The sequence below is a fragment of the Phoxinus phoxinus genome, assembly GCF_949152265.1.
Source record: "Phoxinus phoxinus genome assembly, chromosome: 8".
Taxonomy (NCBI): Eukaryota; Metazoa; Chordata; class Actinopteri; order Cypriniformes; family Leuciscidae; genus Phoxinus; species Phoxinus phoxinus.
This window is the reverse complement of record NC_136883.1, coordinates 32997740-33558092: the sequence shown is the minus strand read 5'-3', so window position 1 is coordinate 33558092 and position 560353 is coordinate 32997740. Positions and strand designations below refer to the sequence as shown.

Sequence of the window (560353 nt, the reverse complement as noted above, 5' to 3'; positions counted from 1 at the left end):
CGTATGAAGATTGAATTTGACAGCTTGACTACAGCTAGTTCTGAGCGCAGATCTTCTGCTGCAAACAAAAACAGAGACAGAAATATCTGTATATCTTCAAAGTCTAGACATCTCTCCATGAGATTCATTAAAGCAGACAGGAGAGTGAATGAAAAACCAGACAGTCAAAATGGAGCAGAGAGGTCACCAGATCATACCCATTAAAAGAGAGCATTCCATTGGCTCCTGATTAAAAAGCTGGAAGTCCTGCAAGAAAAGCAAATCCAGTTGAGAATTGTAGCAAGAGAGAGGAGAAGATGCAAGATAACTTTTCTCTGATCATTACACATATAAAATATTAACTTTATAATGTTGATGTTAATAATGCCTGTGTGCAGATGTATCATTACATGCATACCTGATCTAGATTCTGTAAGAAATACTGACCATCTGTGAGCTAATTATAGGGAAATCCGTCTCTTGTAATTGATCACATCTTACATCGATTGCAATAATACAGGCAACGTTGCAAATGTAATTATCACTTGCTCCTTAACGCAAAGATGATTTATATAGTCATAGAGCCCTTAGTTAACCATATTAGGTTGGCAGTCTTTATATATATAAAGTGTCAGTTCGCTCCATGATGAGTTCAAAAGATTGAATGTTTGTAGCTAATTAGTGTATAGTGCCTTTGAAGGAGAGTAAAATGTGTTCTGCATCACAGATTACTTTTAATAAAATATTGAGCAGCATTTTAATTACAATATTAGAACCAGTTTGCTGCAAGTAAGAAATCACATGACAAATATAAACATGACAACAAAAATCTCTAGGTAATACTTTTAGTATTATATTTAGGTTAGGTCTGTAGCAGAACATACCTTGTGATAAACCAATGACTATTGTACAGACAAATGTAAACGTAGGTTTATCCATTTGTCAGCCAATGTTATGTGGTAGAAGTGAACTAATGTGCCCATGTTACTTTTTGTGCAAATGCAAAGTGCTTCAGATTCATTGCTGCTATAACGTTTAATAGCCACTTATTAGCCTGCATAAGGCTGTCAAATAATATATGTTCGGTAGTACTAGAGTTAGCTGGCTAACTCCTCACTAATTCCCCCTGGGTTAAGACATAAAACACAAGCAATCAACAAACAGATGCATTCAGGCAAATATGTGTATGACAACAAAATATGGGTCAATAATAATTATAATTTATAATTAATAACTGCTGGCTCTCAAGCAATTCAGTATAGTAAAAAAACTGAACATATAAGAGTAAAATTTTAATTACTAATAAACCCCAAATGAGACCATGTGAAAAGGTTTTATCACAACTGTCTTATATTAAAACTGTGAGGCATATTGGTTGCGCTCATGTTTACATTGTTTGATGATGCATAGTATTTTTGTATGTAGTATCTTGTATATTTTGAATAAATGTCTGTATCAATCTGTACAAACTTTCTAGTCATTCTAATCTCAAAGTCTGAAACCTCAAATGACTGTCTGTATGTGGAAGGACAGACCCATCATTGCAGCATTCAGATCCGTCTCCTGACTGTGTTTAGATTAGTAGTCACTGTAGTCAACAAAAAGTAGAAATATTTGGGTTAAATTGATTGTAAATCTCAAAGAAGTAACAACGCAGGCATCTCAGGTGAGGCCCTGACCCTTGACCTATAGTAGACCAGTTTCTTTTTCCAGATCTAATCCACTGTAGATTGTAAACTCGTCAGGACTCTTAATAAAGTACATTAAGGGATTATAGAGGATCCTCTTTCAAAGGTGTAGTTTAGGCTAGACGTATTTGTTCAGTTGTGAACAGATGATACCAGGATGTACATGGTGAAGACAGAATAGGTGCAATGTTGAAAAATAAAATATCTGTTGTCTGTCAGCTTGCCTTGAACCAGCATGGTTAAGGCATGTTGAGCGACAGAACTGTCACTCACTCACAATTGTGCTTGTTTTTCGTAAAATCCTCTGTAAACTTTTAAACACTGGTTTACTTTGACTATTGTGTGTGAAAGTCCCTGGATATACTATGGTATTATTTACCGTATGACTAATGATACTTGTTGACTAAGCTGCCTCCTTGGTTGTTCATAGTATTCTCCTAAAGCAGTTTTTGCATAAATAGGTAATTTGTAAAATAACTTAAAAACTGTTATTTAATTATATATCCAAACTGTGATGTTTTCAACCAAGATAAGGGGATGTTTATGTACCGGTATGATTAATGACTTCACTCACTACAAACAATTGGTTACATATAGCTTGCAATGTTGAAAGTATAAACATTTTGTGTAACAACATACTTCAAGTGAACTAAAAATAATCACTGTAGGTGTAGGTAATTCTAGAAACTGCAATAATGAAAGTGCAATAATGATTTATTACTGACCTCTGGTGGACATATAGTATAGCATCTCTCCTCTCTAGTCTAGATGAGTGGAAAACAAATAGAATGAATAAAATTGAATATGATTATATTATGATCTAAATGTGACACACATTCAGCATTAGTTCTTTTAATAATAACTTATAACTCACAACTGTGAAACAAGGAATATTAGTCATAATGTTACTTTTTGCTAGACTAGGCCTATCTATTTTAACTAACTAACTAACTAACTAACTAACTAACTAACTAACTAACTAACTAAAATGTAATCCTCTCTGAACTAGGTGAAAAACTAATTTAAACATTATATTATACTAATTATTTACGACAATTATATTCTTTACCTCCACCAGGTGGCACTATAAAAATGCTTTAATAATAATAAGTAGTATTGAAATCGGAATCGTTAATTTAAACGATACCCAACAACCCTAATAATAACTATTATTTTATTAATAATAGTTAAGATTTTTTATTTTTATTTAAAGGCAATAAATGTATAATGCTAGGCTTGATTCATTGTAAATGTAAGTGGAAAAGGATAAATAAAAATGTATGTACATACAACAAAATCAATACAAAAGAAGTGTATTATCCCCCAAATTTTGTTAAAGACTATTGTTTATGTCAGTACATTCCATTATTTCTTCCCTAAACTCAGTGTCATTATAACCACATGACAGAATGTTCTCATCAGTACCACACTGACACTGCTCTGTTGTACATTATAAGTACACAGCAGTAATTCATTTGTAGTGAACCAGATCCAGCTGTGAATTTTTGTTTGTCTTTGACCTATGCAGAGTTGACAACTGTAAGCAGACAAACACTGTAGGGTAAACAGTTGACTGTGAACTACGCGTTTCAGACCTCTGAATGATAACAGAGGTCATATTGACATGTAGTTCAGAGGAGCAATATTTGCATGTTGAATTTCAGAATGACAGCCTAGACTTACATGACAACAATACAGACATAAATGCAGTAGTGAAGATTGCAATGTGCTCGTGTCTACCCGTTTTTAATTCATGTGCACTTTGCACGATGCAACTTATGAGATTAAAAAAATGTTTTGCTAGACTTCCTCAGTCTCTACTGGATTTAGTGTGCGGGCCAGCAAACTTTCTGCTAGTTTTCAAGTATTTCCTTGTCTACACACCTGAAAAATGTATTGTCTATTTGGAGGGCAAACTTTTTTTTTTTTTTTTAAGTTTACAGTACAGACATAAACAGGAAAGGCGAGTGACATTACTCAATCAGTTTCCTTGTCAAAATCACGTGAAGCATTTGAGGAACTTAATTTGAACTGGCCTAGATTGCCAAAACTGGGACATTTGAACTCATAGGTGAGGAAACCTAATTATTTTAATGTATATGCATAAATTAACTGCAAAACTAACACACACACAAATAACAAAAGTTACCAATTTTATGTTGTGAATTTTGTGAGGCAGAACATAAACTGTATTTAACTCCTCAGCCTAACTTTTTAGCACCTTGAAATGACCTGCAGCAGCTCTACGACGCATGCGCACAATCAGACTCCGCACCTCCCATTCTTTCACCCAGTATGGTAACACAACCCAGCTAAAATTAGCGGAGCTGCTCAGCAACCAGACAACGGAATGTGAAGAGGTTATCTGCCTGTCCTGTGTCGTAAGACAGTCTGTTACTTAAGCCAAACAACACGAATAAAAACACCGCAAATGTGTTTGGAGATTCACTGAAAATCCTTCTACAATGAAAGTATACTTATATTTGTAAAAAAGATAAATACAAATAAGCACATTCCACAAGAGTGCACGATCGGAAATAACTCCAGACGCATGTGAAGGGTTAACTGAAAACGAAAGGGAACGTGCAAACTGCGCGTTATCAAAAGTCACCAGGTGGAACATCGATGTGTTGCGTATTCAAATATGATTGGCCATTCGCCCCTTCGATGATTTTTAGTCCTGACCTCATGTAGTTGTGACGTCGGCCCTCACACGGAGGCGGAGAAGAGCTTGCGTTTATTCCCGTTTGCTCCGATTCATTCGACCCTTCCTTCGACAGGAGTTAAGTCGGGCAGCAACCTCTAGTGTTTTCGGCTAGGAAAAAAAAAAACATGGCAGGTTACCTGAAGGTCCTCAGCTCTCTCACTAGGTCCGCCGCCACTCTATCAAAAAACCCGGCCGTTCTTGCTCCAGCGTCTTGCCAGAGTTTGCAACAGAGGAACTGTGAGTTTTCCACTTTCAAAATTGTATGTAGATGCCAGTAAAGCCGCATTAACCGGCGCTTTAACACCGGCTAATGCTTATCTGACACGATGGGCTTTCTAACATTTAAATATCCGTACACCCCTGCCACATACCTCATGTTTCTATCGGAAGACACCGGTTTCGGACAGTCGTATTTCTTTCTTTCAATCTGCCGGTTTGCAGATTCTCTTCGCGGCTCAAGCGGAACGTTATTTTCGCGGTGACGTTGTGCGTGCAGCGGGACTCGCGCGCCGCCGTGCTCGCGCTCCTTTGTTAGCTTGTTGGATGCCTTTTAAAGAAACGGAACATAATACGATAGTTTATTTTCTATTAATCCATTGTGGTTAAAACACCGTTTCTGACTTTCTAATCCAGTTTTAATTACACCATTGCGTTGTTGAACAATCTGACGACGTTGTAAGAGAAAAACTGTTTTTTTTTTTAAATCGTCCATAAGGTTTGCACACACACACACAGGCAGCGGGATGACTTATGAAACCATTCGCGCCTAAAAATACTGCTGTAAATGATCTAAGCATTTCATCGAATAGCTTTGTGATGCAATATAATCAGATTACCAGTTATACGAGTGTTTATATGGTTTTGTTAGTGTTTTGCTTGTGATGCAGAGTAAGTTAAATCATTTCAAGGTCAGTCGGCCTGGTGGTCAGTAGTACGTCGTATTTTACTATTGACTGAGTGCTGACAATGAAGTGACCGACAAGCACATTATCTTAACTGAGAAACCTTATATTTAACTATTACATCATTATTATCTCCCTAGTTGTATATACCCTATTTGATATGGCGGCTGCATTGATCTAAATGTCCTGTTTGCAGCAACTGAACTAACGTTTGGACATCTCAGGTTGTTTCTTTAAAAAAAAACATGGGACAACTGAAGGGCAAAACCTCACAGACACCTGTGAATGATTTGGTGTAATGTCCTGACACTAGCTGTCCCCCTGTGTTAGGTAATCAGCTGTCATGGAGTTGGAGGTTTACTTGTTGTACATGTCCTCCAGGTCACCTTTACTCTGAATGGGTTAGTCCTAATTAGCAGTAGTGCTCATATATCACATCCGAATGATCAAATGTGTAATGATAGAACCAACCTTTTGCTCTTGAGGTGTGCCACATTCAAACTTTTGCATTGCCAAGTTTATTAGAAGATGCTTTTGCACTGAATGGTTGTGTTGGTATGTCTCGTTCCCTAAGGCGGATTTGGATTATTATGGGTCTTTCTGTGAGCTTTTAATATAGGTGAAGTGTCGGCCACAGTTTATCCAATGCACAGCATTCTTTTATCGAGAAGTCGTCTTGCATTTCAGATTGACTTTAGTGACATTGCCTAAGTTTGGGCACAATGCCAAGCAAACCCGCATGTTCTCTCTCATTAAAGTCACAAGGTTGGATATGACTTTCGCCAAGAGGTTTTAGGGGTTGTAATGAGAGCTGAGAAGGCCACCACAACGGTCATTTAGAAATATTTTTCGAATCCTAAATGTATTTATTCCTGAGTATATCATTTCTTTATGTATAATTTCCTGAATATATATATATAATTTACTTTTTTTATGATTTGTATTCTGTGTATTAAAAATGGGTCTTTTTAAGTCATTTGCGTCATATTGCACAATTTCGAGAACCATCTGAGCTTCTGTTGCCAACCCAGCTGGTTAGTTTTTACACTAATAATATATTTTTAGTGTCTTTTGGTGCAGCATCTTCATGAAGTAGCTAATTTCAGACACTTTCTCTCAGGGTCACTTGAGCTGCTTTTGAATGTCGTCAGTAGGGAAAAGGATAAGAACATTTGATCAAATGGTTTGTGAGAGGAGTCCATGTGAACAACATGCTCCCCTTATTATAATTTTTTTTTAAACTACTGACCTTCAAGTGTAGAGCACAAGTGAACAATGTTTGCAAATGTCATTGATAACTGAAAATTAAAGGGCCATGTGAGTGATTGCTTGCTATATGATATGCCGACTACATGCTTTGTGTAGAAGCTTAGGCTACGTCTACATTAATCCGAAGACATTTGAAAACGGTGTTTTTCGTTTATAAACCCTCTCCGTCCACACTAGCGTTTTCGGACGTTTCAGTGTGGATGATAAACTTTTGAAAAACGCCTGAAAACACTGAATTCACCTTTACTGCATAAAACCCCACAAAAAGATCACTGAGATTATACAGATGGAAAAATAAATAATAAAATTATTGCGCAATTCTTCTAACAGGATAATTTTATTTAGCAAAATATCTCACCATTCACTGATGCGTCCAGGACAGGTCGCACTCAGTCACCATATGTTTGGTCTAAAACGCAACTGCTCTCCAGTATGCCGCAGGACAGCAAATGTGAGTGCATTTTCTGTCATCTTTGCAGGACTGTGATATGAAGAGTGTGCAAAGTAACATTTTAGCAACAGTGTAAAAGTGAACAGCACATAACAGGCACAATACCGGTAACATGAATATCTATTGGTACATCATGGATCACATGACTAAACTTACGTCATCGTTTTCAAATACCTCCGGCTTCACAGTCAACACTACAACGCGAAAACGGCGTTTCCAAATTTATCCAGTTTGCAGAGCTTTTTCCAAAAGCTATGTTTTCGTTGACTTAAAACGCTGTCTCAGTGTGGACGGAAGGCCAAAACGGAGAGAAAAATATACGTTTTCAAACGAAAATGTATTAGTGTGAACATGGCCTTAGATACACGTGGGTTAACATGGCCTTTTCTTTGCATAGTTATAAGTTTGTAAATTGGAGATTTTTTGGGAAACTATTTAATGTTGCATTGATAGTTTACTTGGAAAGGCAATATACCCCTGCAATTTTAAAGGTCAATTATACAAATATAGAAATGTAAATTATAAGATTCATAGTAATGCCAAATGTTACTGAATGGCTAATAACTCACTTGAACTCCCTACCGATTGCATGAAAATAATTAATGAAAGTTTGATTAAAAATGTTTTAATTCCATTTGTTTTATTGTAATTTCACTCCTGAAATTAAATACTATATGGCTCTAGGAACATGTAACAACTTATGTACCATGTAACAAACATAACAACTTTTTTATTTTTTATTAATACTTTTATTTAGATGCATTAAATTGATCAAAAGTGACAAAGACATTCATAAAAATGGTCAGTAGTGGACTAGCTCAAAACGTTTTAGACCCCGTTTACATTTGTATTTAGCGACGTCCACTTGTCATCCGATTGATCAAAACGAACGCATCTTAATATCAGGTGTAAACAGGACTCAAATACATTTTCTACTGGGCTTAAGAGATATAACCCAGTTTCGATGGAAAGGATCTCATGCTGAAGACGTTACTGTAGTTTTACCCATTAATAGACGCGGTACTTCCTTCAAAATAAATTCCAGCACAGCGCTACAACAACCACAATGAAACGCCTCTTTACAATAGATCATGCTTTACAAACTCTTAGAAAAGCCAAGCCAATGTTGGTTCTGGTGTTATTATGAGCTCTGTCGTTCTCTTTTTGCCTGTAGACTCTCCTGTAAACGGATGATTACCCAGACGTTGGCGATTTAGCTCCTCCACGTTAACCTTTCTCACTCGTTGAGACCAGACACGCATCAAAATAGCAACTTTTATGAAGGGATATGAGACGCAATTTCCCTAAAAAATGTAGCCTAGCCTAACACTTATAATAAGCTTACCATAGTGAATCGGGGTCAGACAAAAACACGTTTTGGAATAAGGTTTGAATTGTTAATTTTGGACAAAACAAGTTACATACTATTGCATTCTTGCACTAAAATGTTCCTAAAATACATGGCAACAACTGGAAATGCCTTAGTATTGTCCATTGTGCAATAGTGTGGGAGTAAAGTGGCTGTGTGCCATATCATGCTTACTGCTTGTGAAGCATGTTTGATCACATGGTAAAAAACTAAATTGTTTAAGGGCAGGATTGTAGATCACAAGTCCTTTCTTGACATTGTGATGTTTTTTCAGATTCTGTTTCTTAATGGACGGAAAGGTGAGCGTTTCTGAAATCCATCGTGGAACATTATACCTCAGCTCAGCATTGTATCATTAATGGGAGGATTCATGCTTTGTGCAGATGGCTGCTCTGTTGTTAGGAACCGAGTATTGAAGCATGCTTATATAATCCTGCCCATATACTCCTCCTCCTGCTTTAGCATGCTCTCTCTTCCCAGCGCTCATGACTAGTGAGAGGATTCTTTTCCCTAGGATTCCTGTTTATGTAATTTCTGATCACGAACACAGGCAGGTTGCAAGCGAAAGGTCTTAAGTTACCCATAATGCAGTTTTGGTTGACACAGCTGTGCTGAGCGGTAACTCTATCTGAAAGATTTTTTTCTGTCCCTTTTTTAGCTTTGGTGGTGTTGTTTTGACCTGTGATATCTTGGATTTGCAGAAATGAAATGGTCTGACCATAGAAATGATCCCCATTCATCCTTAATATTAGACTTTTGAGCTGTTGCATTTAAATATATATATATATAAAAAAAAAAACATTTGACAACTTTAATCTTTAGACTGTTCATTTATATTTTATTCTGCAATTAAAATATTCATAGGGTCTGAACATTGACTTGATGACCTGACCTGTGGCTACTGAAATATATTGAAGATGTAGTTTATAGAGTGTTACATCAGTGGAGTGGAGTAAATATGTTACCCACAGTGCTTATAAAAGTCATCATGCCAAGCTTTATTGACGGCATTTTATCTTTTATGAACTCTTTTACTGATTTTGACGGCTTTGTCGACTCTAGATGGAGTGGCTCTGTAGCAGGAACTTGGCAAGTGGAACAAAGTCACTTGATTCCCTCGATGGCTCCGCCTCCTTCCTCTGAGAGAGAGAAAGAGAGAGACAGAGAGAGAAAGAGAAAGAGACCTCTACTTGCTTGCTTTAGTAGAAATGAAAAGGTGTTTAGAGTTCATGACATGAGTTCAATAAGTTCATGAAATTTCTGCAAATTGTTCCTTGTGGCAGCAAGTGGAAGTGAATGGTATGAGTAATTGTATAGCGCAACACTGTGATTTTACAGTAATTTTTTTGTTTATAACTCCCTCGCCTTGAAGTTACACCCTAGGCAAAGTGGGGTTGAACAATAACAGAAAAAAAAACCATTATCAATTTGTGATGAATGTGGACAACACAGACTATAATAAAACGTTTTATTAAATTAATAAATAAAAAACACAAATTCAGAACATAAACTATTTAAAGCATGTCTAAACTGTGTTCTAATTTGTCTGTAGTCTAATGTCTATTAACCTTAATTCGCAATCAGCCAGTAGGCACATTGACCCAGTAATCTTTAAAAATGAAACCTGGGCAAGTTTAATCGAGTAATCGGGCAGTACAGCTGCCAAAGGGGCACGCCTGGCTGTCACTTATATTGCCATTATTGTGTAATCAAGATAGAATCATTATTGCTGTTCTTCAATGATAATTACTAAATACTTCAGTGTTTGTTACAAAATTGTGAGTTTATGCTGAAATTATCTAAAACCTTAGGTGGCCTATGTCGTTTCCGAACCTTTAGAGGGCATTGTATATGTGAAGTAACCATGTGCCAATACCTTTATTTTTTTGGTTAGTTGAGATGTTATACAGTTGTACTGTTAAGCTCTAGCAGGAAGTAATGAAACCAAAGTGCAAACTGTTGCATATCTAAAAATATCAAGCCCATGTTACAGTCAACAGTAGGTTGCTTTTTTTTCTAGTTTACACTGCCATTCAAAAGTTTTGAGTTGGTAAAATATGTTTTAATGATTTATTTTAAAAGAAATGTCTTGTTCTCACCAAGGGTGCATTTATTTGGTCAAAAATACAGTAAAACAGTAATATTTTGAAATATTATTAAAATTTACAATAACTCTTTTCTATTTTAAACTGAAGATAAAGCAAAAAAAAACGTTAGCAGCCATTACTCCAGTCTTCATGATCCTTCAGAAATCATTCTAATGCTGATTTTGTGCTCAAGAAACATTTATTATTATTATCAATGTTGAAAACAGTTGTGCTGCTCAATAGTATTTTTTTGATTATTGCATGGAAATGAATGGAAAGTTCAAAAGGGCTGCTTTGATTTAAAATGTTTATGTCCATGTTTAAGTGTTTACTGTCACTTTTCGTCAATTTAATGCAACCTTGCTGAATAAAATAAATAATCTTACTGACATAAAACCTTTGAACGCTAGTGTCTCTATCTGAAGAATACTCTCAAATTACAAAATTGGTTTAGATTAGGGAGCAGCTGTGTATTGTAGTCTCATTCGAAATGTAATGTCACTCTTTTATATTATGTCTTTGATCATGTACAGGGACATTGTTAAAATGATGATGCGTGAAATGCATATCCTTGTTTTTACATGCAAGACCATTTTAAGTGTGTATAGTAGACCCAGATAGCCCAGCATTTGCATGCTCTGTGATGATGCATTATGCATGGGTGTCATTTATATACAAGCCTTTTCCTTCCAGAATACTCCTATTTAGCAGTATCAAAGCTGATCCACTGTCAACATGAAAAGCCATTTTAGTCGTATGACGTTCATAACTGTTTCTTGGGCAACCAGAACTTGTAACGCCCACTAGCGTCCAACAAGTACAGTGACTGGAGACTTTCAGCAGCAAAGTGAATGAAGCTTTGTGTCTTTATTAAGTCTTTATTGTTTAGGAAACACTAATTTCTAAACACTAAGAGTGGGAAGAAACAATCCCTTATTTAGCTCTGAAAGAAAAACTCATAAAGATTGTTTTTGGTTTTTTTTGACAGATGCCGATAAACGCATCAAGGTGGCACAGCCGGTGGTGGAGATGGATGGAGATGAGATGACCAGGATCATCTGGGAGTTCATCAAAGAAAAGGTGCTTAAACGGCAAGCGTGTGAGTGAGAGAATGAGGGGGAGGGAAGCGGTGTCTGTCTGGTCTATTTTTAAATCTGTGACACACACACACACACATCGAGAGAGAAACACACATGCGAGAGGGAAAGATGTAGAGGGCAAAGGAAAGAGAGAAACAGGAGAGTGAGAAGCCTAGACAGACACAGACAGAATGAAAATTGGGTTAGACAAGAGTAGAAAGACAAAAGGAGACGGAAATTGGAAAGGAAATGTGACAGCGTCTCTTGGGAGAATTAAATAGACTAGAAGAGAGTGCAGGAGTGATTGGCGTGTTATGCAGATCTCCTTTTTTTAAAAGACAGCGTGATAGGCTTACTGGGAGAGTGACCGGGAGATTACAGCCGCATCACACAGGGGGCGGGGCCTGTGTTGAGGTCGGTCATACTGACTGGCTGTCTGCCTCCACGAGAGAAACGGCAGATGGTGGTGCTGACGTTCCACACGCTGAAATGATTCTGCGGAGAATCAGAATGGGCTCATTTATTTATAGCCAGCAAAACAAGGCTATTAATCAAAAGATTATAATAACTTCTCTGTTTAGGTTCAATTAGAATGTAAATGTTCACATGTGACGTAATTAAAAAGTGAAGTGTGTAATTTCTGCAACGTCAAACTGAATATTAAGATCGGAATTACTTGATTTACTGAAATGATTTAATCTGTGTTTTTATGAGAATGACACTGTTTAACATGAAACCATTGTGTGCAGCTCATTCTGAACAATGTGGATGTGGAGCTGAAGTACTATGACCTGGGTCTTCCATACCGTGACCAGACTGATGACCAAGTCACAATCGACTCTGCTTTAGCTACCCAGAAATACCATGTTGCTGTGAAATGCGCCACCATTACACCCGACGAAGCCAGGGTCGAAGGTACGGCACATCTCAGAAACACTTCCTCTTTTTGATTATATTATTTGTTGTGATGACTTGGCGATAGATCAGCCATGCTGTTCAATTTGGCTGTTTTGAAATATCAGTTATCAGCTGATGTTGATTTATACAAGAATGTTGTTGATTTAACAGTTGTTGATTGTATCAATTTGAAAATCTATGAAATCTTATTATTTTTAAATCTCTATTTTTATCATCAGATTGTTTTATCTTGCATTCTAGATAACCATAATATAAATCCATAATGGTCATCTTCTAATTTGTACAAATGCTTTTGCTAAAATAACCATGCCATTTTCATATTTTCACAAAAAGTGCATATTGTAAATCTTTGTCGTCAATAACACTTGACAGAGTTCAAACTGAAGAAAATGTGGAAGAGTCCCAACGGAACCATCAGAAACATTCTGGGCGGCACTGTCTTCCGTGAGCCAATCATCTGCAAGAACATTCCCAGGCTTGTTCCTGGCTGGACACAGGCCATCACCATTGGCAGACACGCTTTCGGTGACCAGGTCTGCTTTTTTTGGATGTTCTGGATGTTTCTTTATATATACACAGTTTTTTTTTCAATGTGTTCTTATTCCTCCTGACCTGCCATTCTCTTGTTACTTTTACAGTACAAAGCAACAGACTTTGTTGTGACCCAACCAGGCAAATTCAAAATGGTCTTCTCTCCTGCCGATGGAAGCAAATCCAAGGAGTGGGAGGTGTATGATTTCCCTGGTGGTGGCTGTGGAATGGGCATGTACAACACTGACGAGGTCAGTGAGCATATGCATATAATGCATTTTTAAACACTGAGTGAGAATCAAGATATCATCAACGATCTGTGAAAATAGTTGTTTTCCCCCAAATGTAATTGATATGGTAAACCTGGTCATTTTAAAGGGTTCTTCCCTGTAATAAAATAACAAGTATAACATAAATGTATCTACACTTCCATTGAGAAGTTTGCTGTCAGCAAGATTATAAATTTTTTAGGAAATTAATACTTCTATTCAGTGAGGACAGTAAAGACATTTCTAATGCTACAAAAGATTTCTTTCAAATAAATGCTGCTGTTTTTGAGCTTTATATTAATAAAAGATTCCTGTTTTTTTTTGTTTTTTTTTATATTTTAAGCAGCGCAACTGTTGTAAACATTGATAAGAAGAAACGTCTCGAGTAGCAAATCGGCATATTAGAATGATTTCTGAAGGATCATGTGACACTAAAGACTGAAGTAATGAGGCTGAAAATGACATCACATGAATAAATTACATTGTAAAACATTAACATTCAGAAAATTGATGCTCAAAGGCAGTCTCTTTGAGCTCAAGAGACTTCTTTTAAAAACAATACAAAATCTTACTGCCTTCAAACATTTGAAACGTGGTGTATGAAATAATTTTAAGAATATTAAAGTACATTTGTTTAACGACTTAATCGGTTAGAAATGTTTTTTTTGTGAATGGAAAATGACTTGAAAAATCCTGTAATCACAAATATCTTTTCCAGTCATTTGTGAATACAGGATTTTTCATGGAAAAGTGAATCCAAAAGTGTTCTCAAAACAGCATATCTGCAGGGACCTTCCTATTTTCCACTGAAATAAAACATTGGCAAACGGGTGTATGAATTTGAAAAATATCTCTGTTAATGAACTTGTACTCTGATGATCTATCTTGAAGGTGTAAAAATAACACCTTGAATTAGAGACATTTTTAGGCTGTCTCGTGTATTCTGAGTTTGTATAATTAAGGCCTTTTGACTCAAATCCTGTTATGTTCTGCACTTACACCTCCGGAGGAATGAGGTCTACTGTAGATTATAGATGACCTCCTTCTTCAGCCCATGTTCCTGCAGTGAACCCTGATGTCCTGAAGCTTTTGTTTGTGGTCAGGGGGAATGGTCTGTTTGGGTTTACAATAGAAGAGGTGTCTGCCTGCAGGTGGTGGGCTCTTTTTTCCCCTTCAAAAAAGATTGAATGAAGTGTCTGTTCATTCTAGGCCACCAATTGATGGTGCTGAAATTGATTTTTTTTTTTTTACACCATTTCCACTTCACATTTGAAGTGGTAGAATTTTTTGGGTCTTTTTTTTCACCAATTGGAACTACACAGACAGCATTTCCGTATCCTCGCTGAATCTCCATTGTGAAAGTGGAACACTTGTGTGACATTCTGTCTTTCGTCCCTTTCTAACAGTCCATCACTGGCTTCGCTCACAGCTGCTTCCAGTACGCCATCCAGAAGAAATGGCCTCTCTACATGAGCACTAAGAACACAATCCTGAAGGCTTACGATGGCAGATTCAAGGACATTTTCGAGGACATTTTTGTGAAGTGAGAAGGATTTATCAGTGTCTTTGGCACGCTTTTTATTTACACGCTTCCACCGCGTGTTGCTGTGTAATTATGAGATTAGCGCTTTGAGATGCTGTAGCAGTGGTGACATGTGAAACTATACTTTTCTTCCAAAGTAATTTCAATGGAATACTTGAAGCGTCTTTTTTGTTTTCCATGGGCAGAAACTACAAGCCAGAGTTTGACAAGCTGAAGATCTGGTATGAGCACAGGCTCATCGATGACATGGTGGCTCAGGTGCTGAAGTCATCGGGAGCCTTTGTGTGGGCCTGCAAGAACTACGATGGAGATGTACAGTCTGACATCCTTGCTCAGGGTAAAAATCCTAGGAAGCCTTTTCTATTGTTTTATCATATTGCACCCATGTTCATCCAATTATCCTTTTTTTATATATATATTATAGTTTTAGCACTTACAGAGACTTTCATGTCATGCATCTATAGACTCTAGAAATTACATAATCATATTTGTTCAGACTATATACAGGCAGAAAAGAGGAAAAAAGGCACATAGTGCTCATGAAGGATATTTGAAAGAGTGTTGAATCTTGTCTACAGGCTTCGGCTCTCTGGGGCTGATGACCTCAGTGCTGGTGTGTCCTGATGGAAAGACCATTGAGGCTGAGGCTGCCCACGGCACAGTAACCAGGCATTACCGTGAGCACCAGAAGGTTTGTGTATTTCAGCTATTTATCTTCTTGCTATACGCATCTCATCCTGCATACAAATATAGGTTTGATACCGGAAATTCAGAGTAGTTGTGTTGAATAAATGCTCAATGGTCCACTTTAGACAGAACACTGCCACTTTGCAACTACATGTCAACTAGCAGTCATTAGAGTATTACTAGACTCTGCTTAAAGCTGCAGTCCGGCACTTTTTTGTGTTTAAAAATATCAAAAAAGACATTTTTGAAAAAAAACGTAACCAGCCAGTGTTCAAAACGATCTGCTTGCCTTACCTCGATTCAAAACGGTAAGCTTGTAATAATGATTTTAATTCCAGTGGTACTGGTGGATTTCCGCGGGAATTTCGAGCATGTCTTTGCGTCATTACGTCACTTCTGTACACATAGAGAAGGAGTCCCCGGCTAGCGTGTGTGGATGATGGTGGAGATTTAGCTTAGCACTTGGTATGGCGGATCCCGAAAGTTTAAAGCGACAATCACCAGTGACAACTGGAGATTCACCAGTTGTAAAACACAAAGACTTCGGACTTCAGATTGGCTACAGAAAAAAATATATTTTTCACGTTTTGACGTGATATAAGCAATCGTTAGATTTGATCAGCATGATATAGCTACTGCAATGCTTCCCCCCACCCCCCGAATTTGGTCAGAACAAAAGTGAATGTTACTTACTTGTTCAGATGACATTTTCCGATGAAAATTCTAATGTTGACACTTTCAAAAAGTATACTTTGAGATTGCTGATGAAAGTACAATATCCACAGCGACGCGGCAGCCTCAATATATTGTGTTCATCCGCGCTGTTTCATGCCGATTTACTACCCACGCACAGTTAATAATTCCGCGAATAACTGCAATTGCAGATTTCGAACAGAGATGGCGACAAAGAAGAAAAACGACGGACTGCAGCTTTAATATCTGCTAACACTTTATTTTGATGCTCTCCCAACAGACATTCTACTAACTATAAATAATTTAGCAAATACGTCAACTTATTCTACTAAACTGAACGTCTACTTATACTTTAATGAGAGTTAGTAGACATGTAGTTGCAAATTTACTTCTAGTTAGTAGAATGTCTAAAGTGGATCAAAATAAAGTGTAACCAATAAGGGTAATAGAAAAACAAAACTAAAAGCAACCTGGATGTTCCACAACTAAATTTAGATGCCTTCTGCCATCTTGTGGTGAGAGGAAAAAACGACATCTTTCAACATTAGCATTTTAACTGAAGGATGCATTAAATTGTTTAAAAGTGACATTGTTAAAAATAAACTTCCATTTCAAATGAATGCTGTGTGAAACTTTTATTCAAAGAATCCTGAAAAGAATAATGTTTCACAAAAATAAAGCAGCACAACTGTTTTCAACATTGATGATGATAATGTTTCTGGAGAGCCAAATCAGCATATTAGAATAATTTCTGAAGGATCATGTGACACATTTGAAGACTGCAGTTATGATGCTGAAAATTAGCTGCGCATCACAAGAATAAATTAGACATATTCAAATAGAAAACAGTATTATTGTGAAAAATTACAACTGTTGATCTATTTGATCAAATAAATGCAACAATTCTATAATGTAGTTTATTTTAATTGTAATTATTGTATGATCTTCTAGGAGGCACACATAAAATACTTGTTGTATGCGTATGTATGCTGCAGTTTGGTTGCACCCATACATTCATTATATTCACAACTACCAATTTTCACATGCAATTGCATGTGAATAGCTTACAATGAAGAACCCTGAATTTACTGCCAAGAATTATAAGAATGTATCATAATATTGGATTTTGTATTATTTATCTTTACACAGGGTAGGCCAACTAGCACTAACCCCATTGCCAGCATCTTTGCTTGGACCAGAGGACTGGAGCACCGTGGCAAACTCGATGGAAACCCAGACCTGATCAAGTAAGCTCATTTGTTACCGTCAGTCGTCTGTACTGTATGATTAGGATAGCGAGTTTATCTTCCAGTCAAATTGCTAGTGTTTAATCGATAACATTCATAACTTTCCTGTTTCTTTGCAGGTTCTCTCAGACTCTAGAACGGGTGTGCGTGGAGACTGTGGAGAGCGGGGTGATGACCAAGGATCTGGCTGGCTGCATTCACGGTCTTGCCAAGTAAGTCAGAGCACATAAAAAAATTTTCAAAGTGTGATGCCTTTAACCTCTATTGAGTGACTAGCCCTAATGATAAAACTGCTGACATAAATTGTTATGTGTGCTCTAGCTAATGTCTCTGATATTATTAACATTTGTCTTTCTGTGACCGCAGCTGTAAGCTGAACGAGCATTACGTCAACACCACAGACTTCTTGGATGCCATCAAGACAAACCTGGACAAGGCACTGGGCAAATGAAGAACAACGGGGCCCGGACACAGTGGAGTGTCTTTTTGTACCTCATTTTTAACTTAAAGGTCATGAATACCACATAATGTATGAAGGGAGGAGTAATAAAAACATAGTGATGTTCCTAGCTGTTCTGTTAGTGAATCCTGCTGATGGGTGATCCCATCTCTTCCTGCACCTCCAGGGGTCTATTTTTTTAAGATGAAGTACTGTATGTCAGATGCTGTATAATACCACAGGAGAAAAAGAAAGATCAAGAGCCACATGAGAAACCCTCTAATAAATCCCGTCACCTGGATTCCTGTTCTTGTGTTGTTTATCACACTTCACACGTTTAAAGGTAAATAAATGTATTAATTTACAGTAAGTCCAGAGCACAACGTTTATCAACATCATATTCACATCAGTGTGCAACAAAAGAATTGAAAGCTTATACAAAACTCAAACTCCTTCCTAGCTTGGAGCTAACGGGCCAAAATTGCAAGGACACGACAATTTAAAACAATAAAAAATGCACTAAATCTTTCACATTAACATTTTGAGTTTCTTAGCTAGATGGAGAATACATGGTGAATTTCCCCAATCATTCTCTGCTGGGTCTCGAGCCCTGTCACATGTCGGCAGACTGTCGTTCATCACTCCGGAGCTCTGCGCCGGGATGATGGATGAGACGCTCTCTTGCACACACAAGGGCAGTTAATATTTTTGTCCAGTGTTTTTAGGGCATCCTCTTCAAAATTCAACCAGTATTGGTGACTTTGTGAAAGATGCAGTACATGTTACAAGGTTTTGTCAAAGGAGATTAAAATGGATGCACAATTGGATGAAGTTTGGAAGGCAGTATAATCCACACCAAAAAAATGATGCTAGATCACATTTTAAAAATAAAATGAATTTAGCCCACGTAGTTAGCTGGTACGTAGTACAAGAACACAGAAGTAGTAAAGAACAGATAGCAAAACTAAAAAGACATTTCAGATATTCATGAAGATAAAATATTTAAGTTTTTCTTTCTGACGCATGGCTCTGTGAAATATTGAAAGCTTTAAAGGGACACATTTTAGTAATATTACATTCACCAAACTAAAGATGGAAAAAATATATATAATTTAGACACATTAATTGAGAGATGATAGACCAAACAATGCACTTGGGTACATAATGCAGTTATGCTCAAATTTAACTAAATCCATGACTTAGCTTCTATATTTTAAATTTGAAATAAAATCTGCCCATCTGGAACATTGGCAATGTATTTACACTTGTGAATGCCAAGAAACATTGAACAATAAATACTATTTGCAATAATGTTAAAACAAAGAAAAATATCCAGAAGGCCATACAGTGATTAAATGCCAAAAAAAAAAAAAAAAAAAAAAGGGACTGAAAAACCTTTCCAGTAGCTATCAATCCACTATGAGCTACAAACAACATATGCCCATTGAAAAAATGCTGGAGAAGAATCTTAACAAAAAGTCACAGTATGCGTAACTAAATCCTGGGGAAGTTAACATGTAATGAGACATATTTGCACTTTGTCAGCTTTGGTTAAGTCCTATTAGGTGGTATCTAACTTACTGGACAGTAAAACCACCAACAAGATCAATGGTCTAAACAGCAGTCTTGGTTTATCGGTTTAAAGGAGCTGTGGATTGTCTGTATAGATCTGAACATATCGTTTCACTCCCCCATTGAACGTAGCTCAGAAATTATATACTTCTTAAGAACTGCATTCTGTAATTGGGAAAAAGTGGAACCTTTGTTTCAAAAAGAACAGCACCTACACACACACAGTCCTTTATTCTTCAGGATGGTCCCTAATGTAAAATGACATTGTTCAAATGAAGCTTCAATCGGCTATCACTTTAGTTTCACAGACCCAAAACGGGCTCCAGTGCACATCCACTTCACGATGGCTATTTCCTCACTGGCTCCTATCAGAGCCAAGAGTACTACTGAAATGACCATTGCAGTCTTTTTCACCCCCTTAAACCACATTTTAGCGTCTCAGTCTGCTGCTTAAGTCGTGTTGTAGCGAGCAGCAACCTTGGTGTAGTTGTAGTAGCTAATTTTGGCGAGTTTTGCCAAATCTTGTGCGTTGTTGCTGGCTAGATTTTCCCTCTCGCTGTAATCGAAGCTCTCCTCCTCGTAATCTTCCTGACCCTCGGCCTCAGGCAGGGCATCTGAGGAAGAAAATACACTAATATAAGCTTCAACACTTCTTTTTGTCACAAGCATATACACTATGTTAATTCAGGGGGTTAACCAATACTTTAGAATTTCAGACAAAAATCTCTGAATAAGTCTAATATACATCACATGCCGTGGTACTTTTATTTACACTAGATAGCAAACTTTCACTAGCATTTACTTTTTTCAACTTCCACTCTATAAACCCACAGGAAGGCGAAGCAGATCTATAAACCTCAAGGCTATTTATGTCCTGTCGTTTTTAATTTTCTATAACATTGAGAACTGCAAGTCATAAGCAAGTATAATCTGAGGTATAATTTGCGTGTTACCTTGCCCTTCATTTGAAGTGTCCAGGATTCCGTGTTTCACCTTCATGTGTCGACTTAAGTTGCCCTTCAAATTGAACTTGCTGGTGCAGTAAGGACACTTGAAGGGTTTGCTACCAGCATGAAGGTGCATGTGACCCAGCAGGTTATACATTCTGTTGAAGGACTTCCCGCACACCTACAAAAAAAAGCAACTATTAGAGGTCTATGTTTGATTCACAGCCATTTCAAGTAGAAAAATATAGACTCCAGCAGGGTTATACGGTGCATGGGAGAGTTCTTCGTACCCACCTTGCACTTAAAAGGTTTCACAGGCAAGTGGACAATCATGTGCGTTTTAAGCGTCTGCTTCTGAACAAAGGTCTTGAAGCAGATGTGGCACTGGAAAGGGCGCACACTGGTGTGAATCAGCATGTGTCGCTTCAGGTTGGCAGAAAGTGTGAACTCACGAGAACACACGTCGCATTTGTATTCCTTCATACCCTGAGAGAGAAAGACAATGGCGATACATTTAGATACGAATCCATTGTGACCATCACTTTAAAAGTAACTTTTGTAATTTGCGGTATATATATATATATTTTTTTTTAATTCGTTTTTGAGAGCGAGAGAAAAAATAATTTATCACTGGCATCAGCTGAATGTGAAAAAGGGGTTAGTTGTCATAAGCACAGCTGAATTCATCAGCAGGGTGCCTGTCTTGCTTGCTCACTAGAATTCATAATACTGTACAGAGCAAGAAACTTGCACACACATACTTAATTCACTGTTGTTATCACAATGCTGCAGGGTAAACAGACGTGTATACACTGCAGTGTGAGCTCTGATGCTCCGCCACGCTAAAACATTAACAAATGAAGAGGGTTAAACATTCTCTCGCCTTAACAATTTGACTATTCAGTGAACACTTCCTGCGTATCCAGGGAATACTGCTGTCCTATTATACTGTATATGCAAACATCCTATGAAGAACTACACTGAATCTACACTACATGACCAGTGCATGCATGCGCTACCCCTTATAATCAGTGCGTTTGGTCCCTTAATTTCAGTTAAGACAATTCTAGAGAACTATGTGCTACCAAATTTGTAGTAATTGTTTAGGGAGTGTCCCAATGTTCATGTGCACAAATTGTGGTTTCTTGTGATGCTTGATGCTTGATGCAAGAACTTGATTAGCCACAAAACTCAGATCTGAACTCTGTTGGGATGAACTGGAACTTCAACTTTGACCGGGCCACATGACCCAACATCAGCACCTGATCTCACTATGAAAATGGTCGGAAAATGGTATCAAGTTCCTTTATTCGTGTTCCAACATCTAGTGGAAACTCCCTATTATTGGAAATTATTAAGCCCACACAGGTGCAGTATTCAGGTGTCCATTTTCTTTTGGCCATATAGTGTACCCAACTAACTGAAACCACCCAGTGTTTTCATTCAGTCATTATCTCTAATGGCAATGCATCCAAAAATGTTGCTGAAAAAAAGGACTAACTGCTGATATGTTATTTTGTTTATAACGCTGCTGACCTGTGACACATTCTGTTTACTGACACTGCAGTCATGACGAGATGAATCATACTCATGGAGAGTGAGAAATGAAAGGAGGAAGTATCAGCATGTGAGACACACTTCACTGCACAAAGCACACTCAAAACAAAACAGCTCCACACTAGTGCAAAGGGACAGAGAAACGGGACGAGTTAATGGCAGGGTTGGATGGCTGGAAGGGACTGACAGAGACAGCTCCATTTACACTGAAACTTCTTGTGGCAATACCCGAGACACAGCTGGAGATGACACAATAACCTATGGATTTATGGGAACATGTGCTGGCAATGTGGGTGGGATCTGAAAGTAACTGGGGAGTCATTTCTAACAGGACGGTTGCGGGAAGATTACAAAAACTAATGAGGTTTAAGTACCTTGTGTTTGAGGGCCGGCTGTGTCAGTACCTTGTGTGTAAGCATGTGCTGCTTGAGGTGGTGGATCTGCACGAACTCCATGCCGCACTCCGAGCAGACGTAAGGCCGCACGTTCTGGTGCTTCATCAGATGGTTCTGGAGCTGGCTACGGTAGGCGAAGGACTTGTGGCATTCGGTGCACTGAAAGGTGGTCGGGCCCTGGTGGCTGACCTGGTGGCGCTTGAGGTGTGCGTGAGTGGGGAACTCCATGCCGCACTGCGTACAGACGTGACAGTGGCCGCTCTCGTGTTTAGTCTCATGAGTACGCAGCTCACTGGGGTAGGCAAAGCCTCGGCCGCAGAAGCGGCAGCTGTATGGCTTGACGTCGCTATGCTGCAACATGTGCCGTTTAAGGTGACTGGTCTGAGTAAAGGCCTTCTTGCAGACGGTGCACTTGTGCGGCCGCGTGCCCTGGTGCGTCAACAGATGTGTCTGAAGGTGGCTTGGCTGCTTGAAGAGCTTTCCACAGTGAAGACATTCATGTGGCTTGATGCCATTGTGACCAAGGATGTGTGTGACCAAGTTGTACTTCGAAGTGTAGGACTTTTCACACATGCGACACTTCCAGCGTTTCAGGCCTTCGCCCACATCCACACAGTACGATTCGTCGATTTGCACGTTGATATCTAGACGGTCGATTTGCATCCGTCTACCTAAGGAGTTCTCGCCCTCCGCCCACGCAATGGCCTGGCCGCCCTCCTCGTAATCTCCCGGCAGGCCCATCTCAGCAGCCTCGTACGCCGTCACGCTGGACTCATAGTAGCGCCTCATTGCTGGGCTAACATCCTCCTCTGTAGTTTTCAGGTTCAGTGCTTTCTCCTCTACTTCCTCCTCCTCTTCTACTTCTTGTTGTTGTTGTTCCTCCTTTCCCCGCCCTTCCTTTAGGGACTCCACCAATGCCTTTCCACACCTTAAAGGGCCTTCAGACTGAGTCTCAGAGTCTACCTGTTGGATGGCTGGCTCCTTCGAGGACTCAGGGTAGCCTTTGTTACACTGCTCTTCTTTCATTGGCACTCTTTGAGGTGCTAGGTCCAACACTTCTGGCTCGTTGTCAGTTTGCAGGGGATTCGAGAGATAACAGGGGCTAGAAAACTCCGGTCTCTCTCCTTTCACCTGATTCGATGTGTCCAGAGACCTCTCCGTGGACTGCTCTGGTTCTCCTTCACTCAAGGGCCTCTTGGTCCTCCCGCGGGGCCCCGGTCGCCTGCGCTCTGCCCCGTAGAGCCCTTCTGGCCTCCTTTTCTCCCCGTGAGGCTCCGACAGATAGTCTCCATTGGCTCCAATGAGCTGATCTGCATATTCATACTCCATTGATTCTGCGGGGGGAGCAGGGCCTTCACGTCCCTCTCCCGTGTAGAAACCGTTTGGGGCAATTGTGGCTCCGAAGATTTCGTTCTGAGATATGAGGCCCAGCACAGCAGCCTGGGCCAGGGACAGGACCACCACCGGGTCAGTCTGAGTGCTGACATCCACCGCATGCTCCATCACTTTAGAATAGCAGCGGACCAGAGGAACCTCCTGTTCTTCCTGTCAATGGAAAGAACAACAGATCTTAGCAATACTTCATGAAATCAGAATCAGTGTATAAATCTGTCATAGCAAGCGTCAATACAATACACTTGTAGCAACAAAGTCTGGCTAATGCTGTCATGGCAACAGTGTCACTACAATAGCAACAAAGTCAGTGCAACAGCGTCACATCAACATGAGTGTCAGAACAACGAATTTGACTGATGCGGGGCAACAAATAAAAGCAGTTTGGAAAGGATTTGCTTTAGAGCTAAATGACAGCTCAGTCAGATCAGGCAATTTCTGGCAACATGGCAGGAATGTTTTTCTAGAACCTTTCCTCTACCTGATCTTTTTTTTTTTTTTTTTTTAATAGTGAACATTCTCATAAAGAAAGATAATTATACTATATATAAAATACACATTTCATAATATTCACAGCAGTAAGCAAGAGACATATTCTGACAACGCCTTGCCTCCGTGTCCACTAGAGATTGCTTTAGATAGAAGAGATAAGACAGATCTGTTCAAGCGCCATGCTTCCTTCCTTCACAGTCTTTAAAAGGACACGAAGCACAAAGAGTGACTGGGTCCGAGCGGGAAGTCTACATCCGTGGACTATCCACCGAATTTCCTGCGAGGTCAAGCGCTGCCACGGCTGACTATGAAAAGGGCTGGACAGTGAAGTTTTAGCAGTACCAGAAACATAAGTGAGTCCAGTCTATTCACGGACTTTAGAGATTGGCTGAAGCCAAAATAATTAAGTTTGTTCCTTTGAGGCTGATGATTATGTTACTTGCATATTGATTAATTAAGGAGAACTTGGTCGAACTCTTAGCTCAGGTCAATTTACCACACCTCTGTTCTAGATTGCCAGAATGCTCAAATCACTGTCATGTTCACACAAGTAATTGTGTGTGTGCTCAGAAAGTCATTAACGTACATTATCACCTCTAACGAGCTGGTACCTTGATTTGTGCTGAAATGAAAGCCATGAAATACGGATTTCAGCTTAAGCAAAAACAAGTAAACACAAGGGAAAGAGGGAGGGAGAGACTGACAGCTGTAAAACAGAGGAAGAGAGACAGACAAGCAGAGACAGAGGAAAGAAAACGAGAAGTGGGGGGGGGGGGGTAGAGAGGAGAGAGAGAGAGAGAGAGAGAGAGAGAGAGAGAGAGAGAGAGAGAGAGAGAGAGAGAGAGAGAGAGAGAGAGAGAGAGAGAGAGAGAGAGAGAGAGAGAGAGAGAGAGAGAGAGAGAGATATGAGAAGGGGAACCTGGATGCCCTGATAACCATGTCATTTATAATTACTGCTTTTAAAGCAGTCAGACAGAGGGAGGGAGAAACAGACAGAAAAAAAGAGTGAGTGAGTGAGTGAAAAAGGGTGATTGAGGAAGCAAGTGAAAGAAGGAAGAGAGGAAGGAGGGGAACTGGGGTATGAGGGATAGACTGAGTGAGGGAGGGGAGTGAGGAAAGAAAGATAGAGAGATAAAGAAAGAGTGAGAGAAAAAGAAGAGGGAGAGGGAGGGGCAGCGGGGGATGAGAGACTAAGAGAAGCTGAGTGAGAGAGAGAGTACAACAGAGATAAAGAGTGAGGGAGGGGTGTGGGGAGTGAAAGACTGAAACTAAGAAGGAGACAGAAAGAGAGAGAGAAAAGAGAAAGAAGGAAGGAGGGAGGGAAAAGGAAAAAGAAGGAGTGTTAAGACAGAAAGACAAATGAAAGAGCCAGTCGGGCAAGATAGCAGCCGTGACTGTATGAGGAGAGCTGAAGTGAATATAAAAATAGATAAAAAACAAAAACGCTAGCTATAGACTAGCATAGAATGAACTTGTGTGTGTTTGTGAGTGTGAGAGATAGAAAACAAAAGAAACATACTGCATTCAAGGTAGAGAGACAATATGAGAGGCTAGACTGTAAAATATAGAAAGGTTAAAGTATAAAATGAGACTCTTGCAGTATTCTGTGAGAGAGAAAAAAGTTACTTCATTTTCACAGTTCAGAGTTACAAACTTTAACACAGCAATTAACCAACAGCTCAAGTCAATATATCAACACAAGTCGCTTCGGGTAGCATGTATGTTAGGGTTGAACACTCACCACATTACTCCTGGTGTGATGTTTGAGATGTTTCAGGGACCTCATCCTTCAAGAGAAGTGAAAGGAGCAAAAAACACCAGCTCCTATTTATAACCGCGAGAGCGAGAAAGGGGCGGAGCCAAACTCATCCTCCTCCTACTGTTGCTGTTATCAGAACTGACTGTGCCTGCCTCTCGCGCGCATACACACACAAACCTATTTCTTCCATTCTCTTTCGTTCTTTCCGTCTCTCTGCCCTCCCTTCCTCACACTCCCCCATCTCTTTCTCCTTTCTTTCTTTCTTTCTTTCTTTCTTTCTTTCTTTCTTTCTTTCTTTCTTTCTTTCTCTTTCACTCTCTCTCTCGCATTCACTATCTCTCTTTCTCACGCACACACTCCATACGGCGTGACCCTTCAACAAACATATTTCTCTCTTACTAACAAAAGCTCACTTCTGCGCACATGTACGTCCTCTCTTCACTTTAGAGATGATCGCAAACATGTTTCAAGCCGGCATGTGCGCACACACACACACACGCACGCACACACACACACACACAGACACACACACGCACACACACACGCACACAGGAGGTGTGTCTGTCGGTGTCAGACAGACAGTGAGTGAGATATGCTGAAATGTTTTCCGGGAGGAGTTCTACAGGTCTGTTTATTTGCGCATCTCAAATAATTAAGCCACAAGACGCCTGTGCAATGTCTGAGAGCCAGTGCGCACAAAAAAAATGAGTGACAAAAGAAAGAAAAGGAGAAAGAAAAGCAGTTTGGAAAGAGAGGGAGGGAGTGAGACAGACATGGGGGAGAGAGAGAATAAGAGGAAGAGGGAGGGGGACTGAGACAGAGAGGTATAGAGAGAGAAAAGGGAAGGGAAGGGGGGGGGGGTGAATGGGAGAGAAATAGAAAAAGAGAGAGAGAGAGCGACAGAGAGAGAGAAAAGAGGTGGGGGAGGGCGAGAGAAGAAGAGAATGCAGCAAAAAAGAAGGAAGAGAGGAACTGGGGGAGGGAGAGCAATGCATAAGAAAAGATGAGGTCAAAGAATAGAGAGAAAGACAGAAAGAAAGAGAGAAGAGGGAGGGAGAGCGCTCGAGAGGAGGGGGGGGGACTGAAAGAGAGATAGAAAAAGAGAATGCAGTGAAAGAGAGAGAGTTTCAGCAGCCTGTGAAAGAGATAGTGAGGGGGGGGGGGAAAGGGGGATGGTGGAGTGTGAAAATAAAAAAGAGGAGTTCATCAGCAAGAGAAAAAGAGGGGGAGTGGATGAGTGAAGGGGGGGGGGGGGGGTAGGGGAAAAGAGAGGAAAAGGGAAAAACAGCAAGGAAAGATATTAACTATTGAAGTTCTGGTTTCCTCTGTCAGGCTACCTGCCCGCTCCGTTTGCTGAGGTGTTCCCGCTCATCCTCATTACGGAAAAGGTATGGGATTACTCTAACACTTCCCGTGAGCTTATTAACGTCAGGATATAGGCTGGCCGTCCCACAAAAGAGCCTCTATTATGGAATGGAACACACCTGAGTGAAGGACTGTGCTGTATACCGTCAGCGTGTGAGAAGAGTGAGGACATTTTTCATCAGTGAGCAGGAAAGGGCAATCCATGAAGGAGAGAGAAAATCAAGCATTGTAGGAGAGTCACTATATGTGCGCGTCTGAGTGAGAGAAAGATGTGTGTGCGTGTGAGAGATCGTGAGAGGAAAGGAGGGAGGGAGGGAAAAGAGAAAGGACAGGCAGAGAGAGAGAGAGAGAGAGAGAGAGAGAGAGAGAGATAGGGAGCGAAGGGAAACAGACAGAGATAAAGAGAGATTGAGGGAGGGTGTGAGTGAGGGGGAGAGATAGCAGGAAGTTGAGAGAGCGAGTGAGGAGAGAAAATAGAAAGAGTGCAAGGGAAGAAACAAAGAGATAAGACGCAAAAGACAAAGAATCCACATGGAAGAAGAAACGGCCAGGGACGTTAAACAACACAGAGCTGCTCGCCTGTGGGAAAAAACGAAAAGGAGGAAGACAACAAAAGTTAGGGGGGAAAGAAAGAATACGCTGGCTGGAATACTCATCCAGGCCTATAGGTTTTCCTCCTCCCTTAAAAGAAAAAAAAAAAAGAAGAAAGAAATTGCTTGAAACCTGTCCTAACCTCATTTGCCCAGAAGTATCAGACTTGTGTGAACCAGTCCTAACACACACACACACACGCAGGGAAGAATACATGATGAATAACAAACGCCTACTAGTTTCTTCTGCATGTGTGTGTCTGCGTTTGCTTCTCCACAGGTTTGTGTAGCTGTGTTTTGTGGTTTGGGAATCCATCAACAGGTTTTTTACAGACAAGTGTGTGTATGAGTGTGTGAGCATATCGCATGACACTTGTACTTGTGGTTTGTGTGTTTTTCTTCTGCACTGAAGAGAAGCAATAGGGAACTTTTGTCTGCATTGTTTTCTGTGGCGGTGTGAGTGTATGATACTGAGGGAAGTATGAACCGGTTGGGTTAGTGGCTGAGATCTGACCGGGATGTATATGATTATGCATGTGGTTGTTTTTGAATCCCAAAACCCTGACCTGAGCAGAGATGCGACGGGGAAACTCGAAACACTTTCATTATGACGCAATAAAGGGGAAGGGGTGTTAACACAAGTTATTCAATTCTTCATTTTATTTTAATTTTTTGTGGGAGAGATGAATTCAAAAGTAGAGTATGGGGTAAACTGTGACATTTTTATGGAAGTTGTCACTTAAACAATACAATACATTAAATACTAATACATGAAATATTTTTTTTTCAGGATCAATTCTCAGAAAAATTACATATTTTAAAATTACATATTTTATTTCAATAAAATGATAACTTACCCCTTGTATCATTTCAAGGGGTAAGTTAAATCATCAGGGACCCACACATGGACATGTGAACAATTTACATATCAAATACAAATTGTGAACAAACAAGAAAAAGTCTTATTTTGATGCACATTATTCACTTTTTTAAGACAGACAGGAAAAAGTTTCATATTCTTAATATTTGAATGTAGTAATAATTTTCAACATTTTAAAAGTATGAAAAAATAATAATACTTGTAATAGTTATTCCAGCATTTGGAGACAGTATATCCTAAACTGTCAAGTTTTACCCCACAGGTACCACTTTGGGAAAACACTGCATTTACAGTAATATTTCATGACTAAACGATTACATGGTTTTATATTAGAAATTCACCAACATAAGATGTGTGTAGTTGACATTTTGCTTTTAGAAAGGTGATGTGTCATGTGGTGTGACAAGCTACACTACATTTTAAAATGCATGTTGCTAAATATGCATGCAGCTTTTAATACATAATTTTTAAATGAGAGATTATGAAATCTATTTGAAAATTCTGTTATCACACCACAGGACCTTTTAAAAAGAACGAGTGAAGGCAAAAAAATGTGTTTAAAAATGTGAAATAAATAAATAATAAGGTTAATCCCTCAATCCCAATCATTTACATTTGAACAAATACTGATGTTGATGAAGGCTCATGGATACATTATGTGTCTACTATACCCATATACACTTAAACAAATATAAAAATCTGTAAAGAAATATTTTTTTCCCAGCAAGGATGCATTAAATTGATCAGAAGTGACAGTTAAGACATTTATAATGTTACAAATTATTTCAATGTCAAATATATGCTTTTCTTTTGACATTTCTATTAATCAAATCCAGAATTTTTGTATGTGATGATTTCACAAAAAAGCAGTACAGCTGTTTTCAACATGAATAATAATAAGAAATGTTTATTGAGCACCAAAATTAGCATATTAGAATGAATCCTGAAGGAATCGCAGTGACACTGAAGACTGGAGTAATGATGCTGAAAATTCAGCTTTGCATCACAGAAATAAATTATATTAGGAATTGTTTTGCATATATATATATATATATATATATATATGAACATTATTTTGAATTGAAATAATATTTTTCAATACATTTTCTATGAAATAAATGCAGCCTTGGTGAGCATAAGTGAAATCTAAACTAAAATAAACTTACAAACCACACAATTTTGATTTTCAATTTTTTTATCTGCTTTTACAATTTTTTTAACATTTTAATTCATTTATATATAAACACCTATAAAACATAAACAGACGTTTTACTTTCGAAATATACTTTCTACATTTTTGCTTTCTAAATACTTGATGACAAAAACCATGCAGTTGCTTAGATTTGACGAGGTGGCTCATCTTACCCCACTCCCCTACAATGCTGTCATGTTAATCGAAACATGTCTCCATGATAAATGATCTGTTCGAACGCTTTTAATATGGGCAGAACCGAACAAACATGAATTAGCACAAAGCCAGATCATCACCTGTCATCCAAGCTACGGGATCATTACTCTGCGCTGCCGTGAGATCTTGTGGGGTGTTAAAGCCTTCAGCTCCCCCCATCTGAGCCCAGAACACACACCAGCACTGCCACTCATTAACCACAGAAACTCAATGGACATAACCTTTGACCCCAAACCAGACATAACTGCCAGCAGTTACTTCCTTTCTAAATGAACTTCTAAATCATCCGTCCACTTGTGTGAACGTGTTATTATGAGGTAGTTTATCCAAACACCGAGTCTTAATCTCATTCACGGAAAGTTGCGTCTCGGCCCTGATGATCCTGCGCTCTTGATTTCAATGTTTGTGTATTTCCATTGTGGCTCGTCCGAGAAAATCGCACTCAGATACGCACACACACAAACACAAACACAGAAGATGCAAAAGAAGAGAGGCTCTCCAAATCCTGAATAAAAGATTACCCCCCTCATTCAGCACGGGGGTTACAGATAAAATGTTGGACAGAATATTGGGCAAGAAAATGTTTCTGCCGAGAGGAAATAGAGTGAATAGAAAAGAGAAAGACAGTCGAGGGAGGAGAGCATTCAGCACAGGATATAAAAGGAACAGAGAGAGAAAAGAAAGAGGAGAGTGGGGGAGAGAGAGAGAGAGAGAGAGAGAGAGAGAGAGAGGGAGAGAGAGAGAGAAGAAGAGCGAGAGAAGGAGAAAGAGGAGAGAGAGAGAGAGAGAGAGAGAGAGAAGGGGGAGGGAGAGTGAGCGAGCGAGCGAGAGAGAGAGAAACAGAAAGAGGAAAGGGAGAGAGACAGTGAGAGAAAGACAGGAGAGAAGGGGGAAGGGAGACGGAAAGAAAAAGAGACACACAAGAGACTAAAAAAACACAGAATAATAATAAAAAAAAAGCAGCAGCAACGTCTGGCTCGGGCTCCATGAAGATAGACAAATTTGAATGAACATAGGAGGCTATATTGTATGCATGTGAATGAGGCGGGAGTCCACACCCTGCAAACCTCAGCTGTGGAGGCACAAGTTCATTGTGTCGGGCCTAGAAGCATTCAGGAGCCACTCCTCTGCATGTGTGTGTTTCCCTGCGGTCTGAGGTGAGGAGGTCAAAGCCTCGACTGGGAACAGTTGCCTCCTGCCTCCCGTGCCGTTTCATCTCATAATCCTGCTAATGGCAGTTAAATGGACTGACGGCACGAGTCTGGCCGCCCGGATTCACATCCAGCTTCATTCGGCCTGCGCTCAAACGACGAGGCCTGTAAACACACACTCTCTGACCGTAGACCAAGTCTCATTTGCTCGGCCTCATAAATAGCATGGAGAAAAAGTGTCCGTCCTTCCACTCGCTCGCGCTCTTTTGTATTTCTCCCTCACCTCACGGTAACAAATTTCAACCTGAATTACTTTTTCTTTCTCCCAAGTTTCATTCTTTTAAATCAAAACCCCTTTGTCTCTCTCTTCTTTTGTACCTTCTTCTTGTTTCCATGGTTACCCCTCTCTCTGCGCTGTACACTATCTATCTCTCCCTCCGTTTCCCTCTGTCTCTCTCACTCTGTTCTTATCTTTCTCATTTTGCTTTCATCTCTGCCTCCCTTCCTCCTGCTTTATCCCACACCCTCCTCACTCCGGCTTTTATCTCTTTTCACTTTCATCTGTCTTTCACCTTTCTCTCCCCTTCAAGCCTGCCATTCCATCATGCTGTTTTTTTTTCTCCTGTTTCTTACTTATGGAGAGTGAGAGAGAAAGAGAGAGAGAGAGAAAAAGTTTCATCTGTTGCCCTATCAATTCTGCATTTTTAATCACTTTGCATTCGTCCAATCCCGGTTTCCTTTCCGCTGGCACAATCTCTCATTTACATGTGTGCTAGACAGTGGTCAGTTCTTTAATGCGCATCTCTTGGCTGCTTCTCTGTTCTTCAAGCTTTCCGAAGGTCTGGCGTGAAAAGAATTACAGGATGAATCAAACTGGTTATCGCGTGTCCTCATCTCGCTACGGTTACTTCCGCATGGTGTAGATGTCTATGTGATGTGTTTATAATTAAAGTCAAAGTCAACTGTTTGCAACCCATTTCGCTTTCATAATGTGATGCATTTCTGAGTGAAATGGGATAATTAATGAGAAAGATATAGGATGGGACATTTGGAATTGATTGGATTGGATACAAGAATTACATACCTAAGTAGATATTTGGATATTGGTTTTTCGTCTTCAATCCAAACTTATGTCTTCAGCCGACACCTGATATTAAGATGCATTTTGGTCGATCGGATCATAAGTTGATGATGCTAAACACAGGTGTAAACGGGGTTTAAAATGATGTGCTTGTCCACTTTCGACCACTTTCAAAAGTAGTCATTTGACTGGATTGCTTTCGTAGTGTAAACGCTCATGTGGTCGAATGCGTTGGAGTAGCCACAACTGCTCCTCAACTGGTTTTGTTTCAGGACCCATTTTGAACAGAAACACAATATTGAAATGTAGTAATATTACCATAAACTGCACAGGCCCCAGACGACTACTCTCCACCTACTTTGTGTGAGTTTATTTCATCCATTAGATTGAGATTGAAAGATCTGAATACATTTACCCGCCCATAGGCATAGACCCTCCCATCGAAGAAAACGGAAAAGAAGTGGTTGAAAGTGGACCAAAGAGATGGATTAAAAGACCGTGTAAACGGGTATGTGTCTCCCTCGTCTACTTGTGATCCGATTTACCGAAACACATCTTAATACCAGGTGTAAACAGAGCCATAGTGATGTCAGTGGAAATGTCATTTCAGAAAAAGAGCAAGTTGAGTTGGTCAGTTGGTCAGGCATTGAGAAATCAAAATTTTCAAAAGGTTGTATAAAAGTTTCAGAAGTCAAAACTTGCCAAAATGACTCGTTTCAGAGTTCGTCTCAGTATGACGTCATAGACAGTATCTGCAGAAGAAGATTAACGCCCACTTTACATCATTGCCAAGTCTTTGTATTGGCTTCCATGTGCTCCGAACATTAGGAAAGAGTGGATAAACTTTATTATTAACGAAGTTCAAGATCGCGACACTGTTCATTTGTTCGCGTCATTTTACTGTGGATTCGGTTTTTAAACGAGTCAGCTCGACACAGGCTTTTCAGAGAGGCTGGAAATAAAAGATGATGGAGTGCTGACTATAATGGATCTCAGATCTGACAGTAATGTCGCAACACAAGTGTGATAGCACTGAGTAGCAATGTTTTTACCATGTCTATTGCTTTGTCTGTTACATATCATTTGATGTACTGTACTCACTTTACTGAAAATGATGAATATAAAAAGGAGAACAGTGCAACAAACGTTAGAACAAGAAACACCGTATGTTATCCTTTTTCAACCATAGCTGTGGTAAATCCAAGTATTTAAACTTAATTTGCCACAATCAAGACTTCTAAAACATATGTAATACGCATACATGTTTCACATTGGCAAATGTACTGTGTAACGAGTTTCTGTAGCGTCTTCATTTAAAAACTAATATAGTGTAATAACTAAATATAAATAAAGATGATTTATTACCAAGCAGTCGCATACTGGAGTATCCTTGGTATTTGAGGTGTAGGTTTGTTTTCTGATTCGGGATCAGATTTTAAATTTGAATTATGTACATAGATGAGAAAAATAAATATATAAACCCTAATATTTTGAATGATCTTGATTCTTAAAATCCCAAAATCGATCTTCTGCTCTGTGCCAGTGCACAATAAGTAAAGTAAAAAAAAAAGAAAAGAAAAAAACTTTTAAAACAGATATTTTTACTGAATCAAAAAACATGCAGCACAGCATCAGCTCCATGAACAAATTACTCTTATGAGCTAGTCTATTTAATGAATCATCTCTTTCATGGGCATTCATGAGTAATTTTACACACGGTACAATTGTTTTCCAAAAGATATGCCATTTGAAGTTTGCTTAGATTGGTATTCACAGAGTTTTTGGTTGTGTTGCTTATTATATTTGTTAAATAAACAGCATTTGAACTGCATAATTTGGTTCCTCTTGTTAGAAGGTTACTTGTAGAATGTTCCACATTAACTGACAGTGAATTTCTTTCATATACTGTTACTGTATAAGCAAAATACACATAATATTTTTTTTTGTCTCAAATCAAATTTATCCAGCCCTAATTTTTATTTTAGGTTGACTTTAATAACAGAGAGTTAGATTTCTTATGTTTTGTCCGCTCTTGGGTTCCTTCATATCCTTTGCCTATATGTTCCTAGTGAAAACATGCTATGTGTGGCATTACATATACCGTGGCCTGTCAGCTCAGTGCTGTGATGAAGATGTCCCTTTGAGGCCTAGACACCTCCTATGAGGAGATAACGGTCCTCATACAAAACTGCAGCAGTGACAGCAATATATCACAACCTCGACAACAAAGAAAACCAGGAGACACAATATACTTCACGTAGGATTATTTAAAATGAGACAAGTTTTCATGCACAGAAAGGCACCTGAGGGTGTTTCATTAGGGCTAAACCGAGTGCTTTATGTAAGTCACTACACAAAACGCACTAAGAGAAAGTCCCTGGCATAGTCTGGTTGAGACTGACTGCAGTAGGAGGAAGTGTTATGCTTGAGATCTGACTGAAACTAACCTCCCTCCCCTGCTCCTTCCCTTTCCCCTTTCCCTTTAAGTACCACAACTATTCAGAAAAGAGAATAAAGAAAACCTGAATAGAGGAAGAGAAGAAATAGAGGTCCCAAAGAGCTAAAGAAAAGCGAGAGAGAAAAAAAAACAATGAAAAGAGAAACAGGAATGAAAAGCAGCCAGAGAGAAAGAAAGAGAAGAAAGAGGGACAGCGAGAGGGAGGGGGAGACAGAGAAAAAAGAAGCAGAGCAAAGGCTAGCGCTGAGCGAGAGAGCGAGAGAGAGAGAGAGAGAGAGAGAGAGAGAGAGAGAAACTGTCTTTTTCCTTTTTTTTATATAATATGGATTTAATGGCATAAAATTAATAGCACCAGAAAATCTTAACCAGCCTACATACCGACGAAGGCAGAAACGAACCATTTATCTGGTTTAAATGCATTGAGCTATAAAGTCCATCTCGACTACACATTTATCACAAGATTTCATCATACTCTTGACAGATAAATCTGTGGTAAGTTGCAAGGAGGAGGCTTCTAATTTTAAGACCAAAGTCAAAGATTCACACCACATCCTCTGCCTGTAGGTCTAAATTAGTAATTTAGGGTAAGATGGGGGGAAATCTGTGCATTTACTTTTTAAATTGTAACATATTTAGATTATATTAAGTTTAGCATGTGGAGGACGATGATGCATCAGCAAATGTGTTATTAATGGAAATTAAACATTTGCTAATTGCTCCACAAATCTAATATACTCAAATCTCTCATTAACAAATAAGACACAAAAACCTTTGATATTCGACTAAATAAATACTATAGATCACTATTTCCCAGAGACGCAATATTAGATCAATGAACTAGATGAATTAACTGTCTGGTGTTTTGGGGCCTGAAAACACAAAGTTTTGAAATCTGGTTTTTAAGTGCAAGTTTTTGAAAATTATATTTGTTATCCTCTATCCTCTATGTTCTCGCAAAAATGTGAATTTGTGCAAACGCTGACGTCATGCACATTCATTCTATAGGTGTGTAGTGTTTCTTTACAAGGTGACATCGCCAACTACTGGCCTGACATGCATAATACAGCATTTTTAGTTGTTTTCGCAGATCCGTATTAACGGGAATCGTTTTCATAACGTTGTCGTCTGTACGCAAAAAACGCAAAGGAAAAACATTTCCGTTTTTAGTACATCGTTGTCGTGTAAAAATATAAATCACAGACTAAATCTGTCAAGACTTACTCATGACGTTCCAAACCTTTATGATTTTGTGTTTTGCGGAACAAATTTTTCAGTTTCCAGTTACATTCAGATATTGTATCCATTACAGATATTTCTCATATTATCTTTAATGTTCCACAGAAGGAAGTCATTCAGGTTTGAAACGACATAAGGGTGAGCAAATGATGACGGATTTCCCTTTAAGTGGGAGCTAACATTTTTACAAATGAAAATACAATAATCCAGAAATTATAGTAAAATATATGCAGTTCCATCACCAAGCCATTGAATAGTAAGGTAACATTTATCCAAGCTAGCTGGAAAAACTTGTCAACCATATAGTTCTTCTCCTCCTGCCAGCAGACATGTCACGATAAACAATTTGATACTGGGTATCGGAAATGCAATCTGTAATTGAAAACAATGACCTTCCATATACACTCTAGCTATACTGCATGCAACTACCGATGATAATAATAGATGTGGGGAGATAGACAATGAAGGAGAATTGTACAGTGTGCACTGTGCAGAGCACTACCTGTTTAAGACAAGCAAGGCAGGGCTGTTATCTCCCATACAATCTCACATAACATAACCTAATAAATTATGGACTACACAAGATCTCATTGTGTTATGCGTGCGCTGCGGTGCAGGTGATTCTGATATGTGAAGGTGGGCTCTAAGGAACCACCCAGAACACTCTAGCAACCCAGAAACGCCCAATGCAGCTGATGTGTAGCAACGTGTACAACCACTGAGAACACGTTAGCTGTCACATAACAATGCCCTGTCCACCACACACAACACCATAGCCTCTTGGCAGCGAGTTTTGCATGTGCAAAACAGCTAACAAGGAAGATTTACTTCGATAATTTTCTACCAATCACAACTGAAATGGTTCTCTTCTCCACCATGTTGAAAGGTTGTGGTACCTCAAGTCTCACTCAAGTTTTATTGCTGCCTTTAAGTGCCTTTAAATTCTTATGGACTTTTTAGGGGGGGATTATTGCAGTGTATTATCTGTGCACATCAATATTTGCAAAAAAGTGCCCTCATAATCTTTGATCAAAATAACTTCCCCTTCCGCTTGCAACGACATCTCGTCTTCTCCAATGACGTTTTTTTACTGGCGAGAGGGCGGGACAACCTGTCACCCACATGAGATCACAATAGCAAACCACAATGATTCAAAGATCCAATCAATTTCTGATGGAAAAAATATAATAATATATATTATAATATCGCTTAGTATGTTTCGATCCAAAGTTGCGAACTTAACTTGTGTGCAAAATTGGAATATCGCATAAAACATTTGCGGAAAAAAGCGGCATATTAGTCAGTTATCCAGTCACATTCACTATTGAGGCAAAGCCATGTGAGATTTTTGTTGCACATCGAGGGATTTATTCTGTATGTGTTTCCATTGTAGCTTATGCGCATGTCTTCTTTTTGGATTAAAAATGATCCGTCTCAATTTAGTTTTTTTATGCACATTTTTTGAATTTTCGTCTCGATTAAAAGGTCACATGGATAGAAAAAAAACTGTGATGTGTACATTTAAATCATTATAGGCTAAGATACACTGCAATATTCCATAAGAAAACAAGAATTGTCCATTTTGATTTCATGTTGACTTTAAACTCAAAACAGTCAGCAAACCAAAACAACTGAACAATTAAATAATTTTTAATGTTGAGTAGGCAATAGGCATAGCTAGCAACATAATTTACCAATGCATGGCATCTAAATAATTTATCTCCAAAAAGCAAATAGCAAAGCATCCATTATTATGGAACAATTCAATTAAAATAATATTTTATTACCATCATCTGCAGGTTGCTTTCCGCCATCTTAATTGTGGACACGCCCCTTCTCACGTCAGACCTCAGGTACCACAGCTTGCCGCCTATGGCAAGCCATTTTAACATTTAACAGCTAGACTGGATATGTGTTGCAGATATCTGTAATTCAGTTTTGCCTAGTCAAAAAGAACATTTCAGATATCCGCAATTACATTCTTCCTATCCATAATTGTCATTTCAGATATCCATAAAGACATTCTTCCTAGGACAAATGACATCACTTTTACCATTCATTTGTATGGGGTATGGCAAGCCGTTTTAACATTTAATCATTTAAGCCTACTAGTATCTATTTTCATGCTACTAGTACTTATTTTTTAGATACTAGTATCTATTCCATTAAGTACTAGTACTTATTCATTAGATACTAGTACTTATTCATTAGATACTAGTGCTTATTCTTTAGATACTAGTGCTTATTCTTTAGGTACTAGTACCTTTTTAAAGATACTAGTACTTATTCATTAGATACTAGTACCTAATAAATAGATACTAGTACTTATTCATTAGATACTAGTACTTATTCAATAGATACTAGTACTTATTCATTAGATACTAGTACTTATTCATTAGATACTAGTACTTATTCATTAGATACTAGTACTTATTCATTAGATACTAGTACTTATTTAATAGATACTAGTACTTATTCATTAGATACTAGTACTTATTTAAATAGTGACTAGTAACTATTTTTTTGTTACTAGTAAAAAAAAACTTTTTTTGCCATTGACTTCTATGGGATATGTCATTTAGATATCAACTATTCACTTCTGACTAGTATCTATTCCAATTGTGACTAGTACATATATATTAGATACTAGTACTTATTCATTAGGTACTAGTACTTATTTTTTAGATACTAGTACCTTTTAATAGATACTAGTACCTATTAAATAGATACTAGTACCTATTAAATAGATACTAGTACTTATTCATTAGATACTAGTACTTATTCTTTAGATACTAGTGCTTATTATTTAGATACTAGTGCTTATTATTTAGATACTAGTGCTTATTATTTAGATACTAGTACTTATTCATTAGATACTAGTACTTATTCATTAGATACTAGTACTTATTTAATAGATACTAGTGCCTATTTATTAGATACTAGTATTTATTCCAAATGTTACTAGTAAGATTTTAAATTTTACTAGTAAGATTTTTAATTGAACTCTACCGTGGCCGTTCTGACTAGTCATAACATAAGACTAGTAAAAAAGCAGTTGTGACTAGTAAAATAAGAATAGTTACTAGTAACAATTACAAAAGATACTAGTGTCTAATAAATAGGTACTAGTATCTATTGAATAAGTACTAGTATCTAATGAATAAGTACTAGTATCTAATTAATAGATACTAGTATCTAAATAATAAGCACTAGTATCTAAAGAATAAGTACTAGTATCTAATGAATAAGTACTAGTATCTATTTAATAGCTACTAGTATCTATTTAATAGGTACTAGTATCTATTAAAAGGTACTAGTATCTAAAAAATAAGTACTAGTACCTAATGAATAAGTACTAGTATCTAATATATATGTACTAGTCACAATTGGAATAGATACTAGTCAGAAGTGAATAGTTGATATCTAAATGACATATCCCATAGAAGTCAATGGCAAAAAAAGTTTTTTTTTACTAGTAACAAAAAAATAGTTACTAGTCACTATTTAAATAAGTACTAGTATCTAATGAATAAGTACTAGTATCTATTAAATAAGTACTAGTATCTAATGAATAAGTACTAGTATCTAATGAATAAGTACTAGTATCTAATGAATAAGTACTAGTATCTAATGAATAAGTACTAGTATCTATTGAATAAGTACTAGTATCTAATGAATAAGTACTAGTATCTATTTATTAGGTACTAGTATCTAATGAATAAGTACTAGTATCTTTAAAAAGGTACTAGTACCTAAAGAATAAGCACTAGTATCTAAAGAATAAGCACTAGTATCTAATGAATAAGTACTAGTATCTAATGAATAAGTACTAGTACTTAATGGAATAGATACTAGTATCTAAAAAATAAGTACTAGTAGCATGAAAATAGATACTAGTAGGCTTAAATGATTAAATGTTAAAACGGCTTGCCATATGGAGATATCCACTATGTGAATTACGGATATCTTCAATTGAATTGTAGATATCTGTAATTCTAGTTTGAGATATCTTCAATTTGATTCTGACTAGTCATAACTCCAGTTCAAGATATCTTTAATTCACCTCAATTCAAGATATCTACATGTTCCTTTTCAGATATCTTGAATTAAGTTTTGACTAGGCGAAATTACGTTGTAGATATCTGTAACTGGAGTTATGACTAGTCAAAATGGCGTTGTAGATATCTCAAACTGGAGTTAGGGATAGTCATAATTTAATTGTAGATATCTATTATCAAGTTATAGATATCTTGAAATTCATTTTGGTTAGAGATATCTGCATTTTGAGATATCTGTAACTTTCATTCTGCCTAGTCAAAATGTAATTACAGATATCTTGAATTAGAGTTTTGACTAGGCGAAATGACGTTGCAGATATCTGTATGCAAATTAGGCCCGCATCACACTTTAGGCGGGAGCAGAGCATGTTTTTAATGCTGTTAGCTACTGTTTTAACCTGAAATCAATACCTACAGGCTATCATGGGTTTTTACTGTTAAAAAATAAAATAAAAAATAAGAACTAATCAGAACTAAGAACTTTTTTTCCTCATCTAAGGAAGTTAATGTTATCGCACTGCCATGGCAAGAATAGCATGCATGTAAGCATCTTTATTAAAGTGAATTAATGTGAATCTCTCTCATGCGTAAATTCTACATCAACAATAACCTACGGTAATTTTAAGCATGATCATAAACATAGAAATGCATGGCAAACATTGCATGTTGCCAATATTTTTGAGAAACCCGCAGGCTAATGCTAATGAGTACAATTTGTGTCATGCTGGAAACATTTTCTGGTGTTTTTCGATTACAGCCAATGCCATGACCGCTTCTTTCTTCTTCCATTCATAGAAATAAGGAAATTAACCCACTTCTTCTTTGATTATGGCGGGGAGGGGAAATTACGTATTCATGGATAGCTAAAATAGAGCAACCTCATGCAAAATAATTTGCTCTAGTCATAATGACGTTTGAGATATCTTTAACTTTCATTCTGCCTAGTCAGAACTGAATTACAGATATCTGCAATTGTCATTTAAGATGTGTGACGAGTTGAATGTCGTTTTCAATGACGTCATTGCAGATATCTGTAATTCAGTTTTGCCTAGTCAAAACTTGATGTTATTATTAATTTTATTTTGAAAAACAAAACAAAAAGGGACAATACATATTAATGAACATTTTCACAAATGTAAATATGTCAGATTATAGCCTTAGGCTAATTTCCATCTGCAGACCCCCTGGCAGGTTGGTGTTACACACAAATGAATACATACATACAAATACACAAAAAAACTGAATTACAGATATCTCTATCTGTCGTTTCGACTAGTCACAATTACGTTACAGATATCTTAAATGATAATACAAACTATCCAAAATATAATTACGACTAGTCAGAAAGACGTTGTTGATATCTACAATGTTAATTCCGGATAGTCACACTTAGCTTTTAAATGTTAAAATGGCTTGCCATAGCCGCCTCTAGTAAACACGACGCCGGTTGGTTGTTTATTCAGGCCTCATTCACGGCAGGTGAAGGCAGCAAAAGTGACGAGCCATTAGCACGGATCAGGAAGTCATTTTTCATCGGCTGTCACTTCATTAACCTCAATCAAGGGATAAGGAAATACATGTAAGAACGTCAAGATAGCCATCAAGTTTAGGCTACTGTATTCTGCGTTGATTTGTGATGAGTTAAACAAACTCAGTCGAATGATTGGCGATCACTGCCCTCTTTGGGACAGACTCAGTACTGCAAGATAAAATAGTTTTACACTAAGTTACTTTTATTATATTTTAAAATAGACATTGCCTGGAAAGACGCTGAATCGCTTTCAAATCATTTATGTGATTAATGTAACCATTGAGGACTGACAACAGTTAAAATCCCTTAAAATGTATTTTCCTCTGGTGCAATACTTTACACAGCTCTCTAACGTTAATTGACTTCATCTTCATGCGACGTGTGTGTGTGTGTGTGTGTGTGTGAGAGAGAGAGAGAGAGAGAGAGAGAGAGAGAGAGAGAGAGAGAGAGAGAGAGAGAGAGAGAGAGAGAGAGAGAGAGAGAGAGAGAGAGAGAGAGAGAGAGAGAGAAACTAAGTATTTATGTAGGCCTATATCAGGCTGAAAAGTGACAAAAGTGCTTTTAATTAAAGAAGCGCCCATATTCAATGCTAAATGCTAGATGTTTTTAGTTCAATATCTAATCATTTGTATGAACATGTTTATTGTATATACGTGCAATGTATTTTTAGTTCAGTTTTTATGTGCCATTTGTTTTCTAAACGTGTCTTGCCACTAGATGGCAGTAGATCATTCCCTCTGTCTTTTATTTAGCTTCTGCATCAAAGTTTGTTAAGCTCCTTAAAGCTTACTTGCTTGCTTCCTTTCTTTCTAAGAGAAGAAACATGAAGATAATTCTAACTAATAATCATGCTGTTCCAGATCAAATTGATTGATGAGATAATGTCCAGAGAGACGCTCTGAGATGATCAGACTAGTATTAGCCTGATGCTTTTTGTCTTGCTGATGGCGGTTTAGATCATTTCCTATCCCGAGTTTCCCATGAGCGCAGTGAGACAGTCCAGGCCTCTGATACTCCTCTGTTTTAAGGAAATGACAGCCTGGAGGTTCAGTAATGGGTAATCTATATGTCCAGCACTGCAGATGGATCAGCTGTGTGTCAGTTCTGTCGTCATTTGCTATAACTCACTCTCTGTACCCCTTATGGGATCATACAGTTGTTCCTCCAGCAGGAATTTCTGGAATTCTGTACTCATGCTGCTTATGTAACCGGGCCGTACAAATGGTGCAAGCGGAGGTTCTGAGGGTGAGTAATAAAGTTGAACTGATGTCTTACATGTGTGGAATAGGAAACAAAACATCTTCCAGATGGAGCCCAACGTCATCAGCTGTCCAAATGTTTGTGTCACAATATAGTGGTTTTGATCGGATTTTCCAGGGTTGCGTAATTCAAACTCATAGTTTATATCAAATATTGTAACATCCCCCTTGTTTTTCGTGTCCTTTAGGCTAACAGGGTGTAATCTTTAATGGGAAGTCTCATGGTGCTGATTATCAGTGTAATTGAATTGCAGTAATACTCTAATATGTCAATTGCTTTGTGCTCTCGGCTAACAGAACTAAAGCAAAGGCACATATCTGTGGCACAATTCATATAGACCCATCTTGACCTGAATAACAAAGTTGTGTTACAAATGTATAGGCTATAAGATAACCACAGAAATATGCATGCCTTTAGATAGATTTGTTTTATGTTCACTTCTTTCACCACCATGCTCAGGATTTATGATTCAAAGAAGGCTTTATTGGCGTGATAAACACAGACAGTGTTCATTGAGGGATTCTGAAACCTGTATAGGAAGGAGAGCGGCTTCTACTTGTTCAGTGCGGTCCAACAAAACCATGCCAAGCTTTGATTTCTCAGTGTGTCAGCCAAAAATTGCAGCAATTCAAGGAACCCACAGGGCTGTTCATGCTGATTCTCTGCCCTTTCTCACTCGCTGTATGTTTTGAGGAGAAGCGTTGGCCTGAACTTGCATCTCTTATGTTTACACCTTTATTGAGCTGCCTGGATTGAATCCACTATTCTTTAGAAGCATTCTTCAATTCATAAGCCCCTATCAAGCATTTCTCAATCATAACATTAAAGTACACACGTTTTTTTAAGAAGGCACTTATCATTGTGCTGCAGGGGAACCATTATTTTTGTTTAAACTAATTTATGGACTTATATGTATATAGGCTATATTGTGTTTGTGTGTTAGTAAAGTTGTATAACTTGCATCATGTAGTTGTGCTGTTCAAAAGTTTAGGGTCGGTAAAGATTTACTTGATCAAAAATACGGGGAATTGTAGTGAAATATTATTACAATTTAAAATAACTTTTCTATTTTAATATATTTTAACATTAAACGCATTCCTTGATCAAAGCTGATTTTTCAGCATACGCCAGTCTTCAGTGTCACATGATCCTTCTAATTCTAATATGTTTGTGAATATGTCAATGTTGAAAACAGTTGAGCTCAATAATTTTGAGGTAACATTTTTTCAGGATTCTTTGATTCATAAGCACAGCGTTTAAATTACAGTGAAATATTAATATTTTGTAACATTATAAATATCTTTATTGTCACTTTTGATCAATTAGTATGATATTAATTATAATATGTCACATGATATAATAAATGACTTTGTATATCAATAGTTTGGTTACTTTACTGGCTTTACTTTACACATGATGTTATATGCCAGGAGTAAAATGTAATATTAATTTCTTACAGTATAAGGGTCCCAGCTCTTTCTCTTTAGTGCCTGAAAACAGTGGGAGACCCCTGTCTTTGTGTATAGTATTTATTTGGATGTCTGTGTGGCTTTTCTCAGTCTGTATCTTGATGCTCTGCCCTTTATAGTTTGTTCTCTTTTCTAGCGAATATGACACCAGCGTCTGGCCTTGGTTTCGTTAAAACATGTACCTTGCCAGAATCAAACACCTTCGAAGGTCAGGACACATATCGTTATGTCGTTAATATAATTACATTTACAATGAAGTCCAGTTATAAAAAGGTTATCTTGTTCATATGTCATGTTAAAGATTACTTCCTTTTTGCATTTTGACTATTTCAATGGTTCGGAAGGAAATCCTCCCACAGAACATAAGAGATAAAAGACTTATGAAAAGCTCTCTTGCCACTGGTGTTTCTCTTCTGATTTGACAACCACGTTATTTGTGTAGTGTGCTTATTAATCAGCTTTATTAAAATAGGTATTTTATGTTGTGTGCATTTGGAAGCACTAACTTCATTAACTATACTTTATTTGAGCCAACAGGTTCAGAGGAACAGCTACAGAAGGGAGAATCGATGTGAGAATCAGGGGATTGCAGAGTTGTCCAAACCAACAGCAATGTTTCCTGTGGTGTCAGGTAAAGCCTCCATCTTGTTCTTTCTTGCTTTGCCAATCTTCCTTTAGTCAAGGACTGCGCTGCACTCAGTGATGTCTGTATTTTATTAGGTTGTCCTTTTGGATTTTCTCCTGTGGTTAAAGGTTTTTTTTTTCTGGTCAAACAGTATTCGTTCCAAGATTTAAAATTTCCAGTGGTAATTTCATGAAAACAAAACAAAAATATTGTTTTAATGACCCGGCCAAAAGGACAACCTAATTTGATATGGTGCCCTTAACTGATTGTAGACATCCTCAACATTTGACTAGTTTGTTTTCCCAGGCAATGTTCTTTCCTCTTGTTTAAAGTCCCACTGATGTGCCTTGAAAAGTGCAGCATTATTAAATGTGTTGACTGAATTTCCACTGAAACAGGAAGACAGGGCGGGAGATATCAAACAGCTCCTCCCCTTTTTTAACATAGCCAATAGCGTTTAGTTTACTATACAGCTCGGCCAGAGCTGTTGAACTCCGTAAAGCCGCAGTTTCCTCCTAATCTTTTCATTATGATTTTGGAATCCAAAGCTTTTATTTTATTTGTAAGTTGCACAATGTAATGATAAAGGAATAAATGACCACTTTATTCATTTAAAATAAAAAGTGTCTTCTTTCCCAATTGTCATACAGACACATGCCTATAGAAGGTTTTAATTTGTTACATTTTAATTTTTAAACTATTTTTAATAGTTAATTTAGTTTGTTAAAATCACCACAAAATCAAAATGTGCAATTCTTGTTTTGTAAGCAATATTTCAGCATTTAGCCTATTATAAATGATTTATCTGTGCACATCTTTTTTTTTTTTTCAAATTCTTTAGTTTATTCAAAATGATTACAATAGATAAGAAAGGACTGTCGCAACACTGCCGACTTTAAATGTAATACATTAGTTGACTGTAATTATAATATTTTTTTTAATTCCTAAATTATTAATTATACTTTTAAGTGGCACTCTAGTCCTCCATTCAGCCTGTGCTCAGTGCTTAAGGGAAATGGGTTATCCAAACAGCTACACTAATGCTGATTTAGTAAACACTGGCTTGAATGTTCACTTTAAGGCTTGTGAGAATACACATTTGCTGGAATTTGATTTACCTCAAGCATACACCCACACTCCTGACCTGTGCTACATTTGAAAGCTGAGATGTTGTATAATTCAGCTTCTCAAACTTGTTTATTTATGTGAGAATACTCATAGGGCTCATTGTCTATAATTGGTCAATTTATTTGCTGACAGACCTTCAGCTGGCAGGGAAATTTAAAAAATAAAGAAAAATGAAAAAATCATGTATAAAAGAACTGGAGAAGATCTACCTGAAATAACCCTTTTAGAGCATGAAGCTGAATCCAATTACAAATGGATCTTTTGTGCATAAAAGTTGAAAACAAGCACTTTGATGCAGTTTAGCTCAGAGAATTAGTGATTTCATGATTTCTAATGCCCCATAAGTGCACTTCCCCCTAAATATCTTTAAGATTAGAGCAACTTTGCCAATGATCTTGTTTGCACATACAGTGCATTTATTATGGCCTGAGGCTGATTATGCTGTGTTCATTCTGACAGAGGATTTCATGCATCATAAATTAAGGACAAGACGAGGACGCCATCGTGAGGAGGTGCTGTCACACATAGAGAAGATGGAGCTGATGTCAATATAAACAGTGAGCGCTCTGTTTAACAAGTGCTTCTTTCTCCTGTATGATAATTTTGCTGTATAGGCCAAGTTAACTCAAAGTGTAACTCTGAACCATTTAAATCCCTGTTAGTTCTCAAGCCCACATCTTCTCAGTGTCCCTGCCTAGACATTTGGACTCACGTCTGTGTCTTTATCAAAATTTAAGGGACGTTTCATTGACTGTGTCGAAAGCTGAGAAATGCTGAAATAATGGAGGTAGAAAGGAAAGCGTTATATCCTGTCTACTAAGATGCCTTCATAAGGCAGTATTAAAATTATATTCCTGTTCCACAGTGGTTATTTGCCAATATTTTGGGCCGATATTGGATATTTAATTGTGCATGGAAGTTGATCTTTCACTTCACTTTGTTCTTTCAAAATTATTATGTGCTCATTAATGTATAATTACTTCTACCAACTAATCAAGTATTCTCGTAAGCATAGAATCTGCCATTTATAATACATACGGGTGAGCTACTCGAATGGCGGAAGCCATGTTGCGCCTCCATCTTGAAAATACATTAGCCAAAGAGGGACATACCTGGAAATTCAAGCTTCTAGTTTAAGTATAATTTCATTCACCTAGCCTATCACTTGAAGCAAAAATCTATCCTCCTGTCCTTTTCACACCTATAGGCGTGGGGGTCTTTCTTAATTTTTAATTTGTAGCTGGTTTTTTCAATAGTAGTTTGGTAAATTTGTTTGCAATAAAATATTCAATATCTCTACTCTCCATACGTATAGTTGGTACATCAGTGCTAGCGTTTTTTTCTTTTTACGTCTCTTCGATGATTGGTTGAAATAACAAGCCTCCTCTGACATGTTTCTTGTTGACCTAGGTGGTTGACCAATCACAACACACTGGTCCAGCCGACCAATCAGAGTACATTGCGCTTTTCGGAAGGGGGCTTCACAGAGAAAGGAACTAAACTAAAATGTAAGCGTTACTGGCAAGATCAAGACTTTGTAAAAGAGCATAATATGGCCTCTTTCATTTTTAATCTTTTATTTTAATTGTGTTTTATTAATATCTATTTATTTATAAAAATAATTGTCAGCTTATCCTTCCAGAATTGTAATATCCCTGAATCTTTACTTTAAAAATGTTGTTATGGTGCTTGTTTGGAACCGGTATCGCGGGAGGAACTTTAAGACACAAACACTGCCATTGACAGACTGGGCAGCGAGGCAGCTGGCTTCATTTTTGGACACAGCCAATATACCCACTAAATATCCTCTTAAGTCGCTAGTCGTGAATTAAAACATTTCCATCTCTTCTGAAAGTTTTACCATGGTAATGTTCAGTAAGATCCTCGAAGAAACTGTTTTGTTTCGTTAAAGAGTTTAGTATCATGGGGTTCTGGCAACTAAATCAAAGCTCTGCCAATTAAAGCTTGGCATCTTTGACTTCTCCCTGCAGCTGTGAGCATGTCCTGTCTGTGTATTAAAGGTCACTCTGCAGTGGGCCAGCTGGCCGGTGAAAACAGTCTTTGTAGTGAGTGCTGGAGACAGTGGGGCCTCAGAGGCCGAAGCACTACCTGCACCTCTGTGTTCGAGTGGAGGCGTGTCATTACACACAGATGGCTGCTGCTTCCTCTGCTGAGCTAAACAGCTCTGTGTTTCACTGCCTATTTGTCTCTATCTACCTTTCTTCCTCTTGCTCTCGATCTCGTTTTCACTCTCTTTCTCTCTACTAAACAAACACACTTTGGGATATCATTACAGCTGCCTGAAAATAGCGTATAGTTCTTGTTGCATCACAAACAGTGCAGATGCATTAATGCTACTTTTAGTCCAACAAAAAGGGTCTCCAACATGGACAAATAGGGTCTCCAAAATTGCTAATGAATACAGGTTTCTCAAACACTAGTCTTCTATTTGTCAGACAAAGGCCCTGATATTAAGACGCATTTTGGTCGATCGGACCACAAGTGAACGAAGCTAAATGCAGGTGTAAATGGGTCTGAAACGTTTTGAGCTTGTCCACTTTCAACCACTTCCAGAGGTAGTCGAAAACGAATTCTTCCGGACTGCTTTCGTAGTGTAACCACTCATGTGGGCGAATGAATGTGTTGTTCGAACATCCACAAAGACTGTCTATTCTCTGTCTACTGACTAATGCTCAAACATTATGGGAAGCCAGGCGTAAACTTTGTCGGCTGAAGAGACAAGTTTGTTTTGAAGAAGCCAAACACGATGTTCTCTCACCATTCCTGATTTCTAACACACACGCTCACAGCGTTCAGCGTGATCTTGAGGCTGTCAGAGCAGAAACGAAAGCTGATGCTCTCCGTGTGTTTTTCAGTCGTCTCCGGGCGTGTTCATACGTAAATTGCGTGAGCTTATTTAGTCCATTAGATCGAAAGATCTGAAAAATCCCATACATTTACCCGCCCATAGACCCTCTCCTTGAAGAAATAAGGACAGAAGAGACTGATTAAAACACCAGGTGTAAACGTGTATGTGTTTCCCTCGTCTACTTGTGATCCGATTTTAATACCAGGTGTAAACGGGCCCTTCCCCCAAAGGCCCTTGATAGTCCTTCCCCCAAACTCACACCATTGGTTAAACCAATGTTGTTGGGCTGTTCATACTTTTTATGCTGTATTCTGAGACGGGTTTCCCTACTTTAAACGATTTGTTTGCAATTTAGAGTAATCGTTTATGTCATAAACCAAAGAAAAATAAAGGTTCCAAAAGGGGATTTCCACAGTGACAATGCCTTATTTAGACCAATTTCTTTATTTGAAAACGGATTATTTTGCAGGGTTTTTTAGTGCAATTTTAGCTGATTTGGGCTGTTCAATGTCAAGACACAAAACAGTGTTGCCCTTCCAACATAGCTTCTGTGTTCCATTTCTCATCTGTTAGTACATTCTGTTAATGCAACAGAATGTTTCAGCAATTCCAGATAGTATCCATGTGCTCGTGTGTTCTTAAATGGCCTGATTTTATGCGTTACAAGTCTTGTCTTGTGTTCTGAGGGGTATTAGATCATTGTGTTGTAAGTCATTTATGGGCTTGCTGTGGCTTGGCTGTACACAGATAAAGGAGGTGATTACAATGTGTGAGGAACGCTAGATGAGGCCCTGTCAACTACAGGGCAAATATTTGTCTCAAAGTTCATGATTGCTGTGAAATTATCACATTGCACCTGAGTCTATGCTACAACTTTGCACAGGAAACAAAGCAGCACTTCTTGTTTCTTCAAAGACTCAAGGGACGGTCACACTATGTACTTTAAGCTTGTTAAATTAATTTGGAAACTGCAGTAAAGGAGATCTGACTCACTTTGTGGTGCCTTTAAACAAATTTCCAACACAACAATAATAATAATATTTCCAAAATGTAAAACTATACAGTCTGCTTCACTTTCCAGCAATGCTGCAAAGTTTGTTCATGCTGTGATTTATTGATCTTCTATTAGCCACACGTTCATTCATAGGTCAGAGTTCACCAAACTTTGCAATGCAGCGAAATGAGCTTATGTTTCTGGTCTCTTGCATTTGCATGAATGTGAATGGAAGACAGTGGAACAAAAAGCGTAGTGTAAATGCCCCTTCAGTAGGAATGCAATATGGAAAGATACTTTCAGGATGAAGAATGATATTTGCTTATTTTATCAGCGTTTTCATACATTTCTGACAGTGTTGACAAAAAGGAGGGAAACTTTATAATATTCAGTATGTTGAGCCAAAACATTATATGAACACCTACCTAATGTTATGTTGGTTCTCCACATGCTGCCAAAACAGCGTCGACCCACCAAGTCATGGACTCTACAAGACACCTGAAGGTGAAGTAGATCCTTCAAGTCCTGTAGGTTGTGAGGTGGAGCCACCCTGGATCAAACTAGTGGGTCCAGCACATCTCACTGATGCTCAGTTGGATTGGGATCTGCATGGGGAATTTGGAGACTAGGGCAAAACCTTGAACATTTCATCATGTTCCTCAAAACCTTCCTGAACAATGTGTGCAGGGTGCACTCCACCAGGGAACACCATTGTCATGAAGGGGTGTACCTGCTCTGCATCAATGTTTAGGTATGTGGCAAGTGTCAATTTACGTCCACATGAATGGCCGGACTCATGGTTTCCCCGCAGAACATGCTCAGAGCTTCACACTCCCTCCAGTGGCTTGTTGTTGTCCCACAGTGATCCTAGTGCCGTCATTTCCCCAGGTAAACAGCACACACGTACACGGCCATCCACGTGATTTAAAAGAAAAAGGGACTCATCGGACCAGACCTTCTTCCACTGCTCCAAGGTCCAGGTCCGATGCTCGTGTGCCCATCGCATTCAACGGTGGACATCGGTCTTCATAGACACTCGGATTGGTCTGCAGCTACGCAGCCAAACGCAGCAGAGTGTGATGAACTGAACTGTGTGTTGTGAAACATTCATACCGAAACCATCATTAAAATTTTGCATAACTTAAGTTGTGCCACTGTAGACCTTCTGTTGACTCGGACCAGACGTGATGAGCTTTGGCCGCCCAACACCCTGTCACCGGTTTTTGGTTTGTCCCTCCTCGGATCTGGTTGGTAAATTCTCACCACTGCTGACCGGGAGCAACACACAAGCCTTGGCATAAGACTCAGTCGCCTTGCCATAACAATTTGGCCCTTGTCAAAGTCGCTCAGATCTTTATTCCTGCCCACTTCTCTTGCGTTGATTAGAACTGATTGTTTGCTTACCAACAAATTTATTTCTATGGTTTTATTATTATATTTTAGTCTCCATGAAGTATTGAGTTATGGTCTGAAGACAGGCTTGTTTAGGGTTAATGGATGATAATGCACCAATTTTGATTAAAATAAAGAAAAATCAGATTAAATGTGCATCAGTTGAAATGAGTCTATTTGAAAACCTAATGGAACGGAAAATTGTGGGACATTTTTTGCCCATTGTCTTAAAGGGGGGGTACAATGGTGTTTCATATATTCAGAGTTGTTTACAGTGTTAAAGAGATGGATTCTCATGCTAATAATGACCAAAGTTTGAAAAGTTATTTTGAACGAATAACAGAGAATTTCTGTGCTGAAAATCATACTTCCGGGTTGCAACACGTTTCGGCTGGTTTTTTTCTATCGTAGATCTAATGACGTAGACCAGAGTGGAACTCCTTATATGAGCATTGCTCTCGGAAAAGCGCGTTCACGCACACGTCGACCAGAGGAGAGACCGCGCTCATCGACGCGCTACTACCGGAAATCATCAGCAGCAGCGCTAAATAGGAATGGTTGATGTCAAGAATGTCTCCAAAAAAGTGTGTTTTGGGATGTGAGGGAAAGTTTACCTTGTTCAGCTTCCCAAAGAACCCAGTGTTACTGGAACAGTGGATGCAGTTTGTATGTTGTGGATGCTCCCGCTTGACTCTATAGCTCCGCCCACGCCCAGAATCAAGGACCTCGGCTTTTTCCGGATAAAATCGGAAAGCTGTATTTTTATTTTAGAAATATGATGAAACTAAAGACTTTTTTGAGATATGAAGGGCGCGCTATTACTCTATAGGTACTCAAGATTAACATGAGATTGACTGAAACCTGGTATTTTACCCCCCCTTTAAGATTAAAAATGCCAACGAGAACATTAAATTTGAAAAGCATAAGTGTCTATGAAGTGCAAAGGCATCTTAAAAGAAGCCTCGAGTCAGTTGTTCATTTACATGTTTGCCATCAAGTCTCTGCGGAGGTTTCCATGGTAATCTAATGGCCATTCCATCTCTAAAAAAATCACCTGACCGAGAGAGAGCAGCGTGCAGAACAAACATTCATTCATCATGTCACAGCCGTACATAAAATCCAGCCTATTACTGGCCATTGGGAAAAAGACTTTTATGTGTATATATAAACTGAATTTATAGTTAACTAAGTGAAATTAGTTAACTTACAGAAATCATTTACTTGGCTTATATAACAGAACATAACTTGTGACTTTGAAATGATTATTAATGACCAGTGGAATTCTGTGAAATGCATGAATTACTTCTGTGAGTGACAGGAGGGACAGTGTATCTGCTGGGATCTGTGTTTTTCTGTTGATGCCCATCCTCATCCGCAAACTCTGCCATGATTGATGGACAAAGAAAGACATCCAAAACAAGGTATTTGCTTTTACTGAATTAATATTAAAGTATAAAGGAATAATTTCAAAATGTTAAAATGTATTATCTACTATACAAACCGTGATGCAGCTTTGAAGTTTGTATGGTTTGTACAGAGGCATGAGGTCAATCTGTTCAAAATGTTCAGATCACATTTTTCACAGGTCAGAGTTCACCTGGTCTTGCATTGCCAGGCAAGTAGTCTGGTCCTAATTGCAGCTTATCATTGAAATCCTTGTTTCTTTGCATATCCGATTGGAATCGGATCATATTTAGCAAGTGTGAACAGAAAAGAAAATCAAATATTTACAAATCCGTTTCAAGCGATACTCATATGTGGTTTGAAATCCTATTCAAATCTCATTAATGGAAATCCATTTCAGTCTGACTGCTCTGCTTGGATTTTGCATCGTCACTTTCTCATGCCACTTAAAACATTAACACGTCAGACATCATTGCAGAAAGAAGGTTGTGTTGTGTTGTTGTCGATGTGCAGGTCACGCAGATAATTATAATATAATGTAGACCTCTCCGTGGTCCAGTGATGAGTTGATACCACACAAGTCCACCAGTCACTGATAGTTAGCCTGGTCCACACACACCTCTTTGAATTTTGAGGCCGACGGAGATGGCAGCACAAAATAAAGTAGTAGTCCAGGGCCACAGCTACACATTGTCATATTGTAAGACAACATTGCAAATGTTGTTTTTGGCATATGCATACCAAACGCAACATTATCGCAATATCACACACTATTAAAAGTTAAATGGGATTATATACTGTAGAACCCTAGTGTTCTTGACTTGTGAAATGTTAAAAAACCCTTACTACCAAAAAAAGCTCTATATAAAGAGAAATGTCTTAAATGATTGCATGCTTTCATGTTTGACAGGTTATTTATTTTCCTCTATGTATGTAGTTATTTATGAGCTGTTTAATTCAGAAATTAAAAAAATTAATTCAAACTATTAAAAAATATATTTTATTAAAACTAAATAAATCCATAAAATGATCCCATTATTGGAAACCCCACTAAATGTTCTTTATAGATCCTTTTCTCTTAAGACTGTAGAAACCAATGAAGAAAATTTAAGGGGTGCCACAGGACACTCATCCGATCTGAACAGTCGTGACGCACAGTGTGGACAGTCAATCCTTTACATCAGATTCCGATCGGATTCACAATCAGACAGTGTGAAGGCAGATTAAGTCACTCTGCACCAACCAATGACATGAATAATACATGACATCTAACCTGTTTAGAAGAGGTGGTGTTTATTACTTGAAGTACAGTAAACTGCTGCCAACACAATATTTAGCTCTTTCCCCGCCATTGACGAAATTTCACAATTATTAATTTTCCCCCCAGTGTTGTGTTAGGGCAACCCGATCTCACGGCAATTCGTACGAATTTTACGAGGTGGCTAATTCGTACCAATTCATACGACCTCACTCGTACAAATTTGTACGTTTTTTGCTAAATCGTACATATTTTACGATTTGCCAAAATCGTATGAATTCATACGAATGACCTACCCCTGACCCCGCCCCTAAACCTACCCATCACGTGGGTTTAGACAAATCGTACAAATTTGTACGAGTGAGGTCGTACAAATTCGTACGAATTAGCCACCTTTTAATCACTCGTACAAATTCGTACAAATTGGTCGTGAGATAGCGTTGGTTAGGGGGGCGCTATTACGCTTCTACTGACAGAGTACTGAATGGATCAAAACACAGGTGAAGAAGCAGCAGAAACAAGTGATAGAAGCATTGCTTATGACATGTAAGATCATCAAACATTAACCAGCATATCAATCAAAACTGCCTAACGTTACCCAATGAAATGACGACACAGGAAGAGGTACATCATTTTAAAGCTTTGGGGGTGTTGATGTATGCAATCTATTCGATCAATGTTTTGGTCATCGTTCTGAATCTGAACAGGTAGTCTTGTAGACACAGTTTCCTTAGCTTTTTGTTCAAAAGTTTTTTTTTTTTTTATAAAAAAAAAAAGAATGCATGAAGCTAGAATAAATTATTATTATTTATGCATGCATTTATTTATTTATTTAGCATAAAAGCAGAGTTTCTGTTCTTTTGATATATTGTGTGTTCAGATATTCATACAACAAAATATTCTGGCGTTGGATAAAAAAATAAATAAAAACTGGTTTATATTTAACATGCAAAGCAATTAAATATGAGCTATACCCAAGATGCAAAATCACATCCCAGAGAATGCATTTGGCTCACCAACTGTAACCTAGCTAATAAGATCCTCAAGCCTCCTCTGTTAAAAGAAATTGGTTATATATAGCAGGGATATATTCAGGCCTGGTTTCTTTTTTGTTGGTTTTTTTCAGGTCCAGTTGGTGACGTGCAATGTGAAATACAGTCAGTCTGGTGTGTGAAAAGCAGTGGCACCGGTGCTCCATAATTAAGCCTCAGCAGAGCCTCCCAGCAGGGGTCTGGAATGTGTGGTACAGCGTGTCCTCTCCTCGGTGCTGAGAGAACGTGTGGCGGCCGGGCAGACATGCGTCTTTGCTCCTTCTTGTGCCTCAAGTGAGTTGTGCTCATTGACAGCTGTTGCTTTGATGACAGGCGTGGCTGCTCGCTACAGAGACATCCAAGAACGTCTCAAAGCCCTCTGCGGACACAGATGTAAGCTCCGTCATGGACTATTATATTGATTAAATGCCACTGAGAGTACAAGCAAGGATAAGACAGTCAGCCTAGAACATAATGAAATCATGTGATTTGATATACATAATTTTTGTGGATGCATCGATGCGTAAAACATTAGTTATCGGCTGATATCTTTTTATATCAGTGTCACCCGTATTTGATTGTGCATGGTCATATCCCCTATTTTTATAATTAGATTAGATGCAATACAATTAGATGTATCACCAAGAGAATATGAATGTACAATTGCTATTTTTTTTGTTACAGACGACTAATTTTAGTTTTTGTTGTGTTTTTTAATTATTGTGACAAAATAAGTATATTTTGAATCTGCCAAAACATGAAAATAATTACCCTCTTTTTGTTTAGGTCATAGTTTTAATATTGGTGCATCACCTATTATTTATAATACAATAAATAATTGTATTGTATTATTTAAAATCTTTTTATTTATGACAAAGAATTTTTAAAACTAATAATAATTTGTAAAATATTTTTTAAAAACTAACAAATTATGGGTTATCAGCCAAAACATAAAAATAATTATCCTCTTATTGGTTTGGTCATCATTTTAATATTGGTGCATAACCAAAAAAATCTGAATTAATGATGCAGTTTTTTTATACTGACTATTGATTTGAGATGTTATTGTATTATTTTAAATTATTTTGACAAATTAATTTAAGAACTGCAATTTATCGGTTATCGGGCAAAACATGAAAATAATTATCAACTTATTGTTTCGGCCATAGAAATTCCGAATGACCAACTAAATTTTTTTCTCCCTGGATGTTACTTTGTTATTAAACAAGTTGTTCTTACAATGGAAGTCTCGGGCACATTTTTGTTTGTTTGCATGAAGTATTGTGACGACAGCTGTTGTCTGTGTTAATCGACAGCAGAAAGAACAGTCAAAATTGTATTTATTCTGGAATGTTCAATTTAATATTGTCTAGCATTATTATAGTGACTATCTTTTTTCCTCATGAGCCATTCTTTAGAAAGAGAACCAAGGGTTGTGAGGCAGAGTAACATTATCACAGCCACAATTCTAGAAGTTTGTACAATAATTCGGCTCCATTAAGACCTGCCTTAATGGACACACAAAGAAAGTGGCCCCATGAAATGTCAATTACAGGCACACTTACATTCTCTCCTCTATTTTCCGGTGACCATGACTCTAATCGTTACAGACAGAAAGAATCCTCTGTAGTTAGTGGCACCTTCTCTTCCTTCAGCAGTCCACGCTGCTGACCAAGACTGACAGCCAGATAATAAAGGAAGAGTTTGATTCATACTTATCCTGGCTTGGCTGGTTTGCATTTGAAGTTCACAGTGGGGCTGAGTGATTTAGTTCTATTGCAGCGTTTTGTCTGTATCAGTGAGACTTTGGAGGTCACTCAGGTCTGTTTGTTCAACAGTTAGTCTTGTTTGACACTCCAAGAGTACTGACAATATTGGTTACACTTTATAGTAAGGCCTCATTTGTTGAGTTAATGAGTTATTGCATTAACTTACGATGAGCAATATATTTTTACAGCATGTATTAACCTTTGTTAAAGGTACAGTAAGTGATTTAAGTACTGATGATATTTGAATTCGGCACTCAAATAAACACACCCCTCCCTTCATGGCTTGCGCAAGTATGGACGAATCAGCTTTAATTTAACAACAGCATGGTTTTGTGATAAAACTTATCAGGAAACAAAGCAACCTCTGTGTCTGTTTTCAGGCCTTCCTGCTTAGTTCTCTCCAGTGCTGGAAAGCTTTTCCAATATCTTTCCACAGTGCATTAACTACTTTCAACAGATACAACTTTTGATCTGAAAAACGTTGAGATTAACATATTAATAAAGATTATAGAAGTATTTTTAATTCTATGTTCATGTTAACTAATGTTGTCAAATTAAACTTTATTCTAAAGTTTTACCATAATATCATATGAAATGATCATATTATACACTGCCTGGCCAAAAAAAAGGTGCTGTTAGTTGCAGGGATTATTATGTTTCTAGCATGTTATACTGTATGTTTGGCAAAGTTCTTTTAACCCTAATTGGTGAAGTGTGTAGCTTTTTATTTTATGTCGGAAGACACATCATATTATTATATTTTATAATAAAGTATTAATTAATTTTTTTCCTTTTTTTATAATAACCCTGTAGTGACAAGTTGGTTTTTGAAAGTTGATTCATCTGTTGTTGTTTTTTCTTTCTCCCTGAGGCAGTCTTTGACATACATTTAGAAGTACTGTCTGTGTGCCAATTAGGGCTGGGCGATATAGCCAAAATTAATATCATGATGTTTTTTTACCATATTATATTTCCACATATTTGTAAGACCTTGAGAATTAATGTAAACGTAAACTTGTTTGTTCACAATTGAATTAAGGGCCTCATGGAATCCATTTTATTTCCCCCTAAATTCTGTGTTTTCCATTTTTATTATTCCGGGATTCTGTGTTTTATGATTTAATACAAATTTATATAAACTTTAACAATTGAATTAAGCTTTAAAAATGTAATCAATTAAAAATATATCAATTAATTTACAACAAAACATTGCAATTTTACTTTTTGTTAAATAAGATGCTGCACAAAAAACCATGGATGAAAAAATATATTGGTTACATAATATTCCTTAGAAATAATAATGTTATTATTATTACTCTGAGAAGTATTTTAGTATACAGTAGTGATATATTTCTGTCATAATTTCTTGAAGCTAAAAACTAACTTTTGTTTTGACAGTTTGTCTTTTCAGTTTTAGTTTCAGTTTTCAAATGAAACGGGGAAAAGCTTGTGAAGTGACTCTCAAAGCTTCTCTGGAGATCATGTCCTCATCTATTGAGACGGCAACGCTGAAAACACAGCGAGCGTCACGTGTGTGAGTTTGTGCATCAGATGAAACCATGCCATTCATTCACACAGAGACACAAAAATCGTTTATTATCGACACTCACTCACTCGCGTTTATTTCTGCTGTGTGATAGGTTGTTTGGTTATTCCATATTAAGTAGAAATGTCCCAAGCTATCATCGTTATCGACATACATTTTGGGGAAAGATTATTATTATGTATCAAGTTTATGACTTTGCTGGACAATTTCCTTTCAAATTTGGTCCAAATATGAATCTTTAAATTAATATCAGAATATAAGACTGACTTAATAGACCACTGCTTTTTGTTAGCAAACTTTATTTATTTAGTTAGTTACTTAGTTTGGTTGCCATGTTCTTTTTGCACCCATAACTACAAGATAATTTAGCGGTTTAACCTTGCTGAAAGGGTTCAGCTAATTGATTTCTTGCCATTGCACAAGTTCCGCAATTCGTCGTGACAACATATCAGTCGGGCTTGCTGAAGTATTGTGTGTGTGAGCATGCATTCGTGGTGAGGTGTGAAAGTCCTCACTCAGCGATGTGACCGCTGGGATAATATGGGAAATAATAACCCTGTCTCAGCTGTCACATCCAATCAGAGTGCAGAATCCAGCAAAGTGCTGAGGAAAAGCTTTCAAAGTCTTCTGTGCACATATGTGTGTTTATGCACAGTATCTGGGAGATTTGACCACCTGCACCGCCAAGTGTCTATTTTTACACTCCCTGCAGCTGATCCGCCATGAAGCGGAGATGAATGTTGTTCATGCAGTGTGCTGGTACTAGCCAGTCTGCTCGTGAAGAGTGTAGGAGGGCAGTACGCCGGCTTCTCCGCTCAGCTATTTGAATGTGCTGTCATTCATAGGGTTACATTTTCAGGTGATGTGTTGCACATTTGGCTTTGCATTCAAATTTGAGCTACCTGGAAATTTTTTAAAACACATTTTCAGTGACATTAGCCGATATAATTGTATTGCACATTATGGTGGATTATGGAAATTCTAAGGCAAAAGTGATTATTTTAGGGATTTGTTTTTTGTGTGTGTGGACCATTTTAGGCTGTTAGAAAGCTTAGAAAACAGCTTAAATATTTGTATATCTTGTTGTAGTTGCGGTTGTGATCAGTGAAATAGAAGTTGCTGAAGCACAGCCATTTACTGTGCCTTCTAACATTTCCACCCATAAACAAAACCGCATGTTTCTGTAGTTAATAGCCTTGCTCAGGGACTGGCCTAGCGATGTACACACAGAACCAGTTTTATTGTTTGAAGCGAAGATTAGATGCAAGACATTCTTCCTAATCTGTGTACAAATATTGCTTAAACCAAATAATAGGCTTTAGGTTTCTTACAGCAGTTGTGAATCAGTGTTTCACAATGGTTCAATAAAACTTTCATCAGAGCCTTTACAGGTGCACTGAAATGTCCTAGAGGTTGTTATAAGCTATGTGTCAAATGTGTTAATATAATAATCTGATTGCTTAACTTTAGGGAGCGTGTGTGTTTGTGTGTGTGTTTGTTGTATAAAGCCCCTTTCACACAGCGCGTTGATCCCAGGAAATCGGGTTGGGGACCTGGTAACATTGCCGGGATCGATCCCGGGTTGGGGACCTGGTAACATTGCCGGGATCGATCCCGGGTTGGGGACCTGGTAACATTGCCGGGATCGATCCCGGGTTGGGGACCTGGTAACATTGCCGGGATCAGTCCCAGAACGCGCCTTGTGTGAACAAAAGCCAGGATCAATGCCGTAAGGGGTGTGTCGTAGTGATGACGCACGTGCCATCGCGCGACTCTAGAAAGTTTGTGTTCGTCATCAACAAAGAAAGAACGAAAGCTGAGATCGTTCGCAAGCTTTGTGGAACGGTATGAGGCGTTAGTGTACATGTTTTTGACGCATACGTTACACGTCTCATCCTGACGTCACGTGTCTTTACGGGATCTTACCGGGATGTGTGTGAACGCACTCACAGATCCCAGAAAAACACTGGCAGTGTGAATGAACCAAAATCATACGATCCCGGGACAAATTATCTGTGTATTTTCTGGAATCTCTGTGTGAAAGGGGCTTATCTGTGAGGACATTCATTGACACAATGCAATCTCTAGCTCCTTACCCTACCCATCACAACTTAAGTGCCTAAACTGAACCCTTACCCTAAACCCAATGATAACATTATCCCTAAAACCAAGTCTTGACCCTCAAACAAGCCTTTAAAGAGCTCTCAGAAAGTGAGGACTAGTCAAAATTTCTTCACTTTACTCTCGTTGTCCTCACTCCAATTGCTGTAGTGATTTAATAAACATATTTTCTAATGTAGCATGAATAAGAATGTGAAATACCAGCTGAAATACACCTCAAAATGAAAAATAATGAGTACAAAAGGAAATGCACCTTGAAATAAAATTAAGCACAAAATAAAAAATAAACCAGTATATCACAAAATAAATTAATACATGATGAAATGTTGCAATCAATAAATTTAGGCCTGAAAAAAGAGCAATGTCTCAATGCAATTTTACATGAATGAATCACTGCTGAAGATATGAAACCTTATCGACCCCACACTCTGCAAAGCTTCATTTTCATCAGACATTACTCCAGTCTTATATTTTCTTACTTTAATTCAGCAACTCAGTATAATAAATAACATGCAGCCAATTTCAATATCTAAAAAGTCTAGATCAATCCTGAGATGCATAACGTTGTAAAAAATAGAAGATTGTTTTCATTTTTAGAGTGAATGCTAATAATTCACAGAAAGACAGGTGCTGTGCGTCAGTGACACGGAAATGCTCACACACTTCCAATGAAGAGGGCGAGATTGCTCAAGTTCATAGGATTGAACAAGCGTTCAGGTAGAGACCTGCCTTTAATCCTGTTCTAGGGGTTTGTGTTTGCGTGACAATGAGGCAATAGATTGCTGAGAAAAAACCTGTAGGACCGTGTAAAACTGAAGCCTTTGTTCGACATAAACAAACCCCGTTATTTTCAGTGAGTCAGAGGCCTAGAACTCGTTAAGCCACTGTTGTGACTGAATTCATATGCTTTATATTATGAACGTTTTCGCTAGGGTGGGGCTTTCTGGAAAAGTGTAGAAATGTACGAATCACTCGGTTTGTGAGTAAACTTTACATAAACAACACCCTATGTATGGCCTCAGTGTCTCTGTCCACACATGGGACAAAGAAACACTGTCCTCTGCATCGCATCCTGTTAGTTAACCAGACTGACTCACCATGATGTGTGGAAAAAGCCCTCTTTGATTAGTTGAATGACCCAATGGCCCAAGAGTCACTTACTTTGGCCTTTGCTTTATTGTGGGCGCCATTGATCTTTGTCCAGAGGCTGAGAGGGTGAGAAAACCTTTCTTTTTCCAGCGCTGTCATTTCAAGAGGATTGCTTGGGGACTCACCAGCGGAAACCAATGATCCAGTTAAATGTTAGTTACTGGGGTATTTTGAGAACATGAAGGCATGACCATGTGGATCTGTTGAACCAACACGGGTCATGAGGACATGCCGTATTTCAAACATCACAGTGGTGGTGTCGTATTCAAGTCGTTGGGGAGGATTTGACTAGTTTACGCAAGGCCAGACTTTTAGGCCTGGTTTCACAGACAGGATTCACGATTAAATCAGGATTAAGCCTCAGTTCAATTATGACATTTAAGTAGCTTTTATAAACGTGCCTTAGAAAAAAACATTACTGGTGCATCTTGAGACAAAACAACGGCACTGACATAAGATACACCAGTGCAAGTTGCTTTGAGTTAAAATAGCTCAAACACGCATTTTAGTCTGGGACTAGACTTAATCCTCGTCTGTGAAACAGAGAAAATAAAGTTTGATGGCAAATGCTGGCTTTTGTTTGTCTTGCATTTGCATCTTGCAATTATGCATCCGTTAAACGGGTCGCAATGAGTGTGTGTTGGTGAAGTGGTCACAATGAGCGTGTGTTTTATAGTAAAGCAGAGACAATTAATGATTTTGGTGGTGTCACTTGTGTGTATTCATGATAAAACCGCTAAAATTGTCTATCTAAGATGCATTTATATCCAGTGGTCGGAAATGTTTATTTCATGGAAATTGAAGAGTCAATTTTTTTTATATTTTGGCCTAGGCAATTTTCCTTTTTGGTTTATGTAAGATATTATTCAATGCTCTGCCATTTGTTTTGCTCCGTGGCCTTTAGTCTAATAGTTTAGTGACAGATTTGTTTACAGTCCGAAAGTTTTACAGTTTTTTTTTTTTTACTTTAAGATGTCCAGTCTTCAGTGCTCCGCAAATTCACATGGAGCAGAAAAAAAAGGTAGGACAAAAATAGCTTGCAGTTAATAGATAAATGACCCATTTATACTTTTTTTTTATGTTAATACTACTTCATGCTACAAAAAAATGTGGTCTACTAAAGCTAAAATCAGTCTAATAAACATCCAAGTGTGAAGGTTGTTTTCCACTCCACTGATGAGGGTAACTCATTTCACACAAAAGCATTGAAGTAACCCAATACTGACATTAGCCCACTTGTTCATGACTAAGTGTTATTCTCTTGAAAATGTCTTTGATGATGAAAGGAAGTTCCCTCAGACCCTTTTGATGAATCTGGGGGGGAAAGAAGCTCTGTGAAATCTAATCTGAGCTTGAACTTGGTTATTGGGTTTCACGTCTTGGTCTGTGGGCCATTGTCGCAAGTTTGCCCTCGTCATTCATGCACTTTGATTGTAATCTGACTTGACCTGATACCTTTTCTGGTAAACCAGGTGAAACGTGGCAGGAAAGCTTTGAATGTCAAATTCAAGTCTTCACACCTGTAGCATGCTTCTGAATAAAGGCAGTAAGGTATGAGAACATCAAATAGGATCCAGTGTTTTAGTTTAAAAACAGCTTGGTCTGTATTTAGAGATGCACTGTAAATGTAACTGTGATCCGGCAGGGTCACACACCTGAATACTAAGATTATGAGGTTTGTGTCGGGCCTTGAAGGCAGAGTTAATCATTGTATGGGCATGTCAGTGTAAATTCTCAACGTAACGCTTGGTGTGGTGTCATCAAAGCATGATAGGTTAATCATCTTGTTTTCTTTTTTCTCTCTCAAGATAATAATGACACCTGGTTGATATCGATATGCAGGTATGACATCTAAACTTCCACTGAAATGGATCTGTTTTATATACTATACTATTGGGACATTGGTAAAACTTAACTATTACAATATAATTAATTTTGTTGATACTGTGGACAGCTTTTATAAATCTTTGGTAATGCTAATGTCTCTTATGCTCAATATTTATTTGAGCTGTATTTCTTTTACAGTAATACTTGTCAAATATTACATATACATCATTTTTTTCTATTTTAATGTTTTAAAATGTAATTTATTCTTGTGATCATTACTCCAGTTTTCAGTGTCACATGATTCTTCAGAAATCATTCTGATATGCTGATTTGGTGCTCAATTATTATTTTTATTGGTGCACAGTTTTTAACAATGGTTCTTATTACTATCAACAGTTGTGCTGCTTAAAGGAGAACTCCGGCGCAAAACGAACCTTTGGTCTAATTACACATTGTTACCTAGTCAACCGTTATCTGAGATTTGTTTTCATGATTATCGAATGTAAATAGTTTTATCTCTAAAAACAGTTTAGCCTATAACGCTAGTATATTGGGCATAGAGTAATGACAAATAAAAATCGCTTGTTAATACCACTAACAAGGCTCAAAATAGCCCCACACTAACACGGTAGCCTAATGAGGGTCCCTACATGCAAACCGAAGCATTGAGAACTTTCAAGCATTGAGAACTGTCCAGACAGTTTAATAAGAAGATATTTTATACATACAGTCAACTTCGCGTATACAGGCAGAAGCCATCTTTGAAAAACAGTCTCTACCAGTCGATCTACGAACGCCGATCCAAGTGCGCTGAACTGTGTAGAATCTCATATGGTCCAGCGCACTTGGATCGGCGATTTATTATCGATATTTATTATTACATCTGACTTGTTCTTATACTTGTCCGGAACTGTTCTTCCCCTGACTCATTCTACCTCATCTCCTTGATCTGAGTGTCCCTTTCCCCTTGTCCTTTCACTGAGTCATCGCCCCATTGTCTTCAGTTCATTATCAAATCAGTATTGAGTTCATATCAGTCCTTGTCTCTGTTCTCTTGTGAGCAGCAGGCTGAGATTAGAAGTGCTGCAGTGACTTAAATCTGCTGATTCACCTTTCCATCTTCCTTTGTAGTATTATCTTCAGTTTTTGGCTTATTCTCTCTCTCTTTCCCCCCTCCTGCCTTAACCATGGACTGATCCTATTGCGTAGAGCCTGTGGAAAAGTTTTGTTTTTGCTCTTTAACATGTGTTTTTAAACGGACTGCCTCTTTAAACGATTGCCGTTGACTCATATAGGGTGGAGACCAGGGAGAGACTCTTGCGTCCAGATGGGTTTGGCCGGTTCCTCTGTGCTCACATGTTGTTGTTGTACAGTACAATAGCAGTAGCTCCACACACCCTGCGCTGTGGGACCTGCTCCTCTTCCTCTATCCCCGGAGGAACTCTTTTGCACATCTGTATACCCAGACTCATTATGGCACACACTCCTTAAAAATACAGTTCGAAAGGCACTTGTGATACAACACATGCTCTCTTAAATGAAACCTTTCACTGAATGTATAGGTGGCTGCAAGTGTGCAAATCTATTTATTTTGTTATTTTTGGATGAAAGGTTAAAGGGGTGGTAAAATGCCCTTTTCACAAGATGTCAAATAAATCTTTGATGTCCCCGGAGTGTGAGTGTTTTAGCACAAAATACTTAAGATTTTGATTACGTTAAAGTTGTCACTTTTTGAGGGTTTGCAAAATGCACCGTTTTGTGCCTGGCCCTTTAAATGCAAATGTGCTGCTGCAGAGGGCGGGGTTTCAAGAGCTTGTGTGTGTGTGTGTGTGTGTGTGTGTGTGTGTGTGTGTGTGTGTGTGTGTGTTAGCACCTGCGATTACCTCACGCAGACACACTAAAATGACAGAAACTGTTCTGCCTTTAATGTTAAAACGGAGTCAGACAAAGATGGAGAGACTCAAGAAGAAGTGACAACATGTAGAAGCAACAGGACGTCTCTGAATGGTTAGTTGATGAATTTATGTTGCTGATGTGGAGTTAACTATCTTCAATTAGCATATTCTGTCATGGTAATCTATAAATCGCTCGTATAGGAACTGTTGTGAGATGCACACATAGTGACTTTCTACTGCATGTTAAAAGATGGATGCTAAAGTTTGAGCTGACTCACAAATGTACTCTTATACAACAACTTTTCCTCTTCTCAACATGGACTGTGTATTCCGGGGGCGGGGTTATGTACATTTTAGGGTGGGTGATGTCACTAACCCGGGAGGAATGTCATGTAGTCCCTACCAGCCGTTTGTTGTAGTCCTTAAAAAACTATTTATTTAAAAGCAAATATCTTCCTTTGCTTTGAACTTTGAGCATTGTAACTTTGCAGATGTTGTTTATGCTCAAACAGCAACATTACACAATAACTAAAGTTAGAAAAGTGAAATCATAATCAACCACCCCTTTAAGATTTTGTCTTTTTGTTTAGTTGACTTCCCTAGTGAAACATAAATATACTAAAATGTATTTGAAATGTATAACAAATACTTGGTTTCTACTTTTTTTTTCTCAGATGGAAATGAACTTCCATCTTATGCACAGTGAACTGTAAGTCATTCATGATTTTCATCATAAATATTCATACTGTGGTTATATGTGCTCTGCTTGTTTGAGTAACCCCGACCAGCCCAACACAGCAACACTGATTCAACTACAGATGTTTGGAGTTTGGCATTTATTTTTGCAGATGGGGGAAGTGTTTGGGAAATCTGCATTATTTTTACTGTTCTGTTTTAGTGACTTTATTGGTGCAGAAATGGCATACTTCAGCTTCAAGATGGTGATTGCTTAAGAGGCCAAGCAGATTTGCTGCTGGATTTAGAGCACAAGAGGTATTTGTATTTGTTCATTGAAAGCAGCCGTGCATGGATGTGGATCCTGCGTGATGGCAGTGCTGGACCCATAGGATGAGTATAGCGTGAAGATGAGGGTGCTCTGCCTAAAACAAAGCAAATAAAAAAAGGATTTTCTCCCAAAATCAACAGTGCAAGACTTCCAGTGAAAGTCTTTATCCCTAATCCAAGCAAGTTAAGTCTTGTCCTTTGAAAACAAATCTAAGCAGATATCTTCTTGACGAGTGATCCCAGTAAACATTGAATTATGGCTTGGAGGAAGATCTAATTGCGTGATAGTTGTGGAATGTTCATAATACATTTTACTTTTATAATGTGACATTTCCAAGTGAAATGGGATATTCAATGACAATTATGAATGCGAGATTTTCAATGTAAGTAACTAGCATATCTATTAGCCTACTTGGCTTGCTTAAATGATGTTAGTGGGACAAGAAAAGTCTTTGAAAAGCATGTTTTTACATTTATAGTATTTTTGATTGTGACTCCCAAGTTCATGATCATATAACAGCTCAGTTGTGACATCTCTGGATGTTTCTGTCACAGGCTGTTCATCCAGTCACCCTGATCCTCAGTCCTCTGCAGCTGTTGTTTCACACCTCTGATGTGTCTCGCTGTCATCACATTTTATGTCAGGAGCAGAGACATGACTTTTTTTTTGACGTAAAGGGCTCTGAGGTCTACGTTTCGTTTGAAATGAAAAGACTGCAGCTTGCCTGCATTTTACCTGAGGGCTCATAACGTATAGTTTTTGTTTGCTTTGCTGCTTGTGTCCTGAAATATGACTTTCCCTGGACTATATATATTGTACACCTCCTTTATACTTCCACCTTTACACTTTCACACGGTTATGTACCTACTTAAAAAGTGATAACCTGCAATTGTTACTTTAAAGGTACAATATGTAATATTTTGGCATTAAAATATCCCAAATGTCATATTCCCCAAATCCCCAAAATCACAAGGCCAGTGTTATATATTTTGTTAAGTTGATTACTTACAATATCCCAAATGTTTCCAACTATTTTTAAATCGTGAGAAAATTGCGATTTTAACCAAGGAAACGGGGCGTGTGAGCAGGGGTGAGCTGGGAGTCGCCAGTCAATGGCGTCATATCCGCGTTACCCTCGTTTTCCGCTCGTACTGCGTGAGTCCTGGACAAATGCGGAAGTTGTAGTTGTAGCGTCTATCAAGCAACAAATGTTAGCTTGTTTCGTGCAGTCGTTATGGAACACAATTATTCTTTACCGATTGCAGCTGGTTCTGTCGACAAAGACAAGTCCCATAAACGTAAGGGTCAATTTTATATATTCCAAATGTAGCATTCGGTAATAGTTATGTTTGCTTTAGGCTTGTGTTTAGTTTATTGACATTGTTTATCACGTCTGGTGTTTATGGCCATGTAAAGAAATATAGCATGTGTTATACATAAAGATTAATCAGTCTTTTGGCAAATGATGTGGGTATGTTTGAATGTACTTTTGCAACAATTGTTTAGAACACGTAAAACTGCCCAGCGTTATCACAACAATGAATTCGGCAAATACAGTAACATCTATGATAACCAATTTAGTATTAAACCTTACTTTTCTTGCGGTTAATTAATTTAATGAAATAAAAGCATGTCATTAAACGCAACATTTATAAAGAACTTTACCTCATCCATGAACATGATTTTTCGATTCCCGTCTGATTGATTTACATCCACGGTGGAGTTAAAAACGACAGTTCCCATGATTCCACGCTCCTTCACATCGTCATCAAGCTACGCTGTTGTTGTTGTTTGGAATGTAGCGCCCTCTAGTGGCAGAAAATATTGCATATTGTACCTTTAAGGGCCTTGTTCTACTTAATTTAACTCTTAAACTTTCTTTTATATATATATATATATATATATATATATATATATATATATATATATATATATATATATATATATATATATATATATATATATATATATATATATATATATATATATATGTAAGGAATAATTGACGACAGGCCGTTGAATTATTATAAAAATAATGCACACCCGAGGTGGTAATGCGGTCACGACGCGAAGCGGAGTGGCCGTTACACCTCGGGTGTGCATTATTTTTATAATAATTCAACGGCCTGGAGTCAATTATTCCGCTTATACTACAGTTACCACACCTCGAAATATTGTTCAGATGATGTATTTCAAGACGTTTGTAAAGTTTTTGTCATTAAAACGCTCTTGTTTGTAGGACTAATTCCTTGCGCATCTAAACTGCATGCTCCGTTGCTAATTCCAAAACGTCATTTTAGAGTTAGTAACGGAGGTTTGAGCCGCTGATAGCAGAGTAATGCTGGACACACACGTAACGACTAGAAACATTCTCTGACTGTGAACGCAGCAGATTTTAAACACCGCTGTGAACACAGACTGAACGCGCTGAAAACGCGTGCATGATCAGTCATAACATAAGTATCAAATTACATTCATAACCGGCCTTAGAGAGAAGCATGTGCGTCAATATTATTATTTATTTATTAATTCAATTCGTTTTAATTAATTCGTTCATTCTTTTTTTCTATTAGTGACAGTAGACTAGACTAATAAATGAAACACAAAGCCCTTTTAACAAGTATAGGCCTATCAATTTTATTTATTTGTTATATTATCTTCAATAATTACGAAAACCCGTGCAACAGGACTATCAATTTATTTAAATATTCAGTTTAATTTTCTATTGATTATGAATAGGACTGTTTACTTTATTTATTAAAATTAAACTGCATGTTTTCATTGATTGTGAAGTTAGACATTGAAAATTGCAGATCAAGCGCATGGGGCTGCAGCTTTTTCTTGTTATGAATCGTATCGTATTGTCCGTTATTACAGTTGACTACGCGAAGTGATATGGAACTGTAATGAGGTCAAGACCTGCCTGGAACTACTTTAGCCGTGCGGTTCCCTGAAAATAATTGCACACCTCAGAACGTTCGTCAACCAATCAGATTCAAGCATTCAACGGCCCTGTAGTATAAATATATATTATATTATATAAAGCAGGGCAGTGTTAAAAAAAAAATTCTCCATGTAAAATTAATGCAGTGAAAAGCACAAAATAATATCGAGGACTATTGAAACCAATTGGGGCTTTAGTGCAATATATCATAATATGTTTAAATCTTATTTTGTTGTTCTCCCATCCCATGTATGAACTGTTTGATGGGGTTTTTTGGGGGTTTTTTTGGACACATTTCACAGATGTTCCTCCTGTAAAACAATGTCTGTCGTTGTCTGCCTGCACAATGTTATTGTTCTAGGATGGCTCCTCTAATGAGCTTAGTCTTCCCCTTGCTAACCTACAAACCTCCTTCCAGCCTCTTCCTTCGACTGATTTGTTACAGTCCCAAACGAAGTAGACTGTATTTTGTAACCGCAGAAAGAGGTCATTGCATTTTTTTTATGGGATTGTTTTTCAAAAAGTGAGAGACAAGGTAAGATGCAGGACAATGCTTGTCAGAGTGGTTTTATAAGAGAAACCGCCGTATTATTTACCCTCTAAATGAACTGGCGAACTGTGTGAACCTGAGAGTTCGCTTGAGTGTACATCAGAATAGAGAGTGTTTCAAATAAAATGGACACACTAAATGTGCAGTAAGTTAACCCAGCTCACGTGACTATATTCCATGAAATTTACTCAAATTGTTTGTTCAAATCTGATAAAGCATGGCTATGATACATGTACAATACTTTCCTAAGAACTAAGCTGTGTTGAATTCTTGTACATTTTTAAACATTGTATGCCTGACTATAAACTTGACCCAGTGGAACATTTTGTGCAGCTCTTAAAGTGACAGCAGCCTAATATTCCTACTTTTGTAACTATATTTGTGCAGTCAAATTACATGACACATACTTATGGATATTAAATATTTTAATATATCAGATTGCCATCAAACATCTTAAAAGTACAGCATTAGTTTTGGAAAGTTATACAACCTCCGTAAAACTGTATGATAATTGCATTATCATATCGCGTTACATTTGTCCAGGTGCACACATAGCTATGCCACTGATCACTTTCTGAATCTTTGGAGCAAGCTCACGCCAGCAGACACTGAAGGATTACAACTGTTGTCGCAGTGCCATGCTGTCCACACTGTGATGCCTGGAATGTGAGCAGTTGTCCCAAATCCTTTTGTCTTACAAGGGGGTCCACGTGGCAGGGAGCAGGCAAGACACCAGTCTAATATCCGTTGATTTTCATACTGGGCTATGTTTAGAGGTTCAGAGAGAACGACGCAGGGAGGCCTGTATCGACTAGATCTCCAGTCAGTGTATTATTAGGTCCTGGCACAAGCTCTGTCACCAAAGCAAAGACGAGTGCCATGTTTTTTTTTGCGTCTGGTTGCCAAGCAAGCCTCAGAAAGAGAGTTGCAGATCTTTATAAATGACTCTCTAATGGAGCCGTGCCCAGTTAATGAATGCAGAGTTCAAAACAAGTGCATGTAGTTTTATTTGGTTAATTGTCCAAAAAATGAAACACAAATTGGCATTTTTTAAAATCAGTTTTTTTTCTTCTTCCAGTGGCTGATTAAAGGAGTGATGGAGCTGTCAGTAATGATTTTGGTTCCTTGATGGTTACATGATTCTTTCAGTACTTTTATGTGGAATAAAAAATAAACGAACAATTATGCTGATTTCGTTCACTTGTTTGCGTATCGGATCACACTGTTTGATCTGTGTGTTTTGGACTCCTCATTTGAGTCATTTGGTTTGGAAATAGACAATAATTCTAGTTGGGCATTTTTTTTTTAAGTGCCTGCAAAAGGAGTGATGGAGCTGTCAATAATGATTATGGTTCCTTGATGGTTCCATTAATGATTCTTTTAGTACTTTAATAAAAAAAAATAAAAAAAATTACACTGCCAGATTTTGTTTAGATTTCTGTTCTCATTTTGAGTCATTTTTTTGGCTCCAAGGCTGAATCCGACTCCCTAAACCCTCATTCACTATTCCCTACGTTAGTCCACTAATACTGTTCACTTGATGGAGTGAATGAATTTGGACTCAGCCCAAGGGTTTGTTTGATTCACTAAAAAGAATCGGCTCATTAGAATATCTTGTTCGGTAATCTAACTACACTGTTTGCACCGTTTGTTTTTGAATCACTTAAAATAACTCATTTGTTGGGGCATCAGACTACATGTCGCTCTTTATATTTCACACTATTGATTCAGTAGCAGTGTTGTAGTGCTGTTGAGTAAGTAGTGCAGGAAAGTGAACTATGATGAGAACCACTTTGAAAAATGGAAGCGTTTGTTATTCAAGACAGTTCTTATTCAAAACCAGTTTATTGTTCTTTTTCTCTCATTTAATCCCAGAGGTGTCCAGGTCTGGATTTTTTTTGCAAGCCAGTCAAATTCTTCAAACGCCACTTCAGTGAACCGCAGGGTCATTGTCATGCAGGAACAGACCTCTCCCAGACTGTTGCCACAAACATTATAGAGAATTGAGTGCTTATAAGTTAGTGTACTGTAGCATTTTTCATTACTGGAATTACTGGAAAAGTCAAAGCTGCTAATTACAAGGAGGAGTCCACATACTTCTGGCCATGCAGTACATTGTATCCATGTTTGTGTATATTAAAACTACTCGCATCCTCCTGTTTGCACAACTAATGGTGATAGAAACATACTAGCTGAAGTGTATGAATGCCCCATGTGTGATCTGAGCGTTACGGACCCATCTGCCTATACATTGAGACCTGGGGGTGGATGGGGGAGGGCGGCTGCATGGGTGCGCTTCGGATTAGGGATTCATCTCGGCTTTGTCACACAAACAAGTACAGTAAATTGTGTACCGTTCAATGAAAATCGATAAATGAGAGCGAGGATGACTAAGATCAACTAGGGTGCTAAACAAATGATCGTCAGTCATTGTGACGCATATCTAATCTGTGATAGTGGACCAGCCAAGTCTCATTGAAACACATCCTGCACAGACATTAATGAACGCTCTCTCGACTCACCATTAAATCAGCAGCTGCGTCTGGTCTCGGTCGTAAGGGTGAGATGGGACGATGTCTGACAGTGAGAAATCGTCGGGGTTAATACTACAGTATTTACTCACACTGCTTATAGGGGTTCCTTTGTGTGAAACCCACAAGATTTTAACATGATGAGTCTTTAACAGATTCATACGTGATAGTCCAAAGAAGCAGAGTAAGTTATTTATATATCTTTTTCTTTTGCTAGGCAATTTTTATAATCAAATGACAAGATTGAGTCATGAGCCATTAGTACTTGCTGGTTGGTTGAATGAATGGGAAAACAGCCTTGTTTTTGAAACCAAGTGTCTATTAAATTAATTCACAATTAATGAATCTACCCAGCTAATAGTTGCATAAAAAAAATACATCTGACATTGATTCAGAGGACATTTGGTAAGTTGCAAATTGCAATTCTCTCACAAAGCACATTTTCATGCCACCTTAAAACGCTCTCTGTCCCTGGGAAAGCTAGGAAATCATATTTTTGGAAATAATTTGTATTCTATATCAACAACACGGAGTGCATTAAATATTACATTATGTCAGGGTTTCCCAGACTGGGGTTTATGATGTAATTGCAGGGGGTTTGTTAGTTTAAATAAAAAGCAATTCATCGTAATTTTTTTTAATTAAAATAAATAATTTTCAAATAAAAACAATCAAAAACACTAAAAAGATAAAATATTTAATTTGTTTACCTGCATGCCATGTGACAATTAACCAACAAACAGAAAACAGTTAACTTAATTGTATTAGTTCTTCTTATTATTATTATTAACTTAATTTTATTATTGACCTAACTTATAAACTTAAAGTCTCAGGTGCACTTTAAGTAAATATATCAAGTCAAAAAGGTTCAGCTGACAAAATAGTTGGGGAATCCCTGCATTGCATGTACTGTAAATATGAAGTGACGTGAATTTGTTCATTGTTGACAAAAACCTTCCAAAGACAGCAATACATGGTTAAATGAGTTCAATGAGTGATAATTCAAATAATATTTTTTGTCAGAAGCTGATTAGATGTTGCAATGTTGAGAAAACGCTTCTCAAAAGTGAAATTATTTCAGTAAATCTGAGGTCTCAGTTTTCAGTGATGGTCACATGACTAGTGGCTGGTCTATGTGTGCAATTCCACATGGAAGACCTTCTGAACGTTTATAAGCTCTAGTCTAGGGTTTTTATTGTTTAGAAAGGAGCATTTAAAAGATAAAAGAATGAATGAATTGTGAATAATTTACTGCCATAGTGAGAATAACATGTAATCATGTAATCAATAAAAATGAGCATTTTAAAAAGTAATATAATATTAAAAAACTACTTATTTTTTGCAATCTGATTTCATGTAATCATGCACTGATCACAGTTTACTGAAATACAGCTTTCAGTTCAAAGGTGCAGCAGCTGTGAGGAAAGTGTGAAGATGAAAGTGTGTGTGGTGTTCTCTTTTCTTCAGAGTGTTTCACAACAGAGTGAATATCCTGTTAAAAAAAGAAGAAAAAATCACACCCACAGTTGAGGATTCCCCTCTGCAGAACATATGCATAATTAAGAAAGAGATGCTTTCTGTGCTGTTGGTTCTCGTCTATATTTATTAGCATGTTGAAAGCTTCATTCATGTCTGAGTGCCTTTCCACGTCTAAACATCTGATACTAAAGCTTGTGTAGATACGTCAGTGAAAGTTTAGTGCTTTTAGTGCCCGTTTTATTGTAATCAGCCAGGAGGAGTATTTATATTAGCAAACCACAAAGTATGCATGTACATATGAGGAAATTATCCCAAGGGTGCCTGTTCTTTTGAAACGGTCACTGCCTGTTAGTTTAATGCAGAATCCGTGAAAATGGCTTATTCAGTGCATTGGCTCCATGCAGGACCTGCTAATGGAGCCCTGTCTCTATTCCCCCACGCCGGCTCTGATCTGCAGCCAAAGGATGCAATGATATGGATCACAGCCTCCTTATGGGCCAATTCTGGAGTATTCAGGCTCATATACAAACACCATCAGTCTCTGCCTTTGAAGTGGGCCAACAACAAGCATATTTGTCTCCGAGCTCTCAAATTGAGGAACCACCCCTATTATACTCAACATTACTTTATTTACTTTTATTGCTAGATTTTTAAGATGTGCCATTTAAAAGTCTTGTTCTCCAGAAAACACCATGCAATTAGATTTGTGTCTTGTGTTTCATGCGTAATTTCCTGTTTGGGGAATATCGACTGGCTCGTCACTTGTGAAGGTTTTACTAATCATCAATGAACCTTGATTTGTTACATCTGTCTGTCGAAGGGGGGAGGGACATTCTCATCAGAGAGCATTTGATTGGACACAAATAATCAATTATTTGGTCTGTATTTCAAAGAAAGGGACTTTACATTTTTATTTTGTTAATTATTTATGACTTAACAAGTGTTAGGGAAAGTAACTTTTAAAAGTAATGCGTTACATTATTGTTACTTTCTGAAAAAATTAACTAATTGCGTTATTTAGTAAATTACTTTTTTATGAAAAGTAATGCGTTACATTTCTTTTGCTTTACTTTTTCTCACCTGGGCTGGGATTGGTTGAAAGATGAGTGACATGAGTAAATACATGCTCACATTTAGTCTAGAACTACAATAACCATCATGTTCACACACAACGCCTCAACATGAGGACAGGAGAGCTGTCAGTCAATACATGAGAAAACAAAGTAACTTGCATTACTTATTTTAAAAAGCAATTAAAAAGCAATAATTAAAATAAAAAAAATTGTTGTAAATTTAAAAGTAATGTGCTACTTTACTAGATACTAGGAAAAAAGTAATCTGATTATGTAATTTGCATTACCTGTAATGTATTGCCATCAACACTGGACTAAACTAGCAATGAATTATTTTACATTTATTGATCAAATTAAGGTGTGTGTGTGTGTGTGTGTGTGCGCGCGCATGCATATTGAGAGAGAAAATAATATGTACTGGACTATACATCTTAAATATGTTAAAAGTTAATTTTGTCAACTTATTTATACAACCATGAGACTAAACTAATATATCAATTATCAATAAATTATTCTGCATATCACTGTAAAAAAATATATATTTTTGGTTTTAACTTAAAAAAATAAGTTACCTGGTTGTCTTAATTTTAAATTAATTGAAAAAACAACAATTGACTTAATACAATGTAGATTGGTCTAAAAAATTGAACATTTTAAATATTGATATCTGAGTCACATTAATTATCCAAGTTGATTTGACAAAAGAAAAAAGTTGTGATAACAAATCATGAAAATAATTTATTAGTGTATTGATTGTTGTAGAAATAATAAGTACACCCCTAATTTTGATTTCACAGAGATCACCACATGAGCTTTAAAAGGCTGTTTCAGAAACGCATATTTGTTTGTATTGTGTCTACATGGTTTTCTGTTTAAAAAACGTTGCTTGCATGTAACTGTGTTTGACCTCTGTGAGACAGACAAGGCGTGTGTGCAGAATAAACACTGTGGTTACGTTAGTTAATCATACCAGCATACCGGTTCTGTCAGCGCTCGGATGAATAACACTCGACCTGAGAGAAGATAAACAGAGTAACGTGTGGTTTTAAGGATGTGATGAGTCTTTTTGTTGCCTTTTCGCTTTGCCTAAAAGCACAAATTATCTCTCTTTAGTGTTTCTTCCATGTAATGTTGAAATAAATGGATTAAAGAAGCTGAAGTGTTCTTAAGATGAAGGCAGTCTGTATTTTCTAGAGATTGCAGCTGGATTTACACTAGAGATGGCGAGATGTCACTTCAGCGAGGTGAAACCAAGCAGCAGTAAGGTGTTCTCCCGTTACCCTATGCAACGGTTCAATATGTTGCCATGGCAACCAGCCTCCTCAATTAGAGAGATGTCCTCAACCCCCACTCAGAGTAAGGCTTTGCCGTCTTTGCAATGCATTTTTAGAGTCATAGATCCTGGTAAGAAAAGGGAAGATCGAGACCATTCGGAAACGCTTGATTTTGTGTCTGTGTTGTCATGCTTCTCTTTTCTGCAGTTGTCTCAGGCAGCGTGAAGGTTAAACGGGGGTTTGACGGAGCCGTCCACATGGGCTGTTTTGGTGTGGATGACAGGAGGACAAGCGGAGTGCGTCTGCCCTCCAGGGCAAGAGAATGCCGGCTGAATGGAGAGCAGAACGTAACCAGTGCGTTGCCAAGGTAACGTGGAACAGAACACCACGGTGAGAGAAAGGGAGCAAGGGATGAGGGGGAAGGGGGATGCTGGACAGGTAGGAGTGAAATAAGAGAACGGTGGTCACCCTCTGCATAGGTTTTTGTATAATGATCGCACTCCCACAGTTTGAGGGAAGTCCTGCTTCAAGGACACAAGGTGAAGAGCGCAACACAGCGCAGTTTGTCAAAATGTGTCCTGCTCTTCTCTAAGGAACTCAGTGTGTCACTACTGAATAAGAGCTTGGCCGAGCTTGCGGTGATCTTGTCCTTGAAGTATGTTGTGAGTTCCTCCTTCGTGCGAGCTTTTCTTGGACAGCACACACTGTTCGCTGGTTGACTTGTGAAGCTGTGTCCTATTTATTTGAGCTTTGATCTCACGATGTACAGGGGTTTTTGTTGTTGTTGTTTTGATGAAGATGGATTGCTGTCATCAGCTTGCAGAAGTCAACCATTTCATGTTATTCTGCATGTGTGTTTACTTTGGTTTTAAATACAAACTGAACATTGTAACAAAAAAAATTTTTGTGCATTGTTTCCCCTCCAGCCCGCCTTTTTTCTTTTTAGTACATGCTAATATAGTAACTTCAACAATAAAAAATAAAAAAATGTATATACATTTTTTAAGATTTAGGGCCATATTTACTAAACAAGGCAAATTAGCATGAGAGCGCTTTGCCTGTCACAACGGCTGAATTAATTCAGAAGGCCCGTTCACACCAAGGACGATAACAATAAAGATATAGTTATTTAAATATCGTTCTCAATATTAAAGAATAGCAGAGTTCGCACCACAGTTTTAACGATAACGCCACCGAGAAACGATATCGTTGGGATCACTCTCCGAATGATTTTATCTAGTTGATGAACGATAAAAACATAGACAGCCAATCAGAATCCATCCAGTTATCGTTTTTGGTATGATCGGGCCTTAATAATAGACCTTCTGCCCGTTTGGCGCTCTAGCGGTTAATAAACAGGACTGTATGCGTCTTGCGGAAGAACATTGTCGCCGGAGCTACTTCTCTCTTTTTAATGTCTATGGCGAGTCACGCAGGTACTGTTACTCCGCAGTCTAAAATAGTCCCAATATAAACACTTATTATACATGTACCGTAGTGATTCAGGATGAGACAATAACACGGTTTGGAAAATGGGTTCATGATGTACTCGCTTATTATATAGCCCACATTTAGTACATTTTGAACACACCAAAAAGTTGCAGACTGCAGCTTTAATTTCATGACAGCAAGAGAGAGTCACATACAGTAGAATATAACTGCTGTGTTTACATGATGTCCATCATTTAGATTTGTTCCACCATCAAACCCTGCTGTGCGATTGCTCTGGGCCTGGGAACGTAACCTCGATGTTGATGGTGCTACCTGCTGTTAGCGTCATAGCGGTTTCTCTGTGCGATCACAGGCTGAAAAATAACTAGCATTTGGGACATGCTAAGTGTATAATAACATTCAAACTGTCCATTTGGAGTGCTCTGCCAGAGGAATCAATTATCACGAAGAGATTCAGATGGCTCAGATCGCTATTAAATGATGTCTTTCAGTGGTTTTGATGGGAGAATTCAGCAGGCATTTATCTCTATTAAAGCAACGTGTTGAAATGATTGGATAATTTGGGGTCAAGTTTGCCTAGCCTGACTGGAGAACACAAGATAAACTGTTAAAGATTGTGTTTTGGTTTTCAGCGGTGTGCAGCAGCTGTGTGATATCGTGATAAGTACTGTATTATATTCTTGTTTACAAAGCCAAGCTGTTCTTTAAATTAGTAAAGATTAATTCAGCCATGCTGGAAAACTATAGCTTTGTTTCCCATGGTGCCTGTTGATATTTCCCAAATGCAATGATATTCTTTTCATTTGTGTGACACTATGCAATAGAATTGTCTTTACAGTACTTTCTCTGTGGGGCATCACCAGCAGCTCTGCAGGGAGATAGAAAGAACATTTCTCATTTTCTCTTAACCACAGTCTAATTTGTTTGCATTGCTTCTTTTTTTTAGCTGTGGAGTTTTGTCACAATGGTGGCTAGAGACATGAATAGAGTGTTAAAAAGTTACAAGAGTTGGAAGAAGCCAAAGAAAACAGGCTGCTGATGCTTTGAGGCGATGGATCATACAGATTCTTGGCATTGGGAAGGGTGTGCTTTGTCCTGGTTATTAATCTGTGGTGTTTACATTTGGTACAGTGAACCTTTCCAAAGAAAAGGTGCTTGTGCTGAAAAGTTATGATTGGATTTTTGTTTGTTTGTATTTGGCAGGGAGTGTTTAACATGTTGATATGGACCAGAATTAACCAAATAAAAATACAGAACCCAAATTATGTTCTGTTTAAATGACTTTTATGAATCAAATACATTCTGTACTTTCAACTAAGGCCCTGTTTACACATAATGTTTCATCATTTACTCACCCTCAAGTTGTTTCAAACCTGTATGAATTTCTTTCTTCTGCTGAACACAAAGGAAGATATTTTGAAGAATGTCAGTAACCAAACAGTTAACTGGTCCCATTGACTTCCATAGTATTTTTTTTTCCTACTATGGAAGTCAATGGGGTCCATCAACTGTTTGGTTACTGACATTCTTCAAAATATCTTCCTTTGTGTTCAACCGAAGAGAGAAGTTCATACAGGTTTGAAACAAATTGAGGGTGAGTAAATTATGACAGAATTTTAATTTTGAAGTGAACTATCCCTTTAAGATGTGGATGACGCTAAATACAGGTGTAAACGGGGTCTAAAACGCATTGTCCACTTTCGACCACTTCCAGAGTTAGTCGAAAACATTAAACCGGATCGCAAGACATTTACGAATAATTATACGTCATCTCACTATAGGCTCCGCCCACTGACATTCAGTCACTTAACGGCTGACACTTGCAACACTGGATGTGAGTGTCGCGTCAAAAGCAAATAGAACTAATTATAATCACTGACGCTGTCTACACTAAATATGCATGTTTTACGCTTCAGTCTGCCGACACAGGACAAATGGAAGCGTAGAGGAACGTTCGTTGTGACGTGTTCAGTTTAAACTGCTTGTTTATGTCTCTGTACAGACTTCAGAAGAATCCCAGCATCAGGAGCAAGTGGATGGTTTATTTTGAATGGCGTCCTGGATCGCGTTGGATAATTGTTTGTTCAGAGAATTTGACCACAGATTGTTTTGTAAATGAGGCACAGTGTAATGGAGTTCGCAAAAAAAAACTTTTGTTGAAAGATGAAGCAGCCGACTGTATTGAATCTGACAGCAGCTGCATCACAAAACATTAGTAAATGGTTTCATAATGCTTTGTCTGCAATGACGTTAGCCAATCATAACAGCAGCCGTTTACTGACCAGCCTTAAAGGAGCCGCCTTTAAAAACGTTATTAACATTATAAGTAAACCTCAAGGAACATATTAAGATAATAAAATAAATCCATGTCATGACCCCTTTAAGGAACCGAAATCATTAAATTGTTTATTATTCCAAATCCACCCCATATCCATCATTCAAAATACCAAAGAGGAGACACTCTGAGAGCTTTGTTTTGTAAATAAAACATTTTTAATTGATCACATATTTGCATGGCTTTCACGTCACATTTTTGTCATTCTCGTCTCATGCAGGACAACAGAAGATCTTTGACCCTTTTGACCTTTGGTGCCATTTTTAGTTGGCAAATCAGTGCATGAATCAGACGAAGCAATCGACTCATGCATGCAAGGTTGGATGCCATTCTTGCATGACGAATATCCAGAGATTTGATATGATCATTTTCAGCCCACATCCTCTTTTCTAGATTAAAGACTGCATCACACACAAAGTAAGATTGTCAGCCGATCTGATTTGTCTTGGCAGTGTTGAATGGACACAAAAGGGGCCAGCTCTTTGACCTCTGACCGTGTAATTAGCCAAATGCTTTTGGGAGAGGGCAGTCACACTGCCACTGCTAAATATAATCAATCAGCACCATACTTCATGCCTGAGAAGACTGGACTCCCTTTGTGTGAGTGCATTTTTGTAATTACTTCACAATTAACTAACATTTACGGCACTCTAAGGCTGTTTAAAATGGCGTGTATAGGAATCATTAATGCATGTTTAAGTTTGAATGATGTGATAAGAGTTCTTTTGTGTTCTTTCATCCAATGGCTGGCTATTAGGAATTTGGATGATCACATACCAGTTTGTTTTCGTCACAGTGCATGCTAGTTTCAAATCGATTTATTGATTTAAATTTGGAAATAAATGTCACTTAAAAAGCAGATTTTGAGTGAACTGTGCTGATATAATTTAAATGAATATTACATACACTACCGTTCAAAAGTTTGGGGTAAGTAAGATCTTTAAGTAAGAAAAAATTTACATATTTATTCAGAAAGGGTAAATAAAATTGATCAAAAGCATCAGTAAAGAATAAAGATGTTTATAATCTTTCGAAATATTTCTATTTCAAATAAATGCTGTTCTTTTGAACTTTCTATTCATCTTGGAATCCTGAATAAAAAATGTACAATTTTAAGCAGCAATTGTTTTCAATATTAATAATAATGAGCAATGGTTGAGCAGCAAATCAGCATATTAGAATGATTTCTGAAGGATCATGTGACACTGAAGACTGGAGTAATGATGCTGGAAATTCAGCTTTGGCATCACAGGAATAAATTACTCTTTAATATATATTAAAATAAAAAAGTGTTATTTAAAATGATAATAATATTTCACAATATTACTGTTTTTACTGCATTTTTATCACATAAATGCAGCCTTGGTGAGCATTAAAAAACTTACAGACTTAAAACTTTTAAACATTAGTGAATAACTAAAATTATATTAAAATTATTTTTTGGGGAAAAAACAATTTGGAAAACTGTATAATAATTCTAGAAATTATGCCATTTAATTTAAAGTGTAATTTATTCCTGTGATGCAAAGCTGAATTTTCAGCATCATTTCTCCAGTCTTCAGTGTCACATGATCCTTCAGAAATCATTCTAATATGCTGATTTGCTGCTCAAGAAACGTTTATTATTATTACCAATATTGAAAACAGTCACTGCTTAATATTTTTGTACAAATCTGATGCATTTTATTCAGGATTATTTGATGAATAGAAAGTTTAAAAAACAACATTTATTTGAAATATTTTATCTTTACTGCCATTTTTAATCAAATGTTTGCGTGCTTGCTGAATAAAACAGTAATGTAAATATATAAAGTTTTAGTTTGGTAGGTAATGTATTAAGTAATAGTTTGGATCATTTTCACGTTCTTTTGCTATCTGTCACTCTTTTATTTTATTTTCCCCTGTGTCCATTCCCTCCTGAACCGAATCTGTTTTGTTTTCCTATTTTTCATGCAATTTCATGCCAGAATCTAAGTGTAACCATTGTTACCACATAAAACATATAATATCTTACTCATACAGGTCAACTCGAAGAGGATGAGTTTCCCTTTTGAGCGTGGGTTCTTCCCAATGTTTTTTTTCATGGACTAAGGGGCTTTTCCCTGCCATGGTCAGACATTGACACTACTTTAGAACAATCTGTAACCTGAAGCCGGAGAACTGGCACCAAGCAGAATGCCCATAATAGCAGAAAACACTGTAGCCCTCTGTTCCATTGTATTATCTCAAGGATTTTAGGCAGGACAAATCTTCACAGCTAGAGGTCAACTTCTTTTTGCCATGGTGTTTGTATTCCTGGAGCTTCTCTCTTTGCCTAAGGCATCGCCCTGTAAGAGAGTTTTTGTACATGATGGAAAACAGTACAGTCCGATCCGCTTTCTGCATTCCAGTCAACCTACAACACGACATATGTGGAATGTCATTCATGGGCTCTCAAAGACACTAAGGGACTCACAAAAGACATTGGACTGTATTTTGTACCATCCTCGTCATACGTATTAAGTCCAATACGAAGCAGACAATGTTCCATTATTATTCTGGTATGTTTGGGCGTACATGAACAATGATGTTTTATACAGTTTTGATGTGGTGAAGGGCAAACCAGCCAGTTATAATAGTTGTGGGCAGAAAAAGTTTTTTAATATAAAAAAATGACCATCAATTATAAACCTTTTTTTAGGTCCCACTGTATATTAAATGTCTTTAACTTATTATGTGCTTATATTTAAAAAATAACCATTTGATGCAATGCACTTATTTTAAATTGTACTTATATTTAAAAAATAATTTCTGAAATGACTGATTACAAGTTAATCTTTAAGAACACAACTGTTAAATATAGCAAATCTTCTCAACCTGAATTGCCTATCCATTTTTCATATTGTACTAAACTGTTCCTAAATTCACTTTAAAATGACTGATTTTAGTGTTTTAGTTTCTTTATTTTAATTTATTTTGACAAAATAGTATAGAATTTGCCACTTGTCAGTTAGATCAGAAAACGATTATAATTATGACCTGGCTTTGTCTTATGGACTGTACAATAATAGATGCAAATCCGGCCTTTTCATTGACATCAAAATGCACAGCAAGGACAGGTAGCAAAAAGGTGGTTGTTTTGCATCATCTTGTGAACTGATAGAACAGAGCAAAGAATGCATAACACGCTACATTCCACAGAGGACACTAAACCGCATCAATATCGTCCTCTATCTCAGAGAGTTTGAGCAATAACATCTGCCGTTTACCCAGTCAAGAGTGCACTGCAGCAAAAGGCCATGATTTCTTCTTCAAACCCTCCATCGATTGGCCAACAGCTGCCACTATTGAGAAAAATCGTTTCTATGAAATCAAGTGCCAGTGAAAACAGCGGAGGCCATTCATCAGAAGCAGGCCTGCTTTATTTGTTAGTGAGATTTTGCTTGCTGTGAATCAATGGCTTTTTTTTGGTGAAGAGTGTGGAATTAGCGCAAATAAATCATGATCACTTAGTTAGGTCTGCTGCAGAACAAAAAGTCCTGTGTTTTCACTGGCTCAGACTCCGACAGCAGCTTGTGTTCTTGTCCTGAAAAGCAGGAGTCTCCGTTTAATCGCAAAGCCGAGTAGATTGAGGGGAACGCAAAACATTAGGAGGACTTGTTTGGAGGTCTGCGTGGAGATGGACCTTTAAATGGAATAATAGCAGTGCTCACTGTTTTTCAGCTCTTGCCACTTTTTTTTTTTTTTTTGTCAAATGTGTATCACTTTGATGTAAAGTGGTTTTGCTCAAGCAAAGACAACTCTGAAATCTGTTTGTCAATACTTGGCTGCAATCTGCAGATAATAGCCGGGGTCTGCTGGGCTCTTCGCAGTGCCAATCGCAGCCAGGCTCCTCCAGCTGGGAGAGAAAATGGTGTGTTTTTTTTTTTTTTTGGTGCCTGACAAAAGGTGCTATGTCAGGCTCTTCCCAAATCCCCTGTCTCTCAGTATGTGAGGTTGTGGATATAGTTGGTGTAGGAGAAGTAAATGAGTCAGGTGTGTGTATACTGACTTGTACAATTTGGGCAAATGAATTATATTTTATTATATATTTTTTTGTTGATTATTTGAATGTCATGTAATTAATTTCCCAGCCAGGAATGATGAAGTTTTTATTATTATTTTTTTTTTATGTTTTTGAAGGTCTTTTATGCTCACCAAGGCTGCATTTTGATATATTTGATGGGAAAAAAATACAGTAAAAACAGCAATATTGTGATTACAATTTGAATACATTTAAAGATGTATTTTATTCCTGTGATGGTCATTCTAATATGTTGCTCAAGAAACATTTCTTAATTATTATCAATGTCGAAAATAGGTTTGCTGCTTAATATTTTCGATGGATACTGTGATGTACCAAAGAATCCTGAAGAAAGATATGCAACATTTCCTCAAAAATATCAAGCAGCAAAAACTTTTTCAACACTGATAATAATATGAACCATTATTAATAATTGAGTACCAATAATAGTCGATAACTAGTAATGATGCTAGAAAAATCAGCTTTGCATCACAGAAATAAATCACGTTTTAAAATATATTAAAATAGAAAACAATTATGTTAAGATGTTCACAATATTACTGTATATATAAATAAATGCAGCCCTTGTGAGCATGAGACTTCTTTCAAAATCATTAAAAAAACATTTTACCAATAGTGCACGAACATCTGCTGTTTCCTTTCCCAAAATGTGCTGTTTGTTTGCAACTGTAAGCAAACAGGATCAGCCTATGTCTTATACATGCGCCGTCTTATGTATTGCACAACTATAGTTTTCCCTTTCACATTCCCTTTGAAAGAGAGTTGAAAAGAGTTCATGTCCCGGTAAACTCTCATGTTCTTGTGTGGCAGTGGGTGGGGATGGAAAGGCAGTGAGTGTGGACGGTCTCTCAGGACCATCAGCCAACCACTGTGACCACATGCTCCCACATCGGCCCCTCGCTGGTCCGATGCTGCTCTAGGTCCTGGGAGCCTCTTTGGCAAGAAGACTGTAAAACAGGCGACTCCTGAATCCATTTAAAAGCAAAGCGGATTTTCGAGTAGTGCTTGCCCGCCCAAAACTAGGGTGTAGTGGGTGGTTGCCAGAGCGTTGCTAGGTGGTTGTTCTGGTGTTCTGACTGAGTTTTAGTATGTTGCTATGCTATGCCATTGGCAGGATGTTTTGAATTTGTTTTTTAGTGTTTAAGAACCAGTGAGGTTCGTTCTTGAATGTCAAGCAGGTTAAGCCTCTGTGTATGTTCGCTGATCAATGTTAATAAATGAATAAAAAGTCTAAATTAAATATTTTCATCATATAAAGTGTTCAAGTCTCTTCAGAAAATTTGGACTAAACCGCTCGAAGCGTCACAGTGGTAGTTGCGTAGCTGTCAATGGACGGACAAAAAAGTTCTCAGATTTCATCAGAAAGATCTTTATTTATGTTCCGAAGATGAACGAAATTCTTACGGGTTTGGAACGACATGAGGGCGAGTAATCAATGACAGAACTTTCATTTTTGGGTGAACTATCCCTTTATGTAAATGCATCTATCTGCCTATTTTTACTATCAGACCAGCAAGCATCTCTAAAAATGTAAATGACTGTTGTGATTTACCCAGTAATAAATATTCCTTCTCAATGAGGGTTAGATTGCAAACTGAAAGAGATTAATATAACTGCATTATTGTATTTCCACCCTGCCATCCATTATTCATGCCAAAAAGGGTGTGTGTACATATGTAAAACCATTGTGCACAGCCGTAAAAACCCGTCTCAATCCGACGATAATCCATTTGACAATTCCAGTTTTGAGATGGTTGCGGTGTATTTTTCCTCTGCAGGTTGTTACGTTATCAGACAGAAGGTGTAAAGGGGAGTGCCTCCTCTCCTCTCCTCTCTCCACAGCTCTGCCTCCTCAGGAGTGGAAAGCAATGATGTAATGTGCCTGGCTGCCCCCCTCTGCTGCGCTTCATTCCCCCTTTCTCTCTCTCTCGTTCTCTCTCTCTGCCGCTGCTGCTGCTGGTGTTGGTGTTGGTGGCTGGCGTTTGTGTGAGCTGCAGCCCTGGGCATCTCTGGGGATCCCTGCAGAGCTACTGTTCCTCTTCTCCCTGTGACGGCTGGGGCTCGCCCGCTCGCGGAAAAGACCCTCTCTCGTCGACCGAGGTAATTTCTCTCCAGCCTGACAAATGGCATGTGTTCAGGTTTTAAAAGAAGGAGAGCGAGGCAGGACAGCGGTTCGGGCTTAGGGTCTGGTGCACAGCTGAATGAAAAGGTCTGCGTCCCGAACGCCTGCTGTCACCGCAGCACCGGGTGCCATGGCAATAGATTGAATTTGGCTTCCCGAGGCTGCCGCTGTCAGTTGTTCTCTCGCGCGGCTCTCACACATGCACGCACGCTCTGCTTCTAGTAAGGTGTTGGTTACCATGGTTAGCGAAGGATGGATTCCTGTGCTGGCTCATAGCTGGGTCAGCATATCACCTGGAAGACTGCAGCCTTTTCAAAAGGGGATTGTGCTCTGAATGGATCTTCATTGTGGCTTGAAAGTAAGAATGTCTGCTTTATTCTGTATAGGCTTAAATGAACAGGTGAACTCTCGGCTGAGATTGATTCTTGTGCTTTTTATTACTTTGTCCACTAAGACTTATAAATTATGCAGAGCTTGTGTGGGAAATATGTCCCTGTCCAGCATGAATGTGACATGTAGATTGATTTTCCTGCATATTTATGCATGAGGGACTGGGTGTGTGCGTGGACAATGCTTCATAGTATGGACAGGGTAAGCCCCCTTGCAGCTCTTGCGTGTTCCCCATTTATGATGTGGACAAAATCTACTTAAACACAATCAATGATTTCTAATGATTCCAGAATGGCCAGTAAATGTTTTTTAATATTATTATACTACAGTTGTATGAAATGCATTTTGTCTGCATTATCCATCTATCTATCTATCTATCTATCTATCTATCTATCTATCTATCTATCTATCTATCTATCTATCTATCTATCTATCTATCTATCTATCTATCTATCTATCTATCTATCTATCTATCTATCTATCTATCTATCTATCTATCTATCTATCTATCTATCTATCTATCTATCTATCTATCTATCTATCTATCTATCTATCTATCTATCTATCTATAAAAGTTCAAATTGTTTCAGGGGTAGCTCACTGTAAAATTGCATACTTTGTCTTTTGCAATTTTTTAATATTTCATGTGTCTGGGCTGCTCCACGTGCATATGTGGTCATGACTAATTTATCCCGAGGATTTTTTTTCCCTGTTATATCAAGAGACGGAAAATACCAGCAGCCTCCATGTCAATTTTGCATAAATAATTGATTTGCTAAGTTCGAGTAATTACTGCACTGTGTGAATATAAATCCATCCATTATAGTCGTAGTGTCTAATCTAGTCTTTCATAGTCTTAATTTGTTCTTTTTCAACACTTGAGTAATTGTAGATTTCAAATAGATTAAGGGTACATGCGTTTTAAAAGTCCTCGGGGGGGTTATTAAAGAAACAGTAGGCTTGTCTCAATGTCAGAATCAAATAGTGTAAAGATTTTCTTTTGTGATGAGGATCTGTGAAATCTGCAGACCTGAGAAAAATGGCCCACTGTGATTGGTGGAATGGGACCATGTGGGCTTGTTGGGGGTCAATTTATGATTTCCCAGCGGGGAGAAGGTTATGTTTACTCAGGATGTGGTTGGCTCCTGCAGCTAGCATGCTTTATCTGTGAGTGGCTGAAATATCTGAGCGTTGCTTCACAAGTGCATATTCCATGCATCAATAAATTGATCCAAATGAAGCGCACTAACCTGAAACCTCTCTCTTTTAAAAAAAAGATAAAGCTTAGATTTTGTCACTCTGTCCATTGAGCAAGACATGAAATGGCTGTGGCCGGAATGATTAGCCCATGTATCATGCGGCGCCTCAAAAAACAGTTTTCTCAGTGAGTGTTTTTATTGATTTCCCTCCTACCAGACAGTGAGTCTGAATTTAAAATAAAAAAAGCAGCCTTCCCCCAGGAAATGTCTAAATTTCACACAGTCGTAATGTTGCACTTGAAGGATTTCGACAGACATTTTGACTCTAAGTCGCTTAGCGTTCCTTTGCGAAGATGCGAATGCCAGGATTTAGCTCCTCAGCAGGTGATTTCAACTGCAAAGAAGTTGCTGGAGATCTTAAAATAGAGCCGATGGAAGGGGGTGTCCTCCGGTGAGTTCACTTCCACAGTAGGGTTGTGTGTCCCCTAACACTGAGCAAGGTCAGGGAAACTCTGGAGGAGAGCTGTTTGGTCTGGCTGAAGCTATGGCTCATATGGCCCTTCGTGTAGCATTGTTAGCTGAGTGGGCATGACACAGTCTGTGTCTTATTGCTGTATTGTTTCTCTCTCACACATTCACAAACTATAAACCAGGACAAAGGCCTCTGAAAGGACAGACATAGTAATTGCGTAGTAAATTCCAGATTTGTGTGTGAGCACTGCATTGAGCAATAAATCAGTTCTGTTAATTATAAACCTCAACTCTTTAAAAATAAACTGCTTAATTGACCGTTCGCAAAGACCCGCCCCCCTTAGTTACTGTCGCTATGTTCGACAAGCTACTCCGCTCTCATGCCACACCATGTTCTCACGCAGTGAAAAATACATCGCAGAGCAGAGAGGACACTAACAACACGCTGACAGACCAGGATACTTTTCAGTTACTTTTGATATTAAACATATTAAACAAAGTCTCACCATTCAAATTTGGTCATTTTTTAAAAGAAATTTAAACAATAAATACCGTTTTGTGGCTCTTTAATGTGTCTGACAGATCGCTGTAGAGCATCAGTTAAAGCTGCTCGTGATCCGATCATCTCTTCCTTCTAGTTCATTTATAGCATCAAATAAACATGAATGAACATCAGAAGGAATGTTTTAACCGTGGAAAGGCGTCAGTACACTCCGTTTCTCAAGTTCAAATCCTCCCATGTTAATCTACTAACTCTCCTGACTGCTTTGTCGGACAAAATGGCGGATGGCGAAGTATGATTGGTCAGATCACCTGTCAATCAAGCTCCCTGCGAAGGGTCAATTCAGCCTAAACTGGGTTGCTGGTTTTAGCTGTTCAAAAGAGCCCTAAAATGCCCCAACCCCCCTCTAAAACCAGTCAACAGACCAGGCTGGGCTAACCAACTAAGACCAGCAAACCAGTTTAGGATGGGTTGCGTTGTTCTTTTTAAAGGCTAGTTCACACGGCAGGATAATTAGGCCGATTTTAGCCCCGATTCACCCCTTCCGACAATCTTAGAGAAGCACCGGGAAACAAAATCAAAACAGCCGGCGGCATGGCGCACCAGAAAGTCGGAGATGGAGGACCAACTCGTCACATTTTTTTCGGTTAAAAACAAACTACAAACTACAAACTATCGCCACTGCATCCTCTTCGTCTGCCATGATTGTTTACTCTGAAGTCACGTTTGATCTCGAGGGATTTCACGAGATTTCCCGTCTGATCTGGGAATGCTTGGGAGTCAAATCGGTTTGTGTGTGATGTGTTGATTTTGCCGTGTGGTTGCGCACCACACACTGTACGACCAAATCTGTTAGACCAGTGATTTTTTTATCGCCGTGTGTGGGGTCTCTCAGGTTTGGAAAATCGGCCGACAATTTTTAAATCGTCCCGTGTGAACCAGGCATTAGGGACGAAGTCAAGTGACTGATTTGAAGCACTACATAGGCAGGAATTCTGCGCCTCATACAAATTACACTCTGCACATAAAGTGCATGAGAGAGTCCAATCCGATTCGTATGTATTTTACGAGGTAGCTAATTCGTACGAATGACCTATCCCTGACCCCGCCCCTAAACCTACCCGTCACTGGGGTTTAGACGAATCGTATGAATTAGTACGAATTAGCCACCTCGTAAAATACGTACGAATGGGCTTTATGCACAGCTGCGCTACTTCCTGAACTTTAGTAATAATGTAATAATGGCAGACAGGAAACAAAGGAGCTGGCTAAAGTTCAGGAAGTAGTGCAGCTGTGCATAAACCCCATTGGTCGTGAGATAGCTTTGGAGAGTCAAATGATTTCAATTCCCAGCTGAAATAAACCAGCTTAAGCTGGTTTTGATGGTCTTGGTACTTCTCCCAATTTGGTCAGGTTTTTAACAGGTATGGGTCTTTTTAAACGATGCTTTCCAGGAATTAATACATTATTTTAATAATCAACTTTTTAGATTTTATTTTCTCAGCAGAATCCATTTAGGCATTTTCTTATAGGGAATGCATGCAGTGCCATCTTAATTTTAAAAAGCACATCCGTTGTCTGTGTTCTTCATGGACAGTCGGTGTCCCATAATTTTCATCATCAGTTTCGCTGATGTCTGGTCAGACGGTCCGCGTGCAGCCCGGACTTGTTCACGGACAGCAGCATAGAAAAACAAAGGTTGGTAACACTTTATTTTACAGTGTCTTTGTTACATGTTAAGTTATTATAGTAATTATTATAAATTGTGCTTAATTACATGGAACTAACCCTAAAACTAAACCTAATCCTAACCCTATAGTAAGAACATGTAGTTAATAATTATTACTCAGTACTTAAATGTGTAATTCCACTGTAACACGGACACCTTAAAATAAAGTGTAACCCAAAGGTGTACTTTGAATGGCTTGCACAAATGTTCACTGTACAGAGTATCGGATGAAACAGAAGTTAGCGATAATCTTTTCTTCCCTATGTGACGTGTGTCCAAGTGAAACTATGGGCGGGACTTTTGTCTATCTAGAATTGATTGGATGGTAATCGTTTGCTATTGGTGGATCTCATGTGAGTGACAGTTTGTCCCGCCCTCACTCCAGTAAACACGCCATCAGAGAAGAGATGGAGGGAAAGTTACTTTGATTAAAGTTTACGGCGGCACATTAATAAAAATAAAATAATGATGTGCACTGATAAATCATTTTATATAAATACTGCAATTTTGATTTCATGACTTTGAAATAATGTGTCACAAAAGGGAATGTAGAGACAGTCTGCTGTAGAGACGATATCTGGGTTATAATTATAAATGATCTGTTTTGTGTTTAAAAGATAATGTAAAAATATTAGTTAGAAGAAAACAACATATCAATAATATATAACTTGTCATCGCAAAAGAGAAAGTCTCTAAAAACTCTAATAAGACCATTTATTTTATCTGCAGCTCTGTGCCTTCTCGTTGTGTGTGTGTGTGTGTGTCCTTGGCGGTAATATGAATATTAAGAACTAATATTGACTGGCCAAGATTTTTTTAGTCACAGTTCATTGCTTGGCCAGGTTCATTACTCTCAGCTGTGCTGAAACTAAACAGATGCTCTTTTTACAGGCTCAGCAGCACCACAGGAAAAAATGCATGGCCACACTTTTTTTTTTTTTTTTTTTAGATCTGTCCACTTTTGCATCACACCAGGCAACAGTGTGCCAAAGTTCTTTGAATCTTTTTGTTTTCATTTGATAGAGATATTTAGTGTTTTATTTGACGCCCCCCTGAGGTCTGGCTCAAATACAAGACTTCTGTTTGCTCTTGGCCCTTCTGAATGACTTGAATGGCAAGTTGTGTCCTCACCACACTGTACAGGGAGATGGAGGTCAAGTACAACTATTTTTTTTTTGGTATTTTAAACAAAACTTGCTTAAAGTTGTGGTTTCACACCTCAAGGTCAGTTTGTTCTGAAATTCAAACATGTTTTGCTGAATGCAGATATTGCCATGCACTGAAAATCCGGTCGTATGTGTTCACTGCTCATGAATAGGGAAGCACTTAACTGACACAGCTATTGTCTGATAATTATTTTTACTGACAGCAGGGGGAAGTTGTGGAGGAGGGGGGACAAATGATCTATTACACACTGTCAGGGGAATTGTCCTGGCAGACACATGAAAGCAAATCATAGTTCCTTTGATATGGACATTTAGAGTCACCTGAGGAGAAGTTTGTCTGCTTTACGCTTGGCTCTCTGACTCTCTTTCTCCATTTCTCTGTGAACAGCAGACATTTCTCAACTCAATGTTTCATATTTAGAAAAGATACATTGTGTACAGCACACTTTTCAGACAGTGTTTTGCAACAAGTGTTTAGCAATATTTTGCACTTTTTTAAAGATCTAATATTGTCGTATTTCTGTTTCTGTTCTGTTCCAGTTTGGTGCTGAAACAGAAGTTATTATGTATCAATTAATTAACAAGTGATTATACTCCTTTAAAACCTTAATAATATTAAAAGTAGCGTAGTAGTTGTAGTATTAGTAAGATATATATATATATATACAGGTGAAACTCGAAAAATGAGAATATCGTGCAAAAGTTACTTTTTTTCAGTAATTCAACTTAAAAGGTGAAACTAATATATTATATAGACTCATTACATGCAAAGTGAGATATTTCAAGCCTTTATTTGTTATAATTTTGATAATTATGGCTTCCAGCTTATGAAAACCTTTTCAAAATATTCTACTTTTGATTTTGGGGTTTTCATAAACTATTAGCCATAATCATCAAAATTATAAACAAATAAAGGCTTGAAATATCTCACTTTGCATGTAATGAGTCTATATAATATATTAGTTTCACCTTTTAAGTTGAATTACTGAAATAATATAATTACTGAAAATGTATATACATGTATATACATTTAACTTTTTATTATAATATGTGTCAGAATCAAATAAAAATATAAAAATAATATTTTTTATCATATGTTGTTTTATTCTAATTTATAAATATTAATTTTGTTTCACCACCACACTTGGTATTTCAAATATAAAATTGTATCATAACATATATACAGTAGGCTACATAATTATTTATATATGTTGTTTTTGTTCAAATCTTTTAATAATAATTTCTCAGTTTCAGCACCAAATATTGTCAGAAATACATTTAATTTTGCCAGCTGACGTGCAGAAATGCAGTGTTTGCACAAACTTTCAACTATTCACGTGCTTCAGGAGCAGATAAGAGACAGAAACGAAAGGCCCGAGGGCTCTCGATGAGCACTGGCGTCTGCACAGGCTTGATGGCAGAGCTTGTAAGGTTTTATGAGGGTCGGACATTAGTCATCCAGATCAAAGTAAATGTGAGAAGTCTTTTTTCATCTTTCACCAGTCAAAATTTAATCTGGACCCCAGGAGGCATCCTCCCTCAAATATGCGGGAAAAAAAAGATTAATGCCACTATATATGAAAGGAATTTTCATGATTTACATACTGCTTGTCACACAGTAAACATGAGCATTTTAAAGCAATGTGATGTACCAATTTCACTTTCTGATTGACCTGTTAACCAGTGTTCTGACTAATCAATGTAACCTGTAATTATTGTTTAGTGGGGAAACTGGTCTGTAGAGAATACTAGACATTCAGTTACTGAAGTTATCAATCTATAAAACAGCTCTGGATCTGAATCTAAATTTATCTTAATTTAAACAATTAATAACAACCACAAAACGCTGTATTTAAACATGCCGATTCAGCGCGTTTCAGGCTCAAGCTGTTATCAATGTTGTGCTTTATACAACATAAGCCAAGCGTCTTTATTTGTCTCATTCTCATAATCCTGTTCAGAAGGAGCTTTGCCGTCACCTCCTGTGGGGTTGGCTATCTGTCGGTCTCTGTACAGAGACACTATTGTTGATTCAGATTTAGAGAGGAGAATGACGCTTCACATCAGAACAAACTCAATGTAAAACCTATGCACAAATTTCTGCTGTTCTCAGAGTGAGAATGCGCTTGCGAAAGCAGTATTCTTTTGCAAAAAGAGTTGCATTCATGATTTCACAAGTTAGAGAACACTGAGGATGATTGCAATACCCATTCAAATCTATAGAGGTCAGAATAACTATTTGTCCCTGATAAGAATATTGATGCTCAGTGTGCTTTTTTGATGACTTATTTAAAAAATAACATACTTGAGTGTTAATTTGTTAAATGTTAAACATTTGTTCAACATGTTAACATGTTAATTTGAGAAAATACTTTTTTTTATTAAGATATTAAGAAAATAAGCATTACTTCCCTGGTTAAACAAGGCAGGCTTAAAATTAAGATTCTGTTTATTAAAAAAAAAAAGTAAACACAAAACACAAAACAAGGTATTTTAAAGAATTTTTCTGTCCATACAATGGAAGTCAATGGGGTTCAACACAGTATTGGACCCCATTGATTTATTGTTTGGCTCAAAAATACGTTTTTTTTTTTTTTTTTTTTTTTTATATATATTTTTTGTGTTTCGCAGAAGAAGAAATAAAGTCATACAGGTTTGGAAGGACATGACGGTGAGTATATTTTCAGAATTTTGAATTGTGGGTGAACTATACCTTTAAAGATGTCAGTTCTGAATAATCTAAACAACTCCTAATCTGTGTTCCAATTTAGGGGATTACACACCCCCTATAGAGAGATTAACAGAGCCGAAAACTTTTGTGCCAATGCTTCCCCTCGCTGGGTGCACATGAAGCCCAGGGAGTTTAACTTCAGATGACAAATGAGACCGAGGGGACCACGACAAAGCTGTCTGGAAGATGTTCACGCCACATCAGTCAACCACGAGGTTCAGAGGGGGAAATACTCTCGGGTGATCTGTAGGGTGCTGATGATGAAGTTTGCATGATTTTAGCTGCTCGTAAGTCAAATGACTAAATCTTTATGGGTGAGTTTTTATATGTAAGTCTAAAAGTCATGATATGTCATTATTCATGATTTAGATGGCAAGCCACATAAGTTATGTCCATGTTTAATTACAAAAAGTGATTATACAAAAGTTTGAAAATAGCACAAAAAAATTACTCAAATGACTGACAGCTAAATGCAGACTTGTTGATGGGAAGGAAGCGGATGGAAATAAGTTTAGCCCACTAAAATGCATCACGTGAATTCAAGAAATCATTTATTTTTTCACTTGTTTTAGGTTACATTATCAATTGATTATTATTCTGACATATACACTCTTGAACATTCACCCTAAAATGAAAATTCTGTCATTAATTTCTGACCCTCATGTCGTTCCAATCCTGTAAGACTTTCGTTCATCTTCGGAACACAGATGAAGATCTTTTTGATGAATTCTGAGTTTTCTGTCCCTCCATTGACAGTTTACGCAACTACCACTTTGACGCTTCAAAAAGTTCATAAAGAGATCATAAAACTAATCCATATCCATTGAGCAGTTTAGTCCAAATTTCCTGAAGTCCAAATGAACCCTTAAAAGTTTTATTTGCCTTTGACGGTTCCATAAAAAAAAAAAAACGTTTACATCAATGGAACGTTTCCATTCCACAAAATAGTTGAAAAAGGATCATTAGAACTTAATTATTTTTTTCTATCCCTTTTCTTTCTTTGGTAACACTTTATTTCGATGGTCTACTTTAGACATTCTACTAACTAAAAGGAACTTTTCAAATACATGTCTACTAACTCTCATTAGAGTATTAGTAGACTGTTAGGTGTTAGGATTCGGGTTGACGTGTAGTTGCAAAGTTACTTATATATCGCTTTTTAATCGATTCTTTTTGTGGGTAACTACATTCAGTTGTTTTCAAACTGACATGCGTAATGGCAGACCAGGGCTGACTGGTGTAAAGGGGCGGAGTCCCAGTCGGCATCTGGCGTCTGTAAGTAAGAGGCTGAAAAGTGTCTCAGCTCTGCTTCCCGGGTCCTCTCGACATGCTTGTGTCTGCATTTGGCTCGTCCCCCGTCTCCTAATGACGGCATCCCGAAGCCTGACACCCCAAACCTACCATTCCATCTGCCTGCTTAGCATTTCCCCTCAATACATAATTAGCGGCACTATTTCAGTCACAGGGATTCCCAACTGTGACTGTTCCTCTATTGCGGTCTGTAGTTCTCTTCCCTTTGTTAACTAGGGCATGATTAGATGATCTGCCACTGATATCTTTCAGTTGTTCTAGCACCATCCGTTTTAAGCGACGCTTTAAGGACCGGTTTAAAGACCGATGTGAGTCTTCTTTAACAACGGACATAAAAAGAGGTGACTCTCTTTAAGCTGTGATTGGAAATAGTGTTTTGGGAGAAGGCTTTGTAATGCATAAGTTCAATAAATATTGTCACTTGTGTTAGGAGGTGATTGTCACTCAACCAGGAATAACACTATTCACTGAAGGTGTTGTAACGTGAGCCGAGGGCCGGCAGTGCCAGTTGCACTTTAGGAGTGTTTAGTTTCAAATAAGGACCTTTATTGGACTATGGTGTCTTGCAACTCATATGATGTTTTATAAAATGTGTCAGTATCTCTTTTCTTGTGGCACTGTAATTATTATATAATTACATTTTTAAATTATTCATAATAATAATAATTATTATTTAAATAGTTTATTATAATAATTATAATAATAATTTAATCATCGACATCGAGGGGGATAAACATACACGTTTACACCTGGTGTTTTACTCCGTCTCTTTTGTCCACTTCCAACCACTTCTGTCCTGATTTCTTTGAGATGAGGGTCTATGGGCGGGTAAATGTATGTTTTGTTTTTTTCCAGATCTTTCGATCTAATGGACAAAATAAGCTCATGCAATTTACATATGAACGTGCCCAAAGACTTTGGAAAAACCCACGTAGATCACAGCCTCAAGATCACGCCGAACACTGAGTGTGTGTTAGAAATCAGGAATGGACCGAGAACATTGTGCTTGATACATTTTTCGTCTTCAAACTAAACTTGGGTCTTCAGCTGACAAAGTTTGAATCCCGTCTGGCTAGCGCGCTTCCTATAATGTTTATGCATTAGGTCAGTAGGCGGAGAGTAGGCGTCTTTTGTGGCTGTTCGAACGCATTCGACCACATGAGTGTTTACACTAAGAAAGCAGTCCGATTCAATGCGTTTTCAACTCTGGAAGTGGACAAAGCTCAAAGCGTTTTAGACCCCGTTTACACTTGTATTTAGTGTCGTCCAATTGTGATCCGATCGACCAAAACGATAATACTACCAGGTGTAAACAGGGCCTAAGGTTAGCAAGTATTCTTGTGGTTTCCCTTTAGTCTTTGTAATGATTATCAAGGGCAGTGTCTACCACCCCTCTGTCTCTCTCTCTCTCTCTCTCTCCCTCTCTCTCTGCTTCTCGTACTATGTGAGCGTGAGGGGAGGAGCAGTGATTAAGCCAGAGGGAGGCTTTACTACACCAGCGTGTCAGATACACACTCAGTCTCAGACAGAGCGGGTGTGTGAGCGCTGTCCTACCAATCCCACATCCAGACCTATAAACAGCTGATTCTGGCAGTCTCAAAAGCTGGATCTATTGACAATCCTTAAGGACTCTGATTTCCATTGGGATTTCTTTTCTTCTTGTGAGGAACGTGCTGGAAAACTGTGTCTGAAAGAGAGTAAGTAGTCTTGCTTCAGTGCCTTTAACCGGTTGCTGTTAATGATTGATTCGTGTCTGCGGGAAGTGTTTGGTTAGTGTGCAAATGAAAGGGTTTTATAGCGCCGCTCTCCTGTTAGACGCTCCAGGCGAGTGGCGTTGCTGCACGGGGGTTTGTTATTGCAAGGGGCTGCTGGGACGGGACGGGATTGAGGGGGAGGGTGTGTGCTGACACAAGACAATCCCTCTACTGTAAGACCTTATCTGCAAGGTGATAGCCGGTTGTAGCGGATCACAGGACAGCGAGCTCAGTCTGCTTCTGTTTGCATGCGTGCCTCAAGTGCCTCAGTTTGTTTGGGTTTGGTTTCAAGCGATCGGTTTTGCAGGGTGTGTTGCAGTTTGGTTTGGCCGGTACGTACGAGCTCTTTGGGAGTTTGACTTGGAGAAGCTTAAAGCTCTGTATCTGTGGAGTTTGTATCTCTGCACACACTCTCTGCCAGCGGACGGGAGCGTATATGTGGCAGGCGGTGGTGTCGGCGTGGAGGAACTTTCCATGAACTCAGAACTCTTTGCAAGTGAAGGGGAAAATTGGAAAGTGAGAAGTGTGAGGTTCTCCATTAAAAGCTCATGTGGTTTTGGCATCTTTTGAGATCTGTGATTTGGTCAAGGGCATGTAGGGGAGTGAACACTGCAGGTGTTTGTCAGGAAATGCAAACTTCTAGCCTGTTTAGTCATTCATAGATTAGTGACTATCAATGTATTACCACCCAAAGCCTCCCACAGAAGTAAATATGAAACCATTTCAACGAAATATGGTCTTTTTTTTGACATGTGGGTTGGTTTTCTCAGTAAAGTATTTAGGGTGGAATATTCATTTGAAATACTGAAACTGAAATTAAACCAATACCCTTGTGAAAAAAAGGCTGCCTTTACTTATTACGTAAATAATCTACTTTAAAATTGTATTTACAGTAAATGATAATATATTATAGTTTACATTTATATTAAATGCAACAAGCTGAACTTTGGAGTGCTTTCTGGACTCAACACATCAACATAAGTGTACTTTTATGAAGCATGACAAAAGATTATTAAACCGTAATGATTTAAAGTCTACTGTAAAGTAAAACTTTTAATTTGACATTGTTACAAAGTATAAAGCTTTTTAAAAATGTGTCAAGAAACATGAAAGTTTAGGTACAATTAAGTGGCCTTTTATTTCATTAATATTATATTATCTTTAAGTACAGTTTTGTTTAAAACATACTTTTAGGACGTACACTGCAAGTGCTCATTCAATACAATTATTTTCTCAAGGGTAGTTCAAAACATTTTCATCATTATATTCACCCTAATGTCATTCCTAGCCTGTGTGACTTTCTTTATTCTGTAGAACACAAGAAGATATTAAGAAAAAAATTCTCAGTGTTTAAAAAAAAAAGAAAGAAAATCTTTTGGAAATGTCAATGGGGTCCAATCTTGCTATTTTGGACCCCAATTGACTTTCATTGTATGGACAAAACTGTTGAAACATTTTTCAAAATATCTTCTTTTGTGTTCCACTGAAGGAGGAAGGTCATAGAGGGTTCGAACAGTTTTGGTTTGCGCTTTAATATAAAGACCTCAGCATTGGTAGTTTCTGTAGGTCGTCATGGATGACCATATTTGTATTCATGTGAGCATGTTGTGCAATCAGTGCAAATCTGCACATTACACTCATGTCCAATGAGAGATTTCTTTTCTTTTTAGCCAGCAGCTTGTTGGACAGCTGCACATGGAAGATAACCACTCCAGTCTGAGAATTGAAGGGAACGGTAACAAACGCAGCAATTTTAGCCATCTTCAAAGAGCTGAAAGTTCATGCCTTTACAATCTAGACCTACTTCTCTCTGAAGACTTGGAGGGAATGGTAATTTTTGGAAAAGTTTTTGGAAAGTTTGGAGCCCTGACAGTAGAGGTGTAGAGGTGGAAAAGATGAGATGAAAGAAGAGCATCAGGGAGAGAGGGCTGACTGCACTGTTAGCCTTTCCCCTGTGTTTTTTTTGCTCTGATCCATAAAGACAGTAGCTGGCAATAGCATTCTGGCTACAGGAGCCTTGACAATGGTCGGCCTGTGTGAGGCTGTCAGAACGTGTTTGGCTAGTTGGTAAAACCCGGTGCCTGTTATATCAATAGTGCACAGCTTGACTGCAGCTTCTGTCACACACAATACAACCCCATAAACTACTAGACAACAGTTTCAACAAGTCTTAGACATAGTTTATAAGTCAGGGAGTGCATTTGAATGGGTATTTGGACCAGTTACCTGGCCCTTCTGAAACATATAGACATTTAAATAACTGCTTTAAGCTGGTTTGCTGGTCTTACTTGATCTCCTAGTCTAGTCAGGCTAAGGCCAGCTTGGAGCAAATAAGAATAAGATTATGCACAGAAAAAAGAACCTACTGACTTTATAGCATTAGCCTGTTACACATTATGTCAAGGCAGGCTGTATCTCTTCGTAGTATCTTTACAGAATATAAAGCTCCCCATTCTCTGGCCTCTACGCACCACCTGTTTCTCATCCCAGTCATCAGATCCCAAGGCTATTTTTCCAGCTTTAGCTTTGATTCCTCCTGCTTGGCTGGCTACTATATACCTGCCTCTGCATGTGTATGTGTGAGTGGAAGAGATCTTTAACTTGGATGGATTAAAGAACTGGGTCAGTTATCGGCTCTGGTTGTAGAGTCAAGGAATGTAAATAAGCACTAGTCTTATTTGCTTTTAGATTCTTCTGGCAGGAGCTCAAACTGAGAATTGCGACACACTCTTGAGGGACAGACACAATAACACACAGACACAATGTCTGACAGTTATAAGTCTGTATATGACACTTCTCAACAATCTCCGCCCAAATAAACATCTTGTGTACTGTGAGTTTCTGTAATGCATGATGTTTCGTTTCATTAAAACGGGTTTGCTGGTCTTTGTTGGTCTCCCAGCTTGATCAGGCTCATCTGTTGGCTGGTTTTAAAGAGGTTTTGGGCAACAAATCAGGCTGGGAAAACTAGCTGGCCACCCAAATGAAACCAGCTAAGACCAGCAAATTACCTTCGGCTGGTTTATTATTTTTATTTTATTCAGCAGGGACAGTTAGATGAGTGTGCCATCCCCCACTGAAAAAAAAAATCACCTTAAGGTGGTTTGCTGGTCTCTCAGCCTGGTCAGGCTCGCCTGTTGGCTGGTTTTAGAGTGGTTTAATTACTTTTCTACTGGTCATACCAATTGGCTACCCAGTTAAACTAGCTACAGCTTTAACCAATTAAGACTAGCTTAAACTTAAACAGTTTTTTTCAGCAGGGGTGCATTTCCTTTCCATTATGGTCTTTTGGCTGGTTTTTGAGGCGTTTGGGCACTCTTTAGCTGGTCAGTCTGTAAGTTCAGTTTAGCAAAACACCAGTTTGGCCATCTTAAACCGCAAACCAGCTTAGCCTGGTTTATCAGTTTTGTTTTTAAGCATTGAGAGCTGCCAAAAACATATTTTTTGGCATCTTTTTGGTTTTGTTGATCTTATATGGTCTCCCATGCTGATTAGAGGGGTTTTGTGCACTTTTCAGCTGGTCAAGTCTGTAAGACCAGTTTGCTGCTTGGCAAGGCTGGTTTTGCTAATCTTATATGGTCTCCCATGCTGGTTTTAGAGTTTTTTTTTTTGCACTTTTCAACTGTTCAAGTCTGTAAGACCAGCTTGCCGCTTCGCAAGGCTGGGAGACCATCTTAAACCAGCTAAAACTAGAGAGCTATATGATTGTGCTCACCATCTTAGGCTCTTTTTTTTTAAAGCATTGAGAGCTGTATGATTGTGCTATCCCTGCAGAAAAACACATCTTAAACCAGCCTTAGCTGCTTTTCTGGTCTTAGGTGGCCTCCCAGACTGTCTTTTGAGTAATTTGGGGTTTTGAGAAGATTTTTCAGCTGGCCAGGCTGGGAGTCCAGTTGACCATCCAGTTAAGTACCAGCTGAAAGATCACCTAAAACCAGTTTAGACTGGTTTAATCTTTTTCATCAGCAGAGATAACATGCATAACCCACTGAAATAACTAATAAACGCATGGTGTGTGGGTGACGGATAGTGGGAACGAGCGTCAGAAGCTCTGATAGGGTTCATGTGTTTGAGTCTTGTAAAGCAAGCAGTACTTGAGGCCTGGGGGGAGATCAGGCACACTGTGTTTTTACTCACTGCTGGGAAGTCTTTAAACATGCGTCTTTAAGGGACGTCACAAGCCTTCCCTCTGGTTTTCCCGGTCATACTCTCTCTCCCTCCCAGGGGCTTTTACGTGGGAACTTGCTCTGGAGCTGGAAACCGACCAAAAGTTAGCATTTGCCTGCTTGTCTTTCAGTGGCTTCTGACCCTGATAAGAGAGAGCGAGCTGGAAAGAAACAGAAAGAAATCCAGTCAGCAGAGGGAGCTTTTTGCTACGACACGGTATTAAATTTTTAAGTACTCAAACTTTTGGAGTTTTAATGGTCGTTCACTGGCACATTTGAAGGGGGCAAGAATGTCTGTTTTCTTAGTCTGCTGCTGCTGCTGTCACACACACACTTTGACACCTTCTGTCTCACACCTGTTCCTCTTGCGTGTCTGCGTTTCGTGTATTATGCAGGTCTATTTTAAACAGACCGGGACATTGAAGCATGTCCGTGACTCTTACACCAATGAGAATGTGGTATGTGTGTGCGATTCATGTGTATTAGTTTGCATGTGTAGTTAAAATGGCATTCGTTAGTTAGTCCAGTTGATTAATGGACTTTAGCCTAGTCGTAACCCCACTGAGGACACTGACACTGACACATACACAGACGGCCTGTGATCTGATATCTTCTCAGAACATTCCAGGTTGTGGCCTTTACTCCACTAATGGCTTCTCATACCTTACCCTGACCATGCAAAGATTCACACCACAACTGTTCTGCTCCCCTTCAGCAACCCGCTTACTTTTGCGCTATACTTTTGTTTGTGTTTTTTCTCTCCTCTGATACTTGATCTGAGCTGACAGGTTTATTTTGGAGATATTTAATGATTTAAAGCCACTGTAACCTTGCTAGTACTGTATGTATGCTGATCATGTGACTGTGAGAGGGAGTAAAGGGATGACCAGAACGGTAGCATTTAATATTTGCTTAGTCAGTGCAAGTTAGGACGCCTGCATGCTAAAGTTTACATTACATTAGATAACACTGCAAATACATTGATTTCAGAGATATTGTACATAGAGCAATGTTTCTCATTCTTTTTACTCCTGTTGTCCAGCACAGTATTTGAATATACAATATTCATTCTTCAAGGTGCAATTTCATGTACCATTGTTCAGCAAATTTGTCTGTGAGAAAAATCAATGTTGTAAGATTTCCCAAACCAAATTTTGGCAACAGGTTCAAGTCGGGCACACGGATTTGCCTTCTGTTTGCCTTCTGGAAGTGACTTCTGTTTGATGGGGTTTTTTTTTTTTTGCTTGCAAAATTTTGCTAAAGGTTTTCTAATGTGACTGCGCACAGTTTCACTAATGTGACTGACAATTTTCATATATTAATAATCATTTATGAATGTAAACACTTAAATTAATAAGTCATTCTGTGGCCCTCTTAGAAGTTTGCTGAGGCCCCCAAGTGGGCCCTGGGCCCCTGGTTGAGACATAGAGGAAAAAAGTTGTGCTTTTCAAAACCCATATGGCCACAAAAGAGTCCAGCAATGCCCCACCATTGTCACATTTTTTTTAAGGCAGCCATTCACCATTTTTCTACCTATGCAGAAGCTTGAGCGTGTGTGTAACTGTACAGTATGTGAAGGGAAGCCAACTGGAACAATGTGCTTTAAACCAACAACAGCCTGAAAGCTTCCTGCATGAAAAGTGCACTGCAGTCCAGGCATCCCTAACTTGTGCTTGTATAGAAAGAAGCGAGAGAGGTAGAGCGAGAGGTAGGATATGCTTGCTGTTTGAATGATTTATTAAAGTGGATCAAAGATGTGGCATGTTTATAGAGGCCGAGGTCCTGTACTTGTGCTTTAGATGTCGACGAACAGCTTCATTCATTCTGTTTGCAGCGATGACAGCTTTTTGGCCTCTGCTGCTCATACAATAGGTGCAATCATATTGGATATACTGTGCAGTGTGCATCCTTATAATTTCACTAATGTGACTCCATCTTTAGATTAATTTAATACATCAATCATCATTTAATAATTCAAATATTTTCTTTGAAATATATGTGGAAGTTTGCTGTGATTGATTAAGTTTGAATTTTAAGTTTAATATTATTATTATATTTTATATATTCAGACTAGGGCTGGGCGATATACCCGTAGACACGATTAACCGGTAGAAATTGTCAATAGGTCGAGATTTTTACTATCGTCTGCAAATACATTGATTTCAGAGATATTGTACATAGAGCAATGTGAGATCAAAGCAGGTTACGTGGCTCACGTGATGTGTCTGTGCTACGCAGTCACGAAAGCTTATCGTTTGCATGCGTTTTTTAAGTAGCGTGGTTTAAAAACAAGATTTTAAACCATTGATGGGCAGTAAGCAGCAAAATAACTCATTTCTAGTTCTAAATGCGCGAGTCGGAGATTGTTTTTCAGTGCTGTCTGAGAGATGCGCCACACATGAAGCTGCCGCTCGTAAAGCACTTAAGAACTGAACTGAGTGTTTATTGCTGACTAATTGGGCTTGAACGATTAAATACATATACTTATTTGTCAAAGTGACCATGTCTTTGCAAGTAAACACAGTCATTTATGCCTTAAGTGAACGTAAACAGTTGAGAAAGAAAACACACAAGTATATTGGATCGGTCTTAAAGTGACAGCATCCAAATGTATTTTGTTACTCAAACAACAACAAAAAAGAGAAAAACTTAATCAGAATAAATGTATATTTATTTTACACTATGCAGTGTTTTATTATACATTTGATCACTTTATACAATTTATGTAGTATATATATATATATATATATCAACATACAGGTTTTTTTAGACCTTGACAACTCTCATTTCTAGGTTAGCAAATTTGTAGGTCTCATTTCTGTTCATCCATTCAGGTGTAGGTCTTCTAGTCTTATTATAGCCTTATTTTCTAGATAATCAAACTGTTGGTTGATGGTGTTTTCCAAATTCCTTAAGTCTGAAAGACCTTTTTTTTTCTTCTTTGTGTTTTTGAACATTTTCTGCATCATCCACTGCTAAGAGCTCAGTGCTGCTTCAAAGAGCTGTAGAGAGATGGGCCTTTATCCTGCTATCAGGACTGTAATATGAGTGAGATCAAAGCATACGTACTTATACTGTCTGGCAGCTGAAAATGTCTCTCATGTCTGTTGAAAAACATTCTGCTAAGATTTTAATTTCCCTTTTGATGTCGCGTGTTCTGCTGAAAAGGATCGATTGTACTGTACCCGGCTTAATTTTGGGATCGAAGCAACCAAAAGCTCTATATCTTCTGAAAATGATCCAAATTTGTCTGATTTTCAGATTAACCTAGAAATGAGAGTGATAACAACAGGCTACAACTGGTCCTCAGTACAATCTCAACACACATCAAGGTTTATGTCTGGTTCCTGGCAATCTGAAGTGTTGGATCAACTCCTATGGATCTTAAACAAAAATGATCAGCCATGCGAATCAGGTTGAGTTGTCAATTGGCACTGAAACACCAGATTCATACGCCTGTAATTTCATTTTCCTCTTCCGTCTCATCAGCTCTGACCTGCATAACCTGAGCTGGGTGGTGCAATCACTATTGAATTACAAACTCAGTCACACCTCAAAGGTGAAACTAGAACATGTACTGCGGTACTTCCTTCATAAAAAAGCCCTTCATTTAGTATTTTGCTTCCTCGCACCTCTAAACAATAATATGCTCATGAAAAGCGTTTCCTTTAAGTGTCTTGTTAAAGAAGTGGTGTTGGAACTTGTTGTTTCATACTGGATTAACTGGACTTTCATCACGTCTCAGCATGAGCTGTGGTAAATCTTTCTGAACACCTACCCACCAATTAGACATCAATGTTTTGTAAATTGCCATCTGAGGGGCCGTTTACACAACACCGTCTTCAACTAAAAACGTTTTAAACGTTTTGGCCATTCGATTACACAACAACATCATTTTGGGGGCCTGAAATGCAAACTTTTGAAAACGCATTTAAAAGTGCACATTTTGTGCAATTCTGCTGTCACTTTAAGATCTGATGCACTGATCCATTATACTGCTCCATTATGAACATGTTTTCTTTCTCAATTGTTTACGTTCACTTAACACATAACTGACTGTTTTGTGTCTATTTGACTGTTTAAGCGCAATAATAAGCAGCGAAAAACTCAATTTAGTGCTGAGAGGTGGCTTTAAGTGCACACACTTTGGGTGTGAGCATAAAGCATATGTGAAAACTAGTGAAATTATGCACAATACGCTCAATCCCACACCGAAATTCAAGCCCTGAAACACCAACAATATTCATTCGGAGCAAATGAAACGAGTGAGGAGAGGCGGGTTTGTGTCTCGACTTGCTGTCAGAGAGATGAGAGAGCGAGAAAGCGCAGCTGGCAACGTGTAGCCTATCTATTCTGTGGAAAATGAGTATTGGAAGCATTTCAGTATCGATATGTGTGGGAAAATCGATATTTTTGACTTACTTGAATTACTGACTGCGTTACACGCCACTGCTGAAATTCACGGACCCGCATTTGGTGGGTTAGTTAGTGGGAGTTAATGTCAAGCCCTGGAGCTCCATTAAAGACTCTGTGTAAACTACAAAAACGTGAATTCGTGAAAACTGACGCCATGCGCTGACGCGTTCAGTCTATAGGCATCCGCGAGTAATTGACAACCAAAACAACAATGGCGGACTACAGGACTGTGTTTGTGCTTCTCAAGATACTGAGTTTATTAACGTTTATCCAGCAAAGTGTAGATTTACTGCAGCACTACTACGACCAGCAGAGACGCATTTTTTACACACGCCAAATTCTAACATCGCCAACTACACTATGTGTGATCGGGGATCGTTTTGCCAACGTAGACGTCTATGCGAAAAACACAAAGAAAAACCTTTCCATTTTTAAGCACATAATTGTCGTGTAAACACCCTGATCCTCTGTTAATTTGGCTTTTAATAAAGCTCCCTTAATTCAGTCTCGGTAAAGTAAAAGCACTTATTTTTCAGAAGGGGAGGCAACATTCTTATAGATGCAAACATATCTCTAATTAATGTTTCCTCACACAGAGAAACGTGAATCATATATTTTTCAAGAGGTTAGCATTATGCTAGTGAGCTGCCAAGTTGATTGACTGCCAACATGACCCATGTCAGCCCTATTAATTATGGGTCAGCCCGTCCTCCAGGGTCACAGCCCGTCGTCTAGGATTTAAATGTGCGTGGAGTGGAATTTACTCAAAATATCTTGTAGTTGTGAGGATTGTTCGGATCACAGGGATGATTGAGATGCCGCTGCCTGGGTGACATCGCGCTCTTTGGCCCTAAGATGAGCGTGTTTCATTGAGCCGCCTGCAATGAGATCACCCACCAGTCAGTGTTTGCACGGGGCAGGCTTTAGTTACGGCAGAGTACAACCTCAAATGACCCTCAGGTTTCTTTTGTAACGGCGTGAGCACTGCATGAATAAATTCCCACTACCAGTGAATCAAGAGCTCCTGCTAATAGTCAAAATGCTGATCCAATTGCAAAGTGCTGCTGATAGATTTTTGTATGCATGGTTTTGAGGGAAATGTTCCGAGATTTAATCTCAGTAATGGGTATTTGAAGTTTGCTGTCTAAAGCAGAGTGCATTTCATCTCATCGACAAGAGCTCTTGTCAGGCAGAGCACAGACTGACTGCAGTGTTGGGACTCACAGCCATAGAAACGGCTTGCCGCATCTTTCCGCCTCAACTCTGTTGGGGGATTATGTCATGCATTCAATCGTTTGGATGCTTTTGGGTCGCTTCCAAACGAAGGGCAGTAATTAATGGTCATCAATCTTTGATTAACAGTAAAGGGTTATCTAGCTGCACGTGGAAAGCCCACATAAAATTCTTTTTAGATTCAGATCAGCTATCGGATTCAGCAGAATGTGAAAATAGAGATCGAAGAGATGAGTGTGTGGTGATGCACGTAGACAAGTGTAGACCATCACTTAGATAAAGGTCAGGAATCCAGGTTTAATGTTTTTTTTTGTTTTTTTTGTTTTTTTTATCAAATTTATTTTTTATTTGCTTGTTATTATTGTATTTGTATTTTATACATTTAGTTGTTTTTAGTGATTAGGTAAACCTGAATTAACCTTTTTTTATTGTTTTTTTATTTTAAAATAGCCCCACATCATCACATATCCTTCACTATACCTATAGAGATTGGCATGGTTTTATTTCAGTTCGCCTAATAGCTGGTTTGATTTGCATTGAGAGATGATCTTATGGAAAGTACCCCATGCCAATCTCTAGGTATGGTGAAGGGTGTGTGATGATGTGGGGCTATTTTAATTCCATGGTGCAATAAAAACATGATATTACAGTATTTTACTGTATTTTAATTCCAAAGGCCAAGTGAACTTTATCAGGATGCATAGTATCCTGGATCCATGAAATAACTGGCCTTTAAAAATAAAAATCTGCCGGCCTCTATGGGAATTTAACATAGGGGTGTCCTGACTTATGCACCCTGCATTTTAAGGAAGAACATTTATTTATTTACGATACATTATTCATTCACAAAGAAAATTGGTGTCCTTAAAGGTTGGATTTTTCCTCATTTTTTAAATTAAGGCATTAAGATCAATTTCCAAAAGATGTTTTTTTATTCCTCTTTTTAGGCAACTTTAGCATGGGTGTCTAAACGTATGCATAGCATATGCATATTTATATACTGTATATATAAAATCATATCAAACATGTTAAATATTGTTGAAGAGCAAGTATGGCCATGGGTCTTTAGTCGCTAGGGCTTTTAACACCCACTTGCTGAGAGACGTGTCCGTGCACACCGACTCCCTCTGACTCTCGAATGACTAATCAAGCTCACGACTAGCGACTAGCACTTATACTATAAGAGTGAAGATATTAGAAAGAGTTTTTTTACTGATGGCTATGGAGTTAGAGCTCCATCTGTTAGGAGGGTTCAGGAGGCACTGGCAGGAATCTGACTTGCTGTGAAAGACAGTTTGAGTGATGGCAGAGATATTGACGGCCATTAGGAGGGGCCGAGAGCTCTAAGGCCCCCTCACACACACCGCACTATTGGCCCTTTGATGTGATTGATGGGTGTAGCACACTTACCAGCACCCTAAACATCTGTCTTATGCATGTTAAGTCCCAGGAATGCAGGCATTTTCTCCACGCCACACCATCTATAGCAGAAAACATACAATAAAAGAATGCCACCAGGATGCTTTGTTAGAATCATCAGTTGTAGGTCCGTATCCACAAAGTAATAACAATAAAATTCCCTGAAGGATTGGATCAGGCTTATTTTCTTGATCTAACTTTGATTCACTATTCTGAAGTCTTTATTAGTATGCTTTAATTTTTTGAATATAAGTGGTAGAAATATAAAAAAAATATATATATATAATGTATTGGTCTATAAATATAAGTATTATAGTACTGCCAGTAGCTCAGGCATAACAGGAAGCAGTAGCACAGAACTTCTCAAGTTTGCGGTGCCCTTATCAGCACTCGGACCAATATTACCACCACCGTAAATGATGGTGAGATAATACTGAACAACTGGAAACATTTAGAAATGGAAGTAAAGTGGTAATGCAGGCCGTGACCTACTTTTAAAAGCAGACTACTTTTACAGCTCTCTTCACCTGTGTCACGCAAACGTCACTCCATGTGTTTAAATCTGGGCTTAACTTCTAAAACAGCTGGCTCAAAACGTATGCAAATCTGTGGATATCACATAAATGCTAATGTCTATCCCTTCCTTAAATCTAATTTAAATATGATTGTTTTTATTTGATTACAAAACAAATACAATATATAAACAATTATTAATTTTAAAATTCAAACGTACAACTTTTGAATTATGGTTTGGTTTTCCTTTTGTCTGCACGAGAATCTCATGATGTGATTTTTCTGTATTTATAAACAAGTGTTTATTATATTAACCTCACCACCGCACGGTGGGAGGCCGGTAGATTCCAAGACTGCAGGGCACTGGCATTCTTCCAGACTGGTTTTGTATGTAATTATACTGGGATTCTTGGAGGATCAAACGCAGAAACTTTCTCTAGTCCCCGGATAGCCATTGCATGAAACCCACAAGTCACATCTATGCATTATATAGCAAACAGCGCAGGGTAAAAATGTGCTGACAGCTCCATGCCCGAACTGTCAGAGCGTTATTAGTGAACGTCTCTGTAATCTCCCAGTGCTCTATCGCCTCTTGATGTCAGGCTACAAGAAAATGAACCGCCTCCACAGAACATCATTACTGGACCGACGTGAGACCTCTGAGCACTTCTCTTCTGTCCCTGCAATGCCTTTAAAATGCCGCTGACACTGTAATTGCGCAAATGAATTCTGAGCGAGTTTGCACGGCATGGAGTTAAGATTCTCAGAAGACAGATGTTTGACTTCTGCAACAGCTGTATGATACGATTTAGAGCAGTTTGAGTTCGATGCTGTCTGAAAACACGGTCGAAGTGTTGCCTGTGAAGTCATTGCCTGACTGGGTAGCGATGCAGCTGCCTTTGGTTTTCATACAAAGCCACCGTTTAAAAAGGTCCAGCTGGCATGAGAATCCTACTGGACCAAGATCACAGTGGCCCTTTAATTAATAGAAGGCAGGTCTCCTTTTCTGTATGTAAAGATGGATGTGTTGAAACTCCCATGCAGTCACTGCTTATTTTAGAAATAATCATTTGAGCAGATAGGCTATCTTCGCAGGGAATCTCCTAGAATCCCATTGTACGGACACGCTGAAGGTGCACAGCTGTAATCAATGTAATTAAACCCTGCGCAGTGTAGATATCAAAGCAAATGTCGTCATGCATTATTTACTTGAGTAATTACACACTATCACTTATGCCAGCTGCTCCAGCACAGAAAGAACAGTCGTTGTTCATAAAATAATAAACACGGTGAGATTTGACCCAAGAACAACACAATGCTGTAAATAATGTAAGGGAGGCCCATTTTGCATCTTCATTTTATCTAAATATGGTTAAATTCGTATCTGAAAACCAAGTGGTGTTGTTTTTTTATTGAACAACTGGCAACCCCAAGAGGCTCTAATTGCATTGATGGCTCCCGTAGAATAGATTAGATTACATCAAAGGTCTTGACTTTTATAAAGGAAATCTTTTGTATTTGAGGTTGACATTCTATGCATCATGTCTCAAAGGAGCCAGTGCAGAATAGATCAACTAAAGATGAGGCATAGATACTCCCTTTGCTCAAACAGGGCTGTGAGAACGAGAGAACTCCTCATGGATTAAGACCACTTCCAGAAAATCATCAAGGTTACTTCCCCTAAGGACGATCCACTTACAGAATTACTCAAAGGATGATGGGGTTAACTAATAAGTGTCCCCTTTTGTACATTTTAGGATTTTTAAAGGAGCACAGTGACTTCTTTGTTTATTTTGGTATGAGGTGGCAGTCGTCCTGGGCTTACACGGACACCTAGCACTTATTAGTGACTTTGGGCTTGTGGATTTTACAGTATTTCACAATTGCTTGAAAACTGCACCCATTTTCCCACTGCATTAAACACTCCAGGCAAAGGGAAAAACCCTCTGGTGGGCCAGACCCAGCCTTGACAACACTCTCCACATCTTGCTCTTTCTCGTCCTCATCCTCTCCCTCCTCTCCCTCTTCGTTTGAGATCGTTTCCATCCATTGTTGGCATCAACATTCAGTGCGCCTCTGCCACCTGTGCGCACTGAGCTGGCTTATATTTTGTGCTGTTGGTTTGATCACATCATTAGAAGCAAGTGTGAATAATTTCGAGTCGTTGTGTGTAAACAACGTTTACCGTCTTGCAGCACAACTGACTGACTGCTAATAATAGCAACTGTCAAATCTCCACACCTGTTGTTCAAGTCGCACTTATACAACATCATTTGTAATTGTTAGTTCATTTCCCCTTCTCTTCTATGTTTCTGCCCTTTTCTCTTATATTTCATTTATTTATTGATTTAGGGAAGTTGGTTGTGCGATTAAAAAGAGTAGCATTTGGCTGGTCATGTGATCCCATCATGTCAGTGCCCATTATACATTTTTTAAACATTTCTCTAATGTAATGCAAAAATATTAGGGCTGTCAAAAGATTAATCACGATTAATCACATCCAAAATAAAAGTCTGTGTTTGCATAATATATGTGTGTGTACTGTGTATAATTATGTATAAATACACACACATTCATGTATATATTTAAGAAATAGGCTATTTGCATTTATATATTGTATATACATTTATATAATTTATATTATATATAAATATAACCAATTTTTCTTAAATATATACATGATTGTGTGTGTTTTTATATATATAAATAATTATACACAGTACACACACATATATTATGTAAACACAAACTTTTATTTTGGATGTGATTAATCGTGATTAATCTTTTCACAGCCCTAAAAAAAAAAATTTTTTTTTAAAAATGTTACAGTTTTTTAATAATATATATACAGGTGAAACTCAAAAAAAATGTATATCATGCAAAAGTTAATTTATTTCAGGAATTCAACTTAAAAGGTGAAACTAATATATTATTTAGACTCATTGCATGCAAAGTGAGATATGTCAAGCCTTTATTTGTTATAATTTTGATGATTATGGCTTACAGCTTATGAAAACCCCAAATTCTAAATTAGAATATTGTGAAAAGGTTTTCATAATCTGTAAGCCATAATCATCAAAATTATAACAAATAAAGGCTTGACATATCTCACTTTGCATGCAATGAGTCTAAATAATATATTAGTTTCACCTTTTAAGTTGAGTTACTGAAATAAATGAACTTTTGCACGATATACAAATGTTTCGAGTTTCACCTGTGTATGTATGTATGTATGTCATCCATATATATAATTTTATAATTTTTTTTAAACACTTAAAGTCTTAATATGAGTTGTAGGCTGACTTTGGCTGAGATTTTGTCTGAGTGCCTGGAAAAAAGGCAGAAGAAGAGAGTCAGTGCCAAATCACACTCTATCTACACAATCATAATCTTAGAAATCAGGTCACTAGCATAATCTAATAATAAGTGAGACGCTTTATATGATCATCCTGTTTTAATTTAGCACTTGCGGGGGGAAATGTAAAACACATTGAATGGCGAAATGGCAAAACTCCACCTGTTGCAATCTGTTCATTGAGATTCTGGCTTCTCCGTCCGAGGAGCTGTTTTATATATCCTTTTCTGAGAATTGCATTTCTTTGTAACTTTGTAATTCCAATGAGGCTAATTTCTTGGAAAACCACGGCACTTCTTCCATGTGCTGCATGTTGTTATTCAGAAATCTTTGTTTCTCTCAAAATAAAACTGAAAGAAATGGGGATGCCATCAGACATGAGTCAATGCTGTGACACTAGTAGCATTACAAGTCTAATTATATTGAAATTGCTCAAATTACCCTTTGGCATTCAAGTAGGCCTGCATCTGTGAACAGTCCACGCATTGTTTCTGTCCAGCATGGAGGAGTAAGTAGTATTAGCCTAAAGACCTGAGTGGAGAACACAACTGTAACGGCCTGTTCAAGAACAATAAATATAACATTAGCTATATTAGCATCCACACCAGTGGTCAATTGTACATGTATGTGTATCGTTCTGTTTATTCAGCGTGCACTGCAGTTTTGTGGTCTGCCACTTTAAATGCTTGAGCTCATTAAAGCAAGATGGGTTCTGATTGGCTGCCAGTGCTTTTATCGTACATTTATCGATTTACAATTATTTTTAGAACTATATCATTATAGTTATCATCCTTAAAAGGGCCTTAAATTCTGTAAAAGGGCCTTAAAGGGATAGTTCACCCAAAAATGTTTATTCTGTCAATTATTACTCGCCCTCGTGTCGTTTCTAAACCCGGTAAGACTCATCTTCGGAACAAAAATGAGGATCTTTTTTAATGAAATCTGATAGCATCCATTGACAGTTATGCAACTATGACGTAAAGTAAAAAGTATTCCATATGAATTGAGTGGTTTAGTTTAAATTTTCTGAAAAGACACAATCTCTTTATATGATTCACAGATTTAATTTAGGCTTTTATTTTTGGGTGAACTATCCCTTTAAGAATGCTGATCTGGAATCAATTATCATGTTAATTCAACCAGTAAGATGATTAAATATGCAGCAAAATTAAGAGCATACCAGAAACAGCTTTTCATTTAAATATCATTTTACCTGACAAAGAGATGATGGCATTAGCAGGTCTTTTCGCAGCCACTTCTGTGCTGTTCTACATTTCACAGACCTCACATCTGTTATGGAAATTTCTAGGCAGGAGCGAGAGGACAAAATGAATCTCAGCTAGAAATATTTGCACATCTGACTCTGTCCCTGTTAGAAGTATTTTACTTTTTAGAGACAGAGGTAATGATATTCCTGGGCCATTTCATGGTCATATTTTACATTCTATCCACATTTATCTAGTCAGGTCACCCATTTAATTGAACTAAAATGTAATGCTTTCCATCTGAGAAGTCTTGCCTAAAAAAATCAGCCTGATCATTTGTGGAAGCTCCTTTAAAAAATGTTTTAACCTTGGGCCACACTAATGCGTTTTCTTTTAAATACGCATCTTTTTATATTTGTTTTGGCCTTCCGTCCACACCGAGGGGCTGTTTACACCGGTTGTTACACCGGGAGCCTGAAAACGCAAACTTTTGAAAACGGGTTTCAAAGTGTACGTTTTCAAAACCGGTCTCCGTGTAAACAACAAAAACGCGAATCTGTGAAAACGATGACGCCATATTCATGTATTACATGTTCAGTCCATAGCATTAAACCGGCATCTAATGGCCTGGCAGCAGAATACAGCGTTTTTAGTCGTTTTCACGGATTCGTGTGAATGGGGGATATTTTTGACAATGGTGTCGTCTGTACGCGGGAAACTCAAAGAAAAAACCTCAGTTTTAAATCTATCGTTGTCGTGTATACGTACCCTAAGATGGCGTTTATGTCCTGCGAAAACTGAGGAAAACGCTTTTCCAAGTGGATCAATTTGAAAACGCCATTTTCTCATTGAAAAGTGGACTGAAAATGGAGGTGTTTGAAAATGATGACGCATGTTTAGTCATGTGACGCATATTGAACCAATATATATATATGTATGTTTATACCGCTATTGTGCTGTTATGTGCTTTGCCACTTTTGCTAAAGATGTGTTACTTTGCACACACAACATATCACAGTCCTGCAAAGTTAACAGAAAATGTAACTCGCAATTGCTGTCCTGTGGCAAAACATGAGAGCAACTGCGTTTTAGACCAAACATATAATGGTGAGTGAGTGCGACCTGGACGCATCAGTAAACGGTGAGATATTTTGCTAAATAAAATGATCCTGCCAGAAGAACAGCATGAGAACTTTATGATGTCATGATGTATCATCTCAGTGAGCTTTTATGAGGTTTTACGCATGCGCATTAAGGTGAATTTAGCATTTTCCGACGTTTCAGTGTGGATGAGAAAGTTTTGGAAAATGCTTGAAAACGCCAGTGTGGACGGTTTTCTAGTGTGTATCTGGATTAAAATGTAGACGTAGCCTTGAATTGAGTTTGATTTTTTTTTTCCATTTTGCTTTGGCTATTTAATAAGATTTTAATTAGGCTATTAAAGATCTGTGAAGGAACATATGGATGTAATTAAGGCTGGCCCGAACACCCAGGGAGGAGTGGGCCATTAATTACTCTAAGCTGGGTCTGGGGATCAGCTCAGAGACGAGGAAAGAGGAAACTTCACCATCTCAGATCCAGCACTTCATGATTCACTGTTTCCATAAAGCACAGGAAGTCAAATAGATACCACTTTTGAACTTTACTCTTATGACACAGTACATGTGGACAGGTGTCAGCATTACTTTCTGTACATATGCTGCTGAGTCACATTGGTTGTGTACTCTGATTCATAGCTGTCCATATGTATATGATCTCAAAGTTTGCAGAATTTCTGCAATGGACTGTTTCAAAAGGCACTTTGAGAGCAATGAGTCATAGTTTTGTCACACATGTGCTAGTTATTCTTTAAAGTCCCCTTGAGTCACGACACATTCCTCATCTCACACATCTGCTTCTGCACTCACACACATACACAGACACATACCCACACGGGACAAAGTCATTAGCCCCTTTCACACAGAGCGTTGATCCCAGAAAATTGCCATAGAATTGCTAGAGTGCCTTCTGTGTGAACGCGAACACGTCCCGGGATCGATCCCGGAACGCGCCCTGTGTGAACAAAAGGCAGGAGCAATGCCGTAAGGTGTGTGTCGTAGTGATGATGCTGAAGTTGACATTGTTCGGCAGCTTATATTGGAACGGTATGCGTTGCGCTTTATGATCAAATCAGAAAAAAAAAGCATGAGCAGTTTCTCGAGACAGAAATTGCAGATCATAAGCAAACGTAAGACGCTGCAGAGACATAACACATCATGTGTCTTTATGAGATCTTTACGGGATGTGTGTGAAGTTGTGAACGCATGCACAGATTCCAGAAAATCACTGGCAGTGTGAATGAACCAGAATCAAACAATCCCGGGACAAATCATCAGTGTATTTTCCAGAATCTGTGTGAATAGGGGCTATTGTTTTGCAAGTCACAAGTAAGTCTTGAGTCGTTGCATTCAAGTCTTAAGGCAAGACAGGCAAGCCCAAGTCAAGTTGCAAGTCCTCAACTTTAAGCTTCAAGTCTTAAACAAGTCATTGGAAAGCAATTTTAACCGAGAAAACATGGTTTTATTTCATTTGCTGATATATAATTGCCCCTATTAGCGATCAACTGTGTGCTCTATATCATGCAGTCAGAGCCTGTCGGATTTACAACACGTATTTCTCCCAAGAGACATGAAAGTGTGTCTGGTAAACAGGGAGAAGAATAGAGTAACTAATAGTTATCTATACATGTGTCTGATGCAAAAAAAAAAAAAACATAGCGTGTCCGAAAGGTTTATTATTGCCGCTTCCATAGACATCAGTGTAGGCCTTTTGTTTTTTATTATAAACGTTTTGTTAGGACTTCCGGTTTAGCATCTGCCATGTGAGGCCGCATAAGTCGGGAGCTCCGCAAACCAGCTCTTAAATTTCGTCTTATACTTGATACAGCGTTATATATATATATATTTTTTTTTTTTACATCTGGTGTTTGAAGGTCACTTCACTTCTTGTGGTAATCGTATAGCCTATGAGTTCCAACGATGTCTTCAAAAACGCAACGACAAAAGAAGGCCGATCCGGCGGTTGCCGGCAGCTCGTCTTTGGAAACGACTGAACTTTCCACGCCTGAGGGTGCTGCGATTATGGGAGCCATTAACAGGCTTGAAAGTGGAATTCACGCCAAATTTGACGCGCACGCCGCTGAAATTCGAGGCGAAATTTCCCTGGTACGTGAAGAAATGCATAACACATTTTCATCTTTCAAAGAAGACCTCAAAACCCAAAGTGAGCGCTTAACAAGCCTGGAGACCGCTACCTCAGAATGGACGACGAGTCTTCACTCTCTCGAACCAACGGTCGTTTCTCTCCAGAAAGAGATCGCCTCACTGCAAGCTAAGTGCATCGATTTAGAGTGTCGTTCCCGCAGATCCAATCTTCGCTTGGTGGGAGTTCCTGAAGGTTTGGAAGGCCCACAACCTACGAAGTTCGTGGCAGATGCTTTGATGGAGATATTTGATCTTCCTGAACCTCCGCTTCTTGCTCGCGCTCATCGTACACTTGCACCGAAACCTGCGGAGGGCAGCCGTCCGCGAGCCTTCGTGATTTGCTTCCATCGATACGACGTCAAGGAGGATATTTGGCGAAAAGCGATCCGAGGTGGGCAACTTAAGTTCAGAGAGAAATCTGTGTTCGTCTTCCCGGACTTTCCGCCTGAGATTGCCAAGAAACGGGCCGCATACTTTGAGGTGAAACGTCTACTGAGGTCCATGCCGGATGTTAAGTACGGTCTAAAGGGTCTTACCGGCTTCAGAATCACAAAGAACGGCGCTGAACATATGTTTGATACTCCAGCCGCGGCACTGGCTTTTGTGAAACAACACCTATTACCACCCGCTTGATCACCTATGAACGTGATGGAACTTATAACGTTAATGTCTCATTTTCTCTGGTTCAGAGACTGAAAGCACTTTACTCAGTTGTGTGGTTTAATAAGTGAGTGTTTATTATTTGATTATAATTATAGGATTATCATTTTTATTTGTATCAGAATATATTCGCTGTATTTTTTTTTATTTTTTTTTTTATTTTTTTTATTTTTTTATATATATATATATGTTTGCGGAGATGCGTCCGAGGTAAGAAACACAATATCTCGCACGCACATTGGGGTTTTTCCTCAGGGTAGCGTACGCTCTAGTTGGGGGAGTGTTAGCTTATGTCAAGAGCGCGGGGTGGGGGGTGGCAGTGAGGGCGGAGGGCGGGTCTTCGCGCTAGGGTTCTTGAAGTGTGTTAATATGTTCTCGTTTCTTTGTTCATCTCATAAGCACAAGACTGCATTGCTCTTTTGTTATTGTTTCATACTTTTCTGTACTTGCTGTTCCTTGCATAATTATTTGGGTTTTACAAGTATCTTTTCGGTCTTTATTCTCTTTTTTTTTTTTTTTTTTTTTCTTTAAATGATGGGTGGTAGAGCTAATGAAGAGGGTTTGGTGAGATGGGTTAGTTGGAATTGTAAAGGTTTGAATAATCCAGTCAAACGCAATAAGGTTCTGATTCATCTTAGGAAACTGAAAGCCAGTTTTGTGTTTCTTCAAGAAACTCACCTCTCTTCATCTGACCATTTTAGATTGAAAAAAGACTGGGTGGGTCAAGTCTATCATTCACATTTTCAGTTCAAGTCCAGGGGCTGTGGCATTCTGGTACATAAATCCACTCCGTTTGCAGTATCGCAAGTAATTGCAGATCATAAGGGCAGATACGTCATTGTAACAGGTACTTTGTTTTCAACCCCCCTAATTCTTGCTAATGTCTATGCCCCAAATTATGATGATGTTTCCTTTATCACTTCTTTTTTATCATGTATACCTGACCTTCACTCTCATTCATTAATCCTGGGCGGAGATTTTAACTGTGTGATGTGTCCACGACTTGATAGGTCCTCGAAAAAAGTTATATCCCTTTCAAAATGTGCTGCGATTATTCAATCTTTTCTGCATAACTATGGTATTCGTGATCCATTTCGCTTTTTAAATCCTTCCGCAAAGAAATATTCATTTTTTTCGCAAGTACATCATTCCTATTCACGAATAGATTATTTTTTTTTAGATAACAAACTTCTTCCATATCTGCAGAATTGTTCATATGAAAGCATAGTAATATCTGATCATGCACCAGCTGTTCTGGAACTTAGCTTTCCGAAAGCACCCCCAAAGCATCATCAATGGTCCTTTAACCCTGGTCTATTAAAGGATAAAGAATTTGTAAAATTGATCTCCTCAAATATATCTTCTTTTCTTGAACTCAATAGCACTCAGGGTATGGCTTATTCTACCATCTGGGAGACCTTAAAATGTTATCTGCGTGGTTTAATAATTTCATATATGTCTTATAAAAATAGAGAGCGAAAGAGGCAACTAGATGAATTATCTAGTTCTATAACAGCTATTGATGTTCAGTACTCACTGAACCCATCTTCCAACCTTTATAAAGAACGTCAGATTTTGCAGACAAAATATGACCTGTTATCGACTGAAGAGGCTGAGAATTTGTTTTTACGAGCTCAACATAGGGTCTATGAGTTTGGTGATAAGACGGGTAAATTGTTAGCTTATCAAATTCGTAAATCGCAAACGTCACGCTTGATACCCCAACTTAAGTTACCTTCAGGAAATACTACCACTGACTATAAAGAAATAAACTCTCAATTTAAACAATACTATGGAAATTTGTACACCTCGGAATCTCAAGATGTATCTTTAATGAAAACTTTTTTAGATAAATTAGATTTCCCCACTGTAGAGAAGACTCTGTGTGATTTTCTAGATGAGGATATTCAAATTGAAGAAATAGCTGATGCGATTGCTTCCTTGAAAACAGGCAAGGCACCGGGTCCTGACGGTTTCCCGTCTGATTTTTATAAAGCATTTTCTAAATTACTATGCCCTTTGTTGCTTTTGGTTTTTTTAGAGAGTCTTCAAAATTCTAAGTTACCCCCAACCTTCTATGAAGCTACTATTTCATTAATTCTTAAGAAAGATAAACCCCCCCTAGACTGTGGTTCTTATCGCCCCATATCACTTTTAAATTGTGATTACAAGATACTAGCTAAAGTATTATCTTTTCGGCTTGAAAAAACTTTACATGGAGTCATTTCACCTGATCAAACTGGTTTTGTTCGAGACAGACACTCTTTTTTTAATATTAGACGTCTTTTTAATGTTTTGTATACACCTCATTCCAGCAATGCTGAAGTTGTGGTCTCACTAGATGCTGAAAAAGCATTTGACCGCATCGAGTGGGGCTATCTTATAAATGTTTTGGAGAGATTTGGATTTGGTTTAAAATTTATTTCTTGGATAAAGCTCCTTTATGCTACCCCCAAAGCATCGGTACGCTCAAACAATATTATTTCAGATCCCTTTCCACTGTGTCGGGGCACAAGGCAGGGTTGTCCCCTTTCCCCCCTTCTTTTTGCTATTGCCATTGAACCCCTGGCAATTGCATTACGTGCGGACTCAGAGGTGCAAGGCATTTTTCGTGCTGATCTGGAACAGAAAGTTTCTTTATATGCTGATGATCTTATTTTATTTTTATCCAATCCCCTAGTTTCAATTCCTCGAGTTCTTTTAATATTGAGCTCATTTAGTACTTTTTCAGGTTATAAATTAAATCTTTCCAAGAGCGAATTATTCCCAGTGAATTCTGCTGCATTAAGTCTCTCATATTCAAATTTCCAATTCAGAGTTGTTAATAACCAATTTAGGTACTTGGGTGTCCAAGTGACTCGTAAACATGTTGACTTATTTAAAACTAATTTTAGTTCTTTATTTGATCTCACAAAATCTATGTTTTTATCATGGAAATCCCTTCCTCTGTCACTGATAGGAAGGGTAAATGCAGTTAAAATGAACATTCTCCCTAAATTTTTATATTTATTTCAATGTCTGCCAATATTTATTCCCAAGTCATTTTTCTCATGTCTGGAAAAGACCATCTCATCATTTATTTGGAATAACAAGCCAAGGCGAATAAGTCTAAAACACTTTGTTAAGCCAAAAGAGGTGGGAGGTTTGGCTTTGCCTAACTTTCAAACGTATTACTGGGCAGCCAACATTAGAAACTTATTGTACTGGTGCCGGCATGATTTGCAACTGTGTAAACCTCTCTGGGTGCAAATAGAGGCTATTTGTTGTTCCCCAGTCACGTTAACATCGTTGCTCTGTTCTTCTATCCCTCCCCATCAAAGTATCTCGATTAAGAATCCAATTGTTAAACACTCTCTAAGGATTTGGACTCAGTTCCGCAGAGCTCTAGGGCTTAAGGGTCTTTCTTCAGCTGCACCCATTGCCAGTAACGCTTCCTTTCCACCCTCTTTATTTGATGGGGCTTTCAATATTTGGAAGTCACAGGGTCTAGTTACAATTGATCAGCTATTTATAGATAATAATTTTGCTTCATTTGACCAACTTAAAAATACATTTTCTTTGCCCAATTCACATTTATTCCGGTATTTTCAAGTTCGGAGCTTTGCTCGTAAACATTTTCCGGAGTTCCCCTCTGCCCATCCTAGTGGTGTCTTGGAGTGTATTTTAGTCCAGCATAAATGTATAAGGGGTGCCATCTCAAATATTTACAGTATTATAAATGACAAACAAACCCCATCTAGCGGGTCATTAAAATCTCTCTGGGAGCAAGACTTAAGTATTTTGTTAGAAGATGAAACCTGGGACGCCGTCTTAAAAAGGATACATTCTTCTTCAGTCAGCTCTAGACATAGTCTTATTCAATTTAAGGTTGTGCACCGTATCCATTGGTCTAGAGTACAACTCGGCAAGATATTTCCGGATTTAGACCCCACCTGCCCACGCTGTGTTCTGGAGCCAGCCTCTCTGTTTCATTCTTTTTGGTCCTGTCCTAAGTTATTAAGGTTTTGGGGGGGAATTTTTAGTTGTGTCTCAGAAATTCTTAACACAGTAATAGACCCCAACCCACTGACCGCTTTATTTGGGGTTCTTCCAGAAAATATTAAACTTACAGCTTTAGAGATGGATAATATTGCACTTTGCACACTGCTGGCTAGACGACTTATTCTAATTAATTGGAAGCTGCCATCTCCTCCAACCTACCGTCAGTGGGTTTTTGACCTACTTTTTGCCCTCAAACTTGAAAAGATTAAATTTGGAGTTAGAATGAAACCCGATCTTTTCTTGAAATCTTGGAGCCCATTTTTAGATTATTTTAAGGAGACAAGCTCTGGATAAAACTTTTTATTTTATTTTTTTTATTTTAGTTGTTTATATGTATATGCATATGTTACTGTGATTATGTTTATTCATATGTGAGCATTTATTATGCTTGTTTAATTTGTGCTTTTTTCTTCTTCCATTTTCTTGTGTAACTATTTGATGCTTGTATTGTGCTTGAGATGCTTTTCTTAATAAAAAAAAAAAAAAAAAAAAAAAAATAAACGTTTTGTTAGTACTTATGTGTATTTAAATGTCCGAAACATAAAATAAACATTATGTGGTTGAAAACGATGAACAGTTGTGCGAGTCCCTCTCTGGCTCAGTGCCAGCCAAAGTGCGAAAGCAGTGCTAATCTTTCCGGTTTTATCATATGCTCCAGGGACCAGAGAGTGATCACATCTCTGATCTTTATGGTTTTCAAGGTATAGGCCATAAAGTCCAGTCTCGAGTCATTGTTGCCAAAGTCTAAGTCGAGTCGCCTTCTTTAATTACCTGTATGTCGAGTCGCGTCACAAGTGATAAAATGTGGGACTAGAGTTCAAGTAAAGTCTGAGTCATGCGACTCGAGTTCACAACCCCGCCACACGCACAAACGCTGCTGATTAGGTGGATTGAGGAATAAATACACATATTTATTCTTATTTTTTTATATTTTTAGTACTTATTTATTTCATTAATTTCTTTATCTAATATGTATATTTTATATTTTGTTTCAGCTTTAACAATTTTTTTTTTTTTTTATGAACAACACTGGTGTCTAAGGGTGCAGTGCTTTTTTTAGGTGAATTATTATTATTTTGCCAGAAGAGGAAGATACTGTTGCATACTGCACAAAAGAAAAGCATTAGTCCTGTGGCCTTGCTTCAAGATAATTTTATCCCATCTGACCAACCTGATAATCTGGACAGCTGTTTCTGTAGTAACCCATTTCTATTTTTATGACATACAGGAAGTGACATCTGATGCCATCGTCACATATGGCTCACGTATCAGGAGAACACAGAATTATTGACTGGCTGTTGGCTGAATAGAGATTATTTATGTACTTGGTAACATTTGCTATCATTTTAATTATTCTTTGGTCAAGTTTCCTCCTTTTTATGATGATACAAACCATTTGGCTTCTATTTTTTATCCAGATTTTTTCTTTGCGCAATTGATCACTTTTTTTGAACCAAAATTTAGAGGATGCTTTGTCCCCAGATCCTTCCAAGAAATACCCTACAAATTATTTATTTATTTTTATATTACAAATCATATAAAGACATTTAATTCATAGGGTATCAGTCCTTTTTACTGGTTTTCCTGATTAAAAACCTTAAAAGGTACCCAAGCAAATATATAATTTAGTTGTTTTACCATTGGTTTTATCTGAATGATTTACATTTAAACATCATGCTTCTTCATTAAGGTTGTTAATTTTAGGATTTGTGTATTATAAATAATAATTCACAGTTGATAATGAGTATTGAGATGATGTATATGTATATGGAGATGACTAATCCAACAGTATAAAGAATGGGGACATATGTATTATATCTCTGATGACAGAGAGACCTTTAGCGTCCTACTTCAGCTCCTCACGTGCCCAGGCAGCATTTATCCTCTTCCTGTCAAAACTTCAAATTAATGAGATCACATTGCCATTGGTCAACTGGGACGCCGCTCCAGCATTCCCAGCGCTAGGAAGGCTAATAGTGCTTGGTGAGCGAACGTCCCACACCAATATGGCTGAAGCCACAGCCTTGACCAGTGCAGAACACATTCCAACCCCAGCATATGGACAGTAGCAGGAGGAGTTTGACCTTGTAAACATATCTCTTGTCTGGGCTGAGATAGAATGCAGGGGAAGGTTGTGAAACACTGTATGCAAAATACAGCAAACACATGACGTTTGTGAACTTTTCTAAAGGGAATTAAGCTTTTTTGTGGTGGTTGTTGATGTATTATCACCAGATTATACAAAGATTGTCCTTTGGAGGCTCCCTATTTTCTGCATGTGAATATAGATTAAACTATAGCTTTTTGTTACTTTGTTGCCATATGTTGTTCATAGGTATCATATATGTCATATATACTGCTTATCAGACATAAACATCAAGTAGTAAAGTGTTTTGTTCCTTTAGGACTTGTCTGATGTTGATAAACCCACAATCATCAATGATTCAGCAGTTCTTCAGAAACTCACTTGTGGAAACCTAAACCACATTCAATTGTAATCAGTTTATCTCCGCGTGCTGTGCCAATATGATTTTGAGATGCTGTTTAAACAAGCTGCAGTTTTCCCGTTTGGGACGTGAATCTTTCCTGTGGGAGTCCAAGGTCTTTCGTGCTCCAGATGGAAAAGTAGCCTTGTTTTTGTCTTCTTTTTATTCAGGGACTGTCAGCTTGTGCTGTGCTCTCATGTTGTCTATATTAGAGCAAAGCATCCTTGCTTTTTTTGGCAGTTGTACAATGGTTGTAAATTGGCATGCAGTATCACTCTTAAAGCTTGATGCCAAATTACATTAGAGTTAACGTTTAAAGTTTTGTTTTAAAGCACAAATATGGACCATCTACATATGTACTATAATAGTACATAAATAGATTTTTAAAAGGGTTCACCCAAAAACGCAAAATTCTGTCATCATTTACTCTCCCATAAGTTATTCTAAACCTGCATGAAGTTCTTTCTTCTGTTGAACATAAAGGAAGATATTTAGAAGAATTTCGGTAACCAAACAGTTGCTGGTCCCCATTGACCTCCATAGTATATATATAGAGAGAATGAAAGTCAATGGGGACCAGAAACTGTCTGGTTACCAACATTCTTCAAAATATTGTCTTTAGCACAATAAAGAAATTAGTAGAGTAAATTATGATAGAATTTTCATTTTTGGGTCAACTATTCCTTTAAGTTTAAATCTTCCACAATTAAAACGTAATAATTACACTTTTTAAGATTTAACATACTTGTGACGTATATGTTTTAGACATATGTTACATTCTGTCTGTTGAAAGCCAGACTGCTTTTTCTTCTACTTCAAATACTGATTTTACACCACACACCATTTGTTAGCCCTTAACTGTTGGCAGTTCATAACAATAAAGTATACACATTTGACGTGGATATTAAATCCTAAACCTAAATGGGAATTGAAATTGGATTAGCTTTGTGGTTGTGCTTAAAAGCCTCGTCTACGTAGCCAGAGTAATGAAAACCACTTAAGTGTTCGCCCACTGACATATTGGGCTGATGACAGGGTTGGGTTCTGTGCAGGAACTATAGATCACATATCAAGTGCAAAGCTATTCAACTTATTTACAGTCCATTTCATTTGCCTGGAAGTCAAACCCCACGCCTTTATGTTTCTTATCTAAAGGGAGCAAATTGAGGTCATCTTAGCAGGAGGCTGGAAATTATACATTTTATAGCATTATGTTGAAAATCCATTCTCAGAACAGTGCTTTATAAAACGGAACTGATGAATGATGATAGGCGATTATGGCAAACAACTGTTCTCCGAACTTTGCAACTTAACATGTAAACAGAAAATGAGGCATATTCCACAGTCTAATAAGCGATACCACCATTTCCAGGAAGTACTTATTTATTGCCTTATCATCCTTACACCAGGAGGCTTACGTCAGAAGGATGTTGGTTCAGACTGGTTCTTTTTGTTCACCAACAAATGCTAGTGCACCAGCATGATCTTTCCTGTGATATTGGTTGACCTAGAATGGTTAGTTGCTAACACTAAAACTCAACGTATTCCAGTGACCAGCAGTGGAGGTCTTTTAAACAGGGCAGTTTTCTACAAACTTTGACCCAAACATGCTCACCTAAGCGATTAGAGCTGATTAAACACAGACATAGAGCCCTGCTGTTCAGTGAGTAAATATTGTGTAAATCTGTGTCCCTTAGGGCTACATATTCTCGTTCATGCGGCACAATCCAAATCTTTCTGATGATTTTCAGCGATATAACCCCACACGGAGAGTTTACCATACAGGTAGGAGACGGCTGGTTTAAACTCCCACGTCTCCTGGTGCTTTCAAGCGTGACATAATGCGACTAGTTCACATCGTATTGTGGGTTTAGCGTAGCATGAAGAGGATGTTTGCTTCATTTAGAAATAGATAAACATGGACTCTATACACATGGTCTTAATTAAGTCAAAGATTTTTGTCAGTTTTAAAGGGGTTTGGGGCACTGGGAAAACAACTGTAACAAGCTTTGGCTACCATAAAGGTAGGGTAGGTAATTTGTTTTATGAACACTTTCTGTTATACTGGTTGAAACTCTCTTCACATCCTGATAGCAATCGGTAATAGACGTGGTCTAAATATTAACAGCCGCCTTTTACAGTTCCTCCTAAACCAAAACAACAAGCTTATGCTGCGTTCACGCCATGTCGTAACCATAATTTAGAGACGGGAAGCCGCGATGTTCTACCCGTCCTCAGACCCGGATTTATGTGTTTATATGTCAACACTATCAACGGCAAAATGAATCTGCAGCAGTCAGGTGGTACAACTAAAAGCTCTGTAAGTTGTTTACGTTGATTATTATTGAAATGTTATGTGCTTTGAGACATGAGGTAATTTAACGCCGCTCTTGTCTCGTGACACTGCTGACAGTGTTTAGAAGGAGGCGTGGCTTTGGAGAGCGCTCTGAAGGGAGGGTGGGATATCATGCTTTCAATGCTAGCTTGCTATTGCTAGCCTGTCCGAAATTGCCTACCCTACCTTTAAACCAGCCATGACCAGCAAACTTGCTCTGGCTGGGTTAAGGTGGGGTTTTTTTTTGCAGCAGGGTCAGTCCTAAATAAGCAGGTATATTAATCCACATATGTAGACCACCAAGACTGCACTAAACAGAATAATCTAGTTCATAATAGTACTAAGTACTGTGAATTTTTGTTTAAAAATATTCAAAGTATTTTATGACCAATTCACACTGGAACGACAGATGCCGACCAATGAGTTTTGTCGGATCAGTGTGTTACCCCAGTCGTTATCTTTTGCTGTTGGTCTGCGCTTGTTTTCGCCGATTGAACGCGTTGAGTCAGCGTTTGTCGGGTCGTGGAATGTCTGAGAAGTGATGTATTGTAATTGTTTGTCTGCATTGGTCTGCGTCTGTCGGTGTGAATTGGGCTTTACAAGATAATATTATTTCAGTTTGTCTACTTAAAAATTACACGTTTAATTCAATGTGTTGCCTGCCGTTTCTTTGTAATTGTTCAGTCCAACCTTTGAAATATACTAGCAATGTCTGAATGTCAATGGTTTCTACACCAATTTTTTTGATGAAACGGCTCCCACCAGTAACACAGTTTTATCTCATTTTAATGTGCCAATTCGTGTCTTGTTTGTTACAGATTGCTGAGACACCTGTGTGACAGTCTAAACAAGCACATGGAGACTGAATTGGGCCGTATCGTCGTCCTTGAGGACTTGTTTCTTAGTGGAAATCCACCATTGTGAGGCCCTGCGAAGGTGAACACCTGTCATCACATCAATACGCTGCTCTCATTTCAGGAGTTTGAGGAGAAGAGGAAAAACAAACAAGCAAGGGAAAAGATCTTCATGAGCGCCAGAAAATCCAGAGACAGAACACACTGAGACACAAGGAGCAAAATGCGGACACTAAATATGACGCGTGTCTCTTTCCTGTTCCTCCTGGTTGTCCTCCTGGTTGGATGGGGTCAAGCATCAGAAGACGACGTCACCCCTCGCCTGAGTTTCTCTTACAGTAAGTGCACGGACACGCACATGCACAACTCACTCTGTCCATTTACTGAAAGTGTGTAAAAGAGCCGACTGGTACGAGACTATAAATAAAGGCTGGTGCGGAGTCGACTTAAGAGCTCTGAGGAGGCTACGGGCTGGAAACCCTGTCATCTCCCATGCACAGTAACACTTGCTGAAGTGTTGATAAACAGAAAGCAGATATCAAGAGCTGATTGGTTCATGCTGGCCTCCGGCGTGTTTGTATGGAGGTGGATTACCGCGTTTACATAACAACTGTGCCACTGCGAACATAACGCGCAACATACACATGCATCTCCACGTCAGTCATCAAACAACAACAAAGCTTCTATTTAACATTTCTGAGCCGTCTCATTCTCCAACAACATAATACGTCCCCTCTCTTTCAACATCTGTCATGTTAAAGACAAACCACTTCCTCTCGCGTGAATCGCTGGCACTTTTTGGGTGCGTCCATTCGTGTTTTTGCAGGCTAGAGGGAATTGTGAAGAGAAGGGGCACAATGAGTCTGTAAACACAGCACACTATGGCTTTATTAAGTTACTATGGCACTATTGATCATATTAGATGATTGCTTTCATCACTAAGGTACAAAGACTTTTGTGTTGGAGAATGTTGACGCCTCTAAAGACAAAAGTGTGGTTTTGTTCAAGCAGTGGCGTGCGGCACGTGGTTGTTTTTCATGTAATAAATACAATTACACGCCGCATTGTCAGAAAAGTAAATGAAACTAATTGTTGTTTCCACGTCCACAAATCCTCTTTGTGCAGAGACACAGACGTCATGGGCTTGCAGTGTTTGTTCTATGTTTCTTCACTTATTTATCTGAGTCACCTTTCCTCGTTTATTTCTCACCTTCATTTAAACTGGCTCAGGTTGTGTATACTAAACCTGCCTGAACAAGCCAACTAACTCTTTTGAGGGTCTACTACCTACATGGAGGTCTTGTTCATTTGCCAACATATACAAAGACCTCTTCTCTTCTCTTCTCTTCTCTTCTCTTCTCTTCTCTTCTCTTCTCTTCTCTTCTCTTCTCTTCTCTTCTCTTCTCTTCTCTTCTCTTCTCTTCTCTTCTCTTCTCTTCTCATATTGTGTTGTCTTCTCATCTTGACTCGTCTCGTCTCTTCTCATTTTATCTTGACATTTTGTTTTCTTGTCTTCTTGTTGTGTCTTGTCTTCTCTTTTCTCGTTTTATCTTGACATTTCATCTCTTCTCGTCTTGTTTTCATCTCATCTCTTCTCTACTCTTCAAGTCAAGTCACCTTAATTTATATAGATACTCTTCTCTTTTTTGTTTTTCCTTGGCTTCTCTTCCTTTCTCATTTTGTCTAGTCTTCTCTTCTCATTTTGTCTCTTCTTCTCATCTAGTCTCTCTTTACTTGTCTGCTCATCATGTCCGGCCTCTACTCTGCTATATTTTTTTCTCATCTTTTTCATGTTTCTTCTTTTCCTTTTCTCTTCTTGTCTCTTGCCTCAGCTCTTTCTACTGACCAGTATTTTCTTGTTGCACTTTGTTCCTTCTGTCCTTCGCCGTTTGTTCTTGTGTTGTCCTCAGGATCATGCTGTATCGTAAGAAAGAATGCAGCTGTTCTTTTTACTGGTGTTTCTCAACTGTCTGTCTAATACCACGAGGAATCCTGCTCATTCTCTTCGTTTGAGTGTGTTCCGGTGTGTCTTTGTCTCTGTATACACTGTCACTCACCCTAATGGCAAATGTCATGTAGGTAAACCTGAATGAACGGAAAGTGTCCAGGGCTGAATTCACTAAACATTTGTGACCATTTAGCGCACAAGCCTGCGTCTTATTCACTAAGTCAAGTTTAACCAGTCGTACATTTGCACAAAAATGTAACTTTCGTTGGTATTACCTGATTAGCATAATTTCTCAAGTGAATTGAACATATGCCATCAGAGAGTGTGGTTTATTCTTAGTGAATCAGTATTTTGTAGTAGACTTCTATATTTGGCTCACGCTTATAATAAACAAAGCTTCTGCACTGTTTAAATGGTTCAAATTACTGCCAATGAACTGTTCAGTGTGCAACACTAGTTAAGTTAAATTCAGGAAACTGCTGTGGTCACACTGACTCCAGCTCACTGGAGACAAGTCTCTGAAGTTTTCAAACCTGTACAGTGATATAAAACACACTCCGATCTGTAGGACAGCACACACTTCACCTAAGGAAAAGAGCCAGGCCTGTCCCTCCATCCCAATGCCACAAACATTCTCCTCGCTTTGCTGGTTTCCACCTTCCCACTGTTCTAGAAGCTAATATGGCATGAATAATGAATGTGTGTGTGTGTGTTACGGTGTGAACGCTGGTCTGCTTCTCATTATGTGCCTATCAAGAAGGATCGCGGGTTGTAGGAGGAGAAACTACATCTGCTCAGCCTCTCTGTTGTTCCTCTCTTTGATACACACCATGCTGCAGTGCTTAAAGCGCATTAGAAAGCTATTTAAAAAGACACCTATAAGCGGTTTACACTAGAGCGCTTTGCTTATCCAGCCATTTTCTCCTGGTAAAGCTAGGTAATGCTTTTACAGAAGGAATCTCTAGGATGCTAACTGGTCTGTTTAAGAACCTTGGTTTATGCACTTACTTGATTTATCAACATAGCCTATACATCGAAATGACTGCATAGTGTGATCCACCGTATAGCATGCACAGGATCAAGCTTTGTGCAGTGTTTGATTCTTCAAAGGATAGTGGCTGGAGGTGATCAGACATGCCTGAAGCAGCAGAGACCTGCACTACGTTGTCCATGGAAGGTTTCCAAAACGTGCATCAAGTGTCCATTCATATCCAGCCACATGCATCAAGTAGCTTCTCCGGTGGCACATTGTAACATGAGAGGAAGGAATGTCTCTTGTTTACCAACTTAGAGATGCTGTTTTATTAACCCTACAACCAAAGCCACATTAGCTGCGTTTACATGGACCATAATAATCCAATTATAATCGCACTAGTAGCACAGTCGGAATAGAAAAGTCACATGTAACCATGTCAATCGAAATGATTTGTCCAAATCTGATTAAAAACTCAAAGGAAGACTGCGAGTGTTTAGGGTGCCATTTGGGACAGGGCCTATGAATGAAATTCGGACGTACTACATCAGCCATGTTGTTACTGTCACGTGACCTACCAGATATGACACTTCACTTCTATTCATAAACCCCCCATCAAGTGTCCATCAAATGCGCACTTCAGAATCTTGGCGGAAGTATTAGGTCATCCGGGGACTTTTCGCCTAATGCTATGTATTCGGACATCCTACTTTTTTGGCGTATTGTTTTTTGCATACTATATAGTAGGGAAATATTAGATTTCGTACGCTGTGCGTCTACTTTTTAAAAAACAAATAGCATGTATAGATTGATTGACAGTCGTGTTTTGTATGCTGATCAATGCTATGAAAACCAGACTTGGGCAACTTCATTCTCAGTACAACATTGAGGAATTTTGCAGACTGCTGTGTGAGCTGCAAAATAGACGCCACTCATTATTATTGCGCTTCCAGTGTGGTTGGATTGATCTTGGCACGACTGGAGTATATTAGAGCCACATCGTGAAATGCTGCTAAGTTCTACTGATAAATCAAATCCGTCAGACCCGTCAGACAAAGCAACCACACAGACTACACAAACAAATAGAAGTGTTTCCTTGATCATTGTAACTACATCCTCTATTTATTTATTTGTTTATTGGCACCTGTTTCACGTTACCATGGTGTCCCAAAAGCCACCTGAAACTGGACCATCCTGTACATTTTGATATATAATTATCATACTGCTAGTGACTTGTGCAAACTGCAGGTTTGTGTAAATGCAAAAGTTGTTTTGTTGTTTCATAGGGAAGATTAATCGGCCTCTATTTCCCAGTAAATGTTACCACACGGCTCATGAAAACCCTAATTACACCTTTCGTACCCTTTCTGCCTTGTGAATTGCAGTAAATTCATTTAACACACATTTTTTGATCAAACCTTTAACTGCAGTACTTGGCGTCATGCACATTCATCCTCTTTGGTTTAGTTTCAGAGGCCCCCTCTGTTTGAACCAGGAGTGTTTATATGGGTACTACTCGCCAAACTCATGTTTGACCTACCCAGAATTCCAGCGGTCACCATGGTGTCGGTGCAAGCTGCCACTTCTGTACTTCTCATGCTAACAAGAGAGACGTTGTGCCAGCTCACTAAAACAAACACTAACCTCTCTCCTGAACATCTCCACAGATTTTACTTGATGTCTTAATTTTTTTCCCCATCTCTTCCTTTCTTGTCCTTCCCGTGACTTCAAACTGCTCTCTTATTATATCATCTGTTTTTTTAATATTTCATGCTGGGTTTCTAACTTTGGAACAGGGAGACCCAGCCACGCAGGGAGAACACAATGTTTCTGAAGTGTAAACCGAGAGTTGCGTCATTCCTTTCTCCTCCTCCTCCGGAGAAGCTCAACAGTCATTTCTCATCAACGCAGAGCATTAATGAAAACAGAGCAGTGTGAGAAGGTTTTTGGGAAAGCGGTTTGTCCTTTAAGGGGAACGACAGTAAGAGCTCACTGTAAAAGAGCCTAGAGTTTCCCTGGAGAACTTTGCTGACCACATCCTTTGGAAGGAAGGGAGCATTTGAGAACAACATCAAATGTAACTGAAATATGAGTTTTTGTTTGATTACATCAAATATTATGCTATGAATGTTTGAACACATAGGGCCAGATAAACAGGGCAGATTAGTTTGAGAGTGTAATCCCATAAAAGCGCCGATGGGAGTGGAAAGTTCTGTGCGTGATCTACTGTGCAAATTAAAGAACGCAGACGCAGACGTATCATTTCCAGAATGACCAACCAAGAGCAACGCAAATTAGCGTCTGGTTTAAGACATGCTTTTTTGAGGCGTTAAAGAATGGTGTAAATGGTGAGCGCAAACCATAGTAAATCACCTTTGCATGATTCATCCCCCTCTCAAACATTTTGCGTCTGAAGGGAAACTTATACAAATGTATATGCAATAAGGTCAGCCGCAAAAATAACCACCCACACTTTTTCAGCGCTAGTTTTTCACTGCGTATCTTTAGTAAATCCTGTAGTTTTTTAACGCCAAAAGAGGGTTTGTAAAGCTGTTAGTAAATCTTGCCTATAGACTGTATTACATTTCGGTTCAGTAAGATTTTCAAAATGTTTTTGAAAGAAAAAACATCTTATACTCATTAAGGCTATATTTATTTGATCAAAAATACAGTAAAAACAGCAATATGTGAAATTACTGCAATTTAATAATTATAACTAATAATTATATTTTAAAATGTAATTTATTTCTGTGGTGCAAAGCTGAATTTTCAGCATCATCACTTTAGTTTTCGGTCACATGATCCTTCAAATCATTCTAATATGCTGATTTGCTGTAATATTGTAATATTGAAGTAATATTTCTAATCAATATTGAAAACAGTTGTGCTGCTTAATATTTTTGTGGAAACCATGATACATTTTTTCATTATTTTTGATGAAAGGAAATGTCAAAAGAACAGCATTTAGTTGAAATATAAAGCTTTTGTCTTTACTGTCACTTTTGATCAATTTTATTGCTTTTTTGCTAAATAAAAGTATGAATATCTTTCAAAAAAAGTATTACTGACCCCACAGTACAAGTAAGTTTTATATAATTTAATTGTACTGTACAGTATATATTACGGTTTGCAGAACTCCACATACTATTCAGTGAATCAATGTTTTTATGTAAATGACTCCCGAGCCTGTGTAGCATCAGCTGACTATCCGGCTAATCCAGCAAAGCTTTAATGGAGAATGTGTGAGTGGAGATCGTCCACACAGCGGAGATGAGCATTCATGTGTTCTTGCAATTCAAGTTCAAATTCTTGCACCCATTCAATTCAGGGTGGTTAGCAAAAATTTTAGCTTGAACATATATGAGCATTATAAATGATCTCAAGATGTCTTGAGGACCAATACAGTTTGCTCCTAATGTACTTTGTGAATCCAAACCACTCCAGTTTCACTTTTGTTCAATTTTATATATAAAGATACAGTTACTCTGCAAAAAGTGTCACACATCTACAGTGGGATGCATTTGTTTGTAGACACAGTCATTTTCTTTCTCCGGTCACTATGTATGGTACAGTCGAAAGCTGACCAGCCCCCTGCGTTCAAGGCTTTTATAGGATACAGGCGCTATTAAACATTTACAGGCTCTACCTAAACAATGCAAATGTTAGTTTCAAACTATTTCTCTGGTCTAAATCCATTCTGTTTGGGTTCTGACAAAGCCCAATAAAAAGATGTTGAAAGTGTTGTAGACAGATCCCACTGGAGATCTATAGGCTCTTAGATGAAATTGAGATGTTTCTGTTTCAGATACACTTAGCAAACCTCAGCGGTTCAACTCTTTATTTGTTTTGTTTTTTTGTACAAGACAAGAGTGCAGCTTTAATATTTTATCTAATGCAATTACATTTCTTTCACTGATTATAATGGGTTCTCTCTTGTGTCTGGATGTACATGGTGTAAGTTTATGATTATGGTTGTGAAGCTTCAGCTTCCGTAGCTCATCTGTTCACCTTGACCCATGAATAACCGTCTTTTTTGCACAGGATTTAAAATTTATAGCGTGCTCTTTAGCTTCTTAGAAAGAACAGATCTTGATGTTCTTGTCGTCATAATTCTTGAGCAACAAAATAACCGTTTACAACAAAATAATTGAAGAGAGCATTTTTCCAGATTGTTTTTCCCCACATCAAAAGCAGCATCATCAGTCCTCACTTTGTCATTAAGGCAACAGGGGGCTTGTCATTCTCCTGACACCTGGAGATGACATCATCTCTCCTTCACCTCATACACTGTTTACTTGGCGCTCGAGAAGGTGAAAAAAATGCAGACACAACTTACACTTACAGATTTGTCTGCTTCGCTGTTTAAAGTCATGAAACGGAAGTTGCTTTTCTTCCCTATTGTGACGCATATCTTTTCGCTATCCTATCCTTTCACTCGGCTTCTTGAACTAAATATTTTTTAGGGCAGACTTGTACAATGGCAATTGATTGGATCGTTGTGGTTTGCTATTGCTATGATCTCATGTGAGTGACAGGTTGCCCCGCCCCCATGCCAGTAAACACATGAGAAGAGAAGAGATGAGAAGTTGTTGCCAGAGGGAGGGGAAGTTATTTTGAGTAAGGATTATGAGGGCATATGATTTAAAAAATAATAATGTGCACAAATAAATCATATATCATCGCTGTCTGTTGGGCGAAAACTTACCTAACGGTCCAAAACGTAAAATGGGGAAAAAAAATGTATTCTTTTAATAATTGAACACCGCATTGTCAAAGTTGATATTGTGGCTATATACATGGTCAGACACTTGCATATGTCAATATATTATTAACTTTTTACGAGAATCAAGCTGAAAGGGAGTTACAAGGTTTTTGACCAGTGAATTTCGAAGATTTTCGGACATAGAATGTGTTTTTGTCTGTCATTAGAACAGCCACATCTGAGGCAGCAAGTGCATCGCATTACTTTTTCATCAACTTACAGGTTATAAAGTTTATTGCAGCTATGTGGGTGCTCTTTTGGACACAATCTCATGATATAAAAGATAAAGTGCTTCGCACAGGCTATTTAAGACAACTATGAATCAATGTCAAATACTAGTCTAAGACTCTTCTCTGCTCCTCAAAGCTCAAACACATAAAGCATTAAGTAAAGAAATCGCTGTCCTTATTCAAAGAACTAGTTCTTTATTCACCCTTGCATTGCAAACAAGCATCGACGGTCCAAAATGCGTGCGGCACTTTATTCACGATAGAGGCGGGCTGGAGTTAAGAGGTTTTACCGACAGCTTGAGGATCCAATGGAATTAAGATATTTAGTCACAAGCTCTTTTTAATACTTTTCATTGGTTAAATATTTACAAAACCCACAGACAGACGTAAAAGGGTGTCCAATAGAAATGATTTATGGGAAAAAAAAGACGAAATATGAACATTAGGTTTCTGCCCGACTGCTATGTCATCATAAGTTCTGAATTGTCAATTTTGATTTCATGGTGATGACTTTAATAGTTCAGCATTACCAGCTATATAGTGTGACAAAAAAACAAGGTTTGTGTAGGATTCTAATAGGCATTTAACTTAAGAGCATTTTCCTCTGAAAGCTCAACTCATCAGATACACTATTTACTTAAATGAGCCGTCTACTGAGGCCTAAACACAACCGAGCTTTGATCTTTCACACTGACGGCCTGTCGCTCTTTTCCACGGGACGCTCTCGTCTCTAATTAACTTCGGGCATGTACTGTTAGAGCAGCCGTAGGGAATCCCGCTCTGAAAACCGAACATGGAAGGGTTCCCTAAAAGCCTGCATAATTAATTTCTCTCTAAATGGATTAGAAAGCAAATCGCTGCGGATATGACAATCCATTTAGTAGTGGCTTTCTCCAAAAAAATTACATTTAATTGCATAATGGCAGTAATGATCTCATATTGCTCACATCAACACAAAGAATCTATCATGTCTGTAGAATACAGTAGAGTAGATGGAGGAAAGGAGACTTTGAAGATAGATGAGGGTCAACAAGACAAGGGCGTACAAGTCATGATATCAGCACAAGAGACAATAACTACTTGCTTCATAAGTACCTCTCTCTCTTGTTGACACTCTCAGCCCTCTTTCCTCACGAGTGGGAACAGGATAAGCCTTTTCCCAGCATGCAACAGTGCAGTTTTGAGGAAGCAAATCTCAGCTGTCGTCATGGAACTGCCCTATGGGAACTGACCTCAGTCAACTCAAACAATAATACCACAGACTCATTGAGAGAGAGAGACCGTATTGTCTGTGTGAGGATTGGTAATGTTTCAAGACATGGAAATCGATGAGCAGGGCATTAGAAATGTTGGGGTTAGCCTGGGTCATTCCGCCACCCCAAGCCTTTTTAAAGTTATTATAGTTCATTCGCTGGAACTGCATTCCATGTAATTCTTAATTAGTTTTGTTTGTTGCAGTTCATTTTCAATGGCCCAGTTCTTTCCTTGTGTTTCGCAATTGCACCTTTTTAAAACCACATAAGTGGTTACAGGCAGACATCTTGAACTTAACATGCAAGCACTTTAAGTCAAAACTAAAACAGGCCAATATTGCCAAAGATTTTCCTTATTTGAAGTGGTCTGCATTTAGTTAGTGCTGACCGTGGGCAGGTGTTTATACAGCTCTGTGTATGTTTTATGGCTTGTGTTGCACCATGTAATTCCTTTAACACAACATACAATGACCAAGACAATACTAATATTAAATAAATTAAATAAAGTTAAGTAAACATTTAAGCCGCCTTTTTCACTATCTCAGATAAACATCTAACGGGAAGTCATTAATTTATTTGTGTAGTAGTACAGGAGCTGTGTGGAGTTCAGATCATACAGTAGTTATGATTGTATGTGAATGCTGGATATAATAAAGAAAACATATGAATACAATATATATATATATATATATATATATATATATATATATATATATATATATATATATATATATATATATATATATATATATATATATATATATATATTAATTAAATACTTTAAGATAAAAGCTTTTATTTTATTTTAACATTTGAATATACATTTTATTATATTGTTATTAATACTTTAATGTTAACATTTAATATTGAAGCATTAATATTTATTAGTGCTGTCAAAATTGGTTAATTGCATAATACCGGTAATCGCATTTAACAAAAAGTTTGTAAATATATATGTGTGTGTGTGTATATGTATATATATATATATATATATATATATATATATATATATATATATATATATATATATATATATATATATATATATATATATATATATATATATATATATATATATATATATATATATATATATGTGATTAATCAATTTGACAGCACTAATATTTAGATATCAATTTGTGATTTACTGTAAATGTGTGTATTATGAAAGCTTGTTTCCGCCTCCAAGTCTTTAACTCGCAATTCTGACTTTATAACTCGCATTATGCGAAAAATATATATACATATATAGATATAGATATATAAATATCTGCATCGCAATTTTCTTTTAAATTGTTTTATTCCGTGGTGGAAAAAAGCTTCCATAGTGTGTGTGTGTGTATGTATGTATGTGTGTGTGTGTATATATATATATATATACATACGTAAAACATAATTAAACAGAAAATGTATATATTTTTTACAATATACTTAATAGCTGAACCACAACTCACTGTCATCATGTCGATTTTACAGTGAAGTGTTCAGTAAAACATTCACATGTGTGATTTTCCCTGATGGGGCTCAATTATTTGCCTCATTGTGTGAGCTGCGGGGAGAAGCGTTACAGCTGTGCCACTCTGGAGGATAATCGAGGGAACGCTTTCTGTCTGTGCAAATCCCACTTAAGCCCTGTTTGGTTGCAGATATTGCCCTTTGTCCTTGTCTCAGTAAATCGCCATTAAATTTCTCCCCAAACCCTCTGAAATGAGCGCTGCCAGTGCCGAGCGGTGCCCTGTTTCATCCTGTAATCAGAGAGAGGGGAAACACGAGACACACGGAGGCACAGACCCCAGTAGCGTGCCACTAATGTGCCGTGTTGATCCCCTCCTGCGGTTTAGCAGACTGGATTCAGTGGTAATAAGCCCTTCTGGCTGAGGGCTGATGCCCTATTATTACCGCATTGTCTCCCCCGGGACTCAGGAAGTGAGCGCAGACCTTCTGCAGCAGCTCCCAGAGACACGGACGCTTTTAGAGTCTTACCTCAGCCCAAAGTCACCCACGGGGACACATTCAGTGTAATCATTACTTGCTCTCCAAGACCTACCAGGCTTTCTAGGATTCTGTAAATTAACTAAATCAACAGCACAGGTTGTATGTCATGAAGGCTTCAGCATTTATACCTATTGACCTTGTATTGTATGTGATATTGGTGACACTTTAGTTTGGGGAACACATATTCACTATTAACTAAGACTTTTGCCTCAATAAACTCCTAATTTAATGCTTATTAATAGTTAGCAATTGTTGTTAGGTAGTTGTTGTAGTGGCTAAGTTTAGGTATGGGGTAGGGTTAAGGGAAGACATTTATGTGCTTAATAGGTACTGAGAAACAGCCAATAAGCTAGTAATAAGCAACTAGTTAAAAGTTGTGGATATTTTTTTGCCTTCTGAAAATAGTTTAAAACAGATTTCCTGATTTTAATTTAATTTAATTTTAAATCTCTACATATTTAACATGGAATATATTTATATTTATACAGGGCATGTCATTAACACCCGCCAACACAGTCACTCCTACTAGCCACTTTGGCGGGTTGAATTTTATATATGATATATACATTTTTCAATTGTTGTCTTTTAAAAAGGAATCTGAAATAATGCACTAAGTGCAATGTAGTGTTGTTAAAAAATATTGATATAATGTTGAATAAATGATTTTTCGATACATATTGATACTGAAACTCTTCCAATACTAATTTTCCGCAGATAGATACTTTTTTTTGGCTCTCCTTTCTGTGTATCTTGGACTGAAAGACAAGTGTGATTCAAGCTTTAAAGCCAATGACAGATGAGGAGAACACTGGGTTTGCCTGCAGTGATGAAGGTCGTATTTACAGCCTGTTGACATTGATTCGACATGCATCTTAAGACCCGAGAAGCTGGTATCTTGGAATTATGTCATTGTAGCAATGAGAGTGCGTGGTTATGACAGCCTATGGAGAGATGAGATGAAAGACTATTTCCACACATTTCATTTCACACACATTCTGAATCACCACCAAGTTCTCAAGTGTCTGGTCTGCAGTCATAAAAAGCCATGCAAAAGTATGATTTGGCATTCTGAAGGGGATTTGAGCCAATCACAGTGCCACTAACCCTCTTAGCAAACACCCCCTACTGGTAGGAAATATACCACTTTTTATTGATGCCGTTGTCTCAGTAACAGAGAAACAGCCTGCAGGAGCTGCCATGATAATGATGCAGTGCAATATCTTTGATTAAGAGATGAACATCTGTCTCTGAGCTATATGTGGCCACACACAAATGCTCATTCAACAGTGATTCAGACACTGCTGTTGCAACAGGTTTTAGTTTTCTCACTGCCAGCCACTAAACATTTGACGTTATTGTCTCTACCTAAAGCAGTGTTTCATAACTGTAGGTCATGAACTAAAGGTGAATCGAAGGTTTGTTCAGGAGGGGGAAAATTAAATAAATAAATAAATAGTAGTGAATATATAATAACAAAACAAATACCCTAATTTAAAAAAAATTATGATAAAATATGCAAAGTATAAGAAATACGATCTAGACTACATCAAATATTGGTTCACTTGCAAGGAAAATAAACTTAAATATATATATTTAAATGTTTTATTTTAAGGGAATTTTGTATGATAATATTATACCGTCAAAAATAATCCATCGTTTTTACAGAAAAAACCTGCCAGCTGTGGTTGCCAGAATAATTCTGTACAACAGTAAAAATGTAAATTGTACATTTTACAGTTTTAAAAATATTTTTAACCAGTAAATCCAATTGCTACTGAAATCAGTTTTGTAACTTTAACACACTGACATGCACACAAATACAAAACACCTTCATGCAAAACACACGACACTAAAATAGTGCAATAAACATTCATTCAACAACATAAAATGTAACATAAAACACTAATATACATAACTGATATAAAAAAACTAGGAAGAAACATAATTAATTCAAAAAAAAAAAAAACATAAAATGTGAAGTGTCACAGTGGGATCTGGGAATTTCAGTTTATGGCTTTTCATTGTGAATTATAAGATCATTTGTTCTTTTTACTTAAATGTATTTTACTGTAAAATTACACAAAATGCAAGGTTAGATCTATTATAGTTTTTACTCCGTATGGGAACTTACCAATTTTTTAAAAATCAATTAACAGGTTTTTACTGTTGCATTTTTACAATTAAAATTACAATAGATTTTTCGCAATTGTGCATAAAACATTTAGATTAGTTGGTTGCTTTTTACAAGACAATATCAGTTGAAACCAGCTGAAAAGCACAATCACATATCTGACTTTTGCACATTTATCTTATTTCCAGTAGTAAATCTTATTGGCTGGGTTTTGCTGACATTCCACCCTCTCTCCCCTCTCTTTTTTCCCATATCTACTCATAGATGCAAACGAGAGGTCGGCCAAGAGATTTTCACCCGATGGAGTCTTCAATTACACCTCTCTGCTCCTCAGTAAAGAGGATAACATGCTGTACGTTGGCGCTCGAGAGACTCTCTTCGCACTCAATATCACCGATATCAGCAGAACACAGCTGCAGCGTAATGTGAGTATGTCTGTGTGTTGCATTCTGGAGAATCTATAAGCATGTGCATCAGTCTGTAATATGGGAAATATTAATTTAAGGTTCAAATGAGAGTAGAACATCATTGATGTTGAATCTAGGCATCATTTAAAGGCGATAGTTCACCCAAAAACGAAAATTCTGTCATCATTTACTCACCCTTATATTGTTTCAAACCCATATGACTTTCTTTCTTCTGTTGAACACAAAGAAAGATATTTTAAAGAATATCGGTAACCAGACAGTTGACAGTAGCCATTGACTTTTTTTCCCCTACTATGGAAGTCAATGGCTACCATCAACTGTCTGGTTACCAATATTCTTAAAAAATATCTTCTTTTGTGTTCAGCAGAAGAAAGAAACTCAAGGTTAAGGTTTGGAACAACTTGAGTGAGTTTTGGCACACACATAAGTGTGAACGCAGGTAAAGTGGGTCACTTTCTGATAATTTGTCACTGTTTTTAAAAAAAAATGTCCAAATGGCTACATCAATGTCATACTATGTCGTTCAATTTTGTGACATTGATTATCAGTGAATAATGGATTCAATTTCAATCCATTCATCACATAAAGCTATCGTGTGATTTCAGAAGACTTGAAATGTAGTGCTAAAGTCACTCCTACTTTTATTGGGATTTTGTGTCCTTTTTCATTCAGTGTAAGTGTCCTACTTTACCAGTTGTCCCACTTCCTCCTTATTGTATTTTGACATCATACTTTGCAACAAATTAACTTTTTAAGTCATAAATAGACCTTCACAGTTCACTGCAAATATTTTGTGTTGCTTGATTTATTTTGAACATAACAGAAAGGCTATGTTACAGCCGAGGTGACTCACTGTAGGCCCACTCAATGCAAATGTCCTTGTTAATGCATGATGCTTCTGTAAATGCACTATAGCTGCCGAGACTGCTCAACTCAGTCAGCTCTGCGATTTTCACTTTTTCAGTTAACATGGAGCACGCCACAGAGAAAGAGAGACGAGTGCAGTTTCAAAGGGAAAGACTTACAGGTAAGTGAATGAGATATTCATCAAACCAAGTGGAAAGATGTATATTTGAACATGACGTTTCATGTTGATTCGTAACTCAACTAAGAAGTACGTCTCTAAAGTAGATGTTGGGCAAAATGTGAATCTGAGAAGCTGCCCGTCGCACCACTTTCAGTTCATAGGATCCGTTATTGCCTTGACACGTCCACACTGTAATTTCCCTGAAAGCTTGACACTGCATAAGAGCTGTTATTAGATTAATAATCCGCATGCCTAATTTGCTGCCAGATTGATTGGTCTTGAGAGCCAGGTTTGGATGGATGTTGGGACCCTGATGAAGACACAGTAATAACTGCTGTTTCTTGAGACCGATGACACACAGCTGCCAGAAACCTCTCTCAGACTATTACAGAGGATTTAGATCAAACCTAGTGATGTGAAAACTAATTCTGAGCCACAGCCAAGCAACCCTTGTGCACTCAAGCCTGGTGCTTAAATTTGCCTTCATATGATGTTCAAACTCTTTGTTCTTGAATTTTTTGTGTCTTTGAAAATTAATTCGGACTACTATCATATGTAAAGTAAAATAAAAAATTCTTAAAGGGATAGTTCACCCAAAAATTAAAATTCGTTATCAATTACTCACCCTCATGCCATTCCAAACCTGGACACAACTGGAGATATTTAAATGAATGTTGGGAAAATGTCTGACTTTTATTGTATGGACAAAAGATATTTAGAAAAATATATTCACAAGTCGCAAGTTTCCAGCGGTCCGTCCGAAATCATGTAATTTCCAAATAGGTACTACATTTGAATTTGAACTTACTTTGCAACCGTTAAAAAACATATATTCTAGTATACAGTAGAATTGCTAGAATGTGTGTAGTATGAATGTAATCCTTACATACTATATCCTCCATGTTGTCAGTATCATGTGACCTACCAGCGTCAGTTGCGTCGTTTCAACTCCATTCACAAATCCTCTCCCGTGGCCTCATGGGATAGTTCGGGGACTTTCCGCCTACTTTTTTTCAAATACCATGTATTCGGATATTCTACTCTATTGGCGTACTGTTTTCCGCATGCTATATAGTCGGGAAGTATTCGATTTCGGATGCAGCGCACGTGATCTAATAGGTGCATCTATGCCCATCACTTTAATAACTGTCACATGTCTTAATAATTGTCTGTCTCTCCCTCTCTTATGCATTTCCTTTTGGTTTCTCTTTCTTATTCCAGATTGACTGCTTCAATTACATCAAGATTTTACTGCGTGTGAACAGCACTCACCTGTACGTGTGTGGAACGTATGCTTTCAGCCCTAGCTGCGCGTACATCGTAAGTACCGTTTCATTTTGTTCTATTCTGCTGCAGGATTTCACCACCTCCATCCATGCTTTTAACAGACTGCAGGGGAGGAATTAATTATCCATGTAATTTACTCAGTCAATCAAAATGTCCTCAGAAATACACTCTTCCGCTTTCCCCGAGGGTAAATACCGTTCGGATGAGAAATGATTATTGCCCTGCACTTTACTTAGACCCCTCACTCTGGAGACGATGCCTGGATTGGTCTGTGCACTTGAGGGGTCGACACGGACCGCTAAGATTGAAGCTTAAGGATAGTGTACTTTGCATACACAAGCTGATTCTGTGACAGCTGTCCCCTGAAATGGTTTGCAGATTTACACTTTACCTTTATGCCCCTATAAAGACACAAACGAGAAAGTGTGTCCTGCCGCAACTCCCTCCAAACATCCTTTTTATCAGGATCCTTGGCCCACACACAGTCGATAGGACACACAGCATCCTTTCGCTTTGAGTGCGTTCACCATGTTCTTACTATCTCCTCAGACTTATCGCAATAACATGACGTTCTGTTCAGCAAAATAAGGTCCTTGTTTAGTTCTGCACAGGCAGTAAGCGGTCAGGGCAGTCGATACAAGAGACAGTGCTTGCTGTCTTTACAAGAATGTCCCTGTGTCTTTTTCCCTCCAGAACACGTCTGATTTTTCCCTGGTGCGCAGTGAAATGGGAGAAATCGTCACCGAAGATGGTCGAGGCCGGTGCCCTTTCAACCCTGAATACAAGTCCACGGCCATCATAACTGGTACGTGCTACAAAAACTGGTGTAACGTTCAGTATTTTGGCATCACTGTATAAAACTTAAACTTGTTTATTTCAGTTAGGGTGTGTTCACACTTGTAGTTCAGTTCTTTTGGTCTGGACCAAAAAAGAAAATGATACATTGAATCCTGATTCACTTAGGACTTCATTTTCACAGCGTTCACACTTATTCAAATGAACCGCACTAACACAGCAATCGCACCAAAGTTAGTTTTAATCGAATCAAATCTGCCAAGTGTGAACGCACTCTTCGTTTCCAAGGCAACTTTTCTAATTTTTGGTTCAGTTTTTTTACTTTAATATTTATTTATTGATCTAGTAGTAATCATTTATTTGATTTCAGCTTTATTTTAATGATCCGAAAAGGTTTTATATATATATATATATATATATATATATATATATATATATATATATATATATATATATATATATATTTAGTTAACAATAACAACACTGGTCTAAGTGCATTCTTATAGATCATGCCGACTCTATACGTGCTACAAAAAGTAGAGTTCACGACACCCTTTCCTGATTTGCTTCATTAATGTCTGTTGCTTTTGAATTATGGTTTTACAGATGGAGAACTGTATGCCGGCACAGTCAGTAACTTCCAAGGGAACGAACCTATCATTTACAAAAATGGCCTTGGCCAGGGCACAGCCTTAAAGACTGAAAACTCACTGAACTGGCTTCAAGGTAAGAGCCACATCCACTACAGACCTGCTTTTAATGGAGCAGATTCACCGACAGTTGTGCACAGTATGCTATTTAATGTCCCGCAATTCAGTTTAACCAGGCGCTAATGTCTTAAAGGAATTTGTTCCTCACCTTCGCCATTTATCATACTCACCTTTATGCCATTCCTCTAAACCTGCAAGACTTGTGAAGATATTTTTGAATGGAATCTGAGAGGTTTCTATCCCTCCATAATCAGTCCAAATGTAGTATTATTTATATAATTTTATAGAATGACCTGTCATTTTTATATTTTCAGTCGTTTTCAGTATACCTTAAATAATTTTTTTTAACCAATTGTTGTTTTAGTTTTAGTCATTTTTGTACTACGACTTATTTATTTCAATTAGAAGGCAACTCTACTTATTTTCCTTTAAGTTTTTAAGTTGAAGTTTTTCATCTAATATTTAAAATAGAATTTCCATTTTTGGGTGAACTTTAAGTGACTCGGACGCTACAACAGCGCAAACAGCATGCGAGTAAATGCTTCTATAAGTGGCACAATTCCCAATTCTGTTCTCTTTAAGGATCAGTCCCCCTGAAGTTACCATTAAGAGGCGATTTTGGCACAGCAGAGAGTTATTCATATAAAGCAAGACTACAGAGAACAAAACAAATCAATTCAGTTTCAGTTTACACAGTCAAACCCTTCTCACTTTACTAAAGAGTGCTGAATAATAGCTTAATATTTTGCCATAAGTGGCAAAGTTGATGAGAGACGCATGTGCAAAATCGATCCTGAGCACTTTGATAGTGTAACACAAGATCTTCTACTGGTAACTACAACTAAAGATTGTCATACAAAAGGGGTTTCAGGTGGACCAGTGGCTATATTTGTGACATAAAGTCCACATTATTTAAAAAGCTGCTGTCTCGTTGTGCTGTCCGTGGCGTGGATTGACACTTGTTTTTATTTCTCCCACAGACCCCGCTTTTGTGGGCTCAGCCTACATTCAGGAGAGTTTGCCCAAAGGCAACACAGTCGGCGATGATGATAAGATTTACTTCTTCTTCAGTGAAGCGGGAAAGGAGTTCGATTTCTTTGACAACACCATTGTGTCACGCATCGCTCGCGTGTGTAAGGTGAGGGGCGTTTCGGTGTAAACACACTGTTGAAGGGAGTTGGATAAGGGCCATTCTCGATACAGCAATACTCCAACTACATGCATGTACACACACACCATTTAATCTCCCCCCAATTAAGTGTAAAGGAATATATGGCACTATGTTTGTGCATGTTAATATTAGTGCACATATGTGGGACATTGTGTGTGTGTGCTCACATGGCCGTGTGATCGTTTCATGTGTCACACTGAGGTGAGAGAGGTCCGCTGCCTTTCAGAGAGATTAGAAGGTTTGTGTTTCAAAGACACATTCCTCAATGCAGAGCTTTCCCTTTACTTGGTCCGCCTCCAATTCTTATCTCTGCTCAGCAAATATTAGCATTCATCTGTTGACTTGAGGGGCAGCTGAAAATGCGCATTGCACACACACAAAACACTCATTCTTCACAGTTCTTTTCAAAGAGGTCTATAATACCTGTAGAAAGCTATCCTATGGGTGCTTCCAGTTATTTTTGGGCCTATCACCAAAACCATAAATGCTGTGTGACTTATTGGCCGATGAAATCATATGTGCACAATACCAAACTCTCCACTAGAGAATAAAAAGGGAAACGAGCTAATATATCATTAATATATGAATGCAACAGCAACACTGTTTGTATCGCTCTGCTTGCATGTGTTTGTTTGTTTCAGACAGACTAAGCAGTGATAGCAGAATGTGCAAGTCATTGAATCATTCACTCAAACGATTTGTTCACAACACTGAATCTTTCAGGAACGATGCAAGTGACTCTCTTATTGAGTGATTCATTGAATCACTGACTTAACCAGTTTGTTCAAACTACTGATTCATTCAAGAATGAATCAGTGACTTGTGATCTGTCTGTATGAGTGAGTCATTGAATCATTTACTCAAACAATTAGTTCAAAACACTGATTCATTCAGGAATAAAATAAGTGATTCTCTTCATGAGTGAGCAGTTGAATCATGACTCAATTCGTTCAAACCAATGATTAATTCATGGTTAAAAAAACAAGTAATTGTCTGTAAGAGTGAGTCACTGAATCATTCACTCCACCGAAACGAAACACAGATACGACGTACAACTGTGTGCTGGATTTGTTTGAAACTTTGTTTAACGCTGCAAAAATAGGAAAAGAACTGTCTAAAATCTGTTTTTAAATTTTACGTTTGTCTTTTTTTTTGCAGTGTAAAACAGTTTAGTCAAAATATAGAAACAATTTTGAATGTCAATCAATGGAGAAAAAATGCTTTTTGGGTTCAGATAGTGTAGTTATGGCATCTACTAGCAGGATGCTAACAGTGCTATGGTAACTTTGACCACTCGGTATTTTCAAACGCAGTGATGAATAGAAACATTCAGCGATGGCCATGTAGCTCATTCAAATAAGCTTTTCTAACCAGCTTCCCTAAGAATAATGACCTAATGGTTTTCGTTTTCACACCAGCTAATTTACCAAGCGGCAGCCGATAGAAGGTTCACGCACTCCAGTCTTCCTGCCTTGTAATATGGATTATCACACAGGCTGCATGAAATGCCTCCTGACAGTTAAACGCTTGCAATGCCAGGGGAATGTGTCCTGCTTATTGGCATCCACTACCTTAAACATTATCCCAGGTTCCCTTTTTAGCATGCCCCATATTCCTCCAACCAGATCCACTGGAGCCCAGCCATGAGGAAGGGAATGCAATGATTATGTTTATACGCTGCATTTTCTTGGTATTGTACCTTATCTCCTCTCATATAGTAAACAAACGTAATGAATCCTGCAAAGCCCATTAGTGGACTTAATTGTCGTACATTCTGTGATGTGACATGCAACAAAGCCAGGCTCACGGGCCGATGCACAACCCCTTTCCTATCACATCTTTGATTATTTAAAAAAAAAAAATTCCTTTGCTTATGCTCTTTATCTCAAATCGGTGCATTTGCGCACAAGGAGTGATCTGAATCTTAAGAGAGTCTCTACGTTGCCAGTTGGGTTAAAGCACTGACCCTGTCTGTTCTGAGCGGTGCACGAGCCGAGTGCAACATCTGCAAGATTCATTTGCCTTCTCGTCTTGCTTTTGAAGTCTGAGAATGATTTCAATTCCACTGCTCTTTCTATATTTTGGTTTCTTTTCTTTTTGACTCCTAACTTTACCCTTCAATCACGTGTCACCTATAATATGGATACTTTGGTGCACTTTTGCACAGATGACCATGTCAAATTCCAGTGGAAACTGTGATGCATGTCAAACTATCCATTTGCGTGCTGCAACAGTTCCTTATTGTTTTAAGATTCTTTCTGAATTGCACCTGGGGTTTGGATTTGAAAGCGTACCATATCGTGTACACTCAGAATGACAATGAGCAGATCCTTTGGTTTCAATTTAAATTAATGGCATACAGTATGTGGAAGCTTCTCCTTTAAGTTTTTAAAGGTGCACTTTTCAGCTACCACTGTTCTGCCATTGTAGAAATACCTTAAATATATGGGTATATTTTGTGTGTATATATATATATATATATATATATATATATATATATATATATATATATATATATATATAAAGATGAAAAACTTAAATTAAAGATGTTGCTTAGGCAACTTACTGATAAAAATAAGTTGTAACCTCAAGTACTAAAATTATTAAAAAATTTAATAAAATAATGCTAAAAATTATCTAAATAGATATATAAAAAATGTAATAAAAATTACAAAAGCACATTACAAAATTAAACTTAAACTAAAATTAGAACAAATATGGATAAATACTATAATATAAAACTAAAATAACACAGATTTCTATCTGTATTTGAACAGGGTGATAAAGGTGGAGAGAGGGTTCTTCAAAATGTATATATTTATAGATAGATGTACATATATAAATTATACATAAATACATAAATGTGAGCATGCATTTACTCATCTCGCTTGCACAAAAACAGATTCATATTCCTCAAAATTAATAAAAACTATGAATTGCAAATCTGCAATAATTAACTGTTAAATTACACAAATATACTTTATGTATTTAATCTCACTTTATTAACCAAACCCTGGTAAGAAAAAGTAATGCAAATATAATGTAACTTTACTTTCCATAAAAAAAAAATAACAAAGTAGTTACTTTTTTAAGGAGTAATGCAATATTGTAATGCATTTCTTTAAAAAAATAACTTTCCCCAACACTGCACTTCATTCAAAAATAATATTACCCCTTAAATAATAATAATTAAAAATATATATGTATTACATACTGTATATTAATATGCGATTACATAATATAAATGATTTTAACCTTTTTTTTTATTGCTTAAAATAACCTTTGACCAAAAGCAATAAAGTAATTATGGATTAATTAGCTTAGCAATTTTATACGATATTGTGAAGAACATTTACTGTATGATTTTGATGCTCGTTCATGGATTATAGTGTAGGTTTACAGTGCTAACTCTGCTGTTCAATGATGGGTGGGAGTTTCCCTTTAAAAGATTTTATTGGAATGTGTTGTTGCCGGTCCTGCTGGTATGGGAAGGCGTTGTCCTGCGTGCTGGATTACAATAATATTATAATTAAAGGAAAGCTCATTTTCTTTGGAGAGCAGCTGAGATGGATGAATAAAAATTGTGCTTTTGGGACCTCTGCTTTACGTGCTGTCGTTCAGGCCACTTCTTATCTGTCCGTTTCTCTGCCCTGCTCTTTGCCCAAACTTCTCTTTCTGTTCTCGTCTTTGATTGTATCTCTCCGGCCATTTGTTTGTTCAGGTGTTCAGTATGAAGTTCTGCCTGAGCGAGGGTTGACACTAATATAAAGCTGCCCTGAAAAACTAAAATATTTAGTTGATTCATGGTGTGGCTTTGTTCTTCTTCACCTGTGTCACAGGGTTTATTATCCAACATCCCTTCCTTCAAGTTTCCAGTATAACTTTTTCTTCCTAACTGTATCTTTAGATCACTTTGCCTCTTTGTTTTTAAACCAATATTACACTACTATGAACTACAGCATAGCGAATAGTGCATCATATTTAACAACAAAGGGAGAAGTCAAATCAGTATCAGATTAAGCAATTGTCTATAATCCAAGAATTAGTTACATCATTTCCTTATATCACAACAACAATCACATTTTCCCTTTCGTCTTTTCTTTTTTATTAAGTTGCAGTATTATGTTAAACAGCAAAACAGATCTATAATATTAATGGGGAAGTTCTCATAACTGGCTGTGTTTTCTCTTCTGATAGACGTTAAAGCCCGTGAATTATTCTGCCTGTTTTGTTTAAAGGGACTTAAAAGTACCAAAGTTAAGGCATGTACACCCCTCAGGGCCTCAATCACAAAAACACACTGTTGCACTCAGTCTTAATGCACAACATGTGATAGAAGCTGCAGTCCTTGTCCAGTTCAAACTCTTTATGTAAGAGAGAAAGTTGCCATCATAATCAGCATTTCCATTGGCTGACGCACCAGCTTGTTGGAATCGACGGCAGCTTCTAGTTCCCTCTCGTGGTCAGAAATGCTCATGACAAGTCTTAGCACATATCCTCCTCAATTTACCTTCACATTTATGGCAGGCGCTTTTATCCAAAGCAACTTCAGAGTTTACATTTGGCCAGTTTTTGAGTGTTTCCAGGGAATCAAACCATATGCTACCAGTTAAGCTCCAGGAACATATAACAGGACTCATTTTTGTCAGGGTTGTCATTGTCAACTAACACACAAAAAAAAAAGTTTTTGATAATTTAAATAAAGCTGTGTTTATATATATATATGATGAAAAACTTAAAATATATATATAAAAAAAATTGAATAAAAATTACAAAAGCACTTAACAAAATGACTTAAACTTAAATGAAAACTATGGATAAATACTATAATATAAAACTAAAATAACGCTGATTTCTATCTGTATTTCCACAGGGTGATAAAGGTGGAGAGAGGGTTCTTCAAAAGAAATGGACAACCTTTCTGAAAGCCCAGCTCCTGTGTTCATTGCCCGACGACGGGTTCCCCTTCAACATCATCCAGGACATGTTTGTTCTGACCCCCAGCAAAGAGGCCTGGAGGAGTACGGTGTTTTATGGCGTCTTCACCTCACAGTGGTAACGTATTACGCTATATCTCCTGAAATTGCATTTAGAATACAGTGAATACCATTGTGGCTATGTTTGAGTTCCTCTTAAACCTTGGAGAAAAAGAAGAAATTCAGCGTTCATTTCTGTTATTGAACCCTGCCTGGCATTCAACCAGACTCCTTTTGCTGTACTTAGTGTGGGAGTTGTGGGTATTGATTGAGTGCATTAACATGGGGCAAAAGAGACAGGACAGGCAGGAGATGTCAGCGAGACTCAGAATAGCCTCCCTCTTGTGTCCGCCTACGCAGCTGTTATGTCTGAGGTTAAATCAGACGCTTTTGCATTTTGTGTGCACTCAGCTCCTGTTTCTGAGTCTTTAAGGTGCGAGTAAGTGAGGTTGTTATTTTACATGTGTTTGATGAATATGCATATGTAGACTGATTGTAATGAGTGTTGTGTTTGTGTGTACAGGTACAAAGGCGCTTCAGGAAGCTCAGCTGTATGTGCGTTTACCATGGACCAGGTTGAAGAGGCGTTTAATGGACGTTACCGGGAAGTTAATCGGGAGACGCAGCAGTGGTACACCTACAACCACCAAGTGCCAGAACCCAGACCCGGAGCGGTACGTTTCGTGTTATGTTCAAAAACAACTCGATGGAACGCAACAGACCCGAACGTGGAAAAAAAGAAAAAAAAGCAGTGCTTAAAAGGGAAAGTTCCCCCAAAAATTTAATTTCTGTCATCATTTACTCAGCTTGATGTCATTCCAAGTCTGTCTTCTGTGGAACATTTTGAGAAATGTTTGCTTATACAATGGAAGTCAATGGTAACTAAAGCAAAGCTTCAGAATATATTTCTTTATGTTCCACTGAAGAAAGAAAGTTATACAGGTTTGGAATGACATGAAGGTGAGTAAATAATGACAGAAATATACATATTTGGGTGAACTATCCCTTTAAGAGAAGAAACAGCGAAAAAAGATACTCGAAAAATATCTCAACAAACTAGTTTGTTGGTGGACGACTAATTGACCAAACTGACCCATCTCTTCTAAACTATCTTGTAGCCTATATTAAAGTTGGCATGAAATGAACATTGTGATTGTGATGTATATTCGAGTGAAATGGTTTCTCGAACCAGAAAAAAATAAGGACAGGACTTTAAGGAATTGATTCATGGATCATTGTCGTTTTTTGCTGAGTGACTGGTTGCAGGAAGGGAGAGATTACTGTCCCGTTCTTGCAACGGTGCACACGTCATCAGAGAAGAGATGTTGTTGCGTCGGGGAGAGGATGTTTGATAAAAAATGATGAGGGCTAAAAAAAATAATGATTCATGGATAAATGCAATCCTACCTACAAAAATAAGAACTGACTACATTGATTTTATTGTGACTTGTATATAGAACTTCTTCTATACTGGGCAATGGTTGTAATAAGATTTTCACATGCCAATTCTAGCTAACAAATTTCATTCTTAGGGAGCATTACGCAAAGATTATTTGACCGTGAGTTCAGGTCGTCTGAGTACAAGATCTTTGGGTCACACTTTAGATTAAGGTCCAATTCTCACTATTAACTTACAATTAGCTATGCCTTTTGCCTCAATAAACTCCTAATTACTGCTTATTAATAGTTGGTAAGGTAGTTGTTAAGTTTAGGTTTTGTGTAGGATTAAAGGATGTAGAATATGTGACCCTGGACCACAAAACCTGTCACATGGGTCAATTTTTTTAAATTGAGATTTTTACATTATCTGAAAGCTGAATAAGCTTTCCACCGATGTATGGTTTGTTAGGAAAGGACAATATTTGGCCGAGATACAACTATTTGAACATCTGAGGGTGCAAAAAAAATCTAAACATTGAGAAAATCACCTTTAAAGTTGTCCATTTATGTTCGCGATTGTGCTGCATTCACTCACAAAAATTAATGTTTTATATATTTACGGCAGGAAATGTACTAAATATCTTCATGGAACATGATCTTTACTTAATATCCTAATGATTTTTGCCATAAAAGAAAAATTTATAATTTTGACCCATACAATGTATTGTTGGCTTTTGCCACAAATATACCCGTGCAACTTGTGACTGGTTTTGTGGTCCAGGGTATGGTCATACAGAATAAGGCATTAATATGTGCTTTATAAGTACTAATACACAGCCAATATCCTAGTAATATGCATGTTAATAATAAGCAACTAGTTAATAGTGAGAATTGGACCCTAAAGTGTTACCGACCTTCCACTTCCAATCTGACTTGACGTTGGTGTTTGTGTTGAAAGTTACATTGCTTTTGGCATAATCAAGCTGCCACTCACCAAACACCACTCACTGAGAAAAAGAGCGATTTGGATATTGTGCAGTGTTTCTGAAGCATCTTTTTCCATCTTCCTGCAGTGCATCACCGACGCGGCCCGTGCCCAACGGATCTCCTCCTCTCTGCACATGCCTGATAAAGTGCTGAACTTCGTGAAGGACCACTTCCTGATGGACAGCGTGATTCGCAGCCAGCCTCTGCTCCTCAAACGAAACGTGCGCTACACGCAGCTCGCTGTGCACCGAGTACAGGCTCTTCACAAGACCTACGACGTGCTCTTCATCGGCACAGGTGAGGTCTTAGATACACCATGGCAAATCTGATTTTATACTAATATTCCTGCATTAAAGGCTTTTTGATTGTTGCCCTAATCCCCATTAAGATTTTACTATAAGGGATTTTAAGTCCAGGAGTTTAGACTTGGGAAATCAAACCTTTATATCAGGCAGAATGACTTTATCTGTTGCTTTACACATTCATGCTGGTTCGTAACTACAGATTCACCCCAAAATGTCATCATTTACTAATTTTCTAAAAAACACAAAGAAAGATCTATGAAATAAGCTGTGAGTATGATATTTGATACATCCGGCTCTTATTATAATCACAATAATGTTTTATTAAGATGATATTTAAATGCTTGGTTTGTATGATCAAAGCTCTGTAGATTTAATTGGGCGCAATGCAATGCAATTCAATTCAATAATTGTTAATCAAACACATTTGATACTCACATTTTTGTTTCAGTTCAGTAAGTGTTAATCTTGAAATACTACTAACAATATAAAATGTATTCTTATGCTTTATAAAAATCATGAAAGCTTCGTCTCACATCACTTGTGTTCGTTTCAGATGATGGCAGGATTCACAAAGCCATCAACGTTAATCACAAGATGTATATCATTGAAGAGCTGGTGATTTTCCCCGAGCCTCTCTCTGTACAACACATCGAACTGGATGATGAGAAGGTCCCTTAAACTCATTTACTTTCTTTGTACTTGTTATGCATGCTGAAGAACATAATGCATTAGTGAAATGACAGCGCGGCCGGAAAAAGGACCCTTCAACCGTAGAGATAGTGAGGCCTGGGAGGGAGATAATTGCGTCCCTGTTTTCTTCTCTGGGGAAATGTGTGAACAGATGGGAAACAAACAGTGTCTGCTCTGTCTACACTACTCAGTCTATACTTCATCTGTATATCTTACGCCATATGAGCTATTTTAAAAAGGCTTATTGCCTCTGTCTCTGCAATTATCATCTATTAGCATTTACTGTATGTTTTTCAAGCGTCTTTCTACACTGGACGTTTGATTGTCCTGTAGATAGATTGTCCTAAGAAGAGTCCGTCCTGAGAAAGTGTCTAATTTCTGATGTCTTTGCATTTCCAACAGGGACTGTTGTTTGTGTCCAGCTATTCTGGGCTGGTTGAAATCCCTCTTGCCAACTGCTCCAACTACCAGAGCTGTGGAGAGTGTGTGCTGTCTAGAGATCCTTACTGTGCCTGGACAGGGAAGCAGTGTTCAAATATCAAACATGCTCCAACTAAGAGGTTAGCATATTTCCAACACTTGTACTAGCATCTATTGCACTGCAATTAGTATACTTTTATACTTATATTTTACAAGTATTAAAATACAGTTTAAAACGAAACAAATAAATTATTTTCACAAAACACACGTACATAAATGAACAAGGTTTCCTTACACCTTGATTACTTGTGAGTGTAGCATTATTGTCAAATAGGTTTTTGAGTGGAATGTACTATATAACATTTTACAAACTTGCCTGACAAATTATCTGATATTTTTAGAGACTTTCTGACCTTGACACACATCCCATGAAGGTTTGCAGGGGACCTCTGACATATTTTCCTGGTTTTATTGCTGTGCATGTTGGTTGCACCACATGACTTTGATATGGCAGACAAACGTTTTTCATATATTAATAATATTTTAAACAAAACTGCATATTTATTTATGCCAAACTACTTAAGGTTTTCTTTTCAATAATTTCGTTCTTTTAATTAAGCCTTTTTTTCCTAAATTATGATCATCAGGACAGTTGAACAACCATAACAAAATACTCAAAACTCAAAAATTTGCTCATCATAGAATATATTTACTTTATGGTCAAAGGAACACGCCGACTTTTTGGGACTTTAGCTTATTCACCGTATCCCCCAGAGTTAGATAAGTCCATACATACCCTTTTTATCTCGGTGCGTGCCGTAACTCTGTCTGACGCACCCACCGCTAGCCTAGCTTAGCACAAAGACTGGAGGTAAACAGCTCCAGCTAGCATACTGCTCCCAATAAGTGACAAAATAACGACAACATTTTCCCATTTACATGTTGTTATTTGTATAGTCACAGCATGTACAAATAACAAGGTCACATGAGACACAGCCATCTTCTAACCGTATACATACTGGGAACTATATTCTCAGAAGGCGAAGCATTGCTACTTGGGTGGAGTGATTAGCGCAACACTCTGAGCAAACTCTCTGCTCCTCACCACGGGTCTTCTCAGGCGCTGCGAGCAAATCACTCCGCAGAAGTAGAAGTGCTTCGCCTTCTGAGAATATAGTCCCCAGCTAGGCTAGCGGTGGGTGCGTCAGACAGAGTTAAGGCACGCACCGAGATAAAAAGGGTATGTATGGACTTATCTAACTCTGGGGGATACGGTGAATAAGCTAAAGTCCCAAAAAGTCTGCATGTTCCTTTAAGTAGGCCTATTGTCTTCAGTGTCACATATTCCTTCAGAAATCCAACATAATATGCTGATTTGGTGCTTATTATTATTATTATCAATGTTGAAAACAGTTCTGCAAACCGTGATATGGTTCAGGATTCTTTGATGAATAAAAAATTCAAAAGAACACCATTTATTTGAAATATAAATCGTTTATTACATTAGAAATCTCTTATCTGTTACTTTTGATAAATTTATTGTGTTCTTGTCAGATAAAAGTGTAATATAAAAAAAAAACTTTTGAAGTGTTTACTGTATGTATGAACTGAATTTTAATCTCTGCTCTTTTCTTCCTAGTCAATGGCAACAAGATATAGATGATGCCAACACTGCCATGTGCAAAATGACAATGCCAATCCCTCGTTCTGCAAGACCGACTCCACAACGTGAGTAAAAGCCATGCTTAAAAGCCCTTTCACACTGAGCATGTCACGATAAAGCTAAGCGAAAAGGCTGACGAACGGCGCTTTCACACTGAACGCAAAACGATTGATTGCCTTCAGCTGATTCACGCCGGCACGATAGGTGGCGTTGACCAAGAATACATTTCTCCACATTTATGCATCTCGTAGGTTTTCCCATTTGGCTTTAACCTCGTCCGCTGCACAACATACAACAGTAAATTAAGATAAATAAAGTTTGGGACTACACAGGAACCATCATTGGGTGTGTGTAATAACCTCCGACTACGATCTAAAGTGGATTTTGATAAAATAATGGGCAGACGTGCAGTATATGTAGTGTTTTATAATGAACTGAATCATTTATAATGAAATGATTCTTTACTGTTATAAAAAAAGACCCCAAGCCGCATGAAAAACATATTGTTGTAATCATATATTTATTTGGCTTCATATTTCATCTGTAGAAATGCTTCTCTCAGTTGTTAATGTGCGGAACTCAGAGCGAGGAAATTAACACAACGTCGCCATTCGGAAGGGCAGGAGTTATGATCACATAATATGATTGGAAGCTCTGGAGCGAATGAGCTCTCTGACACACTGTACGCTTTTCAAACTCTTCATATCGCATAATTCAGTGGAAAATGAATAGAAATGAGAATCTGTATAAAGAACATGTAAGAAAAAATCTGTTCCTAAACACCACTGATAACACTCAACATCCATTCATACTTGTCTGTGATGTACAGGTTTTCAAAATAGCGCCATCACTCTCACTCTCTTCAACGCGGGGCTACGAGGAAAAAAAAGCGTCGCACTAGTCGCGAAAAACATCTTGCCGTCACACTGCGCTTGATCACTCAACATAATAGTTACACTATCTATTGTTTCGATTCTAGAGCGTCATCGCGACATACATCGCTTAATCACGCTCACTGTAAAAGGCCCTTTACAATATCTAAACAGTGTGAATCACTATTTGTAGAATTTATTTCCAACAAACCACAAAGTGCTATAGAGTGCATGAGGCTAAGGCAAGCTCTGACAGTTACAAAGGCACTCTGACATGTGGCATGACCAAACGCATTTACATAGTGCCTCCGGCTAGATGCTCTGATTGTAAGAGATTGAAGTGGTTGCGTGGTGGTTTGCTAACATGTCAGATAAATGTTTGATTTATTAGTAACTAATAAGACCATCTAACCCACAGGTGTTCCATCATGTCATGTGGTACAAATACCAGTCAACACATTTACGGTTCTACCCTGCAAGCTGCGATCCAACTTGGCTGAGAGGCGATGGGAGTACAGTCAAACCGCCGAGCGATTCGTCTACCCTAGTCCTGACGGCGGCCTGGTGGTTGTAGCCCAAGTGGACAGGGAGGAGGTCTATGAATGTTGGTCTGAAGAAGGTGGCTACCAACAACTCCTGGCCAATTATTGCGTTAAAGCAGAGCACGAAAGCACCACCCTGATTGGACGTTCCCGAACGCAGCATGTGCTCCAAGGGGAGGCGATTATCCTGCCCGGGGAAACGTGGTCACCGCAGAAAACCAAAACGTACTGGAATGAACTGATTGTTGTGTGTGCCTTACTCGTGTTCTCCCTGGTGGTCCTGTCGCTGTTTGTGGCATACAGGAACCGGGATAGGATGAAGTCCATGCTGAAGGAAGGCGAGTGCCCCAACATGCAACAGAAGAAACCGCGAATCCCAGGGAAGCACACGGAAAGCCTTCCATTAAATGGCAACAATATCCCGCCCTCTGTGTCTGACCACAAGGGCTACCAGACGCTCAATGATAACTACATCTGCAGCACTCCAACCCACGAATGCTCCTCGCCCGAGAACAGCAAGAGCTTCTCGGAATCCGAAAAGAGACCTTTGAACTTAAAAGAGAGCCACGTGGAAATCTCGCCGACTTGCCCGCGGCCTCGAGTACGGCTGGGCTCGGAAATCAAAGACTCGATCGTTTAAGTTTTGTTTGGGATGACTGTTAAAGAAAATAGTGGCCTCTGAACTGAACAGCACCAAGGGAGGGACAGACTGAAAATGACTGGAAACGTACCATCACTGGGTTTTATTTTGCACTTTGTCTCCTCTCATTTTGTCTCGGTGATCTGTTCACATTTCTCAGTCACTGCCAAGTCTGTGAAGCACCCAGAGCCACGGCGAGCGGGACGCAAGGCCCTCGGGTACACTTTGAAAAAACAAGGTGGGCATTGCGAGAGACGCCAATCCAGTCGTCCCGCCCGGCCCTCCGTCCAAAAAATGAATCTGTGTGCATCTGTGTGAAAGCAATACGATGCCCTCAGGGTTCACTAACCTGTCATGCTCCCATCTCATCCCTCGGTCTGCTGCGTAGAGTTGGTCGTTCAAACTTCAGTCTAGAATAGAGTCTCTGCTAAACATAGTGCCTGACGTGAGATGATTAGCTGACATTTCAACACAATGTGAGATGTGGTGGTGCATCAAAACAAAGCTTTGATGATATATGCAAAACCTTTGCACAGTATATCATCATGACCTCAGCACATAGCAGGCATACTATGCAAATCACATAAAGGAGAAGCATCGTGTAGAGAGCTAACGAAACCGCGCACGGCTGTCCTAGTACAATAAGTGATGCCACGACCTCAGTATTCTACGCCGCTTCTCAGAGGTACACATGTTAAATAAAGTATGCAAGAGAGATTGAGGAATATAAAGAGCCCACAACGGGGTTTCAATGTGTAGAGGACTCCAAAGAAGGCATGTTAGCAATACTAAGAGTACATCCCAAGGCACAAATTACATTCTGAAGATGCAGAAATATAATTATCTCTATGTTCTTTATATCCCAACCACGATCAATTGCGAATTGATCAATGGTAAAATCATTTAAAGCAGAGGTTCCCAGCCTTTTTGACTCCAGCACCCATTGTCCACAACAAAATCTGAATGTCTGTTCTCAGTTGTTTACTATTATTTACTGATAAGGATTAAGGATTTTGTAAATAATAATAATATTTTACTCACAATTTCTACCTGACAAATTTGATTAATGTAGATGACTTCTGCAAATCACACTTTTAAAATGAGGCTTTCTCAAACATATATAGAGATTTTTGGAATCCTGTTTTTTTAAAGACAAAAAAACTAAGTTTTTTTGGGGTTGATTTTTAGTTTGTTTTGACTTATTTAATTGCTTATTCAGTCTTATTTGTAATCATTTTAAGTTATATTGAAGCCCATTTGGCCCCCTGGTTGAGAACCTCTGGTTTAAAGGGTATAGTTCACCCAAAAATGAAAATTCTGTCATCATTTACTCGCCTATCATTCTCCAAAGTTCTAGCTTTTTTGTTCTTTTTTTTTTTTGTCCAAACAATGAAAGTCAATGGGGTCCAATGCTGTTTTGGACCCCACTGACTTTCATTGTTTAGCCAAAAACAGTTCTTCAAATGATCTCTATCTGTGCTCAGCATAAGAAAGTCATTGAGGTTTGGAAGAACATGAGCGTGAGTAAATGAAAGCAGAATTTTCTACATAAATATTTCTTGAAGTAGTGCATAAATAGTCAATAGAAGTGACCAAACGTCTCTTGAGATTGTTTACTGATCCAATTTTTTTTTTTGTGCCAAAATATTTTCGATTCTTATTTCACATCTCTCAGAAGCCCAAGTGGTCTACGGATCTGTCAAGAGCTGTTCTCTTGACTCGAAAGTGTACTTCTCTCAGATTAAAGACATTTATATTGCCATGTTGTAAATTTGAATGATGAATTTGCATTCGGACAGAATGAAAACGACTTTACATGCCAATTTTACGCTAAGCTATGAGATCTATGCTCACGGAGAGTGTAAAGTGACCAGCAGAAATTTTTTTTTTTCATGAAAAGTGCCATGTTCACTATAACACCTTAAGTCAAAGCAGGCTAACAGATGTTTTTGAGTGGGAGCAATGACATATAGGTATACGAAACTACGTTATAAATCGTCAGCTGCCAAGAGTGTCATACTGGTTCGAATTTCAAACACTGCATTACTTGGTTACTGCAAAGCATTGGGGATGGGGGATAATAACTTATGCACACATGTAAGTTATATAGCATCAACATAAGGATCCATGTAAAAATGTATAGTTAAGAACACTCAGACAAAATAATAATAATTTTTAAGAAACATCTATTTCCAGTAAAATTCCCAAAGACAAGCATTGTATATTGCACCACTCAAGTGTGTAATGTTTCATCGCCATTGATCTTTAAAGATCACACAGACATTTGTATTGTGAATGTAGTTATTGTATTGATTGAAAGTGTTCCAAAATTCTTCTTTCAATAGAAACATTGTGTCTTATTTAAATGTATGCTGAATGTTTGAAAGCGGGACGTTTACTTTCACATGATATTGACGGACAATGACTTTGATCACAAAGTTGTACAATTGTATTTGTAAGGGAAGGTTATGAACGACATTTAATGTTTTTACATTCTGCTTTTTTTTTTCCAGAATGCATTACAATTCTTTTTTTCTATTGTATTTGCACAGAATGTGGCAATGGTTCGAATGAAAGTGTCTGGGGATGAATGTTCTCCTGACATTGCTGTAGCAAGTACCAACTGAATGGTTTTGTTAAAGCCTATGAGCTAGATTTCGTGACTTAAAGGGTTTGCGGGAAAGCAAATGTAATCTTGTAGCCTTTTTGTGACTAAAACACGTGAACAAAGAGCAAACCTCACATGCATGTCTGCTCTGGTGGACTTCACAGTAGAATTACCTAAAGTCGAAAACCACTGTATATCGAATGGTCTTCTGTGCAACAGTCCACTGCAAGGGTATGTCTCCACTGTGCTTATTAATATCTACAGAGGTCCCCTAATATATAAATATATATATATCAATCACACAAAACACTTACTGAACATATTTCAAGCACAGAAAAAGAAAAAAACATGTATTTGTAACAATAATATTACTGTTTTACATATACTCAGACCTCTGTTTGAAAATCACATTCAAAATATCATGCAAAAAAATCATTTAAACTAAGCAAATTTGCTTCTGTTTTTCAGTACATCCTCTGATTATTCTCACTAGCGTGCCGTTTTACAGAGTAGACAATGTGAAAACTTCACTGTACATCAGCTGCTGCCTACAAGCGGTAGATTTAGTTACGTATATAGATAGTCGTATAGTCACATATTTCAGTGCTGAACTGACTCCGACATGAGAGTTGTGGACTGCAGTCTGTTACACTCTCAAACGCTCAGATACGTTCTTTATAATGGCGCACCAAGATGCTCTGATCTATTGTAAGTTAATGTCTTGTAAACTTTAATGTAAAGGTGTATTTGTACATTTTGCTGCCAATGTAAAGAAAAAAAAACCTGTCGTGAAATGTATTTTTTGTATTATACATCACTACTGTTTTGTTGTTTTTATTATATTGTACATAAAAGCACTTTAATTTTAATTTTTTAAATAAAAGAAATAAACCCACTGATTTTTACTGATTCTACATTTTTCGGGTCAATTTCAGTTTTGAAACTCGCAAGTTTTGAGTCAAGTGGCATCAAATTATATGTATGATTTATGAAAAGGTATAGGCATACTGTAATATATCATAAACACCTACCACTAACGGTCAGCTTATACATTTTATGGACACTTTAGGTTTCATAGGCCCTCTTTTATGAAAATATCTTTACAAATACAGTACCGGTCAAAAGTTTGGAAACATTATATTTTTAATGTTTTTAAAGAAGTCTTTTATGCTCATCAAGCCTGCATTTATTTGACCAAAAATGCAGAAAAAAAACAGTAATTGTTTAATTGTGAAATAACATTTTAAATGTTCTGTTTTAACATGCTTTTAAAACATAATTTATTTCTGTTATGCAAAGCTGAATTTTCAGCATCATTACTCCAGTCTTCACTGTCACATGATCCTTCAGAAATCATTCTATGCTGATTTATTATCTATGTTGGAAACAGTTTTGCTGCTTAATGGGGGTTTTTTTACAACCTGTGCTACTTTTTTCAGGAGGATCCTTTGATAATTTTTTTTTAAAGAACAGCATTTATTTACAATAGAAAGCTTACAATATATAGTTCAAAAGTTTATGGTCAGTATATTTTTAAAAAAAAAAAATGTAATACTTTCATACAGCAAGAATGTGTTAAATTGATAACAAAAGTGATAGTAAAGATTTATATTGTTAGAAAATATTTCGATTTTGAATAAATGCGGTTCTTTTTAACTTTTTATTCATAAAAGAATCCTAAAAAAAACTATCACAGGTTCGAAAAAAATATTAAGCAGCACAACTGTTCCAACATTGATAATAAATCAGCATATTAGAATGATTTTTGAAGGATCATGTGACACTGAAGACTGGAGTAGGCTAATGGCTGATGAAAATTCAGCTTTGCATCACAGAAATAGCATTGTAATTGTAATAATATTTCACAATATGTTTTGGTTTTTTCTGTATAACATAAAAAAACAGTAGGCTAATGTTTCCAATCTTTTGACTTATAATATTGTCGCCTACATACAGTAAATCTCACTTTTCAAGTATGAGCCAAGTGCTCACGAGCGCTCTAACATTTGACGTAATAATGCTGCCATCGTGTGGCAATTGTCGGTATAGAAACGACTCATCCTTGAATATAGCCGTCGTTGTGGTCATCATCATCACTACGTTTCTTCCAGATTAAATAAAGTAACAACAAACAATAGCTGACATAGTTACAACAACACGATACTCATATCCAGTTATGTAAATAATGAAGTTCCTAGGTAATCCCCCTGTATGCGCGTGTTATTTGACGCAGGCTAAAAGTTAACTATGACAGAACCATGTAAACACTTGAGTTAGTTTAAGGTGCGGTGCCCTGTTTGCAGAATGACACAGCCAGAGAGACAATGAAAAATAATTAAATTTCATAGACTACCTTTTTATTTAGACTACTTTTTTATTTATTTAACTAGCTAGGCCTGATCTTTAATCAGTTTGTAATTCAGAGAAATGTCATTGAATTGTATGTATACGACTGTGGCTATGTCGTGGACATTACCAAACAAAGGAAGGCAAATGTCCATCCGCAGATAAAGAGCAGTCCACACCTGAAAGGGAAATAAAGTAGCGCCCGGCCTCGACAGTGAACCCACCGCGCGCACTGCATGGCGTAGGTCAACATGACCGCATTCTCTGTTCATTTTCATTTTGGTGATGATATTTGCTAATTTATTTTAGATCATTTTATTGTAGTCGTTACTAAATTTAATAGCAATATAAGCAACATTTATATTAGAAAAATAATTAGCCTACGTGGCGCAGTAAAATCCGGCAGTGGGCCTATAGGCAAAGACTATACAATCCATAAAGACTTATATAAGTTCAGTATTTGTAAGTTCATTATTTTCCTATTTATAATTAGCCTATGTTAAAAATTTTTTTGATAAATTATGACAAATGTGTTTTTGCATTGCTTTAACTAAAAATTTTTTTATATAGGCTACGTTACAAGAATCTACTATTTTTTTTAAGTCGGTTTAATGTAATTTAATCTGATTTAAACATCCAAGTTGATTGTAGCCTACTTAAAAATGTAAGGCAGCAAATTTTACATAAATAATATGCCGTGTAGGCTATTCTTTGGTTAATAAAAAGCATGAAATAACATCACAAATGTGGTTTAGGGTTCTCCCAGGCTGGTCTTTTTGCTGGTTTTTTAGTTTTAAGCACTTACTACCTGGCCAGACTGAGAGACCAATGTAAATATGGGCTGGTTCTCAGATTGTTGTGCACTTTTACAGCACGCCTACCTCCACGGGTATCCAATGACACACTAACTCGAGTTTAACTTGTTGCACGCGAGATAATGAGCGATCAGCCAATCAGGCATGCCTTCATCTATCTAACCTGCCTCTTTCAGCGCGAGGTGTCCGCGCGCACCTGTTGGTGATGTACAGTAGTAAGCTGCATGTTAACGCTCATTCCTCTTCACACTTTCGTCGTTTTATCACTTTCACATAGGTTATTTGGAGCGGTTTCGTTGTACACGGGTGTATTTTAAATAAGCGTTTGCTTGTCCTCGTCAAGATGAACCAAAATGACCTTCGGAGACTTTTCGCAGCATGTGATGGGAATAAGTCAGGAAGAGTCGAATACGAGGACTTCACTAATGTTTGCCGAGAGCTTAATGTCCCCGCGGACGAGATCAGGACTTTATTCAACAAGTTCGACCTGGATGGAGACGGATACATTAATTTCAACGACTTTTCGTCAAGCTTTCACGAAGTTTCCGAAGCCCTCAATCTAGCTTTGTTGGGAAACAGTTTGCAAAGTCCGAGAAGCGCTTGGGATGAGTTTGAAAACGCATTAGACGGAGATGTGGCCTTTTATTTAGGAAGGTAGGCTTATGTTTTGACTTAACTTATTTAGTTAAGCTTTTAATTTAGTCATTATTAACATAAAAGGATGCACGAGACAATATGCCTATACGTTTTAAACTTTTTAGTTTACTTTCTAGTTGTTAAGGTAGCAACTGGGACTTTTTTTTCAGTACCTCCATTTATATCTAGCTGTATATTAAAACAATAGTATATTTTCTATCTGCCAGTTTAGCTAAGTAAACTTGTGTATGTACACAGAATATTTGTTTTTGTTTTTCATCTGTATTTAACTACAGTTTTAACTAAGTTTTTTTTTGCCAATACCTGTCTTGACAACTGGCTTCATCCATCCTCATAAGATGCGCTCACTCAGTCCTTGTTTTATTGCTGTTCCCACTTTTTTTGTTTCTTGTCTGCAGGCAGTGCGATGCAGTGAGCGAGTTGTATGAACAAATCCACTCCACATCAGATGAGCTGTTACTGCAACAATATGAGGATGTCATCAAAGCCTTTGTGGCCGAGAGCAAAGAACACAGGATGGAGAGTGAGCAACTCGAGACCAGTCTTCGAAGGTGAGGAGCATTTCCAGGATACAGCCGGGATGCTGTGCGGATTCAAAAACAGGTTTTACAACAGCTGGTTTGGCCCTTTCAAATTGTCATTGTCAAGACTGATGAGATATTATGAAGGACAATAGGTTGTACCTCGATATAATTTCATGTCCCTTTACATGTTTGAAAGAATTTCTTTAGCGCTTTAATTGTTCGTTATTTGTAACTTGTCATTCTGTGTCCCCTTGGAAGTTTCCTGAAGCTTTGTAGTGGGAGTAAGACCATCACAGAATTTAAACAGTTCACAATTGTAGTAAGTACAAGAAGATTGTGCTGTTCCTTATTTAGATTAATTAATCACTGATTCACTAATATTATTGTGAACTTCGTCTCTAATTCATCGATTGGTGGACAGAAACCCTGGGCTTTTTTTTTTTTTTTTGTCCAGGAGTTTTTTTTTTTTTTTTTGCATTTAAGCATTTAATGGATTCAGGTCCTAAAGCTTACATTATTAAAATGAAGAAAAGCTCCTCCATTCTTAAGGAGGAAACTGAAAATGAGTGCAGAGTTACTAAGCTTGTCCTTCTCGTATTTCTCAAGAATTTCTATTTGGGTTTCTGTAGGTGTGGACACAGTTTGAGTGCTCTCAGTGAAACACTGTCCAGGCCTTTTACTGTGTGTTTAGCAAAAGGCTGTTTGTTTCACCTCCGGTCCACCTTACACAGTTGCTGCTTGTTTTCTCAATAGTCCTACCTTCATTTCTCCCTTCCCTTTCGTCAGACGTTTGCTCAACTGCACCCACTTGATGATTATGATAAGACAGTGTAGCTCAAAGGAGTAATTCATCTCTCCAGTAGTAGCTCCTCGGGGGAACGTTTCTTTTGAGAGCTGGATGCCGGTGCACTTGATCTTAGGAAACCCTTTATTGCATCCAAAACCGGTTGTATCAAACTGCTTTCTGGAGACTTTAAAGTTGCCATTTGGTTCTAAAAAGTTCAGGCTATGCCTTTTGCTTTTTTGATGTCAACAGGACAGAGGAACTGACCAGCTGTCAGTTTGAAGAGATGGAGGAGGACGTGCAACAGCAACTGGCCCGCACAGAAGAAAGGGTCAGAGAAGAGGTGAGAAGTTTGATATGCAGTGACTATTTTTATTATTATGAATTGGCAAATTTATTAGTTTAACTCTTTCCCTGACAGCATTTTTCAAAAAAAGTTGTCAGTCACTGCCAGCATTTTGATCTTTTTCACAATTTCATGGCCCCCAGAATATTTTGTTGTATGAATATCTAAATATGCAAACTATCAAAAGAACACACCCTCTGCTTATAAACAAAAAAAGTTTTATTCTAGCTTGATACATTTTTTTTTTTTATTAACACCTGAATGTAAGTTTCATAAAGCAACATTTTGTAGATTTATATATATATGTGTAACTTGTATTTTTGTAATGTGTTTTTTGCCATGAAGATAGCCAGATGCTGAAAAGGCATTAAATAAAACTATACTGATACCGGTACTATGTAATTTTTGGCCCTCTAGCAGATAAAAAACAAAACTGCAGGCATTTTGTGTAAAAACATAGTTTTGGTTGTGCTTCGGCGCTGTGACTGCAGATTAATTTGAGCCTGCACAATAGAAAATGCTTTACAATGAACTCAGATAAATTGCCACATGTAGCTCTCTAACAGTTCAATAAAGTTTCTTACTCTCCTGTTGAGTAATAAAAATGCCGTCAATTTAAAATCCTTTAGTTCCCATAATCTCTGAAAAGCCAAGCCAATCTGGATTCTGGTTTTATTACAAGCTCTGTCACGATCTCATTTTGCCAGCAAGACTCTCCTCTGTGCAGGTTTTTTTTAAATGCAATTTCCTGTGAAAACCATGTCAGGTCTAAAATACAATACAATACTAAAATGCATTATAATACAAATTATAAGTGGCTTACCATAGTAAAACGGGTTAAACATGTTTTAGAAGGATTGTATGTACTAACTATTTAAACTGTTAATTTTGAACAAATAAGTTAGTGTAGTTTAAGTACTACATTGTATTGAATTTTTTAAAAAAAAATTTTTATGGCATTAGTTACTATAATCGTGGTTCACACATGTAAATGTGTATTTATTCCATCTTGCTGAGTGGAAATAGGGATTTCGGATTCTGCTTCTTGCTCAGTGGTTCACCTTTATTCGTGTAGCCCAGTGAGCTTTTTAACAGGAAGGCCAGCCTGACTTTCTGCACAAAGGCTTCTCTATGAGAGCTTGTAAATGCCTCTTTATTAGGCCTGTGCATATAAGGAAAACACTCTTCTTGGGTTTCATGCATACAGGAGCAGAAGAAATTGGATGAATCCATTGCTATGCTCCAAATCAAGCATGAGAATGAGCTGGCAGACCTGCAAACAACAATCGAGAGGCTCACAAAGGTGAGACCATGTGGGATTCTCATGTGAATGCATGTGGGTTTGTCTATTTTGTGTGTAACTTGAATTGTTTCTTACATTCTCTAATTTTAGCAGTATCAAGAGGAGTCGAAATTAAACAGCCCTAGAGAAGATGCCATCAAATTGAGAGCACAGATTAGAGCTCTGATGCAGGTATGAATCATATTCCTCTCCCTACTATCACATGCAGTGCCCTTCAAAATTTTTTGAACTTTAGGGGAGAGTAAGGTGAAGTTGCCAATTTTGATCTAAAATGATATTCACCCAAAAATGAGAATTCTCACCATTCTATTCTAAAATTGTATGACTGTCTTCTGTGGATAAAATATATTTTGAGATTACTTTTTTCTTCATAAAGTTCCCAACATTCTTCAACATATCTTGTTTGGAGACTTGAGACGTCTTGAGGTGAAACTATCACATAAGGCCATATAAATAGAATATGGGAATGATTTACAATTTAAGTAAAAATAACAAAACAAGAGTCCTTTTTAAATGCAGTGTGTGATCAAATGTCAAGTTATGAACCATTTTGTTAGAGGCACCACAGCTTATCCAATGACACGTCTTGGCCCAATCTGTCTGAATTTGGTGGGGCAGATTGCCCTTTATTCTGTATTTGCAAAATAAGGATTGGCACCCTAAATACCAAATTGATAAATGTATGACCTCTACAGCTTTCATTTGTTTCTCTGCAGGAGAATGAGGAGCTGAGGAGTTCTCTTATGAAAGCCAAGATGAATATCTCAGTTCTCCAGGTTGAGTTGGACGGATTGAAGAACGCCTTCACTGACCAAAAACTCCAACACGAAAGGTGAGAATACTGATGCTTCAAACTGGGTTTGTGTATGTAAAGATATGATTGCTGCCATTGGTTCTCACATACAGCCTGCATTTATTTTTCATTTTTAGAGAAAGTGATGACCTTAAGAAGATGATGATGGAGTACCAGTCTTATTCTAGCCATATAGAAATCCTCCAGTGAGTCAATTCAGTTGTCCTCTGTACTAGTCAAATTAATCAAAATATTCTAATGAAGAAATTGATTTCTTGCTTGCTTTGATATGAGAGGTTTGACTTTTCCCCTCCACATCAGGGAAGTGAACAAAACGTTGTATGACAGCAATGATGGGTTACGCTCTGCTCTGAGCCAGGATAACTCCTCTACAAAAAGACGGGTAGCTATATAATTATTATTATTTATTTTGAGTTGGTACTGCATTCATTTTAACCATGATCAAATATTTGGATTTCCATCATAAAGGATATCAGCATTGTTTCTGGAATGCATTTCAATGTACACAAAAACTATTCTCATTAAAATGTTTGCTCTTCTGTAGCTCTCACCAAAAAATGAAATTCCTCCTAGGAAGATGAAACCACTTCGACAGAGTACAATGAATCAGAGCGGGTAATTATGCCCTCTATTGTTTGCTCAGTATATTTTTCTGTCAAGGTACAACTGACACAAATACAGCGCAAACATTCCAGATGCTTTGTTTAGGCCTGTGTGTTTATTATATTATTATTTTTCCTATGGAGGACTAGATGTCTATTTTTAACTTGATTCAATATATTTATTTTTACAGTTTTACCAATGAAGAGGATACTATGTCCTTGGTCAAGTGCTGGGCTGATAAATATCTGGACAGTGGCGTTTCCCTTCAGACGGACCCTGAGCCGATGTCAGCAAGCGATTATGACAGTGACGACAGCCATAATTCAGTGGAGACAGTGCATCATAGTTACTCTACTATTCCATCTGAACTGGAGGCAAGTCTTCAGCTTTCACTAGTTGTCACACTATATGTGTCATGTGTATCTGTATAATTCCTTTCTAGATAAATAACTAATGTTTTTGTAGGTGTCGGAACTGAAGTCTGAAGCTTTGGGATCGATACCTCGTAGCAGAGTTGGCTCAATATCCTCCTCACTTCGGCGACGCTTATCTGCTTTTCCTGTCAAGGTAGTTCTTGCTTACTCCTAGTTTTTAAATCTCATTGAAGTAGGCTGTAGAAGTAGACAATGTTTTTTAGTAAGCTTAAGGATTTGATAAGATTTCACTAGAAAATGTTAGAATCGTATGTAAATGTAGCCTAATACATGTGTAATCTTAAAATTGCGGTTTAATTATTATTATTATTATTATTATTATTTTTTGTGTAACTTGTAACTCTGCCCTTGCCATGAAAATAGCCTCAGCTGCTGACATAACATTCAGCTCTACTACTACATGGTTTTGCTGAAAACAAAGGCCCAAAGTCTTTTTGTAAAGTTATGGGCCAGTTAGCAAGTAACTTATACACAGGATCCAAATGCTACTAAAAATAGTCCTTGGAAATAATGATCAAATGCTGTGTAATATGTTCAGGGATCTGGGGGTCTCACGATCACATAAAACAATTTAAAGACAATTTAGTTTTTTTTTTAATTCATTTTTTTCTCTCTCTTTTGAAGAACTTGAGAAACTTTGATATGATAAATTAAATTTGGAAATGATATTTGATCAAAAGTTTGATTTCAATACCTGGCATGAATTTACCATAATGCTTATAAATCCATGAGCATTTGTATACATCCTATGAGTATTAATTTTTGTAGTTATGGCAAGCTCTAAAATATTTTATTGGCTATAAAATAGTTAATTTAATCGTTAATCTTATCTATTAAATGGCACTATAAAACTGGTAAAAAGTAGCACTGTGATGGACTTTGTACATTTTGTTCTCTATAGCAAACTGAAGAAGACCTGCATGACACAGATCTTGCTCCAGTGTATCGTCTGGTGTTGGCTGGGGATGCTGGGTCAGGAAAATCCAGCTTTTTACTACGGTTGAGTCTTAACGAATTCAGAGGAGATATGCAAACCACTCTTGGTGAGAACATGCAACCATGCTATTTTTGAATGAGCTTAAATTGTTACCATATGAATACATTATGATGATAGAATCCAAATGGCTCAAAATTCGTTCTTGCAGGTGTTGATTTTCAAATCAAGAAGATGCTTGTAGATGGAGAGAAAACAAACCTTCAGATCTGGGACACTGCTGGACAGGAAAGGTAAAGTACTACGACCGATTTACGAACCAACTACATGGATAGTTAAATTATGATTAAGTTACGTAGGAATTAAGGTGCACAGATAATAAATTTGTCAGCTGCTACACAGTGCCGGATCTCCCTATACGCCTAGTGCGCAAGTTGTGTAAGGCCCCTGAACCACCAGGCGGCCCCTTGCTCAAAGATGACTTGATGACTTGGGATGCAATTAATAGAATTTGTTTGTTTTGATTTTGGCTTCCAATGATTATGAAAACATGATGCCGCATTCCAATCCTTTCCTGTAAAGCAGTGCACTGCCACCCTTCTTGCGTACCATTCTTATCATGTAACATGACTGTCCTTATACAGTCTCTGGCAGGACTGTATAAAAGCCTTTTGTGCTGCCATGGTTTTCACTTCGACAGCCCTAAATTCAACAAGAGATTTTTCCTCAAGATTTTTCAAATAACTGCTTTTGCACTTTATAATGTATCATGGTTTCTTCAAATATTTCTGAAGGATCATGTGACACAAGTCTGGAGTAATGATACTGAAAATTAAGCTTTGTATCACAGGAATAAATACATGAATTCATATTAAAATGAAAAACATTTAAAATTGTAATGTTTCAATGGTTTTACTGTATTTGATCAAATCCATGCAGCCTTAGTTAACATAAGAGACCTTCAAAAACACAATCTACCACAGAAACCAAAAATTCTTGGGCCAGCAGCATGTGTCCAAATTTCAACCTTAACCGATCTATTTCATCAGAAACGATCTGAAAACAGGGCTTTAAGTGTAAAATACCGAACTTGTCCTTTAAATGCCCTAATTGAACTAAGGCCTACTCCTGGTTTAATCTAAGCCTTGTCTGTGAAACCGAGCCTTTGTGTGTTACTTGATCTGTAGCATAAATGTATGTTCGTGAGGACTTGATTTTACATGAAGGAATTTCTAGTTGTAAAGGGTCATTCCTGTGGGACGTTCAGATTTTAAGCTTTTGATTTGCTGCGATTTTCATTGTCTAATGAACCATATGCTAAAGATAAAGTACTTTTCAAATGTTTGGAGTCAGTAAGAGTTTGTGTTTGGGGGAAAAAAAGGCTGAATTTATTTGATCGATAATGCAGTAAAACCATAATATTGTGAAATTACTGACTTTTAATAAATTTTAAAATGTAATTTATTCCATTGTTGGCAAAGCTGAATTTTCATCAGCCATTACTCCAGGCTTCAGTGTCAGTTTTTCTGCTTAATATTTTTGTGGAAACTTTTAAATGCATCTTAAATGAATGCTGCTGAATAAAGGTATTGAAATAAAAATATTGAAAGTTCTTACTGACCTCCCCAAACTTTTGAGCTGTAGTGTATAGACAATACTTAACTTTTTGAAAATTTAATGTGCTTACCAGTGGTTCCTTTTCTTCAGGTTCCGCAGCATCGCTAGGTCATATTTCCGCAAGGCACACGGAGTGCTACTGCTGTACGACGTAACGTCTGAGAGCAGCTTTCTGAATGTCCGTGAATGGGTGGAACAGATTAAGGTACGGTGACAAATTTTATTGACCTTTACATTTCCTTTTGTATTATTTTAGTCTAAATCCGGTCAATTTTCCCTCACAGGAGTCAACCGATAAGGACATCCCAATGTGTATAATCGGGAACAAGGTGGATTTGAGGGCAGAAAGCCCAGAGGGAAGCTGTGTGAGCTCTTTCCATGGGGAAAAGCTTGCTATGGTGAGTAACAGATTTGTGTGGAAAGAACGTATTAACCATCATGTTGTCAATTTCTAATGGCTGCTGTCCATGATAGGCTTATAATGCCCTGTTCTGCGAGGCGAGTGCTAAAGAAGGGACTAACGTCGTCGAGGCCGTTTTACATTTAGCAAGGTAAGATCAGTTCTTCTTGCTCATTCTAAAACTGAGTAAAGATATGACGTGTTTTGAGGTTTCAAATGTCTTCTGAAACATTATCACAGAGAAGTAAAGAAACATGCAAAACTGGGGCGGAGGTCAGAGTCACAGGTGAATCTGAGTCTTCACAAACGGAGGAAGACACTGAGCAACTGCTGTGGAGTTTAAAACTGCGGCGGTTTAAATGTCTTGCATTTATTTTAATGTCAGTCCATTGTATTAAATGTAACTTTTTAAATATAATTTAATAATATGCACACCTTTATAATATGACCTTTATTGGGAAAATGTTAATAAAACCTTTTTTTAAAGAATCAAGTTAGTCACTTAAGCAATTGACATCTTTTGGATGTTTTTGTACGTGTCCTTGGTGTTTTTAAGCACTGATCAAATGTATACTTGTACATTTGCCTACAAATGATCAATTCACTTCAGGGTTCAATGCTTATTTAAATGTTTTTATTTGAATTGTTGAAGGATGTTCATGTACGTTTTTCTGTGTAAAATAAAAGTTTTAAGATTTATTTAGTTTAAATCAACAGTCTGGAAGCCATTCTTCTGATGTTCTCTAAAAAAAGAAAAGGAAAACTCGAATTTTGAGTTGCACTATATTCAACAATTTTTAGCAAAGGAAATATAGAAATATAAGTGTTTTTGAGATGGGTCTGTTATTGTTTTTTTACATGGTACTACTCAAGAAAAAGGAGACCTGTGCACAGTAAATACCCAGTCAAACTAAATTGATGTATAAAACAATAATGTTGGCTTAAGATCGTCTGGATGATTTGTCTTGTAACTATTTGACTTTAGAATATTTTTTTTCCATTGGCTTTCTTTTGCTTCTGTTGCATTATTTCAGCATCTCTAAAAGAGAAAAGAAAACACGGAAAAATAATGGCTGTTAATAGTGTCGCACTACAATTTTAAACTGCAGCGCATTTCCATTTCTCATACTCAAACTGAGCAACAGATTATGTATGAGAGCTTCTTCCAGAGAAGCTGCTTCTAGCTCAAGTTGTTACGGTCTGCTGTTGTCGGTTACCTCTGCTTTCCAGATAAACCATTGTTTTTCTTTCCCTTGTGCATAGCATATTACTTTGCTTCTTGGCATTTTTCTGGCGAGCAAGTTCACGCTGGTTTCCCTCTAAAGAGGACTCAGTGCTGAAATTAAATATCTTATCTGACTGACACTGGAGATGTTTTAATCTTACTTCAAGCCTACTGTATAATTTGCATCCAAATATCAACATGATAATTAAAAAAAAAATAACTTGACTCTTCTATGTCTTGATAGTTCATACTACTTTTAGTATAATGTCCACAATCAGGTCATGGTAAACATTTAAGTTAATATTTTTTTTCTAAAATGGAAAATATTTCAAGATGGCCATTTACTGAACTGAAGCAATTTAGGATGACCATTTAAGAAACGTTTCTCAATTGTCATTGTAATAAAATGCAAAACATAATACAATGTTAAAAAGACACATTATTGGTAGATATAGAGCGACTTTAAATGTAAGTTTTGTTTAGTTTGGGCGTCTTAAAGGTCGGGTGTGATATTTTCACTATTAATCACACTAGCAGCCGGATATGTATCATGATACAAAACTTATATTTCATATTTGAAGATTATCTTTTGTGATTCTTGAGGAAGCATTCTTAAGAATCACCAGTGACATGCCCTTATGTGGAACGCATAGCTTGACTCAAAGACTCATAAGCATCCATTATGATCAATCATGTGTCTGGCTTCATACGCTGTGGCCGGATGTCTCGTTTACGTCTGACAGCGACCAAATATCGCAAAACTGAACCAAAGAAAGATCCGTTTATATACTCCCTGGTCATTTTTTTTTCTTTCAGATTAGCTTATCCCAAAGGCCGATGTCTTTAGTCAGTCTTTACTGTCCGGCGTCAAACTTCTGATGCATCGGCAGCATCGCGAGATCTTTTGGTACAGGTCAGGAGGCAATACTTTGATTGGATGCGACATGTGACGTCAAGAACGGTTAAGGGTTAAACTGTATTAAGATTATTTTGGAAGGTTTAAACCAGAGCCGTTAAACTGGGGTGTATGATAGAAACTACAAATTGTGGAAAAAATCTGGCAGATAATATTGTTAACACAATAACTTATGTTTTGTAAATGTACGACTGTGACAATCAGTGCCTATCATAATCAACTAAATGCTGGTTTTTCGAAAGTATGTGAAGTTCAAGGCATGAACTTTTAAAAAGACGTCCAAAGAAATTTACACTGGTCTGTTGGGGACATCGACTTTACATTTCCATGCCCCTAAACATAACGCTGAACAAAACAAGCTGTGATTGGCTGCTTTACATGTCACTCAGGCTGCCTTTTGGTCGGCCAATGAAAGCTGCTGCTTTGGAGTCTGAGCTGAAGGGCTGGCTCAGAGCAGAGGTGAGGATGAGACCGACTTCTTGGTTGGCCTACATAAATACATAATTAATTAGGCTACTGTAGATACTTCCTATCTTAAGTCTGCATTCTTCATTACTGATGCATGTTAAGGCAGGGAACATCAAGATTTGGGATGCCAATAACGTAAAAGCTATAGCGAAGTCATAAAGCCAATATAGGGCTATAATAAAATATTTTGAGTAATATGTAGCTTGCAGAAACGCATTCAAATTGCTGTATAATGGAGTAGGGATCAATGATGATCAAGCAAACCCTTGACTTGCTTAGTCCTTAAATTTAGGTGCATTTTGACCCCAAAGCTCCCCACTGCCCACAACAATATTCACTTTTTAGAATTCTGGGGGTGAATTAAAGAAATATTCAAATTTTGAGTTTTAGCTTATATTGTAAAAAAATCTTGAGGTATCCTTGGAAGTTTGCTGGTCAAGAACCACTGCTTTAGATTATTGTCCAAACAAGTCATCTTTAAAAAAACACCAACAATTCAAAGCATATATTTCTGTTAAAAAAAGTCAGTTGCACTCAAATGAGCACAGCAAAGCAGACACTTCAGCCATTCATCCGAGAGAAACACCACCTGTGTCTGCATTAATAACAGCCAGGGACAGAATCTGTGATCTTTCTCCGACATGTCACAGCAACAGGTCTGGGCAACAATAGATTAATATTAGATCCTCTGTATGATGAGTCACCGCTCAGACTGTTTACAGGAGCGCTGGAGTGTGGAGGCGGACAGAGTAATGCTCATGCCCAGGAAACTGAACCCTGGAGTGGATCCAGAGTAATTGTGTGGGTTAGTATTCAAGGCCGGATGTTGTTCCACTTCTGTAAGAGCAGATGTAAAATCAACAAGTCGAAATAGACCTTATTTGCTTTCTTAATGCATTTTCCTGGTCATGAATGATTCATCGGTGCATTTTATTTTAAAGAAAATTGTCTTTGTATACTCTGATCTACTGGTTCTCAAACTTTTTTATTTGAAGGCCCCCCATATAGTCCAACACAATATTCAAATGACCCTCAATACAAGGGAATATATTTCCTCTGGCATTTCTTATACAAAGCTTCTTGTTTCTTGTTTTCAAAAACATGTAGGTGTTGGTATTTTAACTAATCACAACTCATTTTATTATTCCAGAAATGTTAAGACCTAAATCTTTTTTTTAAAAATTACTTTTTTTAGCATTTCAATAAACTCAGAACATATTCATCAATCTATTTTGTATTAGCCTATATTCATTTATATAATGAAACGACTTGGATAATGTGGAAGAGCAATGTATAAATTGTTTTTTGAAAAATATTAATTCCCACTTATGATGATCCAACCAATTCCTGAAGTAAAAAAAATAAGTGCTTCAGTATAATATTTTACATTATGAAAATAGGTTTAAAATAGTGCTGTAAAATCAATTAATCCCAATTCACACATAGTATATAAACACAAACACTTATGCTAGATGCGATTTGACAGCACTGAAATGTTGACTTTAGCGGGGTGACTTTACTTGTTCTATTTGTCTATTTTATCTTTAGGCTATATTTATATATTTAATTTCCCATATGTATTTTGTCATATCAATGTCTACAAATAGCAATAAAATAAAAATAACGTTAAAATAAAAAATAGAAAAGTTAAACACATTTTTTTTTTTCAGCAACAATTTTGTATTTCGGTTGTAATACTGATTTATTGTTATCTGGGAAGACATTTCTCCACACATAACTGAATCAAATGTTTTCTATAATTAATTAATAGATAACAGCTGTTCCCCCAAATTCCTATCGATAATTCCATCACTGCGCATGATGCATTTGAAAGCGAAACGCCAAACATTAATAGCCTACTTGTGTTTTTATTGCAAATATGTTAAACGCATTTGCCTTGCCCCTTTTTCTGTGCGTATAGGCTGCTGCTTTGCATAAGTCGTGAGGTAGACTTATGGTAGGTATCCCGTGCAGCCAGTTTAGTGCATTTTCCTTCCGTCCCTTGGCAGCTTTGTGGAATGTTTGTTTGTGAGACTTGTAAGTTAATTTGCAAGTAGGTCGAGAGAGCTAGTTCCGTGCGGTCAGGACCACAGATGTGACTAAACTGCCCAAGGCCACCACCAGAGCTCCCAGCAGAAACTTCCAAGAAATTCCCTGAAACAGAGTAAGAAACGAGATCAGACGATGGAGGCACTCGGACGCCAGCACTGGCACATTTTGAAAGGATTTTTCCACCTCTTTTATGCTCTTCACTAGGTGGTAGTCAGTCACTTACAAACGGCTTCTTTTTGGGCGGGGGTGTCAGAAAGGGCGCTATGTTTTCGCCAAACACTTGAGCTGGTTTAGCTTGCCAATTCTGGGTCTCATTTTCCCCCGCCTGTCTTTTTACCAGTTTGGACAGTTCAGCATGAATAGCCTATAAAATACATCATAAAGAAAATAAAAAGATTAGCATTCAAAACCCTAATACAACAAGGCAAAACACAACAGCTTTTATCCTGTGTGAACTTTGTACAGTTCTGTGAGGAAAACATGCGCTGCTGTTCCTAACACTGACCAGCAGATGGTGCCATTTCACTGACTGCGAGCTGCGTTTCAGGACAGTGACAGTCATGATTGGGTTTCCACATGTGAAACAACACTGGCTGGCGATCGTGCTTATAAAAGCAACGTAGGGCCTGCGCCACTTCATCTCAAAGGTAAACCGCATATTAAGAAGGGTTTGTTAAACAATTCTAAGAACAGCATTAACTTATTGTTGTTTGTAAATGACGAAAGTGAACTGCTCATGTTAAGTTTTAAACGGGGATAGTTCACCCTAAAATGAAACTTCTGTCTTTAATTTCTCACCTTCATGTCGTTCCAAACCTGTTTCGTTCATCTTCGGAACACAAATCTTTTGGATGAAATCTAAGAGCTTTCTGTCTCTCCATTGACAGCTGTGCAACTGACACTTGATGCTTCAAAAAGTTCATAAGAGATCGTAAAACTAATCCATATGAATTGAGCGGTTTAGTCCAAATTTTCCAAAGAGACACGATCGCTTTATATGATGAACAGAAATAATTTAGGTTTGTATTCACATATAAACATTCATCACCTCACCTGTGGTAAACAGAAGCTCAAGCATGTTCGCCTGATGTGCGAGAACCAATGAGGTTCATTCTTGTCTTACGCAGCACGCTTGAGCTTCAGCAAGAGCCAATGAGGTTTGATCGTGCCAAACATTTTCGGTTGAGCTTCTGTTTGTTCACTGTTTTTATTTGAATAAAAGACTAAATTAAATCTTTTCATCATATAAAGGGATCAAGTCTCTTAAGCAAAAAAATCACTCAATTCATATGGATTATTTTTACGATCGGTTTAGCAGTTTAACTTATTCAAGCATCAACGTTGGGGCAAAAAGCTGAAATTTCATCAAAAAGATTTTCATTATTGTTCCGAAGATGAACGGAAGTCTTACGGGTTTGGAATGACATTAGGGTGAGTACTTAATTCCATAATTTTTTGGTGAACTATCCCTTTAAATCTGCTTCTTGTAGATTGATATTGCTTGACCTTGATTTTATCAGTTGCGAGGATCTGGTCTTTGACAGATATCACTTTATTGAACTTTTTGTTTGCCTTGCTACTTTAACACCATTCACATTTCATATCCCATTTGGAATGGTCTGAACATTTTCCTTGGAATATAATGGGTACAGATTTGCATACACATGTAATTACAATCAAAATCCATTAGCACAGACCATACACAGATACTGCTAACAGGCTGAAATATATAGCACCACATGTACAGTATTACCACACGTATTCGATCCCATGCCGTCTCTGGCTCTATGATCTTAATTTGAATTTTGCAATGGGTTTCCTCCTGAGGAAATGTTTGCTTTGCCCTGTCTTCCAGACGGGGTGTCATTATAGCAACAGCAGATATTTTAGTTTTGTCTAGACATAGCTCACTCTTCAACATGAGCACTCTGGGTCAAAGCTCAGTTTGAGGGGACCTGAGATCACTCACGAAATCACTCAGGCCCAGATACAGTCTGTGGATATATCAGTTATATGTTGTATTATATACAAAATATAAAGTTGGGATAATATAATAATATAAAAATTATTAAAGCGTGAACACATACTTGTATTGCATTATGGCCTTTCATGAAGGAATCAGATATGGCATTTTGTTTAGTTTTTAACACAGAATGGGCCATAGTATTTCTCTGTGTTATGATTGAATGAATTGTTCTGTTTATTGCTTCTCGCATGTCATAAACATCCTCAGTGTATTTAGTGCGGATTCACTTTATTACAGGAAGGCTATGAGAGGATGTGTGTGTAACTTTGTGTCCATATAGTGGCTCCAGACAGCCGTAATCTTGGTGGCTGCTCTGAGGATTTGACAGACTAACTGCTCTCAAAGGCATGACAGAACACGTTTTGGTTCGGTGGATTGTAACGCAGCACAAAAGTCATTCTCTGCTACTAGGAGTCTACCCGTAGAAACTAATATTGTTTGCATGCACTCTTACTGGCGGATTTGGTGAAATTTCTCCGGACGCTTGTGTTGTAAATTTATACAGACCTGTTGAAAAACTATGATAGGGCCATGAATAAAAAGAAAAAATGTAAGTAGCGGCCAGCCATTTTGTTCACATCTTAACTAGGCCAAATCGATTCACAATCCTGAACAGAGCCATGAATCATTCTCTGTTCCGGGACTCATTTAAAGTATTTTTGGAAAGTACTTGTACTTATGAACACTGAAAGCTCGATAGAATCATAAACTTAAATATTACATGCACCTTTCATTAAACAAACACTTCATCCCTGACCCACAGCGAGTATGAGCTGACATTGAATTTGAAATAAAACGTAATATCTCTGCTCCAGTTAGGCCAGGTATTTCACAAAGACCTTGGCTGAACTGTAAATATCTAATGGGATTTTCTGTTGCCAGTTAACGTGAAATGTAGATGTGTTCAGGAGATACGGTTCGGTCTCTCACCTTAGTGGACGGCTCCAGTTTCAAAGCCTTCTTCAGGGTCTCCATGGCCTCCTCATAATCACCCTTGTCAGATAAAAGCTGCAGACACAGTTTACATTTCCAGATTACAGTTAATATGACTCTTTGACTCATTTTAAAATAATGACGCTTTCGTTTCAAAACACTAGCGATTTCCAAATGTTTCAGATCCACACTAAAATGTCAGCAAATTCACCTTTGAGCATGTGTAAAAGCTCATTGAGATGATACAGTCGGAACAGACATAATAATGTAATTCTTCTGGCAGGATCATTTTATTTAACAAAATATCTCACCATTCACTGATGAGTCGCACTCACTCACCATTATATGTTTGGTCTAAAACGCATTTGCCCTCGTGTTTTGCTGCAGGACAGCAATTGACCGTTCGCAAAGACCCGCCCCCCTAGGTCCGTCGCTAGGTCCGACAAGCCATGCCGCTCTCATGCCACACTCACACAGTGAAAAATACATCGCGGAGCAGAGGAGACACTGACAACGCGCTGACAGACAGGACAGACCAGGTTACTTTTTGGTTACTATTGATATTAAACCTAAACAAAGTCTCATCTTTCACATTTGGTCATTTAAAAAAAAAAAAAAAAAAATACTGTTTTGTAGCTCTTTAATGTGTCTGACAGATCGCTGTAGTCATCATCAGTTAAAGCTGCTCGTGAACCGATCATCCTTCTAGTTAATTTATATCATCAAATAAACATGAATGAACATCAGAAGGAATGTTGTTTTAACCGTGGAAAGGCGTCAGTACACTCCGCTTTTCAAGTTCAAATCCTCCCATGTTAATCTACTAACTCTCCTGACTGCTTTGTCGGACAAAATGGCGGATGGCGAAGTATGATTGGTCAGATCACCTGTCAATCAAGCTCCCTGCAAAGGGTCAATTGCGAGTACATTTTCTGTCCACTTTGCAGGACTGTGATATGAAGAAACATCTTTAGCAACAGTGGGAAAGTGAATGGCAGATAACGGGCACAATGCCGGTATAAACATAGATATCTATTGTTACAATAAGCATTTTCAAATTCATCCACTTGAGAGTGTGTTTTCAAAAAGCTCCGTCTTTGTTTGTGTGGACCGAAGGCCAAAACGGAGAGGAAAAAGATGCGTTTTCAGATGAAAACGTTTTAGTGTGGAGTGGACAAGGCCTAAGCCTGAGGGACTTGATTAGATTGATCTGGTGAGTTTAACTAGGGTTGAAGCTTAACTGTGCAGGGCTATGCATCTATCTTGTTGAATAGTATTCACCCGTACCTTTCCTTTTCTGAATAACGCTTTGACATTCTGGGGATCGAGAAACAGCACATCTTGACTGGTGTGCAGCGCCTCATCGAAGTGTCCCAGCTTCAGCTGTGCTGCTGCCAGGTTATTCAGACATTTTACCCGGTAGTCGTTCACCTCTTCTTCCTCTGCCTCACAGCTTTGACCGTCTGTAGGAGGATACAATTGTACATACCCACTGTAGTAATGCATAACACCATTCATTCATTTCAAGGAAATTATAAACAATTAAAATATGTTTGTTTGATATTGATCAATCCAGCGTAAACTGTTCTGATTGGTCAAGCAGTGTTCAGTCCAGCAGCACTGGGACTTTCACTAGTGATTTGAAACACTGCTTTGTAAGCTTTGAAACCTTTGAAATCATTGTTTTGGAATAAATATCAAACTGCCATTTTTTTGTATTTACCTGCCCTAGGATCAGTTTTATGTATTTTCAGACATAGTTAATGACTAAATTGTATAATTAATACTAAAATCCAAAATTGTAATTAATAATCTCTTATTGGCCTGAACCAAGTCTTCAATAAAACGAACTAAAACAAGCCCTACAATTTCATAAAATAACACATATGATACATACTCGATATTTAGATTTGTCATTTTTAATTTTATAGACTACATTTTCAATAAAACATTTGCAAGGTTTGATAAAAGGTGTTTTTATGCATGTTTGGGCTGATTTTTCATTGCATTTACACCGTTCTTACCAGCAGGTGACTCAACCAGAGAATCATTTTGCAAAGCAATTGGTTCAATTGATGTGAAGTTTTGAAAAGCTTAGTTTTTCACATCATTACTTTTTACTCTTTGTTTCAGAGAGACTGTTAGCATGTGCATTAGTGGTGGGGATTTTACATGGGCTCTTTCTGCAAGTTACATCATTGCACCAGTAGGTGGCGACAAGTGACTGTATTTATCATTCATTCATTCAACAATGTTGATTAAGGGGCTGTTTACATGACACCGTTTAACTTTTTATGCGTTTTGGCCGTTCCTTTACACGACGACAGCATTTTGGGTGCCTGAAAATTATAAATTTTAAAAACGGGGTTCAAAGGGCAGATTTTTGAAAAACAACAAAGACGATGACGTCATGCACATGCATATCTATTGTATTTCATCGCCATCTAATGGTCTGGCAGCAAAATACAGCGTTTTTAGTTGTTTTGTGGATCCGTGTGAATGGGAATCATTTTGACTGGTGTCGTCTTTAGGCGTAAAACACAAAGGATAAACGTCTCCGTTTTAAGCATATCGTTGTCGTGTAATCGTACCCTTATTCAGGAATAAAAGTGAGCTTCTTTAGGAGTGAGTCATTGAATCAATCACTTAACTGTTTAATAACACTGATTCATTTAGGAATGAAAAACTGCGATGTCCAAAGTTGAACTATTTAACTTCAGCGAGCATTTTTTGAATGCCTTGTCATGTGCAAAAAGCCAGAGCAAGGTAAAAAAAAGAAGAAAAAAAAGGTCTGTCTACCAAGTGTTTACATAGAAACATAATGGAAATGCAAAAATGCGTTCTGTGTGAATGGCCATGTGATGCATGCATAAATATATTATTGATTGATGAAATGTGATTGTGGAAAACATGTTGCCAACAGTAATTTCTTTTGGATATCAGAGTGACTTAGTGTCCGTCGTCTTACACAGAATCTTTTCCCGAAATAATTTATAAAATTTCTGCTTAGTGGGATATGTATATGAATGTAGAAAAATATTGTGTATGAAATGAGGGAGAGTCTAATATGTGATGCTTGAGTGGTCAGTGGAGACTGTGGCGATGTGGAGATCACTTCTGCATATGTGGTCATTATCAGTGTCTAATCCAAAGCGGTGCTTTGCACTTTACTGTCTCATTACTGTCAAACGGTCCTCTCAAGATGGGCCAGGCTTTCCAGCAATTACCATGATTAGGAGGTGGAAATAACATGTAGATTTATTACGTTTGATTAGCGTAGGGTTTAATAAGAGCGTTTCTCAGGGTGGTCACAGCTTGCAGACATGACTGAGCATTTCGATGACATGATTATTGATCAACTAGATTAGCGGAGCTGCTAGAACTGGGCTCGGTGGAGAGCTATTACTTATTAGATACCATGAAGAAGCTGATAGAAAAATGATATAGTGTGTATGAGTATGGGTTTTAGTATAGTTTTTATAGTAATATGCAATACATTTTATATTATAAAAATTATACAGAAAATATATAATACAATATGTATAACATTAAAAAGAACTGCATATTTATAAATATTCCGTTTTATAAAGATTTTTTATTATTATTGAGATCTGTGTCCTCCGTGTACTGTCTTGTTCCTGATTAATGCTTTATGTGACACAGGTGTGTGAAGGGCGCTGTGGTCTGAATTACCCTGTGTGCGTGTCGTGAGCACATCTAAAGCCATGCAGTAAGCCTGTGATGCCATGCCGTACTCTTCCCTCTGGAAGTAGAAGTTGCCTCGCTCGCGTTTCTGGTTGCCGATTCGGATCCGGTCGGGGACGGGCAGTGAAAGGGGGTCTTGCTTTTCTCTGAAGCCGAGGAGTTGCAGCTGATACAGGAGAGGTGCCCAGGCTGGTATATCAGGCTCCCTGCCAATAAAACACAAACACAGCGATGAAGCAAGATCTCAGTCCACTGAAAGAGCTCATGTTCTCTCACTAGTTGTTGAAAATTAGCCCCTGCATTGTCTGTCTGTCTGTCTGTCTGTCTGTCTTCTGTACTGTACTGATACTTCAATTACTGTTAGACAGTTTTAGAGATGTTGGCAGTTAGTGGAAGCTATTTTTATTCTCTCTCTTTTTTAAATATATCTTCTTTCGAGTAAGTCTGTTATTTTTGTGCTGCGGTATTGTGGTTGTTTTTGTATGAGAGAAGGGGAGAGAGAGAGAGAGAGAGAGAGAGAGTATGGTAGAGTTGCTGTTTTGAACACTGGCTGCCTGCTGCCTTTTGAGAGGCAAAGGGCTTGTATCCAGTGTGTGTGTGTGTGTGTGTGCTGTCCTCACTTTGCCCAGATCTAAACTCTAGTACTGGCAGAGGCCTCTTTAGAAGACCATACGCTCTGGCGGATTGAGACTTGTGTCAAAAAACAACAAAAACTATTCTTTCAGTCTTCTTTAGGAAGGTAGAAATGAATGAAGATGACATGATGAAAAAACGTTTCTTGCTTTTCTGGTGGACAAATAAAATTATCTGATATTCTTTGAGCATTGTTTTGAATTAACACTGTAAAAAGTTATCACACACACACACACACACAGAGAGAGAGAGAGAGAGAGAGTGCCACAAAACTCTTTGAGCATTGTCTTGAATTAACACTGTAAAAAGTTATCACACACACAAACACACACACACATTCACATCGGGCCACAAAACCCCACTCTTCCTCAACTGGAAAGACACATACACCGAAGTTAACCTGTATGTTTTATTGAATTTTTTATGTTTGGTTCTTTGGGACTCCAGTTAATTATGCGGGGGAGAAAAAACCCTGTAATTTCAAAACTAACCTCATATTTTCTTTTCATATTTTAATACGTTCCTTTCACTTCATCAAAATATTCAACACTAGCATTACACCTCGTAACATTTTGCCTGACTAATTATTCAAGTATAACAACTTAGCATGAGACCGTGTTGGCTAATGAGGCATATTCTAAAATAATCTAGTGAATATATTGATTATTATATAAACACACACACACACATACACACACACACACCTGATAACTTGGTCCATCACAAATAGCAAGCATCCCTCTTTCTCTCTGATTGACTGCTCGATGCATCACTTCTGTCACATCTTTAGCGCATCAATACGTCTGTCAATATTTATCATCCGAGGCAGTGGTTTCAAAATAGCCTCTTGCGAGATCGGTTTGATGTTTTGTGATACATCACCCCGAACTCATTTCCCATCCACACATGACAATGATAATAATAATATGCAACCCCATGGATTTTATACCCTACTTTTCTCTGCCTAACCCAGCGTTTGCTGCAAAGAGCTATAAGATCACGAACTGAGATGTTTTAGGAGCTGAACAGGAGGATCCCAGGGGTCCATGGGATAAACCACCTTTCCCACACAACCTAATCTGGCCTTATTATTCTCAGTACTTGGTCACATGACTGCACATAAATCAATAGACTGACGAGTAAAAGGCCTGAAACTGAGTCAATTTCACTGTGCACATTTATTAAGTGTGTTCTCGTAAGATAAAAGAGGATCGAGCCTGGTGTGAAAGAGTCAGCTAACCTGTCACAGTTTGACGTTCTTCAGCAAAAACATACATGTTTGTACAGCTGGAGTTTTTCAGTTCAGTTCATGGTTTTCAGTAAATTGGAGTGTTAATATCAGTCAGCTGGCGAGCTGACAAATCCAAAGCCTCTCAAACTAGATAACATGTAAGTGTAGGTTTGTGCTGCTGCTTTGTGCAACTTAATGAGATGCACAAAACACACAATTGAACAATTATCAGAATCAGAGTGGATGATAACTGTATAATATTGACTGTAAACACTGAAGACTGGAGTAATGATGCTGAAAATACAGCTTTGCCATCACACAAATACAGTACGTTACAAAACAGTTATTTAAAATTATAATATTTCAATTGAAATAATTATTTTTAACATTATTACACTTTTTTACTATAATTTGTATACAGCCTTGGTGAGCATAAAATACTACTTATAAAGAAATGACCACAAACTTTTGAACAGTAGTGTAGCCTAGTAAACTACTTTTTAAATGATCTAAATTGTATCATTAAATTTTTTATTAAATAACTATTTAATTGAATTTAATTATGTTTCTTATTATTTTAGTTATCAGTTATGTATATATTACATTTAATGTTGTTTAGTTCCCCATGTTTTGCTTTTGTATGATAGTGCTCTATACATATTTATTAGTCATAGTTCATAGGCCATTTTTGGTAAACTTTAATTCAACATGTGGCCTTCTGTTTTACCACCTGTTTCATTATGTTAGTTATCAGTATAATTTGAAAGTACAAAGCAGATGTGTGTAGTTAACGTATGTTAGTACATCTACATCAGTTCAAGAAATATTCTGTTATGAACTGCACCAAAATGGCTCCCATCATTTCGAAAACTGTTATGACCAATTTCTAGCAAAGCATTTTAATGTTAATTTAACAGGATGTTATAGCGTGCGTGCGTGCGTGCGTGCGTGCGCGCGTGTGTGTGTGTGTGTGTGTGTGTGTGTGTGTGTGTGTGTGTGTGTGTGTGTGTGTGTGTGTGTGTGTGGATGCTTGCCAAGATGCAGTTCAGGGTCCATTTAATCAGTTACCACTTTGGATAGTATTTGATTGGAAGGAGAGACAGAAGTAAAAAAAGTAAATATTTGATACATTTTCCATGATCCTTGGCAGCTGTTGACAGCCATTGTTTGGGAAAACTCTTCATATATAACCTTAAGAGACACAGATTAGTCTGTTTGTGCATACTGAGATTCACAGACTGCAAAAGAGGAAGTGTGTACCATATAAATCCTTATCATTTTGCCTATATTAAAACCATGAAGTCCAACTTTTAATGATATAGCAGCTTTTCGTCTGTGTCAGTCACATTATTTGTATGTGATATTAGAGCCGATTATAACAATAACACTTTTAAGGTTCGGCTCACTTCCTTCCCTTCCACAGTGAAATGAGAGCCAGTCACTGAACTTACATTGTTATTGGCGTGCGAATCAGGGTGTAAGGTGATATCTCCGTTATGTCACCTCATGCATATTGCAGCTGTAGTGTATGGACACATTTATGTGTGCATCAATTAAATGAATAGGAAATATAATAATTAGGGTCATTTTGATAACTTATTTTTTTTATACTTTGGTGGTCTACTTGTGAACAATTGATGTTATGAATATTTGATCAATATAGAGTTGGGTATCGTTTGAATTTGAACTCTTCCAATTCTTATTGATTTCTACTTTCAATTCCAATTTGGTAAAAAAAAAAAACTTTTATACCATGAACAAACATTACCACCAGGCTAAAGAATAGCAACTTTTGCCTGTATGGTTTAAAAATACCATAGCAAAAACAACTACCTTAACTAATATCAATTTTGAAGATAATTAAATTAAAGACAAACAAAATTAAAGACAAATGCTTAGTAATTAAAACAGAACAAATAAACAAATTAGCAAACGCACATATACAACTGAACAAAGATATACGATGGAAATAAACAGTGTAATCAAATGTAAAATAACACCGCACTTTATAAATAAAATATACCTTAACAATATAGTAAGTTACAAAAGATATTCAGTCAAGAACAGCGAGCGAATTTTCTCTTTGTCTTTCGTTGTTTGATTAACGTTATTATAGAGACGGCAGCAAGAATATTAGGTTACTGTCACTTTAAGAGTGCTGTATACTGATATGAGTTTTCTTTGTCAACTGTTTATGTTCACATAATCGACTGTGTTTACAGGGATATTTTGACATTTTTGTGTGTGCATTTGTCCGTTCAAGTGCAAAAAGATGCGGAACAGAACTCGGTTCAGTATCGCGCATTATTTAGTATGAGAGTCGACTCTGTGCGCACGGTTTGGATGTGTGCGCAGCACAGAAAACTTCTTCTTGTGATTGTATGGTTAAAGTCATATTAAAATGCACACAAAGGAATCGATAAGAGGAATCGAAAAGTATCCATTCCTGACCTTTTCTATTCCAGAATTAGAATCGATTGAAACCTAACCCAATAGTAATAACTTCCTCTTTTTCAAAAACAAGCTCCCCTATGTAACACCCATTTTTCACTCAGAAATACGTCACATTACAGAAATAAAAAATGGTTTGGGAATGATAATTCACATGGCCTTTTTCTTTGATTTATTTTTGTTTGCTAAAACGGGTAGATCTGACAAAGAGAAATGGAACTCCATATGTTGGCCGGACTGTGTTGCTTTTAATATGTTTTAATCCTGAAGATTTGATCATTTCTTTTAGTGCTCTTGTGTGATTTTTTTCTCTCTCTCCCAATGAACATAAAAGGAAGTTCATCTAAGGTACAGTTTTTAAGTAATTGATCTTTTGGCTTAGTACAACACTTCAGGCTATGATGCAATTTTATTTCAACCCTCTCTGTACAGTAGCTAATCGGGGGGGGAGACAATGTGTACATTCATATGAATGAGAGTTTTCCACAACACAAGCAAAACGGCCTCGTATGACCATACACAACAAACATATGCCACCGTAAATATACTTTTCTGTAAGTTAACAGGTCACAGGCTGTGAACCAGAACAGTGCAGAGCAGATCATAACATGCTGTCCACATTTAGCTAAAGTGTTCACCTCCACTAATTTCTCAAGAGGTCAAAGTATATTCATTATGTAACATGGCTCCACACTGGAACACATCACACACTGAACTGCGTTTAGATTTATCTAATAGGTTACCAGCAATGAAATGCCCAATCATAACCAACCGCTTCCCTCCTTGACCCACTCTGCAGAAAGAAACTGCCCGTGTGCCGCACAAACGTATTTGTTCCTCTGGCCTTGATCCTTTATAGCTAAGGCTAGTCTTTTACCTTTTAACTCTGTATCATTCCAGTAAGAAAAACAAGCCATGCAATAAAAGCCATGCTTTTTTTCTTTACTTTTTCAGTGACTGTTTCTGTGTGGAAGTGAGTGTGTGTGTTCTTTTTGTGTTTTTATCAAAGGAGGATATGGTTACTGGAAAGAGTCCATCACCTCTAACCACGACTTTTGCTGTGGCACGACTCGCTTCTGCCTATACTTGGAGACATTATAGACAACACTTGATTTTTTTTATACACTAATGAGGGCCATGTTATAGCACATAAAAAATGAGAGTAAAATTATTCAATATTTAATTTTAATAATAACAAATAAATAATATTAAAGGGGCTATAAATGTAAACATTTTATGTTTTAATTGCTTTTTGTATTGCCCAGTTGTGAACAGCTTAAAGAAACTTAAACGGGATCTTCCCCGACTTCGATTGTATATGAAAGCGAGTTGATGATTTTTATGTGAAGTAATGTTTTTGTTGGGAAAATTAAAAAAGAAGTAACGGTTATGCGCGCTCCCAAAAGCTCATGCCGTTGACATGCAATGAATGCTTATCCAATGTTCAGGATAGTGCCGAAAAGAGCTGTTCTGTACTGTAATGTCATGCAAACATATTAATTCACACTATAGTCTCACATACATTGCCAGATCTATATAGTCTATAGTCTCAAATATACTTTATAATCAAACTATCATAACAGTGTACACTGTAAACCAATTTTGGGTCAAATATAGACAAACCCAACCGTTGGATCAAAAATGCAATTTAAAAATGTAACCCATTGGCTGGGTTTGTCCATATTTGACCCAAAATTGGGTTAAAACAATTTAAGAGTGTAATTTTAATGACCTCATCTGTCGTCGACATGGCTTCTCAGCCATTGGTAATTGGTAACACTTTAAAATGCAATCACACTTTTTTGCAATTCACAATTAGATCCCAACCCCCCAAAAATTGTGCAGCCCTACTTGATTGTTTTTCTCCTTTTTTAATGTTCTTATGACTTTCTACTTATACCTTCCTAGTTGATCGCTTAGTTCTGTTGTGACTTGCCCAGCTTGTCAAACACACAACCCTGGGATGGTCCGCAGACGGGTTGTGTTTTATTGACTGAATTAAAGGCACATTAACTAGTTTACAAAGTAGTGCTATTGAGTCTAATCGAGAAGAGCATATCAAAATAATTAACCTCCATGTATTTCAAAAACAATACAATTCCCCGGATAAGGGAACAAACTCTGCATCGCCTCGTGTTTGCGTCTAAGAAGAGATTACCATATGACGTGACATGTAATCTTCGGCCAAAGTGCTCCCCTGGCACATTTGAAAGCATGTCTCACATGCAGATGTAAGAAGCCTTTAATGTCGCAACTAATAAGCCTTGCATTTTGCAGACAAAGCTTCCCTCTCAGACAAATGGCAGGAATTGGGCTTCCTCCGGGTTGAGTAAATTGACTTTGGGGACACTGGATGATTTCACTTTGATCATGAGTGTGAATCAACAGTCAGGTATTGTGATAATGCTAATTGGTTGCACAGTCTAGGCGTTTAATGGGGTCTGTGATCAGCTTGAAATGAAACTCCACCTGTGAGTCATGATTTGCTGGACCATTTTCTTTGTGAAGGCTTGAGTCGTTTTTCAATTAAACAAGGTTGCTGCTTCCACCTGCTTGCTCTCTCCTCTCTCTCTCTCTTTTTTTTTTTTTTTACTGATGCAGCTTTTTTTTAAGGTAGCTATCACATTAAATGTTTTCAGATACATACACATAGAGACACATTAATATATGGACTTGTGCGTGTGATGCAATGCAAGTTACTTTTAATTTCGAACACAGTTGTCAAATTCACTGGAAAACACTTTAGATGTAGGTCAGATGAGTTAATCATTTCAAGACGGAGGATAGTAGGGTAAGCGTACCCATTAAGCCCACCAAAATCTAAGTCTAGGTTTTTTTCATAGATATTGACATGGTTTATAAGAAAAATTATTTGTTAAAATGCAAGATTAATCTCACATTTGAAAATTTATTTATTAGTTGATGTACATTTTAGAATATAAAATTAAGATATTTTATTAATAAAGTCAGAAGTCTGGCATGGGCTTAATTGGTACTTTGGCACCATTTAAGCCCGCATGTGTTCCAAATAAGCCCACATCATGATTGATTTATACAATATCATTTTTTTAAATTTTTTAAAATAAGTAAAACATTGATATATTTATTCAGTGACAGGGAAGCATTAAAAAAATTAATTTTGCTAATGTTTGATTAGAGCCCTGGGTGTGATTGGTAGGTGTTAGTGGCTGGGGGTCCAGGCCGGTGGTCTGGAGCCTTCAGTCGGCTTGACTCTGGAGCATCTCAGGAGCCAAGCCGAGTTGCAGATCCATACTCTTGGCTTTCAGGGGGTATTCTAGTGGCCCCCCACACCGGGAGTATGGAGCCTTACGTTGGCTTGATTCTGGAGTTATGCCTGGTAAAAGCTGGAACTTTGACCGAGTGTATCCTGGGAAGGAACCCAAGTTGGGATTCCAGACTCAGGGGTTAGGGGGGGTCCACTAGTGGTCCTCCCATGTCCTAAGTATGGAGCCTTAAGTCGGCTTGGTTCCACATGAAGTCAAAATCCCACATGAAGTATCCAATTAATAGGTCATTAAACAATTTCTCTCACAAAGTTGATTAAACTTTGTAATTTGAGGGATTCCTCATTGAAACACATAAGGTGGGCTTAAATGGTTCCACAGTCAGTAAAGGTGAAAAAAAGACAGTTTTCCTTTAAAAAATATAATATATGTTTACACAGACATGCAAGGAGCTTAAATATACTGTGGACAAAGCATCATAGTAATTTCCATTGTGCCCACATTGAGAAATGTTATGTTTTTTTCATTCAAGGTTAGCTTGTGTTGACTCTAGTTTGCATGCGTTTTATGGCGCTGTACCATTTAAGCCCATCTTTAAAAAAAGTTAATTTATGAAAATAATCTTCCCAACAAAACAATTTATGATGTATTTATTTGTAAATTAATGTAAAATAAATCACAAAATATGTAGTGTTTGTAGTTCACATGCTTAATTCTTCAGCAGTCTATCTTCCAGTAAGGCTAATGGTTTGACCTTGAGATTAGCTTTGAGCGCAAACTAATAAAATTCATCTTTCCATTTAAAGGAAAATTATATAAAATTATGAATTATTATTTGTTCATACACAAAAAACAATACATTTATCTCTTATTTGACATAATATCAATGTAGTTACCAAAAGAATGGCTGAAAATTGCAGAAATGTGTTGATTTCTGAAGGGTCCAGAAACACCAAAGTTTTTGGGTGTCTTTGTTTGAGGTCCCCTGAGACCGCATGCACATGAGTGGGGCTAACTTAACATTGCCAAATGTGTTTAACATGCAATAAAAAATGTCAGGTAAGTTACAAATCACTGGATTGGTTAAAATAAGGAGCAGCAAAAAATATGATTTTCTCTTTTTTATATTAGACTTCAAAGTTGAAAGTGGGCTTAAAGGGTACATGGGCTTAATAGGTACACTTACCCTAAAACTATTCCAGAAAGCCACAAATGACCTCAAGAAAGATCACAAGTCTTTAAAAGTCTTTCTGCTTTTGTAAACTCAACAGGTCAAAAGGCTTCAGAAGTGTGATTCTGCAACTGAACATCACAGATCTGTCCTCAATTCATAAATCTGTAAAAAGCTCCAGGCTGATAAATGAGATATTGCATAATTCCCATGGTTCGTTGCACATATCTGTTTTCCAGCCAGCATTAATGGGAAATATGAGTATATGATGAAGCCCTGAGGACTTGAAACTGAAGAAATTTAGGTAGCAGGAAAGGGAGGTAGTTGTAAAGGCCCCGTGTATAAACCCTGAGGGCTGATTGGTCCTCAGGGGCCGATTTGAGCACAGAGGAGCCAAAAATGAGAAAGAGGTTCTGGAACTCTCCAATAAAACTGTAGCATGTCCTCTGAAACTCACGATGCTCTGCACATTTAGCAAAGTGTGGGACTCAGAAACAAGTCCTGATTGTTCAGCTAGTTCCAAAAGATCGAACTATTTATTGTTTATAATTTGATTGCCAATACAACACTATTTTCAGGATTTTGCATAAAATCCATTTAAATGAGTAAAGCTGAAGTTTACGTAATCATTTGCATTGGGTTCATGGTGCTCTTGTGAACGTGCGATGGAGATTCATATTTTGTAATCAACATGAGGTTGAGTATTTAATGACAGAATCTTTGGGAGAACTATCCCTTTAAGGGATTTTGGTTAAAAAAACTTCATGCCAACACCAAACTTTGCATTTGGTAAAAGACGTTATTCAGCTGGCTAATGTGCACTATTGCTATGCACTACACACTACACACTGCTGTTTAGAAATAAATACTTTTTTTCAGCATGGATGCATTATTTGATCAAAAGTGGCAGTAAAGACATTAATAATGTCACAAAGATGTCTATTTCAAATAAATAGCCTACTGTTCTTTTGAACTTTCCATTTAGCAAAGAATCCAAAAAAGTGTCACCGTTTTCACTAAAAAATTATATAGATAAAATAATAAATAATAAGAAATATTCCTTGAGCACCAAAGCAGCATAATATAATGATTTCTGAAGGATCATGTGACACTGAAAACTGGAGTAATGGCTGCATGAATAAATTACTCTTAAAATGTAAAATAAACACTTATTTTAAATTGTAATAATATTTTACAATGTAATAATTTCAGTAGTAATAATAATAATGGTCAGTACGTTTGCATGAACGAGCCTTATGCCCTATTATACCCTGACAGTCCCTGGTCCCCACCCACTTTCAATGTATATGGAAAAAAGAGCAGCGTGAACAGTCTACAAAATCTCTCCTTTAGTCTTTCGCTGCAGACAGAAAGGCACACATGGTTTGGATAGACATGGCGGTGCGTAAAATATGACACTGAGCCTTTAAGTTCAGCCAAAGAATAATTGTTTTTCACAAGTGAGTGCAAATGACTGTTTTGGGTTATGCTGGAGCCACAGCGTATCACCGCTCATCAGGAGGACGAGACTCATTCCTGCTCGGGTTCCAGTCAAGGCATTTACTGGCCCTTATTTTGGATGTGTCTAGGCCAGTCTGGGTAAAAACAGCCATTGTGGTTTTGTGATGGCAGCACATCGGATGGCGTGGAGTTTTCAGAGAAGGGTTTGGTTAGACACTCTGATAGTTACTCAAACAAGGAGGGGTCAGAGCTTTGGCAGTTGCTATAGAGACGAGACAGAGCAGCGTGGGAGACTGTATACTGTGGGAGAAAGATGAGCGTTTCAGGTGACGCTCGCTAACATCAGGAGGGCTATTAAAGGTGGCAGGATTCAGGTCATATTCGTACGTATTCAGGTCATATTCTTTGTGTGCTACGTGTGGCACAATGATGTATACATAAAATTCTTGTCAAAATATAAGGGGCGTTTTCTCAGAGGAGGCAAGGGAGGCAGTGCCTCCTCAAAAAAACTGGATGAGAAAATAATCGATATTACAAATATAAACCAATGCAAATATAAAAAAAAAAATTACATAAAAAAGTGTGAAATTCCCCCATTTTTATAAAGTAACACTGTCCATCAGAGACACCCACAGGTGAAATTACAGCAAGGCTTGCCTCCCCTGAGCCCATTGACTTTTAACAGACCCCCTAAAAGCGTGCGGTGAGTTTGATGGAGGGTAATTGAGAATAAATGGGGGAAAGTCACGTGAGAGGAGGCAATGCCTCCATCGCGCTATGATTGGATAGGATTGGTTCGTGTGATAAATCCCGCCTCTTGTTTTTGTACGTTTGGCCTGAATGAAGACAATGATGGCGTTAATGGGAAGACTAATTAAAAAGCAAGTAAACAAATCAGCCACTTAGATATCAGCTCATTATGTAATGTCAAAATGACCTGAAAACATGATGACTGTGTGGGTTTTTAGTGAGCAATCAGCTTGAGGAAATTAAAGGTACATCTTCGTGCCTGTGACCAGTGTGTACAAGATTGATGACTGATGAAAATAAGTTAGTTAATAACTATTAAAAAGAAAAGCTGAACATAAGTTCACAAATATTGTTTCAATTGTTACTGCCATTAGATATTATTTTGGAATAAATGGTAAAATGTATTTAACATATATATATATATATATATATATATATATATATATATATATATATATATATATATATATATATATATATATATATATAGCCTATATGTATGTGTGTGTGTATATTGTATATATATGTGTGTGTGTGTAGGCTATATATATATATATATATATATATATATATATATATATATATATATATATATATATGCTTCCTACAAATGATTTTATGCATTCGGACAGACATTCATCAGACTTGTTTTTGTTAAATGGAACTTGATTAAAAGGAACTGCCAGTCCCCAGATGCCTCAGTTATTTCTTAGACTGTTCTTTTATATAATTGATGCCAAAAATAGTTGTGTGCTGCTCACTCGGGGTAAAAATCAATGTTTTAGCTTCATCTCTTTGGGACAAATCCGATGCGTTCGCCGGTTGGGGCAGCAAACGCTCCCTGACTCATTGTGCAATCTGTCAGCCAGTCACCTTGTCAGTCTAAATGAGCTGAGTAAAAACTAATAGAGAAAGGAAGTGGATGAAGAAAAAAAAAAGAAAGAAGATAAACAGTCGGGCCTCTGACGTCAGATGCTTTTTTCATACGAGTCTGTAAATGATGGAAATGCCCTGCAAGTATCTCTGAGTGGTTTCCATGGCAATAACCTATCGCTGTACATGCTGGCAATAAAAATGCTATAGCCTACGACATATGTTTGCTAGGACCAAGAGGAAGGACACAGGGTTTCTTTGTGGAGCTTTGTGAATCAAATGTCACTGTTTTTTTCTTCTACCGTCGAGACATGAGTTGGTACGCCGCACAGTCCAGGCATGGACTTAATTCCTCAATTTAGTGGCGTTTGCGCATGTCACTGATGTTTTTCTCGTTTTACTGTTCTTCTATTATACATTGACAACAAAAGACACAGCCTATTATCTAAGAATGTATCCTATTATCCATTCTTTACACCACAACCATATCTGATAACCTATATTTTGCTCGCCAAATGCTTACAGTATTGTTTGTTTTTATTTGCTCCTCCTGCACTGAAAAAAAAACAATAAGTAAAGTTTACTAAAAAAAAATGTACACGCATATTTTTAAAGTAAATTTCACATATGGAATAAAGTAAACTCACTAAGTTAAGTGAAAGTAACAAAGAAAATACAGTAAGTAATTTTTAACTTGGCTAGTATAAGGTTGAGTAAAATCTATTTAGTGGAAGTTTCCTTTGCAATACATTTCCCTCAATCAATATAACATTGAATTTAACAACACTTTTAAAGAATATGCTTTAGAATAGACACATCTAAGTAATTAATACAAAATGTGTTAGACAAAATATCTACATTTCTAACAAACAAGTGAACCGAACTTGGTAGACAATACACAGTGAAGGTAACATTTGATGGATCGTTTTTGTGTTTGAATGTGTCATTTTGAGTAGAAAAATGAACTCCAAATGTCACAAAATGGCAACTTACTAAACCTAACAACAAAAGCAATGATAAAACAGTGTAAATACAGCTGGAAAACAGTGAAAAATCAACCTCATTAATTATTCAAAGGCCCAGTGCATGATGGGAACACCAGTATCAGAAAAGTTGAGAAAGTTAACGTTGATACTACGCTTTCATTTCTACACGCTTGAATTGCGTACTAATATAGAATTAACTTTTTTTTTTTTTTCTTGCCTGAACTAACTTTTTCATGTAAATTACATTGGTTTTTTTCCGTAGTATTTACTTCACCACAAAATCATTTTGATCAGTGTGTCCGGGCAGTGAGGATGTAAACAGCAGGGATCAAGGCAGCGAAGTGCGCAGTGCCTGAGGGAGAACTCTTCTGAAGTGCTCATAATGTGGAGCAGGCTTCTTCAGCCCTTTAAAACACAACTCAATCTCAGCCCTGCGGCCACCGGCGCCAGCTCCACTGCCTGTTTTATAGGCCTTTACTGCTGTATTTGTACGTGCATGTGTGTATACCGCCTCTCATAAAGGCCTCTTTGAGGGCTGATTACATAGTAATCATGGATGAGGGACATGGATGTATGATGGAGGCTTTAAATATATAGCTGTCAGATTTCATGGTGAAGTGTGACCAAATGGAGTTTAAACCACAACAGACGAACAACAACAAACTAGCCTTTAACTGGTCTGTTGTACATTGCTACAAAGCTGCATTTTTTCACTGCTGCGCTTCTGCAATGTGATTTTCTTCTTTTGTACAGTACAATTTTATACAGAGAGACAAGTTTAAATAAGCTACTCAAAGGTTGAAGGTGTAAACACTGTGGCTCTGTGGTGCTATCAAAACATTGCTCTGTTTGTTTGACCAGCCTGACACAGCAACAGCTCAACCAATGAGGTGCGTTCGGGCGGAGCTGTCTGTGTAACTGACCAATGAATGGGGGAGTGTTTAGGGAAACCTGTTTGAGAACAATCTGATTCTTTGCAGTGTTATTTTAGTTTTAGTTTATTTGTCATTTAATTTCGGTTTTTGTATATTTCTTTTTTTAGCTTTACTTTAATTTTAGTAGTTTCAGTTAGCTGCCAAGGCAACATTTTCATTTACGTTTTCATCTAATATTTATATATTTTATTTTATTTCAGCTTTATTTTAGTCCATTTTTTAAAATTATTTTTAATTGTTTAAGTATAAGTTACCAACACTGATTCTGGTTCTGAATATGCCTACTTCCTAAAAAACGGTATGTGAAAAACTCTATGCTAAATGAGTTGTATGCCCAAAACACAGTATTCATAAACTGCAAAAAAAACAATGACCCATATTTCTGTTAAGATTCTGAAGTTTGCATCCAAGGGACACCTTACAATCCCATGAGGCAATGGGAGAGAAGTTTTTGTTGCCTATACATAAATGGGATATGAACAGTTGTGTTATGATATTGTAGGCCTTTGTCGCCATTGGGTCTTGGCTTGCTTGCTTGGGGACATTTCATTTAATATTCAACAATATTATCGATCTGCCTGCATTGACACCATTATATGAGAACTGAACTGAGCTGGACTGAACTGAACATCACGGTTTTCTCCAGAGCGGCTATATATAAATGATCTAAATGAATAACTTTTTTTACAACAAAAATGAAACACCACTGAGCTTACTTCTACAGATTGACTGTGACACAATTTTTTTTGGGCAACAAACTTTGTTGCATTATTTTCTATTTGTATTGCAAAAAGCGCTACATAAAGGTGACTTGACTTGACAAAACAAAATGGCAGACGCGCCATATGTAGTAAATCTGTATTGTATGCATACTTCAATAACAGTTGAGAAGTAACTTCTTGATGAAATGCAGTATGTAACGTTGACAGTATGAGATTTTGGACATAGCGATAACATTTGGTTATAGTGGCACAGAAATGACACACTTCACTTTTACAGACATTATCTGAAATAACCATAATATTCACTCTGTGAGCAATGCTCTGTGAGATTCGATTACAGGTCATTACTGTATATACCCTTCAATTATGTGACACAATAAACATAGAATGTGTTTGGTAATGTGAAAATGGGAATTGGTCCAAAGAGTTCATGTATACAGAAGTAAATTCTTTGCAGCTCATAATGCTTTGCTTAGTTAAATAATGATGGCTTGATGACAGACTGAATATAGTATGCATGCTAGAGGCAATAGCGGTGGTTTTAGTCAAGATTAACCCTGCCTGGAGAGTTTTTTTACCAGCAGTATAAATATTAACTTTTATATTTGGCTTGCCTGGAATACAATTAAGGTTTTATTGTTCTTCAATTGCTCATAGGAATGTTTATTATTTAAACGAATGTGCATTGTGACTCATTATGATTACTAAGATTCAACACACTGTGCAGTTCAATCTAATCTGGTAGATTTCCACTTTGTTCACAGAATGTTTCCAGACTTATTCAGAAAACGAACATTTGAGAAGGGGACATTCTGTGCAATGATGTTTAAAAAAAAAGATCAGACAGATGAGTATTACTCTAAATGAAATGAATCATCCCTTCTTCACACATAGTCTGTCTCACAGTAACACTACAACCTGTCCCTCGTCTTCTGTCAGCTGTCTCTATGTCTCTCTCTGTTCCTCTCGCTCAGCGTCTGGGGAAAAAGACTTTTCGGTTCTTTTTCATTCCGACAAAAGAGGATTGAAAATCCTTGTGACAGTAAAGCACAGCTTGCTTCCACCAGATCTGCCTTTAAAGTATGATACTCTGACAAGGAAACGCATGTCATCCAAACCGATATTCATCAAAAATTAATTTCCTTTCTTTTAAAAAGCCAAACCACTTGCTCGTTGCTGCGACTTCTGAAATGACTCCGGATTTCTGACTTATGAAATCTAATGAAAAGATAAGAAATGTATCAGAAAAATGATGATCAAAAGAAATATCACCCATATCATTATGAAAAATAATTAAACCAGTGGGAATAGTATCTTGCTCCTGAACCATCCCCTGTGAAAACATTGAAAGTTTTCTACCTGTCTTTAGACTTAATAAAAATGAAGACGAAAGGTCATTTTGGTCGAATGTATTCTTGAATTTCTAGCACATTTAACGTTACAAAAAATGTCTTGCGTCCAACCATTGAATAGCTCATAAATAGCTCTGATTTTTCGGTTGAGTGTGTTCGCCGTCTGTCTGTGGCCTGCACACTTATCTGCTAATGAGGGGATGTGTCAGGGGTTGTCGAGGAGGAACTCTCCGCATCTGGGAGGATAATTATAGCAGCCTTATTAGCCTGACCCTCACATTCTTCCTCCTCTGATCGCTGTAGGAACGATGGTTTTTAAGAGCTCACGGTTTCCAATAGCTATAGGGTCTGACTGAACTTGACAGCTGGTCACTCACAAGTTGGCAGCATGCGTTTATTGCCAAGGTCTCCAGAGAGCAACTTTCACTAGCAAGCAAGCACACGGGACTTTTGAGATCGTGAAAGATCCTGTTAAAAAGACCAGGATGGCTGGTCACTATGTTGTGATTTTGATAGGGCAGCCACTGTGCTTCTAAACTAGCTTAAGGGGTGGTATAATGCCCTTTTCACAAGATGTAAAATAAGTCTTTGACGTCCCCAGAGTGTGTATGTGAAGTTCTAGCTCAAAATACCCCACAGATATTTTTATATAGCATGTTAAAATTGGCACTTTTTTAGGGTGAGCAAAAATGCACCGTTTTTGTGTCTGTCCCTTTAAATGCAAATGAGCTGCAGTTTATGTAAATTCTAGGGTTGGTGATGTCACTAACCCGGGAGGAATGTTGTGTAGTCCTTACCAGCCGTTTGTTGTAGTCCTTAAAAAACATTTTTTTTTAATTTATTTAAAAGCAAATATCTCCCTTTGCTTTGAACTTTGAGCGTTGTAACTTTGCAGATGTTGTTTATCAAACAGCAACATTACACACTAACTAAAGTTAGAAAAGTGAAATCATAATCAACCACCCTTTTAACTTGCACTATACACATTATAAATGCCCTTTACTGTCAATATTATATATTACAAATGTCTATATCTCTACAATATTACTGTTTTACTATATTTTTGATCAAATAAATGTAGATATGGTGAGCATAAGATATTTCTTTTAAAAACATTAATAAAAAAAAAAATTGTTTGCATGTATGCAATTAATGTAACTAATTAATCAGTATGTGTCACAAATGGTTGCAGGCAGACAGAGGAATAAAGTTCCAGCACAAGTTTAATTATAAATATTCAAAAGGCAAACAGATGGTGGCAACACACACGTAAGAGAGACCAGACAGAGAAGGAACGTGAGGGTACAACTTAAATAGGAACTCAAACAAGATGATTAATAGAACACAAAACAAACGAATAATTACGGTAAGCAGACAAACTAGTGGTGGGAATCTGAACACGAGAGACACGTGACAAATGAAAACAAACAAAGTCCATGAAAACAGAAAATAACGGAACATAACGGCAATAGTATGTCATGCAATTAATTTTACATTTAAATTGGAATTGGAATAAAGCTAAAACTAAATAAAATTAAATACTTTGTGAAATATAAAAAACAAAACAAATGAACAAACCTTAGAAATGAACAGAAATCTAATAAGTTTAAGTAGCCTACTAAACTTACTAAAACTAAACATGATAAAGAAATAAATTAAAGCTAAATAGAAGAAAAACTCATCAAATCAGTTTTTACAACCAATAATTTGTAACAAAATGACTAAAACGTAATCTAGAATTACAATGACGTGTGTGTGTGTGTGTGTGTGTGTGTGTGTGTGTGTGTGTGTATGTGTGTGTGTGTGTGTGTGTGTGTGTGTGTGTGTGTGTGTGTGTGTGTGTGTGTGTGTGTGTGTGTGTGTGTGTGTGTGTGTGTGTGTGTGTGTAATCAGAGATTCTCTCGTGATGGATGTGTGCTGATGCTGAGGGCCAGTGACGGTGATCTGACGTCTCAGTCTGACTCACTGCCGTCGAGTGTGTCTGTGCATGTGAGTGTGTAAGAGGGGGGATGAGACGCCGCGTGGCATTACATCGAGTCCTCTCTCAGCCCAGTGCCTTCAGACCATCCACCAGACTGCTGAGTGACGCACTCGCCAGACTAGCCGTCACACACATTCACACAAGCTACGGCGTCTCCTGTGGCCGTTTCTGCGTGCTTTCAGAGATCAATAAGTGCATTTGCATGCGCATGCTTGGATCTGGTCAAACTAGTTGCTGATTTCCTGCTTTTGTTTTAGAGCTGAACATGATTATGCATATGAAGTAGTGAGCTGGGTGGCCTTGAGATGCTGAGCCTCAATCAAACAAAGCTTGCACATGTGAAACACAAGAAAGTATTGAGACCAGCTATGAAAACACAACCCAGGACAACATTCTCTTTCTGTCCTGAAGCACAAACTTTTTGAAGCCTGTGAAAAATGTTCTCACAATGTTGTGTGGCCACTAAGGTGGTCCATGTTTCTTTGAATTTGCAAAAGAAATATACACTTTTAGAGAACCAGGGCTTTGTTATGTTGTGTGCTAGAAACTGAAAAAAAAAATGATTTGACAAGACGTCCTCAAATGCACCAAGACATCAGTCTAGCACACTTGTACATGGGGATCGATACAGATTTCTGCTCAAATTATGATTCACAAGCTCCTGATTCAATCAGATTCCATTCTGATTTATTTGGGTATATTTCATTACATTCTATGTAAATATGAAATAAATTCTTTATTTGCTAATTCTGTAAATTCTATTGGGCCCTATGAAATCCGTTTTATTTTTCCCAAATTCTGATCATTTATTCATAATTTTGGATTCCATTTGAATTTTTTTTGGACTCCAGTCAACTTTATTAATCTTTAGTAATCAAACATCATGTCTAATTAATTGAAATCATGAAATGTGTACAATTTAACAACAATTTATTAAAAGTTTAGCAAAAATTGCATCATGTTTAGAGCCCTATGAAATGTATTTTATTTTTTCCCCCTCAAATTCCATTTTATTTTTTATTTTTCTGGATTCCGTTTTAATGGTTTGATAAAATTTGAATAAAAAGCATGTCTAATTAATTGAACTAATAAAAACAAATTTAAATGTAAATTTAATTATTTATTTTTTTCTCTCCAAAAAAACTGTGTTGTGCATTACAAATTTTCTGGCAATCATTTGAAGGCAAAAACATTAATTTAATTTAATTTATATTTTTATCATATGAAATTAAATAAACTGTTAAAATGAAAACATGGAAGAATTTGTTTTATTATTCCTTGAAAAATAAAGTTTTAATAATGTATTATTCTACTGTAACATTAACATATTTCTGTCACAATTTCTTTAAGTTAAACCAAACTTTTACTTTGACGGGGTGCCGTGAAGACCTTTCAGCTTTATTTCAGTTTCCAAAAATTATTTTGAATAGTTTTAGTTAACAATAACAACACTGCCCTTAAGAGTCATTTGCTCATGAATTGCTCTCAATACAAAGACGTTTCTTGTCATTACACGGTACATATTCAACATAGTCAATATCAGAATCATAAAAAAATTAAAAAATGAAATAGTGCAGACTGCATGCAGAAACAACTTGTGTGTGAACAGCCCTTAATAACAATATTTCCGTTCAGTAAAGTGTCGTTTTGCGTGTCTGTATTTATATGCACAGAAAAGCCATTTATTAGCTCCAGACCTGCTGCTGTAACCTGTAATCTCTGTATATTTGGGCACTCAAATGTGCCATTTAGCCCTGAGAGAGAGAGCTGTGCTGCTGGGGAGAGATGATTCCCTCTGTTGCCTTGAAAGAGTTGACTCCAAGGCCACCACATGTGCACCATCCAGTGTGTTTTTCTGCGCTTTTCTCTTTATCTTTTGTAAGGAGGGCCGGGAAGTGGTGAGGGTTCAGGGGCTCTGACGTTTATTCTGACGTGTATTGTTCTAACGCATATCATGCCATGGTGAAGATGTTATCTCATTTATGTCACTTCACAAACACCATTCTCTCCTGAGCTTTCGGATACTTTACATCTCGTTGACCAAGGCAAATTTACCAACACAGCCTCACATAAAGCCAGTCGACTAGTTTATTTGGCCAGTTAGACAGGAACAAAGCGTCTGACATGTGAAACAACTGACTGCATTTTACATTTTTATGTGACATTTACAGTATCTGAAATAATTGGTACCACAGTAAATAAATAAAAAAAACATCTTGAAATAATTTGCGCAGCAGTAGCGGTCATGCTGTACAGAAAACACAGGACGTTTTTTTGCAGAAACATATAAAACAAACAATTTCATAAAAATTATTTTATTATTATATTTTATTTTATTATTTTAGCCCGGTGTTGGAGTTTGCCTGTTTAGCCTTTAAAGCCTGTATCTGATGGCCTAAATAAAATACAGAGGAAATCCATGAAAAAGGTCACCAATTAGTCATGACATATTTAGCTAAAGCGATTAGATAATATCACAGAAAATGAAATATTTCCTTGGGTGTCTGTGTATACAGGTTTGCCTTACACACATGAATAACATTCTATATTCTGACTTACTGTAGGTCACTAAAACTGTGATTATGAACATGCTTATAAGAACTGAGCATCAGTCTCTCAGTCTATCTTCTTCCTGTCATCACATACTGCATGCAAATTCTGTTACAGTTCTCTGCAAGTATGCGACTTAGATTAGAGATAATTCAGCAGACCATTCAAATACACTCGGCACTCCTCTAAATGCTTAATCCCATTCTGTGCTTCAAAGTTTAGTTAAAGTGCCCCTATAAGCTATTTTAAAGGTTATGGTTTCTGCTACAATAAATACAATAAAACACTTTCTTATAATATGCATTGCGCATCAACTCATTTCTCAAAGATCGTTTGAAGATTCAGTCTGTTTAAACCCCTCCTTTTCTACGAGCCTGCTCTGCTCTGATTGGTCAGATGTCCCAGTCTGTTTTGATTGGTCTATCCGCTTTTAGCGCGTGTCAGAAATTAAACGACTATCACCATTGCTTGAGGCCGGGTCAAAGTAGACGTTTTCTTGCAGACAGCCAATGAAGACCATAGGCTAGCATTATGCAAATTTAGGCTACACATTATTTTAAGGCATCCGTGTTAAAGTGTTATTGTACATTTATGAACTGAGTAATGATAATTAACTATAGGGTTAGCGTTAGGAACAGGGTTTGGTTTAGGGTTAGTTGCATGTAATTACGCATAATTCATAGTTATTACTAGTTACTGCATGTAACAAGGACACTGTCAAATTAAGTGGGTTACATTGTTACAGTGAAATTATATATTTAAGTACTGAGTAATATTAAGCAACTACATTACGTCACACTTGACTTACTATTGGGTTAGGGTAGGATTTAGTTGAGGGTTGTAGTTGCATGTAATTATGCATAATTTATTGTTATTACTATTTACTGTAATTACATGTACTTCTACAAGTACATGTAACATATGTAACAAAGACACTGTAAAATAAAGTGTTACCCAAATTTGTTGTTATGTGTGTAACAGGAAGTAAGATTTGTTGTCGACTTTCGGCAGTTCAGACTCAATTCTTTATTTTAGGAGACAATAACTTAATTTGTTGTGCACTTTAAACTTGAAAACTTTGCATTAACAAACGCTTTTAAGTTAAATAATTATGCTTTATTGTAATATTCAAAAAAGCATAATAGGGGACTTTAATCACAAAAGCACTAACCACATAAATTCACTCACCAAAAATGTGGGTTATTGACAGCTGTATTTTCTATAGTCTGTCTTTTCTTTTTGTTTAGTCACTCATGGTCGTCACTCCCAAAGGTTTGAAGTGTGTACATGAGCAGTTTCGCACCATAGAAATACTAAATCATAAAAAAGGTTAGGCTTATGGAATGGGTGTGTTGGTCCTCCATAAGTGTCAAAACGTTAATACCCTTGAATTATGTATAAGATACAGAACAACCAAAAAAAAAGTTTATTTGTCAGGTTACCTGTGAATGTTGAGTTGATGTGGATGATAGCGCACAAGCACAAGCAAATAGACAAAAGGGAAAAGAAACATTTAGGGCTGCACGTGCACAGGTCAAACTGCTCAAGATCGTTCTAAACAAATGTTTAGTCTCGCGTGGATCATAACAGAATGTTATGCAGAACATTTGCAGTCAATCTGCAGCTCTTTTTAAAATGAGGGTTTACTGTGACGCGTGTCAGAGCACAATATGAGAGATGAACAGGTCTGTCATCAGCAGTGAGATGCTATCTGCGTGTGGGTGTCTGTCTCTGTGTGTATGCAGTCCAGTTCACGTGTCCACCGGTTTATTTGGAAACGCAGGTGGAGATTTGGGTGGGGAGTAAATTGTTATGATCTCACAAGTCATGAAAGTGATGTTGAACTTTTAATCATAGCCAGTCGAAAGGGTAATAGTTCACCAGTGCAATTTTCTGAAATGAATAAACATGAATCATTAATGCAGTTGAGTTTATTTACACTTGTTATTGTTGAAGTCGCAGTCAAGTTGTTTTTGTTCTACTCAAAATGACTCGTTTGCACCACGTTATTGTGTTGTAGGTACCATGTGTTACCATGTGGTACGGTCTGATATGTCTTGTTTTTTTAGCCTTAGTTTTTTACTGTGCATATATATATATATAGATATAAGGAAAAAAAAAAGTAATTTTGACTTGCTGAAGTGCATGTTCTGCTTTGTTTTTGGGTTACACTGGCGTTCAAAAATTTGGGGTCCGTTTGATTTCTTTTTTTTTTTTTTTTTAGCAAGGATGCATTAAATTGATCAAAGGTGACAGTAAAGATGAATAAATAAAACATTCCTCATTTCAAATAAATGATGTTCTTTTAAACTTTCTATTTATCAAAGTATCCTGATTCAAAGTATTAAGCAGCACAACTTTTTTTCAACATTGATAATAATAGAAAAATAAATGTTTCTTGAGCAGAAAAGCAGCATATTATGATTTCTGAAGGATCATGTGACGTTGCAGACTGGAGTAATGATGCTGAAAATTCACAGGAATAAATTACGTTTTAAAATATATATATAAAAATAGAAAACAATTAGTTTAAATGGTACTATATTACTGTATTCTTGATCAAATTAATGGAGAATAAAAAGCTTTTGAATGGTGTTGTGTAAGTAAAATAATCTGTACATATTACATTAGGGTGGACAGAAGTTCTACACTCATTTCTATGCTGCCTGGCATATACATATGTTGCTGTGTGAGTGTTTGAGTAAATCTAGCAGTGATTGTTCACTTTTCATGTCAACAAGCTTCCCAGTCTAGGTGAGCAAGTAGGGCCAGAAATTTACTTTACTTGTATTGTCCTTGAAAAGCAGTCTTTTATGTAGACAGCAGTATACAACAACACAACACACAAAATAACACACATTTTATAATAAGTCATTTTAAAACATGATTGCCGTGAGTGTAAAGGAATTCTTGTACCAGAATAAGCTGCAAGCTAGAACACATTTTATGCTGATAGTCAAAATGCATGCATGACTGCTAGTCACAAACTAGTCAGTTTACACAGACACGCATATTAATGCGCTGTTCTACGATTGCACCATTATTGAAATATATATATATATATATATATATATATATGGCAAAAATATTTATGTAAGTTGGAAAGGTTGTTGTGAGTAAAATCCTTTTAATTTTAAGGTTAATGACTTAGCAGTGGCTCACTGACCGCCATCCAAGTTGTAGTGAAACCGATGTCACTGTTTGTGTGTGTGTTTTCAGACGTGCATGAACATTTCTCTGTGTGTTTCTGACCTGACAGCAGCATGACTGCTGGGAGTGGCTCTGATTCACTTTCCGACTGGAGTTCCAGCTAGTCTTAATCTCAGAAATCACGTGACTGCTACAGCCCTTATCATGAACCTGCTGTTGGAGTGTTTCCAAGACTGCACATGACACTGAGAGACAATGTTTCCTCTGATATTTGCATGCATTTTAATCACACTAAAGTATTGCTTGCAGACCGTAAAAGCTAACACACACACACACACACACACACACACACACACACACACACACACACACACACACACACACACACACACACACACACACACACACACACACACACACACACACACACACACTTGCATGTTAATGTTGAGCCAATATGCTTCCTGGCAGTATTCTCCTGTTAAAAAGCCCTTCGTAACACTGCATTGTAGCTCCCGGGTTGCACGTCAGCAGTGATTGGTCATTCACCGTGAGTCATGCAATATCTCAAGTTCTCTCTCTCTGAGACACATGCACACACACATACACTGATGCATGAGTGAAATAGTGTCACATTCCCACATCCCACTTATGAACCACTTAAACATACAAATATACGGTCACCGTGATTTGCAGAGTAAAACATATTTTGTTGATCCTGGAACAAAATTCCTGTCTGAAAAAGTAGTCCTAACCCTATCCCTACCCCTAAACCTAACCCTACCCATAACTTATCCCTAAAATTAGAGGTTAATGAAAAGTGAATAACACTGATGTAGAAGCACCGAACCCTGGTAGCCTAAACTTGACATAAACTGTAAACTTGTCCCTCAAACCTGATTGGTTGATTTGCATGTTGTTCCAGTATCAATAAAGATGTTGATCCAGGAACATGTTGTACTCGCTGAAATCACGTTCACTACACAGGAACAGATGAATTTTTTTCACCTCAGAGTTAAAAATAGAACGAAAAGACATATTGTTTTATTAATTAACATGGAAAAATAATGCTGTAAAAACACATTTCTTATTGTTAGTCAAGTTAGCTAATCCGATAACTAATCAGATCACAATGTATTACTGTATGTATTTCCATTGTGTCTTTCTGCATGGAGCACAAGATTGGTTTTGCCAAAACTGATGTTTGATACTTGTAGTCTTTTATCTGTGCATTTGAATTGCTGAGTCATTTTTCTGAGAGAGATAGAAGCAACTGCCAGTTCTTTTCTTCTTCTCTTTCTCGTTATTTGGCCCGCTAACAGTCACCAGAACCTAGAGCTGTGTGTGTGTTGATTTAAAAGCCACGCTGAGAACAGACTCATCACTTGGCTGCGCGAGTACGAGTGTGTGTGATTGCGCGCGCGAGCACAGAATGTGTCATATGTCAGTGCAGCCGGAAGATTTTTTATCAATGGCACATACAGTTCACTCACAAAATCCTCACAATTTGACATTCTGATGATACGTCTCTTCATCTCACACACCCACAGCTCACAACATGTTTGCTTAAGAGCTCAATCTGTTTGCACCTCTTCTTTCAGTCTGAGAGTGTATGAATTTGAGTAAACAAAGGCTTGTGTTCTTCATAAGAATGCCAAGTTTAGGTGTTTTACAATAAGAGGAAGAGCTTCATCATGATTAATGATGATATTACAGCTTTGGTAGAGATTGGTTGACAGAGCTGAATATCGTTAGCATATATGCTAACAGCTAAATGGTAAAATCGAGGAGAATCAATACAAATACTTTGATTTCATCATTTTCCGTCAGATTTGTTCGGGTCAAAGTCAACACATTTCTGAGAGTAAGACAATAAACAGAAAACAGTAATCGATTATTAATAATTAAAGTAATATTCCAGGTTCAGTACAAGCTCAATCGACAGCAGTATTTGTGGTATGCTATAATGTTTATTATTAGCCTACCACAAAAAAATATCTCAACTCTTCCCTCCTTTTCTTCAACAAATCATCAAGGTGACGTGGAAATAAATCGGCACTTTTTTGAGGATTTAAAAGCAGAAATGTACAAAAATCGTATAATATAAAAGCACTTACATTACTTCTTCTGTGAAGTGCTGTAAAAATGGTAATTTACAGTCATTTTAGTTTAGGAATTACGTTTTTATGGCAACACACTAAAACAGTAACTTTTTTTATGGCAACACACGGATGTACAGTAAAAGTTTCAGAAAAGTTTTGTGCAGAAAAGGTTAAGCATTATAGTTTGAAACAGTCAGTATTTTAACATTCACATTCACTTCTATTATAAGTGCCTCTGCAACCCAGATTTTTGTTTTTTTAAAGTTGCAACATAAGGGAAGTAGTGACAGATCATTTCTTCCATGTGACGCACATCAGATTATTGAAAAAGAAAAAAATGTGGCACTTGATTGTTAGAAAGGGGCGGGGTTTATGAGGACGAAATTATTGGAGAAGTCCGGAATATGTCACCAGAATGTCAGTCGGTTGAGTTATGACAAAACAAAAAAAGAAAACTGCATGGATGAACTGTTCACAATAAGATGCATTTAGAAAATGAATAGAATATGTGAATTTTCATCTTTAAAGAAAAGGAGTGACAAGTGGAAATACATTTGTGTCATGGTCAACATCATGCCACAGGTGCTGTCAATGGAAGCTTGATTTCGCCACAGAATAAAATGAAAAAAGGTAATTGCGACTTTTTATCTCACAACTCTGCCATTTTTTTTACTTTATGTCACGCAATTCTGACTTTATATCTCGCAATTCTGAGAAATAAAGTTAGAATTGCTAGTTTATTTCTCGCAATTCTGACTTTATAACACGCAATTCTGACTTTATCACGCAATTCTGACTTTATATCTCGCAATTCTGACTTTATGTCACGCAATTCTGACTTAATATCTTGCAATCCTGAGAAATAAAGTCAGAATTGTGAGATTTAAACTCTCAATTGTGAGATAAAAAGTCACTTCCATAGTCGACTGACCTTAACTGATATTGAACCTAAAATATTCCTTTAATTCTACATGAGGATTTGAGTGAGGCTCACTTTTAAGTTACCTTTAATGCCAAGCTAACTTGCAATTTACCAGCCCATGACATGTAAGGATTTGTTTTTAGCTTTACCGTAGTTAACTAGCTTTTCCCTGAAACGGCCATAATGCAAGAGCTGAGGTGTCCAGTGACCGTTGGCTCTCCTTATATCCATCCCAGTCGTCCACTATGCCTGTATATTTGCTGACTGGATCTTCCACTAGTGAGCACTGAGCTTGTTAGGGGTCATTTGGGGACTGGGGTTTGCTTTAAACATGAACACAACCAGTTTTTTTATGAGACAATTTCAGCTTGATATTTTTGTTAGTGATTCACTCCAGTTCATCCCAAGCCATCTGGGGTTTGTTCATTAAATTTTACGACATGTCTCGATGTCCGAGTAAATACACACTTTCCTCTCTAGCACGGCTCATTGAGTCCCTCCGCCAAGACCAACAAGAAGGTGGTCCTCATCTCCGCACATGCTGGAGAAGACAGCATTGTGTTTCTGCCATAACACACACACACACACACACACACACACACACACACACACACACACACACACACACACACACACACACGGCTCTGTTTGGCTTGAGAACTTTTGTACTCGGCTCACACGCTAATTTATTATTTGCCCATGTCCAGCATGTTTATCTGTCGGGGGTGTTGGATTCCGGCAAGTATACAGATAAAAGCTTGAGAGAGAGAAAAGAGGAGTGCGGGGTTCACAGTGAGGGTGTGTTTGTCTATCTATGTGTGTTTTTAGTGTGTGTCAGTGAGAAAGCAACAATGTGTGTTTGTGTGATGGAGGGTGAGGGGGTGAGCGGTGATCTGCTATCGTGTTTTCCGGCAAAGCGCGTGACTCATTTATATTAGGAGCATTTTTAAAAAGGTCTGGGATTTCTGTATCATCGCTGTCTTTGGCATATTCTATGCAAATGCCAAACATAAATTAAATGGTGGTGGTGAGTCATAACAAATTGAATGTGATTGGAGGGCTTTTCGACAAACACCAGCAGCACTTTTTCTTAGCTAGTAAACATATCATCTTCTCTGCCATCTGCTCTAGAATGACATCATAATTCATGTATAAAACAACAAACAGGGATTTAAAGGCTACTATGGCATTAGGTATATAGTGAATTGCCCATATTGAAACTGTATCATCATACAGACAATCACATCAGGGTTCAACAATAAGGACGGTCTGTGAGAGTTTTGAGAGACTTGTGATGATAGTGAAAGCATCAGAACGTGTTGCAAACTAAAAATCATCAGTTGTGTTTTGCATATATGCCAAACACAACAAAACTGTGTTTATGAATTTATATTAATGCCGTATTTCTAGCATGTGTGTGGGAGGAGGGTAATGGTTAAAACATGTTGTAAAGAAAAAACATGTAATAAAAATAAATAAATAAATAGTTTGTCTTTTTGTGGTGCCGCCTAAAAAAATGTTGGCTGTTAAAATAAATACTTCTTGCCTGGCAGGGGGAAAAATCCTTGTTTTTGAGCCACTGTAAATGTTTTCTTATTATTATATTAGTATTATTCTTTTTTTTCTTTTTTTTCTATAGTATTTATTCATATTTTAATTAGCTTTTATTTTTTATATGTTCAGTTTTATTTTTATTTACATTTTTTAATTTACATTAATTGTAGTATGTTTAATGTCCTTTTGTAATATTTACAGATTTTTTAGCTTTAATTTTTGTATTTTTACCATTTTAGTAATAATACTTCAACCTCAACTTTTATATTTAAATTAGTTACAAGGGAAACTTTTCTTAGTTTCTAAGGTTTTTATCTATTATTTATATTTTATTCAATTTCAACTTAATTTCAATTACCGAAAACTATTTTTAATAATTTTAGTTAACAATAACAACACTCTCTCTAACATTAATGTACAAAGTTTTTTTGTGCGTGTGTGTGTGTGTGTGTGTGTGTGTGTGTGTATGTGTGTGCGTGCGTGACTGCGTGTGTGTGTGTGTGTGTGTGTCTGTGTGTGTCTGTGTGTGTCTGTGTGTGTGTGCGTGTGTGTGTAATATTGTTGATCTTGGTATTTGTCGAAAGCTTCAGAGATACTTTTTATTTGTATGCCTACAGGTCAGTGACTAAAGGCGTCCAGTCTATGACCTCACACATTTGGAAACTATATCTGCAATATTTTGATCTTGGCCAAAGCAACATTGAGATCTGATCAGAGTCACATGGTTTCTCTAATGTGCTTTTCTTCGAGAGATCAACATGGGTGTGCTTTAACCTTGATCCACCTCCATTAATGAGGAAATAGTCACCTGCTGTTCCATAACTAATAAGCCACTGATGCATGCATTAGAGACGAAAAGAAAAAGCACTCTTCTACACAACGCTGCGACTCCAATCACAGTCAGTTGAATCAGTCTGTCTGCCGTCGGCTCCAACAAAAAGCTGTGAAGTGCTCTTGGTGGAGACAGCGCTGTCTGTAACAGGCTACCGACAGGGCTCAGTCAATACGTGCCACAGCCACTGGAGAGAAACTAAATGAGATTTTTTTTCTCGTGCTCCTTTTAACTCTTTCTTTTTTTTCACTTCTTACCTCAGTAGCTTCCTCTCAGCCACTTTCCTCTCCCTCCATCTGCCGTACTGCCACTTTGACAAGCCGTCACAGTTGTCAAATAAGAAAACATGTTGGAGGTGATGTTGTTTTTTTCTTGTTCTTTGTCAAAGAAGCCTTTATCAGGCTCAGTTCTCGAATATCTAACAGCACTGGTTGTATTATTCTGTTCACTTTTTTAAGATAGTAGTATTGGGCAGTTCAAACCTACACTGTAAAAAACATTCTGTGAGATTTACTGTGAAAATCTGGAAGCTTAGGTTGCCAGAAATTGACCGTAAAAAAATACAGTAGCAAAATTTTACAGTTTTACAGACTTTTTACAGTAAAAAAACTTATTTCATTATCTCATATAATGTTAATTTACCAATCTATTGAAGTACTAATGTCTGCTTTGTACCACTGTAATACATTGACAACCACCAATTACAGTGGCGATGAGAGTCACATGATGAATCAAAGCTCATCACAAGCAGCATTTCCACACACTGAGTACTTATAGAAGCTGCACGGTGTCATTCACACAAACACTAAACACTATCATTGTAACACACATGAAATTTTAAAAATACAATAACATTAATTTAACAACATTAAATGTTACATAAAACCCTAATGTTTAAAACATAAAAAACATAAAACTGTTTAGAAAAACTAATAAAAATACATCAAATGTGAAGTGTCACGCAGGGAATTGTGGGAATGTCAATTTACGTTTTTTTCACTGTAAATTATACAATGCCTTGTTTTTTTCACTTCCAAAAACGGTCAATTTAACAGTATTTTACTGTAAAATTACATTAAATGTATGGTTAGATCAATCACAGTTATTCACCGTTTATAGTACGGAAACTTTCTGTTAGCCTATTAACAGTTTTTCACCGTAGCATTTACATTTGCATTACAGTCTTTTACCGTTAAAATCATGATAATTTTTTACTGTGTATGTATACACCCTTAAAAAAAAGCCATATTATGCCCTTTTTCAGTGTCTTGATTTTGGGGTCTACTAGAATAGGTTTTCATGCTTGAATGTTAAAAAAACACATTCTTTTTCAAATATTTGACATTGTTGCAGCACCTCTCTTCCCAGTCTGTGAGGGCTCTAAGGTGCGTTTCCCGAAAGCATCATTAGCCAATGGTCGCAAGTCCAGATCGTTATCAGAATAGTTAAACGAGTCTGTGTTTCGCAAACAGCATCGCAAAGTTGTGTGGTTGGAATGACAGCTCTCAATCTGTGGTTAAAAGCGTAGTTTCTTGTTTGCATGACATGTGGAGTCAATAAATCCTTATCTTAAAGTGTGTATGTCAGGTTAAATTTTTTTTTTAGATATATTAAATAAGGGTTAGATGTCTGAGTGAAAATGTAATTAGCATTAAAATTATTACTGTAACTGCCCTGCAATAAGATTTATAGCCATTTCTGTCAAGATCATATTTTTAAAACAAGGGCTGAGCTGTGACGTCATACAAGGGAGTCGCGCCAACAAAGTTCTATTGAAGTATGGAGAGTTTTGAGTCTGAGGAGATCCAAAATCCCCCTCAAACCTATACGATGGCCCACAGCCATACAATTTTGAGCCTCCCAGGCGGGAGACAGATGAGGAGCCAAACAGAAATGTAAATAATTCATATCGAAGAAACATAAATATCTGGTGTGAAGAAGAACCAGTGGAGAGTTGGTCAGGTGTCTGGTAGTATAGGCATAACAAACTTAGCGGTGGAACGGTATGTATTCGTTTTGAACCGAAACGGTACGGGCGTCACGGTTCGGTGCTTGAATATACACGGAGAATACACGGTATGAAAATAAATAAAACTCGCGTGCAAATTAATTCATGCGGAACTAACGTTGGCTTACTGTTATACGCGGGTTATTTAGGGACACCTAATCTGTAGCTCCGCCTTAGCTCTGAAGCTCCGGCTATAATGAACAGCCTGCGGTGTCAAGATTGCAATGCTGGAATATGTTGGTGTGTGTGTGTGTGTGTGTGTGTGTGTGTGTGTGTGTGTGTGAGAGAGAGAGAGAGAGAGAGAGAGAGAGAGAGGCGCGGGCGCGATCGACTGCTTCAGTAACACCGTAGGCACCGCATCAGCTACCAGTCTCGGTTTTAAATCCCATTTTATAACTCATGAGATCTCCAACCGCGTAGTCCTTCTCAGTGAAATGGGCGCTGCAAATGACTGAAGTCTTGGATAACGAGGCAGCACTGAAGTCAGCGCGTTTGGTCCGAACAAAGTTGACCCAGGCACGGAACACAGTGGACTCTGTGACCGGTTTTAACGGTGTTTTTGCACACAGCACAAACGCAGTAATTCACCATCGTGAAAATACGCCTGCGTATACTATACCTAACTTAAATAACTAACTAAATAACTAAATAAATGTCCTAATCACTAATTCTCTCGCTCTATCACTCGTACAATTATCAACACAGCTCAGCGAGCTGGGGAGACGTCTCCCTGTTATGACGTCAAACGATTCGTTTGGGGGGATGGGCAGTTTTAAGTGAGGACTGAAAATAACGAACTTTTTCATCTTATATTCTGCCTTTAGTAATCGAAAAACATACAAAACAATACATCAACTTGTCAAACGTGTATTTCCCCTCACTATTTTGTGTCAATCATAATTAAAAATTTAACCTGACATACACACTTTAAATCCCTAACCAAATATGGTTCTTCTATAGCATCGTTGTAAAAATCCCCTTTTGGAACCTGTGCTTTTAAGAGTGTATACTTTTAGCACCTTTGCTAAACGCAGCTGCATTTAGGGAAGCATTGTTGGTGTGTAGGTGCGTGTGTATCCGTGTGTGTGTGTGTGCGTTGTACCTATTCAGTGCCATGGGAGGAGATGTTGTCACAGTGGCTTTGCTGTCATCCTTTTAACTGCTGGCAAGAATCCTGTGAGGTCCACCTTTGGGCCAGGGCTAAATTTAAGTTTGCCGCTCACAGTCCTAATCAGTTGCATCAAAACAACCATTAACTGTGGATCAGTCTGCCTCTCACGACTGCCAGTTCCCAGCGGACGCCACTCATAACAGGGCCAAAGAGAGAGAATCACACAGGAGCATGTCCCTTCAGCCCTCGGGTCTGCACCGCTACAAGCCAGAGCTAACGATCACTCCTGAGCCCTCTCACGCGCTACACACACACACACACACACACACACACACACACACACACACACGCACGCACGCACGCACGCACGCACGCGCACACACACACACACACACACGTGCGCTTGTGTAGTTAGCATACAAACAGGCCAAAGCTCAAGACCACAATCATGATACGAGAACAACAACATGACCCCAACTCCCGTTCCCCCGAGATCTCTGGGTAATCTCTGGTCATTTTGTGCTTACGAGTAAATCTGCAATAAGTAAATTCATGCCTGAAATACCCTCTAAATCACAGGCAGGGATCTGCATCTCACTAAATGCAGCTGCACATTGTCTGAACTCGTCACAAATCTGACGGTGGATACGCAAATGTCATATTGCAATGAACTAAAGGCACGTTGAACAGGAAACAGCACATGGTTACCCGTGCAATTGATTTGAAGGCGATTCACAATGGAAAATCTCTAATTCTGGAACGTCTTCTGAAAAACACATGACCGTTCACTGCTTATCTACATGCATGGATTTACTTTGTGAACATGTGAATACAAAGTAAACACATCGAAAATGAAACAGTTATAACAGTACTAGCCTATTTCATTTTTCTAAATGTCTAAAACTTTATATATATGTATATATACATATATATTAATATATTTATATGTATTATATAATATATATATATATAAAACATATATTAATATGTATATAAAATTATATTATTGTCGGTACATATATACCGACAATGTACCGGGCTGTTACATTGCAATATTAGGGCTGTTAAACGATTAATCGCGATTAATCGCAACCAAAATAAAAGTTCTGTTACATTTAAATAACACATTTTCTTAAATATATACATGAACGTGTGGGTATTTATATATACAAAATAATTATACACATTACACAAACATTTATTATGTAAACACAAACTTGTATTTTGGATGCGATTAATCGCGATTAATCGTTTAACAGCCCTAATATATATATATATGTATATATATATATATATATATATATATATATATATATATATATATATATATAAATGAATACTTTTATTCAGCATTAAATTGGTTAATAAAAGTGACAGAAAATACTTTTTTTTATGTATATATATATTCTATATGTATATCTATATTTTTTCTTTATTATCTTCTATAATTATGTTGGTCACTTACTGCACAGTACTTCTTATTTATATTTATATCACCAAATGTGTGGGGTTGCCTAATAATGGGTCAGTTTTGCCATCATCTGATGTATGTGTCACAAATTCCAGCGAATGTGCTGATTCAGACAACACTGTTTTTCCCTTTTTACTTCTGAAAAGATACACATCAGCCACGCAAGTAAAACTAAACTCACGTTTTAGTGTGTTTTCACCCTCACGATGTAAATCAGTGAGTGAAACAAGTGGTTAAACAAAATGATGGCCTATAGTTAAAGAATTAAGAGGATAGGGGAGGGGTTCCTGAACGTCCTCAATGGTGTTTTGGGAAAGCCATCTGCTGCTGTTCATGGTTCATTTAACAAGTTATACTGGGGACAGACCGTTTGCCCTGAGAGCAACAGGTATAAAAGGACTCTGTCCCACCCTGTGAGGATAGAAACCACTTGACTTTTTTAAACTAATGTCACAAGAGACCCGTTGAGATGTGCTCTCCACCCTCCCGTACTTCCTTTTTAAATTTCGAACTTATACCAGAATATTAAAACTTAAAATCACCTTTAAAAAAACTGTGTGTATTTTAGTCCAAAACCCAGTCAGTGTGTACATTATTGGACAAATAACACAGGTATTATTTCTCTCTTACCTTCCCAGCAGTCCATAGGTGTATTGTGAGTCTGCAAGCAGTAAAGCAATCTCCCCTTGCTTCATTGAAAGGGTGCACTCTTCCAAGGCCTATACACGCAAAACGGGCACATTTTAAACTTCAGATAACACATACTGTATAGATTTTACTGTACATATATAGATTTAGTCTCAGCAAGATAACTTAAGAAAACAACGCTTATTTGCAGTCTTCAAGGCTTTAATACAGTGTTGGCAAACAAGATTGACCTTACTAACTTTCCACTGAAAAGTGAATCAGCAAGGAGGTGACTTATTCCCAGCCTTGAGTAAACACATACAGAACTCAACATGTGAAAACACAGGTTAATCCCTATGGAAAACTCAGCAGGCAGCAGGTGCGAGGTGATAGACAAGATGCAGGCAGGTGTTCCAGAGTTTCCTGTGCGTGTGTGTGTGTGTGTGGTTGCGGTTGCCCTTCCTTTGCCTGTCTGTGTCTCACCTGGTTGACATCTCCCTCTCCGATAACGAAGACCAGCTTGCAGTCTTTCTCCACCACAGTCCTATCCTCTAGCACACCCTGCATTTTTAGCGTGACCTCTTGGCCCCAAGCCGGGGTCATGGCATTCTCGGGACTGGCCTGTAACACCTTCTTCCTGAGCAGGCGGTCATCTACAGGCGGTTGGGGTAGTGGAGTGAAAACGGGGGAGGGGAAAGAGATCAACCAGACCCTAAAGCAACAGTGTAAAACTGTGTGGTGCATGTTCTTAGTGTGGTGTCTTTCTGGCTAAGCCCAAAACCTTTTCCTTTCAACTAGCTGCTAGTTAAAAGGAAAATTCTGTTATTATTTCCTTACAAACCTGTACTTTGAACTTTTTTTTTTCTGTTGTGGAACAAAAAATAACTGGTTTTGTCAATATAATGACTGTCAATGGGGTCCAAAACAACATTGAACTGCTGTTTGAACAAAAAACATAAAGACCGTTTTCTTAGTTTGGAAATGACATGGGTGAACTAACGCTTTAAGACCATTTTTGGGGACATCAACATCACATGGTGTTGCCCAACATCCAAAACGTTATATCAGCAATACTTGTATATCGTACACTCTTAAAAATAGTGGTTCTTTGTTGGCATCTATGGTTAATTGAAGAACCCTTAACATCCATGAAGCTTTCCATTGAACAACATGTTCTTTATAGTGGAATTTTCTTTAGATCGTTAAAAAGTTCTTCACACAAATTCTAATGGAATTTCGTGGACAAAAAAGGTCCATTGTTTATTGTCAATACTGTATTATTGTATGAAGCATGTACAGCTCCCATAGAAGGCAATTACTTTCCAACCAAGCAGCTTTCTATTGGTCAACAAGACAAATCTACGTGACCAACTTTGCAAATTCTGCGTAGGGAAATATTTCACCCACGAAATTCCCGATGGCGTTGATTCCTATTGAAATGCTGGGATTTCTCTCACGCAAATTTGCTGATCAATGTTAAATGTGACCACAGCTTAAGACACACTAAAAATGTTATTTTAAGAACTTTTCACTGAAAGTTTTTTTCGGGAACTCAAAAGAGTTCTTATAAGCATTGGCGTCACAGGCGTATAAGTCATAGGCGTTTAGCAAAGATACAGGTTTTGGGCGATTTTCAATTATTTCCTTATAACAAAATGGATGGCTTGAGTGTTTTATTTGTTTCAGACTAAATAAATATGTCATCGTGGACATACCTGTAACATCCTTCCAGTCGTCTGCCAGAAACAGCTCCTCAAAGCTGGCGCTGATCCACTCTTCATTGTCAAAATCTGGGAAAAGAGAGTCTTCTGAGCTGTCCCTTTCTTCCACAGCTTCAATGTCCTTAAACCGAACTGATTTCCCAAAGCTGGGAGTCTTTGTCAGTTTTCTCCTGTCCTCTGTGTCTGATTCATTGGTCTCAGGTGGGCTGATGGGACTATTTGAGGGAATGGGCTCATTGGTTGGGTCGCTGCTGGAGTCATTAGCATCTGTGGGCATGTTGCTCAAGTTTTCAGCACACTTCATTTCTCCTACCTCTTCATTTTCCATTTCATCTTCCTTCTCACTTCCTTCTTCATCCTCTTTGTCGTCCATTGGTTTCTTCTCATCCTCCGTCCCTGTGATAGTCATTCTCTGCAGCTCCATGATTGGTTCTTGGAGCACCTGCCAGGGCTGCAAAAAACCTTCTTCGCTCTTCTCCTCCTCTTCGTCCCCAACTGATTTTACAAACATTTCAGACTCCAATGTTGTCTCCTCCAGTTCTCCAGCTTCTGGTTCCATGTCCCCACACGGTGCTACGGATACCATTTATCTCTTCCTGAAAGTGCTGAATGTCTTTCTAGCACAGGCCACACGCCAGGTTTGTAGAAATTGATGTCGCTGCTATTCAACTGCCAAGCCGATGAGCACCTGCATCCATTAGTGGCAGCGTGTAGTATTTTCTAAAGCGCCACGTCCACATGGACTCTAATAGAATTACCATGGAAATGCATCGCTGCATGAAATAAATCCCATCTGTGGCCAGTCCATTTCCTGCAGATCTCGTAAAACGGTCCTTGTTGTTATAGTTTTGCAGCGATTTTGTCGATTCGGTATCGAAGGATGCAAGAAATGATCAATGCATGAGAATTGTGTTGAAACGTAAAGCCCTACTGGTCAGTAGAGTTGTGTGCAGTGATAATCTGTTGGATTAGAAGAGCAAAATCTAATCTGCCCCAACGTCTGTAAGCTTCTTAATGACTTCATCACGTCGTCCCATAATACTGTTTCCATGAATGCGTCCACCAATAAGAGGACTTCAGGGACTGTTTGCTATTGTGGTTGTTTTTACTTACAATATAGTGCAATATAAACATATTTCTTAATAAATACTGTATAAAGAGAAATATTCTTCCAATATAAGTACGCTACCTTTCAAAAGTTTAGTTTTTTTCAGGTTTTATTAAAAGAACTCTCTAAGGCTGCACTTATTTATTAGAGTTTAAAATAAGTGTTTTCTATTTTCAATACATTTTAAAATGTAATTTATTGATGCAAAGCTGAATTTTTCCAGCATCAATACTCCAGTCTTCAGTGTCACATGATCCTTCAGAAATCATTCTAATATGCAGATTTGCTGCTTAAGCTTAATAATTGTCAATGTTGAAAACAAGTGTCCTACTGATTAATATTTTTGAAAAAAATCCGTCTTTGATGCATAGAAAGTAAAAAAAAAAACAGCATTTATTTGAAAATAAATTGTATGTTTTTATCACTTTTTATAAATTAAATGCAATCTTGTTGAATAAAAGTAATTACTGACCCCAAACTTTTGAATGGTATAGTGTGGATATCATTCTAATGCAATTGTACTTATATTGGCAAAACAAAATTCAAACATTTGTTTAAATACAGAGCAAATGTAAAAAGAAAATCCAATACCATATACTAAAATATTCTCATGAGGAGAACAAGCATTGACCGAAGATAAGCCAGTGTGTGTGAACACATGAACCGGTTTTTCCAGGTTTGCAACATGCCAAGTGTAAAAGAGACATCAATGAGCCATGCTAAATTTCAAGACAAGACAAGCATTTTCAATGTCCATGCATGATTATTTTACACTTATTAAATCCGCAAAACACTCAAATACATTTTTAAAACAAATGTGAGAGATCATAAACATAAAATGATTGCACTATTTAGCAGCGCGGCATTAGTGCATCAAATTTAAATGTAAGTATAAGTACACGGATGTGACTTTATATGCAGCTTTGAGAATGTTGATCTTGGATTTGTCTCTAAAGATGAAACACACTAGAGGTTTTCATTTGCTTTCTGCATTCTCCAGAGACTGTCGGCACTGTTTATGGCAAGAGTAAGATTAACCAAAGGCCACAAGATCTGACTTCTTGTTTAACCTGGGCCTTAAAATGGCACTTGAACAGCTGTGGTGGAGTTCTGTGAATAGTCACTAAGCTGATGACTAAGCGACTTACTGTTTGAAAGAATGACACTTGAAATAAAAGTGGTGTTTTATGTAAGAAAGACTGATGTGTGTTTATCAATTTGGTGAGCTCAATTTACCAACTCTGTAATATTCTCTGCCAAATGTAAAATCCCCGTGCAGTTTTTTAAAAAGCTGTTGGAAATTAAGGGAGTTTCAGAGACGAAACTCAAGACTTATGAATAAAATGATCCTGGATTTACAATGTGTTGACCGTTTTCTTGTCAAGTTGCTTGTCCTATTTAAAGTTCAGTAGTGTCATACTTGATTCATTCACTTCAGTTATAGCTCTGTTGGCCTAAAAATATTTAATGTAAATGTACTCATAACATGGGGTCTCATGGCATAATATTCCAAAGCAATTGTAGAGTCAGTGCATGTTTTATTATAAAGCACCACCGTTCAAGATAACATATATTGTTTGTCCAGCCGGCTTCAGATGTCCCTGTATCTCAGACAGCCATATGGCAAGTAGAGTTTCCATTAGAGACTATGAGAGAGCTCCTTAATCCAAAGGCCCAAGCACCTTGTCTGTTGGGGATTATGTCTTCCAATTAACCTAAATTCTCTCTTTTCCCCCCTCACTGTCCATTTCACCTCATCTGTTTGCATGCTTAAAAGGTGCAGATGATTGCCTGGCTAGATTAAGTGAATCATTTTTCTGTATGCACATTTTAATCTAGTTTAAAATGACAGTCTGCGCTTTTCCCCCTCATCATTTTGTTCACATGACATTTCTTTAATACCACAAAATCTCCAAGATTTGCAATTGACACCGCAATGAATTTCCCTCAGGCATACCCACATGTGTGTGCTTTATCTCAGACTGATAACTGTTGCTTTTCAACTGAATGGTTTCAAGAGAATATATTTTTAATGATATTTATGATATGCAGGCGAAAAAGATGATTTAACGTACAGTTTTATTCATATTTATGAAATTTAGATTTTTTTTTCAGATGACTTCATTTGATATTTTACATTACTATTACTATACTGTAATAATTTTTTATGTATGTTCTAATATATATGTATATATATTAGGGCTGTCAAAAGATTAATCGTAATTAATCGCATCCAAAATAAAAGTTTGTGTTTACATAATATATGTGTGTGTACTGTGTATAATTATTTATATATATAAAAACACACACAATCATGTACATATTTAAGAAAAATTGGTTATATTTATATATAAAATATTGATATATAATATAAATTATATAAATGTATATACAGTATATAAATGCAAATATTCCTTAAATATATACATGAATGTGTGTGTATTTATACATAATAATTATACACAGTATACACACATATATTATGTAAACACAAACTTTTATTTTGGATGTGATTAATCTTTTGACAGCCCTAATATATATATATATATATATATATATATATATATATATATATATATATATATATATATATATATATATATATATATATATATATATATTGAATATATATATATATATTGAATATATATATATATTCAAAAGTTTGTGATCGGTAAGATTTTTTATGTTTTTAAAAGAAGTCTGTTATGCTCACCAAGGCTGCATTTATTTGATTAAAAATACAACAACAAAAAAATGTATATTATAATATAATATTATATTGTTATTATTTAATAAATCATTCTATTTTAATATATTTTAAAATGTAATTTATTCCTCTGATTCAAAGCTGAATTTTCAGCAACATCCAGTCTTCCGTCTCACATCCTTCAGAGATCATTCTAATATGCTGATTAGCTGCTCAATAAACCTTTATTATTATTATTAATGTTGAAAACAGCTGTACATTTTTTTTAGGATTCTTTGATGAATAGAAAGTTCAAAAGAACAGCATTTATTTGAAATAGAAAGCTTTTGTATCATTATACACTATAGGCCTACTGTTCAAAAGTTTGGGGTCAGTAAATTATAATTTTTTTGATGGGGGGGGGGGGGGGGATAAATCAATACTTTTTTTTCAGCAAGGATGCATTAAATTGATCAAAAGTTACAGTAAAGACATTTATAGGCCTAACGCCTATAATCTTTAGGCCTATTATCAATTTCAACATTGATAATAATAATGAATGTTTGAGCATCAAATCAGCATATTGATTTCTGAAGGATCATGTGACACTGGAGTAATGATGCTGAAAATTCAGCTTTGGATCACAGGAATAAATTCTATTTTAAAATATATTAAAATAGAAAACAGCTATTTTAAATTGTCATAATATTTAACAATATTACTGTTTTATTTTTAATCAAATAAATGCAGCCTTAATGTGAGGATAAAACACTTAATTTAAAAACATAAAAAAACATACTTTTTTTAACGGCAGGATATAAATGTTCAGGTTACCATATTCACACATGCACGTTCATAAAATAAAAAAGCAATCTATCTGTCTGTCCAGTAAAACTTGTCAAAGACCACTAAATCGAGTGTCACCCTCCTTATGCAGTGTGTGTGTGTGTGTGTGTGTGTGTGTGTGTGTGTGTGTGTGTGTGTGTGTGTGTGTGTGTGTGTGTGTGTGTGTGTGTTTGTGTGGTGTCCAGGTACGTTATGAGAACAAAATGTCCCCACAAAGATGACAATATCTGAAATGTTGTCTGTGTGGGAACATTTTTTGGTCCCCATGAGGAAAACAGCTTATAAATTATGTTTTTTGAAAATGTAAAAATGCAGAACGTTTTCTGTGATTTATAGGGTTAGGGGATAGGCCTAGCATATAAAGTTTGTACAATATAAAAATAATTATGTTTATGGAACGTCTCCATAAAACACAACGTGTGTGTGTGTGTGTGTGTGTGTGTGTGTGTGTGTGTGTGTGTGTGTGTGTGTGTGTGTGTGTGTGTGTGTGTGTGTGTGTGTGTGTGTGTGTGTGTGTGTGTGTGTGTGTGTGTGTGTGTGTGTGTGTGACGTCGCCACAACGCTGTCTCGTAACCCCGCCCAGCTGAGAATGACGTTTGGACTAGAATGTCGCCACTTCACCTCAGTTCTAGACATGGCAGCGTTGAGACAGGAGCATCGGTATGGACTCTCCTGTGGAAAGATTAATAAAAGCATTCCCAACAAAACCATCTTTCACGTCAAGTTAACAGACACTGCCATCCGGACGCTGGAAGCCTATCAGAATCTCAAGGTAACGCGTTTGGTTCGATTTCGTCAGTGTTTATTTGCTCCACTGATCTCAATTGGACAGAAAGAAAAGTTCAGAACTCGCTACTTCAAACCAGCTGGCTGTTTGTAAAGTGTTGATTTATTTAGGAAGAGTAGCCTGCGTCACTTCAAGTGCTATATGGTGTTTGAACAGGGACAGATAGTAGCCGAACAGGAGGAAATCGGACACATCCAGTTGTTAGCCTTCTGTGGTGCGTTAAAGTTCGTTTTTATTTATTGTTACTTATTGATATTGTTATACTGTGACAAAATTAAACACGTCAATCGTTTTATTTTTCCGTTAAGCCAGTTGAAATTGGCTTTACAAAATCTCCTATCTTCCACTTTAGATTCAACCATAAGGCGTCTCTTAATTCTTTCTGAGAAATGAGACGAAATGCGACATGACACTGTCTTAATGTTGGATATTGCATTGCCTATTATAATTATGATCATTTTAAAAAGAAGATGGGAAATGTTTCTCTTTCCCAGAACACTCACGGGGATCTTACGGTCTGAGAGGGGGCTCAAGGTTCAAGCTCGAACTATCAAGTAGCATTTAGCCAAACAATTCAAATAGTCGAGGTTATTATTAGCCTATTTTTTATTTCGCTATCAGATATTTCATTGACTCGTATTCGAGAGTAACATTTAAATTCGCTGCAATATTTAGTGAACTATCCCGAGAATTAAAGCTTAGGCTAGCCTACTTGATGCACATTTAATGTCTCTTAGGTAGGCTACATTTAAGTTTATAATAAGTTCTTGAAGTTGTTACCTCAAATGTGGCAATTGCATGGCAACAGTCAATTCAATGTAAAATGAAAATATTGTTGTTATTAGGCCTATTATGCTGTTACAAACCTGACTGTTTCTTCCACAAAACGGAATGTTCTACGGAATGACAGTCCCCATTCACTTTTATTAAACAACCCCCCCCCCCCCCCCCCCCAAAAAAAAGAAAAAAAAAAAACATGCACTGTAATGTTAAGTGATAGGACCTTGAGGCAGTAAGTCATTATCTACCTAACATCTCCTTTTGTGTTCCAAGGAAAAAATAAAGTCAGACGGGTTTTGAACAGCATGCAGGCGTCATGTTAAATGAGTTTTATTTTGGGTGAACTATCCCTTTAAGACAAGTGCAATGTTCGCCTCTCTCAAAGGAAAGCTGCACTTTACCAGTTATCCTGAGTAATCAATACTTCTCATTGTCACCGTCGGTTCTACAGCACAGATTCCAGTAATATCAATACTTCAGCGGTAAAACGTGTACGCCAGCTGGACGGGGCGCTTGGTCAGTCAGCTTCATCTCAACCACAGCGCTTCTTGACGATGATTGGACGATCAAGGTGTATTTTTGTTGGCATGCTCTGTCGTATTGTTGTTAGACCTTTAAACGCTTGGACGCCGTCCCGATGTCATTGCTCATTGGCCAGTCAGGCGGTGTAGTATGTCGTTTGACCCAATCAGAACACGAGAAGACTTCCTCGAGCTTGCAACAGGAGCTCGATATGAATGTTCTATTGTCAATCATATGTGACCTAGTAGAAAGAGTTAAAAGAGATAAACACGTTGGGCTAAGTAAGGGTTCTGGTGGGGATTCCTTAATAATCTGTTGGATTTTTTTTTATTCTTTGTCTGTAAATATACAAGTGATAGATAGATAGATGGAGAGATAAATAGAGAGATATATGCATTTAATATGGGGTTTGTCATTTGCCTAGTTATATGTAGTAAACTATACATTTGTCTAACTACTGTTACGTTTTTTAATTAATAATCTGCTAAAATGCACTTATTGTGTACACTTTACGTATTTTACATTGATATTTGAAAAATACTAAACTTAGCCGTATCCCACCTCAAGGAGCAAAAGTGTTTTGCAATACAACATGAACACAATACACAATTATATATATATATATATATATATATATGTATATGTGTGTACATAAAGACACCTAATATAAAGTGTGTCCATTTAATTTTACGAGTAAGAGGTAATAAATTATCGACATTGTATGGTTGGAGCTGTGGCTCTGCTCAGTCTGACATATGATTCTCATGGGAGACCTTTGGTACTAGTTTATCAATTACAAATTAGGTCAAGAGAAAATAAGAACAGTTAATTCATTGTAATATAACCAAGGACATGGTCAAGTCAGGTCACTAGATACCTCACTGTCCTCCTCTGACCTGTGCTCATTATGTGCTTATAAGCTGCTCCAGAATAAAAAAAAACAAAGTTCAAGTTAGCGACAGCACCACAACCCCCTTCAGTAATGTTTAGCCACTAATCCGACCACAGCAACAAACGCAAAACCAATAAGCCTGTTTTTTTTTTAATAAGCAACTTGAGCTGCGCTGTATGTCTAAGAGTGTGACATGACGGCCTCTCCCTGTAACATCCATAATAGATAAACATGCTTGTTGACCAAAGCTCCAGCTGTACCTTGAAGATAATAAGTGCTATCTTTTGACCTTGCTTAATGGTTTCGAGCTATGCTGGGGGAAGCCTAATGTTTTTCTCCCTTTTGTCTCAGTAATTTACGTCAGTGATGTGAATGAGTCCGTTTCATATATGGCGTTAATGCTCCTGGACGTTGGACTGAGCTGAGTGTTAAAAGCTCAACACAGCTCACAAGAGATGGTTATATAAAAGGCCTATTTGTACACGCTTTATGTGGTGGACAAACACCACAGGGTAGATAATGTCCAGGTCTGTGTGATTTACTTTGATTGACCTTTCGAAAAAGAAAAACCCAAATTGCTTTTTGTAACTTACCTTTAGTCCTAATTAGTGCTCAAAATTTGTTGGCTAAAAAGCTTTCCCCCTGATGTTTGCCCTGTCCCACCCCCACTTTTCACTCAACATCCTCGCACTCATCCACGCCTCACACAATAACATTTGATTGACTCATGTTAAGTCTTTCAAGTCGAGATTTATTAATCGGACGCATTCCAGTGCAGATTAGCAAAGCCCGGCCTTGATCTTTAGGCTCGCACAAGCAGAACCATGACACCGCTGAGAGGCCAGTGACAGCCAGCCTTTCATTCTCTCGAAAGCAACCCCCCTCACACGCAGTCTGCATGAATTAATACAGGAGAGAGCTGTGCCTCTGTCGATGAGGGCAAGCAAGTAACGGGAGACTGTAATTACTGGGAAGGGAGGCTAATAGGTAGGCATGATATTTCACTGAAGTTAGTACCTAAACAAAGCTTGTGGAAATGCTGGCGTTGTGGGTAAACACTTAATAAAATGAAAACCCTCTTGCCGTTCTAAACCTGTGTGACTTTCTTTCCTCAGTAGAACACTTTTTTTGTTCATACAATGAAAGTTAATGGGGTCCAATTGTGTTGTTTTGGAACCGATTGACTTTCATTATATGGACGATCAAACTTTTCACACAGGTTTGAAAAGACAGTCTTGCCTTCCTTCACTCATGTAAGGCCGGTACAAAACGTTTGCGTTGTTTTTCTTAAAGCATCTTGGAATCGGTTCCAGCCTAGAGATTCAGGTGGAGATGATGCGTTTCCTGGATGTCTTTGTTTCTTTTCGAATCCTTTGTATAATAATAGTAGATGCTAACCAACCTCTTCTACCTTTTTTTTCTTCTGTCCCCAGGGGTCCTTACCAAATCAACCGGCAATTTGCTTCAAGGGGAACCAGGGGGTAAGATGAATGTGTTTTTTCCTCACCCCTCCTGATGCCTAAAAATTGCAATCCTTTAATTAGACCTGATTGTCGAGTCGTGCAGCTAAAAAACTCACGGCACCCCTCAGCCGCCTGCATACTCTCAATATTTCATGAGCTCCTGAACCATCGCCTGAAATGGAGAGGGAACTGTAGCTCGCAGTGACGCCACTCTAAGGGCCTGCCTGACTAGATGGGGAACATTTATATAATTATAGCAGCACGCACGTTCATAAGCACAGTTATGCGCCATAAATTAACAGTGTCATCGTTTGGATGCGATACCTGGGTTTCGTATCACTTGCGTGCCAGTGGTTTGGTTTTATATGCGAGTATTGTTATTTACAGCTAGTGAAATTGGCAGTGTGGTCACACTGTACTGGCCTAGGTGGATTTTTTAGTAGGGGGTGCATTCCAGTGAAACGTCTGTAAAGAAAGATGCCTGTGTCTAACCGGATTAGCACATTCAGCCGTAGCGCAGCTCCTCATCAGCGCCTGCTAGCCACAATCGGGCCCCGTCGAAAACATACTCATCCAGAAGCGGGACAGGAAAAGGACTCAACAAACGGCGGCCTGTGTGACTGGATTGCGGTCGGAAGCCCGGGAGAGGCTACTCAACACCCCCGAGCTGCTCGCCAGGTTACTGGGTCAGACTGGTGACTGGAAAGGCTTTGTCAAGAGCTCTAGGAAGAGGTGGGGGTGTTGGTAAACCCAAGGGAGCCTCTGTGTGTCTCTATGCCTGTTGTCTCAGTGCAGACATGAAAGACCCGCGACAAGGAGGGGGATAACCGTGGCCGCTCTGTCTCCTAAAGCGTCGCTCGACCCCCACTAATTCCACAATTATAATATGCAAAATACTGTCACATGTAGTCGAGCAATATCTGATCTAATGGAGTTTCTTCCGCTTTAAAATTGGAGTAGCATAGTTGTGTCAAGTGTGTAAAACTGGAATCTGTTCTAATTGTCGAATTAGATATAGTGATTATATCTTTAGCCCATTACATATTCAAATTGGCTGCACTGAATTTGAGCGTTCATCCCCTCCTCCTCAGATAATGGGCTGCTGGGCATTAATGAGGTATTTGAGCCGAGTGTGTGTGTGTGTGTGTGTTTGTATGTGTGTCAGGGTGACAAATTAAGCTATTACAGCTGGGGGTAGGGAGTGATGTTAAGTCCACAGTACTGAAACCAAGTTATCAGTCATTCTATTAGCCGTAACCTCGGGATGCTTTCACTTTAGTCAGGCTTGATATAATATTGAGCATCATAGTTTTACAATGGATGGATATCTTTCAACAACACTTGGGAGATAGATGCCATTCTTAGGCTATGTATACATTAATCCGGATTCATTTGAAAACGCATCTTTTGAAAACGCGTCCACACTGAGACGTCTGTGAAACTGAGCTCTTCCTTGATAAGTTTGACAATGACATTTTCACATTGTAGTGTGGACTGTGAAAACGGAGGTATTTGAAAACGATGACGCTTGTTTAGTCATGTGATGCATGTAGAGCCGTAGATTGTTATGATTATAACGGCCTTGTTGTTTCTGCTATTCATGTTCATAGTGTTTTTAAAAATAAATGTTACTTTGTGCAATCTTCATATTATATTCAACTTCACTCAGAGATGACAGAAAATGTATATCCTGTGGCAAAACTAGGGCTGTACAATATGGACAAGAAATATTCAATATATTTTTTAAATCATGGTTTTGAAACAACATTTCCTTACACACCTACTTATCTTTATCATTTTTTGGAAGCCGGTTTTGTTGACGATATTTTCAGGCACCATATCTTTGCATAAATGATGTGTGATTGTGTTGGTTATTTATTCATGCCTTTTGAACTCTTTTCATATGTTGTGTAACTTGTGTTGTTCGCAAATGCCTGTATTATCAATATTTTTGTACACCTGGTTTCGGGAAAATGTTCTGTGTGAATGCTTTGCCACAATGATAGCTTGACAGTTCTTGCAAATTACCTGGCTCTGATACATCATCTCAAGTTCTTATCCTGCCCTGAGTTCATCTTCCCCGCTTCAGCGCTTTCTTCCAAACCCATTCTGTTCTCACGCCAGATTTAGGTGTGCTGCATTCATATTGCACACTGAGGGGGCTGGCAGAAAAATCGTGCTTTCTACGGTTTAGAAATCGCACATGCTCGCATCGCGATTATATTACGATTTCAATTAGTCACACAGCCCAAGGCAAAAACATGGGCAACTGTGTTTTAGAGACTGGATGGGTGCGACCCAGGTGTGTCAGTAAGTGGTGAGATATTTTCCTAATAAAAATATTATGCCAGAAGAATAGTGTGAGAACTTTGTCTGGTCTCTCGCTATCATCTCAGTGAGATTTTATTATTATCTTTTATATATACTCAGTAAGATGATTTAAAGGGATAGCTCACCCAACAATGAAAAATCTGTCATAAATTACTCACCCTCATGTCGTTCCAAACCCGTAAGACTTTCGTTCATCTTCAGAACACAAATGAAGATCTTTTTGATGAAATCTGAAAGTTTTCTGTACTCTCCATTGACAGCTACGCAACTACAACTTTAACGTTTCAAAAAGTTCATAAAAAGTACAACTAATCCAAATGAATTAAGCGGTTTAGTCCAAATTTTCTGAAGATACATGATTGCTTTATATGATGAATTAAACGAATTAAACTCACTCATATTGTCAAAAATGACTAAAACGTCATTCGAATTGGACAAATAATCAATTTTCTTGTCCCTAATAATCAACATAAAGCAGGGGAAACTGCAACAGTGTCATATATTTAACAACACAAATTATCAATGAATGACGCACACTTTCACTGAGACTGCCGACAGTTTCTTTCACACGCATCATTTTATTATATCCATGTATGTGGATGTGGTTAAAGTCAAATCGCAGTAAAATCGCTCCGGATCTCTGTCCTGTCTTGCCTCGAGACTGTGATGCCAGCTCCACTGACAGTCTTCTATTGGTTGTCGCTCGCTGCTCGTTTGCATAAACGTAACATTGCTGAACTTTTGTCGCGCGACATGGTTACATTCTGTCGCCGGCGGGTCACTGTCGCTCATGCCGCCAGAAGTCGACAGCCCTCCATTAAAGGGCACCTATTATGACATTTAAAATGTTCCTAATGTTGTTTTGGGAGTCCCCAACAACAGTTTTACATGCATGCAATGACAAAAAACACTTTTGTTGTCGTATAATATGCATTTATTTTTACCTGATTTGCTCACCGACTCCCAAATGATTCGTTCAACGATTCATTTTTCCAAACCCCTCCTTTGCGCGACGCTAATCTGCGTTGATTGGTCAGATGACCCAGCAGTGTTAGAGATAATACTTATTTTTAACACGGAGTACAATGATGCTTTTATCAATTCAATTTTGTTATAATAATGATTATAGTCCACTGCTTTAGTTTGTAGTAAAAACTAAAAATAAGATGAAGAATTTAATGTTATGTTAGCGAGCATAGCCCAGAGTCATATTGTAAAAGCACAATCAGTCTTTGTTTGCGTTAGCCCGATGCATAAACATAAAGTTTTTACAAAAAAAAAAAAATGCAGTTACGTTACTACGAGGTATAACTTATTACTCTATTCTTTAGACAACTCCGAAAACAACGACAAACACTTCACATATATCAATACAATTGTCATTGAAGACCTAGAAGCTAAACGGTGCTTACACAACAAACAAAATAATTATTAAGCATGCTACATAAAACATAAAAGCAACAATTATTAATAACACTTACAGGTTGTGATACGGAGGAGGAAGCTGATGCAAATACACTTGGAACTGAACCTTCCTTCAATATCAGCCGACTCGCGAATTCAAGTTTGATTGCATTCAAGTTGGTAAAGCAATCGTCTTCAAAATGGCACGAACAAAGCACAAGGCTCGGACTATACTTCTGTGGTATAGTTATATATATGAATTGTAGCCACTTAGTCTTCAAATGCTCCTCCTTGGGCAGATGAAAAAAGTTGTCTTTTGAGTCGGCCTTCAGAACACAGCGTCTCGTCGCCATGATGTTTTCCCTGCTGGCCTTGGAGCGCAATAAGTGGGCGTATCGTATTCAAATAACTTGACAAGTTGACGTCATCTAGTCAGAGAAAAAGCTTCGGTCTTCTAACGATTCATAAAAATGACTCCGAGTCGACTCTTACTTTTGAAAGACAATAACTTTATATACGGTGCACTTTCATATTTCAAACTTTGCAGGATGTTTTTGTTCACTTAGATCTATGTTACACACTACATGAAAGGTAAATTTCAAAATTCCATAATAGGTGCCCTTTAAAATGTAATGGGAACATGTCGCTGGGGGTGTGAACAGGGCTTTAGCCAGGTAATTTTCCTCCACCTACAGGAGGGCTCCCCCATACTAGGGAATTCCCATAAACCTTGTCCTGGCTTGTGTCCAGACCTTTGACGGGACAGCGTGGAAAAGTCAGGAAGTGCCCTGCTGAGAATTATAAGCTGCCATTTTCCTCTAAGTTGACAATGCTTTGATAATGCGTGTTCATGTGGCAGTTAAGAAATAATTTAGCCATCATTGGGTTTTAACAGATGGGGGAGCTTTAATTTGCTCAATTCTCACCATCTGTGGAGGATGAGGATGATGCAACTGATGAGAAATAACACAGGAAAAGATGTTTCGAGTAGTAAAATTCCTTTCATATTACAGGGAGTGATCCCCAATCCTGGAGGATTTATAGAAACCGAATGCCTTTGAAAGCTTCACTAGGGATGTTCGGGTTCTGTTCAGATTCTCAAAGACTGGGATCACACAGCCCCATTTTCTTTTTGTAATTGGATTTTTGCTGCACAAAATTAATTATCCAGAGGCTACAAATATATATGTCTGTCTCAATAAACAGAAACAGTTCTCACAGGGTGAAACGTGAAGGGGTAACGGCAGTGTCCTGCGGTTTGACAGGCTATATCAAGGACATTTTTGTATGACTTTCTTCCAAATGCTTGTATTATACATGCATTTTTATGATCTCATATTAATTGAGAGACTAAGACATGGCCATAAGTGAGAGAGCATATTAAATTAGAGAGCATATTATTATGCAGAATCGTGTAAAAGTTGCATTGCACAATTTTCATAATTCTTTTAAGGGCCAGGAACAAATTAGCATGTCTGAGAACGATGAATGTCTGTGATGAAAAAGAGAAAGCTTTTCAAAATCTAGTTTAAAACGCATTTGCCAGCAAGTTCTTAGAAATGTGATCTTTGCATTCATGTTGGTATCATACATTTTTGGAACACTTTTACTGTATACCTTTTTCAAAATGCAATGAAACTTTTACATTATTATGAATACTATTATGCTCTCTAATTTAATATGCTCTCTCAAGTATATCTGTGTATTTGTCTCTCGATTGATAACAGTGCATGCCATGTATAAAATTGTGATATAGTTATATCTAAAAATATCAAGTGGTGTAAGTTACATTCAAGAAAATCGTATTACTTTGTATTTGAGGGTTACACCGTGTAACCCTCAAATACAACGATTTTCTTGAATGATTTTCTTGAATATTGAACCGACAGTAGTCAGGGTAGACATCATATTTAATTTGATGCAAATAAAAATGAGGTTGTTTTTTTCAAATGCTGTCCAATTTGAATGTCAAATGTCAAAAAATGAACAAAAAACACCTTGACACATTGTCATGGTTCTCTATATGAGTCCTGTAGTTGATATGAAATTTGTAATTTGGTATACCACAATGACTTTTGACGACTTTTAAGACTTTTTTCTTACAATCTGCAGACAGTTAAACCATGGAGACATTTCTAATTTTATGCTACACAAAGAATTAATGTCAACATTTAATTCAGAAATTGAAAACGTGTTCATTATAATGAACTTTTGATTCATTGAAATTTTAATGTATTTTTGAATAACGTAAGAGATCCAGACAAAAAAACAGTGTGTTAAGTCAGTTACTCTTTACTAAAAACACCTGTTTATGACTTTAAGCAGACGATCCAACAGGCAACAAGAATTTCCTGAGCGAGTGTGTGTTTGTGAGTGTGTTCTGTGGGGGGTAAAGCATTTCTCTCTGAGATGTTCTCATGGTAAATGTGTGTGAAGGTTTAGCTTCCCCCACCCATCTGTCTTCTCGTCATCAACCTCTTTTCTCTCGCTGGGATGCACCAGTTCTCCATCTCGCACCTCCGTTGAGTGTGTGTACGTGAGAATGTGATGGAGTCTGAGAGTGTGTATTAGTGTAAATGCATGTCTGTGTATGCGTTGTAGGGATCTTCTGTAGCTCAGCTAATAGGATCTGAGGATGAGGCAGTGCACCTATTTTACTCAAATTTGTCTTTGGGATCTGTGAATTTTGTTTGTATGGTCAGTTCTGTTTGTGACTGTGTTGAATGAAAGTGTGTCTATTAGTTACTGTGCTAGAGCCAGGGCCTCTGTGTGTGTGTGTGTGTGTGTGTGCGAGCCTGGCTTTTTTTCCTTCTTGAAAGCTAATTAGAATGACAATAAGAGGAATGAGCGTAGAACGCAGAGTCTCTGGCAGCAGAGGCTGTGTGGGGGGAGCTGTCCCACGTGTGAATGAAAGGGCACACGCCGATTCTTTCATCCAGATGTGACGTGCTTGGCGACGTGCACAGGGACCCGAGTGCCCGTCTTGTCTGGGGCTCAGTGTTTTGACTGGCAGAGCTGTTTGCTGCACGGTCTTGACAGGCCATCTTTGATAAAGTCCTTGCAAGAGCAGGGAGGATCTTCTTTTTTTTTTTGTGTCAGGAAGAAGTTTTTTTAATAATACTGTGAGTTTAGGTGCATTCAAACCAGAGAGATTGTATTTACGAGTTTGACGCACATGAATTTTACCAAGCTCAGGATTTTCTTTAAAGGGATAGTTCACCCAAAAATGAAAATTCTGTCATTATTTACTCAACTTTGTCGTTCCAAACCTGTAAGACTTTCATTCATCTTCAGAACACAAATGAAGATCTTTTTGATGAAATCTGAGAGTTTTCTGTCCTTCCATTGACAGCTATACGCAACTACCACTTTGACGCTTCAAAAAATTAACGGTTTAGTCCAACATTTTCTGAAGAGACGCTCTATATGATGAGCAGATCGCTTTATATGATGAGCCAGTTGAATGAGGTTCATTCTCGTGTGTTATCCAGCACGTTTGAGCTTCCACAAGAACCAATGAGGTTTGTTCTTGCGTGTTCTGCAAGTTCTGTTGAGCTTCTGTTTATGTTCGCTCTTCAATGTTTATATGTGAATAAAAGGCTAAATTCAATCTGTTCATCATATAAAGTGATTGTCTCTTCAGAAATTTTTGACTAAACGGCTCAATTCATATGGGCCAAAGTGGTAGTTGCGTAGCTGTCAACGGAGAGACAGAAAGCTCTTTGATTTTATTAAAAAGATCTTCATTTGTGTTCTGAAAATGAATGAAAATTACAGGTTTGGAACAACCTTGTCTTAAATTAAGTACAACTAACTTGGATGTTTAAGTAGTTTCAACTTAAATTACATAAAAGTGACTTACTAAAATTGGTTGAATCTTGTATAACTTTCTTAATCTTTTAATTACTTGTATAAAAATCTTATTTTGATGAGTTAAAGCAATGTAAAAACATATATTGTTGTAACTTTTTGATCATATAATTTTTTTACAGTGCAGTTAACGTCATAAAAAAATGCAAGTTATAAGTTTATAGTAGTGATGCACCAAAATTTAATTTTAATTCCCCATAAAGGCTTTCTTTTACTCAAAGTAAAATTGTTGTACTTGGTTAGCTGAACTCTTCATGCTGTTAAGGATGTTGTGTTCTCAGGTGATAAATTGAAAGTATAATCATCAATTCATCAATAAGCGAACTAATTTTTTACATATTGCTAAATAGCATCATTGTTGGTTGTAGTGTCCACACTAAAGACATGTTTACATGTAGCTAATCCACAGTGTGTGCACAATAGACATTGAATGTCTACCGGTAATTAAATGTCACTGTTTTAGTAAAATTATTTGTCAGAAAAAAAATATTTCTTTTTTGTTGCCAAAATGTCTGCCCAGATGCCCAGGTGAAATGAGGAACAAAATCATAACTGGACATGTTGATCAAGAGAGAGGCACAATGACCTCTGCTGTTCGTCAGAAATATGCAAATAATGGTAAAAATGTGGCAAATGTGTAAATTTGGCAAAACAATGAGTGCTCAATGTTTATTTATTTTTATGCATACCAAGAACGTCAAGTAAAGCATATTTGGTTTCAAAAGTATCTATCAAAAGATAAATGTGGAAAACGTGGTGTGAATTCGAAACTCTTCCAAAAAATGTTGTACTGTACATCTCACAGCTTTTAAATGGCTTAGCAAAGCCAAGAATTGCAAGGGGAAGATCACAGACACTTCAGGCCTTTCATGCACGGACACACACAGGGCACGCTCGCAGTTCTGACGTGTCTGGACCGACTTCTGAAAGAGTGCGGCTCCGAGTATTAACGGGCCGCACCTCATCGTTCTTTGATTCCATAACCCACTCATTATTTGATGCTTAAAACCTCATATTATTGTCTCCTTGAGTTTTAAATATTCTCATTTCTTTAAGCATGCCTGCGTCCTGTTGCTGTGGATGGGATGTGTCAGTTTTCAGTCACATGAGTGGATGCATTGATTCTGTGCCTGCAGCCGGGGGCTTTGGCTCGGCCCAGCAGGATGCATTGCTTCTAATAGTTTATAGTAGTTTTTCATCACATGGGTTGTTTAAATCTTATTTGAAGAGCGTTCATGGCCACGTCTAGCCGTCACGTGAATGCAGCGTGAAACGGAAACCTCTTTCAGGTTTGTTTTTGTTCGTGTAGCTTGTCTGTCGTGGCCATCCGGCAGTGTAGAGTGTGACTGCTCGGGGAAACGAGCAATGGTCTTGTAAATAAACTTTGGCTTTAAAAGCATTCTGCATTTCAGGAACAAGTTGTTTTGACCAGTTTCTGTACTAAGGCTTTGAATGAAGACCTTGATATGACAAGCTTGAAAGAGAAGTACCCATGGCAAGAGGTACATTAAATCAAATAAAAAGGTTATTATACTGTGGCTTAGTCTTGTAGAATTTAGAAACTTTTATTTATTACAATTGTGATTTTTCCTAACAAACAACTTTGTAATCGCATCTTTAATCTCACAATATCTAACAATGGCAACTCCATATCTCATGATTTAAACTTTTCTCTTGTAATTTTAAATCTCCGTATTTTGCTCTTAAATTTCACACATACAACTTTTTACTCAAAATTGTGACATTTTGTTGTTATTGTGTGTGTGTATATGTGTATATGTGTAATATATTTATATATATATATATATGTATAATCTCATGAGCTAAACATTTGCAGTTGTATTAACATTAACAAGGATTATTAAAATCTGTAGCAAATGTCTTTAATGTTCTCTTAATGTTTGTTAGTTAACGCATTAGTTAATGAGACCTTATTGTAAACTGTTACCATATATTTTAAACTTTCTCACTATTACCTTTTTATTTTACTCTGAGGCAGAAAAATGCTTCTGAGAACCTGTTTGTTAACATTATTTAAAGAAGTGGCTTGTAATTGTGTGTACGCTTTAATATTCAGTCTGTACAGGCCTTATTATACCATCCTTAATTGCTCTTTGAACATTTCTGATCTCCCTGCGTTTCCCACCAACCCTGTGTATAAAAATACAAATGCTGCACGTGCTGAGCAAAGACTGCCTTGAGCCTTTCAAAGCTGGCGTTGTGTATGATTTTTCAAAATGTGCAACATTAACCAATCAAAACGTAGAGAACTGTTCCACTATTGTAATCTCAGAGGCCAGTGAGTGTGTGGACGCCCCCATAGACCTGCCTCTACTTAATTTGCGCAGACTCGTCACTATAGTAACTGATAGGCGAGTGGAGGATGGCTTCTGGCTGCTCTGTGAATGGGGTGCATATGAAAGCAGCATGCGGGGTGCTCTCCTCCCCCATCAACACACACACACACACACACAAGGATGGTTATGGAGTCAGGTCGCCCAGTGCTTACTGAGCTTGACAGATTAGCCCTCAGGTGCTAGAGAGGAGAGAGAGACAGATTTTGCTTGGCATCCGAGGCAGTTCCTCAGGGGATGAGGCAGCCACCACAACCCCCCTCCACCACCCCTCTTTCAGCTCCGCAACTTCTCATCGCCAACCCCCCCTTTATCCTTAAACCAACCCCCATGCATCAACAGACATCCACATCCACCCCCCTCTGGTTCCTCCCCCTTTAAATGTAACGGACTTCAGCCCGGTACAGGCAAGCTCATGCACTGCACTCACAATACACGACTCATGGCATACTAGTTGATCGTATCATAAACGGTGCGGTTGAGAACCCATGTTTTTTTGAGAAACATGACAGGGTTTCCCAAAAGGTAGAATGCATTATCTTTCTCCCTTCTTAAGTGCCACTTGTTAGAACTATTGTAATTTCATCTCTGGAGCCAAGACTGAAACTCTTCGATCTTTCATGTTTTAAATCTCTTTATGATTTATGACACTTATGATAGATTTCACTGGTTTGAAATCTGGCCGACCGATTGTCAAGTGTACATACGCGGCAAGGATAAACAGAAGTGAAAGAGGAGGGCAAGAAAACAGAGTTGCTATGTTGCAACATGCACTGTCTCATTCATTTTACACTACCTGAGTTTGGGCTTGGTAAGATTGTTTTATTGAGCAATAATGCTTCAGATTGATCAAAGGTGTATAATGTAACAAAATATTTCTATTGCATTCGGCCGTTACTGGAAGCCAGAGTTATAGTTTATAAAGTTATAAATATGGATATTTTTCTTACAAAAACGCTTCAGAAGACCTTTTATTGACCCCCTGGAGACGTAGCCTATGGATTACTTTTATGATGGATGGATGTGCTTTTTTGGGCTTTAAAATCAAAGTTTCCATTTACTCCCATCATAAAGCTTGGAAGAGCAAGGATAATTTTTAGAATAACTCTGAATTTGTGTTTGGCTAACAGAAGAAAGTCATATACACCTAGGAATGGCTTGATGGGGGAGTAAATGATGGGATAATTTTCATTTTTGGTTGAACTATCCCTTTAAATACTTCCCTCTAATGTATCTTCCACTTGATAAAAAGAACAGTACTTCAGACTGTCAACAGTAACTTGAGCATCAGTCTCATAGTGTACACTTAAATCAGATGTTGCGACGGTCATTACTCCATCCCGCCCCTTATGTAGTGGATTATCATCTCTCTCTCTCTCTCTCTCTCTCTCTCTCTCTCTCTCTCTCTCTCTCTCTCTCTCTCTCTCTCTCTCTCTCTCTCTCTCTCTCTCTCTCTCTCTCTCTCTCTCTCTCTCTCTCTCTCTCTCTCTCTCTCTCTCTCTCTCTCTCTCTCTCTCTCTCTCTCTCTCTCTTCCCCCCCCCCCCCCACCTCTCCTTTTGTTTTAGTTTTTTTCGGATGAGTGGCTCTGTCCGTTTCAGATCAGGGGGTCACGTAGTCCCGTTTGTCGGTCCTGGGCAGGGATGTCCCAAACCCCACCCTTCCCCCACCCCCTTCCAACAGGCCACACGTTCCTGCTGCTTATGAATAATATAGGCCAAACTCCGTGCCATCGCATGCGGCGGGAACAAAAGACGAGCGCCTCGCAGGAGCCGTAGACGAGCGTGCTGCGTGAAGAGAACAATGGTTGACGATCGCGGTGAAGACCGACTGTAGGGTTGACGGAACCAGCGGAACTAATTTAACCAGGCCAAAGACAACTGAGCTCTGAAGTAGAAAGTGCTCATTACGTGACTGGTCAAAGTCAAAGAATCATAGCTAGCACTATAATTGCAGAAGCAGAGATAAAAGCTGCACGATTTTGAACTGCTGGAAACTTCCCTTCTGTTCTGAAACGTAGAGATGGTTAAAGACACCATGAAATCAAAATAGACAATTCATGTTTGTTTTTTTTGCACACTTTTTTCTTCATATGATTTTTTTCATCATAAAATAACTTCCTCTCCATTTTGCAGCAACATCTCTGATGACGTGTTTATTGGCGTGAGGGTGGGACAACCTGTCACTCACATGACAAACCACAACCAATCAATTCCCAATGCACAAAATCAAGTCATTTGAAAGGACATTTTTTTTCTTGTCCGAGAAGCAGCTCTTATATGTCACAATAGGGAAGAAAAGGCTATCGCAACTTCAATTTCATGCTGATTTTAATCAATAAGTCAACTGGTGGCAGTATTGTTTACTAGGTGGCTGTCAGTTTCAAGCCCTAACCTGAAATAATGATGGCAAGTGTGAGGACGAGATGTTCTGTTTCGTCTCTTGCGTACACTGACCCAATACGGCTTAAGAAAGAGAAAAGAAAACAGCACCTGAAACAACACGCCGGCTTCTCTTCTTTCCAAACAGATGTGCGCTTCGTAGGAACAAAACACAAGCATTTTAAGTCATAAAATCTCACGAGCGGAGAAAGTTTCGAGTACTTTAAATCTGGGGGGGCAGTGCATCTCACCACCTCATAAAAACATTATGATGTTCTTAGAAAGAGGCAGAAATGTTTTTTTCCACGGTTGCTACAAAGCACAGCCTTTGTCTCGTCCGCATTGGCCTTGGCCCCCGCTAAGTCGTTCTGTTCCAGCCCAGTTCACACCTTACAGCCGACTGAAAGTATTTGACATCTCCAAACACACATGGCACCGCGTGGCAGAAGATGGGCCGCAGACGAAGGCTTTCTGTCGTGCTCTGCTCCCTTGTGGCTGTTCTGACGTGGATGAAGCCCACCTAATGTGTATGTGTTAATGCTATTGACAGTGGAAAATGTTTAACTCGCAGTACAGTTGTTTGGCATAGTGACTTTGCTGAATTGGCCACCAACTGAAAGAATATAATTCACTAATAATTGCGTACTTGCATGTACAATAAAAGTTTGGGGTCAGAATGATTAAAAAAAAAATTAACATTATTCTTCAACAAGGATGCATTAAATTGATTAAACAAAATGACAGTAAAGACATTTATGTAATGTTGCAAAAGATTTCTGTTCAAATAAACGCTGTTCTTTCTGTTCATCAAACAAAAAATGTATCACGGTTTCCATGAAAATATGAAGCAGCACAACTATTTTCAACATTAATAATAATAAGAAATGTTTCTTCTGCAGAAATTCAGCGTATTAGAATGATTTCTGAAGGATAATCTGACACTGGAATAAACTACATTTAAAAATAGAATAGAAACAGTTATTTTAAATTGTAATAATTTTTAACAATACTACTCTTTTTACTTTATTTGATCAAATAAATGCTTTGGTGAGCATAAAATATATTTTTTAATCTTTCAGACCCCAAACTTTTACATAGTTTATATACGTTATTGAAGATTGAATTTTACAAGCTCATTTGACCTATACACTGAAATTGCTTTTGCTGTCATCTAACATTCACTTAAAGTTAGTCTTTAAAAACACTAATCATTTAATAACACTGTTGTAACACTGGAAAATCCATTTTTAATACTGTACATTATAATTTTGTGGTGATTCACTTAGCATTTAATGAGATTTTAGTTTTAATATAGAATTTGAATATGTATTTATCCCATATATGGTTTGGGATGTTTCTAATTGTAATCCTAAATTTAAGTGATTATATTTAATTTGTTAAATTAAATAGAGTTTTTGCACCATAACATTTTCAAAGAGGTTTTATGCACAAATATGTGTGTGTGGGCTTCGTAAATGAGAAAACAAGGTGAATGACACAAAGGGCTTGAATCTCAATCATCCCAAACGCACAAGGCTTGTTGAGAGAGATAACGTTTCAGTAACAACCCTTGAAGCAGTCTGTATTTGCATTATAACCTTTCTGATGTACTACGTACTGTACTGCTCTAAAAGCTGATAAAATCTCACCTGCCGAGATGGGCGTTGGCTCTCACTGGAGGAATAAACACAAAGAGGAGCGAAAGGCAAATGCATTAACAATCAACTTAAAACACGGATAATGAACTTTGCTCAAAGCCTTTGCATTTTTCTGACACTTTTGAATCTTGGATTAAGATGTGGATACCAACAAGTTATATGGAAGCCCTACTTTTATTGGTGTCTCTTGCTTTATAGCCTTTAAATCTCTCTTAAGGCCCGTTCACACGGACAATAACTATGAAGTTTTAATAATTGTATGAGAATATATAACTGTGGCAAGCAGGACGAGGTCAACACAAAACAAGTTCAGGCCTGTTCCTCTCTCAATCTCCACTGTCGTCGCTCCTCCTTTTCTGCTTCCTCTCCTCCGTGAGAGATACGAGACCCGTGCGTTGCGCAGGCGTCGCTCATTATAATCACGCCACCGGCTCCGCGCCGTCCTCCCACGGCCCTCGACCTCGTCCTGCTAGCCACAAAAACATAACTATATCGATAAGGACACCGAAGAATGATATCACTGCAATCGCTTTCATAATTATGATTTTTTTCAAGCTGATGAATTATAAAAAATATTGATAGCCAATTTAAAGGGCTCAATCATTTAAAGGTAGGGTAAGTAATTTCGGAGAGGCTAGCAATAGCAAGCTAGATTTGAAAGTGTTAGATCTCTCAGAGCGTCTCCAAAGCCACGCCTCCTTCAAAACACAAGATGCGTACAGCAGAGTGTGCAAAGCGTACCGTAGACACACACATAACATTCCAATAATAATGAACGGAAACAACTTCCAGAGCTCTTACTTGTACCACCTGACTGCTGCAGATTCATTTCAGCGTTAATGGTGTTTACATAGAAACGTATAAATCCGGGTCTGAGGACATGAACGGCTTTGGGTAGAACGTCACGTTGCCGTTTTTGTAATTACGGTTACAACATGGCGTGAACACAGAATTAACTCGTTGTTTTGGTTCAGGAGGAACTGTAAAAGGCGGATGTTGTTTGTTTGCGGCTCTCCGTGAATGTCTGTCTTCTCTGCATAGACTCAAGAAACGCTTCTGATGACTTGTAATGTCTGCTCGAGCAGGTGCATGGAGGTATGGAAACAGTTGACGCCTTTAAAAAAGGCTTAAAGACTTTTATTTTTATTTTAAGCTACAACTAATGATATTATAACTGTTTTCTTATTCTTATTTTTATTGGTCTTACTTTTGTAATGTGCTCTCTGTAGCACTTTGAGATTTGTTCCCAAATGAAAAGTGCATTATAAATAAAATTATTATTATTATATGTTGACAGGCAGGTAGGACAGCGTATCATTGACAAACCTTTTTTTGATCCTGAGACTTCCACAGAAGATATATGTACATGTTTTAATATTTAGTCCACTTCTATTATTGTGTAGAGTTTCAACCAGTATAACAAAAAGCGTTTATAAAAAAATCCCAACCGTTAAAGCAGCAGAGGACAAACCTGCAGTGCGTGCTTAGAATATACAAACTGATATTATACACTGGTGTGGACGCTAATATAGTTATTGGTGTGAAGGGGCCTTTACTCAGATCTAAGTGGCTTGGTGGGATCCTACCGTCCATAAAAAACAACATTCTCCCTGGAGACAGAAGCTGGGAACCAAGAGGGTAAATGACATATGGTTATGAAGATCGAGGAGAAAACCGGGAATGGGAAAAGAGGGTTGTCCCCAGAACGGACTGACCTGCATGACATTGATTAGAATCAGAATATGAAGTGTGCATGGTGGTTGGGCCAGGGGTCGACAAGTGAATGTACCAAGCGGAGGAGATGGGGACCAAGGGTTGGGGGGAACGCTTGTCTCCCGGAGGTTAGGGGATGGGGGATGTGATGCTTTGGGAAAAGGGGGCTTTAAGGGGGGTATAAAGACTGTAAATCCATGGCTGTGCTGATGCCTCAGAGGTGACTAGCTTTTGTTCGTCGGTGTGGCCATTTGAAACGCAAATGATTATTCATTCCTGTGCACCATTGATCTACTTCTGGGACCTCCTAGTAATGACTTGTTGAATTTGGGCGAAGATGTCTACCACTTTTGGCAGTGTAGCTGTTGGCTGACCGTGATACTTTTTTTGGTTTGTTTCAGGGAAATATGCATTAGTCTGATCATGCCCTACTGCCTTGTTTTTTTTAAAGCTGAGGACATAACTGGGTCATTCCCCGACTCAACCCCCATGAGTGTCCATCGTCGTAGCAGGCTACTGTTTGCTAGCATGTTGTGACTGCTTGTGAGTGCTTGTTTTGTCGCACAGAAAACTAACAGATAATGATGGGGGCAGGGTTCGTTCTGTGGGGGTAGTGGAGCTGAATGTGTGTTTGTGAGACTGGAAGCTTTTTATTGGCTCCATGTGGCCGACAGTGCTTATGGTTGTACTGCGTGACCGGGCATTTGTGACAGCCAAAACCCTTTTCTGCGGTGACCGTACATGCTGTTTTTAGATCTGTAGGATGGTAAATTGCTTGCTAGAGTATTTATGCACTTTACTAAACACAGCTGAAATGAGTCCAGCATTTTTCAGTGTTTCAGAGGTCAGTGTTTGTGTTGTCTAGAACGTTTATGAAGCATGCAGTTGTTGTAAGAAAGTTGGAACAATGAACCTATAGGATTATAAACGGTGCATTTTATTGATTTTTGTTGCAAGAGGCCCGCAAGTATGATGATGCCTTTGTAAAAGACCCTCTTCTTACAATTATATAGGCAACTGTATATTTTATACATTAAGGCCCATATTATAATTGTTATATTGCTTCTGTATAGTCATCGTTACACATGGGGATGAAGAGAGTTTAGCTACATCTGGAATCACATACTCCCTTTAGTACTTATTTTGAACAAGTAATTACTTCACGAGTATGTTCTATATAGTATGAATGTGTATAGCATGAATGTAGGCCTACTACTTTCACAATGCTGTCGTTATCATGTGACCCACCAGCGTCAGTTACGCTGACATTCACAAATCCTCTCCCGTGGCCTCATGGGATAGTAAAGTGTCCATCGAATGCACACTTCAGAATCTCGCCGGAAGTAGTAGGTCATCCATGTACTTTATGCCCACTCTTTTATGAGTACTGTGAATTCAGACATTCGTATATTGTCACATACTGTTTTACGCCTTCTATATAGTAGGGAGGTTTGTAGTTTGTGAAGTTTTGTTTTTGGCCCATTTCTTGCTGTAGAAGTAGAAGCTGTAGATTTGTGAGTTTTAATCACTGGTGGGAAAATTGTTCATTCTCTGTGGACAAAGGTTGCACTATGCTTTTTGAGAGCTTTCATGCCCTAGGACATTGATGCATTCTTTAAACCAGTCTTTAACCAAACTTGCTCGCACAGCATAACCCTGCATATTTGAAAATACCCTGTGGCTCCGTTTGACTGGGCATTTAAAGGTGCCTTGTTATTCCCTGCCATTTCATTTATGGAAAATCACACACCTGAAAACTGTTTTAAATGATTTAGGTGACTTTTTGTGTCCATAGTCATTTGCCACCTCACTTTTGGATACGTTCGAGCACAAATGATAGACTGCTGCCTCCCGAACAAAAATAAAGTATTTAAATTATGCGGAGTCGGACACTACCCATCCATTTCCCTCAAATCTAGGACGCTGCCTCAACTAAAACATCCATCATTATCTGCTGGAGGCTGTTTGAAAGGAAAAGCTGTTTTTAATGACACCGCAATACCTGTTACTTAATGAGTTTGTATTTTGAATTGCCTTTCTGTATTAGTGAAAGTAGGTTTCTAGGCCTCCCTGAAGAATACGGCTTGTCTTTTAATATCAGAAATAGCCTGCCTAAAGTCTTAAGTTATATAGTATAGTCAAGCCGCGGGATGAAGGCGAGTTGAGTGCCGCGAGGTCGATTGTACGAACCGCTTTTGCTCAGACTCACAGTGTGCCGCTCACCGTGTGTTTGGCGGTCTTGAAGCACTGCTTCTTTGGCTTTGTGCATGTAGAGTTGGCCAGAATCGTATTGATTCCTTTTCACAGGACTTTAAACAGGTAGTGAGGTCAAGCTGCCGATTTTACTTGTTCAGGGCTGCATTTGTTTTGGTCGCCCTCAGATGACTGCCAGTATTATGTAACTGACTCAGTTACTGAGCCGTGACCCTTGCGTTGCCTCAGAACACAAACCCGGAGCTGCAGTCATTCTGGCATGAATAAGTCAGAACCCATCAAAGCACAGTTTTGCTGAAAGGTTTAATAGCACTGAAGTGGTTGTAGCTTACTGTTGACAACTAGGAAAGAAAATACCTTTTTCCAATTATAACTAATAATGCTGCATAGAAGTTTATTTTTTGCTCTGTTTGCATTCGCCATTTTTGGCCTTCTACCTTTTATTAAAGCTGAGCAAATAGCACATACTCTATTGAAAAAGATAAAGGTTTCTTTGGATCATTTGCTTATTCATGCCTTAAAAAAACATGTTCATTACAAAACAAGAACATATGAAAAACTGTCTTGCATTAAAGGTGCTCTATGTAAATTGTTTTTGACTGTACTAAAGCATAAAACTACCATATGTTTGCAGAGATGTAGGAAACATGCTAAGTTTCTGTAGAAGTTTTTACTACAACCATGTTTAGCGACTGTGTTGTGCAGTAGGACGCTTGTTACAAACCCACGTTAAGCTCTTATAATTAGCAAATATGAGTCTTTTTGTTTTGTTTTTCCAGAAATAGGTAAGGACAAATCATCCCGCCATAAAATAGGTTTTGGTACAGCAAGTGCCTTTCCTATGAAAGTACTGTAATAACTTAATTGCTTAATGAGGACATTTTATGTACATGATGAATGCTGTTTCGGTGAGTCGTAAGAGGAGCTCATTTGATTGGTTTATTGAATGAAAGATGTTTTTTTCCAAAAAGCTTTGTTTTTATTAAGTGCATTGAGCTAGAGCTTTTCTCGATAAACAAATGGCAGTGTTTGGAAAGGCAAGGAATTCCTTTATTGTTATTTTTATGTATGTATGTACTATATAATGAAAGTTAAATTAAACGTTATTGACACACAGGTCTGAAATGTCTTTGTTTTTCTTTTCATCTAACAGTATATCAAGATTCCTGCTTCCTCGGATTCTCCTGATGCTTTCCGTGTCTTCTCCTTCTATCTGTCCAGTGACAGTAAAGACAAACCTCAGGCCAGCTTTGACTGTATTCACCAGTTTGTTTCTGGGTAAGACACTGATGTAAAACTTAATCAAATAAGGAAAAACACTTCACAAACAAAAGTTCAAACATACAATACAATACAATACAATACAATCCAATTAAAGGGGTCATGACCTGAGAAATCAAATTTGCCTTGATTACCTTTTTTTTTTTTTTTTTGGCTAATTGTTATGCTTTTTATCTTATGTTGTTATTTGTATCTGTACAGCACTTTGGGGCAGTAGTGACTGCTTGTAAATGTGCTTTATAAATAAACTTTGACCTTGATCTTTTGACATATAAGAAGTTAAAACATCCTGCAAGTTTCATTGCTTAAAAACGTCCTGCTCATTATAAACAACGCATTTATTTATTAAAGCTCCAAAAACAGCTCGTTTTGATATTCCGGGATCTTTGAATAATTATACATCATCGCACTATAGGCTCCACCCACTGGCATTCAGTCGCTTAGCGGCTGACACTTGTTACACTGGTGCGAGCGTCACGTCAAAATCATAGTGCCCATTATAATCACTGACACTGTCTACACTGATACAGTATACATATGTGCGTTCAGTTTCTGATGTGCTCCATGTACTAGAGTCTGTTAGCAGGACAAATGAAAGAGTGAATTTTTTTTTTCGATTTAACGCATCCTGTTTAAACCGCTCATTTGCATCTCTGTACAGACTTCAGGAGAATCCCAGCTTCGGAAAAAAGTGGGTGGTTTATTTGAATGGCGTCTCAGATCGCGTCAGATGATTACATGTTTGTTCGGAGCATTTTGTTTAGTAAACGAGACAGTGTATTGGAGAGTTCGCAAATAATCTTTTGTTGAAAGATGAAGCAGTTAGCTGTATTTAATCTGACAGCAGCTGCATCACACACTGCAAGTAAATGATTTCATAATGCTTTGTCTGTAAATTATGGTTTTATATGGATAATGTTTTCAAAACACTTACTCATGTGCAATAGTGATGCAATTTCCTATGCAAAGCCTTAAAAGAGTCTGATTCTTGAAAATAATATGTATTTGTTTGTTTTTTCGTGTGCAAAAAAACTTTATTAACATAAGTGAACCTCAAGGAACACATTAAAAGAAAAAGAAAAAAGTCCATGTCATGACCCCTGTGTAAAAATAACAGTATTTGTATAACAGTATTATAACATGTTATTTTCTCAGTGGAGCACATAGTGACAGTTCATACTGACTGGGAACTGTCAAGCTCCAGAAAGAGAAGGGGAAAAAGCACCAAAAATAATGAATATATTATTAAATAAATAATTCATACAATACAAATACTATACGACTTATGGGGAAATAATGCAATTTGAGTCATTATTCACTGATAATCACAAAACACCTTTTAATTACTTAATGCAATAATAAAAGTAGTAATGTTTACTGCCATTAGTTATTGTGTGCCTTGAATAAATCTGAGCACTGAGTGTTGGTGGTTGTTTGTTAGGATCAACATTTACTTGGACCTTTGAACCCAAGTTCCATTACAGTATTTGGCGTCACGGTCGGTTGTGAAGTTGCTGCTCTTGATCGGGGTGGCACTGATCTGTTCGCTCTCCGCTCAAAGGAGACTTGTAGTCTCACAATACTCCACTTGTCTCGCTGAAGAATAGCATTACATAGGTTTGTGGGAAAGAGGATGCAAAGCAATTCCACAAAAACCGGTTAAGACCATTAGTCATAAATTAGTCACTGACTTTCCGGCTGCTTTGTGGACAAAGGGAGCAGCTGTAAAACTTACAAATGCGGAGAGAGGAATTCAACATATCAGTCTTTTCATAGCAGGTTGATGCTCAGAGCTTTTAAGGAAACTTCTGTGAAAGTTTCACACTGATTTTGATTCAGCCAATCATTCACAATGCTGTTAACGTTATTACACAAACAAACCTTCCAAATCCGAAGTTATCTTGCAAGCCATTAGCACGTTTTTAAAAATTATTTATAAAAATATATGTACGTAAAAAAATTTTTTTTGATTTAATGGTATGCTTCAACTAAGTTTTTTTTTCTTGCAGATTTTCAGTTGCCTTGCTATAAATGTACCTTTTTTAGCAACATATAAATGCAGTTTTTTAAACTATGTATTAAAGAATCCTGAAAAGTGTGTGTGTGCAAATAAATATATATACATACACATAAGTGTGTGTATGTGTATGTGTATATATACACACACACACACACACACACACGTATATAGTCAAATATTTTAATATATATCATTTATAAAACAATGTTTATGTATTCAGAAATAAGAATTGTATTATAACTGATAGGTTTAATATAAATACATTTAATATTTGTATAATTTTTCCTCAAACAAGCTCTAAAGCCACGTCTCCATGGCAGACATACATTTATAAACACACTAAAAAAAGATGACGTGTAGTACGAAACATCACTTAATTGATTGTAATTTCAAGAATTTTGATAATTCATATACTGTAATCAAATCCCTGCACTTTCAACAAATGTATATTTTCCAGCTTGATAATTGAACTCACTGTGTATTTCCTTTTAGAGATGGCAGGGATCATCTGGAAGGTCAGGGCAGTATTCAGGACAAAATCACGGTGTGTGCCACCGACGATTCCTACCAGATGACCCGCGAGCGCATGTCTCAAGTGGAAAAAGACATCTTGAGTCGCTCTGCCATTGAGATCAAACCTGGATCCACACGTCCAAGTAAGAATCCAGCTCATACACACACACAAAGGACCACTCCATATTCAAACATAATCATCTCTCATATAAATCATATCAAACAACACATTTATTTCATCCAAAAGCAAGTAATCCTACCCTATCGTTAATTATGTTCACATGGTTGATAGACCAGAGGGCTTTTGATCAGGGGATGGTTGTGTATCAGTCGAGGCGTGTAAGATGTGTTTCCCTCCCCCAATACCTCCTTCTCAAGCATTTATCTGCAGATGACACCGGCATGAAGCCACAGACCTGTTCCATTAATCTGATTGAGACTGCCAGTAGTATGCGCTAACAAGTCTCAAGCTGGGTGGATGAAGTTTAGCCCAGGCTTTTAATTACCATGGCTGGGGATCAATTAGGTTTTCATCTGCAGAAATACTGAATTATACATGGGGTCTCTCTCTGAAGCAAAGTCTGCAATTCCCCAAGCGACGACTAGAGAGAAGGACACGCGTCGGTCTGGCCTCTCGTATCTAAAAAAAGGTGGATGCGCGATGGAGTGGTTGGAGAAAATAAAGTATGTTTGATTCAAGGCAATTAAAAGCACTGAATCGCGTTCACTGAGGAATGAAAATAGTGCCCTTCCAGACAAAGCCCTGCAGAATCCTTTTTTTGTCAGTATGTGTCTCAATTTTTTCCCTTGTAATGTAAACACATTTGGGCTGCACTGCTTTCTGAGGATATAATTTCGGGACGGGTATTATAGGAGGACCAAATGGGATGATTTGATGTTGCACCATTCAGATTTCATAATAGGTGTGTTCGGTTAACATTCATATTGCGACTGAGTTTATAGTATTTACTTTGGCTTTTTATTCCACCACAGACAAAAAGCAATCCTGTCGCCATGCATATTTTTAACCAGCTCCAAATGCATATGGCGGTAGAAATGGAGCCATGTCCTTGCACAATTTAGTGCCTGGCAGATACATTTGTTTGGCTGAAACGAAAATAAAACGGCCTCCGACTTTTTCTCCCATCTCTGTAGTCGAGCGCAGAAACCTCTTGCGGCGACACACTGTATTTCTGTGGTAGAGTAATGGTACACTTACTGTATCTTCTAAATACGGCTTTGCCATCATAGTTCTCATAGTTGGCAGATGCTTTCAAATGTATGGCAGGTATTTCAGTGGATGTTTAATTATAAAGAGCAGAGGTATTAAGGTTGCTCTGATTTTGGATGCTGGCGTAAGGCGTGCAGAAGAACATCATCAAACATTTAGTATGTACTTACTGTTTGATGATGTTAGTTCTCATTCATTAAGCGATCAGGACGAGTGCAGTTGTCGTGAGTGGTAAACCGATATGGATTTTTTTTTATTTGAAGGCCAATGCCGATATCCTAAAGAGCAGGGTTTCAAATGGTTCTCAGCACTGTCAAAATAAAAGTCTTAATGGACCAAACAGAAAAACTTGTCAGCCAATGCCAAATATCGGCCGATAACACTATCTGCCTTGGCGATATATCGGCCCACCACTGGTCATCATGTGTTTGTGAACACACAAACATTTTCTATAAACTAGAGTAGCTATACTCTGTAGCATTTACTATAAGCACCTTTATCTATGTTTCACTGTTGTGGCATATTTGAGCATGCAGGCATGATTAAACAAGTGATCACTGGCTTTGTGAGGTAAAACATTTCGATTTGATGGGATTGCCTCTAAGGCTATATTTGATTAAATGTTTGATGTTGGAATTTTATGACATCTGTCTACAGTTCATACAGTATTATGAACTGTGTGTAATACAGTCCGTGACACAGTAAAGTATTTTGAATGCTTTTGCAGATAGAAAGCACAACATGTTTAGGCGTCAAGAGGAATTCAGTACTTTGTGTTTTTTCTCTCTTGTTTGTCAGCACGTTGGACTCTGCAACAGTCAAACATTCCTCATAAATAGAGTCATTGTTCTCTCAGCTCCATGGTTATCCCAATACATCATGTAGTTAATACAACTGTTGAAATGTGAAGACAGCTCTTTTAAGTATAATGAAATGTGCGATAGCAGAAATAAATTGGTTGCACTTTATAATAAGGTGTCTGTATTACAGTGAAATGATACATTTAAGTATTGAGTAATTTAATTACATGTACTTACTATAGGGTTAGTGTTTGGTGTTGAGTTAGTTTTGAAGGCTTAAAGAGATTTTTGACCCACATTATTTTAATTCTGTCATCATTTTTTCACCACCTTAAAGGAACACTCCACTTTTTTTGGAAATAGGCTAATTTTTCAACTCCCATAGAGTTAAACAGTTGAGTTTTACTGTTTTCGAATCCATTCAGTCGATCTCCGGGTCTGGCGGTAGCACTTTTAGCATAGCTTAGCATAGATCATTGAATCTGATTAGACCGTTAGCATCTCTCTCCAAAAAATGACCAAAGAGTTTCGATATTTTTCCTATTTAAAACTTGACTATTCTGTAGTTACATCGTGTACTAAAGCCGACAGAAAATGAAAAGTTGCGATTTTCTAGGCCAATATGACTGGGAACTATACTCTCATTCCCGCGTAAACTAATAATGAAGGAACTGTGCTGCCGTACCAGCAGGCGCAATGATATTACGCAGAGCCTGAAAATAGTCCCCAGCTCGGTAACTTCCAATGTGACCGGCACTAAGTTTGTAATATCATTGCGTCTGCTGGTACGGCACAGTTCCTTGATCTAATCAGATTCAATGATCTATGCTAAGCTATGCTAAAAGTGCTACCGCCAGACCCGGAGATCGGCTGAATGGATTCAAAAACGGTAAAACTCAACTGTTTAACTCTAGGGGAGTTGTAAAATTAACCTATTTCCAAAAAAAGTGGAGTGTTCCTTTACCTTCTTGTTACCAAACCTGTATGATTTTTCTTCTTCTGCAGAACACAATACATTTTGAGAAATGTCAATGGAAGTCAATAGTTAATGTGAGGATTGCTTAAAATCACTTAACGTAAAATGAATTCGATTTAACCCAGTCCATTCTGATTTTAACTCGCAAGACAACAAGCTAATCGTTTCTGCAGCGATAATAAAGCCCTAAAGCAGTATAAATGGACGCATGAACGTTATGTAAAACTGGATGCGCACAGAAGCATAGCAGTCACTGTATGAACAGCTTATGCTTCACTTTGTCCTATTGCAACCTTCAAAGTACAGCTTAAACTTCTAATAAGATTAGGTATGCTTGATATCTATTAGCACTCCTGTGTCTTGCTGGCTCCAGGTGAATTAGCACACTGGTGGGAAGATGGAAAGCAGAAAAAACGGCTCTATTTTAGGTGCTTCCGTTTCCACAGCTTAGATATTTGCACAGGAGAGAGCAACGTTTACCGTCAGCTCTCTTTCACACTCTACGGCCCGCCTGGTGCACGCCAGATTCAGAGTGCACATCATACGAGTGCTACGGGGGCCGTAATGTTTACTCAAAGCTGTATTTCCTAAAGTGGTCCAACGCTTGCTGTTAACACTACTGTATGTGCGACAGTCATTTGTCACGGCGCCGGCGCTCACTCCTTCTCCGTTATGTGTGTGTCTAATTTCACCTCAGGGTGGCTCGGTTTTGTTTTGCGTAACGAGAGCTTTGGGATTTGAGTGGCCCCAGAAGTTCTGTGCTATTTACAGAGCTCTCGGTTTATTTTCAGTGCTAAAGAGGCAGTCGGGTTAAGAAATAATCTCTCAGCCCGTTTTATGTCACTTTCTTAAGTCTTATCAGATTCTGAGCTCGTTGTAAACTCTTGTGAAGACGTCAAAATGCATTAAGGAATAATATAAGCCTTACTTACAAATTGTAGTCCATTACATGAAAAAAAATATAGTTAGTAACATTATTTATTGCACTTTTAGGTAATGTAAACAGACTACTTATTGATTACTTTTGACCTAACTTGTTTTCACATAGATTTCAGAAGGAAAGTCTGTACTTTATTGATTATTTAGTACTATATTGATATAAAAAATACAAAGAGAAAGAAAATATATTCCACTTAGGCCTGGACGATATTGAAGAAAAATGCAATATGCGATAACTCGTTAAATAATGTGATACTTGATATGTGATACGGTAATAAATGAATAAAAAATACATTTTAAATATATTTGAAAACTGAACATTAAATAACCAACATACATGCTTCACATTATTTTTGTGAGAAGAAAGCATCCCTACAACTTCTGAAAGTGAACAGCAGTGTTTTACTGTAGCATTACATAAAAAGTATGTGTCATTTAGGTTTATTTGACAACAGAAATGTAATAATCAAATGTAAAAATAAAACGCTGCTTAGTCTTCACTGTATGTATTAAATATACACTGATTCTTATCAAAGCTACTAAAGTTATTCCGTCAGGAGCAGGTATTGATTTTCTCTAATGTTGTTTGATTAACATTAAGCATACAAACAGACACGGGTTTATTAGGCTGCTGTCACTTTAAGAGCTGCACGGATCCAATATTTATAGTTACATGCGTGCTTTCTTTCTCAACTGTTTACTCCACTTAAGATATAACTGACTGTGTTTACATGAATAGTCACCTAGGTGGGCATTTTGGGATCATTTTGTCTGTATTTGGCCATATAAGCTGCGGCAGAGAACTGAAATCAGATTACACGCTGTCTGAGAGGCGGCTTCCTGTGCGCGAGTACTTTGCTTATGGCGCCTAATAACATTAAGCATGTCACATGTATGTAACAGTCATGCTGTTCTTGTCTGTTCTCTGCTGTCTGCATCGGCCTAAAACTTAGACTTCTCGTAATCTTTTGAAGTTTTAAAACCGTTGTTATCGTAAGCCATTGCAATATTTGCGATTTATTTTGATAATTTTCATAATTTCAGTTCTTACCCAGCATCAAACATAAGTTTTTTTTTTTTTTTTTTTTTTTTACTTACAGACCAAGTAATAATATTGAAAAACAATAGTGACCCTCTTAGTGTTTTTTGTTGTTGTTCTTCCCTCAGCTAAATGTGTGAAGAACTTTAAGAAGAAACAAGTCCTGCCTACAAGCTCTGACAACATTAATAGACATTCACCCAGCAACAAGAGGAGTGGTGCGCCCAGCTTGGTGGCCCATAGGCCCTTGAAGGAACGTGTCATTCACATTCTGGCCTTAAAGCCCTACAGCAAGCCAGAACTACTGCTCTGGCTGGAGAGGGAGAAAGCCAGCCCCAAAGACAAGGCCGACTTGAGCGCTGTGCTGGATGAGGTAAAACACACGTGCACGGCATGCTACAGTGCAAATGCTCAACAAACTAAATATTTATAATATACATAAATGGATAAATGTGTCCAATCGTGTATTACTGTGCTTTTTAATATGATTTAGTTTCAATTTGATGCTCTCACTCTAGTGATATATAAATATCACTCTGTTTTAAAATAATATTTCTGCTTAAATTACGTCATTAATTTACATTACATTTCAAGAGTTTGTTTTTGAAAAGTATCTTATGCTCACCAAGATTGCATTTACTCGATCAAAAATACAGAAAAAACAAAAATATTGTGAAATATTTTTACAGTTTAAAATGACTTTTCTATTTTAATATATTTTTAACGTTTTTTTGTTGTTGTTTTTTTGTTGGCAAAGCTGAATTTTCAGCATCATTACTCCAGTCCTCAGTGTCACATGATCCTTCAGAAATCATTCTAATATTCTGATTTGGTGATTTGATTGAAACCGCATAACTCATAAGCTTGTTCAAGATTGTTTGATGAATAATTTTGACTTGACTCGATAAAAAGAACCAGTTCATACGAGTCATTTGTTCACAAATCGTAAAAGTCCTGAATTGCACTGTTCGGTACTGCATGCAGGAAACACTTACTGCAAATGTAATTAACTAAGGCCACCCCACAAGATGATATCTGACCATCTGCGTATGAATGCACACAAAGTTTTCTCCCGACTGTCGCTCACAGAGGCTAGATTTTAAATTGTTCCACGTTTTTATTTTTGTCCCTTTCGTGACCATTTCAGTTCTAGTCTGGAGCCTGTATAATATGTTGTTAATTAAAATTCTTTGTCAGTGTAACATTCTGCACCAGGGCCAAGTTTTTTTTTTTTATCTCTCCCATCAATCCCACTTCAGAAAACACAGTTCAGTTCTCCGCTCGTACAGATAATCTAGTTTATGTCCAGAGCTGCTTCCATAATGCATTCGGGCAGGAGAGATGGCCGTGGCTGATTTTGTCAGTAGGTTTATTTGCTGAATGTTTCCTGCTGGGTTTATTTTCAGGAGTTCCTGCACAGTCAACGAGGTTGCGGTGCTAGCGGTAGCAATTAGCCTGCTGCCTTAATGATATTTCGAGAATGGATCATGTTTTGACAGAGGGTTGGAGCTGGCTTCATATCCCATTTGTAGAAGTGCTTACAGAACCGTCCTGTGCTGCAATACATTTATGCTTTCTGTTTTACATTTACGAGGTCTGAATTGAATTAGTCTCCTCTGGATGTATTTAAGAATGTCCTTAAAAGGCCTATCCTATGTTATTTTTCTTTCTCGTAAAACATTCTGAAGTGTCACATTTCTTCAAAAAGATGCTGACTGAAGGAAAGCTTGATGGTTCAAGTCACTCTTGAAATATTGTTTACTTGAGTGCATTTGGGAACAGAGGGCAGTTTCTGATTAGGAGAATAATTCTATTGTATATTTCCTTTCAGGTGGCTAAACTCAATCCCAAAGACCACAGCTTTACTCTAAAGGATGATTTCTACAGACATGTGCGGAGGGACTGGCCCGGCTATGTGGAGGAAGAGCGCCAACTCATTCAAAGGGTGTTGGCAAGGTACATTTTCTCAGTTCTTACAACATAATTTTGTATCTTTTTGTAAATATTTATTGCGAGACCTTAATCTACCATACTTTAACTTACTATATCTTTGCTTTTCTTTACTATACTTCCAACCTTTTTTTGTCTTGTATACTCCCACAGCCCAATTATATTTTTTTATTTTTATTTTTTTTTACAACTTTTTGGACACATTTCTCAATACTTTATACATTCTCAATTCAATACTCAACTCTTCACAGAGTTTTTCTAACCAATTTTCAGCTTGGCACAGCATTTCATTTCACATTCAGAATGCTCGAAAACTATAAAAACACTTGATTCATGTCACGAATCAGGCCATTCTTACATTAGCACACTAGCAAAGTTTCCGCCCAACAAACACACTTTGTCACTCAGAAAAACAATGACCTAAAACCACTGACTAGAGGTAGCATTATACACGTTTTCTTTTGAAAACTGTTTTACAAACCAAGAATGACACTCTAATTTTGAGAATCCAGTGCCGTGTAAATTACATGATCCATGCTTACATTACAGTATAAAATTATTCATATTTGTATAGATGGTAATGAAATTGAAAAGACTAACACTTGTGTAGGTGTTCAGCTACTGTACATATAATTGTTTTGATTGTAGTGTAACATGGGGGAAGATGCCCAACTTAAGACTTTTTTTAGCATACAGGTGAAACTAAAAAAATGTGAATATCATGCAAAAGTTAACTTATTTCAGTCATTTAACCTACAAGGTGAAACTAATATATTATATAGACGCATTACATGCAATGATGAAGACATCAGACATGTCTGATGAAGGGCTTGGGCCCGAAACGTTACATGCGGTGAGCAATCATTAAATTTGCCTAGGAGCACTTTCTGGTGTGCGGACTCATTGTTTACCTTTACTATTACTTGTCTGCCCAGCACCCAGTTTTATTGTTTTGGATGTGCGTGCTGCACCTTTGAACTCCATTGTACAAATAAATATCTCACTTTGCATGTAATGAGTCTATATAATATATTAGTTTCACCTTTTAAGTTACTGAAATAAATGAACTTTTGCCCGATATTCTAATTTTTCGAGTTTCACCTGTATCTTGATATGTTTAGCATGATGATGATGATCAACTAATGCGTTAAAATGTAAAACAAAATGCAGTATTTCATCAACTTTTCAGCGAGTGTGCTTGCGAAACACAGAAATGAATAGGGTTCAATGCTGGAACTATTATTGGTTATTTGGAACTATTGGTTGTTCCACGACAAGCATTACTTCCACATTCCTCAATTCCTATTGAAGTCTATGGGAGTGTCGCAAACTAAATTTAGTTTAGTTTAAGTTTCTTATCTAATATTTACATTTTATTTTATTTCAGCTTTATTTCAATTAACAAAAACGTCTTTAATAGTTTTAGTTTTAGGTAAGGATAATAACCCTACTTTAAAAAACACGTTAAGCGTTCATAACAGTATTATTTCCCAACTTTCTTTGACTAAGACGTGCTGATGACGTTTAGTACAGTATTGTCATCCAGGCCGTGCCCCCGCAGTCTGCCGAGATGATGTGTTTTGGAGGCCCTATTAAGTATGCGTTTTAGCACAGATGATGTGGTTAATAGGCCTGTCTGAGCAGGAAGCCATGCGATTCACTGTGCTGTTGAGTGGAATTATGCTGAAAGCTTCTGTGCAGCCGCATTCAGTCCCGGAACAATAGTGGAATAAACGACAGCCATCCTGCCAGATACGAGCTTGGCAGCCGTGCTTTCGGGAGGTTTTCAACACTCCGCCTAACTGACTGTACTTCAGCTTCTCCTCTGCCTTCACCTCTGCCTCTCGATTTTTATGCGCACTGCCAGTCAAAGGGTCGTAATGGGACAGCTCAAGATGCTCTCGCAATAATCCCCAGAATGAGACTTGCACAACATGGCGTGCCTTTGTGCATAAGTTTGTGGTCAGAATGTTTTTAATAAGGGGTATCTTATGCTCACCAAGGTTGCATTTATTTGAAGTAATACTGTGAAATATAATATATTTTATAGTTTAATATATTTTAAACTGTAATTTATTCCTGTGATGCAAAGCTGAATTTTAAGCATCATTACTCCAGTCTTCAGTGTCACATGATCCTTCAGAAATCATTCTGATTTGGTGCTTAAGAAACATTTCTTATCATCAATGTTGAAAAGTTGTTCCGCCTAATATTTTTGTTGAAATCTTTATACGTTCTTTTTTAAAGGATGTTTTGATAGTTTCAAAAGAACAGCATTTATTTAAAATATAACCTTTGTAACAATGTAAGTCTTTTGACCAATTTAATGCAACCTTACTTACCTCAAACCTTTGAACTAGTGGCTTTTTTTTTTTTTACTATCTTTTTACATTTTATTTATTAGTTTAATATTATTTATAAATAAAACCATATTGTTTATTTATATTTGACTATATATTCCTCAGTAGTACAGCAGGTTTGTCAGGAACGATCCTCCGTGTGATGAAACGGCAGCTCTATAAGAGGAAGGAGCTGTAGGAAGCAGATTGCCAGAGGAAAGTTCCAGCAGAGTAGGAATGTCTCTGGCACCATTGTTCTCGTCACTGGACATTATCGAGGCTTTTGCCAGTCTCACTGCAGATGTTATCAGTTACCCGGAAATGCTAAGCTAACAAGCCCCGGCGCTCTGACCATCCGAACGCTGTACAGCAGCATTAGTGTTTTTTACACTCCGCTCAGGAACGACCCAACCTGATTAACACCCGAGCAAATCCTAGACCTTGATCCTGAGCTTTCCATTTCTTCTTGTTTAAGTCCTTCAGTAAAGCATAACTGCACCTTTTTATAGCTTTCTGGAACAAGGAAGTTTATCTCGACTTGGGACGTTTCAGGGATTTGTTTCAGAATTTAATTAGCAAAGGTTTCCTGATGGCAAGCATGCAAAGAATGACATTTTGACAGCGTCTCACTTTTCTGATATTCCAGAAAACTCCAGCCTCTCGGCAGCAGCAGTAGCCAGTTGAAAAGCTTCCAGCCCAGCCATTCATTCCACAAAACCTCAGGGGATTCTCCATCCCAACTCAGCCCTGTCAAGAATCTCTCCATGGTAAATATGCACCTATAAAAAGAAGTGCTACTTTTTTTTCCCTGTCGCTCTCATTTTAAAGCGTTTGCGTAATTTCTGAAATGGACTAGCAGGTTCTTATGTGCACAGGTTTGTCGTTGAATGTGATTGATTTACCTGAGATGAGTGAGAAGAGCCTCCTTTTTTATTTTTTTTGTTTTCTTGTGAAGATCATGCTTGGCGCCGTCTGCTCTTTATTTATGGAGATGCTGGAGGCGCTTCAGTCACTGCTGTTTGCAAGAGCCAATTAAGCTGCTGGTCCACACTATTGCTAGTCGTCATGCTGTTTTCCATCTGCAAACTTTGTGAAAGTCTCCTTCTTTTTTCTTTTTTTTTACTCCCAGAAACGCCCAGTGCCTTCCGACCATCTAGAAAGTCTGACGCCGAAAAAGCAACGTTTATTAGACCAGAACATGCCCTTGCAATCTCCTTCCAATGGACATCTCAGCTCCTCCATGGGCCGTAGCTCTTCCGCTCATGGGAACACAAGTTTGCTAAGGGGGACCAGTACAGCCCAGCAGAGCCCAGATGGTCTTTACCAGCGGCACAAGCTCAGCGAGTCCAACAGCTTGCCCAAACCAGAACAGCCAGAACCAGCACACCAGCCTCCCAGCAGTCCCAAACACACAAGAACTGAACCAGAAATCCGCACTGACCAGCAGCTAGCGAACGGCCAGCACAAAAAGAAGAAGTCCAAGAAGCATAAAGAAAAGGAGAGGGAGCGCTTAAAACCTGCGTGGGCCGAGACCAGTCCCGACCTCAAACAGAACCAAGAAAATATTAATGGTGGGTTTAAAAGGCTTCAAAGTAAATATATTGGTGGATGATGTATTATTTGCAGAGAAAGTACTATATACACTAAAAGATTAGAGGTCTGTAAGATTTAGAAAATAAAAAGGTTTTGGAGGATGCATTAAATTGATCAAGTGACAGAAATCGGTTATTTAAAATGGTTTTAAATATATTTCAAATAAATGCTGTTCTTTCGAACTTTCTATTCATCAAATAACCTTAAAAAATATTCAATATGGATAATAATAAGAAATTGAGCATCAAATCAGCATATTAGAATGATTTCTGATTTTCATTTTACATTTTAAAATGTATACAAATACAGAAAAGTGTTATTTTTAAATCATCCTACTATATCAGGTTTTTTTTTTTTTTTTTTTTTTTAGTTTACTTTTTATGAAATTATTGCAGTTTTGTAGAGCACAAGATAATTATTTCAAAAACATTAAAATAATCTTACCATCTCCAAACTTTTGAATGGTAGTAGTGTGTATAACTAGGAAAGTTAAATGATTATCAATACCAATAGCGTAATTATAGCCCATAATACATTTTTGCTATGGTATATTTGCTGGCGCCATTCACACAGGATGGGTTTTCATATTCTTCAGTCTTTGATTTTATTGACATTTATTCTTTAAAATAAAGATTATTTTAATAATTTAAAATAATAATTTTTATGTATTATCATTATTATATGAACATAAAGGGATTATTTAACAGCTTTTTTAAGCTCTTCTGTTAATCGTCCAAGAGATTTTGGAATCTGCCCAAAAAGTTTGTTGTCTAACAATCATCCATCTAACTTTATGATTATGCTTGTTACATTGTACAATGTCAGGCAGGGATATTAGCAGGGATTGTGGTGATCATGATCAATATTTACTTGCACTGCCATAAGAGCAATGGAGTCATTGATTCTCAGAGGGTATTTCCCTAATAGATGTTTCATAACTCCTTTTACATAAAAGAAAAACAAAACACCCTGTCTTGAGACTGCCACTGCACTTCCTCTCAGAAGTAACTCACTGCAAGATGCTTTCATTTCAAGAGAAATGATGGCAAAACGGGTTCAGACATGCCAAGCAATTCAGGAAATGTTCCTTTATGTTTGTGTGTGTGAATGCACAGATGTGTGTGTGAGGTGACTGCTTGTCTGCGCCCTTCCCTAGCGCTAGTGTGGATTATTAACTCGCTAACAGCTGGCTGAACCACTGGAAAATGTGCAGAGCCCACTTTGACGGCCGGCTCGAGATTGACGTCTTGTCGGCATCGACCGCCCTCCACGTCCCTTATCGCAACATTTGATAAATGACTCCATCAGCCCGGGCAGTGTGATATGTTTGCGTAGTGAGATTATATAAACCTTTTTATGATTCTTGTCTGTGTTAATGTGTAGACCACGAACGGCCCGACACACCTGTCACCCGTGCCTCGCCTGATGAGCTGCCTGACTATTTATTGTAAGTAAGACCAGATTTCGGCTTTATTTTTCTGCTTTGTGCTTCTGTATTTATTTACAGGTGGAGCTTGTCTGTTGATTTTCATCATAAATGAGTGAATGAATCGAAAATGAACAGCGCTGCACATTTAAAGCTATAGTGCTTGATTTTACAGACTATAATTTAAGAAAACATTTTTTTTTATTTGAACTGTCAAGGGTGACAAACAGCCCTGATCGTTTCAGACAAACGCCTTAAGAATGAGAATAATCTTTTATTTTGATATGTAGTGCCACCTACTGGTTTCACCTTGAATTATTGTCACTGTTAAAATGGTTTAGTTCACTCAAGGAACTTTTCTTTTCAGAAAATACAACACTATTACAGACTCTGAGCAGCGACAGAGGTACAAAGAGGATTTCTGTGCGGAATACGACGAGTACAGAGACCTTCATGAACGCATAGGGAAAGTCACGGAGATCTTTGTACAGTTGGGCTCTAAGATAAAGACACTGTCTCCTGGGACACAGGAGTATAAGGTATGGAAAAATACATCATATACACTACCGTTCTATATTTGGTGTCAGTTTTATTATTGTTTTGAAAGAAATCGATATTTTAATTCAACAAGGATGCATTGAATTGATCAAAAGTAACAGTAAAAACAATATTACAAAAAATATTTTCTATTAATTTGACAGTCCTGAAATGTTTTTATCACGTTTCCAATATTTCTTGAGCATCAAACTTGCATATTGGAATGATTTCTGAAGGATCATGTGACACTGAAGACTGAAAATTCAGCTTTGCATCACAGGAATAAATTACATTTTAAATATTATCATAGAAAACCGTTATTACTGTTTTAGTGTATTTTTGAACAATAAATGCAGCCTTTGTGCACATTATGATGAGACTTCTTTCAAAAGCATACACTTTTGAACAGTACTGTCCATTTTTAATTAAACTTTAATGCCCTGTTTTAAAAGTTACTCGTGGAAGCATGTGTCTGTGTTTTACAAGATAATTCCTTGGCAAACTTTATATAACAGCTACATAATGGCAATGCATGTCGGAGGTTATTTTAGATTAATATGTTTATTTTCTATTATTATAGGTAATGGAAGATCAAATAATGGAGAAGTATAGGAAGTATAAGAAGGTAAGAGATTTGGATTGTGTTTGAAAAGTACATGTTGAACTCCCATTACTGCATATTTAATGTTGAACTCCAATAACTGCATATGTAATATGTTAGGGACTGTCCAAACTAGAGCTAGGTTTTAATATACTAACTTAACTATGAGCCTTGTTTTAATATTCTAATATAAATTCTTAAAATGCCATTCACTTTTCAGTATTGTCACACTGCTATTATAGTATTTATTAATATTTAAATAGCTATTTTTTTATGTGCTTTTGTCATTTTATGTTTAAAAATAATTCTAATTAGCTTTAATTTATTTTAATTTCAGTTTTAGTAATTTAAGTGCTTCCAACTTATTTTATTTCAGTTATCTGCTACTTTTTTTAATGTTCATTTTTGTTTTGTTTTTTAAGTCTATTAAAAACTATTTTTTATAGATTTTACTTTTCTCAGTTAATACTATTACTAGACCGTTTATGCCTTGTATTCTGGGTCTATATGAAAACTGAACATTATATGTAGTGCACCTTACGTCCTGCAGATGTCGCCATTTTTGATACCCAGTGCGAAAGCCCCTAAAGTATCAATATTGATTTACTTGTTTGATTTTCAACGCGTTTATGATCCTCTCTGTCCCTGTAGAAGTTTCCAGGCTACCGGGAAGAAAAGAAACGCTGCGAGTATCTCCATCAGAAACTCTCTCACATCAAAGGCCTGATTCTGGACTATGACCTCACACAAGCGCTCTCCTAGTGCCAGCCATTCCTTCCCAATCTGTTCGTACGGACCAAAAGACTCCTCAGTGGAAAAATCCAGGACCACGCGTCTCTCCTTGAGAACGACTAGGCATTTTCCACATCTTTCCTCCGCACAAACTGTGGGTAACTGTGTAGAGGCAGAGGATCTAAGTCCAAACTATCAAAGGCCAAGACCTCCGACTAGTGACTTAAGCCCTTTAAAGTTCTGATTTTGATAAAAAGTGTTGAGGAATTTGGTTAGACGTGAGACACAACCTAAGCCAAAATAGTTTCTCTCCCCCCCCCCACCCCCCCACCCAAATGCAGCGTACGTGTAACTGTTGCCCTCGATCTTCGACCTCTGACCTTCAAGGCTGCAGGCTGCTTTTAAGGTACAATCATAAAGCCTGGACGATGAGAGATGATTATCTTATCCGTGTTCGCTGTCTGTTATCGAAGCACAGTTTCTATTTTGATATTTTACTGAATGTATATTTGTACACTTGTAAGATCTTGACATCTATAATAGAGCGTTTAATCACTGGATAGAATAAGGGAAACCTGGCATTTTCTCAGCTCCGGGGTGATCCTATAGCGAGCTGTGTAGAGTACGAGGGTGCAATCCATCATATGAACGTCTGTGTGAAAGCATCAGACTCTCGGTTAGACCAGACCTTTCTCTTTTGTGTGTGTGTAGCCACATGATGATGAGCTCTGGGATCCAAATTTAATCTCGAATTCCTGTAGCCAATTGTGTAATGAAAGGAAAGGTGCTTAACCTGGACGCATTAAAATGAGAGGGAAAAAAATCAAATATGACAAACATATATGGAAGATGGTTTCCAACACAGAATTAAAAAATAAGGTAATTGCGACTTTTTTTCCTCAGAATTGTGTAATATAAACCCTCATTTGCGCGTTACGAAGTCAGAATTGCGTGATATAAACTCGCAATTCTGACTTTTTTCTCAGAATTGTGGGATATAAATTAGCAATTGTGAGAAAAAAAGTCAGTATTGTGAGTCACAATTACCTTTTTTTTTACTTTTTATTCATTGGGAGAAACGAGCTTCCATAAACATTCAGAAGTGATAATATTCTCATGATTTTTGTGTCCAGGGTCCAGTGCTCAAACCACTACAGCACACTGTGTCCTTACAATAATGATGTTGATAACATTATTATTATTATTATTATTTGGACACTAAACAGCTGAAACAATCATGTTTTAAAGCACATTTAATTCCTTTTATCCTTTTTATTTTTAACAAAAATGTATTGATTAATGAAAGAACATATTCATGACCTTATCTGTTGGATATGTTACAGGAACTTCAATGTATTTTTTATTGACATGTCGTTATTGGTTTAATTTCTTGAAGTTTGAAATAACACTGCGTTCTTTCCCTTTAAAGCATGAAGGTGTTTCTCTGAATCCATTTCTTTTTTGTTTGGGTCATGTTTTATGTGAATGAAAGTATACAGTATGTCTGTTGTCCCAGAATGTAGGACTTGATGAACACAAACTGAGGATCTCACTGGTCTTCTACTTCACGTAGCGGCCCGGCTCAAACACCAAACGTTGTAGAAGCAGAGTCTTTCCAAAGTCCCTCTATGTCCGTGTCATTCCTGTTCATACCCATAGCCTCATGTACATTTATGGAAGTATTTTTTGTCACTTTTGCGCTTTGACATTTCTCTTGTGGAGACTGCTGATCTGTTATTTATGTCACTACAGTGTTAGTTCCTCTAATCCTTGATCCTGATTTGTTATCTGCCTGGAAAACTGATAGATAAATAAATGCCAAAATAGCATTGCTCTTTATATTGTTAACAGTTTGTTTCATCCTTTCATGGGGCAACTTCATGTATTGATGTAGATGCCTTAAATAAACTGGACCACATTAACTTAATTCTATGGACATGTCTCCTGAATTTCTCTGCTTTGTGTGTTTAGTGATATTGTAAACTAAAACCATACAAATATTTTTGTTTATTGAAATAAAATGTATAAATACTGAATGAAAAACTAAAATTGTCTTGGCAGCTAACTGAAATAAAATGTTTAAGTTAAAACACTAAAACAGAAAAATAAAAGTGAATTCAAAATATTAAACTATAGTATATAATACTAAAATAACATTAGTTTAGCACACTGTGTGTGTGTACCTGATATCACTGGGTAATTAAACCCTGTAAATACTGTTTCACATTTAATAGCAGTCAAAAGATCTCTTATTTTGAAGGACAAAAAAATGCAATTATCCACAAGTCCAATTATCTACATCAACAATCTACTGAAGGTTTTACTTTACCCAAAAGCTGTTTCATGAATGAATGAATTCAAACTTTTTCATTTCCAGTTCTGAATATGGATGGATAAGGCATTTAATTTGCCATGAAATGGATTGGGTTTTTTTTTCACTTCTTTTTTTTTTTTTCCTCTTTCATCATCATAACTTGACCTTCCGCTAACTTTTCTCTGGTGAAATCATTTTGTCTGCTTATATCCCGCCCACTTCCTAAAGTTGATTGCAAGATTTGGGGCCGTTTACACAAAACAATTTTTTACTAAAAACTGAAAACTTTTGCGTTTTGGGGGCCTGAAAATGCAAACTTTTGAAAATGTTTTTAAAATAGTTTTTGAAAGTTATACTGTTATCATCTCTGTGTACACTACAAAAACGCAAATTTGTGATTTAAAGAGCATGCGTATTACGTGTTCAGGCCGATAGGCGCCATGCAACTACTGGCCTGACAGCATAATACCATAGACAGTATATAAACGCATAATACAGCATTTGTTGTCGTTTCCGTGGATCCTGTGAAAAGGGATTGTTTTGATAAAGGTGTCGTCTGTACGAGAAAACGCGAAGGAAATCCTTTTCCGTTTTTAGTATTGTTGTCATGTAAACGAACCCTCAAATTTAGCCAATCCAATACACAAATGATGGATAGAGCAAAGTCCCCGCCTTACATTTTTTTCTTTTTGATAGTTTGTTTTACTGCATGACAAAATACGGAAGAAAAGAGCAGCTACATTGCGAAGATTTCAACAAAGTTTAAAACTAAATAATTACAAATGGATGTAGATATTTGAATATTCTGTATCCATAAGAGGTGTTGTGCCCATAAGAATTTAGGTTTTACTCCAACTATTGTGTCTAATGTGGGGGTAAAACTGCTGCGATATTTATTTTTTGGCAGACGTGAGAAAAAAATACACCAAAACCTTTTTAACAGTGCATAAAAATTCCTTTATTAAAGTTCACAGTTTGTTCTTAGAGCAGTTTGTGCTGACAACCAATTATGCAGAATCGGAACATAATAGTAGGCTAATATTATTAAAAGTCATGATAAACCAAAATTGGAAATAACGACTAACAAAACCCTGTCTGACACCTTAAATAAAATGTAAACAACTCTAGGATCTGTCAGGATGAGGTAGAATAGATATAATTTCACAGGTGGTTCTCCGCATAAAAGAGACTAAATGTTGAGCACATATTTAAAAACAAAGCTGTGCATCTGCTACCATAGAGAGCAGCTTTTGCCTGGAAAATAAATGTCACAAGCTCCAAACATCATCTCAATATCATCAGTACCAAAGTGATATAATCTCTATTAAAAGTAGCCTACTAAACGGTGCTTAATATACAGGTGTATTATTTCACTAGGGCTGCCATGATAACACAACAACCGATACGGCAAGGCACTCTATTTAATGAAAGTGTACACAGCATGTGGTCAAACACACACTGTGAAATCTCATCTAAATGATGCTATTTTTTATTTATTATTTTTTTTTGCAGGTGCACTGCTGCATTATGGGTATGTTCTATTTTCATATCTCCCTTATACAACGATTATGTTGATCCCTTCACAAAAGCTTAATGGAAGTCTAATTTCACACTAAAATGTAATCATAACGGTTGTTAGGAAAGCATTCTGGATGTTACTCTAAAGCATTTTCCTCATTCCCTAAATCATGGCTTGATTCTGAGGTTGGGCCTCAAGACTGACAGTATGCCTAACAGAGAGGAAACCAGCCCACAGAAGCCCACCACCCCTGCATTTGTCTGGTAAACACCCAGTTTGTCAAGTGGAATGAAAAGATCACACACATTTTTAAGTGTATCGAGAGCCACAGCTGGCTGACCTCTGAGGCTCTCGAGGAGAAGGAAGAGGAACGCATCAAGCTGAGGCACTATGACACAGGCCACATCCGGGATTTCATTAAGGTGCTGGTCGACTTTTTGCTGGTAGCGTCTGTCCCGAGACTTCTGCGCCATAAGTTGGACGATCACATAGACGTCTCTGGTTAGATTCATGACCAAGGACAGGAAATAGAAGCGAGTGGAGTTCAAGCTCCAGCGCTCCTTGTCGATATCTTGTATTAGCCCGACAGTTCTGGCCCAGAGTGTGTTGTCACAGATGAAGTACAAGGCACGGCTGAGGTTGGCAAATGTCAGGCAAAGGCGCAGCACGGGGTCAGAAATATGAAGAGTGCTCTTGGCCGCATTGATAGAGTTCACCGTGTTCCCAAGCCTGAATACTGAAAAAGAGCAAAACAGACCCATTATGGATGACATTCCTCTCATTTCTCAGTTGGGGGAAGAGTCCGAATGTCTAGTTTAACTGAGGAACTTCACATTTCACAGAGATTGTTTTGACATTTAAAAAACAATTTCGGACCTTCTTTAAAAATACCTGATCACTAGAAGTAATATGCCATAAAAAAAAAAACTAATTCCGCACATAATGCTGAAAACTTAACAGTTCAAATGTGCTTTTTATGTGAAGTCTTGCTTTTTTATTACCCTTAGCTCGTAAGCACTGGTATATCTGGTATGTCTGAGGTATATCATCAAATTTATTTTTAGCATTTTTGATCCATTCTTTACAGTAACCCCAAACTAGAAAATATGCAGGGTGGGACTTGATTTTATCTATCGTGAATTGATTGGGTGGTTTTGGTTTGCTGTTGCTGTGATCTCATGTGATTGACAGGTTGCCCCGCCCTCGCGCCAGTATACACGTCATTAGAGAAGAGGAAATGAGAGGCAATGTCATTTTGATTAAAGATTACAATGCCACATATATTTAAAATGAAAATATGTTTACGGATAAATCATTTATAATGAATACTGCAATATTCCATGAAAATATAAGAATAGTTTATTTTGATTTCATGGTGGGGGAATAAATATTCTTCACTCTTAGAAGAAAAGGTTCTATATAGAACCTTAAAAGGTTCTATAGGCGCTTCGTATTTGGAACCCCTAAAAGGTTCTATACAGAACCCAAGAAAGGGTTCTTTCTTGTCATTATATAACCTTTTTAGCATAAAAGATTATTTGGAGTTGAGTAAAGAACCCTATGGTTATATATAGAACCCCAATGAACCCTTTTTTTCTAAGAGTGTAGAACCTTTTAGGGGTTCCAAATACGAAGCGCCTATAGAACCTTTTAAGGTTCTATATAGAACCTTTTCTTCTAAGAGTGTAGAATAAATGTTATTAAACTGTAAGGTTAGGTTACTAATGAGATAAGAAATGTAACTGGGGTCTGGCATAAATAGTGCACTAATAAATAAGTACTAGATAAGCTGGACTACATAGTAACTACTGAGAAAGAAATAAAATAACTTTTTTTGTTTTGTGTGTGATTGTTTTGTGTTATGTAACAGTAAATGTTCTTACGCTTCCGCCCCGAACTCATATTAGACTCCAGAAACTGCAGCTTTTTCACCAGCTCTTTTCTCTTCGCTTCATTTCTCAGAAGGTATTTCGCCAAAGCGCATGCATATTGGGTTGCTCTAAAGCAAACGAACAAATCAAATGTTCAGACATAGTCTAGCAGATTATCTTTTATAGGAAATCATTTCAGTTCAATGTTGTTTTGAGGGATGACAAGCTTTGATAAGAGGCACTGACCTGAATATGCGATCCCTTCCTTGACTTTGGTTAGTGAAGCTAATGAAAGTTTCCATGTGTGCAACAGAAGCTAGTGTGCAACAAAACTGGGTAAAATTCTTTGAGGAGTAAATGACTAAAAAGTCGAAAAGCAGTGCATACTCAAAGTTAAAGATCCGTGTTGGTGTTGTCACACATATGTCCTGTCAAAACCACACGATCCTGCGCATAGATCCTGCGTGGGTTGTGGGAACCGAGGTGAAAGTTCATGGAACATACAAAACACACGCTGAACCAAAGAACACACTTCAGATCGATTCAGCAAATCATTATTGTGTCGCGCTTATAAAAAATGAATACAGCTTCTGGCTGACTAATTATAGGAGAGTTCAAAATAAATGACATTACAAAAATTTATGACGGACTGAGTTTGTTTTTGTTTTTTTGGGCGATAGGAAGTCCGATTCATTTTCCGGAGTCGGTTCTTTCAAACAGTTCCTTTCTCAAGTTTTACGTCATTGCGTAATTGCGTCATCACACGGTCTCTGACCCTGTCATCCCATTCTGATTTTGATCAAAACATTCTAATAGGCCACATGTAGCATAGACAGTGTTTTTATTGTAATTGAATGAATCACAGGTTTGGTTGTTGCAATAATTCAGTCGTAAACATTCCTTTACTTTTTATTTGTAACATTTCTTCTTCTCGGCTAATACTTTCCCCCCAAAAGTAAAATCCTCCTCCGTGGTCTGTCGTGAATTAATCGTTTACACTGCCTTTGTGAAGCCGAACCTGTTTCGTAAAAAGATCCGACAAATAGCGTCTCTTTCACGTTCACTGTAGGTAGGGCTGTTTGGTTTAGTTCATATCACCAACACACGAGGTAATTTTAGGATGAATATTGTTGTTACAATTGTAACGAACATCATTAACGCTGTTGTTTTTGTAATTTTATAACGTTTTTTATGTTAATTGTCGTCAAACTCGAGTTTTAAATCGGATTTTTTTTGGATGAAGGATCAGTCACAGTGTACTTCCGGATTTAACTGACCAATGACTGGCTCAGGATTAGAGAACGGAAATACCTGGATTAGAACCGCAGGTTAGTTCCAATTCCTTATGCCAGCCCACTGCTGTTACATTTAAATTCAATCTTTCTTGACGTAGCCTATATGTAGTTATTTTGTTCCTTAAAAACCGTGAAGATGTGATCATTTAGAGGCCTTTATCTCATGAAAATATTACAACAAATGTATTTTGCATCTACTTTCATATGATGATCATTATTGATGTTTGTTATATTATTGATTCAAGTCAATTGAATTCTTTCAAGCATTCTTTTTTTATTACAGAGTAGGGTAGTAGGACAAGCATGTTGATCAAGTTGTGTGCATTTTAAAGTAGACAACTACTACATTATGAAAGTGTGTTTACATTGGATTCAGTTTGGAGTTATAGTGGTAACAGATATTGGTCATAATACATCTTACGCACTCATTTCTAAATTGTGGGACTGCAAAATCTTTTTAGCAACTGTTTATTAAATGGTTTTGTGTGCATTTCCAATGCAATAGGAAATTCTTTACATAAAACACATTGTAAACGCAGGGCCATGACAGTCCATCTGAGTGACTTGAATGAGATTGCCAGGCATAGCCTACTTTCTATTTTTATACACCATTCTGCTTGACAGTTTGAACTGCTCCCATATGATTACCAAAGTGGTTTCGTTTGCCTTTTGGAAGAATATGTCCTCCAGATTATTATTTGTGCTTTGCTTAATCTTCCATATTAATACCAGATTCAATAATAGATTTCAGAATTATGAATATGAAAACACCTTGTTTGGCTATCAGTAGTATAATCATAGTTCAAGAGATGTGCTCCTCCTGAAATCAGATGTATAAAGCTAATTTTAGTATGATGAACGCTTCTCATTTTTTACATAAAGATGATGTAGACTGCGAAATTTAAAAATGAATCATCTATGATATTTTTCTTGGCCTTTCATTATTACTTTTGATGTGAACTATTACATGTTTTACATTTACAATTTTTTCTTTTTCAATTATCATTATCATTGATATGCAGCCTGAAAGAGAATATTTAGAATTGGGCATGTGTATTTTGTATTATTATTACAGTATAATCATGTTAGATTGATTACCTTAAGTCCAAAATGATAAGATTAAAGCCATTAATTAAGAGTTCATTAATGCTGTTATCATTGCTTCATGAAGCTCGCATAAAGTTTAAAATCACCATCTCTACACAGAATTAATTACGTGTGTGTGTGTGTGTGTGTGTGTGTGTGTGTGTGTGTGTGTGTGTGGTGCATATAGAATTATATAATAACTTTTATATAGTAAACGTCGCTGTACTATCATGCTTTGTGAAAGTCAGACCAGATCACACCTGCAGGGGTCAGTGTTTAATTAAGAAAGAAACTCAGTGTCAGTCTCACACAATGTTTAGTGGATCCTCAAAAATGTCTTTGCACACACCGGCCAAACACACCTTAATCATAAATTCAACCACCTCAGGGCTGCAGTATGGCATTTTGAAAGGCAGTTCGGGTAAAAGGCTGCCCCAAATAAAATATGCAGTGACATTTTTGTCACTTTTACGATATTACATAGTGTACCTTATTATGAATCTGCTATATTGCCATTCTCAATCAGGCTATATTTGCTGTAATAAAATGGTTTTAGAAGTATGATTTGGCAACATATTTCCATGCATGAGATTGCCTTAGTTATTAGGTATTCCTGGAACAGCTGAAGTTTGGGAAAGCACAGATGGTTTACTCAAGAATACAGTGTTCCTGAAAAATCATATTAATGTGGCTTATGAACAAACAATAAATTGAACCAATGCATTTTCAGCTGTCATTGTGTTGATAATACTAATATTCTTGGTTATATTGCCTACCAGACTGTGATGTTTGTGAGGAGTGTTGATGTTTAATGCCACACATTTTGAAACGAGTTCTCATTAAGATCAAGATGTGGACAGCGAGTTAAGTATTTACAGAGACACACATGGCATGTTTAAAAGCTATTTATATGAAAAAGATACACTAAGATTTCTTTCTTAATGTACAAGATATTTAAAAGAGAGAAAACTGTATGTATGAATTCCAGGAAAACACAGAACAAAACAAAGAATAACTTAGTAATTGTAATTATTGATTGAAGAATGGGTTATTATAAACATGCCTGGAGGCGAGTAAATCAAAAGTATTTTTCAGCTTTCTCCTTCATCCAAGACTAGGTTGTTTTGAGATATCTAATGATATTCAAAACGGTTGCCATGCAGGTGCAGTCCATCTATTGTGACTCTTTTCTGAGATTGTAGATGATGCAACATGTGCCGTGATTGTGAATGTCTTCAAATCCTATAAGGTTTGAACACAAGAACTGTTTGTTTGTTTTGTTTTTTCAGGATGATTATGGTCAACAATTCATGTAAATGGCTCAAATGATAGAGACCTCTGGCTTTTTTTCTTTCTTTTAGCACCGTTTTTACAGGTTATGGTATTTTGCCAGTAGCTGCATTTAAACCTCATTTTAACACTTAGTTCTGCTTTTAGGCTGCCTTGGGAATATCGAGTGCATTTATTTGTTTGTTCCTCTGCTTTGAATTGCAGAAGATGGGCTTTTTAAATCAGATATAATGCAAATAAATCATGTTTTACTGGTTATAAAAATGAACTTAATAAAAAATTAAAACGAATAAAAATAGCAAAACAATTTTTTTCAGAAAATTTTAAAAATGTTTAAAGTAGTTTGAAATAAAACCCATGCACTCATAGCATAACTGACTAATTATGCTAAAGTACATTTTTATCTTCACAGTTGTTACAAATATTGTATTGCTTTTCTTAAATATATTTTATATTGCTGTTTTGTTGGTATTTGCTTGGTTTGTTCTTTATTCAGTATGTGGACTCATGGGACGCGATTCGAATATTTACACTTTCATCCTACAAATTACACATTGTCATCCTATCTCTCATAGGCATTTTATTTTGGTGTATTTGGGCATTTTTTCAGCTCTCTCACATTCATATCACATCTACAGTCATTATTCCAACCTCAAAAGATATGTCATTTAGAAAGCGAGCCTTTCATGTTTATATTGAGGCTGGCCAAAGCCGACTAAAGAAACAACTGTTGAACAAGTTGCATCAAACAGAGATGCATTCAAGCTGTGTGTTCAAATGAAAGAGGCAAAGCATTCGTGCAGCTTTGTTTTGCTCAAAAGATAATCATTTGACAAAATCCACTGTTTCTAGTTTTCTTTTCCTTCAGCTAAAATTGCTTGCAGGGTTTGAATATATTACCATTGTTGTTTTATGTGACTACAAATGACCCCATCAAACAAACAAACGTGTATTTCTTTGTTTTGTTAAATCTGTTTCACTAATAATGGATTTGAAGATTTTAGAGCATGTATATGATATTGAGGCTAATTTATTAACACAATTTGTAAAATGAAATCCAGTTCGAATTATAATCATCTCTCTCTCTCTCTCTCTCTCTCTCTCTCTCTCTCTCTCTCTCTCTCTCTCTCTCTCTCTCTCTCTCTCTCACTGCATTTTTCGGATTTACAGTAAGAATGTAAGACGCGCTCATAGGCTGATCATATTATGAAGATATCAGGTGATATTTACCGTTAACTTTTCCAAGGACTAGCAGCATTATATTTTGAAAACAAAAGTCCAGTATTTACAATTCTCAAATTATAAAATATCTCATATTTCAAAGCTTTGAAAGTTCTTTGATCAGTACCTTCGTTCAACCAATTCTGCCAGAGATTGCTTACTGTAAACTGTAAAGAGTTCATTAACAGTGAGTGAGGGAAGAAAACCATCTATGCTCAGGGTCAGACAGCCGAGAGAGATTACAGTGGACTCTTATTTTGTAATGTCCACTAGCCAGTTGAAAGACTCAGACACATGATTGCCTTCTAAAACCAGAGATTAGTGGCTGTCTGATACGGGCATTTGGCCCCTGCCAAACTGCAGCATCAATACAAAAGCACTCAATTAAAACATGCTTGTGGATACAGAATTCTCTCATTCATATTGCAGGAATTATATGCTTGTCAGATAGATATATTAATGAACCGTTTTACTGTATACTCTATGCATCCATGGTGTTTCCCTGCCAACGACCCAAGACACTGGAATAGGCTCCACATGAGATAATATGAAAATTGTATAGAACTTTGGATGTTTTACGTTTACACACATACATACTTCAATACTTAAATTACTGAGTATCCCAAAAAATGACTGAATAATATATATATATATATATATATATATATATATATATATATATATATATATATTACATGAATAATTACAAAAATGACAAATACTTTTGCTATATCTTAGTATGCAGTAGTTAAAACTAGTGTTGGGGTAACACATTACAAGTAATCAGATTACTTTTTTCAAGTAACTAGTAAAGTAGTCCACTACTTTTAAATGTACAATAAAATATCTGAGTTACTATTACAAATAAGTAATGCAAGTTTTTTCCCATGACTGACCGCTCTTCTGTCCTCATGTTGAGAGAAAACTGGAGTAAGTGCAGAGGCGTTGTGTGTGAACATGATGTTTATTGTAGATCTCATCTCACTTTATTAAGCAATGTCTTTGCTTTTGACCTTCGGTGATATAATTAGTAGTTGAACTATAGTATTGAACTATGAATATATAGGCTATATATGCCTCATTAGCGGCTGTTTTTATGGGCTGCTATACGTAAGCCGTCCGCCATATTGGAACAGTCAAAGCATGTCTGTAAACATTTGAGAGAAAGACTGAGCGTCTGCAACTGTAGTTAGACGCATGTACGATTATTAGATATACATGCAAAAGACTTTAGGAGATGATTTTGCTAAACTAACACAATACAACAAGATATATACAGTAACATGACATTAAAATGTTACCACAGTAAAAGTAAAAACATTAAAAAGTAGCCTACCAGTAAAACTTTTTTTAAATTAAAAAACAAGCAAGCAAGCCCAGTCCAGGTGAGAAAAATGAATGCAAAAGTTACTGTAACATTATTTTCCATAAAAAGTAACCAATTAATGAAATTAGTTACTTTTTTAGAAAGTAACTTTTATATTGTAACGCATTACTTTTAAAAATAACTTTCACCATCATCACCATTAAAAAAAGTGATTATGAATAGAAATGTATTATTTTAAAGCTGACTCATTCTTTATGTCTAATACAGTCAAAATGACAGTTTACTATGAAATTGGTGTTTTACATCCTGTTGCTTCAAAGTAGACCTCCATAAACAACTATCAGTTTTTTGTGTTTGACTTTGCATTTCGTTCCTTCGGTTTTGACAGACAGACTGCATTTGACTTCACTTCAACCACAGTGTCAAATGCCGGCCATTGATTTCTGGTCATCTCATGTGTTGTTTGAGCTTTCAGACTCAAAGCTCTAAATTCATAATAAGCGCAGTGGAGAGCCATGATATATCAGAGTGGCATTGTGAACATGTAATCTTTCATTGGAAGACATTCATTTCAAATTTTGTTGAATATTTGATCAAATATCTTACAACATTCATCGTTTAATATGCTTTCAGTGAACCACTGCTAAGCATACAGGACAGGGTTTATTTCAAGCAACAGACAAACTTTCCAAAACTCACCAGAGTTCATGTTAAACAAATGTGGGTCTAGATCTCACTTGGACATACAAAAAAGTTGCTGAATGCATTTGGCTGTTTCTTCAACTATGTGCACTTTTGGCCCTGTAGACTTTCAGAAAATGAACTCTCTTAAATGTGTGAAAATGCATTCATAGAAAGTGTCGTTTTTAATGTGTTTTGAATATTCATGCCACTTGTACAAAACTGGATGATATGCTTCAAGGTTACTCTTAATGCCATTCTTAAAACACACACAATACAAAGCAAGTTTGTGAATTAGCAAAAAGACAGCCTTTTAAAAGAAGCAAAAAGCTGTTACATTTATTCATTTTCAAACTCTTTTATCCAAAGGGACTTACAAATGAGGAAGCAAGTGAACAGAGGCTAAATGAATAAAGAGGCAAATAAACACAAGAACTGACAACAAAGTTTCAGACATAGTTTAGAGTAGCATAAGCTAGAATATGGAGGAATTAAAAGCATTAAATGCATGGAGGAAAGTGAAAGCATAGATTTTTATTTATTTTTATGATGAGGTCGCTGAAGAAATGAGGTTTCAGTTGTCTTTCTGGAGAGTGATTTTGTGGCTCTCTGTGATGGTCCCGCATTTACCGATCTCTTCTGGTAGGGATGTAGACTTGTAAGAGCGAGTGGATGAGGGCGCTGAGCCTGTGGTAGATACTGTATGTAAGCAAGCGTCAATGCCTTGAACATGATGCTATCAGCGAGTGGTAGCCAGTGCAGAGAGATAAACAGAGGTGTGACGTCGGCCCTTTTGTAAAGGGTTTTGCACATGATGGAAGTCCAGCCAGAAGAGCATTGCAGTTATCAAGCCTTGAAATGACCAGTGACCGGACGAGAAGTTGTGTTGCATGCTCAGTTAGGAAAGGCCTGATCGTCCTGATGTTGTGTAATGCAAACCTGCATGACCAAGCTGTCTTTGGTCTCTGAAGGTCAGCTGGTCATCAAAGATTTCTCCAGTCCAGATTGTGCTGTTCCTATCTTCTGAAAAGTCTTTGTCTTTGAGGCTTGTACTTTTGAATGGCTACATTAGATACAATTATTTGAATTTTCAGGTTGAGTTCCAGCATAAATTCGTAAAATAATTTAATAGGCTATATCAGGTATGATACAGTCACTATAAGTCTCCTTTATATATATTTCATATAATCCTTTTTTTTTTTTTTTTTTTTTAAAGCACAAATTCTTTTCTTGGACTAATTTATTCTTAGAATAGCATTTTCAGATTAACTGGCATTGTAATTCAAGTGACAGAATTGCGCGAGCAAAGCTTTAGTATCTATACTGCTGTGCTTTTCAGATAACTCACTGAGCGTTTCTTTAGAAATTCTATAGGCTAAGCTGCTGGATTGTAATTTGACATTTTTGTGAGTGAAGTGTTTTTTTCTGTACAGAAACTTCAACAGAGATGTCTGAATAAAAGACTACGTTTGTGAATCACTCTTTGTGTTAATGTATATATGTGCGCATGTTACTTAAACAGCAGGGGCCTGGGGACTTTCAGCAGCAGCTTTCTGTTGGTCAATGAGGCAAAGCTGTGTGTGTGAGGAAGTTTTTCCACTATCAAGCAAAATTCCAGAGATAGGAGTCTAGTTTCATTGTGTAAAAGAAAAAGACATTTTTCACATTGCAGGTGGCCATTTACTGACAAGCCTTAAAGGAGCTGCCCCTTAAAACCAGGTCATTTCAGACAGAGGGTCAAAATGAAGGTTGAAAATAGTATTTTTTGGCATAATATATATATATATATATATATATATATATATATATATATATATATATATATATATATATTAGGGGTGTAACGGTACGCAAAAATCACGGTTCGGTACGTACCTCGGTTTTAAAGTCACGGTTCGGTTCATTTTCGGTACAGTAAGGGATAGAAATGCAAAACAAACTGCTGGTTGTTTATTATAAACTTTTTTTAACAATTTCTTTACACTTTTTTTTAAACACACTTTTTAATAAAATATAACGTTAGACTAATAAATAAAAAAATATAAAATAAAAAAGAATAAGAAATAAAATACTGCTGCAAAGTTCTCCACTAAATAAAATACTCTCAAACCAATATTGGCCATGACGCTAGCTAGCGAGAGGCTGGGCTAAAGCAAGTGTGCCATGTATGTGGTAACTGGTAATACATACATTTTCTCATACTAATGACACATATACGTTTGTTTGTTTGGAAAGCCCGCTTTTAACAGAAAGGCATTCGGAAATGTCCACAGATGAGCGCAGCAGCGCTCTTTTTTTTTTTTTTTTTTGAGCGCATCAGCGCTCTTAACACAGGCGCGCTTGCACGTGTTTCGTTGTCACAGCAACATAAACAAATTTCCGCACACAGGAAGACAGATGTTATGGTAATATTTTACATGTATTTGAATCACAAAAACGATTAATCAGATTTAGGCCACATTTACACATAGCCGGGTATTTAGAGAAACGAATATTTCCCCCCCTCCGTTTTCAATAATAACATCGTGCACACAACCCGCATAAATACGCCGTCGAGCGCCTTTATAACTATGCCAAACCTATGGGCGGCAGTGTAGGGAGAAGGATAAAGCCATGCAAGCCAATCAGAATCCTCAGAATCGACAAGAGAGAACCTAAAACCCCGTTTCTCCCAGTTGACACGACAACACATAACCGGCGTTTTCAGAAATCTCCACTTTGGCCGGAGTTTTTAGAAATAATCGTTTTCTGGGATAAAAACGACGTTTTCGTGTAAATGACAGGCCAAAACGCAGAGAAATATCTGCGTTTTCCCATCGTGTAAACGGGGCCTTAATCAGTGCAACGCGGAGACTTCCGACACTTAATATGTTCGTGTGGAAACTCGGAATTGACGCATGTTCCGCACACAAAACTAGCCTAATTTACGTGAAAGATTGCATTCGGTGCACATGTGCACCGTACCGAAAGTCCTGTACCGAAACGGTCCGGTACGAATACATGTACCGTTACACCCCTAATATATATATATTATTTGTTTTGTGCTTTACGAAATCATTGAAGTGTAGAGCTGTAGTATTATCTTAGTACAGTTAAAAATGGTTGAGCTACTTTCACTTTCAAAAATTGCTGATAATTTACTCACCCCGATGTCATCCAAGATATCCATGTCTTTCTGCAGTGAGGAAAACATGCCAGGATTTTTCGACACAGAATGGACTTAAATGGCAACCATCTATCCCAATGTTCAAAAGAAGGTTCAAATGTCCGTCTCAATGCAGCTTCAAAGTCTCTACACGATCCCAGTTCGAGAAATAAGGGTCTTATCTAGCGAAACGATCATTTAATTATTATTATTTTTTTAAATGTATATACTTTTTAACCACAATTGTTCGTCTTGTGCTGGTCTGCGTCACGCCACGCATTCACATAATCACGTTGGAAAGGTTTTAACGGGTCACGTCATCTATCTAAGTTATTTGTCTGTGTACTCCGGTTCAAAAAAGTAGGGAAGGGCGAAAAACTTCCTTTCATTTTCCCCTCCAATTTCAAAATTGTCCGACATCTTTATTATTATTTTTATTTATTTTCGTGACCTTTCCAACGTGATGACGTATTACGTGGCGCGTCGACAGACCAGCACAAGACAAACAATTGTGGTTAAAAAGTACATTTGTATTTATTTCTTTTCGACTGAAGAAAGAAAGACATGGACATCTTGGATGACATCGGGGTGAGTAAATTATCAGGAAAAATTTTTTTTTCAAAGTGAACTAATCCTTTAATGAAATGTTAAAATCACAATACGGTGTTTTATTTGTTGATGTACTTTGTTTACACTTGTATGTCTAAAATGGCAGGTACCAGTTTTGGTGTCCGAAATGGTCAAAAGGATACAGCTTTCACTATAAACCCATCTGTCTATTCCTTTGAAAGATGAAAGCTGTTTCATGCAGTAGTGTGCATTACAGTCTTGAAAGAGGAAAGCAAACCAGGACAGAGAGTGAAGCGAATTTCCCGGATGCACAGTAAAAAGGAGACACGTATTGTATATTAGAGTCTCTTCAAACACCACGCAGCTGCTTAGATGACATCTTCATTGAACATTACACACCAAACAACAGTTTCATATGCAATAGGGAAGAGACAACTGACAAATAAGAAGAAAATTGTAGAATGGGCAACAGAACATAAATATCAGAATGTTTAAAAAAAAAAACTGTCTGAGCATCTGTTAAATTATGTGGCCATTTATTCACAAATTAAAATGAATGCAAACTGAAATAAATGGTATTTTATGCACAAATGGTTAGCGAAGGTTTGGTTCAGCAGGTTCAGCTCTACATTTTCCCAACTGGAAAGTTAAAGTCTCAATCCTGCTCTCTCATCTTTTAGCCCTTGAGCAATGCACTAAACCTCCGGTTGCTTGAGGGAAACTGCTGCTGTTTTACTTGAAGTATTTTTGGATGAAAGCATTTGTGCCTAAAGATAGGTAAAGTAAAAACTAAAATAGAAGCACAGTCAGAGTGTAGCACAGGATGCCATCATTGTTATGAGAGAAAAACGAGCAAGAATAAAGATCCCGAACATCTCAATTTATGACAAATGTAGAATGTCAATATCACATGATGAAATCAGCCTCTCATGTATAAGCATAACAATACAGGAGATTTGTGAGTTTGTGTTTCTCCCCTAGAAAATGTTATTATGTTTTTCCCCCCCAGACAGAAAATCATTCACCAGTTCATATCAGCTGAGCTTTTTCCTCTTTAAATGAGTCTCCAGTGTCTATTTTCAGTAAAGTACATGATCAGTAGGGGAGACCGGGGACAGTTGCAACACTTTTTGCATTTGGCTCTGTTATTCGGAGACGGTTTGGATTAGACAAACCAATTTTTTATACAATAAACTTACATCTGTCTGTTAATAGTCTAAACCATTTAAAGATTGTTCCAGAATCTACATTTTTCACAATTTGCATTTGAATGTAAGGAGTCAGATGTTGCAACTGACCCCGTGCCCGGGGACAATTGCAACACTGTTTGGGGATGGTTGCAACATGTTACAAATAGGAATATATGTCAGTTTTAGCTAAATGATTATTATCAAATATTTATTCATCAGCTTTGATTAATGACAATTATAGATTTTTCTAGATGAATAGGCCTTATGTGCAGATGTAAAATATTCAAATTGATATCAAATACAGTAGGCTTTTAGTAAAATAAGAAGAATGGAACGATTTGTGAGGCAATTAACTTTTATTTAGCCTATTGTCATGTAAAACATTTTTTTTAAACTATATTTTTTATTATCATTTTTCATTTTAGCAAAACAAAGGTTAACAATGTAATGTCAACAATATAACTGCATCTTGCATCTACTTTAATGATAACTTTACAGCAATAACTCTCATTTTAACAACTGTCAAAACTTGATGAACTATATTATATTTAAGTAAAAACTTGTGTGCAGATGAATGAAAAATTATGAAAGAACTTTTTTAATGTTAAAAATACTGCTATGTGGTCTGTTTTTATATTTATGCATTGTACGGGGACAGTTGCAACAGTTGTTGCAACTGTCCCCTTACCTGTCAGCCATGATAAAACCTCATGTGCTAGCTAAACAAGGTGGCATTGAAACATGTTAACCATATTAGCTTAAAGTTAACATATCACTCATTTAAACCATATAAGTTTGAACTGAATCACAAAAAACAATCACCTCATTTTAACAAAAACAAAGCTCAAGAAAATAAATACTTTCATACCTCAAAAACAGTTTTTTTTAAATAAATCCTGGAGAAGCTCAGGAATCTCCTTGATGTTTCTCTGCAAGGGAGGGGCATCCAACTGAGCATGTGCAGTGTGAGTGTCATCACTCTAGCTTCTTTCTGATTGGAGAAAAATGACATGTTGCAACCATCCCTTGTTGCAACTGTCCCCGGTCTCCCCTAGTACCTGACCGACAAGGTTGTAATGTTTCAATTTATATCGGTTTCAGTTTTTTGGTCGGGCAAAATTATTTTATGAAACTACACATTTTGACTGGACATTTTGATTGTTTTTCCCTTTGCCAAAAGAGGTTTAACACCCATAATGCACTGGGAATGTTGCCATCCGAATACACTTGGTGCCTTGCTTCAGCAAGAAATATTTCTTAGTAAACTTTTATATATGTATTTATCAACGCTATCTCACGACCTCACTCGTATAAATTCATACGATTTGTCTAAGTTTTATAGGGGCGGGGTCAGGGGTAGGTGATTTGTACGTTAAAAATTAAAATTTTTTTGTAAAAAATAAAATAAAAAATAGATTTGTATGTATTCATACGAATTGGGCAACTGGTAAAATATGTAGCATTTAGCAAAAATCGAGAGTGAGGTCGTATGAACTCGTACGAATTAGCCACCTCGTAAAATACGTATAAATTGCCTTGAGATTTGGTTGGTATATATAAATATTTTCAAATCAATTAAAAATTGTACTGTATCTAAAAACCTTTACATCATTTTGCAGTTCCAATGTTGGAATAGTTTCTTATTTAGAGATTTAAATTTAAATGAGAAATTTTGAGATTGTGCTTGTGGCTGACAAGAAACATGTTTTGATCATGTAATAAAAAATTCAAATAAAATTAAACTTTTCCTTTAATCCTCCCTTGTTTGGCTTATGCTACTCTGAGCAATGCCTGACCTTTGTATTTTGAGCACTTCTTGCATTATTTTTGCCTCTTCACGATGACTCGCTTGCTGTAGTCCTCAGTTGTAAGTCGCTTTGGATAAAAGCGTCTCTGCTAAATGACTAAATGTAAATGTAAATGATTGAATAGCATGATCTGGCATGGTAGCTAACAAAATAACATCTGTGGAAATGTGTGAAATCAATGCAAATGAAAGCTTTTGACTAGCTAGATGACCAAAGATTGACATTGTCCAAACTTAATTTGAATTGAAAATGAATGTGTATTGCAAGACCTCCAGTACAAAGTGTCCAGTGCCACTTGCGTCGCTTAATTGCCATTCTGTGGCCTCATGGGAGATTGGATGCATGGAAATCTCTCTCCTAAGTAGTAATAGGTCATCAGGTTATTGCCTATTGTTCTAAGAATACTTTGAATTTGGACATACTTCTCTTTTCACATACTGCATTTAATCTTCTATATAGTAGGGGAGTACTGTGCAGGTAGGCATAATTGGATGCAGCCAAAGAGAAAGAGACGTACAACAACTATTTTGAGCCACATCCTATAACTCCCAAGGTTTATGACATGGATGCGCAACAAATGACTAACACACATGTCCCCTATGATACATTAAAAGGAGGCTTAACTAGAGTGAATAGACTGCTCACGTGGATAAAGAACGAACAGCATTTAATTTATTATTATTCTTGAACGTGTATCAATATGAAATGGAAAGACGAAAGGTCAGCTGTGAGAATATTGCTTCCACTGCGCTCTGCATACAGATTGTTTACATTTACCAAATGACCTTGAAAGAAAACCTCAGATTATTTGAAACCTTCTCTCTATTTTCCCCGACTCTGTCATGCTGCAGGAACGTATCTGATGAGATAGCAGCTCCTGCTGTGTAATTTGCTTTCTGGTGTGTTTGTTATTCAGGACCGACTCCCAAATGACGCGGCTTTCCAGACAAACATTAAAGTAAAATATGAGTGTAGTCTTTTTTTCATAAGTGACAAGATGAGCCGTGCTTAGTTTAGTTCATTACGGTATTTTATGATACTAGGGCAGATTATTGGATGATGCAGCCTAAAAAAAATGCATACACTACCATTCAAAAGTTTGGGCTCAGTACGTTTATTTATTTATTTATTTCTGAAAGACATCAGTGCTTTTATTCAGCAAGCATGAAATAATAAAAAGTTACAGTAAAGACATTTATAATGTTACAACTTTCTATTATCAAAGAGTCGTAAAAATGCAGCACGGTTTCCACAAAATATGTTTTCAACATTGATAATGATCATAAATGTTTCTTACGCAGCAAATTGGCGTAGCCTATTAGAATGATTTCTGAAGGATCATGTGACACTGAAAATTCTGTTTTGCCTCTGCAAGGACCTTGAGCACTGCAAAAACTTCCTGTAGGTCACAGTGAGCGGTCAGCCGTTGAGCAATTGCTTTTAATCTGTGTTTGGGTCTAAAATTGTCTCCAGTGTCTGATTACAATCCTCAGCATGTACTTGAATCATCGGTAGCCTGTGATTAATCCTTATAGAGATGTGAACTTCCTTAATGGGCCAATTTACTGTTAATTAAAAGCAATTTAATGATACAACCACCTAAAAAACCTTTGTATGCAAGAATATGAAAGTCGAAGGTTGAATGTAAAATGATAATGTAATTGATGATAATATGTTTAGGAGATAACCCTGAGGCTTTTGCTGCTGAATCTGGATGGCTTTAGGCTGTATAAAAGTCGAGAGAGCAAGTGTAGCAGAAGAACTGATTGTGTGATAACTGTCTAGTCACAATCATTGACGTCGATATGAATGCAGTTCAGCCAGGAAAAAGGTTAATCTGATTATTCAATTTCAGTTGCTTTATCTCTCCACTCTGCGGGCAGATTTCCATGACAGTGAAGCTGAAAGCACCTTTTGGATTTGATTAGTGGTTTTCTTGGGCAAGTTAGACACCTTAGTTTAATGTATGTTCTTTGCTTTTATAGCCAAATTACTCTTTCCAACCCATTTTACTTTAGTAGTCTGACATGTTGAATATCTAAGTGAAATGAAGAAAATTTGAAACCGGGACTTGATTTTATACATCAGAAGTTGTAGTACGCTATAAGGTCTGGGTTATTAGTATTAAATATTGCTTTTAAGGAAATTCGGAAGCGCATGGAAGCCTGTTACAGAAAAAGGAAAAAGATTATGGATTGTATTTACGCTAATGGTGCATTCAAGTTGGGAAGTCATGTTTACGTCGTCAGGTGCGTTCAAGCCACTTTCGTCTGAGCAAGATGGTGGTGTAACTTACAGTAACTACACAAAAATAAAGCAAGGTTTTTAAACACTACTTCTAGGAAATGAAGGACAAAGAATGTGCATCAGGTGTGTTTTGCTTTTTATGTTTTTAATTAATTTAGGAAGCCACTGTAAACTTTGTCATTATAGTACAATGCTATCATGTTTTGTGCAGGCAATTAGCTTATTTTGTTGTAAATAAAAAGCCTGACCAATGTCACAGCTAAAAACAAGTATTGTGGCATTCTGAGAAAATCTCGAGCTTCCCACTGGTATTTACGACTTTGCGGTGGCGTTCATGTGCGTTCAACTCGTAAATACAATCTTTTCAAACATGACTTGAACACACCAGAAGTGCAAACAGCCCGTCTTGTTGGCAAAGGGCTATTTACACTAACTCCGCTCAAGATTACAAAAGAAACCAAACCATAACTGCAGCCAAAAGATTAATTATCGTTTAACACGACTACACTCACGAATGACGCCACTCAAATTGGCAACAGATGAAGGGAGCGCACATACCTAGATGCAACATAATCGCATACATAGTCACAAAAGTAACAGTTGGATTTTAAAACCAATCAAATCAAATGTTAAACGTGGTCTGAAAAATATATTATATTATAATTATATAATATTACTGAATATTAAGTGTCACAAACTAAGCAAGTCAAGGGTGACAGTGGCAAGGAACCCAAACTCCATCAGGCTCAGAAATGGAGGAAGAAAAAACCTTGAAACCAGACTCAGTCGGAGGCCAGTTCTGTCTGTCAGCGTCAGTCACTATTTGCACTACTGTAAGTATAAATAGCATCTAACACTATTTACATTTAGTTTCTTTGCTATTTACACTAGTGTAAATGGCCTATGCCACAAGATAACGGCATCTTTATAGCTCACAATTGCGACTTTAGTTCTTATAATTACAACTTTGTTTCTTGTAATTGTGATGATTATATCTCTTTATGTCTTATTTGAAAGCCTTTTACTCTTGAGTCAGAAACAGCTTTATAGAATCAAGTACAATGAACAATTATGACTTGAAATAAGCCACCATATGGATTTATATGAACATTTTCTAGAGACAGGTCCAGTGGTAATGACAATACATCCTTTTGTCATTTATTATTTGCATAATGTGTAATCTTTTTCATCCCCAGACCTGATAGAATCACTTTGTAGACACTGGAGTAATTATTTCGTCCTCAGCTGAAGTAATAGCCTCACAGAGTCCTGACAGGTGATTAATGAGTATGCAAGACATGACATGAAAAGATTACAATTGTCAAGCATTTAAATGCTTCATCTGGTTATGTACATCTTTAAGTGTTTCTTTTATACTGTTTTAAAGGTTCATTGAGTTTTGGAGGTGTTCTATAAACGGTTTACATGCATACAAGGTAAAAAGACACTTACATCTTCTTATAATATTCATTGTAGCATTACCTCTTGTCTGAAACAATTCAATACAAGATTCGGTCTCTTTAAACCCCTCCTTTAGGAGAGACCCAGGAGATGGCCCAGTCTGTTATGATTGTCAAGTCACCTTTATTTATATAACGCTTTATATAGATTGTTTCAAAGCAGCTTTACAGTGAAAACAGGAAAATGATTCAATGATGCAAACAGACATCATTTAGGCTGTACAGCAGCTCTAACATTGTTCAGCTGAAGTCAGTTCAGTGCTGATTCAGTTCCATTGTAAAGTTCATCAATTATTAAATTAGTTATTTTAATCTATAAAGCAGTTCTGCAGATACCGTGACGTCATTGTCCAGCTCAGTTCAGTTCTCATCCAATAGTGTCAGTGCAGTCAAATCAATAATATTGTTGAATAGGGTCATATTTACTGACAGCTTGCACCAGCGCAAATCCTCTTTTGGCGTTTAAAAACTACTGTCAGGATTTACTAAAGAAACGCAGTGAAAAATTTGCGCTAAAAAGGCATGGACACTTGCAGCCGACCTTATTGCATATGCAGTAGGAGTTTGCCTTTCAGAAGAAAAATGATGGTAGGAGAGTATTTAAATGAATCTTGCAAGGTGATTTACTAAGGTTTGCGATAGTCAATTTACTATGCGCCATTATTTACCGCCCAAAAAAGTATCTCTTAAAGCAGATGCTAATTTGCGTTGATTTTGGTAGATTGCGTTGGTCATTATGGAAATGATACGTCTGTGTTCTTTAATTTGCATGCCGTCAGTAGATCACGCGCAGAACTTTCCACAGTGCTTTTTTGTTATTACGCCCTCACATTAATTTGCCCTGTTTAGTAAATCTGGCCCTAAGGGTCCCCAAATAAGCAAGCCACATGCGACAGTGGCAAGGAACCCAAACTCCATCAGTTGACAGAACGGAGAAAAAAAAAACACTCTTAGGGTTACCCTAACCCTATTTCCATCAGAAACAAAACGCCATTACATATCTGAATTTCAGCTCTGGACGCTTTCCTCAGCACTTGATACACAGTGATACAAACGATGCCGTTAGTTTTACCGTATCAATTCCAGCACGAGTTCTCATCCTTTTCAAGTGTATGTGAAGTGGATTCACAGCACTGAAAACGGCGTCTTCTTGACTTGTTGACACCAAACTCTTCCAGGCCTTAGGTACAACTACAGCGTTTGAAGCTGGGTCAAAGTACACGTCATTCGCAGGCAGCCAGTGAAGACCATAGACTGACATTTTGCAAACATTGTTACATCAGTATGTAACCGGAAGTGAGACTAGAATTGCTGACTCGTTTCAGCAGTTCAGAATCGATTCTGTCTTTTAGGAGACAATAACTTAATTTGTCGTGCACTTTGAATTTTGTAACTTTACAGACCTGTAGAACAGGTATATTACATGAAATGTATAATGTCTGAAAGAGCATAATAGGGGCAATTTAAGAAATTCTGATATTTATGACATCAAATCACTGTACCTTGCATTTCACTGCTGAATTGAACAAAAGAATAAATATGTGGTGTCCTGCTTTTCAGAAATAGACTTAAGTCTAGGGCTGAGACTGAGTATGGATGTCGCCACAGTTCAGCTGCAGTGTCAGAGCAACTGCTGTCACCTTTAGCATTTCATGCAGAGCACAGGTAGAGACTGTGAGCTCCAAATCTCACTTTCATGTAAAGAGCAGCACTAGCTGTCATATCCCATCGTGTACCCAAAGTGCTGAGAGCGCAACGAGTTCCCACAGTTTCCTCTTGAAATTATCCAAAGAGAAAACTTGACACTAACTTCCAAAAAAAAAAGAGGCAAGGTCATGTTCAATTAGGTGCTCTTTGATTGGTGCCCTTCGTTCTTTCATTCGAACTGTTATGAAAGTGTTTCGTGACTCGTCAGTTCAGAGGTCGTCAGTTTGTCTTAAATGAAAGGAATAGTTTCCTTTATATTCATGCCAAGAGCTACTTCATCACAGACTTGCATATTAACTCTTTGACATTCATTAGCCCTCTTACAAAGCTTTTGTGATTTATGGGGAATATTGTGGAATTTTAATCTTATGGAGATCAAAGATGTCAAAATAATGGAATTGGGATGAATGTCACCTTGTGTTTTGCAAAGAATGTAATAACTTAATCTTTGGCGATTAGTCGTTCTAGACCTTTTGTGTGAGATTTTGTATGCATGAATAAAAAAATCAAATAACGTTCACTTTAATGTCTTTAAACGTTTTTTTCCTCACTAAAATGTTCATGCATAATTGCATAAATGCATAATTGATCTATATTTAAATGCATTTTATCTGTGCAATAGGAGACGTATGCTTACATAATTTATTAAACCATTGTTTAGGTCAACGGAAATTGTAAAACTATATAACATGATGATATCGTCTTTTAGTTTGGAAGACCGATATTACAATGTACACTGTTTAATTAAAATGTCTTGTTGTCTAAATAATTCATGCATGGCAACCCGAACCCGCGTCTAGACAGCAACAGTGTTGGCAGATCTTTAATGAGACATTGATATGTGACAGCATTTCCATCTTGACGGATTGTTTACAGACACCAGAGGTGGAGAAATGAAATAGAGCTACAGAATTACACATACGATTTTGATTGAGAGTAATAGGTGCCCTCAAGTAAGCAGGCAGATTCTTTCTCAATCGTCATATATTCATGTAGGCCTATATCTGAAGACTTTTCAGAACAATTTTAACAACATTTTGACAAGCATTACTGAGCGTTCACTATACTTCAGAATCTTGTCAAAAATGTAGTTTAGGTTAATACTGTACATACGTCGACAGCTAGGAACATCCTACCATTTCATTCGGACCAAATGCAATTATTGAAAGAAAAGAAATTGTCAGACACTTCCACAGACATGTAGACCACTTCTATCATTGATTGCTATCGGAATGTGAGTTTCAACCATAACAAAAAGTGTTTATAAAAAACATTGCCTAGCTGTAAACCTTAAAATCTCCCCCCTAAAGACTTTAAAGAGAATGTAGAGAGTTAAGATCTCAGAAGGTCTAAAATAGACCTTTAATTGCTTCTTTTATCCTATTTGCCATTGTTTAATTCCGTTACTTCTTGATGAATTTAATTAGACTCATTCTCTTACAAACCAATAAAATGACCTTTATGACATCAGATGTGTAAAGCAAAGGTTAGGGAATGGAAAGTCTAAAGTGCAAACAATAAGCTTTTGCAGCTCAGTATATAAGACAAAACCTTTATTTTATCATTGTTAATTGCTTTCTTTTTCTCATAGCCTTGTTTTAATTTGCAGCTGCCCCTGGAGGAGAATCTGAATCACACACACCCTTTACAAACCCATGACCTTTGTGACATTTAATTTGAAAAGTACAGATAATAAAGTAATATGACTACTTTCAAATATAGAAAAGCAGTTTGATATAATTTTGAATGAGAAATGGTCTATAATTTTTTGACTGAAACTTGTTTATCTTGACGAATGAGCTTGCATGAATAAATGCATTTATGTGTTGTGCTCTAGAGGGAAACTCTGCACTAGTATTACATTATTAGATGATGTATTCCAATTTGAATACTGATTAGTATTAAAACAGAACTCCATTTTGTGCTATATGAACAGAAAACATTTTTTTTTTTTTTTTTTTTGCTGTTTTCACTGTCATTGTTTAAATGGAAACCAACGAATAAGCTAAACAAATGATTATTATTAATATAACTTTAAAGACAGCAGAGAGGATATATAGTTCATAATGCGTGAACAAATTGTTTTATAGACATGCAGTGTTTTTATTTTTTTTCCTTTCCTTTCCCCCCCCCCCTTTTTTTTTTTGGGTCAACTCCTGGGTCACACAGGGGGCCTGCAAATTGTTGTTTGATCTTTGTCTAATAATGTGATAATAATTTTTTTTTTTTGATCAGTAACCTAGGTAACAAATTGGCATACACTAGGAATCTAGGTCAACTATGAATGAAAGGGAACAGAGGAAAACAGGAATACCAAACTAAAACACAAATGACAGGAAAGGTATTGACGAAGGGTAGGACACAGATTGATATGACGAGTATGCAAGACAAGGGTGGTGATGACGGCAGAGTCAAGGGGAGGGAGAAGCCATGGTGGAAACTCAGAGAACAGCCAGGACGAAAGCCAACGGCAGAGTCAAGGGGAGGGAGAAGCCATGATAGAAACTTGGCAGACGAAACCCGGAGAACGATAGACTGAGACAGAGCCGAAGGAGGTGAAGACCTGGTGGAGCAGATGAGAGCCTATCTTGCACCCAGCGCAATTGACTTTGTACACCGACGCATGTATCATTCCTATTTTGCACCCGTGCACAGCGGACTTTTCCCTCCACAGACGCACGTCGGTAAATTAGGGAATGAACTTGCGCTCCCGGGGGCGGTTCAGTGAAAAGAGGAGGCGTGTTCCGGCACAAACGTTCCCTGGTGCTATTTTCCAGTTTTAGAAAACAATTCCACCACTGACCAGGAAAAACCCAGTCTAAAGACAGTGGTGCGTTGCGCGTTAGTCATATGCTATTCTGAGTGATAACGAAACAACGCAAGATCACACGTGAGCCCGGACTTTAATGGTAGCCTGCAGAGAAGCTTGCAATCCAAATTGTCTGTGCGTTGATTTGCAGTGAAAAGGAGAGAAAGAAAAAAAGATTACAAAGGAGGAAATGGTTGGGGAGAAGCGGGAGCAAGGGTTGTGTGTTCTGCAAAGAGAGTTGGAGGTCAATCATTTTGCAATGTGCTGCTGTTGTGGCTGGTCAAGCACATTTTTGTGCTTTTTTCTGTTTGATATAATTGTAGATTTTATGTCTACGCTAATATTCTGGTCTAAAACTCCTCCCTGAACTTCCAGCTGCATACCGGTAGTATTTGCTGAAATTCTTGCAAAATCTTTCGGCAAGTGAAAATCTGGGCTAAAATCGTGCAGTGTGACTTCGGCATAAGTCCCCATCTTTACTCGTTAGAGGATTGGTTATTCTGTCATGTCCTGACAGTTGATTGTAGTAAATTACAAAACGTAGGAGAATCCAGCAAGAACAGTCTTTAATAACAAATCAGAAATCATAAAGAGCTGTATTGACTAGTATGTGTACACAATAAATGTGTCCTGATGACAGGAGCTTCCAGTGCAGAAGAAAATACAGTTAGGCAATAAAAATGCAATATAACCCAATTATAATATTTATTAAAAAATGTATTATCCAATATAGTAAAGTAATAGAGAAAAAATATATAGAATATATTTATTATTGTTCAGATGGTATTTAGGTGTACAGTTCTGAGATGTTATGTACAAATGTCCAGTTATGAGAGTTTTAATTGTTCAGATTGAATATAGCCTAATGGAAAAAAACCTGTTCTTGTGCCTATAGCTGTTCTGGTGCTCGATGCGCTGGAGTGCCGGCCAGAGGGCAACAATTCAAAGAGAAAGTGGTCTGGGTGTGTGGGGTCCAAAGTGATTTTCTTAGCTATTTTTCTCACTCGGAAGGTGTAAAGATCTTGGAGGTTAGGCAGGGGGGCACTAATAATCCTCTCAGCAGTCCTGACTGTCCGTTGTAGTCTTCTGATGTCTTCAGTCTTTTTACTGAAGTCTATGTAGTCTTTTTATGTCACTTTCCAGAGTTATCTAAAGGGTTTTTACTTAATATATGGATACTCCAGTAGGATACTCCAGTACACTAAGGGTTTTCTTAGCGATGCCATATAGAAAAAACAAAATTTGGTTCCACAAAGAACCTTTCATTGAACAGTTCTTAAAATAACCATGTTTTTCTTTAAACCAACACTTTAAACCAAAGTGTTAAGAACACTTTTGAAATCCAAAGAACCTTTTGTCCACTAAGAACCTTTTGTCCACTATAAAAAGTCTGTATCCAGTGGACACTTTACTAACAGGCCACAGGAATGATTTGTGAATGGCAGTGAAGAGATGCAACTGATAACTTTTATACACACTTTCACTTTCACACTATACAGAACATACTTTTTTAACAGTCACAAAGTAGTTACTTTATTCCGAAGAAGTAGTACGTACTCATAGAGTATGCGATTTCAGACCCAGCCACTGCCCAAAAAGCAAGTCATTGAATCATTCATAGAACTGATTTGTTCAAAAATGCTGATTTGAGAAATGAAACCATAACTGTGTGTTGCTCAAAGACTTGCGACGGTTCTGATGTGGCGTCATTTGGAACTATTTTTGTTGATGAAGCAAAAACACAAGGTAACTGGCAATATCTAGTCATTTTCTAGTTTGTCTAAACAGATTACTTTTGATTAAAATGGCTGTATTTGAAAACAAGCTGTTTTGTTTTCTGAATATACTACATGTTCTCATATGCAGGATAGAAAATGTGTTTGTGTCATCGGTGAGTCATCTTTCATTTATTTTCCTCTAACGCTCCCCTTTTTATAGATACACTCTCAGCTCTGTTGTGTATGTCACGGGACCTTTCACTTTGACCAACACATTTCTCTTTATATAACTTGGTCTCAGATGCCCTTTTCTATCTGTTTCACCCTCCCCAAGTGATATGGTGTTTTGATTCCCCAACGCATGCTGTAACATATACTATAGTGACAGAGTCAAAATGCAAGTTAAATTAAACTGCGAAAACTAAAATCTTGTTCTTTGACTGTCTGGTGGATTTATGTATATATAATAATCATAATGCCATGTGATTAAAAAGGCTTGTAAAGGTCATTTCAAACACCAAGTGGTCTGACATGAGCATCGGACAAAAACTTGACTGCATCTGTGCGTTAGAAATCTCACATTTCTTGTTCTACTGTTTCAGTGAATTAGCTGTGTCTTCATTTACTCCCGCCTGGTTATATTTGATCATACAGCCATGATATCACTGACCTTTATTTGTTCAAACACATACAAATGAACTAAATATTACACCCATCATTGTGAAGTTTAATCTTCTGTTCTCTCAGTTTCATTATTGGCATTATTTATTCTTATTTATATGATCATTAACTAAATAAAAGCACTGCAGTGATTGGAATGGGAGGTTTCCAATATTCAACCCAAAGACAATACTTGACATTGTAAAGCAATAAACTGAGAACTCTTAGTAATAGAATCAAATCTTTAGGTTCTGACATGAAGTGTAATTGCTGAAGACATTTCTGAGAACCTAAGAACTGTAATTAACAGTTTGACATTTGTCTGTGTTTGTAATAAGATTACAATAGAGTAAGACAATAAGATTATTTTTAGAATTAATGTGCCATGTTTTTTGACCAGCTCACTACTGTGAATTCCATGAAATATTCTGTATATTGGACCTTGTTTATTATGATCAAAGTCTTTCATGTAGGTTGAAATCATTCAGCCTTACTCGATCAGTCTTTCCTTGAAGTGGAGGGAAAAAAATGGTTATTTCTCTGATCCAGTGGACAGATGTTTCAAATCTGTACCGGTCCTTCTGACTATGACAGGCCTTTATAATCATTGGTGTGACATGCAAACCATCCACCGTAGGTGATTACCAAAAGACATGTCTTTTTTATGTCCTTTTTATGACAACATGAATTCAACATGGTGCACGAAGTGGTGTTACACAAATCACATCTCTGTACCAAAGTAATATCTGCCATATTTTGTATTCCAGGACATCCAAACAGGTGAAAATTAGTTTTTAATGGAATTGGGATTACATTCACATCTTTTCTTTCCATATTATATTTATTCATTGGAAATTTCCATTCAGCTTTCCAAGACAATTAAAAAATGATTCAACCTTTACAAGGATATTAAAGGGGTCATGACATGACATGACATTTTTTTAAGTATGTTTATTGAGGTTCACTTATAATGAGTGAAATAATAAATAAAAATAAGTTGCATCGTGCACGTTTCGCGAGCGTTTAAAAGCGTAACTGCCAAAACTATTTCGTTTTAATTGCATATTCTTAAAAACAGAAAAGCTATGTGAGTTTCTAACTCAACAGTCACTCGAAATGTTGGTGGATTTTCCTCATTTCGAAAGCAAAGAATAGACTGAAATCCTCTTTTAAATGATCTATCAAGAAACCGGTTACACAAATACTGCATGTACAAAACACAGATGAATGCGGAGCATGAGCTGAATGAGAGACTGGAGGGTGTTCTGATTGGGATTAAACATTTCTGCTCAGACTGCGAATATTGTGCCATTTGCATTTCAAAATTGCTTCCACCGGCTATCTGATACTCTGCTCATCTTTGTTCCTGAACCCTGAATCATTTTGTTGTTTACGTTACCAGATATTTTTTTTAAAGGCTATTTTTCCAAGCCTGTACCGTAAACCTCTTTTACTCAAGTAGAAAAAAGAGCCCTGCTAAGCTTCTGCATTCTGTCAGCTTCTCACTGATAAACACTAAAGCCTCAAGACGACTCAATTGTGTGCTCCTCAGCAGAGTATCAGTATAGAGTGTCCTCTCTGTAGAATTGCTATCTAATCAAAAGATTGTTTCTTCATTTTTTTGCCACGGGTACAAAGCAGATGCTATGATGCAGGCGGTACGAGGCCTCTCATTTTAGAGCTCTTCAGTTGTTTAAAATATCTTCCGTATGATTGCAATAGTTCATCAAAGCATGCTCTTAGCATCTTTAATTGTATCTGAGTGCCCCTTTGTTTGTATTGTAGCAGATAGAGTGATTCATTTAAGAATGACTGAGTTTCTGTACTGAGGCAGCAGCTTTCAGAGGCTGGCGTTATCTGAATGGCATGTTTCTGAAATACAGGAGTCAATTTCAATGCAAACCTAATTTCTTAATGCTCCTCTCCAAAAATAGTGTGGTCTTAAAAGCACTGATTCAGTGGGCAAGCATACATGCTCATTAAATTGACCTACCAATGCGCATTTCAATTTCATGACCCTCCAGGCATATAAATCCCAATGATCTATTTTGAAAAGACCAAGAGGGGATATGAGCTTTAAATTATAGAAGCACTAGAAGCATATCAAGTGATCCCACAAGGGAATGTTGATTTAGACCAGTTTTCATCAAATAAAAAGGATGAATACAAACAAAGCCAAAGAAAATTTAAGAAAATGTGTTGCTCCTGACAAATAAATGCATTATCACAGGTTCATCTGCTTTAAAATGAACATACCACTCTGAAACGTCCTGTGAAATCCGTGCTTGAAAAAAGTCCGTGCATGAAATCCGTTCTGCACGATCCTTTTGTTTGTTAACATTCTTTAGTCTGAATCAGACTTGAATTGGTTTGAAATTGATGGCATCCTTAATATTTACACCTGAGCAGATGAAACTTGCGTAAAAGGGCATACAATAGGACCCCTTTAAATTATGATTGTTTTCAACGTCTGATCATTTGTAGGATGGGATTGTTTCATGAATCACAATGTGAACCCGGTGAATTTCTGCACTCGTTTCTACGTTAGATTGATAATTGAGGCCCTTGAAGTCTTTAATTGGTGTAGCCTTGGGCAGTCATGGCCTAATGATTAGAGTCAGACTTGTAACCTGAAGGTTGTGTGTTTGAATCTCAGTACTGGTGGGGGAGTGAATCCTTAAAACCCATGACTGAGGTGCCCTTGAGCAAGACACTCAACTCCCAATTGCTCCCCGGGCTCAGCAGCGAATGGTTGCCAACTGCTCTGGGTGTGTGTGTCCACAATTTGCAGTGTGTGTTCACTTCTCAAAGCTTGTAATGTGTGTGAGCGCACTAACTTGGATGAGTTAAATGCAGAGGACAAATTGGGTATCCATACTTGGCGTTTACTTCACTTTCACTATACCATAACCAACTTTTAAAGAGTTCAAATAACTTGGTTTGTAGATTTCCTCAATTTTAGTTCTGTTGAGTCATTTTTAGATTCTTATATTGATAATTTCCCCAGGATCTTTCCTTTCTTTACAAGTGCCCCAAACACAGCCCTGCACTGGGTCGCCTCCTTATCCATTGAGCCCAAGGTGATGAGAAAAGTGATGGGTAGGATAAATCGCCCACTTTCTCCAAGAATTGAATGTGAAGGATGTTGGGCTGATATATTAATAAAGGTTTTTATACTCAGGGGGGCAGAAAATAATATACACACACTCAAAAGCATTCAAAGGTTTGAGGTAGGTATTTTTTTTTAAACGTTTTTGAAATATAAGTCAGTTTATTACAATTTAAAACTGTTTTCTATCTTGACAAATTGGGTATCCATACATGGTTTGTGTAACATTAGCAACTCATTATAAGCTGTTTGATAACATAGTCTTATAGGATAACACTGAGGACCACAATGGAAATTGAGGACCACAATGAAAATAAGTCCTGGACTTTATTGTGTTTTTATCCTCGATTGTATTTGATGCCTTTGATTTTTTTATGTTTCATGTGTAAGGTCTTTTGGATACAATTAAATAAATCAAATCAAATCAAAGTCAAGCAAAAGGCTTAACGTTTAAATTCCCGGTATTTGTCGACTTTTTTCATTATGGTGTAGTGTAGATTGATGTGAAAAAAGTAAAGGCTGATAAAGATAAAGTGGATAAGGCTGCAACAAAACAAATGAACTATGAAAAAAATGAAGGGGTGTTAATACTTTTGCAAGGCAAAAAAAAAAAAATCGATGAATTGCTTACTTCCATAAAACTTTTAGCTGACAGGAAGGCAACAGGAAAACAGTCTTGTTGATGATAGGATGAGGCACACTAGGCCACTAAATCCTACAACAGATTGGATTTTTTCAATAGGTCACAGAAACTACGTACATCTTTGTATTGAGCCTTCTGTCACATAGACAGAGTTCATGTTAGGATAAATTACGATCCCCTGGTAATTGAAAGACTTAATAGAGGTGACAATCAAGCTATTGGTGTCAAGACGGTCTGGATATAAGGGGTCCCTCCTGAAATCTTCAATCACCTATATGGTTTTCAGAGCATTGTTGTTGTGTCTGCACCTGCTGTGCACCTTCTGTTTGTGAGCAGACTCACCTTGCCTTGGTTTACGTGTCCGGTTGGTCTTCTCTCATCTGAAATGTGCAGTCATTTATGTAGAAAGGGGAAGCATGGATATGCTTTCTTAGCTTGTGTTGCTTTCTTTTGGTCAAATTGGTAGTAGTAATGAGAAAACTCCTCCTTAAAGACACCATATTTTCACATATTTTAAATTGTTGCAGCACCTCTCTTCCCAGTCTGTCAGTAACTCTCTGTTTAGTTCCAGTCTCTAAAGCCCCTCCCTCCGAAAAGGCAATTGTGCTCTGATTGGTCAGCTGGACCAGTGTGCTTTGATTGGTCAACCACTTTTACCAATTTACCACCATTTTCCCCTTACCATAATGGCAAATCTCAACACACTATACTAAACCAACTCAGCCAGGCTTCAAACCACCCCCTATTTTAGGCAGTTCGGAAACAGTGCTTACTGATATGAATAACACCATTTGCACTGACTTTGTGCTTTGTAACTTTGCAGACCTTTTTCATGCTCAAAAAGCAAACTTAAACTCTAAAGAAAGTGGTATAGGTCTTCTTTAAAAGAAGTAGAGATGATGGTTACATATGTCCATGCTCATCGCTAAACATTAGTTGAGAGGTTTCTTAAAAAAATCAAGTTGCAATCTCTGTGAACCCTTCCCACTGGACACCTTCAAAGACTTCACCCCAGAACCAACCTAAAAACCATCTGCATCTGGGTTATTCTATATTTAAAGCTATTTGGCATTTGATAGTGAGAAGAAAAACAGTATTTTTCCCAAAATACAAATATGAACTTGCATGTGAGTTATCTAAGATTTCAAAGCCTGCAATAGCCATTTTGCTAAGTCTTTGTCCGTTTTTTTTAATGCATAAAAAGATCTTAAAATAAAGAATTTGATTTAAGTTATGTAATGTTTTAGAGGTTTGCCCCTTAACACTGGACTCCTTGGATGCTGTTTAATGTGCACAAATATCTGCCCTGGAAAAGAAGTTGTGGGAAGGATCAATAATTAAATTAAATTCAAACTTCTTTTGTGTGTGTGTGTGTGTGTGTGGTGCTTTTCCAAGTAGCTCCAAAGCAGCTTTGCAAAGAAAAGTGCTTTACAATCCCCACAGTTCAAGCCAAAGTGTCGTAGGTGGAACAGAAAAACTCCATTTAAAATATGAGGGCAAGATAAGGATGAAATCTTAGGAGGAACCATGGGCTATTGTATTCTGTTGTATTTTTAGTCCATCCTAAATACATTTTTATCATTTATTTAGCTGATGCATTTATTCACATTGACTTTCAATTGAGCAAAAGCACATACCGTACTATTTATCACTGAGACAATTTTTTGTAAATTAAATTGAATTTCATAATTTTACCTACAGCGTATTATCTTCTTAAGGTTGCATTAAGTAAAAAAATAGTCCATTGCAATGTACAAAACAAGAAAGAAAATGAACACTGCAATAATATTACAGTAATATTAATACTGAAGTCTTTTGAGGTCATTTGCATGTCTATCAATGACTGAGATGCTAGATGGCGCAAGTTGCATTTGATACGAGATACATTTTTCCGGCAGTTTTAGGGTAGGTTTACACGACAACAATGTACTAAAAATGGAAACGTTTTTCCTTTGCGTTTTTCACATATAATTGACAACGTTGTCAAAACGATCACCATTCACACGGATCCGTGGAAATGACTAAAAAATGACAGGCCAGTAGTTGGCGATGTCACTTTGTAAAGAAACATTACCTGCCTATCAGTGGCATAGGTTTGATTTTGATATTGGTGGGGACGGGGACATCATTATATAGTTTTGATCGAAATTATTGCTAAGGATATATATCAATGTCACTGGATATTGGTAGGGACACGTCCCTAGCGTCCCTACTAAATTCTACACCCCTGCTGCCTATAGACTGAACACCAAGTTTTTGAGAACGATAGGCTACCGTTATTGTCTCCTTGTTGTTGTGTTGACATGGACGACAGTGAATATTTTAGAAAATACCAGACTGCTGGATGGCGTGAAGATATGATTTTTGAGCCTGCCCAAAATAATTTGTGACTTAATTCAATCATCTCATACAATAAATGGTAACAGGAGATGTTGTCATCCGGAATTTTGTGGCAGTCATGGTGCATTTGTTGCACATTTCCATTTACGTTTCATACATTTTCTGTCTTTTCAAAATTGATCTTTATCAGCTGTCACTGTCACTCACTTTAGTAATAAAGATCTACACCCACACTGAATTAAACCACAGCTGTCAGTCGTTACTTACATTGTCCCTGAACAAAGCTTCAAGACACATTTACATTTATCACATGAAAACTGTACCACTGACATTTCGAATTATCTTCAGCTAGAATTAAAGATTCTAGACAGCTAAAGGTGCAAGTTTGAACCAAACAAGAATTTACTGTCTGATATCATAGAAAAGCCTTTTTTGGTTCTTAAAAAACACACAATAAAAACACTGTTGCTGCTGCTTTGAAGAACCCAGAAACCAATACACTGGTTCTGCAGAAACCCATGAAGCCAGCTCTAGAGTCTATATTACATGTTCTTGGCTAAAATGCAAAGAGCCAGCATCCTAAGAACCTTGAAGAGGGAATGTAAAAGAGTGAACGTACTTGAACAGTAAAAGCAGCTAGATTGATGCTTTCACAGTTAGAGGTTTCTTCTCGTCTTTTTGTTTAACATAGCATGTTTTATGTATGCTCATTAACGTTATAATTGCCATTAAAGTCACTTAGGTAAGAATCTGTTATGAATATGAATGTCTGAATATGAATCCATTACAATGTATTTAGTGAGAACAGAATGGTTAGAAATCATAATATAGTTGTTTAAACCTTTATCAGTATGTTCAACAAGTTGTGGATAAATGATAAACACATTTGAGCTTAATTAAAAGAAACAAGGGGATTGTAAATAAAAGCGATACGTTTTTTACTGCTCCACATAAACCAAAACAGACAACATAATGACACACAATACAATATTATCATATATCATGCACAACAAAATAAAAGAACAACTTCTTTTTCTCAAAAACACATTGTTGGCATCATGCATTTAAATAAGGTTTTAACACTGCAAGTAACCTCTTCTTCAGATTAATGTCAACAGTTCATATAAATACCATATCTACTCACATCATTCAATAATGTATTTCGCCCATTTAATGCCTTATTGGGCTAATATATATAATGGATATAATGAGTAAATTTGGCAGACAATGCCTAAATACATTTTATACTGCAAAAACATCAGGCACTGTTTCTCCAGTACTTGATGTGTACCTAATGTTTCCATTTGTATGGAATATGAAAGTGCAGCTGTGGTTCACTTAATGGCGATGCACTATACGCGCAAGTGTATAGATCTTCACTTCACTCATGACAGATTGACAGAAAAGATTGACACTCCCCTTTCATTTTCCTTCTCAAGTACACATTCTCGCAGGGCTATTACATTTACTGAGCTTGAAAATCTGGGTCATTATGGCCTACGTACACCCTGCAGTGACACGGCAAACACAAGAAGCACAACTAGAGGATGTCACGTGACTCTCAGAAATACGCTTTCAAACATGTTGATTATTACTTATGATTCAAGCACTGTCAGAACACATAACATCACATCAACAGAGATGACAGTATTCACCTGACATTAAAAAAAGAAAGCTTTACAGTTTGTCAGTCTCCAGTTGGACTTCGATACCCTGTGACAAAAGAAGCACCTTCCCTGAGAAGTATGATGTAAACACATTCACCACCTACTTATGCATCCAATCTCTTTTTAAAGCTCAGTAGTTCTCCTTGTTGCAACTGCAAGGGACGTGATCGTATGTGTTGTCTAGAGTACAACCTTTTTCTTCCTAAACATTCGTCTGTATTTGCATGTTAAGTGTGATAATAGATTTGTATACGTTTTTTTTTTGTACGTTTTTTAAAGTATTGACAGCATCTAAAGTTCAAGCATTATGTGTATGAACAGACTCAACTCATTTCAAAGGTTTTCAAGAACACATTACTGTTCATAAGTTTGGAATTGGTACATTTTTATGTTTTTGAAAGTCTCTTATGCTTACCAAGGATGCATTTATTTGATAAAAAAAAAACAGGAATAACAGAGATATTCTGAAGTATTATTACATTTTAAAATAACATTTAAAAAAATAATTAAATGCAGATTATTCCTGTGATGTCAAAGCTGAATTTCCTTCAGAAATCATTATAATATGCTATAACATGTCTTAATATATTCAATGTTGAAAACAGTTGTGGTGCTTACAATTTTATTTTTTTATACAAGTTATACAAGATTCAACAAACTTTTTAATGTAAGTTAATTAATGTAATGTAATTTAAGTTGAAATGACTTATACATCTAAGTTGTACTTAAAAAGTTAAGGCAGCAACTTTTTTTTACAGTATAAAGAATTCAGAAAGATTTTTATGTTTAAAATGATGCGCATAAACACTTTTAGATTTTAGATGCTGTCAATACATCCATTTTTCACATAACAGCCTATATGCGAGCATGTAAACGCCACATACAGGGCGATGCAATTTGTCCCCTGCATGGCTACACTTTACTAAATATAGATTCTTATGAGATCCGGCTGCCCTGTAATAATAGCACAGACTTCAATGCAGGACCTCTCGAGGCTGTGATTCTGAATCTATACAATAAAAGGTCTACACATTAACCGATACCATCTTAAGAGGCTGGGTTAGGATTCCTGAAATGGTACCATTGAACGTTTTCCAATTAACACCAGAAAACTATTCAAGAACCAGTGTACATTAATTTGCATTTGTAATATCTCAAAACGCTAAATTCACACATCTCATTTGTTTGTAGATGAAAGAAATTTCCTCACAAACAAGCAATTCAAGAGCGATGCCCTTTGTGATAGCAGGTGGAAATGCTGAACTACTTGAATTTGTACGAGATAAAACCCTTGATGTAAATGACATTTAAAACAAAAGCCACAAGTAGCAACATTGTAATTAATCTGAAAAAAAAAAAAAACATGATTGGCATATTTAGCAAAGAGAAAATGATTACAAAACGTAATCAGGAAAATAGATGGGTATTAAATATACCTCGAGTAATTTACGCAGCTCATCAGTGAATGAATCAAAAGATGCGACGCACTGGCTCAATTTGACTCTGTCTCTTGCTGTTGAGGAGAACAGGCAGGTATGTGTTGTTGTCTCATTGTTCTTGTGAGCAGTAGACAGCCAGTACAAGACCTGCCTTGTCACATCCGTATCTCTAATCAAATGACACTTTCAAGGCTGAATTGGTAGGGTTGCCACTATTCCTTGTTTTTACTGTCAGTTGGCTTCTTATCTTCCCCACCCACCAAATTCTGCTGTGGGTCAGCTCCTGTACTCGTCTGGGTCACTCTTTTCATGCGAAACGGAGACGGCGAGCATTTCAATGAGCCCGTCATGATGGAGTTATTTTCTGACTCTGTGAGTACAGCCGCGCTGCGACAGTAACGCTTCAGTCCTTTGCGGAAATGGATGGTGAAGAGGCCATAAGTGATGGGATCCAGAATTGCATTAAAAAGTCCAAAAATAAACAGTATGTGAGTCAATGAGTGAGAAACAGTCTCTTCTAAATCATCAGGAAGGAACCAGTACCAGAGACCCAGCAAGTAGTACGGTGTCCAACAAACTATGAAAGACGTCACAATGACTATGCTCATTTTCAAAGTCCTCATTCGGGCCTTTGGGATGTTGCTGTTGGAACGCCGTAAGTGGATTTCCTTTGAAGAGACTGTAAAAGCAAGAAGATTTTATAAATGTGCAGTAAATAAATGATGGTCCAAACACATTTAAAGTTTTATGGACTTAAAGGGATAGTTTACTCTAATATTAAAATTCTGTTATCATTCACCCACCCTCATGTCATTCTAAAACTGCGTGACTTTTGTATGTGGAGCTCAAAAGCAGATATACTGAAGAATCTTTCAACTGAATATTATGACTTCATATAATGAAAGTCTGAGATGATTGGACCCCATTGACTCTTAGTATGGACAAAAAACACTTTTGCTTAAAATACCTTCTTTTGTGTTCCACAGAAGAAAGAAAATTATACAGGTTTGGAACTGCATACATGAAACTCAAAAAAATTAGAATATCGTGCAAAAGTTCATTTATTTCAGAAAATTCAACTTAAAAGGAGAAACGAATATATTATATAGACGCATTACATGCAAAGTGAGATATTTCAAGCCTTTATTTGTTATAATTTTTATTATTATGGCTTACAGTTTATGAAAACCCCAAATTCAAAATTAGAATATTGTGAAAAGGTTTTCATAAGCTGTAAGCCATAATCATCAAAATTATAACAAATAAAGGCTTGAAATATCTCACTTTGCATGTAATGAGTCTATATAATATATTGGTTTCACCTTTTAAGTTGAATTACTGAAATAAATTAACTTTTGCACGATATTCTAATTTCTCGAGTTTCACCTGTATGGTTGAGTGATGACAGAATATATATTTTTCAAACATCTGTGCTTTATCAGAGTATGTTCATTTTGGGAAGTTTGTACTTTTACACTTCATTCAACTGCACAATATCTTACTTTTTACTCCATTTCAGGAAAACATGTCATATATTGTTATTTCAAGTGAAGAAATCAAGACAGTGTCCTGTTACACGAAGCTAGCTCAACGAACTCTGAGTTTCAGAGTAGGTTTAGAGTTGACAAAAACAAACAAATTCAACCCGATTTAGATCAGATTATGTGGGTTCACACATATAAATGTTCTTTGTCAGTTTATGGTTTGATCCAGAATTCAAAGATTAACTCTGGAGCATGTGAACCTGAGAGTGTTGCAAATCACATTGAATGGTTCATCTGTAAATTTGACTGCAGCTGTTCGATGATCAGATAACAACCGTCTGGAGAGAGATATACTTTGCTTGGATAATATTGTACCAGGGTATATACATTTTTATTTTAGTAATTTAAACACGACATTTCTGAAGCTCAATACTTTGAACACGCTAATTCATATGGCGATGGCGCCATTAATACAGTATGCAACTCCTTTCAAATGTAACTCCACTTACTGTTGCCTTTGGACATCCTTCGGGAGATCTCCACCAGGATCCTCGTGTAGCAGCAGATCATGATGGCCAGAGGTATCAGGAAGAGGCAGATGAAAGTGAACATATTGTAAATGGTCTCCTGCCAGTGTTTGACGAAGCTCCCACGGGTGGTGCACTGAGTGAAATTGGCTGGCACCGTGATGGTCACATTGTGAAACAGAAACATCTGTTGGGGAATTCAGCAAATCAGCAATTACAATCACAACTACTGTACTTGTTTAATATACCACCAAATACATTAAAACTAAGAAGAAACAATTACACAATAGCTTGATTTAGAAGCTGTCAAAATGACTAATTGGTTATTTTGGAAAATTAGCCCCAAACTCTAATTGACTATTCAATGCGATCTACAGCCAACTAATCAAGTGAACACTGTCAGCGTAGCAAATTAGATGTGGCATATACCCCTTCAGCTAAAAGCTCAGGATTCAGTCAGTGTTCCCAGGATTTGCAGAACATTATAAATATTAGGATGTCTGACTATATTCGATCTATGAGGAGATTGCCAATTGACAAATGAAGACTGGCATACTGACATACTAAAGCTATCTGTCTGTTTATGCCTCAGAAGTGATTCACAAAAACAATTGGAAAAACAAATGACAACAACATATCTGCTTTAGCCCATTGTGACCTTGTATCTTCAATCATACCTTTCTGAAATGACCTCATTCAAACACAATTTGCTGTCATGATGTGAAGTTTTGGTGCTTGTAATATGGCCTCGTTCTTTTAGCTTGCTGCCTTCTCTAAACGTAAAAGCACACTGATTTTAAACGCTCCACTTCATCAGGAGGTGCAAATAAAGAGGTCTCTGCATGTATTAGTTCAACTGCGCAGTGTTTTAACATGTGCACGCCTCCTCTGATTGAGAATCACCCCTTATTAACAGTCATTCCACAGTAATTCTCGCTGCTATCATCTTGAACATTTCAGATCTTGTAACTGAAGGTCGCAGAGCGTTTTCTTATATGTTATGTTTGAATATCATTTGTGAGCTGATTTAAGAACATGATGATTGACTTACAAACTGCATAATTTATCATGTGTGTGTGTGTGTGGGTGGGTGTGGTTCAGGTATACCCTACATTATGGGGACAAAATGGGTCCCCGTCAGGGAAAAACTGCTTAATCATATCAAGTTATGTTTTTTGAAAAGTGCAGAAAGTTTTCTGTGATCGGTAGGTTTAGGGTAAGAGGATAGAATATACATTTTGTACAGAATTAAAAAAATCATTATGTCTATGGAGATGTCTGTGTGTGTTCATGTTTTTCTATCCCAGTGGGGTTTTAACCTGAATGCACACACTCATGGGCACTCGTGTCATCGTGAGAAAACAAGCTTATAAATCATACAGAATTTGTTTTATTTTATGTAAAAATGTAGAACGTTTTCTGTGTAATGTTAGGTTTAGTGGTAGGATTAGTGTAAGGGTTTGTACAGTATAAAAACCATTACGTCCAAAGATAGTGAAGTGTGTGTGTGTGTGTGTGTGTGTGTGTGTGTGTGTGTGTGTGTGTGTGTGTGTGTGTGTGTGTGTTGGTAATGTTGAGTAACGTGTCTCTGCTCCAGTCATGATGGTAAATGAGGTGAAATTAAAGGGCTGATGAAGACGCTCTCAGTACTGTAATTGCTGAATTAATCTATGAACATCTATGAATCTATGATTTTGCAACACTTTATAGCTCTGATTCTAATTGTCTAGGGAGAATATTGAATACGTTACTGATTTGAAACGTGATTGTCGATATGATTTTAAAGACAATCTGCCAAGGGAAAATACAGTTGTGTGAATACGTACGTACGGTACACAAAATAAAATACAGTAATATAATTGAAGGGATAGTTCACCCAAAAATAAAAATTCTGTCATCCTTTCCTGTTCCACACATGTATGACTTTCTTACTTCCGTAAAACACAGAAGGAGAGAGTTAGCAGAATGGTCAAGTTCTAAAAGCAGTATCATTCATACAACCATATATGGTTTCCTTGTGGGAGGGACAATAAGGTTCACTGTTTCCTTCTGCCATGGCTTTCATGTCTTTTATGATGGTTTTAATATGCGCATATTCCAATTTGGTGCACTCTGACGTATGTAGAGTATGGCATTAGTGACTTCAAGCATGTTGGGAAGTGCCATTTCATGTAAATGAGATCAAAGATGGAATGAATGTAACTAATGATTTAAACACAAACACACACACACACACGTTTGTTTTGCTATACTTATGAGGACATTCCATAGGCGTAATGGTTTTTAAACTGTACAAACTGTAGCCTATATTTTATCCCCTTACACTGCCCCTATCCCTAAACCTACCCATGACAGGAAACATTCTGCATATTTACATTTTTAATAAAACATTGTTTTCTATGTTTTTTAAGCTATTTGAATTATGAGGACTCATGAAATGTCCTCATAAACCACGTTTAAGTTGTAATACACATGTCATTATACATATTTGTGTCCACACAAATCACATAAAAAAAGAGCACACACACACACACACACACGCAGTTTGGACATTACTTCTTTCGTGTTCCATGGAAGAAAGAAGATCAAACATGAGGGTGTGTAAACGATGACAGAATTAAAATTTTAATCCGTTTTTAAAACGGTATAGCAGACTTCAACTAAAAGAGTAAAAAAAAATTTGAATATATTTTTAATTTAGAGTGAACGCATTTGTGGTTTAAAATCTGATTAAATACAAACAAATATGAATATTTCTGCCTGTCGTTTTCATTTTGATCTCTCTATATGTTTCAGGGTGTTCCGCCAGACTCTGGGGGTTCTTGTGAGTTTTGAGTAATGCAGCACACCGAGATAAGACATAAAGAAAAACATGAAAAATCACTCAAGCAGCTCCTCACCTGAGGGACAGACAGAACAAAACTCATCATCCAGGCCACACTCAGCATTACTTTGTTCTTCTTTTTAGCCTTATTGATGGCCAGAGGGTTGAGAATGGCCGACTGCCTGTCCAGGCTTATGACCACAGTCACGAACGCACACGAGTACATGGCCACGAGCTTCAGAAACATTAACAATCTGCAAGCCAGGTCCCCCGCCAACCACTGAACCGTAATGTTCCAAGCGGCATCCACCGGCATCACGATGAATGTCACCAGCAGGTCGGCAATGGTGAGGTTCATGATTAAAATTCGCACATGGGATTTGCGCTTGTTATTGGTGCTGGCAGCCCACAGCACTGCGAGGTTGCACACAGCTGACACTGCGCAAAGAGTGAAGGTAATTATCACCCTCACTTTCGCTGCCATGGAAAAGGTGGGCAGCTGCAACGCCGCTTCACCTGTGCCATTGTTACACGTGGGCATGGTATAGTCACAACTGCCGTTCAGAGCATCTGCAGTCAGCTCCTGAAACATGATGTTCTCAGATGTTGGAGAGCTGTCATTCATTACTGAAGAGCAAAGGTGTGTGTTTGCTGCATTCGTTCGGCTACCTGCTGCACAATGAGGTTTACAGACGATCCATGATGATGATGATGATTCCTGGGGAGTGATAGACAGTGATGGTACCTGGAAAAAGCTCCTTTATTTGACAGTTCTAAAGTGGGATTTAAAAAGAAAAAATTTTTTTGGAAATAATTTTTTGTATTTTATTCAGATATTAAACTGGCAATTAGGGCCAGGCCATCAGCATAATGCATTTCACAAATACAAAAATTGCCATTATAACTGAAAATAAATTTACCATCATAATGCAAGTTTGATATTGATTAGGCTACTCTCCTTTAATATGTTTAAATGCATTGCTAACACTATGTAAGCATGCATTTGTTGATAGTTTTAGAATAAGTAGGCTATTAAAAGTCGAAAACATGTCCCAATCTACTCACTTAACAACAGTCTCTGTATTTTGATTTAGATTTTTTTTTTTTTTTCTAAATTAAAATAATTTTCAGACTTACCTGATGCACTTCTCCCGGGATGATCAGAGCATTACAATAAATCCAATGACCTTGAAATAAGTAGTTTGTTCATCTCACTGTCTAAAAAAAAAAAAAAAACTCGGTTATTTCATATCATCCATATATTTCTAAAATCCGATCTTCAAGTTCAAATGTAGCTCTTCTCAAACACTTCAAAGACAGATGGGTAGTTTGTCATCCAACAAGACACCTGTTCGCAAGGTGACATTCGTCTTGGTGAGAGAGTTATTCAGTCTCATTTGCAACTAAAAATGCACCAACCTCCACTTTTTAAGAGAGCGGAGAAAGTAATGTTTAAATTAACGGAAATTCTGTAGAAAGTAAGTTTCAGACAATAATAATCAGTATGTGTCTCCGACTCCGACAGCAACCTCAGTTGGAGAGTGATGTGTGAATGTCCGCGTGCGTCTGCTGCAGCGCGCGCCTCTTCAATTCCCTCGCGCGTCACGTGACAACACCCGCGCTCGTTCCCGCTGCGCGTGTCAGTTTGAACTGTCATCATGTATCATCCGTAGGTAAGTTGTGTTGCCGAACTTGCTGTGATCCATGTTTAGCCATGTGCATTCCCTAATTTCATCTAAACAGAGGACGAATTACGGTGGTGGGACGGGGTGAGTTTATCAAGGGATTTGATTTCCTCATCCCCGAAGGAAACAAAGTTCTTATACAGAAGAGTTTTAATTATTCACACTGTTTAATTAGCATTTTCAAACCTATTTTTTGTAAACACAAAGATTAGATTATAAATTGGTTAGCGCATATTTTCACGCTGTGCCAAACAAATGTTCATAAATCCAACTGGCGATAACCTTGAGGTTAAGACCTTATTCAGAGCAGCGCCATGACAGGCATGAAAGCGAGGCTGTGAGGGATAGAGATTTTCATTGTTTTCAATAATTAACATCTCCTGTAAAAAGCTATATAAGCTCCTAGATCACTTAACGTTATAATTATACACAGTTTTTTGTTTTTGCAAATATATTTTTGCAGTGTTTCGTCAGCAGAACAATAAAAAAACATTAAATAATACAACTCACTGAAGAGATGCATATTCCTTACTACTGTAACGGTTCGATTAAACTGCGTCCAAATTCGCCTACTTATACTATGCCCTAAAATTATGTAGCCTACCGTTTTTGTGAAGAAAAAGTATGTTAACACTTACTACATGTACCTATTTACTATAGTAATAACAGTAAATTATGCATAATTTTCAAGTAGTTAACTAACCCAAACCTAACTGTAACTCTATAGGTACATAGTTAATTAATAATACTCAGTACTTGAGTAAATACGATGTAACTGCATCACTTTAAAATAAAATGCAACCAAAAGTAGGCTTTTTTGAGTGTGTAGCTGAACAGTAGGAAAGAGTTGTTTCCCAAATTATGCACTATATACTATAATGCACTTATGCACTACTCAACCATGTAGTGTATGAACTATAAGGCTATAAGGTTAATTTGTCATTCTGATAGCCCCTCCCCCTCCGCTACATAATTAAATCTGCAACTGTTGAGTGCATGAAGTGTTCCACACTAATTATAATTTCGTATACTATTTAGGATGGATAGTATGCGAATTGGAACGCAGTATTAAAGGGTTAGTTCACCCAAATAAAAATGAAAGTTATCCCATATATAGGTGTATATGACTTTCTTCTTTCAGCCAAACACAATCAGAGTATTAAAAAATATCCTGGCTCCTCCAAGCTTTATAGGGGGAGTGAATGGTTCCCTAGACTTTGAAGCCCAAAAAAGTGCATCCATCCATCATAAAAGTAATCCATACAGCTACATGGGGTTAATAAAGCCCCTCTGAAGCAAAGCAATGCGTTTTTATAAGAAAAATATTCATATTCATAACTTTATAAACTATAATCACTGGCTTTCGGTAATGGCTGTACGCAAGTCGAGTTACAGCGGAAGAGTGACCTCTGACCCGATGTATATACACCCAGGATGGCTTGAGGGTGAGTAAATTATGGGGTAATTAACATTTTCGGTTGAACTTATCCTTTAAAGGTACACTGTGTAGGAATTTCTCCCATTTAGCGGTGAAATTGTATTTTGCATTCAAACTAATAGTGTTCTCTAGCACCTCACTTTTTCAAATGTGTGTTGCAACTATAGTAGCCGTAATACTTAGAAGCTATGACAACATGTCTTACAATAGCACTTCATCGAGTTTTCTTTCGGGTGATGAGGTTCGTTATTTCAAACAAACTGCAACTTGACACACAACGAACAAACGGATGTTACTGTATGAATCACAGACAGTAAAAAGCATCTCCTGTGTCCTGGCATAAGTATGATCCTGCATTATGAAGTACCGTGCATTGCAGCCTTTCAAATTTGCCGGGACAGTGACAAGCGCCTCTCACTGATCTCCTTGTCTGTTTCAGCTGGTTTCAGTCACGTGACGCTGGCTCTGAACGAAAACGCGTTGTGGAAACGCTTTGAGGTAGGCTATAGTGAATCACACCAAGAATGATGACGATAAAAATATAGTTCTACCAGAAACTCAGACAAGTGTAAGTACGGTTCTTTTATACTTCTAGTATTAAAACGTGATTGGATAGATGAGAAGATAATCAATGACGCAACAATTGAGTCTTCCCAGCAGAACTTACGCTAAAGCTTCCATTTCTAAAAATCATTCTAAATATTAAAGAATAGCAGAGTCCACAACTATAACGATAACAGCACAGAGAAGAACGATTTTTTTTCTAGCTGATAAACGATAAAAACATTGATAGCCAATCAGAATCCATCCTGTTTTAAGAGCTCAAGCATTTAAAGCTGCATGCAGACGACAAAACTGCAGCGCAAGCTTATAAAAAACAGAACGATGTAGTGCGTTGTTGTAGATGCTAATAAAGTTATCGTTCTTATGTGAATGGGCCTTTAGACCTTGTTTTAAATGTATATTTTAAAGTCTATATAATAGTTGATGTTTGACAAACCTACAGTTTATGGAAGAAATTATCTATAGAAAAACAGACTGACCTAAGCCTCTGCTGTGTGACTATATGAATGAAAGCTTTATGTTCTTAGGCATATTTGTGATGCCATAACTATAAATGAAAATGTAAATCTATATTTCACTTCACTTCACTGCAGGTAAATCATGACAGATGTTTTACACTTAGCCTACACTTAAAAACGTTTACTGCAATTTGAATAGTACAAAAATCTTAAAAGTGATGATAGATAGATCATTTTTCAGATCAGATTTAATTTATCCGTCTCTCTCTGCTGAACTCACCTGATTTCTGTGAGAAGTCTGTTGGCATCGACACGAATTTGCTTGGAAGGTGATTTGTGGTTTAGGTTAGAAAACAAAAGTTATTTATGACTAGTTAATTTAGTATTCCGCAAACATACATTTCAAAAAGATATATATAACAGAGATGCCAGTCTTACTGATCTCACAGAAAAAGCCTGTAAACTTTCCTGAAACAATCTGAGACCTCCAGCTGGCCTTTGAGAACATTTTTGATTGAAATCAATAAAGCCAAATGGGTGAATCAGATATCTCTATAGTTAGGCATAATAAACTGTATTTATATTCATTTTTAAAATCTATTTTTGTGCAATTTAATATATTAATTTAATTTATTCAGACAAAAATTAGCTGATCATTATGAGATTAGGCTAATGTTCTCATATGTAGTGGATTAATAAATAAAAAAAATTTGACCATGTGGGATTTGCAGCTCTTTTTTCACAATTATAACCCTTTAATTAATTGTATAACCATATTTTAATCATAATTTACTTTTGCATTGCACTCCACTGTTATGATGAAGCTGGTTTCAACACTGGCACCCAGAATAAATGCAACATTTGATTATGTAATGAGTATGGCGTGCGCTCCTTATTATAATATATCTCCTAAGCATTAGCATGACCGTAATTGATTTCAGGGAGGCTTTGTATTAAAGAGAAGGTGTCAGCACTGCTGCTGCAAGGGAATTTAATTTCATAGTGACCTCGAGGTCCCTCCCACCCACCCAGACCTGGAGACAGGAGAGGGTGCTGTGGCAGAAGTCAAGCTCAATTCCGCTTCAGAGGGTGTTGTAGACAGATCTGAGCTTCGGTCCGAGTTGGCCCCATTTCCCTGCTACAGGGAACTGAGCTGTCTGACACATCAACACAGCAACACATACGGTCCTTCCCTGTCTGCTCTCATTAAATCTTGCCATGTATAAACAATCACACAACCCCTCCTTCTCAAACCCACTCAGGTATAGACATCCTGTCACCGGGGAGAATAGAAGAACTTATTAAACCCCTCTCCACATGTATAAAATGCTCGGCAAACTTGCTTAGAAAGCAATTGCAACCAGCTGAGAGTTTGAATGACGAGACTTTTGAACTGCCGTGTTCTGGTAGAGTATTAAATTGTTAGATTACCTGCTATAAGAATGGGTGCTTTTGAAAATATTGTATAGCTACCTTTCTTTCTTATTCTTATTTCCTATAGAATATACGGTTCCTGTAACCCTCATTCAGAGAAAGTTAATTTCCAGAAACCTCATAAAAAGAAAGTTACCCTTACAGTAATAGAGGAACATAAATTGAAATGAACATTACTTCCCCTCACATTTCTATTGGGTAAGAGATTGCCCCAAGAGATATGTTCGCTATTTTGGTCTGTTCAAAGAGAAAACTTAATCAGTCCTTACTTTGTTAATAAAAGTACAGAATAAGGAGTCATGCATGGCAATGTTACTGTCACTGGCTGCAGGAAGACTGAACAAGAAGAAGACACACAGGTTTTACACACAGGTTTAATGATGATCAAAATACAAGACAGCAGAACAGGCAGCAACACACTATTTACAATGGAGATAAATAAAAGACTGACTGAACAGACGGAACTTAAATGCAAACACAGATGACAATGCTTGACTAAACACAGGTGATACAGCTGAACTGATAATGACAGTGAAGATGACACGTGACGTGATGACAGGCAGACAAGTCCAAATGAAAGAAAACTAAACCAAACACCACTGTGACAGTTACATAGATAAAAAATATGTGGCACACAGGAACTTGCAAGTAGCCTATAGTTCTCACAGTCTATGTTTTCCATCACCTTTGTGTTCCAAGAATGCTGATATAACAGTCCAACAGCAATCGGACTATTCACATTTTTGCGTCAGTCTGTGCATTAGTGGTGAGGAGTTTCAGTGACTCCTTTTGCATCCAGCAAACAAAAAAACTGTGAAGCAAAAGTTGACGTAGTAATTGAGTCTTCCCGGCAGAACTTATGATAAAGCTTTCATTTTCATGGGAACATTGCTTTTGAATGTTCTCTGAACCATTTAAAAAAAGTGCCATGCAAACCAGTCAGTATCCTCAGAAAGAATCGACAACAACGAATAACACGAGCGACTTCCTGCAATTTCTGGCGCATAATGTGACGTTTGAGAACCTAAAACCCCGTTTCTCCCAGTTGACACGTGACGGCAACACATAACCGGCTTTATCAGAAATCTCCACTTTGGCCGGAGTTTTTAGAAATAATCGTTTTCTGTGATAAAAACTGGGTTTTTGTGTAAATGAGAGGCCAAACCGCAGGGAAATATCTGCGTCTTTCCTTCGTTTAAACGGGGCATTAGTTGTCAGTTTCTCTCACTCTGCCATCACAGCTGCACCTCATTCTAATCAGTGCTCGCCTCGCGCTCTCCTTTCACACAACTGTCTCCCATTTTGCATTGATTTTCTCCACTACTTATGCTTCTCTGCTTCTCTGTCAATGTGTCTTGGTTACCGTCCGTTTTACGTCTTGTTCTAGTCGTGCCTAGCTTACGGTACATGCCTTGTCTGTTTATTTAATCTTGTTTTCCTCTCTGATTTGCCTAGTCCCTGTACTCAATCCTGTTTCGGCTTGCTCACCCGTTTTCGATCTTCTGCTCTTGTTTTGGGATATTGCCTTGGCTCCACCCCCGGGGCTGTGGATCTGCCTCTGGTTTTGACCCCTGTCTGCCCCTTGGATTTCGCCTCTGTCCCGCCCTTTGCTTGGTGGCTCGGCTGCCATTTATATTTGTGCTTTGTTTTTTTCTTTGCTTTTTGGACAAAAAAATCTCCTAATCTGCTCATGGGTCCCTTTTTATCCCAGTACCCGTAACAGTTTTCATATGATTCATATCATACAAATTCAATTCAAACAAAATCGCTACCTAGTAAAAGTTCAGATTTTCTTTGAAACCAGGTTGGAGACAAGTATCACTGAATCATTCATTTGACCAATTTGTTTGGTTAATTAAGGAACAAAACTTTGTTTGGAACCACAGTATTTTCAAGCAAAAACAGACAAAGTAACTAACGACATTATACGTCTAAATGTAAGTTACTCCAAATGACCTGAATTTGTATTAAACTGTTGTATAAAAGCAGTGTCACGCAATCTTACTGTGTCCTTATCAAGGCAAGGCAAGGCAAGGCAAGTTTATTTATATAGCACATTTCATACACAGTGGTAATTCAAAGTGCTTTACATAGAAGAAATAAAAATAAAAATAATTACATAGATAATAAAGGAAATAAGAATAATTAAAACAGTTTAGAAAATAAAATACGGTGCAAACAGTCGGACGAACAGTGGCACAGTGCTCATTCAGTAAATGCAAGGCTAAGCAGTGGTAATTCAAAGTGCTTTACATAGAAGAAATTAAAATAATCAAAAGAAATAAGAATAATTAAAACCGTGTCTGAGATGGAAGTGATTGAGCAGGTTCGCGGTGCCACTGGACCTACAATCCAGGGACGTCCTCTGCTGGGGTGGTGTACCACACCAGTATTGCCCCACTGGGCCCCCACAGAGCACGTTTCACTTTTGCTGTTTTAAACTAACAGCGAACCTCTATACTCTCCGTAGTATAGATAATCTTCACTCGCCTCGTCGGAGTGAAGCTCTCCCGTTCCCCTTCAAAATCTCTTCCAATCAGACAGCCCTGATAATTAATAATCACCCCTATCTGAGATGGAAGTGATTGAGCAGGTTTGCGGTGCCACTGGACCTAATCCAGGGACGTCCTCTGCTGGGGTGGTGTACCACACCAGTATTGCCCCACTGGGCCCCCACAGAGCACGTTTCACTTTTGCTGTTTTAAACAAACAGCGAACCTCTATACTCTCCATAGTATAGCTAATCTTCACTCGCCTCGTCGGAGTGAAGCTCTCCCGTTCCCCTTCAAAATCTCTTCCAATCAGACAGCCCTAAAAATTAATAAAATCTTCCTGAATCACAGTTTGGAAAAAAAAAAAAAAAAAAAAAAAAAAAAAAAAAAAAAAAAAAAAAAATACAGTGCAAACAGTCGGACGTATTTTATATCGACCGGTAGCTATTATAGATCTTTCTTTTAAAAGGATCTTCTTACTTACATGCATCAACTTTCTTTTCTCTTTCAATCTTCTTACCATCTATCAACTTTCTATTCTCTTTCAATCTTCTTACGACTTTCAATCTTCTTACCATCTATCAACTTTCTATTCTCTTTCAATCTTCTTACGACTTGCCATCTATCAACTTCCTTTTCTCTTTCAATCTTCTTACGACTTCCCTGTATCAACTTTCTATTCTCTTTCAATCTTCTTTCAATCTTCTTATGACCATTTATCAACTTCCTTTTCTCTTTCAATCTTCTTACTTACCATCTATCAACTTTCTATTCTCTTTCAATCTTCTTACGACTTCCCTGTATCAACTTTCTTTTCTCTTTCATTTACTTGCACATTCTTTTCACTTTCCTTAGCCCAGCATTCACATTCTTAGCTCTTTCTCAGACTAAAACTTTAATATCGAACAGTGGCACAATGCTCATTCAGTAAATGCAAAGCTAAAAAAATAAAATAAAATACAGTGCAAACAGTCGGACGAACAGCGGCACAGTGCTCATTCAGTAAATGCAATGTTAAACAGAAGTGTTTTGAGTCTGGATTTGAAAGTGGCTATTGTAGGAGCACACCTGATCTCTTCTGGAAGCTGGTTCCAGCTGCGGCTGGCATAATAGCTAAAAGCGGACTCTCCTTGCTTTGAGTGAACCCTTGGTATTTCTAGTTGATGTGATCCTAATGATCTCAGTGATCTGTTGGGTTTATATTCAGTGAGCATATCTGCAATGTATTGAGGTCCTAGGCCATTAAATGATTTATATACCAGTAATAATACTTTAAAATCAATCCTAAATGTGACTGGAAGCCAGTGTAAAGACCTGAGGACTGGTGTGATATGTTCATATTTTCTGGTTCTGCTCAGGATCCTGGCGGCAGCGTTCTGTACGAGCTGCAACTGTCTTATGGTCTTTTTGGGAAGGCCAGTGAGGAGTCCATTACAGTAATCCACCCTGCTGGTGATGAAAGCATGCACAATTTTCTCTAAGTCTTGACTGGAGACAAAGCATCTAATTCTTGCAATATTTTTTAGATGATAGTATGCTGATTTAGTTATTGCTTTGACATGACTACTGAAGCTAAGGTCTGACTCTAGAGACACACCAAGATTCCTGACTTGATTTTTAGTTGTTTGACCTCTAGAGTGGAGGTATGCATTCACCTTGAGAACTTCATCTTTGTTTCCAAACGCAATGACTTCAGTTTTGTCTTTGTTTAACTGAAGAAAGTTTTGGCACATCCAGCTGTTTACTTCATCAATGCATTGGAACAGGGAGTCAATGGGGCTGTAATCGTTAGGCGATAGGGCTAAGTAGATCTGTGTGTCGTCTGCATAGCTGTGGTAAGCAATTTGGTTCTTTCTCATTATTTGGCTCATTGGAAGCATGTACAGGTTGAATAGGAGTGGCGCAAGAATTGAGCCTTGAGGAACTCCGCATGTCATGGATGTCCACTCAGACTTATGGTCTCCTATACTCACATAATAACCTCTCGCTTCTAAGTATGACCTGAACCATTTTAGGACTATCCCAGAAAGACCCACCCAGTTTTCCAGCCTGTCAAGAAGTATGTTGTGATCAACAGTGTCAAATGCAGCACTGAGGTCGAGTAGTACCAACACTGATAATTTGCCTGTATCAGTATTTAAGCGAATATCGTTAATTATCTTTATGAGCGCTGTCTCTGTGCTGTGATGCGATCGGAAACCAGATTGAAAATTGTCAAAGTATCCATTCGAGCTTAAGAATTTGTTCAGCTGATTGAAAACAACTTTTTCAATGATCTTGCCAATGAAAGGAAGATTTGAGATCGGTCTATAATTGCTTAATATAGTCTTATCAAGATTACTCTTTTTTAGGAGGGGTTTGACAACTGCAGTTTTCAGGGAGTTTGGAAAACTTCCAGAGAGAAGTGAGGCATTTACCACTTCTAGGAGATCTGCTTCTAAGCTGTTTAACACACTTTTGAAGAAAGATGTGGGAAGAGCGTCAAGGGCGCAGGTTGATGTTTTAAGGTGCTGTACGGTTTCTTCCAAAATTTTGCCATCAATTTCTTTGAAATCAGACATAGTAACTTTCTCAGGTTGTGGTCTGATCTGTCTGACCCTAGTGCAACTCAAGGATGTGCTGATCGCCTTTCTGATATTATTGATTTTCTCAGAGAAGAAAGAAGCGAACTCACTGCACTTGCTGTCTGAGAGCATTTCACTGGGAATCTGGCTCGGGGGGTTTGTCAGTCTCTCTACAGTAGCAAAAAGAGTGCGTGTGTTGTTTAAGTTGCTGTTAATAATATTTGAGAAGAAAGTCTGTCTAGCTTTGCCTAGTTCCATATTGAAAGCATGGATGGTGTCTTTGTAGATGTTATAATGGACTACAAGTTTTGTCTTCCGCCACATGCGCTCTGCTTTTCTGCATTGTCTTTTCATATTTTGCACTGCTGTTGAGTTTCTCCAGGGTGCCTTTTGTCTACCACTCTTCCTGACCTTCACAGGAGCAATATCATCAATTACACTTTTAACTTTTGAGTTAAAAGAATCAAGGAGAAAATCAACAGAGTCAGCAGATATGCTTGGTGTTAAAGATATAGCCTTCATAAATAGTACACTAGTGTTCTCATTTAAGCATCTCTTTTTGACAGACACAGATCTAGCTTCAATGGCAGGAGAGATCAATATATCAAAGAAAATACAGAAATGATCAGACAGTGCTACATCCTTAATAACAATCGATGAAATGTTTAGACCCTTACTGATAAGTAAATCTAGAGTGTGTCCACGATTGTGTGTCGGTCCATGTACATGCTGAGTCAGATCAAAAGTTTTTAAAACAGTTTTGATTTCTTTTGCCATATTGTTTTCTGCATTGTCTATGTGGATGTTGAAATCTCCGGCAATAGCAAAACAGTCAAACTCTGAGGAAATGGTTGATAACAGTTCTGTAAAATCCTCAGCAAAGGCTGAAGAGTATTTTGGAGGCCTGTAAACAATGATTAGTAAAATGCGTGGAGCACCTTTTAACACAATACCCAGATATTCAAAAGACGGGTAATTACCAAATGATATTTGCTTACATGGATAGACATCTTTAAAAAGAGCAGCTACTCCCCCACCTCTCCTACCCGCTCTGCAGACACTCATAAAAGTATAGTTATCAGGGGATGTTTCATTTAGGACAGTTGCACTGCAGTTGTCTTCTAGCCAAGTTTCGTTTAGAAACATAAAATCCAGGTTGTATGTGGTTATTAAGTCATTGACTAGAAGTGATTTATTTTTAAGTGAGCAGATGTTTAAGAGTGCTAACTTAACAGTCTTACTTTTTGTCCGCACAGCAGTCTTAGGTTGGCGTGTAATAGGCACCAGATTAGATGGGTTTGCTGTACGGCTTTTGAAGGCCTTAGACATTCTATCATGTAATCGAACAGCAATAGAGAAAGATACAGGCACACAGGGTTCCCGCTTGTTCTGTAAACATTTGAGAAAGTTACTGTTATCATAGCGGGGACCCGACACATATCAATGAGAGCTGGTATCAGTTGTTTTTAGTTCACCTCGAGCAGAAGGAGGAGGGTGTGAGCCCTGTCGTTGTGGCAGAGCCCGAAGAACTCTTGCAGGAGGGGGGGGAGGGCGAGCGGGGCCCGCAGGCTTTGGTGGTTTTGGGGCCTGCCGTTTTTTGGGTGATATCTGGGGGCTAGCAAAAGAATGGGATAGTTTGGTTCCAGCAAAGACCAGTTTTTCCATTCTCTCTGAGAAGCACAGAAGTGGAGATGCTGGAGATAGAGATAGCGTGTCTGGTGAGAGGGGCTGTTGTTGTTCTGGTGTTATCGGAGGCTGTAATATGCTGTCCTGGTTTCCCTGGCTGTTTTCCAGGAAGTCGTCCTTGGGTGCTGAATCTTGGAGCAGTTCTAGTATGTCACAGTCTGTCTGTGGTGAGCTCTGTGGGCAGGGCTCAGCTGAGATTGTGTCCGTGAGCAGAAGTTGTTGTGGCTGAGTGGTGTTATCATTGTCCTTGTGTGACGTGTCAACCGCATGTCCATTCAGGTGCTGGAGTGAAGTCCTGTGGTCATTCATACTGTGTCCAGGTGTGTGTGTGCCATTCAGGTTGAGTGGATTGGCACACACTGCAGAAGGATGATTGAGGGAGAAGTAGATATTGTCCTTTAGCACTCTTGAACCAAGTTTGTTTGGGTGGTGTCCATCCTGTTGGAACAGTTGCCTCTGACTCCAGAAAAGATTGAAGTTGTCAATGAAGTTCACTCCTTTTATATTGCAGGTTTTTTGGAGCCATGTATTAAGCCCAAGCAACCGCGAAAACCTGTTTGTTCCTCTTGCTGGGAGTGGTCCACTGATGAATGTTTGTACTTTCAGTCTTTTAAGTGTTTCAAGAAGTTCATTGAAATCCTTCTTAAGGAGTTCTGACTGCTCTTTATGAATATCATTTTTCCCCACATGAATGATGAGTCGATTTGCAGTCTTATGTTTCATCAGAATGTTCTCAAGTTCCCTGTTTACATCAGAAGTTGTTGCTTGTGGAAGGCAGTACGTAGTTGTATCCCTGCTACTAGTGTGTCGGATAATTGAATCACCCACTATCAGAGTCGTGTGCTCGGCTGCGCTCTGAGCTGTGTGCCGCTGCCTGCTCGACCTTGAGCGCAAGTTAGCATCAGTGTTAGCTACTGGCTTATCCAGTCTGTGTTCGATCACGTTTGGAGATTCCTCATTTACATTCATTAATACTTCAAATCTGTTCTCAAGATGTATAGGCGGTGGTAGGAGACCAGTGTTTGCAATCCTTGTCAGAGCCGTATCTGGGGTAGAGGATGCTATTGCGGCAATATGTGATACTCGTGACAATCTGATGTCTCGAGTGCCTTTGGGTCTCGCTCCCTGTGTGTGCCATCGATTTGTAAGTCGATCGGCTTGTTTCTCTACACTCAGTATGGACTGTTGAGGAGCAGTAGATTCATGGGGCTCACCTGCTGTATGCTGAGGGCGTCCATGACGGAGCTCTGTTGTGTGTTCCGTCTGGTTTGGTGGTCCCGCAAATAACTTTGTTTCAAGAACTGCAATCCTTTGCAAAAGTCTGTGGCAGTTAGTGCAGCAAGTAGATTCCAGAAGAGGCATTTTCTCTTATCCTTATGCAGTTGTGTTTTCTCTTCCCCGGAATGTAAGCTTTCAGTGGGAGGCTGGTCGAATAAAATAATTCAGCTTTTTTGTAGTAATCCAAGCGTTTGAGCACTGTGCTGATTTGCTGAGGTTAAAATTAGTTGATAAAAGAAGATAAAATATAAAAAATATAAAAGCGATAGAGCAAAGCGCGGAGCAGTAAGCAAGAGCGTCCGAACAGTAGCTGAGCAGGAAGTGCCTTTAACCACTATGTACTTGCATCACACAAAAGTCACTATAATAACTTCTCACTATAATTCTTATCACTATAATAACTTCTCAGAAATGACTCAGTCTTAGCTTGATTTACTCTGACTTATTAAATTGAGTTATCTTGTGTATTAATGGCAGATCCTGCATCCATAACACACTCTTTCTCGTGTAAATGTTCTTCAGATATGAATATATGCACTTATTTATGCCTTCATATCCTGTGCATCAAACTGAAGCAAATAACCTGTAAAAGCAATCAAGTGTTTTTTTACACACAGAACAGAAGAGTGGCACGTACATTTTCATTAATTTACTCGTTGCAGTTAGAACAACCGAGTCTGTTATGATGTTTCAACAACAGAATTGTTTGAAATGATGTTGAACGTTATTGTAGTAAAGGAAATTTAACTGTCAAATATTCTGACTTGTCCTTTGCACTGAAATGATACTCAATACCTGTCTGCATAATCAGCATGCATGAAAACAGAAAGCACAAGCACAAAAGTCGAAATATATGTTCTAGAATATATCAGTACCATGTTGGACTTTTATGTGTTTGTGTTTTTTTTTTGTTTTTTTTATCCAATGTAAATTCATGTTACAGTTCCTTGTTTTATGTTTACATGGATTAATGCATATAAAACTACATTCACCTTAGGCTATTAGCAACCAAAGCTAAAATATTTTTGCATGTATTAACTACATTATATTAAAATATATATTTATTTAAAAAGTTACATCAAAGTCTAACAGTTTATGCCTTTTCACACTTTAAGACTTCATTTAATGCGAAGAGCTCAAAGAAAAGCAACAGAGTTGCTGGTTCTGACATTATGTGTATGCCACTGCTGGACAATGATACACACTATTTCAAAGTCATATTACATATTATTGATTTTGATTGGTTTTAAAGTCCCCATGAACTGAAAAAAAAAAAAAGTGTTTTGGCTTTTAGTATGAATAGCCTTACTGTTATCTATAAGCTAGTGTGCACCAAACCAATTCACATTTAGAAGATTTAAGCATTCAATTAAATTCATATGTATAGCAGTATATATATATCCTCTCGGCCTTACTACATACTATAGGCCTTACTATAGGAGAATGGTAGTGGTTGGAGCGATTTGACAGCTGATCGCAGCACTACGTGGCCTGCCTGAACGCTGCGCTCGGTTTTACATCACAGCTCGGCCAGAGCCGTTGAGTTCAGTAAAGCCGCAGTTTCCTCCTAATCTCTGACCGTTTCTCCTATAAAAAATAGCTCGGAAAGCTCAAACTGTTCGCAACTATTATTGTGCATCTTATGGCTGTCGTCTTCTTTTGTTTAAGATTACCAAGGCTTTCAAGTCCTAGCTCATCCCAAGCTATAGTATAGACGTCCTGGGATTTACTGCCACGTCTACATGTTAACACATTTTTGCTTTAAAGACATTACTAAAGTGTCTTAATCGTCTGTATATCACTCAAGCTGATGGTTCTATGAGCTTCTAAGCTCTGTATGTTCATTAATTATGGAGCAAGAACCCCCATAAGGAACCATACCACCAAAGATAAATAGTGTTTTAATAAACTCAAAGTAATTCGCCAAAGTGGTCCTGTCTGAACTAAACGCTATTGGCTATTTTAAAAAGGGGGTGGAGCTGTTCGATCTTCCTGTTTCAGTGGAAATTACGTTAACACATTGAATAATGCTGTGCGTTTCAGTGCGTTTCACAATGCTGTGCGGACTTCGGTGGGCCTTTAAGTATCCATGCCTTTCTCGTCTCCTGGGTAAATACAAGGCTGATGCACATTTGCATAAGCTCTTGTGTCCAAGGAACCAGAAATATCAAATGCTCACAAATATGAGTTATACAGGCGTTCATGTACACTGGGTAGGCAGAACATTAGGATGATAAGCACATGGCACAGCATAAATAGGAGAACCCATCCCTGCAAGACTGCATTTAAAGGACAAGGAGCACTCATTCACAGCCTAAGATTTTTGACCGTGAATTCGCATGTGACAAAAATATGATTGTATAAACAAATAGCTTCCTGAATGGCATCCCCTACCTGAAATTGCAGTTTGTGACGCTCAGTGTGCATAGTTTGTTCTTTAGAGACCTGGATACAAAGGCGATGGTTAAATTCTGAAGCAGTTGTTTTTTTTCAAGCTGTACTTTCATGGCTTTTAGCAATTATCCTCAAGTGTTTGCCTTTCAGTTTCAAGAGATTCAGTTTCATTTCGAGACCGTTCAACACAATATATTTGCCATTTATGAGACCAAGGCAAATTAAATTCTGTCTTATTCTGCTTTATTATCTCATGTGGATCATATTTAGCTGTTACATTTGTTAAAAATGTAAAATGTACATTTTCGCTGACTTTTTCTATTGGACAAGTTATGACCAATAAATTAGGAATGCTGAAATATATATATATGAAGCCTGACTCTGTCTTGATGGTGGTATGGAAATGAAGACCAGGAGGAAGTGGAAAGCAATCAAGTAGGTTGAAAAATGTTTGTCAGATCTAGTTAGATACACCTCCATATGATGCGTTATGAAGAGGTACATATACTTTGTTTTTCAGAAGTGTGCAGGCGGGTGTGGAGAAAGTCAACACCAGCGAGATAGAGTGGATGTGGCATTAATCAAGTGTTGATTCAGTCCATCTGATGCACCTCTTCTATTCTGAAAGCTGAGAGAGGTTTGGCACCATGGCAAGGTGCTGAATGTAATACCTGAGATAATTGGCTAAAGCTCGTTTCAAAATCAAGCACATCAGCCCGGCAAAACAAAGCATACCCTGAAGAAGGCTGATTGTGTCGCTACGCGTGGTTTACTTTTTTTTGTCTTTTAAATTTTCTACCATGACATAGTCAGTTAAATAAAGGCTTTTAAAATATTTTTGAAGAAGAGTGCCTTGGATCTTCTCTTTCCTACATTTATTTGAATTCCCGACCCAAAAGAGCACCTTCAAACACTTTTTTATTGAACTCCCAGAGCACCCTGGACATTTTTTCTTTTTAACAAAGCAAAACCTTTGTCAGAGGAGCAGAGGAGAGAACGCAGCCCGATTGAAGAACACAATCAGCTTGCTTGAAACAAGCACAACTAAAGAAGACTCTTGAAAATAAGATATTCGATTTTTAAAGATATTTCAGCCTATTTAATCCCAATTAAATCATTTTAAATTTGATCTTGCTCTTCAACAGAATGGGAAATAATAAATGAAGGGTGAATGTTTCACAGAAATGAACGCATGGATGTTTTACTTGCGTAATATCTTAAGTGACAGGTACACACACACAAGAGGATATTAATAAGTACCAAGCCTTGTCAGATTGTGCTGATGATGTAGAACTTATACTGTCCACCTACACAGAGGACTTGGAGAGTTGTTATTGTGTTCATGAGTAGAGAGCCGTATTTTTCATCTTGTCTCGTAATGCTGCGGTCAAAGAGGAAAACACCCTGAACTGTGGAAGTGCACTGTTCACCGGGCTAACAAGCAGGAAAAACAAATCTTAAGAAGACTAAAATTAGAAATGTACTACTAGCTGCTATTACAAGCAGCATTTTACAAACACAGTCGGAAGCAGGGACTGTGACTGACATGAATGGCAGCTCTCCAGTAAATGATTTACTGCAATTGCAGCAAAGCGCTAACACAGTGTGAAAAACACCAGCTTGTTACCAAATAACAAACCAATAGATTTGAACTAACAGTTCAAGAGGTTCTGTTTTTTTTTTTGTTTTTTTTTTGACTGTAGTAGGAGTAAATAATAATAAAAAATCATCACCAAATCAGCATATTAGAATGATTTCTGAAGGATAATGTGACACTGGAGTCTGGAGGACTGATGCTGAAAATTCAGCTTCGCTTCACAGGAATAAATGGCATTTCAAATATATTAAAATAATGGGGCGGCAGTGGCTCAGTGGTTCATGTAGGTTGTCCTAACCCCAGCTGCTCCCGACGAGCTGGATGGCGCCTTGCATGGCTGACACCGCCGTCGGTGTATGAATGGGTGAATGTGAGGCAATATATAAAGCGCTTTGGTGGCCATGGGTCTATTAAAGCGCTGTATATAAACGCAGTCCATTTAAAATAGATTTTTAAATTGTAGTAATATTTCACAGTATCACAGTTCTGTTTCATTCCTACTGACCGCCAGAGGCAGTGTAAACACTATGGATTTTCGCAGCGACAGCTAGATAGGTCGAGAGAATATACCAACAAAGTCACGTGGTCACCCTGGAGAGTTACAGTATAAGCTACAGTAGCTCAGCACTCTGCCTCTTTCGCTTTCTCGCCTGGTTGAGATAGGTTGTATTTGGTTGAGTGATTATTCGCGCTGTCAAGTGCAGCTTACAAGAGCAGGGAGATTCGTCCTCACAAGCTGTGAAAGTGTGCGTCTACGCCACTTCAAAAGATTTGGATTAAATTAACAGCATTTTAATGAGTTTATATTGTTTGTTGGTAACACTCTGTGCCTCTCAGTGCTATCCGGTGGCTTGTGTTTCCCGCGCCTATGAGTTAACGGTCTCCCGTTGACATAACTATTCAGAGTGTTTTTCCTTGAATTTATATTATCCGTCATTTTAGACATTTTTTTTCTCTTTTTCGTGAGATATTTATTGCCATTACGTGTCGGTTCACCCGAGGGAATCATTTTATTTCAAAAAAAATTCATCCCGCTTAACTTAACCTTACGGTTCTATCCGAGGATGTTATTAGCGAGTAACTATGGCTCACAGCTCGATTGCCACTGGTTTTTCACTGACTTGTAAGCTGTGCCCTAATAATCTTCTTCCTGACGACGGTCATGACATCTGCGAGGCTCTCACAGACCCGTGCATGAACTGCAGTCTTTTGCCTATGTCGGAACGACGGCTCTGTCTTGCCGAGTTAGACCCTTATTCAACAGTGAAACTTGGGCAGTTAGATGTAGCCCGTTCGCACTCGGAAGTGCAGGGAGTCGGCGGCAGCTGGTGCTTCCCTCCCATCTAAGAAAGCCACATCGCGAGGTGATGAACATTCACATGTTGAGAGAAGTAACTTTCTATGACGGTGTCGGTGCTGTCTTCAGAGATGGCAGAGCTGAAACGCCTGCTTCACTCGCTTCAGCCCGTCTCATCTGCTACACCTGTGAAGATAACACAGGAGGATGAGAATGTTCAGATTCAGGGAGAGAAAGATTCCTTTTTTCAGGATCATGGGGATACATGTTTTTGCACAACCATCACCTCAGGCTGTTTTCACTGGTTACCCAGCAGCGGAGGGGTCTAGTGGGGTGTCTGTTCAGTCGTCTGGACAAGCCCAGTCCTCCTCCGATGATACTTTGGCTGTGCTTCGAATGGCAGTTGCTCGTCTAGGACTTGATGAGTCACATGTCCAATCTGGCCAAACGAATGTGTTTTTCAGACAGACCACGGCTGCAACTTCTTTAGCCATGCCACCATGTCAGGATTTTGTGGCTGAATTCTCAAATGCTCTCACTGGTTCTGTTCCGCCTAAGCGGCGCTTAAAGATTGCTCGAACGCTAGCATCTATGGCTGAAGCTGATTCTATTGCGGTGGGTCGTGCTCCGGAAAGAGAGCAGCCTGTGGCAGCTTTAGTGGTTTCTCCTGATGAGGCTCTATTTCACAATTTCTGCAAACTGCTCTGTTGGCAACAGGCCATGTGACCCGTGAGCTGGGTAGTCTTACAGCCACGCTTCTGGCAGCCCGCCGTCAGGTGTGGCTTGCCCAAGCACGGCTGTCGGAGGACTGTAAGAAAACCTTGAGAGATCTTCCATTTTTCCAAATGTTCCGGAACTGTTGGAAAAGAGGATAAAGCTGTCTGAAGCCACTTGTCAACTGACACAGGTGCAGTGCAACCCTACCTTTAGGATGCCAGCGGTTCAGACCCGACATCACTATGCCACATCGGAGCAACGTTTCCGAGTCAGTGAGTTGCACGCGCTGTCTGTTAGCGAATTGTGCTTGCGTTGGTTACCGGATGACTCGGGGGTTGGTCCTACGACCCAATCCTTCTTTTCTTTCAAAGGTCCTTCTTCCTCAGTTCATAAAAACCAGCACATTGAACGGGTCTCTTTTCTAGGTCTGATTCAAGTGCCCAACTTTTGTGCCCTGTTCGTGCCTTGAAGTATTATGTGAACTCTACTGTTCAATTTAGACAGTCAGACCAGTTATTTGTCTGCTATGGTGGTGTGAAGAAAGGTGCTCCAGTGTCGAAGCAGAGGTTGTCAAACTGGATAGTATAGACCATTACGCTGGCTTACAAGGCAGCAGGGAGACCACTGCCCTGGGAACTAACTTGGTTAGTTGGAATGAAACAGTTTTACTGTAGTTTTACTGTATTTTAAAAATATTACTGACCATATATACGCGGGTGTGTGTGCGTGCTGAGAGAGAGAGAGATTTGGTTAGGAAAGCAGTAGCAAAAGACATCAAAACTGAATCAGAAACAGAATGTAATTAAAACTGTGGGTTAATTAAAATATTGTTTGATTTGGCCGAGACAAGCTCACAGTCTGCATTTCAGTTCATTCAATTGAGCTCACTTCTCATTGTAAAGCTAGAAGAAGAAAATACATCTCTCAGAGGAGGGCTGCCACAAAGTCAGGTCTGCAAAAACATGTACATCCATGGGCAGCCCAATAAAAAAATAAAAAAATGTTAGTCCTTTTAAACCTCTTGTGATGTCCTCTATTGAGTTCAATCAAGCTCAGACGTCCCCGAGTGAAAATACTGGAGAGCTGCTTTATAGTAGAAACTGAAGTGTAATTCTCATTTTAAAGCAACACTAACACTGTTTTTCATGTTTAATTTTGTAAATCTGTTTAAAGTGCTATTAAAATAAATGTGACTTCACCGGAGTGCTAAATTGCAGAGCTGGTTCAAACATAACCCCATCGCTATGATGACATCGCTAAAATGACAGAGGTGAGAAAGCAGCAGTTAAAGGGTTCACCCAAAAATTTAAATTTTGTCAACAATTAATCGTATATTTGTGAATAAAAGTCTAAATTAAATCTGTTCATCATGTCTCTTCAGAAATTTTGGACTAAACCGTTCAATTCATATGGATTAGTTTTACGATCTCTTTATGAATTTTTTGAAACGTCAAAGTGGTAGTTGTGTAGCTGTCAATGGAGGGACAGAAATTGTTCAGATTTCATTAAAAAGATCTTCATTTGTGTTCCGAAGATGAATGAAAGTCTCACAGGTTTGGAACGATATGAGGGTGAGCAATTGATGACAGATTTTTTAATTTTTGGGGTGAACTATCCCTTTAACTACTGCTTAAGGGGCCTCTAATGGCCTTTACCCAGTGCTAAAAATGAAGTTTTTTTGGGGGGGACAGAATTGCTTTCCGGAGTGGTTTGGATAGAGGATGTTTATACCTTTCAACAAGGACTGGCGCTCAGTTAGTTTGTGCAACCTATTACGTTGTGTCTCGTATCCACTTCTCAATAACAGCACTTACAGTTGACCAGCACCGTAGGAGGTCAGATATGTATGAGAAAGGTGCATCCCATTATAGTGTCATGTTGAAAATCTTTCAGCTCTTTCATAATTTCATTCATTAACAGTGCATTCCGGAGGGAGAACAATCATGTTGTTACATGTTGTGTTGTTTCAAACAGAAGTGGTTAAAAATAACTACTTCAGAGCCTTTCAAAAACATCTTTATTTGACAAACCACACCAGGCTCACAGTTTACCTAATGCAGTGGTTGCAGTTTACATCTCGCAATTCTGACTTTTTATCTCTGAATTGCGTGATATAAAGTCGCAACTGTGTGTTATAAAGTCAGAATTGCAAGATAAAAACTCACAATTGCGTGTTATAGTCAAAATTGCTAGGTGGCACTAAAGACCGCAGTCTCTAGCGTCAGTCTCTTGAGGCCAGGGGAGTGAGGTTTACATGCACAGGCTTACGTCCGTTACACGATATGTGCTTACGATAGACTCTGTGTTAAAAAATCTGCACGATAGGGTGTCCCTTGTAGTTTTAGGTTTCAGAAAGGTAATCATGAGCGACTCCTTTATGGCCGAAGTGGCTTTTGTAACTCAAACAAGAGCCAGTACCACCATACGACCTTTTATTTTATGGTTTCTATCTACTGTAAGACTCTTGTGGTGTCCTATTATGGTAAAGTATCCAAACAACGTGCAGGAGATTTACTTGTAATCACTGTGATGACAAAACATCACTTTATCTCTGTCCCTGGGGGACCATTCACCAAAAGCAGGACTCTTTTTCCAATGTTGTCCTGGCTTTCTGTCTATGTGTCTCATTCATCTCTTCCTTACAAAAATACTGTGAGCATAATATACTGTGCATATGTTTGAACAGACACACACACAGACACATATTTTGAATCAAAGGCTTTCTTTGATTTCATTATTTTAATAATGACTAAACAACATTGTTAATTTTTTTTTAATTTAATTTGATAAATTAATAAACCAGCTACAATGTTGGATGACACTTGATGTCCAATGTAAAATCTAAGTCCTGAAGCAGAACTGTTTACTGTAATTGAATCCACTGCATGCAATGTGACAATAAGAAGCGACACCGTTTAAGAAACAAGAAATATTGCTGCCAGATGGAGAGAATGATTTGAAATGAAAACCAAAAGAAATTAAAAATCCAAAAGAAGTTAAAAGTCAAATGAGGCATTTGAAAATATTTTTCTTTAATCTAGTTGTAAAGTCATTTGTAATGAAATTATCATGAGTATATTAAGAGTATTAAAATCAAGACGCTTCCTGACACACGGGCTCTGTGTGTCCTCCTAAGACACTTGTTGTTGTGAGATGTTATATCAAGACTGTCACAAAGCTGTCTCAGTTTTAGTTGGACTGTTGATTACATTCCCTGAGGATATGTATCAAGGTCGGTTCTGTCAGATCTTATACAGCAACATCAATAAAATAAAAATTTGTTCATCACCTACAATTTACTGTGGTTATTTCTCCTTTGAAGATCTGAAATGATGTTGTTGAAAAGTAGAAAATTGCTTTGTATATAATAGAAAATGTAATTATATAAGCTTGCACATACCTCCTGGTCAGTAAATGATTCATCACAACAGGATATGAGCTTCTTTATGTTCGTACACATATGTGTTTTTATTTATTTATTTCCGCTTCAGTCAGTGCTTGTCTTTTATGCCAAGCTGCACATGCCCTTCAAAAATGTTTATATTATATTATAGTCACGTAATGTAATGAGAAACTCTCACGACGAGGAATACTTCAAGTAGACATGCTTTAATATCAAATACTCAGGAAACAGGATAAACGCAGGGGAAAACCACATTGACGAGAACAGACCGACACTGAGGGAGAACACAGGGACTAAAAACATGGAGCTAACAATGGAGCTTGATGAAATAATTAATGAACACAGGTGGAGACAAATTAACTAATCAACAACAGGGAAACTGTTTACAGAGGGCAGAACTAAAAACACAGGAAAGACCAGACATGTTACAATATAATATAGGCTATTACAGTATATTATATTATATTATATTATATTAATTACATTCTGTCTGAGTACTCGATTCTGATTGGATGGAATCTGATTGGTGTGAGTTTTAACCGTGCACAGGTATCGAGTCCTAGCTAATACAAATAAAAATAATCATAATTTTAACACTTTCAGTAAACATCAATACTAGCTTTAAATTTTCAGTGTTGGCAAGTGACCATGGTATAAGATAATCCATGGCTAGGTGTGCATTTTAGGATTTTAATGCACTTCATGTCAGGTTCATTCCCTCCAAGTTGTGCATTCAAATTGTGTAATTCACACCTAGCCATGGATTATTATACCTTCATTTTTTTATTCTTGTGATTATTAAATGGAGTACATCCTATAATAAAAATGTTTTCTTAAAGTTAAAGTAAAGTTTTAATCTTAATATTTTTTTTACATTAACATTTTTAATTGACCCCAGAAAGAAGATTTCCAAATAACTTTTAGCCACTGACAGGTGTAGACTGCATTTTGCTTTATTATTATTATTTTTATTATTTAAAGGAGGTCCGCACCATGGCCTTAGTAGGTAGCACCAGCCCGATCTCATCCCAAGGCGTTGGATGTAGACGAAATGTCAAAAGTGTCAATATATGGCGCCCTAGGATGAGAATGCGTTGGTAGCACACAAACTTTGGCATATTTTCCGCATTGATACAAGTTAAAATCCAGCTTGCATCACTTGCTGATCCTATTCTTCCCATTCCCTTCTCCATTGTCTTATCAATAACAAATAAGGGATAGAGAGAGAAATAAAGAGAACAACCTTTACAGAATATTGATAGTGTTATCAACAGCCTTAAAAGGGGCATGTATATAAAAATAAAGTTCCTATATGACTTTTTTATCGTTACTGCAAAGAATTAAAACATAAAATGTTTAATGTTGTTTATATGTTTATACAAACCATGTGCAAATTCATAAGTCAACACCATAGCTGAGTGTTTTCTTCTTAAAACTGCAGTGGAAAAAAAGACTATTGATATGAAAAATCGGGTACTTTTAGCAATATAGTGGGTGAATTATGCTATATGATGTATATTACGTTGTTATGATGAACTATATGCTTTCTCCACTGACGTTCTAAGCTGTTCAACTTCACAGTGTTTCTAAAGATGCAGATTTTTAGAAGGCAGCTGTCTGACTCTGATATGGTGAACAGGAACATGGTTTGTGTAACATTAGCAACACATTATTAGCTGTTTGATAACGTAGTTAAGCAAAAGGCTATATGTACAGTATTACCATTATGTGCCCGACGTTGTAGAGAGCGATACATAAAACGCATTATCATTCTGATACATCGACTTGTAGACGAGCCCGTATGAGTGAGTGGAGGCGGGGCTCATTTGCATATGTATGGGTCTGCGTATACTAAATGAAGCAAGGGTGTAGAGTTAGCCTACATTCAAGCTATTTTTAGGCATGAATAAAAAAAACATTTAAATATGTAATTTTAGTGATCAAAGATGAGTTTTAAGGGATAAAATGATTGACTACAGGTGGGCTTTAAATGAAAAGAAAGAAAGGTTAACATTGTATTACAGTCAAATGAACGTGACAAATGCAAATATAACTCATTATAATCAGTGATGCTGTCTACACTGGATACAGTGCGACACGACACGACAAATCCACAACAGTAAACTGATGCAGTCAGCCTCATGTTGCTGTGGCAGTACCGTTCGGAGTAGAAAGGGTGCAAAAATATATGATATAAATAAACAACCCAGGGTTTAGCAAAAAGTGCGCACCTAAGCTAAACTGTCATGACAGAGCTATAGTCATGACAAAACACTGTGTATAGACTAGCAAGACATTCAATTGAAGATTTAGCAGAGTTGCAGTACAGTTTAAGTGTTTCTGGATAATGGAGGGGGTTAAAGGACTTTTCAGAAAGCAGTAAAATATATTGAGAGCATCTTCCCTCGGAGCATGAGTGGTTTTGATGCACTAAATTGCTGAGAGGTACAAGTTGTTCCATTATAATCAATGCAGACCCAAGTTACAGTCATAACAAGTCTAAGGCTTTTAAAAGCTGGAAAACCAAAAAGGTTTCTTTTTTTCTTTTTAACTGTATTCTGTATGTATGTACGCCAGAGAAGATCATGAATAAAAGTTAGAGTAGAGAACTGAAGAGGGGATTTTGGAGGAGAGCATTTAGAATAGGACCATTTGGTATTAGAAACGCGAAAGCATTTAAAAATATACAGTATTTAAATTTGGCAACAGCATAACAACAGTTAGAAGACCTGGTTTTCTACCCTGCACATCATATTTCTGTTTAAGATCCAGTTTAAGAGACTCGCCTGAACTGCTGATGTTGCTGGTTTTAGGAAGGGCAAAAAAAAAAGTGCAGACACTAGTAGAGGCATTAGACAGGCATCACAAAGAGTCAGTGTAGAAGTCGAGCAAGGTAAAGGTCAGATACAAATCAAGTGGCATTAGGACAGAGGGACAGACAGAAAAAGAAAAGGGACACAGATCTTGACTCAGATATCGGGGAGAAAATCTATGTGCTGGCTTCAGGAAGAATTGCATGCAAGTTACAATAACCTTGAGCTATTGGGTAACCCAGTTTGATATTGTTGCAAATAAACACTGTTTTTGTCAAACCTTCTGTTGTAAAATGAATTTCATTAAAGAATCCTCAGAAATGACAGCTTTGGGATGTGACAAGGGATATTTGATGACACTAGGCTACATTAACTAGTTCAATCATCAGGCATGCATACAATATAAAAAGACAAAATACACACAGTAATAATACACAAAATGTACTGGGGAAATGCATGTTCATTCATTAGACAGATTTGTCAGAATTCCATTTCAATTCCAGAGAATTCCATTTCTATGGGACTGCATGTCAGTTTCTTGTAGCCTGTAGGCTACTGTTATTTCATTGAGAACAATCAATGTCCCAAGTGTCTTTGAAGTGTACGAGTAGAGCAAAAGGGTGATCATTCACAGTGGGGGAATCAGACATCATGGAGCCTGCCTGGGTGAGGGGTTTGAAGATTAACTGGAACAATGGTGTGTTTGATCGGTCCAGTCCTTACACAAGGCATGGAATGACAGTTAGCATTGTTTCCATGACAACATTTATAACATCAAGCAAAGTAGTTTTCATGTGGTATATGGATGATTATGATGATTAATTATTGGTTACATATTTCTTTTTCAGCTTTTTGTGTGTTTTTTTGGCAATAAAGAGTTGTCAGCTAAATCCTATAACAATGTTTGTTATCATTGCTAATTTTCAGACAACAGCTATAGAACAATAGGATAGCCTTTTGTTTTATAGATAGATAGATAGATAGATAGATAGATAGATAGATAGATAGATAGATAGATAGATAGATAGATAGATAGATAAGAAGTGTAATTCTTTAAAGCATGAAAAAAAATATTAATATGGCATATTTAAGATGCACTTTTTAAAGTAAAATGTTTTTATAATATAACAATACTTTAAAAAAAATAGTTTAGAAACATACTATTTATGAACATGTACTCTTTTCAAGTACAATTAAGTGATCTTTCATTTCATTCACATTAGTTTATCTGCAAGTACAGTTTTTATATACCTTTGAAGAATTGAAGACTACTAGTGCACATCAATAAAATTAAGCACACGTATTTTTCACAAGGGAAATGACCGTTTCCTTAAAGTGTGTGCTCCTTATTGCAGGTTATGTGAATGTTATGTTGTTTAGTGTTTCTGCCTCCTGACGACCTGAGGCGTTTTTCGTACTAGAGACTGTTGTACTTGTCTCTTCTTGTTGGGCATCTGAGCCGTCCACTTCTCTCTCTGTCCTGATGCCTGATCCAGTTTGCTGTCACAAGACAGAAGCGCACACACATGTCTGAAATGGAAACGCTAGTGTAGGCTACTCAATGATTCAAGAAATAAAGGAATATTTTGTCATTTCCACACTTTATTAAGTAGAAGTGAACCATTCAACTTTGCAAAGGTGATAAGAATGGTGTTTCTAGCACATTACAGCGATTTTAAAAGATGTGGTGATTGAGTCTTTTAATGGTGGACTGGAGTAACTGTCACGTTTAGTCTGAGTCTCTAGTTTTTTTGGAGTTGTATTCTTGGGGCCTATAACATGAAGCCGGTTTAGGTGGATAGCCAGATATGTTTCAGCTTAGTTTGTCCCAACCCTGGGTTTTAGACACCATGAAAGTGGCTCGGCTTTTAGTGGTGTTCATCTCCATTGTTACATGTTCAAGTATCAGTATACCTATATTTAAGTACATAAGCTAACTTCACAACTTTCACTTGCACAAGATATTTTCTTCTTGCTGCGCAAGTGCATTTATATATTTTATATTCTTCAATCTTTTAATCTTTGGCAGAAGAGAGAATTGAATCACGCTGACTCTCGTGAAAAGTGAATTGCATGTTTCAAGGCATTTGATTGGCTGTTTGCTACTGATGTCACACTTTCATGTGTGCACGCTCCATGAACTCCGAATCAAAGCCTGAGTCGAGAGAGAAAGCTGATGATCGAGTCGTGGTACCAACAAAGCTTGATTGGATTGGTTTGGTTTTATCAACTCGAAACCAATCATGTAACCCCGAGTTTGTTCAACCACCATCATGGTATGAGCAGCGAGTTGTATTCTTTCCTGTTTTGTTTCCTGTGCTAGTATTTGTTACCACGGTTATTCATTGTTTGATTAATGCACCTGTTTCTCATTTCTTTACATTGGTCTATGTTTGTACATATAGCCTTGTGTTAGTAGTGTCGTTTGTCTAATCTTCAAAGTTAAGAGGTTGATCTTTTTGCAGAGTTTTTGTATTTTGAGATTCTGAGTTTGTCTTTATCTCAACTGTTGCGACTAGATAACCTTTATTTTAATCTCAATATCTTATTTTTATCTTCAACCAGCCGTGACAATAACAGTAAAATAGGGCTTTGCTTAGTGTGTATACATGTATATGTATATCAACCCAATAATAAAGACATGTTACTGGATCAACATATATTGTATATTTAGTCCTCCTAACCCCATACCCCTAATGCTAACCCTAATCCTAACCCTACACATAACTTATCCCTAAAATCAGTGGGAGATGATAGGTGAATATCACTGATGAAGTGTTGAAGCCTAAACTTGACATACACTGTAAACTTTTCCCTCAAATCTGATTGGTTGTTTGGAATTTTGGTCCAGGATCAACAAGGATGTTGGTCCAGGAACATGTTGAACTTGGTGAAATCACGACAGACAGAAAGACAATTTGTACAAAACAAACATAAGAGGCAGAGGTCATGATGAGATGAGATGTTTGGAATAGAGACTTGAGTAGTACTTACCTGGTGATTGTAATCTCTGGGGAAATAGGTTTTTATAAGAAGATATTACCACGGAATACAATGCTCTCTTTATGTCCGTCTATAATTTCCATCATCGGAACTTTCTCACCCACTCACACTGTCCTTCTGTCTCCCTCTCAATGTAGTTTGTCTTTTTTTATTTAAAGCTCTCTGAGAGTTCACTACAATCCACCCTCCAAAAGGTGTTCAGTATTCTCCGGTGAAAATTCCTCAATTGCTAGGAAACAAACAAATGACACAAGCCTCTATTAGGTTTAGTGTGTGTGAAGGTGGGCGATGTATTCATGTTCACCTCAGTTAAACTGCATTTAGTCATGTGTGATGCATATAGGTTTGTGCAGAAATAGCTTTAACGGTGAGAAAAAATGTCTAGAATTTCTGATTAGTTTCTCTGACCATGAAATGAACTACAAACGAAAAAAAATCCCGTTCCATTTTTTTGCTCATTATCACCAAGGAGTGGGTTTCAACCTGTGGCAAATATGAATTGTGACATTATGAAGAGTGTTCATTATGTCAGTGTTTTTTGCAAACGGTAACATAAAGCAATGATGTAAAATGAGGCATCATACATGCTATTCATTCAGCTGTGCATTTGTTCTTTGTGACATTGCTTAGTTGTCTTCTTCATCTTCAACATTTAATTGCCATTAAAGCCTTTTTGTTCCTTCGGCAATAGTTTTTATGCAGCATCTCCTGAAATATAAGCTATGTCCACCTTATTTTTCAGGTAAACACGGCCATGTGTAATTTGAATGTGTCTAGCTTCCGGTGTCATTCGCTTCCAGTTATTTTTAGCTGTACAAAACAGCTTGTTATGCGGCTTGATATTGCAAACTGGTATTTCTTACCATTTTATTTAAATGTATTGTCTGAATTATAAAACACGCTGTAACAGTTTTACAGTTTACTGCACTTTGATGTATTCTTCTCTTTATTTTTCTATAGCGGCTCATGAATCGGAAGTCTCACACATTCACAGAATACACCTTACTTCCGCATTGAAAAATAAGGTGGATAGATGACACTTTCCTTTTTCAGAGAGGTTTTTTGTTGTTCAAAGGAATAATTATAATTGGACATCATCTGACAGCTGCTGCTCAATACTTAAGGTTGATAATTTCATTTGCATGAGCCGGCTCCTTTGTTGCAAACGCCATCCTCCCATTTACAGCACCTGCCTGCCATTAATGCATAAAACTGCTGAATAGCGGTTTAGAATAAAACCGTTTTCAAAATCTATTACTTGTGAATTTTTTCACAAGTAATAATTTACCGACGTGCGTCTGTGGAGGGAAAAGTCCGCTGTGCGTCGGGTGCAAAATGATACATGCGTCGGTGTACAAAATCTGTAAAAGAACATCTAAGAAAATGTTTTTTGTTGTTGTTGGTATTTTTTTTCTTATATACAGTAACCCATATACTCTATATGAAGGATCTAGATGGAGGACAGATTTCTCCTGGCTGCACATTTCTGTGCAGATGCACATTTCTGTGGTCTATATATGGCTTCTGTGGTACCTTGTCATATGGTGTGATCTCTCACATTAAGGGTTGAGAACCAAGAAACATATGCTTCAGAACTGGTTACATAAAAACAGTTTTCGTTATGTGTTTTCGTTCCATCCTTCTGTCCTTTTAAATGTCCATGCTAAAAATGTACATGCACGTTCAGCCTTTTAGTGAAGCTGATTCTCATAGCCTATATCCAACTTACGCTGCATTCACATGGGGCGTCGGCGTCAATGATTGACGGAGGGCATTCACATTTCACATTACTTTTCTGGTGTTGCATGAACGCAAGCGTCTGCGCTAGGGTATTTGCATAGGCGATCTGATTGGATGAAGCCTGCGAACGTGCTTAAAAAGTTAAAAAAAAAAATCAACTTCTGCTGCGAGCAACGCCAGTGACGCGACACACCGGTACCCACAATTCCAGTTCCACAACCCTTCGGCGTACCCATGACGTGTACCTCTCCAAAAATGTAACAACGCGTCAATTCTATGCGGACGCAAGCGCTGTGATTGGTCTGCTAGTACCCCTCCCTCGGGTTTCACACGCTCCCTCTGCATGTGTAATTTCGCGTCAACGCGGACAAAGACGCAGAATTATAAATGAAAACCAATGCGTAGCCTACAGCGTAGACCAGGGATAACTTCGGTCCTGGAGGGCCACTGTCCTGCAGAGTTTAGCTCCAGCCCTGATAACAATGCCTTGTTCAGGTGTGTTTAATTAGGGTTGGAGCTAAACTCTGCAGGACAGTGGCCCTCCAGGACCGGAGTTGCCTATCCCTGGCGTAGAGGCTCTGGCGTAGGTCCGATGCAGAAGTATAAATCAGCCTTAAATGAGAAGCGTTAACGCCGACGCCCCGAGTGAATGCACCGTTAAGCGCGGAGTCTTCCTTAACTTCTAATTTGTAGCTACTGTTCGAATGGTAGCTTGGTAAATTTGTTGTCGATCAAATATTCAATAGCTCTACTCTCCATATTTAAAGGTAGTCGGTACATTATCAGCTGTAGCAGTTCATTACCTAATGCACGTTGATATACCAAGGGAGGCTAGGCTGAAAGTGAAATACTCGATGGTGATTGGCTATTTTTTTTTTATCAACAGAGGCAAAAGTCTCCAGCTTTGGATTTGCCTCCCTCTCCCCTTCTCTATCCCCTCAGACTCGCCCCTCAGCACAGTTTTCATAACAATTGTTATAACATTGGCACATTCGGGGAAGAGCAGAGGTGGTTCAGATTTCAGCAATATGTTATGGTGTCACGGTGGTGAAATTATAAACAAGATATGCACATTCTGTGACACGACATGAAATGAATAACTGGAAATTTGATTAACATTAGTCAGTACATGAGGGGGAAAAAAGGATTTCTCCTGTTTGTATAATATCATTACTTATTAAGGGCAATCATTGGATCACATTTATGCCATTAAAAACTTCCTTAAATGTACTAAAATAATCACTAATGGAAGGATTATAAATTCAATTCAATTCTTTATGACTCTCATCCCTAGTCAGACTAAATGGTTATTGCAGTGGACCCATAAAAAAAGCAATAATTCAGATATGTCAATTGATATGAGCGTGTGCATCAATCATACCACACTTTCTGGTAGACTCTCTCCTGTGGCTGTTGGTAGATGTGAGGTAGAAGGAAGATGGCCCCTCTTAACCCCTGCTGTGTTCGCTTCACACGAGTCTCGGAGGATGGTATACAGGAGTTTAGAGAGTCACATCAGCTTTCTGTGCCCGTGGGAAGCAAGCTCAGAGGGGAGTTTGCTGCAGGGAGACATCAATGTATTAGCTTCATTATTATTCAATGACAAAGCACTTCTCTATTAATAGGCTTGCGGTCATCAGATGACCTCTTTTGACTGCAGCTGTGACTAATATATTCCTTCTTTTTTTTTTTTTTCTACATTCATATATCCGTGGAATTGAAAATTGCATTGATAGGCAATCACTAAACACAAATATTCTCACTGCGATGCCCAATCATCAAACAGATCCCAGATGGATTACCTTTTTAATCTATTTATATTATTTTAGTTATCAGTTCTGCACAGTTAGGTGATTTATGCAACAACGCATTCTCATCCTAGGGCGTCATATACTGACACTTTTGACATTTCGTCTACATCCAACGCACATGGCACCCTTTAGCGTCAATATGACACGCACAGAGCTTTGTTCGGTTATGGTTAGGTTTAGGTCTGGGGTAGGGTTAGGGTTAGACCGCTAGGTGGCGCCTTCTGGCCCTTATCTATCTGCGTCTCATATTGACGCTAAAGGGTGCCATGTGCGTTGGATGTAAACGATATGTCAAAAGCGTCAGTATATGACGCCTCATTTTATGTAACTGAGTATACAGGCCCTAAAATGCCATCTTGTAATGCCTTAAAAAGGTAACTGCCAGAGCCTTTTATGGTTCATATAACAGCGTGTTTTTAATAAACATTCCGTGTTTGGTGTCGGAGGTTACGATGTTCAAAAAGCTAAAGATAAAGAAAACTGGCATTTGCAACCTTAATCGAGAATTCTCCTAGAGTGGAGACTCCACCTAAATTGTCATCATGGCCTATCATGGCCATAGTGATCTAATGATGTTTAAAACTGAAAAAATATATATTTTCTTAGGGGATCAACCAGTAAATTTAACAGAACACGGGACCCTTTTAATAACCTATTTTGAGAAAAATGTACTCCTTCTTATTTGAAGTAACTTGAGAAATAACCTCCCATCTTTTTAAAGAGCATGTCATTGTTGTTGCTAATTGTTGTTGTTGTCGCGTTTCAAAGTTCAAATACAGCTCACACTTGGTATCAAAGCTTGAATAGTGTCGAGTGACTTACTTGGAAGTAGCAAATAGAGCTGGGCACATTTGCACTAATGGATTTGAAACACCACTTAGATTACTGGAGAAAAGCTTTCTGCTTGCAATAGTGTTAATAATAGTCAATGATGAGCACCTTTTAAGAAGAGAGATAATGACGGAGGTTTCTGTATTTGAGAGTGTGTGAAGATTTCTCTATATGTGCATTTTACAATAAAGGTTACACTAGTAAAAGTATAGGACACATTCATTCAGTTGAAAAAGACGAAACAAAAAGCTACTGTTTATTATATTGTTCTCAATGTATAATTGACCAATCTTTTCAGCAATATGCATTATTTTCATAACAGGAATAAATATTCGATTCTGACGTATTTACACACACACACACACACACACACACACACACACACACACACACACACACACACACACACACACACACACACACACACACACACACACACACACACACAACACACACACACATACACAAACACACTCTACTGTTCAAAAAGTTGAGTATTTATGTTTTGAAAGGAGTCTATTATGCTTCCCAAGGCTGCATTTATTTGATAAAAAAATTTTTTTATATGTTCCTGTATATTATATGTTAAGATATTCCTGTGATGTCAAAGCTGAATTTTCAGAATCATTACTCAAATGATCCTTCAGATATCATTCTAATATGCTGATTTGGTGCTCAAGAAATAGTCACTTTTTACTTTTTATTTCATGCCACTTTTAAAATCTCTTGCGGTACAACAGATGTTTACTAAGTACACAGTAGTACACCTCATTTTCTGGATGCCTTTGAAATGATCATCCTGCTCTTAATTCTTGTCTTGCAATCTATTTTTTCATCTCTGCGGTATGATAATAATTTGTTCCTTCCTTTGATCTCCCACCACTTCTTTGTTTTTTGTGTTTTGTGTATCTGTTAAGCTCCTTAGTGAGTGTTGTTTCGTTTCGAATTGTTTTGTTGCCTTTTTCTCTGGTGTTTTCTCTAACTTTATCAGCATTGGATCACTATTGATAATATTTGCCTTGAATGGTATTGGACTCTTCATATACAATCTTCCATATCTGTCTTTATTGGCAAAGAAAACAGTATTTGCTTCTCTCGCCATCAGCTCCCAATGAGGCTGAACCTTCCTAGGGACTGTAAACACATTTCAGATGCTATTAGAAACACAGACAGCTGGATCCACATCATTGAGAGAGACTCACAGTCACACACAGTGTGTGTATCAGCGCAAGCACCCCTGTTCACCTCTGTCACGATGTGTCCCTGAAATGCAAATCACAATTATTTAGTTGGCATAAAGTCTTTTTGCCTGGATCTATACCCGTTTAGATTGAATTGACACATTTATCACAGGCAATCTAGCAAAGTCTAAACAAATAAAAGTGTGCTGTGGAAAAGCTAATCTTTAGGGGTCAATCAGTGATCCCAATTGAAATGACTAGTTCAAGGTGTTTTCCTTTCATATATGCAATGCAGTGAGTCATAATTTCACATTGAGGTTTTTTGTATGGCTGTATTCATAAATCAACACATTTTAATATGATTGAGCTGAACTATAAGGAAGGTACAGTTTGGTAACCTCCTCAACAGCAATGAAATATGAAGGTTTTCACCATACTAATAAACCACCTCAATATAATGCAAATTAGCTACTGGTTTTTGATTTATTGGAAAAACTATAAATCATGGTGACATTCTTCTTTCAGACGAATACAATCAGAGTTATAATAAAAAATGTCCTGGCTCTTCCAAGCTTTGGCAGTGAATGGCGGTTTATGTTTTGAAGTCCATTAAAGTGCATCCATCCATGATAAAAGTGATCCAACGGCTCTGGGAGGTTAATAAAGCTATTATTTAGTCGATAAAGTTTTAAATATGGATATTTTTCTCATAGGAACGCATCGCTTCACTTCAGAAGGCCTTTATTAACCCCAGAGATGCATGGAGCACTTTAATCATGAATAGATGCGCTTTGATGGACTTCCAAAGACAGACAGCCATTCACTTATTATCAAGCTTGGAAGAGCCAGGACAATTTTTAATATAACTCCGATTGTAGTCGTCTGAAAGAAGAATGTCATATACACATAGGATGACTTCAGGGTGAGTAAATCATAGGCTAATTTTCATCTATGCGTGAACTATCCCTTTAACAATACAGTACAGAATAGCTCTTTCGGCATTATCCTGAACAACAAGCAATTTCATGTGTCAAAGAATGGAAGAGAGGTTCTCAGGAGCGCGCGTGAAGGTCACATCCTATTGATTATACCGGCAAAAACGTCTCGAGTCCTTCACATAAAAAATCAGTCTACAACAGGTTTTCCACTGCTATGAATACACCAATACATCAATCACTCATAGTTATTTGAATCTGTTTGGCAAAACTTTATTTTTAAGACAATTCACACTCACAACTGTCAGCATCTAAAAACATTTATCTTTGTGAAAACATCTCAAATGCTAGAAAGCTAATATAGAAAACATTTCCGTCATTGTCTGAAAAGTATAATTGGCTCATTTTCAGGGTGAATGTTGGAGAAGCTGGAGAAATTCTGACATCTAGTGGCAAAAAATATATAGCGAAAGTAACAGGTGCTCTTGTGGAAGTGGAACACCGACATCTAGTGGTTCAAAATGTTATTACAACACAGAACATACTTGCGGAAAACGTGCAACATGAGTCAAACAAGCAAAAATAACGCTGAATGGTTAGTGTTAACATTAACTTATTATTTAGGCTTAACATGCTGCATATTTCCGTGAAATCTAGCCCTGTGGTGGTCACATTTCAGCCATCTTTGACTTTGCAAGCCACTATCCAATAGTAGACCACTGCATTTGCCCTGCTAAAACATACAACAACAACATCCTAAACCAGTTTAAGATGGTCTGATGGTCTTGGTTAGCCTTGTTAGGCTGGTTCTCTTCAAACAGTTTCCATGGTAAGGCTAGGAGACCAGCTTGGCCAGCCTGAGAGATTAGTAAGACCATTTTAGGTCAAATGTAGCATAACTATAGCCTACATTGTTAGACCTTTTTTCATCAGGGTGATGCTGATGCACCATCAGCCCGTTTTTTTTTTTTTTTTTTGTCTGTTGCACAGTGACAGGCCTAAATGGAGTTCAGTTTGACATGGTAAATACAGACTTTGGGATTTATCAATAAAACACATTTGCATAATTTCGGGAGAGATTTTGAAATCATGACAGGGTTGCCAGTGTTCAGTGGGTGTAGTTCATTTCAGACTCGGAGTAGAGCTGTGATTTGTTAATGTCAGTCTTATATACGGAGCTTTACCGTGAGACTTACACATGCTTTAGCCTACTCATGATCTAATAATTCTGTCACGAGATGGTTGTGTACATGTGGGATTAGGCCAGCTAAAGTTTCTCTCCACATATTTCACCAGCTCACTGAAGACTATTGGAGATGGCGAGTGAAAAAAAGGACACCGGTGAAGTTTTAAAGGATCAGGTACTGTTTTAAATTTGTGACGGGTGATGTCCTCCTCCTGATAGCTCAGTTTTTCTTTTTTAAGGTTATTGTCTTTCACTTTTTTAATATGAATGCATGTGTTTTATTTGAGGGTCACTGCTTTTTATCAGCAGTTGTAGGCTATGAAAAGGGATAGGGCTAAAACAAAGTTCAACTGGATTAAAAACTGTGGTAGAAAGCTAAATAAACTATCGTTTATATTCATGATTGTACTGTTGTAATGCACCTTTTCATGTGAGAGTGTAAAAGTGAACAAGAAACATGACAAGTTTTTCCTTACAGAATGTATTTCTTCGAATCCTCAATCTTCGATCTGTCAACGCTGCTCTCGAATCCATTGAGAAGACGTACATCAGCACGAAACAGTCTCACTCCATCATACGGTGTGTGTGTGGGCTGTATGAGAAAGGTGTGAGTAGGGCTGGCAGCTTGGCTGTATGGAGTTTGCAACCTGCCCTCCATGTACTGGAGCCCCAGCGTAAGTCTTCAAATCTTCTGTATTATTGTTAAAAGTCATTATGCTATTAAACTGGTTTAATCCTCCTAAAGCATTAAAAAACTGTAAACACCTTTTGCATCCCAGGGTCTGTTTGGACCCGGTGGAACGTATAAGCTTATAAAACAGTCAATGCAAGAAAAGATATTATGAGAAATTTTATTTGAATAATATATTACATGAAATTCACCAGAACACATAATATTAGAACTGCCAGTATAAACTCCATTGACTTCAATGGATTTAAAATTAAATTTATTTGAAACTTTCTCTGCTTAGAACAGTATGAAACCTACATATTCTTTTTCACACAAAACAACACCAAAACATTATTACCGGTACTCTGACATGTTTTCAAACTAAATATATTAATTTTATTTGCATACTCTTTTACTTTCATATAAAAAAATGATGATGAAAAACAGTTTGAATCTCATTTTTATTCTGAAATGTTCCATCAATACCTGTAGGTGGCAGCAAAGTGAAATGTGTTTTTTCTTTTCCAAACCCACTTTCCTTTTAGTCTTGGTCTATGAACTTTTGCTTTACAAACACATTAAGACACTTTTCTTTTTCTTTTTTTTTTTGTCATTTTATCTTAATATTTTATCTAGCCCCAGAGGATGAAAAAAATGTGTGTGTGAGTGTAGTAAAGAAGCTAAATGCATTTTACAGAAGTAATTTGAGACAAATCTAACTAATAAATGTTTTTTTTTATTTTTTTATAGTATAATTTCATGTGTAAAGCCACAGTTCACTTTCTGGTCAAAACAGACCCGAACGCAAAAGGTGTAACAATTCAGTTTAAATGGTTATATCTCTTACATTTTTTGTTTAAAAAATCTGAAAAAAAAAAATTTGATGTGTATTTTGACAGTCTTAACATGCTACTAAAACCTATGGATTTAAAATAAAAAATGTATGTACATCTTCCGTGTCAAGGCGGACCCGAATGCAATAGCAGGGTTATATATATATATATATATACAATGTTGTTGTCACAGGCCAGTCCAATACAAAATGAAACAATTAGCAAGTAAAATGATCAGTTTTTGCAGAATGTACTTGTGTTTTGGGGACAGTTAGTGAGCAAATGTGTTCAAATTGATTTAAAGGAATAGAGTTCAGATTCTAGTTTGGCAATAAATCAGTCAGAATATAGGAAGACCAAAACAAATCGAGCAGCCTAATATCTTATTTTTGTATTGCAATCAAGTCTGTTTTAGGGAGACCAATCTGGTGAGCCTATAATGAGGTGTTTTGGTCTTAAAAATATGGATATTGATGCTCCAGTGGGGGAGAGTCTGTCTAGACGCAGTAAGACTCATCAATAACTTCTGTCATGTCCACTATAGTGCATGCTGTGCTTTCAGGTCAATGATAAATCTATACGTTTTGTGACCTGTTTATTGGACTGCATGGATGTCCCTTACTTGACAAATTCATTTAATAGTGATCTTAATTGATAAAATACAACAGTAACAGATCATTTATTTAACTTGAACTATAGGCTACTAATAAAAATAGGCCAAGTGCTGTGTATTTTGTTCAAATATATTTGTAACATGAATTCAAATACAAGTTGAGAAATGCAATGCAGCCAGGGTTATAGTCTGGAATTGCAAAACTGAACTCTGGTTTATGATTAGATCAATAATTGGGCAATAATGTTAAATGTTTGAACCCTTCAAGGACCCACTTGAGCATTACACAAGACTCATCTGCCGAGAGACGTAATTACATGTTACTAGCACTCTGACTCACTCTGATCTCCTTTTTGTAATGAGCTAATGGTTTGATATTTTGTAGTCTGGTATATGGCATAATCCACATTCAGGATATGTAACTGCAGCATTATCAAAATGTTTGTGTTTTATATATAGGCCTACAGTATTTTAATTACATTTTAGTTTAAAATCATAAACTAAATATGTTAGTTTTGTTGGGAGTAACATAAAAAAAAAACAGTCACCGTAAATGAAATCACACAGTACTGTTCAAAAGTTTAGGGTCATTAATTTTCAGCAAGGGCGCGTTAAATTGATCAATAATGAATTCTTGAAGACTTTTATGAAGAATTAATTCACAGGAATTAATTATGTTTGAAAATATATAATAATAGAAAACTGTTACTGGAAATTGTAAAAAAAATATTTCACAATATTACTGTATTTTCAATCAAATAAATGCCTTTGTGAGCATAAGAGCCTATCAAGTTCCAGGTCAGTTCAGCGGTGATTTCAGAAATGAAAGGTCAACCTCGTGAATTCTGGAGGAGTTGGTAAGGTTTAGCATTATCTAGGGACACATTCTGAAAGAGCCTGTTCATATTTTCATCAAATGAATCAGCATATGCTTGCAATAATGAAAGATGTGTTAGTATGTTTGAATGGTTCTCTCTCAAGTTATAAAACGTAAAAAACATTTTCTTATTCATAGTTGTAGCAGCCAATTCAATGGCCTGCAGAGGACTGGACCGCCTGGAGGAGAAGGTGCCGGTCCTGCAGTCTCAGCCTGCAGAGGTGATGTGGTTAAAACTGCTCTCTAAGTTGTTACCTGGATTCCCTTTAACTGTTGGCTGACATTTAAAATGCAGGTTTGTTTGCTTGTCCCACAACAGCTGGCTGCAAATATCAAGGAGCTGATGTCTTCCACTTTGGAAACCGCCAAAGATGGTATCGCCTGTCCAATCAAACAAACCTCTAACGTTGTGTTGGGTAAGGTATCTACTGGGTACCAGCAGAGCAAGAATGCCATCAGGGACGGCATACAGTATGTCCTCAACAGCAAGCTTGTGTACCTGGCCGAGCAGAGAGCCAACAGGGCTCTGAGTCTGACGGAGAACCTGGTCGGACATGTCCTTCCTGGATCTTCAGCTGAGACAGGTATTCAAATAATGTCATATGCTTATTATTGCCCTTATATTCCTACAGAATATGGGCGTACATTTTTGTGAACGTTCCTCATTTCTCATTTTGTAAAAGAAAATCATATATATCAAATCATTTCAATGCGGCAAAGTGCATGTGCTTTTAAAGCTTTAGACACTAGATGTCGCCGAAACGTTATTGTTAAAGTCCCGGAACATGACTTTGGATATGTGCATTATCATTTGCACTCTATATTTTTCTCTCTATTATTGAACCATGTCTATATGGAAGGTCATTACTGATTTGGTAAATCATGATAGATCAACGATGCCAAAATGACAAAAAGTGAATGACAAAAAGTTATTGATTCTAACATAAAAAAAAATAAAAAAAAATTGCCATAATTATGACTTATCTCATAATTTTTACTTTGATGTCATAATTACGATTTTCCAAAGCAGTGTTCTCTTATGTGGCAGAAATATGCTTCCATACTAGTTAAACCATGCATTTAGCAATTGTATCTATTCTGTTAAGTGTAAACATTGTCTTTGCAATTCTATTTTTCCTATCAACTACAGTCGTATAAAAATGTTTTTATTGTGCTGTGGACTGTATTATTGTGGTTCAAGTCTTAGAGCCACAGATACAGTTAATATACATGTAGAGCTCTGGATTGAATAAGTGTTGATCTAGTCTAGTGCCTGCAAGAACTACTATATAGTAGTGTTGTGTCCTCTTTCCTCTCTGTTTATTGTAATATTTCATCTTTAAGTGTCCACTGTGTGTCTGTTCCTCTACAGAGATGTGTCCGGAGGCACGTATTCGCATTCATGGCTTCAAATTGCATCATCTGTTAATATGATATTTTAAAGAGGGTGTTTCATCACATCATCATTAAGCATCTCTTCCTGTTGTACTTCACTGGTTGCTTGGTTAATAAACTATAAATAAGTCGAAACAAACTAAAACGGAAATTAAAATAAAGTAAAGCTAAATGGAAATATAACAATAAAAGCTGTTTCGAAATATAATAGTATGTACATAATATTAAAATAACACTGAAAAGGAGAACCGTCACCTCTCTAGTGTGCATTGCATGTGTTTTGTTTAAAAGTAATGTGTTTTAATAATGCATTTCTTTCTGAAAAAATTAAGTAATTGCATTTTAATGGAAAGTATTGCATTTCATTACTTTTGCTTTATTTTATCTCACCTGTGCTGGGCATGCTTGCTTGTTTTTTAATATATATATAAATTGGCACATTTAAAGGACATTTTACACCAAAAGCGTAAAAGACTTCAGATTTTGGCCCAGGATCATAAAAATATTTTAGGAATTTCAAAATTTGTCTCAGATGGCCAAATCGTGGCAAAAAATCGTGCAGTGTGAACCCGACTTTAGACACCTTTCTGTTCAGAGGCAATGATTCCTTTAATTCCTTAGAAACAGAAAAGTGAAGTTTCCCGTGTACAGCTCTCTTTGGTTATCCTTTGTTTATCCATGTGTGTAAAAGTGTGTCAAATGTGGTAATTCCTTCCTCACGAGGCCCTAAAGAAGCCGCACGTTGCCCGTTATTTCTATCCCAAGACCGTTTTCATGGTTGTGTCTTTCTGTGGCCGTGTTTAATGGTTCATTCAGCAGAGGGAATCTGATTAGTGTGTGTTTTGTCTGCCCTTGTAAATTGAATTGGATTGCATTTGGTGTTGGATATTGAGCGAGAAGGCCTGAATGCTTCTGTAGCCTTGAGCTTACTGGTTATGTGTGTCATTATTACATTGGGTGATGTTTGTTCTGTTTATACACATAGAGGAAGTGCTTCCTGAGGAATTTCTCTTTTTAACCCTTACATCATCTATGACCTGAAGATTTAGTGCTTGTTTTTGTCATTTTCTAGCCTGGAGGAATTCATTTCGCCCACTATATCGGAAACTGGTGCTAGCTGTTACAGTGTTGTCACATATCGGGTCAAATGTCACAGTGAAGCCTGCTCAAAACTATTCATGGAAAAGCAACAGTATAAAAGAAAATATGGAGAAAAAAAAACATGAATAAAATCATAGCGTCATTAACTTTGACAGACATTAAGTAATTTGTTTATTTAAAATACAGTAAAAACAGTAACAATGTGAAATATTATTACAATTACAATATCAGTTTAATATATTTTAAAATGTATTTAATTCCTGTGAGCAAAGCTGAATATCAGCATCATTACTCCAGTCTTCAGTGTCACGTGGTCCTTCAGAAATAATTCTAATATGCTGATTTGATGCTCAATTATTAACAATTGTTATATTATTAAATAATGTATAGTAATAATATTATAAAATATTCTTTGAAGAAAGATCAATGAACAGCCTGTATTTGAAACTGAAATCTTTTGTAACATTATAAATGTCTTTACCCACACTTGTGATCAATTTAGTGCATTCTTACCGCATAAAAGTATTAATTTCTTTTCATCTTTTTAAAATCTTACTGAGTACTAAACCCAAACTTTTAAATGTCCAACTGTTTCCACAGAAATATTAAACAGCAAATCCATTCTCAACATTGATAATAAAATTAATGTTTCTTGAGGAAATCAGCATATTTAGCTTTGACATCACATAAATTAATTACATTAAAAAACAGTTATTTTAAATTTATATCATGTTTTTACTGTAGTTTTGATCAAAAATAAATACAGCCTTGGTGAGCATAAGAGACTTAAAAAAAAAAAAAAAAATTAAATCTTGCTGACCCCAAACTTTTTCAATAACTTATTCTGTCTGTTCATTCCATTGTTGTTTTTTACTTGAATTTTAACCTTTTCGCAGTCTATTGTCACAGAGAGTGAGCGAATAAGATGTGTTTGAATCTCTAAAAGAATATGAAAGCAGTCTAAATATACCACCCTTTCGGTTATTATGTCCTCACAATCTTTTTTTTTTTTTTTTTGCAGAGGATGATGGGAGTATGAGAGAGCAGGAGCCTGATGTTGGATCCTCTGGCCAAAGTCCCAGTTTCATCAGGCTGAGAGCGCTGGCCGACACCATCTGCAGACGTGCCTTTGAGAAGACAGCTGCACAGCTTCAGCGCTCCAAACGTCAAGGTCAGGAACTGGTCACACAGATCCCTGGCGTGAGTCCCCTGGTAAGCAGCAAACAGTATTCAAGTGTTAGTTTGTCCTTCCAACAAGTAAAAAATGTGGCTTCAGTGTTGAGCACATGATTCCTTTTGAAGTGTTTGAAGTGTAATTCTGTCCAACTCTTCACAGAGTCCACAGCAAATTAAGGGCCCTCGTTTTGGAAACCACAGTTGTGCATACCGCTCGCTCAATTAGTACACTTAGCACGCCAAATTACTATGTATCCTATCCACACCCTGCCAAGCAACAGAGAGCCCAGTAAATCGGGCACATGCATTTTATTTGCATTAAAGTATACATTTTATATGCAAATCTATCGTCTTTACTAAAACGAAAATAATGTATAAGCAATAAATATATATATAAAAAGATGTCTGTGGTGTGAATGTTGATTTTGTGTTTTTTAAGGTCGAATTTACCATTAAGACAATGAAGACTATAGGAGGTGTAATACTTGGACTCCCGAGCTCTGTGGCAGCGTTTCTGAAAGATGGGCAACAGCACGGTCCTCAGAAGGAGATGACCAATAATGAGCATGAGAAGCTCGAGGTGAGTGGATCTTTTCAGCATCACTAGTTCTAGTAATGAAAGACCATTGTAAATATTCACCAGATAAACTTAAAATATTGACTTTTTTAGCTTCACTTCAGTTATTAATATTTTAACAAAAAAAAGCTAGATATTTATGTCCTCCAATGTACTGTAATACCATAAACATTCATACGCCCCATTGAACTTCCCAATTTCACTATTTGACCTAGATTGTTTGTTTGAGTGTGTAGGCATATATAGTCTTAAAGGAACATGCCAACTTTTTGGGACTTTAGCTTATTCACCGTATCCCCCAGAGTTAGATAAGTCCATACATACCCTTTTCATCTCCGTGCGTGCCGTAACTCTGTCTGACGCACACACCGCTAGCTTAGCTTAGCACAAAGACTGGAGGTAAACGGCTCCAGCTAGCATACTGCTCCCAATAAGTGACAAAATAACGCCAACACTCCACCCGAGTAGCAGTGCTTCACCTTCTGAGAATATAGTTCCCAGTATGTATACGGTTAGAAGATGGCTGTGTCTCATGTGACCTTGTTATTTGGACATGCTGTGACTATATAAATCACAACATGTAAATAGGAAAATGTTGACGTTATTCTGTCACTTATTTGGGAGCAGTATGCTAGCTGGAGCCGTTTACCTCCAGTCTTTGTGCTAAGCTAAGCTAGCGGTGTGTGCATCAGACAGAGTTACGGGACGCACATAGATGGAAAGGGTATGTATGGACTTATCTACTGTAACTCTGGGGGATACGGTGAATAAGCTAAAGTCCCAAAAAGTCTGCGTGTTCCTTTAAGTCACGGACACATTTACCATTGTAAATGTTGGGGGTTAAACCTAGTCATTTTAATAGGAATCTGTGCAACCAGGAGTTTCATGTAAGGGCAAACAAGTTGCTCACTATTCGAGTGCATTGACCAACAGAAAGCTGCATGGTTTGAAAGTGACTTCTGTGTGAGCAGTGCTTCATACACCGCTACACTATTGACAATCGACTATGGACCTTTTTTACCCGCAGAATTTCGCTAGTGTCACCACACCTTTTCAAATGCGCCAGAAACATTACATTGTCAATGGTCATTTTTATTGATGGGCAAGGAGATTTAAGCAATATTACACAACACCTTAATTTGCAGTCCTGGCAGGAAACCATTCTGTAGTATATTATAGTATTATTACTCTACATTTGGAGAGTAATAAACAGATCTCCATAAAAGCATAAGAAAAATTTTGGATTGTTTGTTTGATTAATCATCCTAGCACACTCATATTAAGATGCTATTTTTTCTTGCAGAGTAATGGACTGCCAGGTCTGGTCAGTGGATTAGGGCAGCAGTTACTTAAAGTCAATGAATATGTGCTGGGTAATGTAAAGAAAACCCCTCAAACCAGTTTCAACCTGGCTACGGATGGAGTCAACATAGTGCTGGGTTCCTTTGGCACAGTCAGGGAGCGAGCGCTGCACAACCTTTCTTATTATGGGCTGGTGAGTGAGTCCTTAGGTTTGATTTGATTTGGCTCCTCACGTGCATTGACGCATCTGGAAGCTAGTTCACGTGGTCTCTTCACATGTGACTGGACCTTCTTCAATACATACAGACACAAACAAACACACACACCTCAACCTCATCACCCACGCCTGCTGTGAACACACACACACAGCTCTGCATAGCAGGGGAATATTTACTTCATGGATTCTGTCTAGACCGAGAGCGACATTGAATTATTTTAATAATGTTTAATGTTCACAAATGTTTAAGATCACCTTGGCTTGGATACATCACTTTAGAAAAGAAGTTAGTCATCAAATTTTTTAAGCTTTTTTCCAGTTCTCAAATTTGATTTTGTTTCTTTGTACGTGGATTACACATGATTGCTGTCATGGCAACAGGTCCGTAAGCTCAAACCTGCTCGGGAGTTGGCTTATTTCATGTGAACAGGATTAGATTGCATCTTTTTAAGCGGAGGTGATACTTAAAGTCTGTCCCATGCAGCCACTGCTACTTTCTTACAACCCTATTCCCTATTGGACCACGGACAATAGACACAGCCAGTTTTACTCATTGAGAGATTTATTAATGAGGGAATAATCACCTAATAATTCTATTTGAGTCTTACACACATGAAGTACAGTTAGTGTAAGCCGTGCATTCGTTTAAACAGCGATTATGGAAGTGACTTGAGGCTGCAGGAGATAACTTGCTGTCTGTAAAAAAATGCTGTCTGCAGTGCCATTAGAAAAATGTTTTTGACCATTAAGAAACTTGCTGTCACACAAATCTGCTTCACAGGTCAAATTAAATGAATTGCTAATTACAAAATTGCAATAAAAATGTTAAGCTTTTACTAATAGACTAAATCGTGAAATAATTGTAATCTTAATCATTTTAATTATAATCTATTTTAACTCATATGTTGTTTTGGTCGCTTGGCTGTTTCCTTATAAAGCTCCAGAAATGTTTTCGTCAGGTGTGTGATGTTCTTTTTAAATATGATATCATTATGTTGCTGTCTTGCCGCCAGTCAATTGCTGCTGAAATTACTGACAACTCATTTTTCGCAGTTCAGAATCGGTTCTTTCTTTCTGGAGACATGCACTTTGAATTTTTACATTTTGCAGACATTTTACACATTTACAAACAGCTATGTAACTCACTACATGAATGATATTTGAAAAAGCATAATAGTCTATACTTTAAGTCTATAGTTCCAATAGAAACAATTGGTGAAATTGAATTGAAATGCATCTTAATTCTGCTTGTATTTTAAAGTTTATTGTCCAGTGGGTTAAGTTTTTCTTTCTTTGAGAAGACGGATCACCCGGCGCAAGCACGCACAAGCACGTGTGCAGACATGTTTGCAACATTGATAATGATCAGAAATGTTTCTTGAGCACCAAATCAGAATGATTTCTGAAGGATCATGTGACACTGAAGACTGGAGTAATGATGCTGAAAATTCAGCTTTTCCATCACAGGAATAAACTACATTTTAGAATAGAACAGTTATTTTAAATTATAATATTACTGTAACTGTGTTGTACTCAGGAACAGGCTGAAGACTCAGGAGATGAAATCCAAACAACACTTTAATAATAACACTCAAGAACTGAAGAAAGAAACATGTGACAGATACACACTGAAAGTCCATGAACAAAGCTAAACTGAACGTGACAATTACTGTTTTTTACAGATTTTTTTAAATCAAATAAATGCAGTTTTGGTGAGCTAAAGTGACTTCCAGTCTTACCAACCCCAATCTTGTGTATTTATTGTTATTTTAAATTGTATATATAATTCTTTATTTTAAAACCGTAGTGTTTGTAGATTATGAGCATTTGTAGTTACTATGAGATACTGAAGTTTTATTTTGGTGCAAAAAAAAAAAAGTTATGCATTGCATAACAAGTGTAAGGGCCATGTTTAATCAGATTAAAAATCATGTTTCGAAATCAGATCGGCCACTGGCCTTTTTAGGCTCCACTGGAGATCTCAGATTGGCACAGGGATATTGGATTACTGGAATTTTTAAACAGTTAACTTAATTCTTTGTCATTTTTTTAGCAAGAGGGTCCACTTAAGCACAGAGCGTTTTATAGTTCACACATTCCAGACACCAGCTTGACAAAGTCTTTATGTGAAAATCAATGTAAGATTGTCACAGTGTGCTCTCAATGGTATTTAATATTTTAAATATCATGAGGGCACACTGACATTTTTATATACTGACTTTCATATTGACTCATTTACTTTAAAATCAGACTCTGTTGTCTGGTAAATATTAAAATTCTAAATGTTTTTGCTTTTATAACAAACTAATCTCTTTTGTTGTCAGTTATCTTCAATGTTATCCGTTCATCAGTTATTTGGGGGTTTATTTTCTATGCACAAAGAGAGCCAGCGGCAAACATGTAGCTAATGACAATGCCAGACAACTTCATTTCTGAGAACTCAGCTGACATGGAGACAAATAATTTAAATCATGACTAATCAGTGCGTTCTTGGATGTTCTTTTGGTGACTTGTCAAACGTAGACGGATGTTATTCAGGGAATCTGGGTGTATGAATGCCGTTCTGGCACTGTCTAACTGTCCTCAGCCTAACCATAAGTCAACTTTTTATGCTTATGCTCACAACTATTTTTAACATTGATAATAATAATAAATGTTTCTTGACCAAAACAGCATATTAGAATATTTTTTTTGAAGGATGTGAAGCATGTGACACTGAAGACTGGAGTAATGATGCTAAAAATTAATCTTTGCATCACAGGAATAAATTACATTTTAAAATATATTAAAATATCAAAAAGGTATTTGAAATTGTAATAATATTTCATAATATAACTTTTTTTTACTGTACTTCTATTCAAATAAATGCAGCCTTGGTGCACATAAGAGACTTACAAAATAATACAAATAAAAATGATATAGAATTAATAGAACAAATTTGATTTTAGTGTCAAGCTTCTCTGAGCTTAAGCAGAATTCTTTTTTTATTTTAATTTGACGATAGTGAAGTATTTTTTATGTTTATGTAACTGCTCTTATGCAGGTCAAACTGGAATGTTAAAATTAATTCAGCCATAAAATATTTATTGCAATACATTCTCATTCTTTATCATTCATATTCTGTGAATAATTGCAGAGTTTGACACTTGGCCTTGTGTCACTGCAAAATATATTATACAAAGACTCTAATCCCTGGTTTCACAGACAAGGTTTAAGGTTAGTCACAGACTAAAACTCATGTTTGATCTGGTTTAACTGAAAGCAACTTGCACTGACATTAAAATATGTCAGGACTATTATTTTTTCTCAAGATGCACACCAGTGAAGTTTTTACTTAAGACAAGTTTATGAAAGCTACTTAAATGTATAATTAAACTAAGGCCTAATCCTGGCTTAATCTAAGCCCTGTGAAACCAGGCCTATACATGTGCATGTGATATTTAGTAATACTCATTCAAATGTACAGATTCATAAAGACTGATTCCATGCAGTACATATTCCTGCAGCACTCATCAAGTAGGCCTAATAAAAGATGTTTTAAATCCCTGTCCTTTATTAACTATACTGCAATGTGTATACCAGATGAGATCAGTAATGAATCATTCAAATCTCTTCTTGGATTCCTTGAAAAACAGCAGGCGAGTCTTATTGGAAGATGTCCACCAGCACAAACCCTACTGGTTGCTTCTGGGAAACAACAAGGTCTGATATTGTAATTAGCCACAGACCGTTAGCACAAATATGTGAAGTGGAAGGACTGGGCACAGAGGTGTTGATGATTACATCACAATACCCAGAAAGCAGCTGGAAGATGACGTCTGTCATACAACGAATTGCATACAAGCAATTTGACTCAATGCTTGTGACTGCAGTTGCATAATGTCAGGATTCTATCACTTCAGTCTGGTTTATTCTTAGATTGGTAACAGAGCCCTGACACTCAACTGTATTGTCGTTGTGAACCGCGCGCTCTTTTGTCTGGGTGATACGTTGTATGTTCGGATCATGACACTTCTATTTAGCTCGGGTTCGGTTCAGTGTTGGGGTTCGGACATTCATGCTCCATGTTTTGTCTCTTGTTGCGAGGCACGGATTGAGTGTTCATTCACTCGCTGTGCGCACTTGTCTTGTGTGTTTTTGTAGAGTGCCAGGTTTATGTTTTCATTGCCCAGGGGTTCTTGTGTTGTCATTTTCTACGTAGCATGTGTAACGGAGGCCAGCTAGTGAGAGCTGTGCGAGTAAACCTCACTCCTCTGATCTCAAGAGGTGCTCTAGTGACAGGTGTTAGAGACTGTGGTCTTTAGCCTCTTTGTTAGAGCGCCCGCCTCCCACACTGGAGACCCGGGTTTGAGGCCCGCACAGAGAGGGGCCAGTATCTGAGGGGTTTTGCGATTCATGTTAATTATCGGCCGCGTGCTTTCGTGTCTTGTTCTGAGTAGCACATGGCTCTTGTTTTCCATCGGCCACATGCTTTCATGTTGTAATGTTTTGTGGGAACACGCAGTCGGTGAGAGCTCTTATTGGTTGCATTTTCATGTCATGTTTATGTGTGAGCACATGGCTTTGTTTTATTTGTTTCTGTGCCATGTGCTTTGCTGTCTATTGTCTTAACCCCGCGCCTCTTGTTACCTGAGTATTGGTTAATTTGTATCACCTGCTCTTCCAAAGTGTGTTCACCGAACAATTTCCGGTCTCGAGTCAACACAACACGCATGCGTTGTTGTGCTCCCCCTACTGGATTGCAGGTCAATATTTTCATAAATAAAGTGGTAAATTATGTTTTTTGTGTAAAAAAAAGCACTTGTGTTGCTTCCTAAAATTGAGGTTAAACCACTGGAGTCACATGGATTACCTTAATTATATCTTTCCTGGTCTGGACCTTGAATGTGTAAAGGGAGGGATTGAAAGCTCTCGGATTTCATTAAAAATATCTTAATTTGTGTTCCAAAGATGAACGAAAATCTTACGGGTGTAGAATGACTTAAGGATGAGTAATTAATATCCCTTATCCCTTACCTGAAACCTTCACAAAACAAAAAAAAAATTCAGGTTTATTATAATCCGTTCACTAGTAATTAACTCGCAAAATGCGAGTTGATTTTGCTTTAGCGTTGAATTAAAACACATTTAGAGAGTTTTGGGAACACTTCATTGCCTTGGTGTCTTTGTTACACATTATGTTGTTTTAAAATTGGTGTAGACTGAGAAGTGAGTCACGTCTCACAGATGATCTTATCATTCTATAGATATCTGGGTTGTTTTGTCTGATAGTTTTTTGGTTTGTTTTTGTTCATGAGCTTATCTGTAGAAGTGAGAGGGAGAGATACGTTGATGCGTGCGTTTGCGTGTTTTATAAGGATCTGAGTGGAAAATCTGGAGTGGAAGATTTCTGATAGCACCACAGTCTGAGTGTTAACAGCGAAGAGCGCCGAGGCCACACGTTACTTCACGTTCTTAGCAGTAGATAAGATGCTCTTCTCTGCCTGGCTACAGAAAATTCCACAAAAACTTTCTTTGGTCTTTCTTTTCCAATTTTTGTACCAGAACCACTCATTTAGGCGCTGTGCCATAAACCTTTGCCTAGTGTACGATTTATTTATTTTTTACTTTGTTTGCTGTTCCAATTTCTTTACCAGAACCTTGCCAATTAGGCCCCTGTGCCATAATACTTTGTCTTATTTTTGCGTTTTTTTCTTTTCTTCGTTTTCTTTTATTATTATGTTTTGTTTTCCAATATCTCTTTACACAAGTAGAAAGAAGAAGAAAGTCCTACAGGTTTGGAACAACGTGAAGGTGAATAAATAATGACAGAAGTTTCATTTTTGGGTGAACTATTCCTTTAATGAGGTGGATCTTAAGCCTTCACTGTTGCTCAGAGCTCAGTCACTTAGACTTTGAAGGCAATGGAGGTCAGGGAACGTGACAAAGAGTTGTAATTGGCCACAGACAGACCCATCCCTCCCTAATTAACCCCTGGCCTGGGACTGTTTGGGATCCCACAAAATAGCTAGACAAAAGGAGGAGACTCCAATAGGTCTGGCACCAAAGTTACTCTGCCCTAGCCGCTGGCTGTCAGTCCACATATGGGGAGATGTTGTGTGACTTGTTCCTTCCTGATGGTATTTTCAGGGACTTTTTGTATTTTAGAGAATCATTATTCCCCAAATAATAGGTTTACAGTGTTATAGTCAACAATTATTTTGTGTATGAAACTAAAAGAGACAGACCAACCGCATTTAGGCCTAGTCATTGAAAACAAAGCTATTATTCCACAATATTCCACACAAGTCCTCATTGTGAAGTAGCACTCTTTGGCTTTCATTATTATTAATGTCTGACAAAGAATACTTGGTGTTTTTTCATTTCAGCTATATGACATTTGCCCGTTTTTCTACTTCTGCGTTCATGTGAATGAACAGTACTTGACTGCCAAATTCCATAATCTCTGCTACCTTTGAGATCCTTCACATGTGGAAAACTAAAGAATGGCTTTTGTTTTCTTTCATAACAGATTCCTAGGCGATCTTCCAAGCTAGGAGGTTCCCAACTGGCTGGGAAAGATGGAGACGAAGAATGTCTGAGTGGCTCCATGGTGCTGGAGTCCAGTTTAGGAGACCACATGCACAGTCCCAGTGACAACTCTGAAAAGCCACCTCTTAAGACTAAAGAGCCCAAAGAGATATCGGAGGAAACCCGTCAGCTGAAGAAGAAGTTAATAAAGCAGATTCCTATGCAGCAGAAAGTAGTTCTTGGGGGTAGCAACAAGAAATCATCCAACCACCGATCCTCTAGGAAGAGTCTGACAGATTACACCAAGATCTCCTCCTCTTCTTCTAACATTCAGTGCCAAACGGCAGGAACGCCGAGTGAGAATGGAGCGATGATCTCAAGTCAGTGACCTAGTTATACATGTGGAGGCTCTAAACTGTTTTTGCATTTCTTTTCTATGATAAAGCAAAGTTATTTTGTTGTGCACATAAATCATTCTGGAGAACTGATATACAGTACTATTGTTTAAAAGTTTGCGGTTAGTAAGATTTTACTATGATCTAATATGCTGATTTGCTCAGAAAACTCTTTAAATAACGTTCAATAGAATAGCGTTTAATTTAAAATGACAATATTTTAAATCATTATATATGCCTTTACTGTAACTTTTGATCATTTTAATGCATCCTTGCTAAAGTAAAATATTGATTTTTCAATAACAAAAAAATCTTCCTGACCTCAAACTTTTAGCTATAGTGTAGCTAAAATTGTGGTGTGGCTTGAATATCTTTAGTAATAAAATGTGTGTTGTTAGGAATATACAAATGTCTTGCGTTATTTGTGACTGATTATATAACTGACTAACTGTAATTGCAGAGATGGTGTAAATATCATTAATGACACAGGGCAAATCCTGACTAATTTTCAATGATATTTTATTGCATCAACAGTCACAGCAATTGGTGATCATATACAATTTTTTCCCCCCAAAAGATTCCCTTGCAAAACCAAGAAGTGAGGAATGAGATTTCTTCATTACACAACAGGTTCATTACACAAAAACTGCACAGTTGTGACCCATTCAGTACCAGTATAAATTATTTTCTTCATAATCATTTTTTGTTGTTGCCATGTCACTGCTTTTAGTTTTTGAGTGGATAATGTTCTCGATGGAAAAGTCCTCAGAACTGTATCTCTTTTAAGATACCAGAATGACATTTACAGCAAAGGTTATTCAGTTATTTTAGATGATTTATGCAACACATACAGCATAATAATTGAAGAAAATAGCCTGTGACTGTTTTGAGGCAAATTTGTTCCATATTTTAATATGAATAACAGGAATAATTGCAACATTTGCTGAGCTACTCCTCTTTAGTCATTATATCAGAATGAAAGAGCAGATCAAAATGTTTACATGCATACTCGTAATGTGGTCTATACATATATGACAAATAAATACACATTTATCTGTCAGCTGCACACCATGTATTCACTCCATTTGTTTCACTTCAGATTTCTATTGGCAATCTTTCATCAACTGAAGTTAACATACTTCGAAATCGAATACATGATTTTGGTGTACCAATGTATTCAAATCAAAAACAGCATATTCATATGCTGATGATTGTAACATTGCAACTGTGCATTGGCATTCAGGGGAAGTCTTTATGTGATTTATTATATTTTATAGCATAATTACACAGTGTGGTCTGTTCTTAATAAAGCAGCACTTGACCAGCCTCAGAAAAAACGCCACATTGTGCTGTTATCTGAATGCACATAGACGCAATCATCAAACAGTCCATTGCGATTAAACTGCAAGACGGCCTTGAGCTGATGACAACTCCTCTGTATGATAATACTGTGGGAGACTTTTGTATTTGATAAATGTAGCAGAAGACATTCTCGTCTTGCGTCTGCTGGTATTTTTAGAACACAGCATTGAATCATGAATGACTCCTACGGCCGTCATCACCCGAGTGTTTTTACCTGTTGCCGACACTCGTCAAGCACTGAAATCTTTCCTGCTTAAAGTGAGCAAATGAGATCATACTATGGAATATTAACTCCATTTTTGATTGCTATAATCTGCTACCACATAGCATCTTAAGCATTGTATTGAGAACTCTCCCCTTTCAACACATTCTCAATCACTTTAGCAGACAAACTAAGACAATCTCATAGTGGAAGGTCCAGCTGTAGTCATGTGAGAGATCCCGGACTCTTTTGGGAGCAATAGTTCGTCCCTCTCGATGGTTTAAAATAGGTCATATCAGACCACATATACAGTAAGCTTTATTTCCAGAGCTCTCACTAGCTTCACATCGAATCCGTTCGCCTGCGGGCGAACACTGCAGACATGCTCTTCACAATGCCCTTGATGCCTGCTAACTTTTTCACAGACACCCTGGACTCCCTGATGCGATCCACCAGCCCGTGGAAAACCATGAGGACGCTGTGGTAGTTCTCAGCAGCCGAGACCTCATAAAACTGACAGTCGGCAGAGAGTGCCAGCAGCCTGCCCTCCTCGCTGAGGACCGTACGGCGATGGTGCAGGTCTCTCTTGTTTCCCACAATAACTATGGGCATCTTCTCAAAGCCCAGAAAGTCCTTAGCCGTTTTGATTGTTTGGATGAGTCTGGAGACTGCGTTGAAACTGGCTCGGTCACAGATGCTGTAGACCAGCACAAAGCCATCTGCCCACTGGACTCTTTTCTCACACATCAGGGACTCCAAGGACAGGTCCTGATGAGACGACAACCACCGCATATTTATTCAACATTTCAGATGGTTTATTTATGATTTTTTTATTCACTAACAGTAGTAGAAACCAGCCTAATCTGAATTGATGGTCTTAGCTGGTTTTAAATGGTTTACCAAGCATGGCTAGATTTAAACTAGTTCTAAGAGTGTGTTCACACACCTGTAGTTCGGTTCGCTTGGTTACTTTGCTCTGGAACAAAAAATGTATTCATTTAGTCCTGGCCCACTAAGTGTTCAGATTGGCATTTTTATCACCGAACCTAAAGGCAAAGGGATGCATTCACAACCTGATAGGTCAGCTTTTATGACGTATTGCCTATTTTGAGATGGAACTTACCGAACATCCAAACAATGGGCTAAATGCGCTTGTTGTATGTGTGTAGCTACATATGATGGTATTTTGACCATGCTAAGAACTTGTGAAGAGCTTATAAAATGTGTAAAGGAGTCAAAACAGCGGCTGGAATCCCTCCATCACACACACAAATTAAGTTCTGCTGCGAGGAGATTCGGTTCTGATGCCTATACCCTTGACGAGTTCTCAGCTGGTTAAAATACATCATATGTAGGCTACACACATAAAATAAGCGCATTTAGCCCAGCACACATTGCTTTGGATGTTCGGTAAGTTCTGTCATGAAATATACGTAATAAAAGCCGACCAAAGAGGTTGTGAATATCCCAATGCCTTTAGGTTCTGTATCTTAAAGCTGCAGTCCGTCGTTTTTCCTCTTTGTCGCCATCTCTGTTAGAAATCTGTAATTGCAGTTATTCGCGTAATTATTAACTGTGCGTGGGTAGTAAATCGGCATGAAACAGCGCGGATGAACACAATGTATTGAGGAGAACCTGTCGCTGCCGCGTCGATGTGGATACTGTACTGTCATCAGCAATCTCAGAGTATACTTTTTGAAAGTGTCAACATTAGAATTTTCATCGGAAAATGTCATCTGAACAAGTAAGTAACATTCACTTTTGTTCAGACCAAATTCGGGGGGTGGGGGGAAGCATTGCAGCTATATCATGCTGATTAAATCTAACGATTGCTTATATCACGTCAAAACATGAAAAATATATTTTTTCTGTAGCCACTCTGAAGTCCGAAGTCTTTGGGTTTTACAACTGGTGAATCTCCAGTTGTCACTGGTGATTGTCGCTTTAAACTTTCGGGATCCGCCATACCAAGTGCTAAGCTAAATCTCCACCTCCATCATCCACACGCTAGCCGGGGACTCCTTCTCTATGTGTACAGAAGTGACGTAATGACGCAAAGACATGCTCGAAATTCCCGCGGAAATCCACCAGTACCACTGGAATTAAAATCATTATTACAAGCTTACCGTTTTGAATCGAGGTAAGGCAAGCAGATTGTTTTGAACACTGGCTGGTTAAGGTTTTTTTCAAAAATGTCTTTTTTGATATTTTTAAACCCAAAAAAGTGCCGGACTGCAGCTTTAAGTTTTAGTGTTAAAATGCCAATGAGAGTGCTAAGCAGACCAGGACTAAATAAATGACTAAATTTATTTTTTGGTCCCGACCAAACTAGGCCGGCTAAGACCAGCACGTCATCTTAGAGGTTTGTGCTGTTTTCTTCACTAGGGATATCTGAAAATATTAAATGGTTGACAAAGAAGTTAACTTGAATGTTTACAACAGTTTCTGAAACACTGAATCACCTGTGAATATGGTGCATCCCATATATTCAGAGTTTGCTCTCGTCCATCCACAACGACATTGTGAGTGTAAAGGGACTCTGTAGAGAAAGCATAGAAGTTAGTAAAAGTGTAAAAATATTAAAGGTAACGTCTTAGTGAATAGGGCAACATACCAATATCCCCATATTCCCCGATGAATCTACGAGTCAGGAATCGGACAATAAGTGCTACAAAACAAACTTGTATGAGCATTTGCTTCTGGCATGATGTTAAAAAAAGTGACAAAAGATGACTAAAGAAAAATAAATGCATTTTATGGACGTATTATTATATTATATCATAAAATAAAAAACTTACCCGATTTTCCAACATTGTCTGTGCCGAGTACCACGACGTTTGCATCCATTCTCTGTCCGTTTAGTCTAGTCATGTCCTTCAGAAAGATGCTGCGAGCGATCTGATCTGATCTGGCGCGCGTCCGCAGAAGCAACAAAGTTGAGGAGAAGGCGGAGCTTAGACGTGCTCGCTCCCGTGACGCTAATGTTCCCGCCGGGCCGGGTGAGTTTCATGAACTGAAAAGTCTCAAAACACGCTGATGTTCTCGCCGGTGAGTTTCATGAACTGAAAAGTTTCAAAACAAACACAACATCAAATATCCTATTGCATGACCGTTGGCTTGAATGATATAAAAGAGATAAATGTCGATAACTGGAATTTACATTTGCTTAAACGGAACTGGGAATATTTTTGCAGTCATTTTGTACATTGTTCAAAAATGTAACCTGTTTAAGGCCACACGGTGGTGCAAGTAGGCTATTGAGGGTTAGAAAACAATTGCTTTAACTTTTATGTGAAAACACCTTTGTATATAAACTGTATGAGTTCTGAGTCAAAAGGCACACTATTAAACCTGGCCTATAAATTAATGTTTGTGTATTCTACAAATTAAATCTAAAATAGCATCATTTTTTTGTAATAGCTTGCTATAGTAGGCCTACTTTAATATTACTGTAGATAAAAAAAGGGAATAGGAATAAAAATACACTTTCATAAATTCATTCTACTTTGGGGCATTCTGTTACATAGGTTTGAAACTTTTCCCCTGTTTAATATGATTGAAATTTTCAATATGTTATTATAGCCAAGGAAGGAACCACATGTTGTGTTGTTGTTTTTTGTTTTATTGTGACGTATATCCGAGTGAAATGGGAAATGGCGTCTTGAACAAGAAAAAAATATAGGGCAAGACTTGATTTTGTCCATCAGGATGAGATTGGATAGTCATTGTTTGCTATTGGTGGATCTCGTGATTGACAGGTTGCCCCGCCCTCACAACAGTAAAAATGTTATCAAAGATATTTCGCTGCAATAGGGAGGGGAAGTTATTTTGACGATTATTAATTTAGAGGACCAAAAACACAGAGGCCCAAACAGTTTTTTTTCCGGCTAATGAATGACAAAAACATTGAAGGCCACTCAGAATCCACCAACATTAACAATATCAAGCATTTAAAGTGACAGAGTGCACTTATAATAAACAGAACGCCATTGCACATTGACGTTAACAATAGTTATTGTTAGCATTATTGTCTTCATTCTTGGTGTGAACTGGTCTTAAAGTCACCATGACATAAAAAAAATTGTTATGGAATATTGCTGTTTATTATGATTTATCCATGCACATCATTACTTGTTTTAAAAGTAATGATCCCTTGTAATCTTTAATCAAATTACATGTAACAAAATCTCTCTTCTTCTCTGATGACGTGTTTACTGTCGTGAGGGCGAGACAACCTGCCACTCAACATCACAGCAATAGCAAACCACAATGATCCAATGAATTCCTGGTGGACAAAATCAGACAACATCCTAATTATTCTCTAGTCTAGAAGTTAATGAAGCTGTCAGTTGGATGTTCTGTTTCATGCTGACTTTAAAGTTATGTGCTTATTTAAATAACTTTACCCTATTCAAATTCAAATAAATGCACTGAAAAAGCCCACTGAAGTTTGAACTAAAACAAATGTGTGTTGTTTCATGATACTTAAATGATCTGTGGATCACCACTGACATTTTTTAGTTTTAAAAAAATCATTATGGAAAGGTAAAAAAAATGAAATGCAAAATAAAATGTATTGTCCATATCTGGCCACTAGAGGTCAGTATAATCAAAACAATTTGACAGTGTCCATGATAGAATTGGCATAGGACAGAAAAAAAAAGTTGTCTACAGAATTTAGATTAAATTAGTTAAAACAGTGCAGCTCTAAGGAGGGAAGTGTGTAAGGCAGTCTCATATGGTGTGTTGTTGACGCATTAGTGTTTTTGTGTAATTTTTCTGTGTGCAACACAATAGAAAAAAATCTCTCCTTCAAATTCAAATAAATATGTCCTTAAATAATATTACCAAAAATCAATTAAAATACAAAATTGACAACAATGATACATTATATTTATTCTAAAATAGCACACAGACTCTGTTCTGTCTGCAGGGATAAATATTATGCAAACAAAATTTTGAATGAATAATAATAACCATTTGCATGCTAAGCACTGGCATACAGATGAAGGTGCTCATAGAGTTTATAGTTTGTGTGTGGCAGCCGTGCAGTGTCCTCAATAAAGATAAGGGTGGCCTGAAGGAAGCAGATCCACGGTTGATTTATTGGCTCAAAAGACGTGGTACCATTCTCCTGACCGCAGCAGCAGAACAAGCTATTGTTTGAGTGGATGGGATCCTCAACGATGATCTTATGCGCACAAAAGCTGCATTTATTTAATCAAAAATACAGTAAAAACAATAATATTGTGAAATATTACAATTTTAAATAACTGTTTTCTATTTGAATATTTAAGTATAATTTATTCCTGTGATGCAAAGCTGAATTTTCAGCTTCATTACTCCAGTCTTCAGTGTCACATGATACTGATGTGGTGCTCAGTTATTAACAAATATTATTGGTGCTCGAACAATTATAATATTTCTTCTTATTATTATTATCAATGTTGAAAAAGTTTCTACACAGGCACTATTTAAAGCATCCCATCAGGTTACCGCCTGGCATGGGGGCAGAAGAACTCAGGACAGCAGAGATGTGCAGATGATCAGCGGTTTCTTATGCTCACCAAGACTGAAACCGTAATAGTGCTGGCAGAGGAGTACTGTACGTCAACAACTTTACCAACATGAATCTATACAGTCAGCGACTTACAAATAGCTATACATATGGAGTCTCTAAATGGTGTTTTTGCATTTATTGTCTATAGGAAAGCATACTGTAGTTATTTTGATGTGCATAGGATTGATATACACTATTTTTGAGAAGTTCGGGGTCGGTAATATTTTTAAAAATGCTTTTAAAAGAAGACTCTAAAACGTAATTTATTCCGGTTGATTCGGTTCAAGAAGTGTTTCTAAGTCAGTGTTGATTTTTCTGTATTCCACACTTGTCACGCATACACTCAGCTGATCATCTGCACGTCTCTGCCGTCCCGAGTGTTTCTGCTCCCATGCCAGGCGCTAATCCTGCCTGATGGGATGCTTTAAATAGTGCATGTGTAGAAACTACATCAGGGGGTCCTCATAAACTTTTCTCACATGTACAGTATATATACACTGTCAGAAATTAATGTTATATGTCAATTAATATTACTCAGTAATGACACCTTAAAATAAAGCGTAGCCAAATTTTCCGTAAAGGGTACACCAGCTTGTCACTGGGACAGTCCCCTTGGACAACTTTGTACCTTATCTTCCCCTAAAAGGTGCATATTAGTGCCTTATAATAAGGTATTACTCTTAGGAGTAAATAGGCAGTGCTGGGTAGTAACTGATTATATGTAATCTGGTTCATTTTAAAATGCTCATAGTCACATTACAGTTGCTTTTTTTTATGGATTACATATTATTCACACTATGGCAGTAAACTATTTATAATTTATTGATTCTCCAGAATTCTTCTTTTTACTCTTTTACAATTGCCTTTCTAAAAAAAAATCCTATGTTGATGTCATGCCATCTAGCTTTGACTAAATTCACAATACAGAATGGCCATGAAAATGTCATGTAAATCATTTGTGATGCTTCTAAATTTGGGGACAAAAGCATCTCTCGGTTAATCCAGTGACCTTAATTATTGATCTGGAGCTGCTTTAAAAAGTTCATGCCACATCACGTTTCATGTTTTTAGACCATGAATGGATTAGTTATGAGTAATTAAGGCTAACATATGGAATCGGTCAAAACATGGTATGGCTTGTTAATTATTCATCATAGCTAATTAGCAATTTATTATTTATGTAACATCCCTTCATTTTGTTTTTTATACATAGGCCTAATTATTATTTGGGGATTTTTAAAGCTATTTATTTGAGAGAGAGAAATGTACATGCAGAAAAACCTTTTAATCTAAAAGAGTAATGTTATCTCAAAGTACATACTTACTCATGTTATTAACTCCATACTGACCTCATAAAAACATTATCAACCTAATTTGAGGCTGATAAAAAAAAAACTGTAAAGGGTTTGCTGTGAAAACGGCTCTCCTGAATCACCTGAACTACTTATGAATGATCCACAGCTTAGTCTCACCTGAATTGTTGAATGTTCCCATTTTTAGCCATCTATATTTTAAAACAAATCTGGAAAAGTCAAAGCAATGTCAAGAAATGGGCCATATGAACACATAGACTGTGTGACAGCTCATTACATGCTTGACAGACAGTAAAATGTGGTTTTCTGTTCTGCCCTCTCGCTGCAGGGTTAGAAGTGCACAGCGTGGAAGGCCATTACCATTCTCTTAGGACAATGTTTTAATGTCTTATGAAATGAAATAGAGATATTGTATGCTGGTGGCACCAAGGGGAATATAGATAATATTATATGTACCCTGGGGTCAGTTCCTCAATTTCTGAGTTGTCAGGGGTTATATTTGCTCTAATTGCCACACACATGTGTGAAATATACATTTACATTTTACATTTACATTTAGTCATTTAGCAGACGCCTTTATCCAAAGCGACTTACAACTGAGGACTACAGCAAGCGAGTCATCGTGAAGAGGCAAAAAATAACGCAAGAAGTGCTCAAAATACAAAGTTCTGGCATTGCTCAGAGTAGCATAAGCCAAAACAAGGGAGGGTAAAGGAGAGGTTTTTTTTTTTATTTTTTATTTTTTATGTCAAGTGCTCACGGAAGAGATGAGTTTTCAGTTGTCTTTTGAATGTGGTCAGGGATTCTGCATTCCGGATGAGGGTAGGGAGATCATTCCACCAGCAAGGAACCGTGAATGAGAATGTTCTGGAGAGTGATTTTGTGGCTCTCTGTGATGGTACCACGAGCCGTCGCTCATTGACCGATCGCAGGCTTCTGGTAGGGATGTAGACTCGTAGGAGCGAGTGAAAGTAGGAGGGAGCTGAGCCTGTGGTCGATCTGTAAGCGAGCGTCAATGCCTTGAACTTGATGCGAGCAGCGAGTGGTAGCCAGTGCAGAGAGATGAACAGAGGAGTGACGTGGGCCCTTTTGGGCTCGTTGAAGACAAGATGGGCTGCAGCATTCTGGATCATTTGTAGAGGTTTAATTGCACATGATGGAAGACCAGCCAGAAGAGCATTGCAGTAATCAAGCCTAGAGATAACCAAGGCCTGGGCGAGAAGTTGTGTTGCATGCTCAGTCAGGAAGGGCCTGATCTTCCTGATGTTGTGCAGTGCAAACCTGCATGATCGAGCTGTCTTTGTGATGTGGTCTGTGAAGGTCAGATGCTCATCAAATGTTACTCCAAGGTTTCTGACCGACCTTGATGGGGTGATTAAAGTTGAATCTAGCTGGATAGTGAAGTCGTGCTGTAGAGACGGATTGGCAGGGAGGACGAGAAGCTCAGTCTTTGCCAGGTTGAGCTGCAGGTGATGTTCCTTCATCCATGCCGAGATGTCCGCCAGGCAGCTTGAGATGCGTGCAGCTACTGTGGGATCATCAGGTTGAAATGAGAGGTAGAGCTGGGTGTCATCAGCATAGCAATGGTAAGAGAAGCCATGTGCCTGTATGATGGGTCCCAGTGATGTGGTGTAAATGGAGAAGAGGAGCGGTCCAAGAACTGAACCCTGAGGAACCCCTGTAGGGGGTTCCATGCGACCCTGAAGGACCTACCTGTGAGATAGGACTCAAACCAGTGGAGAGGAGTTCCTGTGATGCCCAGTGATGAGAGGGTGGACAGGAGGATCTGATGATTCACGGTGTCGAAGGCAGCAGACAGATCCAGGAGAATGAGAACTGATGATTTGGAGGCAGCTTTTGCGATCCGTAGGGCTTCTGTGACTGACAGCAATGCAGTCTCGGTTGAATGCCCTTTCTTGAAGCCAGATTGGTTTACGTCTAGTTGGTTGGTCAGAGAGAGGAAGGATGTTACTTGGTTGAAGGCAACTCGTTCAAGTGTTTTCGCAATGAATGGTAGGAGAGAGACAGGTCTGTAATTCTCTAAGAGTGATGTGTTTAATGTGGGTTTCTTAAGCAGTGGAGTTCCCCGAGCCTGCTTGAATGCTGTAGGAAAGGTGCCAGTGTGGAGGGATGAGTTGATGATGTGTGTGAGTGCTGGTAGAAGTGTGGGAGAGATGGCTTGTAGAAGGTGTGAGGGGATGGGATCTAGAGGGCAGGTGGTGGGGTGACTGGAGAGGAGAAGTTTAGATACTTCTTCCTCGGTTAGTGGAGAGAATGAGGAGAGAATGTGTTTGGGAGTGGGAGGGGTTGGACTGGGTTCCTGTGTGTGTGGAGCTGAGAACTGATTGCTGATAGTTGTTGTTTTGTTGGTGAAGAAGTTAGCAAAATCATCAGCAGTTAAAGAGGAGGTGGGTGGTGGTGGAGGTGGACAGAGGAGAGAGTTGAATGTCTTGAAAAGAGTTCGTGTGTTAGCGGTGCTGTTGATCTTGTTGTGAAAATAAGAAGATTTTGCAGCATGAGCATCAGCAGAAAAGGAAGAGAGCAGAGATTGATACATACTAAGGTCAGTTGTGTCTTTTGATTTGCGCCATTTCCTCTCTGTTGCCCTGAGTTTAGTCCGGTGTTCACGAAGAACCTCAGATAACCAGGGGTTAGAGGGAGTAGTACGTGCTGGCCTGGAGGAGATAGGGCAGATATTGTCTAAAGAAGAAGTTAAAGTGGAGCATAAAGTATCTGTTGCGGTATTAACATCCAGAGATGAGAAGTGTGAGTGTGAGGGAAGAGAAGATGACACAGCAGAGGAGAGATGGGAGGGAGAGAGTGAGCGCAGGTTTCGTCTGAAAGTAACTGGTAGGAGGGTTGGTGGAGCATGGGTAGTGAGTTGTAGATTGAATGTAATGAGGAAATGATCAGAAACATGGAGAGGTTTCACCAAAATGTTGTCTGTGATGCAGTTGCGTGTGTAAACCAGGTCCAGTTGGTTGCCTGATTTGTGAGTACCTGAGGTGATGAGCCGTTTGAGATCGAATGAGGCTAGGAGAGCGATGAAGTCTGTTGCATGCGGCTTCTCTAGATGAATGTTGAAATCACCAAAGACTACAAGTGGGGTGCCATCCTCAGGGAAAGAAGACAGCAGCACATCCAGCTCCTCTACAAAGCTTCCCAGTTGACCGGGGGGGCGATATATGACTACAATATGGATCTTAATGGGAGATGTAAGTGTAATAGCATGATATTCAAACGAGTAGTTATTGCAGAGAGAGGAGAGAGTTGAGTAATTCCAATTGTTAGAAATGAGAAGACCTGTGCCCCCACCCCTCCCAGACTGGCGAGGAGTGTGAGAGAAGGAGAAGTTGTTAGAGAGAGCAGTCGGGGTTGCTGAGTCTTCTGGACGAATCCAGGTCTCAGTTAAGCCTAAAATATTAAGAGTAGAGTGAGATGCAAAGGCTGGAATGAAGTCAGCTTTGTTGACTGCTGACTGACAATTCCATAGACCCATAGAAATAGAGAGAGGTGTGTGAGAGGATGAGAGAATGGGACGCAGATTAGCAGTATTGCGCTGCCTTCTGTGCGTGATGGGAGAGCGTCGTCGAGAGACAACAGGAATGTATTGAAAACACATAATTAGTAGGGAAATACTATACCAGTGTGAAAGGAAGAGGGAGAATAGGATACTTAAGTGCCTTGCAGGTGTCCTTGCTCGGTGGAGTCAAGTAACCACAGAATCGAAAATAGCCCTACTTTCTGGAAAATAATACACTAAACAACAAGAGAACTGAATATTAAGAAAAAAACTCTTGCGCGCTCTCGTTCTTCACGGAGACTGACGCTTGTCCTGCACTGTTCTGATTATCCTAGCCTTTATATCTGTTCTACAGTTGCTGCTGGTCCAAGCAATTAACACAGGCAAAGCAAATAATCCGAAAATGGGAGAAAATCGAAACTGCCTCTATGGACAGCTACACTTAAGTGCTATAAAAATTAAACTGCAATAGCCCACTTCTCAGACGCGGCTGTTATATAAAGTAGTCACGCGTCTAATTAAAATACAGATTTGTTTGAAGGTAAAAATGTACAAGTAACCACAGAATCGAAAATAGCCCTACTTTCTGGAAAATAATACACTAAACAACAAGAGAACTGAATATTAAGAAAAAACCTCTTGCGCGCTCTCGTTCTTCACGCAGACTGATGTGTGAAATACTGCAGGAGTTAGAAACATCATATATCCTGCACAGGTGAGCTAGTGTAATTTACTTTAACGCTTTAATAGCTCTATGAAATACAGCGTGTGCATCTATGAATTAACTTTAGGTGAAGGCTGAACTTAACACTTATAATGCAGTTATATACATAGTGTGTTGATTATTATTATATTTGTTCATTGTTAATATTAATGTGATATCTATGCATTTTATTAAAAAAATTATATAAAGAAATTATTAAACAATATATATTATTTAACTATTCAGCCCTCATATGTGACCCTGGATCACAAAACCAGTCACAAGTAACACGGGTATATTTGTGGCAATAGCAACAATACATTGTATGGGTCAAAATGGTCGATTTTTCTTTTATGCCAAAGATCATTAGGATATTAAGTAAACATCATGTTCCATGAAGATATTTTGTAAATTTCCTACTGTAAATATATAAAACATGTATTTTTGTGAGTGAATGCAGCACAATTTTAAAGGCGATTTTCTCAATGTTTAGATTTTTTTGCACCCTCAGATTCCAGTTTTTTATGTATAAAGTACTAGAGACCCAGACTTGAGTAAAAGTACAAGTGCTCTATCAAAAAAGTGACTTGAGTAGAAGTTGAAGTGCTCTTAAAACACCACACTTAAGTAGAAGTACTAAGTATTCAAAAAATGTTGTACTTAAGTATTGCAAGTAGTTTATTTTAAAATGTACTACTCAAGTACTGAAAGTAAAAGTACAAGTATTGTGTTATGTAGTTATTAAAGAAAGCAGTCAAAAGTTTGAACATCATATTGTTTATATTATTTCAAATGTTTAGGACACTTACAATTCATTTTGGCTGAAGCAGCAGTACAAGGACAGGAATGTACAAGAGCACCTTAAAACACTGAGCTTAACTCTTTGTAAACAAAAACAGATCAAGTATGTCTATGAAATCTATCAATATTTGTCAAAATCAGCGAATTTTTGAGCTAAAAGCCCTGAGGGACGTTGTTTGGTCGACAGCAAGCGTTCTCTTGACGACAGCACAGGACAGTTACACACTTCATTCTATACGAATTGTCTTTCACTCCGACAAATTAAAACGTGGACTCTAAGTTGGGCCAGGAGGTCTCCTTCCTCACTCTCACTGCCACGATCACTCGAAGTTGAAGGTGGTGCTTCTGGTTCTTCCATCTAGAAACAAACTAACAAAGCTCACGTGTTCTAAATGGAGGCAGCAGAGCGGGAGCACGCGCGATCTTCTCGATCACTTGATTCGCGCACTGATGAGCCAGCTTCATCAAACCTGGTGACAGAGCCATCTACCGCTCTGGCAGTGATAATGTGGGTTTGGAATGATTCGTAACATTTTTATAATTGTAATGAGTAGGGTGATTCTCTGAATTGGGTGCCCTTCAAGTCCCCCAAACTTACTTCAAAGATTTTCAATTGAAGGAAATCACAAAATGAATTTTAACGCTGTCAATTAATAGAACCAGGTGCCTTTGTATTATAATACAACACAATTGCTTTTTTTAAATTTTAATTTAAAGATAATGAGTTGCCTAAGTAGTAGACAACAAGCATGTTTGCATGTCCTCACTAACCATCATTACGTTTTCATTGAATATCAAACAAATAAAAAGTGCAATTAATACCAAAATGTTGCTGCTAATATAATCATATGTTGGTCTACTTCAACTAAAATATACATATATATATAAAAATGCATTAATTATATATGAAATTGCAATATTTATACACGTCCTCCAGTTTGTTTTCAACCCCGTCACGCCATACTATTTACCCCCCTATAAAAATAATGGATCAATCCCTGTGGCATCACATCCAGGAAGTGACATCACACAAGTCTCTTGAAGAACATGCTGCAAAGTAAGGCAAGTGTCAGTATCTTTTCTTACCTATATTTCATGTTTTTCACTGTCAGATTAAGATTGTCAGGCTCAACATTTCAACTCTGTTGTATGACTAAATGATAGTAAACAACGGTTTAAAAAGAATTCAATAATAGTTTTGAAAAACATTAAAATTTGATGATGTCTTAAATGCTATGTGATGCTACTGTCTTAGCTAAGTATGGAGTTACAGCTCCTGTTAGCCAAAAACTTCAACCCCGTCATATTCAACCCTGTCACATTTTTTCATTATAACAGGGTTGAATCGTTGTGACAGGGTTGAATGTTTGACACTTCTTAGTAGATTACTCAATTGTAGACTTGTTGTATCGTGGTGTGAACTGTCAGAAATAATCGATTATGGTATTTTGTTGAATATTTTCAGACATCCCAATGGCAAAAACAGCAGCAGAGAGGCAAAGACAGTAGCCTACAGAGCAAGAAGAAATGCAGACGCAGAGAGAAGGGAAACATATCTCAAATGGAAAGATCAATTGATGTTTGTTATTAATTAATGCTTAAAGGAGAACTCCAGCGCAAAATGAACCTTTGGTCTAATTACACATTGTTACCTAGTCAACCGTTATCTGAGATTTGTTTTCATGATTATCGAATGTAAATAGTTTTATCTCTAAAAACAGTTTAGCCTATAAGGCTAGTATAACGCTAGTAAATAGGGCATTGAGTAATGACAAATAAAAATTGCTTGTTAATACCACTAACAAGGCTCAAAATAGCCCCACACTAACACGGCAGCATAATGAGGGTCCCTACCTTCAAGTCGATCAACGAAACGCCGATCTAAATGCGCTGGACCATATGAGATTCTACACAGTTCAGCGCACTTGGATCGGCGTTCGTTGATCGACTGATAGAGACTGTTTTTCAAAGATGGCTTCTGCCTGTATACGTGAAGTTGACTGTATGTATAAAATATCTTCTTATTAAACTGTCTGGACACTGACAAAGTTCTCAATGCTTCGGTTTGCATGTAGGGACCCTCATTATGCTACCGTGTTAGTGTGGGGCTATTTTGAGCCTTGTTAGTGGTATTAACAAGCGATTTTTATTTGTCATTACTCTATGCCCTATATACTAGCGTTATACTAGCGTTATAGGCTAAACTGTTTTTAGAGATACAACTATTTACATTCGATAATCATGAAAACAAATCTCAGATAACGGTTGACTAGGTAACAATGTGTAATTAGACCAAAGGTTCATTTTGCGCCGGAGTTCTCCTTTAATGCTTTTGATTTAATGTTAAATACTAACTATAATGTTTGTTTGTTTTTGCCAACTTTAATAAAATACAATTTTATTGAATGTGATATCATTAATTTTACAGGAAAGAAATCCATACTATATTGAAATAATGATCATCACTTCAACCCTGTTATCATTTTCAACCCCGTTATGCTGAGTTCAACCCTGTTATTTGATAGTTTTTTATTAATATTTTCGTGATAAGAAGACAAATTAGGTCAATGTTTGTTTTGCTGTGTGCAGAATTTACAGGACAGTCGGAAAATATATGAAAGCCTGATTAAATCCTAATGTTAATGCATATTTTGTGATAAGATATGAAGACCAATGTTAGATATAGTTTTCATGACCTGATTTGGTATTCAAATGGTGAGTATTTAAAAATAAAATTCTACATGCAATAAATAATATCAAACAAGGGACATCTCATTGAAAAGCTTCTACAAAAATTTACTTGAAAATCTTTTTAAATCATATTTAAACAGGGTCCAAGTGGTGTGTGACGGGGTTGAACTCCAAAACAACTTTCAGTAAGAAAAAACACTCAATATTGTTTAGAATTTCATGCCTGAGGTGGGAAAATGTATTTTCTTAAAGGTTTGACTAATCCACTATCACATGAAATTATCAGAAATATAACTATTTAAGGTATAAAAAAAAAAAAAAGTTATGACCCAGAAGGCACCCATCTCAGAGAATCACCCAGTAACGATGCAGCACATAAAAAAAATTATTGGAGTAAAAGTATTAAACTCATAGAAAATATGTACTGAAGTAAAAGTGGAAGTATGAGAAAAAAAATGATACTCTAGTAGAGTACAGAGACAGCCTTTTAGTACTTAAGTACAGTAGTGAAGTAGTTCTACTTCCAGGGAACTACACTAACCTTTTCCACTGGTGGCACTTGCGCTACTAACTTTTTCAGTTACTGGCGCAAAACATGATTTGGTCGCACAAATTATTTATAGTAAGCCGCTCTGGATAATAATGAACAATAATGAAACTGTATTGCATACAGATGTGCTTTTTATTTTACTTGCCATCTTTTAAACCACATGCCGCCTTGTTTTCTTTAACATTGGTTGGGATAGATTTACTGCAATAGAAAATACAGTAGCCTACACAATAATGTGCAAAATTAATTTCTTTTGGATTTCAACATGCTATGGTTGGCACAGATGGGCATACTCCTGAACTCTTAAAATAAATATAATCAATAAAATAATATAATAATAGATTTTCAGCAGCTATTGACTATTCGGTATTAAAGGGGTCATGACATGAGAAACCAAATTTGCCTTGATCTTTTGGTATATAAGAGGTCTTTGTGTCATTAAAACGTCCTGCAAGTTTCATAGCTTAAGACGTCCTCCCCATTATAAACGAATCATTTATTTAATCAAGCTCTAAAATACAGCTCGTTCTGGATCCATGGTAAGAAGTGACGTCACGGTACGAAGTGACCTACCAGCGTTTGCATACGACCGCCTCCAGCACAAGACAACTACGCTTTAAGCGCAAGACAACTACGCTTTAAGCGCAAGGCAACTACGCTTTAAGCGCAAGGCAACTACGCTCACTGTCGCGCCCGCGCGCCGCGCTCCTCACAAGTTTCGGTTTGCTTGACGCCGAAATGCAGTGCGGAGTGCTGCTGCGTCACGGGATATGTACCTGTCTATACATTTCGCCTGCTTCATTCTGTCATTGTGAAGCTTCAATTTACATGAAGCTGCGTTTACGTGGACACTTATAATCGTATTGACGTGACGGCTCAATCGGACTAAAAAAATCTTCATGTAAACACCTTAATCGATCGGATTGAGCTCGATCCGAATGCAATTTCGATCGGATTGAAAGGGGTGGTTTATTCCTTTTGTAATGCGATCGAGAGAACATGTCAACACTTGATCGGATTGAAAACCGAAACTGAAAGGACTGCGCATGTACAATGACGGATGACGCGCGGAACGAGCTGTTCTTCCTGTTGAATAAAGTGTCATTTAAATGAGTGTCCCGTCATTCTAAAATTCTCATTTCACTCAGATCCTGTGAAGTGAAGCAGGACAACGTCCCACTAATTGTTTTGGATTCTCATCCACAGACGACTGGTTTTGGCCGCGGGGAGGGGCATTTTTACTGCGTGATAAATATAAGCAGCACGGCAAAACGGTTCAATGCTTATTGTCTCCTAATCATGACCAGAGACGGATTAATATTACGTCTGCTGTTTAAAACAAATAAAGAACCAATAGAGGAGAATAGTTATGCGCGAACAGCGGGAAACGTGTGCCATATAAACGCGCACATCAACCCAATTACTTTATAAGTCGCGGGGCTGAAGCCAACTTTGTGTTGAATGCTCAGAGCACGTTATAAAACGTATTCTTAAAATACAAATTTCTGTTTTAATAAATGCTCATAGTAAATCATAGCATATTGCCTAAAACATAAGGTAGGTACAAAAATAATCAGTGATAGCCTACATTTGCGACCCATTAAAAATGATGGTCGCAATGGCATTTCAAAAGGTCGCATATGCGACCATTTTGGTCGCAGTGTAGTTCCCTGACTTCGTTACTATACATCTCTGCAAATAGTTGACCCATAAATTTACCCATAGGACTGGTTTTGTGGTCCAATGTCACATAGAGGTTGGAGTAACAAACAATTCGGAGTTACAAATAAATAATCCTAAAGGCACTCAGAAAGAACACGCAGGATATCACTGGTCTGGGAGGATAATGCAAACATGCTTAAATGAGAACCGACAAAGAACAACTAAAACACAGGGCTACTAATACTGGGTTAGAACAAAGGAAACCAAACTAGACACAGGTGAAACTTATATGTAACCAAGGAAACCGAAACTAAACAGAGCTGGTAAACAGGAACTAAAGGAAGCGAAACGGATAAGAGTACCTAGAACAAAACAGACAATAGTTATTTAAACTTATGTTCCACCTAGTGTGCCGCACATGTCCTGAAAAGTGCAGCCAAAGCATTTGGATCGCCCCCTGGTGGCTGGCTGCAGTATAGGTCATAAACCCGGCCCTCTCCATGTAATCGAATGGGATGCAAGCCAAGCTAAAAAATCTAATTACACTTCAAATACTTTTTTTCCAAAGATGGTTCATCATGACTGACCGACGTAATTAGCAACGACTGTTATATTTTGGCTTCATTTTTCTACAGTTAAAGGAAGCGGAGACGCGCTGTCCTTCTGTTTTTACAGTCAATGTATTATACACAAGATTTTTATTTAATTTTCTTTACAAAGTCTCATGCATGCAAACTCAAACACCTAAAAAAAAATTGCCCATTTTATATTTCATGTAATTTTACTAGAGAGCATCAGTTGTAATAAGTGTTGATTAAAAGCAAGTGTAGAAAATTATGGGCATTTAATTTATAACAGACATCAGACTAATGATTGACAGTTGGTGGATTTTGTATGAATTTTCATATCTACAAACCCAATAATCCTAAACCTCCACTTATTGTGGAGATTTATTAATGTAAAGTAAAGCAGCTGAGTCTCTGTGTGTTTATGCAAATGAACCTCTTTATGGACTAATACCCAGATAGCAATGAGTCGGCGGACCACCGGCGGTGCTCCGGAGGCAGTAGAAGCGTCAGAATGGCGTAATCGCAAACACGTTTGCGGGCGCACCGCTGGCGGCAGCCGCTTTTTAAAAGCGGCAGCCGCCTTCCTACCGCCTTCGTTCCGCGGCCGGCCCGCAGGCCAACCGCCGTTCCGCCACCGTTATACCGAAGGCGGCCCTTCCGCGGCCCGTCGGAGGCAAGCGCTGTTTGAGCGATCTGCCGCCGCTTATTGAATATATATTTTTTATATTTATAGCATGCAGTTTTAACAAGGATAATGATTGATCAAACCAGACAAATTTACATTTGACGTTTTATTTCCACATTTCAAAGTACAGTAACTGTCATTGAAACAAAATTTGTAAGATCACTTAAATATAAATAATAAAATTATATATATATATATATAGACACGATAAAAAACATGCAGGTTTCCAAATAAATGTTGGTAAAAAAAAAACAGCCTTGCCAGTAAATTATAGCACTTGCAATAATTGTTAATAATGTAAAGAGGTCAGCTCTAAGATGAAAAGAATTACAGTAAACATTATAACAAGTAATGAGGATATTTGGTACCAAAGAAAGTGCAGGATAGCAAATAAATCAAGATATAACATCACATTTTCAAGCCATTTCTAACAATAGGATAAGTGGTAGCCTAATAATTTAGAGTAAAGCTCTGGACTAGAATATACCATTATAATGGCATTGCTGACCTGGGGCACAAGATTTACACTGTGCTGCAATAAGATCTGTCTCTAGTATCTGTGATAAACAAAACTTGACGTGTATATATACATGTATAAAATGTATATATAAAAATACTAAGGTAAAAACAGTAGTAGAAAAGACCATTATAACTACAATGCTGACCTGAGGCACAAGCATTTGCAAGCTATATTTAACAATAGAATAGTTAAGCACGGTAACAAATGAAATAAGCAGCAAATAGTATTTAAAGTAATTGAGATCCTTGGTAATGCAGGGTCAGGGGGAGAATAAAAAAAATAAAAAAATAAAGTTAGTTCCACAGTGAACAGTGTGGATTGGGTGAGTAGTCTGGCGCTTCTTGATGTTACTGACTGCAGGACAACGAAAGAGTTACAGTTGTCAGTGATGCTGGGGTGTCAGTAGTCAGCCTAGGTTTAAGGGGTTGGCTGTGGGTCCCTCTCAGCTGTGCGGCGCCTTTTTCCGCCTTCACGGTCAGATGCTCCTTTCAGGTAACGCGTAACATTAACCTGGACCGCCTCATCAGTGGCATCCTGGGTTGCCGGGTTCTTCCGGATGGCCCCTGTAGAAAATACAGATGTGTCATGCCATTCAAATGGAATAAGGCCATACACATCTACTTAAATATAAAAAAAAAATATTCAACTTACTTTGAACAATGGTCTTCAGGAACAGGTCTCTAAAACATGCTTTATCCCCTACACCAGTCCAGGTTGTATTAATGGAAAGCGGATTAGAGAATATACTCTGAAGCATTCGCCACACTGTTGTCTTTAGGTCCCTCCCACATTAGATAGCCAAAAACCGAAGCTGAAAATCCAAAAAAGTGTTACAAATTACATTTTTCTGAAGCTTCTCATAATTAAATATAAAATGTGACAGGCTGTGGATTCAGACTGTAGAATATGCAGGGTACAATCTTAATTTGACTTTTTAGATTACCCTACGGCGTTATAAACGAAAGCAGCACACTTACAAATCGTTCCTGGAGCTCTTTATCCTGCCTCAAACTATCGTCAAGCAACGCCAAATTTTCCTGGGTGTCTAGGGGGAGTAACAGATCCCCTGGCAGAGATAACTCTCCAACAGACACATTGGCACTGAAATGTTGCAGCATAGTGTCCATTTTGTGGTCCATGTGGCACAACATCGCCAAACTCTCCAAGACGTCGCAGCATTAGGGTCTGATCTGCACCTACAGGGGTTCCCGGAATAATAGAATAAAATAGTTAGTCCTGGTCCCTCAACTACTAAACTATGACATTACTATCTAGGTCTACTACATGTACAGGTGGCCCCAGTGGGAATTAAACCAACAACTACAGGTGTTGTTTGCAAGTTGTACCTGATTGCCCAGTGCGAGCAAACGTCTTCAACATTGTCCCAACTTGCTTCACCTGCTCTTGAAGTGAGCCACTGTCATCCGAAGCTACAAATTTAAAGGCATATGATAGTTTTGAACCTACATCACACACAAAAAAGTAAAATTTAAGAAGAGTGGATGTTCTCACCTACTCGTGCATTGCTTTCCCTTAGAGCTTGGTTCTCCTCCCTCAGGGCTCGGTTTTCAGTCCGGAGTCTCTGGAAATCTACATAAAAAAATAAAAGGCACTATTTTCAATACTGTTAAAACACTGGCCATTAAGACATAGGCCTAGAATATACCTTCATAGCTGAAAACTTCATGGTGAACACAAGATGCCAGGGGAGTCCAAGGACCAATAACGGAGTGATTACTTTCCCCTATTGATAATCATTGACGTAAAAATATGTTCGAAGTTATTGCATACATTTAATGAATTGGACTTAAATGTAACACTTAGTTTAGCGCAAAATCCTTCTCCTTTTGGCCCAGCAACTAGACATTGTGACTAACGAAGCATTTACCTTTAAAGCCAAAACGATTGTCCAACAGTAGGTCTCATGGGTGAAGATAACCAGTTATGCTCTGGTCAAGGTATCTGCAAGAAAATGTGAACAAAGCCGCATTGTTAACGTTAGGAATATACAGTAGCTATGCTGTGGGAGACAAAACTGATCAGCCAAACGTGGAACAGTGAAATTGTTAAAAAATAAAATGTATTCATTGAGTGTACGTTAGTGATTAAAGTGAAAACAGAATTGTCCTCAAACATAAAAAGTACAGAATTAGAAATCACAATAGCCTTAAATCCAGTACAGTAACACACAGCACAACACTTGCTAGCCACTGTAGCTACACGGTGAACTGAACTAGCCGCATATTTGTTCGGACAAAAAAATAAATTAAAAACACCTATATACATCATTCTGTTTTGTTAGAAAACACCAGAAGTTAAACTTAGTCTTTCTATATGTAAAATAGTAAAATTTCTACGTGTACTAGGCTAGCAACATTGCTTAACCTCAACAAAAGTTAAAAAACAGCATGTGCTAGCTAACACTTGCTAGCACCTCTAGCTAACGTTACTGGACTAGCAGCATTGTTCAGGCAAACAAAATAATTTAAATTACCTATACATCGTTATTTTTTATAAGAAAACACCAAAAGTTAAACTTAGATGCAACTTTAAAGCTTTGGCCACCTAACGTTACTGTAGCTAGTTATATTTCTACATGTAACGTTACTAGCAACATTGCGTAAACAAGGCTGAACAAAGATGACGTTACAGATTTTAAATATATAAACTAAAAACAATGTAAACATGCTATTGCGTTACACAAAAAGAAAACATGTACTTACTTAAACGATGGTAGTCGATGACTTTGCTAGTTAGCAAACTGCAGGCTGTAACGTAGTAAATACTGACAGTAACTCGCGATTGAGCGGCGACCTTCTTCTTCTTCTTCTTCTTCTTCTTCTTCTTCTTCTTCTTCTTCTTCTTTCCAATTTTACGGCGGTTGGCATCCAGCTTTTTGGTGCGAGCGGCGACCTGCTGCGAATGTGCTCGGGAGGGGCTAGCCTCAGTGGCTCCAGTGCGTCATCGACAGTAGGGGCGGGGCGGGGCCAGGAGCTATTTCACAAAACTATCAGCGCAGCTCTGAAGCCAGAGGAGAATTTAGAGTTTTTCCTTCCTTCAGGTCAAAACAGGGTTTTGATATTACCATGGTTGCACTTGCAAATGAATACAAATATATCAAGTAGGCCATACCTTTGGCCATGTTGCAGATGTATTTCACTGTTCACTGATTAGTCAGGCATTGGTAAAAAGTCTAACTTCATCAATTTATTCTGCTAAATTGTTCATACCATGAATGAAATATCTATTTTAAACCTAATCAGAATCAGAAAGTTATTTATTGCAAGTAAGTAAGTAACTTAAGTTTTACAAAATGAATTATTTTTGGTTTATTGGTGCATGTCTCAATTGTGCATAAATCAAAGAAATGTAAACAATTTTCACCTAAGAGCATAAAATAATTTGATATATTTTACATATAATCACTTCAGAGTTTCAACGTCATTTAAATGTAATTTCCTAAACCTTACCTTATGGAATCAAGAGTCAGGATTTAAACCCTAATGGCTTTGGAGCAAAAAAAAAAAAAAGCTATAATTTAGGCTATTATGATTTTATAATCGCTTCAAATGTGAAAAGTAGTTAAAATGCTGTCAGTTCCACTAACTCCCAACATGCGTTTGCAACATGGCTGGTCGATTTGAGAGTAGAAATCTGTATTTCAAAGCGGCTTGCCGCCAGCTGGCCGCGGTCCATTAGACGGAGGCAACCGCCAGAGAAAATGAAGCAGTCGGCCCGCCGGCTATTCGGCGGCGGCATCTCGCATAAAATGGGAGTGACGTATTCGGCGGCAAACGTTGTATCCCCGCCAGCGAGACGCACCTATAGCCGACAGCTTAGGGCCGGCGGCAAAAAGAAGCCGTGTGGATATTTTTTGCTATCTGGGTAATCTAAACCCTCTTCCATGTTTGATAATTCCAATCTTTCCTGATTCAAGCTTATATCATACTGTGTGAGTAAAGGTGTGGGATTAGACCATTCTAGTAGAAGGCCTGTCTGAAATTTACATTGGATTTGCAATTCCTCACTGTCCAAAAGAGCGACTTTAATTACTTACAGCTTCTTATATACATGAAACATTATTATGTTCAATTTATCTAAAGTCACACAATCGGAGAGAATCAGTTTTGCAACTGTGACACAAACATCTAAATGTGAGGGAAGCACAAGAAATAATAAAATTGCCATCAGTAATTGATGATTTTACATTTTGAATTTATTTAATGTGTCTTACAAATTTTATACAAAAATATTTTATTTATTTATTATATTTGCTTTTAAACACATGCTTTTAAATAGTTTTGCATATTAGACTAATCAAATAGGTCAACATACTGGTTAAAAATTATGCATGGCTATTACATGTTTATTACAAGCAGTGGCACACATTCACATTCAATTCAATTTATATTTATTTGTAAAGCGCTTTTCACAATATATATTGTTTCAAAGCAACTTTACAGAAAATGCATGTTTCTACATTACAATTTAGAGTAATTTGTTATCAGAGTTGACTGTGTCCAAGTAATGTCCATATGTCCAGAAATGTACAGTTCTAAGATAATACAAGTCATAGTTAGTTAGCATAGTTATCATGTATTCATTTAGGCAGAAACAATGATCTCATTAAAGCAGTTATTACAAGTTGTGATCATAATGATTACAATATATAGAAAATTTAGGTCGTTGTGTATGTTGAATCATAGTTGGCATCATCTGAAGTCCTCAATATCTTGCTATCAGCCTTAGCACATTAGATTTGATTAGATTTCAGTAATGCCCTTCATGGTGAGGCAGAGGTCTTCAGTGCTCTACAAAGAGTGTGTTTCTTCCTCTGCAACCCAGATGTGCTGTTGAATCCCAGAGGAGGCCGGTGGAAGAGAGAGGTTGAGACACTTTGATTCCCTTCTTGCATATTCATGGATGGTTTTCAGACACTTCAATTATTCAGCTGGATGGATTTTCTTAAGGAACCTCCCACTGAACTGCTCACCTTGAACTGTGAGTGATGATGGGATTTAATGCCATTTCAGTTGCCAATAGGATAATCTTCAAACGAATGTGTTTGGCTCTTTTTGAACAAAGGCCACTGAATCTCTCTTTTTTTTCTAATTTCTCTCCTTTTTTTCAAACCATTCTGCTATTTTACAGTTGGCTCATGGTTGTCTTGCAGACATGCCATGTGAAATATGAGTTAATACTTGTTTGTTATTGTCGTGTGATATTGTCATGCTTAAAGGGTTAGTTCACGCAAAAAGGAAAATTCTGGCAGTAATTACTCACCCTCATGTTGTTCCAAACCCGTAGTTCAGTAACAGCGCAGCGCTTCTGGGTTGTACGTCAGAACGTAGGCTCACTATTGGCCAGCCTCACACAGATGACCAGGGCCGGCCAGTTTCAATAGAAGCCTATGGAGGAGTGAGCCAGCTCTCAGATTTCATCAAAAATATCTTAATTTGTGTTCCGAAGATGAACAAAAGTCTAACGGGGTTGGAACAACATGAGGGTGAGAAATTACTGTCAGAATTTTCATTTTTGGCAAAATTCAGTAATGCAAAAGATCGTCGTTAAAAAATATGTTAATTATTTATGACTAGCCCTACCCAGCAAAAGTGGCCCAACCAATGGTGTTATACTTAATAAAAAAAGTATAAGAAGTTTTTCAAAGTTGTAAATAAAACAAAAATTATTCGAGTAGGCTATGTTTTTACAAGAAAATACTACTTCAATATTTCATAGTTTGATTCAGTGATTTAAATTTTTTTTTTTTTTTTCTTAAATACTGTAAGTAAATTTTTTCAGTGCATAATTGTATGGCTATTGAACACTCTATGGAATCTTTAGGGGTGCAACAGCTTATCACTCCATTGCAAAAACATTCTAAATTTCTAAGTTTAGTAAACTTGAAATGTGAAGTTACATTAAGTGACATTATTTTGATATTTGAGTTATCTCAGCAAATTAAATCTCGGAAAGTTATTCTATTGCGAAATTTTAAGTTGTGATGGCTAATTGAAACAATTTTTTTAATAACTTAAAGGGACAACTTTGTATGTACCATTGATAAAGACAAAGCTGTCCCTTAAGGTACACATTTTTGTGCATTTATAGGGTAGTGTATGACGTATTTTTGTAGGCCACGGCCACCCATTAGCATCACCCTTCGTTCCCTTGACAAAAACCCAGTTTTTTTTCATCACATTTTTTTTATTATTCTTTCACAATCTTCACAAATGACCACAACTTGAATTTTAAGAGAGAAAAAAAAAAAAGTAAAAAGCGAAGCGCAGGCTATAAACAAACTACACCGCAATCAAATGACTTCAACGTCGCCTATCTAAGCTTCCGTCAACTCTTTCAGTCTTTAAAAAAAAAAGTTTTGAGTTATAATAATCAGCAAGAGCGCGAGGCTGTAAAAGTGAACTAGTTTTACTTTTTACCTGTTCGGTCTGATGGTGTTTAATGTCCCTTTAACTTCTGTAGTTCTATTTCAAGACCAGTAAAAGCTTTAGCAGTAAAGCTTCACAAGAGATGTATTTTTTATCGTAGAATAAAAGTAATAATATAATATAGCTGCAAGCAGCAATCACCGGGGCCAAGCGCAAGCAAGACGACAAGACATGCCAAAGTGGCTGGGAGTGTGAGACCCACTGCAGCAAGGAGCAATTAAAGACATTTGAAGATGAATTTTGGCAAAATGGTTGAAAAATCACATACAATAACTAAAAATATGATTATCACTTTCGACCAATAGGTGGCGCAGTTACGAAACTGATGTGATGTGGTCAGAGTGAAGTGACAATGACACATACAAAGTTTGGTGTCAATATGTCAAGGCATTGCAGATATAAAGCCTGAATAGTCATTTTGGCATCATGCCTCAACTTTGCCACTGCGGTATACGAAAACGGTTTTGTCTATCGACACGAAATCCATAACTTTTACTCGGCACAGTCTGGAGATGACACGATCCGATTTTGGTGAAAATCGGACGTTCGGTCTAGGAGGAGTTCGAAAAAGTAGGTTTTAAAAGAAAATAAAGATGGCGGACAGGAACTTTGATTGACTATGGCAAAATTGGTATCTATGTTTTCAGCATAACCCAAGGAATCTATTGAGATCAGTTTCATTACTATAGGCAAATTTATTCAAAAGTTATTAGCATTTTTTGAAATTTCATTATAACTTTTGACCAAAAGGTGGCGCTGTCTCATAAATTTTTGAGTACTTTTAGGGCGTTGTACTGATGACCCATACTGAGTTTCGTAACGATACGTTCATGCGTTCATAAAATACAGCATTTTAGCACATAATTCAAAATGGCCGACAGCCAAAATGGCCGATATGGGAAAATTGGATATCAGTCAACTCAGCACGACGCCCTGAATCTAACGAGAACACTTTTGTGATTTTTGGACAAACCGTTCAGAAGTTATAAGCAAAAACATAAATTCTTCATATCTCCGGACCAGTAGGTGGCGCTGCGCCGAAACGCAGCATGTAGCCTCAGGTCATGCTTGTGATGACATGTACCAAATTTGGTCTGAATCCGATAAAGCGTTGTGGAGATACGGCCTTACATCTGTTTTCGCAAGCGCTACGTAAAAATTTATTTGCGCGGTATTCGAGAACGGTAATTCGAATCAACTTGAATTCCATAACTTTTGGTCGTCAAGGTCTGGAGATGATCTGGTTAATTTTTCGTGAAATTCGGAGCAACGGCCTAGGAGGAGTTCGAAAAAGTAGGTTTTTCGGAAAATTCAAAATGGCGGGAAAACTATTATGACGGAAAATGACGTCATATGGTGCATTCGAATCGTCATGAGCTCAGGAATCAGAGGAAAAAATAATTTTGTTTCTAGCCCTTGTGGTTCAAAAGTTATTAGCATAAACATGAGTGAAACTTTGGACAGCTGGTGGCGCTAGAGGGAATGAGTTGGAGACTCCAAATTTGCTATGGTGATAGTTCAGGCTGTCCTCTATCACTGTGCCAATTTTCATAAGTTTCCCGCAAACGGTTCTATAGGCTGCCATAGACGCCCAGTCGGAAAAAGAAAAAAAAGGAAGAAGAATAAGAACCGGAACAGATACAATAGGTGCCCGCACCTTCAGTGCTTGGCCCCTAATTACGCTTGTGTTCACCACAGATCATTATTTCAAGCATTTAACCAAAAACCCATTTAATAAAACCCATGACTTCAGTACGATGGAACCGGAAGTGCAAACTCGTTTCCAGGTTTCGGCCTACAAAAGTACGTCATCCCTGCACCACTCTGTTATGACAGTGAATAGACGTGCGTTTAGCAATCTGTCTTGAGATGGTATAACCACTGTCCTTTGTGAGACAGCTTTCATTAGACATCATTAGACATCTGCGGAGGAACCGTTACAAAAGGGAAAGATGAGACCATTACTTTTTCATATTCCCCTCAGGAAGGAAACGCTTGAGCTGCTTTGCTGTAGAGCCACAAGCTGTGCAGCGAGAAGGCAGAATCAAACTCCCCAGCCTTTCACAAACAGCTGCTTGTAGTGCCACTAGATGATTTTTGGTGGGAAGGGGGTGGAAACTGCTCCTTGCATTTCTCAATGTGCTAGAAAATGTTATCAGTTCAGCGTTAATGCATGTGTCTCACTTTCCATTACCCGTCCCTTTATCGCTGTGTGTATATCAACGAGAAACTGCCGCTGAATTTAAATGAGACGTCCTGTAGCTTGTTGCTTATGTCTGTTAGTGGGAATTTTCTGAAAGGGTAATTTGTACTTTTCATCTGTTAGGGATCTTTAACAAGTTAGGGATCTTTAACAACCAGTCCTATTAAGAATCATAAATATTAATCATGTGCAAACTCATATTCGTTTATAATGTTAACTTGAAATGTAAAAAAAAAAAGGATTAATATACATTGCAGTTTATTATCTAAAGAAATTACCGGTATTACATTTATTCAGCACAGATGTATCCATTTGACAGTAAAAATTTACAGTAAAGAAGAAAAAAATATCCTGGAAATCACAGTTTCCACCAAAATACTGCAGCAATGTTTCTTGAGCATCAAATTAGCATATTCAATTTTTGAAGGATCATGTGACACTGAAGCAGAACATTCAGCTGTGACATCACAGGAATAAATTACACTTAAAATATATGGTAACACTTTATATTAAGGTTGTTAATGTATTAACTAACATGAATAAATTTTTTACAGTATTTATTCATCTTTGTTAATGTTACAAATCCTGCTCAATGTGCGTTCATGTTAGTCACAGTGTATTAACTAATGTTTACAAATACAACCTTTGATTTGAATAATGTATTAGTAAATGTTGAAATTAATATTAACTAACTGTTAATTAATGCTGTAGAAGTATTGTTCATTCTTAGTTCATGTTAACTAAGGTTGTTAACTAATGTTAACTAAACCTAAAACTTATAATAATTTAAATTATAATACTTTTTTGTAAGTTAAAGTTAAAGTTTTTATTCTTTTTTTATGTGGGTGAGCATAAGTGTCAGGATTCAGGCACGGAGACAGAGGTAAGTGAATCCAAACACAGCTTTATTTAAGTTGACAAGGGTGCAAGGTGAGTAATCACTGTGAAGATCACGCAGTGCAGGGCAGATTGCAGGTAAGCATGTTAACTTCAGATTTGTTGATAACAAGTCATCACAGGTACCATGGAATTGAACCGGATTTCTGAAGACAGCAGAACAATGACACAGAGGTTTGAGTTTCACAGGTGAGTATACGTTACGTCTCGGAATCTTGATGCATCAAAAGCTCAGGAGACAATGGATCATGATCTGTTCCTGTTGGAGGCTTCATCAAGACTGAAATAGCAGTGAGTGTTTTATGTGTTGGTTAATGAGGTGATTGATGATGAACAGGTGTGTGATTAATATTCTGGAGAGAGTGATTGCAGGTGCGCCAAAGAGGATTCTGGGGAATGTAGAGACAGACGGTGAACGTGACATAACCCCCCCCCCCCCCTCCCACTAGGCGCGACTAGCGCCGTACAAATATACCAACAAATGGGGTGGGAGGGTGGGCATCCTGGACTCCAGGACGGTCCAGGCGGAGCAGGCTGGTCAGGGGACCATGGCAGAACCGACCCCTTGGGCGGCCACGGCGGAGACGACCCTTCGGGCGGCCATGGTGGTGAGGACCCTTCGGGTGGCCATGGTGGTGAAGACCCTTCGGGTGGCCATGGTGGTGAGGATTTTTCAGGTGTCCATGGTGGCACTGGGAACCTCGTCAGAGAGACCTCCGCGGTCCCCCTAGCAGGTATACTGCGCCCCCCAAAAATTTTAATGGGGAAATTTACAGGAAAGGGGGGTTCCAGCAGCAAAGAGGGTCTTGGGCTGGGCAGGACCAGCGGCGTAGGATCAGCGGGCTCTGGCGCAGGATCAGCGGGCTCTTGCTCGACATGGCAGGCGACAACTGGACTCGGAACTGGACTCGGAACTGGACTCGGAACTGGTTCTGGCTCATCTGCGCCGACGACTGGCTCTGGGGACATGACGTTCTCAGGCTTGGCGGGCAAGATGCTCTCAATCTCAGGCTCGGCAGACACGACGTTCTCAGGCTCGGCGGGCATGACGCTCTCAGTCACAGGCTCGGCTGGACTGGCGTGAAGTGCAGGCTCGGCTGGACTGAGGGTGGAAACATGTGGCTCTGGAGAGGATGGAGATGAGGTAGTCGACAGTGATGCATGTGCGGCCCAGACACACATAATAGCAGCAACATACAGGGAAAGGGTAGTCTCTTCAACCTCAGAACAGACATGAAGGGCAGACTGCTCTGGGGTGGCCTCCAGAATTTGGAGAATGCAGGAAGCCTTCTTCCTCCTCCGTTTACGAGAGCGATGGGGCGCTGCAGCGAATGATGGCTCTGGGTCGACAGGATCGCCATGAAGTTCTGGCTTGACTGGGCAGACAATTGGTTCGGTGGGTTTGGTGGACCATGGAGCAGACCTGCGAGCTCCCCGGACGGACATCAAAGCGGGGTCAAATAACTTAGACGTCAGATCGGCACTATTGGAAACCAGTTTTCGGGCTCTGGGCCAGACAATCCCCGCGTCTGGTCCAGGACGAACCCGGAGTTCCTGCTCCGTAAGTTTGACTGGGCTATTGAGGTGAGGATCAGGTTGGGCGCGAAGATCTGGCTGGATATCTCCCACAGTGAGTGAGGAACCACACACCCACAACGTACGGTCAATGAATTTGACGAGAGGTAGGTCGAGATCATCCTGCAGCAGTATCTGGGCGAGGGGATCGTCTAACCCGCTCCAGAACTGCTGTTGAAGGAAGTCCTCATCCCATCTCCCATCCTGGTAAAGGTGCAGGAAAACTGCAGCAAATTCCTCCAGACTACTACCATTCTGGTCGAACATCGTGGAGTCCTTGGTGTTCACGGAAGTGCTGTCTGCGGGCTGTGTAGGATCCATAGCGGTATTGATCAAGCCTTCTGTCAGGATTCAGGCACGGAGACAGAGGTAAGTGAATCCAAACACAGCTTTATTTAAGTTGACAAGGGTGCAAGGTGAGTAATCACTGTGAAGATCACGCAGTGCAGGGCAGATTGCAGGTAAGCATGTTAACTTCAGATTTGTTGATAACAAGTCATCACAGGTACCATGGAATTGAACCGGATTTCTGAAGACAGCAGAACAATGACACAGAGGTTAGAGTTTCACAGGTGAGTATACGTTACGTCTCGGAATCTTGATGCATCAAAAGCTCAGGAGACAATGGATCATGATCTGTTCCTGTTGGAGGCTTCATCAAGACTGAAATAGCAGTGAGTGTTTTATGTGTTGGTTAATGAGGTGATTGATGATGAACAGGTGTGTGATTAATATTCTGGAGAGAGTGATTGCAGGTGCGCCAAAGAGGATTCTGGGGAATGTAGTGACAGACGGTGAACGTGACAATAAGAGATCCGGTTACACTTAATTTTACAGTGTCCTTGTTACATACTGAATGTTACATGTACGGTACCTCATAATAATAACAGAAAATTATGCATAATTACAGTATACATGCAACTAACCCTAAACCCAACCATAATCCTAACAATATAGTAACATGTTGTTAATTAATATTACTCAGTACTTAATGTAAAATTACGGCGTAACAAGTTAAAGTGTAACCAGAGGTTCTTTCAAAGACATGATTGTTATAAAATGCTGTAGATGCCCCACTTTAGTCTGTTATAAGACTATTATAACATGAATATGCAGCCAATTGATTGTCAGTAGACTTTTATTGTAATTTGTCTGTGACTGATTTCATGCTTTGCTTTTATATGTGAGCTGAGTTTGACTCTAGATATCTGACATATGTGCATGCTTGAGGGAAAAGAAACAAATGAATAATTCATGGGATAAATATGGTAAGTGCTTTCAAATGGTCCCTAAACGCTCACCAAAGCTACTGCAACTCCCCTGCTCCCTTACTTAATACTCACTGGCATGTACGTTTCATGCTTGATTGATTCACTACAATACTGCCATTATTTTATTATTAAAGGGATAGTTTACCCAAAAACATTAATAACTTACCCTCATGTACTTCCAAACCCATAAGACATTCATTCATCTTCGAAACACAAATTAGTTTTTTTTTCTCTCAATATTGTTTTTATTACATCTGAGATCTTTCTGTCACTCCATTGCCAGCTATATATACAACTAACACTTTGACGCTTCAAAAGTAATATGAATTGGTTTAGTCCAAATTTTCTGAAGAGTCCTGATCGCTTTATGTGATCGCTCAGATTTCATCAAAAAGATCTTCACTTGTGTTGCACAGATGAATGAAAGTCTTACGGGTGAGTAATTCGAATTATAATTTTTTTGTGAACTATTAACACTTTAAATGAATGCAGGCATGCAACATGACGAGGTCAACACAAAAACTTTAAAAAAAGATCTCCCACTGGAGGAAAATCTCGTTCACATTGTTGGAATAGCGAGGTCTTTAACAGATCACTCTGAGACTTTTTTCCCTTTTAACCTGCCAGTAAAACTTATGACCGTGTAATCAGGAATTGGCTGGACGGTTTCAGATTTATCTTTCTCAGGTCGGATGAATGCACCAATGCATTTAGCTGTACTGTTCATTATAATGTAGAGTGGAACAACTTTTGTATTTTCTACATTTTTCTCAGAGGACCCTATTTGAATTGCATCGTCCCTGACTGTATCCACAGAGAGAACTATTTAACATTTATAAATATCTCTAGAATGTCACTGGTTGAATGAGAGCCGAGGCAGTTGCCATGACAAAAGGGCGAGTACATGCCTGGCTTGCATTGTTTTAAAAGACAAATGAAATCAAGGAGCCTTTTCCTTCTTTAGAGCTGCACAGGATGTAAGCCAATTGGGTGTATGCAAAATGCTACATGCAAACTAGCAAAACTTTTTCAAAAACAAACAACAGGAGTATTTTCTAACTGCTGAAAACATATATGGCAATAAACTTTAATAAAATGTGCTTTTTCTGTGTCGTTAGAAAATGCAACAATATGTGCACACGTGTCTGTATCTATTGTGCGTGTCCTATATTGTTGCATTTTCTAATATATATATATATATAATTAAAAAATAATGTATTCTGTTTATTTACATTTACTCACCTTCGTGTCATTTCAAACCAAATTGGTTTGGTCAGACTCAGTAAATATATCTAAATAACAATTCAGATGCAACTTAAAAAAAAAAAAAAAAACATGGCCAAGGTTTGTGTAATAAATTCTATGTCAAATCAAATCTTTATTTCTAAAGCTACTTTTTGTAAATGTCTATTTGATGCTTTTGTCATTTAACACAATGATGACTTTAAATGATCTTTGGGGGGTAAATTTGATGAAAGATAATTTTGATTTGAAAGACCGTGTTAAATGAGAAAAACATCAAATAGACATCACAAAAATTAGCTTTAGAAATAAATTTGATTCAACATAGAATTTATTACAAAAACATACTTGCCTCAATGATCTGGCCATGATGATTCCAGGTAGCTTTAGCACTTTTTAAGTTGCACAGCTTACAACTGTCACAGTACTGCAAGAGATAGGACCCAGACGCAAATGAGCAGACAAGGGTTTAACAAGACTGAAGACTGAAGACAACAGGGAGAGTGAAGCGTGAACCACAGTTCAAACAGTAGGGCAGGGCTGATGACACGACGACAGGCAGGGTGGGTGACCACAGAGATGCCAGTAAGATGGTGATGACTTGAGTGCAATAGAGGCAGCTCCAAAGCGAAGACCAGACAGGAACACAAGGAACTCGTAGCGCGATGTAGATCTCAGCACCAGTCTTGTCGCCAGGTAGAGGCTCACAGAACCAGAGGCTTGACAAAGCGGATAAGATAGCTGCACCAGTCAGGCTGCCAGGCAGTTAAGGCTACGTTTACACGTTTACGGCTTTTTTTATAAACGGACATTTCACCCCTCTCCGTTTTCAAAAATAACATTGTGTACACCTGACAGTTTTCAGAAAAGCGTTCGTTACACGAACCCGTGTATATGCTGTCTAGAGCATGCCAAACCTATGGTGGCAGTGTAACGAGAAGCTCAAGCCCACGTTAGCAAATCAGAATCCCGAAAATAGTCTCATACTGTGACGTCGCCTGCCTAAAACTCAGTTTTTCTCAGTTTACATGCAAACGAAGGTTTCCAAAATCTCCAATCTGGCCGGAGTTTTTAGAAAGAATCGTTTTCAGAGGCGAGTTCACCGTTTGCGTGTAAACAAAGGGCACAAATGAAGGGAAATGTCTGCGTTTTTCAAAATAACCATGTACGTGTAAACTAAGCCTAAGAGTCAGTGGCCAGGGAACTCGGGAGACACAGAAGAACATACAAGACGAGACTCAAGACAAGACAGATAAGATAAAGTAACAATAAACATCATCAAAACTAAACTGATAAGATCAATGACTACAAAAAGGTAGAGAGAGAAAAAAAGGTAAACTAATAAAAAAGTAAAAAAAATAAGATCTAGGATAAAAAACTGGAGATGCTAAAGAGAAGCAAGACTTCCACTTGACAGGGAAAATAAGAACTGAAGAAATTTTTACTAAAAATAAAATTCTAAAACAAAAGAGAATTCAAACTAGATGATAAAGCACACGAGCTAAAGCTAAGCAAAACAAAACAGCAACAAGGAAAATCTAATACTAGGATCATTTCAAGACCACAAAGTACAAAACGAACCAGCAAAGTCATGAGGGAAAGAGGCACAATATAAATGAACCACATGAGGATCAGGTGAGCACAATTAGTGAAACGAGGACAAGACGTGGACTAAACAAGGGGGCGTGGTAACAGGAAACATGGAGGCGGGACATGAGGAGCTCATGGCAAACAGACCAAGAAAGAGCCATGTGCTCAAACAGAAGACAAACATAGAAACATGAAACCACGACAACAGACAAGCAGAACCCTGACAACGTCTGTGTCACTTTGAGTAAAAGATGTGGCTCCTGTCATGACATGACAGACATTTATGTTTGCCCTTCAGTGCATTCTTGTCTACCCATACTACCAATGGGTTTGTAATGAATTGAGAGGTGGCGCGGCTCGCTGTCTCCAAACTGCTGTCACCGTCAGGCCTGTGAAAGCACAGTCAGCAGCTTTTCAACTCTAGCTGAATTTATTGGGGTTTTCCAGAGCGAGAGCCTCTGAATTGCTAAACATGCTGTTTATTTTCTCCATCGCTATCCATGATGGTAAACTCACCGGCCTGTGCCAGCAGAAAGAACAGAGGCCTTTTAGTGCATTTTATGTGCTCTTGAAAGAAGGTTATGCATTGTCTGTCCCTTGCTATAAATTCAATCACGCCCATAAATCATCAGTCAGGGAGAGGACTGCATAAATATGTAGTATCAAACTCAGAAAAAAAATATTTTAGATCTTGTCAGTAATAACAGTATGATTTGTCTGAACTGTTTGGTTTTCTCTCTGTTTTAAAGTCAAAGGGGTTGTTATTACATTGTCATGCTCCATGATATTTGAAAGAGACTATACAATTTTTATTCAAAATATCATATAGTTTTATCACAATGTCTTGATTATGTGTATTATTATGCATATTCACATCACAGCATATTTCTAAAAGTCAGCTATACAGTTTTGATAGGAATTACATCACAAATGCCCAAGCATTTTTAAGGTTTACGAAGGTTTTCAAAAGCTGCATCTGAAAGGACACACATAGCCTACTTACATAGATTAAGTTTAGTTATTTTATTACTCTTAGCAAAACACATTCTATATTGAACCTTAGGGCTTTTTACTCAATTCAAAAGAACACTTTATGCCATAATGGGAACCCCTAAAAGTTCTAAATATGAAGCGGCTGACAGAACCCTTTAAGATTCATAGAACCTTTTCTTCTAAGAGTGAATCTCAGCAATAAACCGCAATAGATATAAGTAATTTGGATCTACCGGTACATACCCTTATGAGTTTTTAAGCAGCCTATTGCTTGCGCTTTGGCACTTCTCCATTTTGAACTCTTACAGGTAGAAATAAACAGAGGGGGAATTTCAATCATTCCGAATGGCAAAATAACTCCATGTGTAAAGTTTAAGATTCCTGTGAGTAGGCCCTTGTGTGAAGATATTTGATAGCATGTCTGTTAATTTCTTGTTGCCAGCTTTTACAACGCCTGGGTGGGAAAGTTTAATTAAAGGGATTACTTACCCAGAGAAATTTAAAACTGGGGATTGATCCAGTATGGCAATGCTAGAGTGCAGAAGCGCCAGCGGTGACAGCTCAGCGCTAGTCTTTTTCTACTAGCTTTTCATCTAACTGAAGTTTCATTACCCAAATCTTTTAATCATAAAGTGCAATTTCAGACTGTCAATGCTTGGAAATCAAAGCACAAATCATGCTCATGAGAATGACACGCTAATCCTGTGTCACTTCTATGGTCATGATACAGACATCACATAAAGATCTGGATTATTAAAGTCAGTTTGCAGTGTAAGGGACAGGGCATTAGAACAGTGGCGCTTTAAAGGCTGTCATTTTGAGGACAGTTTAGCTGTCAAACGATGCATCAAACCAAGTAAATCGCTCCTGGATATGGATGGTGATTTGTGTGCTAAGTTTGCAATGTGCAGAATCTGCAGACTTTTTGCATTATCTGTCCTGATTTAGAGGGATATTCTGTGGATTGGGTTTAAAATGTGTTAAATGAAGCTACTCGATACAATGTTTACATGACAGATTGACCATGTAATAGACTGCACCAGTCGGGTGTCATATGTAAAAACTCAATATTTTTCTCTGTAAAGAAATTTATTTTGAACAATAACTTATAAACTTTTAATGACAGCCCTGCTGTGAGCTACAAAGTTGGTAATCGATCATATTTTCTTCCCGTTAGCCCACATAATTCCAACTTATTTTCAAAATAATCATGTTGACTGAACAGCATGGTTAAAAACTGCATTACCCATGAAGATGTTAAATTCCACCAATCAGAGAGTCTAAAAAAGCTAGCTCCGCCTACTCCCTTGAATGCACTTCGAATGACTAATCGAGTTGATCTTTCTATGCTCTCAAAATACTTATATATATGTATATTTGTATATATATGTGCCTGTTTTACAATGAACTTGAAATATATCGTTTTTTAAAAAGAGTATACTTGTATTTTTCTACATAGTTTTTAATTTGATTATGCTGTTCACATTTCATGTGATTGTAGTTCTTTCTTCAGTGATTCACGTTTTAAATATGTGGCAGTGGTAGTTGCTAGTGGTTTGTTTGTTTGTTTCCAGTGGGAATGACTGCCGGAAATAATTCTAAGCACACCTGGTCATTATAAGTGCTTTCTGTACACACTCTCTCTCTCTCTCTCTCTCTCTCTCTAACTTGGTGTGATTTATTCAGACTGCATCACAAGTCAAAATTCAGATTGGAATTTACATCGGAATCGGTACCATTCAAATATCCATCCAGTTCCAGTTTTACGTCACAATATTTGTTTCAAGGCCACCACTGGCATGCGATTTTAACCTACACATGGGTTCATTTGGTTCTAACATTTTCACTATAACTTGTAAAAATGTGGCTTCCATTCATGGTCAATGGCATCTAGGAATCTTGCAACAAGGTATCTACTAAATGCTGGCATGGAGACATCACATATGTTCTGTCTCCAGGTGAATCTCCTCTGTCATCGCTGGTGTGAGTTATTATGCAGCGCCACAGGTCAGATTCCTCTGCACCTGCCTGATAGCTTCAAGTACAGCGCTGAAATATTGACAAATCTAGACCGTGCAGTGTTTCCTAACATTTTCTTGTCTCATATGTACAGTCTGCGCCCACAAGCCCATGAGTAAGACTCAAATGAGGCACAATGATGCCAAACCATCAATTTGTTCCTGTTATAATTTGTTCCCATTTGTACCAAAACAGTGTTGTTGCTGCATTTATTTGAAAACTACAGTGCCACTTTTCATTATGAAGCAAAAGACAGGCCATTTAATTAAATGTAAATTGATTTTAGCTGTGGGAGCCTGTGTTTCATTTGTGCTTACCAATAAAATATAGGGCCACTGTGTTGTCATAATATCATGCAGTTTGTGCACCATAAAGCACATTAGTGTAATGAGCAAGCCTTCGTTGTGCATGGAGAAGTCATTAGAGTCGATAGAGCCTGCTGACTGCCTTCCCCATAATGTGTGCTGTCAATGAAGTGCTTAGATATAATGCATCTGGAAACACATTGCATTCTTCTGATTGTTATCTCTCAACTGCCAACCTGTACATTTTTTAAGATATGACAAAGTCTATAGAATGTTTCAACTTAAATGTGAAGATTCTATAAATATAGGAAAACCTATTGGAATTTTGCTGTTAAGTAATTTACTAATCATTTAAAAAAAAAATGCTGTTCAATAATATTGAATTGGTTATCTCTGAAAAGGAAAAAAACATCTGTCAAAATATATGTGCAGACATAATATAACACAGTTCCATGAGAACGGAAACATGTCAAGTATTTTGTATCTCTTTGTTTGTATAAAGGGAGTTTCCGTGGAATGCAGAGTGGAAATAACTTCAGGAGAGCAGGGAGTGTGTGTATCTGTTATTTTGGTCACTCGGCGGTCATCATTTTATGCATGCAGTAATAGATGCATATTTGCCTTGCCCTTTGATGCCAAATAATACGGTCTTTTGATACAGGGCAGAAACAATTTTTTTATGTAATTACATAAACACACCTTTAATTCCTTAGGAGACATCAGTTTCAAATCACAGACTCAGAGCTGGTCTGATTAGTATATTGTGCATTTAGTGAGATGTACTGTAGTGGTCATTTGCAGGTTAACTAATGTATATGTTGACGTTTACATCACATAACCAGCTCTAAATGTAAAGGTTTTTTTAGCATAGTAAACTTCCTTAGTAGGAGCACTCGATGTGAATCCCGTAAAACATGAGTCGCGATTAAGGAACTCAAATCAGAAGCAAGAACCTTTTGCAGAAATTTGGCCACTGGCAACATGTTTTTCCAATGAGCCTTGGTTGCACTTGTGTCTTTTTAGTTGAAAACACGGTAAATCTCCCCTTTCAGGCTGGTCCAGCTAATTGACCATTGACTTCCATAGTAGGAAAGAAAAAATACCTGCCATCAACTGTCTGGTTAACACCAACATTCTTCAAAATATCTTCTTGAAGAAAGAAACTCATACAGGTTTGGAACAACATGAGGTTGAGTAAATGATGACAGAATTGAATTTTTTGGGTAAATTATGCCTTTAACTATTCGACTATTTACCATTTATTCTACCTAAACAAGACATCCATGCATGTTAAATAATCATAAAAGTTGAGCAAAGGACACAGGTCTTCATAACTTAACAGCTGCTAGTACGTTTGCCATGGCAACCAAACACAGCAGGGTGTGAGTGTGGAAAGCATCAGCCTCTTCTCTAGCACTGTAATGAGTCAAAATTTCACACTCTTCTTTCTCAAAACTCTGAACAGTGTGTTCGCACTGTGCCCACAGCTGAAAAAAAACAAAAAGCTTGTCCCTCAAAACTTTAGCTGAGTAATGAAGTAAGCTGTTAAACATGTTATGTCGACTTGAAATAAAATAGCTTAATATATTTATGAATCATCTTCACATCCTGTTTGATAATAATTCAGCATAAAAGTTGATAAAAGTTCAGCATGGGTTGCAAGCCCATGTGAAATTTTACACTGTTGGCTATCACTTATTCCACTGAGAACTTAGTTCAAAAGAAGGATTTTCAATCTTTTAGTCTATGTATCCCCAAATATGATCATCCTCATGCCAGGGACCCCAGTTAAAGACAGCTATATTATCATGTATAAAGGTCCAATTTAGTTTAGACTATAAAAAATTATATTATAATAAACACATGAAAAATATTATTTGGAAAATACTTAGTTTCTACTTGCTAGTTCTGTTAAATGTATTAGTTTTTTTGATTAATTTGTTGTTGTTTAAATCGACATGTTTATTTATTTAAATCATTTTTTATTATTTATTTATCTAATTATTTGAAGTCAAAAGCATTCATTCATTTTACTCCAGACACCAGTTTGAAAACCCATGGTTTAAAAATGAAAATAGTTTTCTTTATTTATACATGTTATTTCATACTCATAGTGTTATTGTTTTTTATAGCACCAAACATTTTAAAATAAAATATTTTCCTTGAAGAAAATGGCCATTAAAAGTAGGTAGTAAAGTACTGTAAATACTGTAGCCTATATGTTTGTATATTATGTATTTAGGCTTATAGGCACGTAGCCTGTGTTTGTAGGCTACTTTATGTATGAACTGTAGTAGCCTAGTATGTAGGCCTACTGTACTATATTGACATTTTATCCTTAATGTTGTATTAACACATCAAAAAATATATCACAGAAATCGTTGGTGTTTTTTTTTAGATATTTAAGATAAGTTAAGAAAAGCTATGATCGCCAAAAAAAAACATTGTGTTGCGCGTAACGATCCGAATTCATCCAGAAAATTACCGACAGGAATTATTTAAAACATGGTTTTGCCAATCAATGTGCCTTTATTTTGAATATACGAGTCAGTAAAGCATTCAGTTTATGATGTCTGCATCACAGCGCCTCTACCGTGTGTCTTTACTGTACCAGACCGACCAGTAAACGCTCACATACAGTCATCATGACCGAGGCGGAGAATCAAGCATGCGGACTCGAGCGATGGTGACGGAATACGAGCAAACACTGACGCGACGCGTGCTCGGACAGTCTCAGAGGGAAAGAAACATGTTTGGAGTAAAAACCAGCGACCTTTTATCCTCCGTTTCCGCGATAGAGCGCATAGGAGGAGAGTTTAGTTCGTCTTCATTCATCTGCGGAGTTTCAATGAAAAGTCTGTCACACGGCACTGAGTCTGACTGTAAACAACAGCAGCAGCAGTTATAGTATAGTGCAGATATATCAAGACACGCGTGACTTAACGTTTATTCTCCGTTTACAATAGTTTATTGCTGCGTTTCTTTGCGGTTGGACTGTTCAGGATGCAGGTGAAAAAGCAGAGGAGCTCCGAGGACCCTCAGCGGGATGATAAGAAACCCTCGTGTTTCTCAAATATTAAGATATTTTTAGTGGCGGAATGTGCTCTTATGTTGGCACAGGGCACAGTGGGGGCATACTTGGTAAGTAAAGCGATGCCTTTTCATTTGCCTTTGGTTAAGTTATATTCTTTAGGCTCTGGAAATGACGGTTTGTTCTTAATGAACTTACAAAACTTGTTTGGCTCAAAGTTTGACTCATCGTTAATCCTTATCTTCAGTCTTATTGAGTGCAATTTAGTGCATGAAGCGTGACATGAATGTGACCAATCATTTAATGAAGTGAACACATAGTGTTCATGTAGTAGCCTAAAGCGTCTGCCTAGCAGTCATAAGATTAGCTGTCAGGCTGTGAGAAATAAGATCCCTGGCAAGCTGTGGGCTGGTATATGACAGAAAACCTTAGGCCTTTGTGGATCATTTTAATCTCCATTATCAATATAAAACACCCTTAATCAATATCACACGAGCAAAAAGTACAGTTGGAAGGTGAACTGCTGTAATTCTGCGGCAGGTGCCTGCTGGTATTCGCTGCTACGACTGCGCGTGTGAACAGTGCTATGAAAATTAATCCAGAATAACTTGTTTCAAATAATTGATACTTTAGATGTTCCCTTCATACCAGCGAAAATAACTCCCAAAGAAGCATCAGCATCAAGCTTTGTGTGTGAAGTTCTGTACTGTACTGTACTGTACTGTACTGTCGGCTACTGTAGCGTTGGCTATCCATATGAGTGGAACTGAGAGAGACAATTTCCCTAGCGACTCAAAGCGTTCTGTAAAGTGTTGCTCTAGATCCACTCCTGGTTTTACATTTATCGCACCAGCTATCTCGCTAGACTAGAGAGACCCGCTCCTGTGACATAGAGTAAAAAAGATCCTGGTTGTCAAAAAAAATACAAAACCTTTTTATTTAAATGTAGACTATTCACAATACAGCACAGCAGATTATTGCCTTTATAAAACATTTGGTGCATAAAAAATGACACTTTTATTAAAAAGTTAGTTTAGGCATAGCATAACTCAAATATACAGTCCCTGACAAAACCAGTGTTACAATTAACCACAAATAATGATGGATGGTGATAACAGAAAAATCCAGGGCAAGAATCTGAGAGATATTTTGATTATAATCTTTTTCATATTTAGCCTACTACAACCTGAGAAAATCTTTATATTTTCATTATTTATTTTAATATCCCTAACTAAACAAGTGTTACTATGCAGCAAGATAATGTCAATAGTTTGGTTTTTATTCAAGATTTGATTGCTTTTGACAACTCTGCTTATAAATGTTAAACTCAACAAAGCTGCTTTGTGGTTGTCTCGTGTCCGATATCTAAAAGACAATTCTCACATTGCTTGGTGTCGTGGGTTTGACACCTCACTATATAGCTTCTTTGATGAGGACGAGATTTGTCCAGCCATGTCCTCCATACCCATGGGACGTCTCTGATGTCTGTGCAAGCTCAGACCATATTTGGAAAGGAAACAATCATTTGTTCTGTGCCAGAAAGCCACAATACATCATGGGAACAGTCTCAAAGGGGTGCACTTGTTGTAGACTGGATTTGTTCCCAGCTTATGGAAATTGTGATGTTTGGAAACCAAATCAACACTCTGCCATTAAAAAAAAAAAAACTTTGTGGGACTGGAAAATGTAGAGATTGCCCAGATTTATTTTGACAGGCTAAATAGGGCATTAAACTAAACTTATCCTCCCTGGAGGTTTTCCATAGACAAATCAGCCATCAAATTGCTTCAAAATATTTCCAAATATGTCTTACTAAAGCAAACATTTGTGTGAACCGTACAAGTTTGTATACTTCTAGCCTAGGTTATTTACAGAATGCAAGAGATCAATTAAAATGCTTTGTTTAAACCTTTATTTGTTCAAGGTTAAACATATAATACAGTTTATCAGCATGCAGGTCATGTTGTACCATTTGAATTTTTTCATTTAATTTTGGACTGATTCATTTAGAATATTTCAGAAGCAACTGTAATTCTTGTCCATCTTGAGATGGAGTCTCCACCCTCCTTCACAGAATGACTCAGTGGCTCATTCCTGGACATTGTGTCAGTTTCCTAAGTTTAGCCCCAGCCCTGAGCTTGACTTTGCAGTCTGGACTTTCCCCATGTGCTAAGAGAGCCAGTCCTGTGTCTTTTTTTTAATCTCCTAAAAGCTCTCACAACTTGTGTAAATCTTTGCATAGCTTCCAATATGCATATAGTTAAGTACTCCTGACTGTGATGCAAAATGTTGGGACAGTGTTTGCAAATGTCCCTTGGCAGGCATGTCACGTGACATATCCAAACAAATATATCTTGTTCTTCTAACCTCAACTCATTTAATTTGTGCTTGCTCAGTTTACCTGTACTTGACACAGTTCTAAGAAACATGTAGATGGCTGTATGACCACCAGACTTGCGCCTCTAAGATTAGCTTTTTCAGTAAGTACGTGATCTTAGACAGCTTTAAACGCAGCAGTCGCAAAAGGTCAGTTTAAGTGTGATGTAAAACAAGTGGTGCATTGTAAATTAGTCTGTCCATAGTTCATATTCTTCAGTTAGGAATTAAGAGAACATTAAAGTCAGCATAAAATGAAAATTAATTTCTAAATGCATATTATATATTTTATTGTGAACAATTCATCTGTGCAATGTTAAAAATGTTCTCACCTCATAATGTTTAATCATAACTAGAAAACAACAGATTTCTTATGTATAATATAGTCATAACCATTTAGTATGTTAAAACCCACCTCTGCAAGCTTGCATTCATCTGCCCCGAGTTTCGCATGAGGGTAAAAAAGTTCTCCATGAAGATTTGAAAGATACATTTTTTTTACTTTTGTGTGTTTTTTTTTCTTTCTTTTTTTATTTGCCGCGCCTTTATAGTGACACCTAGTGGCATGAATGTATGTAAAATCACGTTTTCAGTTACTGACGCTATATGTGCTATTCGCAATCACCTACGATTCATTTATTTTGTGAGTACAAGGCGTTACCGAGATGAGTGATATCAAAGTCCCTTTAAGACAAGTCATTTCACTCGGCGGCCATCTTTAAAACGCCTCTCGGGGATGCAAGTACAGCTCCTATCTCTTTGAATGTGGAAACCTACCATGTTCTCCAAGCTTATGATTAAATTTCATATTTGAAATCACCAATGAAATCTGACAACAACGGTCTAATAAATTGTTTCTAAACGCTTGAATCATGACAGAAAACGGCATTTTTTAGCTGGATCAAGCTAATGCGGATGCGCAGTGGAAGTGCTCGTCTGACTGTTTCTACGGGAACCGGAGCTTCTAACCGCAGTGACGCGATGACTTTACCAATCGGCGATTGGCTCTTATTTAGAAGGCGGGACTTATTCCTCCATATTTCCCCATAGACCCTTTTACTGTTTGTACACAATGATGACGTATCAATGTATGCGCGCCCATATTGGCAACGGAAGTATGGCGAGAATCAGCAGCGTGTCAAGCTACGCGAGCATTTTTTATTATGTCCTCGCTCCAATCAACACGTTTAATCGCCTGCATCCACAGGCGCCGCCGGTTCTTCTGAAACGGCCGTGATCCTGTCGGAATCCTATAAAACTTAAGCCCCTTGGTGGAATATCGATTAGTGCAACCGTAAACGCAACAACCAGACATTTTGATGCTGGGAAACCGTTTTGATAAACTTTTGTGAGTTGATAACACGTTAGAGCCAGTGGGGAACAGCACCACTTCCGTTGCCAAAATGCGCGCGCAACTATTTGATCACATGGGCTGTAAAAGGGTCTATTCAAAACAATACGAGTTACGTTGACGCGTCTTGTTTCATTATAGATGAGACACCGGTCATGTGATCTCAACATGATGGCGGTCTTCATGAGGCGACTCGCTCCACTGTTTATGTTGACAGTGCAGGACTCAAAATCAATCTCTGTCTGACAGCAAACAATGGGCTGACCCTGTAAATGACATCCCTCGTTTATCTTCCCATCACATTTTCTTTTGAATAGTTGGGATGGATGCTTTGAGCAGTTATACCACCCAGCTATCTATCTCATTCTTTGAAATTATTGTATTCAATAGTCAGACATGCTTTGTAAAAATACCAATATTCCAACTGGGTTACACTTTATTTTGATAGTCCACTTTAGACACTCTACTAACTGTAAGTAACTTTTTAACTACATGTCAACTAACTCTCATTAGAGTATTAGTAGACTGTTAGGTTAGGGTTAGGTGTTAGGGTTCGGGTTAGGAGAATAAGTTGACTTGTAGTTGCCAAGTTACTTATAGTCAGTAGAATATCTGTTGGGAGACCAACAGAATAAAGTGTTAGCAGATATTAAGCAGACAGTCTACTAATACTCTATTGACAGTTAGTTGACATGTAGTTGCAAAGTTACTTCTAGTTAGTAGAATGTCTAAAGTGGACTATCGAAATAAAGTTTTACCTATAACTGTTTTGATTTTCTTACTGGTACAGTCTTCTGCTTTAATTTGTTCTAAAGAACAGTCCCAACTGTGGTTTATGCCATACAAAATAATTAATTTATCAAAAGTTACTGTTTTCTATTGGTCCACCATCTCTTCACAGAAACCTCAATTCATGGAAAGTACTTCTGTTCTGTTTCCCGTCATACTGATAAGGCACTGCTGCGTCTCTCTCATGTTCAAAATCAAACACAGATTGCTGAAGGATCCCTGGTATCCGCACATGTTCTTGAAAACATTTCACGCTTGAATGATGCAGACTGGTTGTTCTGCACAATTTGTCATTGCTTATTATGTAAGCTTGACTTGACTCAACAATAACACGATAGACACTTTAGTCTCATTGTTCAATAATTCATAGTCTTGCTGTAATAATGGGGTTTCATGCTGAAGGATTAGATGGCAATGGGTGTGAGCATGTCAGGGTGGAGTCAACCGAGATTTGGCATTCGCTGATGCTGCTGACTTGTTGAATGTGTCTTGGCATTAAAGTTGGCAGCCTATGTGCCCTATTGCAGTGGCACTGGCACTGATGTATGTATGCAGTGAGACCCAGCTATTTAGTCAACAGGTTTCAGCAGGTTGGCACAGACTCTGAGGCAAGCAGAAAGTGGAGGCGGGGGGATGTGTCCTGTCCGGTCCTTTCGCCATGCTTCCAGAACTTGTAGGCTGGCACATATCTTTGGGTCTGGCAACGGACCAGAGCCAGTGTGAATAGTACAAAAGCACACACACATATTCATTTAAGAGAATAAAAAAAAAAATTCTGTTTCACATAAAAACAAAATCCGTTTCGTTGCCCCTATTAGTAAAGATTGGACAGTTGACTATTATACACTGTCCCAGTTCAACTTAATGTTGTCACATTTTCCTGGTTAAATAAACATTACTTTACATTACATCAAAAAAGAAACCAAATACAATTATAATTTTTTTTTATTATTGTTCTATTTATGAAACCCAAGTATGAATCAAGTTAGTGTTTTAAGCATTTTTACATTTATTCCAAAATAATATAACTAAAGGAAGGCAGTAACAATTGAATGTTTTTGGATATTAGAAATCCAATGTTAAAATGAGGGGGCCACAATACCACTTTTTTCCAGAACGAGTCCAACACCGATACTTTCATTTTTAGTATTAGCATTTATTATCGATAATTGTTTCTAATTGATAATTGATAATAGTTTCAATGCATTTTTTAAAATAGTGGTCAGAGAAACCAAAAGAATGTGATTTGGCTAAGCAAATAGATATTTCCTTCAGTTATTTTCATGCCTAATTATGCATTGGATATGTTTTTTTAGGAGCTGCTGTTACTTTCATTATTCATATTATTGCTCTATCATTTTTTATCTTTAATTTAATAGCAGCACGGTGAATATTTAGAGTTGCTCCAGCGGGGCTCAACCAGTCAAGAGCAGTGAGGGATTTTTTCTTTGTCTTTTGTTGTTAAGATTAACATTGAGAACAAAGGCAGTATGTTTATTAGGCTGCTGTCACTTTAAGAGCTGCTCATATCCAACATACTGTTGCACATGCACTTTCCTTTCAACTGTTTACGTTCACTTAAGACAAAACCTACTATGTTTCACACTATACACAGGCATTTTGACCTAATTTTGTGTGAATTTTTCCTTATGTAGAGAACTCGATTTAATAGGCTGTTCACGCGCTGTCTGAGAATTAGCTTCTGGGCGCTACAGTTTTGTTCATATTTTATTATGACACGCACAGTATATTAAGACAGAGTTTGTATAGTGGTCTTCTCTAACCCTTTTTGTTAGAAGATATACAAAATGTAAAGCATGATTATGTACAATGGCCAAGAAGTAACTATGATATTCAAAGTGTGTCGACAGTATATGTATGAACAGATTTTGTTTCTCGCAGTTTATCTAAGTCATACTGTATACCAGCTGTTTAACAGTGAGTGTGATGTATTTAGCATGTTTCATATTACTAACTGAAACACAAGAGACCTTTAAGTCAGGCTTGTAGTGGACTGCAAATGTGTCACGAACATCAGTTCTGCACAAAACAGAGTGGTCTGTTAGACAGTCCAGGGTTTTCTATTAAATTGCACCAGGCTAACTACAGGAAACTGAGTTAGTGCAAATCAAATTAGCAGAGAGTTATGACAACAACATCTCTGCTCTATGTATAAGGCTCACATTAAACTCTTTATTCACATCAGGCATTTTAACTGTTAAGGAATATCTTCCTCTTGACAGAATGTAACATTTTTTAAGCTATATAGAGGATTTGGTAACAGAAATTGTGCTTCACACAGTTATGTCAATCCATTCGTTGAACTATGTTAATCAGAAGTTCAATTATCCACAAAGAGGTCTATAAATAACACTGGATAGACTGAAGAACACCATCAAGCACATGTACAGTGGATGCTATCCTATTTGGACAAATGTATTAATTGTATGTACAATCTTAATCTTTTTACATGGCTACACTTTAAAAAATGATCGTGATTTTAACGGTAAAAGTGTAAAAGTAAAAATGCTACAGTGAAAAACTGTTAATTGGTTAACAAAAAGTTTCCTTACTATATACGGTAAATAACTGTGATCGATCTAATGGTACATTTAATGTAATTTTACTCTAAAATACCGTTAAATTTACAGTTTTTGAAAGTGAAAAACAACAACTCATTGTATAATTTACAGTGAAAAAAACGTAAATTGACATTCCCACAATTGCGTGACACTACATTAGATGTATTTTTGTTGAAATAACTGTTTCTTCATAGTTTTCTTCGTTTTTTTTCTAATCAGTTATGTACATTAGGGTTTATGTTACATTTAATTTAGTTAAATTAATGTTTATTGTATTTTAAAATTTTCATGTGTGTTACCATGAGGGTGTTTTGGTGTGATGAGTTTTGATTGATCATGTGACTCATCACTGCTGTGATTGTTGGTTGTCAGTGTATGGTACAAAACAGATATTAATACTTCAATAGGTTGGTAAATTAACATTAGGCTATATCAGATAATGAAATACGGTTTAATACTGTAAATGTAAAATTAAGTCTGTAAAACTTGTTGCTACTGTATTTACGGTAAATTACTGGCTACCACAGCTGCCTGTATTTTACCGTAAATTTAACAGATTTTTTTTTTTTTTACAGTGTAGTTACCAAATAAATACATTTATGATTACCAAAAAAAGGAATAAATGAACCGTAAAAATATAATTTAGCTGTAAATTATCTTTAGGCTTTAGCTAAGAAATGTAATTAATAATAATTGTATTTATTTATATGCAATGTATGTAAAAACATTTTTATGTATTTCCTCTGAAACATATCTTATCAGCATATCTTTCATGCTCAATCTATTAGCAGTAGCAGAAAATGGCAACAATAACATCTGTTGATATACAGTAGGAGAAAGGAGAAAGCATTGTTATGTTTCCATGGACAACAGTGTATAATTTAACAGCCATAACACAAAAGTATTTTCCCACTTAATAACCTTGTTTAATTCCACGACTGACCTATCAGAATGAAATATTCCGGAGAGCTTGGCAACTAATCGAGTGAATATTATCTATCCATCAAATGGAAAATGATCTCTCCAGTCAAAGGACTCTGTAGGGCAGCATGGGAGATTTGCACAGACCACTACAGTGTGTGCAGCATCTGAGAGAGGCCTGGAGTTGGCTCGCTCTAGAGGAATAGGATTATAGTAAAGAGCGTGGCCTCAGTAACATGCTCTTTTCACAGCCATGGCATATTTGTTGCTCCAGCAACCAAAAAAACCCAAAGCTGCTTCATTAAAGTCCTGTGGTGGCATTATTTCCCTTCCACCAGCTATTTCTGTCATAGGCCTTGATAATTAATGTGTGACAAGTAGCCTGTCGATGATTGAAAGGATTTGTCAAAACAATTGTTTTACTGGGTCATTAATTATCTTCTTTGACATGGGTTTACTATCCTTTATTCCACCCTTGTTGGAATAGCTGTGTTTGGTTTGATTGGAGATTTTATTACTTTAATCTGACATGTCATTTCTATGTAGCATACAGCGTAACTGTATCCCATCTTGTGTAAATATTAGCAAATATAAAGACAGTTTCTTCACTGATCTTTACCGCCACGTTACGTCTCCAAGATGACTCTCAGTTTAAATTAGATTTGTTATGTTGTTTAAAGTGGAATTTGACTTCGTACAATACCAGTCTCAGGCATGTATAATGTCATAATAGATTTATATTTCAAATAAAATAATATAGCATACTATATATATATGTGTGTGTATAGATATATATTAGTATGCTATATTATTTTATTTAAAAATATAAATCTATTATGACAATCTTATTTATATTTATTTATTTATTATTAATATTATTATTTATTTTTCTTCTTCTTCTTCATCAAAGGATCCTGAAAAAATCTAAATGAGCAGCAAATCATCCTATCAGAATAATTACTGAAGGATCATGTGACATTGAAGACTGGAGTAATGATGCTGAAAATTCAGCTTTGCATCACAGGAATAAATTGCATTTTAAAATACATTAGAACAAAAAAAAAAACAGTTATTTTACATTGTAAAAAATTTATCAAAATATTACAGTTTTTACTGAATTTATGATCAAATAAATGCAGCCTTGGTGAGCATAATAGATTTCTTTAAATAAATATAAATATACAAAAAAAAGAAGCGTGAAGTCCGCACACTGAAAATAGCTGCTCCAAATTAATTTATTAATAGCACAACGTTTCGACCATCAGGTCTTCATCATGCATGTATGTATATACAATAATTTATACAATTTCATGCATGGCATTTTATGGTAATATTTGACCTAAAACTCCAATATTGTCAGATTAACATTACAATAATTCTTCTGCTTTGTTTATTTCTTAGGTGAGCGTGCTGACCACACTGGAGCGGCGCTTCAATCTTCAGAGCGCTGATGTGGGCGTCATTGCCAGCAGCTTTGAGATCGGCAACCTGGCCCTCATTCTCTTTGTTAGTTATTTTGGTGCTAAAGCCCACCGACCTCGGTTAATTGGCTGCGGAGGCATTGTCATGGCTTTGGGAGCGCTGCTCTCCGCATTACCTGAATTCCTCACCAGTCAATACTTGATCACAGACACATGGACCAAGGAATTGGGACGAGACGTGTGCTCCAACACCTCTAAAACTGATGAAACATGTGGGAATAGAGCCAACACCAACATGATGTACCTGCTTCTGATTGGAGCCCAGGTGCTGCTGGGTATCGGTGCAACACCTGTTCAGCCCCTGGGTGTGTCCTACATAGATGATCATGTGCGAAAGAAAGACTCCTCTCTCTATATAGGTAAGTAACGATAATGTTTCCTACAAGCTGGGGTTTTAATGCATTTAGTTTACATAGCCACAGGCATCCGTTTTTACACAAGTAAATTGCAATAGAATTATTTAAGGAAAAGCATGTATCTCCTCTAGGGCATAGTAAGTAAAAAGTATATAATCATCAGGGTGATTTATTGTGGTTTCAGGCCTTCCGATGGCAAGCCAAAAACCACTGATGTATTAAAGTGGAACAGCAAATGAGAAAAGGTTGAGCTGTTGTGTGCCAGAAAGCAGCATGTGCACAAAAGTCAATAAGAAAACAAAAAAAAGCATGTGCGTGTGTTCAAGCGTGTTTTGTTTTATATTGTTTGTGACCACAATTATAATCAGCAGGTGAGCAGCGCTGGGAGGGTTTTAAACATAATTACTTTTATTTTGTATGTGGGGGGAAGAAGGTCATGGAAAAAGAGCTTGACACACAATATAATGACTTCTATTGGAGCAGTATATACTCATACAGTATATAGTCTCATTTACACTGCTGTTTGTGGTCAGTAAGAGTTTTTTTAAATAAATTATTACTTTTATTCAGCAAGGATGTATTACATTTATCAAAAGTGGCGTTAATGACCTTCACATTATTACACACACTATTTCATATAAACGCTTCTCCTTTGACATTTCTATTCATCATGAAATCCTGAAAAAAACTGTTTCACAGTTTCCACAAAAATAACTGTTATTATTCTGTTATTAAACTGTTATTAAACTGTTTCGTTAAATAACGAAACATTCAAGTCTTTGCTTAAGACGCATTATTATGTTTTGGCTTTCAATTCTAGTTGAGCTTTGACATCTTAAACTGTGGGTTATTTTATTTGTACTTTGTGTGTTATTGTCTGTATGATAATTTGTTCTAAAGTCTTTGATGGATCTTGTTAAGCACTTTGGTCAATTACGATTGTTTTTAAATGTGCTATATAAATAAAATTGAACTGAACTGAACTGAACTGTTGACAACAATGATAATAATAAGAACGGTTATCAGCATTTGAATAATTTTTCCGAAGGATAATTCTGATGCTGAATACTTGAGTAATGGCTGTCATCGCTAGAATAAATGGTATTTTAAAACATATTAAAATTTTTAATTTTTAATAATATTTCACAATATGACTTTTATTTTTGTGAAATAATATTACAATTTAATTTGAATTAAAAATTTAATTTGTTTAAAGGTCCTGTTCTTCGTGATCCGATTTTTTTAACTTAAGCTAGTGTGTAATGTTGCTGTTAGAGCATAAATAATACCTGTAAAATTATAAAGCTCAAAGTTCAATGCCAAGCGAGATATTTTATTTAACAGAAGTCCCCTTTCAAAGCCTACAGCGAACGGTCGGTTTGGACTACATCCCTTTACTTCCTGCTTTAATGACGTCACTAGAACAGTTTTTTGACTAACCTCCACATACAGGAATACACAAAAAAAGGGGGCGTGGTCTTGTTGCGCTCCTACAGAGAAGAGGAAGAGTTGCGTTTGTAGAGTGTTTGTCGCCATGTCGTCGAGACGCTGTTATTTTCATCCCAGAGTAAAATCACCTTTGTTTGCCATTTACAATAACACTGAGCGCATGCATCTCCACGTTATGGTAAGAGGCGTGACCTTTCCGGGCAACGTGCGCTAAGCTGCTGTCGAATCACAACACAGGAACCGCTGGCACAATCAGAACTCGTTACGTATTTCTGAAGGAGGGACTTCAAGGAAGTCATCAGCCCGTTTTTAGGACAGTGAAAACAGCGGTATACAGATAAGTACATTTTGTGAAAAATACTGTATTTTTTTACACGCGAAACATGAACACGTTATATTGCACACTGTAAACACAATCAAAGCTTCAAAAACACAGGAAAAACGGGACCTTTAAAACATATTAAAATCTAAAAAAACAGTTACCGGTATTTCAAATTGTAATAATCTTTCACAATATGACTTTTATTTTTGTGAAATAATGTTGAAATTTAATTTGAATTAAAAAAAATATTTGTTTAAATAAATGCAGCCCGAGTGGGCTTAAAAACGCTTCAAAAAAACATAAAAATAAATCTTACTGACCATGACTGAACTTTTGAACAGCAGTGTGTGTACACCCGTTCTGGGACTTGCAGTTCCATAGAATTCTGATATACAATCTTAGAATCTTAGTAAATGAAAAACAAGACAGAACATGATTTTAATATTGTCTTCAGTAGAAAAGCGTGTGACTGTAGCTCACTTGGTTGATTTTGCAGTTGTCAGGGTGACAAGAACAAGACAAATTTCATGTTCACAAATGACAAGTAACATATCTCATAGGTACAGCGAATCTTATCAAAGCACACAGATTTCACAGAAGTCTCAAAGGAGCCGGACCTTGGTTTGTTTCACATGCATGCATCTCGGTGATGAGGGAGAGTAGATACGTGTTGAAAAGGAAAAAGTGTCCGTTTGATGCTGCGATGCTTCACAGGTTCCACATCGAAAGGGATGTGGAGTTTAAAATGATATATTTTATGTCACAGTTGGAAATATGTAATTGCATTAGATACAAAATATCACATCTAGTGACATTTGCAAACACATGATCATAGCATTTTCATGCTCTGCTGATACTTGACAATCATGAAGTCTTCATTTTGAACATTTATAATTAAAATTTCAAGTTCTGTGTGCTTGTACTGTCTTGCTTTAAAAATTAATCCCTCTTGCTTTAATAGTTTGTCATGCAATTGATATAAAACATACATTTAAGTTTGACATAAAGGTCCACTTCTAATACAGTTTTTAAGGCATTGATTGTATTTTTCTGTAATGTTTATTCTCAAGTTGTGTAAGATCCTCTCTTCCTTTTCCCGTTCATCTCTGTTTCTTACCTCAGCTCCTGTTCAAAGTTCAAACCAGCATTTCAAAAGGCTTTTTGGCAAGCGTAGTGCTTGTTTGACAGTGTGCAGTGCAGTATAGGAAATGGACACACACTGATTTCAGTTTGCAAGCTCAGGGGGAGATTTGGAGCTGTGGTCGTCCGATAAGCCGCACAGCAGAGTTTGAAGGCAAACAAGCAGCGTTTCGTTTGAGAACAATGTTGTATTGTAGTGGAGGCTGCACTCAGCTGATCGTCTAAATCCCTGTGCTGCAGGCATGGCATGTGCTGCATGAATGGGCCAGATTGTTCAGACATCACCCAAGAATTTGTTTCTTCTTTTTTTTTTTTTACACGTACTGCTAATATATTCTCCATTTGCAACATAGCTTGTGTAATTGTTTTTCCTCTTGTTGTTCAGTGTCGTTTGCAATGCACAAACTTTGGCTAAATGCTTGCTTCCAATGACACGTTTTTTACTCTGTCAGTAGTTCTCCTCTTTGACATGGGTTTAATATCCTTGGAATAGCTGTGTTTGGTTTGATTGGGGATTTGATTACTTTAATCTGACATGCCATTTCTATGTAGATCTCATTTTGTGATCTTGTTAGCAAATATAAAGGCAGTTTCTCCACTGAACACGTTTAAAATAAACTAGTCGATCTCCAGAAGTCTAACCAGACACATAGATAGGTGGTGCTGAAAAAGCACACTGAAGCAATGGATTTTGATCTATCGTATTAATGTTTGTGGTTTATGTCACATGTTTGATACCCAAGATATTTTTTAGAGTAGCTGCTGTTAGGTTATAGCCTTCATTCGGTGTTTGAGAGAGCTCTGGACTAGAGGTAGATGATATATTGAAAATATTGCACCCTTTTCCAGGCAATTCAAAATGTAGCTAACACTATATTGTCTGCTATGATTTTAATTCACACTTGGTAATTAAGTCTCCAAAAGATTGACTAAAAGACTAATTTCAAGACTAAGAGTGTTAAGGCATTTTAATAGCTCTGATAAACTTTGGTAATTAAAATGGCATCAGGTTAATAAATGTGTATTTTAATATATATTATTTTATAATATATATATATCGTTCAAAAGTTTGGGATCACTAAGATTTTTGAAAGTGATTTCAAAACTAAACATTTCAGATTTGTTTTAGTGCTGATTTGGTGATCAAGAGACATTTCTTATGTTCTTATGTTTTTTGTGGAAATATTAAGATAACATCTTTACAGGATTCTGCATGCAGCAAATGAACAGCATTCATTTGAAATAGAAATCTTTTGTAACATTATATAAATGCCTTTACTGTCACTTTTGAATTAATTTATTGCATGCTTACCGCATAAAAGCATAAATCTCTTCAAAGAAACCCCAAACTTTTAAATAGTAGTTTATTATATATGTTATATTGATTAGAATATTATACATTATGTAGTTATTATTCAGTTAGTTATAACATAGTTAAATAAGTTCTATTTTGTTTATTATTTATAAGATCTGGAAATAATTGTGAACTTATTACTGTAGTGTCTAATAAGCCCATGAGGGCTGGGCACCATATGGTGTTTGACACTTAAATAAACGAATCAATCAAATATTTATATGAAAAAATAAAGAGAATATTTCTTTAGCTATATCACCCAGCTGTATCATGTATTCACGTATAGGCCTTATAATAACCTGTAACCCTTTACTTTAATGAGCTCAGACAGACCGCATCATTGTCTCTTTTATTGTCTGTCAGCATCATTGATTGTGGCTTCCAGGTTAGCCTGAACCAGACGTGTTGTTATCTGCACTCCTGCGGCCTGAACGTCACATTGCACTCACGTGTTTCTGTACGCCTATGCACTCTCCACAGTGAAAAGCCTTTATTAGTGGAGCACACTGTGAGACCTTATTGAATTTTTTTGTTAGTAGATTCAGTGTTGTAACGCTCTCAAAAAAAAAGCAGGAAGGAAAATACCCTTAATGAAAGATGTTTTGTTACACACCTTCGTTTTCGGTGTCTCTGTTATTATCTAAGTGCTATACTTAAAATAAGTGCTAGCCACCAAATGAAGCTTTTATCCTCAGGAAAGCTGTTTGAGAAATATGTTAATGTTGGATGAGACAAGTACCACCTGTTGGCCATAGCAAGCAGAGAAATGATATGATGCATCTTGTTGCATATTCATATTATCGAAAGATAAACAACTTCATATGAATATGCAACAAGAGGCATGCATGGCTTGCAGGTGTTTTCTAATTGTGAATTAGAGCAATTTGTTTCCATATCATGTATACGTCTTTGCATACCCAAATGAGAAAAGTATGTTGCTCTGGTGTGTGATGTTCTGGGAAATGTTCTGCTGGGAAACCCTGGGTTCGGCCATTCATGTGGACGTAAATTTGTCACGTGCCATACACACTGTTGCAGAACAGGTATACCCCTTCATGGAAATGGTGTTCCCTGGTGGAAGTGGCCTCTTTCACAGATTAGTCAGGACTGTCCACTGGCTCAAATGTGTGCCTTCAATAGTCTTATGCTTTGGGCTTCTGTACATGTGATGGAGGCATGCACAGTGCCAGTAGGGTGTGTGGTCTCAATAGCATGTGCATGTGATTGAGGAATGGCATGGATATTCAAGTGTATTTGAATGGCATCTGTTTGTTTTAGTCAAGATTATGCCAAAATATACTTTCCTCAACTATATTTAAGTTCCCTATGAAGAGCCAACCCTCAACTTTGAAAATTCCCAGTTTATTCCCATAAATTCCTGTTAATTCCCATGGAAAGTTTCCATCTTTGAAAATTTCCAGAATTTTGCAACCCTAGTCAGGAGTGGTTTGAGGACCATGATGAAGAGTTCAAGGTGTTGCCCTGGCCTCCAAATTCCCCAGATCTCAATTGTGCATAAGGGCTGGAGCAAAAACTTCGATTCCACTGCGGCTCCACCTTGCAAAACCCATGCCTTGGTGGGTTGACGCTATTTTGGAAGAGCACGGTGGACCAACCGCATATTAGGAAGGTGGTCCTAATGTTTTGGCTCCTATTTGTATGGTTGATGTCACTGTAGCAGTCATTTTTAACGTATTATCAACCATCCTGAATGGCAAGTCAGTATGGAATACACAAGCACTTTGTTGTACACGTGTCTGTTGTTCAAATGACTGACGAGTGCTTTTAGAGCAGGCTTCTGGAGGATCTCTGTAGGAGTGGAGACGTAATTACAGAATGAGGTAGGAATGCTAACCAGCCAGCCATGAGGTTGGTCTGAACTGGCCCAGCAGCACATGCATACCGCACAGCCCTATGAAAAACAACTCCCACGGGGGGAGCTTGGCTTTTCCTGCTTCCTTACAGTAAGCCTCCCACAAATCTGCCCACCGTGCCAAGGGCTTTTCATCAGCAAACGCACAGATTTAAGCCATTAGGTCACTATTAGCCCTGCTACTCATTTTAGCTGTTGAATACATGAAGAGAGTGCATGCGGAGCGATGTGTTAGTGCACCTTTAATAGCACCAGAATGCTAGAGGTCATCTGTTACACCATTTCTGCAACACTGCATCAAACATACTTCACAGCTCGCAACTGCAGCTCTATTTATCGTCATTTTGACGTTTTTATCTGACATTGTAGTACATCTATGAATTGCAACTTTGATTCTCATAACTGGGACCTTTAATATTAGTTTTTTGTATTATGACTATATCTCAAAATGTATCTTTATATCTCTCAATTGAAAAATTATTATTATATCTCGCTATTGCAAAAAAAATTTACATTTATGGCTAGGCACATTGTGACAATATCTCACAACTGCACATCTTTGTATCGTAATTGTCACTTTATACTTTATGATATAATCTCACAAATGATATAATTTCTTGCCATTTTGACTCTCATATTTACAATAACTTTTTATAATCAAGACATCTCATAATGTCTGTATATCTATTCAGTGTTGGGGGGTAACACATTACAAGTAACGCTAATTATGTTATCAGATCACTTTTTTCAAGTAACAAATGAAGTAACATTACTTTTGCTGTGAAAGAACCTTTCCATTAGCCAAATATATATATTTTTTAAATTTGTTTTTAAAAACAAACAAGCAAGCCCATCCCAGGTAACGCAAAAATTACGTAACACATTACTTAAAGGAGAACTCCGGTCAATTTTAACATTGAGCTCAATTTTTTGTAAATTTGGAGTGCTGTCAATACAGAGAACAACGACAAAAATCGGTGTTGCCTACACTGTGTTATCCTCTTTTTAAAATTTGCACCCTATTGACTTGAATGGGGCAAATTTTAAACCTGCTTTTATTTCTCTTATCATCCTTGATGTGTCATTACAAGTGCCTAGCCATGTTGAGTGATTCCTTCAGAGTGAACACGAGTGAATCTGACTGCAGTAGATGTGAAAGATATGAATAAAAATGATGTTATTTCAGCCAGCGCAAATACCTGTATTTACTTCCTGTTTTCGGTCGAAGTCCAAAGTAGTCGATTGTCGAGTTCACGCGCATAGGTTTAGTTACCTATGATCACGCGCGTGAACTCGACAATCGACTACTGTGGACTTCGACCGAAAACAGGAACTAAATACAGGTATGTGCGCTTGTTGAATTTACATCATTTTTATGAATATCTTTCACATCTAATGCAGTCAGATTCACCGTGTTTACTCTGAAGGAATCACTCAACATGGCTGGGGATTTCATATCTTGCAGTTGCAACTTTATTTCATGTAATTGTGACTTTATGTGATAATGTGACTTTATATTTCACAATGAGACTTAATATCCTGCAGTTGTGACTTAAGATGACACAGATCTGCATGTAAACAAAGCATTTATGAGATTCTTGTTTATAGTGCCTCAACATTTGGGCATTTGACTAAAGCATACAAATACAGACAGGGTTCAGGACTCAAAATGAACGCTGTTCCCAGAGCTCCTGTAACCTTTTGCAGTCCATTTCTAATTTTGGGTCTTCCCACAGGGGTTTGACTGCAGGAATTCACAGCATGTTCATGCAGGGATCAGGGTATTGCCATGACTTGAACGCCACCGAACTGGCTTTCCATGCTATACAAGCTTTTACAGTGTCAGTAACATGAGTCCTGTATGTTGACTCAGATGATTGGATTCATGTAGCCCAAAGACAGTGAGGGGACAGCAGCTGTAGACAGAGCTTATTCAAACACATTAGCCCGCTCATGTTTGAATATTACATTTCTAGGTACGGATGAAAAAAATCTCCAGACAAATCTGAACTGTGGGTTCTGAAACTCCTTCAAAACTATGGAAAAAAAATCCTTATACTATAGGGTTCAGGAAGACAGAAGGTAAAATAATTTGTTTGTGTCTCTGGTTAGGAAGACTTAACCCAGACCTGCTCTGGGCTTCGTCACACCTCCCAGGCTGAAGTAAAAATGACAGAAAAGTGGCTAATGGAGGCAGGAGAGACAAAGTTCCTGCTTTATTCTGCTGGTTTAGATACAGGACACTGCCAATGTCTTTACAATACAAAACACAGTCATCATATTCACATTGTGAACATTTATTATTGACATAACACAATTTGTTGAGGCGTGTCTAATTTACATAAAAGATACATTTTGTGCCTTTTGTTAAACATCTAACTCGTGTGTCCTTTTTAAATAGTAATCATTTTACGTAGAGGTACTCTACCTAGAGGACAAAAAAAAGTTGCAGTTTGGATTTAAATAGGCAAATGCTATGATTGGATCATTATTGCAGGGATTATTATGTTTCTAGCATGTTATATATGTGGCAACAGTTCTTCTAACCCTAACTGATGGAGTGTGTAGCTTTTAATTTCTTAAACAACCATGTAGGAAGACATGTTCTCTGATGGCGTGTTTACTGGCGTGAGGGCGGGACAACCTGTCACTCACATGAGATCACACAGCAATAACAAACCACAACCATCCAATCAATTCCCGCCCTACATTTTTTCTCATTCAAGAAGCCGTTTTCACATATGGCACAATAGGGAAGAAAAGACTATATCAACAACCGTTTCGTGCCGACTTTCATTTCAAATCACGGTAATAATGTTGTCCATAAATCTTTAAAGGTTCAGTTGCGTCTCTCTGAAGTCAAAGATACCCTTGATAATATTTAACAACATTGATAAATGCAATAATATACAATCTTTTGAACATTGAACTTTATACTGCTGCTATGTCGATGTTTATCAGAGTGATGATGTTTATCTGAAGCCACTGAGAGATCTCGGATGCATCCTTCAGAGACACGTCAGCATGGCTGCATGCAGTGTTTCGACTCCCACCCCTGCCGTCAGCCACGCATGCTCATAAGCCACTTAAACGCTGCGCATGTAATGACATCTTGAAGGATTAGATTCTAAATGGGTTTTTCCATCTCGCCGATAAGCTCCATGCCAAGACCGCGCCTTACCAACTCCTGTTTGTTTAATTTGAGAACAATGAACGTTGTCATCTCTCACTCGACGGGGGTGAGAGAACAGACTTCAGCAGTCCTCGCTCCCAGACAAACCTATTCTTTTCATTCTCCTGTCAGCTCCTGAATTATTCTGCAAGATAAATGTTACCAACTAAGTTAGTCTCAGGTACTTTAGCTCTTTTTCTGAATAATTGACAGTGCTGTGTGTGTGTGTGTGTGTGTGTGTGTGTGTGTGTGTGTGTGTGTGTGTGTGTGTGTGTGTGTGTGTGTGTGTGTGTGTGTGTGTGTGTGTGTGTGTGTGTGTGTGTGTGTGTGTGTGTAAAAATACTGTATACACACACACACAATATATCTAAATAGAATAATACACACACACATAAATTATGTAAACCAAAACTTATATATATACCGGTGTGTATAATATATATATATATATATACAGCATTATAAACTATTTGCATTTAAATACATATTATTTAAATATTTATATATATATATACGGTATATAGCATTCTAAATTATTTGCATTTAATTACATATTATTTAAATATTTATATATATATATACGGTATATAGCATTCTAAATTATTTGGATTTAATTACATAATTTTTAAAGATATAAATATATATGATTTATCTCTCTATCTATCTATTTATCTGTCTGTCTGTACTTTATATATTACGCTTCTCTGTTCCATGTGTTTTAAGTGACGTGGGAGGTCAGACGAGGACAAAGCAAATGATCTGCGACTCAAATGGACAGAGCAAATTATACATCAATGTGCTATATTTACTACAGTGTTTTAGACAAAACATTTTGACCTACAAGGGAATATTTGTGCTACTTAATTATCAAAGATGCTAATACTTTTTGGGGAGAGTTGTGTTATAAAACCACTTGGCTCAGTGGGTAGTTTGAATGGGTATGATGTCTCTACGATGCAGACAGGTAAAGAAGAGATATATGCTACTTAGAGAGAAACTAATCACGTGGGCAGAAAGTGGCGCTAAGATGATTATTTTGAGGAGAGTGTGTCCAACCTTTGTGAAGCCAGAGAGAAGGCACTGCCTTTGAACTTGGATGAAACTGTGATTAATTTAAATGGAACAAGGGCAGACTTCAAGATGAGCTTTAAGACTGCATTAAAATGAGGCTGAGTAACATCACTGGAGTCATCTGGCGTCGCTCACTCACTTAATCCTATCAACGGTCAATCCTGCTCGCCAATCAGACTAAACAAATCCTAGGTAATAGAAAAGAGCTACTTTCCTTTCCAAACAATCAACCACAAACTGCCATTCGGCCATGTAGGGAGGAACAGGAAAGAGCATTTGAATCGCAAGAGCATTTTTCGATAACCACTTAAACCATTTAATTTGTTTTTAATTATAATACTGTTTTAAAAAGAAAAGTATTATTATGATAAATGATTTTTTGATTTTTTGTAAGACTTTCCACATTGATTTCCATTCATTTCTTCCATCCTACTCTACTAGCCATCGTAGGATACGATGTCAAGTGTTGTTACATGCAGACACAAGCCAGACCTGCTGGCTGATTGTCTGTTTACTGCTCTACAATGCTTGAAGCCCTTTGCAGAATATTTTTCTGGAGATGTTTTATGAGATGTGATGACCTACAGTAGTCCAGAAACCTACTTGTACAATTTAAGCAACACCAATCGAATGAATGTCATATTGCATGAGGAATTTTTGCATTGGCTTTTAACCATTAACTAGTATGAACATGTTTAAACGTTTGAAATCCACAAAATGTCCAGATGCCCTTTGTCGTAATTATGAACAGTTTTAGTATTTATAATCAGTTGTATTATGTATTTTGTGAAGTTTAACGTGCATGAAGCAGACTGTGAGTGAAAATGTGTGTAGGGTTACATGTCAGGGACATGGGATGAGTTATTTTAACCACATAGGAATGTGCAATGTAGCATATGTTCTCCACTGATGCATATGTGGACTAAAGTATTCTCTATAAGGAAGGATTGTCTAGCATGATAAATACATCTATTTTGAACATGAACAACATGTTTCTCTACCTTGTAAGAATAATGTTCTTTTGGACAGCAAATAAACGGCCATTCTTTGTGTACGAATTCAGAGAAACCTGGGCATGAAGACCTAGGGCCCTATTTTAACTATCTAAGCGCAATGCGCAAGTGCACTTAGGGCGTGTCCGAATCCAGTTTTGCTAGTTTAACGACTGGAAAAATGGTCGGCGCGCCCAGCGCATGGTCTACAAGGGTTGTCTCTATTCTCTTAATGAGTAATTGGTGTGTTTTGGGATTTACGTGCAATAAACCAATCAGAGTGTAATTTTTTTAGCTTTTACATTTGTAATACTTTTATTTTTAATATTTGGCATGTTTGTGTTAGGGGTGTAATAATACATCGATTTGGATCGATGCATCAATCAAATGTCTAACGATACGTTTTAGACCCGAAAAGTCTGTTTTAGCGAATCAGTGTGCAGTATTCAGGTCAGGTGACAAGGCTGCTAGTCACTTTGAAAAGACGCGCTAGCTGAGAGGAGTTTCGTCAAAGCTGACTTAAGTGAACGAGGATGGATTTCAACGAACTTGATATCTTCTTCGGGGCGTAAAAGGAAAATAAAAGTGGAAACTTTTTCACGGAATCTTGCCAAACAGCACGAATAAGAGATCTTTTGGGGAAAACTAGTGTTCGCTACCGTGATTCAACAACAACAGGGATAAAAATTCCAAGTCTACACAATCATTAAAAACCTAACACGCTAATTTTGAGATGCTCAGCCTAAATTGACTGATTGATTGATTGTTTTTTTTTTAAATGCCTGTTGGTTTGATATTTTGTACCTTGTGCAATGACATTAATATATATTTTTTTAGTCTGACTGAAGTGCCCAAGTACATTGTGTGACTAGACAGACTTTGACACAAATTACAGGTTTTTTTTTGTCAGTGAACCTACAATATAGAGCACTTGGCCTGAGTGCAGCTACGTCACAGGAGATAGTATTTTGGAAAGTTCTAAAATTGGGCATGTTTCAAGCGGGGCATCTCTGAATATCTCATGAGGTCCAGAGAGCTGAACCTTGGTGGTCCTCAAGCTGCATCATCTTCCACTAACTCACCAATCCCCATGACCTTGATAACCCGTCACTGCTGAAATCTGGGTCACAAGACTGGGTCTCTGCTGATTACAAAGCGGATTTTTTTTTTTGGTGCTGGTGAAAAACATAGGGGGAGGGTGGCATTATAAAATACAACACATCAGTGGCTTGTCTGATCTGCAATCTGGCCTTGAAACTATCGGATTGAGATGCTCAGTGCCTCCTAAGGCACGACATCCCTCATTGTCTTTCACTGGAACATTGGCACTTCAAATCAGGGATGATTTGATTAGAATAGCCTGTTCTTACAGATTCATGCTGCCCCTGGCATTAGTGTAAATACCTGGACTCATTGATTGAGTGGTTTGTAAGTAGTAGCTCTCTAAACCCGCTTCTGTGTGTTCAGCACTTTTATTTGAGGTGCCGGATAAGATTGTCTAATTAAATGGGTGTGGATCAATAAGGGTTGGCTGTAATTATTGCATTCAGTGTTCTCTTATATTATTGATTGTTCGGAGATGTCCTCTATTTTGCTATGCTCTGAAAGAAACACAAGCTCTTTGTTCCAGAATGGGATTGCACATTATGCACCTCTGAGATAATACACAGCTCAGGTTTCCAACCACAGTCCAATTTATCCACAGTTGAAGTCAATAGAGAAGTATTTAGAGTGATTGAATAAAATCAATTCTGACTATGGCTAAATTGAAATATGAATGTATTGAAATATTGGTCAGGCCAATAAATCAAGAATACTTTGGCCATTTTGGTATTATAAAAAGATTCTCGGATTCACGTCTCTTATGCTCACCAAGGCTGCATCTATTTTCTATTTTAATATATTTTGAATTGTAGATGTTTTATTTGTTTTCATTAAAGTACTATCTTTATATATAGCCATTTTAGCAGCGATGTGCCACGCTCATATTTAGATATCAGCAATGGCATTTGGCAATAAACATCCCATATCGGACCCCATTAGTCAGGACATCAGATAGTATTTACAATTCATCCTTAATTCAGTTCACCACAGTCATGTTTATTTGAAAGCTCAGTACTGCAACTTTATACCAATACTAAAGTTTATACTTTGCAGATCTGTTCTGTTTACCGCTTCCCTTCCGGATGCTTTACAATCAGCGCCTAATTCAGATAGCAGGCATGCTTTGCTCTAAGGGTCTTCTTTATCCAGTGGCCTGGTTCCTCTCTGGATGCAGCTTGGAAGTGTCTGGAGACCCGCTGTTGGCACCGTCATACTGGTAATTAGGCCAAGGCACATGCTGAAGAAAGGTGGACCAGCTGTAGTCAATACTCCTCCAGTGCAGCTGCAGCTCTTCACCAATAGGCCCATGGAGACATCAGGCCTGCTGCTCCTTCAAGGCCTCGGTCTGCTTATCTGCTCGCAGGGCTCTTTGTGTTTCTGGCTCTTAGCCCAAAGGAAACATCTGACACAGCAGCCAAAGTATGCTAGTTGTGCCAGTGGCCAAGACATAACTGTTGGCCTTCTCTCTCTCTAATGAATATATCTGTCACTTCATCTTTCTCTATGCCTTTTCCATTTTTTGCTCTCTCTATCTCTATCTCTATCTATCTATCTCTCTCTCTCTCTCTCTCTCTCTCTCTCTCTCCCTCTCTCTCTCTCTCTCTCTCTCTCTCTCTCTCTCTCTCTCCCCCCTCCCTCCCCTCCCTCCCCTTGTGGTGCAATATAAACAGTCAGACAGGTCTGTTTGCACACATGCTAGCCCTGGTTTTATAATTTTATCTTATTTGTGGTTATGTGAAACTGCCACAAGCTACTATTATACAAACAACTGCTACAAAGAAAGTGCAATGATGGAGAACAGGCAGAGAAATTCATTATTAGTTCCCTTTTACATATTTTTTTGTTTTTTGGGGGTTCTGTCTTTGTTCGGTTTGGTATTTTGCTTTTTTTTTTTTTTTATGAAATTAGGCATTAATATAGAAATTTATCAACTGATCGTTTTTTCCACTTATTATCCCTGGAAAAGATTGAATCACATGGTATGGCTCTTGACCACATCATCATTCACACACATGTACACACACAAAAATCTCCACAAGAGCATGTTTCATCTATTCAAATTCTGGCATCTGTTTGTGTGTGAACATATAACCCTGCATTGTGTTGGTTTTTGCCACCCCAGGGTAGTTTGGGATCTTTTGAAGTGAGTCAAAGAAAGAGCACAGTTGCAGATTTCTATCTTTCTTCAAAAGGCAGGCTTATCTTTTTCCTGCAAACACTGACTTAAGGTTAACATTGGACTGCGATGTTGGTGGCACACTGCATCTTTTCCAAGTGTGTGTGCTAAGCTGATGAAGATGTTGGAGATTTGTAATACTGATAGGCCAGGATAAGCACATAGCTGTATTTTTTCAGGCCGACTGATTAAATATAGCCTAGCTAATATGAGCTGTAGTAAAAAATCAAATCAGGGTTCAAAGGAAGCAGGGTTTTTACAATAGTTTTTTTTCCCCTCTGGACCATTTAGAGAGGTTTATATAGCAAAGCTTAAAAGGGTGCATAGTGTTTTTAATAATGTTTTCTTTTTTATGTGATCCATCTTTACTGTATAATCACATTATATGTTGTTCAAACATATCCTGCTTATATTTGCATTCAAAATATCCTTGAATGAAACACTCGGAATTTAATAAAAGAATAGGTTTTGTTCATTTTAAACAGTGTTTTCTTTGGATGCGCAGAGCACTTGTGGTCCTAACCATATCTATATCCTTGAAAGACCCCATTTCTCAAGTATAATTGCTGTTACTATTATATGCTTGCCTGCAGCAATAGTCTGTGTGCTATTTGTTGCGGTTTCAGGCTACAGTGCTCAGCACTGAAGCGGCAATGCATTAAAGAGTCAACAGCTTTCATACCGAAGTCTAATGTGAGGTCTTAACCTTAAAATAGGTTTATATCCCACCATGGCATTAGTCAAGAAGTGTTAAACTGCATGAATATTAGATAAAGAACATTATGCCTTAGTATATATAATGTATAACGATTTCCTAATGCTTAGTCTAAGTCTCTGGAATAGCCTATACAGTACATACATTTCACTAAACAGTTATTAGTTTCTTGGTAATATTTCCTGGCTTTTACTGCACAATATGTTGCTTCTTTTAGGATTAAAAGTGGTCAATTTTAAGTATTATGCTGTATGTTGTAACGCATGCATTTTGCTCTCGGCTTTGTTCCCACATAATTGGCTCAGGAAGCACTATTTGTTTGCTTGGCATTGTCTTTAAGTTTATAACAGTAAGCATTTAACTGAATTTGACTCCTGCTTTCACTCTCTTTGGCTTTGTGATGATTATTTAGGTCAATATGGTGGAGAACTGAAACACTGTCGATTTAATGAGAGGAAGTTAATTAACATATGATCCCTGATAACCCACAATGTTCCAAAAAAGACACTCGCTCTAAGCGTCTTATGCTGCCTCATAGTTGAGATTGGTTTTGAGTCATAGTAGAATATCTCTGATTTTGATTTGTTTATTGCTAACTACTAATCTAGTCATGTTGCAAATACTACAGAACCTTATTTTGTTAGATGTTCATTTTTGACCTCCTTTAATCTCCTTTTAAAATACTAAATTGTTGTCATTTCATGTCAGATGTTTCATTACAATTCACCCATGGCATAATCATCATCAGCAATAATGAAACACAGCATAATCTATAAGCATCTACTCCCATTTTGGCTGTTGGGACCCTAAATTCTGTGGCTCAAATAGATTAAAGGATTATCTGACTTATCAAAGCTTTTTTTGTCCTCTTCATGTGTTCTGCATAACCATATATGGGTGTTTCTTCAGCTATGGCCAAAACAGTCTCACTATTTTATTTACTTTGTCTGCTAAGTTGTTTAACAGTGTATATACACATGTTTTTTTAACCATGAGGGCTGCATTTATTTTATACATTTTTTTTGTGTGTTTAATGGAATTCTGATGTGATTGAAATGTGTGATCTTTATTTAACAAAAATAAAAGTTTAAATTTGTTAACAACAAAAAGTTAAATGTTAATAAAAAAAAAAGTGATTTATGAGAAACACTGTTGTTATTTGAAATCAACCCAAACAAACACACCCCTCCCTCCATTGCTCCGCCCCCAAATGCAAAAAATGCAATCCAAGAGTGGATGTCTCTTTATTGTGGCTGAAGCGAAGCAAAATAATGCTTCACAAAAAAAAGCAAAGAGGAAGAACAAAAAATAAACACACACGAGTTCGTTGTTAGTCACTAACAGCATAACAACCCAACCTCTGCATCCGTTTTCAGGTCTTCCCGCTTGGGTCTCTCCAGTGCTGGAAAGCTTTTCTAATATTAATGCGGGTCCTAAAGCTCTTGCCTGATCATAACCCTTCTTTTACCAGTGATATTCCTCTGAGCTTTTCTCTTTTGAAATGTCTTTCAGCCATCTCACTTTCTACAGTTTCTTCAAATCCCTCTTGCTCACTCTCTCCTCTCCCATCATGAGTGGACACGCCCTCTACTGCTGATTGGCCACAAGTGTGTTGTCATTCTCTTTCAACAGCGTTTCTCAGAAATCGCTTACTGTACCTTTAACTTAATTACAGATTGTATTACAATGCCCTAGTAAGTTATAGTTTGTGGTCAGTCTGTAAAAGCTATTCAGATGTTCGGGTGTGTTTTCTTGTGTATCTCTTGAAAACAATTTAGAATAGCAAAGACGAAGGAGCCCACAGATGCTGTCATGGTGACTGGTTGTTAAAATAAAATGCGTGAACTGACCTGAAGCAAGTCTTCCCAGGACTGGTTAAAAGAGGAGAACATTCAGTGACCCCTCGCAATCTCTCGGATGGACAATAAACTCTGATTCCCCTGCAGAGAATACATTTCTATGTTGAATGCCAACATTCATTCCTCGCTGTCGCTTTGATAATATGAGGCATGTCGATCAAACACTGACAAGCAGTGGACAGGTTCACCTTATCTGACTAGAGCAAAATAATCCGCTGTATTTCCGAGATCCATGTTTTGAGTCACATGACAAGTTGCATAAACATACAATCATAATCATTATTATCATCTGTGGGCATTCAGGGTTTTTTTATTTATAGATGGCTGACTCATAAATCTTTAAGCATCAAACAGCCTGGATAGTCTAAAATAGAAATCCATTTTCAGATAAAACCAGAATGTGTGTGTCAAGCAGGTTGTGAATTATATAATCTGAGGGATTGCTTATGCCTTTTCACCTTTTTTCACTACGTGTTCCAGATGCCAGACAGAGAAAAGGTCTTAGACAAGGAATTTGAGAAAATTCCTCCCATGCCCTGGGAAAACCAAACAGTCCTAACCACTTGGACAGAAACCAAAAGCCTCCTGGCCTCTGAACGTCCTTCAAAAAAAATGTGTGTGTTTTTGTGCATTTGTGTGTAATGCACAATAGGGAAAGCACACATTTGCATTGGTTTCACCTTAAAATTATTTGTTTGCACTGGGTTGTTGGGTTTGACCAGTTTCGCTTTGACATGGCTGCGGCTCCATTACATACACAGATTTTCTTTATTTATACATAGGCTTAGCCATTTTTTGCACATTTCATGTTTGAGATTGAGGCTGACAATGTAAAAAAAATAAAAAAAATAATCTAGTACAATCTTTGATAGGTTTGTCAAAAACACAGCGTCAACATCTGAGCTTAGATTCAGATTGACAGCCCTCTGGTCAGTGGCGTGTAGCATTAGACTGTGAGTGACAGACAGTTTGATGTATTTGAACAGCAGGGGAGACGTCAAGAGAAGGGTCACATACATTTGATCAGGAGGATATCATATAACAATTGTAAATGTTCTGTATTTTTGCTTTCATTACTTCATTATTTGTTCATTTGTTTGTACGTTCTTTATTTATTTACTATATCCATCCATATCCATCCATCCATCTCCCATCCATATCCATCCAACCATCTCCCCATCCATCCATCTCTCCATCCATCCCCATCCATATTCATCTATCCATCCCCATCCATCCATACATCTCCCCATCCATATACATCCATACATCTCCCCATCCAACCATCTCCCCATCCATCCATCTATCCATCCCCATCCATCCATCCATCCATCTCCCCATCCAACCATCTCCCCATCCATCCATCCATCTCCCCATCCATCCATCCATCTCCCCATCCATCCATCCATCTCCCCATCCATCTCCCCATCCATCCATCTCCCCATCCATCCATCCATCCATCTCCCCATCCATCCATCCCCCTCCCCATCCATCTCCCCATCCAACCATCTCCCCATCCATCCATCCATCTATCCTCATCCATTTCCGTCCCCATCCATATCCATCCATCCATCTATCCCCATCCATATCCATACATCCCCATCCATACATCTCCCTATCATATCCATCCCCCTATCATATCCATCCATCCATCTCCCCATCCATATCCATCCATCTCCCCATCCATCCATCTCCCCATCCATCCATCTCCCCATCCATCCATCTCCCCATCCATATCCATCCATCCATCTCCCCATCCATCCATCTCCCCATCCATATCCATCCATCCATCCATCCATCTCCCCATCCATATCCATCCATCCATCTCCCCATCCATCCATATCCATCCATCCATCAAATTAATATCATCAAAATTGATAATGTCCATATACCCTAATTCATGCTACACGTTTCCTCTTCAACATTGACTGAGTTGCTTACTAGGGAGATATCACGTATGAAAGACACTATTTACATGCTCGATCCCCTCCCAACAAGCTTATTTAAATCTTGTTTTAACTTTGTGTCTGGCTGTTCTCAGCATTATCAACGACTTTCTGCGCTCTGGTGTTGTACCAGCAGCATTGAAAACTGCTGCTGTAACACCGGTTTCAAAAAAGCATAATGTTGATTTGGACAATATAAATAGTTATCGCCTCATATCAAACCTCTCCTATCTGGCAAAAACACTAGAACGAGTTGTGGGTTTGCATCTGCACAATCATCTTACTGTTAATAATCTTTTCGAGCCCCTTCAGTCTGGTTTTCGTAAACTCCATAGTACAGAGACAGCTTTGGTCAAGGTTACCAATGATCTGTTAATAGCTTCAGATTCTGGTTCTCTCTCCATCCTTATACTTCTTGATCTTAGTGCCGCTTTTGATACTGTCAATCACAACCACTTACTCAACCGACTTGAAACTGTCTTTGGTGTTTCTGAGACAGTTTTAACCTGGTTTAGATCTTATCTCTCTGATCGCCGCAAGTTTGTTATTGAGTGGTTTCAAGTCTGAGATTGGCTATGTCACTACTGGTCTCCCTCAGGGTTCAATTTTAGGCCCCTTACTATATCGCATGTATATATTTCTACTTGGATTGCTCTTAAGATCACTTGGGCTTAATTATCACTTTTATGCAGATGATACTCAGATTTATGATACTCAGATACTCAGCCTGGTCAAAACGTGAATGTTTCTTTTCTCTCACATTGTATTTCTGAGATACAAATATGGATGACCCGAAACTTTTTGTGTCTTAATAGTGATAAGACAGAGGTCTTGCTTATTGGCTCTCCTCATCAGCTTCGTGTAAAGCTGGTTCACTAATTTTAACCGCTGATGGCTCTGATTTGGAGTTCCAAACTAAATAAAAAAAATGTAGGGGTTATATTTGATTCGCATCGTATATTGCAATATACTGTTAAGAATTCCTTTTTTCATCTCCAAAATATTGCGAGACTTCGTCCTATGCTATCCTTATAACTGCTTGACCTGAATTTCTTATAGTTTTCTTCTGTTAAGAGACTGACTGACTCCTTCAGCATTCAACATCAGTCAATAGCTCTAAAAATATTTAATAATAGTGGTCACTTACGTTTGAGAGTGATTTTATCTCTGTTGTTCATTGGTTGAACTGATGCTGTTACAAGTTGCAGCAATTTTGATTTCCCCTATACAGAAAATGGAAGTCATGTACAATCACATTCTGAAACGGGGAAAAGAAAGTGAAAATGAACTGACTTTATGTTGGTGTAATTATTGCGTTCCTTCGGTGCAAAAATGTCTAGTCCAATCGCTTCAGTGTCACTGTGGATGTTTTTCTCAGTCTGTCAGCAGACTCTAAAGGGCACAAGTTACACACTGTAAAAATGAGCAGGAAAGCCCTCATTCACTTGCTCATGTTTGCTTTCCATTTTTGACTACCTCGAAAACATTCTTGTATAGGTCAGACACTTTGTCACCGGAGGGTTATATTTCTAGGCAACAGTTTGAGACCACACAACTCAGACTATTGTTTCTGAATTAAGGTAGAACACATTGATCAGTGTAGCCTACATGTTTATCTGTTAACTGAATGCTCTATCAGTATATCAGATGTAACAGATGTCAGATGTAAACAGTGTGTGTGTGTGTGTGTGTGTGTGTGTGTGTGTGTGTGTGTGTGTGTGTGTGTGTGTGTGTGTGTGTGTGTGTGTGTGTGTGTGTGTGTGTATGCTGTGTAAGATCAAGTGGAATTATGCACACAGGTGGAGTTGCTTTGTAAACTCATTCTGGATTATACAGTAGGTACTAAAAAGTCTGTTGCAGCAGGTTATAAGGAGCATTTTAAAAAAACTCTTGACCGAAGCTCAACTAATTCCTTTGTACTGTTAAGAAATTGTTGTAGCGTGATCTTCCTTTAACAAAAAGAAAAAAGCTGAAATCTGTTAACAAATAAAGGTAAGGACCCTATTTTAACGATCTGAAATGCAAGTATCAAACGCTAAACGCACGTAACTTTGTCGGCGGATCTCGGGCGCTGTTGCTATTATACCGGCGGGATAAATTACTCTTGCGCCCGGTGCAAATCTAAAATGGGTTGGTCTGAAGTTGCTTCATTACTCATAGGTGTGGTTTGGGCGTAACGTGCAATAAAGCGTCCTCTCACATTCCCTTTAAGAGCAGGCGCGCTTGTTCCATGGCAGATTGCTATTATAACAGCGGGTTTGCAGGCGCACGCAACTTACATGATAGTAAAGGTGATTTCACAGTCTTCAGAATTTTGTTTCCTGGTTCTTGATGGACAACCCACTTTGTCAGATGTCCTTCTATACCGTTGTGTCTTACCACTATTGATCAAACAGGTTTGATCCGTCATTACTACAATTAGCTTGAATAATTTGGGTAAATGTGTAAGCTAGATTTATGCCTTTTTCACATCTTCATGGACACCACAATGATTTCCCTCGTGTGGTAATATTTTCCTTGTAATTATGAATGGTTTTCAAAAATGGGAACTGCTGCGTCTGTGTAGATCAAAGAAGCAAAGTGTATGTGCGTTGTGCACACGCTACATTATGACCAAGCATGCGCCCTTAAAATAGCATCTAAATAACACGCCACTGTCTGTGGCGGAATTGTTTTCTGACACTTCAAAATAGCACCAGGGAACGTTTGCGCCGGAACAACCGCCCCCGAGCGCAAGTTCATTCCCTAATTTACCGACTGTGGAGGGAAAAGTTCGCTGTGCGTCGGGTGCAAAATAGGAATGATACATGCATCGGCGTACAAAGTCAATTGCGCTGGGTGCAAGATCTTAACTGATAATGTTATGGTACCCGTATATATCATGCAGACTTAGTTTTTGTGCTAAAATCAAATAAAATATTGCTTTAATTTAAAATATATCACGTATACAAGTTGTTGTTGCGGGTAAAAAAAAAAATGTGCGGGTTGGTTTCCGCCCCCGTACGCATTATTTCGGTGTTCTAACACCCCCGGACATACAAATTCAGTGGAGAATTTGCCCGCCCGATGGAGAAAAACACTGGGATATTTTTTGGGCTACTTTTGTTGCAGTAGAACTAGCATCACAAAATTTTGGTGACAAATTATTTTTATATTACTAACCCAGAGTAAAGCAGGAACTGTATGAAACATGCAACCAGGGAATAAATAGATCTTGGGTTAACAACTTTACAGCTTTTTCTAACACGTTTAGCAATGTCATCAGTGTGAGAAACCCATAGTTTTCTCACTATTTCTGTGAGAGCGGCCTTAATTCTCGACTTTGTTTTCTTTGCACTTCGCATATTTATCTTTTCTGTCTCACGCTGAAAGTAAGATTGAATTGATAACTGCTGAAGAACTGCTGGGATGTGTGTTGTGTGTGTGCGGTCTGTTGTGTGATGTACAAAAAAAAAAAAAACGCTTGTTTTCAAATCTTTATAAAATTGAGCAATTGTTTTGAATATTAACTAAGAATATTGAATATTATGTATGTTGTCAATCACCCTAAATGCAATACAGTGTTAGCTATAGTGCGATACTGTCATATAATACTGTCCCGTAAGATAATCTAACACATTATAGTGTTTTTGCTGACATTTTACACCTCAAGTCTTCTAACTTCCACTGCCATATGTTTTTAATGCACTGACAACTAAATTGTGTTATTACATATTATGGGAATTTCTGCTTGCAAAATAATGATTAGAAATATTGAAATGCTCGTACGCATTTCCTGTCTGACTTGCATTTTTTTAACAACTTTTTTCCAGATGTTGGTAACACTTCACAATAGGGTGTCATTAGTTAACATTAGTTAACTACATTAGTTAACATGAACTAATAATGAACATTTCTTGATATTTTACTAATGTGTTGGATGGATGTATTTACTAATACATTATTAAAATCAGAAGTTGTATTTGTTAACAAAAGTTAATGCACTGTGAACAAAGATTAATAAATACTGTAACATATGTATTGCTCATTGTTAGTTCATGTTAGTTCATATATTTACTCATATTAACACATGAAACCTTATAATAAAGTGTTACCCAGAATATTTAGAATGTATTCAAAAGTATGCAGACACAATTTGCCTACTATTTTAATGCTTTTATAAAGGATTTCCTCCCTTAACATGAGTATTGAAGGGTACTTAGCTGATATATGTGTAATTATCAGTAAATGTCATTATTTTCTGTACTCTAAAGACATTTCAAGCAATAAAAGGCAGAATTATCCCATTTTGTTGAGATTTTGCTGAAAGCGTGCTCTACAGGATGTTAAAACGTGCCGGTGGAATAGGCTACGCATACTAATGTAAATGTTTTCCTTGGTACCCAAACAAGACTTCCTGGAAGAAAACCCAGTTTCAAAGGTATTTAAGTGAATCATGGACCTTACCCAGCATGCCATTTTAATACCTGCTCTTTGCTTTAATGAAGATTTAAGTCATAAATGTAAAAATGCTTACCATAGAATTTGTACTAAGCAGTAAATTGGACTTAATTACCTACACATTGACGATTAGAGGACAGGATGCAGGAAGTAGTCCATCCCTCCAGTGACTAAAGGCCCAGATTTGTGTTCATGGAAGTCAGGAGGTTTTTATTCACCCTATTTATGTTATATGTCCCCATGAGAAATAAAAATGAAAGGACACTCAGAATAAGAGACAGTTTGGGAGATTCAGCAGAAAGGTGAACAGAGTGATTAACACTATATGTATCACCTCTTTTTTTCTTTTTCCTTTTTTACCTTTAAACCATCAGATTATCTCCACTTAGATAGATAATGTGCCAAATTCTTATTAGGCCTTTTTAGGTCCCATCTAACCTTTTTGAGATCAATATTATTTTTGTTTCCCAAGAAGTGACGCTTTGAGATCAATATTATTTTTGTTTCCCAAGAAATGATGCTTCTCAATCACAAAACCTTTTACTGTTTTCTTCCTGTATATAGAGGAAGTACATTCTGAAGCAGACGATGGAAAGTTTTTCTCTTCTCACTGTGGTAGGGTCCTCAGACCAAGCTAACTGTCGCAATTCTTTAAAGGTGATTGCAAGATTTTTGCTGTCTTTTTGAGGTTTCCTGTGAGGGTAGACAGTGCTGATCCGTTGCTAAGAGAAATCAGCATACATGCAAACATACACACGCCGTCTCTTAGGCAACTCACCGTAAAAACAATGCAGTGCTTTCTACTGGCCAACAGCTGGGATGGAAACTGTGCAGCGGTTTCTTGTGAATCCTCCATATGGTTTTATTGGTGTTTTTATGCACAGTTTTTTCAATTACGCAAATCACTTTGAAACACTACAGACTGATTATATATACAGTAGAGGGAGAGAGGGACAGAGAGGGGGGTTCTGGAACAATGGTCTTTGGCCAGACGAGACCACATATATATATATATATATATATATATATATATATATATATATATATATATATATATATTTACACACACACACACACACACACACAAACGTATATATATATCCTCCATGCATGCACCAAAGCTGCATTTATTTGAGCAAAAATTCAGTAAAACACTCATTTAACAAAGTTTTAATTAATATTACATATATATATATATATAAAAATGTGTCCACGGTTGGATTCTTAGAGCTGTCAGTAAGCAGTAATTTCTATCGACGCTGAAAACATTTCACAACAACCTGTTCCTATTTGAAAACTTAATTTGTAAACTTAGAACAGACCTTGTGGTTGCGGTTTTGAGTGGGACTTGCGTTTTGCAGTGTGTGAGTACGCTCACCTATGGCTAGAAGCTCAGGAAACCGTCCTCACAAACAAGCATTCATACACACACACATTTAAACTCTTGCTTTGATCCGAGATGTTGTAGGGACTGGGGAAAGTGACTCATTTTTTCCAGAAAGACTCATTAATTGGTTGCTGGAGGATAGTGAGCCACATCTGTTGTAAGTCTGGCTCGGTGTGGTGTAAAGCTTCTTCCTCGGGCAACTGACCTGAACGTGGCTTCAGCTCCATCCATCTGACGCTGAAAAGCAGAGGCAGGGCTCAGATATGACGTGTCTTTGGTATGTGGGTTTGATTGTGGGTTTGATTGTGGGTTTGATTGTGGGTTTGGGGCGTGACTCTCTTTAAAGATGCATTTACATTTTGATGTGTGACAAGAACCAAATGGACCAAGATGGCGGCTGGTCGATCGGGTGTGGTCGCTGCTCTGTTACTATATACGATAATCTTAAAGTTTATCCATCCAGTTAATGTTTCATTTAAACAGTCTCATAATAACATAGATTTAAAAAAAACAAAAAACATTTATGAACATGGGATCTTTTATAAACAAACAAACATGATAAATTGCTTCTCTGGATATGGAGAGTATGCGTTCACGATTACCTTCTTAACTACACGTCGGTTTTACCGAAGAAAACTGGGAGGAACAGTGCATAAACAACTACATAATAATGCTGTGATAATAGCCATCTGTTTACTTTTGTCCGGGGACATTCACCAGTGCCCTGGTCCAACCATTGCAACAGATGAGGGAAGCATTGTTGACAATTTCATCAGCAACTCTACCACTACTCAGGTATGTAGCTCATTCAGAGACTACTCATGTTTTGAAACTAGACAGCAACCTTACATTTTGTGTCCGGGATTCGTGGGGGATCCTGTGGTGGCCCGGCTGGGCTTCGGTGCCGATCTGGCTTGGATGGCGGGCGTTGCTCCTGGTGGACGTCTGGAGCGGAGCGCGTGGAGTGGAGAGTTGTCGTTGCCGTCGGGTGCCCCGGGGGCTTTGGCGGACGAGTGGCGGGCTCGATCCGTTGACTCGACACGCGTATTGGTGTCGGCTGACGGTCAACCATCGGTGGATTCGCGGACGGTGGAGCCAGTGTGGATTTGCTCTGTGTCGAAGACGGCGCTTTCTCGGGTTGTGGTCGGGGGCAGTGACCGTCTGCACTCGGCCGCGGATTCAGGTTCACGCGATGTGGAGTTGAACGATAAACTTGATGTACATGATAATAAGAAGAGGCGTGCAGTGGTGAACAGAGCAATACAAAAAAATCGGAAATTTAAAGTTTTTCAAACTGTAAACAATTCTAGAATTATTTGGGATCTGAATGTAAAACCGAAGGGTGTATTAGGTGGACACCTTAATGTACGAAGTTTAAAATCAAAAAGTGATCAGATTAGCCATATATTATTAGAATCTAATTTAGACTTTCTCTGTTTATCGGAAACCTGGCTTCATGACAATTCTCCATCAGCTGCTATAAATATCCCGGGTTACGATTTCTATAGGAAGGATCGAATTGAAAAGAAAGGAGGTGGCGTAATGATTTATGTGAGAGGCACTATCCGCTGTAATGAGATTATATGGCAAAATCGTATTGATCTAGAATGTATAGGTTTAAATATGATTTTATCACCTCAGATGTCTTTTACTCTTATAGTTATTTACCGAGCACCTGCTTTAAATAACAGTTTTTATGATGAACTTAAGAACGTATTATGTCAATGTGATTTTAAGAAGGAAGTGATTGTTATGGGTGTTTTTAATATAAATTGGGAAGACACATCTATAAGGAAGAAGCTTAAGCAAGTCGTTGATGGTTTTAATTTAGTCCAACTGATCAGAGGTCCAACACGAATAACAAACAGCACTAGTACTCAGATTGACCTAATATTTAGTAACAGACCAGAGAGAATTATAAAGTCATATAATATGATAACAGGGTTGTCAGACCATAATATGGTGCTTATTTCTAGAAAATTAACGAGCAAACGATTTACTACATATGCCAGTAATAAGGAATTCTTCGGTATTCCAAAAAATAAGCAAAACGAGTTTAAATCAGCAATTGAAAATACGAATTGGGAAGATTTGGTATCATCTAATATAGATGTAGAAATATCTAGTCAGATCTTTACAGAAAAGATACAATCTACAATTAGTGATTTTTCAATCAAGATGAAATACAAGTACAAGAAGCAGTCCCTCCCCTGGGTTAACGACAATATAAAAAAACTAATGAAGGAACGGGATAATGCTTTAAAATTAACGACAAGATCAAAGATGGTCCATGACAGAATTAAATTTGTAATGTTAAGAAATAAGGTAGTGAGAGCATTAAGGAAAGCAAAGGCAGATTTTTTTATCAAAATTATCGAAAACGCTTATGGTAACTCAAAAATAATATGGAGACAGATAAAAAAATTGACTGGTCAAAATAATATTAAAACAAGTCTAATTGAATTAAAGATTAATAATACACTTCTACAAAGCCCGATTGATGTGGCACAGGCCCTTAATCACTATTTTGTTGAGTCAGTGGATAAAATAGCCCAAAGTTTTACGGTACAACAACCTTATTTACAAACAATTAATGCTAGTGACACAGCTTTGGTATTAAGACCAGTAACTAAGTTAGAGGTTGAAAGAGTGGTCATATCTCTGAGGTCCTCAAGGGCTATGGATATTTATGGTATGGACACACTCTTGCTGAAACAAATTAGTTCCTCAATAATCAACCCTCTAACACATATCATTAACAGTTCATTAGATCAAGGAATATTCCCTAGTTCTTGGAAACCAGCGGTTGTGGCTCCCATTTTTAAGGGAGGTGACACTCGCTTACCTTGTAATTATAGGCCCATCAGTGTCCTACCTACAATATCAAAGGTTTTTGAAAAACTAGTGGCCAAACAAATTATTGATCATCTTAATAACAGTTCATTCCAACTACATCCGATGCAATTTGGTTTTAGGGCAAATCACTCAACAGAAACTGCAATATGTTACTTTACAGAAAAGGTAAAAGCATTAATGGATAAAGGTGGAGTGGTAGGGGCTGTATTTCTTGATTTACAGAAAGCATTTGATACTCTAAACCATAATAACCTTTTGCATAAACTGTATGATTTTAATTTTTCTATACATTTTGTAAACTTAATCAGATCTTATCTTTCTTCCCGTTCCCAATTAGTAAAAATTGATAATTTTAAATCAAATTTTTTAGGTCTAACAACTGGTGTTCCACAAGGGTCCATACTGGGCCCAATTCTTTTTAGCATGTATATTAATGATTTGCCCAAGCAGTGTGAACAATGTAATATCTTAATGTACGCTGACGATACAGTCATTTTTACACATGGTAAAAATGCAGAAGAGGTTGCAAAAAATTTGACAGACATCATGGTAAAAGTTACATCCTGGCTCAATCAGAGTTTTCTGAGGTTAAATGTGTCAAAAACAGTTTGTATGATCTTTTCTAAAGGACGTAGGCCCGATACAAAGCAGGACATTTTTATTTCAGGAGAAAGAATACAGGTTGTTTCAGAATGTAAATATCTAGGGGTACATCTAGACTCCTGTCTTGGTTTTAATACCCACATAAAAAAAGTTTGCAAAAAGATTAAATTTAACTTGGTTAATTTTAGGTTCATTAGAAATTGTTTATCAAATGAGGCAGCAAAGATATATTTCCATTCTATGATTCTTTCTCATGTCACATATTGTTTGACAAGCTGGTCAAATACTCATCTGAAAGTCCTAAAACCATTAGAATCACTATACAAACAAGCCCTTAAAATTTTAGATAAAAAACAATTCAGTTTTCATCATTGTCACATTTTAAATAAGTATAACTTGTTTAACTGGGAAAATCTAATACAATTTAAAAATGTCTGTTTAGTTTATAAGATTATGCATGGTTTGGCTCCTACTCCTCTGGCTGTTTTTATTCAATTTAAATCTATTGAAAACAGAATTACAAGAGGTGCAATTAGAGCGGATTGTATTATTCCACGTAGGAAAACCTCGTTTGGTCAAGCGGTTTTCTCATATAGAGCTTCACATCAGTGGAATATTGTTCCTCACTCAATTAGAGAGTGTTCATCACTTAACTCTTTTAAGCTTAATCTTAAGAAATGGCTTCTTCATAACCAACAATGTGAACATTAATGTTGCTCCCCTATTATTATTATTAATCTTATTATTAATTTTATTATAGACCTAATCAGTCATATTTAACTCATAACAATATATACTGTATATTTTTTATTGTGTGTGTATATATATAGTTTTTTTTATTATTATTGTATAATACGTTTAATTGTATTTTACAGAGATGTTTACAAGTTCCAGTTTTATGATTGTTGTAGTATATTGTTGTAATGTTTAACCCTTTCTTCTAGCTTAGAGCCTAATAACACCTGGCAAAGGGACTACCAATGAAAACTAGCCTTCGGGCTAATTTGGGTACATTTACATTTATGAATGTTAATTAATGTACACTGTCCCTTTTCTAAATAAATAAATAAAATAAAAAATAAAATAAAAAATGTGTGATCTGTAATGTTTTCCAGTGAAGAGGCTGAACATTTTCTCGGTATGAGCACTCTACGAATTCCAGCTCACTGATCAAAGGTCTGAGGTTGATAGTTTTCAGTGGTGTGAAAAGATTGGTTTTGGCTTGTTTGTTCAGTATAAATTTATGTGGTATAAATAAAATCCATTATAAATCTGTTATAATATTTTTTAATTGTTATAACTTATAACATCAATAATTTATTTGTATTTATTTTTTTATACATTTTTAAAACATTTTTAAGTCAAATTATTATCTAGTTTTATATCATGCAATTCTGACTTTATAACACGCAATTCTGACTTTATATCACGCAATTCTGACTTTATAACTCGCAATTCTGACTTTATATCTCGCAATTGCGACTTTATATCATACAATTCTGACTTTATATCACGCAATTCTGACTTTATATCACGCAATTCTGACTTTATAACTCGCAATTGCAACTTTATATCACGCAATTCTGACTTTATAACTAGTAATTCTGACTTTATATCACGCAATTCTGACTTTATAACACGCAATTGCGACTTTATATCACACAATTCTGACTTTATAACACAATTGCGACTTTATATCACGCAATTCTGACTTTATAACTTGCAATTGCGACTTTATATCACGCAATTCTGACTTAACACACAATTCTGACTTTATATCATGCAATTGGGAGAAAAAGGGCAGAATTGTCAAATAAAAAGTCGCAATTACCTTTTTGTTTTTTATTCTGTGGCAGAAACAGGCTTCCATATGTTTGTTTTAAATGGGGCTGGGTAAAAAATTAAGTAATGAATTTAAAAAATGTATCCCAAAAATGTATTATTCTCAATTTAAGCCCTCAGTTTCACTGTCTGTTCCCATGTTCATTAAAATTCTCATTTCCTCTCATCTTTTGGATTATATACACAGCAAGTATGACAATTACCTATCCTATTTATTCATAAATAAATCACTGTCTTATCGTAACAGACAGATCGTAAACCAACATGCTTAGAACTCTTTTATATTTAAAAATCTGTACATTTATATGCAAAAAGTCACTGATTTGAAAAGTTAGTAATAAAATGAACAACAAAGTGACACATTACATAGAAAAAGTGGCAGGTCTATTATTTTGCATAACAAGACTTTATGCACAGATCACAGACACACAGGATCGTATTGTTTTGTTCCGTTCATCACTCACTGTCCATTATCACTGTCAGTCGGATTCAATCGCACATTTAAATACGATTGTCAATCCAGAAACATTGCAATGTGTGCTAAGATGACACAAGCAACCTGTAACAGGCTGACCATTTGTGTTTTTCAGCTCTCTTGTGTTTTCAGCCAGCTGTACCCCGTTGACTCTGAGGTGTCATATATAACAACCGAGTTTGAGTGTCAGTCCTGCAGTCGCAGTTCTGCTTTGTCCGTAACACATTTGGCACATTCACTGGAACATTTACTCTTATTTATTTTTTTCTTTGTTGAATAATTGTGGTGGGAACATTTTCAGAGGGGAAGACCAATTTTTGGGATAGCACAGGCACACGTTAAGCACACATTGCTTAATGAAACAATATTGTGTGTGTTTTAATAAGAGAATGGCAGAGGATGGGGAAAGCTGATGAGAGTGCCTGGATAAAGGCTTCATAATCTCAGAAGCTGCGTGTGACCCACAGGGCTATTGCTGGGCCGCTGTCACACTTTTTGACAGCATATTAATAGGGATTTGTGCCCCAGATGTCTGCCAGCTCTGCATCGTCTGTCCGTAGCTCTGTCACTCCATTCTGCCATTCTTGCTTTGTATGCAAACCTGTCAGGAACTGGTGAATTACTCTGGCTATGTGGAATTTAGTTCTGATTCTTCACTTTGAATATTTGTTCAGGCAGCTTGAGCTGATAGTTTGGGAAGGTTTTGTTTAAATGATCCTCCTTATTATATTGTATTTTAAGTATTACTAAATATTCATAGTCTTCATTAAACTTCTTTTTAATACATTTTCATCAAGTTATCTTGGAACCTTTAAAATCCTCAAATAACTGCATATAACTGTTTCATTGGCATCAAGACGTGTGACCCTCTGCATGTTTGAATGTTATTTTGAGAAAAACGAGGAAAAAATTAAACCTTCACACTGTATAAACACTGCAACATTTCTCAAATAAAAACATTTCCTTCATGTATTTCTGATGGCAAATGAGATGAGACTTTTCCTTGGGTTGAGAGCGCCACCTTGTGGCTGGAAAAAAATATAATTTTCCTGCTATTGTAATAGATTTTATAGAATGACTTTTATTAGATCTTTTACTAATAATAATTTTTAGATTGATTAAATATTTACAGTTATTTATATTTTATATAATATTGTTAAATGATTTGTTTATAATATATTTATATTATTTATTTTATATATTTAAATATTTTTTTATATCATTGTAATTTAATTAAATTTTATATTATTTGTTTACAATATATATATTTTTATCATATTTATTTTATATAATATTAATTGTAAATAATTATAAACACATTTAACAACAATTACTTTGTAACTGATGTATGAGCATCAATTTATGCATGTTTAATTTTACTATTTTATGTTTCCGAAATAAGATTCCTGATGGTTTGTATTGTTGTATTTCAGGTATACTCTTTTCCACACTGGTGTTTGGACCTGCGTGTGGTTTCATCCTGGGATCTGTCTGTACCAACTTTTATGTGGATGTTCTGCTCATCGACACAAGTGAGTTTCAGTTATAAAGTAAACTATTTTTAAATATAAAAAGTAAACTATAAGTATGATATTAAGTTCACTTAAAGAAAACGTACAAGTATACTTGCAGCATAAAACTACTAAACTAGTAGTTTACTAAGAGAGTATATGTCCATGTGTACTTTCTAAAAATTTGCTAAGTATACCTATAAGTTCACTTTAGTATAGTTGCAGAACGAACTAAAAATATTTACTGTTACACTTTAAAGTATACTTTTATACACTTAAAAAGTGGACCAATTTAGTCCCAGATATTGAAATAGTACACTTACAAGTATACTAACAGTACATTGACATTAGTATACTTATACAAAGTATACAAAAAATAAACTGAACTTGAAGTGTACTTATTTTTTGTAAGGCATTCAGCTACACCCGACCCATTGCATCGATAATAGCCATGACATCTCTTTAGACAAATATTTGTAGCAGAATAAGACACACTGAATGGCTCAATGGCCTAGTGTTGATGTTCGATGTCTGTAAATTGCATCATGTAGTTTGTTTTGCTGTTTTAAAAGTGGATTTTCACAATTGACTGCATATGTGAGAGAATTTTCATTCCTCTACATATTATTTATGTATTCATTTACCACCCTGTATTTGCTTTTCTCAGCTGAGCTGAACATCACTCCAGATGACCCCCGCTGGATCGGTGCGTGGTGGGGCGGCTTTCTCCTCTGCGGTGCCTTACTCTTCTTCTCGTCCATCTTCATGTTTGGGTTCCCCCAGTCTCTGCCCAACAAGGAGTTGGAGGGAGTTCTTGAGATTGAACAGGCCATGCTGCCCTCATCTCTACCCCTGGATTATGAGAAATCCAAGTCCAGCAACGGAGTCCTGCAGAACCACCAGCCCAACAGCAACAGCCTGTCCTGCTGCCAACAGCTCCGAGGTCTCAGTGCCAGTTACTCACTATACACAGTTACACAACCAAATTCACCATGTGATGTTCTATGCACTCGTATTGAGATTAGTCTGCTTTGGCTGAGTAAGGTTACTTTTGTCTTTAAAGGATAAGAAGAAATGCTCGTGACAAACACTGATGGTGGTCTTTTTCTTGAATAGCATGCATAGGTTAAATTGAAGGCTTGGTCTGCTTAGATCCGTTTAACTGTACCGGACATGTTCCTCTATTTAAAAGTCTAATTATACTTAATGGTACATTGAGGAGGCAATTAGACAATTAGAGTTAAATCGTACTTATTAGCAGGCCCACACAGGATCTACGCCCGCAGGAGTTTGTAGAAAACCACAGATTTCCACAGAATTCGAGAATTAGTTGGATTGTGAAAAGTGGCCGTTACATACCAGAATGAAGCCAGGTAGGTGGAGCACTGGAAAAATGTTCTGAAGAGTATTTTTGCCAAACACTGCGTGAGATATTAAAGGTACACTATGTAACTTTAGGCCCCCTAGTGGTTAAAAAACAAAACTGGTTTACGTCTGTGTAACTGTGTGAATGTTTTTTTTATCACAACTAAAAAAGAGAGAGAGATTATCTTGCTGCTCATAAAACATTCACTACTTGGCTTAATATGGATCATCACCTGCTAAATGGATCATCTATGGGTACATAGATATATTTTAAAAGTGTATTATTGAATATTGAATATATATTTATTTATTGATTTTTTTAAGCTGTTGAACATTTTAGATGCGTATTATTGAATATATATCTATCTATTGATTCCTTAAGTTGTTGAATTGATAATTCTATGTCACTATTTGCTGTGTTATTGTTGTTTTTTTATTCTATGTTTGTTGTGTTTATGTTTATTGTGGCTCCCATGAGTGTAAAACAAATTCCCCTCGGGGCAATAAAGGTTTCATTCATTCATTCATTCAATATATAAAAACAGTTTAAATGGAAAGGAACTCATGCTGACTAACTGAAGACTTTACTGTAGCTTTACCCATTAAAAGATTCGGTACTTCCTTCAAAATAAATTCCAGCACTACAACCATAATAAATGACCCTTCACAATAGATAATGCTTCCCAATGAACTCTGTTATGGCGCTTTTCCACTGCACAGTACCAGCTCGACTCGACTCAGCTCGGCTCGCGTTTCGCTCCGTTTTCCATTGCATAGTACTTCCACAATAGTACCTGGTGCTCGTCATAGCGACGCGACACACACCCGCTACCCACACACACAGGACAATGGAGGAAATCGAGTGTATGCTGTTTTACATAATATTAGTAATGGGTATATCACGCAATCTCTGGCAAAACTATTTAAAAATGCCGGGGTTATTCAGGATACTCCGTCTGGCGCGTGCAATGATGGCGCAGTGAATAGTGACGATTCTCGCTGACCAATCAGCAGTCTCCCGTGTGTCACGTCACGTTTTAGTATCGCCTCAGCTCGCCTCAGCTCGCCTCGGCTCGCTTAGAACCTCGCCGGAGGTGATACGAAAAAAAGTACCTGGAAGCAGGTACTGGTACAACTTTTACACAGTGGAAAACCAAACAGAGGCGAGTCGAGTCGAGGCGAGGCGAGCCAAGGCGAGCTGGTACTGTGCAGTGGAAAAGCGCCATTAGAGAGCTACATATGGCAATTTATCTGTTCAATAAAGTACCTTACTCTAATAAAAACCCAATCTCTCCGTCACTTTTACAACATTTCAAATCCCTCAGTTCTCGCCATCTCTGAAAAGCCAAACCAATGTTGATTCTTGTTTTATTACGAGATCTGCCGTTCTCTTTTTGCCAGCTGTCTCTCCTCTGTTTGGCGTTTGTTTTAAACGGGTGATTCCCCGGAGGCTGGAGATTTAGCTGCTCCATGTCAACCTTTCTCGCTCGTTGTGGCAACCAACATAGCCCAAAGTAGCCGGAGCATCATTTCTCTATTTACAAATATGACGAGACACACAATGGTAAGCGACTTATGTACGCAATGTCCCTCGAAAACCATCATGTCAGGACTCAAATATAAACGCTTATAGTAGACTTACCATAGTGAAGACAGAAACATGTTTTGGAAGGATTGATGATGCATTGAACCAAAAAATTACTGTTGATTGTAAAATTGATTGATTACATTACATTTTGATAAAAGATTATGATTTTTATTTTTGTATTTTTTGAGTAACATGCATGGCTTAAGCATGTCCAATAAGAATAGGAACATGAATTAAGAAAGCAAACAGGGTCAACATTTATTTAAATACCAGATTTCCCTCAAAATCAGCATCAGTGTTATTTGAGTATAATCGATACACTATTATAGTTTTTCAGCCTGAAAGACTTTTTACATGCTAACTGTCACTCTCTGGGTCCATACTGCCGTTCTTGTGTCTCGTCTGTTTGTCTGTAAATAGAGTAATTGTTATGCTGGTATTGTTCTATACTTGTAAGGCTCTCATTTTGTACAACGGCAGCCATCAATCATGTAAGATCTGATTACATACTAGCTAACATGATGCATTACTAGCACAGTAGCCATGGCAGCACAAGCTAAAGGCATACTCTCAAGACAGTGCAGCCATAATGTAGCAGCTGTTTTGTCCAACGTGGTTAATGCATTTTTCAAGGTTTTGCCATCTGGTACGAATGCAGTCTCAGTCATGATGTTTCAGACACATCTGTCAAATAAATCCATCAAAATGACGGCTCCTCAGAACGTAGCCACAACTCTGCAGCACTTTAGACATGGAGCTGGAAATTAGAGAGTGAATGTCTGTTGATTGCATCATAAATCTTCAGTTTCTTCATTCAAGTCCAACTAACGTCAATCTTAACATTTAGTGAATGTTTTAGACTAGACTAGTATGTCATTACTCTGTATTTTGGACTCACTTATAGAACTCTCTCTGCCTCTCTTCCACCCTCCTCATTTCTGTCTCTTCCTTTTTCACTCCAGTTATTCCCAAGGTGACCAAGCACCTGCTGTCCAACCCAGTGTTCACATGTATTGTCTTAGCTGCCTGTATGGAGATTGCCGTTGTCGCTGGCTTTGCTGCCTTCCTGGGCAAATATTTGGAGCAGCAGTTCAACCTCACCACCTCCTCTGCTAACCAGCTGTTGGGTGTGTATAAAACACATACTGGATGCCCAGTGATTTCACCAAGTACAACATGTTCAACGTTTCAATCAGATTTGAGGGACACGTTTACAGTTTATGTCAAGTTTAGGCTTACAACCAGGGTTCGGTGCTTCTACATCAGTGTTATTCATAAGATAAGTTATGGGTAGGGATGGGGGTTAGGAAAAACTTTTGGACAGGAAATGTATCATCAACAGAACATATTAATCCAGGAACATGTCTTACTTGGCAAAAGTATGGTGGCCCTGCTCATACACATACATTAGGCTACAAAATTCTGTGAAAAATGTTTCTTCTTTTTTTCTTTTTGCAAAAAATATTACTTTTACTATTATTTTTATTATTTCTATTTCATTTTAAATACAATAAATTGTTATAATACAGTTTTTCATTGCAGAGTGTTAGCAGAATTATAATTTTTTCAATACAATACAATTATTTGTACTATTTTGCAAATTATTAACAGAAAAAGTCTATTTTCCCCTATTTTTATTATTTACTAGTGCTGTCATATCGATTAATCGCATCTAACATGAAAGTCTGTAAATATATATATACACACATATATATTATATATTTACAAACTTTTGTTATATGCCATTAATTACGATTAATCGATTTGACAGCACTATTATTAACTTATTAAATATAATTTCCCCAAAATATTTAGTAGAATTTTGTTTCTATTTATTTATTTAATACAATTTATTTCAATATTTAATTCATCTAATTTAATAGTTTTATTTTAAATTATTAGCAGAACAATTTTTGCGACCAACAATTTTTCAGATTTTTTTTTTTTTTTAGCAAATTTAATTTTGAATCTCAGACTTTTGAAACTTCCTTTATCTTAACACATTTATCTTTTCCACATACAGAGTAAACCTGAAATTATGCAAATTATAGCTTATAATTATTATAGCATATGCATTTATTTATTAGGCAAAAGCTTTCATCCAAAGTGACTTACAAATGAGGAATTATACATCAAAAGTGCTTTATCAACACACAAAGATAAAGGGTATTGACAGCAAAGCTTTATTTTTATATAACACATTATTCTCTCCTCATAAACAGGGATGACAGCCATCCCGTGTGCCTGTCTGGGCATATTCTTAGGAGGTTTGCTGGTGAAGAAGCTGAACCTGTCTGCTCTGGGAGCCATACGAATGGCCATGCTGGTCAATCTGATCTCCACTGCGTGTTACGTGTCCTTCCTCTTCCTGGGCTGTGACACAGGACCTGTCGCTGGGGTGACCGTCGCCTATGGCAACGAGTACGGACGGCTCAGCTGCTTTTTTCTCCTCACAGCCTTGTTATTTTTCTGCCATTTATTCAGTCTTTGCAGAGAGGGTAGAGGATGACATGTCTGCATGCTGAAACCTCTATTTATGTATAGTATGTGCCGGTATGTGTGGTCAGGGTTTGCCTTTTATTGAATTCACTACTTTTGATTATTTCATTGGAATAGGAGAGAACAGATAAGTAATACATCCCGATTTATTTTCCAGGCCCACATGGAATCTGTGCTTAGTGAACTCCACAGATTTACTTAGTTCATACACCCGTCACTCACAACAATGGTGTGGATTTTGATTAATCTCACTGACTGTAATGTTTTTAATCTGGTTATCATGATCCTCTGAAAAAAAAAGTCTATATTTTTTTATTGGAAATGATTAGCAGATAAAAAAAACTTATTTTTTTATTATTTTTGTAATTTAATTTTAATACAAATAAAATTATTTTTTTTTTTAAACATTTTGAATAAAAATTTTAATTGAAAATTATTAGCAGAAAAGTTTTCCCTATTATTATATTCTTTACTACACTTTTGTATTATTTTATTTGTAGTATTATTATTATAATTACTATTCAGTTTGTCTGTCTATCTGTCGGTCTCTATCTATCATCTATCTATGTCTGTCTGTCTGTTTTATACAGATTTTCAAGTTTTAGCAGAAAAGTTGTCTATTTGACCGCTATTTTTTATTATATTTACTAATGTAATAGATTGTAGTTGTTGATTTTTTTTATCATTAGCCGACAAAATTGCATTTGTTTGTTTTTCTAATCTAATTTATTAGCAGAACCATTTTTGTGAAAACAGTTTTTAGTGAATAAAAAATTTTGAATCCCAGATTTTCATGACTTAAATTAAATTAAGAGCTTCAATCACACCCTATAGTCATCATCAGTCATTTTTACACATTCTTTTTACACATTCTTTTCTGTATAAGACTGACGAACTGAATGAACTACACACCTCCGCTTGATCGGCCGGTCAGCAGATCATTCAGTTTGTTCACGAACAAGATATCAGTGCTGCTCCAATTAGTTCGGACTCAAAACACAGACTGGTTTAGTATTTATTCAATATTTCTGTGTATAATATCGCACTTTAGTGGCCTTTAAATGAGAAGTCAAACAATTCCATCTGGGCTGTTAAACAAACGGGTGTAAATCCTGAAGCTTAGTCAGTGCTTAGATGAACTCAGTGACAGTGAATATATAGAAAGTAACTCGATTCAAACAGGTGAATGTGTGTTTGTGTGTAAATAGGACACTGCAAGTAGGCCAGAAGCCGGAAGCCCCCTGCATGAGTCATTGCAACTGCTACACTTCATCCGTTAGCCCCGTTTGTGGCTCCAATGGTGTGACCTACTTGTCCTCCTGTTTCGCTGGCTGCACCAGAGCCACCGGTACCGGACGACCACCACCTCCTCGCTTTCAGGTCATTACCCATCTCATTTCCAACTCTCTCTCTTTCTTTCCTATTCGCTGACACACACTCTCTGTATGGCTGCTTTTCTCGCTCTGCGCTCATTTCCTGGACAGCACATGTCCAGCGTGGGTCATTAGATCTGAAGCCCACATCGCTCATCAGATGTACAGTATGTTGAAGAGGACACAGTGTTCTGCCTGCCTGGCTTCTTAATGGCCACTGCACTCATTACCATACAAAGAGAATGGTTCAAACTGGAATAGATGATTCCAAGACAACAGTCACAACTATTATCATAATTGAACACTGGCTCACGACATTAATATATACCGACCGGTGGGTTTAATGAGCCTGGTCGTGCCAGGGTTCGTGGGTTCATCAGTTCTCTGTAGATAAAAGTGACTTAAGTATGTTTAGACGGCTAATAATGACTAATTTATTTTATACCAGTCCATTTAATATTTACATTATTATTTTTAAATAAACCCTCATTTTATTTCCATGTTGAATGGTGTTGTATACAGTGTAGAACGTTTTAATATAGATTGTTATTATACTATAATATTTGCACAAATCAGAAGGTAACATTATTAGAATAATATCTTTTTTATTTTATGATTAGAATATAAACACACAAGTATTTGCTGGCTTTGTAGTGAACATGATCATGTGTTTTTACAGAACATGACAAATTGCTCGTGCATCTCCGAATACAATGACTTAGCCACGGCTGTGCCAGGGAAATGCCCGCGCCCCGGCTGCCAGGAAGCCTTCCTCACATTCCTGTGTGTGATCTGTGCCTGCAGTATGATCGGAGCAATGGCCCAGACACCCTCCGTCATCATCCTCATCAGGTGACTCTGTCTATCCATCTGTCTGCCTGTCTGTCTGTCTATCTGTCTATCCATCTGTCTGCCTGTCTGTCTGTCTATCTGTCTATCCATCTGTCTGCCTGTCTGTCTGTCTATCTGTCTATCCATCTGTCTGCCTGTCTGTCTGTCTATCTGTCTATCCATCTGTCTGTCTGTTGATCTGTCTGTCTATCTCTATCTGTCTATCAATCTGTCTGTCTGTCTGTCTATACATCTATCTATCTATCTATCTATATATCCATCTGTCTGTCTGTCTATCTGTCTGTCTATCTGTCTGTCTATCTCTGTCTGTCTATCTATCTATCTATCTATCTATCTCTATCTATATCCATCTGTCTGTCTGTCTGTCGATCTGTCTGTCGATCTGTCTGTCTATCTCTATCTGTCTATCTCTATCTGTCTGTCTATCTATCTATCTATCTATATATCCATCTGTCTGTCTGTCTATCTATCTGTCTGTCTTTCTGTCTATCTATCCATCTGGCGATCTGTCTGTCTATCCATCTATCTATCTATTTATCTGTCAGTCTGTCTATCTATCTATCTCTCTGTGTTTTGCTTGTCTGTTTATATTTCTGTCTGTCTCTCTTTTTTACAATACCATTCAAAAGTCTGGGATTGGCAAGATTTATAATGTTTTTGAAAGAAGTCTCTTATGCTCACCAAGGCTGCATTTATTTGAGCAAAAATACAGTAAAACAATAATTTGAAATATTATTACTTTTTAAAATAACTGTTTACATTTTAAAATGTAATTTATTCCTGTGATGCAAAGCTGAATTCTCAGCATCATCTCAGCAGCCATTCTTCAGTGCCACATGATCCTTCAGAAGTCATTGTATGCTGGTTTGATGCTCAAGAAAAATGTTTTATTTGTTATCTCTTGCTCTTTTAGAACTGTGAGCCCAGAGCTGAAGTCATATGCCCTTGGAGTTCTTTTCCTGTTACTGCGACTGTTAGGTGAGATATCACAGCACAGCACAATCACATTTACAACTGGAACAGTATATTCAGCAGGGGAATCTGTTTGCCTCACTGAAACTGAACGTGGGCCAAAAGAAGCATATTAAAGACTCAATTTCCTTGCTATCCAAACGCTGTGAAACAAGGACAAGTTTATTTGCAACTTCTGTTCAAAAAACAATCGTTTTTTTTATCAGTAAAAGTTCTCAAATTGCTCTATTATTTAGAAAACTGAGACTTTGTTCATTCCTTTAACATATACATGATATTGCGAAACACATAATATGTGTAGAAGGGTGTGTTCACACTTGTAGTTCAGTTCTCTTGGTTCTTGTTGTCCGGATTAGAAAAGAAAGTGTGCTAAACGCGCTCATTTTATGTGCGTACATATGATGGTATTTTTACCAGCTGAGAACTCACAAAGAGTTTGTAAATAATTTCTCCATTGCACACACAAGCGAAGATCTTCTGCAAGGAGACGGCAGTTCTGACGCCTGTACCAAACTGTATCCTTAGGCATTCTGTCCTTTTTAGGGTCAATTTTTGTGTTTTTAGTTCGTTTAGATGTCTTTTGTCCATGTTGCTTTCAATATTTCAGCCAAAACCGCATCAAGAGTTTGTTTAGAAGCTCTGAAAAGGTGGGTCTCGCTTGTTTGATGCACACCAGGGTTCGGATGGCAGCATTCACACTTATTCAAATGAGCCACATTAACAGAGCAATCGCACCAGAGTTTGTTTTAATCCAACCAAACCTGCCAAGTGTGAACACACCCTAAGTGAAGTATAAATGTTATTTTGTCTTCAAAAGCAATTACGCATACGATAGATTATCACAGCAATTTAAACCATCTTGCAGGGTTCATTCCCCCTCCTTTGATATTTGGTGCGGGGATTGACTATTCATGCCTTTTCTGGAGCACCGAGTGCGGGGAGAGAGGTGCCTGTCTGCTGTACGACAACGTGACCTACCGCCACCTGTACGTCAGCATGGCCATCGTTCTCAAAATTGTGGCATTCCTCCTCTACACAACCACCTGGCAATGCTTGCGCAGAAACTACAAGAAATACATAAAAAACCACGAGGGATATGTCACGCCCACAGAAATGATCTCGTCCAGCATGAATCTGGACAGTCTTGTAAAGGACAGCAGTCAAAGCCCAGTCAACAGGACTAAATTTATATATAACCTGGAGGATCATGAGTGGTGTGAAAACATGGAGTCCGTTTTATAGAGGGTTCAGACACACACACACACACACACACGCTAATTCAAGCATCATTCTACTGAACGATCGTCCTTTGAGTTTAGCTCTTATTCCAGGATGTGCAGGACTGTTGTTGCACTTTATTGTAAATTCTTCTACTGGGTCCATCTTGTTTTTAGAAGTACTGTTTCTCCAGTGCCAGTCACATGTAGTAGTTAGTTGAAGGCGTCTACTTCATTGCCCGAATGTTTCGTTGACTGGTTTGTTAAATTAGCAGACATCATACACAAATGCAGCCACAAAACGACTGTTTCTACAATTTTTCAAGTATAAAGCTAACTAAAATGAACAAGTGTAACTTGTTATCCATCATCAGGCTAGTTGATCATGTTCTTGGGCTCCATCCAATCTGGTATTATGGGGATAATTTAGCACATCACAATTATCAATACTAATATACGGTATAATTCTATTGTATACATACTGAGATTTTCTATATGAAAACTATATCAGTTATTTCTTAAAACATTCAAAAGGGTGTTTGAGAGATGTTTTTCTTTCTAAGTGCTTTTTGCAGCATTTGCTTTCTGCTGTTAATTTATATTGTTTATTAAAGGGGCTACATGTAAGAATTTTCATGTGTTAATCGCTTTTTATTGCCAATGTGTGAACAGCTTGTAATCAAACTTAAAAAACGAGACATCTAGGTTGTCTATGAAAGCTTGTAGACTTATATTTATGTGGACTCGGACCGCGGTTACGCGCGCTCCCGAGAACCTCCGTTCCGTTTAATGACACATAAAATTAATGTTTATACAATTACACGAAGGAGCTATTCTGTACTGTAATATCAATGTGTCATGCAAATAAAAGGTATTAATTCAAACTACATAGTCTCACATATCCAGATCTATATAGTCTATAGTCTTAAATATACTTTATAATCAAACTATCATAACAGTGCCATTTTAATTACCTCATCTGTCGTCATCTGGTTCAAGCATATCCATATCGCTCTGATCAGATACTTTCTTAACTGCTGCCATTTTAGTTGTGCGTTTATTTTGTTATTGAGAGGAAAGCGCGCAGCACATATTTACATATTAATCTAAACGTCTCTAAATTGAATCATCTAGCAATAAGTTGCTGGCTGCAGTTCACTTACCGGCCACCGATGTCGCTAATAAGGGTTTCTGAATTCTACATATAGCCCCTTTAAGGCCTAAAATGTCTTAATTTGTAAAGGTTATTGAGACTGTACATTATTGGCATCTTTATACATTTGTGCAATAGTGGGAGAGCGTATTTGAAAAAAGTTTTGTTGTCTATTATGAATATATGTTTTTTCTTTGTAAGATGTTTGTCATTGGATTTTGTTTTGGATTATGAAGACAAATATAGAGAATGAGACTGTTTATGCATAGTTTTATTAATGAATATAAGAATGCCTCTTTATTCAGATGACAATAATGGCATGTTCGTGACTAGAGGAAGAGGAATATTGTGACAGCATGACTGACATCAGAGGAGAAGTATTGAAGACCAATGTCATTCATAAGTACAGCTCTGATCTCGCTGTTAGGCAAATAACATTCAGGCTGGACCTTGGTATTTATGAGTTGGATGATGAATGACATTTTATACACTTATAATATTACATGTAAAGAGTGTTTTAGCTTTGGGTTGAGATTTAAACGATTTTTTTTTTCACTTCTGCAATAAGACATGGCACGTGCGCATGCTGTTTCTTCAGCGGTTTAGAAAGAGTGTATACAAAAGACACAGTGCAAAAAAGCAGTACTTTTCATATCATTTTTTTATGCCAAAATAACTTTTATTTTATTCTGCAAATAAATTATTTTTCAGAAAATCTCAGATTTGTCTTTTTTTCTGAAAAGCTTCATACAATTAAAGGTATAACTGTTTTTCCCGGAATAACCCTTTCCACTGAAATAATTAACCGTACATACAAATATTAATAAACAATAATAGTAATAATAAATATATAAACCAATTAGGTATAAAGTTTGGGATAATACACATTTACAAATTGACATAATATTCTTGTAGGATTGTTAGGGGGGTAACAGTTATAAGACCCGAGACCAGATATGTAGAAAAGATGACCAAGAGTCGTGAGGTTCAATCAAAAAGATAAAAATTTACTGAAGAATAGTTTGCAGTTTCATCGGTAGAGCGAGCGTCAAAGTCTCACGAGGAGGTCGCAAGCCAACTCTACCTTACACAAAATCATACACCAATTATACCATTTTGCAAGGGCAAGCATAGCATCATCATACATCTGATTGGCTAAGAGAATATAGAACCATAAACAATTTCACACATGTGAGCAGATAAAAGGTGCCTATCGCCATTAGTTAGGATAGCTGTCGCCAATCCTTAGATTTAGGTCAGCGTTGACCTCGCAGGTTAGAGGAGAGCGCCAGTACGGCTGAGCGTTGTGTCCCCCGTGCCTATGTAGAAAGTCAAATACACACTCACAGAACACCACCAAATAACATCGCCAAGGCCAAAGAGTGCTTGAGCTTCGTATTATCAGTTAGCCAAAACATAGCTCCTCAGGAAGAAAGGGAGAGAAATTGCATTGCTCTCAAGAGAAAAATATAATTTCACAAGCACAAAAGAATATAGAAATGATTATGTGATAATGCATATATTTGATTATTGATTTGTATAAAAGTAATGTAAGCATTCAAAAGGATATAGAATTAAATATATATATAAATGACTGAAGAGACAAGGGATTTTGACCAACCCTTCAGTCCCCCGTTTTAGACCTATGTGGGGTCCAATACCGCCACGTCTGGTCTAACAAGTGAGGTCACTACGGAAGGTGGAGTGGTGACAAATGCTTCCCTGGCGGGTCACAAAAGTCTCTTCGCCTCTTTACGGACATGCTGGAAACTAAAAATTCCAGTCCCCATTCCAAGGCTCTCCCACCTTCCACTCACAACAGGGCATCAATGTTGTTCTTCCTCAGTTTATCGATCAGGCGATTTGGTTTGTCAGCTTGATCAGTCTGCTTTCCTCCTCAACAGGATTCAATTTACTGCAAGAAGACCTGCAAATATATGAGAAGAAGAAACGAACACACATACACACACAAAAACATGGAAGAGCCAACCCACGCCTCCACTTCTATCCCACCGACCTTTTTGCATAATGAGGGTATTACCGGGATAATTTGGGGAGTGACCAAGCCAAAAGGTCACCGTCTCATTTCCGTCCAAGCGATAGCAGCGATCATTAACGTTCTGATACATGGTTGGAATTAAATTTTAGACCCTCAGTTGAATTTAGGCATGGGTATTGAACCCATGATGGACGGTTATCAATCTCCTCACAATCCCAGTGAGTGGAGAACGCATGAAGTCTACCGGTCCAAATTGAAATCTGAATCCACATCAGGAATGATAAGGCTATTATAATCAAAGCCACAAACGAGAGAGGGAGTACCAATCGAATGATGGCCCGCCTCACTTTCCTAAAGAATTAGCAGCTTATCGTCGGATTCCGCCATCTGTAATGGTAAAACATTGTTACAGAATTTTTACACTATCACACATATAAATGACAGACCTTTACGAGACAGTTCGTTATTATGATGCGGTGATTTGGTTGGAACCTTTATCGAGTGGTTTCACCTGTGACCAATGTCTCCAGACAGTACCCAGAACCCCTCTGTCAAGTAAAACAGATGTATTAGTTGTCAAGAGCACCTGGAAAGGTCCATAAAATTTTGGACCTAGAGGAGAAACAATCTCTCTTTGCAACATTACACTGTCACCTATTTCAGGCAAGGCCGGCATGTCTTTTTGCTCAACATTATCTCTCTCTGCTTGTCGGACACTGACACTAACTCGTGTATCGCGTAAACAGTTATCCAAAGCCTTCAGATAATTTTGCAAAGCATCTTTCAACGGCCCGGACGGTCCCTCATGTTGCAGGGGAGCATCCCAAGGCAGTCGCATGTAACGACCTGTCATTATTTCAAAAGGACTGATCTGAGTAGTTTTGTTAGGGCTGGCTCTCAGACTTAAAAGAATCATTGGAACAGCTGCGTGCCACCCTTTCCCCCACTCCAACAATCTCTTTCTCAATGACGTTTTGAGTGTTCTGTTTGTACGTTCAATGGAGCCGCTAGACTGAGGCCTAAACGGGATGTGGAAGTGTTGCTTCACTCCCATCAATTTCATGACATTTTTCATTACCTTTCCCGTGAAATGTGTACCCTGATCTGAATCAATTTGTAAGCGTAAGCCCCATCTTGGGAAAATTTCATTCAACATTACTTTTGCGGTTGCGTCTGCGGTGCAGTTTCTCAGTGGAAATGCCTCCACCCATCTGGAGAAAAGATCAACAATCATTAGAATGTATGTGAACCCTCCACTAGGGGGCAATGGACCTATGAAATCAATTTGGAGGTGTGTCCACGGACCCTGAGGTCGAGGGGCATGTCCTAAGGGAATTTTCAGCTTTGAGGAAGAATTAACCTTAAGGCATACTAAACATCTCTTACAGAAATCATTGCAAGAAGCCCTCAGCCTTGGCCACCACCAGGTTTTTGAAATCATTGCATGTAATTTCTCAGGCCCTGCATGTGCCAACCCATGATACAAGGACATAAGTTCCGTTCGAGCAGAAACAGGGCAAACAAAGCGTCCATTAAATTTCCAAAGTCCTTCAGAATTTTTCTGTGCTCCTAACTTTGTCCACTGTTCTATCTCTTCAGGGTCATCCTCTGCATAAAGTTCAAAAATGTCTCTGGAAGTTTCATTCTCCTGAAGGGAAAGAGTCATCACACTCACACATGATTCAGTCAGTTTTGCAGCCTCTCTGGCAGCAGCGTCTGCAGCGTGGTTCCCTTTGGCTTCCGGGGAGCTGTCAGTAGCGTGCCCGGTGACTTTGATGACTGCTCCTTCTGCGGGAAGATCACAGGCATTCATAAGTTCTTGTACCTGCTGTTGATGTGAGATAGGAAGTCCTGCAGTAGTCAGAAATCCCCTGCGCCTCCATACGGGGCTGAAGCGTGTTCCCTGCTCATGAAAGCTGGAGCCGTCCATGAACAAGTTCATAGCATTAGACAGGGGTTCAGATTGAAGAGGGCTTTGGCTGTCCGCCTCGATCTGTCGGGCACAGTTGTGTGCAGTTCCTTCTTCTGGAAGCAAGGAGGCAGGATTGATAGCAGTTTCAATGTCAATTTGTATGTCCACATTTTTACTCAAGAGAGTGGTCTCCTATTTGGCTCGTCGCTGATTAGAGATGGAGCCTAAACGGGTATTTGTTAACAGTTTCAAAATCTGGTGTCTGGTGTGCAGTATCACCTTTTGATTTGTCACAATGTCACTGCCCACTCTGCACAGTCACATATCAACAGGCACGGATGTTGCCCTGCCATTGAAACAGAAATAGGAGCAGAATAATATCCTACCATCCCATACGAGTTCCGGCCCAGAACCTTTTGACCCAGAGCAGCGGAGTAAGACCGGGTCCCCACCCATGTCCATAGGTGGAAAGGCCTGCTGGCATCGGCATGTCGTAATGCTGGGGAGGAAGCAAGAGTTTCTTTGATACTCACGAAAGCCTCCTCCATCTCCTCAGTCCAGTCGATCAAATCCGATCCAGGTCTTCCTCCTTTCAGTGCCTCTGTGAGTGGTTTAGAGAGTTTAGTCTATTCAGAAACATACTGGCGGCAGTAATTCAAAAGACCCATCACTTGCCTTAAACCAGTGATAGTGTTTGGCTTTGGAAGTTCAATAATAGCTTTAACTCGTTCGGGGGGGATGCGTCGGCCACGCACCCCCACAATCTGTCCCAGATAAGTCACTTCAGGTAATGCTAGCTGTGCTTTCTTCAAGTTCACTTTGAATCCCCCGTTTTGGAGGGCCTTCAAAACAGTCTGAATAGTTTCAGCTCCCTCTCGTGCTTCATTTCTCAAAGGGTATTGTCTTTTGGCTTCATGCAAGGGACCTGGAATGCTCAGAGGCTGAATCTGTGCCAGACCACAATCATATTTGTCTTTTGCCCATACATTTGGGAATTTAGAAATTATAAACTTCAGCGATACTCACAGAATCAGCCACTGCACATCTCTCCTCATGGTGGGGGCCAGTCTGAGATAAGCGAATTGTTTCATTGCAGCCAAGCACTAGCTTATTTTTAGAAAGCAAAACATCAGCTTCAAGGTTTTTCAAAATGTAAACACCAATAATTGTCCCTACAGTGTTTTCTCCTACCCAAAATTCAGTCTAATATACATTTTCAGAGTTAGAAATGGTTAGAGGGACAGAAACAGATTTGTGATACACCTGTTTGCCATTTAGACCTTGTATATACAAAGTTTCAGAAGTGATTTCAAGATCGATTGGTTACAACAGCCACATTCAACAGTCCGCGCACCTCAGTATAGGGTCCATCATAATGGTTCTCAGTCTGACCGGCTAAAGCTGCCGCCTGAACAGTCTGAGAAGAGATGGTGGGGGCGGAGGGAGCACGAGAGACCGTCTCACATTTCGCAGCTCTCTCAGCCTGATCACACACTGCCTTTAGACCTTCACTCTAACTGCACAGATCAGATCCTATCTCTCGTCCGATAATTTTTGTCATCCTATCACGTTGAGCAATCAAGCTGGACCACCCATCTTACAAATCCATGAATAGGGCAAACACGGATAAAAATTTGACTTTCAGCTTCTTTTTTTGTTTGCAGCCAGTCTAACTGCTGTGTGATTTTCCACTCAGAATCAAACCCCTGACTGACCATTTTCTTAATGAGCTGTGCGTATTTCTTTGATTTGAGCTCGTCAGAGCAGAGCTGTTTACAGCGTTCGCTCTCTTCCATTTGGTCAGGACTTTTTTCTTTATCAGTCATTCTTATTGGTCACAGATGAAAAACCACCACAGAAAAAAGATTTAGCAGCAACAACAATAAATTTGGCGGAAAAATACGTTTAGCAACAACAGTGAGACTTCTACACAATGAAACTGCAAATTATGTTTCGCTTCCCAAGTCACATAAAACTGGTCTATGCCAATTTGGGTCACACTATATATATATTTATTTGTTTGGGACCGTTCCTGATGCATCCCTGGCAAACAACCCTATATTTTACTATTTTTAATTTTATTTTATTGATTTAACTAACATCTTGTTCCCTATCTGCCTGAATCACTAACTTCGGGGATCCCCTATCTGAGATGGAAGAGATTGATCAGGTTTTGCGGTGCCACTGGACCTAATCCAGGGACGCCCTCTGCTGGGGTGGTGTACCACACCAGTATTGCCCCACTGGGCCCCCACAGAGTGCGTTTCACTTTTGCTGTTTTAAACAAAACAGCAACCCTTTATACTCTCGTAGTATAAATAATCTTCACTCGCCTCGTCGGAGTGAAGCTCTCCCGTTCCCCTTCAAAATCTCTTCCAATCAGACAGCCCTAATAATTAATCAAATCTTTCTACCTTGTTTGCTGATTTGCCAGAGATGTCACCACAGAATGGTTGCCCGCATCCTCCACCAAACTGTTAGGGGGGTAACAGTTATAAGACCCGAGACCAGATATGTAGAAAAGATGACCAAGAGTCGTGAGGTTCAATCAAAAAGATAAAAATTTACTGAAGAATAGTTTGCAGTTTCATCGGTAGAGCGAGCGTCAAAGTCTCACGAGGAGGTCGCAAGCCAACTCTACCTTACACAAAATCATACACCAATTATACCATTTTGCAAGGGCAAGCATAGCATCATCATACATCTGATTGGCTAAGAGAATATAGAACCATAAACAATTTCACACATGTGAGCAGATAAAAGGTGCCTATCGCCATTAGTTAGGATAGCTGTCGCCAATCCTTAGATTTAGGTCAGCGTTGACCTCGCAGGTTAGAGGAGAGCGCCAGTACGGCTGAGCGTTGTGTCCCCCGTGCCTATGTAGAAAGTCAAATACACACTCACAGAACACCACCAAATAACATCGCCAAGGCCAAAGAGTGCTTGAGCTTCGTATTATCAGTTAGCCAAAACATAGCTCCTCAGGAAGAAAGGGAGAGAAATTGCATTGCTCTCAAGAGAAAAATATAATTTCACAAGCACAAAAGAATATAGAAATGATTATGTGATAATGCATATATTTGATTATTGATTTGTATAAAAGTAATGTAAGCATTCAAAAGGATATAGAATTAAATATATATATAAATGACTGAAGAGACAAGGGATTTTGACCAACCCTTCAGGATAAAAAAATACATAACTAATAATACAAATGGTTATTTTTGAACAAATAAAACAAGTATTTAGACTTGATAAACAGATGCCCTTCTATGTAAGATTATTTTTATATTATTTTAGGGCAATACATTATGCTCTTTTTACACAGGTAGAAATAAGCAATCTACTACAGCCCTATTTTTTATTATAGTAACATACTAAAGGTGTGAAATCTCCATATATATTTTATATATATATATATATATATATTAATATCCACTAGGATCACAATAATAATAAGAGGATGTTTTATACTTGATGTAAATGGACCCAATTTGGTTATTTATAAAAATCTAGGTCAAAATGAAGAGAAGATGACTGTAAGCCATTTGACTGCTCGTGTGAGGTTTACACTTAATGGAAAAAGAGATTCAGAATGGATTTATTTATTATAGTCTTTCTCCTTTTGAGCTATACAACCAGCATCTCCACCGAGGTGTTATTAAGGACACTTTTCTTTTTTCCATATAACCATAAGCTGGTCCTGAAAAACAGAAACTGCTTGATTTATTGTGGATATGGAAGTGAAAAGCACAATATTCACATGGTGTTTTGAAATGAAACTCAGTGGCCCGTCTCCAACAGCAGAGGCAATGCCGCTATTGGTAAAAAGGCTTTCTTTTGATACCTATCATAGACACAGGCTCTTTACAACAAAAGGTCATATATAAACCTGATAACCTTAAAAAAAAAAAATTTAAAAAAAATTAAATGAATGGACAGCAAATGTCAGGCTGAATCACCGTAGAGATTTTTACAGGAGCGTTCGAACTGAAATCCTTCTGTCTGATTTCTGAGTATTTATCTCTGATCAGTTTTTAACTGTGTCTCTTTAAGTGAGGTGACACATATACTGCGTGGTAATCTGCCCTGGTGTATAAGAAGATTAAAGTCTTTATTTGATGTGGCTTAGATTCCCTTTTGCAGCCTTGCACAGATAAAGGAAGAATCAGTAGAACTGGAAGGAGAGAACGATTTGAGACATTAGGGAAAGAGACACATTAACTAATACAGGGGCTCAAATGCTACAAATGACATGCAGCAGTGTTATTTTAATATCATTTATATATTATAGATTTGTTAATATTTTTTTTAATTAAATGTTATTCTTATATATTCTGTTTTCATGTTAATTTTAGTTCAAGTTTTGTAATTTAGTTTTTGTTATTTTTATTATATTATATTTTGTCATGTTTTTGTTTTTTAAATATATTTTTATATTATGTTATCTATACATTTTTTAATATGTGTATATATATTTATTGGGATTATTTATAATTTTAGTTATTTTAGTGCTTCAGCTTAAACTAAAATGTGACATGATGCCTTTGCAACTAGCTTTTTTTTGTTGTTGTTTATTTTATTTTAAGTAAAAAAAAAATTTGAATGGGTTTAGAATTAGTTAACGATAATAACCCTGGTTTGCAGAGCACTTAAAAAAAATCACTTGGAAGTTACCAAAGGCAATATTCACTGAATAATGTACCAAATATTTATTTATAGCATGATGTCCTGTTCATCAGCACCTGCAGAAGACACAAAACATCTGCCAAGACTACAAAAGCTTATTCTTGTTAAAAATATGCTTCACTGTCGTCAACACTGACATCTCACACGCGGCTTTGGTGCTGCTCAGTTCCCACTTTCATACATCTCAGAGGATTCAAACTCGGCAGGGATGATGATATGAAGCATTCGTGTTCTGCAGTGCAAGATTATTTATCAGGGTTATTATTGTCAGAAAATAGAGAGCTAAAACAACACAACTAGAGAGCTAATTGATTTGCTTACCATATAACATGTCTGTAACACTTTCTTTAGTGTCCTTGCTACACATGATACATGTAGTTACTATAGTAATAACAACATGCAATAACATTTAATAGATTAATAGATACACTGTAACACATACACCTAAAAATAAAGGGTTACATAATTGTTAGTGTTATATATTTAAGTACTGAGTAATATTAATAAACAACATGCACTTACTTATGGGTTTGGTTATAGTTGCATGTAATTATGCACAATTTACTGTTATTACTAAGTACCATATGTAACAAGGACACTAAAATAAAGTGTGCTGAGGATAAGGGAATAGAAACAATGTTTCCCAGAGTGCATTTGGTCTGGCATGTGTCGTGTTTACGTTTATATGTATTCCTTTCGCTTTGTTTCACATAATAATCCATCACTGCTATATCCCATTAAACTGAGCATAATGAATCTGAGGATTCATAACAGGGCCTATAATTTCTCAGGAGACTGGTGTGTTTGTGTGAAAATGCACAGAATATTTTATGTAAATAAGTCATTGAAAAGAGAGTCGATGTTCTGCTGCAGTGCTTTAACTGAAAAATATGCTGAATGCATGGTTATGAAAATGATCCTCCAGAACCAGCGCTCAAATTGTCCATAGTCAAACAACTTATCGTCTTAAACTGAAGATATAGCTGCTCCGCTGTGTCACAAATATAAATCAAAAGTACGTCTAACACTCTTCAAATGGCATTCGTAATATCTGAGAGAGAAGAGGGACGGGTTGTCAGGCGGCTCTTTGTGTTGTATATTTTTGATGTTCGGTTCAAAGCAGATGTTGAGAGCAGCTTAAATGCTCAAATACAGGCCGAGTTTAGGAGAAAAAGAAGAAGCTTGATCAAGACCAAAGGATCCAACACACACACACACACACACACACACACAGAGAGAGAGAACAAGCTAAAGTAAATTTTAAACAATTGTAGAATATTCCTTCTTTCGAACTTTGTTTGTCGTCCATGGCTACATTATAAGGTCCCATTAATGTTAAATAATGCATTAATGAGCAATTCATTTGTTATTTATTAATCTGTGTTGTGAGGGCCCTTTACACTAGCTGTGTTCAACTAAAACGGAATTGTTTTATTTATTTGTTGCGTTTTGGCCGTTAACACAACAAGGCCGTTTGGGGGGCCTGAAAATGCAAGCTTTTGAAAACGGGTTTCAAAGTAGCTAGGCCTACACGTTTTAGAAAACAATACCATTATCATCTCTGTGTAAACTACAAAAACGCGCGAACGGGGATTATTTTGACAACGGTCTCACCGTTTCCACATTCATCGCAAAACTATAAAATGATTTATGTAGGATAGTGTAGGCTATATTAGGCTACCTTAATTATAGGCTAACAAAAAAAAAAAAAAAAAAAAAAAAACGAATTATGACCAACGTAATAAATCTCTCGATATTTTTTCCCCACTTTTGGAAAGTTGCGCCAATGGAAATACAATTTATTTTAATTTTTTTGCTGTCGTGTCCTCTTCGCGTAGCCCCGCCCCTTTTCAGCGCTGCGTTCTTCCAGTTTGTATTTCCACAGCAAAAAGGTAAGTTCTTACCATAGACAGTCTTGCTGATTTATGAATGAACCGCTCGTTTTGAAATCTTCCTGGTCTACTGTCATTTGATATGACATCCGTTTCAAACATTACATTGCTCATGATAATTTTCTTTAACTCTACAATAAGTAAATCCACTTCACCAGCTAATTATTCCTCGACAGTGATGCAATAGAAAAATACAGAGCTACCGCAAAAACGGAAGTTCAAACACAAAACTCCTGTTTCTCTGGCGCATAAGGCCTTCCTTATTTCCCATTTGAACAGGGTCTATAAAAATAATACAACTGTCCACAACACGTTCATGTTAGCTCAGATCCATAGCCTAATGTTGATACAACTTAATTTTAGTAATGTATTAATAATTGTTGAAATTAACATGAACTAATAATAATAAACGCCACAGAATTGTTTTAATTGTTAGTTCATTTTAGCTAATCTAACAGGTTAACTAATGTCACCATATTGTGCTTTTATACAAATTGCTGCAAAAAGTCTCAGGAAGAGATTTCTCAGATGAAGAAAACGTGTCAAAATGTGTAACTTATTCTTTGTTTCAAAATACCATCTACACAAAATTAAATTGCAAAAGTATTTTCCTTCCCTGTGGCTGAGCAGTTTGTGTGTGGAGGCAGTGAGAGATTATTATTTAAAAGCGTTACAAAAACCCATTACTTGCCTTCATGAAATCCTCAGAAGCAGATTGGATATGGAGCATGGTCATTTTCCATTGGATAACTTGATATACACAATGCATATGTGAGCTAAGCTCGGTCCGGTGCAATGGCACACTGAGCTGATGGGAAATGGCCACTATTTTCCACCTTAATGTTGCAGCAGATGAATTATATCGGCTCAGGGCATTCAAGAACTGCTGTGACTCACTGACATGAAATGTTGCTCATTTATTTGCAGGCAGCTCTGCTGACTCTCCGACTGCTTCAAGAGCCTAGTCCCAGTTGGTGAGATGAAGAAGAACAAACGACCTGCAAACAATTTAGAAAGTTACCTTTTGAAGACAGTTTAATTTGACTTCTCTTTCACTTCACTAGCATTTTCACTGACAGATGGTAGATATTACACCTCACACATAATAAGCAAAATGTTAGTCAAAGGGTTTTCACAACCCATCATGCATACAGACTCCCTAAGAAGCTATTGTGAGGACAAATTAAAAAACATGGCAGAAAGATGACCCCTTTTCCCTTTCCTTACTCTTTTCTCCACGGATATCACCAATTCTAGGTCATCTCTGGCAGCACGCTGCGGCTGAACATGCATATCAGGAGCATGATTCCAATAAGATTCCGTCTATCTATCTATCTATCTATCTATCTATCTATCTATCTATCTATCTATCTATCTATCTATCTATCTATCTATCTATCTATCTATCTATCTATCTATCTATCTATCTATCCATCTATCCATCTATCTATCTATCACCTATCCATTTATCCATCTATCCATCTATCTATCTATCTATCTATCTATCTATCTATCCATCTATCCATCTATCCATCTATCTATCTATCTATTTATCTATCTGTCTATCTATCTATCAATCACCTATCCATCTATCTATCTATCTCCATCTATCTATCTATCTATCACCCATCCATCTATCTATCTATCTATCTATCTCCTATCCATCTATCTATCTATCTATCTATCTATCTATCTATCTATCTATCTATCTATCTATCTATCTATCTATCTATCACCTATCCATCTATCTATCTATCTACCCATCTATCTATCTATCTGAAAATGGTATGAGATAACGGACATGCAACTATCAGTTAATAGGCTGAATACAGGTAAAGTATTCAGTTTACTCTTCCATCATTATGTGTAAAAAACAGTATTAGGTTCACCCTAAATATGCATTGGATGACAGTGATGTATGATGCATATTTGAATCATAAATGAATGCATTTGAATCATACATGCATCAAAATAAATAGAATAAACATCCCACAGTGTCCCACTTTACTGTTATATCAGTATTACCTAATACAAACTTGCTGGCCTACACAAGCAGCATATTCTCATAAGCATTGAGGGAGTTATGCTGGCAGGAAACAGTGATGTAAACACCGTGCTAGAAGCTTCTGTAGGTTTAGAAATGATGTGTCAGTGTATTCCTGAGAATGGAAGACAGTGAAAACTGTCATCCATGTTTTTCACATAAGTACAGTTTTTTTTTCTAGATATGTCTGGGTGCACACAGCAAATGTTAATACCTCCCATAATATCTGGTGTACTAAGTGATGATGATAACCAGTCAATCTTAGCTATAAAACAATTATACTGCCTGATTGTGTTAGGGTTGTAGATCACTGAAATATTCAGCTGACAAAAAAAAAACATTTTACTACCTTCCAATTAAATCAGAGACGATAAAAATCTGGGTTGAAAGGATCTGTTGGCTAAAGCAGCGGGTGCTTTTGTCAGTCTGTGTGTGTGTTGCAGTCGGGGTTAAATGACCAAATGTCCCCACAATGAAAGCAAAACCGCATTAGCACAGTGACATTGTGACCTCCAGCAAGTAAATTAGTTTTCTAACCAGCTATGACAGGCGATGCTCATGTATAATACCACATTGCTCTTACTATTGTTTCCATATAAATAGCAATATCCACCATATTTTTAAAAAGGGATGCGCTCAAAGTCTCAGGCTTTCAGTTATGTTAGCTATACCCGTTAAGATGTGGTCACATTGGTCAAATTTGGGTGGAATTGTGTTGACAAAAGAGGTTCATTGTCTATTTTCAATAGCGTAGCAATGTATGAGGCACACAGAAGTCAATATTAAATAAAGCAGCTATCGGTCAGCGTGAATCCACATGACCACCTTGACCCCGTTGTGAAATCTGCATCTCTGCAAATGAAATTTGTGACTGCATGGATTTCTATTGAAATTATTGGATTTCTCCTGTGAAAATACACTGAACAAAGTTTTATAATCAATATAAAAATATTGAGTTCTCATTGGACCAAATTACCGCTCCAGACAGCATGAAACAGAAGCGCTATAGTCTTTTCTTCCCTATTTAAACATAGGTACATGCGAGTGAAAAAAAAAAAGATGAAAAATTTGGCCAGGATTTGATTTTTGATACGTTTTTTTTAATTTGTTAGATCATTAGCTATTGATTGCAATTGCTGTAATGTCATGTGATTGACAGGTTATTCCACCCCCAGGTCAGTAAAAAACAATTCAGGTCAAAAAACAATTTTTATTGAACATTAAGGCACATAAATTAAAAAATAATAATATGATCTTCACAAATAAGTAATTTATAATAAATAGCCTACCGCAAAATACCATATAAAAAAATGCCTCTTTTGATTTCATGGTGACTTTAAAACTCAAACACGTATAATGTAAGGCTGGAAGTTGAGAAATAGTGTATATTATATTTGACAAATCCCTAAAGTTCCAAAAAGAAAACCACAAAATGAAAGTCGTGGATGTTGTGCAGCGTGAGAGAGCGTTCAAACGGAGAGAACGGTTCTGATTGGCTGTGATTTGTGATTGATTATGTCGCGTCGTGCAGCTGTTTTGGGTTCATTGTGGACAGGCAAATGCCTTGTAACCCTGTCGCGTCGCATCTGCTTAGGACACGGTTGTTGGATTACATGTTATAATAACGTTGTAATCTGTTATTAACCATTAGCCATTTTATTGAGACCATTAGCTTAATATAGAAGACAATAGAAAGTCCTCTCACCGTAAAACGTGTGTCTTTGTCAAATAGAAACAAAGAGAGCAAGACAGAGAGGTGGATTCATATTTCATATTCAATTGTAAATGCACGCCTCTGCCTCTATATAGCCTACCAAGTAGCAGTTTATCTGAATGCATAACATTCATATGTGAGTTTATGCACCTTGCAGGCAAAGTTTCAAGGGAACTGCCACCAACCAGATCTCCGAGGAGTAGCGGCAGGAGTAGAAGAGAAGAAAGGACGTTCACGTTTGCCTTATCCCTCCACTTTCGTAAAGGTGGAAGAAGCTGATGGACGTGATAGCCGATTCAATGCAGACAACTGTTCGTTAACCTGCACGGACTATTAGCATGGGTCCAGCTTTGTCGAGGAGACGGAGGAACATTTACATGTGTTGCCCTGCGTAAGAACCCAGTGTGAAAGAAGAACAGATTTCTATTGCGCTTTATAGTTCAACGCATTTGTAGAATCGCACGGCGGTGAAGTCATGTCTTTTGAATTCCGAATACTGATGTTTGGAATCGGGACAGCCCTGGTTATTTTTGTTATTATATCTGATATATCGGAAGTGGAGGAAGAAATCGCGTAAGTAGCCTTTAATTCGATTAACCTACATTAAACAATACTACAGTTAACCTAAATATAACATTATCTTTTTTTTTGTCTTTCTATTTGTTTTAATGCACAGCTGCACTCTATGTTTATGTGATGTTTTTGTTTAGGACCCATGCCATGTCCACCGTGCTTTGATTCTCTCAAGAGACTTTGTAGAAGCTCAAACAATGGACAGTCCATTTAGGACTGTGGGCTGTATTGGCTTGGTCTGAATATAGGCTACACGAGAAAATAGAATAAAACTGTGTATTTTATCTACCTAATTATTTTGCGTATTTGTCTGGAAAAATTAGTTGTTTTTTAAGAACTGGTTTCTAGTTGGTCATCATTAGGTGGTCTAAGCCAGGTTTTCCCCTCCAGCTACTCGCTAGTATTGAGCTGGTATATAATTTTTTGTGTATTTAAATAAACATTTTTATTTATTTTAATGTTTTTATTGATTGAAATCAAGTTTTTAATGTATTTTAATTCAAAAGAATTAATAAATTTTAAAAAAAATCTTTTTTCTTTTCTTTTTTTTTTACATTTCCAAAGATCCCCTAGCACTGTCTTTCGTCCCCCTCAGGGTCCCTGGACCCCAGTTTGAAAACCCCTGGTCTAAGCTGTCCAGTAGTCTGACCAGGCAGCTACCGTATTCCAAAAACCAGCCTGACCACCCTGCAGAGCTGAATTGTTGCTAGTCTGAGATAATTTGCACATTGGGCCAACTTAATGACCACCTTGGACCTGCTAATGATTGGCTTGGACCAGTTAATAACCACTTTGCCCCAGCAATCAACCATCGTAGACCAGCTAGAACGTTCCAAAACACAGACAATACATTTTAAACTGTATTTTCCAGTAGGATTGGCTCGGTCTTTCATCAAACAGTGTAATACTGTGTCTAAGTCAAAGGAGGGAGACAATGTGTTGTCCCGGGGACTATTGTTTGCAAAGCCACAGTGCATGTGGGACTTTAATTTGAGGGAACACCTCACATGTTTGATACCACATCAATTTGATAGATCATTCTGGAGGGGATGTTTGATATTTTTAAGCCTTTAAATGGTTAGTTCACCCAAAATCAGTTACTCCTCCTCCTCATGTTGTTCCAAACCCATAAGACAGGGGGTGTCCAATCCTGCTCACGGAGGACCACTGTCCTGCAGAGTTCAGCTCCAACCCCAATTAAACTCACCTTAAGTAGCTAATCAAGGTCTTATAGGCATACTAACTTTCAGGCAGTTGAGTTGAAGCAAGTTGGTGCTAAACTCTGCAGGACAGTGGCCCTCCAGGACTGAGTTTGGACACCCCTGCCACAAGACGTTCGTTCATATTGGGAATGCAAATGAAGATTTTTTTAATGAAACCAGAGATTTTTGTCCCTCCATTGAAAGCATAAACATTGATCAGGGAATAGAGCACTCAAATTAGGTTAGCAGAATCTCAAGGATGCTTTGTGTGTATGTACATAAGATCCTAAAATAGTTACTTGTATAAAGTAAGTGTGTCTTTTCAAAAGACTTTGATTAAAGCACTCAAAACTAAGATTTCTTTATTCCTGGGTGAACTAATCCTTTTAGGTTCATCTCTTATCCATTCAGATTTAGTTATCAGCAGAGCGATCAATCAGTGTATGCATTTTGGAACTGCGGATTTGCTGAATATACATACAGTTTCTTATTATTTATTATTGGCTGACCTCCAAAATATGTCATTCAGACTTTTGCTGAGTGTGAAACCCTGTATGGGAGTCATCAGATAAATGCAGCTGACCCTGCTGCTCTGTGACGGATGGCTGTTGGTCTGTGGTTTTGTTCTACTCTTGAGTGTGTTCTGTTTGCACCCATTCATGCAAGTGAAAAGACAGTCTGATCTGTGGTTTGTGGCATCTAGAGGATTACTGTTTGATTTGTGGCTTTAAAGCTACAGCTTGGAGACAAAAATGAACAGTGTGCCTTTCCTCAGCTATAATTGAACCCTGTAGCAGAAATCCTCCGGCTTACATAATTGCAAATCTTGCTGTCTCGGGACATACACTTTACAGCTCTTGAGTGAGAAGAATGTTTGTGCATAGATGGATTAATTGCGAGAATAATTGCATGAGAAAACAACAAGTGTGTGTCGCCAAGACATGCATTTAGACACTTTGAGTTGCCATTTGGCGTTTTATGCAAAGTATTTGGCTTGTTTGCTTTGTACCGTGATATTTTATTTCATGTTTCTGCCACACTAATTACAGTTTATCCATTAACCATGCAAAGGGAATATTTCCTCCCTCATATTTTCTAACCCAATATATCCCAGAGACAAATCCCAATTTAGAAATTTCACACCTCGTTTACTAGCTGTCAGAAGGCATTAGATGACACTTATGATCAATTTTTTTGCTTAAGTTATTGGTTAGAATTATAATTTATGGAATTTTATTCTAAATTGCAGTATCAAACAAAGGATCTAAGGGGTATTTCTCAGAACAGTTATAGCGCTTTAAAGCAACACCACCATTAAATCTGCATTTGAAGCTGCTCCCCAGAATTTTAAGAGATCAGTGCTCTGCCTGCTTAATAATGCACGTAGCCATGACTTTGGGGGAAAGATGGAGAACATTGCAGTGAATGGTAGACAAATAGGACTGATTTGCTCAAGGATACAATGCTATCCTGCCCTAAATGTTTTCAATTGTCACCCAGTAGGTATGTGAACGGCTATTATCCTTGCCGTTATGTTAATGCGATTCCTCAAAGTATGAATATAAATCGTAATGTTTGTTTTTTTAAACTGCTGCTTCTATTTGAGTTCACAATGCCCAACATATTTTGTTTACATGTATCTGACCACCTCAAAGAGTTTCAAGAAATTCCTTTTGGTTGTTGTAGTAAATCTTCCTTCTAAACATCCTGTAATTGTTGTAATGAGTTGATGAAATGATTAATAAATAATAACAAGGGTTAAAACGAACTAGCCATGTCCTTGGATTTGCACCATGAAAATATTCAAAAGAGTTAATACGAGTGGAATGGCTCGCATAAAAGTGCTAAATAATAATGATCCTCATCCCAATTCAATTTTACGTATTTGTTCCAGTCTGAGGTCTAATTGCCTCTACCTCAATTATCTACTCACTGATGTGATTTCAGAGCTTTATTAATGGTCATATTACTGGATAAAGATGATGAATATTTTCTGCCTTCTGCTCTTAGGAACATTGAGGATTCACAGAGATTTCACTTAAAAAGCTTTGTCTTTCAGTCCGACAGGTTTGTAATCTTATTTGTTATATCGTTTATGATTTATGTTTCCAAAGAAAATGTCATTGTTGATTCCAACCAAATATTTGAGTCTGTTTTGTTTTAGCCCTCTAAAACTAATGCAAGACATTTAAATGTATTCTATTTTCTGTTTCTTTACATTATTACTTATTTAACTCATATTTTAAATGACTAAAACTATAATATCAGTGAGAAATTAAAACGTTCTCAAGATCTGTTTGTTTGTTCTACATTACTGTTTCATCAGGGTTTTGAGAATTGATTTCACGGTTTACCAAAACACATCAGATGTTATTTGTAGCCGTGTCTAAGTTGCTAATACTGATGTATGGTAAGTGCATATAAACACACTGTTATGATCTTTCTTTTCTTCAGAAATTCAGTCCTGAATGCTGTCCCTACTTCTCTAGTTACCTATAGAAAGAGCAAAGTCTCCTCTCCAATTCCACTGCCAGGAATAAAGAGCAAAACCTGCAATTCATCTTCGCCTGAATGGACTTTCAACAGAACCCTGTCTAACCTCATCAGGTATGGCTCGATGTTTTTCAAATGCCCAGTATGGCATTTCTGAAGAATGTATAATGTGGTTCCCTGTTAAAACTTCTATAGGCTTGTCCTCAGCATTCATAAAGCGTTATGATTTTTCCCTTTCCCTCCAGGAAAAACATTTTGAGGTTCCTGGATGCTGAGAGGGACATCTCAATTCTTAAGAGCACCTTTAAACCGGGGGATGTAATTCATTATATATTTGACCGCCAGAGCACCACAAACATCTCCGAGAACCTGTACCAACTGTTGCCGACGGTGTCCCCCATGAAGAATCAGCATTACAAACAATGTGCCATCGTAGGGAACTCTGGGATATTACTGAATAGCAGCTGCGGCAGAGAGATTGATTCACACGACTTTGTCATTAGGTAAACATCTGTCTTCTGTCACATTCAACATCTGTTGACAACCTGTAACTTAGCTAGTTAGTAAGTGTTCTCATCAAGAATCAAACAACAAACCAACCTAAAAGAGCTGTAAAGAATAATTACGTCATAACTAGCTTTTTTTTTATAAAAACAAGCTCCAAAATAAGTAATTACTCCATTTTGAGGCACACAACACACTGTGGTCTCTCTTCATTATCCGTTGTACTGGTGAATCCGAGGGTTAGAAATGCCTCATCATATTTTCTTGCCTTGGAGTTTGTCAGAAATGGAACGGGGCAACAGTTTACTGTCGGAGTTTCCACATCCAGTGTAGACAGCAATACTGTTTATAATGGGTTCTATTAGGTTTTGTCGTGTCGCGCCGTTTGGGTCTGGTGAAGACACGTAGTTTTGGTAGGTGTAATGTTTTAAGTAGATTCATCATCTGCTTTACGTTTACCTGGCACTGGTAGTCCTTTCACAAACTTCTCCATGCTTAGTGGTGAACCATGGATCATTATATTTTTTGCACAGCTCCCTGCAATAATCAATTCTGATTCTTCAATCGTGCCCTTTAGCGGTCTGTTATTCCACAACTGCTTCAGACCGTTCAAGCGGGTGTCTCAAGTTATCTTGAGGTAATAAATTAATATTTTGTTCAATTATTTACTTATGTGGCAGGTAGCCACACAACGTAATAAGCGGGATCATTTCGCAACGTGGTCTTCAATCACCTTGAAGAGGTTTCTTTTGCATAACAATGCTGTATGCACACTATCCCTTGCCGCTCCCCCCTCTACGTTTGGGAACCACTGCTTTAAAGAAAGGCTGTTTGGATTTCAAACAGCTTGCGATCCCTATGTGACTAAATGCACTTTTGAAATACCTGTCAGTACTACTTTCAGGCTTGACTCACAAAGTCTGAAGGCTTTCAGACTGAAGGGTGATACATACTGCAATTTGTGACCAGCTGAGCAAATATGACATTTGTAGAAGTCATACTAAGCCATAGCCTTGGAAACGTAATTAGGCTGTCTTCTGAAAGTGACTAAAGTTCACTTGGCTGTAATATGTTCTGCCTATGCCCGAAAGCTGCTTGCTAAAAATACCAGCAAGTGTGCTTCATGTAATGCCTACAGTAGTGTAATACTGTGAGATTCTCAATCCTAAATGCGTCTCATCAGCCCAGATGTGCTCTTAGGACATTAATGTCATTCAGCCCCAGTCCAGGGACATATAGAGCCTCAAAGATTAAGTAATGCAAGAACTTAAATCCCTCTTGTGTGGTTGGCATGGCTGTTCCACTGGGCAAGGACAAAACTGTGTGGGAGTGTGACTGTGACAGCTAAGCCTCGGCAGTCGGCATGGTGCCAGTGTTGAAAGGTTTTTCCAGGTATCGTGGCAAGATGATAATGCCAGCACCCTGCTTGGTATTTGCTTTAAAGTCACCTCTGTGTTTTTTCAAGTTAAATGATAGGATGAGCTCTAAAAGGTGCTTGCTTAGTCTTTTGGAGGATTCTGCATGTATGACTAATGCAGAGTGTAATATTATGCTGTTTCTTATAGTAAGATAAATGACTTGTTTTAAAATGAAGCAAGTGTGGAGTGAAGGTCATTTACTCGCGCTTAGATTTTTGCTCTTTATATGTCACATTGTTAACAAACAATGCGTCACTCTTGATGCTGTGGCACATTTTGTTTTGCTAAGTTTGCTGCTTCAGTTGTTGGTGTTAATTCACACTGTTTTTAGATTATTGTGCAGAGCAACCAGATGCATTATAAATAATTGCAAAAAGCTTCATCACAAATTTCATTGTTTTTTGTTCCTGGCACAAAATGGCGAGCTAACATCATTTCACTAATATCATCAGCACATGGGAAAGTGTGAACAAATACTAATGAAGTGAAATCACTATATTGTTCTGACGGCTTTCAGTCATTGTGTTCTTGTGTTAGCAATGGTTGCCACTAAAGAAAGACATGGAGCCGCCATCTCTTTGCGTCAAAATGGCCTCACATGCAAGGGAATCGCTACAAAGAATGTTACACCTGAAAGAACCATTTACCGGATCATCAAGAACTTCGAGGAGAGCTACGGTATCGTGTCACCACAAGTGCAGAGCTGCTCAATGTCAGCTACAGGTGTGTGTTATGCAGAGAGGCCAAGACTTTTGGACAACAGCCTGGTGTCAAGGGCAGCAAAGAAGCCACTTTTTTCCACTTAAAAACATCAAGGACAGACTGAAATTCTGCAGGAGGTACAAGGATTAGAAAGCAGAAGGCTGGTGCCAAACTATTTTCTCTGGTGAAGCCCTCTTCTGACTGGGACATCTTGAAAATCAATTGTCCGGAGAAGAAAAGGTGAACTCTACCATGAGACCTGTGGCGTGCATCCTGAGACAATCCACGTGTGGGTCTGCCCAATGACACCATGAATGTGTGGTATCAACTTCTTCCAATGACCCAGAAGCAATTTGGTAATGATCCGTGCATTTTCCAGTATGATGGAGCACCATGCCACAAGACAAGAGTGATAATGAAGTGGTTCAGATCATTAACTTGAAAATTTCCCATAAATCCCATAGATGGAGAACCTGTGTCATTCATAAGGCGAGTGGATGAGCACTAATAAGGCAAGAATGGATCGCTGTCAGAATTTGGCCCAGAAGCTGATATTTAGCATGCCTGAGCGAATTGCAGAGATTATGAAGAAGGGTCAAAACTGTAAATATTGACTCAGTATATCATAGAAACATGTGAAAAAATAACCTATAAATACTGAAGCAGCAAACTCAAAATTTGTCACTGTCAATACTTTTGGCCACGGCTGTATATTCATGTTATTTATTTTAATATGTTAAAATAAACCCCCTGAAGGTCCCAGGATCCTAGGTTCTGGCTGCTTGTTGCGGTTCTCTGATTGGTGGAGATTTCTTTGCAGACTGGTGGATAAAGTATTTTTTTTTACCAGGCATTATGCTGTTGAACACGATAAAAAAAAAAAAAAAGAAGAGCTGAAGTTCAACAAGAGCATATACCATGGATTAACAACCCTGTAGCTGACATTAGGTTTATGTTATCATTTTAAAAAATACCCCTATGGAGAAAATGAATGGGAGTTTTACTTCTTGAACTCAACTATTGCACTCTATTGAAAAATAGACATGAAAAACAGTTTACTCTAATGTGCTAAAGCGTCTGTTTCTGCAACCACAAAAATGCAAAACGCTTGCTTATAGCATCTGCACTGACATGTTTGTGTAGAATATGTTTTGGGTCTAATTTGTATGTAACATGAAATATAATATGTTTATATAAAATTATGTTTATGGCTTGCTGAAGTGTTAACTATGAAGATAACTAAGGCTGATCAAAAGGAATTACTATTACTACACCGTTTAAACATTGAACTTTTGGGGGTTGTAATGTGTGTGTCCATGCATGGTGACCAGCCTAACCTGAGATTGCGACTTGACCATTATGTATACTGTATGTGTGTGTGCATTTCCAAGGTGTAACCTGGCTCCAGTGGAGGAGTATTCAGCGGATGTGGGCCTGCGCACCAGTCTGGTGACCATGAACCCTTCTGTGGTCCAGCGGGCCTTTCAGGACCTGAACAGTGAGGAGTGGGTGCAGCGCTTCGTCCACAGGCTGCAGAGCCTCAGTGGGAGTGTGCTGTGGATCCCTGCCTTCATGGCTAAAGGAGGAGAGGAGCGAGTGCAGTGGGTCATCCGCCTCATTCTTCTGCATACCATGAACGTCCGCACCGCCTTCCCCTCCCTGCGCCTGCTCCATGCTGTCAGAGGGTACGTACCCATGCATTTAAAGGGTTGGAAAATTACAATTCTGTCATTAATTTCTCACTCTAATGTCGTTCCAAACCCGTAAGACTTTAGTGAAGATCTTTTTGATGAAATCTGAGAGCTTTGGCAGCTGCACAAACAGTTTGATGCTTTAAAAAGTTCATTAAGAGAACGTAAAACTAATCCATATGAATAGATCGGTTGTGTCCAAATTTTCAAATAAAGAGACTCGCTTTATATGATAAACAGATTAAATTTAGTCTTTAATTCACATATAAACATTGATAATAATTGTAACACGAGAATGAACTTTTCATGAAGCTCAAACGTGCTGAGTAAGACAAGGATGAACCTCATTGGTTCTCGCACGTCACGTTTACCACAACCGATGTGTGAGTTGATTAATATTTATGTGAATAAAAGCCTAAATTAAATCTGTTCATCATATAAAGCGAACGAGTCTCTTCAGAAAATTTGGACTAAACCGCTCAATCCAAATGGATTAGTTTTACGATCCGTTTATGAACTTTTTACAGTGGTAGTTGCGTAGCTGTCAATGGAGTGACAGTAATCTCTCAGATTTCATGAAAAAGATCTTCATTTGTGTTCCGAAGATGAACAAAAGTCTTACGGGTTTGGAACTACATGAGGGTGAGTAATTAAAGACAGAAGTTTCATTTGAGAGAACTATCCCTTTAAGACTCCTCAAATCCATGCTGGCTAAAGCAGGTGTATCAAGCCTCTCGCTATTTATAGTTCAGGCATCAATACATTCACATCTTTCCCCTCGACCACAGACTGTTCCTGTAAATGGAAGAGGGCGCACACTAAGTGCACACAGCCATCTATATATCTAACAGGCATCTATATATTACAGAAGGTCTTTTGTTAATTCAAGCCCCTCTGGGCTCAATTGTAGTCGGTTGTTTTTAAATAGCTCAACCTTTGCCTCCACCATTGACCTCTGCATATTTCAAGACCGTCATTCAGCCCTCCCTCAGAGCAGAGTGTCTGAACCCACCACCGTGGCAGTGCACCTAGCCGAGGATGGTTTTTCTCAGATCCATCTGTGGGCCAGATTAAAGGTCAAGTAAGAGACAGCTGTTCAGTGAATGGTGTATTGAGGAAAATATGCCCTAAACAATATGTTGTAGTTGTTCAAATGATTTCAAAAAGAAGTAGATTTGTAAAGGAGTAGTTCTTCCAAAAAACATTATTTAATCACCCTTCATGTCATTTTAAATTCGCTTTTTGATAGGGTCAATATTGTTTCAAAAGTTTCAAAACTTGTTTTGATGTTTCTCACTTTTGAAACTCACGGATGTACTTAATTCAAAGGAAACCTCTTCAGTCGACTATTGAGTATTAATTTCATTCGTTTGTGGTAAATAAGAGGCAATCAGGCGCTGAAATGTGTTGTTTTTTAAATCATTAAAAGAGTGTTTGTTGCCACTGTTATAAGGAGTTATTGAATTGAAATGTAGGGTACGTTTACATGACAGTAATATACTAACACTTTTTACGTGTACAGATGAATCCGTGAAAACTATCATGCACATGACGTCACCATTTTCACAAATTCGTGTTTTTGTAGTTTACATGGAGATGATTACGGTATCGTTTTCAGGCCCTCAGAATGCTGCTGTTGTGTAAATGAGTGGCCAAATCTCATAAAGTTTTCCGTTTTTAGTTGAAAATGGTGTCGTGTAAACTGCTCCTAAATCCCGATGAATCAGAACAAAGACATCTGTACTCAGCCTAATGTACAAAGTCTAAAGGTAGCTTTAAGAAATGGGATCCCAAACCCCTTTGTTATTTGAAACTCCTTTTCTCCAGACTCCCCTTTTCTTCAGCCGTCCTGAGTGAATGGCACCTCACGGATACACCGAGAGAGCCCTATTCAGGGTTATTCAGGGGTGAGTGGACTGGAGAGGGTTCAGTGCATCTTAATGGACATTGTTCAATTGTCTGATCTCCTCCTTTTAAACGTGGAAGAGCTGCACAACCCTCAGGTTTGGATGTGGGCGGGGCTTGCCTGAGAATATTTAAAAAGGGGGATTTAGCTTAAATGCAGCTGAGGCTCCCTTTTTAATAACCTTAGCTGAGCTAACAATCTGAGGATTTCATAATACAAGTGCCGTTTACACAACGCTGTTTTCAACTAAAAATGCTAACTTTTGAAAACAGGTTTCAGTTTTTGAAACCGATACCGTTATCGTCTGTGTAAGCTACAAAAATGTGAATTTGCGACAGCGGTGATGTCATGCGCATGCGTATTATGTGTTCAGTCTTTAGGCGCGTAGCGTGACATCGCCAACTACTGGCCTGGCAGCAGAATACAGCATCCTTGTGAACGGGTTCGTTTTGACAACATTGTCGTCTGTACGCGAAAAATGCATTGGAAAAAGTTTTCTGTTTTTAGTACATCATTGTCGTGTAAATGTGTAAATGTGTCGTGTAAAACCTTGTGTACTGTTCAAAAGTTTAAAATAATTATTATTCTCTAAGGACAAATTAAATTGATAAAGTGACAGTGAAGACATTTATAATGTTACAAAAGATTTCTATCCAAAATAATATTTCAAATTTCCACTAAAATTTTATACAGCACAACTGTTTTCAACATTGATAATAATAATAAATGTTTCTTGGACACCTAATCAGCATATCAGAATGATTTCTGATGGATCATGTGACACTAAAAACTGAAGTAATGATGCTAAAATTTCGGCTTTGTATCACAGGGATAAATTATATTCTAAAATATATTAAAATAGATATATTTTTTTTTATTGTAATAATATTTCACACTATTACTGTTTTGCTGTATTTTTGATCAGTATTGTGTCAGATTTTCTAGGTTTTCTGAAGATTTTATCAATTGAATTGATCTATCGGTAGTATAACACAGCATAGATCATACTAATTGTAAAAAAGAATAAACTTTTAAGTTTGTAATCATTGACTTTCTTGCAGGTACTGGTTGACCAATCATGTCCAGATCAAAAGGCCCACCACCGGACTCCTGATGTACACCATGGCCACACGCTTCTGTGATGAGATCCACCTGTACGGCTTCTGGCCTTTCGCTCATGGACCTGACGGCAAACCGGTCAAGTATCACTACTACGACACGCTAACTTACCACTACACATCCAGAGCCAGTCCGCATACAATGCCTTTGGAATTTCGAACTTTAAGTGCTCTTCACAGACAGGGGGCGCTGCGGCTGCACACGGGACCATGTGAACTGCCAACATGAGTTTTTTACAGTGCCATTCAAAATGGTTTTATACACTGGACCTTAAACACGCTTAGAGAAAGAAATGCTGTGAAAAAATCTGGATTGCCTGAATATTCCAGGTAAATCTCTGACCAAATGTGAGAATGCAATATATGAACGGGGCAAGGTTTTTTTTAAAGTGTTTAACCTTAAGAAGGTTTTTTAATCCCCAAATAAGGCTCTTTTATGTGTGTTAAGCGTGTTTTATTTTTTCATATCCCATGTTTTTTTTTTACATGATTCATTAAGCGTCTCATTTGTTCAGATTTAGTTGTATACCATTTTTGGCCACAAGATGGGAGCATAGATATAAAATGGGTCTTCAGCCTTAGTCTTTTGGGACAATTTGTGTAAAAAAAAAAAGGAAAGGAAAATCTAAATTAGGAATGTCATTTATCTGTTGCCTTTACAGTCTATGTGTCTGTTAAGCCCACAGACGGCGTGGCTGAATGTAGAAAGTTTTTGCATTTAACATGGTACAGTTTAGAGTTAGAATTAACATTTAAACCGTATAAAGGGGTTGTACCACTATGTTGCTACATACGTTCTTTTAGACAGTACTTTGGACAATAATTTAGTGCCTGAAGTAGGAAAAAATGTTATGCTGATGAAGTTGCCTTAGAAAGACATAGCGAGTAGTGTTGTGAGCTTTAGCGGGCGTTGAAAACGTTTGCATTAATGAGCTGTAATACTTGAGGAACATGTGCACTGCGACATGTTTGCACAGTGAGGCAGCTATCAGAGCCTGTGGAGCCACACACTGAGATACTGGAGCACACACCCAGCTGTTCACACACTCATGTGTACTCAAGAGTGTTCAGCCGTGAAGGGACGTTGAGTATGTAAACTTTTGAATTTGCTAAAGCCACATAGTATCTGTTTTAGGATCGCAAACAGTGTTTCTGTATAAAGGAGGGTTTTGGGAAGGTGTTTTGGATTTCTTTTGTATGTGACACATATTACATGTTTAAGTGAATGTATTTGTGATAACTTAAGTAAAGAACACACTGCTGTACTTATCTGGCCACTGTGATAATGACTATGTGTACATTACCTTTCAAAACTTTTTTTTTTTAAGTCTTTTATTCTTACCAAGGCTGCATTAATTTGATAAAAAATACAGTTTTAAACTAATTTATTCCTGAATTTTCAGTGTCACATGATCCTTCAGAAATCGTTCATTTTAATTATCATCATTCATCAATGTTGAATATAGTTGTGCTTCTTAAATATTTTTGTGGAAACCATGATTTTTTTTTTTTTAGGATTTGTTCACAAGAACAAATGATCTTGTGTAACAGTGTAAAACTATTTAATCTCACGCGTGATAATTTTAATGCATCCTTGCTGAATAAAAGTATTATTCACTTTGTGTTGAAGAAATATTGTAAATGTAGTGTACATTGGCTTAAAAATGGGCTACTTTGTCGGCACCGATAGCCTCGTGGTCAGCGCGGCGACATATACGTAGTACCGTTGCGCTCCGGGCGACCCGAGTTCAAATTCCGGCTCGTGGACCTTACCCGATCCCGTCCCCCGTCTCTCTCCGTTCACTCTATACTTTTTTCAGGAATGTATATGAAAAGCTCTATCATTAAAGCTATTTCCTATCACAATAAAGGCAAAAATCACCAAATTTCAGATAATTTGACATTTTTATGACAATGCAGGGTTAGTTCAGGTTGTAAAATGTCATGTGATGCGACTCTAAATTAGAGACTTTAAGACTTTAAATTTAATACATATTTAATACATATTCCTCTGATTTCACAGACAAGGAATATGCCTAGTCCCAGACTAAAACCTGAAAGCAACTTGCACTGGCATATCTTATGTCAGTGCCATTGTTTCGTCTCAAGACGCACACAAGATGTAACGTTTTTTAGGAATGTATATGAAATGCTCTTAAATGTCCTAATTGAACTAAGGCCTAATCCTGGCTTAAAACTTCTTTAAAATTGTTCAAAGGTTTTTTTAAACTATATTAAACCAACATGAGTAAGAATTTTTAAAAGATTTTATTTTGGACACTTGTTTATTGACTCTAAAAACGTACTTTTCCAAAAACAAGCTGACAAATTGAATTAGGGCTACATGTGCTTTGAGCCTGATAAGGCTGAGAGGACGTTTTCATAGAAGTTGGACATTTTTTCAAGAGGGAATTAGTGAAGTATTTTACACCAGCCCAGAGAGGGGCTTCTCATGTGTTCTGAACCATGTGATCTGTCGTGTTTTTGACATGAAGCATTCACTGCACTATACATGTTGCTCTTATTATGTCTCCATTTAAGTTAAAAATAGATAATTGTGTCACTGACGTCAGCAGACTATCCGGCATAATGAACACATTTATCCGTAAAAGCACCCCTGTGTTTAAAAAAAGAGAGAGAGAAACGGTCTGTAACCAATATGACTAAACTTAATTACACTGCAACTGACTGCGGGCCACAGCTGGGAGGACGCGGGGAAGAGATGTCCATGTTTCCTGCTTTCATGTGTTAATGATTACCACAGTGTCTGGTTTTGAGGAGAAAGGGGGATCCTTTTGTTTCTGTTTTTATTGAATGACCTGTGTGGTTAGGGACCCTATTAACTACACCCAAAATAGCTCTGATGCTTATGGAGATGAGAGCTTCTTTGTCTTCGTTGTGGTAAAACTGAGACAGGTTGTGGTAAATCCTTGCCTAGTCAAATGCACATTAGGTTGGATGCTGGATCTCTGAGCCGAGGCAACTTACAAGAAAGCGATTCAAAATAAGGCGTCATAGACTTTAAAGAAAAAGAAAGACAGGAACTGAGGAGAAAACAACTTCAGCACAGGATGCCACAAGATGAATCCGGTCTGGGAAATGTGAAACAATTTATTATCTGTGAGCCACATAACAGTATTTCAGCCGATATTTTATGAGAAATATGTGGAGTGATGTCTTGTTAGGCTCATTTCTGGAAATGTGGTGTGTTTTAAGGTCTTGTGGGTAACCAACGCGTGACTGTACCCGTAGAATGATTCGTTTGTTTTTACAAAACTTTATCACAGAAAAAAAAGCCCTTTTATGTCAGGCAAAAGGGGAATTTACAATATTCTGTTAAGTTAATTTAGAAAGGAAAAGCCTCAGAGGATGAAGGGCTCATTTAACACTAAAGTTCCACATAAACCTTCAAATGAATTTTTTAAAGCCAGAATTGTGTTGTGTGGAACAAAATGTGTTTGCCTCCTGCACTCAAATTCTTTAGCCTTTTTATTTACGCATTTCTATTAATAGTAAACATGCAGTCAAATTGAATTGAAAAATCCTTACATATTATTCATATTATGAATTAAGAATTTTAAAATGAGTAAAAAAAAATCTGAATACAAATCACTAAACTAAATGGTCAATTCCCTTCTATTATGATTTATTTGAAATGTTTTATTAAGATCTAGTTTTTTTTTACTTGTTTAAAAATCTTAATTCGTAACATGAATATGTTATTCTATTCAATTGGATGAAATTTATAAATGTGTAAATCTTGAAGTTCCCTTACGTGTCCACTTTATACAGGTCCACACCAGTTCTGTTCACTGTAACACCGTGTCCTGCAGACACCATGCGATAAGATCCAGCAACAAATTATTTGTCTGTACACACACTAGACGCGACGCGACTGCGAGATGCATAAAAATCAATCAAAACCCACAGCCAATCAGAACAGCGTGTGGGCGGGCTCTCGCGTCAACTGCACCAGAGAGTAGGCCTAATCTTCAATCGCAAGAAAATGGATGCTACATAATCAAATTCACAAATATTACACCATTTAAACATTATTCAAATACATAGGCTACGTACTGAGTTACTAAAACAATCTTTGTCAAATAATAGCCTACACATGTTTCTTCACAGTTTGAACGTTCTTGTTTTCATTTGTTTAATTTCAAGATCTGAGGTGAATTATCCATTGTTGCTTTTACAGAGCTACCGGTATCGTGCGCTGAGTTTGGTCGTCTGCCAATTTAAATGCGCAAGCTCTTTAAAGCAGAATGGATTCTGATTGGCTGGCAATATTTGTATCGTTCATCTGCTGGAAAAATCGTTCTGACAGCAATATTGTTTCACTGTGTCATCATCGTTATAGTTGTGGTGTAAACTCTGCTATTAATATTTAGAACGATTTTTGGAACTATATTATCGTTAGTCATCGTCTTTAGTGTAAACAGCTCTAGCTGAAGCTTAAAGGTAGGGGAGAGCGGGGGCGAAAGTACCATTTTTCAGAAAAACATAATTTTAAAAGATGATGGTTTAGACAGAGATATATTTTTGCTGTGCTCAGTCACTCACAAGTATGGTCTATCAATACCAGGTGGTATTTTGTAAAAATGTAGAATGACTTCAGTATAATTTCACTTTGAACTTAAGACTGCTCATGTTACTTTCGACCCCGTCAGTTGGGACGAAAGTAACACACAGGTGGGTCAAAAGTAACACAACAATATACAAGGTAGATACTCAAGTTACTCTTGTTTTTTTTTTTATTAGCCTAAATATACTTGAGTATGACCTTGTTAACATGTAACATCAAACATGCAAACATATTTTGGCCTTTATCTTTGCAAAAAAAAAAAAAATTAAAATGAAAATGTGAATTAACAGTTTCATCAAATGTTTCAAAAGTAACAAAACAGTACAAACTTGAATTGTTTAGAATATTTTTGTATTGGCAATGTCAATGCATTTTATAAAATGTTTTTTCAACATGAAAAATATGAAAATGTAATTAAATTAGCATAATATCAATTCTCAACATAACAATAGTCATATTTCCATCCAGCTGTTTTTATGCATACATTTAAAATGTGCATAAAAACATCTGGATGGAAACCCTGCAACTTCATAGGTGGAGCTGGAAAAGCTATAAGGTATGGCTAAAACCTAAATGTAACTAGGTAAATGGAAACAGATTGAGTGAAAATAAATAGTGACACAGAAATCAGCTGATTTAAATGTGACTTAAGCTTTAAACGCCCTCTCATAAACATCTGTCATATTCTGTTGGTATAATATGACATAAACATGTTTTAATGAATGCTGCAACACACAGAAAGTCACCACATTAGCAGAGGGACAAAAGAAACACTTGTTTTCACTGTAGCGGGACAAAAGTAACAAGTGTTACTTTCGTCCCGACAGGAACTCCTGACATTTAAACCCAATTTACTTTTATACTGAAAAACTCTGACAAGGCAAACTTCAGGATGTGTTACAGCACTAAATAACCTGTAGATTGATCATTACTGTGTGACACATGAAACGAAAAACAAAACTTGTAATTAGAAAAAAAGTACCGCTTCAGTATTTACTTATCGTACTCGAAAACAGCTTTCCGGACCTAACCGCGGGAAACGATGACGAAATCACGTGATATTCGGCAGCTCCGTCAAGGGTTGCGTACTGGTGCTGTCATAGCTTGAAATGCTAATATAGTGAGGGCTCTGAGAAAATCGCTTTGTTACTTTCGTCCCGCGTTACTTTCGCCCCGGTTCTCCCCTATAGCGGAGGATCTTTTTCCTGATTTTAGAAAAGACCCGCCCTATCCATTTAAAAAAAAAAAATGCACATGCGCAACACTCTATTTGCTCCCGAGAGGGAACGCCTACTAGCAGTGATTTTAAATGGATTTCTCCAAATAGCATGACAAACTTTACCTGTCTAGTAGAATCTTCGCGACTGCGGCATCAGTGGGAAGCCCAACATGTGCTTTTAGCGCACGCCAGCGTGTGAACGGCCTTACGTAAACATATCACCAGAATGATTGACACTTAGGTGGACCAATAGTATAGGCTACCCACCCGGAAAAAGAAAATCCTCCGCTATACCTTTAACAAATTGGGAAACCAGACAAATTGTACATTTGTTTTGCTTGTTGCTTTCATGCTTGAGCTGTAGGTTACTGGTTAACAAGTTTGAGACGGATCTCACTCACATTCTCACATTCTGACAATTCTTAATAGTCACTATCAAAATAAGTACTAGTATCTAATGAACAAGTATCTAATAGGTACTGTATCTATTGAATAAGTAATATCTAATGAATAAGTAGGCTACTAGTATAGCATATCTAAATAAAAAAAATAAAAAAATCATCCTATTAAAAAAATCTATTTAATAGGCCGTACAAGTATCTAATAAATAGGAACTATCTAATAAATAAGTACATAGTATCTTTTAAAAAGGTACTAACACTAGTAGCTATTGATTAAGTAATGGAGTATTTATAAAATAAGTAGGTCTACTGGTACGTTTTAAGGAATAAATGTTAAAACGGCTTGCCATAAAACCACGTTTTAAACAACAAATTTGACAAACCTTGTTTTCAATTAAAAAATTTTATTGCATTTTGCATTTATTTTAATCAAGAATGAAGAAAAGTACATTGATACTCTTCATAAACAAACATTTACAATGAGCTCAGACATAAAGCTTGCTTTGAAAAGAAAGATTGTTGATATAACAAAACTTTTTTTGTCCAGTGTTTAGACTAACAGACATGTCAGACAAAACCAGGAGAATGTTAAAGCATGTATTTTAAGACGTGTTCAATTTATGATGAATGCTAAGGGGGAAAAACACCTTAGACAGTGCAGAAAAAACACTTCATCTCAACCGTTTTGCAGTCACTTCACCAATTGTTTGCATTTAATACTTTAAGCATCCTATTCCTTTCCTTCACTTCAAAGCATGAATTCAGATTTGTATTAAAATGCACTGGGCAATTGGAAACAATTAGAACAAAGACAGAATAGAGAGAGAGAGAGAGAATCATATACTTGACTTCAGTTTTAGACTAGTCAGAAAAAAACAGCTACACCATCATTTATAATTCAATACAATTCTTATTGGCCCTTAGATGCTGGACAAGAGTCCTTCACATTAACATCTCAGTAGGAGCATCAAAAATAAGATAGTCACACTGAAGTTAAGGGAAAGTCACACAATATTATATCAATATATCATTGTAGCTTTTTTAATCTGGCATAGTACTATAACAGCTAAATATGTTTAAACCCTTCATGATGTGTGGCACTGCAGTGTTCCACTGTAAAAACCAGGAGGTGTGCATGTGACAATAAAAAACAATCCTCAACCTCAGAGAGCAGCATCATGGAAACAGTATTCTCCCAACTCAACAACACGCGTCCTCTCTCAGACGTACATTCAACCCTTATACAGTAAATATGCACGGTTAGTGGTTAGTACATTAATAATTCTCAAAATATAGGGATGTTTGAAACATATTACTCTTATTAAATCAAAATATCTTTCTAAAAATAAACTATTTCAGATGAATAATTTGCATACAATATATACAGATAATAGTATACAATAAAGGGGTAAAAAAAAAAAAAAAAAAAAAAAAAAAAAAAAAAAAAAAAAAAAAAAAAACATTTTCAGCATTGGAGACATCGCATAGCTTGTTTATTTAATTTGAAACTTTGGCCTGATTCAAGCTCAGCTAAATCACTTAAAGTAAAACAACTTTAATTAACCTAACATTTGAGCTCCATGTATAGGGGTTTTATAGTAATAATTGCAATTATTTTATTTTATTATTTAAATTTTATTATTTTTATGATAACATTCCAAAAATGTTACTTAAAATAGCTTTAATGTGATATACTGTGACAGTAATGTTTAAGCTGCCTCATACTTTCAAGAGCAATTATGCATATTGAATTACAGACTTTCTACCAAACAAGGAATGTTTTTTGGGGGTAAAGGAAAAATATGAAATAATTGTGCAATAATTAGAGCAATAACTGATTTGTGGGGGATTAACTTTAGTGCCTCCTTTATTAGGAGCAAAGAAAACATTTTTTTCATCAATCTTTGATTATCTTTCTGTGCATCCAACAGAAAAGTTCCTTTCATAAAACTTCAGATTTCTTGTTGGTTTGGAATGTCAGAATGGATGCATACACCAATAAACATTTGATATAATTTGTCGCCATGTTCCATTGAGGTTTCAAGGCTCTGAGAAATGAATCAAATCAAAGGTCCCTGTAGAGATGTGTTCACACGCAGGGGTATCCGGGGATCTTCAACAGGGACTCGGAGTGCACCATTTCATTCACCTATGAGTGAGCAAAGAATTTAAATAAGAGGATTAGGTCAATTAAAAAGCATATTAAGTTTCAAGCATGAGAAATAAAAGTAGTCAAACTGGTCTAAACTGGTTGGCCTCACACTTTTGCCACTTTGCCAATAAAAAGCTGATAAACAGGGAGCCATGCCCAGCAAAAAGGAAGCAGGTTCTCAGTCAAAGAACAATTGGTCGGAAGGGAGAAGTCCACTCACTGACGCTCACTGACCCTCCAAATAACACAACTGTTTCCATTGTGACCCGTGAGGTCACTCACCAAGACCATTCACAGTCAATAAACAACTACTGGGTTTTAAAACACTGGTGAGAATATAGCAGTGTGCCATGTTAGTTAAAGCACAGCTTAGGAAGGCCTTTTCCATTAATAGTCTACTTTATTCTAATGAGACAAACGTCCTTAGACAATTCTATTTATCGATGTTGCAACTAAGTTATTTAAAATTTCGTGTTTACTGGAGAAAAAATGTTGCTGCACTCCAGACAGCATTGTCAGCCACCAGGAAAGAAACAGAATATTGTTTTCCTGGTAAGGCTGAATGTATTTGATAGGCAGACTTGAACAGAAATCAAATATGAGCCAGACTGACAGACCCACATTCCACTAGTTGAACGATTATTCCCCTTCCCTCGAATGTGTTTTTAAAATGTAAATTTCATCAACAAGCAAGCTAAAGTAAGGCACTACAAATTAAATCACCAAAAGAGGACAAACGTTAATACAAGAGGCCTCAAGTCATTGCACATAATGCAAGATGTGGTAAAGCACTCACCTGTATTTGACATCGAACAGGGTCGAGTCGTCGTCTTCGTCGTTTTCTTCATTTAAAGGTGCCATCTCGACGCGCTCGGCGGGAGTCGTGATGATGTCATACTTTCGCGTTTTTCTGATCTTCTTTGCCGATCTATTCAAACCAGGGTTAGAGAGAACATGGTGAGTGAGGTTATGACCTGTACATTCAACTGAGAGTTTTCCAGCTAGGCGAGTAGCAATCTGAAATTCTGATTCATCTAAATTATTCTAATTCCTTAAAGTCACCATTATATCAAAATGTTTTTATGGACTATTGCAGTATTTATTATAAATAATTTATCAGTGCACATCTTTTTAAAATAGATGTGTTGACGTGTTTACTGGCAAAAGGACGGCACAACCTGTCACTCACATGAGATCACAGCAATAGCAAACCACAACCATCCAATCAAACCAATTCCCAATGACTAATCCCACGACTCCCGCCCTATATATTTTTCTGGTTTGAGAAGCAGTCACTGGAAGTTTCATGCTGACTTTAACATTTCTATTAATGATTGTTTTAGTAGAGTTAAAAAAGAAATGGCCATTTATTTCCCTCCCAAATCTGTTGCCTAACAATGATCTGATAGAATATAAATCAGAAATTATACAATTGTTTTGGAAGGTGTGTTAAAAGGAAAAAAAATCTAACTTTTTAGAGGTGACAAATGTTATCCAATCACTGATCCTGGCTATAAATAAAAATACAACATCACATGTAGGCCTACGTCATTCATTAGGCTAATTTTTATAAAATATCACAACAAAACTCATAATGTATAACTTGCATGTAGTGGTATTGAAATCAGTGACTGCATTGTTTTAAAGTGTCACCAGCTTTAAGTACTACATGCCACAAACGTTATTGGTTATGTTTTGATTCGCTACAAAGAGCCGGCTCATAAGAATCATTTGCTCGAAAGTCAGACTACACTTTATTTGCTTTATAAAAAAAGCTTGAAACTGTCAGAGTATTTATAGTTTGGTTCGCATTTGCAGATTCGAAGACCGACCGAACGTCGTGAAAATCATTCGATTTCGATATTATTTAAAGTCTCCGATTTCGAATAAGATTCTGAATAAGAATCGGTTCTCGGTTTCCAACCAACAGGGAACCATCTGCTTCCAAAGAGGATTAAGTCAGGGAAAACGAGTCGGCGTCACCAGACAATCCAGCATGTTCTGAAATTGACAAATTCATAAATGGTGTGTTTTTTTAATTTTTTTTATTAATTTTCTGTCTTAAAGCAAGTTACACTAAATCTAAAGAGACATTTACCAATCGAAAAGGACTCCATTTTCAATTAAAAGTAAAGTGGCATTTTCTTAAAACCAACAGATGATTGGCACAATCACTCAGACAATAATCTCAACCACAATAATATATGCCAATTTATATATTACCTGAATATTTTTATGACAAGGCACGTGATAAGCAAGGTTGTTAACACGCAGATAAAAATCGAAATATTTTTGATGGTAGGAAGATCCCTTAAAATGGTAGAAATGCGAGATCCAACTGCGGCATCTGTTGTATTATGTGATGAAGAATAGTCTTCTTCTTGCGGGGGTAATGTTGAATTCAACTGCATCGCCGAGGGACGACGCGTATGTGGTTCTCCGTTCACCTCCTGGGCAATGGCAATAAGAGCAAAAACAAAATAATATGGCATTGGCCACATATTGTTTCCCGATTTAATCCGCTTACTTAATGTTTTGTATCTTGAAAAGAGTCAGTATAAACAAGCTCTGCGCTCTGTAACTCGAAATGCGAACAACAGCTGTCTGACGGATGATGGGAAATGATGCTCTGAGTCTGACATCTCAAATATTCCACAGTTCACAGAGTCGTTCGTCAAACATGTCCACAATCTCGCGAGTATCTGCTCATAATCTGTCTTCCACCTCAAGTGTTCTGTCTCATTCTTTGGTTTGCACTCACACGCAGCTCGGTCCGTCCAGGATGTTTTCCTGGGAATGCGTGTCGGCAGGAGGAAATGTGGATTATCCACACCCGGAAGAGCTCCGGGAGGGTCCAGACGGACGAGGAACCAATGTGCATCAGGGTTTGGCACCAACGTGCTGTTATAAAAGAAGAGCGCCTGTTGATAGTTGTTGGCGAAATATTTATATATTTATGAAATATTTCTTTATAACCTACTCTCACCTACATCAGACAATCTACCATTTTAATATATTGCATATTAGCTTACAATATTTCATTTCTCCCTAAAAGAAGGATTTTTTTTATTTATTTTTTATTAACCAAGGTATCAAAAATATAAGTAGGCCTACATAACCATTTTTTTTTTTTTTTTTTTTTTTTTTTACAAATTACATACAACGAAAGAAAGCAAAGCAACACATATGGGTTATTATAGCCTGTACATATGTATATTTAAAAAAAGGAACTAATTGAATTATTAGCCAACAAGTAATTCAGATATTTTCTTGTAAATGTAAAAGTATGCATTATAGTTAGGCTACTTGGGAAAAAAAATCTGATTACATAACGCACATTACACTTTAATGTGTTGCCCCCAACAGTCTGTCTGTCTGTCTGTCTGTCTGTCTGTCTGTCTATCTATCTATCTATCTATCTATCTATCTATCTATCTATCTATCTATCTATCTATCTATCTATCTATCTATCTATCTATCTATCTATCTATCTATCTATCTATCTATCTGTCTGTTTGTCTGTCTATTTATCTATCTATACGGATCCTTAAAAAGGAACCAATGAAGTGTGGGAAATAGGGTAATGTTTATATGGTGTGTGGTAACTTACATTGTGGGTAGGCCCAGGCTTTGCAAAAAGGCTGTTGTTGAAGAAAATCTCAAAAAGGGCATTAAATGTACCGCAACTAAACTGCCTGCTTAATTTAGAAAGAGTAGAACAAAGTTGTGAGAAAAAAAATTATACTGTTTATGTCGCAAAAAAAAGAGAAGAAAAGCTTTACATGGTGGATCTCAGCGGAATAAATGCATGATTTGATCTCTTCAGGTCGAGAAGGAAATGGCTTTGGCTTTCCTGTGCTCCATCCTGTTATTTAACATTTAACAGGGGAGTCCCAGTCCAAATTCTCCTGGATAAAAATGCATATAATATTACATCAATAATACGCATTAAAACCAAACATGTATGAGTAATGAGTTTTTTGTTAATAATAATAATAATAATACATGCATAACCTAATGAAGATAAAGATTTTAACCATATATTTGAATAACTGTAAATGTAAATTAACCATAAGCAGACACAGTCCTTGGTGTATCAGACTGCTAAATTGTAAACTAGTTATGCGAGCATGGTTATGATTTTTGGGGGAGTTATTAAATTATTCTCAAAGTGGAGCACTTCTAAAGAAAGAGAAACGAAAACTACAGTAAATGAAATGCATCGTTTATTTTAGCCACATGGGGGCGCAATCTACACGGATACAGTCAGTTGACCTTTCTCTCAGTGCATAGAGGTAAATATAAATATTAGCAGAAATCTGGGGCCGGTGCAGAAAGACTAGTTTTTACAAGTGAGTCATCACATTTATTTACCTCAAGACTGTTCATAACTGCTTTAAGTCAGTTACAAAAAGACGTAGACGTAGATTGGTCTAATTTGAAGCCAAAAAGTAAGACTGATTGCCACTTTGCTTGTCGCCATTATGTTAAGACAGTGTCTTAATATATAGTATGACTCAGTTAGGGGCAGTCAGTCTTTCTTTTCGGTATCAAAAGCCGCGTTTCCACCGCGGGAACTTTCCCCAGGAACTTTGGGCTGGTACTCGGTGTGTTTACACCACAGGAACCAGGGTCTAAATGAAGTTCCAGGTAAATATTTCCCCCTCAGAAAGTCCCTGCTGGCGAGGTAGTACTTTTTCAAAGTTCAGGAACTTTCGGGGGTGGGACTTGTGCGCTGAACGTGCTGATTGGTTGTGTTCACGCCGCATATTGACAGGAGGACTCCACGCAGCATTCTATTTTAACCGGCATTTAAAAAAATCTATTGCGGTTCGTGGCTTCATGCATTAAGAGTTGTCTGTCTGCAAATATGGAATTTAATTATAAAAAAACAACTGGACCGACGACGAGGTTCAGGCTTTATTACGCGTATTTGTGTAACAGGACATTTTCTGCGCGTTCGTCCCAGCCGTCTCACATTCAATGTCCGCAATACATCACAAACAACTGCAGCACAGTTTGAATCTCCTCCATACTTGTTATAAATGTGGCGCTTAAAACTGATTACTGTGCGTCGCAGACTGGGAGGAGCAGTCGCGCGCAGTTTATAATCTTCCCGGTACTTTAGACCGCGGTGTAAACGCAGAAAGTAACCGGTCTGGGGCAAAAAAAAGTTCCTGGGAAAAAAGTTCCTGGGACAAATTGTTCCGGGTAATTTCGGTGGAAACGCGGCTAAATTAGGCCTGATTGAAAAAAAGTTATTAACAGTCTTAAAGCAAAAAAAAGTATGACTAAGACTAGTCGTAGCCGTTTATGCAACCGGCCCCAGCTTGTTATTCTAAAAAGCAAATGTTTTACTTTTTTTTCAGTGCACAAACTATTTGCACCATGGCCCTCGAACCAAAAATGCATTGGACGCTGGTTGATCCACAGGCCAAACAACACCAAAAATGTCATGCAAGGCCACAAGAGGGCTCTTATATCGTTTTATTTTTCAGTCCAAATTAGTTTCACATCTTTGTTTTATTATACTACACTAAAAACAGTTTGTTCCTATTTGTGTGCAGATATAAGGGTCAAAATATGGTGTCATTTATTATACCGCATTTTTAGTATAAAGAAAGTATAATTTAGTCTGGTTTTGGCATCTGGTTTTAACACCTCTTTCTATCTGTATCTGGCTGTTTGTAGGGCTGTAAACGATTAATCGCGATTAATCGCATCCAAAATAAAAGTTTATAAAAGTTCCAGCAAAATAAAAGTTCCAAAATAATATATGTGTGTGTATTGTGTATAATTATTTTGTATATATAAATACACACACATGCATGTGTATATTTAAGAAAAATGTGTTATTTATATATAAAATTTAATTTAATAATATAAATTATATACAAATATATATGCAGTATATAAATGCAAATATTTCTCAAATATATACATGCATGTGTGTGTATTTATATATACAAAATAATTATACACAACACACACACACATGTATTATGTAAACACAAACTTTTATTTTGGATGCGATTAATCGCGATTAATCGTTTTTAGCCCTAGCTGTTTTCTTTTTAAAAGCTATAGCTTGTACACAAATAATCGATAGAGTTTAGCTCGAGGCCTCTACCTTCCATGAAACGTCCACCTGCTGCACTTTCCAGTGCCTACGTGGCATGACTATAGAGGAGAGGGGGAGGGAGAGGCTCACAATCACAGTTGCTAAGAAACCAACTGTGGTATGCAGACTAGCTGTTGGAGAGAAAAGAGCCATTGACAAGAGCTGAGGTTCTGGTACGCCATTTGCTAAAAAGAACTGTCATAGTCATAGCTCATTAATTGAAGGTTATAAATATTTAAACAACTTCATATGAGTTTTCTATCATTATATTATTCATATTGCAAAAGTGTTTTATATAAACTATGGATGTTTGGTTTGGGATGTTGCAACCTGCATGAAACCCTTTTGTCATAATACCAACACTGTAAATTCAATTCTAAAGATTTCACTCAATTTAAATATCAAAGATGTCTGAAATTACGTAATGACAACCCCATGAATTACAATAAGTATACTTTTAAATAAATAAACAAATAAATATTATTTGGGGGGGCTTCACTTTAAATTTGCTTCAAAATAAAAATTATATTCTTAATCCACAAATATAAAACATTAATGTCTCCTCCACAAACCCCTCGTAAACTAATAACTTTGATATTCAACAATGTCAGCTTACTTTTTTTCCAGTGACACCTTTCCTTTATCTATATATGTTTCCATACAAATATGAAATTCACCACCTCGTGAAATAGTTATGCCTTTTCATGAGATCAGGTTGTAAAATTATTATAGCTTATATGTTTTTAGAGCAGGTTTCAATTGATCAAATATGGCCTATCATTATTTAAAGAGACTTTTTGAGAAATGTTGTTGCTGCTGCTGTATTTTTAAATGTAAATACAAAAAATATATTCTTGTGTTATCAACTTTAATTTTTTTCCAATTCATTTTTACTTTAGGTATGAATGTGTGTAATTTATCTGTAATAAAAGTTGATTTATATAGGCCTAGTTAAATGAAAAACAAAAACAATAATATTTCCAGTGAGAACAAATGGCACAAAAATGCTAATTCCCTTGTGTTTTAGGACTATAATCTGAACAGATTTGTTGCTTTGTTAGATAACGTCATGGCTTTATACAGTACCAGTCAAAAGTTTGGAAAAATCCCGGTTTTAATGTTTTATTTGTAATTTTTAAAAGAAGTCTCTCGCCATCAAGCCTCGGTCCATTTGATCAAAAATACAGAAAGAATTTAAATATAGTGAAATATTATTACAATGTAAAATAATGTTTTACATTAAAATTTTCTATTTGAATATACTTTAAAATGGTATTTATTTCTGTGATGCAAAGCTGAATTTTCAGCATCATTACTCTATTCTTCAGTGTCACATGATATTTCAGAAATCATTCTAACCCATTCAGACCCTGCGTCCATTACAATGGACATCACATGTCAACCCCCTCTTTTTTTTACTTCTGGAGCATTTCCCCTAGTTTAAAGCCTGCAGTCCATGAGATTGGACGTTTGTCATCCAATCAAATGGCAGTAAAGCTCTGCATGTAGTAATTATAAAAAAAAAACACTACATTGAAGAGACGCATGGCAGCACTCCACTCCAAACACCAGAAGCAAGGAACATTTTCTATGGTTTATTTACATTTTTTATATATGTTTGCCAGTATTTCATAGTTTGTATGTAAAATAGAAAGATTGAACTTATTAATTAAAGTTAAAAATCGATTGTAACATTGCATGTTTTAAATCAGGATTTTTTCAAATGTGTCTGTCCATTAGAATGTACAGTGGGTTCAAAAGCCTGTCACCGAAATCACATTCCAGTAACTGAAGTCCAGTAATGCTGATTGAAATTTCTTATATAAAAAAATCTATATCGCTGTACTGATACATTTTTTGAAACTTTTTCATATGCAGAATATACAGTTATGAAGTGCTTGAACATATAGCTGATGGAAATATGTCAGATGTTGACTTTATGTGGAGTGATGAGGAAGATGAAGATATAATAAAAATCCGTATTTAAAACTTTATAAAGTAAAATGACTAGCTTCCGGCCAAATGAACATACGGATTTGACTTAAATCTAAAGCGTAACTTGAATATTAACATTTTTCTTACACAAATGCATCGCTTCGATTCAGAAGGCCTTTATTTTTTCCTACTATAGCCTATATTTTCCTAATAACTACATATTATATTATTTATATATAATATAATATTATCATTATTAGTAATTATTTAGAAAATTATAATAATATTTAGCAGTAATGTATCAATATAGATATTACAGTACAATACCGTATAATTAATTACAGCAGACCAAATTATGAAATACAGTAAAAATACAGTAATGTACTATTTGGTAGTTTACAGTACTGATCTTGTGTACTGTAAAGTGAATTACAGTACAGTTACTGGAAATCGAAATACATTAACTTGCTGGCAACCATGCTGCCAGTAATGTTCTGTAACAATACAAGAAAATCGTTAACAGAGAAATTGTTTCAAAGATGCACACAGGAAATTACTCTTATGTGAATGCATTGATTGATTCCTAGGTTTATTTTGTTATGAATAAACAAATGTGCGATCAATAAAGCAAAAACCTTACAATTAAAGTTGAAATGTTGTAATGTTCAAGTTTTTGATCTAAAAAAAAGAAAGATGCACAAATAAAATGACTCTAACATGACCATATTGATTGATTCTAAGACATTAAGTTTGTTACAAACAATGTGCAATCTGTAAAACAAAAACCTCAAAATTAAAGTTGAAATGGTAACTGTTGAAATGTTTTTGACCTTGAGAAAAAGCTTTAAGTATATACCAACAATTTTTAAGTTTATTATTTAATTTTATGTTGGTACATTTTTGTGAGGTACACCTGTTTTGACCTGACGTCCATTGAAATGGACAAAAAAAATTACAATTAAAGGCAAACATTTTTTTAATTTTTTTTATTTGGTCTCATTTATAGAAGCCTCATGAGCTGTGAAAATGTACTTTTATATTTTTCAGAAACTTTAAACATAATTCAGGTCTGAAGGGGCTAATTCATACTCAGTTATCATCAATGTTAGAAATAGTAAGTTACATTATGTAAGTTAACAACAGCGAAGTAGTTATTTAATCAGTTTTTTCATTGAAATAGGAATGCTATGCTGTCGTATGTCTATGTGTCGTTAAATTGCAGCGTTGACAGAATGCCAGAGTAAAAGTATGAGCTTTTTTTCGGTCACTGAATTCAAAAGTTAGTTTACATACACCATCATGGATGCTGCGTTTCTTCTACCCAGAATGCTGCAGTGAGAGGAAGTTGTCTGTGCTTACGCTGAAGCTCAGGGCTGTCCGTCCACTCGATCAGTATAACAGCACCGAGAGGACGAGGAGCGCGCGCACACGGAGAGAAGACACAGCGGTGACGGGTGAAGATGGCGATGCGGCGCGGTCTGAGAGCGAAGAACTCGCTAAAACCAAGAATACTAACGAAGAGAATGGCGTCGACCTGTTCAGATAAAAGAGCAGATCGCAACGGTGTGAACATGGTAAGATTTCATTACAAATTCAACTTCTAAACGTGTTTGAACGAGTGGTAAAGGCGCACCAATATGGTGGAAAAAGAGAGGTGTTGTAAAATGGCCATGATGGGGCCATTGCCAAGTACTGAAAAAGGTCATTCCGTCGATTTAATCGACGATTTTAAGGTAGAAACATCGTAAAATTGTTAGGAAAACAATGCATGGATATGATGCAGGAAGACTGAGAAGATTTCAACGGTCAGCAACGAAGAGAAACAAGGATTTAACTGTCTACGCATTTTATATTCGCTTTGTCCTTGAGAGGACAAAATGTCCTTGTAACATTCGAGAGCGGAAAAAATAATTTATATTGAAATATTGTTGTAATAATGCAATAGGGGACGTATCGTTTCCTGTCTCAACATTTTGAGTGTCTTTTGTTGATTTCAACTGATTTCTTTGAATAAACAATTTTATTGAACATCCTAATGCATTTATTGTGTGTTAATTACTGAAAAAAACTATAATCTCCCCAGCCAGATGTATATTGTTTTGAACTTGTTCAAAGAACGTTGTGAATGTATCAACTTGCCTTTGGATTTAGTACATTTTGATGTTTTACTTTATTTTAAGATTGTATTGTTTTCTGCATAAAATGTAACAGTTAAACATTTCATTTTATGGTTCTTTTCCACTTGAGAATGAACTTAAATAAACATATCCACTTGTATTTCTTGTGCTTTGAAAACATTTATGCTGTATTTTCGACGTTAAATAATAGGGTGTTGGCTTTTAACCCATTGTGGTCCACAAGAAAAAAATATATTCTTTAAAAAATGTAGAAACATGTTTCTTTTATTTCTGTTTTTCCATTTTGAACAGAGATTTATGTAAAGTAGATTTTCACCTGATTAGTACTGTTTTAAAGTATTAAATGCCCTAAATTTATACAAAAATTGTTGATAAATATAAAAAAGTCCCAATTAAATCTGTAAAATCTTTTTATTGTTCTAGTTGCCACAATATCATAGAAACATATAACCTAGAAAGTAATGCTGTTAAAATTGTCTTTATTTAAAGTGTAAAATGTTAGGTTTAATATATTATGAGGTCTATGCTGTAAAATAATTAACTGTTCACTGCTGTATAGAAAACTAATGTTACATGTGAGAGAATAAATTAAAAATAAAACATGAGCCTTAAGTGATGATTCTATATAAAAGAGGTTGCTGATTTATGTATATTCTTCAGCATATGAAGTATTGTCACATTACGTACTTTAAGAATTTTCCAACAATAGTACTTGCAGATTACCTCGACGTTAACTAAAGATTTTGTATTTCATGTAGAGAAAGCGCTTGACTGAAATAAATGTTTCTTTTGAACAGTTTGACTCCGAAGTGAGCATTACTATGTAAGATATACAATACAACACACTAATTGTCCGAAATGTTTTTTGTGTACAGGAATCGGAACAACTGGATAAAAGATGATGGGAGTTTTGTTCAGTCTCATGCCATATAAATGTAAGTGCCATTAATGTATTTACTAACCGAACTATACATTTGCGTTATTTACCTTATCATCGACCACCACTAGGTGTGCTCTAAATAAAATCGTAGGATGTATCTTCAATCTAACGAAGAATCTTTTTGTTGTTAAAGGTTCCTGATCTCCTAAATGTCTAAAGAAAGACGAGGAAACAGATTTTTGCCGTAAGTATTGCAATTTAAGAAACCCTGTATGACGTACTATATAGTTATGTGGTTCATTTACTAATGTTTTTAAAACACTAACTTGGCCTGAAGTATAGTTAGTTAATGCAATTTTTACACAATTTGAGCAAATGCATAATAATGCAAATCATCGTTTTTTTTATAAATGCAGAACATTTTCTTCAAAAATTTCAACAAATTCTGCACCGCCCCAAGATATTTAAACGGTTGTAGAATATAATAGCGAACGGAAAAAATAACATTAATCTTGGTACTAGCAATGAACTCTTTACTCGCATCGATGTTTAGCGAAATAAGATGAAATTCAGACATTCAGAACTTAAAGGACGCAAACTATACAAATAAAAATTTGCAGTTATTAATAGATGGGTTAATTTTTTGGGGGGAATGGTGTGGAGAAACACTATTTAGGCCTTCTATAACCTAAGTATGTTACAAACGTCAATTTTAATAAAAACAAATGCTGGAATTTTTCCAATTAATGTTTCATTAGACTATACCTAAAAGTAGGGTTGTGGCGATAGTATTGTTTCGATGGTAGTCTGAGATATTGGCAATGGCTGATGCCTTTGACGATATCAAGATGATTATTGGCTCGTTTTCCCATTAATGTATGAAATTATCTTTACTATTTAATGAGCTGGTATTATTAATTTTATAATATTAGGTCCTACAATTCACTTGCCTTCCCTAATTTTATAATGACGTCACCACATAACCGCACTTGCGACTCGTGTACAGTCGTTGTTAAAGCCAAGGCCAAAACTGCATCGTTTTTCATCAGCAATTCAATAGCACGTAAATAAAACATTTAATGACAATAGTAATACCAATAACAATACAATTACAAATTATTGTTATTATTATTACTAAAGTTATATAGGCTTAATAACAGGCTTTAGGTCCGAACACGGCACAATAATCGGTTGTCGATGAACATCAGAAGCAGCTTCAAACACTGACTTAAAACAACAAAATAAGAAATATTGATTCTTCTCAGTTTTTTCGCCTTCATTAATGTATGTTCCACAAGAGGAAAATATTAAGCCAATAAATTTGATATACCGTTATCAGTATGTAGATTCAGGTCTGAAAGAAATAATTCGCCGCGCAGCATCGGACACCGAATGCTTGGTCGGTTTTTGCTTTCACTTTCATGGATTGACTTGAGACTCCTTAACCATCATAACTCTCGTGCGAAGTTTGCATATTGCTTGTGTGATATCCACGGGCTCGCCTTTTGGGTGAAATTTCATTGCAACGTTTCTTCATCGCCTATTCAGTCTTTGCATGCAAAATGATAGAAAAAGATTCAAATTTTTAAGTAAATTATTGATCAAATAAGTAAACTATTGGATCCCCTCCAGCGATAATACTGCATATCAGCGATCTCGCAGGCTGACGATATGACTATTGCGCATTTCCCCAACACTACTTAAAAGTTTTTGTTTTTTAAACTTTAATTCAATGTTTTACTATTATTGCAGAGGCATTAATACTTAGAAGCGTTTAGATTTTTCTAATTTTATTTATTTAAAACGTTTTAACTATCCATTCATTTAAAACCATTTTCTCTTATTTCAACCCTGATAACATGTTGGTGTCCCTAAGTGTGAAACGTGATCATACAAACTTCACTTTTTTTTTAATGCAGTAAATAAATAATCAAAATCAATTAAGGACGTCAACCCTGCAACAAATTTTTATATCTACAATAAAAGTTCACTAAACAATATTCTTTCGCTTTAAAGAGTTTTTCGCTCAAGTTGGATTTGGGTTTAGTGTTGTTTCACGTGCCAAGCAATTATTTAAAATTTCTCCAGCATGCCTCAATTCCTGCTCACTGTGGTTTCCAGTACTAAGTTAGCCACCTCATTGCCCCCAAAGTTATAGAGCCTAATTAGTGATAACTTTTTTTGTTTATGATTGCCAAAGCAAGCATCACTATAATTACGGCTCATGTTGAGTATTAAATTTCAGTGAGTAACTCGCACTGTAATGTTTGTTCTTCATGTGAAAGCAAGGATAACTGTTATTACCTTCTAAATGATCAGACTCAATTTCACCTGGACAAATTTAAAACATAAAAAATGTATACATAGATGCCTCATAAGCGTCTGTTTCCTTGGGATGCTATGTGTAAGCCGTCCGCCATATTGTAACGATCAAAACCCGGTCTGCGAACACTCGAGAGCAAGTCGACTTGAGTGTCTTCAACCGTAGTTAGACGCATGTCTGAGCCTGAATATCTATATCTGCTGATGATTTAAACTAACACAATACAAGACAAAGGTGTCAGCTTACACGACATTAAAAAGTTACTATAGTAAAAACCTGTAATATTGAGTTAATACATGTAAGACGAACCAACACATTCTCACTTGTGAAAGGTTATCCCATTGCTTTGGGAATTTAAATCTCGGCGGTTTCACAACCAGTAGCTGCGAAATGTTGTGGCATCATTGATAACAACACGCTGACCGTTCCAAGATGGCGGACGCACCGGCATGTTGCATCGATATATACATATGTTGGGACAAAAAGTAAACAACCACCTAGCAACTGCATAGTTACACGCTAACAACCGCTCAGAACACCCTAGAATCATGGCAGCGACTTTTGCATGGAGAAGAATCTCCCATTTTCAATAGAAAATGTAGATACTATTTGGAAGATAAATAGAAAATCTTTTGACGGTAATGTAGGGTTCAGGCTTAATTCTTCCCACTACTAAACGAATGACAATGTTTTGCTTGAATTAATCATAGGGCAATGTGACACTTACTCGAGCAGCTAATGTAGTTCTCAACTGACAGTGTTTGGTTTTATACCTCTGATCTCACGATTGTCCTTCTCCCTGCAGATGACGTTTGCCTGAAGAGGAAACTGCAGCAAAATCAAGGAAATGAAGACTACTCTGTAAGTCCTCACAATGTTATTTGTATTAAGTTATTACTCCATATGTCTGTCATTTAGCTGAATCTAGGCTCACAGCTCTGGGAAAGTATTTTTGCCCAGGCAAATGTAGTAGATAATAAACAGCAGAAAATGGATGTTTCATCAAAATAATTAATTTACAATTGCTGCAGTCTATATAAAAGGAAAAGAAACAATTCAAAGCTCAAAGGAATGGTACTAAGGATGTTTTTGGGGGGTTCACACTTCCTGTCACAGTTAGAAAAGGTGTAAAGTTATTTTTTTTCCCTCACTTTGTTTTGATGACAGAAATCATTTTCTTGTCTTCAGAACCTGAGCATGCTTGGGTGCTCTGTTCACTTCATCTTGTTTTCCATGGAAACCTTTCTTGAGATCATTGGCTATGTTTCCATTCAAAGTTGAATTCATTTTGTCCGCAAAATTGGAATATCACTTAAATTTGCCAATAAAGCAGCGATTCCATCCCATGTGTTCGAGAACAACATCACTTCCTGGGAAATTGGTGCAATCAGGGAAGCCACTGTGCCTCTTTTATCCTACATCATAAATTACTTGCGTCTCAGAGCACGAGAGAAGTCATGATATCTTGCGTTCAGATTCCTGATGTTTGGGAACGCAGTCGTTCTGGGATGTCATTATACCAAATAATTCAGATGACGGACTTTGGCTCGGGCATTTCAGAATGACCAAACCAACATTTGAGATACTGTGCGATGCTTAGTTCAGTTATCCAATCACATCCTTTGAGACAGTCAACATGGGTTTTTTTTTTTTTTTTGCATAGAGGGATTTATTTGTTAAATATGTTTCCATTGAAGTTAATGCCAGTCTTACCGGATACAAAAAATATCCTCCTCAAATGAGCGCATAAGTTTTTATGCACATTTTTAAAATTTATGCACATCTTTGTTTTTCCCCTTCAGCTTGAATATTTTCTTGTGGAGTCTATTCTGCTTTTGTGTAACTTGTTTTACACATCTTTCTTAATTCTGCACTACATTTGGCCTCCTTTTTCACTGGCTGTGGCACACTTGCACCACATTTATACTGGATTTCCATTTTACTTGTGACATTTAGAGTGATGGATGGATTAAAAAAAAATCTGCTTTTGATTTTGGGATGGGTATCCAGACAGGACAGACTAAAAATGTATTATTGCACATTAAATTAGTGTGCATTGGCCCATGTCCTTTACATTAAATCACCATTTAATGTAATAGTTTTGAAGGAAAATGTTCTTAACTTGTGGATAAGGCTACTGAAATTTTCAGTAAGCAAATGCCAAACGTTTGTTGAGAAGGAAGCTGTGACTTCAAATCTTTTTCATCATTTTTCTGAAGCCCGACTTATTAAATGTACTTCATACCTTCTCTTTTTTTTAAATTGAGAATTTTCTTTCTTTATAACATTTGGGACTTGTGTCCTTTTTGTTAAAATTCTCTTATTTCGAGTTATACACATCAGTATGCAAATTTTACTGTCTGTTTGTGAACAGACAATTTGCAGTGTCGCTTCTCATTTTGGTGGTTAAGCCACAGTTTTCTTTTTGTTTCTTTTTTAGTTTTTTTTTTCATAGAAAAAACTATTCTCCGCTGCCTAAACATCCTGAATGAATTGCAACAACTTTACAATTCGATTACTTCCTCTAATACACTTAATTTTGGACCAAGTTACACTTCAATAACTTCTAGCATGTTTTTCACCTATTCATTTAAATGGTTTTCTGCTTTGTAGGCTCACCACTTGGATACAACTTTGTTCTTGTATCATTAACGTTAATGGTCATTACTAAACAAAAACATGATTTTTGGATGAAATGTACCTTTTGTGAAGCACATCCACAGAAATGATAGCTAATGACAGACATATGTTGTGTAATATATGTTGTGATTTTTAAACTGTTGGTCTATCGTAAAGCTACTTTCTGAGTATCAATGTAATTGGTAAACTGATAAGTGAACCAAATCCAGGCACTAGGCTATAGATTTTCTGGTAGTTGAAAGTAAAGGGTTTTGTAGTGTTGTTTCTTGTGATTTAACGCTTGCCGAATTTTGTGTGAAAGAGTTTCTCGCACTTACATTTGTAGGTGAATATAACGAAATCATGCAAACGCATATGCGACAACTACATAGCAGTCTTCTGTTAGCATTTTATCATCAATATATGAATAACAATGAATTTTGCTGTTATTATGCTACTATTATTATATGGACAAGCTGTGCATGTTGATGTTGAAGTTGTCCTAATTGACCATATGAAGCTACCTTGTGAGATTGACCATTGTCGCTAGTTAGAGAACCATTTAAAACAGGATTCTGATTTCATGTTGGTAGCTACACCATAGCTGTACGTTACCGTTTTTATGAAAAGCTTTAATCGCATCTTTAAAAAAACATTTGGGGTTTACATGTTTTCCCTTCTCCTTTTTGATTTCATTAAGAACCACTTCTGGACAGTCAAGTGGAGACTACTGCTTAATGAAGATGGCGGCTCATGTTTTGCTTTTGGATTTGGAAAGAAAGAGACATTTTATTTGTTTGTGATTTGCTATGTTTTAATTCATTCGCAAATGTGCTTAACAAATGAATGTATTGTCATTTTACTGCATTGTTGTTTTTATGAAATGCCTGTATTTTAAAATTTAACTATGCTTTTTTTTGTGCCTTTTTAAAATAAAAATAAAGTTTCGTGATTTGAACAATATCGAGTTGCTCTTATTGGATGGAAAATAAGAATGACGTTTCGCAAAATATTTGTTTTGCGGTTTATGTCCAAGCGTCCAACACAGCTTTTCCAGGTTCAACTTTTCTTAAAAAAAATAAAATAAATGTTATTTACTTACCGAACTATGATTTATTTACTAACAAGCTAGGTGGTTATTTAATTTTTTTTACATTTTAAAGAGTTAGTTATGTCTTTAACTGCCTTCAATGGCTTGTTTTAATTTTTGCTACATTAATTTTGTTGCATTCCATAATTAACTTTCGCAAATTATTTTCAAGCTTTATCTATTCCATTCAAGGATACACCCTCAAATTTCCTGTTGAATTATAATCACTCACTTGCCAGTCTGCGAGCTTGTTTCACGCAACCGTCCTCTTTCAAATATCACTTTTGCAAAGAACATTACATATACAAAGCAGGTATAAAGGGGATTCAAATGAAATTGTCTAAAATGGTGTCCAGTGTAGTCCAGCACTCACTGCAAAATGGCAGTCTCTTGTCTCATTTCCTGTCTATGCAGGAAGTGAAGCCTTACAGAAATAAATGTATTAACATAAAGATAAGTCCTGCCCTTTGTAACCACTGATCAGTTGTTCCACTACTGTACTTGTAGGTTAGCACTAATTTAAGGTTTTAATTAATCTGTAAAACAGCTAGTTTTTATTTAAAATAAAAGGGGTGGGTCTTTCGTGCATCACCTGAGCCCTGTGTAAATGGAGAGAACGTCAATCAAAGGCTAAGCTCTCAGAGCTGGGAAGGAGCTTTAGATGGCGGATGAACCTTGGGAAGGGGAGAGCGTTGAGCCTCGTAGGGCTCTCGATAGCACTTGTATCTCAACTTTGGTGAACTTTGAGTGCCTCTAGGGGCACCGTAATCACGCGAATTCCTTCGTTTTAGTACGTTTTGGACATTAGAAACGTTAAGGCGTACGTTTTGTGACTTTGTTTCGTCGAAAAACGCTGTGGTGTGTGCGTAGAGTGGCCAGTCGTTGTTTTCCCTGCCTTGCACTGGCAGCCATGGCGGTCCTCCATTTTTAGTGCGCTCTGCTGGGCTCTTCTCATACTCTCTCTCCCTCTCTCTCTCTCCATTCAAATAGCCATCGGTGGATTACTGTTATTATTTTTCTTTTCGAATATCATTCCGATTATTTTAATCTCAATCCTGGACTCTTTTTGATTTTTTTTTTTTATTGTTATGGCCGAAGTAACAAATCGGATATTTTGTCAGATGTGAATGTACTACTACAATCCTCCTCCTGTCAATGCAATAGGTATGTTTACATCGTTTATTTTCTATTGTTGAATTTATTTGCTTTCATCGTTATGTTTTAATCGTCCTTTGTCTGATGACGCAGTAAGAATTTATGCATGTGGCTCTGTGAATGTATTGCCTTGAAATGCCATCGACACATGGATATTTGACATCGAATAGAGTCGAGCAGGTGTCATTTCAATTCCGATGCCTTTTAACTTTAGAAATACTGTAAATATTTATTTATTTTCAATTTTCCGAGTCCAACTTTTTCCATGCATCGCAACGGACTTTTTTTTCTTCTTTTGATGGTTCATCCAACTTTAAACTTTTGACAGTTAATACCTGGACAAAAGATCATCATTAACAAATCCCAAGACAAAATCATGATGAAGAATAAGAGTAAAAAGCAGGATGAAGGCTCAACTCAAAGCAATGCTTCCAGGTACGATCTTTCATATTTTTCCTCTCTTTTTTTAACATGTCTTGATTGTTTACCTTTACAAGCATGGTTGATCACCTGTGAAGAAGTTTAAACCACAATGTATGTAAATTTAAATGGGTTTCATATCATTGACCTTGGGATAGATGTATAGCCACACCCTGATTTTGCTAGTATTTCTAAAAGTAAATTGAAGGCCTATGGGCCTTTACCAAAATTTATACTCAAGATGCAGTGTTTTGTACAGTTTTGAGCAGTGATTACAGTTATAATATTTTCACTTATAAAGTGATATTGTTAAATGACCTTGTCTGATTTGTAGTATGTGCTGCATTGCACCACTATGTAAGGTTAATGACATTTTAAACACTTTTACTTTAACATTACATGGTAGTTTAGCATTTGATAGATGCAAATTGGTGTTGCAGTTATTGTGTGCAGAACCTGTTCAATCAGATTTCATGAAATATTTTAATGAAATTAATTTTACACAAATGCAATTTAATTTTGTTCAAAGTGAAGAGTATTGTTTTACATTTGTATGTTGTTTATAATTTGAATTATTTTCTTTGTTTCATTATTAATAGCAAGACAGCTATTGCTTTTTTTAATTTAATGTACAATTGTCTTTTTTTGTGTTGACAAGCTGTTGCTTATTACAGAAAGTTATAATCACTTTAATGTGTTTAAATGTTTTATTAAAGAAAACACAGTGGTCAATACAGTGGTGTCTGATCCTAAAGGAATATTTGGGGGTCTCACATGTGAATTAAAATCTGTGTCCTATGCTTTAAGGTCTTAAATGTTTGACAAACATTTATCATTTCCTAATGACATGGGGTCTATTATCTCATGTAAATATTAATACAGTATTAGCTCAGCACTCAATTGTGTATTTCAAAACTCACACCTCTTGGAATAAGTAAATCATTTACTGTTGTATTGGATCTCATTATTATTATTATTTTTTTAATTTGTGTTATCCATATGTTCCCTTTAGTGCATTCAAATCGATTAATCACATCTAAAATAAGTTTTTGTTTACATAATGTGTCTGTGTATGTATATATATATATATATATATATTCTCACATGCATATATATATATATATATACACACACACACACGCATATATTATGTAAACAGAAACTTTAATGTTCGATCCGATTAGTCGATTTGACCGCACTAGTTCCATTATAACATATATCCAAACCAAGGATGTCTTATCCTGATTGGAAGATGCAAACAAATTATTATGGTTATTTTACTTCACTCAGTTACTTTTATTTCCATATGAAAACTGCAACTTATGAGTTGTAAATGCTATTGGGTTCATATTAACAGTAATTTGTCTTTTTACAGAAGTGTACCTATTGTTTACATATGCATTAATAATTTAGGCTAATAATTCCTTAAAATATTACAAAATGATTGGGGGACATTGAAAAGACAATGATGCCATTTTTCAAAGGTTCATGTTTTGTTTATCCAGGGAAATATCAAGGAAAAAACTTGAACAGAACATGGAAGATTTAATGATCACTATTCAGTTTCAAAGCCTCAATTAATATTTGATTTTCACATTGCTATAATAGCAATTGTCATTAAAAGTGTGTTGAACACCGGCACACACAGCTTTAATGTAGTTTTAAAGTAGCCTATATATTTTCACTTTCATCAACATAGGACATCATCAGTGGGGCTTTTACCCTGTTAAAAAGTGGTCATCATATCAGCCTTAAAACAAACAATAGCACAGGATGTGTTGATGTGTTTAGTGTTTATGACCGGGTCTGTCATTATTTTCGTGGTTGTTTGTCAAGAATTTCCCTCTGAATTGATGACACAGCTTTGAAGTCCCTGCATATGTTCCAGACACCAGTGTCTAAATCGAAAACCCCTCTCAAATGTATGTTATCTTTTTACAATTACACAGCAGTTTCATGTAATATTGTATATGTGATCATGAATTTACAAATGAACATATATGCTGACTTTTACAGGTTACAAATAATATCATCAGTGTTAAAGAGCCTAAACCAAGGCGTTATCCTCAGAATCATGTCTTCACTGTTGTTTAGCTGTGGCAGCCATTTTCTAAATATTGCTAAAGAAGCAAGAGCTGAAAAGGATACCAATTGTGATATTTTTTCCCTATATTATAGTCAATATACTCTATTTGAGGTGTTCATATAGCTTAGCGACATAAAAAGCACTGCTTTGTTTCATCACAGTATGAGACAGGTTTCATTAAATGGCTGAAAGCCCTCAAAGTCACAAAATGGCTCTTGCTTTGTGCTGCATAGCTTGTATTAGTTGCTGCATTACATAAAAGCTTCTTGGAACTACAGGAAGCGGAAGCAGGAAGTCTTGTGGAGGTCAAATGATTTCATGCTGAGTTTTCATTGGTCCGTCTCTTGGCTAGCGATAAGCAGCCAATGAGAATGCAGTTGAGAGGTTAGGTCCGCCCATATATGACGCCATCAGCCATATAAGGACAGTCTGGCTGGTACGGCTGCTTCGTCAGCAGCTGTTTCGCTCCTCGAGCACATGATGGGGGGTTGTTGTTTCTAGCAGCGCATTCCATCAAAGCACTCGATGTGCTCGCGTTCAGATCTGCGTTATGGTTTCCCATGAAAGCCATCGTATCAAATTAAATAAGCATTACTGAGACACTTTCACATGAGGTTTCACATAGTTAAGGCAGAATATTTAACCATGTAAGGAAGATGAAAATGCTCTATTTTGAGATTTACTTTTATAGTAAGAGGGGGTGGGCTTGTTTCAGACAGAAGCCATTGCGTTTAATTTTAGACTCCAAGGGCAAAGGAGAGCTGAAGTGGTCAGACACAAAATGACCTGCAAGATGATGCAATATATCTCATTTACTTTCACATTTCATAAAGGTTATTTTGAAATGGCGATTTTAATTTATAATTTTTTTTAGTAAACCCGATTGTATGCAAATGCCTCTTCACACTTGAACAATTAAATGAATCATTAAAATTCTACAGGTGTTGTCTATTTGTCATTAAATAAGCTTCTATGGTAAAACTTTACAATAAGGTTTCATTAGTTACCTATATTAACATAAACTAACCATGAACAATATTTCTACAGTATTCATCTTAGTGCATGTTAAGTTCAACATTTACTAATACAATTTTTAAAATCAAAAGTTGGACCGGTTAACATTAGTTAATGCACTGTAAACTAACATGAACAAACAATGAACATCTGTTTTTAACAAAAAGCATTAACAGATAATAAAAAAACTGAAAAATATATTGCTCATTGTTAATCCATGTTCTCTAATGCTTAACTAATGTTAACAAATTATAACCTTTTTGTAAAGTGTTGCTGCATATATATATACATTTTTTTTTAAACAAGTGTAGTTAATTCCATCTAATTGCAGAAACATTTCCCATGTTGCTACATTTATATTATATTGGATTTCCTTTTTCCCAGTTTCCAAATTTTAAAATGCTATTGTTTACAATGACAAAGACGGAATGGTTTAAGACATTTCACTTAGGCCTAGACTAGAGGACTTGGCCATTTCATTGTTGGAGATAATTGGATTTCACTTAGATTTTTTGTGAAAAGTCAGATGTTTAAGTCAGATCATTCAGAAATAGGAAATAAGTTGAAATTAAGCTAAAATAAAAATGAATTACAAACTTGCCTATTGACAATTCATAAAATATGAGATTTGTTTTGTTGTTGCAATAATTATGTAATAAATTTATGAACATGATTTACTGATGATGATGTACTGTTCAGAACCACTTGATATGTTTTCATTGTTTCTCAACATGCACATCTTTAATGTTATAGCAATTCAGCGTCAGAGGAATCTAACCGCTCTGGATCAGAGTCTGGGAGTCAGTCGGAGAGCGAGCAGGGAAGCGATAGAGCTCGTTCCCGGCGTTCCGAGTCCAACAGCACCTCCGATTCCGGGAGCCACTTTGAGTCAGGGAGTGAATCCACTGGGTCCAAGTCCCGTCAGAACTCAACACAGGTCAAAGACAAACCAGTCAGGAAAAAAGACAACCTGGCAGACGTGAAGAAGGTACAAAAATAGGCCAGTCTGAACATTAAGGAGTCCTGACTTATTCCCATTTGATTTAATTTAGCTGGTGATTAATTACTTAATCATTTAAAATGAATTGTATCCCTAATTATCATAGATGTGGGAGGAACATCCAGATATTTATGGTGTTAGAAGATCCAGTCGCAGCAGACAAGAGCCTGCCCGCCTCAACATTGGAGCTGAGGTAGGCTGGCCGTGCAAAAAAACTAATTCAACACTGACCCCTAGTGGTCACATGCGTTCTGTCACATTCTCAGTTGACATTTGCAACATGTTCTGCTTCTTGGACCAAAGTAATCATCGACATAGATACTTACTAAAGCATAAATATTTATGTTTGGCCTTGGACTCAGAACTGATCAGGCTTGGCAGCCCAAGTAGTGTAAACATGCCCTGTGTGTTGAAAGGTTTGTTACCTTGATGAATCTGAAACATGACATTTTCATGCTTTTTAATCTAGTGTCATATATTCAAAGTGGATTTTCATGGGTTTTCTAGGGCAGCAGTGATTCAGAGGGGGAAAGTCCCAAAAGAAAAAGTCCACGGCAGAAAAAGAAAGAGTAAGTGTACAGAAAGTATTACATTAGGTCTCCCACCCTCACCTTTTCCCATAATTTACTTACAAATATCTGATTTGCTGTTTTTTCTGTTCTCATAATTGTCTCCATATAAAACATACAGTAATGCAGCATTTAGATTCACCCATAGTTGTGCATGTAAATGTCTTTTAAGATCATTGTTCATATCATATTGCATTGTTCATATTCAAAAGTATTTGAGATTATTTTTAAGATATTTTGTTATATAGTGCAATGACATTCATACATTTTAAGCATGGCTAATAACAAGTATATATAAATTAGTGCTGGGCAAAGATTAATCGCGATTAATCGCATCCAAAATAAAAGTTTGTTGTTTACATAATATATGTGTGTGTACTGTGTATAATAATTGTGTATATATAAATACACAGACATGCATGAATATATTTAAGAAAAATGTGTTATATAAAATGTATATTTATATAAAATAATGTATGAATAAATATATATACAGTGTATATGCAAATATTTCTTAAATATATACATGCATATGAGTGTATTTATATATAACAAATTAATTATACACAGTACACACACATATATTATCTAAACACAAACTTTTATTTTGGATTCGATTAATCTTTGCCCAGCACTAATATAAATGCAAAAGACCCGTAATCAGTAAATATAAACTTTGATTAAAAAAAAGAAGAAGTTTTTACTTTTATTCAGCAAGGATGCATTAAATTGATCAATGACAGTAAAGACATTGTAATGTTACAAAATATTTATATTTCAAATAAATTCTTTCTATGCAGTATGCATCAAAGAATCCTGAGAGAGAGAAAAGCAGCACATCTGTTTTCAACATTGATAATAATAATAAAGCAGCATATTAATGATTGCTAGAGTATCATGTGACACTGAATTAATAATATTTAAAGTAATGCAGTTTTGTAATCACCAAAATTACATTTGAAAATAGATTAAAATAAAAAGTTATTTTAAATTGTAATATTTTTCACAATATTATTGTTTTACTGTATTTGTGATCAAATAAATGCAGCCTTGGTGAGCATTGGAGATTTCTTTCAAACGCATAAACTAATCTTTTAAATGCTAGTGTATATGGACTGAAGAACTAGCATGTTTACTTGCCTGTGCGGTGGGTGATACGTGGAGCTGATAAGTGACTTGCAGCTTTATGGTAGGGTAGCAGTTGAAGCTATTAGAGGTCCGATAGATGAAACTGTGGTATTTCTGTGTTGAAAGAAATACCTGGAAAGATGATGACTCAAAAGACGAAGAGGATGTTGAGGAAGAGGCCAGCAGTTCAGAGAGTGAGCAGGAAGAGAAAAAAGTTAGATCCAGACGACTTCCTGCTAGAAGGTAAGAGTGTAGCGAAGCCTGGCCTTCAGACAGCGCATCGTGTCTTATTAAATAAAAAGCTCATTTATAACTGCTATGTTTGCGCTGATATGATTGTGTCTCTAACAATTTAGGATACTTGTGCTGATTTATGATATGTATCCTATGTCTGGGATATGGATTAATATAATAATGGATTAATGCGTATAATATGAGCAATAAGAACTGCTTTTTGTCGGACAGCTGTCTCAAGGCTATTGGCTCATGAGTCAGGCTGGTAGGCGTGGAAATGAATCGTTACACTAGCAAACACACTAGGGATGCAGATCGAAAGGCAAAAAGCCTAGTATGTTAAATGAGTGTATTTAAGTGTGTGTGTGTGTGCTCTTTTCCCTTCCCTTCCCAGACCACAGACCAAATCATCTGCTGCCAAGCAGCAGTCGCAAAAGGGACGGAAACAGAGGAAGCAGGAATCCTCAGAGGAGGATGATGATGATGACAATGATGATGATGAAGACGATGATGATGAAGAGGAGGATACCCCAAAAAGACAAACAAGGCGACGAGCAGCAACTAAAGTCAGGTATGGATTGTTCTTATCAAGGAGCGTATGTAGATCCCATGTATGGGAGATGCCATACTTTTGTCAGATATAATAAAAAATACATTTGTAGTAGAGATGCACCGATTACAATTTTCTAGGCCGATTCCGATTTTTCACTGAGTTTGACCTGCTGATACCGATTTTAGCCGATTCCGATTTAATTTTTTCTAACCACTTTACAGCACACACAAATATTTATTTTCTTTATATATATTTTTATAAAACACCATATACTTTTACCCAAACTGAATAATAAAAACAAGTTTAAATGGGTACATTTTCTTTTCTGACATAGCCTACTCCAGTTCTTGTTAAAACACACTAGACATGCAAATTCTGTGCATTTTGGGCACTTTTTGTGTGAAATCACATGTATTTTGTCCATCAAAAGCGTGCTTTCACTTTAATTGAGCGTGAGCAGCGCAGCAAAAATATACGGTACTCGGCGCCGAAACCACCGCTTCACTGCTGCTCACGCTCGGTGCGTGAAACGGCCGTAGGCTAATTCACGAGGTTTCCTACATGTGCGTTCCGTGTGCACGTGTGATGCTGATTTTGCGCGATGTTAATCATGCGGCGCCGAGTGCATTTGACCGGCATAAAATCGGCATATGTCAGACTGACCTGCCGATCGCCGCTCATTGCCGATCACGTGAAAATCTGCCAATTCCGGTCACCAGCCGATCAATCGTGCATCTCTAATTTGTTGAAAGGTTAAATACAACTATATTTGTAATTTTCTATTTATTCATTTTGATAATTTTTGGTAGTGGGGTAAAAATACTTTAAAAAATTTTATTAAAAAAATATCTTAATAATAATTAAGATGTATACACTCACGTAAAGCCTTCTCTATCATATTTCTGTGGTACGTGTGTCTTTGCTGTCAAATCTTTACTAATTTTTATAAAGTAAATGTAAGAATATATTGTTAGCAACATTTTAAGATGAACAGGCACTGGACTAAAGCAACATGGATTTATCTGATTATACATGCGTATATTTTTTGGAAAAGTCATGTCAAAATGTATCAAATATGATTCATCAGGCTTTTTTATTTATTTATTTATTTATTTATTTTATTGGCAAAACTTCACACGTACAAAACCCAAACAAAGTGTAAAAGACATAAAACATACAACATACAATGATTGTTTGATATTATATGGAAAAATATGGAGAGAGCATGTTTCACACATTCAACATAAGAAAAGAGAAAAAAAAAAAAAAAAGGGGTTGGTTACCATAAGGGTGGAAAAGGAGGGCGTGTATGTGCGTGCGAGTGCCTGTGTGTGTGTGTGTGTGTGTGTGCCATCAGGCTTTTGAGTAACCTTTATGTTTACATCTCTCAATCATCACACAATAAAAACTACAGAGCTTTGATTAGAAAACTAGTTTTTAAATGTAACCTTACTAAGACATTATTGGGAGATATAGAGTGAAATGCATTTTATTTTATGAATAAAATGTATAATTTTTTTTTCTTTCTTGAGGATGAGCTCCATATTCTCCTGTATCATATACTATATGGACCATACAAGCCTGATGTATTAAATATGATATGCAACAAAAACTACCTAACTTTTACATCACATTACATTTTTAGTGTCAATAAATTGAAACTAGCATGAAGAATTTTTCCCCTTTTCTTTATCATTCATATTCTTATTTATGATTGACCCATACAGTATAACGACTTAGTCAAATAGTAATGATGAAGCATGTGTCGCAGTTACAAGGAGGACCAGAATGATTTCGAGACGGACTCTGATGACCTTATCGAAATGGAAGGAGCCGAGGAGCAACAGGATGACGACAGTGAGACCATCGAGAAGGTCCTTGAAACCAGGATAGGCAAGAAAGGAGGTAAAGACCTTAGCTTTTTCTCTTCGTACTTAATATTCAGTGATACACACCGCAGTTGTGCTTATTTATTAAAGCCCTTTATTCTTTTCTCATGCTCGGTAACAGCTACTGGAGCTTCCACAACCCAATATGCTATTGAGGAAAATGGGAACCCTGGAGCAGACTTTGACCCTGAGAAAGAGGAAGGGGAAACTCAGTTCCTCATCAAGTGGAAAGGCTGGTCCTACATCCACAGCACCTGGGAGAGCGTGGACTCCCTCACTCAGGAGAAAGTCAAAGGGATTAAGAAGCTGGAAAACTTCAAGAAGAAAAACGATGAGCTTAACGCTTGGTTAGTTCTCACACTAATGACATATTTCCATTTTTATATCATCTCTAGAAGAAACTGGCATTTTAAAGCATGTGTGCCATTTTTACAGCCCTGAATCTGACAGCAAATGTGTGAATTACAATTACGTTTTTTAGGTTGAGGAAAGCATCACTGGAAGATTTAGAATATTACAATTGCCAGCAAGAACTAACCAATGACCTGAGCAAGCAATTCCAGATATTAGAGAGAGTGATCGGTAAGTTCTGACTTAGTCAACATGAAATCAAAATGGACAATTCTATGGAATATTGCAGTGTTTATTATTAATAATTTACCTATGCACATCTGATCATTATTATTTTAAATTCATGTGCCCTCATAATCTTTAATAAAAATAACTTCTCCCTCTTGCAACAACATTTCTTCTCTGATGACGTGTTTACTGGTGTGCGGGCTGTCAATCACATGAAATCACAGCAATAATAAACCACCATCCAATCAATTCCCAACGGACACATTCAAGTCCCTGTCCTATATTTTTTTCCTCTTCGAGAAGCTGTTTCACTCGGATATGTCACAATAGGGAAGAAAAAACCATCCCAACTTCTGTCAATGCCCACTTTAATGAGACAAGTCTCTGATTCTCACCATGGATGTATTTATTTGATCAAAAATGCAGTAAAAACAGTAGTGTTATGGATGCTATTATAATTTAAAATTACGGATTCGCTTTTTAATTTGTTTTAAAATGTAATTTATTCCTGTGATCATAGCTGAATTCTAGTCTTCAGTGTTCAGAAATCATACTAATATGCTGATTTGATGCACAAGAAAATTATTATTAATGCTTAATTAGATGTTTTGCCTAATATTTTTTTTGGGAACCATATTTTTTTTTAGGATTCTTTGAATAGAAAGTTCAAAAGAATAGGGGGGGAAAATCTGTATTTACTGTCGCTTTTGATCATTTTAATGTATCTTTGCTGAATGAAAGTATTAATTACTTTTAAAAACAAATCTGACCCCAAACATTTGACTGATAGTGGTTGCTTTTTGCCTATTCTGATCTGTTACTCATTTTCCTTTTCTCTTATTAATCAGCAACAAGAGCAGGGAAATCACAAGCACATTCAGATTTACCCTGTAAGTCCACTGCTTTTGTGTGCACTATTTCTTATTTACTTGGCCAAAGGAGATGTTTACTACTCAAATCATTTTTGTTGCAACAGCCCATAAAAACTCTTCCACTGAGCCAGAGTACCTGTGTAAGTGGATGGGGCTGCCGTATGCAGAGTGCACATGGGAGGAAGGCACATTAATCAGAAAGAAATTCGACGCCTGCGTTGAGAGTTTCCTTCACAGAAATGCTTGCAAGACAATCCCTTCCAAAGAGTGCAAGGTGAGAGTGTGTACTAATGGAGCTTTGTTTTGTTTTCTTATTATCGTTATGTTTTGGAAAAAGGGTGATGAAGCATTGCCACGCTGTGTTATAGTTATGTGAACCCTGTCGTCTTTTTCTGCCCAAATGGAAGGTGTTGAAACAGAGGCCAAGATTTCTGCCCTTGAAGAAGCAGCCTTCTTACATTGGAGATGAGAACCTTGAACTCAGAGATTACCAGTTAGATGGAGTGAACTGGCTGGCCCACTCCTGGTGCAGGTATGTAACATACAAGTGGAGTTTTTACACAGGAGTTTTCTGCATTTAATACTTTGCATTAGGGATGTCAAAGTACAGGTCGTGTACAATGATGTTTCTGTGCATTAGGCTTTGAAGTATAAATCAGTGGTTCATAAATGGTTTGGCCATGTTTTCCCATGGTCATTAAGCCGCGATCCAAATGTTCAGGAATTTGAACCAACCAAAATTATTTCTGAAAAATGCTTGACGGACACAAGTACCATCCCACTTAACACACACATAAATTGTAAGAATATCACTAACACTGATGAATACCAGTATAAAGCCCTATTCAGATGGGACAGTTTTTTGTTGTTTCTTTGACGACACACTCCGTGACTCACTCAGAAACCCACTTTTGGGTCGCACTCGCAACCTACCGGTTGAGAAACACTTCTATAAATGAATCCTAATAAATGCAGTGTTTTATTAATTAAACAACAGTGTTGACAAGAAGGGCTTTTTTGTTCCTTTTTTATGACTGTTTACTCATTGAAATAACAAGTAATATTATCACAATGTAGAAATACTTGAAGCTAACCCTAATGTTGTTGTTTTTTAATTGAATTAAAATGTAATTGGTTAATATTAATATTTCATTGCATTAATTGTTGAAAATAGAATAATCGTGACAACCCTAATGGTTATCACTGTTATTTTTATATATTTATGTTATTATAGTGTTTATTTTTAGTTGGCTTTTATATTTTATATTTTCTGTTTTACTTATTTTTTTTTCTAAATATTTAACTTTTAGTTAGTTACAACATTTCCAATTTTTTAACTTTTTCATCTAATATTTCAATTATATTTTATTTCAGCTTTATTTCAATTAACCCAAAAACTTTTTTTATAGTTTGTGCTCATTTGAGAGTGGTTGAGTCCTTGTACATGTTTGTTCTCTTCATGTCTGGTTTCTGTTATGTTCTGTAGGTGTAACAGTGTTATCTTGGCTGATGAAATGGGCCTGGGAAAGACCATTCAGACGATCTCCTTCCTGTCCTACCTTTTTCATCAGCACCAGCTTTATGGTCCCTTCATCGTGGTGGTGCCCCTGTCAACCCTTACCTCCTGGCAGAGGGAGTTTGAGACCTGGGCCCCGGATATGAACGTAGTGGTGTACCTAGGAGACGTCAACAGTAGAAAGACGGTAAGCTAGTACACATGCTGAGACAATCCAAATGCACAGAAAAAACAACAACTATTTTGAGGTATAACGCTCTGTTTTTTTACCAGATCCGGGACTACGAATGGATCCACCAGCAGACAAAAAGGATCAAGTTCAATGCACTTTTGACCACATATGAAATTCTACTGAAGGACAAGGTATAGGAATCTTTGATTTGATCTTTTGAACCGACTCTGTCTCATGGAAATGAGTTGTTCTTCATTATTTGCACTATATTGAGTCGAGGCTTGTCTGTGTGTGCAGGGAGTTCTGGGGAATATAAACTGGGCTTTCCTCGGAGTTGATGAAGCTCACCGGCTTAAGAATGACGACTCGCTGCTATATAAAACTCTGATCGACTTTCGGTCCAATCACAGGCTGCTCATTACTGGGACCCCGCTTCAGAACTCACTCAAAGAGCTGTGGTCCCTTCTGCACTTTCTTATGCCTGACAAGTAGGTACTCGCAGTCAGGGTTTGAAAATACAAGTTCATATTTGCCATTTGGAGTCCACCATAAAAAAATATAGAAAATATATATATATATATATTTTATTTTATGGCCATCAAAAAGTTAAAATGTTAATATATTTGTCTTTTTTTAACACATTCCTTTAGAATGATATTTATTGTGAAAGCACTGTACAAATACATTTGTATACTTTGTTTAGATATTAGGGTAGAAAAACTAACATAAAATAAAATATTTACAAAATATCGCTAAGTATAAAATATTTACTAAAAATACTGTACTGAAAAATATATATTTTTTATGGTCATCAAAATGTTAATTAAATTTTTTTAAATAAATATATTTGTCTTTTTTAACACATTGCTTTAGAATATTTTTTGTGAAAGCACTGTACAAATAAATTTGTACACTTTGTTTAGACATTAGATTAGAAAAACTAACATAAAATAAAATATTTACAAAATATCGCTATGTACTGATTTTTTTTTTTATAGTCATCAAAGTGTTAAAATGTTCGTTTAACATTTTTAATAAGTATTTTTGTCTTTTTAACACATTGCTTTAAAAGGATATTTATTGTGAAAGCGCTGTACAAATAAATTTGAATTTAAATATGTTTCTGTTTACTTTTAGACATGTAAAATTAATATTGGGTAGAAAAAAACTAACATAAACATAAGAAAATATATTAAGATAAACACTACCGTTCAAAAGTTTGGGGACTGAATGGTTTTCAAGAAATTAATTCTTTCATTGTTCTGTTTAGCAAGGATGCATTTAATTGATCAAAAGTGACAATTAAGACATAATATTACAAAAGATTTCTTTTCTTTTTTTTTACTTTGTTCATAAAAGAAAGGGAGAAAATGTATGACAGTTTCCACAAAATATTAAGCAGCACAAATGTTTTCAACATTGATAATAATTAGAAATGTTTCTTGAACATAATGATTTCTGAAGGATCATGTGACATTTAAGACTTTTTGATGCTGAAGATGTTAAGGGATAAATTACATTTTATATTATATAAAATTAGAAACCGGTGATTTTAAATCATTCTGTGATCATATTTCAGAATATTACTATTTTTTTTACTATATTTATAATCAAAGAAATGCAGCCTTAGTGAGCATAAGAGACTTCTTAAAAACAAAACAAAACAAAAAACATGAAAAAATCATACTGACCCAAAACCTTTGAATCGTAGTTTTCTCCGAGTATTTTTAGATGTGTAATATTTGTAACTATTCTCTTGGCTTATGTTCAATAACAATATAAACGCCAATTATTCAATTTAAGAAGCAACAAGTGGTCTTTATTAACTATATTATTAACTATGATCTTATGTAGCTGTCTTTATATTTAAGGAAGGGGGTCATAATATGTAGGGGTCCTTGGCATCAACTTTAAAACCCCTGTTTTTGACTTTGCCTCCCTTTAGGTTTGAGTCCTGGGAGGATTTTGAGGATGAGCATGGTAAAGGCAGGGATAATGGTTATCAGAGCCTACATAAAGTTCTGGAACCTTTCCTATTGCGTCGTGTCAAGAAAGACGTGGAGAAATCCTTGCCGGCTAAAGTGGAGCAAATCCTCAGAGTCGACATGTCTGCCCAGCAAAAACAGTTCTACAAGTAAGCGCTGTTTTATCCCATTTCATTCCTCTTTCCAAGGCTGTGCGCTTTGGGACGGTAACATAACTCTCTAAATCGAGTAACTCTTTGATTGAGCCAAATTTTGGTTCCAGACTCTAAGACTGCACGCTGTTGGAATGCAATGTTTAGAGAACGTCTGCTCATCTCATCATTGTTCATGTGTAGTCTTAATGTAATGTTTGACTTTTTTTAGATGGATACTAACAAGAAACTTCAAAGCCTTGTCCAAAGGCACCAGAGGCAGCTCTTCTGGCTTTCTCAACATCGTCATGGAGCTGAAGAAGTGTTGTAATCATGGTTTCCTCATCAAACATCCAGAGGAAAATGAGAATGATAAAGTACAAGAGCACCTACAGGTATGACTGTCCTATACTGGAATTCAATGGGTTTGTTCATAGGAGAATGTCATTTTCAGGATGTTTTTGATGTTTGTTCAGTGCTTGGTGCGTGGCAGCGGGAAACTGGTTCTCCTGGACAAGCTTCTCACACGACTGAGGGAGAGGGGCAACCGCGTGCTCATCTTCTCTCAGATGGTCCGCATGTTGGACATCCTTGCTGATTACCTGGCTATGAAACGATATCCGTTCCAGGTATGAACTGAACAATACTGAAAAGGGTTCAATTGTGTATCTGTTACAGCTTCAAAGTAAAGACGTGGACCCTTATTAGAAGGATGTGTACTAGGCAAGTGTAATCGACTTGCCGACTAGTAAAAACACTAAGCTGTACGCAAATTGGCCTAGAAAAAATATATTTTCCAAATGATTGCGAATACGTGCCATTGAGGTGATAAGAGACCATTTTGGTTTCAAACCATTTTCAGTGGTTTCAAGTTTCACGTGCGTATTGTGTTTAATTTTACTTTTCGAGAAATTGATTACAATATTTTCCGGAATATAAGTCACACTTTTTTTATCATCTAAAATAGGCTGTGACTTATATTCCAAAGAGGCTTATGCAATTAACATCAAGCAAGAAATACAAGCATACACGTTTGCCACTATCATTTATGTTGGTTTTATACTTTTATTTGTCATTCCTGTTCTGTCGTCTTCAATTTAAAGGATTAGTTGTGGAGTTAAGGGAACTAAAATGCATGTTTTTAGTGTTTATGTTTGTAAATATTTTGTTTTATTTTGTACAAGTATTTTACATTACATTATTTCAGAATGTAATCATAAAATGTGACTAATACACAGATGTGACTTATCTGTGTTTTTGTTTTTTTCTCTCAACAATGCAATTTTGATCACTTCTAGTGAGGTGTGACTTATTTGGGGGGGAAATATGGTACTTGTTTTTGTGTTACAGAGGATGCAATTACATTGAATTATACGAATACCCTTCCCCTAGAGTCCTTGTTCAGATGAGAATTTACGATTTTTCATCTAATGTTTTTGTAATCTCTGTGAAGACGGGAGACATTCAGAGGTGTAGTGTGTATGGCTCTGGTGACTTTGGGAATCATGTTTCAGGGTTGCAGTGTGTTTGCTCCGACAGCAAGTTCCCCGAGCCTATTTTTATCCCCCAGTTATTTTTTGAGCGGTGCCGCTTTGAGCATTAGCACAGCTTGCACCTCAATGTTGTTTTGGTCTGGCAAATGTGTCATCATAATTTTGTGGTGACTTAGGTTTTTTTAGGTTTTTATGGGAGCTTATCGAGCTGAGATGCCTAAGTTTGGTCAAAGTGCCACGCTTGACATTCATTAACCGTATCTGTGTTTTCTCTAATGTTCAGCGTTTGGACGGCTCCATCAAGGGAGAGATTCGAAAACAAGCACTGGACCACTTTAATGCAGAAGGCTCTGAGGTAAGAACCTAAAATGTGGCATGCATGTTTGTTATGTTTGGGCAGAGCTTCACTGTCTGGAGACATTTGCTATGGTTGTGATGTTCCAGTCAGAGCTCACTTGACAAAGCACTTTTCTTGTTCTGGGAATGCTTGATCCATGGGAAATACAGGCCTTATGTAATTATCAGGAGATTGAAAATATAATCATAAAGGGTCAAAGCGATTGTCGGATTGGATCAGGAAGGACCATACAATCAACAATACAATCATTCAATATAATATAAATAATATAATAAAAATAATTTCATATAATATAAATAATAAACTGTTGTTTGAGGTTCCATTAGACTGATTTATATTTTATATAAGATTTATTTGTATTTAAGTAGTGATGCAATATCATTATTAAGCCATTTAAGGGTAAAATGTGTCACTTTTGCACTTCAAGTGTCACCAAAAATAACAAAGCAAAAATAATGATTTTCTCTGATCACGTCCCCTGTCTGCTATTGGTCAGTCAAACAAATTAGACCTCAGACAAGCTTTTTGAGGAAATCAACCTACTTTGTTTATAATATACTAAATATATATATAGATATAGTTAGCATATTGAAGTAACTTGGCAGATTTTCAACCAGCTTTGTATTGTTACAATGTAAATGTTAAAGAACAATGTTCTCTTTCTTTGTGTTACCTGCACCTATATACAGTATATCCCTTTTATTAGTCTACAAAAGACTTTTGACAGCTTGAAACTACTTGAAAACTAAATATCGTACTTTTGCATTTTTGTGTACCTGCTTATTGACAGTCGGATCAAGCACAGTGCATTATGGGTGTAGAAGTTTTTTTGTCAAATGGGAACGCCACTGTTCTTTTTAGGTTTTCTCTAGTCATATAGCACTGATTAACTTTTTTTTTTTAAATCACCTTTCTGCATAGACAGCCAAAGGTTTTTTAGATGCCCATCTTGTCAGCAGTGAATTTCCCCTTTAACCTAGAATAGGAGGCATATATTTCAGTATTAATTAAAAAGAGACAAGCATTTGGCACTTGTTCTCACTGGCCATCTGTGTCGTCTTCAGGACTTCTGTTTCCTGCTGTCCACCCGAGCTGGAGGGCTTGGGATTAACCTGGCCTCAGCCGACACAGTGGTTATCTTTGACTCGGACTGGAACCCACAGAATGATCTTCAAGCCCAGGCCAGAGCCCACAGGATTGGCCAGAAAAAGCAAGTAAGTAGAGCTCAAACCTTTGACCTAATGTGTAACTTCACTTATTGCTGAATGAACTCACAAGTAGCAGTACTTAGATTGCATTGAAATGTATTTGGTTTCTTTGCATAGGTGAATATCTATCGTCTGGTCACAAAAAACACTGTGGAGGAAGACATTATTGAAAGAGCGAAAAAGAAGATGGTTCTAGACCATCTTGTCATTCAGAGAATGGACACAACTGGGCGAACCGTACTGGATAACAACTCGGCAAATTCAAAGTGAGAACCGCAAAAATTAAATATAATAGGCCTAAATGTAATTTCTCTGGTCAAGATGTTTTAAGCATTCATTGAAATGACTAAACATTTACCGCATAATAATTATTGTTGGCCGTTTCCAGTTCAAACCCCTTCAATAAAGAAGAACTGACTGCAATCTTGAAGTTTGGAGCAGAGGATCTGTTCAAGGAACCTGAGGGAGAGGAATCAGAACCACAGGAAATGGACATTGATGAGATCTTGCGGCTTGCTGAAACCAGAGAGAGTGATCAGGGATCTAGTGCCACCGATGAGCTTCTGTCACAGTTTAAGGTACTCAGGAGTCTATTAAATCTTTTAATGTTTCTGTGGGTTTTTAGAAAGTCTTAATTCGCCCTTTCGCCCACAAATTAAGGCCTTAAAGTGTAACTCCGCCAATGTCGGTTGTAAATGTAAATTAACAATGTTTACTCTGTTACATGGACTGAGAAATTCACGTTTGTTTGTCAACAAAAGTCCGCCCTTCCGTTTGGCCTTAAACACTGTGTTCGTATGCGCTGGATCCTTCACTGGAGTGGAAACATTTACTCTTTGAATTCTTGCACCCGAGAACAATACAAGTTGACACCATTATGACTAAAAGTTTGCTAAGAGGTATTTCCTACTACAGCAAGGCAGTATTTGACTATTGGTATTATTGTCTCTATTATTGTTTTCTCTAGCCAGGTTTTATAGACCCAAGGTTTTATAGACCCTAGGGAAACACATTTTTCAAGTTGCCAGACATGATTAAAGATATTACTCTCCATTTAAAATGAAGAGGCAATTTTACATATATTATGATTGCATGGCTTACGACAGAAAACAATTTTTTTATCTAACAGTATAGAGGGAGTGATTTATTTTGAAAGTCAGTTGCCCCTTTTGACACCTGTGTGTGTTGCTCAAACAGTTCAGTTACATATTTTCTCCTGATCTTCAGCCCAGCATGAACTGTTTGTGTTTTTTCTGGCAGGTGGCTAACTTTACCATGGATGAAAGCACACCAGATCTTGAGGAAAGGGCTGTGCGTGACTGGGATGATATAATTCCAGAGGATCAGCGGAAAAAGGTGGAGGAAGAACAGAAGCAGAAGGAGATGGAAGACATCTACATGCTGCCCAGAAGCAGAAGCTCCAACAAGAGGGTAAGGAGGTGCTTCTAGGTTACCTGAGCTGGTTCAATTTATGAGTAAAAAAAGCCTGTGATAAACATTACTTGGCGATACTTTGACGTTTTCTTCTACAACATAAATTACACACACCCATACTGAAAACTCGAAAAAAGCGTTTTTGAAAATGCTAGTTTTTGAAAATGCAAGTTTTTGAAAATACAAGTTTTTGAAAATGCAAGTTTTTGAAAATTCTACTGTTATCATCTGTGTAAACTACAGAAACACGAATTTGTAAAAAGGTGACGTCATGCGCATGCGTATTACATGTTCAGTCTATAGGCACGCAGGTCTGCGTGGATTTTTTTTTTAACGTCGTCTTTACGTAAAAAAACTTTAAGGATAAACTTATCCGTTTTTAGTACATCGTCGTCTTGTAAATGTACCCTCGGATACTGAAAGCTCTCTTTGTTTATTGGTGGTAATATGTTTTGTTGTTCCTCTTTATTATTTAGTATTTGCTTGTATGTTTTGAAACTATATTTGAAAATTCTTAACTACAATGGTTTAATTTTCAATTTGTAATTGTAATTTAATTTAATTTCGTAATTGTAATTAAGGCATAGCTACTTATAATTAAATAATAAATATAAGATTTAAAGTCAGTAAACTAATTAATTAATTAATAAAAATAAAAAAATGTAGATCAAGATTCGATTTGGAATCAGATCGTGACTCCCAGAATCAAAATCAGATCAGATCAGGAGGTGCCTAAAGTCGTGTCGTGCCCCCCCCCAATGTTATTTTTGCTGAAATGCTTCAAAGGATTTTCAGTTCTATAAGCGTAGATGATACACTTATCAGCATGCATTTATTTATTACACATGTGTGTGTGAGTGCATTATAAATGTATGTACATAGCAGACAGTTGTGTGAAGTGCTCCCTGTGGCTTTTCCGTGCTTTTATCCTCGCCTGTGAGCCGGATCTGTAATATCTTGCGCAGACTGTAATGACTCATTAGATTTTATAGCCACACGCTGCATTCCCATGTGATGGCAGCACATGTTGAAGTATGCGGCATCGTAGCTTTTGGAAATGAGTCATTAAGTTTTACAGCGCAGTGGACTCCCCGGCGATAAGGCCGTGTGTGTTTGCAGCCACATGCTCATTACTCTTGCTTTACGCCAGAGATGATTTAATCCAGAGCAGAACAGAGGCGTCCGCAAAAAAATGTCAATCTTCCTAACACTTTTTTTGTTTTTCTATGCAGTTTTGTTAATCTCTGCGTGGAGAGGACAGATAAATACAGTCTGCATGGATACGTCATGGCACATTGTGTAAAAGCAGTATTATTATGTTTTTAGGCGCAGGCTAATGACAGCGACAGTGACGTGGGATCTAAACTGAAGCACAGATCCTCGGGTTCAGATAGTGAAACGGATGACAGCGAGGATGACAAACGACCAAAGCGGAGAGGCAGGCCGAGAGCTCGCAAAAACAATGTGGAGGGATTTACTGACGCAGAGATCCGAAGGTAATATAACAGAGCATTCAATTACACATTTAAGTGAGTCTTTGCTGTAAACATTGCAATTACTTAATGGCCTATTTATTTTAGGTTCATTAAGGCATACAAGAAGTTTGGAGCTCCGCTTGAGAGGTAAGAAATGCACCGCTATGAATAAAATATGTAGTCCATTTAGAAGCAGTACAGCTGAACTGGTTATGGTGTTTTCTACAGGTTGGAGGCGATTGCCCGTGACTCTGAGCTGGTGGATAAGTCCATCGCAGACCTGAAGCGACTGGGGGAACTGGTACACAACAGCTGTGTGACTGCAGTACAGGAGCATGAGGAGCACTTGAAAGAAAACCCTGTGGAAGGTGTGTGAATGTTACTATAGCAATGCTGAGTAAAAATACTGATTTAATTAGTTTTTCGTCTTCTAATTTGCTTCATTTCTCTGTTGCAGCTAAAGGGCCAGGAAAAAGACGAGGCATTAACATAAAGATCTCGGGAGTTCAGGTCAATGCCAAGTCCATTATCCAACACGAAGAGGAGTTTGAACCGCTGCATAAATCTGTGCCTCCAAATCCTGCTGAAAGGAGCAAGTGAGTCCAAATTTGAATTTCCAAACTTTTTTTTTTTTCATATTAAAGTACATAGTTACAGAGTGCAGTGTGTCTAACCGTTGCAAACACTCTGTAGCTGGATATTTAATTAAACCACTTAAATTTGATTGGATGAGTTTATTGGGAAACTAAGTTTCAGAGTCCGAATAAATATCCATTCCAGGGTCGTGTGCCAATCAAAATTGATTTCAGAATGTCTTTTACATAACAGTTAAATTGAGGCTATTGAATTAAGAGAATTTAGAATAGTTTCGTTTTCAGTGTTATAATTATCTGACTAATTAATTGTAAAATGCATACAACAAATGGGATAATTTCAGGAACATTAGATGATATTTATAATGTTTGAATTACCACCACTATAAGTTACTAAAAAATGTATTTAATCAATAGATTTTGTATCCCTTTAAAGTTATATTTGTCTGCTAGAATGTATAAAAATAAAGTTGTCTACTCTGAACACAATGTGGTATATTTTGACTGTATTAAACTTATTTTGGAAAAAATATATATTTCTAAACAGTTGAGAAAAATAGCCATAATTACTCGAAATTAACTAATGATAACTAGTGATGCACCGATGTGAATATTGTGGCCGATACCGATAACCGATATTAATATTGCTGTTATGGCCGATACCGATATTTACCGATGTCGATATCTCTGTATAGAAAACACATTTTTATGATAATCAAATAAAGAGCTATTTTCCAAAACACTCTTTTTTTTTTTACTTTTGTAATTTATTTTCATGACTGATATTGGGCACCTTTACCTGTGTGTACCAGACGTAGGGCTGGGCGATAAAACGATAACGATAATTATCGCGATATAATTTTTTTCGATAAAACGATATCAAGAGTTCGATAAATGTTCGATAATGTTTTTGCGCCAAAAGCGGAACGAATCTCATTTGAACCGCGCGCGCCACACGGACCGTTTATCCGCTCGGCTCAAAGTCCAAATGGCAGCGCGAGCGCGAGCTCACTCGAGCAGACGCGTTTACTCTGATCGGTCTCGGTCACTAGATCCAGTGAGAGCGCTTGAATTCAGCGAAGAACACAAATGTCTCAGTGATTTAAACCAGTTTAAAGGCAGATGAGACCGCGCTGACGAACAGGAGAAGCACTGTGCGCAACGATACAGTCAGAAGCTTTTCCGTCTACACATTCCTATCATTTACCACGGATAGCCTAGTAATATTAACTGCACCATGAAATGTGGGATATATATATATATATTGAATTGTATAATATTATTAATGTATACAATGTATTAAAGGACTAATGGAATATAATTACAGTTTTTAATAATGTATTTAGGCTACTGGTTTTCATAAATACCATAGAAACGTCACAATATGTGACGTTTCTCACATAGAAACCATAAAGTTACATTTTATCTGTGGTTATGCATGATGCTGGATGACCAATGGTTAATTTTAATAAAACTAAAGAATATTACATTTTACCAAATAAAAATATTTTTTTTTAACAGATTTGACTGTTTTTGTTAATGAACATAAATTGTATAAAGTAAATCTGCATCCTAACTCAAGCTAATACTACTGAAATAAAGATATTTATTTTGTTAAGGAAAAATGTCAAATATTTGAATGTTCTACCTCGGATTTGTGAAATGTTCACCTGTTTGGCAAGTGTTTGTCATGATATGTTCTGACAATAAAGAGTAGTTTAAAAACACAACGCTCTGGTTTCTACAGCTTTCACTTAGGAGTACAAATCTGTCTTTAAACTTGAAATAAATAAAGATTTGGCATTTATCGATAATTATCGATATCGACTGATATAAAAAAAAATATCGTGATATTTTTTTTTGGCCATATCGCCCAGCCCTAACCAGACGCGATGCGATAAGATCCAGCGACAAATAATTTGTCTGTCCACTCTAGCCGCGACGCGACATGTGTACAAATCAATCAAAACCCAGAGCCAATCAGAACAGCGTGTGGGCAGGCTCTCGCGTCAAGTGCATAGCACCAGAGAGTAATCTTGACGGCAATCGCAAGAAAATGGATAAGTAGCTACATAATCAAATTCACAAACATTACACCATTTAAACAGTATTCAAATACATAGGCTACTGAGTTACTTAAACAATCTTTGTCAAATAATACATTTGTTTCTTCAGTTTGAACGTTCTTGTTTCCATTTGTTTAATTTCAAGATCTGAGGTGAATTATCCATTGTTGATTTTACAGCTACAAAGCTGGAGCACTAAATGATATTCAAAGTCACATTACACGCTTTTAACATAAAATAAAGCACATAAACAGTGCCTGAGATTATCATTGCCACACGTTGTGTTTGTTGTTCCAGCGCGACGTCGCGGAAAAATAGAAACAGTTTCTAAAATAGAATCGTCGTGTGTCGCCGTCGCGGCTGGTTAGGACATAAACTCTGATTAACATGGAAAAGATACCTTATATCGCGTGTCGCGGCATCGCGTGTAGTTAGGACACGCAGGTGTAATGACTAGTTCGCGCGCCCACAATGAAGTGCGCGCCCCTACACACAAACACGGGTTCAAACCTCGCCTTGTCCACCACGGGTGATATAACAAATGTTGATCGTGTGCCGGGTGCCCACTATAAAGTACGCTTTAAAAACCACTACACATAAAAACGGTTCCCATAGTATCAGTTATTCCCCTCGCTCTGACGAGAGACGTGATAAAGGGTGCACCCTCTGTAAAGCGCGCGCCCCTATACACACGAGCGCTGTTCACAGCTGAAATGCGCTCGTGTAAACATCCCCGCCCCCACACGCACGTCAAATACACAGGAATGATAATCGGCCTGTTCACATCGGCCCTATTTTGACATCGGAACGATACCGATGTGTAAAACAATGACCATATCGGCCGATATTATATCGGCGGCCGATATATCGTGCACCACTAATGATAACGTATGGCAATGTATGGACTAATGGAATCCTCCATGTGACTAGATTTTATTTAGCAATTATTATTTTTATTTTTTATTATGGCCAATTCGATTCTAATTCTAGCTAATGAAGGTTTTGATTCAAATTTGTTCTAAACCCGAACAACCGAAGAGAGTGAGTAACGTTTTCTTTCTTTGCTGGCCAGATTTCAGCTGACCTGTCGGGTGAAGACTCCGCACTTTGACGTAGACTGGGATATTAATGATGACACACAGCTGTTATTGGGTATCTATGAGCACGGCTACGGCAACTGGGACCTGATCAAGACCGACCCTGATCTCAAACTTTCTGAGAAGGTACATTTAGTCAAATGAACGCTTCCTCACAGTTAAAAGACTGACAATAACCTAACCTGACCTCAAATGCCTTGTTGTCTTTATTTGTAGATTCTCCTAGATGACCCTGATAAGAAACCTCAGGGAAAGCAGTTGCAGATGCGAGGAGACTACTTGCTTAAGATGCTGAAGAAAGAGCAGGAAAGCCAAGATGCTGTTAAAGCAGGAGATGAGGTGGAGATCATGGGCCTCTAGGCCATTTTAAACTACTAAATGTGCAGATGCACACCACATTTGTTGGACATGCAGGTTTTTAGTCTTAAGGGTTGGGGTTAGAGTTAGATTACTAGATTACTAACTTTTTTTGGCCATTTTGCAGTGCAAATGAAAGTGTCTTCTTATCCTGTACTGAAGTTCAGTTTCAGTCAGTATGTTTTATGACATTTTCATTCTTTGTATCTTCCCAATTCCCAGATCAAAACCAAAAAGAGGAAACCTCGAAAGAAGAACAAGGCCCCTAACAATGATCTGGTCAATGAAAATGCCTCTCCTCGTCTCTCCGACAACCCATCAGAAGAGGGAGAGGTGAAGGTAAGTTACTTTTAATGCATCTTATCACCTATATAACAAACTCTACTTGTTAATATAGGGATATACAGACGCAAAATCCACAGCACTAACCAGTTAGGTGGCCTTTTTTCAATTCTCTGATTTTCCAGGACGATGGAGCTGAAAAATCACCCACAAAGAAGAAACAGAAAAAGGATAACAAAGAGAACAAAGAAAAAACAGGAACTACTAAAAAAGAAAAGGAGGCGGACAAAGACAAAAAGCGCTCCAAGTCCAAAAAAGAGAAGGTACGTTATATGTTGGCAGTCTGCGGTGTTGCGTTTCACCATGAGAACGTTTCCTTTAGAAGCCTGGACTTGGGTATGATGTTTCACTGTCGTCCTGTGCAGTGTTTGTTAGTTTCTTAGACTCAAACTTAGATTTAAATTATACTGGTTTAGAATGAAATTTTCTCTATTATAAATACAAAAGAAAGACGTAACCTGAAAATATTATGAGTTCAGCTAGTTTTAAATATATATATATATATATATATATCCAGGTTTGGTCAGACTAAATCTGTACATAATATACTATAGTTATATCTTGTGTGAATATGTCACTCATCAGCTCAACTTCTTCCTTTTTTAGGCCAAACCAGGAGGAAAAGGAAAGAAAGCTCAGGGCCCCGTGCACATTACTGCAGGAAGTGATCCTGTACCAATTGGAGAGGAAGATGATGAGCTAGACCAGGAAACATTTAGCATTGTGAGTGGTAAAATTCTCCTTTCCTCATGTCATTCATTCCTTTACCAGGCATGATCCCTGATGGGAATGTATGAAGCACTTGCAATGTCGTGAGTAGAAAATTGATTAGTGGTGTAATGTGTGTGCAGTGCAAAGAGCGGATGAGGCCGGTAAAGAAGGCTCTGAAGCAGTTGGATAAGCCAGACGAGGGGCTGTCGGTGCAGGAGCAGTTACAGCACACTCGTACCTGCCTGCTGAAGATCGGAGACCGCATCACAGAGTGCCTTAAAACGTACAATGACCCTGAGCACGTCAAGATCTGGCGAAGGTATCTCAGATGCACATTACGCATCCAGTTCCAGGAGTTCCAGTTATATTTAAATATTATATTCAACCCCACTTTTGTTTAATTTTTCAGAAACCTCTGGATTTTTGTGTCCAAATTTACTGAGTTTGGCGCCCGGAAACTGCACAAGCTGTATAAGATGGCTCAGAAGAAGCGCTCGCATGAGGAAGAGGTAAGCTCATCTTAAATCCACAGTTTTCAATGACTTCATTCTCCTCATGCACCACTTACTCACCTGCTCCTCGTATTTCACACAGAAAGAGCAAAAGAAGAAGGATGATCCTTCCAGGAAAAAACCCTTCAGACCTGAACCGTCTGGATCTAGTCGAGACTCTATAGGTGCCCAGCCCACAACCAAACCCCATCCTCCGCCTGGACCTCCCCCTCACGGCCACCACAGAGATCAATACAACCATCCTAATAAAAGGCACTTTCCTAATGATGGTGAGATATGCTACATATGCTCGTTTGACGTCTGATGTTACAGTTCTTCAGGTCCAAACGCTCAATCAGATCTATAAATCAAACAATAAACGTAGCAGGTTGTGCTGTAGTACTACTGAAAAATCATCTTCCTTTATCTCTATACCAAAATCTCAGTTGTCCACGTAGTTATCATCTTTTCTGATTCGTTAAAACATTTGTGTCTGGGACGCTGTGAGCCCGGAGACTGTAGTGTACACTGAATGTTTTAAAAATCTTAAATTCGTGCTGTAAGTGAATAGTACTCATAAACGGCTTTTGAGATGGTATTCTTTCTTAATATTGTAACAAATACTGTTTGTGGGTCAAAGACTCTACTCTGTTTGATTACCTACTAGTGGTTTTTGATCCATAAATTACATAATTTATGATTCCAGTTGTCATTTTTATGATCTCATTTGGTACCTTGTGCATCTATTAACAGATAGGGGAGATTGGCAAAGAGACCGTAAATACAGCTACCCAGGTAACAGCAGTCAGCCCTGGCAAGGGGATCGGCATCACCCATATGAGAGTCACAGGTACAAGGACCATCACTATAGCGACCGTCGTCCTCATGGTGACTACCGCAGTTCAGGAGGTTACCGTAACAGCAGTTCCCCTCGCAAGCGAGCCTATGACCAGTATGGCAACGATAGAGATCATCGGGGCCATCGAGACTATTATGACAGGTAAGCTTTTTATTAGATGTAACTTTTTTTTAAACAACTACATTTAAATAAGGAGCGAGTATATCATAAAACCATCTTCCAAACGTGTTTTTGCCCTAACCTAAATGACTATGGTAAGCCTATAATAATTTATTTATATTTTAGAGTTGTTGGGACCAATTTCCCAGGAAACTTCATACTTTCATCGTTCATCTGCAGTGTTGGGGAAAGTTTACTTTTAAAAGTAATGTTACAATATTGCGTTACTCCCTAAAAAGTAACTAACTGCGTTACTTGGTTACTTTATCTAAAATAATGCATTGTTACTTTTTCTAGGCTTGCTTGTTTGTTGAATAACAAAAAATAGTTATATTTTTGGCAAATATAAAGGCCCTTTTACATCAAAAGTGAAATGAATAAGCCTCAGGCTGAAGGAAATGCAAAATCACACCTGTACAGTAGAGGGCAAACAAACCTTTCAGCTGTGCTGCCTTTCTGGACTGCAGAAGAATAGGAGCAGGAGAAGAAACACTTTTACTTCAGCAATACAAGTTTTAAGTCATTTTTGCTTATTAGTATGGTTGACTTAGATTACGTTTTCCAAGTAACGAGTAAACCGATTACCCCCCAACACTGTTTGTTTGTGCGTGGTTATGTCATATCCGTAAATAAAATAAAGATGCTCAGGAGTTTGCAAGCAAAAAGTGAAAGCGCCAATGGGTTACCCATAATAAAACACGGATCAACATAGCATCACATTTGCTGTGCATCGAATAGGTTCACAAAACAATGTTGGTAACAATGCCATTCTCTAAAATAGTTAATAATTTGGTCTATTGGTCTTGGCAAGTTATAGTTTATACTGTTATCTGATATGAACAGCTATCATTATGATTTCAACAAGTCAAAACAAGCTACTTACTTCCTCACAAGATAATATTTTTAGGTATCTGTCTTTTGGTGGAGTTTTGATGGGTTTAGTGACATTCACACTGATAAGGCGGTCATCTGTAAACACACAGTGGTCCGCCACTACTCGCATAATGACTAACTGTAGCTATGCTTCAACCAAAGGCCAAAAGTTACATAGTGTAGCTTTATTTTTGTTGACATGAAAAATGTCTGTTTGTTGCGTGTAGAGCTGTAGCATTAAAATGTATCTTTGTTTTCAGACATCCTGACCCTAAGAGGAGGCGTTCGGATGAGTACCGCTCCCCAAACTACCACCAAGGGGGAGGAGGGCATCCACAGGACTTCAGAAGGATGCCTGACCATAGGAGCCCCCCTGGAAACCATGGCCCCATGGGGCCTGATCACTACCGCCCCTTCCACCCAGACAAACCCCCACCCCTGATTGACCCCCGTTCCCCTCAGTCTCAGAAATCCCCCCTTGAGCCGATCTCCCCTGCTTTGGAAAGAACTGCAGAGCAGAAACCTGTGACGGACTTTAATTGGAACAACAGGAAGACGTGAAGTGAATATGTAGTGCAGAGATGGTCTGTACTGCCAAAGGAAGTGGCAGAAAGGCCACCCAGGCAATACATGGAGGAGATGTAACCAGCCACCACCAAACTCCTCTTTATCGCCACTGTGTCCTCTGCTCTCTTCTAGGTTTCACGACAAGGTTAAGTCTGCCATTTTGGACTGAGGAGAAAGAACAAGGCATGGTTAGTCCTGTGGACTATGCTGTTGAAGTATGCCTGAGTTAGAAAGTGCCTCATGTATTTGGTCTTTGTTGAGAGTCATTAGCAGAAAGGGACTATCCGCAAAGCAAACTTTACTTTGATGTTCATGTCTTTTGGTTTTTGTTATTTTGGTTTGTGCAAGAAAGGATTATTTCATGAAAGTAGCCTTTGTGGGAGGAGAAAAAAGGAATCATTTTAATTGCACCTTCAGATGTTGATTCATTGTTCTGTTGAGCTATTCGGTTTGGTTTTGCTCTCTACAATACAGACCCCTGTGATTGTACGTCATTTTGAGGGGGAATTACATGTGCGTTTTTGTCTTTTGATATTTGTTATAATCATGTAGGAGTGTTTGTGATGAGCAACAATTATTCGAATTGTTTTTCTCAAAATTATTGAATCGGCTAAATGTGTCTTCGCTATCGCAGACCTGCCATTTGTTAATAATGTAATGCTTAGATGCTCTGTTGGAGGATAGTAGCCTTATTTAAAAAAGAAAAAAAGAAGAAGAAAATAAGGCTGAACAGTATTCAGGGTCTATGTAGACCTTGTCAGAACACTAGATAATCATAACACGTAAGCTATCTTTGTCTTTATTTTCTTACGACTGTAACACTTGGCGCCACTCAAGTCCACTTTATGGTCAGTGCTTGTACTGTTGCAACTTTTTATTGCACTAAAAGAACAGTACTTGCTTGTTTTTGACTATGTAGTGATGGTAGACAATTACCTGAATCTGATTTTCATGTTTTGTTGAGTTATTTTCTCAGTATGAGTGTACTGAAACACTGATACCGTTGACCTTTAAGTGGAAATGTGAGTACTGTATGAATGGACAGATGCGTGTTTAGGGAGTGGGCGGGTGTCAAAAGCTATTTTTGGTGAACCAGATTTTGTGCCAAAACTGACAGACTGGCATGCTGGTAAATACCATTCATTGTTTATTTGATGTGTTTCTCCATCTGTGCCTTATTCTTGTGTAGATTCAAACACCGGATTGATATAAGGAAGACTAGCAGTACTGTGCAGTATTATGCTATGTACAATTTCAAAACATTTGCCAGGATGGAATTTTAACTAGGTGCATGTTAAGCCAGCTCTGGTGAGTGGGGAACAATGTGGTGTGCTCAATTCCAAAAGATCATGGTAGCAGGACTAGGAGAAGAAGTAAGCTGGTGAAATGTGGACACGTTTGTGTGAAATACTATGAAATACTTGAGATGTGTTAAATCTTTCCCACCCAAGCTCCTGCTCACACTCCACAGACATGTTAAGCTTTGAAACAAGCCAATTTAAAGTAATTTATATTTGTGAAAAGCCACTGTTCAGATTAATTGTACTGTACATATGTTTATAGACCTATATGTATTAAACTTTCCTACATCATGGACAATTTTTGTTTTTATTCTTCTTCAGATGAAACTAAAAACTAGCTTGATGGAACCAACAATGTCAACTATGGTATTTATGCAGTTCTAACAACGTTTTTATTTTATTTTATGTGATTTAGGACAATCTTCTAAATGGTTAAAGTAGGCTAAAAAATGTTTTTGCCTAATAGTCAAGTCACTTTTATATAGCGCTTACCATACAGATTGTTTAAAAGCAGCTTTACAGTGATAACAGGAAAATAATGCAAAAAAAGTTTGTCTCGAGATATTTAGATGAGTTCAGTGATGGTTTCTGTGGTTTTAATTTGGTTAATTAATCTAAACAGCCGCTCTGGAGAAAACAGTAATATGTCATCGTCCAGCTCAGTTCAGTTTGGTGTCAATGCAGGCTGATCTATAATTAATATATGTTAATATTAATAATAATACTGTTGAATATTAAGATAATTATCTCAGCTGTTCGCGCGCTTCACTCGAGCTGCACGTGTGGATAAAGGTGATAGCTACTCAGAGGAATGGGGGATTGCTGAGGTGAGAGACATACTTCACTACATATTCAACATTTTGTCGTTTTCAGCACTTTTTAAGATCAAAATTAAATGTTGCCATCAGTTAAATCGAAAAAAGGAATAAATATAAAGTTATTGTGCTGGTAATTAGGTCCATATCTACACGAATCACGTGTTTTAGATTCATATTTGTCGAGTTACGAAACATTATACAAACCTTTGAGTCTTAATGCTCAGTATTTGTTTAAGCTTATGCAGTTTTATACCGTTCAAACACGGTATGAATTGTTCTCTGTAGATACGATTTATCATCATCGTTGTAGTCTAAAATGTTTCAGCATTTACCCATTATACCATCAGGTGGCAGTCTTAGCTCAACATACTTGGGACTAAAAAACTAATGCTGTGCTGTGGGTAACTTCTTCCATAGTCAAACATGAGTACAAACAAGAAAAACGAGCAAAAACCCACACATAAAAAACAAATCAACATGACACTTTATTTTTTATTCAATAAATAATTTACAGTATTTACAGGTGGTGTGTGGCACCGCTTTAGTCCTACATACAAAAACAGACTAAGCTGTCTGGTATCTCCCATTCAATGTTAATACATTTGAAAAAGTTATCCACTTGTCTTTAGCATTACAAGTCTAATAACCTTTTTCACCATCAAGTTAAAACCATGTAAGAGCTAGGTTAAAGAGAATAAAAACATAAAGTGCTTTTGTAATAAACAACACATGAACAACGCAAGTCACAACGTTTCCTACCTAGTATTTAGTTACTTTAGGAAGATGATGTCTCCTTTTTACTCTTTTCCAAATTAGACCGTACTAAGTCCCTTATCTTGTTTTTGTGGTGTTTGTGTGTACACAATATCCCTTTAAACTTAAAGGTAAATTTCACTACACCCTCTGATGTACAAAAAAAAACAGCACAAAATATTATTTGCCAAATCACACAAACGTATATACATGTCACATTACACATATAAATCCAAAACGCACTGACAACACAAGCACACTTAAACACAAAAGTCATTACAATCATTTTGTATTCTTTCAAATGTCTCTTTAAAGCCATGAACTGCACTAACACAAGCTTTCTTAGCAGTAGTAAGGCTCACAAAACTTTACAGTGTAAGAATAAATTACTGTGAAGTCTCTCAAAGGATTCTTTATGTATAATTAACATCTAAACCATACTTTAAAAGGTTCAAACTTATTACTAAGAGAAATCAAACACTGGTAAGAGACAACTGTGACAGATGACATGATGATGTTATGTGAGCTTCATCTTCCACAAAGACCTTTCCAACAGTCCCTAAACATGGCCTATGAAATAATTACGCCATCAAGGGTGCAGTTTCACTCTTCAAAATAGTGGTGCTATGCATCGTGTGACTTTAGCTCGCCAATACTACGACAGCTATTTACAATACTGAGTTGCCAGTAATCCTGAGCCTGCTAATAGCTGGAGAGCGAATGCCCTCATTTCAAATGTCACAAGAAATGCATGGCAGATGAAAACAATAGCTCCTGCACTGGTCCATCCACCACACTGTAGTTAGCAGCACCTTCCAATGTTAGACACAATCAGGACATCTGGTCTGAGCCTAAATACTTAAGTGAACCACAAAGGCCCCACGAGAAAGAGAAAATTCAGCTGTTTGGGAAATTGTTGGCACCATGGCTTGTTCTTTGGCAAAACGCCTTCGCCATAAATTCACAGATCTACAGAGTCGTGAGTTAAACGGGGCCTACAGCACAGCCACGTCGACACCCTTTTGAAATGGAGAGCAAGGCGTTGCTCTTTAAGAAACAGAAAGGATGATTGATGGATCTGCCTTGTGGGTCCCGTCTCAAACTGCAAATATTGTATGGAGAAACTTGTCTCTCTCCTGGATTTATGTCGATTGTTACCTACTGCAAAATGACATACATTTTTTTTTTCATTAAAATGTTTATCTGAAGCAATTGTGCTATTTTCCAAAGACAACTCTGTCTTGGGCCACACCATTGTATGGCTTGAATTTTTTTTTTTTTTTTTTTGACTCAATGGTATTTACTTTGTGAATAAAGTAAAGTTATTCTCAATGTGCCTGAACACATTTCATTTCAGCACACTGAATTCAAACACCCAATTTGACAATGGAGTGAATTCAATAAATATTTTTCAAAATTATAACACCTAAGCAGTATGAGTGTAGTTTAAAGTCTGCTTGACACCCCTTTTTATATTTAAAATGTAGGAAAGAGCTCTTGGCAGGCAGTAAAACTGACCCATGAACCACCACACCAGACCTACATTAGGACCCTGGGTGCAATATACAGCTATTATGAAACACTTCACATACACACACACACTCACAAGCATTCATATAATCACCCACACAATAACACATCTTTCTCTTGCACACACATAGACAAACTATACAAAAGGCCTGATGTTATGGCCTATTAATCTTCTCTGTAGACAACACGACTTCCTAGTCTGACATGGCCTTGGCCAGGGGGCTTTCACTAGAAAGCTACTTTTTCCAAATCTGGAGCTTCTTCAAAGAGAGAACTCCTGCTGGCCCTCCATTGTTTGGAGACGTTAATAAAAGCTCCTGTCATGTCCTTCAACCTGGCTCCGGGACACATACTTCACCTCTCACTTGGCATCAAGTGAACTGAAGACCATCTCCAAACTCTTCTTTCTGCAAAGGATCATCCGTCTCTCACTCCTGTCAGTGGCACGTCACTCTGGTGAGAGCAAGGATGGTTTCATCTGACCCGAGTCCCTCTCAGCACTGCCTTCTCTGTCATTGAGCAGTTATGAGATTGGTGGATCTCCAGGAACGCTTCGGCTCTGGCCTTATGAATGAACGTACGTGATGAGAAGAGATGAGTCCATGGCGTGATACAAGACACACAAGTGTGAAAGCCCTCGGCAGAAGCTCGGGCTCTAGCTGAGAAGCCCAGCCTCTGGTAGATGGAAGACAACACAGTGAGAGTAGCATTTCACATGCATACAGCTTCTTACAACCATCTAACAAGAATGTCCAATGGGGACTACAGACAAATGGAACACGAGTCAGTCCATAACTGTACGACAACAAGGCTGATGAGGACTACAAAACTAAAACCTAATTTTTCGGTGGCAGAGTTGAACATTGTATCCTTTTCAAAGAGGTGGTATTTGTCTTTGTTGGAGTGGAGCATTTTAACATCCTCAAAGGCATAGTAGGCCGCCAGGGTGAAGTTAATGTCCCCAGAAGATAGCAGGTCAAAAACACAGGATTGGAAGTACAAATCCTCCACTGGTAGACGTTCTTTGCACTTGGCCATGGCTGACTGATAAGTGAAGCCAGGGTTAGGACTGCCTGGCCGTCCCCTGCCTAAGCCGTGGCTCTCTGCTGCCCGCACTCTGAAGGTCTTGAAGTCTATTCGCTGGTTGGCAGGGCAACCATGCAGGCAGAGGTAAAGATCCTGGTTGTCCTGGTCCTCCACCGAATTTACGACCTCCTCTGGCATCCGCACCGCAAAGGTGAGGTAGCGACCAACTTGCCGAACTACAATAGTGGTGCCAATATAGCGTGCCTGGATCTCCACGTGTTGTCCGGGCACCTTCTCTACCACACGCAGGGTGTTGGCCCCATGGCGGTCCCCTCCATTCTTTGAACCATCAGCAAATGCAGCTGGAAGCTCGTCAGTTTCAGCATGGTACATCTTCTGGTCTACACATTCTTGGAAGTTCTTGAAGATGATTGTTAACTGTGGTAAAGAAGTGAGAGTGAGAACAAGTGAGAACAAATCATTGATAAGTTTATTTCAATTGTGCCATATTAAGATTAATTATAATTTTGGACATAACTAGACTAAAACACCAGGAACAGAAAACAAACATTAACTCATCTGTGCTAGTTAACACCAGAATCAGATTCTAGAGAAAAATAGATAACAAATAAATATTTGTTCAATCAAAACCAGCCAACAGCCAGACAGTGTTTTATGCACCATTGCATGTGGCAAAAGATGGTAACTACTCTATTCTGCATAACTGAGCCTTGTCTTTATAAAACCAGAGGACTGTGTAGTGCAGACCCTCCAAGCCCAGAAGCTTTCGTAATGTCACATTTCAGCAGCAGCTCAAGATACAGGGGGCCAATGTAAACGCACTCTGGAGAAACACAGGTCCAGTCTATGTTACAGCAGGCCTCAGTATGCAGACACAAAGACAATCCATTCATGCTGCTCAGAGCCTGCCTGTGAACCCCGGATTCAGCTCCAGGGAGTGGACTTGCGCCAGCTAGAGAGCACAGCCTGCACATGGGCTAATTAGAGAAGGCTGCTCCTACCTCTGACTCCTCCAGCGAGCTGCCATTAGGGGGCCAATGGACTGCTGACACATATGTGACCTCGGGACGTCCAGGCTGCTCTGATCTTGCAAATGATGCATATGAGTGTGTGTCTACGTCCGAGTGGAGACTCAGTTTAGCCAAACTGCCCTATAATCACTAATGGTGCAGTGATCTGCCCCCTGTTAATAGCACCCACCCAAGGCTTGATTTTCGCAGGACAGCAAGAGCTTGTTTAAAGATATAGGAATGTCTAGTTTGCAGATTCGCTTTTGTCTCTGAGCCACTGTCATTTAATTAAAAAACAGCCAACTTAACAAAAAAATCATGATCCATTCCCTTCCTACAAGAATGAACTGTGGGTCCTTCTACTTAATGGGGAATCATTAGAGGTTTTTGATGGCAGAAAATTGCTCTGCAGAAAAACACAAGTACTTTGTACTCAGTCACATTAAGAAACAGAGGAAAAACTCTGAAAAACATTTAACCCTGGTCACAAAATTACTGCAGCCAAAAGGACATCAGACATAAACTTGTAGTCCTGTGCTTTCACCTTAGGCTCCACAGCTGGCCAATTCTAAGGCAGCTTCCCAGTTTGTCCAATGAGCCGTAAAGCAAAACAATGATAATTTATGAGGTATGAGGGCCAACTAATGCAGAGAAAATATCAGCAGTTTCCTGTATGGACTGAGCACTTAGTTACAACAACAAAACTCTTAAATCACACACAAATAATGGCAAGGACTGCCACAGATATAGTAAAATTAGTCCACAAAATAAATAAATAAATAAAGTCTCTTGAGCCTGGTAACATTCCAAGTTATTACCTCTCTTTTGTTGCTGAAATTCCATTAAAAATCATTAATCAGACTTTCATCAGTTGTTCCTCTTATCACATCTTCATCTGTTGTGGAACAGATCCAAATGCTAACTAGACTGCACTTAAGAATTCAGCTTTCTCTTACCACTGGTAAAACCACACTTTCACCATTAACTAGTTCCTTGCTGAAAAAAGTTCTTTATAGGTTGAGCTAGTTGAAAAGCAGCTGGTGAAATGAGACGACGGAATGATGCTAAAAATTACTTTTGCTTATTTATAATACGAGGCACAAAAAATCCATACCTTGCTAGTAGCCGTAGCAGAAGATCCAGGCACAACAGGAGTGTTCGTAACCTGCACAGACAGGTACTTATTGTGAATCAGTGGCCAGGCTCCCTCAACTTTACAGGTTTGAAAGTCATCGTTGAATGTGCGGAGATGTGGGTCCCCAAAAAAGCCGCAATGAGTGTAATTTGGAGGCGCAGCATCACGTGGTAGACTCCGCTCATAATGGCACACCTCTGGCCCATCAGAGGGAACGTGGATGTCCGGTTGGGGTGGTGGCTGTACTGGGGGCAGGGGTGTGCGGGCACGAGGCTGGGTTGTGGGCCCTTCTTTGGAGCAGTTGTGTTGGCTCATAAGATCCTCTATACCATGTTGGGCTGAATGGTAGGCCAGGTCACCTCGACAGTTACGGGCGGTGCGACGGACGCAGTTGTTGTATGCTCGCAGAGCGGTGCAGGGCTCCTCTTCTGGGCCAGATCTGGAGGTGGAGGCCCAGAACTCGGAGTTACACTTGAGGATCTTACACTGCAGAGTTGCTGTAAAGCAAAAAGGGAGATAGCATAAACTTACTCGCATGGTCAAACCAAGTTTACACAAAGCTGAAATGAAATAAGTATCAACCAAAGTAGCTGCCAAAACTGATTAAGCTTTTAAATTGATTATAAACAAATGCCATTATCTTTTTAATCAAGAATAGCCTGCTTTTGTTTCCTATTTTTAGTGTCTTCATTTATTATTCACATTTCATATAGTAATACTTTGTATTTCAATTATTTCAGTACTAACCTTTAAATTAAATTTAGTTTAGTTTATGTTATGTTCATGAATGCCAGTTGCTCAAGGCCCTCATAACAACACATGAATTCTCTCTACATCTGGACAAAGTGAGGCTTTAATTCCACCAGTAATAAAAAGAAAACAACATTCCAACCAAGTTCCAAGTTTCTGTGTTTTGCCAACTTCCATCAAGTCTAAGTGCTCTAAATGTAGTATAAAGCAAGGCTATTGTTGTCTTGTTGCCTTTTCAAAAATAAATGAAACATAAACATTAGAGTAGGCCAATCAACAATTCTTGATTTTTATGTGAAATTCAAAATGTTAATGGAATATTCGTATTATGTGTATATATCACAGGGGAGAAAAGCTCAACACTTAAGAGCTATTGTAATACAAAACGTAAAGCAATAAGCATCTAAATAGGCATCGTTACAATGTAATGAACTCTCGACGGGCTTATCTAACTTCATTACCTCACCACGAATGACATCACTTTATATTAGTAAATGGGATATGCTTTATCAAAAAATGCTGATTAAGCTCCCAGTTGGATATCTAGCAATTTCACACAGTTTAAGGTGCAACACAAATTAATAGCATTAAGACAAACTGGAAGGAAGCCTTCAAACTGACATTCACACCAACAAAAGTCTATTATTTAGAAGTGCTAATCATCTCATATCAAATTCACACTCGTTCACACCTTGTGCTGTCTCTTTGCATTGCTAAGCAGATTGTGGGGGTGCTTTTCAGTAAAGCACCATGGGTGTCAGTGACCGAGGGCAAATGCACATCTGAAAAAAAAATCACTTAGGGCTTTAACAGAAGGGGGTAGCTGTGAGTGTGTGTGTGTGGGAGGGTGTAGTCCTAGGACTCTGAATGAAGACAATGCAATTTGCCATTGAGAAGAAACCAGCAGAGTCATAAATTAGCCCTGTGTAAAGGGATTAGGTAGAGTTTCATCAGCCATGCAGGGCAGGAGGGAAAGGGGGCTGAAGGACAGCCTTAAAGAAACAGGATCTCTGGAGAGAAACTGGCTCCAGGACCAATGGGTGGAACACAGAGAAGGTCTCACCATTCCACAGGTCAAACTGGATATGAGATAGCCACCTGTCCAGAGCAAAAGGCCGTAATCAAAGGCAAAAGCAATTTCAAGCACATTCCCCTTCCTCGAATTACTTAGTTGAATTGAAATCCGAAGGCTTTAGAATCATGTGTTTTTTCATTATTTAAAGATTATCTCTTTTGTTTAATAAAATACAAAGACAAGACTGCACCAATCTTTGTTGTCTTCCACCTACCAGCAATAAAGGGCATTTATGACCATCTGATAAGAGACAATAGGCTAATTTAAGATGTTAGTGACTAGCGCTTGCATGATTGTCTTTTGTTTGGCGTTAAGTAATGAGAATGAAGATGGAACACAGGGTGTGAAATCAAAACGGAACACTACTTACGACTAGAACCTTGACAGATAAAAACAACACTTGTAAATTCCATTATAATGAGATATACAGAAATGAATGATCACATTTGGAAAACACAGCTGACCCATATAATCCCGTGAGAGCGCCTACATTCTTTTACACACATTCGATTTTTCTTCTTATGATATATACTACATTGTAAACATGCCAGGATTTTATGAGCAGTAATTTCCTTGACAAAATGCTGTATTCTGAATTTTACTGTAAAATCAATGGAGGCTAGGTCATTTATCTTTTAATATCATATGATATTACTATCATATTGATTGTAGGTTACTATATAATTAAGAGAAAGGTATTTGCAATGTTGTGGTGATCTGAGTGGTTATGATCTGTGGTTTTAGAGGTTGTCAACTAAATATGCACAATTGCACATCAATACTCTTTATAGAAAAATCTCAATAATAATGACAGTTTTTTTTATAAAACACTGAACATTACAAAACAAGTAACTTTAAGTGACAGCAACTGCATAATTCAGTACAGTATAGGCTGGGAACTTAAGTTTCAGTATGGCACTGTGGACATGAAAATATTGCAGCTAATCTGTAAACACAAGTCTGTAGTGTAGACAGTGATAATGTCTGTGATTCTACAACACAACACTACAATTTTCTGTATTTTCCTACTACTGTTCACTGTGAAGTCCATGTAGTACTACCCAGTATTTACAGTAGGCTACTGTAAATGCAGACTAATTTTTGTGTGAATTTAACATTACACATATAAAAAATATATAAAGAGATAATTATGATTTTTTTGTTGTTGTTGCATTTAAAAAATATGCCCTACTATGCTGAAAACGGTGTTGAAAGACTTTACAGTGAAATCGTTTTTTTGGACATTTTGCCCCAACAAGTCGTGCGAAGGCATGTTATAGATGTGGAGGGTTCGCTTCCCCTCCCCCAAACACAACAGCACGTCCCCGCCAGAGCTGTTGGAAACACTGGGGTACTAGTGCAGCAGAATCAAAGACCATTACGCTTTAATCGAACGGTTTAAACAATGGCTATAAAACAACTAAAAAACATCAATCTAGTTTTGCACCCACATTTGTTTTTCCGCATCTTTTCAATGGGAAAAGGTTAGCACCGTCAATTTAAATGCACACGAGTTGTGCAAACTTAGAAAGTTAGAAACAACAACATTACTCAAGCGTACATTATGAAGGAATGTACACTGAGAAGATAATAACTTTCACCAGACGTAACTGGGTCATGACTAAACAAAATACACCCAACTGCTAAGTAACAAAGCATATTGTCGGCGTCATTTCAACATGTTTAACTGCTCTAAGTGTTTTTGTAGCGATTATAATTAACCTAGGTTGCATAATTACTTCGACAGTTGAAAGCCAACAAACACACATTTCCAGTCTTAAAAATTTTTTTTTTTAAACGATAAATGTTTTTTTTTCTTACCTGCTGGAAACAAACAGAGAAACAGAACAAGGAACTGGCAGACTTGTAGCGCCGATGGTCCTGCTCCTTTCCCCATAACCATCCATCCAGCACGGGACAGCGCTCCTCTCCTCTCCCTATTCACACCAGCAATGTAAAGAAATGCGAATTAGAGCAATGCTGCAACTTTCCGTTTGAGTAGAAGTTGCCGAAGAAACGCAACACCCCGAAATCATGCCGTACGCCCTTTCCGTCGTACAAATATCGCTGCTTTTGTCAGGTATTCTCCGTGTTCACACATTCCCAACCCTCGCTAGAAACGTGCCATCGATCTTCGAGTTTGCTAGTGCCAAGAGGGCGCAGCCTACACTGCGAAGTGCACCAATAAGAAGTCACTGTTTCTCCACCAACCCCTCAATAGTTTCAAATTACGCCTGTGCTTTGAAAAGTACTTTACCCGTTTGCCATGTAGGCTGCGTACTCAAGAAAGTGAACACATACTTGTTACTCTTTAGCTAATGTGTAAATTTCCCTGTGCTGGTGCATCCATTTTCAGTAATGATGACAGGATCAAAATAAGATTGGAAATACAGGTTGCACTTTATTTTACAGTAGTGCACTCAGTGGCGCCTCCAGAAATTTTTCATAGGGGTGGCCAGATGGGGCCACTTAAAATCTTGGGGTGGCACACCAAAACTATAAACCATCATTTCAGAATTGTATTCTACTGTTGTAGTAACCCATACGGAAATGTAATATATGACATATCCCTATATCGCTAGTGACGCCGTCATATATGTTAAATATAAGACAATATATTGCTATCATATATACATACCGGTATCTCTACATATATGTTGATATAGGTTTTTAACATATATAAATTTGCCATATTAAATGAGTATATTGACATATATTAATATGATGTATATGATTATTATTTATATAATACTGTATGTTTTGACCATATATGTCACCGATATGTTTAATTTATATATGCCAAACTATTTAACTATTTATTTCAAGTCTACATATCCACATTTCATTTCAATTTATATCTCATTATCCACATTTCATTTCAATTTCTATCTCATTTTCGAATCTTTTATAAATAAAATGTATTATTTATTATTATTTTACCTCTTCTTGACCAGCTCATAAAAACAAAACAAATATTACACAAATTCTATTTGAAAACTGATAATTATATATGTGACATGTATGTAAAAAAACACTATTATACATACATCAAATATATGGGCTGGTTTTATATGTCAATTGTTCCATTTTCTAATAGGTTTTATATATGGGCATATATATGGGTATATATATATTTTATATATGTGGATATATTTCATATATATTTCATATACCTAGGCTATGTACATATATTACATTTCCGTAAACCGGCCTGAAGAAAACTATCAGAAAGACTTAAGGAAACTCCTACTGATATACTTTGGTTTATTGTGTTATATTTAACGGACATTGCATCACTTTGCATGAATTTCTTAAATGAAATAAACAGAGTTCACAAGCAGGTTAATAATAATACACACTCCATTTCCTCATTGCAAATAACACATAGCCTATGACTCGACTGACAAAACTAGGAACTAACAGACACATGAAGTAAACTTGTGTGTAGTTTATAAAGTCCAACCTTGCACTTGTTGAAAACAATCTAAACTGTTTTTATGACGCAGCTCTTATTGATGCGACTTCCCAGCAGCGAGAGATGTGAGACTCTGCTGGTGGTGACGTAGCTCCGCCCGCAATATCACGCACACAAATGCAGTGATGCAACAGCCAATGTCGAGTTTTCCCAATTAATGCATGAATTTAACAGCATTATTTAAACTCCGTTACACATATACATGCACCAGCTAACGACGTTAGCTAGGTAACTCTTGTCAAAACATGTCAAAGACGCATCAAAAAGCTGTTGTAACAGTATACTGTAACCATTTGGCACTTAAAAAGCAAGTCACGACACATAATTCCCCGTCTTCTTTTACTAAAGAATATGTTTTACTTATTTACTTACCGGTAGTCTTCGTCTTCTTTCTTAACTTCTTTTAAAATTGTTGACCGACGGGCACGCGCTGAGCTGTTGCTGTCTGAGCGCGCAACAGCGGCATGTACGGAGGGGCGGGGGAGGGGCGGGCTACTGTGCGATCGAAAGTCTAGATCAGCTTGCCTGCCTGGCTGTGCATTAGTGATGAAATGCATAACTGATGCTACTAAATTTTTTACTGGCCATTGGGGTGGCCAGTGGGGTGGCCAGGAGTCGGCCAGGGGTGGCCACGGCCACCCCTGGCCACCCCCTGGTGGCGCCATTGAGTGCACTTACAAGTAGAGCTACTGGCTACATAGGTTAGATTCAGGGTTAGTACCATAACCCAGTTATTGTAATAACTAGCTTATAAGTAGGCTACAAACATGGGGTTCAGGACTGTAAAATAAAGTGCTAGTGAAATTTAAATCCATATGTAAATTTAAGAGGTTTTTACAAAATTAACAGAATATTTTACCAGAACATGATAATAAAATAGCATTTATTTAAGTCATTTTACATTTAGTCATTAAGTCATATTACATTTTATGATTATTATTTTTATTTATTTATAGTTTGTTTCTTTAGACTGTCCATCACAAATGCTTACATAGTTGAGCATTTCTTTTAAAAAAGGCTTAAAGTTAAGACTTAAAAAAGGCCTGGTTGTGAAGGGCCAACTTGAGTAAAGCTCCAACTTGTCTCAACATACTTCCATGGAAGATTCTCGTAATCCTGAAGACCTTGATTACCTTAGTTCAGGTCTGTTTAATTGAGGTTGGTACCAACATCTGCGGGACAGTGACCCTCAAGAGCAGGATTAGAAACTCCTATGTTAAAGGCTCATTTGAATACAAAAGATAGAATCAGTTTTTTTTTTTTTTTTTTTGCATTGGGTATATATGATTTATAAGACAAATAGCAGACTGATTATAGGAATTGAACATAAGGGACAAAAGCTTCTGTCAAAATGGAAGATAAGCCCTATACCACCCACAACTAAACTGCAACAGAACATGAAAATATGATCACCTTTTACATAGTGGTCTGTCTCTGTCAACATAAATGCATCCACCTAAGCATCATCATACATCACTGTCATCAATCCCCAGGGCTTTCAAAACATCTAAACCAATATGTGATATAACAATAATAACAAGCTTTATGTCAATGCATTTCCCTCATATTCCAGACTCCCAGACAGATTACCTTTCCTTAGCCATTGTCAATCTTAAAATGCACTGAAATGTGCATTATTGAAAGTGCCCCAATCAACCTGAATTCACCCTATAAAATATGTAATCTTACTAGGAATAATATTTTAATTTGTGTGAACATGAAGTAGGCTATCCTTCCCATCTATAAAGTATAAAAGCTAATTATTAAAGCAATCTGATCATAATAGTCTTGTTGAGATCTTGGCAGGTCAGGTAATTGAAATGTCCAGATGAAGAGGGATGTAGATATGTAATGGTTGTGTTTTTTAGTGGTCAGCTGTTGCAGTCCAACAGATGGCGCTTGCACAGTGGTTGAGAATGAATGATATCTCCAGAGAGATGCGTCCTCCTCATGCATATTTACAGTTTAACTGTAAAATTGAATGCTTATTTCATTTAAGATGAGAGAAAATAACTTGAATGTAGGTAGGCTACATAAAAGCCAAAATATGCCATTGTCTTTAATGAGAAGATATAGATGATGTTGTGAACCCAACCCAGCACAGATGTAGTCTAACCATTCGTGAGTTTAATTGATCATCAAAATCGTGTGGATAATTTCTAGCGCGGCAGATACTAAAATATAAAAACATATGGGTAAAGCAGAAGAACATTCATTATTGACATCTTAAAACCTCGTTTTTATTTTCTTCTATTCTAATTAATGAAAAAATACAATCTTTACTTTTTAGAGTATTCTTGAAGCCAAAACACATGGCTACACATAGGCTATGTGATGTAGACTTAAAAGAAAATCGGTGATATAATTATGCTGGCGATATATCGTTTATAAGAGGAGGTCTTCACATAAACTAACCACTGCAGAACATTGAAAAAATACATTTAGAAGTTATTTGTCAAGAAATCACCGGGAACCCACCTTTTTGAATGCATGGAGCTCTTCCACACTTTTGGGTTGAGTTTCTTTGCGGAACCGGGATGGGTCTGCGACTGAAGCGCGTGCAGTCGTGCTTTTTATCAGTAATAGCCTCGGATTTTTATTTATTTATTTAAGTCTATACACCGATGTAAAACTCGCGGTGAAGCTCTGCTGTCGTCCTTGCATGATGTCCCCTGTTCCGATAATTTTAAAGGCAAGATAGGTCTTTATCTCAACGCTGCGGTGTCTGATGTTATTTTCATCGGTGCCGTGATCTGGAAATAAAGGTATGATCCGTCAACCAGTTTATCGAGGCACAAACGATAAAAAGGAAAAGAGCGTAAATGTTTTCGAATCGATAGTGTTCTTCATTTTGCAGCGGTATTCCCAGGTTCCTCTGTGGCTCTCAGGACTTGAGTAGGAAGAGCCCTCGGGGCAGCAGTGTTGATAGCGCTGGCTCGTTTCCTCGCCTCAGTGTTGTGAAATGACGAGTTTGAAAGTGTGAGGCACAATGATCAGCGCTGCAGTCTAACTCCCCACACTGTCACAGTCAATGCAGGTTATGTCTGTTCAACCAAGCCTGAAATATATGAACCCTAGCGATTACTGATTTTCTTAGTCAATATCATAGAACTAAATAACTAAATAATAATAATAGAACTAAAATGTATCAATATAATAGAACTAAATAATTAAATGCATGAAAACGTTAGTTACTATGTAATTGCATTAGAAAGAACACATTTTGTTTTTCGTCTGTAATACAGTGTTGTTGTTGTTGTTGTTGTTTGCGTTTTGTGTCTCAAAATTTTGAATGCATTTTCCATATCTCAAAGTAGTTTAGCAATCTACTATAAACTGTAAATTAATGGAAAGTATAAAAAGTGCTGTTGTTACAAACTATCCAAACTAGATGTATTGTGACATTAATAGGAAAGATGGGCAGTTAAATTTTTTAATGTGGTCATCAAATTTAAATAATCACCTGTGACTAGGCTTTAAGTGTGATATTGTTTTAAACAGTTCAATTATATACAATAACATGTTTTAGACAAAACAAAAAGAAAAATTGACCAGTCAGTTCTTATTCTGCAGTAAACAAAAATAGTCAGAAAATAGCCAAAGGGTCAAGCTTTGAGTATCAAGCAACACACAGACTGTAAGCTGGTCTGGAACAGTGTATATAAGTGGAGTGGAGTGATAGTGATTTTTCCTCCCCCTCTCAAAGCAATCAGTAATCATTCCACTCCAGTTCAGGTTTTTCCACTTACCATTTTTCACACTGAGAAACCCAGTTAGGAGCGACAGCTATAACACGTCACTGACACTTGGGCTGCCTCCGAAATCACGTACTCACCTACTATATAGTAGGCAAAAAACAGTATGTGACTAAAGAAGTATAGGCCAATCCGAATTGCCAGTACTCATAAAAGAGTATAGGCAAAAAGTACCTGATGACCTTCCGGCGAGATTCTGAAGTGCACATACGATGGACAGTTTACTATCCCATGAGGCCACGGGAGAGTTTTTGTTAATAGATCACATGATAATGACTACATGGCAAATGTAGTCCAGATTACATTCATACTTCACACATCATATTAAATAGAACATACTTTTTTTTAGTGGTCGTGGAGTAATTACTTATTCAAAATGAGTAGGCCTAACCTACTCAAGAGAGTATGCGATTTTGGACGCAGCCTTGGACTTAGAAAAAACTATAGTTCTAGTCAGAGCTGTGAAGCAGTGAGCAGTGCACATGCTCAGCACATGTTGGCTCGCATGGAGACCCTGCAGGTTTGAGTCTGACCTGGATGCCAAAGCCTAACCCCTACAAGTGGAAAAAAACTTGTGGATTTTTTGACAATATCAGGAGCTGAGCCCACATGATCAATTTTAAACAAAATGTTATCAAATTCATGCTACTATGACCTGACTACATACCAGACCCATGTGCATGTAACATGTTTCAAGCCCTGTTAAATTAGGTCATTATGAAATATTAATACAAAATGAATGACAAGAAAATTTAGTTGTTGTGTCTGTGCATGGTGTGGATTTTTCAAGCTTTTCATTAATTCAAGAACACAAAACCACTTGCTCTGAGACACGACAGCTTTGACTTTTTTTGGAACTATTTCATTGGCAGAGCAAAGGTAACTGGCAAAATTTTGTGTAAAATATAAATAATTCAATATTAACAAATCAATATTTATCTTAATGTCAAAATTCCTGCAGCCTATTCTAATATTCAAAATGACAGCACATTTGCAAAATTTGTTTTGCAAATTTGGGACTGTTTTTAGGGGATGTTTACAGAATGCATTTTTGCATCCAAAATCGTGTGACACGGCAGTAAAATGGGGAAAAAAAATATGCAAGAGTCATGAGACGTGTTTTCTAAAAGTTGAACTTCCTCGAAAAATGCAGTCATGTGCAAGACACAAAAATACACAAGCACAACCGTTGTCTAGCACGTTTAGATACAAACATAAAGCACAAGCTCAGTACTCATGAACTGTCAATTAAGCTATCATAAAAACAAAAAAACGTTGATTTTGAAACATCGCTCGCTGGTATTACAGTACAGTTATTGCTAATGTTTGACAACCTAAAATTCACTTAACATAATTAAATGGTAATGCATTTTATTTACACTGGTTTGACATTTTCCACTTTGACTATGACAGATGCTTGAGGGATATCACCTTGACATTAATCTGCTAGTTTTCAAAGGAGAGGCTTCCACCCTGGTGTGAAGAGAATGGCTTTACAACAGCCGGATACTGGACATCCACCTCAAACACAGCTGGCGAGGGCAAGAAAGAGGGGGGTGCAAGGGCAAACCAGGCTTTGCTAAAGCTATGCACTCAGTTAACATACGTTTGGCTGACATCTGAGCGATAAACATTGCAGTTGTGAAGAATGTGTCTCTTGCATCTTCAATTAAAAATCCAGCATGAGCATTAGCAAGAAAGAATAACAGAAGATGAAAAGGACTGTTAGATATTTTGTGGATAACCCAGGCAGAGAGAGAGCATGAAGAAATGATAAAAATAAATGGTGAGAAAAACACAATAAGTGAAAATGGAAATATAAAGAATGCAATAATGGTCAGAGAGAGAAAAGAAAACTGCATAACATAAAAGATACATTATCAGATCCACACAAATCATTTATTATATTTTGGCCCGACACAAAGATTTTGATTTCAATATGTTTTAGTGGTTACGGATTCAGACACAAAAACAGATACAATCAACTGTAGTTATTACAACAAGAAATGAAGCAAAATCAATAATACCCCTCCTTTTTTTTTTGCTCCCCTTGATTTCCTTTCATTTGCTTCGTGATTGAATACTGACAGTGCCAGTCTAATTATGTTTCATGTAATCCATTATAGACACTCTGTCAGTTTTAGGCACATCTTAAAGCCTTGGCCACTATAACAGAATATGAGGTGAGGACTTGCCAGAGAGTGAGGCATTCCAGCCAGTAATTATGGAAGGAGACTGTGGGATCCCGATCTGGGTGAAAACCATTAATTTTCCAATTTGTTTAATGAAAAGGCAGAGGATTGGGCACTGTGAATCTAGCCGATGTTTATCCTGCATGCTGTAGGAACGCTATGATCTGAAGCATGGTCACACATTTGAGATGAATGCCGAAACATGATCAAATTAAGCAAGGTTTATCTAATTTCTATTGTGTTGGGTGTAATTAGGTAGATAAGTTTAAAGAATGGCTAGACTGCCATTTTCCCCTTTGTTAGAGGGGACTTTATCAGTGTGTATGTGGGTTAGTGAATATCTGCTCTAAGCTTTCTAAACAGCAGCTTAAACAGAGCTGTCGCCATGTTATCTTCTTCACAGCTCAACACAACACAATGATGAAGTGTGTGTATAGTTTAACATCGCTTTCAAGTGCACCTTGCTTTAATGCGCTTGAGAATAAGCCAAAAGCTGCTTTCAATCCCATTGTGGGGATTTTATACAGATATATGCAGATGTGAATTTGCAGCGTGCATATGTGGGACCATTTCCATATTTAAATATGCACACAACAAAGCTATTAAAGGTTAATTATGTCTGACCTCAGTCTGCATCTAATGAATACAAATGCTGAGGGAAAGGGCTTGTTTTCAAAAAGTCATTTTGGTTGTTTAGATATTAAAAATGTTTTTTAAAATGATTCAAAATGAAAGATTTAAACAGTTGCAATATGAGTCTCACACTTTTTGTAATCAGGACTATTCATGATAAGAAACATAATAGATTCCATAAACATCTGAACTCTTTTTTGCTTCCATAAATAGAACTAATAGATTCAGGTTTGTTTACATTCTCGGTCAACTCCTAGGGACATTCCTTTAAGTTATTTGTTGTACAAAACTGTTAAGCAAATAGATTTGTCACATTCATCAACCCTTCCACCATCTGACTCACAACAGCAGATTGCAATCATTAAGACATGATCTCAATAAAACATAATGCTTTAAATCAACAATGTAGGCTGTTCTGAACTCATTTTATTTTTATTCCTATCTTTAAGGAATTCATCTGAAGTTAAAAACACATTTTGTAAGGCTGTGAAACATTAGTACCAATTTGGAAAGAGTCACAATCATACAAGTTCATTCTATAGCCATAAATGTGTATGTGTCATATATATAAATAGTAATTCTTATTATTATATACACAGTATATAAAGGATACATATCTTTCCTTTTCTCATCACGTATTGCTGTCACAGAACCGGAGTCTGATACTTTGAAATTACTCTCACCAACTTTAAACAGATTGGCTTGATTGACCCAGTCATCAGTCATTCCCTGTTGATAAGTTAATTTAGTGATTCAGCAATAACTGATGAGACATGAAGCCAATGCATGTTGTAGACAAACTCCAAACAAATATGTCAGAACTGCCTGGTAGGAACACCCCCATCTGTGATTGCTGTGCCAACTGAAATAACTACCTTCATTTATCTCTTTCTCCCACAGTGCATATCAGGATAATCCCTCTTCTTTAAACTTCATGCATAATGCATCAACCTAATCCTCAAGAATGGGTGGCAGGTGATTAAACTGACTCAGGTAAGAGCGTATCTAAAAATACAGAACTCCAATTATCTCATTATCTCACATGATCATTATAATTTTGACTTTTTACATATTCAAATTAAGTCAATAGCTATTAATCTTTGTCATTGCAAGATAGATAAAGTTATATGTGAGTGATAGCATTATCTGTTGAGAGAGCGAAAACAATCTTCATGAAATCAGTCCAGAACTGACACATCTAGTTGTCTTTAGAAATGAGTTTTAAAGGGATAGTTGACAGTTTTCAATCATCCAGCTAGGTACATCAACGATAATCCCAGTGAGTTCGTCCAGGAATCTTGGGGTAATCCTTGATGATCAGCTGACCTTTAAAGATCACATTGCAAAAACAGAATGATCATGTGTAATGGAGAAGCACTGCAGTCTTTAGCGTCCTTGTTAGCGCACCCGCCTCCCATACCGGAGACTCCGGTTCGAATCCCACACAAGGGGGTCGAGTAGGACTGCTTACATTGGTGTCGTGACCCGTATGGGAGTGAGGTTTAGGGTAAGTGTAACGGAGGCCAGCTAGTAAGTGCTGTGCTGGTTGGTAAACCTCACTCCCCAGGCCTCAAGAGGTGCACTAGCAACTGGCCGGAGATGCCGTTTCGAGTCCAGATTAGAGCAAGTAGAGTAGGACTGGTTATACATGCAGGTTTGCACTGCACAGCATTAGGAATATAATAATTATAAGTTTGTTACATTTATATAGTGCTATTCTCGGCACTCAAATCACTTTACATGGAAGGGGGGAATCTCCTCAACCACCACCAATGTGCAACATCCACCTGGATGATGTGACTGCTGCCATATTGCGCCATGAATGCTCACCAAGTTTATTGGCGGAGAGGAGACAGAGTGATGAAACCATTCATTATATATACGGGGAGGATTAGGATTATCCTTGATGACCATGATGATGGACAGAGGCCAGTGGGCAAATTTGGCCAGAATGCCGGGGTTAAACCCCAACTCTTTTTCCGAAGAACATCCTGGGATTTTTAATGACCACAAACCCCCCCCCCCCCCCCCAGGCCCTTCCTAACAGAGCATGGAACACAGCTTCTCGTCCAGGCCCTTGTCATTTCCATGCTGAACTATTGCAGTGCTCTTCTGGCTGGACTTCCAACTTGTGCAGCCAAACCTCTGCAAATGATTCAAAACGCAGCAGCATGTCTTGTCTTCAATGAGCCCAGGTCACACCTCTGACTTCAGAGGGCCCACACCTCTGATTATCTCTCTGCATTGGCTTTCAGTTGCAGCTCACATTAAGTTCAAGACATTGATGCTTTTGTACGGAGCGGCCACGGAATTTGCACCCTCCTAACTCTGCTCTTTATTACAAGTCTATGTAACGGAGGCCAGGTAGTAAGAAATGTGCAAGTAAACCTCACTCCCCTGACCTCAAGACGAGGCACTGACGCTAGAGACTGCGGTCTTTAGCTTCTTGTTATTGCGCTCACTTCCCAAGCTGGAAACACCGGTTCGAATCCTGCTCAGAGCGGTATGAGTTGAACCGGAGGGGTTATATTGGTGCCGTGACCCAGATGGGAGTAAGGTTTAGGGGGTGAGTGTAACAGAGGCCAGTAAGTAAGTGCTGTGCGGCTAAACCTCACTCCCCAGGTCTCAAGAGGCGAACTAGAGACTGCAGAAACGCTGGTTCGAATCCCGCTCAGAGCAGTGCGAGTGGAATTACATCAGCAGAAGCCTGTGGTCGGTAAGTGAGCGGCATCTCGTGGTTCCATCACAGAGGCAAACATTATATTATACAATATTCCTTCATCTATCCTCTCATTATTCCTCAATCCCTCCCTCTTATGCTATCTTGAACGATGACTGAAACTTTGTATTACTGGCACTTCTTGTGTTTATTGCCGCCTTAAGATTAATTGCTTCTTGTATTCCTCAACTGTAATTCGCTTTGGATAAAAAAACGGCTGCTTAATGAATAAATTTAAATGTCATTTTGGGTGAAATATCCGAACCAGACTCACTGGGAAAGCGTGCATGTGGTGGCATTTCTGCAAAATTATATAATGTTGTTTCTTGCATGATTCACGACACTTTCAAAGTTAAATGCCACGTGAGTTGCTCTAAAAGCATGCTCAGTTTTATTCTATAAAGATGAACACAAACCTGACAACGTTATATGACATCGGTTGTTTTTCTCTACCGTGACAGTTCTGAAATGAAATGTCCAGTGTGAGGCTCTAAAAGGTTAATGCTTTCGAAAATAACATTCCACCTACACTAAAATAACGCAAGATAAAAACACTTTGCTGAAGCAACCATGCCATTTAAACTTGCGTTAAAGCTCTATTATCGTGTTTCATGGGAGCGCTTAACATAACAATTGCAATGCTGTACCAGGTGTTAAAACTAAAATGTTTTAGTTTACAAATCATGCATTATAGTAAAACTGTGTAAAAAGCCTTTATTAATGAATAATCTGTGTAATTTGTGTGAAAAGGAACAAAAAAAGTGGGTGACTTTTAACACCACTTGTGTTCATTTCAGATGGAAACTGCAGTGAATTGTATAGTATGTGTAGGAGTTTTGCAAAAAATGTAGGTAGAGGCAAATTTTTCCAGTCAGCTTGTTTATCCCTTTATGTGTGAATAAACTAGGGGTGGTGTGTGACTGAGCTGATGCAACCAAGGAAGGAGGTCTATAATACCTGCGGAAAACTATTCATTAGCATTCACACTAATCTCAATGGCAATTGCTCAGAAATGGCAGTGCCAATACATGTATAGCCTATATGAATATGCAAAATAATAAATAAATACAATCAGAATACAAAGCTAATTTTGAATGACCAGCAATGGAAAAAGATGCTTTTCGGTTTGCTTCAGCTTCTACACGCAGGGGTTAACAGGGCAAGACAAAATAAATGTCTCTGCCAATGTGGCTTTGTAATTGCCACACATCCATTTGTGAAAGGATTCTAGGACAAATCTGGTAATCTTGATGTAATTCATGGAAATTTCACCAACATCTCTTTAGCAAAACAATTTGTGAAAATGCAGTGCTTTATGTAATGCCTATTCGAACGGACTGTTAAACTATTTCCATTTAACACTCCTTGTTTTTTTTCATGACCAAAATTACTATAGATTGTCTTTTTTCTAATCCCAAGATATTATGCGCACACACACACACACACACACACACACA

The 560353-nt window shown here is 37.5% G+C and overlaps 14 protein-coding genes and 3 long non-coding RNA genes across 50 annotated transcripts; 10 read left to right on the top strand and 7 right to left on the bottom strand.

The window, feature by feature from the left end:
- Positions 1–3606: 3606 nt before the first annotated feature.
- idh2 (isocitrate dehydrogenase (NADP(+)) 2) lies at positions 3607–18159 on the top strand. Its single transcript, XM_079620570.1, has 11 exons — positions 3607–4611; positions 11441–11532; positions 12281–12446; positions 12822–12982; positions 13088–13231; positions 14656–14792; positions 14978–15129; positions 15371–15483; positions 17322–17419; positions 17539–17631; positions 17786–18159. Exons 1-11 carry the CDS (start codon positions 4500–4502, stop codon positions 17868–17870), a joined length of 1353 nt encoding a protein of 450 aa, XP_079476696.1. The 5' UTR covers positions 3607–4499; the 3' UTR covers positions 17871–18159.
- A 38-nt stretch (positions 18160–18197) lies between these two features.
- znf710a (zinc finger protein 710a) lies at positions 18198–41818 on the bottom strand. Of its 4 annotated transcripts, none has more exons than XM_079620569.1 (6): positions 41626–41818; positions 37929–38011; positions 22339–23874; positions 20672–20863; positions 20384–20558; positions 18675–20044 (listed from the first exon to the last, which is right to left on the bottom strand). In XM_079620569.1, exons 2-6 carry the CDS (start codon positions 37953–37955, stop codon positions 19881–19883), a joined length of 2094 nt encoding a protein of 697 aa, XP_079476695.1. In that variant the 5' UTR covers positions 37956–38011; positions 41626–41818; the 3' UTR covers positions 18675–19880. The 4 variants fall into 4 exon arrangements, with proteins under 4 accessions (XP_079476694.1, XP_079476695.1, XP_079476693.1 ...); XM_079620567.1 differs by having other exon boundaries at positions 19212–20044; positions 22309–23874; positions 41626–41766; XM_079620568.1 differs by lacking the exons at positions 37929–38011; positions 41626–41818 and adding an exon at positions 25955–26538 and having other exon boundaries at positions 18198–20044.
- A 1128-nt stretch (positions 41819–42946) lies between these two features.
- On the top strand, positions 42947–55923 carry LOC307002702. Its single transcript, XR_013798521.1, has 6 exons — positions 42947–42975; positions 44596–44667; positions 44997–45090; positions 46672–46769; positions 52786–52888; positions 55256–55923. It is a non-coding gene; the product is annotated as an uncharacterized lncRNA (long non-coding RNA).
- A 41374-nt stretch (positions 55924–97297) lies between these two features.
- On the top strand, positions 97298–162176 carry sema4ba (sema domain, immunoglobulin domain (Ig), transmembrane domain (TM) and short cytoplasmic domain, (semaphorin) 4Ba). Its single transcript, XM_079621517.1, has 15 exons — positions 97298–97492; positions 127439–127812; positions 141031–141191; positions 142159–142221; positions 143443–143541; positions 144202–144313; positions 144910–145029; positions 145994–146151; positions 151058–151239; positions 151684–151834; positions 153614–153824; positions 154386–154501; positions 154925–155082; positions 156582–156670; positions 157896–162176. Exons 2-15 carry the CDS (start codon positions 127698–127700, stop codon positions 158657–158659), a joined length of 2499 nt encoding a protein of 832 aa, XP_079477643.1. The 5' UTR covers positions 97298–97492; positions 127439–127697; the 3' UTR covers positions 158660–162176.
- A 2295-nt stretch (positions 162177–164471) lies between these two features.
- On the top strand, positions 164472–173805 carry rasef2 (RAS and EF-hand domain containing 2). 3 transcript variants are annotated; one of them, XM_079621837.1, is made up of 17 exons: positions 164472–165082; positions 165484–165636; positions 166646–166736; positions 167947–168042; positions 168133–168213; positions 168759–168874; positions 168973–169041; positions 169157–169238; positions 169401–169471; positions 169650–169833; positions 169925–170026; positions 170795–170936; positions 171039–171120; positions 172535–172649; positions 172729–172842; positions 172919–172995; positions 173085–173805. In XM_079621837.1, exons 1-17 carry the CDS (start codon positions 164772–164774, stop codon positions 173185–173187), a joined length of 1989 nt encoding a protein of 662 aa, XP_079477963.1. In that variant the 5' UTR covers positions 164472–164771; the 3' UTR covers positions 173188–173805. The 3 variants fall into 3 exon arrangements, with proteins under 3 accessions (XP_079477963.1, XP_079477964.1, XP_079477965.1); XM_079621838.1 differs by having other exon boundaries at positions 164561–165082; positions 168136–168213; XM_079621839.1 differs by having other exon boundaries at positions 164608–165082; positions 165484–165688.
- Positions 173806–177003: 3198 nt separating this feature from the next.
- Positions 177004–220980, bottom strand: fkbp16 (FKBP prolyl isomerase 16). 2 transcript variants are annotated; one of them, XM_079621835.1, is made up of 8 exons: positions 220003–220980; positions 218771–218940; positions 218291–218379; positions 184158–184375; positions 181752–181927; positions 180462–180539; positions 177729–177869; positions 177004–177607 (listed from the first exon to the last, which is right to left on the bottom strand). In XM_079621835.1, exons 1-8 carry the CDS (start codon positions 220592–220594, stop codon positions 177521–177523), a joined length of 1551 nt encoding a protein of 516 aa, XP_079477961.1. In that variant the 5' UTR covers positions 220595–220980; the 3' UTR covers positions 177004–177520. The 2 variants fall into 2 exon arrangements, with proteins under 2 accessions (XP_079477961.1, XP_079477962.1); XM_079621836.1 differs by having other exon boundaries at positions 177689–177869; positions 220003–220970.
- Positions 220981–225088: 4108 nt separating this feature from the next.
- LOC307003445 (RNA polymerase II elongation factor ELL2) lies at positions 225089–266273 on the top strand. Its single transcript, XM_079621834.1, has 12 exons — positions 225089–225423; positions 229066–229113; positions 248172–248296; positions 250812–250975; positions 255946–256190; positions 257649–257773; positions 260753–260873; positions 261236–261677; positions 263083–263146; positions 263493–263664; positions 264243–264287; positions 264915–266273. Exons 1-12 carry the CDS (start codon positions 225241–225243, stop codon positions 265023–265025), a joined length of 1845 nt encoding a protein of 614 aa, XP_079477960.1. The 5' UTR covers positions 225089–225240; the 3' UTR covers positions 265026–266273.
- Positions 266274–268380: 2107 nt separating this feature from the next.
- pex11a (peroxisomal biogenesis factor 11 alpha) lies at positions 268381–271409 on the bottom strand. Its single transcript, XM_079621699.1, has 3 exons — positions 270946–271409; positions 270712–270827; positions 268381–269564 (listed from the first exon to the last, which is right to left on the bottom strand). The coding sequence occupies exons 1-3, from the start codon at positions 270999–271001 to the stop codon at positions 268996–268998; spliced, it is 741 nt and encodes a 246-aa protein (XP_079477825.1). The 5' UTR covers positions 271002–271409; the 3' UTR covers positions 268381–268995.
- A 298-nt stretch (positions 271410–271707) lies between these two features.
- Positions 271708–361536, top strand: plin1 (perilipin 1). Of its 21 annotated transcripts, none has more exons than XM_079621677.1 (10): positions 310472–310619; positions 312509–312567; positions 345564–345628; positions 345932–346127; positions 348585–348667; positions 348766–349030; positions 351964–352154; positions 352558–352698; positions 353999–354190; positions 360726–361517. In XM_079621677.1, exons 3-10 carry the CDS (start codon positions 345584–345586, stop codon positions 361110–361112), a joined length of 1500 nt encoding a protein of 499 aa, XP_079477803.1. In that variant the 5' UTR covers positions 310472–310619; positions 312509–312567; positions 345564–345583; the 3' UTR covers positions 361113–361517. The 21 variants fall into 21 exon arrangements, with proteins under 21 accessions (XP_079477814.1, XP_079477803.1, XP_079477808.1 ...); XM_079621694.1 differs by having other exon boundaries at positions 310597–310715; positions 360726–361523; XM_079621687.1 differs by having other exon boundaries at positions 310597–310715; positions 348742–349030; positions 360726–361523.
- gnrhr4 (gonadotropin releasing hormone receptor 4) lies at positions 301922–310506 on the bottom strand. The gene is made up of 4 exons (XM_079621698.1): positions 310084–310506; positions 309023–309719; positions 306105–306309; positions 301922–304790 (listed from the first exon to the last, which is right to left on the bottom strand). The coding sequence occupies exons 2-4, from the start codon at positions 309569–309571 to the stop codon at positions 304324–304326; spliced, it is 1221 nt and encodes a 406-aa protein (XP_079477824.1). The 5' UTR covers positions 309572–309719; positions 310084–310506; the 3' UTR covers positions 301922–304323.
- Positions 361537–361628: 92 nt separating the features above from the next.
- Positions 361629–365715, bottom strand: LOC307003371 (ras-related and estrogen-regulated growth inhibitor-like protein). Its single transcript, XM_079621700.1, has 4 exons — positions 365482–365715; positions 365298–365351; positions 365146–365222; positions 361629–363451 (listed from the first exon to the last, which is right to left on the bottom strand). The coding sequence occupies exons 1-4, from the start codon at positions 365552–365554 to the stop codon at positions 363026–363028; spliced, it is 630 nt and encodes a 209-aa protein (XP_079477826.1). The 5' UTR covers positions 365555–365715; the 3' UTR covers positions 361629–363025.
- Positions 365716–380964: 15249 nt separating this feature from the next.
- LOC307003193 lies at positions 380965–385140 on the bottom strand. Of its 2 annotated transcripts, XR_013798645.1 has the most exons (8): positions 383984–385140; positions 383149–383222; positions 382927–383004; positions 382773–382850; positions 382607–382690; positions 382238–382456; positions 381912–382071; positions 380965–381823 (listed from the first exon to the last, which is right to left on the bottom strand). It is a non-coding gene; the product is annotated as an uncharacterized lncRNA (long non-coding RNA). The 2 variants fall into 2 exon arrangements; XR_013798644.1 differs by having other exon boundaries at positions 382777–383004.
- A 17235-nt stretch (positions 385141–402375) lies between these two features.
- On the top strand, positions 402376–456713 carry slco3a1a (solute carrier organic anion transporter family member 3A1a). Its single transcript, XM_079621675.1, has 10 exons — positions 402376–402945; positions 412256–412694; positions 444898–444996; positions 445643–445918; positions 448891–449055; positions 450151–450349; positions 451636–451807; positions 452480–452652; positions 453566–453630; positions 454490–456713. The coding sequence occupies exons 1-10, from the start codon at positions 402808–402810 to the stop codon at positions 454864–454866; spliced, it is 2103 nt and encodes a 700-aa protein (XP_079477801.1). The 5' UTR covers positions 402376–402807; the 3' UTR covers positions 454867–456713.
- An 11561-nt stretch (positions 456714–468274) lies between these two features.
- On the top strand, positions 468275–483734 carry st8sia2 (ST8 alpha-N-acetyl-neuraminide alpha-2,8-sialyltransferase 2). 3 transcript variants are annotated; one of them, XM_079621378.1, is made up of 7 exons: positions 468275–468318; positions 470402–470817; positions 474030–474086; positions 474474–474626; positions 474758–475015; positions 478528–478821; positions 481795–483734. In XM_079621378.1, exons 2-7 carry the CDS (start codon positions 470720–470722, stop codon positions 482078–482080), a joined length of 1146 nt encoding a protein of 381 aa, XP_079477504.1. In that variant the 5' UTR covers positions 468275–468318; positions 470402–470719; the 3' UTR covers positions 482081–483734. The 3 variants fall into 3 exon arrangements, with proteins under 3 accessions (XP_079477504.1, XP_079477503.1, XP_079477505.1); XM_079621377.1 differs by lacking the exon at positions 468275–468318 and adding an exon at positions 470017–470311; XM_079621379.1 differs by lacking the exon at positions 468275–468318 and adding an exon at positions 480655–480734 and having other exon boundaries at positions 470017–470817; positions 481795–481935.
- Positions 483735–499538: 15804 nt separating this feature from the next.
- On the top strand, positions 499539–507190 carry LOC307002583. Its single transcript, XR_013798501.1, has 5 exons — positions 499539–499841; positions 501281–501340; positions 501479–501529; positions 504414–504469; positions 506928–507190. It is a non-coding gene; the product is annotated as an uncharacterized lncRNA (long non-coding RNA).
- Positions 507191–507688: 498 nt separating this feature from the next.
- Positions 507689–538304, top strand: chd2 (chromodomain helicase DNA binding protein 2). 4 transcript variants are annotated; one of them, XM_079620321.1, is made up of 39 exons: positions 507958–508481; positions 508801–508907; positions 510755–510814; positions 512746–512980; positions 513099–513185; positions 513500–513561; positions 514816–514932; positions 515318–515494; positions 517248–517381; positions 517487–517712; positions 517847–517947; positions 518793–518834; positions 518921–519090; positions 519224–519348; positions 520303–520519; positions 520606–520695; positions 520802–520992; positions 522450–522638; positions 522853–523015; positions 523097–523249; positions 524397–524468; positions 525536–525685; positions 525797–525945; positions 526068–526257; positions 526940–527110; positions 528440–528609; positions 528694–528735; positions 528817–528956; positions 529046–529184; positions 532320–532470; positions 532561–532683; positions 532924–533040; positions 533169–533306; positions 533650–533766; positions 533895–534073; positions 534164–534263; positions 534349–534535; positions 534999–535245; positions 536397–538304. In XM_079620321.1, the coding sequence occupies exons 5-39, from the start codon at positions 513099–513101 to the stop codon at positions 536695–536697; spliced, it is 5127 nt and encodes a 1708-aa protein (XP_079476447.1). In that variant the 5' UTR covers positions 507958–508481; positions 508801–508907; positions 510755–510814; positions 512746–512980; the 3' UTR covers positions 536698–538304. The 4 variants fall into 4 exon arrangements, with proteins under 4 accessions (XP_079476444.1, XP_079476445.1, XP_079476447.1 ...); XM_079620320.1 differs by having other exon boundaries at positions 510729–510814; XM_079620318.1 differs by lacking the exon at positions 510755–510814 and having other exon boundaries at positions 507689–508481.
- A 979-nt stretch (positions 538305–539283) lies between these two features.
- Positions 539284–552561, bottom strand: rgma (repulsive guidance molecule BMP co-receptor a). 2 transcript variants are annotated; one of them, XM_079620317.1, is made up of 4 exons: positions 552076–552561; positions 547944–548059; positions 544277–544794; positions 539284–542569 (listed from the first exon to the last, which is right to left on the bottom strand). In XM_079620317.1, the coding sequence occupies exons 1-4, from the start codon at positions 552087–552089 to the stop codon at positions 541868–541870; spliced, it is 1350 nt and encodes a 449-aa protein (XP_079476443.1). In that variant the 5' UTR covers positions 552090–552561; the 3' UTR covers positions 539284–541867. The 2 variants fall into 2 exon arrangements, with proteins under 2 accessions (XP_079476443.1, XP_079476442.1); XM_079620316.1 differs by lacking the exon at positions 552076–552561 and adding an exon at positions 549970–551108.
- Positions 552562–560353: the final 7792 nt, after the last annotated feature.

Bases quoted from the DNA above. Each gene is read 5' to 3' on its own strand.
- znf710a (XM_079620566.1), bottom strand. From the start codon at position 25,999: ATGAGGTCCCTGAAACATCTCAAACATCACACCAGGAGTAATGTG. The intron at 20,559-20,671 runs GTGGGTACGAAG...TTTTTTTTGTAG, and splicing joins TGAAACCTTTTAAGTGCAAG to GTGTGCGGGAAGTCCTTCAA. The intron at 20,045-20,383 runs GTAACACGCAAA...TTTCTTCCTCAG, and splicing joins CACTTCAAATGAAGGGCAAG to ATGCCCTGCCTGAGGCCGAG.
- LOC307003371 (XM_079621700.1), bottom strand. From the start codon at position 365,554: ATGACTAGACTAAACGGACAGAGAATGGATGCAAACGTCGTGGTACTC. The intron at 365,223-365,297 runs GTATGTTGCCCT...CTTTCTCTACAG, and splicing joins CGGGGAATATGGGGATATTG to AGTCCCTTTACACTCACAAT. The intron at 363,452-365,145 runs GTGATTCAGTGT...TCGTCTCATCAG, and splicing joins GGGATGCACCATATTCACAG to GACCTGTCCTTGGAGTCCCT.
- sema4ba (XM_079621517.1), top strand. From the start codon at position 127,698: ATGCGGACACTAAATATGACGCGTGTCTCTTTCCTGTTCCTCCTGGTT. The intron at 141,192-142,158 runs GTGAGTATGTCT...TCACTTTTTCAG, and splicing joins GAACACAGCTGCAGCGTAAT to TTAACATGGAGCACGCCACA. The intron at 145,030-145,993 runs GTAAGAGCCACA...TTTCTCCCACAG, and splicing joins CTCACTGAACTGGCTTCAAG to ACCCCGCTTTTGTGGGCTCA.
- rgma (XM_079620316.1), bottom strand. From the start codon at position 550,262: ATGGCGCCACCAGGGGGTGGCCAGGGGTGGCCGTGGCCACCCCTGGCC. The intron at 548,060-549,969 runs GTAAGTAAATAA...TGGTGTGAATAG, and splicing joins AAAGAAGACGAAGACTACCG to GGAGAGGAGAGGAGCGCTGT. The intron at 542,570-544,276 runs GTATGGATTTTT...TCTTTACCACAG, and splicing joins CTGCTACGGCTACTAGCAAG to TTAACAATCATCTTCAAGAA.
- gnrhr4 (XM_079621698.1), bottom strand. From the start codon at position 309,571: ATGAATGACAGCTCTCCAACATCTGAGAACATCATGTTTCAGGAGCTG. The intron at 306,310-309,022 runs GTGAGGAGCTGC...ATTCCCCAACAG, and splicing joins TTGTTCTGTCTGTCCCTCAG to ATGTTTCTGTTTCACAATGT. The intron at 304,791-306,104 runs GTAAGTGGAGTT...TTGCTTTTACAG, and splicing joins AAGGATGTCCAAAGGCAACA to TCTCTTCAAAGGAAATCCAC.
- idh2 (XM_079620570.1), top strand. From the start codon at position 4,500: ATGGCAGGTTACCTGAAGGTCCTCAGCTCTCTCACTAGGTCCGCCGCC. The intron at 4,612-11,440 runs GTGAGTTTTCCA...TTTTTTTGACAG, and splicing joins GAGTTTGCAACAGAGGAACT to ATGCCGATAAACGCATCAAG. The intron at 12,983-13,087 runs GTCTGCTTTTTT...TTACTTTTACAG, and splicing joins GACACGCTTTCGGTGACCAG to TACAAAGCAACAGACTTTGT.
- st8sia2 (XM_079621378.1), top strand. From the start codon at position 470,720: ATGTCTTTTGAATTCCGAATACTGATGTTTGGAATCGGGACAGCCCTG. The intron at 470,818-474,029 runs GTAAGTAGCCTT...TTCTGCTCTTAG, and splicing joins GAAGTGGAGGAAGAAATCGC to GAACATTGAGGATTCACAGA. The intron at 478,822-481,794 runs GTACGTACCCAT...ACTTTCTTGCAG, and splicing joins CTGCTCCATGCTGTCAGAGG to GTACTGGTTGACCAATCATG.
- rasef2 (XM_079621837.1), top strand. From the start codon at position 164,772: ATGAACCAAAATGACCTTCGGAGACTTTTCGCAGCATGTGATGGGAAT. The intron at 166,737-167,946 runs GTGAGAAGTTTG...TCATGCATACAG, and splicing joins AAGAAAGGGTCAGAGAAGAG to GAGCAGAAGAAATTGGATGA. The intron at 169,834-169,924 runs GCAAGTCTTCAG...ATGTTTTTGTAG, and splicing joins CTATTCCATCTGAACTGGAG to GTGTCGGAACTGAAGTCTGA.
- pex11a (XM_079621699.1), bottom strand. From the start codon at position 271,001: ATGGAAACTTTCATTAGCTTCACTAACCAAAGTCAAGGAAGGGATCGC. The intron at 270,828-270,945 runs GTCAGTGCCTCT...CGTTTGCTTTAG, and splicing joins GGAAGGGATCGCATATTCAG to AGCAACCCAATATGCATGCG. The intron at 269,565-270,711 runs GTAAGAACATTT...GCTCTTTTTCAG, and splicing joins TATGAGTTCGGGGCGGAAGC to TATTCAGGCTTGGGAACACG.
- plin1 (XM_079621687.1), top strand. From the start codon at position 345,584: ATGGCGAGTGAAAAAAAGGACACCGGTGAAGTTTTAAAGGATCAG. The intron at 352,155-352,557 runs GTAAGCAGCAAA...GTGTTTTTTAAG, and splicing joins TCCCTGGCGTGAGTCCCCTG to GTCGAATTTACCATTAAGAC. The intron at 352,699-353,998 runs GTGAGTGGATCT...TTTTTCTTGCAG, and splicing joins ATGAGCATGAGAAGCTCGAG to AGTAATGGACTGCCAGGTCT.
- LOC307003445 (XM_079621834.1), top strand. From the start codon at position 225,241: ATGACGTTTGGACTAGAATGTCGCCACTTCACCTCAGTTCTAGACATG. The intron at 229,114-248,171 runs GTAAGATGAATG...TTCATCTAACAG, and splicing joins GCTTCAAGGGGAACCAGGGG to TATATCAAGATTCCTGCTTC. The intron at 261,678-263,082 runs GTGGGTTTAAAA...GTTAATGTGTAG, and splicing joins GAACCAAGAAAATATTAATG to ACCACGAACGGCCCGACACA.
- chd2 (XM_079620318.1), top strand. From the start codon at position 508,849: ATGATGAAGAATAAGAGTAAAAAGCAGGATGAAGGCTCAACTCAAAGC. The intron at 520,993-522,449 runs GTAGGTACTCGC...GCCTCCCTTTAG, and splicing joins CACTTTCTTATGCCTGACAA to GTTTGAGTCCTGGGAGGATT. The intron at 533,307-533,649 runs GTACGTTATATG...TTCCTTTTTTAG, and splicing joins CCAAGTCCAAAAAAGAGAAG to GCCAAACCAGGAGGAAAAGG.
- slco3a1a (XM_079621675.1), top strand. From the start codon at position 402,808: ATGCAGGTGAAAAAGCAGAGGAGCTCCGAGGACCCTCAGCGGGATGAT. The intron at 444,997-445,642 runs GTGAGTTTCAGT...TGCTTTTCTCAG, and splicing joins TGTTCTGCTCATCGACACAA to CTGAGCTGAACATCACTCCA. The intron at 451,808-452,479 runs GTCATTACCCAT...GTGTTTTTACAG, and splicing joins CACCACCTCCTCGCTTTCAG to AACATGACAAATTGCTCGTG.
- fkbp16 (XM_079621835.1), bottom strand. From the start codon at position 220,594: ATGGTATCCGTAGCACCGTGTGGGGACATGGAACCAGAAGCTGGAGAA. The intron at 177,870-180,461 runs GTGAGAGACCGA...TGTATTTTATAG, and splicing joins AACTGGAGCCGTCCACTAAG to GCTATTCATGCTGAACTGTC. The intron at 177,608-177,728 runs GTAAGTGACTGA...ACTCTGTTTCAG, and splicing joins CGCCCAAAAAGAAGCCGTTT to GGAATTTCTTGGAAGTTTCT.